Source organism: Rhinatrema bivittatum, chromosome 2, assembly GCF_901001135.1.
Source record: "Rhinatrema bivittatum chromosome 2, aRhiBiv1.1, whole genome shotgun sequence".
Classification (NCBI taxonomy): Eukaryota; Metazoa; Chordata; class Amphibia; order Gymnophiona; family Rhinatrematidae; genus Rhinatrema; species Rhinatrema bivittatum.
This window is the reverse complement of record NC_042616.1, coordinates 462,601,902-463,178,617: the sequence shown is the minus strand read 5'-3', so window position 1 is coordinate 463,178,617 and position 576,716 is coordinate 462,601,902. Positions and strand designations below refer to the sequence as shown.

At 43.0% G+C, this 576,716-nt stretch overlaps 1 protein-coding gene and 1 pseudogene across 1 annotated transcript; one reads left to right on the top strand and one right to left on the bottom strand.

The window, feature by feature from the left end:
* Positions 1-145,665: 145,665 nt before the first annotated feature.
* On the bottom strand, positions 145,666-546,273 carry CDH20 (cadherin 20). Its single transcript, XM_029590479.1, has 13 exons — positions 546,041-546,273; positions 545,831-545,929; positions 327,078-327,450; positions 309,896-310,190; positions 285,835-285,954; positions 243,737-243,904; positions 236,710-236,897; positions 190,565-190,818; positions 171,339-171,475; positions 162,427-162,548; positions 158,077-158,194; positions 154,107-154,358; positions 145,666-146,416 (listed from the first exon to the last, which is right to left on the bottom strand). Exons 3-13 carry the CDS (start codon positions 327,324-327,326, stop codon positions 145,920-145,922), a joined length of 2,400 nt encoding a protein of 799 aa, XP_029446339.1. The 5' UTR covers positions 327,327-327,450; positions 545,831-545,929; positions 546,041-546,273; the 3' UTR covers positions 145,666-145,919.
* Positions 232,404-232,481, top strand: LOC115086366 (annotated as a pseudogene).
* Positions 546,274-576,716: the final 30,443 nt, after the last annotated feature.

Genomic DNA, 576,716 nt, shown 5'->3' with positions numbered 1-576,716 from the left:
CCTTATCTCCTGCCAGACTGGTTGAGTATCGGGCTAGGAATCAGCCTCTCCTTATCTCCTGCCAGACTGGTTGAGTATCAGGCTAGGAATCAGCCTCTCCTTATCTCCTTGTATCAGGCTGTGGTACCTGAAAATGGGAGCACCACCTGGCACCTAAACTCTTCTCCTTCCACAAACTATAACCTAACAAAACAAAAATGCCAGTCCTATCCCTCTTGCTGCCTGAATTTATGCAGGCTGGCAGACCAATCCAGGCAGCCTCAGAGGAGGGGCCCATAAGGGATTGTCTGCCAATTACTGCTACCTTAAGATTTTAACCCATGGCCTGAGCTAGGGACCAAACAGGGCCCTAGGGGTCTTTATACTTGCCTGAGAAGTGGCGCTTGCTTACTTTTAATTGAGTTTTAGAAAGCAGATAAAGACATGGATGTTTAGTTGAGCTTTCTAATTCTAACTTTTACTGTTTGTTTTATTATGCAGAATTTTATTATAGGATTTTAAAAAATTATATATTCTATTATTATTATTTTTAATTATATGTCTTTTGTATACATAAAATAACATTATTATTTTGTATCTGCTTTGGTAGGATGACTTCGAAGTGATAAGCCAGAGGAAATAAATAAATAATAATAAATAGACTCAATCACAATAATGTTAGTCCAGTCTCTTTATGTTCCTCTCTCAGTAAGGCCAAGTAATATTCACCACAACTCTGCCTTTTGCATAATAAAACCAACAATATAGACTGGTTCATTCTTTAGGTCCTTTCCTGCTGCAGGTCCCTCAGCTGCTCTGGCTTTAAAATGAGAGGAGCTCATAAACACACAATGCAGACTATGGCTTATGTCTGGTCCTTTCTCTCCTTTCCTTCCAAAGTAAAAGACTGGTGCTGTGGACCCTCCCATGCTGCAGTAGTGGCTTACTCTAGATACGGAGAGGTCATATTCAGTTACTGTCTGGATAGCAAAGCCGGCTAACTTTGGAGGTATATTCAATAGTTCAGCCACACATTAGTGAATATAGCCAGCTAACTTTAAGACAGCTCTTTGGCACAACTAGCCTTAGCTGGCTAAGCTATCTGGCTGACTGGGAATATTGGAGTTAGCCGGATTACTTAGCTGACCAACTCAGCCCCTTCCAGTTATGCCCCCAGAATGCCCCTAACTTATCCAACTAACTTATTATCCGGGTAGAATTTAGCCAGCTAAGTGACCAAATGTTCATTTAGCTGGATACCTTCTGAGTTATCCAGCTAAATGGATCTCATTCTTTCACATACAATGAAATTCTTCAAAGAAATACAATGCCCCTCCCCCACACTGCAGTACTTTTTCTCTTTTCCCTCCCTTTCTCTCTCTCTTGCATGTACAATTGCATCTACACAGTTCTTAGGACTTTTCTCTGGCCCTCATCTCTATCCATTCTGTGCCTGGCAGGGGTTTTCCCTCTCCTCACAGCCCTTCCGCTTTCTGACTTTCTCCTGTTGTGGTTGTTCTAGCCAAGAAATAAATGTTCTTCTTTCTCTAATGGCCTCACTTGTGCCGTAAGGCTGGAAATTCTGCCTGCTCAACTCTCAGAGACTATTATCCCAAAGCCCCATTTGTTTTCACATTCCCTATGCCCTCTGGGAGCTGTAGTTTCATTTATTCTGTGGTTTATCTTAGCTCTGGAGGTTAATATTTAACTTCCCTTATATTTTAAATTCAAGCCTTGAATTATCTTCTCTCTCTTTTACACCTGAGGGGGGTGCCCACTCCATCACAATTAAACAAAGATATAAATATTTAAATAAAAAGATATATAGTCTCTTAACCCTTGGGGATTAGCAGCAACATGTGTGACCGCAGACCCTCTGATAGCAATAGTAAGCAATAATAAAACATGCAAAGATGTGCAAAGAGATGACCCCTTCCACCTCTAGGATATGGTGATGGGACTGGGGATTCAAGGTTTAAAATTAGAAACAATAATTAGGTCTAACTGTAATCCACAGGTTTAGGTCTGATGCAGATGAGTAACTATGTCACTGGCGTATTGTCTGATGACTTCACTGATTCATACAAGAGCCAGATTCAGACCCCTGCCCCTGTGGATGTATGAGAATGGTTACTCCTGCTTCTAACAATGCCTCTTAGTTATAGTCTTCCTTCTGGTCTGTGGGAGCTTCATCCTCTGCAGGTAGGCTGCAGCAAAGAGCACCCTGGTCATCCATTGCAGGGGTTCTCATCAACAAGGACTCAGCAGTGAAGTGTTAGCGTCAGTCCTTGTGAGTTACTGCTGGTCTCTTCCCACGCCATTTACTGTCTCTCGCTGCTGGGCTTAGCTGGGATACTCACTGTGGGATCCCTGCAGGGGACAGCAAGCATAACTGAGCAGCATTACAGCCATTTACATTTAAACGTATATACCGTCCTTTCCCCAAAAAAGAGCGGTTTATATCGTATCGTACAAATACCAGGATGTTTTCATAAAAAGCAATACAATACATCAAATACAATGCACAAAACAGTAATGCAGCCCCACTCCCTCTCTACTGTCACTAGAGAGCGCAGCAAGCTGCATCTCATAATTAAAAAAGCAAACAAACAAACACTCCCTCTCAATCATAGATGCCTCAAAGCTCTCTCGTGGCCCCTTTGGGATGACCAGCCTGCGATGTGCTGCCGGCTTTTCATCTCCCCAGCAGTAACATCATATATGTAGAGGCATTGAGATCTCCACCAAATGGCCCTAGTCCCCAGCCCTTAATTCTAGTCCATCGGCACTACAGGCTATGCCATTCAACTCTGCTCCTCCCCAAGAGGCCGGCAGGAATAAGCAGGCTGTTAGGTACAAGGGGGATTACACCATGTGATGAGGAAGTAGTGTAGTTTTGATTTCAAGAAGTAAGGATGTGTTTCAGTGTGCTCACCAGAGTTAGGCCCTAAGCTTAGCAAAAGAAGGGAGAGACACTGCCCTGCCAATTCTTGGTGATAGGCTGGAGCAGCGGCGGATTCACGATGTCGGACCGGCCCGGGTATTCGCCGCCCAGGCCGGCCCAGGAAACGTCACGTGGTCTGCCGAGCGCGGCTCTGTCACGGCCGCGCACGGCAGACCACGTGACTGGAGCAATCGGCCCACCAGGGGATGCCCGATCCCCCGATAGGCCAATCCGCCCCTGGGCTCGAGGGAAAGACAGGGAAACAGAGCGATTTTTGTAATTTTTCCTAGATTGAAAGCGAAGATTTTGGCTGGTTTGACCTGCATCTTCTGGGAGGCTATAACCCCCTCTCGATAGGTACAAGGAGGACCTGTACACCCCTTTGACCCATCAAGAAGAGGATGCAATGCCCCGCCAGTGAAACCCCTTTTGGTTTCTTTTATTTTGTGGGAAGGAAGGTGTTTTGCTTCCCCCTTCCTTGCCCAGTGAAAGAGCTATTTTTCAAAGAGGAAAGGAGTTTGGAGAAGAAGACCATCAGGAGATCCACCCTGGGACACAGGACCCAGTCAGGTACTGTTGGTAAAAGGGCCTGCACCCTGGTTAGGTGGAGGTTATCCTTCAACCCCACAGAAAGAATCCTCCCCCGTTAGCCCTTCATTTATGGCCCTTTGGAATCATCACTATTCCCCTAAAAAGCGTTACATATATAAAAATGCAGGGAAGCAAAACATAGAAGGCCCATCAAAGATTTATAAACATTATCCCCTCCCCCCCCACACACTCTGTCCTTCAAGACATTTCCCTACTCCCTTACCATGAGAAAATCAAACCAAAGAAAGACACAATTAAACAAACATATTTTAATAGAGCTAGATAATAGGTCAGTAAAGGACACCCAAAACCCAGAGGATCTCTCCAGACGTTGTTGCTGGAAGGACCCGATGAATGGTGGGGCCTGGGAGGTCCATGATGCTCAAAGATGATGGTATGAGTTGTTGTTTTTTTTTTTTTTAAGAAGGTCAGAGAGGCAGCATGAAGTTGCCTGTAGCAGCTGTTCTGGGTTGTTAAAAATGAAAGCGTCTGTTGGTCACATTGTCAATGGTGCTGCATAGGTTTGAGGAACTCTCCATGGCAGGAGGGAGAGAGGCCATGTGGTCAGGAGTCGGAGTGAGCGGTGTGGTCAGGAGTCGGAGTGAGCGGTGTGGTCAGGAGTCGGAGTGAGCGGTGGCTCCGGGATTCCTGACATCAGCTAGTGCCACAGAGGTGAAGCCATCGAGTGGGAGGCTGGACAAGGCAGCAGCAGCCTTGGGAAATCTGTTGCTGCAGGTTTGAGGCATTGGAGGCCTTAGACAAGCCCCCGGCACTATGAGGAGGCACAGGCTGGCTCTTGCTGACATCATTAGTGAAGTCAGCAGATGCCTGCGGCTCAGCCCAGAGACTATTTTAAAGTTAAAAAACAAAGAAATTAGCAAAAATAAAATTATAAAAATGCAGCAACTTGGATGGCAGGCCTGAGGAGAGGTTCCCTGTCAATTTATAAGTCCTAGGAAATACCTCAGCTAACCCAGCACCATTGGAGTTAAAAACACCCTGAATTTAATAAAATTGCTTAATTTGTTGGTGGTGTTCATGTTAAGGAGGCAGATAACCTGACCCAACAAGGGTTTGGGATTAAATTTGATTTTGAAAGAAATTATTTGACCTGTTTTTCCAGAGGGGGGTTTCTGTGGTATAAAAGTGTTCAAAACACCTCAGGAAATTTTTATTAATGGTGATGTTAATCTGAGGGGGGCATGGAAATTCCTGTTGCATCATTAATTTGGCTAAAATATTATAATTTTTGAATTATTAGTATAGATGGTTCTGAGGATGTTGTCTATGACTGATTTTTACCTGTGTTTGTGTGGGAACACCTGGTGATGAAGGTGACTGGGAATTGAAATAGTTTTGGATCAGTTCTAGCTGTTGATTTGGGGAAGTTGGGTGATTTTTGTGTTTTATTTAAATGGAGTTCTCATTCTTAATTCAAATGGCTGGTGCTAGGTTAGGGAAAACAAGTTCCGACAGTCAGAAGATTGAGAAAATTGAAGGTTCTGCAGCTGTCACCTAGAAGATTCCATAGAAACAGGATACTTACCTGAAGCTTACGTTTTAGCGGGCTGGGGGAATTATACATTATATGGTCAAAGCACAGTAATTTTTTGCCAATTAACTTTATCAAGGAAGTGTTACATAAGGCGGCCTCGAAAGGCCTTGCATTCTGTTACATAACCGGGTGTTTTTAGTGTGCCCTTGGGCCTCAGCCCGACCCCAGACAGATCCAGGACTGGACCGAGGGTTGACGGTGTGTTCCACCATGGCTGACGGTCTGATCCTCTGCCAGGCCGGCAAGCTCCCATGGCCAACAACAGATGATGTTGGAATGTGAATGGTCCTCCGACAATTCCGAGCCCTTTCGGACCTGCTGCATGGAACAGCATGGAGCAGCAGGCCTGGCCTGAGGTCGAGGGCAGACGGGTGTGGACACGTAGACATGACAGCAGGATCGATGCAACGGCATCGCGGACGAAGACATGACAGCAGGATCGATGCAACGGCATCGCGGATGAAGACTTGACACCAAAGCTGATGCGAAGACATCACGGACCAGTGGTCGATGCGACGGCATCCTGGACCAGTGGTCGATGTGACGACACCAGGAACAAGACATGATACCAAGAGTGATGCAACGGCATCCAGGACGAGATGAGGAACTGAAGTCCATTCGAGATGAGAAGCTGGGCGGAAGGACATTGGCACTGTCTCTCAAGGTGCCCTACTCAGCCTACCTGCGGGACTGAGTCGCGGACCACCCTGTCCCACTGAGCGCCCTACACAGCCTGAGGAGGCTGGTCATGGACCACGCTGGGAGCGGGTCAAGCGCAGGGAAGGATCCAGTCGAAGCAGAACTCCAACGACGGAGCTGATGTCGTCCGAAGCTCCACCAACGGCTGGCAGGACATGACGGCTCAGGAGCACAGGACACCAGTCCACCTGTAGGCTAGTCCACGCTCGGGCACACATCATCCGAGGGACCTCTGGCCTAACAGGTACAGAAGGCTCAAGAGAGCTGAAGACGAAGACGCAGGAGCAGAACATCAAGGAACCTGGAACATCAGGAAACGGAGGATCAAAGCGAGACACCAGGACACCTGGACGGGGACCTCAGGCAATGAAGAAGTAACTTAACATGGCATGACGTAACAACAAGAACTCCATGGAGAAGACGAAGAAGACCTGATGGAGCTCTGGCAGACAGGAGCCTCCAGAGTGAAGCAACTCTGATGCAAGGCGAAGACAGAATGATGGAGCAGCCCTTTTATAGGGCTGGTGCAGGAAGTCCACTCCCTAGGTGGGGCCAGCACACTTCCTGTGCCTGGCCCTTTAAATCCAGAAGAGAGGCGTGCGCCGGCGCCTAAGGAGCAGGAAGCAGGGCTGTGCAGGACCGTGGACAGCGGCCCACACAGCATACAGCGTCAGAAGCGCAGGGTTGGCCTGAAGAGCAGGCCCAATGACGGCAGCGGCTCCAGCTGCTGCAGGACGCCCCGAGGATATCGAAAGCCATCGCAGCCTTACAGAGGCTCAAAGATGCCTTCAGCTCTGGCCCATGTCTCCATCACCCAGATCCCAAACGTCTGTTTATAGTCAAAGTAGACGCCTCAGCTATCGGAGCCAGGGCCGTCTTAAGCCAATACTCATCTACGGGCAAATCAACTCCTTGTTCCTTCTATTTGCACAAGTTCACCCCCACAGAACAAAACTACACAGTTGGCGATCGTGATCTACTGGCAATGAAGTTAGCCCTTCAAGAATGGCGCCCCTGGTTGGAAGGGGCGCAGTACAAATTCACTATATTCACGGATCACAAGAATTTAAAGCACCTCAAGGAAGCCCAGCTTCTAAATCCCTGGCAGGCCCGCTGGGTCTTGTTTTTTGAGAGATTCGACTTTAATCTCTGTTTCCGTCCTGGTTCAAAAAATCAGTGAGTTGACGCGCTGTCCCGATCCTTTGAACCCAAAGACCTTCCAGAAGTTCCTAGTTATATCATCGATGCTGCCTGTATATCCCTAGCAGCAACCATCACGGTTCCAGTCGGGAAGACTGTTGTTCCTCGCTGACTCCGAGAACGGGTGTTAAAGTGGGCCCATGACTCAAAACTAGCAGGCCATCCTGGCCGTGCCAAGACACTAGAGATGCTAAGCCGACATTATTAGTGGCCCACCATGGTACAAGACTCGTGGAGTTATGTGGACTCATGTCCCACCTGCGCATAACAAAAGCCACCCACAGGAAAGTCCTGGGGTTTGCTACAGCCACTCCCAGCGCCTACGGAACCCTGGTCCAGTATTTCAACAGATTTCATCACGGATATTCCTCCATCACAAGGCAACATGGTGATTTGGGCCGTAATCGACCGCTTCATGAAGATGGGGCACTTCATCCCATTATCGGGTCTTCCATCAGCCCCGGAACTCGCAAAACTTTTCTTGAGAAACAACTTTCGACTTCATGGGCTCCCCAAGGAAATTGTCTCCGATCGGGGACCACAGTTTACCGCCAAGTAATGGTGCTCCCTATGTCAGAAATTCAGTATTTCCTTGAGCTACAATTCGGCCTATCACTCTTAGGCCAATGGGCAGGCCAAGAGAACGAACTGGACCTTGAAAGCATTCCTACGCTCATACGTCAATGACCAACAGAATGATTGATCAGACCTCCTCCCTTGGGCCGAGCTGTCACATAATACTCATCTTGCAGCAGCTACCAATGTATCTCCCTTTTCAGTGGTCTTTGGAAGGCAGCCCCATCTGCTCCTTCCTGTTCCTGTTTCAGTTCCATCTCCTGCAGCACAATCGATGGCTCAAACCATCCGCCAAGTATGGACCCAAGTAAGAGAATATCTCTCGCAGGCCGCTGAGTGCGCTAAATGTACCTCAGATCTCCATCGACAACCTGCTCCACTCTTCCGACCTGGACAGAAAGTTTGGCTGAGTGCCCGCCAAATTTGTCTCCGACATCAAATTCATCGGCTGGCCCCGAAGTATATCGGTCCATTCCCAATCCTCAGAAGAGTGGAGGCTGTTTCCTATCAGTTCCAGCTTCCCCACGTTCCACGTGTCTTTGCTGAAGCCTCTTATATCATGGACCTCTTGCAAAGACCCTCTAGCTCTGCGCGTCTCAGGAGAACCCGATATTTCTCTGCAGGTAAGAGAGGTTCTAGATGTCCGACGACGTCGAGGCAAATGGGAGTATCTCCTCACTTGGGAGGGCTATGGGGCCGAGGAGAATCCGTGGAAACCCTCTCAGAATATCCCTGACAAGGATCTCCTGAAGACCTTCCATAGACAGAATCCTGAGAAACCCCAGCCGCATAGGGGGAGGCCTAGAAGGTGGGGGGTACTGTTACACACCCCACCCGCGGTCGTCCCGCTCACAGGACCGCTCACCTTCGGGGTCACACAGTGGGTCTCAGTCCTGTCTCCCTTGCGGCCCTTGCAAGTCTAGCTAGGCCCCGGCATCCCGTGGCGGCGGTTGCCGGGCCTTCAGTCGCGCGCCGAGCCTCACACCAGGCCTCGACATCTCAGCAGCTAGCCATGCCCCTACGTGCATGCGTGTGGACCAGCCACCCTGATGTAGGTTCCAGGGCAGGGCCTAGTTCTGCAGCGCACCCTGATTGAACTCATGTTATAAGGAAGTTCCTGGGCTCATTTCCTTGCCTTGGCAATCGGGTCAATTTGTTCCTGAGATTGCCCTTGCCCGTGTTCCTGCTTGCTTGTTCCTAGTCTCATTCCAGGATCCTTCTGTTCCAGTTCCAATCCTGCTTTTACCTGCTTCCTAGCCCTGCTTGTTCCTGTGTTCATTGTTAGTCTCCCTGGTCTTACCTTGGACTGAATTTCTGGTAAAGACCTCAGCTTGTTCCTGACCTGCCTGCCTGCCTGCTGCCTGCCAAAGACCTCAGCTTGTTTCTGACCTGCTTGCCTGCCTGCCGCCTGCCAAAGACCTCAGTTTGCTCCTGACCTGCTTGCCTGCCGCCTGCCAAAGACCTCAGTCTGCTCTTTGACCTTGCCTAACCTCTGGATCTTGACCCTTGCTTCGTTGACCACTCCTCGGACTGATTATTGGACTTTGACCCTGTTCGCCTGGCCTTGCTTGATTCTGGCTCTGTCTCAAGCCTTGACCTCACCAATTCTATTCTGGTTCACTCTCTTCCAACATGTTTCCAGTTTCGAACCCGATAGCGCTCTCCCAGTGTCTATGGGCACGCCGGACTCTGACTCTCCCAGGAGACCCTGCAAGGCCCATCTAAGTCCCAGCGGCCCGGGTCCCTACGGGCTCCTCTCGGGGGAACCTCGGGTTTCCAGTGGTGAAGACCTACACTGCCTCTTTCTCCTTCCGTGCTCCGCCCCCTGTGGCCAGTCCCTGTACTGCCACAGGACAGGGGTCCACCCCCGAGCGCAACAACACTGAGCTTATACTTAGCTGAAAAAAGATAGCATGGGGAAAGGAAGTCAGTATTTCCTTTTGCATTGATAAATTCAGGATAGTAGATGTACCTAAGATTAGCTAGGACTTGGTGGTCAAGAGTACAAAGGTCTATAGTTTGTGCTTTCAAACAACGAACCCAAGCATTGGCCTGAATCAGCTAAAGCTCCTCATCATATTTGGCATTCCTGATTCCATACCTACTAACTACAAATGCTAGCCTTGCCCTCAAGATGTTGCTGCAGAGGAATATAAGTCAAGTGTATGCACACCAACTGACAAAGACAGTTAAAAGTAAAACCTAGAGAAAAGAAGGATTAAAGAACTAAGGAAGAAAGAACACATAGAGAATAGGAACATACCGAATATATGCTATAGAATTATAAAGACAAATAGGAATACTTTCCTGAGTTGCAGTCCACTGTCTTTGGAGAAAGTTTTCTTTAAGTTCCTATAAGATAAAGGACACAAAGCCTAAGAGAAAGAAATGGGATAGAAAGTAAAAGAAGGTCTCATGATTGGAGAGCATCAACCTGGTGCAGCAGGAAAGGACCCTGTAGCAAAGTCCTGCTCTCCAGGTGATGCATTGTCTTTTTGCACCAAGGATATTTCCCCAAGGCTTACTGCCCAGGAGGGAAGGGTTAGATAGGCCATCATAGTTGGTGATTCGATTATTAGGAATGTAGACAGCTGGGTGGCTGGTGGGCATGAGGATCGCCTGGTAACATGCCTACCTGGTGGAAGATGGCGGACCTGACGCGTCACCTAGATAGGATTTTAGACAGTGCTGGGGAGGAGCCGGCTATCGTGGTACATGTGGGCACCAACGACATAGGAAAATGTGGGAGGGAAGTTCTGGAAGCCAAATTTAGGCTCTTAGGTAGAAAGCTTAAATCCAGAACCTCCAGGGTAGCATTCTCTGAAATGCTCCCTGTTTCACGCGCAGAGGCAGGCAGAGCTCCGGAGTCTCAATGCATGGATGAGAAGATGGTGCAAGGAAGAGGGATTCAGTTTTGTTAGGAACTGGGGAACCTTTTGGGGAAGGGGGAGTCTCTTCCGAAGGGATGGGCTCCACCTTAACCAGGGTGGAACCAGATTGCTGGTGCTAACCTTTAAAAAGGAGATAGAGCAGTTTTTAAACTAGATCAAAGGGGAAATCTGACAGTCGCTCAGCAGCGCATGGTTCGGAGAGAGGTATCTTCAAAGGATACTAATGATGCATTAGAATTAGGGCATCCCGACAGTGAGGTTCCAATAATAAGAAAAGTAGTCCAAGTGCCTGTAACTAAAAACTCACCTGAGCTAAAACATTCTAACTTATCCCTATCAATTAAAAAGCAGAATGAAAATACAAACAAAAAATAAATTTTGAAATGTTTGAATGCTAATGCCAGAAGTCTAAGAAGTAAGATGGGAGAATTAGAATGTCTAGCAGTGAATGATGACATAGACTTAATTGGCATCTCAGAGACATGGTGGAAGGAGGACAACCAATGGGACAGTGATATACCGGGGTACAAATTATATCGCAATGACAGAGAGGAGCACCCGGGAGGCGGTGTGGCACTTTATGTCTGGGATGACATAGAGTTCAACAGGATAAACACCCTGCATGAGTCTAAATGCAGAATTGAATCTTTATGGGTAGAAATCCCTTGTGTGTCCGGGAAGACTATAGTGATAAGAGTATACTACCGTTCACCTGGTCAAGATAGTGAGACTGACAGTGAAATGCTAAGAGAAATTAGGGAAGCTAACTAAATTGGTAGTGAGGTAATAATGGGAGACTTCAATTATCCCAATATTGACTGGGTAAATGTATCATCGGTACATGCTAGAGATATAAAGTTCCTGGATGGAATAAATGACATTTTTATGGAGCAATTGTTTCAGGAACCAAAAAGAGACGGAGCAGTTTTAGATCTAATTCTCAGGGAGCACAGGATTTGGTGAGAGAGGTAACTGTGGTGGGGCCGCTTGGCAATAGTGATGATAATATGATCAAATTTGAATTAATCACTGGAAGAGGGACAGTAAGCCAACTGATGGCTCTCATGCTAAACTTTCAAGAGGGAAATTTTGATAAAATGAGAAAAATTGTTAGAAGAAAACTGAAAGGAACAGTTACAAAGGTAAAAAGTGTGCAAGAGGCGTGGTCATCATTAACAAATATCATCCTAGAAGCACAGTCCAGATGTATTCCACACATTAAGAAAGGTGGAAAGAAGGCTAAACGATTACCGGCATGGTTAAAAGGGGAGATGAAAGAATCTATTTTAGCCAAAAGATCTTCAGTCTAAGATTGGAAGAAGGATCCAACAGAAGAAAATAGGATAATGCATAAGCGTTGGCAAGTTAAATGTAAGACATTGGTAAGACAGGCTAAGAGAGAATTTGAAAAGAAGTTGGCTGTAGAGGCAAAAACTCACAGTAAAAACTTTTTAAAATATATCCAAAGCAGAAAGCCTGTGAGGGAGTCAGTTGGACTGTTAGATGATCGAGGGGTTAAAGGGGCACTTAGAGAAGATAAGGCCATCGCGGAAAGATTAAATGTTTTCATTGCTTCGGTGTTTACTGAAGAGGATGTTGGGGAGGTACCCATACTGGAGAAGATTTTCATGGGTAATGATTCAGATGGACTGAACCAAATCACGGTGAACCTAGAAGATGTGGTAGGCCTGATTGACAAACTGAAGAGTAGTAAATCACCTGGACCATATGGTATACACCCCAGAGTTCTGAAGGAACTAAAAAATGAAATTTCAGATCTATTCGTAAAAATTTGTAACCTATCATTAAAATCATCCATTGTACCTGAAGATTGGAGGATAGCTAATGTAACCCCAATATTTAAAAAGGGCTCCAGGAGCGATCTGGGAAACTACAGACCGGTTCGCCTGACTTCAGTGCCAGGAAAAATATTGGAAAGTGTTCTAAACATCAAAATCATAGAACATATAGAAAGACATGGTTTAAAGGAATAAAGTCAGCATAGCTTTACCCAAGTCAATTCTTGCCTCACAAATCTGCTTCACTTTTTTGAAGGAGTTAATAAACATGTGGATAAAGGTGAACCAGTAGATGTAGTGTACTTGGATTTTCAGAAGGCGTTTGACAAAGTTCCTCATGGGAGGCTTCTCGGAAAAGTAAAAAGTCATGGGATAGGTGGCAATGTCTTTTCGTGGATTACAAACTGGCTAAAAGACAGGAAACAGAGAGTAGGATTAAATGGACAATTTTCTCAGTGGAAGGGAGTGGGTAGTGGAGTGCCTCAGGGATCTGTATTGGGACCCTTACTTTTCAATATATTTATAAATGATCTGGAAAGAAATATGACGAGTGAGGTGATCAAATTTACAGATGATACAAAATTGTTCAGAGTAGTTAAATCACAAGCAGATTGTGATAAATTGCAGGAAGACCTTGTGAGACTGGAAATTTGGGCATCGATGTGGCAGATGAAATTTAATGTGGATAAGTGCAAGGTGATTCATATAGGGAAAAATAACCCATGCTATAGTTACACAATGTTAGGTTCCATATTAGGTGTTACCTCTCAAGAAAGAGATCTAGGCGTCATAGTGGGTAACACATTGAAATTGTCGGTTCAGTGTGCTGCGGCAGTCAAAAAAGCAAACAGAATGTTGGGAATTATTAGAAAGGGAATGGTGAATAAAACGGAAAATGTCATAATGCCTCTGTATCGCTCCATGGTGAGACCGCACCTTGAATACTGTGTACAATTCTGGTCGCCGCATCTCAAAAAAGATATAATTGTGATGGAGAAGGTACAGAGAAGAGTGACCAAAATGATAAGGGGAATGGAACAGCTCCCCTATGAGGAAAGACTAAAGAAGTTAGGACTTTTCAGCTTGGAGAAGAGACGGCTGAGGGGGGATATGATAGAGGTGTTTAAAATCATGAGAGGTCTAGAACGGGTAGATGTGAATCGGTTATTTACTCTTTCAGATAATAGAAAGACTAGGGGGTAATCCATGAAGTTAGCATGTCGCACATTTAAAACTAATCGGAGAAAAGGTCTTTTTTCACTCAACACACAATTAAATTCTGGAATTTGTTGCTAGAGGATGTGGTTAGTTATAGCTGTGTTTAAAAAAAGGATTGGATAAGTTCTTGGTGGAGACGTCCATTACCTGCTATTAATTAAGTTGACTTAGAAAATAGCCACTGCTATTACTAGCAACCGTAACATGGAATAGGCTTAGTTTTTGGGTACTTGCCAGGTTCTTATGGCCTGGATTGGCCACTGTTGGAAACAGGATGCTGGGCTTGATGGACCCTTGGTCTCACCCAGCATGGCATGTTCTTATGTTTTTATCTGAAAACACTTTGGTAACTCCTCTTGAGAACTGGTTATAATAAAACAGTTTCTGTTAAAGACATGTAAAGATAATATTGGCATAGGGTATTATTGAAGGTTCTTGAATGACTTCCTGCATTGCTATTGAATTGAACTCTAAAATATTTTATATTGTTAACCAAATTGAAATTACAATCATTTGGAGTTGAAACATCATTCAGCTTGTCAGTTAAGTTCTCCTTAATAAAATCATACACTTTTGCAAAGTGTCTCATTTCTTTATTTCCTTTTTAAATTTTATTTAATTTATTGTGAATTTACCTGACTATAAACATCTGGTGAACTGCCTTAAGAATTTGTTTCTTAAGTGGCAATTCTTTAACCATGTGACACCACAGTTTTATCTACCTAGGTGAGCTTGAGTTCGTGGCTCGCTTTTGAAGGCTAGAGTTATTGATCACAAGGTTCTCTTTATTCTTCTCCCTACTATCCTAGCTTTAGAAAAGTAATAAGAAATACTGTCTCCCTTTCACCATAATTCTTCATGCCACTACTATGTTCCCTAAAAGTGGTGTCTTTGTCGGCTTGTTGAACTAGTAAAACTAGCTAATGAAACAAAAGAACAAGTAAATTAACCTTATCACTAATTATAGGACAGTGTTGTAACAGAGTAGTCCTCTAGCTACTCCTTCTGTCTTTTCAGGCTTGTCACGGGATGAGATGTGAACTTGTTGGACCACTATTGGATTGGCGTTGTTTGATCTGTGAGCAGATCTGGCTCCAACAGGTGGCAGCTGACACAAGATGGCAGTGTACAGAACTAAGGAAGGCGAAGTAATCAGTCAGGCAAGTGTCAGGGCAGGCAGAGCCCATTCATAGAGAGGAAATACTAGGCCAAGTTTGAGGCAGACAGTAAGCAAAGTGAGGTCAGAACAGTCTGAGTTAAAGCAAAGCAGGAGTATGAAAACATGAGTATTCTGATACAGGAATAACAGGAACTGTTGCTCAGGCAATTGTTGAAGTGAACTGGGCTTCCTTAAATATTTTAAATAGTGCTTATGTCATCAAGGTGTGCCCCAGGATCTCCTGTTGTCAGGCCCTATAAAGCTCAGTATTTCCTAGGTGTTCTCCTCGTCAGCTACAGGATGCAGGGAAGAGCCAGGATGCCAGGACCCATGCAGGAAGGCCACAGGGGAGTGCAAGACACTACACCAGAGCTGGGACAGAGAAGTACTGAGGTCTGGCTGCAATGTAGGCTGTTGGACTCGGAGATACATTTTAGTAAGCTTTTACACCAGTTAATCTTTCTGCTGAATTTTCCTAAAATTTAATTCTATATTTCAAAGGTTTATTATTCAGGTGACAGGTTGATTACAACTCTTGGACACTATGAGAGCACACACAATCTTCAGTTAGAAATGCAATCTTAACTGAATTTCCAGTAAGAACAAATACTGGTTACAATAATGCTTCTGACAATTCTCCTTTTCTGAGACTGTTTACTATTTACTTTAATATTCAGGGCTCCTTTTAAATTTCATAAACTAAAGCATGAAAACCCCTAGAGCAAAGCTAGTACTTTTATTTGCTAAGAAGCCAATGAGTTTCAGGAATAAAAGTGTAAAGCTTAGTGTAATTCAGTAAAAGGATACTCCAAGTTATTTTAAGGAAAAAAACATTCAAATAACCTATTTTTTCCACTTCACCATTTATTTCCTATTCACTATTTTGTCTATTCACCATTTATTTCCAAAAGGAATTAATTCTTCAGTTGAGTTTTTCTCTTTAACAGGCCGATACAGTAAAGCGCAGGCTGGCTTGCGTGCTTTTTTACGTGACTTGGACGCGCGTTTTAGATGCATAAGACGAACGCGCGATTCAGTATACACTCTACCGTGTCCTTAGCGTGTGCTGAAAACGACGCATAACAATTGATGCCTACTGCATGTAGATGCTATGTTAATGGTGTTAAATGATGTATAATGAGCTGATTAGCTATTCCCTTCAATACAGTAACACGTGTCCAAAATAGCGCGTCTTTAACCTGCACATTTTCCGCGTCTTTCCCTTAATATTTACCGCCTACCCTGACCCTGGCGATAGTGTGGTGCTGTGAGCTTGACAGTCGTGAATATCCAACGGACAGCATTGGACAGTGTCATGGACTACATGTATATATTGGTTTTGGCGATCTTTCAACGGGTGCGAAGGAGATTAAGAAATACTCTGCGAGCAAATTCTAGACGGCCTATTGGAGACAACAGCCAACAGGCGTACCTGGCACATAGACCGGAGGAGGTATGTACATGTTTTGTTTTTTAATATCTAAGGGTAGCATTTTGTGTCTGGGCATCTACAATTATGCGTCCGCTTCTATATTTGAAGTGAATAATGAAGTGAATAATCAAGATGTATTAGGCTGATTTTCTTTGTTGTTTTTTACGCAGGCACAGCGGAACAGAGTTGTTCATGCAGAGGACAGGGACATCGGTAGACCAGGAAGAGCCATGGGCAGACCTGGACGTATCATTCGCCCATGGACAACTATCTTTGGCATGTCGGAGCAAGATGTAGTCCGAACCTACCGGCTGAGCTCACAGGCAATCCTGTTCCTCTATGAAGATCTGCGCTGCGAACTTGATCCCCTGGCTAATCGCCACCATGCTGTGCCAGGGTTGACGAAACTTCTTGGTGCCTTAAATTTTTTTGGTACTGGAAGTTTTCAAACCCCCATGAGTATAATTGCGGGTATGACACAGGCCTCTTTCTCACGGCATCTGGCACAGGTCTTGAAGGCCATGATGAAGCGGATGAGGAAGTATATCGTGTATCCGACTGATCCAGTGGAGCTGCAACAGATCCGCAGTGGGATCATGAGTATTGCAGGGATGCCAAACATGTTGGGTGCTATTGACTGCACCCATATTGCGTTTACCCCCAGGTCGGAGGAGAGAGTTCCTTCCGGAATCGCAAGCACTTCCATTCAATGAATGTTCAAGTCGTTTGCGATGCACACCTTCAGATTCTAAATGTTGTCGTGAAGTATCCTGGGAGCTGCCATGACGCCTACATTCTGGCACATTCGTCCATGGGCACTCATTTCCCAGAAGGAAAGTATGGTGAAGGCTGGCTACTTGGTAAGTGACATCGGCTACAGCCTGGGATTCTATATCTGGGATGTCTGGTATACAATATGTGTTCATTTATATATGTGATGTTGTTTTTGATGCATTCCTGATTACTTCCCCTATAGGTGATGGCGGCTATGGCTGTAAGCCCTGGTTGCTAACTCCACTCCAATCTCCATGCACTGCAGTAGAAAAACGCAACAATGAGGCTCATGGCAGCAGCAGAAATGTTATCAAATGTACTTTTGGAGTACTGAAAGGATGATTCCGATGTCTGGATCACTCTGGGGGAGCCCGGCAGTACAGTGCAGAAAAGGTGGCGAACATCATTGTTGCCTGCTGTATGCTACACAACATTTGTCAGCGACTCGGTGTGCATGCAGAGGTAGCAGAAGACTTGCTGCCAGATCTGCCTGTGGAACCGGCTGCTGAGGCAGACAGAACTGCATGGGGGAATGATGTCCGACGAAGGATCATCGAAACTTATTTCTCCTGCGAGTTCTTATCTGTTACACATTCATTTCTCCATACGAATATGGCGTTTTTATTGTTGCTCATAGCTCTGCAAAATTCAAGATATAATACTTTAAATGCCTGTACACAACTGTATGTTAAATCTTGTGTTGTGTTTCTTTCAGGAGCTGTGATCCATCCATCTAGCCATTTCCCAGCAAGGTAATACATCCATCAAACCATTTCCCGGCAAGCACAAAAATCGATTTAAATTAACAAATAATTGTGAAGCAATTAAAATAGAGTTAGAATTTTCCCTTTTCTTTTCTGTGTTTTGCATTGCATAATTTAGATGTGAATTGTGTTCACATTTAATCCTCAATAAATAGCTTCCTTTCCTTTTATTATTGTCTCTTACCTTAAGTTATTTCGGCGTCCCTGTGGCTCCGCTCCAGGCCTTCTTCCAGTGTCCAGGCCTTCTTCCAGCATCCAGGTCTTCTTCCGGCGTCCACAATTAGGCATCCCTGTGGCTCTGCAGGTCTATCGCAGCCATGGCGTCTGTATGGACGCCGGGGGAAGGAAGCCACACCAGGCCTTCTTCCGGCGTCCACAATTAGGCGTCCCTGCGGCTCCGCAGGTCCATCACCTATACAGATGCCAGGAGCAGGTGGCAGGGCACTTGCACATGTAATGCCACGCCCAGACGGCCATTTTGTTAAACACTGACTAACAACATGCCGCTTGGCAGGATGCCGAACTTCACAGAGGGGGATGCCAGGCTGCTGGCATCCCTGATTATAGAAGATGAAGGCCACCTGTATTTCTACCCTGGGTGCCCGCGGGACCAGGACCGAGCCAATGAGGCCTGGCGGGCACTCAGGGCACAATTTAACGCCCAGACTTCTTACCCGAGGGAGGTACATTCGTAGGCCTATGTTGCTTGCAAGGTCTGGGCTATGTTGCTTGTAAGCTTATAGCACGCAGGAAAAAAAACAAGTAAAATTACATTAACTATTTTGGGGGTTGTTTTGTATTGCTGTGGGTAAGAAAAGAAAAACTGACACTTGACTTGTTTGAACCAAGTAAAATTACATATAGTTTTTCGGTGGTTGTTTTGTATTGCTGTGGCTGAGAAAAGGAAAACTGATACTTGACTTGTTTGAACCAAGTAAAATTACATTTAGTATTTTGGTGGTTGTTTTGTATTGCTGTGGGTGACAAAAGGAAAACTGACACTTGACTTGTTTGACTTGTTTGGTTTGAATTGTATTTTTGCCTCAAAAGCAAAGTAAAAGTTTTATATCAACTTGTTTTTCCTATTTCTGTTGTATTCCCGCCAGGTTGAGGCATTGAAAAAGCGGGCAAGACGCATCAGGCGGGAGGAGCCCGAATACCTGCGGGCCCACCGCAGAGCGGAGGAAGGTATGTGCTGTTAGCAATTGTCATGGTTGCCATGCAAGCGGCAAGGTCTTCTTTAGTAATGTCAATAAGAAATTTAACATTTGTACCATTCTGGATCTTTGCATGCGCAGCTGTGACACTTTTGCTATTTCTGTTTTCAGAGAGCACCACGGACGGGTCATCCACCGCTGAATCTGCTCCTCTAGAGGAACACCAAGGTGAGCCTTTAATAGCATCAGCATAGTTAAAGTATGTGGATGTTTAATGCCGTGTGGCACGCCAATCACATTTGCATTTTTAAATGTCATACTCACTGTAATGCTAGAGGTTAGGGTCCTGTTTAAAATGTCGATAAGTTCTCCTTCCTACTGTTCTGGATGTTTGCATGTGTGACAGCAGTAACGCTTTCACTTTCTCTCTTTTCAGACACATCAGCAGAGGAGGAAGGGGACGATGCACCACCACCCAGCATGGCCCTCCCACCTGTTATTCAGCCCATTATTGTGCCCCCCCCCAGAAATTGAGCCCCCCCCCCACTTATTGAGCCCGCCCAGTTATTTTGCCACCCCCCTCTCTCCTGCCCCATCTGCCATGGGAGACGACGTTGTCATTGACGTTGTCAACCCTGTCTCTCCTGGGCTTCCAGGGGCAGGTCGAAGGCTGGAGGCCGGCGCAGCAGCCGGGGAAGGGCCTTCAGCCCTTGAGGGGCGCCTAAATGTTGTGCTGCTCCTCCTGGCACAGTTGATCCGCAGCCTGGAGGTCCAGGAAGGAATGGCAGTGCAGGTGGTGACCATCCTGCATGACCTGCGCCATGGCCAGCAGGAGATAACTGAGCTCCTGCGCACAATGGCAGGAGCTCAGTCCCTGATCGTCATGGCACGGGCTCCTGCAGGACGGGCACCGTCTGATTAATGTCAATGATGATGATCCTCCTCTTCCCCCATGGTACGGTCCCTCCCCTTTCCTTCCCCATGCCCTCACAAAAAAAATATTTTTATTTTATTTTCAACCAAAAAAAAACATCTGTAAATAGTTTTAAAAAATATATTTTTTTAATTTAAAAATTGTACGAGTTTGATTTATTGCATGAAACTTTAGTGTGTTGTTGGGAGTGGCATGACACATAAAAAAGATACATCAGTTTATGCAAAAAAATAATTTCTATTTCAAATTTATTGTTTAATGGAATGAAAAGCTGAGGCGACATCTCTAACGGCACTGATCAAGTCTGTCGTCATTTCCTTCATCAAAATCGCGTGGGAAGCCAGCGCACCATTGATGTCGGCTCAGATCAACCTCATTTCCTGGAGCATGGAGTCATTGTGGTGATCCTGTCGAGAGGTGATTCCATTCATAAACTGCTCGCTTAGGCCGTCTATTCCGAATAATACCTGTTCCAAGACTTGTGATATTTCCTGTGCCGGTGGAGCAGCAGACTGTAGCGGAGATGGTTCTGATGCTAGAAATGATTCCATGGTGACAGATGCCTCAGGTTGTGTTATTGATGCTTCCAGGGCTGCAGATGCCTCAGGTTGTTGGCTCTCAGGAGACAATTCGAACAGATTAAGTGTGACCACTTCCTCTGTGGAGACGTGTTGGCTGGGGGAGTCTGCGTTCGACATGGGGAATACAAAATCATCTGGAGTGGTAATGGATTCGTCGCTAGTTATGTCACCATCGTTCACGTGATCTGTGGAGAAAGATGGAGAAAGAGGTTGCAGTTAGCGTTGTCAGTTAACCCCTCAGGAACACAAAAGTCAACATCCAATGCAAACAAGATATATGTTTATGCCTACCTCGACTTGCTCCTGTGTCAGCACCGAACTCTGTGTGCATGCCGACAACAACCTCTGGCCTCACAGTACTGAAAACCAACTCCTCCACAGGTATCAACACAATATTACAATGTGGTCCTCCACCGGTCCTCTTTGCTGCCACATCAATTTTGGAAGCCTTTTCTTTTACCTCTTTTCTAGTGTCACACCACCGGTGCTGTACCTGTTTTACGTCCCTGAGCATGACTGAAAGGGAGCTCACATCCTGCGCGATCTTCTCCCAAATCCGTTTCTTCCTGGAGCAAGAAACTTTGAACTGGAAGAGAACTTTATATTTGTCACAGACAGCATGGCACAGTAACTCCTTTTCTTCATCTGTGAAGCGAGCGTTGCGGGTTCGTTTTTTGGACGGCTGGCTAGAACTTGCGCCTTCCTGCTCCTGATGTTCACTGTACTCTGCCTCGACCTGCGCAATAGTACGTTTTCCAGCCATGCCTGAATGGGAAAAAAAAGAAGAATGAATGCAGAGATAGCATGATGGAAATTGACTGAATCAGAATAAATGAAAAAAAATATTGAACCAGGAACAAGAGAAGCCCATGGACAGCATCAAGCTACAGCCTGAACTAGTGCCTTCCATCGGTTGCAATCTCCAGACTCTGCCTCTACCCGTGCAATGGAATGTTTTCCTGGCATGACTGTCTGAATAGGAGAAAAAATAACGGAGGAAAGAGATCAATGAATGGAGCGATAATCAAGAACAGAATGATCCCAAAGGAAGAGGAGCACATGCAGAGCATACAATAAAGGTTGAATACAATAAACAGTCAAAATCAACAAAACATAAGAGGAGCACATTAAGCAGTGAAAATCAACAAAACAGAAGAAAAGCACATGCAGAGCATACAATAAAGATTGAATACAATAAACAGTGAAAATCAACAAAACAGAAGAGGAGCACATGCAAAGCATACAATAAGATTGAATACAATAAACAGTGAAAATCAGCAAAATGGAAGAAGAGCACATTAAACAGTGAAAATCAACAAAACAGAAGAGGAGCACATGCAGAGCATAGAATAAAGACTGAATACAATAAAGAGGGAAAATCAATGAAACAGAAGAGCACATGCAGAACATGCAATAAAGACGTCCATGGCCGCTGCCTTGAGCGCCATGATTGGGGGCCCCTATCTTGCACGTCCGGGTGTTCAAGGCAGCGGCCATGGACATTGGAAGGCAGCTATTTCCAGATGTCCAGGCTGCCTTGAGCGCCTTTCCAGGCCTTAACAGGCGCCCGGATGTGGAAGGTAGGGGCCGACGTTCCCGCCTCTTTCTGGATGTCCATGATCAGAGGCCCCGCTGCTTTCCAACGTCCATGGCCGTTGCCTTGAGCGCCTTGAACGCCTGGATGTTGGAAGGCAGTGGGGCCTCTGATCATGGATGTCTGGAAAGAGGCAGGAATGTCCATGATCAGAGGCCCCACTACCTTCCACGTCCGGACAGTCAAGGTGTTCATGGCAGCGGCCATGGACATGGGAAAGCAGCGGAGCCTCTGATCATGGACATCCGGAAAGAGGCGGGAACGTCCATGATCAGAGGTCCCGCTACCTTCCACATCCAGGTGTTCAAGGCACTCAAGGCAGCAGCCATGGACATTGCCTTGAGCGCCTGGATGTGGAAGTTAGCGGGGCCTCTGATCAAGGACGTCCGGATGCTCAGGGCAGAAGCCCCGGTGACCATGCGGGGGTCTGTTGGAAAGAACCATCCACTTACCTGCTGAAAGTGCTACCGATCTTCCGAATGATATCCAAAGGTACTGCTGTAACCGCTCTGTCCTGGCCCGAACCAAATACAAAGGGATTGTTGCTACTTGCGATGCGACTTATATACATATCCAAGGTAGGATTATGATGCGGTGATGTCACAGAGGAGGGGAAAATGGGATAAGTTTCCAGATCGATGAAAAGTTTGGAATGTAACATTTCCAGATCGATAACATTTCCTACATTTTCAAAATGACATTAGAAATGACAGGTATGGATCCAGCGCACCCGGGATACTGTTAAGCGCTCTATACCACTCTATATAGCCCTATACAGTAAAATCAATTGCGAATGCCTACCGCTTCATAGGCGCGCGTTTGGCGCTGCTTAGATTTGCGTCTAATTTGAATACTGAATCGAGCGGATCGAGAACCAAAATGTGTGCGCGACAAATGAGCGGGCGCCCGACACTGCCGCACTTTTTTTTACGCGTCGGTACTGTATCGGCCCATAAGGGAGTATAGTAATTTACTACTTCATAACATACTAGAATTTCTTGTTCAAAGACTCCTTAAATGTTTAAACTCATTGAATCTTTCATAGAGTAGTTTTTTTTACTCTTTCCTTTCAAACCATCTAACTATAAATGCTGATGTAGCCATTTTTTTTGTGGATTGAATGTATCCTGAGGGTCCATAAACTAATTTGTATTTTGGGACTAGCTCCCCAGTCTCTTTCACCCTCTTCTTCTCCCAAGGGGTGGGTCCTTTCTGTTGGGGGCAATAATAATCTTCTAGACCTAAGGCATAACTGAACTCCCTTATGTGTGTGTTACCATAGCTCTTTGGGACAGATATCTTGACAAAAAAGGCTGGACTAGCTGGATGGGTGTTGAAAATAAATTTTACTGTGCTTGATCATGAAAGAATCAATAGGAATAAATAATAAAGTGTCCAGTTACATCCAAGTTCTTAAATCTTACAGGAACACCACCTCTGTGGATGTTTCCCTCAGAGTGGGGTCTTGATACTGTCATATCCTTCATGATGTACAGTTAACTAGTGCCCTGAAAATTTGCCGGGGTGTCCTAGGTATGGATATCTCATATCTTTCTGCCTCAATACCTGAGATCCACATGGAGTCCTGATCTCCAACCTCTGAGTGTCCTATGTCCTGGGTGGAAACACCGGTGGGGGTCTCCAGATGTCCTTCTCCTCTTTCTCCCTTGAAATCCTCTTCAAAAGATAGCGTCAGACCTTCCTGGATAAAAGGCCAAATACTGGAAGAAGCCTTCACAGCTTCCAGCTCTGGGCAAGGAAGGGTGACAGAAAATCGAATGCCTTATGAGGAGAGATTGAAGAATCTAAATTACCCTGGAGGAAAGGAGGAGCAGGGGTGATATGATACAGACCTTCAGATACTTGAAAGGTTTTAATGATCCAAAGTCAACGACAAACCTTTTCCATTGCAAAAAAAAAAGTAGTACCAGAGGTCACGATTTAAAACTCCAGGGAGGAAGACTCAGAACTAATGTCAGGAAGTATTTCTTCATGGAGAGGGTAGTGGATGCCTGGAATGCCCTTCTGGAGGAAGTGGTGAAGATTAAAATGTGAAGGCTTCAAAGGGGCGTGGGATAAACACTGTGGATCCATAAAGTCTAGAGGATGTGAATGAAGAGAGGGTGGCTTGCGGGAATGATGGCTACTACCTGGAGATAATATCCTTATTCAATAAACATACACACAGGGGTAGATTTTTAAAAAAAGCGCGTTCGCGTACTTTTGTTTGCGCACCAGGCGCAAACAAAAGTACCCTGGATTTTATAAGATACGCGCGTAGCCGCGCGTATCATAAAATCTTCTAAAATCCTGGATCGGCGCGCGCAAGGCTGCCGATTTTGGGCAGCCGGCGTGCGCCGAGCCGCGCAGCCTGTCTCCGTTCCCTCCGAAGCCGCTCCGAAATCGGAGCAGCCTCGGAGGGAACTCTCTTTCGCCCTCCCCTCACCTTCCCCTCCCTTCCTCTACCTAACCCACCCCCTCCGGCCCTATCTAAACCCCCCCTTACCTTTGTCTGTAGATTTACGCCTGCGAGAAGCAGATGTAAATCTACGCGCGCCAGCAGAGTGCTGGTGCGCCGTGCTCCGACCCGGGGACTGGTCCGAAGGCCTGGACCACGCCCCCGGGCCGGCACCACGCCCCCGGTCCCGCCCCCGAAACACCGCCCCCCGCCCCCGAAACGCCACATCATCGGGTCCCGCCCCTGACACGCCCCCTTCCGAAAACCCCGGGACCTACGCGCGTCCCGGGGTTCTGCGCGCGCCGGCGGCCTATGGAAAATAGGCGCGCCGGCTCGCAAGGCCCTGCTCGCATAAATCCGGGCGGATTTACACGAGCAGGGCTTTGAAAATCTGCCCGACAGTTAATGCTACTCCAACATTGCTCTATGCTTCAACGGCAAGTGGAAATGTGGAAAAAAGGATTTGCATTCACAAAAAAGCGGGGAGTAGCTTGCTTGTTACGGCAGTTACTTACTACCCCAAACCAAATAAGCCTGAAACTTCACTTTCAATGCATATCCAGCATAGCTCTCTGCTTCAACAGCGGGGGGAATGAAGAAAAGATGATTTATATTCAGACAACAACAACAAGGACTGAATTACATAGTCTGGGTAAACAAATAAGCATGGGTGTAGCTTACTTGTTACGGCGGTTACCACCCCTAACCAATTAAGCTAGATATTTCACTTAGATGCAGTTCCAGCACTGCTCTCTACATTAATGGCAGGGGTGGAAGGGAAATAGAACCAAAAGGTTACTAAGGGCCAAGAGAAACAGATAAGTATGAGAAGGAAAAAAAAAGTGTGAAAGCTTGCTGGGCAGACTGGATGGGCCGTTTGGTTTTCTTCTGCCGTCATTTCTCTGTTTCTATGTCTGTCCAGTCCTTATGTCACTACAAGGGCCTGACCTCAACCGCTGTGCCTGTCTGTCTGGCCCTTATGTCAATACAAGGGCCTGACTTCAACCGCTGTGTCTGTCTGTCCGGCCCTTACCTCACTACAAGGGCCTGACCTCAACTGCTGTGCTTTTGTCACTACAAGGGCCTGACCTCAACCGCTGTGCCTGTCTGTCCAGCCCTTAAGTCACTACAAGGGCCTGACCTCAAATGCCGTGCTTTCTTCACTACAAGGGCCTGACCTCAACTGCTGTGCCTGTCTTTCCAGTCCTTACATCAATACAAGCGCCTGACCTCAACTGCTGTGCCTGTCTGTCTGGCTCTTACCTTGCTAATAGGGCCTGACCTCAACCACTGTGCCTGTCTGTCCAGCCCTTACCTCGCAAGAAGGGCCTGACCTCAACCACTGTGCTTGTCTATCCGATCCTTACCTCGGTACAAGGGCCTGACCTAAACCGCTGTGCATGTCTGTTCAGCCCTTAAGGCACTACAAGGGCCTGACCTCAACCGCTGTGCCTGTCTGTCCAGCCCTTAAGTCACTACAAGGGCCTGACCTCAACCGCTGTGCTTGTCTGTCCAGCCTTTAAGTCACTACAAGGGCCTGACCTCAACCGCTGTGCCTGTCTGTCCAGCCCTTAAGCCACTACAAGTTCCTGACCTCAACTGCTGTGCCTGTCCGTCCGGCTCTTACCTCACTACAAGGGCCTAACCTCAACCGTTGTGCCTGTCTGTCCAGCCCTAAAGTTACTACAAGGGCCAGACCTCAACCACTGTGCCTGTCTGTCCAGCCCTTAAGTCACTACAAGGGCCTGACCTCAACCACTGTGCCTGTCTGTCCAGCCCTTAAGTCACTACAAGTGCCTGACCTCAACCACTGTGCCTGTCTGTCCAGGCCTTACCTCGCTACAAGGGCCTGACCTCAACCACCGTGCCTGTATGAGGGAATCCTGGTTAGTTTCTTTTCCTCCGCTTAGTAATATGCTAAAATTGAGTGGGTCACCAAGTATGATCTTTGGGCGTAGTCGGAGAGGAAAAGGAGGTGGCGCAGGCTGCCTTTTCACATTCTGTCTGGGGAGGGCATTGAGGCCTCGAAAGCTGCTTTCTTTATCGATGCACGATCCTAGTGATCCACTGCTAAGAATCGCAGGTCCACCTTGCGCAGTATGGCAGCTGTAATAAACTGACTGACGAAGAGCTGAAACAAGTTCATCTTCCTCGTGGTGTCCTTCCATTAATTCCTTTAAGTTTCAGCTTTGCAACCATACTCCCCTCGGACCCAAAGACTTTGGTTTCCCGGAAACTGCTCAGCTGGTAATGGGAATAACGCCGCCGGATCGCTGGCTGAAGTATTCAGGCAACCGGCCTGGTTTGAACGCTCTAATTTTTTCAAAGTAAACGCTTTGATACCACGTTATACTGACAGACTGTAGGTGGCACCTGAGGGTACAGGACAGAGTCTCTGTCTCCATCTGCTGGTGGGGTGGCAAAACCCAGGAGTCTGAACTGACCCATGTTCAACTGCTGTTCACATGGAACCCTTCTCCACTTCAGCCTTCAAAGTTCTCGTTTGAATATTTGCTACTACCACCAAGATCTGCACCCGCGGCGGCTCCACCCAGGCATAGTTCATCATCTTTCAGGTCCTAGTGCGCGGGTTAGATTCCTTGTTCCGTGTTTCAAGAAGGGTCAGGTGGACAGTATGCCCCGGTTGACAGTCGTGACGGGAGCAGGGGGCCCTGTTACCCTTCACCCTGCCCCCCTCATGAGGGGGAGGGGGGTTCTGGAGGAGGGCACAGCGCCAGTCATCTCCCTCAGCCCCAGGGGAAATGGCAAAGCTGCTGCCAGGGGGAGCTATAACATGCTCCGCAGGAGCAGCGAGCCACCTGCCCCCACCCGAGGCCTTCCCAGCTGAGCCAGAGCAGGTTGTGGTGCACCGTCATGGAGGAAATGTGCCCTGTGGGGACTGGGGCCATGTGGGAAGCGGTCCCCACCCAAGGGGGATCCACTACCACGGTCAGACCAAACCCTTAGCGGTTTCACGCTCTCTTGAACTCTGTCTTCAAAGTTCTTTTCAGCTTTCCCTTATGGAACTTGTTGCCTATCAGTCTCATGCCGGTATTTAGCCTTAGATGGAGTTTACCACCCACTTTCGGCTGTATTCCCAAACAACCCGACTCCGAGAAGACCTGGTCCCGGCTCACTGGGAGCCACTACTGGCCTAACACCATCTGCGGGCTCATCCTCATCTTGTCTTGCCTCCTTGCTTTTCCCTATCAACACCAGAGGGATCTGACTACCTCCACTCTGCCAGCCTGTCTTGCCCCTATCAACATCACAGGGACTTGACTACCTCTGCTCTGCCAGCCTGTCTTGCACCTATCAATATCACAGTGACCTGACTACCTCCACTCTGCCAGCCTGTCTTGCCCCTTTCAACACCACAGGGTCTTGACTAACTCAATTCTGCAAGCCTGTCTTGCACCTATCAACACCACAGCAACCTGACTACCTCCACTCTGCCAGCCTGTCTTGCCCCTATCAATACCATAGGGACTAGACTACTTCTATTCTGCCAGCCTGTCTTGCCCCTATCAACACCACAAGGACTTGACTACCTCCGCTCTACCATCCTGTCTTGCACCTATCAACACCACAGCGACTTGCCTACCTCCACTCTGCCCGCCTGTCTTGCCCCTATCAAAATCACAGGGACCTGACTACCTCCACTCTGCCATCCTGTCTTGCACCTATCAACACCACAGGGCCTAGGCTACCTCCACTCTGCCAGCCTATCTTGCCCCTATCAACTTTCTGCCACTCTGCCTTGTTGCCATGCACCAGATGACTCTACTCCTTGTGGTGTTCTTGCCACTATCATGAGAACATAAGAACATAAGAAAATGCCATACTGGGTCAGACCAAGGGTCCATCAAGCCCAGCATCCTGTTTCCAACAGTGGCCTGGTGCTGCCTTGGAGGAAGAAGGTCTCATAATGGGAGAGCACCAACCAGGTGTAGCAGGAAAGGATCCTGTAGCAAGGACCTGCTCTCTAGGTGATGCATTGTCCTTTCGCACTGAGGATATCTCCCCAAGGCCTACTGCCCAGGAGGGAAGGGTTAGGTCGGCCGTCATAGTTGGTGATTCGATTATTAGGAATGTAGATAGCTGGGTGGCTGGTGGGCGTGAGGATCGCCTGGTAACATGCCTACCTGGTGCGAAGGTGGCGGACCTCACGCGTCACCTAGATAGGATTTTAGACAGTGCTGGGGAGGAGCCGGCTGTTGTGGTACACGTGGGCACCAACGACATAGGAAAATGTGGGAGGGAGGTTCTGGAAGCCAAATTTAGGCTCTTAGGTAGAAAGATTAAATCCAGAACCTCCAGGGTAGCATTCTCTGAAATGCTCCCTGTTCCATGCGCAGGTCACCAGAGGCAGGCAGAGCTCCTCAGTGTGTTGATGCTACTCTTTCTGCTGCTTTGTCCCTTTATCAGCACCTTGTGGTTTTTTCTGACACTCTTTCTGCTTGCTATGTCCTCCCTTCATTGTGCTATAGGATGTTGATGCCACTTGTCTTGCCACTTTGCCTCTCATGCTGCCTTCGAGGGTTCATGCAACTGTTATCGGTGCTCTGTTTTGAAGCTGTGGTGTGTTTTTGACACTCTCGCTGCTGCTTTGCACCTCTTTTAAAGCACTCTTGCCACTCCTGGTACCCCTTTGCCCCTTTACGGTGCCTTAGGCTATTCATGCCACTTTGGTGCCACTTTGCCACAGTCTAAGTACCTTGGAGCTCTTTTCCCATTCTGATGATTGCTCCCGAGAAGTTTCATCTGAATTGATAAGAAAACCCCAATTCTGCAGCCAAAAATAGGCTGCAAATACTTCCCCATTGACTTTAATGGCAAACGAAAAATGAATGAAACTAATGAAATGAATTGGAGCCCTAACGAAATGAAAAAACAAACCGAAACACATTTTTTTCTTCTGCACATCCCTAGTAGAAGCAAATAGAAACCTATATCTTATAATTATTGAGAGTACCGAGCAGATTATAGATTATAGTCAAATCATAAATGGTATATCATAGATTATATATCATATTGAAGGACAGAGGTGTTAAAGAATGAAGGTAATCACCCCAAATATCCAACATTTGCTCATATTTCCTGGGGGATACTCTCTTAGCTGTTAGATATTCAAAGGTGAGTAATTTATGAATCCATTGTCTCCATTGCTCCGACAGAGCTGTAGATTCCCTTATCCAATTAGCCAAAATTACTTGTTTAGTCACTAAAGAAACTTTATCTAGGAATAATTGCTTTGACTTGGTCAGCCTAGGTTAAATCCCCTTATAGAGGCCAAACAGCAAAATTCTAAGATCCCTTGGGATGTGCATCCCCCTAATTGAACAATAACGTTGGAAATGTCATCCCAAAGCTGTTGGATATAACTACAGAACCAAAAGCAATGAAAGAAATCCTCTTTGGCACTTTTACATTTGATACATCTGCTGGAAGGGACTATGCCCAACTGAAACGCTCTTGATTGTGGGAGGAATATAGATATAGAGCAAATGCACTGTCCTTTTAAGTGTATTTTTCATCTTCTCTGGGCCTCACAGAAGAACCAACGAACCATGCCTCTACTCTGGCCTGAATCAACTGTTGCTCTCCTCAGATTGTAAATTATCTTGCAGTGTTCTTGTTTAAAGAGATCCTTGCTTTCAGAGGCATGTGGTCAGGGTCTTCAAGGCATTCAGTTAATCCCCAGCCCTGACCGATTTCCTTTATTTAATTTTTTTTCCTTTGTGTGGTTTTTTTTTCAAGTCAGGCAGAGATAAACCAAACCCCTGCCTGAGCTGATGCTATACCAAGCGCCACTTTCTTACCCCCACAGCCAACAGCAGGAGTTGCATGTAAGTGATTGTCATCTCTTGCTCCATGGCAGCAGGAGTTCACACTTCACCAATGCGACTGCTATGGTTCATTCCACAAAGAACCTGTGATCTGGCAGGCCCTCATTGCACAGCCCATCCTGCGGCAGATGAATCAGACAGGAGACCCTGCAACCTGGTGGCTGCCAGCAGAGCCCATCCCATTGGGAGCTGAAGTTGAGTCCTAACAGGCCAATGTGAGGTCTGAATAAGAGAGGACCTGGAACTCAGAGGCATTGTGAAGAGGGGGGAGGCCCTGAACTTGTGTGAGTGAGTGAGTGAGAGCATGAGTGTGTCTGAGAGCAAGCAAGCCATTAATGTGAGAGAATATCTATGTATTTGTATGTGTGTGGGTGTGTAGAGAGCCACTGAATGTGAGAGTGCTTGAGAATGTATGTATGTGAGGGAGAGATAGCCACTGAATGTGAGAGAGTGCCAGTGCCTGTGTCTGTGATTGTGTGTAAGCAGAGAGCCACTGAATATAAGAGTGCCTGAGTATGTGAGTGTGTGAGATAGAGAGAGAGCCACTGAATGTGAGAGAGTGTCTGAATATGTGTATTTGTGAGGGAGAAAGAGACACTGAATGTGAGATATTGCCTGTGTCTGTGAGTGTTAAGAGAGCCACTGAATTTGAGAGTGCCTGAGTATGTGTGTGTATATTAGGGAGAGAGAGCCACTGAATGTGAGAGAGTACCAGTGCCTGTGTTTGTGTGTCTGTGTACAGAGAGCCACTGAATGTGAGAGAGTAACAGAGAATGAGTGTTTGAGGAAGAGAGATTCACTGAATGTGAGAAAGTGCCTGAGTATGTGTTATGGCCGCCGGCCATGGCAGACAGCGACCGGGGCCAACCACTCACCAGCACGGCAGACCGCCTTGTGGAGGCTGACAGCCGCTGCCGTCAGTGAGGTTCCATCTGCGGCTGTTCCTGCTGCTGCTAAACATGGCCGCGTCTTTGGATGGCTTCCTCCTTCACGTGTTGGCTCCTCCCCTGCTGGGCCTTCCTAGAGCGTGCGCGCGGCAGAAACTTTACATTTAAAGGAACCACGACAGGAAATTGTCGTGGCTCCTTCTTGTGGACTCCACCTTCCGGTTTGCTATTTTAGGCAAGGTCTGCTCCTCAGACCTTGCCTTGGCTTCTTGGCTCTTTAGTTTGGTGTGTTCCTGTGCTCCGAGTTCCTGTCTTCTCAGTTCCTGGTTGTGCTTCTTTCCCAGTTGGTCGGATTCTTTTGGACTGTACCCTTGGACTGGCTTCCGACCATTCTTCAGGCTTTGACCCTTTGGACCAGCTTCTGACCATTCTTCAGGATTTGACCCTTGGACCGGCTGCCGACCATTCTTCAGGCTTTGACCCTTGGACTGACTTCTGACCATTCTTCAGGCTTTGACCCTTGGACCGACTTCCGACCATTCTCCGAGCTTTGGCTCCCGGACTGACTTTCAACCTGCTGGAGGTACCAGCCATCTGGACTATATGACCTGCAGGAGGTGCCTGCATCCAGATCTCTTCTCTGTCTTCAAGGGTCCACCTGAGTCCAGTCTCGCCTTCCGACGGTAGGGACCTAAGAGGGTTTACTCTCTTAGGTAATATCTCAGACCAAGAGTCCACCTTCAGAAGCGTAACAGTATGTGTGCATGTGAGGGGGGAGAGCTATTGAATATGAGAGAATACTTATGTTTGTATGTGTGAGTATCTGAGTGTGTGTGTGCAGAGAGCCGCTGAATGTGAGATAATGCCTGAGTATATGTGACATAGGATATGTCCATAGGGTCTCTAACAGTGTGCAGAAGCCCCTTACTTCTGGTAAAGCACAGGGTGATATAAACAGTAACTTCTGATATGGGTTATGGTTTAAATTCTAAATACATTCAAATGTCCCATCAAGAAATACAAAAGTTCCTTACAGACAATCTGCCAGTTGGCACTGTTGTCTATTTCCCAAGAGATTATCTCAACTCAGGGAGAATGGTTGGCAAGCAGCCCAGATTTGGCAGATATCCCAGACTTCAAGCCCAAATAAGATACATTGAAAAAAAAAATGAAACTGCAGTCTTGTCTTTAAAAAAATGAATTGGCTTAAGGTTTAAAACCAAGCCAATACTTATAATATTTAGCTAAAGAAGCTTTTATTCTAAATAAAATATAAGGATTATACTTGCATAGTAGAAATAAGTGTTTCTTTTCAGTACATTGTAATGTAATATATCTGAATAGCAAGGCTAGACTAGGCATTCAGCCAGTTAACAATGAATGGATGATGTAAGATTTATTGGGTTTAGATTACAATATATCTAGTTTATAAATTTCTGGCTAATGGCTATTATGAATTACATGGGTATTGGGGTAATGTATTTCTTGGAAAATGATTTTCTCAGTTACTGAAAGTTCAATACCTAAATTTCTGAGAAATGACTTTCTCAATTACAGAGTACTGGATGTCTGAATTTCCAAGTAATAATATAATTTGTCAACAAAGAGTATAAATACAGTATGAATTCAGGGTTCACAAATGCTATTTCCACCTTTACTACACCAAGCAGATAGCAGTCCAGGACCAGATTGGCAATTAATTCATATTGGTAAGAATAATCATCTTTTATATTTCTGAATCTAAGTTAAAACTTGATCTAAAAGATATTTTCCTCATATAGTAAATAATTATATTCTTTTTTATTGAACAGTTTTTGTTTTTCTGAGTTGTTCTGTTTTTATAAAATAATTATTGCTCTCACACTAATGCATTATCTCTAAGAAGCAATGATGTGTTATACTTATATGATATGGGGTTCTAGGGATAGAGAGTAGCCTATAGGGGAACCCCTTATTAACAATTCTCTCCCTTAGTTCTACCTAACTGAGTATTAGCCTGAGAGATGTATGTGTGTGTGAGGTAGAGAGAGCCATTGAATGTGAGAAAGTGCCTTTGTATGTATGTATGTGTGTATGAAGAAGAGAGAGCCACTGAGTGTGAGAGAGTTCCTAGGTGGGTGTGTGGAAGAGAGAGAGAGAGAGCCACTGAGAATGAGGGAATGCCTTTTTTTTATGTGAAAGAGTGTAAGAACCAGAATGTGAGAAAGAGTCTTTGTGTGAGGGAGAGAGAGACACTGAGTATAAGAGACTGCCTATGAATACGTGAGGGAGATAGATTGAGACTGCCTGTGTATACGAAGGGGAGAGAGCCACTGAGTGTGAGAGTATGCCTTTGTGTGTATGTGTGTAAAGAAGAGAAAATCACAGTGTGTGAGAGTGCTTTTGTATATGTGAGGTACAGAAAGTCACTGAGAGTGAGAGAGTGACTTTGTATGTATGTATGTTTGTGTGTGAAGGAGAAAGAACCACTGAGCATGTATGTATAAGTTAAAGCATATGTATGAAAGAGAGAAAGAGAAAAAAGTTTGTATATCCTTGTCCCCCCCCCCCCCCCCCCCCCCCCCCCCCAACTAATCCAGGAAAATCTCAAGGTGACTGGAAATCAAAAGTTCCCAGGTATGGAGAGCAGAAATTTTTTTTTATCCCTATTTGTTTTAATTTTTGGATTTTATTTGATATGTCTGCTGATTTTAAATGTTTTATTGATGTGTACTTGCAGTGTTGCTTTTTTCTGGGTAGGGTTGTTATCGTTTGAGTCCTGGAAATTAGTGTTGTTTTGTTACAGTAGATTTGTCTCTTGGGGAAAACTGTATTCTAGGTGGGCTGTGATAGCTTTTATTGGAGCTATGCAAGTATTATCCCAAAATACTGTATGTGAGCTATTGAGACAATATAGGACCCATCTTTAGATGTGAATATCTTTGATCTTCTTTGATCTGACATCTGAAGAAGGGCCCTATATAGTTTTAAAAGCTCTTGTACAATATTTTTAGGTAAATGTATTTTGGTGTGTTCTGCTTTTACTGCATTTGAGAAAGTTAAAAAAAATTTTCACTCAGGATCACCAACACATAGAACTTGTTTTTACAGCTATTGCAGCGACACTCTGCAATTGTTTAAGGTAAATGATAGATAAGACCGGGTGTTGGAGATTCACGCCATACATGGTAGGGCTTGCTGACACCTTTTACATCAAAATACTTTGTTTGATTAGTGACTGTTTAAGTTTTGTATTGCTTTTCTGTTTCTCATTTTTGATTGATTATTTGGAGTGAGACAGTGTTACTCTCTGGTTCTTAGATTTATAAAATACTAGTGGTACCCGGCCATGCATTGCAGTGGCAGAGTCAAGTTCTTTACACTCCCTCCCCCTTCCCCTTGCTCATTTACCTCAGTCACTCATCCTCCTCCCCCTTGGTCACTCATCCCCCCTTCCCTCCCCTGTCCCTACTCCAACTCTCTCCCCTCACACTCACCTCTCCCCTCATTCTCCCTCCCCTGACACTCACCTCCCCCCTCATTCTCCCTCCCCTCACTGTCACCTCCCCCCGCCTACTGCCTACCCTTCAGATCAGAAAACCTTTGTCTTTCTATTTCTGAGGGAACCCCCCCACCCCCCCAAAAAAACCCCCAATCCCAACCCTTTAAATCAAATAATAACCCCCCCAACCTCCTGCATCCTCCTAAGACCTGGGAAATTAAAATTGTTGGTGCTACATGTGGTCTGTCCCTGGGCATCTGTGCGCGTTATGTAGCCAAATAGGGGAGTACCTAACCAAATTTGCACTTCCAAATTTGTTTTGTGGTCTGGGGAGGGCTATTTTGGTGTGTTCCCGAGATTGTGCAAGTTTAGTGTATGTATTTGTGTGTGAACCTCCCCCTTCCCCCAAAAAACAACCATATGAAAAAAGTTCTCTTAAACTAACCACCCCACACTCTCCTGCCCCCCTCCCCCAACCCTGCGAAAAACAGTAGCCCGCCCCCCTGCCCCCCCCAGAGTTGCTGAATGAATGAAACCTGCCCCCCCTCGTGACCCCTCCCCAAGATGTTCGCAATAAATTCATTACCACCCCCCACCCTCCAGACCCCCCGAGTCCTGATAAAAATGTCTGTCGGTGGAGCGGGCGTTCAGGAGCGGTCCGGGAGTGATATATTGGCGTTGGGCTGTTGGCTGTGAGCACTGAAACGGGTTCCGACGGCCCTTTGCCCTTACTATGTCAGTGGACAATGGCAGCGGTAGATCCTCTGGCATAGTAAGGGCAAAGGTCTGCCAGCTGCCAGTCCTGAAAATGGCGCCGAGGGGCCCTTGCCCTTACTATTTCACATGGGCTACTGCTGCCATTGGTGTCCCCGAGTGGCATAGTAAGGGAAAGGACCGTCGGCGCCATGTTGAGTGCTGGCAGCCGACGGCCGTAGTGCAGGAGATGTGTCCTGGACCGGTCCTGGCCCCCCGCTGGAGCCTCCCGGACTTCTGTCAGGTTTTGTGTGTGTTGTGAGGGCCTGGGAAGTAAATACATTTGGCATGTGTGTGGGGGGTGTGAGGAGGGTGGTTTTGTGTGTGTTGGGAGGCTGTGGGAAGTAAATCAATTTGGCATGTGTGTGGGGAGCGTGAGGAGGGTGGTAGGTGTATTTTATCTGTAAAGGAAATAGTTATCTTCCGGCGAAAAAAGTGCACGAATGTGTTAAAATGGAAGTGAAATGTGGACCTGGACTGGCGAAATGATTAGTGTAGCGTGTGTTAGTGTAAGGTGTAACAGATGGCGCTTACGTCCAGCAGATGTCGCTGTTTTCTCGAAAAATTGTTAAACCTATTTTACCTGTCACAGGTGTGACATATCTGTAATGTAAGTACAGAAGAACCTTCCTGTATGCGAAATGAAGGTTGTGTCCAAATTTGAAAGCAATCGGTTCAGTGGTTTCTGAGATTAGCGATTTTGTCCAAACTATTTAACATTTTTATTTATATAGATTTCATATAGTATTTCACATAATTGTCAGATGATGCCAGGAAATATAATTTGTGATATGTGTGTGCTAGTCCCTGGCTTTCCACAGGTTGAAATGCAGTTGTAATGTCGCACCCCTACGAGTTGACCAATAGGTTCATCTAGTCCCCATAGATAACCACTAACTAGAGGGTATAGCATTTTCCAGCTCTTTCTCTAGAGGCAACTGAGTGAGTGGATCCTGCTTATAACTAGGGGCTAGGGCTAGGTTCAGAATGGCATTTGAGTTAGAGTTTTGAGAAGAGAGGAGCATTTTAGAGTGGTTTCTTTATAGTGAGGCCTCCAGTCCTCATTCAGTATATTTTTAAGGATACTCCTTCCTGTGTATTCCCTACCAGGTTGGGTACGCCTTAGTTCTAGATAGAGAGTTTATTAGGATTTTTGACTACTTTAAGGATTGTTTTACTGGGTTGCATCCTGGTACTCTTGGTGAAGGTTATCCCCTGGATCCAGAGGCCAGGTCACTGAAGACCTGCCAGTATCCTTCTAGAGACAGAGGAGAGGTGCAGTGACAGTGACATCTCTGGTTTTTGAATATTTAGTAAAGTATTCTCTTTTGGATTCGAGGAGGTCTTTTTTGTCACCCCTCCTCTCAATTTGGAGATTGGGCAAGGAGCCTGACTCATAACAGCAAGACCTTTCTTTCAGAGAGGTTCAACCACTAAAGAATTCAAAGAAATAGAAGAGTATCAAAGAAGACCCTCCACAGGGACACAGGCGCAGGCTGGGTAATGGTGTGAGGACAGCTGGCACCCAGGCAGGACTGCAAAAGCCTTCAAGGAGACCCCTCTGCAGATTAGGAGCCCTCCAAAGTAAGGGACCACGAAGCTCTTGCTCAAAGAGAGTTAGGAATTCCCAGTAACCTGAGTCACCAGCATAACATGGCAGGTGCAATCATATTTGGCACTCTAGATGATCCATTGGTCATTCACCCCCCTTCCTTTATTACTAGCAGCAGTGTCTCCAGCACAGCACTCCCTTTTTTGATGGCATTGGCTGTGGTACTGCACTCCTATAGACATTAGGAATTCTTATATTTCGCTTTCTCTATATTATATTTCGTAAGATTTTTCCGCCCCAAAAATCTTGGCTCTCTAGGTGACCACCTAGTTTGCCTAATTGAAGCACCAGCCCTGCCAGCACATACATAGAGAGCGAAAGAACACTCATCTGTACAGCCATTTATTTCAGCTGAATATTGATTACTTTCTAAAGAAATCTGTAAATTTTACTTTTGAACACCCAGACCTGTGTCCTGCCTCCTTTGTCCCATCCAGTATCTGACGGTACATGGCATAGCTGCACACCAGAAAGGGAGTCACCATACCACCACCCATTGAAAGGACTCACCCCCTGGGATAAGATCAGTGAGGGGATCTGTGGCAGAGGAAGATAGCCCCAGAAGTTTATAAATTATTATTACAGTAATATTCTGCAAACAGCCGATGCTTTAATAAACAGTTCTCCTCTGCAGGATAGTTCAATATGGTGAGTTAAGCGCAAAACACAGCCTGTGCTTTAGCAGATTGTTCATCCCTGTGTGGCTTTAGCAATCCAGATCTTCTTGAGGGGATTTCCACCATTCGTCTCCCACCTCCATTGACTCTGGGTCTGGCTCAGGATTCTCCAGCAATTCCATCTCATTTCCTCTATGTTTCCCTCTGCCTCTATTAGGGCTCCTTCCTGTTCCTGTCTGGCCACTTCTTCAGGCCAGCTCCCCCTCTCCTCCCAGTATACCTGGGCTTCCCTCCTCCATGGTGCTGTGGACCTTCCACTCCCCCAGGTCTTCTAAGTGAGGGAGATTTTCTCCCTACCTGAGGATTCCTTGGCTCTGAAGGTTCCACTTCCTCCCGGGTTTTCTTTCTAGCCCAGCTTCTCCCCTCTGATTTCCTCCCCCAACCTCTCCCGGGGTATAGGGTAGCCATCACATATGAGTTGTTGTGATGCAGTGTCAATGGAAAGGCTCCAGAGCCACAAGATAAAAACCCTATCTCTACTTCACATAATTGTGGGATGATATAAACAAAAGCCATATGCTATCCTCATTGTGATGAACTAACAATACAAAAGACTGCTTGTTTGGAAGGTCATAACCCTGAATTTCCTGACTTCCATGCATTTATATTAGAACAAAAACATCAATTTAACAGAATTTTCTGAATTCAACAATTTTTCAAGTCAATAATATGGGTGTGCCAAACAGAAAATCAGCAGACATTTAAAATATAATATGTCTGCTATAATTTATTGGGGGTTTGTGGCAAAGTAATGAATAAAAGGACTTAGTGCATGACTTTGTGATGGTTCTGCACCGATCCACTGCTCAGTTTTTCTGTACCAGCTGATGAAGGGGTGTTAAATGAGGAATGTTCTGTAAGGCAGTTCAGAGATACAGTGACTGATTACTTGCAAGCTAAACAAGCAACACAGGGGAAAATATTTTCTTGCCTCCAAGAGCCTACAAGCTCACAGATTTTTTTAAACATCTTTTTTTAACTTAAAATAAAAATTCAAATAAATCTTAGTTAACCAAATGGCAAAAGTGCAGCGATCAATAGAGGCAGCAGCCAGAGCTTTAGGGAAATGGAAGTCCCAGCTGTCATTTCTGGAGGATGCTCCAAAATTCAATCCCTTCCCCAAACCCACCTCCTGTGACTGTTGCTGCAAATGCCTGCATCATAAATGGAGGTGGGATGGGGCGTAGAGAAAGAAAGAACCCCAGGAATGAAGTCCATGAATGAAGGCTTGAGTTTTAGCCCCTCAGTCAAATAACAGTGCATGGAGCTGGAGTGGAATTTGAGTTGTGGAGAAAAGTGCCCAGGCTAAAACCAGCAAACAAAAAACAACCAATACCTGTTAAGATTGTTTAAACTGTTTTCTGAGCAACTAACTGCAACCATCCTTGACAACTGACTTGTTGAGTACAATAAATGGCTATTGATTTACAGCTGATGTAGTAGAAACAGATTTGGTTGATTTATTTGTCTACCCACTAGTCAAACTAGGAGCTATTTACAGACTGTAAATCAACCCATCAAGATGCATTTAACATGTTCTGATGTACCAATCCATTTTTCAATGATATTTAATCCCCTCAGTAAATCACTTTGGTACTATACATTTGTTTCCATAATTTTGAAAGTAGTTTATAATATCATTGAACCTTGAGTGCAGTTATTTTCATCCAGCTGACCAGAATACAGGGTTTTTCCTCTATCTCCATGTCTCTATAATTTATTGCTGTAAAAGAAATAAAACTAGTCTTACATTCATGCTGTTTGGTAGCAGTGGTTTTGCCTCTAACCCTATCAAACAATCCAAGCTTAACAGCATTCTATTATACAGTATCTGTAGGAAGAAATCTGATGAAGTAGATGTTTGTTAAATAATAATAATAATATGCATATTTATTTTCAATTTAACATCTGTTCTATTTGTCTCAGGGTACCCTTAGCCAGGTGCAGTGGGTGGAAGGATGGAAGTTTTTGTCTTGCAGTCTGGATCACATAAACATACAAAAAAAAATGACACCTGACTATAGAATACATGGAAATATGGAAAGCTATATTTTTTCTGTATAATATATGCACAAAAAATGCTTGTAAGAATGTCTGTGTCACAGACAAACAAAACAGGTTACAAATCAGCACAATAAGCAAGGGTAAATAATCTTCCCCAGCTAACAGGTAAATATATATACAAAGGCCTAGCAAAAGTTACCCCTTTCCTAGATGAGCTCCCTCATCTCTCCAGTTGATGGCTGCATTGCTGCAAGCGTTATCTTGGGGAAGGGCTGAAAATGGTACCAAGATTCTTTATTTGTTGTGAAGATTGGTCATGCTGAAGTGATCTGTTTTGCTTTCGGCAGCGAATCTGCCCAGCCCACTGGGTACTAAGAGTCCATTCCCTATGTCTGAAAATGTACTGTACATTTTTCTTTGTGTCTGAACTCTCCTGAAGTATTGCCAAACTAACTGATAAGGAAAAACTATTACATGTCTTGACACTATACTGGTATGATAGATATTTGTGGTTTATTCACTACTTCTAATCACCATATTGAACATAAGAACATGTCATACTGGGTCAGACCAAGGGTCCATCAAGCCCAGCATCCTGTCTCCAACAGTGGCCAATCCAGGCCATAAGAACCTGGCAAGTACCCAAAAACTAAGGCTATCCCACGTTACTGTTGCTAGTTATAGCAGTGGCTATTTTCTAAGTCTACTTAATTACCGTTTTTTTCGCTCCATAAGACGCACTTTTTTTCCCCCAAAGGTGGGGGGAAAATGTATGTGCGTCTTATGGAGCGAATATAAAAAAAAAACCTAACAAATCCCCCCCCCCCCGACTCCCCCAAGACCTGCCGACTTAATTTCCTACAACCCCCCACCCTCCTGACCCCCCCAAGACCTGACAAACGTCCCTGGTGGTCCAGCGGGGGTCCGGGAATGATCTCCTGGGTGTGGGCCGTCGGCTGCCAGTAAACAAAATGGCGCCGATGGCCCTATGCCCTTCACTATGTCACTGAGACCAACCGCTGCTATTGGTCGGTCTCAGTGACATAGTGAGGGCATAGGGCCGTCGGCGCCATTTTGTTTACTGGCAGCCGACGGCTCACGCCCAGGAGATCGTTCCCGGACCGCTCCTGGACCCCCGCTGGACCACCAGGGACGTTTGGCAGGTCTTGGGGGGGTCAGGAGGGTGGGGGGTTACAGGAAATTAATTCGGCAGGTCTTGGGGGGTCAGGGGGGTGGAGGTTGTTAATTTAAAGGGTTGGGATGGGGGGGGGGGGGTTTGGGGGTTCCCAGAGAAAGAAACGTTTTCTGATCTGGGGAGTGGACCGAAATGGCCCTCCCCAGACCCGAAAACAAAATGGGGAGAAAAAAAAAAGCTATGCACTCCCCTAATTTGCTCCATAAGACGCCCAGACGCAGAGCCGGTTTAGCACAATTTTTTTTTTTTTAATTTTCCCCCTCTGAATCCTAGGTGCGTCTTATGGTCAGGTGCGTCTTATGGAGCGAAAAATACGGTAATAGCAGGTAATGGACTTCTCCTCCAAGAAATTATCCAATCCTTTTTTAAACCCAGCTACACCATCTGCACTAACCACATCCCCTGCCAACAAATTCCAGAGTTTAATTGCGCGTTGAATGAAAAAGAACTTTCTCCGATTAGTTTTAAATGTACCATATGCTAACCTCATGGAGAGCCCCCTAGTCCTTCTATTATCCGAAAGAATAAATAACTGATTCACATCTACTCGTTCAAGTCCTCTCATGATTTTAAACACCTCTATCATATCCCCCCTCAGACTTCTCTTCTCCAAGCTGACCAGTCCTAACCTCTTTTGCCTTTCCTCATAGGGGAGCTGTTCCATCCCCTTTATCATTTTGGTCGCCCTTCTCTGTACCTTCTCCATCGCAACTATATCTTTTTTGAGATGCGGCGACCAGAATTGTTCACAGTATTCAAGGTGTGGTCTCACCATGGAGCGATACAGAGGCATTATGACATTTTCCGTTTTATTCATCATTCCCCTTCTAATAATTCCCAACATTCTGTTTTCTTTTTTGACTGCCGCAGCACACTGAACTGACAATTTCAATGTGTTATCCACTATGATGCCTAGATCTCTTTCTTGGGTGGTAGCTCCTAATATGGAAACTAACATTGTGTAACTATAGCATGGGTTATTTTTCCCTATATGCATCACCTTGCACTTATCCACATTAGATTTCATCTGCCATTTCCATGTCCAATTTTCCAGTCTCACAAGATATTCCTGCAATTTAGCACAATCCGTTTGTGATTTAACTACTCTGAATAATTTTGTATCATCTGCAAATTAGATTACCTCACTCGTCATATTCCTTTCCAGATCATTTATAAATATATTGAAAAGTACAGGTCTCAATACAGATCCCTGAGGCACACCACTGCCTAATCCTTTCCACTGAGAAAATTGTCCATTTAATCCTACTCTCTGTTTCTTGTCTTTTAGCCAGTTTGTAATCCACGAAAGGACATCGTCACCTATCCCATGATTTTTTTACTTTTCCTAGAAGCCTCTCATGAGGAACTTTATCAAATGCCTTCTGAAAATCCAAATACACTACATCTACTGGTTCACCTTTATCTACATGTTTATTAACTCCTTCAAAAAAGTGAAGCAGATTTGTGAGGCAAGTCTTGTCTTGGGTAAAGCCAGGCTGACTTTGTTCCATTAAACAATGTCTATCTATATGTTCTGTGATTTTGATATTTAGATGTTGCATCCGTCGGTCTCAGACGGCTTCGCCCCGTATGCCTCACCTAGTTCACGGCTCCTCCCACTTACCTTGGGAAAATGGCCTCTGTCACGTCTGCAAGCTGCCCTCTTCAGCGTCCCTGGAAGGGCTATCGTGCTGCCTCCCACCATGTTCCTCCCAAGGGCCTACTAGGTTGCGCACGAGCACGCTACCCATGTCTTTATTCCAGCATTGGCGCGAACTTCAGGGGCGTCCCCCTCAAGTGACATCATGCCATTCGGTTATATAGCCTGTACTTGTTTACTAGCTCATTAAGTTAGCAACGGATTGGTCTCAGCTGGTCTAAGCTACTCTGCCGCTTCCGTGCTGCCACTCTAAGCTTTCTCTCTGCCCTTTGGGGTATTGACGAACCTGGGTACCCGCTCCTCGGGGGCCCTCTGCTTTATTTCAGGTGCCTTAAAGGGATCAGGTACTCGCTCCTTGAGGGCCTGCTCTCCCTGCCTCGGTGTCAGTACAATCTACTTCAGCCTGGTGGAATCGCCTACCTACAGCCATCATCTAGTGAGTAATCTAACTCTCAGTCTGTCTCTACTACAGCATTGCCTTGCTGGGAAACCTACACCGGAATTCCCCTTTACCAACGGGGTGAGACGGGTTCCCTCTGCTGAGGATCCTAAGACTGCTATATCTGAACTACCTCACTACTGCCACCTCTGGTGGTATACATCAAGCTGTACAATAAAAGATCTAATTCTGTGTTTGTGCATCCTGAGTCTAGACCTGAGGGCGTTCGGGGACAACCAACGGGGCAAATTCGGGTAATCCTCCCACGGGGTTTTGCAGAGTTCCTCCCAGGGGTTCTTCCCCGATTACCCCTGGACCCAGCCCGGTACCTGATATTATATCGCCATTCGGGGTCCCTGAGTTGCTGGCAGCCGTTGACCCAGCCTCTGCCGATGCCACAATTGCCGCTGTTCCCTCTGCAGGCAAACCAGGAAGTGATCCTCCGATATGCGGTCCGGGCTGCAACACCACCTCAGCCCTCTGCGTCGGCGCTTGTCTAAGGTCTGGGCTCAAGGATAACGCCTCCTTTGACTGAATCGAAGCTCTCTCTCCGACTAGTCCTGCGGTATCCTCATTACTTGGTGTGTTTGTTGCCGGGCTAAGGAAGTTCGTGATTTCTTGTTGTCCTGTTACTGTAGGTAAGGAAACTGAGGGGAAAACACGTATTTTCCCCTTTCTTTTCGTGGGCATTGTGCAGAAAATAAGTAACTTTGAGGAACTTCAAGAATCCTGACTTCCCAAGCCTCTCAGCATGCCGCCATCTTAGGAGTCCCTTCCTCAGTTGATATATAATTATTTTTAAACATTTTCCAAACACTAATAAAGTATTTCAAAACAGCAGACACATCAAACACCTAAAAAATAAAACTAATAAGGATAAAAAATTCATGCTCACCATATCTTTGAGCTTTTGATTTCTGGTTAACTTGAGATTGTAGTGGATTAGTGGGAGTGGGGTGCACAAACCTTTGCCGCCCTTTCTCATATATATATATTTATTCATTCACACCCACACACACACACACACACACACACAGAAGCTCCCTCTCTCACACACATGCTCACACACACACATAGATGCTTCCTCTCTCACACACAGCAATTCTCTATTTCTCACATACATGCTTGCACACACACATACATACTATACACACATACTCCATCCCTCACACACATGCTCTCACACCTCTTCACACAATGCTCAAACACATGCACACATACTCCCCTCTCTGATTCACATGCTCACACACACACACACACACACACACACACTCTTCTTCTCAAACACACTCCATCTCTCACACACATGCGTACACACAAGTTTCCTCTTTCACACACATGCTTACACACACACATGCTCCCTTTCTCACACAATACTCACACAAACACACTTTTTCTCTTGCACATGCTCCTTCCTTCACATAATGCGCACACACACACATATGCTCCCTCTCTGACACACATGCTTACACACACACACACACACACACACACAGTCTCCCTCTCTCACACATACCCTCTGATGTCTCCAGCTCTTCTTTGGTTGGGATCCACCTGCAACCCCTGGCTCTTCTCTTCACTTTGGCCACATGGCAGGTTGGGAACTGCTGGGTGGCCTGTAGCCTTTTCCTCATTCTGGAAATTGGTAGACCTTATAGCCTCTTCTGATATTTGGCTAGTAGTGGCCTGGGATCTGCTGGGCAGCCTTGCGGCCTCCTTCAATCTTTAGCTGCTGGTGGGTATTGGGTCTGCTGGGCAGCTCCATGGCCTCCTCTGATCTTTGGTCACTGGTGGGTTTGGTGTCCACCAGTTGGCCCCATGGTCTCTTCCAATCTTCAGCCACCGGTGGGTTGGAGTTCACTAGGTGATCCCACAGCCTTCTCAAATCTTCAGTTGCTGGCAGGTTGGGGTCCACCAGTCAACCCTGTGACCTCCTTGTATCTTTGACTGCTAGATCTTCCACGGTGGAGAAGCCTGAAGGAGGCAACCAGCTTGGCAAAGAGAAGGTGAGCTTTTAGTGCCCTATTGGTTGGTGCCACGGGCGATTACTCGGTTGGCCTGCCCTTTAATTTAGGGATTTTTGTTGCTTTTGATTCCACTTTTGGAGCCTTAGGGTGTTCTGGATAATCTTGCTTCTTTGCTCCTCTGACAGGTCCTTGGAGAACTGCTACTACTGCTGGTAGCGTTTTGTGCTATTTTGGGTCCTTGGGCTATTTATGCTACTTTTGATGCTACATTGACATAGTCTTGATGAATTGGAATTCCCTCACCCTTCTGATGATGTTTACGTACACATTTCATTAGAAATTATTAGAGAACCCCAATTTGGGAGCACAAAATAGACTGCATTTCTTCCTCCATTGACTTTAATGGGAACCAAATGAATGAACCAAATGAATGATTGTGACCTATGAAACAAAACACAATTTTTCCCTCTGCACAGCCCTTTAATGTAATATACAGTCATAGAGTGAACATATTGTTCATACAGTGATCAAAATCAGAGTGGCTTTTGTTATCAAATGGATAATTTAAAGTGTTGTTATGAATGCTTGGCTGTGTAACACGGCATGAATGGTCTTTGGCGTGCCGGAGGACAGAGTAGACTGGACTACGGCTATTCTTTTACAGACTTTTATTATTTACAGGCAAAATCAAATAAACAAGAACCTGCTTACCTCAGCAGTGCTGGACAAAAATGCAGATGTCTTCAGACAAGTAGATTTAGCAAAGTTCCTGCTTTCTTCTTCCTGCTTATGGGGTCCCACTCTCCTTCCTGGGGCCTGCCTTCTTAACCCTCTCCCCCTGGGAAACGACTTGAAACCAGGATTCCCTTGTAGGCTGTCTTAAGGTGGGCTTTTAAGAAGTATCTAACATTTATTTATTTTATTTATTTTATACTGCATGCTCCTATGGTTGCAGCAGTTTACATAGGTAAAACTTAACATACATAATTAAAACAGCCATACTTGCACACCAAACAAGACTGATGTCACAAAGGAGGGGTAACACAGACCCAGTGTCTGTGACTTCATCTGAGCTAATTCAAATATTTTCATTGGAGAGATGTATACTAAATACAAACTGAAAGCTGTAATTTGGCACGCTAGATCTATCAGAATTAATTTTCATATTCCCGCTGAAACAGCCAGGTCTTTTAAAATGTTATGCTCCTTTTCAGTCTTTTTAATTGTGACACCAAATTAAGCGCACATCAATATGTTATAAAGAAAGCCCTGCAGAATTATCTTATGCTGTACCAGGAGATATGTCTCTGGTTTCTAAAAACAAGGGCCAGTGTACAGTGGATGGGTACAAAGAGCTTCCTGCTTTAGGCACGTAGTAAGAATCTTTAGGGCTCTTTAGATGCTTTCGTTTGGCAAGGACTACAACTACCTGGCAATTACTAGGAAAATTATAGACTACACTTGAATGTTTGGCATGAGAAATTGCAGCTAATTTCCAGGTTTTTGGTCCAGTTTCTATGGTAATAAGGAAAAACTGTCATTAATTGCCCGTTGTTGCCATGGTTCTTTTTTCTAATTCTATGTTGTTAATCATCTGAGGCATACAGCACTGAATGCTTCCTGTGTGTCTTGCTTTTCTCACCTTTTTGTGACTCCCTCCAGGACATTTTGACCTATAACCCCTATATGTTCTTTTGTAATAACCAGAGATTTATTTTTAACAATTAAAGATTGAAGGACTCCCTGGTTTAAAACTATTTCGTTCTACTTTGATTTGTCCTTCAAACATTCTTTTTCTTGTAGAGCAACCATGATCCCCATGGCTTGGCCTTTTCCCCCTTAATAATGCAAATCTGAAGTCATTATCACGGCATCTGATGAATGAGAGCCAACAGCCTCAGAGGGCATAGCATCAGCCAACTCTAAAAGCAGCATGACTACAAAATATAATAGGACTCGAGCAACTTGAAATCACTGGCTGGCTTGAGAGGGGGCTACTGTAGCCTATGGGGAAAAGGCAAAATTGAAAAACTGGAGAAGTATTTTCTAGAAACCAAAGATAAACGTATCTCACCCCAGTGCCACCTTGACATCTACCAGAGTCTGGGAAACATAATAGACTGCAACCCTTACTAGAACGCATAAAAGGAAGACAACAAATTTGTGCTCATGTCTTGTCAGTCTGACGGACTGCTGGAGCTTTAGAAGTGCAGCATTCTGTAGAATTTGTAATATAGAAGGACCTGCTCATTTATAGCACCCTTGAATATTCGATAGAGCAACGTGCTTGTTATTTCAAGATATTGTCAGTTCCCAGGTTGGTGTATTAAGAGCCTGAGTCACTAAGATTTTTTTTTTCAAGGAGACAGAACAGGAGAAAAGTCTTGGAGAATCAGGCCCCTAGGCCTGGGAGATTGTTTTAATAGGCTCTTGCCCAGCAGGGCTATGGCATTTTCACAAAACAATAACACTGCAAGTCTTCAGATGCAGCAGATGTGGAGTACAATATGTAGATGACTTTGTGCAAGAAATGCTGTAATCTTTTGAGGACATTCCTGAAAAAATAGTTTTTTTCTCTTTCTGCATTGCCTGTCATTGTATTTCCAACAGTCCAGATAAAATGGTGGTATATTAAGAATTCAACCTTATAAAGTCAAGTTACTTATATAGTACATATTTTCTGTTATGATGTCTCATACAACATCTTAATCACAGTGGAGGAGTAATCGAAAGATTAGCATAATAGAGTAAGGGAACAGGTCTGGCAGATAGATGGGATTTTGACATTTGACACTCCCTCTGAAAGGTTTGCTTTACCTGAAGATGAGTTTTTCTCATAGATACAAATTTGTCATTTTTTAAAATCAATCAAAATTGATACTCAACTCTGCGGAGAAATCCTTTTTAGAATGCATGTGCCATAATGCAGACAGAGTTAAGGGTGTTGTTTCTAAAATACATACTGACCTGAACCAGCTCTCTAGTACGCTGCCAGCACATACAAGGGATTGGGAAAGAGATCTATGACAGGTTCTAGCAGAGGAAGAATGGAGTCTGTCTTTCCTTCACACAAGTAAAGCATCTATAACCTTATCCATGCTAGAAAATGGTTATAAAGTTGTGCTACGTTAGTACCCTACCCCTGAAGAAATGACCTAGATAGTATCCTAATGTGGAGGCTAAATGTTGGAGAGGCTACCTTCTTTCACCTTTGGTGAACTTGTGGGGTTATTATTACTTTCTGGAGGCCTATTGCTTCTTTAATCACTGATATTACCAAGGCAGCTGGAACACTGGATCCTAAACAAGCACTCCTTAATATTCCTAATGACAATTACCCCAATCCTACTCAGCTATTATACTGCAGATTTACTTAGCTTGGCGAAATAAAATTGTACTATGTTGGAAGAAACCTAATGCTCCACTTATTACACCTGTGCTTCAGCATTTAGATTGAGTGTGTAGGTTGAGTGAATTAATAGCTATTAAAAGTCGTCATATGTGAAATTTGAGTCGTTGCGGGGGGGGGGGGGGGAGGGGGGAGAGGTTTATTAAGCTTGGAAATCGAATCCACAGTACATTAATTTTCAACAAGGGACTTTGTCTTAGGTTGGCCTGAGACCTCTCCTATAAGGTTGATCTGTTGGGAACACGAATCTCTTTCATCTCTGTGCCCTCTTTACTATCTCTTTAATCACTCTTATTGGTTGCATCTATATTTAAGTCATAGACAGCACTTGCTCAGTATATTGCTCACTTTCACATATGTCTTTTGGATTGATGCTTTTCTGAATGTGGTCTAAGTGATAAACATTATATTTTATTACATCCATTCCCTCTAATGTATGATATTGTACCGCTTTGCCTCCTTGAGTTGAGGAAGGGGCAGGGGGGAGAAGGGGATATTGGGTTTTTTTTTCCTCACAATTACTTAAACCATTTTGTATCATTGTGTGTGGTTATTATCTGCGGTTTTTGTGGACCCGCCATATTTGTATTGTAATCAAAGACACAATAACAATTTCGATTGAAAAAAACGTGAATCAGGGAAAGCAGATCTTCCTTGGGACCTTGAGTAAGTCACTTTATCCTCCATTGCTTCAGGTACAAACTTAGGGGCCTATCTATTAAGCATTCCTCTCATAGATACAGAATGAGAGAAAGCCTTTACTAAATAGAACCCTCTGGGGAATATCTACTGTACCTGACTGTAATTTGCATTGAGCTAGCAATGAAAAGCTGTGAGCTAAATCTAAATAATAATAAATACTAAGCAACAAATTCAGAGTGTGTTATATCATCTGACACCCAACATTTTCATTTTTGTGTCCCAGATTAATAATAATAATAATAATAATAATAATAATAACAATAACAATAATAATCCAAATGATGGTCAAACCACTCAGTGCAAATTGCTATAAAAATAAATAACATTAACAGACAATATATAATATATAAGGCATTTCTGGATATTTTTAAGGTTGAAAGTTTTATAGACCACCTTTTTATCTGGGCTTCATCATTTGTAGTTATAAGTGGCTTCATTTAATTTTCTTTTTATTGCATTTGCAATGAACATTTCACTAAGTTGGCTCAACAGGCAACGAATTCATTTCCCGATGGCTTCACTCCGCCCACCTTTCTTTCTTTGCACCTCCTCTTGCTGTGGATGGACGCCTGGCTGCTGTGGCATCTGCCTGCTGTCCTCTCCGGCATCCCCGGACCGGCTTGGGCGCTGCCTCCCGCCATGCTCTGCCTGTACCTTAGGGTGTGCGCGCCGCGTGGCCCTCACTCTTATTTCCTACTTGGCGCTAACCTCAGGGGCGTCCCACTGTGATGATGTCACGTTGCCCAGATATTTAAAGCCTACTTTGTTTGCTAGCCTTTGAGTTAGCAAGGGGATCTCTTACGGATGGGATTCGCTTTCAGTACCCAGCTACTCTGCCTCTCCAATTTTCCACTGGACTCTTAACGCTAACGGGGTACCTGCTCCTCGGGGGCCTCACTTCCTTTTCAGGTCGCTATCAGGAAACCGGTACTCGCTCTTCAAGGGCCTATGTTCCCTGACTCGCTGCCTGCTCCTACCTTCTCTTCTGCCTGGAAGGATTCGCTGTCTTCAACACAAGTGAGTATTACCATTTTCACCTCAGAGCTGTTCCCTGGAACCAGGTACTCGCTCCTCAAGGGCCTCTGTTCCAGCTCTAGTGCTATCTCCTTCGTGGAGATGCTGTGTGAGTACATCACCTTCAAGCCTCTCAGCTCTCAGGGATCAGGTACACGCTCCTTGAGGGCCTGCTCTCCCTATCCTGGGGTTCTCCATACTGGGGCTTTGTGCATATTATTCTCAGTTCTTTACAGCACTGCTACCGTGTAAGTGTAAGATGCCCATTCTCCCGGCATGTAACACCACTGCTGTAACCAAGTCTCCGCACAGGAGAGTAACGTGAAGCATCAAATGCGCCTATTTGACTACCCGATATCCAATCATTTAAATGTAAAGGTCTTACGTCACTCATCCCAAATAACGTGGCAACAACTGGATACTCCTGAAACTGACGTAAAACATCACCGCGTCACTTGGTTACGGCAGTGGCGTTACATGCCGGGAGAATGGGCGTCTTACACTTTTGAATATGTGCATTGTAGCTCGAGTTTGAGACGGAACTTTAAGGTAAGGCATGTTGAATTGTATACGATTATTTTAGATTACGGCGTGAGTCAATTAGAACAGGCAAAGGTCTAACATGATTCAATGAATTTGTAGGAGAGCATATAAGAAAAGTATAAGTGTTAATATAAGCAGAGCTATAGCAGCGGGTAGTTTCGACTGTTAGTTTGTGGAGCTAAATAACAGTACTAGGCTATTTATGTTTTAGTTAGCTTTAGTGCTAATTTTTTTTTTTTAAATTAAGACCATAATCTTATGACATTTCCTCGGTAGTTATATTTTTATAAGGCAGATATTGGTCAGTTTGAGTTAATATATAATTCATTTGATATAGGCGGTGCAGGTTTAACACATGAAATTTGATGGATGTTTTCCCGCTGTGTGATGACTCTGTGGATTTTGAAAATGGTTATAAGAATTTCGAAAAGAGACAAGTTTCACATCAGATATTGAGGATAAATCATCAACAAAGCTGTCCTAAGGAAACTTTGATACATTGTTTAGCGTGGAGGCAGATTGAATTGTGTTAAGTACAACTGGTTGTTACTTTTTGAGTTTTGGTGATGGTGCACAGGGTGTATATACCTGTAATGTAACTGTTACTTATTTAAATCATTATATTTTATTTTTACTTTTTGGGTTATAGAGTCCAGTGCTATGTGCGATTGTTATTTGTACAACATGTAATCATCAAGGACAATAAAGTCTTCTATTTGATGTATGGATATGAACAAACCTGTGTCATGGAGATGCCAGCATGAATACATAACTTGTGGAAGTCAATAATTTTTCCCTGAAGAAGCCCTATGGTATGGACGAAACGGGTATCTCGTCGGGTATTACATGGTAATCATATTATCATATTGTTGTTAGGTTATTACAAGATTGTTACTGTTCAAAAATCATTGTAGGTACTTGGTACCAGCTATAATATGCTGTAACGAAATTGTTATATTGTATGTAATATGCTGGTATATGTTAACATTATATGGGGAGATATAAGGGTTGTTAGCATATAGGATGTACTAACTTTAGCGAGTGTTTGGTATGTGTGGTATGTATAGTATGATTGATATGAGTGGAGGATAAGATGTGTTGGTTTTAATTTGGGAATTTCCGCAGCACATAGTGGAACTTATGTAACATGAATATTTGAAATCATTGTTTAAATAAAATTGAATACATAATTATTGTTTGGCAGTATAATTTGCCGAGTTCCTCTGTTTCAGCATTAATTGTACTTAAGCAACAGAGGTAGTGCACAAGTGTACATGATCCTTCTCTACTGAACCATAGTTGTGTCCAGCTGCAGCTGACCTCGCCTCCCGATGGTGGAGACCTGTGGGGTCCTACCGCTCAGATAGCATCAACCTCCACCTCAGGCCAAGGGGCCACAAAACCCACGAAACCTAACAGATTGCCAAGTCCATGGACCCAGCAGAGGTCTCAGCTATACAGGCCATTCCTGGCCTGGCGCAAAAGATCATCGCGCAACAAAAAACCTTGGAAACACTAGCAGCAACTATAGACAATCTGAGCATCCGCTTGGACGCCGCAGTGTCCACGACGTCCTCCAAGCTCAACGCTTCTACCTCTATGCCTGTTCTTCGACCAGCCATTCCACTGCCATCACCCCATGATTCTCTGGGAATCCCCTGATGTGCACAGATTTCCTGAACCAATGTAACATGCGTTTTTGTCTCCAATCGGCTTATTTTCCAGACATGATTACCAAGACCACTTACATCCTCTCTCTCCTGGATAGTAAGGCTTTGGCCTGGTCTTCACCCCTATGGGAGCATGCCGACCCGGTCCTACAAGATTTGCCCGGGTTTCTTGCCTTATTTCGCTCCATCTTTGATGACCCTGGCAGAAAATCCACTTCCGGATCCACGCTTCTTCATCTCCGTCAGGGCACCATGTCCTTGGCAGATTACATCATAGGATTCCGGACACTGGCATCTGAACTCCATTGGAATCTTGATTGCCTTCATGCCATTTTCCTCGAAGGACTGAGCTCTCGAATTAAAGATGAGCTGGCGGCTCAAGATTTACCCACATCCTTGGACTCTTTAATCGACCTTGCTGGGCGAATTGACCGACGTCTCCAGGAACGTTCATGGGAGACCAAATCCTCAAGAAGATCTACATTCAACTCATCCCATCGTCAACGCCCTTCCTCCCCCAGGTAAAATTCGGCCCAAAGCAAACCTGAGGAAGAACCCATGCAAATGGGCCAAAGCAAGCTTTCGCCCAATGAACAACATTGCCGCCAGCAATCAGGTCTCTGCTTATATGTGGCAAGTCCGGACATGCCTTAACTACCTGCCCTGTCTGTCCAGGAAACTCCCAGGCTTAGGTTCGGCAGGAGGACTGCTCCTAGGCCTGACTTCACCTTCTCCTCCATTGACCTTGCCTGTCTCCATCAAGCTGAATAACCAAGAGTTCCGCACCCTGGCTCTTGTGGACTCTGGTGCTGGTGGAAATTTTATTTTAAAACAACTGATGGAGCACCTCCAGATTCCCACCATCTGCTCCCCACTACCTCTACTTCTTTCATCCATTCATGGAGAGCCATTGCCTGGTCAAGTTACTCATACCACAGCTCCTATTCTTCTCTGCACTGGTTCCCTGCACGTGGAGTCCTGGACTGTCCCCGACTGATGACATCATTACCTTGAGGTATTTAAGCACCTCCTTTGGCCTACGCAAACTGACTTGGCAACGAGTTCCCTGACCTCTCTGGTGCTTGATCCTGTCTCTCTGGACATGTGGTTCCTGCCTTGGATCACCACTCTCTGATCTGGACTCTGGCTTGGGTACCCGCTCCTTGGGGGCCTGCTGGCACTTCCTTTCCGGAGACCTGGTCTCCAGGCTTCCCGCTCCTCAGGGTAGCCCCTGCACTCCTCAACAGAGGTCATGTCTGCTCGCTTCCCCGCTTCTCGGGGTAGCCTCAGCATTGCCTATCAGAGATCCCATCTCTACGCTTCCCCGCTCCTCGGGGCAGTCTCTACCTTATCACACCAGAGAATTTGACTCTATGCCTTCCCGCTCCTCGAGGCAGCCTCTACGTCACTTCACCAGAGACTTTGACTCTACACTTCCCCGCTCCTCGGGGCAGTCTCTATGTCACTACACCAGTGGCTATACTCTACACCTCCCCAATCCTCTGGGCAGTCTACATCACTACATCAGAGACTTGACTCTGCGCTTTCCTGCTCCTCAGGGCAGCCACTACATCATTACACCAGAGACTATTGCTACGCTGTTCCGCCCCCTCAGGGCAGTCTCTACATTATTCCTCCAGAGATTCTGTCTCCATGCTCTCCGTTCCTCTGGGCCTGCCCAGCGCACCTCTGCATTGAAGGTCTCTTCTCTGGTACACCGTATCTCCAGACCTGCCAAGTACTGCAACTCCTCTGAACTGTGCCTCTCTATCCCGCTCCTCGGGGTGCCTCTCAGTATACCTCAGTGCAGACACCTGCGATAACGTGGCAGTGACGCAGGATGTCTCCTTCTCTACTGAACCGTAGTCGTGTCCCTGCTGCAGCTGGCCTCGCCTCCCAATGGTGGAGACCTGTGGGGTCCTACCACTCAGATAGCATCAACCTCCATCTCGGGCCAAGAGTCCACGAAACCTAAATCATCCTATTATGTCTTCAGATCTGGATGCTTGGTACTCTGTCTCCTTTTCCAGGATGCTTTCCTCTTTTCCCTCTCTTCACCCTGGATTTCCCTTCACATTTTTCTAAGGCAAATTTTCCAGTATGATATTCAGGTAAACGTAGCATGGTGGGATAACTTTTTGGGAACAAAATATTTTTGAATATTCCAACCCTGCACAATAAACATTGCATTCCAAACATCACAGTGTTTCAATATACACAAATTAAGTCGTGGACCCTCCAAGATCCCATAATGTCAAAATGTATCATGGTTTTATCTGGTTTTGAAAAGTTGATGCTTAACTCTTTTAATCTCTAATATCTATACATTTTAAATGGCATCAGACTCCAAGACACTTACTGTCCTTAAAATGGATCTGGGGGTTAGATTGTGTGGTGAAGAGTGGGAGGAGGTTTTTCTTAGGTTCTTCATGAGGGGAGATTAGTTCTTTTTCTATTCATTTCCTTATATTTTTATCTCAGGTTCATTACAATGTTATACTCTAGTTTGGGGATTAATCTATGCCATTGTTATATATATAGTATATTTTTCTTGTCATTGTAATCATTGGCTTTTGGTCTTTAACTATGCTGCTGTTGACTTGTTCCCCTTGCTTAGCAATGGAACTAATAAATGTTGCTTGTTGGTTCTGTGTTATTCTGTTTATATAAAATGTTCAATAAAATATATATATATATTTTTTTAAAATTCTATCTCCTTGAGGCTTTGAAGATTCCAACAGAAACTATCCACTAATTTCCAAGGTTTTAATCTCCCCATGAAGAAACAGTAGAGTATTGTAGAATTTTTTTTGTCTGCTGACAACCTGGAACTAACCCAAATTTTGGAGACACATTTTTGGAGAAAGAGATTACCCAGGCAACTCTTGTGGCTGCTTTTATTTTAGAGCCCAATCATGCCCTGGTATTAAGACTTTTCTTCAGAAATGGACATATGCTTTTTCTGTGGTACAAGATGAGAGTTTTTCCTGACATCTTAAAGACTATCCAGGTCAAGAAGAAGTTCTTCTTGGCTATGAACCAGGAGGTTTCCTCCTTGGGAGTAGAATTTATTTATTTTTTTAATTCCCCTGTAAGTGCCTTGTGAGATATCCAGGGAACCAATCTATCTTTTGGATTTCCAGAAATTTAAAACTTTTTTGTTTGATATGTTGAAGCCTGAGGCTGCAGACTCCTCTGCTTCCTGAATTCCTTATTCATTTAGGAGTGAACTTGTTTATAGATTTAATTAATATCCAAGATTGAGTGCTCTTTGTACTAAACTAAAAGGTGTGATGTGCTTTTTTTTTTGTCTTTTTCTTTGTGACTTGGATCTCTCACCTAGGGGGTTGGGATTAATCTTGTGCATGGGGGTTTTGTTCCTTTCTTCCTTTTATTTTGATATATTGGCATTAATATTAATGTATGTATTTTCCTTCCTATGATGTTATTTTGGTAAATGCTCAGGCTGAGAATTACAGTGTAAATGCAGTTACTAAAAAGAAAAAAGAAGAAGAGAAAGGTCTCAGATATTCTGGATGTGAAGGAAACAAAGCGAATATAGTAAGTAGTAGATATAGGATGATGCTTTTTTATCATGCTGTTTTGTTAATTACCTATTGCTTCAAGTTATAGTCACAGGGTTCGAAATGTGCTTAAAAGCAGTAGCCATCCTAGGCACTTCATTAATTTTCTATTTCTCAGGATGTCATATGTAACTGGATTAAAAAATCATTTGATCTTCAATAGCTCTGTGTTAAATGTAGTTTTAATTAAATTCTTCATGATGTAATGGATTATCATGAATAGTGGATTAGAACAGAGGATACCATAATCTATTCTTTTTTTGTTTAGGAAATGAAAAGTTGGAAAAGCACTTTTTGGGGACAATAACTTTTAAACACTGCATAGGCGTACATGTATGTGCATATGTCGGCTTGCGCCAATCGACACAGCCATTTTATAACATACGCACTTATATGTATGCATGTTATGAAATAGGTTGTATGTGCGTACATGTGTGGGTGATTTTATATGGACGTGTACCTGTGCGCACAAATGCTGCCTCTACCGCATGTGTGCCGACACAAATACCCATTTCCCCAGTTCGTTCCCAGTTCACTCCAGTAAAGGATAGGACTTCCTAACCCCCCTAGCTTGATAGCCTCCCTTTTACCCTATTAGCACTGACCCTTCAAACGCCACTGACTAGCCCTGATATTTTTTATTTTAAAACTTGCATGCCATCCATAGCAGAAGTAAAGTTACATGGTAGGGGACCCCGGCGTGTGCTTGTGCATGTAAATACTTATGGGCTTACTTCAAGCTACAGGCCCGGAAAGCCCGTGTCTCACTCAGACTCCGCCCATGCCCTGCCCCTTTTTTTGGACTTTCTGATTTTTGTGCACACTCAGGCGCCTCTTAAAATCCGCACAGCACATGCTAGCCTGAGATACGCACATATCTCCAGCTTTTAGCATGTATGGGTTTTAAAATCCGTCCGTAACTGTTTTAGTACTCGTGGATAGAACCAGTGTCCAGCAAAATGGGGTTCACCTTGATCTTGCCAATCTGTGATAAGAGAGTGACGAGCCTAGAAGGCTTACCTTTGTGCAAGAGTGGAGGTATAGTAAACACCTAGGTAAAGTTGATTAAGGAGCTGTAACGTTCTTGTGAGTCTGTAAAAGAGCCTATGGTCCCGTCACTGGGCTTGTCAAGTAGGTTGGTATTTTGTGGACTAAACCATTTTCTCCTCTAGGAGTGGCCACAATGGTGCAGCTCCAGGGGATGGAGAGAGACGCCTAAAGGTGTTTTGGTCAGAAGGCTATGAGTTGAGAGTGAGTGATGTTTAGTCTTTCATTTCTCTGAAAGAGTTTGAGATTGGGAAGTGGTAAACCTTGCCTTCTTTTCCAATTCTCCAGAGTTTCACTCCAATAAATATAGAGGGCCATACAGATAGTTCTCTGTGGTGCTTCTGATACTTTACTAAAAGTAATTGCTCCTGTTATTTTCATTAGTGGTGTGGAGAGTATCCCTGCTCTGAGGATGTAAACCTGTCACCCTGGTTTTGTCTTTCTATAGGGGAAGGAAGGCCCTTATTGGCGTTCAAGATGAATGCAGATCTGTATTGAACCAGTGAGAACTGAGTGTCAGGTGCATATGTAGATGTGACCAGAAGTGAGAAAAGAGAGAAGAGAGCTTCTCATCCGTTGTTCTATATCCAGTATTACAGTTTAGTTTAATTTAGTTTATTTAAATATTTGATTGACCACAATTCCACTGTAGTACATCAAAGCATATCTAAATTAGAAATTTGATTCATAAACTAACTTAAAATAGTAAACAAATATATCTATATTAATATAATAAAATATAAATAATACTAACTAGCAAATTCTAAAACAATCTAATTTCATCTGACTACTCACCACTTCAGTGGTAATTACTAATTAAACAACAGATCAACCCCCCCCCCCCCCCCCCATTTCCATCATAAATATGTTAAAGTAAAAGAAGACTAAAATATTATTGTACCAATAATCCATTTTTCCATTGCAGGCTTTGAACACAGACAGTAATAAAAACCTTGCACATTTAATTAAGTAGATCAGGAGAGAAAAAAAAAGAATAAATAATTAATTAATGCAGATTAAACCCCAGCATCAAGTGGAAATATATTTTGCCAGAAAGGTATCATAGGTCAAAATAAATTTATTTTAGGTACAGCCAAAGGACTGAACAAAAAAACACATTTTAAGCTTTTATGAAAATGTTGATCATTGCCTTCTTATCTAAGCTCCACAGATGGAGCATTCCACAAAAGTGGAATAGTGACACATCACTTTCAACCTAATCATTGTAGGAGGTGGAAGTACAAGTAAATCTTGATGCTCATCCTGGTCTATAGGGAATAAAAAAGATCTGCTAAATATTATGGCTAGCCCTTGAGTATACATTTAGATACCATTATATATAATTAACTTACATTTTATCCTGTACACTACAGGTAGTCAGTGCACTTCTTTAAGCAAAGGTGTTACATGATCCAACTTTTTTCTAAAACGTTTTGCAGCAGTGTTATGCACAAGTTGAACATATCTTAATAACATGGATGTACAACCTGATAGAAACATAGAAACATAGATATGACAACAGAAAAGGACCAAACGGTCCATCCAGTCTGCCAGTAAGCACATGGCAATATCTGCCGCACCATACAATTGCCCCCATACCTAACAGCCTTCCAGACCATCAAGCCAGGGATCTTGTTGGTTGCTGTTTGAGTCTAATTTCCCATCACCTCTTGTCGTTGAAGCAAAGAGAATGATGGAGTTGCATCAGCAGTATGAAGGCTTATTGGTTAAGGGTAGTAATCACCATACCAGCAAGTTAGCCCATGCTTTCTTTCCTTCGTTTCCATCTTCTATCTAATTCCCCTTTTCCTCTATCCTCCCTGCCGTTGAAGCAGAGAGCAATGTTGGAGTTGCTTCAGAAGTATCAGACTTACTGGTTAAGGGTAGTAACCACCACACCAGCAAGTTTCCCATTCACTCTTTTATTCATTTCCATCCTCTAAGCTTTAGGGATTCACAGTGTTTATCCTGTGCCCCTTTGAAATATTTCACTTAGTCTTCACCACCTCTTCCAGAATGGCATTCCAGGCATCCACCACCCTCTCCATGAAGAAATATTTCCTGACATTGGTTCTGAGTCGTCCTCCTTGGAGGTTCATTACATGCCCCCTAGTTCTGTTGATTTCTTTCCAAGGGAAAAGCTTTGTCTACTGTGCATCATTAAACCTTTCAGGTATCTGAAGGTCTGTATCACATCCCCCCGCACATTCTCTCTTCCAGGGTATACATATTTAAGATCTTCAATCTCTCCTCATAAGTCAATTGATGGAGACTCCCTACCATTTTTGTCACTCTTCTCTGGACTGCTTCCATCCTGTCTCTGTTCCTTTTGAGATATGGTCTCCAGAACTGAACACAATATTCCAGCTGAGGCCTCACCAATGACCTGTACAAGGGGATTATAATCTCCTTTTTCTTATTTGTTATTCCTCTCTCTTCACAGCCCAGCATTCTTCTGGCTTTAGCTATTGCTTTGTCACATTGCTTCGCTGTCTTCATATCACTAGCCACTATCACCCCAAGGTCCATCTCTTGCTCCTTGCACAACAGCCTTTCATCCCCATCACATACAGCTCTTTGGATTACCACACCCCAGATGCATGACTCTGTACTTCTTGGCATTGAATCCTAGCTGCCATATCTTCGACCACTGATCAAGTCTCCTTAAATCACATCTCATTCTCTCTACTCCTTTCGGTATGTCCACTCTGTTGTAGATCTTAGTATCATCTGCAAATAGACAAACTTTATCTTCAAGCCCTTCCGCAATGTCACTGACAAAGATATTGAACAGGAATGTTCCTAACACCGATCCTTGTGACATACCGTTTAACACCATTCTCTCTTCAGAGTAGGTTCCATTCATCATCACATGCTGTCTTCTATCCGTCAACCAGTTTGCAATCCACATTACCACCTTGGCACTCACTCCCAAGCTTCTCATTTTATTCACAAGCCTCCTATGCGGGACAGTATCAAAAGCTTTGCTGAAATCCAAGTAGATCACATCAAGTGCTCTTCCTCGATCCAATTGTTTAATCACCCAATCAAAAAAATCAATCAGATTTGTCTGACAGGACCTTACCCTGGTGAATTCCTGCTGCCTTGGGTCCAGTAATCCTCCTGGCTGTAGATAGTTCACTATCCTTTGCTTCAGCAGAGTCTCCATTAATTTTCCCACCACCAAGGTGAGACTAACTGGCCTGTACTTTCCAGCCTCCTCTCTGCTCCCTCTCTTATGAAGCAGAACCTCCACCACTCCTCTCCAATCACTCGGCACCACTCCTGTTTTCATGGATCTATTGAACAGGTCATGCAGAGGACCCACCAGCACATCTCTGAGCTCCCTCAGTATCCTGGGATTGAACCTCATCAGACTCTGTGGCTTTGTCCACTTTCAGTTTTCCTAGCTCTTCCCATACATTTTCTTCTGTAAATGGAGTTTCGTCTACTCCACTGCCATCCATAGTCTTGTTAACTAGCAATGGTCCTTCTCCTGGATCTTCTTTAGTGAACACTAAACTGAAGTATTTGTTTAATAGTTCCATTAAATAATCTACACAGCTTAAAATGAAAGGGTAAACTACAGTTTCTACATTTTTTTTTCAATCTTGGGTTGTATTAGTTGCAGAAATCACAAATGAAAAAATGAACAATCAATGTAACTTGATCCTGCATAGAGAATTTGGAATCCAGACTAACATCTAAAGAAATAACTACATCTTTGGATAAATAGAAACTCTTTGTTGTGTCCGTCGGTCACAGATGGCTGCGACCGCTCTGCCTCACCTCTTTTTTGCCGTTCTCCTCCTCCATGGGTAAGATGGCTGCCTCGGTTGCCGAGTGCCAAAACCCTCGGTGTCTCCAACTCAGCATGGGTGTCCCCGTCCGCCATGCTCCTTCCCATGGCCTCCTAGGGTGCACGCGCGCATGCTGCATATGCTTATCTACACGTCATGGCGGGAACCACGGGGGCGTCCCCACTGCATGACGTCAATACCTCCAGGTATTTAAGCCTCCGCTCTGCTCCTAACAAATGAGTTAACAAGGACTTCGGTTTATCTACTCTGACCGCTTCTAAGCTGCACGCTTAGACTCCTCACTACCCTCCGGGGTATCTTGCTCCTGAAGAAGCTCTGGGCACCCGCTCCTCAGGGGCCTCTTGCTCCCAACTCCCTTTGGAGTTTCTACTACTAATTAGACAACCGCTCCTCAGGGGGCCTCTTCTCTTTTCAGGATCATCTGCGCTTCCAGGTACTCGCTCCTCGAGGGCCTATCCAGCTCAGAGTATCCTGCACCATGGACCTCGGGTCCCACCTTCACCATCTACCAGGAGGATTCCTGCACTACTCTTCAGTGACTATTTCTATAATCCAGCTCTCCATTTCCACCAACCAGGTTCGGCTTATCCCGCACTGTGGAACGCTACTAACTTTGTACATCTGGGTGAGACTTCTCCATCTGAGGCTGTCTGAACGTATTGGCACCTTGATGGACTTCAGTGCCATCTCTTCCTGCACAATTACCATCTATCTACAGCAGTACAATAAAGCTTTCCATCTCCTGTGTCTGCTCTCTGAGTCTAGCCTATCGCTGTGGTTCCCCACGGGCCCCCTCCCCATGGGAGGAGTCATCACCACCGCAACTAAGAGTCTACACTATGCCTCAAACCCAACACTCCTGCAGTTTCAGGAATCCAAAGGAATCCAGTATGGGAGAAGGAGATACATGTGTAGGAGAGATTTAAGATTTGAAGAAGCAGGTACCAAGCAGGGTATTTGGGAAGCCAGGAATCCAGCATTTGCCCAAGGGAGTCTTAAACCCCAAGCAAAGAAGTGAGGGGATCCCATGAGGATGAAACAGCAAGGATCAGTAACCCCTTTTAATACAATTCAGTACATGCCTATGGAATCCCAGTGCTTTACAGATTGTACAACTGGTGTCAAATATCTTCTTGATTCATTTCATCTAAATTCTTTGGGCACTGGAGGTTAAACCTTCCCCATTTGAAGAATCCTTGCTAAGTTTCAGACCTGAGTCGAGACTGAGCCCTTGTATTGTGCGCACTAACCAAAAAAAAAACGATTTTTCATGATAAATCGGGGGAATTTCTATTGTATCGCACTCTTTACCGATTAATGACGATTTAAACCTTATCGGGACGATAATCTAAATCATTGAAAAATGATTCACATCCCTAACAGTAGAACCTTTTTGCTGTGCACTGGTAGTGTTGTGTTTTACATACCTGTTAGTAAAAGAACTGAATGTTTACAGTGGAGTGGTGATTTTTGTGCTGTACACTGTTCCCAGGGGTGGGGTGGGAACCACAGAGACCCATAGAAGAGAGGATTGGGGCATTTGGATCATTTATCCCAGGGGTGCTAACGTAACCCGCAAACCCCCCACTCTGACCCTCCTACAGACTGGTGCAGTTGGAGGGATCCTTCTTGTGCAGCCCCTCTCCCTGAGGGGGCGCTACATTAGATTCTGCAATCGATGTGGATGCTGGATTGATGATTTGTAGATCTTCTTTCTTCAATGTGCTACCTATGCTTTAATTAAATAAAATAGGGAGGGACTTGTTACACTCTCCTCAACAATCATCCGAATGTGTACTTAAAAGCAGTGGTAACTCAGTGTGGTCCCGAAGACTTGTTGGTACTGTATTTCCAGCTAAAGGGAAAAATAAAAGGAAAAGCAATTTTTTTTCCTATTCTCTGTATATGGAGAGAATAAAAAGATGGTTAGAGTCTTTTACAGCAGTTACACTGGCTTTGGCATTCACACTGTTTCTACAGCAGTCTCCTTTCCTTACACAATAACTGTGAAACAAAGGTAGCTTTGCTGGTTCTCCAGTTAACTTGGATTTCCTTTGCTAAGGATTACCAAATTCTACTGTTGTTCTGGGTAAAGTTTAATTCTCTTAGGTTTCAGGTTGCTGCAGCCTTTACCACTGACTGACTGTGGTAAAACTCAATCTCACACAGTCTCAGAGATAAATTCTTAATTTATTCTGGAGTAACAACAATAGTGAATTCTTTCTGAAAAGGATTCCCACAGATAAACTTGGATTTCTCAACAGAATAGATGGTATCAAATAAATATTCACTTTCAAATTCTTCAACAATAAAGATTATACAGTTCTGTCCTAATAAGTTGACTTTGAATAAAACAATTAGCATTAACTAATGCTTGATTTTTATCCTGTATACTCAGCATAAACAATAAACAAAAAATACTTATTGTTTTGTAGTATCTTCTTTTTTTTTTGCCATATTAATAACTTCAATGTTTTAGATTTACTGGGGGCTGGGACCGTGTATGGAACAGTAAAATGCTCTTTGTCAAAGATGGCTTACATCTGTCTGTGATATATAATAACAGATTAATGAGTTATTTAATTCTTTAATGTGTTAAAGGTGAATTTAATAACCTACACTATGTGGAATGCTGTGTTTCACTATTTTAATCCAGCCTGTGTTTTAATAAATATATAGGAGGAAATAGAGGAAAGTTTCATATATTGTGTAGGTGTCCCAACACAACTATTTTTGTGGTTATAATCATTAACCATCCTCCACCTCCATGCGATATTTTTTTGGGTATTTTTCGTAAGAATTTATGTGTTTCTCTAGTCCCGATGAACCTTAGACTCTTCCGTGGCCAACAATGTCAGTAAATTTATCTTGAAAGGTTGTATATGACACACCAACAACATATCGGGGAAGTCTGTTTTGTTTTCTCTCCACAAAGAAGTATCGTTTAACTCTTACAATGCTTTACTAATTACAGTTAGCACAGAAATTTACTGACATCGTTGGCTACGGAAGAGTCTAAGGTTCATCGGGACTAGAGAAACACATAAATTCTTACGAAAAATACCCAAAAAAATATCGCATGGAGGTGGAGGATGGTTAATGATTATAACCACAAAAATAGTGGTGTTGGGACACCTACACAATATATGAAACTTTCCTCTATTTCCTCCTATATATTTATTAAAACACAGGCTGGATTAAAATAGTGAAACACAGCATTCCACATAGTGTAGGTTATTAAATTCACCTTTAACACATTAAAGAATTAAATAACTCATTAATCTGTTGTTATATATCAGTGACTAAGCTTTTGCTTTTGATTCTTTAGATTATTATGTAGGTTGCTGATTTTTGTGGTGTATAATTTTTTGATATTTTTACATCTGTCTGTGGCAGGAAAAAGGATCCTAAGAGATAAATTTAAATCCTATGTCATAAAGCATTTAAACCAGATGCTGGGGGTGGCAGAAAGAAATTAGAATGTCACCCCCCAAATACAAATGCAATAGAAAAGGGTGAAGTGGATAATAAAACTCAACTAAATAAGTCACAAAAGGAGTCCAAGAAAAGCAGTAACCTGAACGAGAAAAGCTGGAAAGCTATGAGCACAAATGCTCAAATCCCAGATCTGCAAGCCCTAATGGTGGAGGCGGATTTAGACGTTGTTGCTGTCACACACACATGTTTCACGGAATCTCATGATTGGCATATGGCCATACTAGGCTATAACTTGTTAAGAAAGGACAGAGAGGATAGGAAAGGGGGAAGAGTGGCTCTTTATGTCAGAAACAATATTCAAGCATCTGAGCTGCAAGGAAGATGGGGCAAAGAAGAAGCACTATGGGCCAACCTAAAAAAAGATTAGGGGCATCCATTTTTATTGGAGTGGTTTACAGGCCTCCAAATCAAATGGAAGAACTTGACAGAGATCTGGTTGAAGACATACAAAAGTTGGGAAAGAAGGGAGAAGTGGTGATTGCTGGAGGTTTTAATCTGCCAGATGAGAAGCCCTTCTGCAGAATCTAACAGTAGTAGAGAGATAGTGGATGCCCTGTAAGGGGCTCTGTTCAAACAAATGGTAATGGAACTCACGAGGGAGGGAGCTGTACTTGATTTAGTGCTCACTAATGGAGATAATGTCTCTAATGTCCAGCACCAGTGTTCATCATACGGTATGGTTTCATATCACAAATAGGATACAGAGAAGAAGCACGAAGACCCAAGTTTTGCGGTTCAAAAACACGGACTTTGATGAAGTGGGGAAATACCTGCAGGAAGAACTAGAAGGCTGGGAGAACAAGAGAGATGTGGAACAACAATGGACGAAACTAAAAGGAGCAATTACCAAGGCAACTAATCTATATGTTAGAAAAGTAAAGAAAAGAAAAAGAAAAATGAAACCTATCTGGTTCTCCATGGAGGTGGCTGACAAAATAAAAACTAAAAGAATAGCGTTTAAGAAATTATAAAGGATCCCAAAGGGAGGAGCACAAGGAAGAATATCTGGTGGAACTGAGGGAGAGAAAGAAAGTAATCAAGACAGCAAAAAGTCAAGCGGAAGAAAGGATTGCCAAAGAGGTAAAGCGAGGTGACAAAACATTTTTCAGATACATCAGAGAAAGGAGAAAAGTTCAAAGTGGTATAGTGAAAATGAAAGGTGAAAAGGATCAATGTGTGGAGAGAGACGAAGAAATGGCAGAAATATTAAACAAATACTTCAGCTCGGTGTTCACTAAAGAAGACCCTGGAGAAGGACCGTCGCTAGTTAACAAGAAACTGGAGGGGAGTGGAGTAAAAGTAACTCCATTTACAGAAGAGAATGCATGGGAAGAGCTAAGAAAACTAAAAGTGGTCAAAGCCATGGGGCCTGATGAGGTTCATCCCAGGATACTGAGTGAGCTCAGAGATGAGCTGGCAGGTCCACTGAGTGACCTGTTCAACAGATACCTAGAAACGGGAGTGGTGCCAAGTGATTGAAGAAGAGTGGTGGTGGTCCCGCTTCACAAGAGTGGGAGCAGAGAGGAGGCTGGAAACTACAGGCCAGTACGCCTCACCTACAGGTCGATACTGTAACGTGCGGTTGAAGATTTCCCGTCTGTAACGTGCTGGGAGCGCACAATTCGGACGCATAAGGCGATCCAGCGATACAGTCTCCAGTTTCAAGCGTCCTTAGCGCTTCTTAAAACAGATGCATAACCCTTTCCGCACGCAGCATGTATATGATATGTAAATGAACGAATTAGCTATTCCCCTCCGATACTGTGACGCGCGCTCAGATTATCTCCTTTGTAACCCGCTATTTTGCCGCATCCTTAACCTGTTAGTTTACCGCCTACCCTCTACTTGGTGTTAGTGTGGTGTTCGAAAATTAAAACGGGAATAAAGTGTAAAAAATGGGGGTAAAACCGTAAAGTGTAAAAAACATTGCAGCGTAAGTTGTTTATATATATGTATAAATACCTGTCACTTTCCTGACACTTTCCGAATCCCTCAGGCGTGCCGTCATCGAGGCGGCGGCGGGAGCCGGCGGGCGGATGGGCGCCCGTTCATCCAGGCGGGGGCGGCGGTGGGAGCCGGCAGGCGCGTGTTCGATCCAGGCCGCGGCCGGGTGGGCGTGCATTCATCCAGGCAGAGGGAGCCGGCGGCGAAAGCGGCCTCCGGCTCCCTCTGCCTGGATGAATGCACGGCCCCCGCCGGCAGTGAATGAATGCTCGTGCGATTTCGGCGCTCAAGGCCCCGTCCGGTCTCCGGTGTAGCCCCAGTCCTGTCCCCTCCTCCCAAAGCAAAAAAAAAAACAAAACCGAAAAAGTAGCAAGGCTTGGGCCTGCTACGGTAGTCCCTTCTCCCTTCTCCTCTCCTCCCGATTTCGGCGCTCAAGGCGGCCGGGTGGGCGTGCATTCATCCAGGCAGAGGGAGCCGGCGGCGAAAGCGGCCTCCGGCTCCCTCTGCCTGGATGAATGCACGGCCCCCGCCGGCAGTGAATGAATGCCCGTGCGATTTCGGCGCTCAAGGCAGTCACATGTTGTGACGTCACGCCTTGAGCGCCGAAATCGCACGGGCATTCATTCACTGCCGGCGGGGGCCGTGCATTCATCCAGGCAGAGGGAGCCAGTGGCCACTTTCGCCGCCGGCTCCCTCTGCCTGGATGAATGCACGCCCACCCGGCCGCCTTGAGCGCCGAAATCGGGAGGAGAGGAGAAGGGAGAAGGGACTACCGTAGCAGGCCCGAGCCTTGCTACTTTTTCGGTTTGTTTTTTTTGCTTCGGGAGGAGGGGACAGGACTGGGGCTGCACCGGAGACCGGATGGGGCCAGGGCAGGTAAGCGGGGGCTGGGGGAAAGTTTGCTGAGCATCGGGGAACATAACTGTCCACTTCCTGGTACCTGTCATTTCAAATGTCATTTGAAATGACATTTGAAACGACACATACCAGCGTGGCCGTGAAGCGTTAGGCCCGCGAACCCAGGATACTGTATAGGCGATTTATACAGTAAAATGTGTTTCGCGGGCCTAACGCTTGCCTAAGGCTTCGCAGCCGCGGCATGCATTTGCATGCAATTTGAAGAGAGTATCGAGCGGTAGGTGAAGAGAACTGTGCGTGCGGGGAACGAGGGTGCGCCTGACACTGCCACACTGTTTCTACTGCGGCCTTAGAGTATCGATCTGCTAGGTGGTAGGAATAGTAATGGAGTCACTGCTGAAGGAAAGAATAGTGAACCAATATACAGTCAGAAGAATTGCTGGACCAGAGTCAGCATGGATTCACCAGGGGAAGGTCCTGTCAGACAAATCTGATTTACTTTTTTGATTGTTTGTCTAGGGAATTAGATCGAGGAAGAGCACTCAATGTCATCCACTTGGATTTTAGCAAAGCTTTTGATACGGTCTCGCACAGGAGGCTTGTGAATAAAATTAGAAGCTTAGGAGTGAGTGCCGAGGAGGTGGCCTGGATTGCAAACTGGTTGACGGTCAGAAGACAATGCATGATGGTAAATGGAACTTACTGTGAAGAGAGAGCGATGTTAAGCAGAGTGCCGCAAGGGTCGGTGTTGGGACCGGTCCTGTTCAATATCTTTGTGAGCGACATTGCGGATGGGAGAGAAGGTAAGGTTTGTCTTTTTCCAGATGATACTAAGATCTGCAAAAGAGTGGACATGCTGGAAGGAGTGGAGAGAATGAGACGGGATTTAACGAAGCTGGAAGAGTGGTCGAAGATATGGCAGCTGAGATTCAATGCCAAGAAGTGCAGAGTCATGCATATGGAGTGTGGAAATCCAAAAGAACTGTATTTCATGGGGGGTGAAGGGCTGATGTGCACGGAGCAGGAGAGAGACCGTGGGGTGATAGTATCTAATGATCTAAATTCAGTAAAACAATGTGACAAGGCTATAGCTAAAGCCAGAAAAATGCTCGGCTGCATAGAGAGAGGAATATCTAGTAAGAGAAAGGAAGTGATGATCCCCTTGTACAGGGCCTTGGTGAGGCCTCACCTGGAATACTGTGTTCAGTTCTGGAGACCGTATCTCCAAAGGGACAGAGACAGAATGTAGGTGGTCCAGAGAAGGGTGACCAAAAAGGTCTTCATAAAATGACTTATGAGGACAGATTGAAGAACCTAAAAATGTATACCCTGGAGGAGAGGAGGAGCAGGGGTGATATAATACAGACTTTCAGATACTTGAAAGGTTTTAATGATCCATGGTCAACAACAAACCTTTTCTGTTGGAAAAAAAAATCAGTAGAACTAGGGGTCACGATTCGAAACTCCAGGGAGGAAGACTCAGAACCAATGTCAGGAAGTATTTCTTCACAGAGAGGGTGGTGGATGCCTGGAATGCCCTTCCGGAGGAAGTGGTGAAGACTAAAACTGTGAAGGATTTCAAAGGGGCATGTGATAAACACTGTATATCCATAAAGGCTAGAGGATGGGAATGAAGAGAAGAGCCATGGGGGATGGAATGGAGGCTACTACCTGGTGATTACTATCCTTACTCAACAAGCCTTTGCACGGTTAATGCAACTCCAACATTGCTCTCTACTTCAATGGCAAGGAGAAATATGGGAAAGAGGATTTGCATTCAGACAACAGCCAACAAGGACCGAACTTCACAGTCTGGGTAAACAAATAAGCCTGGGGGTAGCTTGCTTAATATGGCGGTTACTACCCTAAACCAATTAAGCCTGATACATCACTTTGAATGCATATACAATAGGGATGTGAATCGGTACCGGACTCGTTTCCGGTATCGGGTTCATAAAAAAACGCAGAAAATCTTTGTTCCTGTGGTTCTGAACGTTTTATTTCGGCTGTCGTAAGCCGAAAAAAAACACACCCCACCCCAACCCTTTAAATTTAATTATTTAGAATTACCCTCCCGACCCCAAAATCTTTTCTAAAGTACCTGCTGGTCCAGCGGGGGTCCCGGGAGCGATCTCCCGCTCTCGGGCTGTTGGCTGCCACTAATCAAAATGGCGCTGATGGCCCTTTGCCCTTACCATGTGACAGGGGCTATTGGTGCCATTGACCAGCCCCTGTCACATGGTAGGAGCAATGAATGGCCAGCGCCATCTTTAAAAATGGCGTGGGCCATGTTGGAGTTGCATTAACCGTGCGAATGCTCAGAACCACGAGAACCAAGATTTCCCATGTTTTTTTTACGAACCCGATACCGGAAATGGCGTGGGCCATCCATTGCTTCTACCATGTGACAGGGGCCGGCCAATGGCACCGATAGCCCCTGTCACATGGTAAGGGCAAAGGGCCATCGACGCCATTTTGATTAGTGGCAGCCGACGGCCCGAGAACGGGAGGTCACTCCCGGGACCCCCACTGGACCACCAAGTACTTTAGAAAAGTTTTGGGGGGTCGGGATGGTGGGCGATTCTAAATAATGAGATTTACAGAGTCAGGGTGGGTTTGGGGGTTGTTTTTGTGTGCCCTTTCTTCCTGCCCCCCCCCCCCCAAATGATGAGAACCCCATGAAAATTTTGTGGTGTTCTCCTATCGCTTTCGGGGACTCCCTGATATTTGACGAGTTTGAAAATATCATCCGATATTTTCGATCGTCAGAAAAATGATTCACATCCCTAATATACAATATTGCTCTCTGCTTCAACAGCAGGGATAAATGTGGAAAAGAGGATTTACATTCAGATAACATCCAACAAGGCATTGATCTGTGCAGTCTGGATAAACAAGCATGGGGGTAACTGGCTTGATGCGGCGGTTACTACCCTTAACCATTAAGCCTTATGCACACCTTTGATGCAACTCCAACATTACTCTCTGCATCAATGGCAGGGGATGGCAGGAAATTTTGTGGTTGGTGAAATAGATAAGTATGAGAAAAAAGTGTGGGAGCTTGCTGGGCAGACTGGATGGGCCGACTGGTCCTTTTCTGCCGTCATTTCTATATTTCTATGTTTTTGGCACCACAACAGGTCCTATGGAAAGGCAGTAGCAATGTTTTTGCCTCTGTCCTGTTCCAGCTATTTTTCCTTCTTTGCATTCTTTCTCTCTTTAATGCTGTTTCTTTCTCTCTAATACTTTCTTTTTCAACTGCAGCTTTCTTTCTCCAGCCCCATTTCAGGTGCTGCCTTGCTTCTCAGATGCTACCTTCTTTTTTTTTAGCAAAAGCACATGAAGCCAAACCCTTTTTTATGACCTGGGGTACCTATCTTTTGCTGATAATTACTAGAGATGAGCTTCGTTTTTCTGGCTCGGGTTGGGTTTCGGTTCAGGCGCTTCGTGGGAAATTGCCTAATTCATAATAAACAAATGCACATCTCTAATAATTACAGAGAAAATAGTAACCAGGTGTCCTTGAGGGTAATATTTACAAATATGAAAATTCTTCCCTTTTGACCTGCTTATAATAACCAGCAGGAATGATGACTTTTGGCACAGTCTAAATCATTGAAATAACTTTCATTAACCTTAATTAAACTGAAGCACTACAGGAAATAGGGCATCCTTCCACTGGTAGCATCACTGAATTTTCTCACATGAAGAACATCTCATGGAATTTCTAATTATTTGGCAAGGTGCCAAGCCTGAATCTCACCAAGGAAGTCACAATGAAATCCTAAACAGGATTCTTGCTTAGACTGGAGTTCCAAACACAGGGCTTTGCCTAGCCACATAAACATATCAAACCAGCCTTGCTCAAGTGATAGGGGCTAGCACTGGTCACCCTAATACTCAATCTAGTTCAAACATTTATTTCTAAACTATTTTTACTGCAGGCTACATGGACTTGCTTACCAGAATTCATCTTTCTCTCCATGACCCTCTCTCATAGAGCCAAGTAGCAGAGGCTATCCCAGCATCCCTTACTGATATTCCTGATGTGCTCTGTGCTCCAATGTGCTTCTATCACTCCCAGGGAGGGGAGTTGTGGTAGCTTATCATGGAGGGGCTGTGGTAACTTGTTATTGCTGCGGGAGCTTGGTAAGTGCCCTTTGCTGCTTGACCTTTCCCCACTTGCCTTTATTTTACTCTGTCTTAGCTTTATTTTTAATTTGATTTCTTTTATTTTACTTTTGTGCATGCCCCTGCAGGGCTGATATAACCTGGCTCCTTTAAGAGTCCAGGCTATGATGTCTTCATTGCTGGGCTGCTAGTGAATACAGGCAGCAGCAGCCCTTCTCTCTGCTTTAACAGCTGATAATGGGGGAGAGACAGTACCAAAAACAAAAACGCAGCATTCTGTCTCTTTCTAGCCCTGCTTCTGCAAAGCCCAAGTAACTTTTGTTTAATAATAAGTTTTATAATCTTTTCACAAAATGAATGCACAGCCCTAGTTGCTATTCCAGGTTTATTACTTAGTTTCTGAATCCAGCTCCAGGCCTGCCTTTCGGTTCTTTCCGAATCTTTATACAAACCTTAGAGGTTACCTGCTTCTAACTTTAGTTTCAGGCTTGTACTTCTAGCCTTATGACTTGCCTGCTGTTGAAACCCTGCAATCCTTGTCCGGTTTCAGCTTTGTTCTGGCTCCTGCTGCCTGCAAGTTTCAGATTTGTGTCTCTGCCTCTTGGAGTGTAAGCTCCAGATCCAGCTGCACTCCAGTTCTTACTATCTGCACATTCCATATCTTGCCCTCTGTCTACCTGAGTACAGTACCTGACTCTTTAGCATTTCCCAGCTGTGCCTGACTCATCCTGCGTGCACACCCAGGACTTGACCATGTTCTGGGTCTTTTTATTACCTTAGGGGTGGTAAGCAAACAACAGCCTCCTTTTCATAGATCCCAGATTACAGATTTTGGATGGGACTATCTCTTGTTTACAGTATCGATATGTTTAGAAAATGTAGCTACTCTTACATATGTTTTTATGGCTTTAGATAGATGCTATGAACCATTTTTTTCTACTGTTCTGACTCTTCTCTACTGTCCCACAGCTCCCAGTATAACTGTGGGACAATAGAGCAGCTAAAATGCTTATTTAACTTTTGTTTTCCTTCTAAAAGGGCCTCATTTAGTTACCTCTAGTTAATCTTAAATAAGATGAAAGCAAAATGAAGTTTGGTGTGTTCTATGAATCAACTGTTCCCCTGTGGTATGTTTCTAAAATCCAATTAAGGACTAAAAGAAATAAAAATTGCTTTAAATGTTCACATATTAATCTTGCCAGTGAAGATTAAAATGATCTGTTTTCACAGTTTAAGTAAGACTAAATAAATATTTTGGTGAGTAATGCATATTGCATAAAACAGAATGGATAACAGCATATTTTCTCGTGGAAGCTATGTCGGTAGTTTGGTATATCATGATATAAAAAGAAAGGATATTTTTGTCACATGTAACAAGGAGGTTACATTGAAAGAAAAAACGTGATTTAAAGAAAAGACTACAAGGAAATTACTGGAGCAGGAGCAGAGCCATATTTAGGCAATAGGAAACCTAGGCACGTGCCTTGGGCACCAAAATATGAAGGGGCTCAAAAGCTGGGACTCCCCTCAGCTGCTGTCTGCTTTCCAACAGGACGGGAAGAAGGGGATGTCTTGCCTTAGGTCCTCTGTCTATGGGTGCTGTTAACTTAAATCTGGCCCTGAGCAGCAGGAATATCCCTTTGGCTCTGGATGGCTGGCCAATCTATAAGGAAACCAGGCATCACTTGTAGATCCCCCTTGCAATTAACAACTAACAACTCCTATGGGAAATAAAATAATAAATACCAAGCTCTGGTGTCTGGTACTGTATTTATGGATGATAACCATTTACTGGGTTAGTAATTCTCGTTGGCAACTTCTTGGTTCAAATAATAAACTCCAAATCATTAGCTCATGCGCGCCTGACACTGAGAGTGTTTCCACGCTTGGCGTCTGCTTCAGGGGCTGGAGAGTCTAATGCTGCTTCATCTTCCTCTTTTAACCGCAGCCTTTCTGTCCGACAGAACCAAGGAGTTGCTGTGGAGAATTGCTACTGCCCACAGCAGTTTACGGGATAAGTTCAACACCCTTAGATGTGATGAAGTTTTGAGTAAGCTCACATTGGGGGAGCTATGGGATTTTGAAAATTGATTAATTTAGAGACATTAAAGATTTTAATTGCATAAAAACAAACAAAAAAAAAAAAGCGCCCCAAAAATAAACAAATATGATTTAACACCACATAAAGTAAAAATGGTACTGGTGCACAATTTGAGTTATAACCCAGTAAATGGTTATCATCCATAAACAGAATACCGGACACCAGAGCTTGGTATTTATTATTTTATTTCTGCCTAATGGAGCTAGTAGGAATGATTAGCCTGTTTTGAAGAAGCAGGGAAGCTGAATGAGGGTTCTGAGACTGCTTTCATGTGGGCTGTGTTATAGCTCATTTTGAAAAAAAACAAGGAGCAATATATATATATTTTTTCTCTCAAGGCAGTATTGCATTGCAATGGAGAAAAGAGAGAGAGGCAGTTGCAGGCTGCAAGGCAGCCACAGAAGTATTTTGATTTCTCCCACGGCTGCAAAAAGGGGCTGAGCGAGCCAGCAGCAGATTTTCTCTGGGCCGCAGAGATGACTGGGGACTGCTGCTGGCGGTTTGGATTTGCAGCTGCAGCCTTGAGAAACCTGCCATTGCTGAATGGAAACTTATTTCAGTGAGCAGTGGTCACAGGCAAGCCCCCGGCGCTGATGGGGAATTGTAGACCAGGTGCTGGGGGTGCTGTGGGAATGATATTGAAAGTTGCTGCTAGTTTTGCAGCAAAATCAGAGCAAAAATAAATGGGTACTTGCCAGGTACTTGTAGCCTGGATTGGCCACTGTTGGAAGCAGGATGCTGGGCTTGATGGACCCTTGGTCTGACCTAGTATGGCATGTTCTTAAGTATAGTAAAATTAAATAAAAGCCTGGTTCACGGGTAGGGGTGGTCAGAGGAGGCTGCCATCAGGGCTGGTGCTAGCTTTTTTGCTGCCCTTTGTGAAAAATTACAATGCTGCCCCCCCCCCCCCCCCCCCCCCCCCCCCATTCATTCACTGTCTGTCCCGGGCCCATCAAATAAAGCCCAGCTCCGTCCTGCAATCTATATTTTTTAAAACTGACACCCCGCCCCTCACCTGAAAACCCATGGATAGGGAAGGGTATTAAGTACTCCAGGCAAACTTCACAGCCTTGCACACATGCCATCCCACAGCCCCCACATCCTTTACAGACACACACAATTCAATTATGCATTTATAAAAAAAATGTGCATGAAAAAGAACATTCAAAAGTACAGACTGCTGAGGCAGAAATAACAGTTACAACATGCGTATAATATTTACATGCACTGCTGTGGTGCCTACCAGAAAACTCTGCAAAAAAGACATTTGGAACTCCTATGGAATTAGACTTTTTGTAAAGCGTATTGGGTGTGAGCTTGGCCCTCAGAAAGCCATGAACAAACAGAATTACCAATACAATATAGTAAACCTCCCATATCAAAACAACCCTAACAAACCTATCTATGAAAAAGCAGTACTCACATATTGCACCAGGTCCTAGAACAGCAATAAAACTCTTTTTAGGAAACCAGGCTGCTATAGATCCCTACACAGAAATTACATGCCAGCAAAATACCTCACCTTGGTCACATATGCAGAACACAGACAGATCCTCACCAAATGTAGAATAAAGAGATCAGAAAGTATAATCAGAAAAGTGCTGAGAAGAACTGAACTGAAACCCACAACAAGCCAGCCACTACATACAGAGCAACAATGGAAAAACAGAAAAAAAACATTAAATAATGAAATCAAGAAATATAAAACAATCACAATAGTAAAGTCATATTCATAAAAAATATTTCATTATGAACAGAATATACAAAATTGCTGACACTAAGAAAATATTTTAAAATATCTGATGAATAAAAAATGCAATAATAAAAAAAATATTCTATTTCCCCCCCCAAAAAAATTAAAGAGTAAATTTTAAAAGCTAAGCGCGGGTGTCCATGTGTGCACGCTACCCTGCGCGATTTTATAATATGCGCACATGCACAATAACACATTCATTTTCTCACACACTCCCTCTCCCTCACAGATACATTATGTGTGTGTGTGTGTGCCTGTGAGAGTCTATATGTGACACATGGGCTCTCACAGGCACACAAACATATACACAGGTTCTCACACAGACACATTCACAGGCACACAGGCTCTCAGACACACACATGCAAAAACGCACAGGCTCTGACATACACATGCTGTCAGTCACTCACACACATACACATGTGGCTTCCTGATGTCTTTGGGCCATCGCAGGCCTCCTGATGTCTTCGGGCCGGCCCTGTGGGCCTTCCTGTTTGGGGGTGGGGGGGGGGGGGGGGGGGGGAGAGCGGAAGCTGTACACTCACGGGGGCGCGCACGCACACGCAACCGGAAGACAGACCCCTGTGATGGCTACCGGCGGCTTGAGTGCTGGTGGCTCGCAGGCTCTCTTCTTCTTTGGCTGCCAGCGGCCCCACGGTCTCTCCTGCTGCCACCGGCCTGCTGCATGCCACAGATGTGTTGCCCCATGCAAATGCATGGTATGCACATCTGGTCATGCCGGGTCTGGCTGCCATTAAATTTTAAAGTTTCAGGAAGCACTCTGGCCATCCTGGCACCACCACATTTAAAAATGATTAAAATAGCCCCAAATAAAGTAACATTTCTTTTGGAAGCATCAGAGAGGATGTAGGAGACTTCTAAACTGCCCTTAAATAGGGTTTTTAAAGCGAAAAAGTGGTTAAATGGTGGTGTTTTTTAATAAATGGGTTAAAAATATCTAAATAGCCAAATCAAATTAAAGACAGAGAACATCAACAGGGAGAGTGGTAATTATTGAATGGCTTTCATTTTTAAAAATAACAGGAAAGCAGTTTTAATATTAAGTTAAATTACCTCATTTTTGGGATAAAATTGGGGTAAACTGAAGTACAAAGTTAATAAAAACTTCATCTAACACCTTAGAATTACTCATAAAATAACTTCTGAGGGAAAAATTTTTAAAACTAATTTATTGTGCAGAAAAACTCCAATGCACCTAATTTTACATAGTCTAGTCCAGTTATTAGATCTGGCAGGTCAGATTTAAGGAGAATTCCACAACATTCAAAATAGTTTGTAATGCTCAAAAAAACGGTTTCCTAGGTAATCAAACCATCTCATAGGAGATAAAATAAATAATCAAATAAGGCAAGTGGAAGTTTGCTGTAAAAACACAAAATGAGTGACCAATTTGGGAATAATAAAATTTCCTTAACTAACCCAAAAATTCCAAAAACTCTCTCCCTGTCCTTCTGTTATAGATAGGGGGGTATTGAGATAGTTACTACACTAATTAAAAAGCACTATGGAATATTACTCGGAACTATTTTCTTCCCAGTGACATCATCTGAGTAGTAATTTCACTGTAACAGAGGAAACAAAGTTGCAGAATCCTGTGAGAGAGATTGTTGGCAAAAGAGAGAGCAGACGGTTTAAGAACATAAGAACATAAGAAAATGCCATACTAGGTCAGACCAAGGGTCCATCAAGCCCAGCATCCTGTTTCCAACAGTGGCCAATCCAGGCCACAAGAACCAGGCAAGTACCCAAAAACTAAGTCTATTCCAGTTTTGTCCTTGTCTCTTCACAGAGGCTGCTCTATTGCCTAAAAACTGAGTTAAATATACATATAGTGAAATGATATTCACACATAGTGAAACTCATTTATAATTCCCAATAACAGAGAAAGTGCATTATAATTTATTGCTTCATTGCTTAGTAAGGGAATTCTGTTCTCAGCATTGGTGTGCAAGACTCCTTTATATATTGTCACCTTGATATAAAAAGTAACTAAGCCACCTTCTATCCTTATTGTTTGATGTTATAAAGCTGGAAAGCAAATTAAAATTAAGAGGGAAACAGGTACTTAAGTGATGAAGAAGCACCGAGAAGGTATTTGTAGTTAGCAAAAATCAATACTCAAATAAAATTTATGAAAGCAATCCAGTTTATGGTAAGATATACTCCTCCAATATCACTTCTTCTTTAAAAGGGAATACAGTAAAAATGGTAACACAGACTTAAGAAAATAATTGACATTAAAGGTCTGTAGAAATTAAAGAGGGATTGAATTGACTGCGCAACATTTTTTTTTAGATATGAATTAGTAATAAAAGGATTAAAATTGCTCTATGGAATGAGAGACAGTGAGAGTATAAGATCAAAATACAATATACCCTCACAACTTACACTCATTCCTTCTGTGTATTAGTAAGAGCAGGCTAATTTTAGCTATCTATTGTATTGACACTGTTATGACCGTCGGTGCAGATGGCTGCGACCGCTCTTACTCAAATCATGTGCAGCCGCCCTCTCTTCCTTGGGTGGCTCGCGGCTGTGGCTAGCCGCTTCCGACGCATGTTGCCCTGTTCCGGGACGCCACATGGCGGCAAGAACGCTGCCGACCGCCATGTCTCCTCCGGGCCTTCCTAGGTGCACGCGCGTGCTACTCGGCCCTCCTTTAAGGATGCTAGGGCGGGAACCTCAGGGGCATCTCCTCCTGATGACATCACTAGCCCTGGACTCTTAAACACCACAGGACCTGGCTCTAATCGACTTGGCAACGAGTTCCATCCTTGCTGATTCCTGCTGCTGTCTCCTCGGACCGTGGTTCCTGTATCCTGCACTTCATGGCGCGAGATACTCTTTGGGTACCTGCTCCTTGGGGGCTCTCTCCTGTCTCTGGCTATCTGCTTCTCGGAAGGCCCTGTGCCTCAGAAGCCTTGCCTGCCAGCTTCCCTGCTCCTCGGGGTAGCTACTGAAACTACCCCCCTTCTTGGAGACACAGAATTGGTGTACCCCGCTCTGCGGGTCATTGCCTTTCTACTTCAGCGATTGTGCCATCCTCCCCCGCTCCTCGGGGAAGCACCTTGTGTTCTTCAGTGACTGTACCATGCTTCCCTGCTCCTCGGGGAAGCGCCTTGTGTACTTCAGTGACTGCGCCATGCTTCCTCGCTCCTCAGGACAGTGCTCTAATTCACTTCAGAGGCTGGACTCGCTCCTCGGGGTAGTGCCGACGTGCTTTGCCAGAGACTCCATTGGGCTTCCTCGCTCCTCAGATAAGCCTATGTCATTTCTCCTGTGCTGACTCACCACGTGGCTCTGCCTCCGGGTTGTCCCCTTGGCACTCCTCCTTTACCCTGACTTGTTTTCCCCACTCCTCGGGGCCTGCCCAGCGCTCCACCACAGTGAGTTCCAACTCTGGCACTTGCACCCACATCCCAGCCTCTCTCTCCCCCCGTACTCTCTGGGCTGTGTCATCTGCTGCTACAGACCACACCTCCTGATGCTGAGGCCAAGTGGGGCTCCTCCCTGTGGGCAGTACCAACTCTTACCTCGGGCCAAGGGCCCACTAACACATGGATCCTAACAGATTGCCAAGTCCATGGACCCGGCAGAGGTCTCGGCTCTTCAGGCTATCCCTGGCCTGGCACAACAAATTTCTGAACAACAAAATGAAATGAAGTTGGCCATAGAGGCAAAAACTCATAATAAAAACTTTTAAAAATATATCCAAAGCAAAAAACCTGTGAGGGCGTCGGTTGGACCATTATATGACCGAGGGGTTAAAGGGGCTCTTAGAGAAGATAAGGCCATTGCAGAAAGACTAAATTAATTCTTTCCTTCCATGTTTACTAATGAGGACGTTGGGGAGATACCAGTTCCGGAGATGGTTTTCAGGGGTGATGAGTCAGACGAACTGAACAAAATCATTGTGAACCTGGAAGATGTAGTAGGCCAGATTGACAAACTAAAGAGTAGCAAATCACTTGGACCATATGGTATGCATCCTAGGGTACTGAAGGAATTCAAAAATGAAATTTCTGATCTATTAGTTAAAATTAGTAACCTATCATTAAAATCATCCATTGTACCTGAAGACTGGAGGGTGGCCAATGTAACCCCAATATTTAAAAAAGGCACCAGGGGCGATCCGGGTAACTATAGACCAGTGAGCCTGACTTCAGTGCTGAAAAAAATAGTGGAAACTATTCTCAAGATCAAAATCGTAGAGCATATAGAAAGACATGATTTAATGGAACACAGTCAACATGGATTTACCCAAGGGAAGTCTTGCCTAACAAATCTGCTTCATTGTTTTGAAGGGGTTAATAAACATGTGGATAAAGGTGAACCAGTAGATGTAGTGTATTTGGATTTTCAGAAGGTGTTTGACAAAGTCCCTCATGAGAGGCTTCTAAGAAAACTTAAAAGTCATGGGATAAGAGGCGATGTGCTTTCGTGGATTACAAACTGGTTAAAAGGAAACAGAGAGTAGGATAATAAATGGTCAATTTTCTCAGTGGAAGTGAGTGGACAGTAGAGTTCCTCAGGGATCTGTATTGGGACCCGTGCTTTGAAAATATATTTATAAATGATCTGGAAAGAAATACCATGAGTGAGGTAATCAAATTTGCAGATGATACAAAATTATTCAGAGTAGTTAAATCACAGGCGGATTGTGATAAATTGCAGGAAGACCTTGTGAAACTGGAAAATTGGGCACTCACTCAACACCACAAGACTCTAGCTAGATCAATAGAATACAGACACAGTAAAATAAAATCAAGAAAGAGGGAGAGACACAAAGAAAAGAAATAGAAAATAATAATTTCACAATTATAGAAATGGAAAAAACACAGAGCAAGACAACATTCTTAAAGAAAGAGAGAGACCAGAAAACTGAGAGAAGGACAATCAACAATAACACTTACCTTAAACAAGATTTGTAGAAGAATCCACTTCACCTGAAAAGGAATTTATTAACAAAGAATCAAATTCTGTGAAAACATCAACATACTGTATATTTTGAGAACAAAAGCAGAATACCCTCCCCCCCCCAATCTTATTCTTATATAGCTGATACCCCCATTTGGGTGGTTTAGCTACATCCAGGGTGCCTCAGGTCCGTGTCCCAAGTCTGGTTTGGGGGGAAGCTATCTTCCTGGGCGCCGGACATAATCAGTCACTACTACAGTCACAGGCTCACACTCTAGTTTGATAATCACCGCCAGATGTATAAGAGCAAAGAAGCCAAACGTATCCAATGGATAAGAATAAAAACTCATACCAATGTCTATCCATTCAGTCAAAACACTGGGAAAAGGGAAAAAAACATGCAAAGTCCAAAAGTGGTGTTCAAAATAATCAGTTTTTACTGTAACTTAAATAGCAGTATCCAAGCCTTAGATAGTAAAAATAAAAAAGAGCATCACAAAGATCAATGAAATCAAATAGCAAAATAAAAATAGCATCAAAGATCAATGAAATCAGTGACTTCCTTGTCCATTTTAGATCTTCTCAACTCTCTCCTTTTCCAATACCTTCCACCTTCATCCATAGCCAGAACACCCTTCCCCTGTAGGATAGGAAAGATAACTACTAGAATGCAGCTCCAGTATGGACTAGTCAAGTTGGAAAGAGTATCCCCAAGCACAAATCTGTAGAAAAATTCCCCAAATCTCAAACTTGGGTAAAAAGCTCTTAAACTATAATCCCAGTGTCAAGCAACATATCTCTTTATCCCTAATTCAAGAGTCCAACCTTTCTTCTCAGATGTCTCCTATACAAGAGTCCACTTGAAATTCTCTTCACTGTTGCTTCTTCCTTAGTTTAAGCAAAAAGATCTTTCTAGATTCACTCCTTCAGGATCCCAGGGAAATACCCTTCCATCCAGTCTGAACCAATCTGCATGAAAATTCTTCTCTAGTTCCAAAATTCAAAAAGCTCCAACTGTAGATTCTGACCTACAGGGATGAGAAAAAAAAGATCCTACAGCCAAGCTCCAACTCCTTCTCTTCAACCTCTTGCTTAAGATCCAGGGATGAACTTCAGCTTTCTCCAAGTCACCAACCTACTCTCTCCAACCCATTCTCTGGTCAACTTTCCATTAAAAGATGAGCATGCTCCAAGAGATTATATACCCCTATTATATACCCCTAGAAGCCTTTTCCCCTAAAATGTAGGGTTTTGGTTATGGGAGGAACTAAAAATCTATAAATCCTTCCCACTACCCATAACTGAAAAAATTTACATGGGTGCATTTCTGGCGACTGAAAAGTCCTGTCACACTTATTTGATAGCTGTATCCAGTCAGTTAGGAGAACCAGTTCTCTTTAGTTCAGTAACAGCTATAAAGAAAAAAAAATAGTTTAATTTTTCTAAAAGTATGTAACAACATTGTTCTTACTAATTGCTGTTACCTTAATATTTCTGTTACAATAAATTGAAAAGCTGAAAAGTTTTCTTGAAATCAATTTTGATTCCATCTAATGTTATTCTTTAAGGGCCAGATATTCGTACCTACGTGCGGGCGCGCGCATGTTATAAAATCTGGAGTTGGCGTGCGCAAGGGGGTGTACACTTGTGCATCTTATGCACGCCGAGCCCTAGGGGAGCCCCGAAGGCTTTCCCCGTTCCCTCTGAGGCCGCTCCGAAATCGGAGCGGCCTCGAAGGGAACTTTCCTTTTGCCCCCCAGCCCTACCTAAATCCCCCCCACCTTTACTTTTTTATTGTAGGTTGCATGCGCCGGCACGCAATCCACGGGCCCAGCAGCACTGGAGAGGCCTCTGGCCACGCCCCGTCCCCGGACCACCCTGCCCAGGCCCCACCTATTTTTTCAAGCCCCGGGACTTACAAGCGTCCTGGGGCTTGCGCGCGTCACCGGGCCTATGCAAAATAGGCTCGGCGAGCGCAGGAGTGGGTTTTCGAGATTACTTTCGTAATATACACGCGGAACCCTTTTAAAATCTGCCCCTAAGTGTCTGACTTTCTTGTCTGTCCCTGGGAGACTGAATGGGCGGGTTCTATCCCTTATGCCTTATAGGAAGACCCAGCTGAAAGGAGGGCAGTATTGCACATCTGACTTCCACCCTTGCTTACATCATTCAGTGACTCACTCTTTAACACCTGAAATTCCATTAGTACCATTACCATCTTAGCCACTGTAGCGGAAGAGCCACTGTACAAGAGTGGTGAATTAGAACATAATGAAAGATCCAAACAAAGAACATTTAGGGGCAGATTTTAAAAGCCCAACGCACATAAATCCATAGGATTTATGCGCGTAGGTGGGGTTACGCGCGTCGCCGGGCCTATTTTACAAAGGCCCGGCGACGCGCGTAAAGCCCTGGGACGCATCTAAGTCCCGGGGCTTTGGGAAAGGGGAGGGGCAGGGCACTCTGGAGTGGTCCAGGGACGGGGCAGGGTGGGGCCAGAGGCCTCTTGCATAGCGGCCATTTGCCGCTGTGTCGGAGGTTGCGTGCCAGCCGGGTGCCAGCGCGCGCAACCTGTGCCTGCCTAGAGGCAGACGCAGAAGGTAGGACAAAGTTCGGGGGGGGGGGGGGCTAGAATAAGGATGGGGGGTTGCTTAGGGGAAAGGGAAGGGAGGTTAAGGTAGGGGGTTGGGATGGTCCCTCCCAGGCCGCTCCAAAATTGGAGCAGCCTGGGAGGGAACAGGTGAAGGCCACGGGCATTGGCCGGGTAGCGTGCGCACATGGACGCCCGCGCATAGCTTTTTAAAATTTACCCCTTAATGCCTTAGTAGTGCCTTTTTTTTATCCACTCATGATTGTATTTTCAGCTCCTATTTTAAAAGGACCATAGAATTAGACAATAAGATAACTACATTTTATCTAATAAAATAATCTCTCTTTCTTACTGACTGAATATTTGGAGGACAATTTTCAAAAGGATTTAGCTAGGTAACTAAGGGGTCAATTTTTAAAGGGTTTACATTCCTCATTTAGGTCCTGATTTACTAAGCTTTTTTTCCACATACACAGGAAAAAGAGAAAAAATCAGGTCTTTAGAGAATAGGATATCTAAATTATTCACTTTGAATACAGACTAGGGCTGAGGAACAAAATTTGGGGTCCTATTTTTATTGGGGAGAGGTCAATTTCAAAGATCCAATGTGCAGATAAGATAACCTGTTAATTATATTCTGTTACCTTTATGCAGATTTATTTATGTATGTCACAGATTTTATAGACAGCTTTCCCAGCCATAACCAGGCTGCGCAAAGTGATGTACAGTCAAAAAAATGAAACAGTATCAAAACAAAAAACAATTCCATGAGGGGATGAAATGATGAGGTGAGTCAAGCAGATAGCAGAACATCTTTGCTCTGAGCTCTGTTTGTCACCCCTGACATTTGACTGTTTAGTACTTCAGTTTCCTTTTATTTGAACCCTAAGACCTCCATCTTACTTCTAAATATATAGACAGATTTGTGGTAAAATCATAACAGATAATGTCTGGTAAAACTGTGAAATAAACAAGGAAAAGTTAAAAACCCCAGATCCCAAAATGGCCAACAAGCCAGAAGGAGCAGTGGCGGGTGCTCTGGATGAAGTCACAATTGTATCTTTGACTAAAGCATTTGTGGATATACTCGACAATAAAGTTTGAGACTATAAATACCCATATTGCTGACCCAGAAAGTTTGATTGGAGCTATCAGGATAAGTCTTGATGAAGTCGAATCCCCGGCTCTCGTGCTAAACTTTCAAAAGGGAAACTTTGATAAAATGAAAAATAGTTAGAAAAAAACTGAAAGGAGCAGCTACAAAGGTAAAAAGTGTGCAAGAGACTTGGTCATTGTTAAAAAATACCATCCTAGAAGCACTGTCCAGATGTATTCCACACATTAAGAAAGGTGGAAAGAAGGCAAAACGATTACTGGCATGGTTAAAAGGGGAGATGAAAGAAGCTATTTTAGCCAAAAGATCTTCATTCAAAAATTGGAAGAAGGATCCAACAGAAGAAAATAGGATAAAGCATAAACGTTGGCAAGTTCAATGTAAGACATTGATAAGACAGGCTAAGAGAGAATTTGAAAAGAAGTTGGCCGTAGAGGCAAAAACTCACAATAAAATCTTTTTTAAATATATCCAAAGCAGAAAGCCTGTGAGGGAGTCAGTTGGACCGTTAGATGATCGAGGGGTTAAAGGGGCACTTAGAGAAGATAAGGCCATCGCAGAAAGATTAAATGATTTCTTTGCTTCAGTGTTTACTGATGAGGATGCTGGGGCGATACCCGTACCAGAGAAGGTTTTTATGGGTAATGATTCAGATGGACTGAACCAAATCACGGTGAACCTAGAGAATGTGGAAGGCCTGATTGACAAACTGAAGAGTAGTAAATCACCTGGACCAGATGGTATACACCCCAGGGTTCTGAAGGAACTAAAAAATGAAATTTCAGAACTATTAATAAAAATTTGTAACCTATCATTAAAATCATCCATTGTACCTGAAGACTGGAGGGTGGCTAATGTAACCCTAATATTTCAAAAGGGCTCAAGGGGCGAACCGGGAAACTACAGACCAGTAAGCCTGACTTCAGTGCCAGGAAAAATAGTGGAAAGTGTTCTAAATATCAAAATCACAGAACATATAGAAAAACATGGTTTAATGGAACAAAGTCAGCAAGGTTTACCCTCATAAACCTGATTCACTTTTTTGAAGGAGTTAATAAACATAGATAGAGGTGAACCGGTAGATATAGTATATTTGGATTTTCAGAAGGCGTTTGACAAAGTTCCTCATGAGAGACTTCTAGGAAAAGTAAAAAGTCATGGGATAGGTGGCAATGTCCTTTCATGGATTACAAACTGGCAAAAAGACAGGAAACAGAGAGTAGGATTAATGGACAATTTTCTCAGTGGAAGGGAGTAGACAGTGGAGTTCCTCAGGGATCTGTATTGGCACCCGTGCTTTGAAAATATATTTATAAATGATCTGGAAAGAAATACGACGAGTGAGATAATCAAATTTGCAGATGATACAAAATTAATCAGAGTACTTAAATGACAAGCAGATTGTGATAAATTGCAGGAAGACCTTGTGAGACTGGAAGATTGGGCATCCAAATGACAGATGAAATTTAATGTGGATAAGTGCAAGGTGATGAATATAGGGAAAAATAACCCATGCTATAGTTACACAATGTTAGGTTCCATATTAGGAGCTACCACCCAAGAAAGTGATCTAGCCGTCATAGTGGATAACACATTGAAATCATAGGTTCAGTGTGCTGTGGCAGTCAAAAAAACAAACAGAATGTTGGGAATTATTAGAAAAAGAATGGTGAATAAAATGGAAAATGTCATAATGCCTCTGTATCGCTCCATGGTGAGACCACACCTTGAATATTGTGTACAATTCTGGTCGTTGCATCTCAAAAAAGATATAGTTGCAATGGAGAATGTACAGAGAAGGACGACCAAAATGATAAAGGGGATGGAACAGCTCCCCTATGTGGAAAGACTAAAGAGGTTAGGGCTTTTCAGCTTGGAGAAGAGACGACTGAGGGGGGATATGATAGAGGTGTTTAAAATCTTGAGAGGTCTAGAACAGGTAAATGTGAATCAGTTATTTACTCTTTCGAATAATAGAAGGACTAGGGGGCAGTCCATGAAGTGGCACATTTAAAACTAATTCGAGAAAGTTCTTTTTCACTCAACGCACAATTAAACTCTGGAATTTGTTGCCAGAGGATGTGGTTAGTGCAGTTAGTGTAGCTGGGTTTTAAAAAGGTTTGGATAAGTTCTTGGAGGAGTCCATTGCCTGCTATTAATTAAGTTGACTTAGAAAATAGCCACTGCTATTACTAACAGCAGTAACATGGGATAGACTTAGTTTTTGGGTACTTGCCAGGTTCTGGTGGCCTGGTTTGGCCTCTGTTGATGCTGGGCTTGATGGACCCTTAGTCTGACCCAGTATGGCATGTTCTTATGTATCCAAATCCACTAGTGTACATGTAACTCTTGTCTGGTCTTAGGTGAAATAACACATATGATACTACATGACATAACATTGGGGCCCTTACATTTGCCTTCATTCCACCTAAAAGGCATGAAGTACGTTAGCTTTTTTATGTATGACAGTTTTAAATATATGTAAACTACTTGCAGCCTGCTAGAACACAATGTCTTCCTGGAAAGTAGCTTCTATGTAAAACTCGTATAGTCTGCTGTGTGACAACTGAGGAGTCCCAGAGGTGTGGCGGATAGAGAGTCCACACTGCCTAAGAGTAGAAAGTGATGAGGCCTGCAGGCAGACCTCTTCATACTCCCTACCACCCTTGCACTGCCTCTGATTGTTGATCTGTAGATAGCTGTTAGTAAAGCGTGATGTATATGTTGCTACTCTCCCTTATTGGCTTACATTATTTATAAGGACATGGAAGCAAGTGTTTAAATAATGTATGTCCCTGGCAATTCTAAAGTATGTCCTCCCGAGATAGATATTTGTCAGACATGACATAGTGAATAGGATAGTCCCAAAATGTACATCCCCCAGCGACAATTGAATCTGTGTAGCCCTGTTATGGTCAAGTCAAACTGTGGCTGACATCCTGGCTGTAAGAGCACAAGCTAGCAGACTGGATATCAATATGGGCTTTATCTGAGGGCTGACAGAGCACTAACAAGGCACACCTGAGCTGGGAGTCCCTGCATTGTGGACCCTAAAAGGTTTTGATTGACAAGTGACATTTTAACAGTTCCAGAGAGAGAGGATTGGAACAGCCACTTGTTTAAAATTGACAAGTTCAATGTCTGCAGTACTCAGTCACATGTGGACCTTTATCTAATTATGTGGACCTTTATCTAATTATCTAACCATGCCTTTCTTTTGTAAATATCTCCCTCCTTTCTTCTCCCTTTATATTGTATCATATTTCCCCCTTCCTTTGTTAAACTGATGCACATTTGTAATTTAATTGAGGAATCTATCTGTTAGAAATATTATGTTTTCATTCTTTATTGTATATTTGGTTCAAGTTTCTCTGTAAAGCGCAGTTTGCTACACGTAGTTTCTTGTAAACCGATGAGATGTTCCCAACGTTCATCGGTATATAAAATCCTCTAAATAAATAAATAAATACATAAATAAATAAATAAATATGGGGATGCAACATTAGCAGGCCTATACAGCATGGAAAGAGAAACCTGGGCCCTGCCACTATGGCTTGTTGACCTAAATGTGCAAGTCACTTACCATCTAACTGATGCATTAACATCTCTGACAGCCCCCCCCCCCCCCCATGTCACTGCCATTTGCTGTAAACTTATAGCTGGAGACGGATGATAGAAAGAAGCATTGCGCTTACCTATTAGCCAACCTTCACCATAGTGGCCAACTTCAAATTATTCAAACAGCTCAGATTGCCTAAGTATAAAGGAATCATGTGCAGCTCCTTGGTACCTGGTGACCACATCAAGGATGCACGGTCCAGCATAGATCACTTGCACATTGATGTAGTGGAAGAGCTTTCTGTTGCGGGAGATCTCCTCCCTGTGACGGGGTGGGATGATGGCTATGTGAGTTCAGTCAATAGCTCCCAGAGCATTTGGAAACTTTGCAGTGGCATAAAAACCTCTCATCAAGTCCTGCCTTTCACAAAGGATTCTTATGCAATAATGAATGCAGCTGCATACAACTCTTAGGACCTGGCCCAGACAGCGGAAAAAAGATGTTTGCGACATTCCCCTGATGACCCCAACTGTTGTTTGGAATGAGCCAGATGCCATAAAATGCATGGTGCACAATAGTTTGGTAAGGTCTGGTATAGCGTGGGACCTTTCTGTGACTTGATCCATCTCCCTTCTGAGTTCTTGATATAATTCCATGATAGCCTGAGAGTGCAGGCATTACTTCTTAACCACATGGTTCTTTGGCATCCCTGTCAATGTGGTGCAGGGATGAAAGATGCACTCCCTGTAACTCCTGTGTGCCCTCCTGCATAGCATGCCCTGGTGTGGACCATTGTGCTCCACCAACGGGACTTGCAGCTCTTGCTCTGGTGTGAGTACTTCCCTGGGAGGAATTTAAACCTCCCTTCCCTGTTGTTGTTTTTGTTATTGTTGTCGAGCAGTCTGAAGCATGCAGTGTCCCATTACTTCTACACTTCCACCTAACATTTTGGCACAAGGAAGACAGGGCAGGTAACAAAAGGTGTTTTTTTATTGGCTCACTAGGGCTATGTAAGTGTGTCAGAGAGAAGGACTCATTTTATTGTGTGTGATAATTGCCGCTATCCTGCGATAACCACCACTATGCTACGATAAACTTTTTTTAGCCACCCTACTGCAAATATAAGAGGTGTTGTTATTTCCCACATTAAATCTTACATTAGTATGGAATATTTTACTGTGAAATGGAGTAGAAGTCCTTTATTTGCATAATGTTATTCATTTTGATATTCATTGTCTTATTTAAATGCTAACGCACCTTGCGATAAGCATCGCACATTAGAGATGTGCTTCGGCCGAACCTTTTGGTTCGACCTTCGTTATCGGCCCACTGCGGGAAACTTTGTTTTCCCGCGGTTCGGGCTGATTTTTTTCAGCTGCCTCGAAAAAAAAACAACAAACCCACCCCAACCCTTCAAATTCAATTACCTACAATCCCCCCACCCTCCCGAGTCACCCCCAAAAACTTGCCGAAAATACCTGGTGGTCCAGCGGGGGTCCCAGGAGCGATCTCCCCCTCTCGAGCTGTCAGCTGCCACTAATCAAAATGGCGCCGGTGGCTCTTTGCCCTTACCATGTGACAGGGGCTACCAGTGCTATTGGTCGGCCCCTGTCACATGGTAGGAGCAATGAATGGCGCCATCCGTCCATGGTAGGAGCAATGGATGGCGCCATCCGTCCATTGCTCCTACTATGTGACAGAGGCCGGCCAATGGCACCGATAGCCCCTGTCACATGGTAAGGGCAAAGGGCCACTGGTGCCATTTTGATTAGTGGCAGCCAACAACCCGAGAGAGGGAGATCACTCCCGGGACCCCTGCTGGACCATGAGGTATTTTCAACAAGTTTTGGGGGGGGGTCAGGAGGGTGGGGGTATTGTAGGTAATTGAATTTGAAGAATTGGGGTGGGTTTGAGTTTCTCCCCCCCCAAGAAATGATAAGAAAACCACACAAAATTTTGTGAGTTTTCCTATCAGTTCGCCAGGCCCCCGAACTACAATGAAATAGGAAATATTGTCTTTATTTCCTATTTTGTTGCAAACAAATGCATATCCCTTTCGCACATTAGTATTGCTTTATCGCATGCTAGACCCCATTTAGCATGCAGTTGTGCCCTAACACGGCTTGATAAATGATCCGGTTAGACTGTTAGCCCTCTGGGGATAAGCAAATAACTACAGTACCTGAATGTAATCTGCTTTGAAGTGCTGAAAAGCAGAATATTAAACCATAAGAACATAAGAGCATAAGAAATTGCTATGCTGGGTCAGACCAAGGGTCCATCAAGCCCAGCTTCCTGTTTCCAACAGATGCCAAACCAGGCCACAAGAACCTGGCAATTACCCAAACACTAAGAAGATCCCATGCTACTGATGCAATTAATAGCAGTGGCTATTCCCTAAGTAAACTTGATTAATAGCCGTTAATGGACTTCTCCTCCAAGAACTTATCCAAACCTTTTTTGAACCCAGCTACACTGACTGCACTAACCACATCCTCTGGCAACAAATTCCAGAGCTTTATTGTGCATTGAGTGAAAAAGCATTTTCTCCGATTGGTCTTAAATGTGCTGCTTGCTAACTTCATGGAATGCCCCCTAGTACTTCTATTATTAAAAAATGTAAATAACCAATTCACATCTACTCATTCAAGACCTCTCATGATCTTAAAGACCTCTATCATATCCGCCCTCAGCCATCTCTTCTCCAAGCTGATCAGCCCTAACCTCTTCAGCCTTTCCTCATAGGGGACCTGTTCCATCCCCTTTACCATTTTGTTTGCCCTTCTCTGTAACTTTTCCATCGCAACTATATCTTTTTTGAGATGCAGCGACTAGAATTGTACAGTGTATTCAAGGTGCAGTCTCACCATGGAGAGATATAGAGGCATTATGACATTTTCTGTTTTATTAACCATTCCTTTCCTAATAATTCCTAACATTGTGTTTGCTTTTTTGACCGCTGCAGCACACTGAGCCGACGATTTTAAAGTATTATCCACTATGATGCCTAGATCTTTTTCCTGGGTGATAGCTCCTAATATGGAACCTAACATCGTGTAACTACAGCAAGTGTTATTTTTCCCTATATGCAACATCTTGCACTTGTCCACATTACATTTCATCTGCCATTTGGATGCCCAATCTTCCAGTCTTGCAAGGTCCTCCTGTAATGTATCACAGTCCACTTGTGATTTAACTACTCTGAATAATTTTGTATCATCCGCAAATTTAATAACTTCACTCGTCATATTCTTGCTCATCCTAGCCCTGCTCCATTAAATTTGGGGTACTTGCCAATCTCATCCTTGCCTAAACCCTTGCCAACCAAGCTAATCTTCAATCTCGTCCCCTGCCTGTATAGCTTACAGAGGCATCTGTAAGTTCTGGGTCTGCCGCCCTGAGACGGTAGTGTTTGCCTACCAGAGGTCCAGCTGACCACCCTCCGTGCTAAGATAGGACTCTGATTGATCATAAGAACATAAGAACTTGCCATGCCGGTTCAGACCAAGGGTCCATCAAGCCCAGCATCCTGTTTCCAACAGACGCCAAACCAGGCCACAAGAACCTGGCAATTACCCAAACACTAAGAAGATCCCATGCTACTGATGCAATTAATAGCAGTGGCTATTCCCTAAGTAAACTTGATTAATAGCAGTTAATGGACTTCTCCAAGAACTTATCCAAACCTTTTTTGACCAGCTACACTAACTGCACTAACCAAATCCTCTGGCAACAAATTCCAGAGCTTTATTGTGCGTTGAGTGAAAAAGAATTTTCTCCGATTAGTCTTAAATGTGCTACTTGCTAACTTCATGGAATTCGAAAATGTAAATAACCAATTCACATCTACTCGTTCAAGACCTCTCATGATCTTAAAGACCTCTATCATATCCCCCTTCAGCTGTCTCTTCTCAAAGCTGAACAGCCCTAACCTCTTCAGCCTTTCCTCACAGGGGAGCTGTTCCATCCCCTTTATCATTTTGTTTGACCTTCTCTATACCTTCTACATCACAACTAAATCTTTTTTGAGATGCGGCGACCAGAATTGTACACAGAATTCAAGGTGCGGTCTCACTATGGAGCGATATAGAGGCATTATGACATTTTCCGTTTTATTAACCATTCCCTTCCTAATAATTCCTAACATTCTATTTGCTTTTTTGACTGCTGCAGCACACTGAGCTGACGATTTTAAAGTATTATCCACTATGATGCCTACATCTTTTTCCTGGGTGGTAGCTCCTAATATGGAACCTAACATCACGTAACTACACAAGGGTTATTTTTCCCTATATGCAACACCATGCACTTGTCCACATTAAATTTCATCTGCTATTTGGATGCCCAATTTTCCAGTCCTGCAAGGTCCTCCTGCAATGTATCACAATCCGCTTGTGATTTAACTACTCTGAATAATTTTGTATCATCCACAAATTTGATAACCTCATTTGTCATATTCCTTTCCAGATCATTTATATATATATTGAAGGATGACTCGACTGCAGAAGAGAGTGAGAGCACCTGAGACCAATTTCATGATATCTTCATGCATTTCTGATCAGCGTTAAGATAAACTGGCTAAATCGCTTTAAACTGGACATTTTATTAGTAATCCATTTAAGATGTGCAAGTTAACTTTAAGCTAAATGCAGAGATTTTCAAAGTCCATGTAATAATAATGATTTACTTTATTAAACCACAAACTTTTTTTTTAATTGAATATTTATCACTGCCATTCCAATGGTCATGGTGATTTACAAAACAACATTCATGAATTCAGTTAAACAACATATATAAATCAATCAAATTAAACAATTCATCACAAATAGAACTTAAAACAATATCAGGTTCCCTGAAGGAGGACACTATTCACAGGCTGTCCTGACTTTCGGTTTTTTGCTGGTTAATATGCCTCCGAAACACAAGGGAAAGGTTAGGATTTTCTCCACTGAATCCTCCTACCCTGCTGGTCAGCTGTTAATCTCATCCTTCATGTTCTTGGCTCAGATGATGGGTAGAAATTTCTCTTTGTGAATTCCAACAAAGGAGCGCTGGTTTCACTGGGGGACAGTGGTATACCTAAATTATTTGGCACCCAGGGCAGATACTTCTTTGGTAACCTCCTAATATATAATTTTAAAATTTCCTAAACATTGATAAAATATTTCAAAACAGCAGCACATCAAATAACAGCCAATAATAAAAATAAGGATTTAAAAAATCTCCCACTCTCCATATCTGTCATACTAAGATTGTTGTAGGCTGGGGGCCCGCATGAACTTGTGCATGCAAGCACACACACACACACACCACACACACACATGTTTGGTGAGAGACTGAGGGAGAATGTGTGTATGTGTGAGAGACAGAAGGATCATGTGTGTATGTGAGACACACACACATACTTTCTCTGGACCTCTCTCACACACAGACATGCTTCTTCCATCTCTCTCGCACACACACTTACTTATACGCTTCCTCTGTGTCTTTCTCACAAGCTAACACACACACACACACACACACACACACACTTCCTCTGTCTCACACATGCAGACAAAAACTAAACTGGAAACCACAACAAGCCAGAATCTGTATACAGTGCAACAATGGAAAAGCAGAAAATCACTTTTCCTCAAAACAATACAATCAAGAAATATAAATCAATTAGAATAGTAAAACCATACTAAAAAATATACATTTCAAAATAGCTGATGAATAGAATAATAATATTTAATAATTAGAAGGTCTTGTACAAATTTTTTAAAATTTCCTAAACATCAATAAAACATTTCAAAACAGTAGACATCAAAGAACACCCAGTAATTAAAACTAAGGATTTTAAAAATCCCCTGTTCTCTATACCTGTCACCCTGAGATTGTTGTGAACTTGGGGTACACACGTACACAGAGACACAAATAAAATATCTCTCTGTCTCACACACACATACATGTTTGGTGAGAATCAGAGGGTGCTTGAGTGAATCTGTGTGTAAGAGACACACATGTTTTCTCCATCTCTCTCTCTCTCTCATACACTCACACCCGCTTCCTCTGTATCTCTCACATATGATTCCTGTCTCACACACGCACACACACAAACACATGCTTCTTCTCTCTCACCCGCACCCCTGCACGCAGACAGTCACCATCTCCTACACACACACAGGTACTCTCTCAAATATATACACAGGCACACATGCTCATTCTTATATACACTCACCATCTCATACACACACACACATACGCACACCCTCATACACACAGGTACCATCTCATACACACAGGCACCCTCTCATACATACACACAGGCACCCTCTCATACATACACACAACACACAAAGGCACCCTCTCATATATACTTATAAATACACACACACACACAGGCACCCTCTCATATACACTCACACATATACACACACACACACACACAAAGACACCTTCTTATTCACACACACACACACACACACACACAGGCACCTTCTCACACACACACACAGGCACCCTCTCATATACACTCGCACATACACACACACACAGAGGCACCTTCTCATTCACACACACACACACACACACACACACACACACAGGCACCCTCTCATACACAGGCACTTACTCTCACAGGGCCAGTCTCTCTCTCTCTCACACACACGTTTTGGAGCTCTTCTGCAGCTGCTGGCTGCACAGCAAGACTCTTCTTCTGCCACCAGCACCAGGAAACACCGGTGGCACTGCAGGGCCTTGTCTTCTGCCACCAGCTCCGGAAAACGGTGGTGGCACTGCAGGACCTCATCTCCTGCCGCTTGTTTCTTCCCCAGGACCCTGCCAACACATCACTTCTCCGTGCCGCCGCAGGATCTTCCTGCTGGTGGCAATGATTCCATCCCCCTGTTGTCACCTGGGACAGACTGCCCCCTTGCCCTCCCCTTAGTATGCCACTCCCGAGGTATGCTTCTCAACCCTCACCATGATCATGACGCATTGCTGGCACTGAGGCTTCACCCCTTGCAGATGGTGATGGAGGTGTAAGATGATGATCACATTTCTGCTAAGCCACCTATGGGAGCCCAGAAAGGATTGGTCTCCACCCTGTTGTCACTGAATGTATCTATTGTGTCTTCCCAGATGGTGGAAGTTCTCAGTCGAGTGGTGCTTCTGCAACTCTAGGGTCGATGTTGGTGGATGCGGACCCAAGTATTAGACTTGCGGGCGGTAGTCAGCTGATGAGATCCCACAGTTGTTGGGCAAGCCGGCTGCTATTACACTTGATTCACTATTGGACGTTATCAAAGTTTTGATTGTCTCCTCTCCTAAGCTGGACTATTTCTTTTCTAAGCTGGATCCTCAAGTTTCAAGGCATGATCCTTTATCAATGGAACATGGAAATAATCTTGATGTTGCTATATGAGAGACTGAGAAAATACAAGGAGTGCAGTCTACTGTGATTCAGGAACAAGGAGCTTTATCTCAAAGAATTGAGTTTTTGGAAAGGAAAATGCCTCTAGATGTCTTAATCTTCGGGTGCTGAATTTTCCTAAATTTATGGGGGAGATACCCATTATTACTTTTAAAAGATGCTTAGTGGACTGCTTACCTTTGTCTCAGGAGAGTACTCCTTCTGTTAATAAGATTTTTTTTCTCACCCTCATCCACGTTTGCTAATGCTCAAGATAAAGTTCCTCTTCACCTTGGCTTAATTTGACTCAGATGCTGGAATTTTCCGAGTTGAGATTATGGAGTGATCCACTTTGATCATTTCTTTTTTTACAGTTCTTGGTTTGAGTAAAGTTATGTCTTCTTGTTTTAGGAATTTTAATGCTGCCTTTCATGGTCAAACTGTGAGAGTTTATCCAGACTTGTGGAGAACAATGCAAAAGAAGAGAAAAGCATTTATTGCTTTGCAGCACGATCCCTTAGTATTGTCTGAAACGTTTTTACTCTATTATCTCTGTAATTGCTTTGTTAAATGCCACAATGATTCGTATGTTTTCTTCTCTTCAGACCAACTTAAAACTTTCCTAGAGGCTAAGAGAGTTATATACCTTCTGTTCCCATTATGAATCAATAATCCTGAGATTTATATGAGTCTAATTGTATCTGGAATTCAGGCTATTTCCTGTCTTATTTTCATTTAAATAAGTTTTTCTCCCTTTCCTTTTACTTACTGAGAAGATAAATTACCTATTGGTATGACTTACTTATCATTTTCTATATATGCATGTTCTGCTTGTATTTCTATACAAATATGCTACTTTTGCTTGTATTTCTATACAAAGTTTGTGCTTTGTTTAAATGATAAGCTGTAATAAAAATAAAGTAAAAAAAATATCTACAATATATAACATAGTAACATAGTTCTGATGGCAGAAAAGGACCAAATGGTCCATCTAGTCTACCCAGCAAGTTTTCTGTGGTAGCAACTGGGAGCAGCAGTTGTTACCATAGTATATTTTATGCTGCTACAATAAATTTTATCTGCCTCCAAAAGGTGTAGACATTTATTTATTTAAAAGGTTTTATATACCACACTTTACAAGGAGACTTGATTGAGGCGGTTTACAAGGTTACATGCATAAAATAAAACAGACAACATTTCACATAAAACATAAATAAAATTCAATTCATAAAACAATAACATCATCACACCATTAAAAAAGAAAAATCAATTACAGCATCACATATATATTTAGCAGAAGACCATTCTGCTCCTTTTATGTGAAACTGAGACGTATGCTGATTTAAATAAGTCAGAGGAACTTTAAGAAAACCTTTACATACGTACTCCCTCTCTGGCATAAACCCCACTCCACTGCTTTTCTTCCTTGTCATGACTTGCACCTCATGCTCATCCCTGCGCTTTTCTTTACCATACTACTTTGTCTAACCAAACCACACTCTCAGCAATCGTACTCCGAGCACAGCCATGTATCCAGGCAGATACACACCACCTGCCATGCACCATTCAGACCACAATCATGCACTGTCGCTCCTCTCTTGCAAATCCTAACAAAGAAATTGACAACACTTGACTTTGCTTGAGACAGACAGAGAACAATAAACCAACACTGACCTTCCCCAATGACTAAACAATAGGAAGGGAAACAGAAGAAACCAGGATCACAAGACACTGCACACACACACAGCACTCTTCTCAAATCTCCTTCTTTGTCACTTGATTCTATGCCTTCACATCTGGGTTAAGTTGCTCTTCCTTTTGTCCACGCAACACTGACTGCCAGAGCATGTGTGTGGCTACACACAAGCTCTGGCACAAGCATTTTAAATGCTTTTGGCCAGAGTATAATTAGCTGAGAGAACAATGGCACTGCGCATGTACTAACTAGTATAAAGATACCAAACCCCCATTGTATGGCTGAACCGTTAATGGTCAGGGGTTCATTTCCCATTAGCATAAACAATAAGGGGTAGATTTTCAAACCCTGGTGCCTGTAAATCCCGGGGTTTACGCACGGGGCCGGGCCAATTTTCGAACGGCCTGGCCAGGCGCATAAACCCCAGGATGCATGTAAGTCCCAGGGCTTGAAAAAGGGGCGGTCTGGGGGATGGGGCGGGGCAGTCAGGGGCAGGGTGGGGTGGGACAAAGGCGGTGGGCAAAGCGGCCATTTGCTGCTGTGCCAGGGGATGTCGTACCGGCGCGCGCAACTTGTTCCTGCTCCGAAGAAGGAGCAAAAGGTAAAACAACAAAATTCGGGCTAGTTAGGATAGGGATAGGGGGAGGGCAGGATAGGGGGAGGGGAAGGGAGGTTAGGCTAGGGAGTTGGAAAGTTCCCTCCCAGTCTGCTCCTTAATTGGAGCAGACTGGGAGGAAACTGGGGAAAGCCCAGATGTGTCACCACGCGTAATTGCTAAAGTTGACACCCCTCCCCCCCTTGCACGTGCTGACCCGGCAATCTATAACATGCACACGCCAGCACGCATGTTATAAAATCGCGTGTCCATGTGTGCGTGCCGGGTACAGTGCACATGGTCATGCGCACACATGGACGCCCGCATGTAGGTTTTGAAAATCTACCCTTAAATGTTTAGCCTGCATGTGAAAAAAAGTATGGAACTTTTTTTGGGTGATTAAGTGCTCTGCATATCATTTTCTGGGTGCATGCATACTAAAAAGAGTATCCATGTTCATGGTACATTTAGAGGTCAATATTCAGTAAGCCATCAAGAGGGAAGATTAGCTGGCTAAAATTATGCATGTAATTTTATTTGAATATTCAGTTGGACTTACAATATGTCTGCCACTAAATATTTCCAGATAAAATGTATGTGGCTAACTTTAAGACATCTATTTTTCCAACTAGACTCATGAGCGTAACTTTATCCAGCCAATCATAGATATCAGTTATGAGGGCATCCTTACCTCTTTTTATTTGGGCACATTTTGTGTGCATGACAAGTTATGTACATAAAATGTACCTGCTGGAGGGAGGGGGCATTTTCAGTCCTGAAGATCTGTCTGTCTCGCTCTCAAAGTTAGCAGGGCAACTCTTTTAAAGATCGACCTCTTAATGAATTGGCCCCATGATGTGCAGTATATTTCTTGTCTTCCAGGCCTGCATTAAGGACAGTTGCTATCAGCTGCAGGAATACAAATCACTACAATGTCGATAACATGCCAGCTTCTACAAAAACAACATTTGACAACAAATTTGTCAACAGCCTTCATTATTGAAGAATGTATCAGAGGTGAAATGCAGCATTTCTCTACAGCACTGTGTAATATTTTTCAACAAATCTGTATATAAATTCTACTGATAACACATCACCATAGCCAGTAAGTTATATAAAGGAAAGTTGTAATGCTTCCTTAGAACCAAAAAATTTGCCTGAGTTTAATTCATGTTTCCGGGGATTTTAAGATATTATGTGCAAATTACCTATGGTATACTACCATGGTAAACAGCAATGCAAATGTGAAAAATATATTTTCTCTGCCAAGTGAGCAAATATTGAAAAATTATTTTGGGTGGAAATCAAATCCAAATCAGAAGTCTTTTTTTAATGGAAATTTACTGAATTTCTTATTTTCTTTGTTTTCCTTTAACTTGTGCATAAACACACTTCCGAGCATCACTGTAAAAGTAAGTTTTATATCTAACAAAGAGACATTGTTATATCAGTGACCTCCCCTCCCTGACTTTCTCATTCATTCAGCTGTGTCTAGCTTGGCACTGGCTCCAACTGGGATCCAAGGTCACACAAGTTAGTTTGTAAAAGCACATTGTTATTTACTGGAGCAGGAGCCACTGCATACACAAATAATGGGGGAAAATAAGAAGATTCTGTTTTCAAAGGAGTTTTCTTCTAACTGTAGATATTACACTTTCATTCCATTAGTCCACAAACAAGGTCATTATTGACTTCTTGCTCTCCTTCTCTCTACATATCCAAAATATTGATAAAACATGCAGAGGCTGATATTAAAAAAAACAGAGTTCATAATTGTAAACATCTAAGGCCTGGATTTATCAAACTGCACTAAATATCGCATGAGATAGAAAAAGGGGCATGTTTTATGGTAATAGGCAGTTTATTGAAATTTGTGCTAATACCTATGCAAAGGACTAAGTTACTGGGGGGGCACTATGGGAGGGAGAGAGGGAGGGAGGGAGGGAGGGAGAGAGAGAGAGAGACTAACCATAATGCCCTCACACTAGATAGGTATTTATATCTCTATGGGAGGCCCACCTAGTAATTCAAGGTGAGGTTTAGGTATTAGTGTAGGGGTTAGGGGCCACTTTGACATTCAAAGTGAGACGTACGAACAGATCAGTGCTCTCTTGTGAAGATTTGATGACCTATGGAGTGAGGAAACTCACTCAAAGATGAGATTTGTGCAATGTTCTCTCAACCTAGCTTGATGTTACCCAGGTAGAGAGTCCATCAAGCTAGGTTGAGAGAACAATGCACATATTGTCATAACTTTCCTTCATATGGACTGCACCAACAACTGTAAATGATGGCAAAACATTGCCATGAACCAGCAAATCAGCTTTAAGACTCGTCTTTGATGAATCATTGAAAAGTCTCCACTCATCTGGATCATAAACAATGTTGAGGACTGCCATCAGACCATTGATATTGCTGCAGGCTACAAGATCACCCTCTAAGAAGAAGACTGGGACAAGATCCTTTTGATGATCATGAAACATGGAAACCCTAACTTCACCCTCCAGGAGATTCCACTGCTATAGTCTGAAGCCCAACAGCTCTGCCTTACTCTTGGGTAGTTCCAAATACCTAACAAGGTCATTCAGTTCACTTTGTTTTATGAGGTATGGTTCAGAGGAGGAGGATTTAAGAACATTTGGGTCATGTGACATTGATGGTTCTGGACCTCAAGTTTCATCCTCTTCTTGGCTAACTCAAATGAGAATGATTCCGGCAGTCCTTCTCCATGGTGTACTGGGAATATAGAAGAGGAATGTTAGGATATTCTACAGTCCACGTTTTCTTCTTTGACAAACCTTTCACGACTGGAGGCACCATGTAGAAGTAACAATTGTTGATATGATCTGTTGCTTCTCTCCAAATTATTGACACTGCAAAAAGCAGTCTTTTCCTGTTCAATGACTGCCAAAGATTTCTTGCACAGGTGTTGTAGCATATGTGTGCCGTCCAGCTCATGTCCTAATCTCCAGTTTTACACTACAGCCAAAATACAGGTGGTAAGCTTTCTTAACCAAAGTAGGTATACTGTGCTTTTGTGATGCAAAACTCACTTCACCACAAACACAGCAGACGTTATCAGCATTGTTCACACAAGTATGAGTCATTTCTGATGCTGTTCAGAAAGAAATCAAAATAAAAAACTTACAAATGGTACTGAATGATTTCTAGAACTGATCTAGGGCAATTTGTTCAGGAGAGTGATATAAACCGAGTCATAATTGCATCATCAAACAACATAAAGCAATTCATATCATATATGATGCAATAAGAGCATCAGATTAAATCATTCATTGTTGTGTACACTTACAGCAGCTTACTGAAACCCCTTCCTCATTGAGGGTATAGGGGTAGGTCTTCCCTAACCTTCCCAGGCCCAGACCCAGGGTTCCTCATTCCCTCGGCCCAGGAGCGGAGCAGGCTCCAGTAAGGCTCCTACCACTTAAAAGGGTAAATTCCAAAAAAATGTACTGAGGAGAAAATCCAGACCAGCCAGTGAGTGGACTGGAAACGAAAAACCCCTCCTGACCCTGGTCAGGACCACCAAACAAGGCTTGCTTGGCTTCTCTGACTGGGCCTGAAAAACAACAAAAGTTAAGCTTTTCTCTATCTCTGAATTGTTTCCCAACTCAAAGGACTGCCTTTCAAGAGGGAACTGCTATAGAGCATCACCAGGGGGGGTGGCCATTCCAGACCACATAGAAAGAGGGGCTGTATTTGAATGGATCCTCCCCTCTAAACCCTCCTACACTAGCTAACTGATACTTAATACCCAGGACTTGCTGGTAGCATGACAGTGGGGTCCGTTACATATGAATAAATCTATGACTGCGTTTGGACAGCACTTGCTTTTTGGGCACAAAAATGAATGATTTAATCTGATGCTCTTATTGCATCACATATGATATGAATTGCTTTTTGTTATTTGTAGAAGCCATGGATGATGCAATTATATTCGTTTGTGATACGTTGTATTCGTGGGGGTTCGCCATACATTTCGTGACCCCCACGAATACAACGAATATGACATATACGTTGCGGATTACCAATATGGTGCAAACGAATGCACACTCCTAGTCAGCTCTGCCAGCTCTGGCACGAGCAGCAGCCACCACTCCAACTATGGCTTGGATGAAGAGTCTGACAAACAGCGAGGAGCCCATAGCAGTGCAGGATCACCAGAGCAAGACGACCCTTGTGGGGATGCTGCTTCTGGTGATGCCTGAATCACTGGCATTATGGCGTCTTTCTTCACCTATCATGGTAGGGTCAAGATTACCCTCAGAGGCACCCAAGCAATGGGGGCCTGGGAATGCTGACACTGTTATACCTTGTAGTCAGCACATCTGGTCCAATTTCAATGCTGCCACTGCCTTAGCTTCATGTTCCGGGTGGCCAAGTTAACCAGCACTATACTGGCCCCCAGACCAACTAGCACCCAGCTCTCTACTATCCTGGAGGGAGTCGCTGTGATTGGACAGTCAGTATCACTGTCTGAAGGATCCAATGGCAGCGGAGATCGTGTGATCAAGGAGCTGGCGCCAGAGCCATATCCATGTATCCTGCCATTTCTGGAGCTGGTGGCAGAACGTTGCCATCTGAGGAGGCGGCCAAGGCCTAAAAAATCAGCAGCCTTGGTGAGTCAGCTAGGCCTGAACCAGAACAACTGCTGTGGAGAGTGGGCAAGCCTGATTGGGAAGACTGAGTGTAGCCAGCGTTCCCACTGTCCAAAACTGAGGCTGAACCTATGTTCGTTAGAGGGAGGCCTCCCTTAAGGAGACCACTGATACAACCAAGACCCCAAAAAGTGGCGTGAAGTATACCTACAATATAGCACGATGAATCAAATAGAGTGTGGGGCCAATCATCCGATGCATGATCTACCAGTTCCCAATCCTCCAGAGGAACCAAGGAACGAGGCCAGTGGAATATGGCCATTAGTAGCTTGTGGTCAGGGAACAATTCAACATTGTTTCTCTGGAAGTCAATCTGTATGCTCCTGAACCCAGAACATATAGAGAGCATTGCATTCAGGCAATGAAGGGATGTCAAGTTTTGTCTAGTTTGGGGTTTTCTTTGGTAGGGACCTCCCAGGAAGGCAGCAGTCCACCCGTTTCTGAGCTGCTGGGATCGCCATTCACTCGGTCCCCAACACCAAGTGAGTCATCATTGGTCTTGTCTACCCATAGACTAAGGATGCCCAATGTGCTTTTTGACCAAGCACATTGTGCTTGGTCAGAACCTGTCCTGGCTCCAGAAAACTTCTGCATTCCTCCCAAGTGGAGAGGATGGTGTGCTGGTGTGTAGAGCTGGAATTTGGCCTTCACTATCCATACATGCCTATCCATGCTATGGACTATGTAGAGCTGAACCGTTAGGAATGGCTGACAGAAGAAATTGATCAGAGGATAACCCAGAATAAAACGGATACCAACTTCAAGAAGGCACAGCCAGATTATCTTAAGGAGGTGGCTAGACATACTAAGGAGCTAAAACTTGGCCATAGTATCAGGAAGCATGTGGCTGTTTACCTCCATGTGTTGGGGCCCCTCACTGAATATAGCATTCAGTGCATACTACCTTATGGGGTGGTTATCAACAAACTACACTCTGACTACTATGACTACCCTTTCCCTTCTGTGGGCCAGGAATAATAAAGTTAACATCCTGGTCTCCTGGTTTAACCCATCTGAATGTTAATGTGCCATTTTGGGAAGGGAGGGTTGTTTAAAAGTTGTTTTCATCTGTTGTGGTGGGGTGGTTGAGATTTCTGCAAGAACATTTTGCTATTATTTCACTTTAAGTTGGACTGCTCTTGCAGACTAAAATTTTCAATCAACCAGATGACCTGACTAGTCAAGAGGCCTGGAAGACCAGAAGACCTCTGCCACCATTACCTCATTGGGAAAGGACTGTGTATATTAATGTCCTTTGCCATTCAATGGATGGCCTTCAATGAATAAAGAAAATTTCCATGAGTTAATATGCTTTCACAGAAATTGTGATATTTGATATTAAGTCTGGCAGTGCCATTATTCATGTATTGTTTCAAGTTTTATAAAATGCACAAAATTTTACTATAAAAATTGGTTTGAAATAGTGTCCTTGGATTCTTTTGTAACTATTGCCATTGAAAGTAATTGTTTCATTTGTGGGTTGGGAACAGCAGCCCATCCGGTGTATTAACCATTTTTGTTGCAGGAAGAATGACAAGAATGTCCAACCATTTATGCTCTCCCCAGGAACTGGAGGAATCTTTTCCAGGTTTCTCTAATGGAGTTTGAGACATGTGGTTTCCATCCAGAAGAACCCAAAATGTCATCTTCCTTATGATGGTGGGCTGTCCAGCTGTCAGCTCAGTGTACAAAGTATGGTGCTTCAATCATGGAAAGGCGAGAGCATCCTTTATCATTGTAAGATTGGAGGCAGCACCCACAGTAATAAGCCGTGCAGAGCTGGAAATTCTCCCACTTCACTATTATTTATCCTACTCTGGTGAATTTTGCTGGTATGTATGTTTAACTTTTTCTTTGGCAGGATGGAGTTTGTAGGCCTGGTATATTAGTGCCTACTCCAGGTATAGAACCTATTTGGGTTTGGGGCTTCACCCAAGTAGAATTGGCTGCCTTGCTCTCCTGATGCTATGCTTGTCAAAATGGTTTATTTCAAGGTATATAGCAATGCAATATGTGATGTCGTTGTTTTGCACACTTGTGAAATCTGTGCAACAGTCTCCGTCCCTTGCCCAGATTTGATTAAGTGGGTGGGAGTGTAGCAAACCCCATGGTCATGCTACTAGTAAGACCTAGGTGTTAAGTATCAGCTAGCTAGTGTAGGAGGATATAGAGGGAGGATCCATTCAAATACATCCCCTCCTTCTGCGGAATCTGGAATGGCCACCCCCCTGGTGATGCTCTATAGCAGCTCCCTTGCTGAGCTTGAAAGGCAGTCCTTTGAGCTGGGAAAGAGTTCAGAGGTAAAGAGGAACTTAACTTTTGTTGTTTTTCAGGCCCAGTCAGAGAAGCCAAGCAAGCCTTGTTTGGTGGTTCTGACCAGGGTCAGGAGGGGTTTTCCTTTCAAGTCCACTCACTGGCTGGTCTGAATTTTCCCATCTAGGTACATTTTTTGGAATTTACACTTTTAAGTGGTAGGAGACTTATTGGAGCCTGTTCAGCTTTTGGGCCCAGGGAACGAAGAACCCTGGGTCTGGGCTGATTAGGGAAGACCTGCCCTCTATACCCTCACAGGCCGATACAGAAAAACCCGTGGGAGAGCCGGCGAGCACCCAGGCCACTCTCCTGGGCGCGTGATTCAGAAAAAAAAAATGCAAATGAGGGGCCGCGATAAAAGGAGGCGCTAGGGACACTAGCACATCCCTAGCACCTCGTTCTTGACAGAAGCGGTGGCTGTCAGCGGGTTTGACAGACGACGCTCAATTTTACCGGCGTCAGTTCTTGAACCCGCTGACAGCCACGAGTTTGGAAAACGGACGCCGACAAAATTGAGCGTCCATCTTCCAACCAGCGAGCCGCAGGCAGATTTTAAATTTTTTTTACTTTTTATTTTTGGGGCCTCCGACTTAATATCGCTATGATATTAAGTCGGAGGGTGTACAGAAGAGCATTTTTTTCTGCTTTTCTGTACACTTTCCCGGTGCCGGCCGAAATTAACGCCTGCCTGAAAGTATATACATAAATGCTAATGTCAACCTGACTTCATCCTCAGGAATGCCTGTCTTATCTACAGGAAAATGTACACATGCAGTGGCACTACATGCATCATTTTATATGCAAATAAGTTAGGCAATTTTCAAAGACCTTATTTCCATGGGTAATCATCTGTGGAAATGCCTTTGAAAAATGCCCTCCATAAATCCTCTTTTTCATCTTTTGTTTCATCCCTTCCAGCAGGTCTATTCTGTTACAGATTTTTGTATCATCTGAAAACAAGCTTAGCATATTTTTTCCTTGAGTCCCTTTGCGATGCTGCTAATAAGGATATAGAAACGAACCAGAAATTCCACCGAACCCTGGATTACCTCACTGGTTATTTCACCTTTACTAGAGTGCACTTCATTGACCACCAATCTCTATGTTCTTTCATTCAGAATCTCACCCAATTTATAATTTCTGTCAATGCTCCCATACTGCCCACATTGTATACCAGTTTGCTGCATTGGACAATGTCAAAAGCCTTAGAAATTGCCTTACTGAAGTCCAGATAGGCAACATCTGCTGCTGCTCTTTGTAACCTTGGCCAAGTCACTTCAAGCTCCATTGCCTAGGGTACCAGCTTAGATTGGAAGGCCTCTGGGACAGAGAAATACCTACAGTACCGGAATGTAATCTGTTTTGAAGTGTGTGAAAAAGCAGAATACATAAATAAAATGTAAATCTACTGCACTTCCCTAATCCATTAGCAAGTGGTACTCAGTGATGGGATAGATTTTGATTAGTCGAGGGGCTTGTGAGTCAGAAATTCTGTATTTCCTTTTTAATGATGAATTTCCATGTTTTAGGAGCCAAAAAATGCAAAATGTGTGGGTTAATGGTCACTCCTTTCGTATTTTGGGCTAGAAAATAAAGCTCTGAGAAAAGCAACACAGGGAATACATAGGATTTACACCATGAAGCACACGAGTTCATTGGATGGCAAGAAAAGGAATTCACTGAGACCAATTAATCCCAACCATTGTGCCTGCACGACAGTTCAGCATCACCCTGCAGGCATTACCCAATGCAACTTGGGAGCAATGACGTGGGCAGTGTGAAAGACACTGAGCTGATTATAAAAATCAAAAGAGACATCATTCATCTAAATTAGTATTCAGATGTTCAAGGATTATTTGGTCTGACATTCCGTAAGGACTTGTAAAAGACTAGGAGAGAGGTTATATAGGAAATCAGCCAACCTGTTAGAAGAACCTCAGATTATGAACTAACGAAATTCCAGATTGCACAGACTTCTTTCAGCCCGAGGAGGTCTTAGATAGGGATTGTCGTACTTTTCAACACATCGAGGAAAGGATTACGTAGTCATCCTATTGCCTCCTCCCTATTCGACCTCTGCTCTGCTACCCACCAATCAAGGATGCATCTTATGGAAATATTGTCTATGTCATTTTTGATATGTTATGTATATTTTAAGGCCTTTAATGCAGTTCCTTTATTTTTCATTCTCCCTTACTCTTTACAACCTATGTTCTTCATGCTACTTATGCGCTTGCTTTGCACCCACCCCCCATTCTCTCCTTTTTCCATCCCTGCTCCCCTTCCCCCCTCCCTGTTATTTGTAATTTCTCTTTCCTTGCTACAAAGTTGATTGTAAACCGGCATGATATGTTCTATGAATGTCGGCATATTTAAAAGCCCTTAAATAAACAAATAAATATATAAATAAATAGTCACTACCTGCGGGAAGTAAGGACACCTGAGGAATCATTATCCTTGCCTGAAGTCAGTAAAGTAAGGGGGGCAATTTTAAAACTGCTCCACACTGCTGCAAAGTCCGGGGTTTGTTTTACCTGTTGGCTTCACACCGGTATTCAAAAGAAAAATATGCTCATGCTTAGCCTCTGAAAAGTGCCCTCAGAGACATGCATCTGCTTTTTTTTCTGCTGATACTTTTCCGACCAAAACTATGGTCATAGCTTTGAAAATCCCAAACTACGTGCGCAGTTTTCTTCCCCAGACTACCTTGCCCCGGGAATGCCTCCATTTCCATGCGGGTGAATGTATGTGCCCCGTGGAACTATGCGCGTATGTTTTCCCCCATACAGGAGGGGCATTCAGGCAGCCAATTTAACATGGGGTAAAATGAATTTTGAGCTGTAGAAATTCCTTTACAGGGGTAAATGCTGAAATTTAGTATCTGAAAATTCTCCCCCCCCCCCCCCCCCGAATGTGATGCAAAGTAGGAAAGTTGTCCCACCAAACGTCTACGTTCAGCTGCATTTGAAGGAGGCACATCCGGGATTGGGGGCGGGAGAGGTGTTTGGGTCCAGGCGGAGAATACCGTTGTTTTATCATCTCTACACAGGTTATTTTCCATGTGAAAAAGGACCTGCCCAAAAAGGAGGTGCACAAGTCTGCGGGTTTGGTGCCCAGGGCAAGTTTGAAAGTGAAAGTATGTTCATGCTTTCTCTTTGCGCCATGGCACAAAGTCCGCAGGTAAAATGTTCCTGCTGCCTTTTGTTCCAGTGCAAGCAAATTGCCTTCAGAACTGACAGGAACGGCAGCTGAGTGAAATCTGCACTGGGCATCTTTTGTGTTCAGACAGAGGGCTGTTCCTCATCTGAGACTCAGAATCAGCTCCAGGAGGAAGCCGCAGGGGGCTGTAAGTCCTAGCATACTTTCCTCTACCCAATGGTGCACTTTGGGGGCAATTTTCAAACTGCCCACACTGCTGCAAAGGGTGTAGATATATTTCTGCCTGCAGTCTGTGTGCCAAATTTCTAAGGAGAAATCCACACTTACTTTTACAATGAAAACTGCATCAAGAAAAAGTAGCGGCAGAGATTTGCACCTCCTTCGTCTGCAGATACTTTTTTCCAACCAAAACTGCTTATTTAGATTTTCCTCCCAACTGGAGCCCGCCCCAAGAATGCCTCCAATGCAATGAGAGTAAAAGAAGGCACATTAAGGAACTACATTTGGCATGCTTTTACCTGCCAACAGGGTGGGCAGTTTTTAGACAGGGGATTTATGTGGGTAAAACACTATTTACCTGGTGAAATCCCTTTGAATATTGCTTGCTTCATGCTCGGCATCCTGATTAAAGTTGCACCCGCATCATGGAGGTAGAACGTTCCAGGCTCTGTGTAAGTTAGTGTTATGATGGACGGCAGGCACAATACAGGCCTTAACCGAATCTTTAAATTTTGCTCTCAATCTATTACGCACATTCTGGAGGTTTTCAGTGCTATACAGATGAATTTTCATTGCTAGAGGGCTGATGGTTGTGGCCTGTAATTCAAGCATGACAGATGGGCTGTCAGGTGCCAAAAATGCTGAAGACATAAGCTAGATACTATTCACCTGAGGCACAAACTGCAGGGGATTCCAGAAAACAAAAATCTGGAGACTTGACAATTATGCTACTATCCATCATGTCTGGTGGTGAGTTGCCACGGCATGGGTTAGGTACATAGGCATTAACCATGTAAGCAAATGCTCAGTTGTGTGCAGAGCAACAGTGTACATAACTAGCCATGGGATGGCAGTGTAACCTCACAGAAACTACAGAGCCCTTCTTCTCAACCCTTTGTTTAGTGTGCATCTATGTAGCTGTGAGGATAGCGAAGTCAAGGTGAAATAAGGATAAAATAACAGATATACAAGCCTAATTTTATGAATTACATCTGAATTAGGTAATACCTATCAAGGAGAGAAGATGGTGTCATGTGGCATGGATGCATTTGTTTGAGCTCCTGATCATTTAAAAATCAGTCTGTGGTAGTGGATTTCATTTGGTCTTTGCCTAGTGAATCTTGCTGAGGGTCTCATGCTTTCAAATTTGTTTTCTCACCAGTGGCCAGAGCATGGTCAAATAAAAAGGTAAAGCACATATAAGTCTTATCCTATGGACTAGTTTATTTTCATAAAGTGTGGTAAGCAGGATTGTCTGAGATGCAGAGGGGAGGGATAGGGGGAGGAAGATGGTAGGGAGGTTTCTATAGCCTCCTTCTCCAGTTCAGATCAGACAGTTAGCCCTTTGTCCTCACTGCCTGCCAGAGCATGATGTGTTGGCATAGCAAGGATCATGGCTGCCTTGGGAGACCAGTACGCCGGGTATACAGAATACTGCTGGTGTTACTTCCAGTCTGGGTGTGGAGAGGTATGGTAAAGGAACCCAGAGAAGCTGGGCTGGCTGGAGCTGCATTCACATCAAGAGTTTTTGAGGAATCTAAAACTTTACTAGAATTCCAAAAAGATAGGACTCTGGTAAAGTTTTGGGTGTGACTGATATACTGAATGAGTTACATTAGAATTGCTTGGGGCCAGCCTGACTGCTCGCTAGTAGCGGTGTGCAGTGCCATGTGGAGGACATGTGTTTGATTCCCTAGTCCGATATTCCACTCCCTGGACCAGCTAGATGCTGCAGAAGTTTCCTGGGGTGAAAGAGTGCCCGTCGTCATACAAAAGGCGATACCTAGAGGCCTGATTTAGGCCTATGAATTCAGAGCTCTGGAAGAAATTCTAGTGCATGTCCTCTGGCTAGGAACTGTTTATCCCCTACCAACCTCGGTGAGTTGGTAGGGGATAATACAGTAACCTGTAGGAGAAATCCCTGGGTAATTGTGAGTGAAGGCGCTGTTGCGCGTCCCGTCCGTGCTCGGCCCGTGCACGGGCCTGCTCACCTCTCCAGCTCCTCCGGGGGTCCCGGGTCGTCCTCCCCTGCAGCGGTGGCAACTAAGCACGGCTAGGCCTCGGCGCCCTGCAGCCTCAGGGCAGGGCTCGAGGTCCTCCATGGCATTGGCCCCGCCCAGCACCTTATAGGGCTAGGGCTGGGTCTCAGCTCCGCGGGGCGCCCTGATTGAGGGACCTATAACAGGAATCTCCTGCCCTGAGTTCCTTGCCTTGGCAATCGGGTTGATCCTTGTGATTTCTAGTTTGCCTTTGTTCCAGTCTCGTTCCAGTCCTGTTCCAGTGTCCTTCTGTCTCCTCATCTCCCCAGGTAGTACCTTTCGGACTGCCTTCTCGGTACTGACCTTGGCTTCCCTTGACTACAATTGATCGCTGCCTGCCTCTGACCTTCTGCCTGAACTCGACCACGTCTGACTGCCTCCTAGAACTTGACCTCTGCTTTGCCTGACTACCCACGGACTGACTACTGGCTCTGACCCTTGCATTGGCTGACCACGCTTCCTTAAACCTGGCCTTGATCCTTGCTATACATTCAGAGACTCTCTTCTGGCCTTCTCAGGCACCCAGGACTTCCGGTCCAAGTGTCGACCGCGCAACCTTGATTGTGGTGAGCACACCCCTGAGCTTCTTATCAAGGAGATCCTGCGAGGCCCACCTAAGACCAGGCGGCCCGGGTACCCTGGGGTACCTAGGGTTGCTAGTGGTGAAGCTCCAGCTATAGCCTCTGTCTCCTCTTGTGCTCCACTTCCTGGTGGCACTGGCAGGCACTCTCTGGATCCAATCAGGGATCAGTAGTCATGGCCATAATGTACATCTAGGATTTTCACTTAGGAGGCTTTGCAGCCAATTACAAGCAAAGATTTAGTTTCATAAAGACATGATGTTACCTTTTAATCCATTTTTGTGCGCAAATATCTCTACTGTGTAGTTTTTACATTTTTTTTCTTTCTCATGTCATTTGAAAGAGCACCCTTTTTGTTATAAAAGTCATACTGTTTCAATCTTGGACCCAGCCTTGCTTTGGTCAGAATTACAGTCCCAAAGACAAGCATCATTTGCATGCGTGAATGCACTATGGTAAAAAGAGCCATCTTTGGCACTCAACTGTGAAACATGCAAATGAGCTGGAGATGTGAAATTTTACAATGCAGCTACATTTTCTGTGCTTACCATACTTTTAGCTTTGACACATATTTGTTTAGACATATTTTCATAAACTAGTCATCAAAGTCAGTGCAAAACTTTGTATACTGATTTGTTAACTTGCCAGTTCAGCAAAATTGACAACTCCATTACCTAGGGTCCACTCCAGACAGCCAGACAAGTTACCAGCCACAGGTTTCCAAGCTTTTATTTAAGCACAAAGCAAGAAAAGGCAAGACACTACATACGAGAATTGCTTAAACTGCAGATTTCACAAAAATTCAATTCGGTTTTTTTCCTGCCTTGCACATTCTTTTGAATGTCCCATTAATGTGTGACAAAGTGGCTTGTGGATAAATGTACTACCTGCTTGATGAAGTTGTTATGGGTGCATTAAGGATAGCATTAATGTGCTCTTCTGGAATCCAACAGGTGTCTCTACGGGGCAGCCAGTAAAATGACCTAACAGGACCTTGGGGGTACAAGAAATTGACCAAGACATCACGTTCCTCAACTGGGACTTCACATATATAGCCAAGCCACCAGGAAGTATCATACAGTCAAACTAAATACTGACCAGAGTGGAAGCTGGATACTTGAAGTGCAGGAAAATATTCACATTTATGTTATAGAACACTTGCAATGAATGAGGTGACATCATTTGAAATTTTGCTAATGCAAATTTTATTTGCATCAATGGGCTTGAATTGATGATTTTCCCTTGTGCCAGCAACTGTATGACCTTTGCTAAACTGCTCATCCTGAACAGATCTGATTGCTTCAAGGTCCTCCTTTGGGACAAAGAAAAATTTGATACTACAAAGAGCAGAATCGTGTCACAATGGTGTTCCCAAAATCTCTGCCACAACACACAGCTAACATGACATTACCATAGTTCCTTGTGAAGGTGATAGATTTGCATGTTCAAGCATGCATGCAGAAAATAACACAGCACAATAAAATGTCCATTTTGAGGGGTCATTTATAAAAGTATGTTGAAGCAAGGTGTCTCATAAGCTACAATCATGGCAAGCACAACAAGCTTTGCCACACTGTTAAATTTCACATCTCTAGCTCATTTGCGTGTTACACAGCAGGGCTCCAAAGATGCCTCTTTTTAACATAGTTCGTGGACCCTTGAACCGGCTAGAGATGATGAAAGCGCACCGTGAGAAGGCCCACAGTGGAGGTCGAGGCCGGGAGGTGATCAAGTCAGGAGACCTACCGAATCTTCACCACTGGAAGCCCGAGATCCTCCCGGGAGGAGCCCTTGAGGATCCGAGCAGCTTGGACTTAAGTGCGGTCTCCAAAAGACGAGTAACTGAAGTGTGGTCCAGACGTTGTGAAGCGGAGGAGTGGCTTGGAACCAGGAAACCAACCGAAACTTCACCACTAGAAGCCCGAGGTCCCCCAGGAGGAGCCTGTGAGGACCTGAGCCGCTTGGACTTAGGCGAGGTCTCCTGGACGGAGCAGTCTGGATCAAATCAGGCAACATACAAGCAGGAAGTGGAACAAACCAGGAGTCGGGGCAGGCGGCAAACAGCAGAGACCGAAGACGAACCAAAGTCGAGACAGGCAGCTAGCGGGATACCAGAGGATGAGTCGAAGTCAGGAGCCAGGAGACAAGCCGAAGTCAGGAGCTAGGAACAGGCAGGGAAGGGCCGAAGAAGGAACAAGGCAGGAGCAGGCAAAGACAGCAACTAGCAAGACTCTTATGAGTGAACCTAGTTGAAAGGTGAGGCATGAAAGGAGCAGCTGGGTTTAAGTACCCAGTGGCGTCTGACATCATTCCAGGGGCCGGGCCAAGATTTCCAGCCACGTCCCCTTTAAAACCTGAACCCCTGCATTCGCGTGTGCCTAAGGGGCGGGGTTAGGAGCAGGAGCTTGGCGGTGTCTCTCTCGTGGAGACTTCGCCGTGGAGAGGCCACGCTGAGGCCCAGGAATGGTCAGGGAACTCCGCGACTTGGCAGGAGCCGGCAGCAGGAGAGATAGGAGCTCCCGCGGTCAGGATTTATAACATAAAAGGGCCTGACCTCAAATGCTGTGCCTGTCTGAGTTTAGTTCTAGTATTTCTAATTTCAGTTTCATGTATTTGTGCATCACTTCTTTCCAGAATATTCTTTTTCCTGTTTTGCAACATTTGGAATGTAAGAACATAAAAAGCAGACTTCAGATGTTTGGAACTTGCATATTTCATATGCTCAACAGTTTTCATGACCTTCATAATACGGGCCATTTTCCCTAGATGTTTCTTAGGTGCCAACATTAATGTTTCTAGTACTATAGAAAACTGGTGGTAGTTGCACTCTAGTTCATCCTCTGTGTTCTCATAGTTTATAGAGGCACTGTGTAAACTACAAAGTCAACATAGGTTGATATTGTAGATTTGGACTTGAGCAGCGGTTTTCTTATTTCTGAGAGCTCTTCATGTTCCTTTGTCATCAGCTGAAGTGCATAAGTACAGTTAATAGCTTCTGGGTATTTACAAGGGCTTGACCTCAAACACTGTGCCTGTCTGTCCAGGCCTTACATCCCTACAAGGGCTTGACCTCTAATGCTGTGCCTGTCTTTTGTCATCAGCTGAATTGCATAAGTACAGTGAATAGTTTCCGGGTATTCACTAGACCGCAACGGAACCACCACACTCTAGGGGCCAACCCATTTCAGTGAGCCCTTTCCTGTGCAAAGGAAAGGGAACTCTCCCCGGGTGTAGCCAGCCTCTCTCTTAATACCCGTTTACCCATGTTGAACCAGAGCCGCTGTTCACATGGAGATCTCCACGTTGACTTGCCATGCTTTGAAGGCTCGTGATCCACTCTAGGGGCCAACCCATTCTAGGGAGCCCTTTCCTGCACAAATGAAAAGGAACTCTCCCCGGGTGCTCAACCCAGCTTATATAGCGGGGACCTGACCAATCCCAGCATCCTGGCTGGGGAGAAATGTTAGGGATGGTCTTAGAAAATGCAAAATCTTCTCCCTCTAGATATCAAGGGCAGAACCTTTGGTGATAGAGCAAAGCAACTTTTATAACCTCACTCATGAGAAAACTGGAAAATAATGAAAATTCTATGATAATAAAAAATCTGTAAGCAATTAATTTTCAAAAAGTTCCTAATGTCTCTGGAGCTGACTTTTTAAAAGAAGCATGCAATAGAAACCCTGCAAGTGCCAAAAAATATTTACCACCAAATTCAAGGCTTTATTTATTTATTTATTTATTTAAAAATCTTTTAGTCCACTTATATCAATCTAGTGTTGCGCCGGGAGGTGGACCCTTGGCCAAGTGCAGGATTGGTAGGCTCCCTAGTTGGACCCAGAGAGCGCCTGCCACCAGGAGGTGGAGCACAGGAGGAGACAGAGGCTAGCTGGAGCTTCACCACTAGCAACCCGGGGTTCCCTTGGGTTGAGCCCTTGGTTACCCGGGCCACCTGGTTTTAGGTGGGGCTCGCAGGATCTCCTTGAAAGTTCAGGGGTGTGCCCACCACGATCAAGGTTGCATGGTCGATGTTCAGATTAGAAGTCCGGGGTGCCAGAGAAGGCCAGAACAGTGTCTCAGAATGTATGGCAAGGATTAAGGCCAGAGTCAAGATAGCATAATCAGCCAAAGCAGGGGTCAGTACTAGTAGTCAGTCCGTGGATGGTCAGCCAAAGCAGGGATCAGATTCCAGTGGTCAGTCCATGGGTAGTCAAAGCAGAGATCAGGTTCCAGGCAGCAGTCAGACGTGGTCAGTGTTCAGGCAGAGGTCAGTTCCAGGCAGCGTGCAGACATGGTCGATGAAACAGGCAAAAGGTCAAATCCAGGTGACGATCAACGTAGTTAAGGAACAGGCAGAGGTCAGTACCGAGAAGACAGTCCGAAAGGTACTACCTGGGGAGACAAAGGAACAGGAGGACTCAGGAACAGAAGGGCGCTGGAACAGGACTGGAACAAGGCTGGAACAGGACTGGAACAGGACTGGAACAAGACTGGAATGAGACTGAAACAAAGACTGGAAACGCAGAGGCAAACTAGAAATCACCGAGTGATCGACCCGATTGCCAAGGCGAGGAAATATAGGCAGGTACGTCCTCTTATACAGCGTTCAATCAGGGTGCGCCGCAGAGCTGGGACCCGCCCCTGGCCCTTTAATGGACCGGGCGGTCTGCGCATGCACGTGCCTAGGGGCGGGGCCGACACCACAAAGGACGCCAAGCCCCGCGGTGAGGCCTGGCTGGAGGTGGAAGGCCCGGCGACCGCCGCCGTGGGACGCTGAAGCCTGGCTGTACTCGCAGCTGCTGCAGGGGAGGACGACCTGGGACCCATGGAGGAGTCAGTGAGGTGAGCAGGCCCAGACGCGGGCCAAGCACAGACGGGATATACAACATCCAGTCATGCTAAGCGGATTACATCATAACATTTACATTGTTTAAAAGACAAACATTAACTAAACAAAACAAAATCAAATTACTAAAAACACACTCTTTACTGATTGATTTAAACTGTTCTCCCATTTCTAGCTGTAAGCTTCTTAAAATAAGAATGCCTGAAAGATCTGCAGGAGACAAGGGCGGATTGGCCTCTCGGGGGTTCGGGCATCCCCCGGTGGGCCGGGCGCTCTAGTCACGTGGTCTGCCGAGCACGGCTGTTACAGAGCCGCGCTCGGCAGACCACGTGGTATCTCCGGGGCCGGCCGGGGCGGAGAACCCCCGGGCCGGTCGTCAGCGGGAATCCGCCCCTGGCAGGAGAATTTACCTGTGACTACTATTCATGCCTTTATTTTAGATTTCAGCTTACTCAGGTTCTAGAAGATTCTTTCCATTCAACCATCTGAAAAAGAAGCTGCACTGTTGATCTTTCTGTTTTATTAGAACCAAATAGAAAAGGTATTATAGATCTTATTTTCAGATGTGAAATGTATTTTTTTGGGGTCAGAAAGTGAGATTGTATTCAGATGTTTCCCACTCACATTTGGCAGCAACAGTTATTTATTTATTTATTTTGTATTTTATATTTACAACACATTCATAATGCAAATCAAGAAAATGGAAATGGAAATGACAATAAACAGTGGATTCAGTGCAGCTATCTTAAATTAACAGTGAGCAGGACAGCAGTGGGGCTATCACTAAATCAGCCAGGAATCATTCCAGCAGGTGTCAGAGGTATTGTGAGCGGCAATAAAAAGAGGAATATACAATCAAACTAAGAAGACTAAAGGAAAATGTAACACTGTGTTTCCATAAGAAATCATGTATTTACAAGGTAATTTCAGAAACATGCGAGCCCATATCAGGGTTATCAGAAAGGACAGACAAGGTAGGCCATTGCTTGAAGCACTTGGCCTAGGAGGGGTGCCAGTGATCCATGCCACTGCTCTAGCAGCAGGAGCTTACAGAGCTGCTACACAGCAGCCGAAGCGTGGCTGCATCACTGGGATCGAGTAGGGGAGCTTGGGACAACTGTCTGGGCCACGAAGGGAACCCTGGCTCCAATGGCTTGCCCAAGCCCTAGTCTGGTGAGGGGTCTGGCCCTTATTTGAGCAACTTTTACTCTTTAATTATAGAAAACCTTCCACTTTTTCTGGGTGGCCTTAGCTACATCAGGAAACAGAGTACAAAACACATTTTGGAATTAAAGCCTTAAAACCCAGTCTCTGTTAAGCATCAAAGAAAAAGTTACAGTCCATGCGGTGCTTACATCCAAATTTTTCTCAGATTTTTCAAAGGACAGTTAAGAGCTCTGCTCCCTCCCAGGCTCTCAAGATCGCATTTTTGTTAGTAGTACAAGATATAAACTCATGAAATCAGAGACAGTATTTCAGAAGGCACCTTAACATCTTCTAAAAGGTGGAAAAGGGTAAACAGTGGAGTGCCTCAGGGATCTGTACTTGGACCGGTGCTTTTCAATATATTTATAAATGATCTGGAAAGGAATACGACGAGTGAGGTTATCAAATTTGCAGATGACACAAAATTATTCAGAGTAGTTAAATCACAAGCGGATTGTAATACATTGCAGGAGGACCTTGCGAGACTGGAAGATTGGGCATCCAAATAGCAGATGAAATTTAATGTGGATAAGTGCAAGGTGTTGCATATAGGGAAAAATAACCCTTGCTATAGTTACACAATGTTAGGTTCCATAATAGGAGCTACCACCCAGGAAAAAGATATAGGCATCATATTTATCTATCTATCTATCTATCTATCTATCTATCTATCTATTTATTTATTTATTTATTTATTTATTTAGAGTTTCTTCTATACCGATAGCCGTTTGCACATCTTATCGGTTTACATACAACTAAGAACTTTTGGGCATGGCCCTTATTATATGAAAAATAGAAAACAGTAAAATATATATGTATTAAGAACAAGGGACTATATAAAAGGGGTATCTTAGGCAACTACAAGTAAAATAACTATATGTTAATGCGAGGAAATATAATACAGGAAATATAATATTATCATAGTGGAAATATCATATTATCATAAATATAATACAGGAAATATAATATTATCATAGTGGATAATACTTTGAAATCATCAGCTCAGTGTGCTGCAGTAGTCAAAAAAGCAAACAGAATGTTAGGAATTATTAAGAAGGGAATGGTTAACAAAACGGAAAATGTCATAAAGCCTCTCTATTGCTCCATGGTGACACCACACCTTGAATACTGTGTACAATTCTGGTTGCCGCATCTTTAAAAAGATATAGTTGCGATGGAGAAGGTACAGAGAAGGGCGACCAAAATGATAAAAAGAGATGGAACAGCTCCCCTATGAGGAAAGGCTGAAGAGGTTAGGGCTGTTCAGCTTGAAGAAAAGACGGCTGAGTGGGGATATGATAGAGGTCTTTAAAATAATGAGAGGTCTTGAACGAGTAGATGTAAATTGGTTATTTACACTTTCAGATAATAGAAGTACTAGGAGGCATTCCATGAAGTTAGCAAGTAGCACATTTAAAACTAATTGGAGAAAATTATTTTTCACTCAAATGCCAATTAAGCTCTGGAATTTGTTGCCAGAGGATTTGGTTAGTGCAGTTAGTGTAGCTGGGTTCAAAAAAGGTTTGGTTAAGTTCTTGGAGGAGAAGTCCATTAACTGCTTTTAATCAAGTTGACTTAGGGAATAGCCACTGCTATTACTGGCATCAGTAGCAAGGGATCTTCTTAGTGTTTGGTTTCTTGCCAGGTTTTTGTAGCCTGTTTTGGCCTCTTTTGGAAACAGGATGCTGTGCTTGATGGACCCTTGGTCTGACCCAGCATGGCAATTTCTTATGTTCTTATGTGCCTCTTTAGCATCTCCAAGGGAAGGACTGACAGTAGCTTGAGGTCATCTGTAAAATGCAAATTTCTCCTCTTGAGTGCATTTTTTAAAGTTTCAGTTTTTACTTGCAACTTTCCTACCTTCTCCTCCAGTTGAACAATGTGCTGAGTATAATCCTGAATCCACTGATCCTGGAACTGAAACATAAATTGTAAACTTTTCAGCTGCTAAGTTAAATCTTATAGTTAAGTAAAGGATACACGCCATAACCACAATCATGCTACAAAATATCTCTAGACTGAAGGAAAAGGGACTTGCAAGGACTTATCTGGTTGATTCTTAAAGCAGAGATTCTCCTCCCAGAGTGAAATTGCCAGAAAATTCATTGCAAGTGTAGACACCCTTTGGGATCTCCACTAGTTGGCTCTAGAAACAAACCTGGGATAGAAAGTGCAGGAGTGGAGCAAACCTCTTGGTAGAATACCTCTGAGTTTCGGTTGCAGTGGTAGGCTCCAGCCTGCTCAAGGGCAGGCTATGTCAGAGTTCGGCGTGGCATTTTAAATTAGCAGTCAAAGGAGAAGGGGCTGTTTAATTCCCTTGGTGGGCCAGGCCTCACACCCCTGGCCATCCATCATAAAAATCTCCTTAAATTGTGCTCTTCAATTTTTGTTTTGCAGTTCCAAATTCCTTTATTTAAACCTCAACATTTTCCTACAAAATTATTTTTATAAAAAAGGAACGATTGACTTAATCTGGATGATTCACTGCATAGTGACTTGTGCTAAAATCCAAATAACTTTCCTTTGATTTGAGCACAAGTCACTTTACAGTGAATTATCCAAATTAATTTGATCAGTCCCTTGTAAAATTAGCATTCAGAATTATAAGCAGGTAATAACTCAAGCAAAAAAAGATTATCTGGTTAAGAGAATTAATAGAGCAATAATTGTTCCCATCAGCTTTTTAAATTGGTTTCCAGTTTTTCAGGAAATGTCTCTCATTCATTTGGACATGATTGGGGGTGGGGGCTCTCGTAGCTGAACAATTTGCAGGCTTCTTTATTAAAAAAGACTGAGAATATTCAGAATAGTTTTGTAAAGAGTGAGTCTTAGAAAAATTCTACGATAGATGATGTTGATTTTCGGATTAATGATTCAAGGTCTTTGGGTAGTACTTTTGTTGGTTTAAACTCTATAATTCAAATGGGTATCCAAAAACATCTTACAAAGTATGAAACCCACTATATCTGATTTAGGTTCAATTACCTTTAAACTGGTAATGGAAACAAAAGTAGGCTTGATCCCCTATCTTACTCATAATGTCAATTCCAGTTTGGATCAAGGTTATATTCCCTCTTCATGAAAAAAAAAAGCTTTGGCCTAGATTTATCAAAAAGCAGTAAATATCACATGCAATATAAAAAAGAGCATGTTTTATTGTATTAGTCTATTTATCACAATGTGTATTATCTTAGAGCACTTTGTGGTAATACCTATATTTCTCTACCTGCAAAGTGAGAGAGAGAGAGAGAGAGAGAGAGAGAGAGACTGATTAGCTATAAGGCCCTTCTAGTAGTTAGGTATTAACTACTAGAAGGGCCTTATAGCTAATCAGGGCTATGCTTGTCAAAGTGGCCCCTAACCCCTACACTACTACCTCACCTCGAGTTACTAGGTGGGCCTCTCTATGAGAGGCCCACCTAGTAACTCGAGGTGAGGTTTAGGTAGTAGTGTAGGGGTTAGGGGCCACTTTGACAAGCAGAGTGAGGCGTACAAACAGAACAGTGGTCTCTTGTGAAGATTTGATGTCATTCGGAGTGAGGAAACTCACTCAAAGATGAGATTTGTACAATGTTCTCTCTACCTAGCTTGATGTTACCAAGTTTGAGAGTCCATCAAGCTAGGTTGAGAGATTTTATGGGCATATTGCATGACATTGCATGGCTTAACGCTAATGAAAAAGGTGTAGTTAGTTTCGGTGTTAAAACTATGCTATACCGTGCGTTATGGCTTCGCAAACTGTGAAGCCAGCCCACTTTCACAAAATTACCGCCCCCGACTCCACCCCAATCCCTCTCCTTTTAAAAATTAGCATCGCATCATGCGTTATAGTGCCTTTTGCATGCGAGAAACGCCTTAACGCATGCGAAAAACGTCATTACGTAAGTTAATAAATGACCCCCCCCTTTATTAGACCTTTACTTAAATGTCGAAGTTGAATCCAACAATTTGAAAAAATTAGACTCATTCTAATTTACCCTTTCTATCTAAACTGTTAGACAAGTATTTTTTTTTCTCAGTTGTCTGAGGTTTTGGTTAAAGTCAATGCTCTTCCTCCTAAGCAATCAAATTTTAGGTTAGGTTATAGTACTGAAATAGCTCTTGTGTCACTAATAAAATAAATTAGAGTAAAAGCAGAAATGGGAAAAGATACTTTTAAAGTTATTACTTATGAGTGTAGCGTTTGGTTCAATTGATCATTATTTGCTGCTACAGCATTTGCAAGACCTGGGGCATAGAGGGGCTTGCCCTGAATGGTTTCACTCATATTTAACTGACTGCTCATTCAGACTTAAGTAGGAAAATAATGAATTTAAGGTCCATATTTTGAAATTTTGAGTCCCTCAAGGATCAATATTTGTGTCAATTTTGTTTAATCTTTACTTGGCACTACTTGCCATGCTAATTCAGGATTTTGGTTGCAGTGGTTATTTTTGTGCGCATGATTTGCATGTTGTTGCCTTTATAGATTCCTCCTCAAATACTGATTGTTGAACTTTAAACTCTTGTATTTCTGCAGTTGCCTCTTGGTTAAATGATCATACATTACAACTTAATCCATATAAAACCAAAACATTGTGGATTTCAAGACTGAACCAGCCTTTAACTAATTTTCCCACTTTCCTGAATGTAACAGTGCAATCAAAAGATGCAGTTGTGATGTTGGGAGTCAAATTAGATTTAAGACTTTCAGTGAAGGACCATATTTCATATTCATATTTCATATATCATATTCATATTTCAGAAATGTTTTTATTGGCTGTGCTTGTTTCATCAAGTCAGTTTTAATTTAACCAGGAAAGAGTTAGAAACATTAGTTTATTTTTTAATCTTCTCTAGACTCGATTACTGTAATGCACTTTTTTAGAGCTACATATTGCATTTGATTAGACATCTACAGTTGATAGAGAACACTGCTGCAAAACTTATATTTGTTGCCAAAAATATGATTTGTTACTCCTCTCATGATTAAACTGCATTGGCTTCCAATCAGTTGTAGAAGTTTAAGCTCATATGATAAGGCCTTATCTAATGAACTTCCTTTGGATCTTGGTAAACTTTGAATTCCCTTTCATCCAATAGGGGTCTACAGGGGTAAAAATTGTTAAATTTGTTTGTGGGGGGTCCCACTAATTAAATTAAATTTACTGTTTATTTATTTTTTTTTTTAGTTAAAAAAATGAAATAAACATTTAAAAAACCCAACAACCCAAAAATGGATAAAAAAAGAAAGAAACATGGTCTCCTGAGGTTTCCCGTGACTACCATCCATTTCTGCCACCCAGAAAAATGCCAGGGCCAGTATTCTCTCTGGCTCCCACTTACCTGGGCCGGGGGCCAGGGGATCCACATACGATGCCTAGGTCCAGACTGAAGCCTCGGCCTTGCATAGGATTAGGCTGCAGGAGTTTGTTGTGACATAGGCCTAAGTCCACATAAGGCCCAGTCCCAATGCCTGGGCCTCGGCCCAAGACAAAACCTGTTGCTGGTGCCCAACCTGGAGGCCAGGTCCCGATGCCTGGGCCTGAGCCTAGAGACTAGGTCCAGGCCCAACATTCTGGCCCAGCCCATAGGCCCAGTCTTGATGCCTGAGCCTCAGCCCAAATCTGTTGTTGGGGCTGATGCATAGATATCCACCCATAAGCAAGAAGCGGAAACATAGGGTGATTGACAAGAGGGAATATTACAAGGTATTAGAGTCCTTTGGTGTAAGCTGGACTCAAGAATGTGAGGTTGCTTTTAGAAGGACATACAGTGTCTGTGTAATGCACCAGGACTTGCTTTTGCTGATTCAGGTAAACCCTATGAACTGCATATAGATGCTTGCCTGGAGGGCTTGGGGCAGTTTGTATTAGCCACATACAGGAAGACCAAGACCTGTGGCCTATACAAGCCACAGTGAGTAAAACTAAGAGAAACTACCCTTCTCATAAACTGGAGTTCTTAGCCTTTAAGTGGGCAGTTGTGGACAAATTCAGGGATTACCTATATGAAGCAGAGTTTAAGATGAAAACAGGCAATAATCCACTGACTTATGTTTTAACAACTGCAAAATTGGATGCAACTGGGCACCAGTGGTTGGCAGCAATATCCCTTTACAAATTCAGTTTATAGTAGGGATGTGAATCGTGTGACCGATCGTTTTAACGATCGGGTTCGGCTGGGGGGGGGGGGGGAAATCTGATCGTTACGAGATGTGAATTGGAATCGGTTCCGATTCCAATTCACATCACTAATTGTTTTTAGTGAGGCCCGCGCCAATAAAAAACCCTACCCCGACCCTTTAAAATTACCCCCTTAGCCTCCCCCACTCTTCCGACCCCCCCCCAAAACTTTTTACACATACCTGGTGGTCCAGGGGGGCCACGGGCAGCGATCTCCCGTTCCCACGCTATCAGCTGCGCTAAAAAAAATGGCGCCGATGGCCCTTTGCCCTTACCATGTGACTGGGCAAAGGTAGCGCCGGCGCCATTTTGAATATTGGCAATACGGGCCGCATGGAGGAGATCGCTCCCGGACCCCCGCTGGATCCCCAGGGACTTTTGGCCAGCTTTGGGGGGGGCCTCCTGACCCCCACAAGACTTGCCAAAAGTCCAGCGGGGGTCCGGGAGCGACCTCCTGCACTCCGGCCGTATTGCCAGTACTCAAAATGGCGCCGGCGCTACCTTTGCCCTCACAATGTCACAGGGGCCGACCTTCGTCATGAAGGAATGCCTTGAGACTTTGGTTTAAAGGGGAGGTACATGCAAGATAGTGGTATCTTGTTGAGGTCAACAAGAAATTGAAGTGTGGGAGAGTGAAATCCCCCCTCCCAAGAGACGGAGGTTAAAGAGCATGCTACTATTTAAGTGAACTGCAGCAGAGAAAAAAAGAAGACGATGCAGCTATGTAACCTGAGCTGCCAGCCCAGGAAACCCAGAATGAGATTGAAAAGGTTGCCAGACCCCTTTACTGTGAAGGGGCTTAAATGACCATTGAATAGATAAGTCAGAGACTCAGGTAGGGGAATTTGCATGTCACAGCCCCCTGTGACATGCAGTTATATATCACTTTAAATCATACAGAACTATGACCGGAAAAGTCCTAAATTGGAGAATTCTGAATGAGGGATTTATGAGAGAAATGTACTGAAGAAACAGTCCTAAGAAACAAACAGATTCTCACCCTAACAAGGGGAGTCAGACCCTTGGGTACCCAGTTCTCAGACAACAGAAAGGAAGAAAATGCCAGGCAGAATGGAAGTGTGTGCACACATTCATTTCCCATCATCCTGCCTGGGGTTTGGCCTTTTGGCTGAGAGAAGGTGACTCACCCAGGTTGGGTAACAGTAAATGACTGGCCATGAGCTTAGCGGAGTTAAAATCAATACAAGATGAGACTGCAGAGGGCCTGAATCACTGAAATCTAAACAAGCCATATTACTAGTGGAGCTGTAAACCCAAGCCAGGAAAAGTCCTCCCATCAAGGGATAGGAACCGAAGAATGGTGGCAGATCCAGAGTTGGAACTGACTCCCTTGATCAAGGGGAACCCAGTGGCAGATTGAGCGGAACACCAAGAAGGTGTGGACACCAGTGGTAGATCAAGTGATCCCCAGGAGGGTGTGGACCCCAGCAGCAGATCAAGTGGTCCCGCAAGAAGGCTTGCCCCAGTGGCAGATCAAACAGTCCCCCAGGAGGGCGTGGACCCCAGTGGCAGATTGAGTGATCCCCCAAGAAGGTATGAACCCCAGTGTCAGATCAAGCAGTTTCCCAGGAGAGGATGGACACCAGCAGCATTCCAGGAAGTGGAGTCAAGTCCCCCAGGAGGGTGTGGACCCCAATGATAGACCAGGAGGCAGAGTCAGGTCCCCAGGAGGGTATGGAACCCAATGTTGCCATGGATGCTTCAGTGGAATTGAAGCGGCACTGAGGATATGGCAGCAGTTTGGAAAAACAGGACCCCCCAGGCCAACACTGTCCACCAGCCCAATTGCATCTTTTCACATGGGTGAGACTTGGAAAAATGGAGGAGGATAATAATAACACTTGATTAAGTGGTAACTCAAGAGGTCCCTTCTGTTCTATATGGTGGTGTACTGTGGGGGCCACCACCCCAAACTACCAAATATTAAATATTCTTGCTACCTTGTAGAAATGCCTATAATTGTGTGGCCTGAGACTATTGACCACAAGCAGATAAGTGTGCTGTTTTACATCCTATTAGCGATGTGCATATTCTTGAGATTGTATATATTTATATAGTCTAATAAACCTGTATATTTTTGTACATACTGGCAGCCTTGTTCATAGTCCCATTTGTTTTCTTGGGGTGAAAGGAGGGAAATCCCACCCACTAACATCTTATTCCTCAGGTGGCGGCACTAGGCACCAAGAATGTGAGGACTGATGGAGTCTGCCCTAGGGCGGCTCCCACCAGGTTGGTCCTGGACCCAGGAACTCCCCGTGAGGAAAGCACTCAAGGGGGCGTTGCATTTATATTGTTCCCTCTTCAGTGAAAATTAGATTTGAGTATAGCCAACAAATAGTTTTTCGCTATGTTGCACCTATATTATGGACGTATGTCCCACTGACAATCAGGAAAAAGAAAAAGGACTGAAATTCTGTAGGGCTTTGAAACCATGGATATTTTCTCAAGTATGTGAGATCATTTAGTTGAGTTTAGAAGGTACCTGGTGACATTGTTTTTCTTTCATTTTATGTTTGTTTTTAAATATCATTATTTTATTTTTTATCTTTTATTTTTTAATATATTTAAGTTTCATTTTTTAATTTTTAAGCACTATGATAATTTATGAACTGAATAGTGGTCAATCAAATCAAATAAATAATAATTATTATTATTATCAAAGTCCTGGATGTTACACGCCCCGCGCGCGGGCCTGCTCACTTCCAGCGGGTCCCAGGATGACCTCCCTCGCGGTAGTTGCTAGTCCTGCTAGGCCCCGGCATCCTGCGGCGGCGGTCGCTGGGCCTTCCACTGCACGTTGGGCCTCACACCGAGGTTCGGCGTCCTCGGTCATGTTGGCCACGCCCATACGCATGCGCGCGCGGACTGCCTGGACTCATGTAGAGCCAAGGGTGGCTCCTAGCTCCGCAGCGTGCCCTGATTGATTCCCCAATATAAGGAAGTTTCTGCTTCTGCTTCCTTGCCTTGGCAATCGGGTCGGTTTGTTCTAAGATTGCCTATGTGCTTGTACCTGTTCCTGCTTGTTCCTAGTCTCGTTCCAGGATACTTCTGTTCCAGTTCTGTTCCTGACTCATTCCTACATCCTAGCTCCTGTATCCTGCTTGTTCCTGTGTTCATCTGTCTGTCTATCCAGGTAGTACCCTTGGACTGACTTCTGGTACTGACCTCAGCCTGTTCTTGACTTGCCTGCCTGCCTGCCGCCTGCCTCGAAGACCACAGCCTGTTCCCGACCTGCCTGCCGCTTGCCTCAAGATCTCAGCCTGCCTTCGACCTCATCTGACCTCCAGTATCTGACCCCTGCTTTGTTGACCACTCCTCAGACTGACCTCTGGACATTGACCTTCCCTGTCTGACCTCGTCTCCAGATTCTGGCTTTGTTCCTCGCCTTGTCATCACCAACACTGTTCTGGTTCTCCCTGTTCCAACCAGCATCCAGCTTTGAACCCGATCGCGCTCCCCCTGTCTCCGTGGGCATGCCGGACATTTTCTCTCCTAGGAGACCCTGCGAGGCCCACCTAAGTCCAAGCAGCCTGGGTCCCTACGGGCTCCTCCCTGGGGGACCTTGGGCATCCAGTGGTGAAGCTCTTCCTAGCCTCTGTCTCTTCCAGTGCTCCGCCCCCTGGGGGCAGTTACCTCCTGTTCCCTTTCAGGAGGCATTTCACGAGGCATTTCACCTCTGTCCCAGGACAAGGGACCACCCCTGAGTGCAACACTGGAACTGTTGGACTTTTTGAGGACTTTGCTCCAGGACTTAGTGTGACCCCTCCCATCCCACATATTAGCAGAAGAGGGGCTACACAAGTAAGTCAGCCACAATTTCATAGCACTCTCATTTTTTATCACCACAGTTCTCTGGCATTGGCATTGGACTGACCCACTGATTCTCCCTAGCACTCTCCTTCAGGCTCCATGTCAAAGTGAAAACAATTTTAAACCCTGTGCTGTTCCCATCACCATCCTGTTGAGTTGGTCTGTTACCAGAGGCAACAATGTCATAGGGCAGGATTGTGGAAACAATCCAGTGGCTGTCTCAGGTTGTTCTGTATGTATTTCACATTTCCTCTCTTGAGGGGACCCCAAGGACTTCTCTAGGGTCAAATCAATCAACTGTTATTCTGGAATTACAAATTGATACATTGGAAGAGCAATAAATATTTTCGAGGATCAGAGGGCAAAACTCTGAGTCTTCCTTTCCTATTCATTAGAGAACAACTACACCAAAGCAGGTTAAAAAACAGCAGTTTATAAGAGTGTAGGAACAGATTAACCTCAGTATGCTGTCTGCCTTCTTGATTCTTCCCCAGGACTTCATTTTTAATTCCATAAAATATTTTATAAATATCTTAAGCATGCTTTAGATAGGAGCTGTGGTGTCAGTGGGGGGCAGGGGGAAAAGACTTTTCTCTGAAATAGTTTTGCACATGTAAAGTTAAAATGAAATGCATTGTTTATGCTTTTTTCAAACTGGACTGTCTTTCTTTTTTTTGTCTAGCAATCTAAAGTTTTCAGATGGATGAACATAAACATATGGCCTCCTTTATTTCTTCTACTCAACTGGTCAGGCACTTTATGAGCGTCGCAATATAATTTTGATTAGTTCTGTGTATATAAATGATTGTTTTGCATTAGTCTGTTTATATTGCTCCTAATGAAAATTTGTAATGTTTGTTTTTCTGATCCTTCTCTTCTTGTAAACGTGGGATTTTGTACTAACATGGGGGTGAAATATACATTGGTTATTTTATTTTTCTTCACCTGTACTGTTATATGGGAATAGATCCATTTTGATAAGAGTAGTTAAGGGATACAGTACTTGTCAAACTTTTGTTTTGAAAGCAGCACAGCAAATCAGCATTTATCTCTAGGTTAAGCTTCGCCCAATGCAAATGCTTCTTAATTTTTGCCTTTCTATGTGCCAATACTATTTCAGACACTTGTAAAAATTCTGCCCTGGTATTTCCATGATGCACACCTCATAGTCATCATATAGGAACCCATGCTGACATTTCCTTATAATGCAGTGCACTGTTGATTTTATGAGTGAATTGAATATGCTCTTATAAAAAAGAGCATATATGCGAGTTTATTTACAAAGCTGCCTTTTCATTCCACCATCTCATGTCCCCTACATCTTCCAGTCTTGAAACCCATTTGCGATCTTTGTGTTTATCCTCCACATCTTCCGGTTTGTCACCCTTGCAAGCACAAATACAGCACATGCAGGACACTTTCATTGCTGGTGGATCTCCCGTATTTTTGTTTTCTTTGGTCAGCAAAGATCTGTTGAACTATAACATAAACCATTTGCAAGATTGAGAACGTCGCTCTAAAATCTAGTTCGCTTTCTGTCATGACACTCAGAAAAATTTAAAAAATACACTCTTACCTCTGCTATAATACATGAACAATCTTTTTCTTCTAGTTTGTTAATGTAATCTGTCATCTCGGCATCTGCCACTGCGTGATACAGTTCTATTTCTGCACAATCTATACCATAGTCGCTGTTGTCTATGTCCACTGCTGGATCTCCATTTTCTCTGACCTCTTCATTATTAAACAGCTCTTGGGAATCAAACAACTTTTGCACCAATGGCATCTCATCTATCTCTGTATCCATTGGCCCTTCTTCGTGTTCTCCTTCGACACCGGTAACGTTCCATGGAGATTCCATCAAAATTCCTACAGCTGGTTGCTCTTCTGACTCTACTTGACAGATGAGGTTGTTAGAATGGCAAAGAGCATTTGCTTCTCCTTGGGTTCTTCCCCTCTTTCTATTACCCTTCTTTTGTGGATTTTGTCGGTCAGTTTCATTATTGCAGGTCAGCGGGGATTAGATGTGTCAACTGAGTCTGCTTTACAATCCATATGAAATGAGAATTAAGGAAGGACTTAAATATGTCTACCCTGGCAGAAAGAAAAGAGGAGATATGAAAATGTAAAATGATGCATAAGGCACAAACATTGTTCAATGAAAATGAAGTCCAAAAAAGAAGTAATAATATGCTCCAAAAATGGAAACTGCATCGATATTTGAAAAGAAATGCATCTAATGCACATATGTTGTCTCTCCCCAACTCTGCAGCACCCACAATATCTGCCCCATTTGACAGAAAATTCAGAAACCCAGAAATAAATGGATTTCTCTGGGTTCTGGAAGGATAAGGCTTATGACACAGAGCAGGCAGTCTCCCAAATGATACCCACACACAAAGCCTTTTCTGAATTGGAACATGAAGGTACTCTAAAAGTAGAAACTAAAGTGATATCTGAAACGAAAGACACTCAGTTCACACAGAAACCTCAAAATACTATCAAATAGCATAACAAAAAGCTCCTTCTGCTGACAGATTCTGATATCAGAGGCACTAACTCAGGGACTCGTTTTGAAGGGCACCCAAAAGTTAATTGTCTTCCAGTATCCTCAGCTGGCAGAAATGCAAACCATATTAACAATGCAATTAAAGAAGAAAGTAAGGACTATAAAATTGATGCTATCGTAAATCTAGGGACTAATAGCATCACTAGAAATAGCATCCAAGCAGTAGAGAGAGATTTCCATACTCTGGGAAACCAGCGTTGGTATATGGAAAAGACCATTGCCTTTTCAAAAATGTTACCTGTTCATGGGAAGAGAAAGGAAAGGCTAAGCCATATAGACAACTTCAATACATGGCTCAAAATCTGATGTAAAAAAGAAGGCCTTTATATTTTGGAAGCTGGGGCCACTTATGGAACACTAAGAGGTCCATATTCAAACACATTTAGCTGGCTAACTCAGAAGTTAGCCGGCTAAATGAATATTTGGGTACTTATCCAGCTAAATTCTAGCCAGCTAATAAGATAACCAATTAGAAAGAAGCAAAGTCAGGTGACAAAACATTTTACAGATACATCAAAGGAAGGAGGAAGGGCAGCGGTGGCACTATAAGATTGAAAGGAGACAAGGAGCAATGTGTGGAGAAACAAATACCTCAGTTCGGTGTTCACTAAAGATATCCATAAAGTAGAACTAATGCAGGTTGGCAAGAGAGTGAATGTTACCCAGGTAGAGAGTCCATCAAGCTTGGCTGAGAGAACATTGCCCAAATCTCATCTTGGAGTGAGTTTCCTCACTCCGAAGGCCAGCAAATCTTCACAAGAGACCACTGTTCTGTTCTTAGGTGTCACGTAGAATGTCAAAGTGGCCCCTAACCCCCTACACTCTTACCTAATCCCCACCTTGAGTTACTAGGTGGGCCTACCATAGGGATACAAATACCTACCTATGGGCCATGATACATGGCCAGTCTCTCTCTCTCTCTCTCTGCGCCCTGGACCCATCAATTCACCTGAAATAGGATTTACAGGAGACATCGCAAATGGCAATGAACCTTTCCTCACGGCAGCTATTGCACAGCCTAACGCAATCCAAAGAGGTGTAGTTAAAATTGGCATTATGGCTGTGCAATAGCTCTTCGCAGACAGGCTAACCCAGCCCACTCTCCGCCCCTAACTCCTCGAATTTGCATCGCACCATACGATATGGTGCGATCGCATGCGTTAACGGGGCTTTTCGCATGCGATAAGCCCTTAACGCATGCAAAAATGCCTTATCGCATTATGATAAATGACCCCCTATGATTTTGTAGACCTCTATCTGTTAGGCTTACCGGCCGTGGCTGTGGCCACGGTCTGTCCTGGCCATCCCTGCTACCTGCCCAACATGCCGGCTCCCTCCCAGCATGACCCGTGCCTCCCCGGGCCCCTCTGATGTGGGGGACAGACCCTACATGTCGCTGGGGCTGTCCCGGGCCTCCCTGCCGCAGGATGCCGTCGACTCCGCCCCTCCCTGGCTTCCTCCTAGGCGCGTGCGCACGCCACCTAGGGGGTGTTAAAGGGCTCGCGGCGGGAAATTGCCATCAGCCCCTCCAGATGGCATCAGAGCTCAGCAGGTATTTAAACCTTCCCAAAACCTTCAGCAGGTGACTTGGCTACAGTTCTTCTCACAGCGCTCCTGTTTCTGGTCACCTGTTTCTGGTCACCTGTTCCTTTTGCAGGAACAAGCATGCAAAAGGAACGTGCACAGGGGCAGTTCTATAATGAGGCAAGATGAGGCGTTCACTTCAGGTGGCAGAATTTTATGGCAGCAAAAAATGGCCCTCTCAGAACACTGCTGTGGCGTCTGCCTTGCACTGTCTGCCCCTCCATGACTGCCTCACACTCATACCTGGGAACTCTTTGGATATGGCCCGGAGACACTGGAATTCTGAATGAATTGCCGAGACAACACCGAAAACTCTGAGTGCCCTGTTGCAGAAGGCCGGAAGAGAAAGGGCCTGGAACAGAGCATGCTTGAAGAAGGAGGAGCATCAGCACCTGTACTCCAGGAAGAAAATGTGAAGCCTAGTGCTGCATGGCAAGAAAAATTAGCAGGAGTGTCACCCTCCTCCACATGAAACTGAAGATGCAGGAAGAGAAGGAGCAACAGTGTTGGGCCATGTGCCAAAAATAAAATAAGGGCAGAGCAGGATGACGCTACTGGAGGAGGAGGAGGAGTTGGAAGTGGAGTGTATGTCCCACGGACCTGGGGAAATAGGAGGCTCCTGTAGCTAATGAGAATCAAGGTGAGAAGAGACAATGAGAGTGCATGAGTGTATGGAAGAGGGAGAGAAGTGAATGAGGGTATATGTGTGTATGCATGTATGGGTGTGTGTGGAAAATGGAGAGGGGGCAGGGTAGGCAGGGTGATGGTGGGAGGAGGGTGGTGGGGGTACATCTCATCCTTCGCCTCAGGCAGCAGATTGCCTTGAGCCGCCCCTGAAGCTCTGCACAAGTTTGCTCCAAATCTTATATTTTGCTGATTCAAGCTAAAATTACACAGTGCTTTTTTCTAGGGAAAGGGCAGGAATTTTGATACCAGTCAAGAGATCTAAGCAAATTTCCTTTTCAAATGTTTCGCCTTATGCGTGCAGTGTCAGAGAAGCTTGAGGAATGGACATGTTTGTTTTGTTGTTAGGCTTGGCCTGAATAGTTATAATGCAGATTTAAACTTAGTCAACTGACTTGTGGTATATAACTGATTATTTGGGATGCAAAGGCTACTTTTTAAAACACTTTCTTTATATCTTAGCTTGCCCCGCTGTCAAAATCCTGACGTTCTGCTTCCATATTTCATAAACACAGCTGGTGTGCTGCTTACCCGCACATTCCTGCCACTGTCCGAATTTTCAAAACTCGCAGGCTTGCCATGATGATGTTGTGCATCATATTGGACAGGTGGTGTGTTGGCCAGAATTTGTTTGCATGTTACACGTCATGCATACCAGAGTTTTCCAACTCCTAATATAACGCTACATACACAAATATCTATGTGAAATATCCCCAGAAAATGAGGTAGACATTTCCTGGTAGAGCCTCCTGGTTGCCATCTACAGGGTTCTAGGATGTAACTCAGACTGAGCTGAGACGTAAAGAGATGCAGACATTTCAAGGTCAAATTAGAACTAGGCAAAATCTATTGAGTTCTTAATTGTAAGTGGGCTCAGGATTACTTTTGTGCACCTTGCAGGTCTACCTTTGACACATCAATCTCTTGCCATCACAAAAATGAATTTTCTGTGAAGTGCTAATGATCTAATCAGAGGAACATTATTCCCAATACTGTTATATAGCATATTAATGAACATAATGAACCTTTATGGCCCTGACTTTCCTTGCTAAAATGATCCCCCATCACCAATATCCCATAAAACACTGCTCAAAAAAAAGTCCCAAAACAAAAAAGTACTGCTATATATTCTTTTTTTTTTTATATAATTTCATGTTAAACTAAGTGCCATGACATTTTTTTTTTTTTTTTTTTGGAAGTCAGCATACTGAGCTGCACAAAACTTAGAAATCACAGTCTGTGACTTATGCTCCCTATATAAATATTAGTATACAATTGTCTGAAAAATTAGTGTAAAAAAGTGACATATCCATACATTTATTTTTTTTAGAAAAAGTATTTATCTATCTCACAGTAGAAGCTCAAAAAAGGAAACTCTTCAATTTGAATCCAAGGACTGAAATCTTCATTCTAATCCCCACACTTGTTTTACGAGCAATTCCTTCATTAGGGGGAAATGAGAAATAAATTTGCCGATTACTTTCCTGGTGGCATAAATTATGAAGCATGTATCCCTCTTGCTACCTTTCCAGTTTTAAATTTGAGGCAGCAAGAGGACACCATGCTTCACGTTTCATGCCACCAGGAATGTAATCGGTGAAGTTCATTTCTCATTTCCCCCAATGAAGAATTTGCTCGCGATACATGGTCCTGTGTCAGGGATTAGATTCTTGGCTAAATCTCAGCACCTGACTGAAGTTGTAAGTCTGTCTTTCAGATAAGATGGTCTGTTGCCTTTCATGGTTCTTAAGATCAAAGGGGCAGATTAAATAAAATTCGCCTGAAAATTGGAGTTAGATATTAACGCAGGTTTTATTTAATGCACTCGTTAAAATAAGTGGTCCCTCCAGGGTGTAGGACGCTAATGACATGCAAATAGACCAGGAATAAAAAAAAGCATGCGAAACATCTTTTTTTCTCAGTGGTCATTTTGCATGTCATTATTTGAATACCTGCATTAAAAAAAAAAAAAGTTCCCTGACCTCAATTATCCATCTCCTTCCCTCCTATTTTGGCTCAATGTGATTGGGCTAGGCCAGCCGGGTGAGTCCTCTCTCTCATTCCAAGCAGGCCAAACCCCATCTCTTTCACCTTAAAAAAAATTAGCAGGGCCGGAGCAGAATTCCCCCACCCTCTGGAGCACCCTTCTACCTATCTAAACAGTCTGGAGCCCTTCACGTTCCCACCACCACCAGTCAACCTGAGCTGAAGAAGACCTTACCTCCTCCTGCAGGACTGCTTCCTCGCTGGTTGCCGATTGGTCCCTCCAATGTTAGCTATCCGTAAAAAGACCAAAAAAAAGAAAATATTGGGCTAGTGAAAGAAAACTATTTCAACAAAAAAAGAAGAAAACATCTTTCACTCAAATGTAGCAAAATATTTAAATAATGTCTGGGATTATTCTAAATATTTCATAAATGGAGGAAAATGACCATTTAGATCATTTAAATTAATTGGAATGTTAGTGATTTTCAATAAGGTAACTTGACAAATGGATGCATTTATAGCAGGCATGCCTGTGTTTAGAAAATGTTATTCTAAGAATTATTTGCATCAGTCATTACATCAATCATGGCTATATCGCCTTGTGCTTTGAACATTTGGTGGCCTTGTTAATTAATCAGTAGATTGGATCTTTTGAATTAATTGATCCATTACATTTGGAATTTTTCAATTATCTTTTTGAATTTACAATATAATGCACGACTTGATCCAGAGAAATCAATGAGAGTGTTGCTCCGGATATAGAAGGTCTTGGATTAGAGGCAAACGTGAGTAGATTGTCCATGTACTATTTTGTATGAAGAAGGAGGGCTTAATAATAAGATTAAATATTTTATATACAATGATGCCTGGACTGTTTGCCCACGTGTTTATTTGTCCACATGTTTATTTAACGCCCTCAAAAAATATACCAGATTGGTGAGGTAAGACTTCCCTTGGCTAAATCCATGTTGGTTTTGTCCCATTAAACTATGTTCAGTAATTTTATTATTTAAGATAATTTCTACAATTTTGCCTGGTACAGATGTCAGACTCACTGATCTATAATTTCCTGGATCACATCTGGATCCCTTTTTAAAAACTAGCATTACATTGACAATTCTCCAGTCTTCAGGTATCATAGACAACTTTAATGATAGTTTACAAATTACCAATAGCAGATTTGCAATTTCATTTTCCAGTTCTTTCAGCATGCTGGGATATATACCATCTGGTCCAGGTGATTTGCTGCTCTTTAGTTTGTAAATTTCCCCTAGTACATCTTCCAGGTACACTGAGATTTGTTTCATTTCTTCTGAATCATAACGGTTGAATATTTCTAGCATGAATATCTCACTAACATCTTCCTCAGTAAAGACCAAAGCAAATAATTCATTTAGTTTCTCTCCTATGGCCTTGCCATTTCTATGAAGCCCTTATATCCCTTGAGTCCAGCTGACTCCCTTGCAGGCTTTAACTCTGAATGCACCTGAAAAAGTTTATATTACAAGTTTTTGCTTCCATGGCAAGCTTCTTTTCAAATTTTCTTTGCCTTCCTTATCAATGATTTGCATTCTAGTGCATATCCTGTTTCCTTCATTCGGATCCCTTTTCCATTTCTTGAAAGACATTCTTTTAGATATTATAGCCTCTCTCACCTCCTCTTTTAACCACATCAGTAGTTGTTTAGCCTTTCTTTTGCCTTTTTTAATTTGTGGAAATCATTTGGTCTGGGCTTCCAAGATGATTTTTTTAAACAAGGTCCATGTCAGATGCAAACTCTTAATCTTTGCAGCTGCTCCTTTCAGTTTTTTGCTTACAGTTTTTCTCATTTTTGATAGTTAAATACTGTCACATTAGATTTCTTTAATGTCCTCTCTCCAGTTATTAAGTCAAATTTGATCATGTTGTGATCACTATTGTCAAATGGCTCCAATACTGTTACCTCTTGCATCAAATCCCATCTTCCACTAAGAACTAGAAAGGTGCATTTGGGGGAAGTGAAATAGGAGATAACAAAATTTCATATTTCATTTCATTTCATTCTCAAAATGAAATGATTGAAAGTCCAAAGAAATGTACCACGACAGCCGGCTCCTCCCCAGCACTGTCTATAATGCTATCTAGGTGACGCGTGAGGTCTGCCACCTTCACACCAGGCAGGCAAGTTACCAGGCGGTCCTCACATCCACCAGCCACCCTGCTATCTACATTTCTAATAATCGAATCACCAACTTTGATGGCCAGCCTAACCCTTCCCTCCTGGGCAGTAGCCCTGGGAGATTTGCCCTTAGTGCGAGAGGACAATACATCACCTGGAGAACAGGTCCTTGCTACAGGATCACTTCCTGCTACATCAGGGTGATGTTCTCCTACTGGGAGACCTTTCTGATCCAAGGCAGCACTAGGGTTGCCAGACTGGATTTGGTACTTGGCTACTATGTCCCTGAAGGTCTCATCAATGTACCTCTCTGTCTCAGCTCCTCCAAGTCTGCTACTCTAGCCTCCAGAAATCGGACTTGTTCCCTGAGATCCAGGAGCTCTTTGCACCGAGTGCACGCATACAATCTCTCACCGGCGGGTAAAAAATCATACATGTGACACTCAATGAAAAAGACTGGAAAGCCCCCCTCTTGCTGCTGGACTGCTGCCTTCATCTTAGTTTTATTGAGTTCCTAGTTAAGTTTAGGATACTAAGAGAGTTGGAATGAGAGTAGTTTAAATTTACAGGTGAATTTACTAATTAATCAGCTAGTGTCCTACAAGGGGATGATTAAACTTTCAATAAGGACTGGTACAATAGTATGATTTAGATAAGACCCTGATTGATTTTTAATGAGAAAGTGTCTCATGCCTAAAAATCAAGGGTTGAGTGGGTGGGAAAGACAGACACTAGAATTAACTATCTCTGGCTTGCTTATTACCTCAGACACACACAAATTATAAAGAATATATATCCCTTAATTTCACCTTTCACCAAACTTGTATAAGCCCAAACATTTCTGAAAGCTATACTTACCAATCCTCTTTAACCACCGTTAAATTAATCTTCACTCAGTTAATGGAAGGATTTGAGATTCACATGCTGTTAGGCATGTGCTTCCGGTCCTCCTCTACTGCAAAGGGGGTGGGGCTTATGGAAGCTGGGGCTATGGACGTCAATCTCTTGATCGCTTGTGGTGACTTCTGGACTCCTGTCCTGGGGGATGCTGGGAGCAGTATGCAGATGAGCCTTCCGGTCCGCCTCTACTGCAAAGGGGGCGGGGCCTCTGGAAGCTGGGGCTATGGACGTCAATCCCTGGATTGCTTGCAGTGACTTCTGGACTCTTCTCCCGGGGGATGCTGGGAGCAGTATGCAGATGAGCCTTCTGGTTCTCCTCTACCAGCTAAATTAATATTTAGGTACATATTCAATGTACCCCTAACTTGTTAGGAGGCTAGAATTTAGCTGACTAAGGGGGTCATTTTCAAAGGCTTATCGCATACGATAAGCCTCTATTGCAAGCGAAAAGGCCCTTTTTGCGTGCGATAGCATGCTGGGGGCAGAGTCAGGGCAGTGAGGAGACCATTTAGTTTTGTTTACAAAATTAATAAAAAATATAAACTGAATTTTGGATGGTTTTTTTTTCATTTTGTTTGTAATGAAATGAAGCAAGTTTTGTTACATTTTTCATTTTATTATAAAACAAATCCAATGCAAATTCCAGATCATCACTGCAGTGTTATTGATTTTCATCATCAATTACTTGTTCACCATGAATGGGACAATCCAAGTAAGCCTTCCAAATTGTCCCTCAGTATTGTATGAAAATGGCATATTTTTATGATATTAACTCTTTTTTTTACATTTAGGTAGCACACATCTGTTACAATCATTGACAATATTGTCAGTTATCAGCACTGCTAATTATTCCCTCTGAATAGATGTTAGTTGGTAAACAATTTAATGTAGACTATAGCTGCCCTGCATGGGCTGACTAAAAGCTGCTTTTCTCCTGCCAAGGAAATGTGTGCTGCTGATGTTTATGAATTATTTTGGCCAAATGTATTCACCTCTACCAACCCTCCCCTTCAGGCAGCCTAAGAGCTGGATGAATCTGTACAATTTAAATCTAGTGTAGCTGTGGCACTGAAAGCCATGGAAGGAGATCAGAACAGCAAGGCAAGAAGTATAGAGAGAAAAGAGAGAAGGGCCCAAGACAGAGGTGTGAGGCATACCAACCTATAGCAGAACAGTGGCAGAGGGAGAACCACCAAAGGATAAGGTAAGAGTACAATGGAAGAGGTAAAAAGAAAGCCAGGTTAGAAGAGTGTCCTGAAATCCAATGGCGTCCAGTGATCAAGGGGGTTAAAAGCGGCAAATAGGTCAAGGGGAAATGAGGATCAAGTAAAGATCTTGACCTTGGCCATAAGGAAGTCACTGGAAACTTTGGGAAGATCAGTCTCTGTGGAACGTAGAGGAATGGAAAAAGCTGGATTGAAGTGGATCCAGAATGACTTGAGATTAAAGGAAGTGAAGACAACAGAGATGATTGGCACTTTGGATGTGAAAAGGAGGAGGGAGATGGGACAATAGTTAGTGGGGCAGGTAGAGTCCAGTGAAGGTTTTTAAAGAAGTGGCATGATGACAGCATGTTTTAAGGAAAAGGTGACAGCCTCTGTGGCAAGTAATTGAGGATGTGATAGATGGGAGGGTATGATTGCAAGGGAGATAGAACTGAGGAGCCAGCCAGGAGGGAATGGGATCATTGTGTAACCTGGGCACTTTTCTGGGTTACCAGTAGACTCTGGGGGGTACATTTTATAAAAAAGCGCGAGCGCGTACTTTTGTTCGCACACCAGGCGCAAACAAATGTACGCCGGATTTTATAAGATATGCACGTAGCCGCGTGTATCTTATAAAATACTGCGTCGGCGCGCACAAGGAGGTGCACATTTGGGCACCTCCTTGTGCGCCGAGCCCTGTGCGTGCTGCCTGTTCCCTCCTCGGAGGGAATTTTCCTTCTGCCTCCCCTCACCTTCCCCTCCCTTCCCCTACCTAACCCACCCCCCAGCCCTATCTACATCCCCCCTACCTTTATTCCCAAAGTTACGCCTGCTCAAGGCAGGCGTAACTCACTTGACAGGTTTCGGTCCAGGGGCTGGTCCGGAGTTGCGGCCATGCCCCCCGGAACGCCCCCGGGCTGGAACCACGCCCGCAACCACACCCCCAGAATACCCTCGGATGACCCCCCCAGGAAAGCCCCAGGACTTACGCGCGCCACTGAGCCTATGCAAAATAGGATCGGTGTGCGCAGAGGGGTTTGGGGTAGGTTTTCGGGAGTTACACGCGTAACCCTTTGAAAATCTACCCCTGGGCGTATACACACTAGTGCAGATAGAGAGGGATGATTAGAGGGAGAACCCATTCATGGGCAGTCCCTCCCTTTGAGGGTGCTGTAATGGATATCCTCTGCAGGAGGTTTTACCGCAGAGATTTCCAAAGGGCTCTGGGGGCAGTATCAGTTGAAGGTTTGAGAGGAAGGTTGGAGTTTTTTCATGTGTTACATTATAGGCCTACCTGGAGCCTTGCAAGTCATCTGAGATCCCTCCAGAGTGGGTCTGGGCATTCCTGATGTGCTCTCCTTCAGAGGTACAGAGGGTGTCCAGGGAATAATTTGGACTTTGGACAATTTGCTTGGTAGGAGCCCTGCTGAACCCCTGGGCCTTTCTGAGATACAGGGATGGGGGAACTCTGTGTTGAAAACACCCTGGGTTAGGGAAGACCTGCCCATCCGAGGTAGTGACCCGCTGCAAGGGAGATCAGGGGTTATTTACTTTTTTGGGACAGAAGAAAGTTTATTTCCAAGATCTGGGAGGAAGTGTTTTCTGACCCTCTTCTTACCCATCAGGGGACCTGTGAAACCTGCAGTTCCATCAAGGATCCTTTCCACCAGGGATCCCATCAAGATCCAGTACATCTAACTGTGAGTAAGAAATCATCTTTAAAAAGAGAGGGCACCGATTCGGAGTCTTTACAAAAACCTTGGGGAGAGAGTTAACTTTTCTCTGTTCAGAGACAGATTTTTTGCCATCTGGGAAGGGTTTCCCGCCCACTCAAAGGACCCTAACCAAAGATGTCCACTGCTCAGCCTAATCCAGGAGGGTGGCTGCATTTTTCAGCCTTATTAAGAGACTCTTGCACAGATAGAGGTCACAGAATTGTAAAATAAAAAACGAGAAATAGAAACAACTGTGGAGTTGGAAATTCATATTTATTGTTCCATCAGTCCAAAGATTTTTTTTTTACAGTAAAGTATTATTTTTGGACACTAACCCAGTGGTCCCTGCGTCTTATTTGGGCACTCGGCACACAGTGTTTAGAAATTCAGCTCACCCAGGGAATTAAGGAGAGGAAGTCAGTCTCCCCGCACAGGAATCTGAGAGCACTCCTTTCTTCCTCCAATCAAAAGAATCCAAACCTTGGGATGTAAGGGAGACAGAAGAGCTAGCCAGGGTCCCTGCCCCAAAGAGACTATAAATACCTTTATGGCCCCATTGGAGTGCAGTCCACACCCGGGGATGGGGTTACAACTGGAGCAAGTAGACAGTTTGGAGGAGGAGAAAAGGTGAGCAGTTTTCTCCTCTGTGATTTCAGAAAAGGAAGAAAGTATAGCAGAGGCCAAAGGAAAGGAAAGTGAATGAAGTGGGGGCAGAGGAGGTTATTGGGTGGAGAATTCGTGATTAATCTCGTCAGTCTTTTCATGGAAGAAGTCAGTCATAGTCTGGGCAGAGAATGAAAGGGGAAGGGAGGTAGAGGCAGTTTGAGGAAGGAGGTAAGTGTAGTAAAGAGATAGTGGGGGCAAGGGTATTTGTCAGATGTACATAATAGAATACTAGAAAGTTACCACTCAGTCTGAGACAGGTGTAAAACATTTAGTTTTAGCAAGCAATCATTAAATGAAATAAACTGTGGAGGAAAGTATGCCTTGCTGTTACCCATGCACCCATTAAAATTTAATTTGCATGTGACTTTCTTTCATTAAGGCACGAGTAGCCAATAGTTTTAGCATATGCATACTAATGTCTTCTGAAGCCGGTCTTTTTTTAACTTTATATTTCTTTATTTCAAACAAATTAGTAAAAAAAAAAAAAAAAAGACATCTCGTTGCATTAGATGAAAAAGAAATACAGGGGAAAACCAATATTAACACAGAAAATGTTATCCATTAATGAGACCTCAATTATGGGGGGAAAAGAGAGGAGACAGCAACATTGGTACAAATTATAATCACTTGAACATATGTGGAAGACTATTGAACCTCTTAAATGGATAAAACTACAAGTATCTCTTTATTTTGTATGAAACCTTATAGCTGCTCTGATTTAAAAAAAAATATATATCACCTAATTTTACCAGGCATTTGCAGGGAAACTGCAACAGAAACAATGCACCAAGGGCAATCACTTTCTGCCTTTTTTATTTTGCAAAAAAAATCCTTCCCCTTCATCTGAATTGCTCTGGCAACATCTGGAAATAGTGCCAGCTGGCTACCTAAAAAAGACTTCTCACTAGAATGAAAAAACATTTTCATTGTCCAGCTCATTTCAGGTTCAAGAACATATGCAACCAGCAGTGTTGCTCTACCTTTAACTTCTACCCGAGAGTCCGGCAGCAAAGCAATCAAATCAGGAATAGCAGCTAAGGCATCAGAAGCAACAGGGGTACTATGTGATGGCTCCCCACTAGGTTGAGTGGGCAAGTAAAAGACCTTAGAAACAGGAGGAATTGATGCAGTGGGAACCTTCAAAATATCCACATAAAATGTTTTGAGCATCTCTAATGGTGACAGAGTTATAGATTTTGGAAAATTTAAAAGACAATTATTTAATCTTCTAGCATAATTCTCCACAATCTCCAATCTCCGATATACTGCTGCTTTTTCTTTAATTAAAGCTGCTTCACAATTCTGTGTAGCCTTACACTGCTTTTCTAAGTCAAGCAATTTATCAACATTAGACTTAATCAGTGCCTGGTGAGATTGAACCTGATTTTGCATAGAACCAATTACAGGTAAAACATTATCTACTCTCATAGTCAAAGAATATTTGAGGCGATTAATAGCCATCCATAAAGACTCCAGTGTAATTCCACTAGGGTTCTCATACATTACTGAAATGGATAGAAAAAGCACAGCTAGTTAAGGCAGCAGAAGTACTACCATGAGTTCTTATATCCCCCTGTGCTCCCAAGTTCAATACTCTTCCCATCTAAGTGAGGAATGCTGTGACTCTTTCACAAGGCAAGTGCCTCAGAGTGAATGCTGGGGTACTGTGAGATATGACCTGCAGGGTAATTCTTGAGAGAAGGATGATCCTGTGACAGTATGGACAAGTAGTTAATCATTTACCACAAGAAAACAATAATGTGGAGTTAGAGATGCTTTACTTAAGGCATACTACTTATGATCCCAACCTAAAACATGGCTGGTTGTGCTCAAGGCTGACCCTGGAGTCACTTCAACCACTCTTAAGAGAAGAACACTCAGCACCTCTAGTGCCTCTTCTTTCTTCAGCTTTAGCCAGCAGAACTGCCCCTTTAGCCTCCAGACCTCTTATTCCAACATCAACTGAACATTTTTATCTCATCTCCATCTCTCTGTGAATTATAGAGGTGCCCCAGCAGTCTAGAATACTTGCTCGAGCTCCATTAGCAACCTGGCTTCAGGCCCCAAATGTTTCTTTAAACCCCTTTACTGTGATTGTAAGTCAGAGACATTCAGCATGGTTGGTTTTCCTCCATAGTAACTTAATTTCCTTAAACTCTCAATGCCAATGTTTGGCTGGCTTCAGCTTTTGCTCCCATGTACCAGAAGCTGCATGGTCTCAGTTCCTCTGATTATACAGTCATTCTTTCCATATTCCTCCATTTGAAAAAGTGAAAACACAGCAGGGATTTCAATAACATTAGTTTTTTTATTGGTAGAAGTTTTGAAAATAAACACCTTTTCACTTCAGATTCATATCACTTCTCACAGAGAGGCAGGAACACAGTTCTCAAAACAGAAATCATTATACACTTTGCAGTGAAACACCAGTTGTAGTATCCCATCACACTGTAACAATTCTGTTCTCCAGGCTTAACCCAAAACAGCTGATATTCAATTAGGGTTGACTGCAGTCTTTCTGTTTCTCTTGCAGTCCCTTAGTCTTATTTAATCTCCTCCCAAGGCAGCTATAACAAACAATGCTTTACCCCTACTGGGCTTTTCTCTCTCTCTCAATCTTACTTTACTATTGTTTGAGTCCTTATCTTGACCACTGTTTGCTTTTCTTGTAAGCTGCAACAGGTCCTGCCTCTTAGCAAACATACAGCCATTTACTTCAGCACTAATAAACTGACCAAAGAAGAAAAAAACTCACAGACACTGGAAGGACAGGGCAGTGTATGGTTACTCTGCATTCTCATGTATTTAGCTCTGTCTAGTTCCCCATAAGACTTCTATAAATTCTCTTCTTTTACTTATTCCTCACAAAAAACACACTCCTAAAGCTTAAAGATAGCTTTCTTTCTACAAAAAAAACCCCCAAAACCTTAATCTTGTGAGGTGCTTGCTAAATCCTTCTTCTGGATCTGGATCCTCTGACTCTTCCTCAATTTCACCAAGCTCTTGGCTGAGCTGCCTCTAAGGTCTTGAGGGCTTAATCTCTGTAGCTGTGCCGTCTGGGTGCTGTGTTCCTCCCCTCCTCTCTTCCCTCCATTACTGGCAGTACTCACGTTATACAGGAGCTTGCCTACCTCTGCAGGAGTGAGTGGTCATACCCCATCTTCCACATCTGCTTATTCAAATCATTCTAGCAAGTTACTCCCAAGACTTCTGGGATTTGTAGTCTTTCCTGGCTTCCTTCTTAGCAGCATGCTCTTTCTAATCCTCCTTAAGATTCCTATTGGAAGAAATCTAGAGAATTTCCTGCTTTTTGAAGTGCAAGGGACTAAAGCAAAACATAGTGAGTCATCACAGACTTCAGACAAACACAGATTCTCCCCAGAGTTTGCAACAGCTTCACATCCAATAGTAGGAGGAAGACGAATGTCAGTGATAAGAGACAGATATTATATCCAAAAGGATATGATCACCCATACCAAGCTTATTAGACCTTGAAGTAGAACTAACACTTAAAGAAAGCATAAACCCTTTAATAGATGGCTGGGAAAGAGCAGATGGTGTTGATGGTTTGGATGGGATTGGCCTAACAGTCCCCTTCCATATTTTGTCCATATATCTAAAAAAGAAGGGTAGCCTCAGTAAACTGCCAGACAATACTTACAATCCAGATCTTCTCAAGCTGCCAACTTTCCGCAGGGGCACACCCCTTTGGTAAGCAGCTTTGTCATGCCAGCAGCTATGTGCCACAGCCTAGCTGCTGAAATAGCTGGGTGTCAGCATCACTTTTGAAAGATGTAAGACTCTGGGACCTTCCATGGAAGCAATCACAAGTATTAAAGAAACAGTACCATCCAGAAAGAAGGCAAGGCAGTTCTGCTGGAGATGAGACAGAGGAGATGTTCCAGCATCCAAACCCCCCCCCCCCCCCTCCCCGAAACAGGTTTTATCATGCATGCTAGGTCTTTAGAGGGCAATTTTCCAAGCCATTTATATGAATAGACAGTGATTTATGTACATAAATTGTTTTTCAGAATATTGCCCTCATTCAATAAAGCTGTAAGGATGCATATAGTTTTAGCCATATTTGGGGGAGTCATTCTCAGGGCATAATTTGGGTGGCATTGGAAAATATCGCACATGTTATCTTATGTTCAAAATCTATCTGCATGAAAAGCAGATGTATACATCTGTGGGTATTTTGCACCCATAGAAAGTTTCAATGTGAAAGTATGTACATACTTTCCCTCTGTTACCTGATGCAAAACCCAAGGGGAAAAAGTCCTCACAGACTTTATCCCAAAGCAGACGTCTGAAAATTGCTCTCTTAGTTACTAACATGCTATTTGCTTGTACATGCTAAATTTTAGCACACAGACCCAGGGATGGCAATTTTAAAAGAATGCATGTGCACGTGTACAGGCGAGTACTGGCACGTGAACGAAGATATGCTCACATTTTAAATTGTGTGTGCACTTGCGCGTGTGTGTTTTAAAATACACAACCACGTGTAAATATGCTCCTAATTTTAAGAGGTTACTGAGCACAGCTGGGATGCGTGTATCTTCCATAGGATTTTGTTGGCTTTTATAGATGTATGCATGCAGATATTAAAACATGCTCGCGCGAGCCACTTTCTCAGTTTTCTAATTAGTCAACCAGTTTGTCCAGTTAATATCAAGGTTTTACAGACCTCTTTGGTTCTTCATCCTGCATGCCACCCAGTCGACCAGGACCCCTCACCATGTCCTATAAGCCCTAAAGCACGAGATCTACAGGCTTGCTCCTAATCAGGAGCAGTAATAAAGTTATGCAGATATCTTGCATATGCACGCTGCAGTTTTTGCCCAAAAAATATGGAGTTACGTGCATAAGTGTTGGCCATGCCCAGGGGCGAATTGGCCTATTGGGGGATCGGGCATCCCCCGGTGGGCCGGTCGCTCTAGTCAAGTGGTCTGCTGAGTGCGGCCATGACAGAGTCGCGCTCGGCAGACCGCATGGTATCTCCTGGGCTGGCCGGTCGTCATCGAGAATCCGCCCCTGTTTGCCCCAGAACATCCATGCCCCACCCATGCCTTGCCCCCTTATTCCTCACACATGCACGGGTACATACATACATAATTTTCTGGTTTTTAAAATCCATGTTGCTCACGTGCAGCCCACGTACGCACATATGTGGCCATTGTGCATGAGCAACACTTAAAATTGACCTCTAAATATTTAAGCCTAGATTATGAGACTTTTTGCTGTGTTATCTGAGCTTATAGCAATGCATGATTTTTACAAGTTTTGAAAGTGCTTTGGATCTTAGCATGTGAAAATACTAAAAAAAATAAAAATAAATCTATCTGCAGATCATTTTACTTGCACAATTTAAAAACTGTCCATCCATAGCCCTCACCTTAAATTTCTGAACATGAGAAAAACAGATTGCACCACAGGACCTTTCCCTAGATTTGTGATCTGACACAGAACCCTATTAGCAATAAGTTTATTACAGTTTTCAAGGTCTGTAAATAGAAGAGCTGTGAAATAAGTTGTCATCAAGACTTTTCTTCTGTCCAAATTTTATTACCAAAATTATTAACAAATATACAAAAAAAAACCTGTATACATGAAATTATCGCTCATCCACTTTTCATTCTTCTAGAATACTGCATTGGTTCAAGTATGTTATCTACAGTTTGTAAACATCCCTTGGCTTGATCTCACATAGATAAGAAAAGCCTTCGAACCCATGTATTTAGCCAATATGTTATTTGGCTTTCATTCGTAGCATCTAATATTCGCATTTGGCACATGGGAGAGACATCTGCAGTGCAAAAGAGGCAGAGCTGGTTTTTTTTTTTTTTTTGTCCGGTTTCATTCTGAACAGTTAACAGTGCCGCAGTATTATAGCAGAGAGGAGATTATGCTTATGCTAACTTGATAGAGATGTGTAAGTATTAAAGTCACTGACTAATGATGCTGCAATTTTAATTTAAAATGAGAATCCAAGGACTCATCCCAAGTCAGTTGAAGGGGGGGAGGGGGGGGGAGGGAATGGGAGTTGTTCAACCATCTGTGTTTAAAGGATTAAAAGAACTAATTTCAATGAGAGAGAAAAGATACAAAAAAAAACAAACCCACTATAAAATTCCAGTTTAAAATTGCTTTATGTTGGTTTCTTTGTTTTTTAAAATGTTATTTATAGTAAACAATTTTGAATGAAAAAGCAATCCTCGGATTCTTTCCGCTGAATGATTATCCTTCATGAGCTGTGATTTAATGTCAGAGTTTAGCAACCTTTGATCCACAGCTACAAAGAACTCTGTATCAGCTGTGCCATATAAAAATATACAGTCTATGTATGCCACTTTATTCTGGTGACAGATTTTATTTTTTCAAATATAATCCATACAAAAATCCAAACAAACAAAAAAAAAACAAAACAAAAAACAAGCAATGCTTTCTTTTTATAATTCTTCTTTCTTTACTATGTAGCTGAGTAAAGCTGATCCAGAGCAAGCCTCTTGTCTCATCATTCTCACGGTTACCATTACTGAAGCCATTATGTACTCAGAAGCATCCGAAGAGAACGGGTCCCAAGTCATCGGCAGCGTGCCGTGGTGGAGGTGCGCAGCAATCCTCGTCTGTTACCATAACGCTCCAGTGCCCTCCGAGGTGCCGTACATTTCAGCCAGCTTTTTAAAGCGGGGCCCCCAGTCCGTGAGGTAATCATAGCTCTGGTCCGAGCCTGTACTGACTGACTGCAGTGAGCTGAGTGACTGGGCCACAGATCCATCCCCCTCAAACATATAGGTCTGGAGGGAGTCAAAAGGAGGTGAATAGAGGTCAATATCTGCTTCATACAGCTTGGCCAGTACATAGTTGTGGATATTGTCATTCATCATGCATGTCTGAGGCACGTATTTGGAGAGGCTTTCGATTTCAGGCTGAATATCCTGTCTAGTTTTTAGCGTTTGTGCTTCCCGTGGGTTCCACATTGCAGCAATGTCGAAGGCCTCGGTGTCTTCTTCCCCGCCACCTTCATCGTCATATCTGACGATGTTCTCGTGAACATTCTCCTCCTCGTTAATGATATAGGGCTGTTTCCTGTGCCTCCTCAAGGACAGCATAAGTAGAACCAGCACTGGAAAAAAAAATATAGATACAAATATGAGAAATCATGCACTTGCTTGAAGTTTGAGGGAAAAATGTTGGACAGACAAAATCTTCAGTTCTGAAAATGGGACTGCTTTCAAGAAAAAAATGCAACAGCTTAAATCCTACTTTTTCCTGGAACGACTAAAGGCAACTCGATTTTTTTCTAGTTGGAAACAATCTCAATATGGAGCATACTAGAGCTTGAAATGGGCTGATGTGAAGTAGGAGGTAGGTATTTAAAGATATCTGGTTAGGTAAGGTAGCCAGATAAGCCATAGCCAGCTAACATTAGACCTGCTATTCAGTAGGTCTAACTTATCCGGTTAACTTAACCAGATAAGATTGAATATCATTACTTATCCAGCTAATTCCTCCCTGGAAAGCCCATATCCTGTCAACATTTATTCAGTTATCTACTTAAGTAGATAAGTACTTATTTAGCTAAGTGGCGGCCGATGACCAGATATTCAGCTACCCCCACTTAGCTAGATAAGTAGTGTTGGATATCGGCCTCCGGCATGGTATAATGCGGCTTCTCTGTCTAAACTGCACTATGCTATCACTTTTTATGCTTTCCAACATATGAAATGTTAGAAAGAGGCATGTAAATGGAACCAATGTCTTGTTTATTTATTTATTTGTAAAGATATCTATCATGAACTAGACAAAGTTTCAGGCATGTCACAAAAGAAATTATCATAAACCCAAGACAAATTTTAACAGCGTATCATCAACTTCCTGCCCAGGGCTTCTCTGTATGACTGTAGGCACCATAATGCTCCTAAAAATGGAAAAGAAATGTACCAAATTTGTCATGCAGGAAGGAAATGTGACTATCTCAGATGAGTTTTAAAAGCAGAAACATTAGATCTCTATTTTCAGAGACTCGAGCCTCCAAAAAAATATCCCCCCCCAATGCTTTCTATGGGAAACTATTAGAAGGTGTTTGAAATGTAAACATGCTGACCAGCATATTAATGGAAGCCAATGAAGCTTATAAGGAATGGGCGTTATATACTCCCACCAAGGCTCCCTAGAGAAAAGCCTCGCTGATGCACTTTGAATAAGCTGAAGGGCTCGAAATGAAATTGAGGGAGACCTAAATATAAAGATTTGCCAGAGTTTATAGAAAAGATGATCAGTGCTTGAAGTCCCCAGTATTGAGAAAAGCTTTCAAGTTCCACTGAAGATGAAGCCTGAAGAAAGAATTCTTAACATTTTTGATGTGTGGGTGAAGAGAAAGAGCAGAGTCCAATAGAATTTCCAAATTTTGAACCGGATTGGTAATGGGAGTCTGCAGACTGTTCACCAAAAGAACTGTAGGCACGCCAGTGATAGGGAAGCATGAGAGTAAAATGATGTTTTCTTTAAATTCAAGGTGAGTCTGTTCTGCGCTAATCAAGAATGAATCGCAGGGAGACAATGCATACATTTTCTGCAGCGAGTCATTAATAGAATTAGAGATGAGCAAGTAACACTGAACAAAATCATGAGACCCTGGGGGTCTCACACCCCCAGGGGGGCAGATCCTGGAGAAGGGTGGGAGGCAGGCAATAGGGAAGGGAGTAATTCTATTACTGGACCCAGGGGGTGGGGCAGCCAAAGGCCGCCCCGCCCCATTAAACATTTCTGCAGCGCCCCCTAGTGCGGACACTGAAGACTAAGAACAAAAAATTAACAGGCCCAAAAACTGAGTGGTTAGAGCAGTGGGCTGCAAACAAGGGAAGCCACGGTTCAAATCCTATTGCCATTCCCTGAGACCTTGGGCAAGTCACTTCACTCTCCATTGCCTTCCCCCTGCCCTGGCTCTTGGTGCTTTTACCTGCACTGGGCCATGGGGGGAGGGGGGCGCTATTTCATCCTTCACCTCAGGCAGCAGATTGCCTTGAGCCGCCCCCGTCCCCTGGCACAGAGCAGAGCATGAGGCAGGAAGAGGAGCTGCAGCAACGCAACAAAGTACCAAACCGAGAAAAAGACGAGGGGAAGGAGGAGGAGCAGGTCGAGTAGCAACAGTGACACAACAGCACAAAAGAAGAGAGGCAGGGCAGCGGGCAAGAGCATCAGCCAGGCTCCAAGGTATCACGGCATTCAAAGAAGGCAGGGGCGAAGGCTTCCTCTCTTTTTTGTTTGAGGGAGAGGGGCCATAACACCCCAGGACAAGCAGGAGCGAGACAGCAGGACAAGCAGGCCAGGCAGCACAAGGTGGCTCAAGAAGAGAGGCAGCGTATGAGAAGCAGGTCAGGCAATAGCACCAAAGCTAACAACTGGCAATAGCACAGCAGTACGCCGAGGCCAAAAAATTGCGGGTATTGGATTAGTGTAGTTCTGCATTCAGTCCTCCTGCTACTACTTCACATGGAAATCCAGGGAAACCCAGCAGAGAGAGGTTTATCTTTCAGCAAAGGGTGATGATCAGGGTTTTGTTCACTAAGAAAGAAACTCATATTCTTATTTGCCCTTTTGAGTGCCTTGTTCATAATTCATATCAAGTTTAAGATTTACCTTAAATGGATATGGAGATCTGATGGTGGGGATATTACTTTTAGGAAGACCAAGTTTTCCACCAATTCTAAACCAGTACCAGACCACTCTGAAACTGACCCTAATGAGTGTTACTTTTGCAAATGATGGAGCAGCCTGCTGTTTGAAAGATGGCTCAGTACATTCACTGTACTGATGGCCTTTTGACACTGACTGCATTCTGCAAAATATTGATCTCCCATTACTGTAAACTGCCTCATGCCTCCAATGTCTTGCAGAATCCCTTCTCTGGATCTTTGGGTGCTGTTTCTCGGGCTGGGATTTGGGGGCTGACCAGGAGGTAAAAGGTCAGGGGCATTTCCCAAGATCTAAACTGTCTGTTTTTAGGCTGTGATATTGACCCCAGCAGATTTGCTTACTGCCTCTGTGGCTATGCGATCCACCTGCTGCTGATCACTTGATATTATGCTAGTTTGTATAAGTATAACCAGATTCTCCAAACCCTCCTTAGCTACTAGATTTAAATATCTCCTTTCTCTAATCCTTTGGGTCCCTCACATGATTCATCTGAATCATGTTCTACAAAGATTTGCTGCAGACGCTGTTCAGAGTGAATCAGGGATTACTGTGCTGGCTTTCACTGATGCCCTCTTTTTATCTCATAAGAACTTAAGAACATAAGGAATTGCCATACTGGGTCAGAACAAGGGTCCATCAAGCCCAGCATCCTGTTTACAACAGTGGCCAACCAGGCTACAAGTACCTGGCAAGTACCCAAACACTAAGAAGATCCCATGCTACTGATGCAGTTAATAGCAGTGGCTATTCCCTAAGTCAACTTGATTAATAGCAGTTAATGGACTTCTCCAAGAACTTATCCAAACCTTTTTTAAACCCAGCTACACTAACTGTACTAACTACATTCCCTGGCAACAAATTCCAGAATTTAAATGTGCATTTAGGGAAAAAGAATTTTCTCTGATTAGTTTTAAATGTGCTACATGCTAACTTCATGGAGTGCCCCCTAGTCCTTCTATTATCTGAAAGATTACATAACTGATTCACATTTACCCATTCTAGACCTCTCATGATTTTAAACACCTCTATCATATCCCCCCTCAGCCGTCTCTTCTCCAAGCTGAACAGTCCTAACCTCTTTAGTCTTTCCTCATGGGGGAGCTGTTCCATTCCCTTTATCATTTTGGTAGCCCTTCTCTGTACCTTCTCCATCGCAACTATTTTTTTTTTGAGATGCGGCGACCAGAATTGTATACAGTATTCAAGGTGCGGTCTCACCATGGAGCGATACAGAGGCATTATGACATTTTCCATATTATTCACCATTCCCTTCCTAATAATTCCCAACATTATATTTGCTTTTTTGACTGCCACAGCACACTGAGCAGACGATTTCAATGTATTATCCACTATGACGCCTAGATCTCTTTTCTGGGTGGTAGATCCTAATATGGAACCTAACATCTCCACTGTTGTTGATACCCACAACTGAATCTGAATTTTTTTTTTGCCATTACACCATACTAACAGTGGAGTTGGGAACAACTTCTCGGCCAGTCCTGCATCTCTTGCTGGTTTCCCCTTCTTTAAAAAAATCCTTTTTGAGTTTGATAGGCGGACATCTTATCCTCATCCTATGTCTATCATCATCGCCACCGCTACTTGTGCTTGTCCCAGGCCTCTCTGGAGGAACAATCATCTTCTCTCATCCTCTCCCATTGCCACATCTGCCCTTTGATGCTACTAACCTGGGGAAATTTATTAAAACAGGTTGCTAGTGGGTAGGGGCATTTTATGTTACAATGTTTGTAAACCCTATTGTGAACACACACAGATAGGAGACCAGTCAGTCACTTTTGTCAAAAACAGGTAACGTAAGTGAAATGATGACGTGACGCTTGCTAAGTGACTATGTACGCTAAAAGGTGAATTTTAAAAGCACAGTGCACGCAAAAACCTGGGAGATATGCACACAAGTCGGGCTAGTCTGCGCCGAGGGGATTTTAAAAGCCGCCTGCCCGAGCGCGTACTTGCCGCTACATGCACAAATGAAAAGTTCCAAAAAAGGGGTGGGGCATGGGCATGGGCATGGTCTGGGCAGGGCATGAGTGTCCCTGGAGTTTAACTTGAAATTGGTGCGTAAATACTTACACACACACAGAGACGGGAACCGGGGTCCCCTGCTGCATAACTTTACTTCTGCTATGGATGATGGGTACGTGATAAAATAAAGATAAATAGTCAGGGTTTTAAGGGTAGGGGCTAACAGGGGAGAAGGCAGGCTATTAAACTAGGGGGTTTGGAAGTCCTATCCCTTACCTGGGTGAACTGGGAAAACTGGCAAATGCGTCGGCACACATGTCTATTAAAATCACCCCACTTATGCGATAGAAGTGGCATTTGTGCACATAGGCATGCGTCCATTTAAAATTGAGCATACATGTGTGCATATTCAGGCTATTTTATTACTGCACACATACACATGCGTATGTTATAAAATAGCTGCTTCCCTGGGCACGGGCCGATGAGTGCACGCACATGTGTGCCCTCTTGCCTGTTTAAAAGTTACAGTCTATGAAAATAAGAAACAGTGCAAGAGTTACACACAAGAATCAGTACACTGTCACACTGACGTTTTACTTATAGAATGCAGGAGGCTGCATCTGTCCCTGCAGTGCACAAATACCCCATACACTGCAAGAAACAGATAATCTATCTGTGTAGCAAAGCCGGCCTTAGAAGGGTTTTGGATAAGTTCCTGGAAGAAAAGTCCGTAAACAATTATTAACCAGGTAGAACTGGGGAAAACCACTGCTTGTCCCTGGAAGTGAGCAACAAGAAATGGATCATCATCTGGATAAACTCTCATTACCTGAACTGGCCGTTGATGGAGACAAAACGTTGGGCTTGATGGACCCTTGGCCTAACCCAGCATAGCATGTCTTGTGTCTGCTTCTTTCCTGCAGTGTCAGCTGGACAGAAATCTTACCCATATGATGCGCACTGTAACCCTCACACAGATTAGCAACATTCTCTTCCTACTAGATAGTATCCCCAAACTACAGGTAGGTCGGTGAGTGACTCTAACAGAACACTTTGCTTTCTCCTGTAAATGAATCTAAATATTTTTTAAATCTTTTCTTTCATTCTAAACTTGGAAGCATGGAATTTTAGAACATCTGCTTTCTCTTTCTGGGATCCAAAAGGGAAATGATTGAGCAAAATGGTCACTGCTCATAGTTTTATTTTCATTTACCAAAAATTGATACGATGACAAGCAGATAATAGCTAGGATAGGGGGTCATTTTCAAAAGAGATTGCGTGTGATACCTAGAATGGGAGGGGGGGGGGGGGGGGTTCTGGGCGGCATCCGCACCGGAAGGGGAGGAGTCGGGGCGGCACTGAGGCGGATGCCGCAAAGACGTCACTGACGGCGAAAAGATAAGGGCCCTTTTTGCCGCCAGCGTCGCGCCCAATAGCAGCACCTTTTGCAGGTCCCCCCCCTCCCGCTTCGCCACCCTGCCCCCCCCCCCATTATCGCCGGATTTTCTAAGGTCTGCGACCTTAGAAAACCCAGGCCATAGGCTGGCTGAAAAAGTGCTGAAACGTGATTGTCTGGCTCTTTCCTTGCTCCATCCCCAATTGGCTCCACTTTGTCTGGCTTCAAGTATAAAAAAAAAAAGGCATCCCCTGTAGACTTTAATGGGACCAAACCAAATGACTGAAAATGAATTCAGATTTTTCAGGGACTGTGCCCATTTGGTTCAGAGGCCCCCAAACTGTAAAAAGACTCATTTGTCGTGTTTTCCAATTCAGCTCAGCTTGAATGCATGTCCCTAAAAGCTTCTATTCTCACCGAGCATGAGAAAGTTGTGGTGTTTCTATAATGCATGGACAGCATTTTCTTGAGTAAAATGCCTGCTGTAGTTTTATTTTTTTTGCCTGTGTTGCTTTGACTGCACCTTTCAGGGTGCCTTTATGATGTCACTGTGAAAGCTGACTCCATGGCACCAATCAAAATGGAATGACCAGAAATAATCTGTTAGACTAATGCACTCAATTTCCTGAGCAGTGATGAACGCAAATAACCAAAAAAAAAAGGAAAAGCAGGCCATAACTCCTGGTAACTTATTGGTTCTTAGATATTTAGTTGATGGGAGTTTTTAAACAATGCCCGTTGAGTTAAAATTTATGGCATAACATTTAGAAAACAAACACAATGTTAATGAGATACAGCAAAGTCCCAAAGCAATAAAATGTTGCAAACGAGCAACACAATATACTTGAGTTTGCTTGTATTGTGTAGAGTTTCATTGGTTTTGAATTTTTTAAATTGTTACTACAAAATATCTGAAAAACAAACACAAAAAAATGCAACGTAAACATTACTTTGGCACTACAGCTTCAACCATTTATATGTGAACACCCAGCAAAACAAACATCTCATGATGGTAAGAGGTTTGTGTGGTAACACTAATATACCAAAGCAAATCTATTCATGTTAAAAAAAAAAAAAAAAATGATGGTAACTTTCAATTGGGTGCGTCAGCACACATATACAGGTGTGTGCTGTCACATACCCAGAGATGCAGCAATTTTATAACATGTGCGCATATACGTGCACTTATTATAAAATAGCCTAGGCACATGTATCTGTGTGCCTAATTTTAAGCTTGTGCGCATTCAGCAGTATAAATCAGTTACGGACATGAAACTGTCTGAATTTTAAAACAGACACGCGTCCAGCTAAGGACCAGTTTCGTCAGTTCATCCACCAGTCCACCAAGTGTTCTCCTAGGTCCTCTCAATCCCCCCTGGTAGTTTGGACTGCCTTCTCCTCAGTTAACCTAGACCCTTCAAATCCCTCACAGATGCCTGTATTTCTTTTTGATTTTACTTACACCTCCATAGCAGAAGTAAAGTTACAGGGCACTGGACCTGGGCACACGCCCCACCCAGGAATGCCCATGCCCCACTCACACCCCGCCCCTTTTCCCTCTGATGTGAGATGTGCACGCATCAGCACTTGTGAATGCATCTGCCCGCTTTATAAAATTGGGTGGCCATGCAAATGCACTAGACGTGCACCTACCTCCTGATTTCAGTGCATGTCCAGCTTTTAAAATTCACCTTAATGTGCATATTATGACATGAAAAAACATGCTGTAAACGCTTACCTAACAAGACAAAGATGCAGCCCAGGATAGCAATAAGTGCACCCCTGCTCAGGGTGATGGGCAGTGTATAGGCTTCAATGCTACAGGACAGTTCATCCCCATTGTTGTCACAGAGGCACACCTGAATAGTGAAAGTGCCAGTGCTGCTTAGCATGGGCTGCCCATTATCTGCAATCAGGATGGGGAGGTAAAAGGTGTTCTGTGATCGCTGTCTATAGCCAGATCTTCTAGTTAAAATCCAAGCTGTGTTGTCTGTGGAGAGGCAAAAAAAGAGAAAATCAGTAAGTACAGTTTTGTTAGGATAAAAAAACAATAGGTAGCATCATTTTCCATTATACAATTTCCCTCTCCTATTTTTTTGCCCTTGAGTCATATATGGAGAGAGAGTGAGAGAGAGAGCAGATTGGTGACCTTGTTTATAATTTTGGTTTAGCACAGTTGTATATTTGTTTTTGATTTTTATTGTATGTGATTTTTAAGTTATGTATGTACATGTTTGCAATCTAATTTGAACATAATGTCTATAAGTGTAGAGTATAAATCCTTTTAAATAAATAAAATAAATAAGACAGACAGTATTTCTTATGGGACCTTCTTCCTCGGTGTGGCATAACTTGCCCAGGGTAAATTTTTTATTGTCAGGTTTCAGATCTTGTTAACATTTCTCTGATGGAAAACAAGAGTTTCAGTAAGAGAACAATCAAGGAGGGCTTCTTATTAGGAGTTTATCTCAGCTCAACTCTTCCCACCAGCTTTCATTTGATGCATCTTATGTACGACTTTCAATTTTCTTTAAAAAAATGTTTTTTTTAAATACATTTCAAAATACTACATCAATATAACTTGAAGTAAGAGATACTGACAGCACAATATATTATACAGAAGAAAATGAAGAAGTAAAGCATATAAATTTATACATCAGCATCTCAATAGCCTACAAATTAGAGGGGACACAAACAATCAATGAGGGACTGGCATCACGAAAAAATGTAAAAGGAAAACTGCAATAAGACAAACCTGCTATCAATTTAAGTTGTGCTCACAAAGATAATAACAAGTCTCACTTTCTACTAGGACCACTTAGCCCATCCACCTTCTTTGCATCCAAGAAATAGTGTAATTGTGTGGGCTCAAATAAGATATAACACACATACTGAATTTCAGCAAAACACTTACAAGGATAATGAATTGCAAAATGTGCACCCAAAGACAAAAACCTCTTGTCACATTTCCAAAAATGTCTTCCTGTACTCTTGTTTTCTTAGACCCAATTGGAAACACCCATATCTTCTCACCTAGAAATGAACTCCCACAATTGCAGAAATAAAGGCGCATTATAGAATCTTTGCCTTGAGTAAAAAAAAACAGAATTGCCCTCTTGAATTTTTCGTGGCAGATGTTTCCAAAAGAAAAATCAGGTCTAGGCTGTCCATTGACCATCTCATCTAATTGATCATCCCTTTCACCCTCCACCTTCCTTCCTACTGGTAGTTAACAAACTTTATTAAGGGAAGGAATAGCATTCTTTGGAATTTTCAATATTTTAGTCCAATATCTCTTAAATAATTCCAATGGAGACATTGTAGACAATTTAGGAAAATTAATCAGTCTGCAATGGACATATATTGTAAAATTCTCCAGATTTTCCAGTTTCCTGTTAACTATCAATTTAACTCTACAAATGACTGAACAACTGATAACAGGTTAACCTTTCCAGAAAAGCATTCAATTTCCTGGGCTTGACCCTCAATTTTAGACATCTGAACCTAATGAGTAGAGGAGTAGCCTACTGGTTAGAGCAGTGCATGTGAACCAGGGAAGCTGGGTACAAATCCAGATGCTGCTCCTTGTGACCTTGGGCAAGTCACTTCATCCTGCATTGACTCAGGTGTAAACTTAAGGGCTCATTCATTAAGTCATAGTAGTTTTCCCTGAGAGAGTGGCAAAGTGTCAATAAATGACCTAATTCTTTGTGACTCCTGTGGTAAAATATTATAGGGAAAATACCATGGCAGTGAATGCCTCAAAGAATACTGATGGGAGCTCTGGGACTTTGGGACCACTATGGTTTATAGGGGTTGAATGGCCAGAGTCACACCCGAAAATGTTTAAAAAACCCCAGGAAGTGTGAGGTCTGCTCTTGGGGAAATAATGTGGCTTGCAATTTTTCTGGCAAATGCATGCAATTAGCATAAGTAAGGGTATTTATGAGCTTATTAGCATAAATTAGCATACAATGCGGTAAACAGCATTTACGATGTGGTAAACAGCTTAACACTGCCTAGTGAATGAGCCCCGTAGATTGTAAGGCCTTTGGGGACAGGGAAATACCTATAGTACCTGAATGTAATCCATTTTGAATTACCTGAAAGGTGGAATGTAAATAAATAAATATATAATGAATATCTTCAGTTCAAATTGTGAAGTCAAAACAGCTAACGAGGAACTATCTTGATGTCATAAAGCTATCACAGTCCAAATGGAGTCCAAAATAACTGCCTGGCTTGACCCAAACAAAAAATCAGAAGGAGGTTAGTATCTTTTAAGGGGAAAGAAGAAGTCACAAACTCATTCGCCCGCAATGTCAAAGCCTCCTCCTTTTTGCCAAACCTTGAGGCAACCACCTTTGCTCCTGTTCCAAGAGATTCATCTCTCCCTTGCAGCTCCAGCAGTGTTCTACTCTCCAAACCACTATTTTTTTTAATTTTCACAGTCTCCAATAATTGTGTTCCCCTAACCACTTCAGTGGTTCCTAACTAATCAGTAATCACCTCAAGATCCAAATTCCCATTTCCTCCTCCTCAGGTCGGCTGAGAAGGGATAGCACAAAGGTTTAGACTGAAGGAGATGTCAGTTCCAGATCTAGAAGGCAAACCCTCTGCCTTCTGTGCTGCCTCGGAATTAATCTGTAGGCTAGATTGCATGAAGCCAGTTATCACAATCTGATGAACAGCAGGTAGGTTTGAGGACAAAGGGGGACATCTCCAAATGCGCCTCTTATGCTTCTTAACCATAAAGAAACTTAAAAAAAAAAAAAGAAATATCTGAAGGAAAACAAGCACCAGTTGCCAGAGTTCTGCTTCAGTGTGACCTGCTCACTCCACCATCTTGGATTCCCCCATCGAGGCTTTCAGTGCTATCTGTATGCAGATGATATACAACTAATAATTCCCCAAGCCCAGAGACAGCAATATTCTGAGTATTAATTAGGGTTTGGATGAACTTAAAAAATGGTTAGCTAAGAAAAATCTATTGGAGAAACATCCTCCAAGGTGTGCATTTCAGAACCCTTTCAAGTTGCTGATATTTCTCATGGCTTTGCTCGTTCATGAATTGAAATCCTTTAATGCACACTGTCATATGCTACTGCTTATTTTATGGTTGTGATAGCAAACATATATTTGGGTTAACTTCTAGGTGATAGTACTTCATAAAGGGACAATACAGGCTTTTTTGGCACAATCCTTTTGCACACATGCTAAGCCATTCTTTGTAAGTGAAAAGGTTTGCCACTGTTCCTTTGACTTTTTGTATTTATGTTCATTTTAAAATGAAAGAAGGGAACAAATAGGCTACTAAAATGGAAAATTTAGCTTTGTGTCACCTCATTCTGGGTAGTTCAACTTTTCAGTGAGCAATGCTTCACCTATACTACTCAACAAGGCTTCAAAAACCCACAGATTATTGACAAATGCCCTCTTGACATCTCCCTACCCTGCCACAAGATATTGTACAACAGTAACACATTCTCTAAAAGAGCCCTTCACTGGATATTACTTTCTTTGATGCAAACAAGTATTGTGTAGCTTTCAACAGACATGTCATTCTCATAGTGCCTATGAAGAGCAGGTGTCACTCTGCGTTATTTCATATAGCAGTCTCACAGAACATGCAAAGTCAAATCTCTCAGGGCCAAGAAATGCAATAGATTAAATTAGCGCTGCTCACTGACTGGCTCTACTCTTTTTACCTTGATTGTCCCTCAGAGTGAAGTTTGGGTTGTTAGCTGCCTCTGGAGCCAGGCTATAGTAGAAGTGCTGACCCTCTGGTGGGTCATCCTGGTCTACTGCACTCACTGTCTCAATCAGCTAAAGAGATAAGAAATACAGTGATTAGTGAGGATACGGACAGCACAGGACAATTTTCAGGGAACTTTCCAAACAGCCCACATAAGAAAGTCAGCAAAACAGTGCATAAGTTACAACATTTTCAAAGTGGTCTGACGCGTGTACGTCCACTTTAAAATTATTCTGGACTTGCGCGCATAAGTTACACCTGCTAGAATGTCAACAAAAATGTTCCCTGAAAAATGTATGCATATAGGGGTCGATTTTAAGACCCATGCGGCTATTTTATAATATGTGTGCATCGGCATGTGTGTTATAAAGTACGATACCGCGTGGACATGCGTGGTGGATTTTAACATCCGCATGCGCATGCGCGGGCAGGTGGCCTCCTCCGCGCGTGGGCGAGGGGAGGGGGGGATTTTAAAAGGCGACATGTGGCAATGTGAGTAGGGCTTCCCCAGTTCCCTCCCAGTCCGCTCCAATTAAGGAGCGGTCTGGGAGGGAACTTACCTATACTCCTACCTAACTTTCCTACCATTTCCCCTCTTCTCCCCAACCCCTAACACCTTCCAAGCTACTCATGGTTTTTTTTTTGTTTGATTACTTACTGCTCCTCTGGAGTAGAAGTAAATCTCCGCGCACCGGCTGGCTGCTGGAGAGCGCTTCCCCAGGACAGTAGCTAATGGTGTTGTCCTGGCCGGTCCTCCGCTCCGCCCCTCCCTGCCTTCCCCTTTTGCAGAGCCCTAAACTTTGGCGTGTAATGGGGGTTACACCCGTGGCCAGGCCCTTCCAAAAATGTGCGTGGCGCACGCCAGGACTAGCCGTGGCATGACCCTTTTAAAATCAGGCCTTAAGTGTATAAGTCTGAACCTTGCTCCATCTCCATCCCCCTCAGAACATTTCAACTCTGTGCAGCTGAACACACCCGCTCGTATGACATACGAGCATAGGGATACCCTCGTATCAGATGGCAATTTTGTAAAAGGTCACTTCTGCACGTAAAAATACTGCTTTACCAACAGGAAGCACGTTGAAAATTGCCCTCCCTCAGGAAGAGTCGGCTTTGGAACATTCATAGAAAAAGATTACAAATGGCCTCTTTGTTTGGGTTGCAAGAAAAATCCTTCAATGGCTATTAAATTCTACATATAATGGTGGTGGATTTTTCAAACTCTTCCCATTGGGTCAAAGACAATGCATACTTTTTATCCATGGACATTGTATCAATTCTCAAATCAAAAGTGTGTGTGTGTCGTTTCACTTTGATACTTGACAGGTACAAAGCACATGCGACAACTTGTCCTCACTATTTCTGCAAGTGGAATTTTGCTAGTGCAGTATGTGTATAGAATTGGAAATGCAATCTCTGCACATACTTTTCCTTCGCCGACTTGAAGACGCCTCCGGAATTGCCTCCTTTCAGTGAGGCTGAATGTGTGCACGTCGTGGAAGAAGACACAAACTTTTAGCCACCTTTAGAGATAGCAATTTGCAGACATCTGATTAAAGGGGGTTAAATGCTTGTTTCCCATGTAAATTTGCTTTGAAAATTAATTGTCCTCAATGTGCATTATGCAATATGCTATCAAGGCCAGGTATATTGTGGGTTTCCTCCTATTTTGTGTCTGTTGGAAGAACATCTTTACTAAATTTGGCCATAATTCAACTCTATTTTCAGAGGAGAGAATTTCACCTAATTAGTAAGTGAGAGAAAAGACCACTTCATAGGCCAGTCTTTGAGGTTTGTTTCTGATATGCCTCATTAATTGTGGCAGGTCACGAATGCCCCTGTCTATGTGTACAGTTTGCATCTTTTGCTGTAGAAATACACAAAATCATAGACTTTATAGCAGAGAAGCTCAAGACCTCTACTCTGTGGTAATGTTAAATTTTGCAGAAAACTGCCAGTTTGGCCATTTTGGCATAGGGAAGAACACATATACTTTTAACTGAGTTAAAAGAGGCATTTTTAAGGGGAGTCTTTAGGAGGAAGCAGTAAAACAGCATGCATACAAACGATTTTCAAAACTCCACATCCTCTTTTCTCCTCCTTCACCATCTGCACATAAAAAGCAGGTGCTCAGCATGCAGGGGCTTTTGAGCACACATACTTTAATGCTTCCCAGGTAGGTTCTCTTTGAAAATGTGCTACAAAGTACAGGTGATAAAATTACGGTACCCACATACTTTGCAGTCACACAGGCTATTTGAATATTGCCTGGGTAAGAGATCATTTTCAAAGAGCTGCGTGGGACTCGTGCACGTAAAATTTGCACAAATCCGAGTAAGTAGCATGTGCTCGTGCATATGCTCTTTTAGAAACCCCAAGAGTACCTACATACTTTTGGCTTCGCACATAAATGGGAACAGGGAAAAAGGGGTGGTTTAGGAGTGTTCTGGGGTGGGGTGGCACCAGCTGCTGATTTGTAAGAGGCACACGGGCATGCCTAACACATGTACACACTATTACACCTGCCAGCTGACTCACACAACAGAAATCAGATGTGTCTTTTGTCTGTAATTTTTTGGGTGGGAGGGCTGGATAATCTGGTGGAGGATGTGGTGATCTGCTGATTCCAAGTACTCGTGCAAGTAAGTGTTTTCAGAAGTGGAGTATGTGTACACTTTATAAAATGTCTCCGTGTTTAATTCTGGGTTATTTACACGTGCATTGTTAGAATTACTGCACGCATAAAATATAAGCAATATATTTTTATAAAATGGGGAGAGGAAGTACATGTTTTCTTGCATTACAAATGTCCACATGTAGTAAAACATACATGTGTGCTTTTGGGGCAGAAATACATGGTATTCTAAACTGTACAGCTCCCACCACACATTTAATAAACTTACTGGCATAAATCTCCAAGGGACCACTTAGCTCACAATTGTTGCCTCACACATACTTTTCAAATCTGGGCTCATAATGTGGAAATTGTTACTATCCTGGGTATGAAAGTAGATTTTAACTTAAACATGTCCAATCAGATTTCAGTTCTGTCTAAAATGACATTTTTTTTATTTGTATTTTATATGTTGTTTGAAACATATAAAATATTTCTGGAGACATCTGATCTATCTATCCTGGTCCATGTTTTGCTTGGATCACAACTGCATTACTGTAATGTCTTGTATCAACGTTGCTCAGAGATTTCACAAAGATGACCTCAATCAGCATGTATAAACACGCATGCTCTCAAAAATCAAAAGTATTCACATAAATGGTGTCCTGCCCAAAATCCAACCCCCACCCCCGCCAAGAATATCTCCTGCTAATGTTGGTAAAAGTGCACATGAAATTGTTTCCGCATGCATTGTTTTGTGTGCAATCCCATCTCCTGGGCATTTTTCAAATTTTATATGCCTAAATCCTTTTGAAAATAAGGCCTTCCCTCTCTTTTGCTCTCTTTCTGTGAATCAGAAGAGAAATATGCTAGATGTGGTTAGAAAGGGGATCCAGAAATTTGAGAACAGCGAACATTAACACTCTCAGTACATGTTCATCCTCTAACAGAATCCATCCCAGGGAATATTCTGCAATCCATTTGTTCTGTCTTGGTGGCATGCTAGGAGTTCATGGCTGGCAAAATATCTCCTAGCAAATGGATATTGGGGGGGGGGGGGGGGGGGGGGGGGGAGGCATAGATATGGTTCTATGGTTCTTTGTTTGGGTTGGTTCTTTATCTCTTTTTCCAGGGAAACAATGAAATCATTTGAAGTTTCAGAGCCTATGGCTTGGCTCTCACTCAGTACTGAGCTGAACACTGTTGGTTGTCTTTTCATTTAAGAGTAATTTTCAGAGCTGTTTATGTGCCTATAAAGCAGCTTTAGGCAAATAAGTGGCTGCTCTAAATTTGCCTTGGGCTCAGTGTGCATAAAAGTCTGTGTATGTGTACTTGCACACGCACTGAGGAGCTGGCACTTACACTTTTGAATTTTCAAAAGTATGCACCCAAGTGTACATATGTAAGTTCTGCCTTTCCAAGAGGTAGTGTAACATTACACAAATGAATCTGAGTGCACACTTTTCCAATTACTCCCCAAGTCTTTTCAGCATAAACTTACACAGAAAGTTCACTATGAAAATCCTCAGTAAAGTCTGCAGATTTTACCACTTTGTGGGCTGTTTAAAAATTACCCTCCCAAGATACAAAACATCTTGTTCCCCAACAGCTAACTCTACCCACACAGACTGCAAGGATGGACGAGAGGAATAAAACAAATGTGTTCTTTATATGACTGAAACATTTCACCTGGCCAGCTTTTGCATTTTCACAGACATGAACTTCATAGAATTTGTCGAACTCAGGAGCGTTGTCATTGACATCCAGAATTTTCACTGTAATAGCGACACTTCCTATCTGGATGGGATTATCTAAAAATAGAAGAAATATCTATTAGGGATGTGCAGAGCAAAATTTTATGTTCATATTTTTTATGTCCGAAAGGGGGTCCCACTTGTGGCCAATATGGACATAAAAAAAATCCAATGAGTTGGGTATATGTACATATGTGCAAAAAAAAAATTTAAACCCCCTCACCCTCCTTAATCCCCCCCCCAGACTTACCACAACTCCCTGGTGATGGAGCGAGGAGTGAGGACGCCATTTCTGCAATCCTTGGCGAGAAGCATGTGACGTCGGCGGCACGTCGAGTGACGCCGGCGTCACGTGATTCCCGGCTCGTTCGCGCCGGACGGCTCGTTCGGCCCAAAAAGAACTTTTGGCCAGCTTGGGGGGGCCTCCTGACCCCCCCAAGCTGGCCAAAAGTTCTTTTTGGGCCGAACGAGCCGTCCGGCGCGAACTCGCCGGGAATCACGTGGCGCCGCGTCACTCAGACGCGGCGTCACGTGATTCCCGGCTCATTCGCGCCGGACGGCTCGTTCGGCCCAAAAAGAACTTTTGGCCAGCTTGAGGGGGTCAGGAGGCCCCCCCAAGCTGGCCAAAAGTTCTTTTTGGGCCGAACGAGCCGTCCGGCGCGAACTCGCCGGGAATCACGTGACGCCGCGTCACTCGACGTGCCGCCGACGTCACATGCTTCTCGCCAAGGATTGCAGAAATGGCGTCCTCACTCCTCGCTCCATCACCAGGGAGTTGTGGTAAGTCTGGGGGGGGGGGGGATTAAGGAGGGTGAGGGGGTTTATATTTTTATTTTGGCTCAACAATCGCGATTTCCCACATATCGAACATATCTATGTTCGATATGTGGGAAATCCGATCGTTTATGTCGAATCAATTTTTTAAGTAAAAAAAAAATATGAGTTGCGTTTTACTAATGTGGTCAATCCGAATGCACACCCCTAATATCTATCACAGGTGGAGGACAAAATAACTTTATGCTGTATGAGAGTTCAACTAACTTGCGAACAATAGTTGTGGATAGAAACTAGGTAGAACGATATGACTGGAAGAAATACTATATAATACAATATAATGTTTACCTTTCGGCATTCAGGTCATTCATCTGTCTTCATGAATGTTTTAGCTTAATCAAGAGCAACTTTTCAAAGGTTCTCAAGCATGTTAAATATTTTAAGAAAAGACCTGTGCGCTTAATTACCCTGCCTAAAATGTTCAAATAAACGTGATATTCACCTATGAAAATCAGGCATTTCATTCAGAAAGATCTTCTGGCTCAGAATGCAAAGCAAGAATAAAGCAACAGCAAGAAAATATGAACAGCAGTCATCTCCAATGTTATCTATCATATGCTAAAATGTTAGCATTATAAAGCATAGAGCATAATAATCATTACTAGGGCATCCTGTTTAGATTAATTTTGGCCCCTTCTCTAATTTGTAGGATCTAATGTAGCTAAGCCATAGTAACCTTTATCCTGGTGTAGAATTCATATATGTAATCCATATATGAACTCTCTTGTTCTACATTATAAAATCCAAATCAACCCCAACATGACTGTGATTTCCATTTTTTAATAAATTCAGAACACTGTGATCATGATCCTCTGTGAATCTGACATCTATTTTCAGAGATACCCTACAAAAGTTCATTAGGCAGAAGAAAGCATTTTCTTGCTCAGAAGCAATATCTTTTGATTTTTCTCTCCACTATTCCAAATCTTCCTTCTACAGTGTTACTGATGCAGATATCAACTACATCTCCTCACATTCTCTTATTAATGCCTCCCTTAGATCTCTCTCTACCCTATTATCCTCTATTAGATAAAGTAGGGCCGTCCCTTCTAGCTGAAGGATATTTATTCTAAATTTTTGCCCTTTTAGAAGTATAACCCCAGTATTGACTGGGTCAGTGATTCATCAGGACATACTGGAGAGGTTAGGTTTCTTGATGCCATAAATGACTATTTCATAGAGCAGCTGGTCCTAGAACATATGAGAGGAGGAACTACTTTAGATCTAGTCCTGAGTGGAATGTATCCTCTGGTGCATATGATTCCTCTAGTGAGGCTACTTATCAATAGTGATCATAATGTAATCAAATTAAACATAATCACTGGAGGGAGAACATTAGGGAAAACAACATCAGTAGTGTAGAACATCAAAAAGGAGAGCATAAGAAAATGAGGAAATTAGAAAAAAGGAATAGTTGTAAAGGTTAAAAGATTGCAAGAAGTATGAATATTGTTTTAAAATGCCATCTTGGAAGCCCAGGTAAAATATATTCCATGCATTTACAAAATTGAAGGAAGATCAAGTGACTGCAAGCATGGTTTAAGGGTGAGGTGAAAGAGGCATTTAAAGCCAAAAGGTTGTCTTTCAAAATATGGAAATAAGACTCAAATGAAGAAAACAGGCCAGAGCATAAATACTGGCAAGTTAGATGTAAGACAGGGCAAAAAGAATTTGAGAAGAAATTTACCACAGAAGCAAAAACTAACAATAAAAATCTTTTCAAGTACATTCAAAGCAAAAAGCTTGTGAGGGAATTCAGTTGGACTGCTAGATGACTAAGGAGCAAAAAGTGAGTTCAAGGATATAGCAGAAAAACTGAACAAATTCTTTGCCTTGGTCTTACAGTGAGAAGGATGTTGGGAATATATCCACAGTGGAAATGTTCTTTGATAGTGATGATTTTGAGCAACTAAAGCAAATTTCTGTGACAACAGATCCTGTTGCAAATTAAAGAGTAACAAATCATCAGGACTGGATGCTCTCCAGCCCAGAGTCCTGAAAGAACTCAAACATAAAATTGCAAACGTGTTACTAGTAATCTGTAACCTATCACCTGTATACCTGAATACTGGAGGGTGGCCAATGTAACACTGATTTTTAAAAAGGCCTTCAGGGCTTATCTGGGAAACTATAGGCCAGTAAGCTTGAAGTCAGTGCTGAACAAAATGGTAAAAGCTAGTCTTAAATTCACAATTACTGGCTATTTAGATAGACTTGACTTAAAAGATAAGAGTTATTGTGATTTTTGCAAAGGGAATACTTGCTCTACTAGTCTATTAGATTTTTTGAAAGTGTAAACAAACATGTAACTAAGGTTGAGCCAATGAATATAGTGTATTTAGATTTTAAGAAGGCAATAGACAAAGTCTTGGAATAGGAGGTAGTGTCTTATTATGGAATGGTAATTATGCAGTCCCTACCTGCATTTTTCCAGCTACGTCTGGGAATTCATCAGAAAAACATGTTCAAAATAGATTTCATGGTGGCTATTTTAAATGCGAGGTTACAGATTACTAGTAAAAGGTTTGCAATTGCATGTTTGAGTACTTTTAGAACTCTGGGTGAATACCATGCAGTCCTGGTGATTTTTTACTTTTCAGTTTGATTGTTTGGTGTATTACATCTTCCATTATCACAGAGTTTGCTTTAGCTGCTCAGAATCACTACCATGAAAGACTGTTTTTGATGTGGAGATCTCCCCAAACTCCTCAGTAAAGAGTGAAGGAAGAATTCCGCCAGTTTCTCTGCTATTTCCTTGTCCTCCGTGAGCACCCTGTTTGTCCCTTGGTCATCTGGTGGCCCAACTGACTACCTCACAAGTTTTTGCTTTGAATGTATTTGAAAATGTTATTATTATTCATTATTGTTTCTATGGCAAGCTCCTTCTCAAATGTTTTCTTACTCTATCTAATACAACTTTACATCTAACTTGCCAGTAGTTGTGGCCTTGCCTATTTTCCTTACTTGGGTCTGCTTTCCATTTTTTGAAAGATACCCTTTTGATTTTAATTGCCTCTTTCACCTCATCATTAAATCATGCTGAGAATTGTTTGTTCTTCCTTTGGCCTTTTTTTTAATGCATGGAATACATTTTACCTGTCTTCCAAGATAGTGGGGCCGATTTTAAATCCTATGTGCGCGGGGTATGTTTGTGCGCGCTACCCAGCGCGCACAAATGTACGCCCGATTTTATAACATGCGCGTGCATGTTATAAAATCCGGGGTCGGTGCGCACAAGAGGGTGCACACTTGTGCACCTTGAGTGTGCCGAGCCCAAGGGGAGCCCCGATGGCTTTCCCCATTCCCTCCAAGGCCGCTCCAAAATCGGAGCAGCCTTGGAGGGAACTTTTTTTTAGCTCCCCCCCACCTTTCCCTCCCTTCCCCTATCTAACCCACCCCCCCCAGCCCTACCTAAATCCCCCCCTACCTTATTTTGCCCCTGGACCGCCTCCCCACCCACGGCCCTGCCCCCGGCCCACCCATTTTTGAAAGCCCCGGGACATATGTGCATCCCGGGGCTTGCGCGCGCTGTCGAGTTTATGCAAAATAGGCTTGTCGCGCGCAGGGGTAGATTTTCGGGGGTTATGCGTGTATATTACGCGCCTAACCCTTTGAAAATCTACCCCAGTATTTTTAAACAACATCTACACCTCATGTAAACATTTAACCTTCTAACATTTTATTCTAACTTATTTCCTCAGTCTATCATAGTCTCCCAGAGTTGGTTCTAGGGCAAGGGGTTCCCTGGGCAAAAATTGTTGATGGCGCTCTCCCTAACAGACAACCTCTCTCCCTCCCTCTCAGCATTCTCTCTCTCCCTCTTCCCTGTCTTCCCTACTTCCTAGCAATATCATCCCCTTTCTCCCTTCAACCATTTTCTCTCCAGGCATTCTCCCCCCTTTCCTCTCCCTTCATCAATTTTCTCCCCTCTCTTTCTCCCTGCAGAAACTCCCTCTAACCAGGCATCCCTGCTCGGTCCTCAAGTCCCCTCTCTCCTCACAGATCCCCAAGTCCTAGCAATCCCAATCTTAATCTCTGAATAATTTCATTATCCATTATTCCCCCTCCCTCTCAGAATTCTTCCATTTCTTTCTCCTCCCATCTTCTCTTCCATTTTTTCCTCCCCTGACATTCTCTTTACCTTTCTATCTCATCCTCCCTCCTGGCATTCTATCTTCCTTATTCCCACTCCCTCCAAATATTAACGTTCTTCTTTCCCAGCCTCCTATTCCTCCTGGCACTCTCCCTCTCTCCCTCCATCATACCCACCCAGGCTAGCTGCCTCACACCTCCTCTCTTAAGGCTACTGGAGCCAGGAGCCAGGATCCAGGGCTGCTTTTACCACTTAATGGACTTTGAGCAAACTTTGATGAATGGGCCCTCTTTAATTTATTCCAGATTGATCCCCTCACAGCTCGATGTTATACCATCCACTCATACCCACAGCCAATCTAACACCCCTCACCGAATCTCTGAATCACCTCCCAATCCTTGCTCGATCTTCAAGTTCCCTTTCTCCCCTACAGATCTCCAAGTTCCAGCTCTCCCCACCCCCCAATCTCGGAATCACATCAATATCGATTCTTTCTCCATAATCTTAGAATTGTTCTTTCCCCACTCAATCTCTTAGTCCCTGCTGCCCCCAGTCTTCAACTCTTCACTCTCGTCTTCCCCCCCCCCCACCACAAGAACTTCGAGCAAGCCTCTTCCTGTGCTTCTTACAAGTAAACAAAAAAATCTCACCACAACATTCCTCACAACAGATGACTGTATTTTAACAGGTTTTTCATTTTCATATGGAACTTCCTTTTAAAGAATTTAGCTCACTTGGAACATCTGAGTGACTGTGAGGTTAATATTCCAATGGTTTGTCCAGCTAACTTTTGTGTAGAGCTGAACAAACCATGAGGTTTAAATTTTTTACCCTGTTCCCCGGCTAAATTTTGTCTGAGCAAATTGTTGTACTGGGAATGTTCCCAGGGCGCAGTTTCACTATTTCTGGGCAGTGCTGCCCTGTCAAAGTTACCTGAGTAACTCTGTCCAAGGAAATAGTAGTTCTAAAGTTACCCTGACAACTTTTAAACCAGATTCTCAGCCAGCATGGCTTCGGGCAGAATATCCAGGCAAAGACTCCCCATAAAATTGTCTGGGACATTTTACCCAGACACAGTTGGCTGAATATTGACCTTCATGAAATTGTACATAAGACAGACACATACATAGCCCAGAACAACCCCCAAAAACATTTGCAGCTAACTTGCACTCAGCAGCACATCTATGAGTTATCCCTCTCCTGCTGCTGCTGGACAAACTTATATAGAGCCACATGTGAAAGGAAGGTACAATAATTTATTTATTTATTTATTTTTTATTTTTATATACCAAAGTTCTTGTAGGGGCTACAAATCACTCCGGTTTACATAAAACGAAGAACTGCTCAACAGAGAGCGGAGCTTTACATGGAACCGTATAACATATGGAACAGTATAACTAGTTGACAATTTAACATAGTACTAATTAAAGTAATATTTTAACTGGTAATAAATAAAGAAAGAAATATAATATTTTAACTAAGAAGTATGACTATTTAACGTTGCAATAAATAAATATAAAAATACGCAATGCCAAATAAATATATATGAAATAAAGTGAATTTTTGAGCTCAAAGATAATTGTCCAGTTTCAGATTCTTAAAAGTGTACAGTGTCCATAGTTAAGGGATATCTGGTAATTGGGAAGTCTGTCAGTCAGGGTAAGATAAAGCGTCTGGGAAAGCTTGTTGGAAGAGAAAAGTCTTCAGTCTTTTTTTGAATTCTTGATGACTGGGTTCTAGTCTAAGATCTGGGGGAAGCGTGTTCCACTGGTGTGGGCCTGCTGAAGATAGCGCTCGTTTGCTCAGTGATGATTTTATTTGCGGAGCATGCAGTGTTCCTCTGTATGCGCTTCTGATTGGTCTGGAGGAAGTGTGCGGTTGGAGTTGAGAGCTTAATGTGATGGGGGCTAGATTGTTCGTCGCTTTGTGGATGATAGTGAGTACCTTATAGAGTATCCTTTGTTTAATGGGGAGCCAATGTAAGTTCCGAAGGATTGGGGTGATATGATCTTTTTTGTTAGTGCTGGTTAGAATTCTAGCCCTGCAGGCCGCGTTTCACAGTGCCTGCAGGTGGTCAGACTGACAACAATTTGGAAGACAAGGCCCTACTTTTGTGCCCTGGCTGTCGCTGCGAATGCAGCTGCTCCTTTCTCTGCAGTGCCAGCGCTTCTTCACTTCACTCTTCACTCACGCAGTTCAAACAACTCAGCAGCAGACTGTGCAGCTTCAGGTAAAGAAGGGAGATACTGGTGCCAGCAATGAAGAGCATCAAAGTTTACTTTATCCAAAGTCCTGTGCACACAGACGCCTCTAAGGTGGAGGACTCTCTGCAGCTAGGATTTGCCTTTGTTGTCTCTCTTGCATCGTGTCCATCTCCAGCCAGCACTGCCTACTGCCCATGCCCAGCTCGCCCTACCCAAAGGCTAGCCCTGAGTCTCTCTTTTAAAAGTTGAATGCTACAGTAGTAGTTTTACTTAATATTTTTCTTACAATGATTATATCAAATTTTGTTACATCGTGATCATTGTTGCCCTGCCACAGAAAACCTTTGCTCAAGGTCCTGTTTTGCACAGAGGACTAGATCTAAAGTAGCTGTCCTTCTCATTGGTTCTAGAACATCTGCTCCACGAAGCAGCCATTTACGGAATCTTGAAACAGCCTCTCTAGCAATGCCTCAGTGAGACATGACCCATTCAGTGCTGGGAGTAAGAGGCTGAGAGATGGGGAGGGTGGGTGGAAAGCAAAAACCAGGGATTTCCTGCTCAGAAATCAGCTCTCACACCTTCTTGGAGGAAGCAAGTGACTTCTGCAACTCTAAAAATGATTATTCCAACATACAAATATATATATATTCAGACTTAAATTTAAACTTTAAACTACAAACAGGATTAATTCAAGCTAACAAGCTACTTTTCCAGCTCACAGATATACATACATAGAAATTGTTCAAGCCACAAATTCCTCTGTGAGATTAAAGCATACTTTCCCAGCAAACCAACGCTCACCAGCCGATGCAGCTTCTGCTAAAAGCACTTCCTCAGGATTCAGCTATCCTCATATTATAAAATTACTCCCAGAATGGGTCAAACCTATGTAAGTCATGGGCTCAGGATACATTTTTAAAGTAAAAATAGTTAACTGGCTTAAGTCTTTCGGATCTGGGTGTGAAGGAATGAACATTCTGCAGAAGTGGAGACAGGATACAAAACCTTCTGCGCGCGCCAGCAGGCTGCTGGCGCGCCATCACCCGACCCGGGGGATAGTCTGGAGGCCTCGAGCACACCCCCGGGCCGGTGCCATGCCCCCGGTCCCGCCCTGAACCGCCCCTGACCCTGGACACGCCCCCAGAACGCCCTCTCCCCGCCCCTTTTACGAAGCCCCGGGACTTACGTGCGTCCCGGGGCTGTGCGCGCGCCGGCGGCCTATGCAAAATAGGCGCACCAGCGTGCGAGTGCCCTGCGCGCGTAAATCCGGCCAGATTTACGCGCACAGGGGTTTTAAAATCCGGCCCTATGGGTATAAATTTCTTTTAAAAAAAGTTTGCATGTGGTAGGCATGCCGTTTACACATACTTTATTTCATTATTTTACACTGTGTTATAGTGGGAGTGCACCTTTAGCTGTACTAACAACCCAATATTCAATCATGATGTACGTGGGTACCTCATGTTTCAAAATTAGCTGGGTTTGTGTAGGCTTAAAAGTATGCACATACTTTTGCTTTTAGGCACCTTCTTGAACAGTTACCCCTAAATACTTACTATGTTCTTCCGCAGCTCATAATAGTACAACGTAATGATAGCATTGAGGCTGATAGCAACAGGAATATGTAATTTCAGCTAGAATAATGCACAGCTAATATTTTCTGCTACATTTGCAGTGCTCGTGTCTGCAGTCCCTGTTCGTCTATATCACACTTACTCATCTCCATGGCTAGCACGGTGATGTTGTGCCAGGCAACATTCTCTCTGTCCAGGGGCCTTGCAGTCATCAGTGCTCCTGTTGTGATGTCAACATAAAAGAATCTTCCTGGATCACTGCTTCTGTCAATTGAGTACCTACCAGAAGAATCAGAAAATTGCTGTGATGTTTGTCTGAAGCAAAGGCGATACTTCAGCAGTAAATCCATGTCCCTTGTGGGTTATAGCTATCATGTTTTTCTCTTGACCCTGTTCTGAACTGCACATCTAGTTCAGGAATCATTGAAAATAGAGAGAAATTTCTATCTACTTTAGTTTTATTTAAGTATGCTTATAGACCAGTACTTAAACTACAAGAAAAACGTATTCACCAAAAATGACACATGAATAATATTCTTCTAAGGGACCATCATATAAACCCCAGATTTTAGTATCTTTTAGAGCATTGGATATGCTCCATTGATAAATTTATTTAAAGCATTTCACAAAAAATTATTTTTAAAAAAGTGCACTACTTCCCCATTAGTCGAAATGAATTCATTTTAAAAATAATTTTTTGTGAAATGCTTTAAATAAATTTATCGATGGAGCATATCCAATGCTCTAAAAGATACTAAAATCTGGGGGTTATATGATGGTCCCTTAGAAGAATATTATTCATGTGTCATTTTTGGTGAATACATTTTTCTTGTAGTTTATTATTCTTTTATATTACCCATTAAGGCTTTTTCTATACTATACTATACTATACTATAGACCAGTACTTGGCAGCTCTCAGAAGGCCCTTACATGGATTCTGCTTGTACAAAACCTCTCATGCAACTACTGAGCTAAACTACTATACAGGAGAAAGCATTTTCTCTATCCATTTTATAAAATTATGCACATAGTAATTGTAACAATTTGCATGCAATAACCTATAATTAAACATCCAGGCAGGTATTTTTATAAAGTATGTGCATACTCCACTTATGAAAATAATTACTTGTGCGCAAACTTGGAATCACCAATTCACCAATACCTCCATGAGTTCACCTCTACCTTCACCAGTTCACCTGGACACTCCTAACCCTTCATCTTGAACTTTCACCAGTTCACCCAGTCCTCACCCAGAAATCGCAGACAAAAGACAAATCCGATTTCAATTGAGTGACTCAATTAATAGGTACAAAAGTGTTCAGACAAGTTCGGTAATGTATGTGTGAATACCTCTTACAAAATTGCAATTTGTGTGTGCTTCTGAACACTGTCCTGGAATGCCCTATATAGACCTTTATTTCCTTATTCTCAAGGTTTATAAAACAGCATATATGCATGCAAATGCTACTTACTTAGGTATGTGCTATTTTTGCATGCACAACCACCGCGCAATTCTTTAAATATTCCCTCCTTACTGTACAACTGACCGTATACTTTGAAAACTGATTTTTTAAAATTAGCTTACGATAATAGTTCACATAAATATTTAAACTTCAACTGGTAAGAAATCTTCAACTAATAAAAAGCGTGTGTGTTGCAGAGGGCTGTTTTGCTTTTACATAAGGCTGAAAAAGCCACAAGGCTGAAATTATACTCAGGATCAATTTCTATTAAAGCTAGTTCTAAAGTTATCTGAATTTGCAGTGTGCTAATAAAAAAGTTCAGTTAAACCTATGGCAATTCAGATCAGTAACAGTAATAATTTATAGTGCAAGCCATAGATAAACTTAAAAGCACTTGCAATAGCAAAAAATGAAAATACAGAGAAAGGCAGTGGTTTTGCAGCTGAATTCCTTAGCATGACAGTATGCTCGTACATTTCTTTCTATGAAGGCAACAGTGACTTATTTTTCATTTGTGAAAAGGTTATGGTGCACTAGTGAGATTAGTAGCATTACATGAATCACTAGTGTTTTGAGTACAAATGTAGCCTTTATACTGAGCCATACCCATTAATAAGTGGTCTTCAATCCAAAAGATTTCATTACTCGTTAACCACTTAGCACTAATTTAAAAAGACAGTATCGTGATTTATTTATTTATAAATTTTTATATACCGATGTTTCATGAGAACATATCACATTGGTTTACATTAGTTAACAAATATTAATTTAAAAATATTTGCATTTCCAAAAGGAAAAGGAAGTAAATACATAGTTTCATAATATAAATAAAAATAAAATTGTAAACTAAAATCATAAATTTAGACAGAGAAGTAGTATAGTAAGAGCAGAGATAATACAATCAACTATATATTAACAGTGTTATATAATCAGTAGGTTAAAGTCATTAGGATAATAATTCTTGGAAGGATTGTTTGAATAGCCATGTTTTAATGCCCTTTTTAAATATTTTACTGTCTGCTTCCATCCTTAACTCTTGTGGTATGGTGTTCCACAGTAGGGGCCCAGCAATGGAAATAGCTCTTTCTCTTACATTATTTAGATGGGCAATCTTGGGGGAAGGAATTGGTAACATCCCTGTACCTGAGGATCTAGTAATTCTTGAAGGTATATGGAAATGTAATGATGAGAATAACATGTTAAATAAATAAATAAATACATACATACATACATACATACAGCCAGTAATTTTGTTTTTAAGAATAGCTTCTACCATTTCACTTGGTACCAACATCAGGCTCACTGGTCTATAGTTTCCCGAATCATCCCCAGAGCCTTTTCTAAAAATCGGCATTACATTGGCCACCCTTCAGTCTAAAGGTACTTTGGCCATTTTAAATAAGACTCAGATTACCAGTAATAGGCTTGCAATTTCTTGTTTGAGTTCTTTCAGGATTCTGGGATGGTTACTATTTAGTCCTGGTGATTTGCTACTCTTTAGTTTGTCAGTTTGATCTATTACATCCTTATTTATCACACAGATTTGCTTTAGTTTGCTCAGGATCATCACTATCAAAGAATATTTCCAGAGTAGGTATCTTCCCAAATTCCTCTTTAGTAAAGACCATGCCATAAAATTAATTCCATTTTTCTATTCGTTGTCTTACCTGACCACCTCTTTTACCTCTTGGTCATCTAGCAACCCACATGACTTTCTCACAGGCATTTTGCTTTGAAGGATACACCATTTTCTCCCCTATAGAGCCTCCTGTGAAACCAATGCTTCTTCTTTGGATAACAAATATTTGTATGCATCAGCTTGCCCAAATAGCTAGTCATCTCAACTGCCTTTCCAGTTTTAAAATGAGTGAATCAACACTTTTCTAAATATGCAGTAGCAATTTCAACTTATTTTCTATTTGAAATTATTAATAAATCAGTGAATGTATCATAATCAGACAAGCTTTTTAATGCGTTCCACCACAGCTGAAGACAGTCTATTTTGTTGTTTAAGAGGCAGATGTAGTAAAGTGAAATAACATGGCCCATTAACATATATTAATTATCTCTTATTATTAGTGCATCCTAATGACATGCAAATCAGTTTGGAAGTAAATTTCTCATGTTAAAATTAGTGTATTAACTCTGACTTTAATATAAAACATCTTAACTACACCTCCCTGAAGTATAGTTAAGTTTCTCGCAGTAATGGATCTGCATTTAACATTTGAATGTTTAAACATTCATTATTTTATTATGCATTCACAGATAAGCTGATTTGCACAACTATGCAACTTATTGTCTATTTTGCATATATTTTGCTTTGAGGTTCATGATATCTAAATAACATGTGTTAAAAGCACTAATTAGCAGCATTTTTAACACACATTAATGCTATTGTGAATATCAGTGGACTTTAGTACATTGGCTTCTAAAGCTAGTTTCAGGCTTGTTACTAAACCAATCCTTTAAAATTGCATCAAACATTGAAAGAGGTTTGTGCCAAACTGAAGATTTTATAGATTTTGCCAATGCCTTGCTACAGTACAACTTTCTATGCATATTCATAGATGGCTGCAGACTATGGCAGTTTTAAGGGGCACTGCTTTATGGTGTATATACATGGTTCATGGCCCAAATAAAACAGAAAAGATTTAGAATTTTTTGACCTTGCAAATTTTAGATACAAAATACCCTTTTGCATCTTATTTTTCCATCCACACTCATAGCATATTGTAAATAACACTTCATTTTTTTTTTTTAATGGGAATTCATGAGACTTTTTGGTTTCCACTTTTCTCCTACAGTCATTATGAACAAAGGTGACTTTGTGCTTACTGTGTCAATTTGTGTGTGGTTTCTGTGTGTTGTTGGGAAGGAAAGGTAAAGTTACTGCCTGCCCAGTTATCAGTTCTACAACACTGGCATTAAAATAAAGAGGAGACGTTTAGTAAAATCTTTTATGTATTTTCCAAATATTTTGCACAATCAGTTCACTGCTTTTTTTTTTTTATCACTGGTGTTCAGTAAGGTGTCAACTAATCCACAGTCACTGAGGTTTAGTCTATACCAGATTTCACAGAAGAAAACACAATAATAGAATAGATCATGGCAGATAAGAACCAACTGGCCCACCGAGTCTGCCTAGCTTGTATTCTCCTATCCTTGACCTACTAAAATTGTTTATGACTAAGCAAACATCTAAGCCCCTCTCCCATTTCTTCTACCTGTTAACTATCAAATTCATAAGAACATAAGATGCTGCCTTACTGAGTCTCACCGAGTGGCCAATTCAAATTATAAGCACCTGGCAAGTACCCAAACATTAAAGAGATCCCATGCTACTGATGCCGGTAATAAGCAGTGGCTATTTCCTATGTCAATATGATTAATAACAGTTTATAGACTTCTCCCCCAGGAACTTATCCAAACCTTTTTTAAACCCAGCTACATTGATTCCCTTAACCATATCCTCTGGCAATTGATTCCAGAGCTTAATTGGACATTGGGTGAAAAATAATTTACTCTGATTTGTTTTAAATGTGCTACTTGCTAACTTTATGGGGTGCCTTCTAGTCCTTTTATCTGAAAGAGTAAATAACTGTTTCACATTTACCCATTAAAATCCTGTCATTATTTTACAGACTTCTATCATTACCCTCCCTCAGCCGTTTATTCTAAAAGCTGAATAGCCATAACCTCTTTCTTCATAGGGAAGCCGTTCCATCTCCTTTATCATTTTGGTCGCCCTTCTCTGTTCTTTCTCCAGTGCAACTATATCTTTTTTGAGATGTGGTGATCAGAATTGCACACAGTACTCAAGGTGTGGTCTCACCATGGAGCAATACAGAGGCATTATGAACTTCAACTTATTATTCACCATTCCTTCCTAACAATTTCTTACATTCTATTTGCTTTTTTAACCACTTGAGGCACATTGAGTTGAAGATTTCAATGTATTATCCACTATGATGCCTAGATCTCTTTCCCTAGTGGTAACTCCTAAGCTAGAACCCAACATTGTGTAACTACAGCAAGGGTTATTTTTCCCTATATACATCACCTTGCACTTGTCCACATTAAATTTCATTGGCCATTTGGATGCCCAATCTTCCAGTCTCATAAGATTCTCCTGCAATTTATCACAATCTGCATGTGATTTAACTACTCTGAATAATTTTGTGTTATCTGCAGATTTGATCACCTCACTCATTGTATCCCTTTCCAGATCATTTATAAATATATTGAAAAGCACCAGTCCAAGTACAGATCCCTGAGTACTGCACTGTTTACTTTTTTTCACTGAGAAAACAATTTAATCCTATTCTCTGTTTCCTGTCTTCTATCCAGTTTGCAATCCATAGAAGGACATTGCTTCATACCCCATGACTTTTTAGTTTTTTTTTTTTTAGAAGTCTCTCATGAGGAAAATTTTCACACGCTTCTAAAAATCCAAATAAACTACATCTTTTACTATAGGACTGTAGTCAAAACATCTCAGCAGCTGCAGCAGCATATAACATTAGCACTGTGTTACTAAGCAGTGAATCATAAAGTTTTGTAATCTTATTTCTCCTTCAACAAAGAGCCCTACCTGAGTTTGAACAAGAACACACTGTTAAATTACATTTAATATTACTTATCATATAAAGAGCAACAGTAGTGTCATTTGAGTGAATGAGTTGTTTCTAGGCCTGTCTGATTTTATAATGAGTTGCTCTTTTACAGTGAAGAGCCATGACTTCTGAATACTAGTGTACAGGCCTGGGGCAGTACGATGGTTGTATAATAAACCTTTGTGAAATTAGGAGTAAATAGACATATTAGTGAAAAAAACAGACATATGTGATAGTAGAATTGGAATGTGCTTTGGCTGCAGATCAGTAGGTATAAAAATGGGTTCAAGGAAGCTATAAAGAGTTATTATTCTGTACAACTAAAATTATCAGTAAACAGACCAAGGAAATTATATCAGGTAGTAAAGAGATTGCTAAGTGGTCAGAATTCTTTGAGAGGTTGTGCAGAAAATTTAACTGCTGATCTGTCTGCTTTGTCTTTTGCAAATAAGACTAGTAAAGAACTTGATTAGGAAAATCTGCATATGAAGTTAGATTTAACCACTCAGGGACTGCAATTAAAAAATTATCATGATGCAGTTGGGAAGAAAGGGAAATGTGTGACTACTCCCTATAATCTGATGTTAGAGTTTAATACTTTCCATATGATGCCTCAACTAGAGGTTGGTAAACTGTTGCCAGCTCTTAACTCTACTACTTGTTCTATTGATCCTTTTAAATCTAAATTTATAAGAAAAGGCAATCTGGCTTTATTGACATTCTTGACATCCCGCAGAGTATTGAGCCTGAATCACTGAAGGAGGCAGACTTTTTTTTTCAATATTAAAGAAATAAAATCTGGACATTGGTCATTAACATCTGATATCAAATTTTCCATTTCTCTCTAAAATTAATGAAAAAAAACAGCTTATCAGCAAGCATGCAGCCACCTTGATAAAGTGAATGAGTTTCACCCTGTCAATCGGGGTTTTGAAAGGTTCATAGGACTAAGCACTTTTTGCATAATCAGATAGGGTTGTGCAGAGGACTAATGTTTATATTGGTTTGTTCATTCATTTTGTATAGCACCTCTATTTGGCTCATTAGTTTTAAACAACACTTTTTTCGTTTATTCAATTTACTCATTTAAAGGTGAATTTTAAAAGCCAGACGCGTTCATCCTTTTTCTGCTATCCCATTAGGGGATCCTTAAATATGTTGGGCCGGCGTGTGCTGAGTGGATTTAAAAAGCTGCTCGGATACACGTGTACTTGCCGCTGCATGCACAATTGAAAAGGGGGCAGGGTGCGGGCATGGTCTGGGTGTTCTGGGATTGTAACCTAAAATGTACGTGTAAGTAAATACTTACATGGACTGGCGCATGCCGGGGTCCTCTGCCTCATAACTTTACTTCTGCTATGGATGACACGTAAGTTGTAAAACAAAAAAATCTAGGCGGATCAGCGGGGGTTTTAAAGGTCAGGGCTAATGGGGATAAGGGAGCATTATCCCTTAACTGGGCCCTCTGGGAATGAGCTGGGAAAATGGGCAATGGCGTTGGTGCACATGACTTTTAAAATCCCCCTACTTACGCTGTAGAAGAGGCATTGGCGCACAAGTGTGCATCCACTTAAAATTGCCTGCGGGCATGTTATTTTATAACATGCGTGCACATATGCATATACGTTATAAAATGGTTGCATCCCTGGGCGCATGCTGACGAATTAGTGCACGTGTGCCCGCACGACACTTTGAAAGGGGAAGCACTGCAGCATATTTTGGGCTCCAAAATTGTGGGTTTTCTCTCAGATTCTAATAAAACGGGTGGGCAGACATCATCAGAAGGGTGAAGGCATGCCAACACATCAAAACTATGTCAACATGGCACCAAAAGTGGCATGAAGAGTCTAGAGCACTGTAGCCTGGCAAAGGAGCACCAGCAGTGGCAAGAGTTCTCCAAGGCGTCATCAGAGGAGCAAAGAAACAGCAAGAGTGGAAAGAACACCCCCAAGGCTTCAAAAGAGGGCACCAACAACAATGGCATTAACCCTCAAAGACAGCATGAGAGGCAAAGTGGCACCAAATTATGGTATCAACATCCTAAGATACTATGAAGGGAGAACAAAGCACAAAAAGATGGCAGGAAAAACCCTAAGGCACTGATAACAGGACAAAGCGGCACAAAGTGTGGGTCACAGAAATGAATAGGGGAACAGATGTAAGTAACTATAGCAACCAGCCCTTCCCTATGAGTCATGTGTGATCTCGCTGCTTTGTCAGAGCCTGGGCAGGATATGATAGCAAGGAGACCACAGACACAGCAAGGAACAATAAATCACAGTGAAGAATTTTTCCAGTTTAGCCTATCGCTGTTTTCTGGTTCAAGTAAAATTTTCATGTTCTCCCACTGAAAAGTCTGAGCATGTGTGAAAAGCACTGTTCTCAGTCTGGTGTTCCTGGGAGAAGGATGTGCTGAGAAGCTCTCTCTCTGAGAATTCAAATATTGTTGGATTTCTCACACTGGTGAGCTGCTTTTGAACTCTTTGCTGCACAGGCCTCAATGTGCCAATCAGAGAAAGATGGCCAGTGGCACTTGTGGTTCTCTTCACCGGAGAAGAGCAGAGGAAGGGGTGAGATAATGTGAAGAGTTACAGCAGCAGTGCTGGAATATTTTTGTCTCCGTATGGGCACTAGTGACAGTGAGGTGAGCACTAGTGCCCAGAGATTGAAGCATACAAGCCTGCTGCCAGTCTGTTTTTCTGTGTGACTATGGATCCTGCCAGCAATCCGAGCTAGACATTCAGAAGGAATAAATTCAGACAGAACAGAAAACATGCAGACCAGAGACCATATCCATGTTCTGAACTGTATTCCTTTTCTAGCTTTGTTCAGAAAAGGATGGACATGGGTCAACCCACGTAGTGCATTTGACTGGACCAGGCATCCCCCACTCCTGCTGTCTCTGAGGTTCCTTCTAAAAATCCTTCCCCTATGATATGTGGCAACTCTTACTCTTGCTCTGGCCATCCACTGCTTTGCACACCTGCTGCACTACTTCTCAGGTTTTTTATACCTTTCATCCTCCTCCCACACCTTAGCCCTCTACCACTTAGCACCATTGACTGGGACAGGCATCCCCCACTCCTGTTGTCTACAAGGTTCCTTCAATTACCCTTTTGCTATGGTATCTGAAGAATTTGTCTCTCTTGTCCTGGCCATCCATTGCTTTGCATGCCTACTGCACCACTCTTCAAGCTTTTGATATCTTTCTTCCTCCCCACATCTCAGCTTTAAGATACTCTTTAGGGGTTTTACAGCTTCGGGTTTTGCTCCTACCATTTCAGTTTTTAATAATCCCGAGCACCGCTGCTGTTGCTGGTCCAAGCCAGTCTTGGTAACTTTCATCTGTTTCCTTCATTGCTTTGTCTGGCTACGAGGTTCCTTCCAAACCTTCTTCCCCTACAATACTTGCCCTAGCATTCCGTTTCTTTACACAGGGCTTACCTACCATGTTATCTTTAACAATTTCATGCTTTCTTACCCATTTTCTTCAGGTCTGTACCCTTATGGTTCTTGCAATTATTGGTCTAATTTTATATTTAGCATTCGATGGATTTTACCTCAACAAAAATCAAGGGCTGCAGACGTGTAGCACCCAGAAGCACCAGGACCACACTTCTCCATGCCTACTGCTTCTAAGGTAATGGAGGCAGTACTTACACATCCTGAAGAATCACCTCCTGAATTCCCTGAAACACAGGATATTAAACAGCTAGTGGCTAAAGAGAATTTGGCTTCTCTATTAAGCAGCATCTTAGTCTTCAGTGAAGACCAAGTCCAAACCTAAAAAGCCAACTCCTTTGGAAATGACATCAGGTCTCCTCTAGGGATTTCATCTGGCTTTTCCCTGTCCATGGCTTTCTATCTATTCAGTTGGTGTCCTTTGCCCCTTTTTTGGAGCCTTGGGGTGTTCTTTTCCCATTCCAGATGACTGCTTTCCACCTCCCATGATGCTTTGGGGTCTTTATGCCACTCTTTCATTTGCTTTCACCCTTATTTGCTGCCTTGGAGGAATTTCTGTCTCTTCTGGTGCTTTGTTTCCCCCTTCATGGTGCCTTCAACTATTCATGCCCCTCTTGTACAGCCTTGGAGAGTTAATGCCACTGTTGTTGGTGTGGCCTTTTGAGGCCTTGGGGTGTTCTTCCCACTCTGGCTTTCTTCATTGTTGGTTATACTGAGGTATTTTCTCAACAAAAATGTGAAAAAGACAAAAAAATACAAGTTTCTCCTTGCAATCTACTTGTTTCACGATTCTTCATTTTCTTCTACCCCTCTACAACAGCAGCCTGGTTCTCCTACCCTGTTTCAGGCCAATACAATAATGTGAATTCAGCAGAATGCACGGTTTAATTAGTGGTTGTGCATGCATTTTGTGTGCGTAAACCTTACTGCCGATGCAACAAGGAGTTTTACTCTCACAAAATGTGTATGTAAAACTGTGCATCCTGCTCAGCACCCACGCACGGAAATCCTATGCAAATGAGGGCATAAAGCATTACTCCCTGATGCAGAGAGGAGTGCTGACCTAAGGTAGGTTTTCATAGTGCTGGAAGTTTTACTCTCTCTCAGAGATAAAGTCTCCAGTACTGATCTTGCATGCCTTTTGGGAGCATAAGGAGTTGGGGAAAGAGAATTCATTCTTTCAGTCCCTCACAGATCATTGTGGTTTTTTGTTTTTTTTAATTTGTTTAAACCTCTTGTTTGATGTTATACAGAGGGGGGTCTTGTTCCCTGATTGGCAGGGTTGATATTTCAAAGGCTGAAAGGAGGAAGATAAAAATATTATATTAATTCAGGAGGGGTTCCCCACCTCCTGCTCAAAGATCCCCTCCCCCCAGGCAGCTGCGGGGAATCTTTGAGCAGCTGGGGGGAAGAGCAGTGAGATCCATAAAAAGCCAAAATGGACTGCCTAGCAGAGAAATAGGGAGCTCGAGCAAACAGCCCTCATCTCTGAGCTGCTGTGCAAAGAGCACACAGCTACATTCACTTTGGTTTTGTTTTGCTTTTCTTCTACTGTTGCATGATTTGATTTTTTTTCTTTCTTAGCTTAAACCACATACTTGCAGGCAAGACAAAATGGGTTTGTTTGCTTTTGTCTCCTCTTGCAGTTTTTCTTTCCCTTGCTTTTTTATCTCATGCGGATCAACCATAACATTTTTTTTTCACTCCCAGCATGGTCTCAGTTGTTTAAGTGAGAAAAAAAACTATCATGGGGAATGGGGCAAAAATGTGTGATGGCATTCCACTTCACACTGGGCTGCCATTGGCTTAAAGGAACATATCACACAAAAATAGCCTTCCCAAAAGTGACAATACCCCCCCCCCCCCCCCGGGATCTTGGCAAACCCCCGCATATCCCTCCTCACTCCCTGTCGAAGTGGCCTCACATTAAGAAACAGTTAACAGAAATCAGAAATCTTGTGGAAACATCCTGCCCCCTATCCAAACCCCACCTCTTTGACAAAATACCCCCCCAGGGTTGAACCCCCCCCCTGCCCACCCATAAATGACAACTAGTCCCTGGATCTAGTGGCCCCCCATCCCCAACTCCCTTCCATTAAATAAATCTCTGGTGGGCTAGGATGGGGGGAGGCCACCATAGACTACCAGGGATTTTTTTTTTTGATGGAAGGAAGGGTTAGGGGGCCACTAGAACCCAGGGACTAGATGTCATTTTCGGGAGGCTGAACAGTCTTGAAGGGCAGGGAGGGAGTTCTGACACATTTTCTGCTTCATTCCCTTTTCATTGTGCTTAGGATATTGGTGCCACTTTTCCTCTCATGCTGCTTTCAAGGTTTCTTGCCACTGTTATTGGTGTTCTCTTTTGAAGCCTTGGGGTATTCTTTCCACTCTTGTGGATTCTTTGCTTCTTCTATGACTGCAGCTCCCCTTTGCCCCTTTACAGTGCTTGAGGCTATTCATGACACTTTTGGTGTCACATTACCACAGTCTAGGTACCTTGGAGCTTTTTCCCTCTTCTGATGTTTTCCCACAAATTTCATGAGAATTGATGAGTAAATACCAATTCTAGAGCCTAAAATAGGCACAGTGCTTCCCCCTTGAATGCAATGGCAAATGATTGAACAAAGAAAATAAAGAATTGATTTTGTTTTAAAATTAAAGAATCCAACTGAGGTGCCCACAAAGCAAATGAATAAACCAAAGCAATTTTTTTTTCCTCTGCACATACCTACTCTCTTCCTACTGAAACCTTTCCCACATTCAGAACATGTAAAAATTCTCTCCTGTGTATCTTTTCCTTGTGCCTGCATGACTTCCTTCTGATTGAGGGATTTTGGGGACAACACATCCCAGTATAACCAAGAAAGAAGAAGAGTGGGAGAACTAGGCCAGGATCCTAGAGATGTACAAAAAACCTGTAAGATAGAGAAAAAGAAAAGAAATGGAGTGAAAGGAGAAACTTGTAATTTTTTAAATTTTTTTTCTGGGAACAAATTATTCTAGTATAACCAACAAAGAAAAAGAGATGGAGAACTAGGCTGAAATTTAAACAGCAAACAACATCAAACCCCCCAAACTGATACAAAATAACAGTGCCACAAAGGCATCGAAACAACATGACACACAAGGTGGTATATCAGGAGCAAGGCACCTAGGCAGAGCAGTTGCAGAAAGATCCCTAAGGTGCTTTATCAAAGGCATGGAAGGATAGGCAGAGCAGTAGCAAGACTGCTAAGGTGCCACACCAGGGTCATTGCAGGTAGGCAGAGACACAGCAAGGCCTTCAAGATTTTTTTTCCACTTATCTTGTTCCTTGCTTGGAGATTCTGGAAACCCAAGAAAAGGCAGATTGATTTAAAAAAAGACCAGTTTTTCCATCAACTCTGGTGCCAGCCTTGACAGATGATGACTCACGATGCCCCTTGTCATTGAGAAGACATGTTCACTGGCATACTGTTTGGTGGTTAGTAAAGATAGTGTTGAGCCACCTTGGCTAGCTCTGCATAGACTGCCGACATGTGGAGACAATATTCCAGTGCATTTGTGTCCATGGCCTTGATGGGCTCTGCGAGATAGCATGTCACAGAAATCTGTGCTGGAGTCTCTTTTGCTAGGGTAGGGTGAGTGTCCTTCTTGCCACTGCTTTAGCTGTGGCCTGCATCAAGAGAGATGGGTTTTTGTGGCCAGTGTGGCTTTGGTGTATTGAGATGGGGAAGAAATAGGATTTAAAAGGGTTCTGCTCCTGCCTGCACAACTAGCTGAGGTGGCCACTCTTTTCTGTGCTACATCCTCACTGTGTCACTGCCTCTGGTGCTCCTGTCCAGACTTCTTAGCTACCAGCATCTCCTGCATGAATGTGAGATGCTGAGATTGGAGGAAGAGACTCCCTTTCACATACAGATCACACATTCTAGTAACCATGTATGTACTATTTTGTGTGAGAGGTTTCAGTCTGTCTTGCATCTGCTGAAGCAAGGAGTCCAGAAATTGCAAAACCTTTGCTTCCGTACCCTCTTGATCATGGAAGCCCTCCTGAATATTTACTATTGGGATGAGCCCACTCAGAGTGGAATTTCTGAAACTCATATCCTCTATGGTATCCTTGAAGGGCTTAAGGATTTGTATCAACTGCTTCATCACTAACGAATCATGATGCTCCATTGGGCAATGTACACCTATTTCTGTTTCCAGAGACAGATAAGAACTTAAGAAGTTGCCATACTGGGTCAGATCAACGGTCCATCAAGTCCAGCATCCTGTTTCTGACAGTGGCCAATCCAGATTACAAGTATCTGGCACAAACCCAAACATTAAGTTGATCTCATGCTACTGATGCCAGTAATAGCAGTGGCTATTCCCTAAGTCAACTTGATTAATAGCAGGTAATGGACTTCTCCAAGAACTTATCCAAACCTTTTTTAAACCCAGCTACACTAACTGCCCAAACCACATTCTCTGGAAACAAATTCCAGAGCTTAATTGTGCATTGAGTGAAAAATATTTTTTTCCGATTTGTTTTAAATGTGCTACTTGTTAACTTCATAAAGGTGTATCTAATGCTCCACTAACTTTTACAGCATCATATAGGTGGAATTCTAGTGGGTGCCAACATCTTGAATCAGATATTTCTGAGGTATCCTGAATTCTTCTTGCTTCTCCTGCCTTCACATTTCTATGGAAATGCCCTGCTATTTTCCTGCACCACAGTCTTTCACAAAGAAACCTCTCCAGTCCAGATACCAACCCTTTTTTTCTTGTGCTGATAGAATATTGCAAGAGGTAAGGGAGTTATACATCAACTAGTTTTTCAGCAAAGCCAACCTGCACTCTGATGCTCCACCCTACTACAGCTGCTACCAGTCGCTGCCTCGGCCAGAGTGCCATCAGAGAACAGTAAGAATGCATAGCATTTGTGCTGTTCCAGATATCTCTGGTGAAACACATGCTACTCCCCTTTGCCTTAGCCAGCATGCAACTATGGTACTGTTTGTTCAGGATGGCCTTCCTACTAAATGTAGTTCTGGAAGGAACTTTGTAATTTGGAGCTAAAACATGCAGCAGATGCTTAAACCCCTGTTTTCCACTACCTGCAGGGGCTAGTCATCAAGGAAAATCATTTTTCCAATGCTATTTGTTACTATTTTACATGCTACCTGCCCCTTACCTTGGGTCAGTGCTCTATGATGGTGGGTTTCCACTTTGGATACATGGATGGGGATTACTGGCCTGCCTTCTGACTGGTAGAATGGGACATGACATCAGCTTGGGGAAGAGTTTTCCCCTTTCAAATCCGTTTCCACTGGCTTTTACTTGGTGTGATAGAAGACGTCCCCAGGAAAGTATTGTTATCCTCCCCTGATGCCAATGCTAGTGAGTGCTGCATACCAGCATTTGTCTGATATTCCACTTGCTTCCCTTGACTGATATCCTTCCTATAGTGAAAACCCTAAGCAAAATATAGGTCCTCCCTTTCTTTAAAATGTCTCCAGATCAAATAATTCTTCCATGATCCCTTCTCTACATCCTTGGAGGCTGATGCTGGCACTGGCACTGAAGTAGATGGTGAAACCTGAGGAAAAATGCCAGGGGCATTGTTCGTGCTCTCTACCTATGATGCCTCCTTTTCCTGGAAGCTGTTCTCAACATCATCAGTATCATCTCTCTCCCCATCACTTAACTGGAAACTAAGATGCTACTGACTAAACGTCCCAAATTCTCTTTGGCTACACACTTTTCAATATCTTATGATTCAGAGAATCCCAGACAAGATTCTCTCTCTGAATTAGTTGTGCAAATACTGCCTTCTCTGCCTCATAGGCATGGACAAAAGATAAGTGCACAGCTGGTTTCTGGCATTGCACTTCTGCTACCCCTGGTCTGATAATGCCAGTATTTGATGGTTCTCCCACCTTTTCTCTCTGCTCCAAAATAAGAGGGAGAAGAGCAGGCAGTGGTGGCACATGTTCTCCAAATTTCAATTTCTTCTGTATTGAGCTACCGTTCACTCCTGCCATTCTGGACCTAAAAAAGTCTATCTTTAATTTAAGTGCTGGATTGCCTTTTTTTTTTTTTTGATTGCTGTCCCTGCTAAGGCTGCCAGCCCTGCAAATATCCCCTCCTCTCTGTTTTCCTGAAATGACAGAATTTGCTGAAGTGTACTGCCTACTGGGGGTTTGGAAATTACAAAACAATGTATTGATACTGGAACAGTACCCTCACTTATAGTAGCACTCATTGCATGGAAAACTGTGTCACTCACACGCACAGACACATATTTATTTTATTTATTTATTTAACATTTCTTTTATACCGATATCCGTTCGCACATCGTATCAGTTCACAGTGAACAAAAAAACCATTGGGCAGTGCCCGTACATATAACATATAACAGATAACATAATATAATATGATGAACTAGGCAACATATAAATACATTTTTGGGAGGAGTCCTTACATATAACAGGCATCAATGGGTAGATGCTATGGAATATAACTATAACTATATACATGAAAGTGCAAAGTACAAAATCATCAGACATAAAGGCGTTCATACCAAGATATCAGTATAACATTCATAGGGGGGTTTTATGTAATAGGGGGTGAGATGGAGTAGGCTTGCTGAAAGAGCCATGTTTTAAGTTTCTTTTTGAAAGTGGGGGTATAGGTCTCTATGCGGATATCATGGGGCAGTGAGTTCCATATGGTGGGGCCGGCAAGAGAAAAGGCTCTGTTAATAGTGGAGGAGAGTTTAAAAGATTTAATAGATATCCAGTATAAGTATGCTGTGCTGTGTGCAGTAGTGCTGGCTAACTCCACACACACAAAAAAACTGATAAACACTAAAAGACAAAAAAGACTGGCAGCCTGGTAAGATTATTTTTTCCCTGAGTGTGCTGTGCACACCTCACTGTTCAGAAATAAAAAAAATCACTAACACTGCTGCAACTAAAATCTCTACACTCTCTCACCTTGATCCTCCTGCATTGAAAAGAACATTTAAAATCAGCAGTACACTGCCTCTCTTCCTGTCAGAATGAGTGAGACCACTACAGCACAGACATGATTAGAAGCATCCCCTTTCCAATGCCAAATCCAAAAGTTAAGCTTTTTAAAACTCTCAGAGAGCTTCTCTAGCAAATCCTTCTCTGCAAAGATCTAGAGAGGAAATACAGATTGACTCTTGCATATGCTCAGACTTAACAGTTAGAGGACTTTAATGTTACTTGATCTAGATAGCAGCTATAGGCTAGTTAAAAATATGATGCACTGTGATTTGTCCTCAGATCAGTCTCTTTTCCAAATTATCCTGCTTTGGCTCTCAGAAGGATCTGACAATACAGTGAAGTCACTCAGATAAGAGATGGTTGCTACAGTTACCAGTTATTTGTTTTCTAAGCAGTACACAGCCAAATGCTTCAATGGGTCATTGAAATGAATGAGAAACATAAATGAAAGGGATGTAGAATATTTATTTATGGGACCCCCTTTTTCAGGGCTTCCCAAACCTGTCCAGGGTACCCCACAGCTAGTAGGGTTTTCAGAATATCCACAATGAATATGTATGAGATAAATTTGCATATACAGAGCCTCCATCATATGCAAATTTATCTCATGCATAATCCTTATGGATCTGTTGAAAACCTGACTGGCTCTGGGGTCCCCGGGACAGGTTTAGGAAGCTCTGCCCTATTTGTTTTGAAATGAATATAGGCTCATTTGATATGTTTCGCCCATTTATTTCAAATATATACACATCCCTATTATATGACGGGATGCATCTTCAGCTGTTAAAGGTGTTAATTTCCTTAGTTTGTTTGTTGTATATATTGGCTGCATTTGATTCTATTAACCATAGTTTATTACAAAAGTGTTTCTTTGTTCCTGGTTTCACTGGGATAAATGAGAACCAATTTACTACAATTTTGATTCATTGATCATTTGGAGGATACATTTCAAACAATATATGGTGGCATATATGTGTGTATATGCTGCGTGCATATTTGCTATAGCATTTTATAATACACACATACCATATGTATACATTTAACAAAATACATCTAATTTTACCATGCAACATATGTGCAACATAGACTTACCCATAAATACATGCAATGCAAAACTCATATATCAATGGATTCAACACTTGTACTTTACCCACCTATTTTAAATATATATGTGCATATATTTTACACATAAAAGTAAACTAGGATTTACTCGCCTAAGTCCCAATTTAAACGTGTATATCAGCCAATCTTAAAACATGAGTGTGTCAAGGAAATTAACCAGTTCACCAATTAGTCCACCTGTTTGCCTAGTCCTTCTCCAATTCATAGATACCCTCCCGGTTTTTCAGCCTCAACTCCCCCCAGTCCAACCAGATTCCGCACCTTGTCGGTACTACACAATAAACACATTTAATATCACTTACACCAGATATTTAGCAGGTATAAAAATATGCTAGTAAGGTTCTGGTTCATTCACCAAGATCTTCCCAGCAGTCATTGCTCTCAATTCTTTTATTTTCTACAGTATGGGGTAGATTTTTAAAAAAAAGCGCGTTCGCGTACTTTTGTTTGCGCACCAGGCGCGCGTATCTTCTAAAATCCTGGATCGGCGCGCACCAGGCGCGTTCGCGTACTTTTGTTTGCACACCAGGCGCGCGTATCTTCTAAAATCCTGGATCGGCGCGCACCAGGCGCGCGTATCTTCTAAAATCCTGGATCGGCGCGCGCAAGGCTGCCGATTTTGGGCAGCCGGCGCGCGTCGAGCCGCGCAGCCTGTCTCCGTTCCCTCCGAGGCCGCTCCGAAATCGGAGCGGCCTCGGAGGAAACTCTCTTTCGCCCTCCCCTCACCTTCCCCTCCCTTCCTCTACCTAACCCACCCCCCCGGCCCTATCTAAAACCTCCCCTTACCTTTCTCCGTAGATTTACGCCTGCGAGAAGCAGACGTAAATCTACACGAGCCAGCGGAGTGCTGGCATGCCGTGCTCCGACCACGCCCCAGTCCCGCCCCCGAAATGCCGCGCCCTGCCCCCGAAACACAGCGTCATCGGGTCCCACCCCCGACACGCCCCCTTCCGAAAACCCCGGGATCTACACGCGTCCTGGGGTTCTGCGCGCACCGGCAGCCTATGGAAAATAGGCGCACCGGCGCGCAAGGCCCTGCTCGCGTAAATCCGGGCGGATTTACGCGAGCAGGGCTTTGAAAATCCGCCCGTATGTGTATTACCAGCTGAGCAGATTTCAACTGCAGCATTCCTACTTTATGGAATAGCCTTCCAACCAAACATCATGAGGAGATGAATAACCTAAGGGTCCTTAAGGGAATGAAAACTTGGCTATTCACACAGGTCTCTGAGTAGGAGTAGTTCTATTTAGTAGTTTAAATCAGTAAGCTGGTTTGTTTTTGTTGGATGAGATTTGAGTAGGGTTGAAATTTACTGGAGAGTTAGGTGGCAGTATATTTATTCAATTATATTTTATATTATTTATGCTTTTATGAATATTATTTAATATGTATCATTTATATTGTAACCCACGTTTAGGATATTACAAATCAGCTGGATATCAAATGCAAAGCAAATTAATAATATGCACATGCACACACATTTGGGTATTACTATGTAGTAGTTGAGGGTCTGGGGTGTTCTCACAGAGTAACAGATTAAAAGAAAGAGAAAGAAAGAAGGTTAGAGAAACAGTAAGCGAGAAAGAGATGACATAAAAGAGACAAGGAAAAAAAAAGAGCACTAGAAGTTTTATCTGATGTATATAGCAAATCAAATTAGAGTACACATAAAGAGAAAAGAACAAAAAGTCATGAGTAACCTGATTGAATTGTTGGTCACATCAGGATCCTTGGCAGATACAGTCTGTATGGTCGTTCCAATGTCCACATCTTCAGGCACTTCCACAAAATAAAAACTAGCCTCAAATACTGGGGGTTCATCCACATCTTCCACGCTGATGTGCACGGTGGTTGTATCTCGAAATGGGCCTAGGTTCAAGAAACGCACTTCCAGGTGTGGATTGGCTCCTTCTACTTTTAAAGTGTAGCTTTTCTTGGTCTCAAAGCTCAAGGGCTAAAAGAAATGCATCTGTTAAGTTTAAGCAATGTTATTTAGTACTACCTTCTGGTTTTCCTGAACAGAAAAATTTCTCTTACGCAATATACGGTTACCCTCATGTATCTATCTCTCATAGCATTTTGTAGGCATTAGACAAAGAATATACAGGGTCATTCATCAAAATATGATGGGCTGTTATCGTGTGCATTAGGGCGAACATGCGATAACAACCGCATCGCGACTTTAACATTTAAATGAGGGAAAGGGGAGGGGTTAGGGTGCGGTTTGGGCAGGGTTAAATAAAATGTTGCTGCCGGTACCACTGCGGGCGATAATGTTTTACACATTATAACTGGCAGCAGTGCCGGAATTAACTATACCTTTCCCATTGGTGCTATGGGGGTGATAGTGTGCAGCGTGGCCGCAACCATGGCAGGCGAAAACGCACCGCCACGATGCGGCCACAGGCTCACTCTCTCCCCCTGCCCCTTTTTTTTTCGCAACTCATCTTTCTGCTATATTTATAGCAGAATGATGAATCCCAGGGATAGTTTGAATGAGAAGAAAGAGGATGAATTTCATGAAATCACATGCTAAATAAAAGAATAGTGCCATCCTCTAATAATTAACTAGCTAAATAAAAAATGTGACCATGATGATGTCAAAATAAAATTTTACTGACTTATCATAAACTTCATAGCTCTGCAGTCTCTCTTTACCTAAAACTAAGATGCCCAGGACTTTGTTTAAAAAATGTAATTGTATCAATTAATTGCACAATTATTCAATGAGTCAGGCAATCAATATAAAAAGATGCATTGATTAGCCAAGTAAGGATTACGAAAACATTTTATCTCTAGGAAGTTCAGGCATGTGCCACCATTAAAACATATTCTTCTAGTCAAATATTTATCATTTCAAGTTTTAACTATGGAGCTGGCAATGTAGTATTGTAGTTAGTACAAATAGTTCAAGCTTTATTTTAATTCCCTTATCCACCACTCAGCATGTGACTTTAAGCAAAGTCACTTTGTCTCCCACTGGTCAGAAAAATAGGGGCAATTTTCAGAAAGTCCATAGGTACTTTGTTCCACAAATTGTGTTACCTAATTTTAAAAGGCAAAAGTGTGCATGTACTTTTTCTTGGAAAATTGTTATGGATACAAAGTATCAGCAGACTTTTATGATTTCGTTTTTGTGTGGGTAAAATTTATCTAAAAAAATAATGGGGTAGATATTCAAAGCTGGCCATATACTTCTAACTGGTTATTAATCTGGCTAAGTTATGATGTATATTCAGTGGCATGGCAAAGCCACTGAATATACACGTCAATGTGCGCACTTTGACGGATAAGTCTACCCAACTAAGTTTAGACCTGTTCTATGAGGCATCTAAAACTTAGATGTAAACTTATGCTGCTAACTTTGAATTACTCTGATGCACCCGATACGTGCCTACGTTTTGTGCATGTAAGTGTTAGCCATATAAGGGACTTAAATTGCTAAGCGGCAGCCACTGAATGTAGGCACATATTCAGTAGCTGATACTCAGCCGCATTAAGTCTTACTTATCCAGCTAAATAGCACTGAATGCACTTTAAATATTGTGCCCAATTCACATAGATTTAAAAATACAATCTAATCATGTTATTTTCTGATCTGTCCATAACACCCACCTGGTAATGTCCTCTCCTTAAATGAAGCTACAACTATATACATTATGAAACATCTGTCATACTTGCAACCACATTTGGGAGACAGGAAGGGGAAATTTATGACAGCCAGTTTACTTAAGTAAATCACTATTTATCCAAGTAAATGGCTTTGAACATTGTCCTCATAATGGAGTGTATAGTATTTTGACAAATGCCCATCCTGGGTACATTTTGAGATATGTCTTCAACTAAGTGAGAAGTAGAGTCACAAACTTCAGACAGTCTAAATGCTCTTACAAAACATTTGGCTGTACATAAAAAAATACTAGCAATTTTGGGGTCAATATTCAGTGCCACTTTGCTGGATAAGTTCAGACTTATCTGTCTAAGTGGCAGCATCTAAAGATCCAGTCATTGAGTGGCTGCCACTTAGCCAGATAACTATTTATCTAGCTAAATAATTATTCGTCTAAGTAGTGGGTGCAGTGGGGTATTCCGGGGAGGAGCATGTCTGGTTAACTTAGGGATCATTTATCAAAATGCGCTAAGGCATTTTCGCATGCGTTAAGGGCTTATCGCATGCGAACATGTCTTTAACGCATGCGATAGCACCATATGGTGTGATGCACAGCTTGGCTGCACATTTTGCTTTCTGAATCTTGTGGGAATACCTAATAGGGCCATCAACATGCATTTGCATGTTGCGGGCGCTATAATTTATTTATTTATTTGTTTATTTATTTATTTAACATTTTTTCTATACCGTCGCTCAGAGTCCATTGAAACGGTTCACAACAAATAAAAACAGTTAAAGACTAAAATACATAGAAAACCTAGAGCTAGCATACATTACATACCTTAAAATAAATTCAGTAACATAAAATTTCTCAAACCTAATCTAACAGCTCCTAAAACAGTTTCATTCATGTCCTACAACACTCCGGATTCTCCTCCAGTGTATAAAACATGTCTAAAATTACTACAAGCATCTGCTAATAAAATGACATCAATACCCTATTATAAAATTTTAACATACTTCAAAACTCTCCATTAGAAATTCTAATCTAGACTAATTGCAGTAACAGTAAATGTATGTTGGACTAACCCGAATAAGGCTAAACTGAAAAACCAAGTCTTGAGCTCTCGTTTGAACTTTTTAAAATTTGACACTAACCTCAGGGGCGCTGGCAGAGAATTCCAAATTCCTGGACCCGCCAGAGATAACGCTCTTTCTCTCACATGATTAAGACGCGCTGACTGAACAGCTGGCAAAGTCAGCAAACCCTTATTTGCTGACCGCAAATTTCTCTGTGGGACATGTAATTTTATGGCTGCATTCAGCCAATCTACCTGGTCAGTGAAAATTAATTTATGCAGAATACACATAGCTTTAAATTTAATTCAAAACTCAATCAGCAGCCAGTGTAATTTGATTAACGTGGGCGTAATATGTTCATTTTTCTTTAACCCTGTCAATATTCTGGCTGCCACATTCTGCAATATCTACAATGGACGGATTGAAGATGCTGGTAATCCCAGCAACAGGGAGTTACAATAATCCAAACTCCCAAATACGAGGGCTTGCAACACAGTGCGAAAATCATTTGTTTCTAATAATGGCTTCAGCCTTCTTAGCATTAACAGTTTTGCGAAGCCTTCTCTCACCTTTGCTAAAATATGTTTTTTAAAAGTAAATTCTGGATCAATTATAAAACCTAAGTCCCTAATTGATTCTGCAAATTTTAAAGTAATATTATCATGGAGCAGTATCTGGTTTATATCTCTAGGAGAAATCTTTCTCTCAAGTATTTATTTATTTAAAAATGTTTCTATACCGTCGTTTAGTAATGTACCATCACAACGGTTTACATTTAGCATGAAATAGGTTTGGTTTATAAGTTATCCATAGTGTGCTAATATTTTATGGTTACATAGTTCAGTAATATACTCTAATTGAGAAGTGGGTTGGGGTTACCATTTATATGATTGTTGGGATAATCATATATGTGTATACTGTTTTTAATTTAATATTTAATTATGAGTAAAATAATAAAATAATCAATTTTTATTTTTATATATATAGGTGACTTTCAGCTGTGTTCATTTGTTGTTATTCAGCGCCTTCACTGTGAAATGCTTTTTTGAAAAGCTAAGTTTTTAGGCCTTGTTTGAAGAGTTTTAATTCTTTCATTAGTCTTAGTTCAAATGGTAATGTGTTCCATAATAATGGTCCTGCCAAAGATAGTGCTCTCTCTCTAACTTGGGTCAACTTTGCTGTTTTGACTGAGGGTATGGTTAGCAGTGCTTTATTGGCCGACCTGAGATACCTTTGAGGGACATGTAATCGTAGTGCAGTGTTTAGCCAGCCAGCATTTTCGTCATTTATTAGTTTATGAATTGTGCATAGTGTTTTGAATTGCACTCTTTGTTCTATTGGGAGCCAGTGTAAATCTGCAAGTGTTTGGGTGACATGATCTCTCCTGCCTTTTCCAGTAAGTATTCTGGCAGCTGAGTTCTGTAGTATTTGCAGTGGCCTGATTGTGGTATATGGTAATCCTAGGAAAAGTGTGTTACAGTAGTCTGTGCTAGCAAATATTAGTGCTTGTAGTACTTTACAAAAGTGTTCTTGAGTTAACAAGGGTTTTAGTCTTCTAAGTACCATTAGTTTAAAGTAAAATAATCTCAGTTTTTTCAACATTGAGTACAAGTCTCAGCTGGTCAAGCACCTGTTTAATCGCCTTCAAGTATATTGATAAAAGTTTACATGTATCCTCAACTGATAGGTTCGGGGGGGGTTGGACGCGCGTTTTGGACGTGCTATTACCCCTTACTGAATAAGGGGTAAAGCTAGCATGTCCAAAACGCGTGTCCAATCGTAGGTTAACAGTGCGCTCCGCTCGGCCTGTCATTTAGCTAACAAAAAGCTTCCACCAGCTCTGGATGACAAATAACAGATCAACATATACCAAGAAAGAAAAATAATTTTTTAAGTATGGATGAGTTATGAGAGGGCCATAGATAATGTAAAACATTCAGGAACAATTGAGATTCCTGACATACTAGTTGCTGTAGGGTAGAAGCCAGTCACTCTAAACAAGGATGTGCATAATTAAACCTGAGCATGCAGCTGTGCACACTGACTGAACTAAAGTGCAGGCCTGAGCAAAACAAAGATGGAGTCTTGAGTTATGTGATGATTTTGGAAACTTCACAAGAGATCTTGAATCAAAAGAAACAGTAATTGTTCTTCCCCATCAGACATCTGTCTACACCTCCCCATGTGCTGCTAGTACACCTTGGACACACAAACTGCCAAGCATGTCCTTGGTGGAAATTTTGTATCTAGCCCTGAATCCAGCTACGAAGAGGGTATTGTTCAGCAAATTTCTGCTGATGCACCTCATTACCAACATACATCTGGACTCAGAAGACATCAGCAGCAGCCCATCGATCTTGCGTCCATAGATAGTGGCAACATCCAACCAAGATCCACTTCGGATCCTGTGGACTGAATATACAATGAATTTCTGAGAAGAGAAAAAAACTCTGAACAATACAGACAGCAGAACATTTCCTGTGTTTCCGTTTCTAGGATCTTTTCCCAAGGAATCCTTTCCCAGGGAATTTTTCTTCAGAACTTACAGTTTTGCAGCTATTATACAGGCAGAAATTTTAATTGTTTCAGTAAACTACACCTGCGAACTAGCAATCTTAAGACTGAGTTTCTTGCTCTGTATATGTATAGCCGGCTCCTTTAACCTTGAAATATTGGCAAGCCAAATCCTTTTTTACCCTGTTTCTGTTGACATACCTCACAGAAATATCTGTGAGACCTCTGGGTTATATTTTTCTTGAGAATGTGATAATTTGTCATTTTCCTGCTGGTGGTGTTGGTGGATTCCCCTGTGCCATGCTGTGAGACAGGTCCTGGATCTCTGCAGGATTGTGAACCGCCAATGGTGAAGGGTGAGAAAAACAGGCTTAATTAATCTTTCATCTGGGTTAATTAGTTTTGGCATTGTGTATTTGTCAAGTGCAGATTGTCTTGGAGATAACGCATGAGTTTATGCTTATTTTCCATAACAATGCTTTGCAATGTAAAATTTAGAAACTTGAAACAAAACTATAATTACCATATTACATCTTGTAAATTATTATGCTGCTATAAAACTGATTGACTACCTTATAGAAGGTGTAAGCTTCTGCTCCCTTAACTATTGAATTTGTTTTGCAGGTTATCAATTAAATCATATAACCATCTGTACTCACAAATCACCCTACAGCTGAAGGACTTTCACCAAGATAAAGTGTTAACAAGAATTAATTACACCACGGGTGTTAATTGTTATGCCACATAACTGCTCTGTCCAAACAACAGGTTCAAACATTGGTTCAGACATTGTCTAGCTGAATAAATACTAGAATTTATGGTAATTTTTGCATTGCTTTGAAATAAGAAGTGCTCAGCAATATGCTTTGGATAAGCTGAAATTAATGCCTTTTAGACAATTTGCTTGGAGAAATCTTCAAGGATGAATTTTTCCCTGTGTTGTGTGAAAATGAAAGTAACTTCACACTGCTATATAAATCTTTCTAAGTTTTCAGTATGCTAAAGAAATGTTTCTTTTCTTTGAAGTTAGGACAGCATCCAATTAAATTTGGAATTCTGCCAGATGGCTTGGTGTTTTATGAGAGAAATATTATTCTCATGATTTTTATACTTGATTTTCATAATTGTTCTGGAAATGAACTCAATTGCATTCCAGGCTGTAGCACCTGAAAGATCAGGTGTGAATTTCAAGGATTTTCAATGTGATTTGCAAAGTATCTTACATAAATTTGCTTTGCTGATGCATCACTGTTAAGTGAATAATAAGATTATCAAGACATTGATTAAAAAGAATATAAAACTGGAGAGATTGATTAGTGAACAGAAAGCTGATATATCTTTGGTTCAGAAACAGATGCAGTATGCATGCTACTGGCCAAGGTCCAGGAGATGACGTAGCTCAAGAGAAATTTTGTGAACAATTGGTTGAATTATTGCTTGGTAGAATAAAGATTTTAGAACAGACTTTGCACTCTGAGTATGGAGCAGATAACTCTGGAGATGGAGTCAGCTCTGAGTTATCAGGACAGTCCAGTCCAGTCCAGTTTCCAATCTCTAAATTTAAGTGTAGGCCTAGGCATTTTGCCAAAGAGTCTGCCAAGCTGGGAGGGAGAGAAGCTACTGTTTGATAATGTATACCACTTGCCGCCACAAGAGAAGGAACAGGAACAAAAATATTTTGACTTTCCTCCGAAAATACAGGCTGAGACGAAATGCAAAACAGCTATTAAAAGCGCTAGTAACAGAATTAACTTTGACTGTGTCTGAAAGTTATAAGGCAGAAATTGATGCGTATAGAGCACAGCTAGCATCTCTCCAGCAAGACGTGCTGGAGAAAGGTTAGGAAATTACTGGGTTTAAAGAACTTGCCACAAAAGATGGACTTAATGCTTGTAAAAAGAGTTTCCTTCTCTGAGAGTGAGAAGGAGGAATCCTCAGTAAGGGTTTAGTCCTCCAGAGTCCTCAGATGTCCCGCTAGACACCGGAACACTTTAGACCAAAGTCTACTCTGAGCTTTTTGACGCCACTCAAGACTGAGCATGGCCCCTTCCCCTCCAGGCTACTGGCCACATTCAAGTCTGGGCATTCAGTCATGGAAGAAAAAAAAAAAAGAGGGGAAGAAATCCCCCTGGAGCCTGATAAGTTGTGCCACTAGTTGCCGGAGGAGAGAGCACAGGTACAGAAATATTCTGAGTCTCTTTCCAGAAACAGAACTGCACAGCACTGCTTGTCAGGTTAGCTCTCCCAACTTGACATTTTAAATATGGTCAAGCAGATTAGATCCCTTATTACCCCCTTTTGTAAAGCTGGCGGTGGAGATATTTATCAATATATGAAAAAGCTCCATCATGTTTTCCAAACTTTAGGCGTACAAGGTAAGAGCAAGATTATGGGACTTATACCATTGACAACTGCAGAAGAATGCCAGCAGTATTTTATATATTGAAAAGAAAATACCCAAAGGCTGGCCTCTTTTGAACAAGAGCTTAAAAAGCATTATGGCCTATATCTCAATTCTTTATGTGCATAATAGGCTGCATTTGGGATGAGTTGTGCCTGGAATGAGAGTCCTTGTGAGTATGCATTGAGATTAATGCAATTATTCTTTCAGAGAGAACCTACCAAAAGAAGAGAAAGATGGTGAATTTAAGGAATTATTTATTGAAACTTTGCCAGCCTCCATTAAGACCTTCTTAGCCAACAAAAGGCATGAGCCTTTCTCCTTTCTAACTGAACATGCCCAGAAAGTCTATGAGACTTTTGCTAAGAGCAGGAGTACTGATAAGGGTAAGAAACAGCAAGGCCAATAGCAAGCCGTTAGTGTTGTCAAAATTCTGACTGTCTATAGAGCAGACTCTAAAGGCCCTGATGTCCAGAATAAGATTGGCACTGAGGGGTAAGCTGAAAACTCTCAAAAGGAGAATGTTCAAATAATGGTCATCAGTTCCAGAAAAAGAACCAAAATTGGAAAAAGGAGAGACAGAACCCTAATGAGTCAAAGCCTCTTACAGAAGAGCTAGGGGAAATCAAATATGCCTTTCAAAGTTCAAATGCAAAAATTGATGCTCAATCTGCTCTCATTGTGAAAAACTTACAGAAAGGCTCAGCCAAAGTGACTAAAGCAAGGGAAGCCAATTCCGGGACTCGAGAGCTTCAAATAAGCCTTGTCTTCAGGATATCCACAATGAATTTGCATGAGATAGATTTACATGTGATGCGTCCGTCGGTCTCAGACGACTTTGACCTCTGTGCCTCACCTTTCTTCCTTCTCTCTCCTCAAGCCTTGGGAGGGTGGCTGCTGCCGCATCTTCATGCCGCTCTCTCCCCGGCGTCCCCGGATCAGCAACAGTGACTGTGTTCACCATGATTTCCTGAGGGCCTCCTAGGGTGTGCGTGCACATGCCACCCATGTCTATATCCACATCATGGCGGGAACCTCAGGGGCATCCCCTCCGAGTGACGTCATCACATCCTGATCACATCCTGGTATTTAGTAGGGATGTGCAGAGGGACGCCATACGTTGCATTCGGGATTCGTATTCGTCGGGGGGCAGATACGTTGCATTCGGCAAGGGGGGCCCCAATATGTACATGCGTTAATTCTTATTCGTTTCCCAGCTAAAATTGAATTAAGTACAACCCCACACCATCCTGACCCCACAAGACTTACCAAAACTCCCTGGTGGTCCAGCAGGGGGTCCGGGAGCCATCTCCTGCACTCACACCCTCGGCTGCCGGTATTCAAAATGGCACCGATAGCCTTTGACCTTCTATGTCACAGGGGCTACCGGTGCCATTGGTCAGCCCCTGTCACATGGTAGGAGCAATGGATGGCCAGCGCCGACTGTCGGCCCCTGTGACATAGTGAGGGCAAAGGCTATCGGCACCATTTTGAATACCGGCAGCCGACGGCGCGAGTGCAGGAGGTCGCTCCTGGACCCCTGCTGGACATTTGGCAAGTCTTGTGGGGGTCAGGAGGGTCCCCCAAGACTTGCCAAAAGTCCCTGGTGGTCCAGCCGGGGTCCGGGAGCCATATCCTGCACTCGGGCCTTTGGCTGCCAGTAATCAAAATGGCACCGATAGCCTTTGACCTACTATGTCACAGGGGCTACCGGTGCCATTGGTCAGCCCCTGTCACATGGTAGGAGCACAAGATGGCGCCGGCCATCCATTGCTCCTACCATGTGACAGGGGCTGACCAATGGCACCGGTAGCCCCTGTGACATAGTAGGTCAAAGGCTATCGGCGCCATTTTGAATACCGGCAGCCGAGGGTGTGAGTGCAGATGGCTCCCGGACCCCCGCTGGACCACCAGGAAGTTTTGGTAAGTCTTGGGGGGGTCAGGAAGGTGGGGGGGTTGTTTAAATTGGCTCCTTTAGACAGCCGAATAATTCAGTGAAGATTTGTTGTATTCGTGGGGAATCACGATACGTTTCGCTTCCCCATGAATACAATGAATATGGCCCTATATGTTGCAGATTACAAATACGTAGGAAATAAATGCACACCCCTAGTATTTAGCCTGCACTTCGTTTGCTAACAAACTGAGTTAGCAAGGATTGAATTGCCTCTGGTCTAAGCTGCTCTTCCACTTCTCAGCTGCCACAGGAAGCTCTCTCTCTGTCCTTTGGGGTAATTCATCGCTAACCTGGGTACCCACTCCTCGGGGGCCCTTCTGCTTTTTCAGGTACCTATCTGGGAAACTGGGTATTCGCTCCTCGAGGGCCTGCTCTCCCTACTCTGGTGCCTGCATCTGATCTGCTTCTGCCTGCCAGGATCTTCATCAATACAGCTTACTACTCAGTGAGTACTAACTATTTCAATCTGTCTCACCTCCAGCTTCAGCACTTGGAATCTACATCCGGGACCTGCCTCTGCTATCCTGCACTGCCTATCATCTACTCAAGTGTGAGACTGGTCTCCTCTGCTGAGGACCCATGGACTACTTCTACTGGGTTACCTTCACTGCTGCCCACCCCAGGCAGTACCATCAAGCTGTATAATAAATACAAATTCTCTGTGTCTGCGTGTATAGAGTCTAGTCTAGTACTGTTGTTCCTCATGGGGTTCCTCCCCGTGGGAGTGACCATCACCGCAGTACCCAAGAATCCACTCCAACACCTCAAAATGATAACAACATGCACTATCTACATTGAATGCAAATCTATCCCATGCATAGTCATTGTGGATATCCTGAAAACCTGACCTGTTTGTGGCTATCAGTGACCGGACCTGCACTAAAACCTAGAGCAGCAAAGTGCTTAGCAATTCTCAGAGGGGAAACTCCAGATCCCTAGGGATGTTCATTCGTCTTGAACGAATGCGCATCCGCAACATATAGGTCCCTATTCGTTGCATTCGTGGGTATGTGAAACGCATGGCGAACCCCCCACGAATGCAACATATCATACATTTCCATTCTTTTGATTCACGCCACAGTGTGTTAGAAATAGAAGGCCATGTGAGAGTAGGGGCGGATTGGCCTATTGGGGGATTGGGCTTCCCCCGGTGGGCCGGACTAGCGGATCATGTGGCCTCCTCTGCTCCAGGCCATTGAGGGCACCAGGCTGAAGAAATGAAGAGACCAGGCTGAAGGGGCCGAAGAAAAGAAGATGGCCGCTGCTAGCCGCTGTCGGAGAAATGAAGGCCGGCACAGTCAGCCACCGACGGAAAGCAGGCCGGTGGGGCCGAAGAAAACAAAATCGGCGCAGCCCGAGACTAGGCCGAAGAAAATAAGATGGCTGCTGCCAGCCGCCGCTGCAGAAATGAAGACCAGCGCAGCCCGAGACTAGGCCGAAGAAATGAAGATGGCCACTGCCATCCGCCGCTGGAAAAATGAAGACCGGTGCAGACAGCCAGCAACAGAGACAAGCTGTTCAGTTGGGGGCCTTTGTGTGTATATGTATTTGAGATCGGAAGGGTGCTTCTGTGTATGTGTATGTGAGAAAGGAATGGTGCTTCTGTGTGTGTGTGTGTGTATGTGGTATGATTGTGAGAAAAGAATGGTGCTTCTGTGTGTGTGTGTGTGTGTGGTGTGTATTTGAGAAAGGAATGGTGCTTCTGTGTGTGTGTATGTGGTATGATTGTGAGAAAAGAATGGTGCTTCTGTGTGTGTGTGTATGTGGTGTGTATGTGAGAAAGGAGTGGTGCTTCATGTATGTGAGATAGGGAGGGTGCTTCTAAATGTGTGTGTGGTGTATATGTGAGTCAGGGAGGGTGCTTGTGTGTGCCAATGTGTGTGTGCGAGAGAGAGATGAAGTATGATTTGGGCTAGCTTGTGGCTGTGAGAGAGGGCTTTTGTGTGATTGAGCCTGTTTGTAAGTGAGATAGAACATGAGTGTGATTGAGAGCTTGTGTGGAAATGAAATAGAGAGAGCCTGTGTGTAAGTAAGAGAGAGCGAGAGCATTGTGTGATTGAGAGAGGCTGGCCAGAGAGGTGACGTGTGTATGTGTGAGAAAGACTGATCAGGGAAATGGCTGGTGTGTGTGTGTGTTTGTGAGAGAGAGAGAGAGAGACTGGTTGGGGAGATGATTGGTGTGCGAGAGACAGAAACTGGTCCTGAGGGTGTGTCTGGTATGTGTGCGTGAGAGACAGAAGAGACTGGTTGTGGTCCCTAAGGAAGAGGACAGTGAGGACAGCTTCAGCAGCTACTGCTGCTTCTGGTGTGGCCTGCAAGGGAAAGGAGTAGGAGAACTGCTGGAGAGGGTAAGTAAAGGTGGCTTTTTAAGTTCATTTTTCTTGATTGACTACCATTTTAATTATTGGGTAGTATGTGATGTGTCTGCTGTTTGAAATATTTTATTGGTGTTTGGTAAAGCTTTCAAAATTTGCATGAGTCTAATTATTGGATATTCTATTCATCAGCTGTTTGAAATTATTTTATTAGTATGATTTTACTATTATGACTAATGATTTATATATCCTGATTTTATTGATTGTTTCATGAGGAATGGTGAAATTTTTGTTTTTCCATTGTTTCACTGTATAGAGTCTGGCGTGATGCATTTTACAGTTCAGTTGTCTGCACATTTCTATTTATACTTTATGTGGCTTTATTCTGTATTTGGTAAGGGTTTGTGTTCTGCATGCAAAGACTGAGATGAAGCATTCTTTTAATATGTGGATTCTCTGTAGGGATCTGTAGTATTTATTTATTTATTTTTCTATACAGACATTCAATTTGACATATCACATCGGTTTACATATAACAAGATGTCTAAGGTGAGCCTTTTATGACATGATACAGTATAACCGCTTAATTGAGTAACTGGTTGCATACATATAACTGTTTTACAACAAGATAGTAATACAATATAACGTGCTTAATTGCATAACTTTATACAGAATATATTAAGAGATAACTTAACTATGTACAGTAGCAGGGTTAGTAGCTTTAGCTTGGCCTGTTCTGTTTTCCTGATAGGAGGTGTATTGATATTTTAGATTCTGGTGTAATATTTGTGGTATTCTTTTTCATAGGTAGGGTTGTTATTCTTTGAGTGTTGGCAGATATACTGTGTTGATGCAGGAGGACCATGCAGAAATATATCACAATAGGTATGATGCCATATGAATTCCAAGATGCAAAGTTTTCTTGTTGGCATCACAATAGTGCATGAAATTATCACAATAATGTATATATTAATTTTACCTCAGAATGTCACTTTTCATGTAAAATATGTTAAATGCATAATTTAACATTGTGTATGAGGAGGTGGGGGTAGGGCGCCAGGCTGTAAGGTTTGCCTAGGGTGCCTAATACCCTTGCACCCGCCCTCTGTACAGCAGCAATTCTCCACCCCACCCAGGCATAGTTCATCATATGTTTCAGGTCCTAGCACACGTGTTAGACTCCTTGGTCCGTGTTTCAAGATGGGTCGGGTGGACAGTACGCCCCGGTTGACAGTCATGCCGCATGCTGAGCCTCATCTTGACTTGCCTCCTTGTCTTTTCCCTATCAACACCACAGCGACCTGACTACCTCAGCTCTGCCAGCCTGTCTTGCCCCTATCAACTTTCTGCCACTCTGCCTTGCTGCCATACACCAGATAACTCACTCAACTCCTTGTGGTATTCTTGCCACTATCATGGTTCCTCAGTGTGTTGGTGCTAGTCTTTCTGCTTGCTATGTTCCCCCTTCATTGTGCTGTAGGATGTTGATGCCACTTGTCTTGCCACTTTGCCTGTCATGCTGCCTTCGAGGGTTCATGCATCTGTTATCGGTGCTCTCTTTTGAAGCTGTGGTGTGTTTTTGACACTCTCGCTGCTGCTTTGCACCTCTGTTAAAACACTCTTGCCACTCCTGGTACCCCTTTGCCCCTTTAAAGTGCCTTGGGCTATTCATGCCACTTTGGTGCCTCTTTGCCACAGTCTAAGCCCGTATGACATAGTGAGGGCAAAGGTAGCACCGGCGCCATTTTGAATATTGGCAATACGGCCCGCGTGCAGGAGGTCGCTTCCGGACCCCCGCTGGACTTTTGGCAAGTCTTGTGGGGGTCAGGAGGCCCCCCCAAGCTGGCCAAAAGTCCCTGGGGGTCCAGCGGGGGTCCGGGGGCGATCTCCTGCACGCATGACGTCGGGAGCCAGGAACCAAAATGGCGCTGGTGCTACCTTTGCCCTGTCACATGATAAGGGCAAAGGGCCACCGGCGCCATTTCTCTTAACGCAGCCGTGGCCAGAGAGCGGGAGATCACCCGGGACCCCCCCACTGGACCCCAGGTAATTTAAAACATTTTGGGGGGGTTCGGGAGGGTGGGGGATTTGTTTTAAAAGTTCGGGGTGGGTTTTAGGGTTTTTTTGGTGTGCCGGTTTTCCCGCCCTCCCCCCTCCCCCGATTTACGATTTTTTGATGATAAATCGGGGAAATTGTTATTGTATCGCACCTCTAACGATTTTTGACGATTTAAAATATATCTGACGATTGTTTTAAATCGTCAAAAAATGATTCACATCCCTACCTTGGAGCTCTTTTCTCGTTCTGATGATTGTTCCCCAGAAGTTTCATCAGAATTGATAAGAATACCCCAATTCTGCAGCCAAAAATAGGCTGCAAATACTTCCCCCATTGACTTTAATGGGAAAACTGAAAACAAATAAAACAAATTGGTTTTCCCCCATGAAATGAATGCAACAAATTTGGGTCCTGGTGAAACGAACAAGAATGGAAACAAAGTTTTACCTTCTGCACATCCCTACAGATCCCCTTCACCTCCTGCTGATGAGAAATGACTGACTATTTATCCTGTTTACAGTTATCTACTTCCAGTGTACAGGATCTTCTCAAGTCTGGTAAATCAGAAGTGATTACTACAACAGCTCTAGGTGAAACACCTCATAATAAGATTACTATCCGAACTTTAGACTCTATTCAGAAGCATAAACATGTCTTAGCTGAACTTCAGCCTATGGGGCAGAGATACACTACTTCCTTTATATTGCAGGGTTTGTTCTCCTGTGAGACCCCTTGTGAAATCCGCTTCAGAAGTCACACTGATTATCTACAGCCTCTTTCAAAGACTGAATTTTTCTGAGGTGGGGAAGGTTGCTAACAGGGTAACTCAGTGTGACTAATCCCTAACAGTCTATTAAAACCTCTGAAAAGGTGTGGCTCTCAATTCAAATAGGAAACATGACACTGAAACATCCAATAATCAGTACTCAATGCACAGGGAAGGAATTTTTATTTGGGAATTAACTTCGGAAAGATGGTCTCTTATCTTGGACTAAGTCCGGGAAGTCATTTGGGCTAGGGTCAAACATCTGATTCCTTATGCCAAGGTTTGGCAAGGGGGCGGGTTAAAAGTTCTGTTGAACTTCAGGATGCCTCTATCAGGAATCATTTTCAGAGATCAGCTGATCCTCATCTCCTGGAGCTCCACCGTGAAGGAGCTGGAGAAAAAGCAAAGTAAAATGAAAATGTTACCTTGATTAACAAAGATTTAATCTGTAACATGTCTTTATGTGCTCAAAATCAGGAAATATTACTTGAAAGGGCCACCTACCCAGTGTGACCTGAGTGAAGGGACAGCAGAGGCTCAGCAGGTAAAGAGACCTAGTCCAAAGGTTCACATCTGACACACCCCAGAAACAAAGCTGTCAATGCTGTAAGCCTGACAGATATCTCAGTGGAGCTGGAGAACAGAGTTGAGATTCTTCAGGATCAACCCTTCCTTGGGTTGGAGGAACAGATAAACAATCAGCTTTCAGAAACTACTAATGCCTGTATAGCTGGCAGAATAGGCTGAGAAAGCTTATCAAATGCATTGTTATATGGGTACAAAAACATCTTTGCTACTAATGTTTCACTGGGGCCTGAATGCCTTACATGTCACTCATGTGTTACAGATCCTGATGGCTATCAGAGCCACTACTCATCGCTGTACGAGTGACACTATCTGAAATGACGACAGGGAGATAATTAACTAAGTTTTTGTTTTACAGGATGCAAGATACTAATCTAGTAAGCGCTAGACCTGCACTTGAATATGTTGCACATCTTAGGCGATATGGGGCGGATTTTCAGAGCCCTGCTCGCGTAAATCCGCCCAAAACCGGGCGGATTTACGCGAGCAGGGCCCTGCGCGCCGGGAAGCCTATTTTACATAGGCCTACCGGCGCGCGCAGAGCCCCGGGACTCGCGTAAGTCCCGGGGTTTTCGGAGGGGGCGTGTCGGGGGCGTGTCGGGGGGCGGGCCCGAACCGCGCGGCGTTTTCGGGGCGTGTCGGGAGCGTTCCGGGGGCGGGCCCGGGGGCGTGGCTACGGCCCGGGGGCGTGGCCGCGCCCTCCGGACCCGCCCCCAGGTCGCGTCCCGGCGCGCAGGAGGCCTGCTGACGCACGGGGATTTACGCCTCCCTCCGGGAGGCGTAAATCCCCCGACAAAGGTAAGGGGGGGGTTTAGACAGGGCCGGGCGGGTAGGTTAGGTAGGGGAAGGGAGGGGAAGGTGAGGGGAGGGCAAAGGAAAGTTCCCTCCAAGGCCGCTCCGATTTCGGAGCGGCCTTGGAGGGAATGGGGGTAGGCTGCGCGGCTCGGCGCGCGCCGGCTATACGAAATTGATAGCCTTGCGCACGCCGATCCAGGATTTTAGCGGATACGCGCGGCTCCGCGCGTATCTACTAAAATCCAGCGTACTTTTGTTTGCGCCTGGAGCGCAAACAAAAGTAGGCTATTCGCGCTCGTTTTAAAATCCGCCCCTATTTGCAGAGTACCTTTGCATTGCTCAAAAGAACCTGGAAGAGGCTACCAGAGGTAGAAAAGCCTAATATGATCTCAGGACAACCTCTAAAGAGCATCAAAGTGTTATATTACAATTTTGCAAGGATAAGGTGAAGGAAAGTACATTTTTAACTAGTTGGAAAGGTCCATTTTTAGTTGTGCAAAAAGTTTCATCTGTTGCATACCTTATGCAAATAAAGAAAGAAACTGAAAGAGAAGACCTCCTTAAATGGGTCCACATTAATCAACTTCAACCTTGCCATCCTAGCAGATTCCAGAATCAAGAATCTATTCCTGAAATGATGGATACTAACCAAGGACAGAATAGTTTGTTTTCTGTTAAAGATGGAGAACCACATCCTGAAGATCCTGATGCTGCTGCTGACAGGAGCTCAATTTGCAAAGCTGACCAAATCTGGTCCTATTTCAGGAATTGTGATACAGGACACCCCTGGATTCCTGATCACCTACTCACAATGTCACGGTTTTGCTTGCTGTGGAGCTTCATTGTGCTCTGCTTCTGCCTACAATGACAGCTTCCCAAAAGCAGAGGCCTCCAGTGAACTCTGCTTCTAGGCATTTGAACCACCTACTCACTGATCATCTAACTTAGCAATCCTTGCACTATTTAACCCAGACTTGCCATAATCTAGATGTCTCTTCATGGTGCCACCCTTGGTTCTCTGACCTGGCCACTCTTATCTTGCTCTATTTCTTTGTGTCCTCTGAGGCTTTTCTATTACCTTGCTTCTTATCTTATACCCTATCTAGGCCTTGCCTTGTAGCCTCCAGGCCTTTTGTTACCTTGTACCTTGCTCTGTGGCCTACTCAGGCCTTACCTTGTCTTGTGGCCTTCAGGCCTTCTGTTACCTTGTACCTTGTCTCATGTCTAAGCCTCTCTTTGCCTAGTGGCCTAGGGACCTTCTGCTTTGCTGCCTTTGGGCGTCAGTGTTCTTTGTTCTGTGTTGTCCTATCTAGTTCTTGTCTGGTCTTGTTCTTGTCTGCCTTGTCTAGTCCTGTCCGGTTTGGTCAAGCCTACCCAGTCCAGTTCCTAGAATCCATTCCCTGCTTTGCCTTGCCTTGCACAAGTCTATATCTTTATCCATCCTCAGTCCCTGCTCAGTAACCTGTCCAGCCTACATCTGTACCCAGTTCTAGGGATGTGAATCGTTTTCCATATCGTCTTAACGATAGAAATCGTGTGGCAGGGCAAGACAATCGTCTTAGGCACGATTTTTTAGTTAAAAAATCGTTAAAAATCGTTTTTTCCGATTAGTGCGCACTAACTCGAGTTAGTGCGCACTAACGGGAGTTAGTGCGCACTAACTGGGAGTTAGTGCGCACTAACTGAAAATGATACAATTTGACACTTTTCAGGTCAGTTAAGGTCAGTTTAGGAATGAATATGTATTCCTATTGGCTGCCCTCTTATTTATTCATGTTACCAAGTTTCCTACTGACAGTATATGGGGGATGGGAAATGGAAACAGTTGGTAGCTTGACAAAACAAGTAATGTGATCAGTCAATGTGACTAGAACTTGTGCCCTAACCCTGATACCAGGGGTATTGTGATCTTCCTGCACACAGTGCCCTATCCCTATTAATACCAGGAGTGTTGTGATCTTCCTGCACACAGTGCCCTATCCCTAATACCAGGGGTGTTGTGATCTTCCTGCACACAGTGCCCTATTCCTGATACTGGGGGTGTTGTGATCTTCCTGCACACAGTGCCCTATTCCTGATACCGGGGGTGTTGTGATCTTCTTGCACACATCCCGATATCAGGGATAGGGCACTGCGTGCAGGAAGATCACAACACTCCTGGTATTAATAGGGATAGGGCACTGCATGCAGGAAGATCACAACACTCCTGGTATTAATAGGGATAGGGCACTGCATGCAGGAAGATCACAACACCCCTGGTATCAGGGATAGGGCACTGTGTGCAGGAAGATCACAATACCCCGGAGGAGTGAGGGTCAGGCAGCTCCCCCCTGTCTGTGAAGCCAGCCTCTCACTAGTAATGCAGGGAGGGAGCTGTCTCAGACTTCACCATCCTCCCCCCCCCCCCTCACCCACACACCATTCACTAGCTGGGACATGGGGGAAGTCAGGAGTGAGGGTCAGGCAGCTCCCCCCTGTCTGTGAAGCCAGCTTCTCACTAGTAATGCAGGGAGGGAGCTGTCTCAGACTTCACCATCCACCCCCCCCCCCCTCACCCACACACCATTCACTAGCTGGGACATGGGGGAAGTCAGGAGTGAGGGACAGGCAGCTCCCCCCTGTCTGTGAAGCCAGTCCTCTCACTAGTAATGCAGGGAGGGAGCTGTCTCAGACTTCACCATCCTCCCCCCCCCCTCACCCACACACCATTCACTAGCTGGGACATGGGGGAAGTCAGGAGTGAGGGTCAGGCAGCTCCCCCCTGCCTGTGAAGCCAGCCTCTCACTAGTAATGCAGGGAGGGAGCTGTCTCAGACTTCACCATCCTCCCCCCCCCCCTCACCCACACACCATTCACTAGCTGGGACATGGGGGAAGTCAGGAGTGAGGGTCAGGCAGCTCCCCCCTGTCTGCGAAGCCAGCCTCTCACTAGTAATGCAGGGAGGGAGCTGTCTCAGACTGCACCATCCTCCCCCCCCCCCTCACCCACACACCATTCACTAGCTGGGACATGGGGGAAGTCAGGAGTGAGGGTCAGGCAGCTCCCCCCTGTCTGTGAAGCCAGCCTCTCACTAGTAATGCAGGGAGGGAGCTGTCTCAGAGTTCACCATCCACCTCCCCCCCCCTCACCCACACACCATTCACTAGCTGGGACATGGGGGAAGTCAGGAGTGAGGGACAGGCAGCTCCCCCCTGTCTGTGAAGCCAGCCTCTCACTAGTAATGCAGGGAGGGAGCTGTCTCAGACTTCACCATCCTCCCCCCCCCCCCCTCACCCACACACCATTCACTAGCTGGGACATGGGGGAAGTCAGGAGTGAGGGTCAGGCAGCTCCCCCCTGTCTGTGAAGCCAGCCTCTCACTAGTAATGCAGGGAGGGAGCTGTCTCAGACTTCACCATCCTCCCCCCCCCCTCACCCACACACCATTCACTAGCTGGGACATGGGGGAAGTCAGGAGTGAGGGTCAGGCAGCTCCCCCCTGTCTGCGAAGCCAGCCTCTCACTAGTAATGCAGGGAGGGAGCTGTCTCAGACTTCACCATCCTCCCCCCCCCCCCTCACCCACACACCATTCACTAGCTGGGACATGGGGGAAGTCAGGAGTGAGGGTCAGGCAGCTCCCCCCTGTCTGTGAAGCCAGCCTCTCACTAGTAATGCAGGGAGGGAGCTGTCTCAGACTTCACCATCCTCCCCCCCCCCCCTCACCCACACACCATTCACTAGCTGGGACATGGGGGAAGTCAGGAGTGAGGGTCAGGCAGCTCCCCCCTGTCTGTGAAGCCAGCCTCTCACTAGTAATGCAGGGAGGGAGCTATCTCAGACTTCACCATCCTCCCCCCCCCCTCACCCACACACCATTCACTAGCTGGGACATGGGGGAAGTCAGGAGTGAGGGTCAGGCAGCTCCCCCCTGTCTGTGAAGCCAGCCTCTCACTAGTAATGCAGGGAGGGAGCTGTCTCAGACTGGTATCAGGGTTAGGGCACTGTGTGCAGGAAGATCACAACACTCCTGGTATTAATAGGGATAGGGCACTGTAAGAGATGACTGTAGTAGATTGAATAAAGATCTGATGTTTCTGCTCTCCTCACACCAAACAAAAACAACACACAAGCAGAGAAGCCCTTCTTACAAAGCTGAGCTAGTGAGTTAAGTAGGAGGAAAAGTAAACATACTGGTGCCAGTGTGGCTACTTAAAAAATACACTTACCAACAATCAATTACATATATTTGAACTGTGTACAGTTCCAGCCAGGACCACCTTTCTAAAATGCACAGTGATTGGCAAATTCAACATGCACTAGCATTTCAGGTGCCTGCTAACAAAAATAATAAACAAACAAGTTCTAGTCACGTGAGTGCTGATCATTACATTACTTTTTTTGTCAAGCTTCCAACTGTTTCCATTTCACATCCCCCCAACCATATTGGTAACATCAATAGATAAGAGCACAGCCAGCCAATAGGAATACATACATACATATTCATTCCTAAGTGACCTTTACTGACCTGGGAAGTGTGAACACTTTGTTTCATTTTCTGTTGGTGTTCGTTAGTTTCCAGTTCCATTTCCCATCCCCCCAACCATCACCTCAGTGGTAACCTTGGTAATATCAATAGATAAGAGGGCAGCCAGCCAATAGGAACACATATTCATTCCTAACTGACCTTCAGTGACCTGGAAAGTGTTTATTTGTATCATTTTCAGTTAGTGCGCACTAAATCGAGTTAGTGCGCACTAACGGGGAGGTAGTGCGCACTAACTCGAGTTAGTGCGCACTAACACGATTTAACGATTTTTAACGATAAATCGTTAGAATTTCTATTGTATCGTGTTCTATAACGATTTAAGACGATATAAACATTATCGGACGATAATTTTAATCGTTGAAAAACGATTCACATCCCTACCCAGATCTAGCCATATTTCAGTATCCCACTACACCCTTGTTTCAGAACCCAGAACTCTAGTTTCAGTCTGTCTCTGCCCACAAAAGCCAGCCTGTGCCTAATCTCAGTTCCAACTTGTGCATGCCCTGCTTTGCCCAGCTTGTCTCACCTAGTCCAGCCTGTCTAGCCTACCCAGCCTGCCCAATTTTGTATAGCTTTTGAAACTTGCCTAGCCTTGTCCTCTCTTCCCAAACTCATATCATGATGTTCAGCCACCAAAGCCAAACCCTACCATTCCCCCAAACCCAAAGGCTCAACCTGTGGTGGAGGGGCCTGGTTAAGCAGAACATAAAACCTGGTCCAGCCCAGTGGTCCTGTACAGCTCCTGAGATGGGGTTCCCAGACCCCAGACAGCATGGCAGAATGAAGAGGCCATCTACCGTCCACAGTAGTGGGTGCAGGACCTCTAGCCAGTCTGGTGAGTCTCTAAGAAACTTTTTTACGTTTGACTGTTTTCCAGCCAGAGCCATTTCAAACCAAAGTACCTTAAAAGCCATATCTGCTCCCAGGAGTTTGGCTAAAGAATCCAACTCCTTTAGGTGGAGCTCCAGTCAGGCAATTGTCTTGTATTACTAGGAATGTGTAATTGCCACCATGTGATCCCACCTTTGGAACCAGTATGGAGAACCTGTAAACTCCCAAACTCAGAGACTCCCTTCTAGAAATAGGCAATGTCTCATAGAAAACAATCACTCTGCAGAGAGCTGTTTTTCCTGTGTAGCCCCTAAACCAGCTGCTGAAATATCACCTTGAGTACCTGATGATATGAATCCTGGTTCTCGGAAACCAACCACAGATGCAGTCAGTAAAGAAATTGCTTCCAAGAAACTAATTTGCACAACCTCTTTGAAGATCTCTAGTAGAATGTGCCAAAGTGACTTAAACCATGTGCCTGTAAGGGCATAACCTGCCCCAGCTACAGCACAGAAAGCCACCCTGACATACCACTAAATTACTTGAGTCTGGGTTGCCAGACCTCGTAACCACAGGTGTTCTCTAGGCATTTCTCTTGTAAACTCTTGAACCTAGCTTTGTCAAAAATGCTAATTTAAAAATCCTTTGTTTTCAGAAACCTGTCTTGGCTGCAACTCTGCAAAAATGCCTTCCCAGCCACAAGCCCCAATGTCTGCTAGCAAGCAATCTGTCAAAGAAGAGCTCAGCTCAGAACCTCAGACACCCATAGTACAATACGGCTCTTTGAACACCACAGTTGGTCAAACTAATTTAAATTGCCAAGTTAAACTCAGTCTCCTACTATAAAAGCAAATTCTGCCTTAATTTGTAGCAGTTTATCTGGTTCTCTGCTTCAGTAGCAGATGGCAGAAACTTGAAGACAGAAAAAAAAAAACCCAACCAATCCTGCTTTTGAATCACTGTCTCAGCACACAGAAGTTTTGCCACAGAAGAAGCTGATTGAGGCTGCCCTTCAGCTATCCTCACCTGCAAGCAACAGGCAGTTAATGAGTTTTACCCATCTCCCAGGTGAGCAGTCTGTAACTTTCTCAGCCCCATTGCTTCCGTTCCTTTCCTGAATGAATAGATTTCACTCCTGCAGCACCAAATCCTCTCTGGCTTTCTGTTTCCACCAGAGCTGCAGTTCTGCTGTCCAGAAAAGTTAGGGCTTTTCTCCAGTCATCAGGCAACGGAAATAATCCCGTAATGCCAGGTGCACACTCTCTTTTCTCTTCCCAGCCTGACAGAATTGCAATTTCATCTGAAATTCTACCAGTCCCATCTCTGCCTCTGTTCCAGGAGAGTCAACTGACTCTCTCCAGGAGGAGCACTCCAAGCCAGATGATTCACTCCAGAAAAAGCCTGCAGCAACAGCCTTTCTCTGGGGGGAGTCTGCCACTCCAACTCCAACCTTACTTTCTAGGGACTCCAGCCCTCCTTTCCAGTTCCAAGGAGACATTATTCCTGGTGCCTAGTGTCAGGGAGCCATGATCCCATATGCCCAGAGCCCACAGAGAGGTGCTGTTTTACATGCCAAGCACCAGAAGGGAAGCGCTGGCCCTGATGCTAAGCATCAGGAAGAAAGCATTGTTCCAGATACTCAGTGCCCATGGGGAGGTGCTGTTTCAGATGTCAAGCACCCACAAGGAGACACTGTTGCAAATGCCAAGCACCAGGAAGGCAGAGGCTGTTCCAGACACTCCGCACTCACAGGGGCAGTGCTGTTCCAGATGCTAATCCCTCATAGGGAGGCGCTGTCCCAGTTGCCAAGTGCCAGGGAGGAGGTGCTGTTCCAGATACTCAGCATCCAGAGGGATGTGCTGATCTAGACACTGAGCACCCAGAAGTAATCACTGTTCCAGATATTCAGTGCCCATGGGGAGGTGTTGTTTCAGATGCCAAGCACCAGAAGGGAGATGCCAGTCCAGATGCTCAGTGCCCACAAGGAGGTGCTTGGCATCAGAAAGGAAGCACTGTTCCAGATACTCAGAGCTCATAGGGAGGCACTGTTCTAGACCCCAAGATCCCAGATGGAGGCGCTGCTCCAGATGCCGAGCACCCAGAAGGAGGTGATGTTTCAGAAATAAAGCACCCAGAAGGAGGTACAGTTTCAGATGTCAAGCATCCAAAGGGAGACGCTGCTCCAGATCCTGAGTGCCCAAAAGGAGGTGTTGTTACAGATACTGAGTGCTTAGAGGGAGGTGTTCAGATGCCAAGCACTCAGAGGGAGCCCCTGCTCCAGATGCTGAGCCCCCAGAAAGAGGTGCTATTCCAGATGCTCAGCATCCAGAGGGAGGCACTGTTTTAGACACTGGCTGTTCAAAGAGAGGTACTGTTCCAGACAGTCAATCTTCCAGTAACTCTGAACCAGAGGTCCAGTCGCCCAGAGATTCTGAGACAGTGGTTCCACTATCAAGATGCCCTGTGCCAGAAGCACTGGCATTGAGATACCCTGAGCCATAGACCAGGCTATTGCCATGCCCTGAGCCAGAGGTCAAGCCACCGAGACTTCCTGTAACCTTAGTCCTGCCTCGAAGAGATCCTGAGTCATCAACCAAGCCTTGGAAACATTCCAAGTTGTCAATCCAGTCCCAGGGAGACCCTGAATCAGCAATCCAGCTCTGGAGAAACTCTACTTAACTAACCAGCTTCAGAGAAGTTCTGATTCCACTATCAAGTATCAGAGAGATGCCAGAACAGCCACTCAATGCCAGAGAGGTTCTGGCCTTGTACCTTCACACTATAGAAACATTTATTCAGCACTTCAGTACTCCAGAGCAGTGGGGTAGCCAGAACTCATTTTTTGGGTGGGCACAAGGTTAAAATAGGTGGGCTGTAGGCATGCAGGTCTGAGACCTACTAGTTGTATTCTTATTGATAAATAATGCCATATACTGCACCCACAATGGCTTTCTAAGTAGTTTGCAACAGCCATGATGTATCATGCATGAGTGAAACTTTAAAACTTTTTACCTCAATTATTTCAAGCATTTACCAGCATTAAAAATTCCTTATTAATCTGTATTAATTTATTTTATATTTATTGCATTTTATAAATGCACACATATATCATGTAAAAAGCAAAGAAAACAACAGATCCAATCAACAATGTACTAAAACAAAAATCAATGTATTCTTTCATGAATCCTCATTGCAGAAAGCCAGAAATAATCATAACTATGATAAAATTAATTAATTATCAGAACAGGTGCAGAGCAGAACTAGGACAATTCTTGTTGCAACCAACATGAAAAAAAATATTCAAATTCTGGTGTCACCTCAGCAAAAAATATCCCTCCACTGCTAAATATTTTGTGAATTAACACAAACTCCTGCAAAAAAAAAAAAAAAAAAGAGACATCTAGAACCTTGCCGTTAGAGATGTGAATCGTGTCCTCGATCGTCTTAACGATCGATTTCGGCTGGGAGGGGGAGGGAATCGTATTGTTGCCGTTTGGGGGGGTAAAATATCGTGAAAAATCGTGAAAAATCGAAAAATCGTAAAATCGCAAAACCGGCACATTAAAACCCCCTAAAACCCACCCCCGACCCTTTAAATTAAATCCCCCACCCTCCCGAACCCCCCCCCCAATGAGTTAAATAACCTGTGGGTCCGGAACGGCAGCGGTCCGGAACGGGCTCCTGCTCCTGCATCTTGTTGTGTTCAGCCGGCGCCATTTTCCAAAATGGCGCCGAAAAATGGCGGCGGCCATAGGCGAACACGATTGGACGGCAGGAGGTCCTTCCGGACCCCCGCTGGACTTTTGGCAAGTCTTGTAGGGGTCAGGAGGCCCCCCACAAGCTGGCCAAAAGTTCCTGGAGGTCCAGCGGGGGTCAGGGAGCAATTTCCCGCCGCGAATCGTTTTCGTACGGCAAATGGCGCCGGCCATACGCGTATGGCCGGCGCCATTTTCCGTACGGAAAATGGCGCCGGCAGGAGATCGACTGCAGGAGGTCGTTCAGCGAGGCGCTGGAACCCTCGCTGAACGACCTCCTGCAGTCGATCTCCTGCCGGCGCCATTTTCCGTACGGAAACGATTCGCGGCGGGAAATCGCTCCCTGACCCCCGCTGGACCTCCAGGAACTTTTGGCCAGCTTGTGGGGGGCCTCCTGACCCCTACAAGACTTGCCAAAAGTCCAGCGGGGGTCCGGAAGGACCTCCTGCCGTCCAATCGTGTTCGCCTATGGCCGCCGCCATTTTTCGGCGCCATTTTGGAAAATGGCGCCGGCTGAACACAACAAGATGCAGGAGCAGGAGCCCGTTCCGGACCGCTGCCGTTCCGGACCCACAGGTTATTTAACTCATTGGGGGGGGGGGGGTTCGGGAGGGTGGGAGATTTAATTTAAAGGGTCGGGGGTGGGTTTTAGGGGGTTTTAGTGTGCCGGCTCACGATTCTAACGATTTATAACGATAAATCGTTAGAATCTCTATTGTATTGTGTTCCATAACGGTTTAAGACGATATTAAAATTATCGGACGATAATTTTAATCGTCCTAAAACGATTCACATCCCTACTTGCCGTACAATACAGTCATAGCACTGACTCTCAGGTCTTAAATAACAGTAATCTTATGAAAATGCAGCAATGCAAATACTACACCAGGCCCTAGAACATTTATACATCATCTACTGGAGTAACAGAACAAGCTGGACTACTACAGAGAAACTACATGCTAGCAGAAATACTGCATTTCAGTCCATACAGGCAAAACAGAGACTGATCCTTACCAGAAATAAGGGACTAAAATTAGAAACAGAAACAGGCAGACAAAACTGAAATAGAAAGCCTGGGAAACTAGGCTCTGAACAGTGGAATACTGAAGAAAGAGCAAAATACAAAAAATATAAGAAATGCACATTGCCAAAGATGGCATATTCCAATTACTAAAATCTCAAAATAATTTTTTTTTTTACCTTTGTTGTCTGATCTTTGTATTTTTCTAATCAGTTGGTCCCAGTCTCTTTTTTCTCACTTTTCCCTTTTTAGTCATTTCAAAATTCCTTTTTATGATCTTTCTTCTCCTACTTTCTTCTTCCCCTTTTCCCTTACCACACACACACAGGCTCATGTTTTTTCTCACAGACTCCTCACACATACAAGCTCTCACTCTCATATACTCTCCTCCTCAAGTTCTCATTCTCACATTCTCTACACATACACACAAGCTCTCACTCTAACATGCTCTACCATTTACACAAGGTCTCATTTTCACATGCTTTATCACAAACACAAGCTCTCACTCTCATAAACTCTTCCACCCACACACAAGATCTCACTCTCACTTCTCTGTACACACACACACGTTTTCACTCTCACATGCTCTACCACAAACACAAGTTTTCACTTTCACATGCTCTACCACAAATACACAAGCTTTCATTTTCACATGCTCTACCACAAACACAAGCTCTCACTCTCATATACTCTTCCACCCACACGCAAGATCTCACTCTCACATTCTCTCTACACACACACACATGAACTTTCACTCTCACATGCTCAACCACAACAATAAGCTCTCACTCTCTCGCCCCCCCTGTTCTCATTCTCACACACACAGATGTATACCAAGGTTCCCATTCTTACACTCACAAAGACGCACATTCAGGCTCCCATTCTAACCTACAGAGAGATGCACACACAGGCTCCCATTCTCACTCACATACATCCAGACTCCCATTCTCACTCACATACATACATGCCCAGGTTCCCATTCTCACCCTCTCTATATACCCACACTCTCAAGCACCCATTTAAGCCACACATACTCCCAGGCTTCCTTTCTCACCCACTCACATGCTCAGGCTCCCATTCCCCCCCCCCCCCCCCCCCCACACACACAGGCTCCCATTCGTAACCCCCAAACACACATCCAGGCTGCCATTATCACCCCCACATACACGGGGCCTTTTCATTAGGCACAGCCAAACTTCTACTTCCGCTGCCATGGCGATGGGATTTCCTTTTGTTTCTTCAAGAGACAGCATGTCTTGGTTTTGCTCTGCCTTTTCTATTAATTGATTTGAAGACTCCATGGAGATCTTATGTTTGGATCTGAATTTCTTTCCGCCCTCCCAGTTCACTCTAATTTTAAATTAATTTATTAGTTTTTCAATTTAAGCTTTATTAACGTTTACTGGATTATTAAAAGAAAAACTGAAGAAATATGGAACAAATAAATACAGGTAATCGGTTAAAAAAGGAAAAAGCCATCAGGTTACACAGAATTAGTCTCATTAAATTTCCAATTTCTAGCACTCAAACATGGGGTGAATTATAAAGGTATAAAATAAAGAAAACAACATCATTGCAACTGAAGGAGGAGGAGGAATCTATAATTAATCTACAAAAGAGCAAAAGAGCATATCCCACAAGCCTTTTACTTAAACTACACAGATATCATATTGTTAGTCTTATCATTCAAAAAGGTTTCTAAATGATTAGGATCAGAGAAAACAAACTTACATCATACACTTTTGATAGGTAACTAGAGAAAAAGAAACCAACAATGTAGCTCTCAAGGAAATGTCATTGATAGATAACTGAATAAAACAATAGAGATTAGGCTCTCATTAGGAGAAAGAAGACTGAACTGCCTCCTCATCCACAAGCATTTTCCTAGTTGGCGCATAATATATGTTAGAAACTACAGGGATTTTGTCAGGAGAATAAAATATTGATTTGATATTTTTTAAACATCTCAAACAGTGACAACATTCGGGTTTCAGGGAAATTAATAAAGCATGCATTTTTCCCTCGCTGAGAGTTCTCAATATTCTCCAATCTAGCATGTATTAACAAAATATCTTTAATATGTGATGCTCTTAAAGGTAGGATTACCTCTCCGAGATCTTTTTCAATATACCCCACTCGACTTTCACAGTTAAGAACCTTTTGATTAGTGTCCTCTTAATTTATTCAAATGTCCAGATGATTGGCTCAACATTTTTTCCATTCTCATCATCTTTCCTAAATCCATTAATGATATATTATTGGGTTCCTGCATAGAACTGATAAAGACATTCCCCTGATCCTGAGGAGATTCCTGGAGCTTTCTCCACAGGTAGATTATTGGCTTTCCCTATATGGGATGAGTCCAGTCCTACCAAATTTGAGAGAGTCTCAGATGAGCTTATCCTAGGAGTTGAAGAAGAGACCAGTATCCCTCCATCAACATTGGGAGGGACTTAATCTCTACCAGGTTTAAAGGGCTGCATGGGAGGTAGACTGCAGTCAGTGCTGAGAGAGCTTCCCAAACAATCCTGAGCCCACAATACCACTGCCCACAAATGGCCGAAGTGACAGGCCAACCACTCGTTTATCTATGGGGCAAGAGATTACAACCCCATAAACTGGGATCTTATCCTTCTGTTTCTTCCCCATAAAATGACAAAGTTCTTCCAACCAAAAACAGGGAGAGCTGGACAATAAAAAATTCTTCCTAAGGGGCGCACCACTTTGGTGCTTGGCTTTGGCATGCCAGCAGTGGTGTGCCACAGGACCACCGCTTATGAGGTCTCACTAGACACTAAAAGATGATGTCACTCCCGCTGCAAGTGGAAGGAAAGGGCAAGCAGCACCTGTGAGGTTTTTCAGTCCAGTACATTGCTCACCTCCTACTTCCTCCATGTGTGTCCTAATCTCTCCACAGGCCCACCACTTATGAGATCTCACTAGGCGCTAAAAAATGTCACTCGTGCTACAAATGGAGGGAAAGGTAAGCACCACCTGCAAGGTCGTTCAGTCTGGTATGCGACTCACCCCCTACTTCCTCCGTTTACTCTCCCTAACTAAATTTATTTAAATTGGGAGTGGCCAATTACTTGAGACTCAGTTAAACTCATTTGTTTGCTCTTCAATCTAATGGGAGAAGCTGCCTTCATTTAAGAGGGACCTGAGATCATCAAGATCCAAGAAGAGAATGACTTCCAGCCATTCTGAAAAGAAGATTGAGAAAGGGGAGAGAAGAGAAGAGAGGAGAGAAGAGGAGAGTAGATGGACCCCATCCAGGGCCCATGTATATCTACTGGAGATTGGGAGGAGTAGGAGGTGTCAACCTGATACTGCATGAAGAGAGAGGAGAAGGAAACAAAGAGGAAGTAGGAGGTAGACAATAAAATTATAATTGTATCTTTAATACTTCATCGACATTGGGAAGGATGTCATGGCTTTGCCCTGTATCCAATGGGAGGGAAGAAATAAAATAATTAAAATAACTATGTCAATTGCCTTTAACATGTGAACTTGAGAAAGACTAAGAAGTCACAAACTTACTTAAAAGTCACTTGTACCATCTTAAAAGTGGAGTACACAGCTGAAAAGACTTTAAATCATCAATTTGCACATTATCACTAAAGAGAAATGTTGGAAACCACCAAACAACTCTCAAGTGTTTCACTGAGTAGTGACTTTAATGCTCATCTGTGCTATTATTATGAGTGCTAAGTGCAAAAGACTTTAATGTGGGAAAAACTAAAAGCAATGTGAAGGGCCTTGAAAGGAAACTCCCTCCGTGCAGGAAGCTCTGGAAATACATCTTATGGAATAATAACAGTGTTCCATTTGAAACAGAAGTTTGAGATATGTCACTTGGACTAGAATCCAGGTTCAACCATCACAGGGGTTACATGTGTGTCACTGGACCCTTACCATGTGATCCAGAAATATTTTAAACTTTTTCACATTAAGTTATACAATACACAAACATGGTTGCAGTCACACATGGACTATATTACTACAAATGTGTGAAATACAGTGAGACATTAAGAGAATGTTATGATTCAACAGGTCAGGAAAAGTAAAGACAGAACCAAAAGATTTGCAAGATTTCATATAGTAGCACTTCTTTTCAAAGTGTTGGGTTCTTTATTTGGTTTTACCATGTCTATAGCAAATGCTCTTGCTGTGAGAAATTTACAGAATATTGTTCGAGAGTTAAAAGCTGATATGAGCAGGGCCAGTGCAAGGGGATTAGACACCCTAGGCACCTTCTACCTTGCGCCCACACTCCTCCCCCCCCACCTGGTCACACCGCCACCCCCCAGTCTTGGCCCCAACTCCTACCATGTTCCCGATTTTCTGGGCCATGAGCAGGTTGGGTGCTGCTTGCAGCCCACCGAAACTCCACTCTTCTTTGCCGCCGCTGCTCGTTGTCCCACATGGCTTGCGCCCCCTAATGGTTGGTTCCCTAGGCCCAGACCCAGTTTGCCTAGTGCTTCTGCCAGCCCTGGATATGAGTAGCATCTCAATTCAGTTACACCATCAACAGAGTCAGTTAATTACCCATGGCAAGGCACTGAATGATACTGTCACAGTAATTAATTTACATTCATTTGGCATTGATCAACATAGACATGAATTGTATATACTTAAGAAAGTGCTCAATGAGGAACACCTTTTTGTTTAGCCTATTCAAGCTAACACAAGTGATTTGCTTCTAGAGTTTGATAATAGTATCAATAGCTTTATGCAGGGTCAAATCCCTACTTACCTGGTACCTCTGGAGATTGTTATTGATGCCTTTGCTAAGGTTACTCATAATTCCACTAAGCCAATTCATATTCAAATTGCTTTCCACATGGGAAGTGCCATCCCATTATACTTAGATGTAGATAAAATGGAGATTGCTTATGTTTTGAAGTTACCTTTTACATTACCTGATATTATTTATCAATTGAAGCAGGTGATTAATGTAGATACATAGTCCAATAATTTGTTCTTCGTGTGAACACATCTGCCTTATCTCACCTGCAAGATAACCCTCAGCAATACCTAATGCCCAATTTAGAGCTGTGCCAATGCATAAAGGACATAGAGTGACTATATCCTGGTAAACGCTTTTTATAAGATGTCACGGAAGCTCTTTGTGGTTTGTCTACTGAAAATATCAGAGCATTTTCTGTTTCAATCACATTGTGATTACTTGACCATGAGTGGGAAATGTTCAGAACTTTTCTGAGATGAGGGGGAGCCAAGACAGCCACAGAAATGGGCCACTAAAGTAAAATAAAGCTGGAGAGCAGGCGCTCTGTCTTGAGCACCTGCTCTCCCGGCACATTCAAGCACCTCTCCTGGGTGTGCGATTCTGTATTTAAATGAGGTGGTGCGCTAATAAGGAAGCACTAGGGACAATAGCACATGCCTAGTGCCTCCTTATTAGTAGTAGAGGTGGCTGTCAGCGGGTCCGACAACCGACGCTCTATTTTACCGGCATCGGTTCTCGAACCCACTGACAGCCACTGGTTAGGAAAATGGACACCAGTAAAATTGAGCATCCATTTTTCTAACCCACTGACTGGTGGGAGGTTTGTTTTTTACTTTACTTATGTTTTGGTTCCTCTGACTTAATATCGCTAGGATATTAAGTTGGAGAGTGTAAAGAAAAGCAGTGACACGTTTTTCTTGTGCGTAATTGGTGGAGTTTAGCTTGGCTGGGTGGGGGCAGGATAGAACCATGGGTGTCCGGGCTACCTGGTTGTTTGTGGTTTGTCTACTGAAAATATACAGGAGAAATGCAAAGTAACCATGAAAATTCAAAATTAGGACAGAAATAAATCAAAGAATGATCAATCCAAGAAAGCGAGAGCAAATTAATTGAGTCACCAATTATCATTTCATCTGAAGAAAAAATAAGATCCAATACGTGATCTGCCTCATGAATGGGGCAGTTCATCCAGTGAATCAAATCAAGATCAGACATTAATGTAATAAAATTAATATCAGTAGCCCTGATGCAGGGCCGGTGCAAGGGGATTTGGTGCCCTAGGCGAGCCTTCTCCCTTGCGTGCCTCCCCCCTCCCCCTGGTTGCGCTGCCACCCCCTGGTCTCGGCCCCGACTCCTACCTCATTCTCGATCACGCCCGCTAACTGTGTGGTTTTCTGGGTCACGAGCAGGTTGGGCACTGCTTGCGGCCCGCCAAATCTCCACTCCTCTTTGCCGCTGCTTGCGGCCCCATATGGCTTGCACCCAGTGGCGCACCAAGGGTCTCTGGTGCCTGGGGGCCAATGCATTTGTCTACGTCTCCAGCATCCCCCTCTTAATCCTTCTTGTACTAATGCTTAAGGTCACAGAAAATCAGTGGCGTCTCTAGACAGAAGATTTTGAGGGGGCAGCCAAAATGACATTTCTTCATCACACCCATCTCTATAGCATGGATCCTGCTTTAAAATTGGTTATAAAAAAAAAAAGTGTTAATAAAAAAGTCCAAAGGGTCTTCTGTGTAATTTTAAAAAGCTGGCCAGTTTCACACTTCTAGTAAAACTACTATAAAATTATTTGATAGCTTCATTCAACTAATTCTATATGGCTATGAGAGTGAAGTCTGGAATATATAGGAAGGGACAGAATGTCAATATAAATCCTTCACCTCCAGTTCTGTAACTCTGTGCATCCACTGAAATTCCCCCAAACAGTGGAGCTTGGATGTTTCCCTTACAGCTCATCATACTAAAAGATATTTTCAAATTCTGGTGTCACCTCACAGTAACAGCAGCACAAACACCTGCCAGACACAATGTGAACTAACACAGAATCTCGCAAAAAAGACACTCAAAATCTATACTGCAATCCCATCGTAACATAACAGTAATAACACCAAGGACTCAAACAACAAAAATCCTACCTGTGAATAAGCAAGGGTAAATATTACACTAGGATAACAATACACCACCTACTGAGGAAACAAAACAAACCCAATTGCTATAGATCCCTATAAAGACACTACATGCTAGCAGAATCTCTCATCATGGTCACACACACAGAGCAGAGACAGACCCTCACCAAATACAGAATACAAAATAAAGGAGCACAAATTAGAAAAAACTGAAATGGAAACCCCAAGAAGCCAGAATCTTTGTATTAACAATGGAAAAACAGAACCATCATTCCTCATAAAACAATAAAATCAAGAAACATACAGCATCAGTTATAATAGTAAAACCATACTAATAAAATAATATTTTAAAACTACTGATAAATAGAATTTCTATTTATTAAAATCATATACATTTTTTACAATTTCCCAAACACCAATAAAATATTTCAAAACAGCATATATATCAAATAGCACCCAATAATTAAAACTAATAAGGAATTTAAAAAGCCCCTGCTGTCCATATGTGGAAGCTCTTGATTTCCAGTCACCCTGATATTGTTGAGGATTAGGAGGTTATCCTCTCTCTCTCACACATACTCACATGTCCATTCCTCTCACACATACACTGTCACATACATACACATTCATGCTCTTATATCCACCATAACCTCTCGCTCTCACAGACACTGATACACTCTCAGGCTCTAAGACACTCTCTCCCCCTCCACACACACACCCCCCCCACACAAACTCTTACTCCCCTGGATTTTCTCATACATACTCATGCTCTTACTCTCACTGGCTCCCTCACATACACACAAACACACATACCCAGGCAAGCTCCCAATCATTCTCACACACACACACTGACCCCCAGGCAGGCTCCAATTCATTTTCACACCACTCCCTCCCCATCCCCCAGGCATGCACACATTCATTCTCACATTCACAGACCCCCAGGCAGGCACCAATTCATTCTCACACACACATACACCACACACAGGCAGGCACCTATTCTCACACATACAAACCCCAGGAAGACACCCATTCATTCTCATACACAGACACACCCTCAGGCAGGCACCCATGCATTCACACACATACACCCCCAGGCAGACTCCCATTCATACACATGCACACACTAAAGGCAGACCACCTCTCTTTCTTTTGCCAGCAACCTCGGAGCCTCTCTCATTCCTCTGCTGCCACTGTCACTGCTGCCACGTAGCTATTGGGGAGGTGCTGACTGCTGCAACTGGCACTGAAGCCCATTCTACTGCCTCCTCTGTGCAGGCCCCGTGGGCTTACACTTCCTCCATGCTGATCTCGTACATTGTGAGATCCGCATAGAGAAAGTGCTACTCTTGCACATTCCCAAAGATTACACGTGCCAATCAGTAAAAAGTAATTTATTTTTTTTTACATTTGCTGTCATACAATCATTCATACACACAGTCTCTCATTGGCACATGATGTCTCTCTCACACACACAGAGGCTTTCACATGCTGTATCTGCAAACATTCAGGTCCTCATTCCCATGCACAATCTCTCAACTCACTCTCACACACACACAATCTCTCAACTCAATTCATACACGTACACATACACACTCTACAGGCCCTCAGCCTCTCTCTCACCTCGGGGGCTCCTCTTCATGGGTCGCTGCAGGATGGGCTCTCCAGCGGCCCTGATCTTCTCGGGTTGCCCGCAATGTGGGATCCGCGGCTGCGGCCCTGCTACCGGGCCTCCTCCTCTTCTCAACCTGCTGCAACTTGGGATTTGTGGTGGCCCATAAGCGCTGCTCCTCTTCTGCACGCAGCTGATGCTCCTCCTCCTTCCTGCCTGTGTGACTCCGGCAACATTTTTCTTCTGGGGCTGCGCGGGCATGAAGGAGGAGGAGCACCTGCAGGTTTAGACGCCCAGCCGATATTCCTGCTGTGTGTATCCGGCACACAGCACAGCAGTAGTTCACTGCTCAGCTGCCAGTGGGATGAGGTCCACCAGCGGCCGCCTGAGCCTTCATGGTGGCCATCAGCGCCCCCACTATGGCCTTGCTCCCGATGGCAATGGCTCCCCCTGACATCCCCTCAGTATACCACTGCTCAGCGCCCTAGGCCCAGGCCTAGTTCACCTAGTGCTTCCACCGGCCCTGCTCTGATGGGATTATTGGCATTAACATTGAAATCACCCAAAACAAAGTTTTTGTTAATTCACAGAAATGTCAGCAATAAGCTCCATGGATTCAAGTAAAGGAACATTTACAGAGTCAGGAGGATTATAAATTAAAAGAAAAGAAAATTTGAGATAGAATTTGTTTGAATCATAAGAGCATCAATATACTTAAAAGATCTGATTTCCAGGTCTTTAATTCGAAGGGCTTTTAAATAAATCACTGCGACACACCCGTTCCCTTCATACAAGACTTCTACATGTATAGTAGAAGAAGTATCCTGGGGGCAAGCCTAGGTTAGACAGAAAGTGTCCCCATCCTTAAGCCAGGTTTTGGTAAAGAATAAAACATGAAAGTACAATGTAGAGATTAGGTCCCTAATTCGAGCATACATTAAACAAGCCACATTTGATAGGTTGACTAGTAACATGTGTTGAAGAAGGAGCAATAACCCCCTCATTTAGTACATAAATAAGATTAGTGAAATGAGGCTTATATTGATAATGAAATACAGAAACCAGATCACCATTGTGCTTACTACCAAAGAGCACAGGAATCTGAAAACTAGAATTCACACTGAACACATTTTTCAGAAGCTGCGGAATATGAGACATTTCAAATAAATAAATAAATAAATAAAACTATCAGACGTAACAGACAGAAACAGATTGGTAAATAAAATCAAGCTAGTAAAAGCTTAATTTTACTAGCAAGCCCTTCAATCAACAAAAGAAAATACAAACCATAAGTGACCATTCATGAACCAAACAATGTAAAAAAGCAAATATCAGATCTTCTGTTTAAAAACAGAGATTTAACCTACACAGGTCTTTCTCAGGTTTCGTGAATGGGCTCGGTATGGGGCGGCACAAGCATCTTGTGCTCATGCTTCTTTAAAGGTGAATTGTAAAAGCCTGGCATGTGCATTAATTAGGGGATGCATGAACAAGTCAGGCTCATGCGCGTCGAGTGGATTTTAAAAGCCGCTCGGATATGCACGTATTTCCCACAATGCGCACATCTCCAAAGTTTTCAAAAAAGGACGGGACATGGCATGAACCAGAGATGTGCATGTAAATACTTATGCATCTGGGTACGCACCCATATGTCCTGCCACATAAGTTTACTTCTGCTTTGGAAAAGGTGTAAGTTATAAAATAAAGAAAAATAGGCAGATTTGCAGGGTTTTAAGGGTCACACATTCACAAGGCAAGCGGGTAAGGGGTACGGTAAGGGAGCAAGGACTGACACCTCTCTACCACCCCACTTACTTGCTAAGGCTTCTCCTCATCAGTACAATATGTTGCGAGCACAGAGGCACAGTCGCTTCTGACAGGAGATGTGAGCCCATGGATCACTACGCCACTCAGGGAGAAGCCCTGAGAGCGCAGCGAGAGGTGAGCCGATGTAAGCATGGGCAGACAAGGAACAGAACAAGGCTGGAGTGAAGACAAGAAGACTGAAGGTATGACCCTCTACCGGACCTGCACGCCCCAAGAAGACCAGCAACGCAATGTTGGTCAATGAACAGTCCTCCGACTGTTCCAAGCCCTTTCGGACCTGCCGCTCGGTAATGGCAATAGGCAGCAGGCCGGACAGAGGATGAAGGCAGACGGAGGCCTTGGAACATGGAAGACTCTTGTACGAAGACATAGGCGAAGACTCTTGGATGAAAACATAGGAGAAGACTCTTGAATAAAGGCATAGGCGAAGACTCTTGAACGAAGTCATAGGCGAAGACTATTGGATAAAGGTTCAGGAGCAAGGTACTGCAGACAAGGATTCAGGAGCAAAGTACAGCAGATGAGGGTTCAAGAGCAAGGTACAGCAGTCAAGGGTTCAGGAGCAAGGTACTGCAGATGAAGGTTCAGAAGCAAGGTACAGCAGGCAAAAGTATACAGGAGCAAGATCAAGTACTGGATTGAGACTGCGACGCAGCGCACCCTACACAGCCCACCCGCAGGGCTGGTCGCGGACCATGCTGGGCTCCAAGCAAGCTCTAGACGAAGTGTGGAGTAGATGACTGGAACATGGCGAAGATCCCGAAGAGGCCTGCACCGGGGTGCGCCCTACACAGCCGCCTGAAGCTGGTCATGGATCACACTGATGTGGAGCAGGTTCAAACAGAGTCTTAGACATGGACGGCCACAAATGCAAGGGACTCTGAAGACCGAGACAAGATTCACGCTCAAGATGCAACTTACAGGATTCTCAGACAACTCGGGGTTAACGACTCAGGAAACAAGCAGAAGTCTTCCGGAGGCTTGCACTGCAGAGGTGAAGGTGGCCTTGTGCCATGAGGCACCCTACACAGCCTGCCTGTGGGCTGGTCACGGACCATGACAATGGCATACTGGGAAGATGGACATCAAGGATTCAAGTAAATGGAGGCAGAGGCAAAGATGAAGATGTCAGGGAGGAACATTGGACATTACTGTGGAGACATCTGGAGATACGAACGAAGGACATCAGGAACATGGAGACATCTGGAGGTACGGACGAAGGACATCAGGAACACGAAGACATCTGGAGTCACGAAAGAAGGACATCAGGAACACGAAGACATCTGGAGGCATGGACGAAGGACATCAAGAACATGAAGACGAAGCCGTCAAAGCAGGAGAAGACCATGGAGGACCTGGACCGAAGATAAGGACACAGATGACTGTGAGACTTGATCTGCCTGCCTTCAGTCAGGGAACTTTTATAGGGCTGAAGCAGGAAACATCATCAGGTGGGGCCCGGGGCATATCCAGCCGCTGGCTCTTTAAATAACTTGAAGAGGCATGCGCCAATGCCTAGGAAGAGGCCCTGAAGAGAAGCAGGACCCTGGACAGAGGCACTCTTCCTGCACGCCAACACAGAAGGAGCAGGCAGGCCCCGACGGTGGCACCAAGCCGTGAAAAGGATGTTGCATTGGCAGCGGCTTTCCTTGCCACTCGAAGGCAGACTAACACATGGCTTCCTGCTGCGAGCGACAGTCCTGAACACTGCGGTCCAGGCTCTGACGGCGTGGTGGCAGCGGCAGCCTCCAGGCCGCTTGGTTGATTGGCAGCAGCAGGGGATTCGGCGGCGGCCTTCAAGCCGCGCAAGGTGTCCCGGCAGCGGCACCAAGTCGCGAAGACAGTTGATGGTGTCGGAGGTGGTGAGTAGGTGGAGAGGCCTGCCTGTGGGATGAGCTCCGTGGGCAGGAATCATAACACAATATTGCTCAGATTTCTATTCCCTTGTCCTAGGAAGGGCTTCTTTTATGAGACAAACTCCTCTGATTGGTTCTCTCTGGTCAGCAGGATGGAGATATCATGAACAATGAATGCAATCCCACCTCCATGGGAATGCACACATTTACAGTTGCCCATGTACTCCCACAAAAGCCCCTGGTAGGAACAGCAATCCTTACTGTCATTCCTAAGACATTAATGCCCTTGAACCTCCCTTCTCTGGAATGTTTCTCCTTTTACAATTTACTGGCACACAGTCAGTCCTATACATTTTCTGGGTTTGTACACTAAAGCTGCACGTTTTTTTTTTTTTGTCATTATTGTAAAACACCTGCTAGTAGCAACCTATGGAAGAAATTGAAAATAAGAACATTTCCTGCTAAAATCTCTTTAACTGCCATTTTAAATGGTTTAGCATAATGATCCCTTTATCTTGAAATCATTATGCCGAGTACAAAAGAGTTAAAAATGGATTTCATGGACCAGACCAAAGGTACACTGACAGTGCTGTGCATACCATGTGGAACCTGGGCTCAATTCCTAGACCCTGTGTCTACCCTCATGCTGTCAGGGGCTGGGAATGAGGCAAAAGTAGCACTCAGCGAAATAGGATCCTGCCATCACACAATAGTGACACCCATCATGACTCAAAGTGCATACGTATTACACTCGGAAGAGACCTGTGGTCTATGGCCCCCTACCAAACACTGTGCGATAGCTAGCGAAGGTAGCAAACACCTGCGCTACCTATATCGGGGCGCAGTCGGCCCCGGAAGAGGAGGAGTGAAAAGGTAAGGAGCCTTTTCGCTGCCTATTTCGCGCCGAATAACTACACCTTTTATGGTGTAGTTATTTGGTGCAACGCCAGCAGTGATCGCACTGCAGCGGTGCGATCGCTGCAGGCTAGCGCAGGACTGCCCCCCCCCCCCCCGTTTGGCCCCCTGCCCCCGTTACCACCGGATTTTCTAAGTTCTGCGAACTTAGAAAATCCAGCCCACTGTCTCATAGGAGGAGATTAAGGGAAGAACAACTTTTTGTAGCTGCAAATGAAGGCTTATGGCACTAGCTGGAGAAACTTCTGATTGAGTTGAAAGCCCAAAGGTACAGGAGAAAGTTGCCAGGTCAAGAAGTGGCGTTCACATAACAACTAGAGGCATTCTGCAAAGGCATTTTATGTGTGAGCATTAACATCAGCACTGGGGTTTCACCTTGAGATTTCTGTTCATTTATTCACCTCTCAAAGTGCAATCAGTCAATACTGAGCAGAGCAGAAAAGACATTAAATAGCATTATACCAGGGCAAAAAGCAATCATGTTTTAAATAGATTAGACTGAATACAGATAACATTTTATTAAATTTTGTCAGATATTTCACTGTTATGATAACAATTTGATTTGTCATGAAATTCTATTTTTCTATATGTGTAAGCGTCTTGACAGTGAAATGATTATGGGCCTTGTTTAATAATGATTTTTTTTCCATATGCATGGCATGGGAAAAAGCCATTTTTCAATCAGAATTTATGTTACAGATGACAACAAGGAGAAGCTAAACTTTTGGGTTTCTTAAGCAGATGGTGTTTAAGTAGGTATTTCGCACCTACTGGCTCCATTCTAAATGGCTTTCCAAAGTCATGTGCTTCTTATGTCTTATCCATCTATTAGCAGCTTCTTGCTTGCCTTACTTCACTTTATGTGATGTATTTTGCCTTATTTTATTGCATTTCATATATTAATCATCTTTGTCTTATTAATCATAATGCATGTCTTACAGGGAACATTCTTATTTTTAATGAAATGGGTAAGCTCCCTCCGATTATAATCTTGTAAACCGAAGTGATGTATAACTATACGTACCTCGGTATAGAAGAATCTAGAAATAAATAAATAAATAAATAAATTTCTAAAAACCTGCCCAACAATTACCTTTTGGGTATAGACAGTAAAAGAAGCAATTTTCACTAAGCTGCCCAGCAGCAAGATAAGACGGTACCTTTGTACTTGTGTAAATTGAACACCTTTTCAAACAGAAGCTATCTGGGTAGTTTCTCTTTCAAAATTCATTCAATTTGCACAGGTACAAAAAGAACCAAATATCTTGCCCCTGCTATGTATGTAGCTGGGGTTACATAGAAAAGAAATGCATTCATATATTTGATAATTCAATAGATGCATGCAGTTTACTCCCCCAACCTAAATATGCTCTCAGGAAAGCTTACCTTTTAGTCTCTCAGCCTTAGGTAATTATCAAATCCTTTCATCTAACCAGCAAAATGCTTAGTTAACCATCTAGACCAGCATTTCTCAGCCGGTGTGTCGCCAAACACCGGCAGGTGTGTCACGTCTCCCGGTGTCCCACTGCCCCCCTTGTACAATTTGAAGCCTCCTTTCTTCCTACCTACACTGCCCAATGGGAAGCCTCCTTCATTCTGCCTGCCCCTGCGCAGGCCAATCAGAAGCCTCCTCCCTTCTACCTGCCAGTGGGAGTAGGAAGAAGGGAGGAAGCCTTTGATTGGCTAGTGTGGCAGGCATCGCATAACCCCAGGGTGGGGTGGGAGGAATGGCAGTGTCGAACCCCGACGAAGCAAGACCGCCAGGGAGCCCATTCCCATGGTGGTGAAGAGGAAAATCCAACCCCGATGAAGCAAGGCTGCCAGGGAGCCCATTCCATGGTGGCGAAGAGGAAAACCCAACCCCGACGAAGCAAGGCCGCCAGGGAGTCCATCCCCGTGGCAGCGAAGAGGAAAACCAGACCCCGACCAAGCAAGGTCGCCAGGGAGCCCATCCCCGTGACAGCAAAGAGGAAACTCTACCCTGACTAAGCAAGGCTGCCAGGGAGCCCATCCCCATGGCGGCGAAGAGGAAAACCCGACTCCGATGAAGCAAGGCCACCAAGGAGCCCATCCCCGTGGCAGTGAAGAGGAAAACCTGACCCCAATCAAGCAAGGTCACCAGGGAGCCCATCCTCGTGGCAGCAAAGAGGAAACCTAACCCTGATCAAGCAAGGCCGCCAAGGAGCCCATCCCCGTGGCAGCAAAGAGGAAACCCGACCCCGACCAAGCAAGGCTGCCAGGAACGATACAGAGAAGATTAGCATGGCCCCGGCGCAAGGATGACACACAGATTCGTGAAGCGTTCCATTTTTAGTATACAGGGAGCCCATCTCTGTGGTGGTGAAAAGGAAACCCAACCCCGACAGAGGCCATCATGGGAGCCCATCCCCGTTGTGGCGAAAAGGAAACCCGACCCCGACAGAGGCCACCATGTGAGCCCATCCTTGTGGCAGTGAAAAAAGAAGGCCCGCTGGAGTAAAGCCACGGTGGAACTGGAGCCCATCCCTGCAGTGAAGGAAGAAGACGTTTTTGGTGAGAGTTTGTGTGTGTGGTTGTGAATGAGTGCCTGGGTGAGAGCTTGTGTGTGTGTGTGGGAGTGAATGAGTGCCTGGGTGAAAGCTTGTGTGTCTGTGTGTGAATGAGTGCCTGGGTGAGAGCTTGTGTATCTGTGTGTGAATGGGTGCCTGGGTGAGAGATTGTGTGTGTGGATGTGAAATGAAAGCCTGGGTGAGAGCTGGTGTGAATGGGTGCTTGGGCGAGAGCGTGTGGGTGTGAGTGTGAATTGAAGCCTGGGTGAGAGCTGGTGTGAATGGGTGCTTGGGTGAGAGCTTGTGTGTGTGGATGTGAAATGAAAGCCTGGGTGAGAGCTGGTGTGAATGGGTGCTTGGGTGAGAGCGTGTGGGTGTGAGTGTGAATTGAAGCCTGGGTGAGAGCTGGTGTGAATGGATGCTTGGGTGAGAGCTTGTGTGTGTGGGTGTGAATGGAAGCCTTGGTGAGAGCTGGTGTGAATGGGTGCGAGAGCATTTGTGTGTGATTGAGAGCTTGTATATAAGAGACTATGAGTGTGATTGAGAGAGTGACTGGTCAGGAAGATGACTGGTGTGCGTATGTGAGAGAGAGATTGGACAGGAAGATGACTAGTGTACGTATGTGAGAGAGAGAGACTGGTCAGGAAGATGACTGGTGTGAAAGAGACCGAGACTGGTCGTGGGGTCTAATTGGGTATGTGTGTGTGTGTGAGTGACTGGATGTGGGCATTAAGGAAGAGGACTGTGATGACAGATCTTCAGCAGCCCTTGCTGCTTCTGGTGAGTGCTATTGGCCTGGAAGGGAAAGGAGTAGGAGAGTTGCTGGAGAGGGTAAGTAAAGTAAATATTTATTTTTCTTGATTGACTGCCATTTTAATTATTGGGTATTATGCAAGGTCTGTTGTTTTGAAATATTGTATTGATATTTGGACATGTTTTAATAATTTTTTTGAGTTTTTAATTGTTGGATATTATTCTGTTCAGCAACTGTTTTGTAACATTTTTAGTATAGATTTACAATTATTTCTGTGTGGGGCTCTATAGCAGCTTGGCTTATTCTGTTTTCCCAATAGGAAATGTATTAGTGTTTAGGGCATGGTTTAATAGTTGTATTTCTTAGATAGGGTTGTTACTGTTGAGTGTGTTCCATAGTACAGGTGTAACTTTGTGTGGGTTAGTTTGTGTGCATTATTGCAAATCCTGAGAGTCTGTTAGGTGCTATATTTCTCTTTCCATTTCTCCAGGTTCGCACTGCAATCAGAGTGGCTTTTTTGGTTTTCCATTCCAGTTTCTGTCTCCATATGTATAATTTGTGGTTTTTCTGTACTTGGTGAAGGTCAGTTCTGAGTGTGTGACTGAGGTGAGATATTTTACTAGCATGTAGGCATTTGTATCAATCTTGTGTTTTCTCAATAGAACATGCATTAGTGGTAAATTACTGTCTTATCATAAGGAAGGCTGTTGTGCCTGGTAGTAAAGGGAGTTTGTTTTGCTTTTACTGAGATGTCATCAGAACCAGAATATCTTTTTTGTATGGCAAGTTGTACAGGGTAATGCCCTAGATCTGCTCTGCATTCATTGCTGGGGGTTGAGGGGATTCCTGTGGATGCAAAGTTCATGTTTACATTTAGCTCCATGATGGTCACATGTTCAGTGTGTCACACATGTGAGAAACATCTGTCAGGTGTGTCCCAGCCAAAAATAGGTTGAGAACCACTGATCTAGACTGTTTCAAAATTTGCCCTTCATATGTCATGCTGGTTGTACGCACACAAATATAAGTCTGGATATTTGTTGAACAGCTAGGACATAGCAAAATCTTAGGCCAGTGCACAAAATGAGATAAAAGGCAATCTTTCAGAAGCCTGAGAGACTTATTTAAATCTAACATGGATAGAAGTGCCATGAGCTTCATGTCAATGTCTGTACATGTAAGTCATTCCCTTTGAAGAGCACTACAGCAGCCTTGGAACCATACTAGGGGTGTGCATTCGGATTGACCGCATTAGTAAAACGCAACTCATATTTTTTTTTTACTTAAAAAATTGATTCGACATAAACGATCGGATTTCCCACATATCGAACATAGATATGTTCGATATGTGGGAAATCGCGATTGTTGAGCCAAAATAAAAATTTAAACCCCCTCGCCCTCCTTAATCCCCCCCCCAGACTTACCACAACTCCCTGGTGATCGAGCGAGGAGTGAGGACGCCATTTCTGCAATCCTTGGCGAGAAGCATGTGACGTCGGCGGCATGTTGAGTGACGCCGGCGTCACGTGATTCCCGGCTCGTTCGCGCCGGACGGCTCGTTCGGCCCAAAAAGAACTTTTGGCCAGCTTGAGGGGGTCAGGAGGCCCCCCCAAGCTGGCCAAAAGTTCTTTTTGGGCCGAACGAGCCGTCCGGCGCGAACGAGCCGGGAATCACGTGACGCCGCGTCACTCGACGTGCCACCGACGTCACATGCTTCTCGCCAAGGATTGCAGAAATGACGTCCTCACTCCTCGCTCGATCACCAGGGAGTTGTGGTAAGTCTGGGGGGGGGATTAAGGAGGGTGAGGGGGTTTAAATTTTTTTTTTGCACATATGTACATATACCCAACTCATTGGATTTTTTTTATGTCCATATTGGCCGCAAGTGGGACCCCCTTTCGGACATAAAAAATATGAACATAAAATTTTGCTCTGCACATCCCTAAACCATACACATTACAGAACGATATCAGTTGTGGGTGAGTGAAATAGCAGCCCCACCTTTCGTTATGAGAGCTCAGATTATCATCCATTAATTTCTAAAGCTTAATCCATGCTTACTTTTACTTGTCCCTTTTTACCTTACTAGGACATTTGGTGTTTTCTAGAACAAAGCTGAGCAGAGAGCCAAGTAGGTACTGTAGTCAGGCATATAAGCAGACTATTGACTCAAAAGTGTAGGAGGCGCTGTGAATACTTTATCTTTTCTCTAGCTAATACAATGAATGGATAGCTAAATCTTTCTTTCTTAGTGCAGGCAGGTAGAAAGGGAGTTCTAACATTTATAAAGTGTAATGAGGATATATGTCATGCAGGATAAAGGCAGAACACTCAATTCACTTGTGTGTGGTGCGCTATCGAAAGCACTGGCAATTTCACAGGTGCCATTTTTAAGACAGCTTCTTCCAGCCTAATTAGCATTTATGAATCTTCAAGCGGCAATTAAAATACTGCATATATTTTTATTGGTTTATAAATAATCTAAGATTTAACTTTATTACTGTTTATAGGACGCCAGAGTACAAAATGAGTACTTTGCAAATGCAAATATTGATCAAATCATTCAGATTGTAGGGCCATTAATTTACAAAGGTTCTGTAAAGGGATAAATGGCACTCAGATATTTCTTTGGGGAAATGACATATTTATGATGCTTTATAATTACATTGTACACTCTCTATAAGATCTTCAAGCTATTAGGCTGTATCATATAGTATATTTTTTCTGTCTGAACAGTGAATGTTAACAAAAAGATCAATATTCAGTACTGTGCTGAACAAAATTTATCTGGCTAAAGTTAGCTGGTTAATTGTCACAGATATTCAATAGAGCAATTCCAATTACATGCACCACTGAATATAGCCGTATAAAGTCATAGGTAGCCAGATAAATTTATCCAGTTAACTCTGATTATCAGATTATCTGAGTTAGCTAGATAAGGTCTGTCTAACTGCACTCCAGAATGCCCCAGAATATCTCCAATTTATCTGGCCAACTATATCCTGCCAAACATTAGCTGGATTAATCAGAGGTGGTTAGAGTAGTGGGATAATTAAAACATGCATTTTATATGCCTAAGTCCTGAACTTAGCCAGGGAAACCATTTGAATATTGACCCCATTTTTCTAATACAAGTTGATTGCATGTATGAAAAACTAAGTAACTATCTCCAACCTTTTGCATAGTGCTACATTATCCAATATTTAGAAGTACTTCAGAGAAAATGGAATGAGAAGTATAAGAGAAAAGACGACGCTTACCTTCCTAACTGTGATGATGCCAACTTGGTGTTTAGTATCAGTGACTACGTCAAAGACATCCAGTCCATCTCCATCCACAAAGCTGTATTTCATCTCAGCATTAATTCCTTCATCCAAGTCCTTGGCAAGAACTTGACCAACAGTAGAACTAACAGGAGCTGATTCCAATATGTTCATCTGGTAATGCTCTGACAGAAGAAGGTAGTGAGGATAAAAATATGATTTATAACAAGAACATTAAAGGAACTGAAAAAGAATGGTTTTATGCACTAAAATCCAAACATATGAAAGGCAAGAAAAGCACACCACAGGTTTTGTAAAAACTTAAAAATGTAAACCCATTTAGGGAGTGAGTTAATTTTGAGCAGTTGTAAAAAAAGTGTCAGCCTTGATGGGGAAACTGTTGTGTAGTATCATCTAAGCATCAATTCTTCCTATGGAACTTTAAAAGCTAAATTAGCAAGGTCAGCACAAAACTATTCTGTTTAAAAAGTAGATCACAGAAAATCAGACAAAATGCCTCCCAAAATGCTAACTTTTTTGCGCATGTATTTGGAAGACTTTTTGCCATTATAAAATTGTCATATTGTTTTCTGGTTGAAAAAACAGCGAGTTTGTGGAACCGATGTAGTTACACTCCATGAGGTATTTATCTATATTAATATTGATACATGATGCATTAAAAGATGTAGCCAGTAGGATCACTCATCATTATTCATGCAATTATCATGATGTCTTTGCAATCAATACCATTGGACTAACCACTAGTGCTTGGAAAACTGTGTAGTCAACCCTTAAAATCATTAGGAGGGAGGTTTAGTTGTTTCTCCATTGGAAAACCATTATGTACTCTTGCACAAGGTCTCAAAAGAAAACAGTCTGTGTCCCTTGGTTGGTGGATGTCATGAATACCTCAACAACTGAGTAACAGAGTGAGGTGGGGTTTAAGAGAAGGAGCACCTGATAGTCCAATTCTACCCTAGGATTCATCCTCAAGCAGAGATAGTCTGATCTTATTGGTTCATCTGAAAAGCAAAAACTACAATCTCTGAACTATATTTGATTTATAAACATAAACACACAAACAGTATTTCTGGATGAACCAGTAATAAACTGATCAAGTACACTGTCTCATAATCATATACAATATGGGGCAGATCGTCAAACCTGTACGTGGGCGTAGATTTGTTCACGCAACCTGGCATGAACAAATCTACACCCGATTTTATAAGGGGGTGCACAATTGTTCAACTTGCGCACGCCGAGCCGTGCAGGCTTCCTCCGTTCCCTCCGCCCCCCCCCCCCCCCACTTTCCCCTCCCTTCCCCTATCTAACCCGCCCCCCAGCCCTATCTAACCCCCCCTGCCGTTATCGTTGACGTTATGCCTGCCTCCGGGCAGGCGTAACTTGCGTGCGCTGGCCAGCTGCCAGTGCGCCATCCCCCGAAACAGCGGCTGTTCCGGAGGCCTTGGTCCCGCCCCTGGAATGCCCCTAGGCCGGCACCCTACCCATGTCCCCACCCCCAGAATGCCCCTTTTTCAGAGCCCCGGGACATACGCACGTCCCAGGGCTTGCACACGCCACCGAGCCTATGCAAAATAGGCTCGGCGCGCACAGGGGCAGATTTTCTCAGGTTACGCACATGGCCTTTGAAAATCTGCCCCTATATGTTCTGTATGTTTTAAAGCAAGTACAGGTAATTGTACTACATTTTCTCTAGCTATTTTCTAAATTAAATTTAGCATTAAGAGCTAAGTAGCAGTTTCAATGAGATAAATATCAGAATTGACAAACTGATTTTAAACTTAAGAACATAAGAACATGCCATACTGGGTCAGACCAAGGGTCCATCAAGCCCAGCATTCTGTTTCCAACAGTGGCCAATCCAGGCCATAAGAACCTGGCAAGTACCCAAAAACTAAGTCAATCCCATGCTACTGTTGCTAATAATAGCACTGGTTATTCTCTAAGTCAACTTAATTAATAGCAGGTAATGGACTTCTCCTCCAAGAACGTATCCAATCCTTTTTTAAAGGTTAATGCAGTTAGCTACACTAACTGCACTAACCACATCCTCTGGCAACAAATTCCAGAGTTTAATTGGGCATTGAGTGAAAAAGAACTTTCTCTGATTAGTTTTAAATGTGCCACACGCTAACTTCATGGAGTGCCCCCTAGTCTTTCTATTATCCAAAAGAGTAAATAACCGATTCACATTAACCCGTTCTTCACCTCTCATGATTTTAAACACCTCCATCATATCCCCCCTCAGCCGTATCTTTTCCAAGCTGAAAAGTCCTAACTTCTTTAGTCTTTCCTCATAGGGGAGCTTTTCCATTCCCTTTATCATTTTGGTCGCCCTTCTCTGTACCTTCTCCATCACAACTACATCTTTTTTGAGTTGCGGCGACCAGAATTGTACACAGTATTCAAAGTGCAGTCTCACCATGGAGCGATGCAGAGGCATTATGACATTTTCCATTTTATTCACCATTCCCTTTCTAATAATTCCTAACATTCTGTTTGCTTTTTTGACTGCCGCAGCACACTGAACCGACAATTTGAATGTGTTATCCACTATGAAACCTAACATTGTGTAACTATAGCATGGGTTATTTTTCCCTATATGCATCACCTTGCACTTATCCACATTAAATTTCATCTGCCATTTGAATGCCCAATTTTCAAGTCTCAGAAGGTCTTCCTGCAATTTGTCACAATCTGCTTGTGATTTAACTTGTAATTTAACTTGACTAAACTCTTCTATCTACATGTTTCTCTGGTATATATTCTACAAAGTATTTGCTTTTTGCTTTCATAATATAAACTTATTAGTAAAAAAACCCCAAAAAAACAAAAAACTATAGAACAACTAATATTCAAGGATATGTTCAAATGTTTTATAAATACAATACTGGTCTACATATTTCAGCAGTTAGGTGATCTTAGAATCTAGATTTCTCCCTGCAGCTTTACTTCTTTCATCATTAGTAAAAAAAAAAACAAAAAAACATAATACAATTAAAAAGTAGTTATAATATTTAAATGGCTTTATTTTTTGTATTTCACAGCTTCCTCCTACTCATGCAGACTTCCAGCTCAATTGGAAACTGCTCCAACAAGTGTTACAGTGTCATGAGCCTTTGTTTGAAGGTGCCTGGGGGTTTCTCAATTTTTTTTTATCCCTCTTCCCTTTCTCATTTAGAGTAGGCATTGCAGCAACCTCTGGCCTCTAACTGAGCAGCACAGCCTGTGGTTTTCTTCAGAACCTGGCACAGATATGCTGGTGAGTTAGTAGGTGTTACTCCTGAGCGGTGACTGGGGACCCCCACCCTCCTGGGAAAACACTGCTTATCTTATTTTGTCATGCCATGAACATCCAAGACCTGATTTACCCAGATCTTTTCCCATGGACACAGAGTGCGAGGAATGCCTTTAGTAAATTAGACTCTAAAAGGGTTGATTTTCAAAGCCATTTGCACACAGAAAACCTGGTTTTATGCACATAAATGGTGCTTTCACAATAGACTGCAGCTCTGAGTGGCTAAAAGTACTCAGTAACTTGTTTATACATGTATTTTTATGCAAACTTCATAGAAGTGCTCCAGGGGTAGATTTGAGGTTGCGTTGGAACTTTTCCGCATAGTTTTGAATCTTAAAAAACGTGTGAGTAAGTTAAGCTATATAAGTTAAACCCTCCAAAGTTGAGATAAGACTTTGCATGAGTTAATCCACGCACATGCTGGACCAATAACTCCAGCTTTTTCACAAAGACCCATCATGCACATACGTTTGCTTTCAAAATGTCAGCTAAAGTCTGCATGTAGATATCACATTCAGACAGAGGTGTCAGAACAGAGAGAGCTACAAGGGCTATGACTAACCAACTTTGGACAAGTCACCATACCAGGCAGTCAGCAGGGCCTCAAGGTTCCTGTGGCCACAAGAGGGGCCATACAATTCAACCCTGGCTGCAGAGTCAGATTCCTACTGCAGGACACAGGGGGGAGATGTTCCGCGATGGATTGCAAGAGGTTTTAGTTTTCAGTCTCAGTTTATTAAAAGGCATTTCAAAGCGACTTACACTATAACATTCATGATAAAATATAAAACAAGACAAAAACATAAGACAAATAAACCTGCAATGAATATGCAACATCTGAAGAAAGCCTGAAGAAAGGAACAAAGGGACATCAATCTAGATCATATGCCTGTTTGAATAGTAGGACCTTAGCACCTTTTTAAACTGATTGGTGCTGCATATAGCTCTCAGGACACCGAGTAGAGAGTTCTAAAGTATCGGATGAGCTAAGGAGAAGGTTTGATCCCTTGTTACATCCAGCCTTGCCAATTTTTGTTTTCCATTTAAATTTTCATTGACAAAACATCCATACAATACGAATCATAAATGCAAAAGTTAAACAATTGTCTTCGGAGTTCATCATACAATTGCAGTTACTCATATGATTCCTTACACTCCCAACCTTATTTTCAGAAACCATATACCCTCCTACATTTCCCTACCCTCATCCCCCACCCCACTAACACAGAATAGGATATTTAGGGGCTATTAACTCAGAAGTCAAGAGATCTTGACATCTAAATTCACCCCCATTAGCTAAACCAGTACAGCAGCACAATTTATGATGTGATACTCTTTCAAATCACATCAAAATATCGGGCCGATACAGTAAAGTCTGCGGGAGAGCGGGTGAATGCCCACTCTCCCGGCGCGCGCACCGGCCACTCGCCGGTGCGCAATGCAGTATTTAAATTAGGCCCGGCGGTAGATCCGGGCAAAAGGAGGCGCTAGGGACACTAGCGCATCCCTAGTGCCTCCTTTTTGACAGGAGCTGCGGCTGTCAGCGGGTTTGACAGCCGACGCTCAATTTTGCCGGCGTCTGTTCTCGAGCCTGCTGACAGCCACGGAAACCGGACGCCGGAAACCGGACGCCGGCAAAATTGAGCAACCGGTTTTCGGCCCGACAGCCGCAGGCCAAATTCAGTTTTTTTTTTTAACTTGTTTTACTCTTCGGGACCTCCGACTTAATATTGCTAGGATATTAAGTCGGAGGGTGCACAGAAAAGCAGTTTTTACTGCTTTTCTGTGCACTTTCCCGGTGCCGGAAGAAATTAACGCCTCCCCCGCAACCCCACAGGAAAGCCTCATCCACCCTGGAACCATCTTATGTAACTTAACTGGAGTTAAGTACCATCTAAAAAACCACTTTGTAGCTGTTCTCCATCAACCTAGCAGAAAGAGAACACTTTTTCGTACTTACCGTTCCCCAGGCTTGCCATTTTGACAGTGGGGATAGGGGAGTCTGTATTTAAGGTGGTTTGAGCATGTCAGAGAAGTTGTGGGCATGATGTGTGTGTATGTGAATGAGGAGATAGGAGCACAGAAGGAGTGAGTGAGTAAGAAGATGGGGGATCAGAAGGGGAGTGTGTGAGGGCATCAGGACAATGTGAGAGTAGTGAGGGATATGTGTGTGTGAGAGTGTGTGTAAGTGAAGAGATTGGCATTGGGAGCACAGGAGTGACTGGATCTACTCTCCCTTTCCTGTATCTCCCTTATTTCTCTTCTTCCCATCCCATCCAACCCTCTTCTCCCTCCTTCTGCTCCTCCTTCCCATCCATGAACCCTACATCTCCATCCTTCTGCCCTTCTTCCCTAAAATCACTTTTTCTTCTCCATTCTCCCTTTCACTTCTCCTCCCCTTCCCCAGATCCTTTCCCTAACTCCTATTCTTTATGCTCCTCCTCTCTTCCTAGCACCCATGACGAAAATCCCTTTCCCCCTCTAAAAGAAAAGAGCATATAAAATTTATAAATATTCTTTGTTGTACATGTTCATTGTATTATTTTATTTTTAGGTTATCTTGCCCCCCAATTCTGGTGTGAGACAGCAGATACTGTTGATTCGCTAGATTATACCTTCTGTTTGCTGAATTTTGGTTTGGTGACTGAGGTTTACACTCACATTTTTTGTGAAAAGTTCCTTGAGATATTTATGCACTAGGCTGAGAGGGCTTTTGTTTAAGAAGCCATTTGAAAGACGGAGTCTTCGGATACCAATGCAGAGGAACAGTTTCAGTGCTTATTTATAGGAATAAATCAAGACTTTTAATATTATTTTGGAAAAATGTTCTGTTACAGAGCAGGTCCAGATTACAGATTTTTCTGCAAAATTAACCATCAGCCATGGACTAATAACTCTGAAGTTTCTTTAGCCCCACACCAAGGGTTAAATCATACTGACACAGAAACAACAAAGCTTTATCACATTCAAACCCAGAAGAGAAAGGGAAATGTCAAGTTTTAGTTAAAAAGATACTGGAAAATGGCATATATTTACCATTTTTATCGCTAGAAAATAATTGGATGACTTTTCCAAGAAGTAATTTCTTACTGCAATATGTCACTTAGAAAAATAATCAGATTACAAGTTACACTGCACCAAATAATGATGAATCTTTGCAAGTTCTCGCTGTCTGCAATCACCCTGCAAATTTTCCAGGGGGTAATCTGCTATGTCAGTATTGTTTTCGGTGGCCTGCTTGCAGTTTACCATGGAAACCCCAGCTATTCTTCAGGGTGTAAGGGATTGACAAAAGTGGTAAAGAGCCAGCACCATAACCAGTTACTTTAACAACCTTCAGACAATATCCCCTTAGTATTCACCAGTCCTGTCTCTGACAACCAGTGAGATTCTTCGAATCCTTCTGAACTTAATTTTTGAAGGTTCACTAGTGGTGATTTTCTGTCAGGTCACCAATCCCTATCTCAGTTGAGAAACAGTGGAAAGCAGAGGCTATTGCTAGACCCAGCCCGGTACCTTATTTATTTATTTTTTTTTCATTTAGAAAATAACCACTGGATGTCTAAGCATCAAAACCCAATGTGGGATTGCTAATGGCAGGCAAATTAAGACTTCTTGAAAGTAAAATGTAACTACTGGAACAGTGTCCTTTCTTGTTTTCTGTAGTGACAGATTATAAATTCTCATTATGCTGCAGATACTTACTTTGAGGAAATCTAGGTGGGTTGTCATTAACATCACTCAGAGTGATGTTGACAGTGGTAGTCCCAGCTAATCCTCCCAGTAGTCCACTCATATCTTTAGCCTGGATAATCACTTCGTAATACTCTCTTGCTTCTCTGTCCATGTTTGTTAGTGCAGTTCTAATTATGCCTGTGGGATTAGAGTTTAAATAATGAATAGAAAGTCATTTTGTTTCTATGTTGCCAATGTATATAAACAACTACAACTGATGCTAGCATTTTATTAATGCTTCTGCTTTTTTTTTTTTTTTTAAAGGAAAGCTTACTTTCGACGACACATAGCATAATCTGAAAGGCTTATTTATAAAAATGTTTGCACCAGTTTAGGGCCAGTGATTCCCCCTATTTGAAATACTGGAATGCTTTCCTTGCTCATTAATCTGGTTCAATATTTGTACAGTGCAAAACTGGCATAAAACTTTAATAAATTATTTCCTATGTTTTTAAAAAGCCAGAATTACATATTTCATTTTATTTTCATATATATAAATTTGATTATATGCATATGAAACCCAATATCTAGATAAGTTATAATAAAGTAATCACAGTAAAGGTACAATAAAATTATATACATTAATTTCTAAAAACAAACAAAAAAAAAAAAAAACCCCAAACCTCAAGGTAACCAATCAAAACAATATCCTAGTGATCAGGATTTCTCTCCAAAGGGTCCTAATAACCCCCATGTCTTAGCTTTTCTCCAAAATTGGATGTAGTTCAACTCATCCCACAGATACTTAGGCATGAGTACCAAATGACAGGCCCGAAATAGCTAAAAGCTAACCATCTAGAACAAGACATGTGTACTACAGACAACACAGGAATGCTCAATTAACCTTTCCGAGATGACCTATGATTTCCACTGGGTAAACAATATGAAAGGCGAGATATTTTGATTTCCCCCTTCTCAGGCATTTGAAAATTAAACACAATATCTTGAATTTAAGTCTGGCTTCAATCAGAAACCAATGTAGACCACATTAAATGGGAGCTATATGGTCATATTTATTTTAAATCAGTAAGCAGTCTGGCAGCTGTATTTTGCAGAAATTGAAGATGATGTAACCCTACCATAGGTAACCCCAGATAAAGAGATTTGTAATAGTCAAGCTTATTAGTAATTAATGCCAGAACAAAATGTTCTAAATATGGTCTCAATTTACATATGAGACAAAATTGATAAAAAAAATAATCAAACTACTGCAGAAATCTACATTGTAATAGTAAGATATATGCCTAACAGAATTCCAAGGTCAATAATGAAAGGGGAAGGTTGCAGCATGGATTCTACATTTTTGGGAAAGTCATTTAAGAGAATTATTAGCACTAGAGTTCCATAGCTGGTAGTCTTATCAGGATTCAATTTTAATTTGTGCTGGTGGAAAATCATCATTAAACAACCATTTAGTTTAACAGCTGTCTGCTGAGCGCGATAAAAAAACCCCCAACTAATTGGATAATATCAGCAAACTTGAAACAATGCAAACCAAATTTCTCAATCTCTAGAGCTAATGGGGCCAGATATAAATTGAATAGCATGGTTGACAAGACCAAGCCTTAGGGAACACCACACGATAACACAAAATCCTTAGAACTTAATGTACACTCTCCCTGTACAACTCTCTGCTCATGTCCTAGCTTGCAAAAAAAAAAAAAGAAGAGGAAAACCATGACAATGAGTTTCTCTGAATTCTTATCTTCATCAAATGACTAAGGGCAGGTGATGGTCCATGGTATTACATGCTGAAGAAAAGTCTAATTGGATTAACAGAGCATCTTTTCCTTTATTGGCTTGAATCGAGATATCATCTAATAAAATAAAGGAGTAGTGTTTGGTGCTATGATTCTTAATGAAAACAGATTATGTGAGATGAAATGCCCCAACTGTATTAACAGAGGCAAGGATTGTTGAACAGAATACTCTGTCATTTTAAACTTAGGGTGATAGCTAGATAATTCCTCCCGGTCCAAACTATGCTTTATCAAAACAGGTCACCCCAGGGCCATCTTCAGACTTGATAGAAGCTGACCCTGGATAAAAGAGGAATTAATAATGGACAGTAACCCAGGGCTAACTGCCTCACCCATGAGCTTCAAAGGTTTAGACGGAATCAGAACCATTATACATACAAGATGCAGATTTTACTGTCTTCAATACCTTTACAACCTCCTTTTCCAAAATCTGTCTAAAAGCAGGGAAGACACAAAATGTATGATCATGCAATACATGCCATTGACTTGTCCATAGGATTTACCCATGTAATTGCAGGTAAATGGCTGTTGAAAATTGCTACAATAGTAGATTTTACACTTGTAAACCCTTTGAAACTTACCCCAATATGCATAGTCCATGGTAAGTCTCTGGCTACAATTTGATCTTAACTAGGTTATTCTATGGGTCCTTTTTACATTTTTAACATTTTTTTACTATATTGTTTTTATTCTATGTTTTAATGAATTATTTTCAGAAATGTATTATTTGTTATCCACCTTGAATATCTGGATATGTGCGGAATACAAGTATTTTAAATAAATAAATAATAGGCCTTAGGGGGAGCTCTGTATACATTAGAACATACAGTATTTTCTATATCCTCTTCCAGTTCATGGGATGAAAATATTATAAGTCAGAAACTATAGTGCAAAATAATGTCTAAATAAATATCTTGCTCGCAAAATCGTAAATTTCGCACAAGACATGTAGCTAATCCCTGGGACAGTGGCCTCTATCTTCTGAACTTAAAATTGTTTAATTAACTGCTAAAGTTATTTAAATAATTTGGCACTTTAAAAAAATCTGTTTTAACATCTTGTACATAAAGGTGATAAAAATGATTGTAAGATAAACTTGTTCCTGTGCCACTTCCTCTCAAGTTTTCATGATTGGCATCCATACAACCCTGAGAGATAGCAAAGGACCTTGTTTTATCTCTGTGATATGATTTAATTGTAGCAATCTTAACCGATATAGGCCTTGATTTATCAAAATGCACTAAATATTGGATGCAATAGGAAAAGGGGTGTGTTTTATGGCAATAGCCTATTTATCGCAAAGTGCACTATCTTAGTGCTTCACATAGATATTACCTCAGAGTGCAATAACTTTCAGAGAGAGAGAGAGAGAGAACCTAGCTGTAAGGCCTTCATAGTAGTTAGGTATTAATACCTCTATATGAGGCCCACCTAGTTACTCGAGGTGAGGTTCAGGTAGGAGTGTAGAGGGTAGGGGCCACTTTGACATTCAGAATGAGATGTACAAACAGAACAGTACACTTGTGAAGATTTGTTGTCCTTCAGAGTGAGGAAACTCACCCAAAGATGAAATTTCTTCAATATTCTCTCAACCAAGCTTTCTGCATTTTTCCTCATCAGCTTTACATATTCATCCCCTTCTCCAGAACACCTTTTTGACTGGGGAGGTGTGGGAGGCAATAACTTCTATCCGCGCCTTCTAAATTCCCTAGTTGCTGATGCTGTGTGGATCAAAAAATTGGTTGAACCATGGCCTCAGCAGCCCACTCCTTTTCCACTGCCTATGAGCCTCTACATATTTCTCCCCTTGTCTTCATCCAAGCCATCAGCCTTGAATGGTTCTTCAGTCCAGTCCCAAAACTAAAGAACCTCTGGATCCTGTGTCTTGATCCCTGAGTCCCCAGTTGGTAAAGAAGGACCTTTGTCTCCTCAGAAGCTGAAGAGTTGAGTCTTAAGGAGGGGGTAACTGTTACACTCAGCTCTCGTAGGAGAGTTCCGTGAGTGGCTTCACTCACCTCTATGTCACAGGCCAATGCTGCTGCTCCTCTGGCTTCATAGTCACATGTTCAATCATCCTCCTTTAAAGTGCCCATGGCAGGAAAAGCCCGCGGTGCCCTCAGATAATGTCATCATCGCTTGCCCTATAAAAGGGCTTTTCAGCCATTTCAACTTTGCCTCAGCAAGGACTCCTGGATCCTGCTTCATCTTGGTTCCAGTCTTCAGTCTTGCTTAAGCCTCCAGTCTTCTGCTTCGCTCTAAGTCTCAGCCCTGCTTCCGTCTTCAGTCCTGTTCCTGTCATCAGTCTGTTTCAGTCTTCAGCTACGTTCAAGTCTCCAGCCTGTTCCAGACTTCAGTTCCGCTTCAGTCTTTAGCTCCAGCTTTGTCTTGGTATAATATCTTGGACTCTGTCATAGTCTGGCCCATGGTAAGACTTGCTCACCCACCGATGGTGCAAGCCTTAGGGCACAGCTCACGAGGTTGCACCAATTGCACCAAGGCAAAAGGGGCTCACACTCATGTCATTCCTAACATTATCCAATTTATTCACCAAAGTATCTATCAGAAATAAAATCTTTCATTTATTCTCTAAAATCCAATCATAAAGTAGCAAGGATTTGTTGCATACTGACCTTACATTAATGAGTACTAATAATATTAAGATTGTGTTAACTCTAGATCTTGAACTCCCCAAGCAGAGAGGAATTTCATTTAAAACTCTTAGATGATTACAGTAACTAAAGCATAATCCTGCCATGGTGAAACATTCCTAATTCTCAACTGTTTATCATAAGTATAATTTTCCCTTCCTATTAAAAAATGAATTGGTTGAGAAAGGCTAATTCTTACTAAGACCTGGATTCATCAAGCTGCTATGCTTTTTTTGCAGGAGGGGTCCCCACTATTACAGGGGTGGGGAGTGTTGCGGTGATAGTGGGGCCTCTCCCCCAAAAACACATTGCAGCTTATTGGAGCATTCTTTTATGTCACAACCAAACACTGCAACATAAAAGAAGGTGGCAAACGACCCTGTAACGCAATGGCAGCCTCAACCTCACAGGACCATCATCATCTTAAAGAGTTACTGTTCCTCCAAAAACACCACAGCCAAATGGGGAGGTTGAGTAAGGGTCAGTGCTGACCCTTGTTTCAACCCAAGGCTGCCACTTGAGGTGACCCCGACTCCCCAAAAATAGAAAAAATGTTTTAATTATGTGTGTGGCAGCAGGCCCCCCAGAAGTCCAAGCTCTCCACCCCCCAGTACCCAAATGGCTACAATCCCCAGTCCCTGCCCCCCCCCCAATGTTCAAGGCCTCACCCCACCATGTGGCCTGAGTCTGATCCCCAGACCTTACCTCATTCACATGGTTGGGATAAGGTCAGTTTGCCACCATTTTGGAAAATGGCACCGACTGGGATGGATGCGAGGGTGCACTCGTCCCTGACACGGGATGCAGGATAGGGTAGGGGACTCTGGAGGTGGCAAAGGTGGGGGTTCTTGACCATCAGGAGGTGGGATGGGGTGAGTATAGCCATGGGGGGGGGGCCGGGGGGCGAGGGATAGGTATTATCAGGGGGCGGGATTGTTTATGCACTTTGGGGACTGGGAGGTGGGCAACTTCATGGGGGGGGGGGTCCACTGCCGTGCACATAATTAAACTTATTTTTCTATTTTTGGGGAGTTGGGGCCACCTCGACTGGCGGCCCCAGGTTGAAACAGGGGTCAACACTGACCCCACCAAACCTCCCCCTTTGGCAGGGGTGGGGAGTGTCATGATTTTAAATATGCAGCAGGAGCCTCAGGACCCAAGTTAGGGTCCCAGGCCTCATGCCCCACATCTAACACTTACCAGGGAGGTGTTATTTTATTGCAGCTGACCACCTTCTCAGTTGGCCATGATAAAATATTTACATCAAATTGTCTAGTAATGACCTTCTTTGCATGCATTTGCATCATTCATGCATGTAAATCACATACAAAGACAGTTATTGTAATAGAGGAGGGTATCTGGTTGGGGACATGCAAAATAGCATATACTGCATGATATACATGATATAATGTGCATTAGAGCCCTAACGTGGCTTGATGAATGACCCAGTAAAATAGGTCTGTCAGTCAGTCAGTCACACTGTTGGCTGATAGCTCCTAACATGGCAGTGGGTGGTGTGCATGCATGGCCAGGAGGAAGAGGAAAGCAGGGTATTCATGCATGCATAGAAAGCACAAAGCAAATGGTTACTGCACATGTGTGCCAACTGGGGATATCAAGCCACACCAGCAGCAATGCATCAATTAGGTTACTGCACATGGGCCTAGGCCAGAGGAGGAGAGAGGAAAAGCATCAGAAAGGGGAAAGGTGAGCATGGGCAGGAGGAAGAAAGAGAAGGACAAAAGCAAAAAAAGTAGAAATAGGAACAAAACAAATGCCCACTATGTGACTAACACATATACTCTCTTACACACACACTTTTTGAATCAAGTGGCTATGGCCAGGAGGGAGGAAAACAAAGAAAAGCTGCAGAAGGGGAAAAGTGACAAGAACAAATGGTTGCACAGATTGGCCATGAGCAGAAGGGTGTGAGATAGGGAGAAAGCAGCAGAAGGGAAAAGGTGCTAACAACAAATGGATCAGGTGATTAGGAGGGGGGAAGGAGGGAAAGAGGAAAAGAGGAAAAAGCAGGAGAAGTGGAAATGGGGTAAAAAAAAAAAAAAAGAAATCACACTGTATGGCAGACACAGCTCCCACACCTACACACTTTACTCCCTGACTGGTCACACAAAGTGGGTCAGACACTGAACCATTATCACACATGCTCTCACTGAAACTCAGATGCTCACACACTCATACTTTCATACACTCCCCCTCTGAAACAAACTCTCATATAATTTGTCACACCCTCTCACTATCACTGTGTTACAAGCCACAATACTGCCGAAACTAGACTACTGTAACACCTTACTACTAGGTCTCCCGAAAAACACAATTCAACCATTACAGATGCTACAAAATGCTGCTGCTCGCTTACTCACCAATACTCGCCGACACGAACACATCACTCCAGCTCTCATGTTCCTGCACTGGCTTCCCGTAGCTTACAGGATTACATTTAAAGTACTCTCCCTCATCCATAAATCAATACATAACCAAGAGATGCAATGGTTTTCCGATCAGTTTATATTCCGTACATCTAATAGACCAATAAGAAATATCCACCAAGCTAAACTTGCCTCTCCTCCTCTTAAACACATCAAACACGTGTCCACAAGAGACCGTACTTTCTCCATAGCTGGTATCAACATCTGGAACAAAATGTCCTTGGACTTGCGTCTCGAATCCTGCCATAATACTTTCAAACAAAACCTCAAAACCTGGTTGTTCGAACAAGCTTTCACGCAATGATCATCGATTAATCTGAAATGCCGTTTTCTTGTTTACTTTTCACCAGCTCCCTGTTCCTTTTCTCTCCCCTATGTTCAATCTGCTAATTTCTCTGTTCTCCCTTTACGCCTTCTCTCCCTATGTGCAATATTTGTGACTTGACATTAACTTGACATTGGATTAGGCCTTTAACAGGTTAATTGCATATTTTCTCTCCTGCTTCGTTATTGAAATAGAATATGCATTTGTTCTTTATAGTTAAAAGAGTTATATTATGTACTCCTGAAATCCATTATTTATGTAAAGCCTGTTGCTGTCATTTGTTTACATCCTGTATAACCTGTTGTATGTAAAGCCTGTTGCTAATTTATTGTTTACTGTAAACCGAGGTGATGTATATCTATACGTGCCGCGGTATATAAGAATCACTAAATAAATAAATAAATAAATAAATCATTTAGATACTCACACACAAACAGCATTAAAACTGTATCTACTAACACACACATTCACTTCCACTCACGCTTTGCTCCTCACCCACTCACATCTACCTGGTATGACACAAATCCTCACCACCTGCACCTACAGAGCCTACCATGTACTCTCTCACAAATACTCACACTACTCACTCACTTGCATGTGCACACACATACAACCCATACAGAAATTTAACAGCCATTCTCACTCACATGCACTTGTGCATACAGACCCTGCCAACATACATGCACAGACCAGACATAGAACTCTAGCACACTCATATACAAATCATTCACATAATAAGGAGGTTATTTAGTAAATGGTTTTTTTTTTTTAAATACAGCCCTAAGGCTATGCTTGAGAAGTGAATGCCCATAGATGCTGAAATGAGGCTCCCACTTGGTCACATTGGGAAGAGATGGGGAGGGAAGCTGCAGGTTGAACAATTGGTGTGGCAAAAAATATGTCAAAAAGGTAGCTACAATGTAGAGGTGCCCTGCAGAATACACCTGTAAAAGGTCCATCTCTGAGCAATGAAGTGCAGAGAAGCATTATAAAGGCAAGCCACGGTATATGACATTCTTAAGTAGTATATTGCATTTTTGTTTAGTATTAAGTGTAGTATTTGCAAGACAATGACAATATGAAAAAGAAGCTTCTAGAAATGGCAAGTAAGAAGCTTGCTAGCACTTGTTGTGCTGAGGGGAATGCAAAAGTGGAACAAAGCTCAGGGATGTGAGGATGCCTGCAGCCCAGCTCTGCTCTAGGCTCATTTTAAATGTTTGCACATTACAGACAAGAAATTTGCATCACCCTCTTAACAAAAAGAGGCTTTTACTAACCACTTGAAAACATGTTTTGATAACTGCATAGCTAGTTCACTGGTGTATGGATTAGAGGTGTTGAACTATTTAACCCTCTGTATCAGCACACAATCTCAGAGCCTACTCCTGTTAATCTTACATGGTAAATGTGAAGCAACTCTCCATAAGATATTATTTGCTTTTGTGAATAGAAAAACTTTTATCATCTAGCTCTCTGGTATTAAGAGTTTCTTTCATAATTAGATTTAAAGGGTCAGGGTGGGTTTGGGTTTTTTTTTTCTGTGTGCCCTTTCTTCCCCCCCCCCCCCCCCCCCAAAAAAAAAACAATAAGAAAACCACACAAAAATTTCATGGGGTTTTCCTATTACTTTCAGGGTTCTCCCGATACTTGACAGATTAAAAAATATTGTACGATATTTTTATCCATCAGAAAATGGATGCACACTCCCACAGATCATATCTAATTAGATAGACACACACTTGCACACATGCAAACCCACTTAACCCTACCCACAATAGAGATGTGAATCGTGTCCTCGATCGTCTTAACGATCGATTTCGGCTGGGAGGGGGAGGGAATCGTATTGTTGCCGTTTGGGTGTGTAAACTATCGTGAAAATCATTAAAATCGTGAGCTGGCACACTAAAACCCCCTAAAACCCACCCCCGACCCTTTAAATTAAATCCCCCACCCTCCTGAACCCCCCCATGCTTTAAATTACCTGGGGATCCAGCGGTGGTCCAGAACGGCGGCGGTCTGGAATGGCCCCCTCAATTGAATCCTGTTGTCTTCAGCCGGCGCCATTTTCCAAAATGGCCGCCGCAAAATGGCGGCGGCCATAGACGAAAATGATTCGACGCAGGAGGTCGTTCCGGACCCCCGCTGGACTTTTGGCAAGTCTTGTGGGGGTCAGGAGGCCCCCCCAAGTTGGCCTAAAGTTCCTGGGAGTCCAGCGGGGTTCCGGGAGCGATTTCTTGCCGCGAATCGTTTTCTGTACGGAAAATGGCACCGGCAGGAGATCGACTGCAGGAGGTCATTCAGCGGCGGTCCGGAACCCCCGCTGAACGACCTCCTGCAGTCGATCTCCTGCCGGCGCCATTTTCCGTACGGAAAACGATTCGCGGCAAGAAATCGCTCCCGGAACCCCGCTGGACTCCCAGGAACTTGAGGCCAGCTTGGGGGGGGGCCTCCTGACCCCCACAAGACTTGCCAAAAGTCCAGCGGGGGTCCGGAACGACCTCCTGCGTCGAATCATTTTCATCTATGGCCACCGCCATTTTGCGGCGGCCATTTTGGAAAATGGCGCCGGCTGAAGACAACAGGATTCAATTGAGGGGGCCGTTCCGGACCGCCGCCGTTCTGGACCACCGCTGGATCCCCAGGTAATTTAAAGCATTTGGGGAGGGTGGGGGATTTAATTTAAAGGGTCGGAGGTGGGTTTTAGGGGGTTTTAGTGTGCCGGTTTTCCTGCCCTCCCCCTTCCCCCGATTTACGATTTTTTAACGATAAATCGGGGGAATTGGTATTGTATCGTGGCCCTAACGATTTTTGATGATTTAAAATATATCGGACGATATTTTAAATCGTCAAAAAATGATTCACATCCCTAACCCACAATACCTATACACTGACAGTCAAGGCACAGTGTGGCAGCAAGAGAAGATGGGATATGGAAGCTGCACAGGTGAAAGATTTTGTTTGCTACCTGCTGACCAGAGTTACCCAATTGCCAATTTCAAACACAGAAGTCCAGATGAATGTCAGGTTGTATTGCAACTCAATTCAGCTACTCTACCCTTTTGCCATAACTTAGCATACAACATGAACAGCCTCCCACACATAAATAGCACCTCCAACAGACGTCAACAACAAATCCACAGAATTAGTAACACCGAAAAGAAGAGTACCATTCACACCCACCATCACCCTTACACTTGTAAACATGTACCTGCACAAATCTTTTCATTCTACCCCTATGCATTTCACTATGCCTTTCACAGCATCATTTTTGATGGGTTATTCCACTAGTTATAGAATAAAAATAAAAATTAAAGCAAGTACCAAAGGTGCCAACTCACCAGATGACAACTACTTAAAATACAATCACTATTTGTAATCAAATAGCATTATATTTTCAATCAAAGGTAGCAAACATTACACAAGAGTTCAAAGATCTGCTCTACTCTAACTATAAGAATCAAGAACCCATAAATCATTGGTCCTCCTTTAATAAAAGTTTGGCTGAAACTATCCAAAACATTGTAAGTAAACAAAAAATATCAAACTCTCCATTAAACCCCTGCTCTGGATTATTCTTTAAAAGTTTAGGAGAAATCTGTTCAGACCACATATGCCTAATAATAAACCAATCTTTAGAATCTGGTAAGTTCCCAAAGAATCTAAAGCGAAATTCCATCACACCTATCCCAAAGAATAAATCGGTGGCTTTCACTGACTTTTCCAAACTTAGACCGATTGCCACACTAACTTCTCGCTCAAAAACACTAGAATCGGTAGTCTTGCATCAGCTAAATGAATACCTGATGGAACAAAACATAATACACCCGAATCGAACTTGGCTTCAGAAAAGGCCATTCAACTGAAACTCTTCTTCTCTCCTCATTCGACACATACATCACAGGTTTTGATTCCAATACAGACTTCATACTAGTTCTGTTAGATATTTCTTCTGCGTTCGATATGCTAGATCAGAAAATACTAATATCTAGACTTCAGTCCATTGGACTACAAGACACATCTTAAACTGGTTTAACAGTTATCTCACTAACCACTTCTGTCAAATTAACATTGGATCGTGTTCCTCTCATTCTTATACTCAACCCACAGGAGTCCCACAGGGTTCCTCCTTATCGCCCATACTGTTTAATATATACTTATTACCACTCTGCCAAATATTATCAGCATTAAATGTTCATTTTAAAGGGGGAGAGAGCGGAAGAGAAGGAAGGAGGGACTCGCCCTCCCGTTGAGCCACCCGGAACGCTGAGGAGAGAACTAAGCAGGGGGAAGTTTTTGTTTTGCTTTTCCCTGCCCCGGCTTACCCGAGAAGGAACCAGTGCAGGCAAGCCGAAGACCTCCTGCGTGACGCAAGTTGAGGACCCTTCCGTGTATAAGATCGGCGGAAGGGCGGCGCCCCACTGCCGCCGGCGCGTCGCCTAAGCCGCTTGGACCGGCTCAGACCGGAGAAGGCCGGAGGCCGGCTAATTTCTTTTCATTTCAACCTAAATGGGCAAGAAACGGAAAGCGAGGGTCATCTTTACCTCCTCACCAGTGCAACTACATCGCACAGGCCCTATGGACCAACACATCGTAAGAGTGTTGGAAACGCCAAAAGAGGACAGCTCGGGAGGTACGTCTTTGATCTCCCTTAGTCCTGGCGAAGGGCATTCTCCACCACCGCAGCCGAAGGTGATTTCATCTCCTGGGACATCTACGGAACTGGTAGGATTAGCACAGGGAGGTACTGACGTTAATTTACAGTCAATACCTCTCCGGACTGAGAATCTTATTTCCCCTAAAAGTGAGATACAAATGGTTCTTCCAGTGCATGTAGATAGTAACATAAGTCCGGTGACTGTCCCGGACAATGTTACTATGGCTGATCTCGGTAGAATGATACTGAAACTTGATAACAATGTAATTAAGATGAATGAATCATTAGTAACAGCTATTAATGTTAATAAGGGATTAATTGATGAGTTGGCAAAAAAGGTGGATAAGCATGATAAAGATATAATGACCCTGACAAATAAAACTCAGTTGATTCAGGACTCTGAAAATATTTTTATAAAGGATAGTATTAATATACGCAAGGAAGTTGAACATGTAGAAAATTTATTGAGGTCCAGGAATATGAGAATCATAAACTTCCCTATCACTCGGCTCTTATCTCCATGGGAGATGTTTAAAAAAATTTTGAAAGAGTCATTACAGTATCAAGATGATGAAATCCCTAAGATTTCCAAAACATATTATATAGAGAAAAAATTAGTTAGAGGTATTGATACTCAAAATGTAAAGGGAGAAGTTTTACCCTCTCCGGGAATTTCGACTTTCTTAGAGGAGTCAATTGACATTATTGATAAAAGAGCTACTCTTTTTATACCATTTGTGGCTGAACAAGATAAGGAGAATTTGTTTAAAAAATTCTTTAGATCCAAGGATTTATTATTTTGTGGATATAAAATGCAAATGTTTCCAGATGTGGCTAGATCCACACAGGCTAGAAGAAAATATTTCCTGTCACTGAAAGCACGTGTACTTGCAATTGGTGCAACTTTTTTTTTGAAATACCCTTGTTTATGTTGTATTAATTATAGAGGTAATAGGTTTGCATTTTTAGATCCAACACATCTAGAAACTTTCTTGGTTGATAAAAGTCATGTAGCAGTATCAAGTGAGCATGTCCAGTAAAGAAAAGTACCTTCCTTCTCTTCATAAAAGTTTTTATTGTTTATTGTATAGAACAAAAAATTTCTTTTGAATATTAAGGATATATGGTTATGATTATTATATGTCTCCCCCATTTATGGTATATGTAACAACAGTAGCAATAACAGAAATGTTTGATTATTATACTGTTTCTTGTATTGAGGTACATATTTTCCTTTATTCATGATGTAAGTCATTAATGAAAATTTAATAAAGTTTAAATAAAAAAAAAATGTTCATTTTAAAATTTATGCAGATGATATACAGATTTTCGTTCTGTACAAATCCTCATGGACTGATACCCTCTCTCTGATCTAGATTTACACCAAAACTATAGAACAATGGCTTGCTCATAGCAGGTTAAAACTAAATGCAAAAAAACCTGAAATCTTAATTCTAAGTGTTATTGAAAATCCTATCAACAGTCCGCCATCTTACATTACAATAGGAAATGAGAAGATCCTAATTAAAAAAGTGGCTCATAACTTAGGGATCCTATTGTGTTGCAGTCCTGGCCGCGAGCACCGTGGCCAGGCCCTTACCTCCTTGTTCCCGGACCTGCTCCCGGCTCCGGAGCCCTGGTTTTACGGCCTGTTTGGTGGCATCCCCGCTGGGGTTGCGCCGCCGCGAAGGTGCCTGAGGATGCCCTGCTCCTAGGCACGCGCGCCACTTGGGCACCTTTCTAGCCCGTTTCCCGCCAGTGGTGACTCCGCCCAATTCCTGACATCAGACGCTGCGGCCTTCATAGGCCGGCCACGGCCATGCAGTCCTCGCCTTGCAACGGGTTAGCTTCCTGGTTTCCTGTTGCGCTGTGCCCTGGAGTGACTCGCTTGGCTTCGTCGCTCTGTTCCTGCTACAGTACCTGCTTGGTTCTTGCCTGCCTGCTACAGTACCAGTTTGGTTCCTGTCTGCTTGCTACAGTACCTGCTTGGTTCTTGCTTGCCTGCTACAGTATCTGCTTGGTTCCTGTTTACCTGCTACAGTTCCTGCCTGGTTCCAGAACCCATACCCAGTTACAGTATTGCTACTGTCCTAGTCTGGTTCCAGTTACCTGTCCTGATCCACAACCCGCCTAAGTCCCAGCGGCCGGGCCCCTACAGGCTCCTCCCGGGGGGGCTTCGGCTTCCAAGGGTGAAGCCACCTAAGTCCCAGCGGTTGGGCTCCTACTGGCTCCTCCCGGGGGAGTACCAGCTTCCAGGGTGAAGAGCATCTCGTCCTGCCTGAACATCTGCCTCCCGGCCTGGTATTCATTAGAGTCTTTGACCATCTATTCCCAGTCTCCAGCAGGTCGGCCCAAGGGTCCACTAAACTGAGACTCCCAGAACATATTGGACACAAATTTATCACTAACTCAACATATCTCCAAAACTGTTAAAACTCATTCATTAAGTTACATGTGCTGAAACGGCTACGGCCGTTACTATTTTTTTCGGACTTCCAAATAGTACTTCAATCTCAAATTTTCTCTGGTTTAGACTACTGTAGTGGTTTATATTTAGGTCTACCTGACTTCATGATTAAACCTCTGCAACTGATTCAGAACACAGCAGCCCGTGTACTAGCCGGTACACCAATGAAGCAACATATCACCCCTCTCTTATATAAATTACACTGGTTACCAATTAAATATAGAATTAAATATAAAATATTATCATTAATACATGCTCTCTTAAATAACCAGGATTCCAAATAGTTGTGCATCTCCTTGCGCCTCTAGAAACCAACGAGAAACCTTAGATCCATCAGTAAGAACCTGCTTGAAGTTCCCATAGTACGACTAGCCAGATTGAACATAACGAGAGAAAGGGCTTTTTCTGTAGCAGGTCCCATATTATGGAACTCTCTTCCAAATGCCTTGAGACAAATCTCCAATAGCAAAGAACTCAAAAAGTCATTAAAAACACATCTCTTCAAAGAAGCATTTGTAATTACAGACCATTAAAAAATCTTGCCAACTAGAGAAGGCTTATATGTTTTGTAAATCCCTCTTTTAGGTTTTTTGGTTCTTCGTTTTCTCTCTGTTCATAATTTTTGTAAAGCATAATAGGGAGTTTTAGTCTATGATATAACAAGATGCTAGAGAGGTATAGGGATTTAATAAGTAAATTGTATTTTTCTCTAACCTTTATTTATTATGTTTATTTCTTTTGATTTTTAGATGTTTATTTTATGTTTATGCAGAGATTTAAACTGTAAAATCTATGCAATTGTATTTTACATTATTATATTTTTATTATTTTAATTACTTTTGTAAACTGTTTTGGTCAATTACATATTGTTAAGATGGTATAGAAATATTTTAAATAAATAAATATATAATAAAATTAAGCATTAAAATTTCTTACAAAAAATGTCTTTTCTGATTTCTGCTAGTAAATGTTCAGTAATTAAAAAGATTTCAGATCAAATGAAATTATTTCTCTCAGGTTTAAATTCTTCAGGTCAGCATATTAATTGTTTAATTTAAAAAGATATATACAGTAAGCTTTGTGCCTAATTCATTTGTTTAATAGAAAGTACCAAAATAGGACATGAGATGGCAGTAACACTTCTTTTTTGAGGCTTGAAGAAAATCATCCCATGCAATGATTGTTTTTGATTCTTTTAAGGTGACTGTTGCTTTCATTTGAAGAAGAAATATGCTATAACTGAGCTTCTCTCAACTTTCACACAATGTTACCCTGTTAGCTGGTCTGCCTCACTGTCTCCCTCTCTCACCTGCCTGAAAGAATATTGGGGCATTGCTTCTTCTTCTTTTATTTCTCCCGTACATTAGATTGAAAGTTTACTTTAATGTCATTTTACACTTTTCTGGAAATGCACTATTGCATTCAGGATCAGTAATGGCTTCATTTTCATCTAGAATGGAAGTTGCTCTGCTTCCAAAACTGCGTGCAAAATCTCCAGAATGGAAAAGACATAATTAAATGTTTCCTATGCCACTCCAAAAATAAAGCGAATTATGAAGCATCCCAATTTATACAACAGTAAGGATTTTTGAAATGTTACTATGTAGATTTTTTATTTTATGCCCATATGCAAACTTTATTTGAAACTTTCCATTGTGCAAATAGAATATGAAGCATACATGTATAATGGCTGTATTTTGATGTTTAGCAAGAAACAGCTTTATTAGACAACAGTAATGGAAAAAAAAAAAAAAAAAGAAAAAGGGGGCACTGGTAATCCAGAATTTGAAATCACACTCCTTTAGAAAAGGGTAAGAACTGGAAACTATCAAGCAAGAACGAGATCTAGGAGTAATCATTTCAGGTAGACATCAAGATAGACAGTCAACTGGGACAGCCATAGTGTTAATTCCTGTACAGAATGAGGCTTCCAACAAACTTCTACTGGCTCCATGATGACTTCAATGTTTAGTTTTATCATGGGCCGGGCTGCAATGGCGGTGGCGATGAAGACCCACCAGATCAGAAGCCTCTGCCACTGCAGCTGTTGTCTCAGCATCTTTTAGTTCACATCACTGTGCCAGCATGGTTTATCTCAAAGAACTGGAGATAAACCATGCTGACACACAGATGTGAGGAAAAATACACTGTCAATAGTGAAACCTCAACCTTGAACATGTTGTCATAGCAGCAAAACCTCAGCCTGACCTCTTCTCCCTAGGTTGACACTTGTCACAGTGCTGGAAGTTAATTTTTCTTCACCACCAAATTAGAAGGCCCTCCCTCCCAGCCACACACCCACCCTCCCCCCTTCCAACATCCAAACCAACAAGACACACAATCACCCACCCACCTCAATTACACATAATGGCCACAACATACTACATTCCCAAACTCCCCCACCACAACAACCACCACCACACCACCCGAACAACCACCACCATCAGATGCCTCACTAACATCCCCATCAACCCTAACATACTCCGATCTACACTCACCATCCTCACTCTTTTCCTCATTAACGTACAATCAATCACCAAAAAAATCCCCATCATACATGACCTACTCATTGACTCCCTACCAGACATTTTCTGCATAACAGAATCCTGGCTGAAAAGCACCGACACTGTACTACTAAATCAATTGCCCAGAAATACATACAACATATTCTCCATACCCAGACCCAAAAGAAAAGGAGGTGGCCTACTATTCTTAGCACACAAAAAACACAAATTCTCCTCCCATACACTAAACCTTCCTCCCCCCTTTGAGACCAACCTATTTAAATCAAAAAACCTCCAAATACTCCTCCTCTACGTACCCCCCGGATTCCTCCAGCATAACCTTTCCCCACTAATTGAAACCATCACCACCCACATCAACCTACAAGAGCCTGCCATTATATTAGGAGATTTCAATCTCCACATAGACACCAACCCCCTATCTCCCACTAGTGAACTCCTCCTCTCCACTATGTCTGCCATTGGTTTCACCCAAATAATCAACACTCCCACCCAAAAATCTGGCCACACCATTGACTTACTCTTTATCAATAACAAAATATCCACCACAGGCCCACTCACAGCAATCCCAACCCCATGGTCTGACCACAGCCTTATTCAAGCCAAGTTCCAGCTCCAAATCACCCCATGGAAACCAAACAACCACATCATTGAATTCACCAAACCATGCTCCATTGAAGACCTCGCTGAACTACTACCAGAAGCATTAAAGAGCCTCAACATAAATGACGCCAACTCCGCCACGAACTCCTGGATCTCCATCAATGCAGATATAGCCAAAACACTATGCCCCACAATAAGAAAAGAAATCAAAACCTCTACGAAACAAAAATCACCATGGTATACCCCAGAACTAAAAAACTCAAAGTGAACCCTAAGACATACAGAAAAGCTGTGGAGAAGAACCCCAACGCCAGACCTGAAAGACAGATACAGAATGCTACTTCACAAATATGCAGCGGATCTCAACACAGCAAAATGCAACTTCTACACAACAAAAATACATGAATATCAATTCAACCCTAGGACCCTCTTCTCCTACGTCAAGGACCTAACCAACCCAATTCAGAATGATTCTACGCCGAATACCGCCACCATCTCCAGCGAAAAGCTAGCACTATTCTTCAAAGACAAGGTCGACAACATCATAGCCAAGATCCCCCCCAATCCTCACTGACACAACAGAAATCCTCCCACTCAACCCCACATGGTCACAATTCATCCCTGTCGCATCAACAGAAATTGAACCCATCATAAAAAAAAACCAACCCCGCCTCCCGCCCCTTGGACCCCATCCCCATCAAAACCCTAAAACTAATCAGCAAGATCATCTCCAAACCTATAACTGACATCATCAACCTATCACTTGAACAAGGAATATTCCCTGACAAACTCAAAAACGCCGTGGTCAAACCAATCATCAAAAAACCTCAACTCGACAAAGCCGATCCAGCCAACTACAGACCAGTATCCAACCTCCCATTCATAGCAAAAATCATCGAAAAACAGTCAACAATCAACTTACGGATCACCTTGAATCACATAACATCCTATATCCTACACAACATGGCTTCAGAAAACTTTTCAGCACTGAAACCCTCCTTCTTACACTCACCGATACCATCCTCAGAGGGCACGACCAAGGCCAATCATACCTCCTGATACTCTGACATATCCGCCGCCTTCGACACCATCAACCACAGAACACTCCTCACCAGACTCAAAGAAATTGGACTACAAGACACTACAATCAAATGGTTTGAATCATACCTCACAAACAGATCCTACAACGTAAAGATAAACACATCAGAATCCTCCCAAGTACCACTTACACACGATGTCCCACAAGGATCTTCTCTATCCTCAACCCTATTCAACATATACCTCCTCCCACTCTGCAAATTCCTCTCAGAATCACACCTCACTTATTTTGTATACGCAGACGACATACAAATATTACTCCCCATAAACAAATCCATCGAATACACCCGGGACAGATGGAATAAACTCAGCTCGAATATAACTCAACTGCTGTCACAATTATCACTCTGCCTCAACCAATCCAAAACTGAAATCCTCCATATCCCCAACTATCGCCCCTCTACACCCCTCAGCAACAACACCACGAAAAACCTAGGGGTGCAACTCACACCTTCAACAAGAAACCTAGGTGTGACTATCGACAACGAACTCAACCTCAAGCACCACATCTCCAACATGATCAAAGATGGATTCTTCAAACTGCAAACACTAAAAAACTCAAACCCCTTTTTCATGCTCAGGATTTTTGAACAGTCCTACAATCAATAATCTTTTCAAAACTCGACTACTGCAATACAATACTCCTTGGCCTCCTTGAAACATCCATCAGACCTCTTCGGGTTCTGCAAAACGCCGCTGCCAGGACCATCACAAACATAAAAAAATGCAATCACATCACACCCACACTAAAAGAACTTCACTGGCTCCCCATTAGACAGAGAATCCAATATAAAACTCTCACCCTCATCCACAAAAAAATAAACAACAACGAAATGAACTGGCTAAGCAATGCTATACTCCCATACTCCACACAGAAAAACCTCCTCACCATTCCCAACTCCAAAACTGCACACCTCACCTCCACCCGCAAAGGAGCCATATCAGTAGCGGGCCCAACACTGTGGAACTCCCTCCCACCCCCTCTCAGAAATGAACCTTCCACCCAAACTTTCAAAAAACAACTCAAAACATGGCTATTCAGAAAAGCCTTCCCGCCAGATACTTAGCTCCCTCCCTGGTTTCAATGCTGACTCCTAAATAAACCCCCCTACCTTCCCACACGCCCACTGGTGAAACCCCCTTCCTGCTCACACTCCCACCAAACTCCCTTTGTTTTGTTCCTCTCCACAGCCTCCCTTTGTTACGCTCCTCCCCACCCCCTCCACTCATCAGAAGCCTCCCGAAGCCTCTACCTAAACCCTCAGCCAATCTAATCTTCCCAAGCAATGTTGTCATGTCATATTAGAAATGTTTCTCTCCAGCTCTAATACAAGTTACCTCGTTACAATGTAAAATGTTATAATTTACAAATTACCTCGTTACAATGTAAAATGTTATCTTATTAATATATTATAAATGTTATTATAAATGCTATTATAAATGTTATTATATTAATGTATTATAACTGTTACAATATATATTCATCTTTAGATCTTAGACAAGTTACCACGTTACAATGTAAAATAGGCAGAACTTGCACTATTCACTCAGTTATATGTAAACCGATGTGATATCTCGATCGAATGTCAGTATATAAAAGCAAATAAATAAAATAAATAAATAAATAAATAAATAGAACTGAAAATGTGGGCATTAAAGTCCGCTTAATGTAGGTTTTTGGACACTTTTGTCTGCATCAGTAGTAATTTCTTATTATTATTAGCATTCTTATTTGCATTATTATTAGCATTCTTATTTATTATTAGCATTCTTATTTGCATGGAAGTGTGATATTTTTAGCACACTTTTTGTGTAGTACCCAGAATTAAATTGGTAGGTATTTTAGCACCTGAAAAAGTGTGCCAAAACTGAAGTTTAAAAATATGCTAACAATAGTTCCCTTTATTATTACAGCCCGTACAGCACATAACAGACGCCCATCAAGGGATGTCAATAAAAATGTTTCCCAGAATTTAAATAGGCATTGACAGCGTCCTAAAGATAATTCTGGGCTTTCTTGAATAAAGTCTTTGCATGGTCCTAAAGTATATAAAAACATGCAAAGCAAACAACTTTTTGTTGGTGTTTGAGGTAGTTGTGGGTGGATCCTTGGGCTGGTAGCAGATGACCACAGCCCCGGGGAAAGATCACAAGAGGGACCACCGGTCCGGCTCAGAGTATGGAGACAGACACATACTAGTTCTTTTATTAAACAATATATTGATCCACCAGACGTGGCAGTAGTGAGCTGAAGTGCCCAGCTGGGCTGTAGTCCCTCTGATACTGGAACAGCGATCCTGGATAACTGAGCTGTAGAGAAACTGGATATAGTGAGTAGGCCGGGTATGCAGAGTTCAGGAACAGAACCTTGATGGTAACTCTCACAAAATAGTTCCTTGGAAGTAGCCCAGGAGCTGGAAAGAGTAGGCCCTCGAGGAGCGAGTACCTGGTTCCAGGGAACGCTCTGAGAGGGAGAGGGTAACTCACTGATGTTGTAGGCAGCGAAGACCTCCTGGCAGAAGTGGTATTCAGTAACAAGTCAGGGAACGAGGGCCCTCAAGGAGCAAGTACCGGTTTCAGACTGATCTGCAAAGCAAAGAGAAAGCGAGGCCCCCGAGGAGCGGGTACCCCTGGTAAGTCCGTGGAGGCAGACTAGCATAGGTAGAGTAACCCAACCCCATGCTAACTCGATTAGTTAGCGATTTCAGAGACCTTAAATATCCGGTGGCGATGACGTCACCTCAGGGGGACGCCCCTGAGGTTCGCGCCACTGCTGGTACTTCAGTCGGGGCTGCGCCGCGCATGCGCCCTTAGGCTCCGAGGGAATATGGTGGGGTGCAACATCTAGCCGATCCGGGGACACCGGAGGAGGACGGCAAGAGGACGCCGTGGCAGCCAAACTTCCAACAGGCAAAGAGGGAGTCGACAAAGCAGTAAGGTGGGCGTAGTCGAGACGTCGGGCAGCGACGGTTGCAACACTTTTACAGCAGAAACCACAGAGAAACGAACATTGAGATGTTTTCCTGGGGCTCACTGGCAACGTGATCTTTACGTTTGCAACTAAGAAAGACAGTAAACTTTAAAATGAGCACATGTGCCCATACACGTACGAATCAGAATGTGAGGAAAGATACGCTGGAATTATTAATGGGGTGCACTTGTAAAATAGATCAACCACGCTTAAGCATGCTTCTAATTTAAGAGGTTATTTGAGCATAGCTAGGACTTTGTTAGCTTTTATGCGTGTTTGTCAGCGGTTCTTAAAACATGCTCCTGCGAGGCACAGTCCCAGTTTTCCCAATTAGTCCACCGGTTTGTTCAGTTAATATTGAGGTCTTTCAGACCTCATTCTGCCCAGTTCACCTGGAGACCTCACCCTGTTCAATAAGATCTAAAACTTGAGATTTACAAGATTTGATCATCAGGAGGGGCAGTAAAGTTATGTGGATATCTAGTATATACACGCGCTGTAGTTTTCAGTTTTAAAATCGGAGTTACGCGTGTAGTTTTGGCCCTGCCTGAGAACCACCAAGCCCCGCTCTTGCTCTACCCATGCCCTGCCTCCTTATTTCTCACGAACGCATGGGTACATACACAAGTATTTTGCGACTTTTAAAAATCCAAGTTGCTGGCATGTAACCCACTTATGCATGTATGTGGGAATTTTTGCACGAGGAATGCTTTTTAAATCGACCTGTAAGAGTTTACATTTTGTCTTTTAAAAATAATCTGCACTACACTATAAATTTATTTGCTTTATTTATTTATTTCAATTTTCAGGAAAGTGCTCAAGGGGTATAACAGTGCCAGGTAGCGTGAAGACGTGGTCAGTGGACAAGCAGAGGTCAGTTCCGGGCAGCGTTCAGACGTGGTTGAGGAAACAGGCAAAGATCAAATCCAGGCGGCGATCAAACGTAGTCAAAGTAACAGGCAGAGGTCAGTACCGAGAAGACAGTCCAAATGGTACTACCTGGGGAGATGAAGGAACAGGAGGACGCTGGAACAGTAGACTAGAACAGGAGACTGGAACCGGAGACTGGAACCGGAGACAGGAACAAGATGCTGGAACAAGACGCTGGAACGGGAGACTGGAACAAGATGCTTAACAGAAGACTGGAATAAGACACTGGAACAGAAGACTGGAACAAGACACTGGAACAAGAAGGCAAACTTGCTATCACAATGTGATCGAACTGATAGCCAAGGCAGGGATCATGGGTCTGAGCCCTGCCTTAAATACTGGGAAATGGATACGTCATCGGGGAGCGTCAGGTCCTGGTTTCCTGCGCTTGGCCCTTTAAATGTCGTGATGCTGGCCAGGCGGGGCCGAGGAGACGCTGGATGTGGAGCCCCGGCGGGAGCTCCGCTGTGAGGTCTGTGATGCTGCTGGAGCTGCCGTGGGTGGAGGAGAATGACGGGGATGGCCAGGACCAACAGCGGAAGGGAGGCCTGTTCTTGTGGATGGCTGAGAGAGGGGAACAGGACCGCCATGGAGCGTACGTGGCCAGGAAGCACAACACAAACGATGGAACAGAATCCACTGCTAACATAAAACAAAGAGTGCATTGCATTTCTTTCATACTTGCATAGCGTAATTGCTGCAAAGTCCTCTTTAGTCTTTCAGAGAGAATCCCACAAAAGGTGTCTTTTAGAAAACCTTTAAAAAAATACTCACGTATTCTTTCATCCATTCACTCTATAAATGACTTCACTGGACAGATCTTTCAGCAGGGTATTACTGACCTATGGCCTTGAAATTTGAGATGTGGCAGAAAGGAACTCTAGGAGTAGGAACTACCATGTACGCAATAGTAAGGCATCTATTGGAAATGTGTTGAATACATTATGCAATCATAGTGTCTGTTGAAGGCTCTGATCAGCTTTACAAATACTGACAGTCGGCACAAACTAAAATAAATTACATTAAACAGAGAAACCTGTTCTGCTGATTTCTTCGATGAAAAGAGATGGTTTAGTATGGAGATGGAGCAATCAGGCCTGGGAAGATGGCATGCAAAAGGAGTGGCTCCTATGGACAGGCAGTCACCTCCGAAGAGGCGCATTTCAGCTGTCCTGCTGGTGTGCAATCTCTGTGCCTCCTGCCTCACCAGCTGGGGCAGGGGATGGGGGATGCTCAGCAGAAAAAGCCGCAGAGACAGCAGGAAAGAAAACAAATGCTCACTGCTGTGAAGTTGAGCACAATGGTTGCTAAGGAGGGATACCTGTCGCTATATAAGTGATGTGATAAAAGGCAGCTCAATGCAAAAGTAGCATTAAGCAGAACAGCTTCAAAATAAAATAAAAACAAACATAAGTAACAATTACAATTTGGTACTAATGCGATGCCTTGCAAAGAGTCTCAGCAGAGATCAGAGATGAAATGCACTCTGAACCCCTAGGGATGGTTGAGGCGCATTAGTGGACTGAGCTTACACACTCACTAACAGATACATTTTAAAAGGAGCGCATGTACGCCCATAAAAGTAAGTGCATGCATATCATTTAAAATATCCCTACCTAACATACGTGTGCAGCCTTTACGTTCGTACTCACACAGATGACCATGTTGGGGGGGGGGGGGGGGTTTAGAGAGAGAGAGAAAGAGAGACAATCTGACACGCTACATATCTCCCACTTAAGGTGGGTTTTGGGGGTAGCGGTCTTACAAGAGTCTACAGACCATGCACCCTAGACAAACCAATGCAATACGATCTCCCCTCAAAACCCGCCCTGATTTGAAAGTGCCCCTCTTACAATGGGAGATATTTATTTATTTATTTATAAGCTTTTATATACCGATGCTCATGAAAAATCATATCGCGTTGGTTTACATATAACTAAAGTTGGAAGTACAAAAAACAGGGAGATTTTAACCAGGAAAGACAACTACAGAGTGAGTCAAACAAGGGGCGGCGTAAGAGAATGAATAGCAACAAAATAAAGTAACAGTAAAACCAATATCTGTATTAAATGATATTGTGAGGTGTAAAGAGTCTGATGGCGTCCTTCAGTTCTTCAGGCAATCGCTTAGCTGAAGAGCCATGTCTTAAGCTTTTTCTTGAACGTCTTTTGGCAAGTTTCTTGGCGCAGATATAAAGAGTGTCAGATTCTCTATCTATCTCTAACACCGCCCCCCCCCAGTGGTCAGGATACCTCTGGCCCAAAATCTCCAGACTTACGCCTTATCAGGACTAGTAGTAAATTACGCAGGTAACATGGTGCACATTGCCATGTTGAGGGTTACAAGTGAATCTTGGCCCCACCCTGGAACACCTATGCCCCACCCCTTTTCTGCCTCCGTATTCTTAACACACGCACAGGTATGTACCCTCATACTTCCCGGCTTCCTAAAATTTGCATTGCTCACACGTGGCCCACACACACATATATGGGGCCGTTTTTGAGTGAACAACGCTTTTAAAAGCTACTTGTCAGAACTTAGCTGCCATACTGGTTCAGACAGAGAATCCATCAAGCCCAGCATTCTGTTGCCAACAGTGGCCCTTCCAGTTCACAAGTTTCTGGCAACTACCCAAACATTAAATAGATCCCCATGCTACTAATGCCAGTAATAAGCAGTGGCTATTCAATAAGTCAACTTGAGCAATAGCAGTTTTTGGACTTCTCTTCCAAGAGCTTGACAAACCTTTTTTAAACCCAGCAATGAATTCCAGAGCTTAATTGTGCGTTGAGTGAAAAATAATTTTCTCACATTTGTTTTAAATGTGCTACTGCTTAATTTCATGGTGTGCCCCTAGTCCTTTTGTTATGCATGTTTTGTGGATAAATGGAGTAAGTTGGTTTCCACTGCTGCCACTTTGTGAACTTTGATGAATATCAAATTCACCAGAAAATGATTACATGAAGTTAGCAAGTAGCACATTTAAGACTAATCGGAAAAAATTTGTTGCCAGAGGATGTGGTTAGTGCAATTAGAGTAGCTGGGTTCAAAAAAGGTTTGGATAAGTGCTTGGAGGAGAAGTCAATTAACGGCTATTAATCAAGTTTACTTAGGGAATAGCCACTGCTATTAATTGCATCAGTAGCATGGGATCTTCTTAGTGTCTGGGTAATTGCCAGGTTCTTGTGGCCTGGTTTGGCCTCTATTGGAAACAGGATGCTGGGCTTGATGGACCCTTGGTTTGACCCAGCATGGCAATTTCTTATGTTCTTATGTTCTAATAGATCATTTTCAGAACTTATATATGAATACAATATGATAAAGATATTCAAATACCTCAAAGACAATGCACTAGAAGTGAGCATTTTCCAGTAGAAAAGAAGTTGTAGAATAAGAAGTCATGATATAAGGTTCATAAGGGGTAGGCACAGGTCCAGTATTAGGAAACACCTCTTTGCAAACAGGATCTTATTTATTTGTTTGTTATTGATTTATTATTACATCTTTTATTCTGCTAGATCCATTTTGTACAATATGGATTACAAAATAAGAGGTACATGGCGGGTACATGGAATAATACTGCCACTGATTGTGGAGGAGGCCAAAACAGTAAAAGGTAAATTTTAAGAGTCGGGTGCAGGCGCACATGTGCACGAATTTGCCGGCACGCATACATGGATGCGCTGATTTTATATCATGCGTCCGTTTATGCATGCATGTTATAAAATCAGCTACCCACGCACACGATTTTACATTGATGTGCACATGTGCATGGAAATCCCGTCTTGATCGCATAAGGGGGGGGAGGGGGAATTTTAGTAGGTATGCGCGGCGACACGATAGCCCCATTTCCCACTTCCCTCCCAGTTGGTCCCTATACTTTAACCTGCCTCCTTTTTACCCTACCAGCCCCAATGCCTAAAACCCCGCAGTCCGTAGCAGCAGCGGGTTACGTGTTCCTAGGATCCCGGCGCATGCTTGTGCATTGATGGTGCTGTCCCGACCTGCCCATTCCCCGCTCAGACACCCCACCCCCCCCGGCCTGCCTCTTTTTAAGAAATCCTTTCAGTGCGCGTACTGGGAGATACGAGTGTGGCTGCGTGCGTCAAATTCTGCACAGCCCACGCAGGGCCCAGTTATTCACTCATCTTCCCTGATTGGCCACGCATAGGGCTTTTAAAATTCACCCTTAAGGAATTGAATAAAGCCTGGGCTAAACACAAAAGTCCTATAGCTAGAACACAAGAATATTTAAAAAACCCACCATACTGGATCAGACCAAAAGTCTGGCAAGCCAAGCATCCTGTCTTACACGGTGGCCAAGCCAGGTCACATCCCAAGGAATATATTCAATACTAGGGATGTGAATCGGGCTTCGGACGATTGAAAATATCGTCGATATTTTCAAAATCGTCAGAAATTGGGGGCTCCCCAGAAACGATAGGAAAACCCTACCATATTGATCGTGGGGGTTCTCTTATCGTTTTGGGGGAGGGCGGGAAAAACGGCACACAAAAATAACCCCTAAACCCACCCCGACCCTTTAAAACTATTCCCTTTGCTTCCCCCACCCTCCCGACCCCCCCAAAAACATTTTACAGGTAACTGGTGGTCCAGTGGGGGTCCCGGGAGCGATCTCCCGCTCTCGGGCCGTCGGCTGCCACTAATCAAAATGGCGCCGATGGCCTTTTGCCCTTACCATGTGACAGGGTATCCGTGCCATTGGCTGGCCCCTGTCACATGGTAGGAGCACTGGATGGCCCGCGCCATTTTTAAAGATGGCACCGGCCATCCAGTGCTCCCTCCATGTGACAGGGGCCGGCCAATGGCAAGGATACCCTGTCACATGGTAAGGGCAAAGGCCATCGGCGCCATTTTTATTAGTGGCAGCCGATGGCCCGAGAGCGGGAGATCGCTCCCGGGACCCCCACTGGACCACCAGGTACCTGTAAAATGTTTTTGGGGGGGTCGGGAGGGTGGGGGAAGCTAAGGGATTAGTTTTAAAGGGTCGGGTGAGTTTTTTGTTTATCGGCTCGGGCGCAGCCGATAAACAAAACCGCGATCGGCCCGATGAAAAAAACCCACATGTGAATCGGAACCGGAATCCAAACCGATTCCGGTTCCAATTCACATCTCTATTCAATACTTCTTGCTCATAAGAAGTGGCTTTCCCAGTTCCATATGGCTGGATTTTCCTCCAGTAACTTGTCTACACCCTTTTTAAACCCAGCTATGCTAATTGCTTTCAGCATATCCTCCAGAAACAGATTCCACAGTTTAATTGTATGAAGAGTGAAAAAATACCTTGTTTGATTTGCTTTACATGTGCTACCTATAAGCTTCATGGAGTGTCCTCTAGTCCTAATACTATTTGAAAAGGTCAATAACTCTTCCCTGTTATCCCTTTCCACCCCATTCACGATTTTATAGACCTCTATCATATCCCTTTTCTTAGCCATCTCTTCTCCAGGCAGAAGAGCCCTAATCTTTTTAGCCTTTTCTCATAGGGTAGCCCTTTCATCTCTTTATCGCCTTTCTCTGAACCTTTTTGAGTTCCACTATATCTTTTTTGAGATGGGGTGACCAGCATTGCATTCACACCATGGATCAAAACAGAGGGATGATGAGATCCTCCATTTTATTTTCTAATCTTGTCCTAATATTAATACTGTAATCCCTATGGGTGGAACAGGAAAGGGAGAGCGTTAGAGTTGTTACAGGGCCAAAGTGAAAAAAAAACTGTCACTCCCTCACTTTTTCTCCAATGGCAGCCACACTAAAAGAATACTTCTTTTCAGTATTGTGATTATTAACAATACAAATGGTTTCTCTGGAGGTAGAGAAGTGCCATAAGATTTGGTTGTAGAAAAAAAACAAAAACAATAAATTCCTGAAATACATTTTGTTAATTCACAAAAAATATCTTAACTCAAATTCTCAAATTCAATACATTTTTTTTTAAAAGATGACAAATTGAAGAAAAATTATTTTGAAAACAAGTAAAATTTCCTTAAATACTTTCTAGGAATACCTTTAACATCTACGAGTGAAATATTCAATAGGTAAGTATATTTCATGTAATTGTTTAATTTTCACTATTAACTATTTTCTTTTCTCTTTTCAGGGTTTTCCAAGAGTTTAAATTATTTTTCTTTTATCTTGAAAGTACAAAAATTCACCAAACCAAAAAAATCAGATACCTTTTTATTCAAATGATCAACACAAATTTATAGAACAAATTTCTTAAACCAATAATATGTTTCTTTTCTCTAAATATTTTCACTCTTTGAGTCTGATTCACTAAGGCATTTCCCATTCTGTGTCTATGGGAAAATGCCTTGATGAATCAGGCCCTTTGTTTGTTGCAGGTTTCAGTTCTTACTCAGAAAATCACCAGGCAAATATAGATGATCTTCAGTTCTAAAGAGGTGAGCACTAAATTTCTGTAGTCTTTACTTGTGCTTCACTCTGTGCACCATTTTCTTGTGTTCTCAAGTATATCTGTGTGTATTTTCTGTTTGGGCTTCTCTGAGTTTGTCTCCAGAAAAGTACTGATATGGTAACGGTGTGCAAGAAATCTCACAATTCTGCTGTTCTTGCTAAAACAGCTGGAGTCTAAGGGCATCCTTTCTTCTTCTTGAAATATTTGATCATCTGGTTCTTTGAGTCCTGTGGTCTCTGTCTAGCCACACCACCTACTAGGGATGGGCATTCGGGAGAAACAAAATAGGAAATGAGATTAAATTTCGTATTTGATTTCATTATGTTCTCAAAGCGAAATGATTAAAAATCCGACAAAATGGGTTTTCCATTTTGTTTTGAAAACAAAAAAATGTTAAGCCAGGGCCTCACTTAGGGGATAGGCCAAGGCGCAAAGCAGCGGCTTCAGCCCATGCCTGAGTATGACGCTGGGACCAGGGCCTGGCCTTGCCTAGGCATAAGCCATGGTCCAAAACAAAAACAGTGGCCTAAGCAGAGCATGAAGTCACGGTCTAGGCCAAGGCCTAGGCCTGATGCTGGGGCCTCAGCCAAGACCCCAAAAATTGAATAAACTTACTTGCTTCGTTGAGGATCCAGCATTGCAGTCCAGACTCCAATGCTGGGGGCCTCAGCCAGGACCCAGGCCTGATGCCAAACCCTTTCATGAGGCCTGGTCCCGACGCCTGAGTCACGACCCAAACCCAAACCCATGCCCAATACCAGGGCCTGGCCCAGAAGCTGGGTCCTGAGGCCTGGGCCTCTGAAGTGACCTGAAAACCAGGTTCTGATGCCTAGGCCTAGGCTGAAATCTCAGCCTGTGTAGGCCTGGGCCATGGCAGATCACTGCGATCTCAGCCTATGCTGAGCTTTCACCGTCGTATCCCCCCCAGACCAGGTAAATGGGAGATGGGGTAGATTCTGGCCCTGGCATTTTTTCGGGTGGAAGGGATAGGTGGGGGGCATGGGAGGTCTTGGGAGGCCTCGTTTCTTTTCTTTTTTTGTTTTTTGAGAGGGAAGGGAGTTAATATGTATTTCTTCTTTTAACAAAATAAACAAAATACAGATTAGACAAAACAAAATTCTTGGAGGAACCTCCCCTCCAAGAAAACAAAATGAAAAACAAAACAAAATTTCTTCTTCTTCCCACCTCCTATTACCTACTATCCTGAACTATCTACTCTTTACATGAGTTGTCATCTGGCAGAATCTAGTTATGCATATGCCTCATTTGCTGGAACAATTGAACTGGATTATGAACTTGCTAATAAAAAAATAAACATAAAACATATGTCCTTAACTAATTTCTGTCTGTTACTCCAATTTACTTTTCTGTCTCCATGTGTCTATCAATCCTCCAGGATTTCTGTTTGCATCTCTTCTAGGCTCACCTTTTATTATGCTTGCTAGGGGAAAGCATAGGTTTGGGAGTGGCTGGCCAGGCACCTGTGGAGCATGGTGTGGTGAGCAAAAAGCTGGTGGAATCAAATAGGGCTCTTCTGGTTGGTCAGGAGGCCTATAGAGTATGTGTGTGTGTGTGTGTGGGGGGGGGGGGGGGGGATGGCAAACCTATAGCCATAGGGTAGCGGCTTTGAATGAATCCCTTAGCTTGCCTGATAAGCACAATAAGAAGAGTCATGGTCACGCCTGAGTAGGTTGCAGTCAGAGGGGAATAGTGTCTGTACCTTCTGACGTGTCTGGGCATTTGGGTTGTGGGCACGTGGGTTGTGGCTACGAGACAGCAAGCTGCTGTCGGGGTGTTAAGTGGTGCAGATGGTTCCTGTGTTTTGGGATGGCAGGCCATCATCCAGAATGGCAGTGACGCTGACTGTGCCTCACAACAAGGCCAAGCATGTAGGAGGTCCTTTGGACAGGCGCACACATCAAGGTCGTGGTTTGCAAGACAGTTTTTTGCCTGCGCCTTCTCCATCCACCCAGCCCAATATTGCTTTGCTGCTTCTGGAAGGACATGAGTCTGCTACAGCAAGTGGGGGACAGGTCCTCGGGTTTACCCCATTGGCTCTTGGATCAAACATCAGGGTGGGCTTGCGTGGTGGAGGTTCTGCTGGAAGTTTGGCTTCATCTGTCAATGTGGGAAACACGGACATGACATCACTGGGTGGAGATCCCACCGAATGTTTTATTCCTGGTGTGGGGAATGTGGATGGGTATTTAACGATTGAAGTGGGCTCCCTCCCTATTGGCTTGAATTTATTTGGTTTGCAGACCTCATGGGGGGTTTTGATGGGATGTCCTCAGGGCACTGAGTTGGGGATTTCATCTTTAAAAATGGCACCATCTTTAAAAATGGCTTGGGCCATCCAGTGCTCCTACCATGTGACAGGGGCTGGCCAATGGCACGGATACCCTGTCACATGGTAAGGGCAAAGGGCCATCAGCGCCATTTTGATTAGTGGCAGCCGACGGCCCGAGAGTGGGAGATGGCTCCTGGGACCCCCACTGGACCACCAGGTACTAGTAAAAAGTTTTTGGGGGGTTCAGAAGGGTGGGGGAAGCTAAGGGAACAGTTTTAAAGGGTCACGGTGGGTTTAGGGATTGTTTTGGTGTGCCATTTTTCCCGCCCTCCCCCAAAACGATAAGAGAACTCCAGGAACAAAATCGTGGGGTTCTCTTATCGGGAGCCCCGATTTCTGACGATTTTGAAAATATCGTTCTATATTTTCAATCGTCCGAAGCCCGATTCACATCCCTAGTTCTGGGTAGCAGGTGTTGCAGGTGCCGGCCGCTGCAGGCCCACGGTCAGGCCCACTTACGCCCATTTGCCTGCTCCAGTGCCTGGTTCCACTTCTCTTGCAGCTGTGGGTAACCGCCTTCATGCTCGGGATGCTGCTGTTGCTCCCAGCTTCTCCGCGGATGCCCCAGCTCTGCGGTGGGCCTCCTTGCGTGGTCCACGGGGAGATGCCGCCATCTCGTGCCATGCCTCTCCCTAGGCACGCGCACATAACCGGGCTACCTTTAAAGGGGCTGCAGCGGGAAATACCCCGAGGCCCCGGTTGATGACATCACTGGGTCCCGGTATATAAGGCCTGGCCCAGCCAGTGCTTCCCTGCTTTGGCAACAGGTCTCCACACTTGTGTGCTTAGTTGCTTGTTTCCTGCATTCCTGGTTTGTTCCTGCTTCGTCTGTGTTCCTGATTCCTGATCTTGCCTTGCTCCTGGTACCTGTTCCTACTCCTCAGTTCCGCATCTTCCTTGTTTGTCTACGCTTCTGATTGATACCTGGCTTGACCCCTGCTTCATCTGACTATGCTTTCGATTGATTCCTGGCTTGACCTCTGCTTCATCTGACTATGTTCTTGCTCGACTCCAGGACTGACCTTTGCCTTGCCTGACCATCCTCTGCTTGACTCCGGTTTGACCCGTGTCTGTTTGCCACATCTCCTTGCCTGCCACCTGCCCTGATTCTAGTCTGCTCTACCACACCTCTGCTGAATCTACTCTGGACTTGGCCTTTCAGGTCCCGCCTGTTCTTTCTCAGGTGCCCCCTGTCTGCTCCGAGTTCCCTTTGACACCCGGTCTCATGGACTCAGCCTAGTCTGGACTTGTTCTCCAATCTCCGTCACCACTGCTGGCCCCTGGCTGATTCACTCATCACCTCCAGGAAGACCTTGGATGGAGGACCACCTAAGACCAGCTGTCCCCGGTACCCAAGGGCTCAACCTGCCGGGAACAAGGGCTGGTACTGGCGAAGCTCCAGCCGGCCTCCGTCAATCAGCCAGCTCTGCCTACCAATGGAGGGGACCTGTAGGGTTTGCCCTGTGGGTAGCATCAACCCCACCTCGGCCCAAGGGTCCACCTCCGGCGCAACAGCATGTCTTGGGGATGTGTGTGTGTGTGTATGTGTGTGAGATCTATCTTTACAGGGTGACAGTGGTCTGCAGACGGAACCCGCGGCAGTAGATAGTCCAGGGCCTTCGTGACAGAAGTTCTGGAGGAATCAGCAGACATCTCCAGTGTGGCATGCTGGGTCTTCCGGACGCTTCAGGCTAGATATTATCCAGCACCACAACCATGATTTTGATTTGACTGTGGCAGGACTGACTGCTGGGCAGGAGACTGGGATATCTATAATGGGATAGATGGCTTCTAAGTCTAGTGAGTAAGTGGCAGGACATGGTGAAGACATGTCTGCAGCTCATAGTCAGTGTTGGTTGGAGGCTTGGCAGGAAGTTGTGGATTCTTCAGTCAGTACTTCCTCTGCAAAGGAGGGAGAAGCATGCTGGTTAGGTAATAGGAAAAACTATACAGGTGGGGGATTAGGATGAGCAGGAGAAAAGAGAAGCTTTGTGGAGGAAAAAAAGGATTCATCTAATAGTTCTGATTCTAGTTCTTCATCATCTAGCTCTTCTTCATCTCGCTTGGGTGATGTTGTGGTGTCAGAGCCAGTCAGTCAAGAAGCTCAAGGTGGTGGAAGTGGCTGCTGCGTTGGTCACATTTACGGAGCTATGGGAGGGTGTGTCACATTCTTATAGGAAAAAGATCAGGAAATGGAAATATATTGGTATTTTCTGTTTGCTGGAGGGGTAGATGGGGAAGAAGGAAACAGAAGAAGGAAGGCTTTCAGGATACCTAGAGAAAGGTGCTGAGAACAATTCTGAATTGGATTTGGTGTTTCCTTCGCCTAGCTAGTGTTGTGGGTCATTATGTCCCTTCTCAGATTGGGGGTAATAGCAATATTACATATTACATTTTATACCAAATTATAAATACATTAATCCATTCAAATATGCATATAATAATTAAATTTTATTATATTTATTATTACAAATTGGAATAGTCTTAAAGTATACCTACACATACATACATTAATTATCTCCATATATATTAAAATCACTATTTTCATAATAGCTGTTTGTAAATCAATAAATGCTATAAGGGAGCAAAAGGGAGCATAAGGGAGCAAAACCCAACCCCTTTGTCTTAAATCACTCTCTAATTCTTCCCAGCTAGTTGGTACACTCCTTCTGGTAAGGAACCAAGGGTTCCTTAGAGTACACACAAAGAGGTCCATATTCAATAGCCATTAAAAAAATAGACATTCTAAGGATGTTCTGGGGAGGGGTGAAATTATTCAACTAACTTAGCTGATTTTCAACTATAAAGGCAATGTCAAATTTTATATAAAGTGACAGTTCAGTCCTGTAGCCCAATTCTGCCCCCTTTCCAAAATCTCATACATAGTAACAGAGTAATGACGGCAGAAAAAGACCAAAATGGTCCATCTAGTCTGCCCAGCAAGCTTCCCAAGGTAGTTACTGCCGCTCCGTACAGGCTACCCCCACGTTTCTCTTAAGGGTAGTAGCTGTCGCTCCGTGCTGGTTAAGCTTTTTTATTTATTCCCATCCTCTAGCCTTTAGGGATCCATGGTGTTTCTCCCATGCCCCTTCGAAATCCTTCACAGTTTTAGTCTTCACCATTTCCTCCGGAAGGGCATTCCAGGCATCCACCACCCTCTCAGTGAAGAAATATTTCTTGACATTGGTTCTAAGTCTTCCTCCCTGGAGTTTCAAATTGTGACCCCTTGCCTTGCCAGGCTGTGCACCCCATGTTGAAAAAAAAACAAAAAAAACAAAAACATAAAATGCTCAGATCACCACCCCCATCTCACCCCCACCCCATTTGTTTTTAAAATTAATTACTGGCTCTCTCCAGCTCCTCCCCCAACCCACAAGCACTGTAAACCCTGTCTGCCAATCCCCCCATCCACTTGACTAAGAAATGCCCAGCTCGGAGCAAGATATGTACCCACCCACTCCCAGTGCTTCCAGTGCAGCTACTATCTGATCAGTGCTGGAAACATAAACTGAGGGGTAGCTTACCCTTCCAGTATTTCTCTGTCAGAGTTTGCGATGGAAGTGCTGCGTGAGTAGGTACATATCTCACTCCTGGCTGGGCATTTCTTGGTCCGGGGTGGGAGGGTGGCGGTCTGGGGGTGGGGAGGCAGAGTAACCAGGATTTGCAGTGGTTGTGGGTGGGTGGGGGAGCAGGAGAGAGTCAATATTTTAATTTACAAAGAAATGGAAAGGGGAATAGTGGGAATAGTGGGAATAGTGTGCTGACCTGACCATTTTATGGTTTTTTTTTCATATGAGGGGTTTGGCGGGGGATGGGGGTATATGGCCCAGTATGACCATGTATGGGATCAATGGGAAGGAGGCAGGAATCAGGCCACAGGCCTGAAAGTCACTTTTTTAAAATTATTATTATTATTTGACAGTGCCATTTAATCAGATATCTTTGAAGTTATCTGGCTAAGTGGCAGGTTATCTAGCCACACAAGGCCAGATAACTTTAAAATCTAACCATTTATATTGAAACATAGCCATAATATATGTCAGCAGAAAAAGAAACAAGTCACCCATCCAGTCTGCCCAGCAAGATTTTTTTTTATTTTTAAATTTATTCTTAGGGTAATTGTTGCTGTTTTCATATTAACATGGGTTACCCTTTTCTTTGTCGCCATCATTTATCCACTAGGAATCCTCTGGGCTTATTCCATGTCCTTTTTGAATTTCATTATCATCCTGGTCCTCACCACCTCTATGAGAGGGCATTCCATGCATTCATCACATTTTCTATGAAGAAATACTTCTTGATATTGGTTCTGACTCAAACTCCTTAGAGTTTCTTATCATGACCCCTTTTTCAACATTTTTCTTTCCATCGAAAAATATTTGATTCCTGTGCATTATTAATACCTTTCAGGCATGTAAAAGTCTATATATATCACCCATCTCTCCTCTCCTCCAGTGTATACATATTTAGATCCTTTAGTCTCATCTCATAACTCTTTTGGTGTAGACCCCCACATAATTTTGGTCACAATTCTCTGAAACACTTTGATCCTGCCTCTATCCTTTTTGATACATAATCTCCAGAACATAACATAGTACTCAAGTTGAGGTCTCACCAATGTCCTATATAGTGGAATTATCATGTAGAGATGTGATTCGGAACCGGAATCTGATCGGTTCCGGTTCTGATCCAAATCTTAACATTTTTATCGCCCAGCCCGATTTGAGTTTTGATTATCGGCTGCGCCCGATCCGATAATCAAAAAACCCTCCCCCACCTTCCTGAACCCCCAAAAAAGGTTTTAAAATTACCTGGTGGTCCAGCGGGAGCGCGGGGAGCGACCTCCCGCTCTCAGGCCATCGGCTGCGTTAATAAAAATGGCGCCGATGGCCCTTTGCCCTAACCATGTGACAGGGCAAAGGTAGCGCCGGTGCCATTTTGAATACTGGCAATACGGCCTGAGTGCAGGAGATCGCTCCCGGACCCCCGCTGGACCCCCAGGGACTTTTGGCCAGCTTGGGGGGGCCTCCTGACCCCCAAAAGACTTGCCAAAAGTCCAGCGGGGGTCTGGGAGTGACCTCCTGCACTCGGGCTGTATTGCCAGTATTCAAAATGGTGCCGGCGCTACCTTTGCCCTCACTATGTCATAGGGGCCGACGGTCGGCCCCTGTGACATAGTGAGGGCAAAGGCTAGCGCCGGCGCCATTTTCAGTACTGGCAGCCGCTAGCCTTTGCCCTCACTATGTCACAGGGGCCAGCCGTTGGCCCCTGTGACATAGTGAGGGCAAAGGTAGCGTGGGCGCCATTTTGAATACTGACAATATGGCCCGAGTGCAGGAGGTCGCTCCCGGACCCCTGCTGGACTTTTGGTAAGTCTTGTGGGGGTCAGGAGGCCCCCCCAAGCTGGCCAAAGTCCCTGGGGGTCCACCGCCGGCCATCCAGTGCTCCTACTATGTGACAGGGGCCGGCCAATGGCACAGATACCCTGTCACATGGTAAGGGCAAAGGGCCATCGGTGCCATTTTTATTAGTGGCAGCCGATGGCCCGAGAGCGGGAGATTGCTCCCCGCGCCCCTGCTGGGCCACCAGGTAATTTTAAAAGGTTTTGGGGAGAGGGTCGGGAGGGTGGGGGAGGCTAAGGGGGTCATTGTAAAGTGTCGGGTGGGTTTTTTTTTTTAATTGGGCCATCGGCACCATTTATATTAATGGCAGCCAAAATGGCGCCGATGGCCCGAGAGCGGGAGATTACGCCGAGACCCCCCCAGTGGACCACCAGGTAATTTAAAACATTTTGGGGGGGGGTTCGGGAGGGTGGGGGATTTGTTTTAAAGGGTCGGGGTGGGTTTTGGGGTTGTTTTGGTGTGCCGGTTTTCCCGCCCTCCCCCCTCCCCCGATTTATGATTTTTCACAATGGATCGGGGGAATTTCTATTGTATCGCGACTCTAACGATTTTTGATGATTTAAAAAATATCTGATGATTTTTTTAAATCGTCAAAAAACAATTCACATCCCTATTATCATGTCTCTTCTCCAACTGGTTATTCCTCTCTCTATGCAGCCCAGCATCCCTCTGGCCTTAGCCATTACCTTGTCATATTTAAGTGTCAGGCACTTTCTTAAATGCTACTCAAAAGGTTTTTTTTCCAGAAAAGTGGTAGGATTTCCCCTAAAAACAGATTCTGCAATGGAAGCAGCCCTCCCTTTTCCTAACATAACCTATTTAAAATTTGAAATGAGGGATATGCACATTTTTTCAAAAGCACTCTATTAACAGTTAAAGGGCAAAGCAGCCTAGGATCAGCAAAATCTCTACTTCAGAATAATAAAGAGGCAAGAAAATTTGAAATCAGCAAACTTAGTGCAATTATAATAGCTACCAGATTAAGAAAAAAAGATTTTAAACAAGCAGAAATTAAGAAAATTATTAAATATAAAAAGCAAGGCAACAAAAAACCTAGCTTTTGGAAATCATTCCTTTGGGAATGGAATCACCAACTTGTGAATCGGATACATTTTTAAGTTATATGGTTACATAGAGCCAGACAACTTTAGGTGACTATGTACAGCGGGAAGCTTATCCTGCTGAATATCTGAGACAAGTATTCTGGCCAGATAACATGTCCACTTGCAGGCTTACTGAATATGAACTTCAACAGGCTTAATGCAGGTAAAATGTCACAATAGATCGACAGATACAGTTGCATAAAAACATTGCAACTATGTGATTAAATTATGCCAATAGGGAAATATTGAGCTCATTTGCTCATTTCCCAATCCATTAATTTTCAAATGTTTGTGCAACATCTTGCACAGTCCTTGTAATGCCCACAGTTTTGCTCTATCTCATAAGGTGGATTAAAGTGGCAAAGCTGGCTCTTTATATCCCAATTCCCACTGGCACCCAATCACTCCTTGAGTCCTCCGCTCAGTCTTCCTCTTGTTTTCTCCCCTAGCCCTCTTGCCCTGTCCTCTTGCCTTTTGGGGGCTACCTTCTCCTCTTCTAAAGTGCTACTCCCCTTCCCTCCACTCCCAGGCCTTTCTATTCCTCTTCCCACAGGTAGAAGGATAGTCGCTGACCTCTGACCAGCTTGGCCGTCACTTCTGAAATGCTGAGCATCCCTGCATATTACAAATTCCCTTCTAATTGCAAGAGGAGGCTGAGACATGTAGCAATTGGGTCAGGCTGGCAAATAAAAATATTTGCTATTCAAATCAATAGCAAATCTGGGATGCAGAGGATTACTCTTGATGGGTTCTCCTCCCAAATCTGGTAAGTCTGACATGTTCTGTGCCATATCATTGCATTATTCATGGAAAAACCTTTGACATTACTTTCTGTATATCTTCCCTCTTCTGGGTATCTTACCTTTGCGTTCTTAGTTCGTTTCTAAGTATAATTGTTACCACCTTCTATATAAATATCTTCCTACTTCTCTTTTCCCTTGACTACTCAGAGCATGCAATTGCCAGCTACCAGTGTGTGCGTGCATGCATTCCCTGGAGATTGTTCTGGAGGTAAAGAGATTGCCCCATTGCATTTTGGGTTGTGTATCCTGCTTCTTTTCTTCTGCTGCATTCTGTATTTTCTGTGAAGTATTTTGTGTTATCCATTTTTCTCACTTGAAGCACTTCTGGATCCAGTGGGAGGCTTGAAGGATGAAGAACCAGAGGGGACTTGAAGAGCTCGATATGAACTGGACAAACTGATGGACTCCTTGGAAAAACTGGGGTTTCCCATGCATGAGCGACTCGCCTGCATACGTATGTAAAAGCCGCTAAAGTCCTAGCCGATATATGCGCAGGAGGAGTACTTTAAATGATATGTGCGTACTTGCGAACACAATTTAAAATTGCAGCATCTCTCCACTCGTGCACCGATACGCACGTTTATGGGTGCGCGCATGTTCTTTTAAAATTACCCTGAAAGGGTCTGAAAATTACTAAGGCTTTTTCTCCCCATAGACACAGAATGGGGAAAAAGCCTTAGTAAATGAAGCCTTCAATTTGTACCTGAGTCAATGGAGGGTGAAATGACTTGCTCAAGGTCACAAAGAGTGACAGTGGGTGGGATTTGAGTCCTGGTTTCTGCGGTACTCAGCCCATGCCTTTAACCACTACGCTACTCCTCCAAGCACTTTTCACACCTTCTAAAGAAAGATCATTTATAGAACACAATTAATCAGTAATGTTTATCTGTGCAAATTGTTATTCAAGAAAATGTCAAAAGAATTTCTGAGGCTAGCATCTTATTTTTTGTTTCTTTAATAGAGAATCGTATAATCTTTTCAATTAGTACAATTTATTCAAATTAGAGGAAAATCTCACAATAAAGAAACAGTTCTCGATTTTCCTAGAGTCCCTTCACCTAATGCAAGGTGTTTGAATAAACGAAAACACTATCTTTCTCTAGAAAAATATATTTTTATAAAGGAAGATATTCTTTTTGGGTTAAAGGAATGCTCCATTTCAAACACCTTAGAGGTTGATATTCAAAGACTTTGTCCTATTAACTTTTGGAGTTACTCAGACAAAAGCAGAGAACTACAAATTTCCTCCTATTTTTCTGGCTCAGTTTTGCATGGGTAATTCATTATCCACACACATTTTAAGCAGAATAAAAAAAAAAAAAAAAAGGAGTTGATGATGGAGGTTTTCCGGGGTTATTGTTAAAATTTAGCTGGTGCTAAAATTAGCTAGGCAAGTTTGGTCAGAAAAATAACTTTATCTGGGAAACTTTAACCTGGCATATTCACTGGCAGACTTACCTAACTAACAGGGGGATTCATCATTCTCCAATGATTTCAGTAGAATGACGACGTGTGAAATCAAAAGAGGTGAGGGGCGAGAGTGTGCAGCTGGTCGCATCGCGGTGGTGCGCTTTTGCCTGCCGCAGTTGCAGTCGCCCTCATAGTGCCACGACAAAAGGTGGTGTTATTACCTGTGCTACTGCCAGCGATAACGTCCAAAACATTATCGCCCGGAGCGGCGCCCCCACTTCATTTGCCTTAACCATGCCCAAACTCATCCCTATCTCCACCCCTTCCCCTAATTTCAATTTTACCACTATGATATGGTAGTAATCGAGTGTGGTAGGGAGTTATCGTGTCCGATAACTCTCTAATGCATGCGGTGAGCTCACATCGCATTTTGATAAATAACCCTTTAAGTGCCTCTAAATACCTGCATACAATTACCTGGATACTCGCCTGCTGAATATCTGCCTCTTAAAGGAGTCTTGAAAATAGTAACATTGAAAAACTCTAAAAACAAAAAAAACAAGCAAACAAAAAACCCCAACCAAATAAACAAAAACCCCCCCTTCAAAACAAGCTCTCACTTGTACTTACATGACCAAGTAGAAGATGAATTTAAATTCTCTGAATCCTTTAAGAATGCAAACAAAGCTGGCTGCAAGGTACATTCTAAAAGGCTGCTGATGACATCGGCAGGCACCCATTTTATCATTAGTATACCCTAGCATGTGTGCTATTATCCTTTTGTGATCTTTTGACCTAAAATAGCCTCCCGAGCACAAATTCTCCCCCACCTTGTACTGCCAGCATGTGTTTTTGGATTCGCATTCCCTCACTGACATTAACTCATGGGACACCTATGCATGCCACCACCACTCATTGTTCTGAGCATATCCCAACTCTTAACCATTATCTCCCCAACTGCCAATGCAATCTTTGTAGCTAGAACTATGTTTTCATAATTTGCCACTCATACCACCAAAGTGGACCAAAGCCTGCTGCTATGCCCTGAAAATCTGCTCCTGCTTCGGCCTTCACCACTGCTCAGGCTGTTTGCCTCTTCCTACCACTGACATGTTGCCTGTACTGGGCCGTGCAGCCAACCTTGAAGGCTCCAAATTTGCAGCTTTAACTGAACCCTAAAGAGGCTGCTTCAACTATTCTTAAAAGGCCATCCACCTCTTCCAGACATGTGAGTTCTTTTAATTAAAGAAAATACTAGCCCTGGGAACAACTGTTCACAGGAGTAACATTTGTACTGCTGAAAGAAAACCTCTACCATCTAATTTAAGTAAAAGAAATCAGTAGGGCTCTCAGGAAAAAATGTTTTAAAAAGTAAGAAATAGTAAAATTACACATCAAACTTCTGAAATGTAAGCAGCAGTGAAATATTATGCTGCCTCTCCCTCACATGTTGCCAAATTTATAAGAGAAGTAATATGAAAAAAAAACCTGTTATTTTTCTAGTATATGTTCTTAGAATAGGTAGCAGATTGATATTTCAGAGGTTGCCATGAATCTTTTGTATTAATAATAATTTTTAATTTTTTCCTCTACTGTAAAGGTAGGTGCTAAGTGCCTCCAACATACTAACATGATCAAACGTCATTTTTCTATTATTATGGAGATCCGTGTCCTATGTTGTGTGTTGCATGAGCTATGAATGTTTATGGCATGTCAAAAGTTATTAACCAGAAGGTGAAGAATTATTTATTGTCTTGGTTGATTCCAAAACTTTTCTGGAAATTTAGGATGATGTTTCTGACCACTCCATTGATAGTGCCCTGTAAAAAAGATCATGTTGTAAAATAGTTTTAGCAATCTCTGTAATACCAATTAATTATAGCACTACCTACACATTTTTCCATGTTGAATAGTCTACTAGGGCAAACTGATTGGCACTTGCCAACTCCTGTTTGAGTTTTGCAGTAATACTTGCTTTTCACATTCTTGCCCCCATGTTTAACTACTTTGTTAATCCACTCTAATAATTCCTTGCATGTAAGACTGGTTCACTGGGCACTGGTAAATAATATGGATTTTCAATAGAATATCACCCACTTTTTTTTAAGCAAGTTCCTTGTTGAAATAAAGTACCTGTTTTTGAATCCACAGAGAAATACGGTTGTCCCTGGAGAATACTGTACACTAACCGGGCACTGTTTCCATAGGTAGGATCATCAGCATCTGTCGCTGTTACCTGGATGATGAAGGTACCTGGCAAAATAGATAGAACAGACAGAAATTTGTTAGAATCACAAAAAAGAATTAATAATGCAATGGCTCTATTTGTGTGGGAATGTTTATGGTTTGGAAAACAAAGAGCTTGTGAAAGTTTGTGTATTGATATCAATGGAAATTGATATCCACTATATATCCAAAGAAGAGGTACAGTGCAAGCAGCAGTGGTGCCAGCTTCTGCATTCTCCACCATCAATGCATCTGAAACCTGTATTGGTCAAGGAGCCAATGAGCAGTTGAATTTTCATGCCCATTTATTGTAGCCTCATGCCAGGAATGCAAGTGTTATCTAGCAAGAAATATGGAAACAGAAAGTCCAAGCCAAGCTAAGTAAGTAATAAAGGATGAAACAGTTAAAAGAGAAATGTTTTTATGGATCAACAGTGCAAGCTGAAAGAATGGAACAAACACTGTAAATCGATTGCTGAAAAAGCAAAGTTACAGAATGGAAAAATTGCTAAACATAACATAAGTAAGCACAAAAGGGGAAAGACAATAATATGATAAATGATTTGAAATAGACAGGTTTTTTTGTTTTGTTTTTTTTAAAGGAGACCTCTTTACTTTATTCCTCCAAATGAAATTTTGGGCATTTAATACTTGATATATTCTAAAATCCTTCTATAATATGAAAATAAGAATGAAATTGCAAGACCATGCCCTGGTGATCCCAAAAGAGAACTGATATTGTCAATATTGGTACGATGTAAGAAAAAAAGAAAGATTGGATGTTATGAACTAAAACAGACTAAAAAGCAGTCTGTTCCAATAGCAAAGTACATACTACCTTTAATAATGTTTTTGATTGTAAAGCCTCTGAAAAAAGGAAAAATCAACAATGGGGTTATTTCATGATATTTATAAAAATCTGTGGCTCACAGAGGTGTTGGTAAGGAAATGGATTCTAGAAACATAGTTGTAGAAAAAAGATCATATGGCTAATTTAGTCTGCTCATCTACAAAACTACTCAGCTCTATAATCCTTATCACTCTGTCAGAGATGCCCTGTCTTGTAGAGATGTGAATCGTGTCCTCGATCGTCTTAACAATCGATTTCGGCTGGGAGGGGGAGGGAATCGTATCGTCGCCGTTTGGGTGTTTAGAGTATTGTTAAAATCGTTAAAATCATGAACCGGCACACTAAAACCCCCTAAAACCCACCCCGACCCTTTAAATTAAATCCCCCATCCTCCCCAAATGCCTTAAATTACCTGGGGGTCCGTAGCGGCGGTCCATAGCTTAAATTACCCCCGGGTCCGTAGCTAAATCAGGGGAAGGGGGAGAGCAGGAAATCCAGCACACTAAATCGTGGTGTCTTCAGCCGGCGCCATTTTGCAAAATGGCCACCGCAAAATGGCGGCGGCCATAGACCAATACGATTCGACGCAGGAGGTCGTTCCGGACCCCCGCTGGACTTTTGGCAAGTCTTGTGGGGGTCAGGAGGCCCCCCCCAAGCTGGCCAAAAGTTCCTGGAGCGATCTCCTGCCGCGAATCGTTTCCGTACGGAAGGAGATCGACTGCAGGAGGTCGTTCAGCGAGGGTTCGCTGAACGACCTCCTGCAGTCGATCTCCTGCCGGCGCCATTTTCCGTACGGAAACGATTCGCGGCAGGAGATCGCTCCAGGGCCCCCCGCTGGACCCCCAGGAACTTTTGGCCAGCTTGGGGGGGGCCTCCTGACCCCCACAAGACTTGCCAAAAGTCCAGCGGGGGTCCGGAACGACCTCCTGCGTCGAATCGTATTGGTCTATGGCCGCCGCCATTTTGCAAAATGGCGCCGGCTGAAGACACCACGATTTAGTGTGCCGGATTTCCTGCTCTCCCCCTTTCCCCGATTTAGCTACGGACCCGGGGGTAATTTAAGCTACGGACCGCCGCTACGGACCCCCAGGTAATTTAAGGCATTTGGGGTGGGGGATTTAATTTAAAGGGTTGGGGTGGGTTTTAGGGGGTTTTAGTGTTCCGGGGGTGGGTTTTAGGGTGTTTTAGTGTGCCGCTGGACCCCCAGGTAATTTAAGGCATTGGGGGGGGGGGGTTCGGGAGGGTGGGGGATTTAATTTAAAGGGTCGGGTGTGGGTTTTAGTGTGCCGGTTTTCCTGCCCTCCCCCTTCCCCCGATTTACGATTTTTTGACAATAAATCGGGGGAATTGGTATTGTATCGTGGCCCTAACGATTTTTGACGATTTAAAATATATCGGACGATATTTTAAATCGTCAAAAAACGATTCACATCCCTACGTCTTGTCCCATGCTTTTTTGAATTCAGATACTGTCCTTGGGGAAGCTATTCCATGCATCCACCACTCATTCTATAAATAAATATTTCCTTCCATTATTCCTGAGTTTACCCTCTATCACCCTCATCTCATGACCCCTCAATTCTAGAACTTCCTTTTCTTTGAAAGAGGCCTGCCTCCTATCCATTGATAATTTGAATGTTTTAAAATATCTCCCCTGTCCCATCTTTCCTCTACAGTATTTATATTTAGAACTTTAAACCTATCCCCATATGTTTTATAAAAAAAAGATCATTAATCATTTTAGTAGCTACCCTTCGGATTCACTCCATCTGGTTAATATCCTTTTGAAAGTTCAGTCTACAGAATTTTACACAGTATTCCAAATTAGGGATGTGCATTCATTGGCCATTTGTTTCATTACTTTTGTGGGTATGCACGTACCTCATGAATTTATAGTTTGCACATAAGAATGGATGGTATGCATGTAACTTGTTAATAAAATACGCACATACCATCCGTTCTTACGCCTGTACTATAAATCCGTGATATTTGTGCGTACCCATGAAATGAATGGCCCAACGAATGCACGTCTCTATTCCAGCTTAGGTCTCATCAGGGATTTATACAGGAAAAATATCACCTCCAATATTCTGCTGACCATTCCTCTCCCTATGCACCCAAGCATTGTTCTGGCTTTAGACATGACCTTATCCATTCTTGTGTCCACTATGAGATCATCAGATATGATTCTCCCTGAATCCCCAGGAAAACCCAGGGGGCAGGTACCTTAGACTTAGAGTACTTAAAGAACTCCACCCTATCATTTTAAAACTGAAACCTGAAGAATTTCCTAAGTACATCTAAACAAATCATAGCCTATGGAGCTATCAGAAACAATTGAGCAATAGCAAAACCTCTCACATCTAATAAAAAATAGCAAAAGCTTTGCAGCAGGATGTCAGTGCACTAAAGACTATGTACTAAAGTGCATTAAAGTTAATGTTCATGTTAATGTATGTTAAAATGCATTACATTTATGCATTGAATAACTCTTAACTGCTAACATGGCATCCATAAGTCACATTAAAAATAATATGATGAAGTACATTTTTAATACAGTGGCCTATTTAAACATGTAAAAATATAGTGTTAATGAGCTATTTACAGGGTACTTACAAAGGTGCATAAAATTTATCTCAGCTGCATCTAATAACACCTGAAAGGGTATACTGAACAGCTAGTGTGCCAAATGTATTAGTGTACTAGCAGTTAAATGGGAGGAGACAGCGTCCTGGGCCTCTCCTCTGCAGATACAAATCTCTCTGAAATATCCAATGGCTAATCTAAAAAAAATCACTTAACCATCTTTAGTAATAAGTCAGCTTTGGTAAGGCAGCATAACATCTCTTGTACAATCTTGACTAAATCATCTTCTAATATACAGATAATCAAGATAGAGTAAAGCATAGAAAGACGTAATGTAATTCAGCTAGAACTATGTCCACAAACTATTGACATATATTCCTGGTGCAGTAGCCATATGTCAGGCAAAAAAGGCATGTTGTTTCCCTCTCTGGAACTGGAGTTTGCTTGGTTTGAGGCTGGTATAAGATTTACCGGTACTATTGTGCATTTCACATATTCTGAATTAAAAGACTGAAAGTTAAATGTTATTAGAGACATAGCACTAAGAAACAGCATCAAGTGATTGGTGAAATTTAAGAGGTAGCCACATGTTAGCAAGACTGTCACACAGCACAAATCTCTTTTTGGCCTACAGTCTGGCTGCCGTTTCCTTAGCTGCTATTGCCTCCTGCAAGCAGGACTAAGGTTAGAACTTGGCAGATGGCAATAGGTGTGGATCAAAAGGAAGCGAAGTAAAATTATCATTACTTGACACTAACTGGGTTGCGGCACTAAGTAATGGCATAAACTTAGGGATGGCAAAGGGCTGGAAGTGCTGAGAAAATCACCGTGGCCCAACCAGTGGGAACAATAGGAAAGGGAGTAATTAAGAAAGTAATGGCAATGAAAAATAAATAAAAGAAGTTCTCAGAAGAGACATAGTCACACAGTATTTAGCAAGTCGTAACTCAACTAAGAAATATATTTATGAGCCAATGAAAATCTTTTCTGTCCATGCATGTTTTTTCCTCTGATTAATTGTACCTGCAAGAAAGGGCTGCATTCCATATGCAGAGCCCTGCTGGTTTGGGAGATATGCATCAGCTGAAAAGAGGTTAACTGACCCCCCTAAACTGGATTTTGGATTTTAGATTTAATTATTTGCCTTTCGAGATGCAAGCTCAAGGCGAATTACAGTCAGGGTTACTGCATCCTATTAAGGCAATTGTATTTGAAGGGAGGCATTTGAAACCTGATGATGTAGTCAAAATATCATCTGTGCCCTCTGGAGACAAGAGCCTTAGAGTAAGACATGAGGTGTTACCATTGCTCTTCTACATGTAGCCGGTCCCTTATTTGTGTAGTTTCCATCAACTAGAGGGCTAAAGGTCTGGATCCAAGACCAGTGAGGGAAAGAAAATCATTCTGAGCACCTGGCGTGGTCAGTCACTGGCAAATACAAAAGGTTCACCCTCCAGCTGGATGAGGCTCCAAAAGAACAGCAAGACCCAAAATAGGAGCAATAATGAGCAAATCAACAAAAAGGGTTAGGCGGCACTCACCCCAGGTCCATCCATTCAGCTGGGGGCATTAGAGAAAATGACCAGACGGAGTCCTTGATGGTGTTCAAATTAAACTGCTTACTGTAACTTAAATATGAGCATTCAAGCCAAGACTGAGAACATCAAAGAAAGCAGAAAATATTAAAGTGAAGAAAGCAATTGTCTCCTTGTCCATTTTAGGTCTTCTCACTAATCTCCCTTCTCCTTCACCTCCATCTATGTCACATATATCCTTCCCAGTAATGGTAGGACAACTGGAGTGATTTTCCAGCATGCACTGGTCAGATGAAAAAATTATCCCCAAGCTCAAAACTTTAGAAAAGTCCCAAACTGAGTCAAAAAGGTCTCAGCTATCGCTAGTACAAGAGTTCAACCCTTCTCAGATGTCTCAAGTAGAAGAGTCCAAAAATATACTTCTTCTTACTCTTGCTTCTCCTTGTGTTCAGGCAAAAAAGATCCTCTGAATTCAGTCCTTCAGGATCCCGGGGGAATGCCCAATCATCCAGGATGAACCAGTCTGCTTCCAAAACCCTCTCTCACTTTCAAAAATTCCAAAAGCCCCAACTGTAGGTCTAAACCTCCAGGGATGAGAAAAAAAAAAAGAATCCTACAGCCAAGTCCCAAACTCTTCTCAATAGCTCCAAAAATTGAACTTGAGATCCTGGGTGAATCTCTAACTACTCCTCTTCTCATCAACTCCTAAACCTCTAAAGACTGAGTACTCTCATGGGGATATTTATATCCCACTCAGGCCTTTCCCCCCAAAAGGTGTGTGTGTGTGTGGGGGGGGGGGGGGGATCCTAAATATCAAAAACACCTCCTACAGCCCATTACTGGAAAAATACTTGGGAGCAAACGATAACTGGCAGAGCCCTGTCACATATAATTTAGATTTTGGAAGATGTTGATTCAGTAATACCAGGGCTTCTCTTCTACTCCTGGTATTTCTGTTACCATCTCTGCATTGACTCCTCAGTTTGACTATGTAGTCAGAAATCTCTTTTAGGATTTGCCAAGATAATAGCAGAGGGCTTTTCTATAAAACTGTTTCTTTCAATGAGTCTTTATTTAGATCAAAAGCTAGAAAGTAACAACTAAAGCTGCTTTCCACAGAAAAATGTAATGGGGGGGGGGGGGGGCGGAAGGGAGGGGGTGCTCTGCTAATTTCAGACACAAAAGTCCTTCTTGGCAGTTGGCACCTGCAGGGAATAAATTATTTTGGCATGACTGTGTAGATCAAAATGGTGGAGGGGTGGCATAGAATCAAGCATGATAAAAATCCAGCAGGAAAGAAAATGCATTGTGGAATCCTTATGGATAGCAGTTCCATGTGTGACAGGTAAAAGATGTAGCAGTGGGGGTGTACTATCGGCCACCTGGGAACAATTAAGAAACAGATTGAAATGCTAGCAGAAATTATAAAGGCAAAGAAATCTGGCAAAACAATAATAATGGAAGATTTCAATTACCCCAGTGATTGGGTCAATGTCTCATGGGGACATGCTAGAGAGGTTAAGTTTCTAGATGCCATAAATAACTGCTTCAGTGAGCAGGTGGTCCTAGAACCAATGATTGGGGCAGCTCCTCTAGATCTAGTCCTCAGTGAAGTGCATGATCTATGATGGGGTCTTTAAGCAATAGCTATCATAATGGAATCAGGTTTGATATAATCACTGGAGGAAGGACTTTAAGTAAAATTATTATAGTAGTATATAACTTTAAAAAGGGAGATTATGATATAATGAGGAAACTAATTAAAAAAAACTAAAAGAAGTAGTTACAACAAAGCCTAAAAGTTTGCACCACCATCAATGTGGGTTCTGAAAAAAATCATAGCATCAAAACCCTGCTGGTGTATGGTTTGGAAACAGCTGAAAAACTGAATGAATTATTTGCCTTGGTCTTTATAGAGGAGCATATTGGGAACATACCCACACCTGAAGTATTTTTTAAAAGTGAGGATTTTGAGCAACTAAAAACAAGTCTCTGTGATAATGGAGGATGTCATAGATCAAATTGACTAACTAATGTGGCCCCTTTCAGGCCATTAGAGTGTGTTCTATGTTTTAACTCTACAAATTTTCCAGCAGGGGAAGGTTCATGGAGAATTCAGGGACGTGTGAGTTGGACAGTGATTTGTGCAAAGCTGATTCCTGCTAAGGGGATGGGTTGCTGGTGTGGTATAAATAAAATATGCTTCTCACAAAGCACAAGGGTTAGCAGAGTAGAGAGACTGAGGGGGATTCTCTCCAAGGGTTTACAGAGGTCAGTGCTGAAGATTTGCACAGAGGTGAGTTTGAAGTTTGTTTTTTTTGTAAGAGCTGGAGCTTTTTGCAATTGCAGCCTGGAAGAGTGCAGGGCTGGATTGTGGAAGCCCGAGGTTTGCTGCCAGTACTGTCTGATATGCCAGCCCACAGGATAAGGAGGAACCATCTTGCGTGGGGAAGGCACAGTCAGAAGGGGGAAGAAGAGAAGTTTTCATAACTGTTCTTCAGCTGGGTATCTTGAACCGTGTTGAGGTATTTCTAAATGATATTTTTGAGATTTCCTGGACTGTTATGCTATTTTCCTGTTATTTGCCTGAACTTAACTTTTTAGATTTTTAATTAATTATTTATCTGTTTTGGAACAAACTTTCCTTGGTGTGGGCGCCTATTTATCTTTTTGAGTGCAAGCCTCTCTTCAGGCCTTATAGTTCTGCTGCCCCCCCCCCCCCCCCATTGCACCGAATCCTGATTCTAGGGCTGTAAATAGATTTATTCCTATCCCTACAGCTGCCAAAGGTGACCCCTGGTATAGGAGGGGATGGAATTACACGAAAGATTAACAAATCACTTGAATCAGATGGTATCCACTCCAGAGTCCTAAAAGAACTCAAACATGTGTAACCCCTTCTTGGTTTTAGAGTCCCTCCCTAATGCAGAGGTTATAGCAAGTCCCAGAGCCAATTTCACCTTCCCAAATCTTTAAACTTCCTCTCAAATATCTGACTTCTGACTCTGGGTGCCAGGGTTCCACTGGTGGGGAGAAGGACCAAGCATCTGGGACCCTTGATGATACAGGGGGATCTCTTCCACATAATCACGCTTCCAAACTTACTCACATAGGAAGTTCTCTTCAGGCAAGTTCTCAAGGAAAGAAGAATAAAAAAAAAAAAATAAAGCAATAGACTGGGAGTGGTGTTCAACAAAAAATATTAACTTCAACTTATCCATGCCAGAATGGAAAAAAATCATCATCATAGAAAATGAAATTGAAGCTCCCAATATTACAGTCTCTTTGTCCATCTCTGACCTCAGTGGTTGAAAAGGCAAAGATAGAGATTCAAAATGTGGGGTAGGAAGGTAAAGGCCAAAACAATTCCTCTCCTCAAAATAGGAAAAACATTCTCTTCTAAGAACAATTTACGTACTTCTATTCAAAGCACTGCCATCCCACTTAGCTGTTAGACAGACAGGCAGTCTCAGCTCAATGCCTTCCAAGAAAGGGGCTTCCTTCTACGATGGTCAGGTAAGGAAAAAAACAAAATGACTCACTGTAAGACAAAAATCTCTTTTCTTAGCTTCTCGCCACATGGGGAAAACCCTTCCTGGTCCACGAGGGCACAACAGATAGGATTTCTTCCTATTATTCCTTCTTGCATGCTGAGGGACCTATGAGGATTTCCAGCAACATAACTCCAAGCTTCCAGAACGCAACACTAAAGTCAAACACAATTTGAGCATGCTCAACCCAGTTTATAAAGGGGATCTTGGTCAATCCCAAAATAAGGGGGAATGGCCAACACCTAGGGAGGAACTAAAAATGCAAAAATCTCCCAGAAGATAGAACTAGGGAAAATAGTAAGGGTGTGTGGGAATAAGTGGTGATTCCCTCAAGCCTGGAGACAAACTAATCTGATAATAGCTTTGATTAAAACAGTATATCTTTATTAATGCTTCAAACATGCATAACAGTACACCGAGAGTACACTGAGTGTACAGTGCACAGAGAGTACACTGTTCACTCAATACAGTTCATTACTGCTTCTCTCAGTACTCACAGATCAGCTTTATCTCAGCTTAGTGTTTGGACAGTATTTCATTACAGGAGCTGCCTTCTTCCTGGAGACCCAGGCTTAGTCTGGTTAACCCCTCCTGGATCCCAATATCTTATTCCCCAGTCTCTGGTTATGCCCTCTGAGCCCCATCTGCCCCTCGGGATCTCAACAGTAGAGCATACTCTCCTTAAGTAATTTAAGGTGGTTAGGCATCTAGCCTGCTCATGCACAGGTACATAGGGAAACACTAGGGGCACTGCTTCACAGGGAACAAAGCCATCATTACACATGAAATTGAAAATCTGTTGCTAGTAATCAGTAACCTATCATTTTAAAACAGCCACTGTACCTGAAGACTGGAGGGTGGCCAATGTGATGTCATTTAAAAAAAAAAAAGCTCCCAGAGTCATCGCATGAACCAGACAGCATCATTCCAACAACAGTCCAAGCGCTCACATATCTGATGTGTGAGAATTCCTCACAATTGGCTTGTGATTTAACAACTTTTCTCAAATCTGTTTATTGATTGGGGGGGGGGGGCACTATTCTACTATACTACAGGATGGACTCTTGAACTCTGAGCTCCTTTCCCACCTCTAGAACTGAAGTCCTTAAGCCCTTTCAGATCTGGGTTTTTTGGGTGCCTTTAGTGTTTATCGAGCTACTTTACCCACCAATGGTTACCAGAAAGCGAACAACTGACTTGAAACAGTTTTCTTTCAGCAAGGTCGCGGTGGAGTTGCTTAGTGAAGTTGGTGACCATGCTGTTAAAGGAGCCGGCGAAATGAGTAACAAGGACATCGAGGCCCCAACATTATTGCCTCACCCTACCTCGGATCACTTACAAGAATGTGCTGATTCCCCCTTGAAATCTGAACTCTAAAAAGGGTTCTTAGAGCTATTGGCTGAAATGCATCAATACAAGGCTGACTTGCTGCCTCTATCTCAGAAGTTTGGGAGGATTTGATGGCACTGGGTCACAGAGTGGATGATCTTGATTCCTGCACAGAAAGTCATGGAGCGGTACTAAATGTTCTGAGCTTGCAAAGCAAGGCCTTGATTGCTGAGATTGCTATACTAGTCAAGAAAGTGGAAGACCTAGAAAACTGCTTGAGAAGATCTAACATCAAAATAAGAGGAGTCCCGGAGTTGTGAGAATTTAACAATTTTGTTGCTACTGCCTCTGTGATTTGCACTTTTTTGCTATCCCATAAAGAAGGCAATTTAGAAGGATCATCAAGCCTGGAGCCCTGCATCAAAATTGAGCGAGCCCATAGGGCCCTTGGGCCTTGATAGGATAATAAGCCAAGAAACATTTTCTTAAACTTTCACAGTTTTGCACAGATGGAAAATATCATAGGAGTGCCAGGAAAAAGCTTGTGTGGCAATGGAACGGTGTTGATATTTCTATTTATAATGACTTGGCACTGAGCACCCTCCGAAGCACTATGAGATGCATGAGGTCACCAATGCTCTCCGCAGCAAGGACATTTGTTACCGGTGGACATTTCCATTTGCTCTATTTTTTCAATACAAAGGGACCTCGTATCTCATCAAATCATTATCTGAAGCGGCTGCCACCTTTAAGCAAGCAGGCCTGGAGGTCAGCTTTTCTGTCCCGTTTACAGCTTCAGCTGTGACAACCACCGAGCCGACGTCAAGATGCGCTGAGCTGGACAGGCTGGACGATGCCAACTTGCTGAGTCCCAGGACACTTTATCTGGCCACGGTTGAGACTCTACTACTGCATCTTTTTGGACCTATATAACCCTTTCTTTAACCTGGTAGTACAGTGGGATGTTGGTCACTGTGTTTTACTTGAGACATCGGGTTTGTTGGCTTGATTGACACACACCTAGTGCTAAGCTAGTATGCTTGCACCATTTATCTGAATATGGGTATCGGTTTTCATTTGTTTCTATTTTCATGCTTTTCTCTGGTGGGGGGAGGGGGGGCTGGGAGTTCATTTTCTGTTTGTGGAGTTGCCCTCAATAGATAGGGAACCTCTGGTTAGGTGGAGTGGATCGGTTTATGGGGGAGTGTTATGGGGGTTAGAGTTCTCCTTTTCATTTAGTTTCTTTTTGATTATGCACTTCCTAAATGTGTCATTGGTATTCATTTTCTCATGGGTGTGCCCTCTAACTTCAGCCCTATATATCATTATTTGTTCTCTGTCTAATCATATTTCCTTAAAATGTCTAGCATATTTTCCCTTAATGTGAAAGGCCTCAACTCCCACAGGAAACACTTTTCACTTTGTAGGGAGTTAGTCTCTCAAAAGATTTCTATTGCATTCTTGCAAGAGACCCATTTTCATAGAAGGCATGAACACTTATCCTTTAAAGAGTTTCCCCATTAATATTTGCGAGCAAGTGGTAAGAGTGCTCGATATGTGGGAACTAGTATACTTATCTCTTCTCGACTTGTACATGAGTTATTATTTCAGATTTTGGACCTGGGTGGTCGGGATGTGTTCATTAAAATTTGGGTTGGGCCTGATATTTTTTCTCTTATATCTCTGTATGCTCTTAACCAGGACCAAAGGTATTTTCTGACTTGAATTAGAGATTTATTAGACTCTTATGGGGAGGCTTTTATAATTATTGGGGGAGATTTCAATCTCACTCTGCACCCCAGTCTCGATAATTCCCTATTAATGCTAATAATAATTGTGTGCAAGGTCCCAGGAAATTCCCTACTACAGTTATGGAAGACTGGAACCTTGTAGATGCTTGGAGGCAATATATATTTCCCAACATCTACTCTCCACCGCATGATACCTATTCCCACATAGATTTTTTCTTAGTTCACAAAATCCTGCTACCTAGGATTCACGCAGTTGACGTGGGTCCCATCACTTGGTCAGACCATACCCCTGTGTGGCTGGATTTCTACCTTCAGGAGAGGGATGCTGGTTTGCATTTTTGGTGCCTGAATGAATCTTTGCTTAGGAATGATCTTTCATACAATCCTTGGGCTACCAGTTACAGGAGTATTTTCACTTAAACTCCCAGTCTTCTGATTCATATGGAGTGATATGGGAATGCTCGAAAGCTGTGGCTAGAGGTCTCCTCATTTCCAAGGCTGCATCTTGTAAGCAAAAAAGCGGGACCTGCTAAGAGTTTCTTTTGTAGCTAAGATTGAGTAGCTCACCAGCCAGCATATGCATATGCAATCACAAAAGTCTATCATAAATTACTGGCAGTTAGGAACGAGCTTTGACAGCTGGATAACAACAAGATATAGCATTCCCTTGACTTAACTAAGCAAGTTTATTTTGAAGGGGGAGATAAGGTGGGGCATTTTCTAGCTCGTTAATTTAAATCCCGATTGGCACAAAGCATCATCCCTAAAGTTAAAGATATGATGGGAAGGATATGTACGGATGCCATTGAAATTCGAAACAGTTTTTCTGATTTTTACTCTGTTCTATACAGTAAGGATGTTTCCATTTTGGATTCTGATATTTGAGCTATTTGCAGTCCATGTCTTTGCCTTCTCTGTCTTATGCACAGCAGTAGTATCTGGACAGTCCCATTACAATTAATGAAGTTCTTCAGGTGATTAAGACTCTTAAGCCTAGTAAATCCTCCAGGTTGGATGGATTCTCTAGTGCATATTATCAAAAATTTTCCTCCATCTTAGCTGAACCCTTAACTGCTTTATTTAATTTTGTCCTAGAGTATGGATCTTTTCATGACCATTCCAATGTTGCAGGGATAACTATCATTGCTAAGCCGGGTAGAGACCATTCCTTGTGTGGGTCTTACTGATCCTTTTCTTTAATCAATCTAGATCTGAAGATCCTAGCTAGAGTTCTAGCCTTGCGATAAATCATTTTCTGCCCTCGCTGATCCACTCTGATCAAGTGGCTTCATACCACAACGTATGGCTGCACACATAGTACGCAAAATCACTGATCTTATGTAGTGGTTGGATAGAGAGCATATTCCATCCATCCTATTATCCATAGATGCCAAGAAGGCCTTTGATCTTGTTCATTGGCCATTTTTATTCCATACTTTACAGAAGATGCAATTTGGCCCTTTTTTCTTCAGTGGGTACAGAAACTTTATGAGCTTCCTAGAGCTAAAATGAAGGTGAATGGAGGTTACGGGCAGGACTTCCCCAATGACAAACCTTTTCCGTCAGAAAAAAATCAGCAGAACCAGAGGTCACGAGCTGAGGCTCCAGGGAGGAAGACTAATAACCAATGTCGGGAAGTATTTCTTCACAGAAAGGGTGGTGGATGCCTGGAATGCCCTTCCGGAGGAAGTGAAGTCTAAAACTGTGAACAACTTCAAAGGGGCGTGGGATAAACACTGTGGATCCATCAAGCCTAGAAGGCGTGAATAAAGTGGAGGCATTCAAACACTGCACGGAGCGGCAGTAGCCACAGAGGCATTCACGGAGCGGGATGCCAGTGGCCAGTAGTTAGTGTTCCACCTTCACGGAGTGGAAGGATGGAGGGCTGCTATCTCCAAAAAAAAATAAAAAATAAAAAAACAAACAAACAAAAACAGGGGTGGGTAAGAGTATGGGGCAGGGGTGTGGCCTGCTTGTTACAGTGGTTGCTTCCCCTAATTGAGCTGGATGTCACTTGGATGCAGATACAGAGCTGCTCTCTAAATTGGTGGTGGGGTGGAGGGGAATTAGGGCTGGAGCATACTGGAAGCCGATAGTAACAGGTGGGAGAGAGAAAAATGGAAAAAAAATGGATAAAGTGCGTAGCTTGCTGGGCAGACTGGATGGGCCATTTGGTCTTCTTCTGCCGTCATTTCTATGTTTCTATGTTTCTATGTTAGAGGGACTAGGCAGGGCTGCTCACTCTCCCTACTCTTATTTGCATTGTTTTTAGAACCCTTTGCATCACGGATTAGGTCTTCATCTTTAATTAAGGGGGTACAGTTGGGAGAGTCTCATTTCAAATTATCCTTATTAGTGGATGACATTATGTTTACCCTTACTTATCCGAGCTATTCATTAGCAGATGTTGAATCTGAATTAAAACTATTCAGTAAGGTTTCTGGCTTTAAAGCAGGGCTTCCCAAACCTGTCCTGGGGACCCCATAACCAGTCAGGTTTTCAGGATATTAACAATGAATATGGATGAGATACATTTGCATACCATGGAGACTCAGTATATGCAAATTTATCTCATGCATAGTCATTATGGATATGCTTTAAAGTAAACTTCGAGAAGTCTGAACTTCTTTATATCAATCTGCCAGACACTGAGGTTTCTTTAATTAAAGATTATTTCCCATTTCGATGGGCCAAATCATCCATTAAATACCTGGGAGTCTTTCTCGCTTCTCGTATTTCCGAGTTATTCTCTCTCAACTATACTCCCTTACTACGCTCTATTGACAGAGACCTACATAAATGAGATAGGGGCTCATTTTCTTGGCTGGGCCGCCATGCTATTAGAAAATTGAGTGTTTTGCCTCGATTTTTATATTTATTTTCTACACTTCTGATTTTCATCCCCTCAGCTCTTTTTTGGGTGTGGCAGAAGAAGATTTTCAATTTTATATGGCAATGTCGCCCTCCTAGGATAGCCTGTCAGGTCCTATTTCAACCAAACATTCAAGGGGGACTTGGGATACCTAACCTCCTTTGGTATTTTTCAGCCTCCCAGTTTCGTGTGCTCATTGACATTAGCCGTCGCAGCTCAGTAAAGCAATGGGCAGTGTTCAAACAGGCAATCATTGGGGAGATGCCATGCCAGTCGTTCGCTTCATACCAAGGTTGACCTGTACCATATTAAAGGATTGGTTGCTATGGAGAGAAAAATTGGTGGGTGATTACTCTTAATTTTATTAATCATCTCTTTTCCATAATTTAATTTTTCCGGTGGGATATCAGACTTCATTGTTCCAGGCTTGGCAGTCAGCTGTGATTATCGTTATTTATCTTTTTAGGCAGGGTGACTTTCTCAACTTAGACATGCTTAAACTAAATTTCCCTCTGGAGCATATCAACTTCCCAGCATATCCACAGATTAAACATTTTATAGAATCTCTAAGGAAGTCAAATGCTTTACGGGGTGGCAGGTATTTGTTCAAAAATTACTGTACCCATGCCAATTCAATATGTGGTATATTCTAAAAAATGTATATTACTTAATGATCCGGGTCTGCAACCTTTCTCCCATATATTGTAAGGTGGGAGGAGGATTTTGGGCAGGTCCTTGGGCCAAAAATATGGGGGTATATTTTTATAAGGGTCAATAAATGCTCTATTTCAGTTCAATTACAGGAAAATTGTTTCAAAATGTTGTTCCACTGGATAAATTACATATAATTTTTCATCAACAATCTGCCCTTTGTTGGAGACACTGCGGCTTCCCCAGGACCTTCTTTCACACTTGATGGCAATGTGCTAGAATTGCCCCTTTCTGGAAGTCTGTAACTGACTGGCTGGGTATTATCTTGGATGTCACTTTTTCAACTTCAGCTGAGGTGGTATTACTTAATCTTCCTATCCTGGGACTGAATAAATGTCAACAGAAGTTCTGTACACAGGTATTCATTGCAGACTGTAGTGTTATTGATGCTAACTGGAAATTGGAAAGTGCACCAGCTCTTTTAGGGGTTCTTGAAAGAGTTCATCTTCACTTCCATTTAGCTTCCTTAACAGTGGCTAAAAATAATCACTTCTTCATTTTACTCAGTATGGAAGCCCTTTTTAACTAAGTACTTGTGAGGGGTGTGAGTGATATTGTCGACTTAAAGTCGGATTCGTTATGGGAGCTGCTTAGGGCTTTGGGTTTTCTGGGTATTGGGGTGATAAACACTGTGGGGCAGATTTTCAAAGGGTTACCCGTGTAACTCCGAAAACCTGTCCCTGCGCGCGCCGAGCCTATTTTGCATAGGCTCGGCAACGAGCGCAAGTCCCGGGACACGCGTATGTCCCAGGGCTTTAAAAAAGTGGCGGGAAGGGGGCAGGGGCCTGGGCGGGTTGCTGATATGGGGGCAGGATCGAGGCCTCCAGCACAGTGGCCGTGCCAGGGGTTCATGTGCTGGCACTTGGCTGGCGCGGGCAAGTTATGCCTGCCCAGAGGCAGGCGTAAATCACAAAATAAAGGTGGGGGGGGGGAGATTTAGTTGGGGTTGGGGGCGGGTTAGATAGGGGAAGGGAGGGGAAGGTGGGGGGGGGCGGAAAGAAAGTTTCCTCCAAGGCCGCTCCAAATTCGGAGTGGCCTCGGAGGGAATGGGGAAAGCCATCGGGGCTCTTCTAGTGCTCGGCGCGCGCAAGGGGGGTGCTCGTGCATGTTATAAAATCGGGTGTAGATTTGTGCGTGCCGGGTTGCACGCACAAATCTACACCACGTGCATGTTATAAAACCTCACCCTGTATGTTGACCCATGATCTTTTTCTTTATTTACATTATTATTTTTACTCTTTACTTCATTTTATTTATGCTGAAATTGTGCAATGAATTTTGTTGTTGTTGTTGTGAGAACTCTATAGGAGGGGATGGGGGGGGGGATTGGGGTACAGTGTTTGTTCCATCACTTATTCATCATATGTATCTGAATAATGCATGTATGGTGGTATTTTTTGCACCGTGTTACAGTTTCCTTGAAAACTCAATAAAGTACTAATTATAAAAAATCTATTTATTGATTTATAGTAACAAGTTACAGAAAAAAACAAAAACAGAAAAAACAGTTTGTGAGACAACACATAAGTCTAAAGGCAAATCTGCCTCTCCAGAAAGAGGAGATAAACAGAAGATAAATGTATTAACATACAGAATAATATCCACCAGAAAGAAAAAAGTGACATAAAATTAAGAGAAAAGCATTATACATCTTGAAAATAATGGTTTACTGATTGCCACATGGCTACCCAACTGGAAACTCTATTACATATTGCACCACAGCTACTTTTTCTTATTTATAATACAAACAGAGTGCCACCAAAACTGATGATGATGAGCTGATGATTTCCAACATAGTAAAACTTGTTGGATGGCAATAGAAATAAAGAAATTAAACATTTTAGCCTGCAGAGAGGGAAGTGGAGGATCCAGGACTATGGATTTAGAATTAATAACATTATAAGATAAGGACATTTGTAAATTAAGCATCCGAGATATCTTGTCCCACGCCACACTCCAAAAAGAATAAGCATGAGAACAATGAAACATATGACAGAGAGTTGGTTTAGGTTCACCACACGACCAGCATGACTGCAACAAATATAATTTAATTCTGTATAAAGACCATGGATTCCAAATGGCACAGTGCGCTAAAAAAAAAACAAAGGGATTCTGTTAATTGAGAGGAAAGAGAAGGTCGGATAGCAACTAACCAAAACCTGGGCCACCGAAAAACTGGGTAGTGAGAGTTCTTGTGACCAGGTGCACACCAAGCTAAGGCACCTTTTAAACTGTTTAAGTTTAAGGTATTTATAAATGGTAGTAAAATGTGGAACAAGTAGTGACTACAAAGATGGGAAAATGATTGAAAGCCTGGGAGTGCAAAAAAAGGGAGAGGATATACAAAATCAGCTTTGATATCATGCCAAATCAGTTTTTTAACATCCAAAACATGATCTGCCAACCAGGCAGTAGTTTGGTGTAAAATGAATGCTGAATCATACGCTCTGAAAGCGGGAAATTTTACACCCTTATCCCTAGGCAGTTTAAGCATTGATAGAGCAATCTGGGGAGTCTTATTCTTCCATAAAAATAAAAAGAGTGTTCTATCCAAGTCGCAATAAAATCTTTTATATTAAAAAAAAAAATAGGAAGCATACTAAGTAAAAAATTAATTTTAGGCACTATGACCATTTTAATAGTATCCAAATGACCAACCAAGAAAGATGTAAATGGGACCATGCATACAGTGGAAGCTGTGCATGCAAACAGATCTCATACATATTCATTGTGGATGTCCTGAAAACCCAACCTGTTAGCAGCATTCAAGGACTGGAGTTGCCCACCTGTGGCTTAGTATATAGACCCCACAGAGTGTTCCCACTATATCTCTATATATAAGAGGCTTGTGTCCATTGCTCGGTCGGTTGGTTGATCAGATGGTTGGTCGATCTTATTGTAATGTCTGTCTGTGGCCAACAGGTGGCCCTTGGAACAGTGGAAGATGCACTGTGAAAAGACAATATGATCTGTTTGGAAATCTCTGTCATGCACATAAACAGGCACACACACACACACAAGCATAGGCACCTCACACAGATATATATACATACCCCCACAAGCACAGGCACCCCAGACAGATACACATCCACATGCAGAAGCACCCACACTCATGCACAGTCCTCTATGCCCACAGGCACAAGCACAGACACATAGGAGCACTCATGTACGTTATTCTCTTGACATCCTGAGCAACACCAGGTACTGCTCACTAGGGATGTGAATGGTGTGCCCGATCGTTTTAACGATCTGGATCAGCTGGGGGGAGAAAAAAATCTGATCAGCATGATTTTTTTGGTAAAAATATTGTTTTTCTGAATAGTGCGCACTATCAAAAATTGTTACTTAATGGTTTAAAAGTAACATTTGAGGAAATGTTCATTAGCTAGAGGTGCACACTAAGCCGCGCATGCTTGGTGCTGTCCCCGGTGGCCATTTTTCTACCAGATATAGCACGCACAAGCCAGAAAGAGACAAAAAGTGCCAGCAGACTGCAGCAGTGACAGTGCCAGCAGTAGCCACTAGCCAGTAGCCAGTCTAGCCTCAGCCTGCTCTTTAAATTTAACCACTGTAAATATAATAAATTAATAATAAACTTTTTTGTTTAGTTTTTCTTATAGTATGTTAATGTTTTGAAGCTCAGGTTGCAAGTTTCTTTATTAAATGTTTTGTTTCACTAAAGTAGAATATACAGAAGTACTTAATTTCATTTTATGTAAAGTTTCTTTAGTTTAATAAACAAAGTACTTCATTTTATTTTATTCTACTCTAGTGAAAAAAAAGAAGTTTAGTTTAACCCAGGAACTGCAAACTTGAGCACAGTAAATGGGGGGGGGGGGGGGGGGGGGTGAAGAGGGATGTGAAGGGGGAGACAGCCCCTGCATTCAGCAGCTCTGAATTTATGAAGAGATCTGTCCTTCAGAGACCAGGGAGTGGGACTGCTTGGCCCTTCATCTCCCCCTTTCCCTTTCCTTTGTCAAGCTACCAACCGTTTCCATTTCCCATCCCCCATATATTAAACCATCACCTCAGTGGGAACCTTGGTAACATCAATAAATAAGAGGGCAGCCAATAGGAATACATATTCATTCCTAACTGACCTTAACTGACCTGAAAAGTGTCAAATTGTATCATTTTCTGTTAGTGCACACTAAGATGATTAACGATTTTTTACTATAAATCGGGGGAATTTCTATTGTTTCGCACTCTTTAATGATTAATGACGATATTAAAAATATCGGACGATAATTTCAATCATTAAAAAACTATTCACATCCCTACTGTTCACTAATATGTTCTGACTACAAAGACTTGTCTCTCATTCTCCCACACACAGAGATAGGCAGGTATAGGCAAAGCACATAAGCACACACATATAGGTGCACACAAGTGTGCACAAGCTTGAGAAAGAACACAGAAGCTCTCACAAGCTTGCACAAGTACATATAAGCTCACGCAAGTGCACAATTGCTTGCACAAACATGCACAAGCTCGCACATGTGCATATATTAGCTCACATATGACATAGGCTCACACACACACACACACACAGGCAGACACACACAGTCACAGGCCCCCTCCTATACACAGGCAGACATACACAGGTGCACAGACACAGGCACATGCACACAGGCAGGCACAGGCACACAATCATACACACCTAGGCAGTCACACAAGAAGACAGGCAGAGGCATCTAGCCATCTATATACACCCACAAGCATAGGCCCTCCCTCACAGACAGGCACAGGTCCTCCTCCTACACACACACACACACACACATATATATATACACAGGTGAACACACACACAAACACAGGGATGCACACACATGCACACAGGCATAGGCACACACATACAGGCTGTTAGAGACCAGACTACCCGAGCAAAGCTGGGCTCCTTTTGCTAGTATATGTATGTGTGTCTGGGTTATAGAAATATTGATTTGAATGGACCATATACAGATTAACAGATTATCTTGTTCCATACTCTTTTCCCTAGATAGTAGGGGTGTGCATTCGGATTGACCGCATTAGTAAAACGCAACTCATATTTTTTTTTTACTTAAAAAATTGATTCGACATAAACGATCGGATTTCCCACATATCGAACATAGATATGTTCGATATGTGGGAAATCGCGATTGTTGAGCCAAAATAAAATATAAACCCCCTCACCCTCCTTAATCCCCCCCCCCCCGACTTACCACAACTCCCTGGTGATGGAGCGAGGAGTGAGGACGCCATTTCTGCAATCCTTGGCGAGAAGCATGTGACGTCGGTGGCACGTCGAGTGACGCCGGCGTCACGTGATTCCCGGCTCGTTCGCGCCGGACGGCTCGTTCGGCCCAAAAAGAACTTTTGGCCAGCTTGGGGGGGCCTCCTGACCCCCTCAAGCTGGCCAAAAGTTCTTTTTGGGCCGAACGAGCCGTCCGGCGCGAACGAGCCGGGAATCACGTGGCGCCGCGTCACTCAGACGCGACGTCACGTGATTCCCGGCAAGTTCGCGCCGGACGTTCGGCGCGAACAAGCCGGGAATCACGTGATGCCGACGTCACGTGATTCCCGGCAAGTTCGCGCCGGACGGCTCGTTCGGCCCAAAAAGAACTTTTGGCCAGCTTGAGGGGGTCAGGAGGCCCCCCCAAGCTGGCCAAAAGTTCTTTTTGGGCCGAACGAGCCGTCCGGCGCGAACTTGCCGGGAATCACGTGACGTCGCGTCTGAGTGACGCGGCGCCACGTGATTCCCGGCTCGTTCGCGCCGGACGGCTCGTTCGGCCCAAAAAGAACTTTTGGCCAGCTTGGGGGGGTCAGGAGGCCCCCCCAAGCTGGCCAAAAGTTCTTTTTGGGCCGAACGAGCCGTCCGGCGCGAATGAGCCGGGAATCACGTGACGCCGCGTCACTCGACGTGCCACCGACGTCACATGCTTCTCGCCAAGGATTGCAGAAATGACGTCCTCACTCCTCGCTCGATCACCAGGGAGTTGTGGTAAGTCTGGGGGGGGGATTAAGGAGGGTGAGGGGGTTTAATTTTTTTTTTTGCACATATGTACATATACCCAACTCATTGGATTTTTTTTATGTCCATATTGGCCGCAAGTGGGACCCCCTTTCGGACATAAAAAATATGAACATAAAATTTTGCTCTGCACATCCCTACTAGATAGCTCCTTTTCCTCTTCTGCTTATGCTTTTCTTCCTCCATTTCTTAAATTACAATCATTCTGACTTGGAAAAGGAGTAGTGTTTCACTTACCAACTCCTGCATTACAAAAACTTTGTAAGTATATTGGATAGTTTAAGAAAGAGACACATTCTTTTTTTTTTCCCCTTTAAAAATAAAGATTCTAATTATTTACAAAAGAAAGTGGCGGGCAGCAAATGAAAAAGCTTATTATGGCAGCAGGCAATGGACTGAGGTGTATTGATTGCTGAATTAATTTCACTGACCTGCTGTTCAGGTAACTTTTTCTCTCTGCAGCTTCGTATCTATTTAATTCGATAGCGATAGATCGATCGATCTGAGACTTGTAAGTACAGACCAATCAGCTTAATATCTGTTCCAGAAAATATCCTGGACTCAATTGTAAAAGAATAAATGATCAATCATCCACGTGAACAAGATGAAATCGGTGTGAATCAATACGCTTTGAGGAAACACAGGTCTTTTTCAAACTAATGTAGTCAGTTTCTTAGCAGGTAAAAAGAACATTTGTGTAAACCTATAGCAGAAAATAAAGCTGATATAATTCAAGCCATATGAAAGTTAAATTTATAAAATGGAAATGGAAATTGAAGGTAACACTTTGAAAACTGACATAAGTTTTATTGGACCAATCAAAAAAATATAATAGTTTCCTTGTGCATAACACTTACATGGAAATCTGAGGAAAACCTCAGTCCTGAGAGCAACCAAAAGAGGGCACAATTCCGAAAGCTTTCATTGCTAACTTTGTGTCACCTTAGAAACATTTGGAAAATCACATATTTCCAGCCCAAATAGTATCCTGACGAAAAAGCAAAATCTTTTGAGTCCAATCCCTAAAAGGCAATAAGGCAAAATAAACCAGAAAAATGCCTTTCAATTCTTCTGTTATGTTTCCTCCAACAGCCGTGCAATACCTTCAATATCTATCAATTTATTTATTTATTGCTAATTTCTAACCCTCTAGTCTGAATCATATGTGTTTGTAGCGGCTAACACATTAGAAATATAAACTACAGACTGAACACTTACCTTACTGCTTGAGCTTAGACCATAAAATCAAGGTATTTCCTGGAAATACCACCTTAATATATCAAGAGGTGAAACATTCAATTACAAAGCTCTTATCCCAGTCAAATTGCACAGGAACATTTAAATTATTCCTCCTCCAGGATTTAAACTTTGTTATGCGCCTCCTTTGTATCCTTTGGAATAGAAGTATTTCAATTCTTGGGCATTAATCACTTGACTCTCTGAAGACTCCACTTTTTGAATTGTGTACTGTATGGTAAAATCCTAACAAATGATTTTATACTCAGTCTCATTCAAAGAATGAGACAATTGCTGAATATGAATGTTATTGAATGCTTCAAATTTGATATTACATGTCACATGCCTGCAATTTTTACTTTGGAGTAGAGATGTGAATCGTGTCCTCAATCGTCTTAACGATCGATTTTGGCTGGGAGGGGGAGGGAATCGTATTGTTGCCGTTTGGGTGTTTAAAGTATCGTGAAAATCGTTAAAATCGTGAGCCGGCACACTAAAACACCCTAAAACCCACCCGACCCTTTAAATTAAATCCCCCACCCTCCCGAACCCCCCCAAAATGCCTTAAATTACCTGGGGGTCCAGCGGGGGTTTGGAACGGCCTCCTGAAATCGAATCGTGTTGTCTTCAGCCGGCACCATTTTGCGCCGCCATTTTGCAAAATGGTGGCGCAAAATGGCGCCGGCCATAGACCAACACGATTCGACTGCAGGAGGTCGTTCCGGACCCCCGCTGGACTTTTGGCAAGTCTTGTGGGGGTCAGGAGGCCCCCCCAAGCTGGCCAAAAGTCCCTGGGGGTCCAGCGGAGGTCCGGGAGCGATCTCCTGCCGCGAATCATTTTTCCGTATGGAAAATGGCGCCGGCAGGAGATCGACTGCAGGAGGTCGCTCCCGGACCCCCAGGGACTTTTGGCCAGCTTGGGGGGGGGGCTCCTGACCCCCACAAGACTTGCCAAAAGTCCAGCGGGGGTCCGGCTGAAGACAACATGATTCAATTTCAGGAGGCCATTCCAGACCCCCGCTGGACCCCCAGGTAATTTAAGGCATTTTGGGGGGGTTCGGGAGGGTGGGGGATTTAATTTAAAGGGTCGGGGGTGGGTTTTAGGGTGTTTTAGTGTGCCGGTTTTCCCTCCCTCCCCCTTCCCCTCCCCCTTCCCCCGATTTACGATTTTTTGACGATAAATTGGGGGAATTGTTATTGTATCGTGGCCCTAACGATTTTTGACGATTTAAAATATATCGGACGATATTTTAAATCATCAAAAAATGATTCACATTCCTACTTTGGAGTACATCACCAAATCAGTCTTTGGCACACCCTGATCTAAGGTTATTAGGGACCCCAGTCTATAAGGCCCAAGTCATTTAGAAATGGTTACTAAACAGCATTTCTGTATTTCATTATTTCATGATGACAAAAAACTGAATGGATAGATCACATAGAAGAATAAAATTCAAAAGAATTCTAATACCCCAAGAAAGCATGTAGCTCAATGATAGATAAGGTGTAGTGTGGATAGGTAATTTCAGCTTACCAACTGGTGACATTTCCGGCACTGAAGCTATATAGGGACCATCAAGGAACTTGGGTTCATTGTCATTGATGTCTTGAATTTTGATGATAAACTCTGACTCTGGCTCCATTGGTCTGCCTGTCCGTCTGTCTAGGGCCTGGGCTCTTAGGGTATATTGAGACCTTTCTTCTCGATCCAGTCTCTGAATAGCATGAATGTCCCCAGTGGTATCATCGATTGTAAACATGGTTCCAGCCCCATCACCGGTCAGAATATATTTTATTGATCCATCTCCCTTATCCATATCTGAATGAAGCTGAAAAGATAACAAAACATATTTAAATAAGACATGACATTCACTTTGATACCTTTACAGAACCGAAACAGAGCAGATAGAACCAGAAGTACAATATAATGAAGGAACAAACTGTATTCTCTCACATAGAAATACAACAAATACACAAAGAGAGAAAATATTTTTTTTAAATAATTAAACACCAATTTTAATTAAATTATTACATTTTATACAAAACAATTTCATGTGTCATATCTATGAACATTATAAGCTTCTTATCATATGTTACCAACACTCATTCTAAACCCTATAGATCATTCACTCCTCCACACATACTAATGAATTTTAAAAGGAAACAATGTAGAAATGTGCCAATCTTACAAAGTTACAATATTACATTATAACACACACTTGAATCTTACATACAATCCAAAGCAAAGTATTTGAATCCAAATTTCATTTAGGAATCTCAAAAGACTATCCTCTTCGTATTTTTTACTAAATTGGTTCACCGAAATGTTCAACAAAATTTATACAAAACTGTTTCTGAGAAATTCTCTTCAGTTTTTTTTATATGAAAAATATGTATACCAGATGTCCATTTATTTTATGTTTAAAGTCCTTGAATAATGGGTTTCCGCTTATTTATGCGAAACTATCTTCTATGCATTATTCCTGTTTAAAATATTCATTTACTGGATCTCCACTTATTCATGCAAAAGTAACTTCTGTGCGCTATTCCTGACAAAAAATTCTTCATTTCACCCTCTCTAGTGAGGGCTTCATCATGGGAGATTTAAATTGTTTATCTCTATGAATAAAATAAAATGAAACACAATAAATACTTCCTTATTACCTAATAAGACCCGGAAAAAGATGTTAAAAGTCAGGATCTTACCATCTATTCCCTAATACAAACTATTTCCAATATGCAATCCAAATAAAAGTAAAGTGAAATGGATGCCTCACTCATGGGCAAAATACATTCCAGGGCCTTTTAAATATATTTGAACAAATCCATTCTTCATTTCGATATGGTCATAAACTGTAATTTAAAAATTAAAAAAAACAAACTTTAACTCATTATTCCACAAATTTGTCTACAACCAATTTTATACAACCTTCAAGAGAACAAAACTGCTCTGCTGTTCCTGCTGCTTACCTTCAAACCGGAAATGACTGTACTCACATATACAGCTGAAAGTAATGTATGTATTTTGCCATTGAGTGAGGCATCCGTTTCAATTTGCATTTATTTGGATTGCATATTGGAAAGAGATCATATTAAGGCATAGTCAGTGAGATCTTGACTTTTGACATCATTTTTCTGGGTCTTATTAAGCATTAAGGTAATATTTATTGGGGCAGATTTTAAAAGGAGCGCGAATAGCCTACTTTTGTTTGCGCTCCAGGCGCAAACAAAAGTACGCTGGATTTTAGTAGATACGCGCGGAGCCGCGCGTATCTGCTAAAAACCTGGATCGGCGCGCGCAAGGCTATGGATTTTGTATAGCCGGCGTGCGCCGAGCCGCGCAGCCTACCCCCGTTCCCTCCAAGGCTGCTCCGAAATCGGAGCGGCCTCAGAGGGAACTTTCCTTTGCCCTCCCCTCACCTTCCCCACCTGCCCGGCCCTGTCTAAACCCCCACCTTACCTTTGTCGGGGGATTTACGCCTCCCGGAGGGAGGCGTAAATCCCCGCGCGTCAGCGGGCCTCCTGCGCTCCAGGCCGCGACCTGGGGGCGGGTCCGGAGGGCGCGGCCACGCCCCCGGGTCTGCCCCCGAAACGCTCCCGGCACGCCCCCTAAACGCCGCGCGGTTCGGGCCCGCCCCTGACACGCCCCCGACACACCCCCTCGGAGAACCCCGGGACTTACGCGAGCCCCGGGGCTCTGCGCGCGCCGGTAGGCCTATGTAAAATAGGCTCACCTGCACGCAGGGCCCTGCTCGCCTAAATCCGCCCGGTTTTGGGCGGATTTAGGCGAGCAGGGCTCTGAAAATCCGCCCCATTGTGTTTAAGAACATGTGAACATAAGAAATTGCCATACTGGGTCAGACCAAGGGTCCATCAAGCCCAGAATCTTGTTTCCAACAGTGGCCAATCCAGGCTACAAGTAACTAATCTTATGCTAGTAATAGTAGTTATTTTCTTTTTTATTTTCAAATTTTCACATAATTGCATGTAATATTTCTCATATAGAACATGGTATATATACTCAAAACATAAGTATTTCCAATTATATTTTTAAACATTTATAACAATTCTAGAATATATATACCTAAATATAAGAAATGTGGGGGGGGGGCATTTAAACAAGAGCAAAATAAAAAAATATCTAAATAAGTATCCGATAGGAGGAGCTACCTTTCATCATCTATATTGATCCCTCTCTAGGGGTACTATGTGAGTGACCAGTCAGAAAATCCCTGAGCTGCTCAGGTTCAAAGAATACATGGTGAGATAGTATTACCACAATAGCGCTGAAAGCTCAAGTCTACACTTGACCAAATCTGCAAATCATCTAAAGTATGCGCTTCTCTAAGCATTCAATACCAACGTAAATTTGGTGATACTGCCATCTGCCCAATGGTCTTTCCTCATGGTGTTTCCTCAGGGGATGTCAGCCTGCTTAATACCATCAGAAGCTTTACCAATTCCTTATAGCACTTAGGTTTTTGTCACCATCCCAGATGGACCTCTGAGTGCCTCCGGTTTCAAATTCAAGACACTCTCATGCACATCAACATTACTGGCATCCTTATACTCTACTGCCTGCTTCAATCTATCCAATCACCAGTCATCATACAAAATTACAGCAGTTGTACACTGATACTCCCACTTTCTGACAATCAACTTATCCCGCTTAGATAAAAGAATTCCAGTCCAGTTCTTCATTTAGACCTGATGGTATCTGGGTCTTCAATGTAAAAATCCAAAAGGACTCCCGATAATTCAAAATGTGTGTATGATGCCCCCCCCCCCCCCCAGATGAAATCTTCACTTGATCCAAAATCATCCACTTCAATTGTGAAAAACAATGCTGATGCTGTAGACAATGTGATACAATGGGAGCAATCAATTGTTGTTTATTCAGCCAAGATTTATGTTTATTCAAACGCGCCTGCATACTGCGAGTGGTCCTCTCTACATAAACTTTAGGGCATGGACAAATCAAGGCATAAACCACAAAGGTGGAAATACAGGTGGTGCGCGACTTGCACAAAACTCTATACTTGGTCATCGGGTCAATCCAATTCACTCCTTCAATGCAATTGTGACAATGGGTACATTGACCACATTTAAAATGGCCTATGTCTTCAGCATTTGTTGTCACAGGTAATTGAGTATGCACTAATCTATCATGGATATTCCTTCCCCATGTAGTGACAATTAAAGGGGGGATCCGTAAAAATTTTATGTAAAGATAAAATATGCCAGTTGTTTCAGATCGACGCTGCAGTAGCCATAGTTTGTTTTAATACACAAACTAACTGGGGAGTCTCTTTTTTAGGCTTATACTGTAACAGTGCTTATCTATCAGAAAACTTTGCACGTTTATAAGCATTTTTGACCACCCATCTGGTGTACTCCCATTGTTGAAACCGGGCACTTACTATCCCAGCTTGCTTTTCAAAGTTACCCATATCAGAACAGATGCATCTAATATGAAAAAACTAACAGGGAGTCCACACTTGAACAAGTAGAGTATCTTTACATGAAATTTTCAAGGATCCCCCTTTAATTGTCAGAGCTGTACAGTTAATTGGTTAACTAGTTAAGTGTACAACTGAATATCTGGTTAAACCTACCTGTATAAAACTTGCGTTGTTTGATTTAGGATAGCCATTTGTGCAGACAGACTTGTTGGCCAAATTAGCTGGTTAGTGTTGAATATCGTGCTTTTAGCTGGATAATGCTCAATATTATGCTAACTGGTTAAGGCCTGGAATTATCAAAATGCACTAAATATCGCATGTGTTAGGAAAAGGCGTGTGTTTTATGGTAATAGGCAGTTTATCGCTATTTGCGCTAATACTTATGCGAAGTGCTATCTTAGGGAAAATTGTGATACATTTTTTCCAGAATTGATGTATTTCCTAGATACAACCTCTGGGAGGACCATGTTTAGGAGGTTTAAGCTCCTGGAGAGAGAGAGAGAGAGAACATTGCACAAATCTCATCTTTGGGTGAGTTTCCTCACTCTGAAGGTCATCATATCTTCACAAGAGAGCACTGTTCTGTTCGTACATCTCACTTTGAATGTCAAAGTGGCCCTAACCCCTACACTAATACCTAAACCTCACCTTGAGTTACTAGGTGGGCCTCCCATACAGATATAAATACCTATCTAGCGTGAGGGCATTATGGCTAGTCAGTCTCTCTCTCTCTCTCTCTCTCAGGAGAGCTTGGCTGGCTCTCCAGGAGCATTGCAACCATGATAAAGCCCTATCACATGGCTTTACACAAATAGAAAAGGTGTAGTTAAAGCCATGTGATAGGGCTTTGCAAAACTGTGAGCTCAGCCCACTTGGCCAAATTTCCCACTCCAATATCCTTCCCTTTTTCTCATTTGCATCGCACCAAACGTTATGGTGCTTTCGCATGCATTAATGACATTTTTTGCATGCAAAAAAGCCTTAACGCATGCGAAAATGCCATATAGCACTTTGATAAATGACCCCCTAAATTTGAAAAGCCTGCTTGGGACATGTCCAGATCCAGCCTCTTTTTTGACCAGCTAAATCCATGCATACAGCAATATTCTGCACACACAACATTTAGCCATGCAGTGGATGGAATATTTAACAGGTTAAATTTATTTGGTTAAAATCCTATTTTAACTGCATAAATCATTTGAATATTGACCCCTTATCGTACCAGAATCTCCATCACCTACATCTTCCTTTTCAGGAATGAGGATGATGATGATGATATACAGTAAATTTCAACTCTGAGACTGAACAACTTGACTGGCACCAAACATTTTATTGACTTTCGATGTCTACCTATCTAACTGATAAGAACCTCTGAGATAAACAGAATGACCAACACAGCAGTTCTAAAGCAGTTTGAGAAACCAAATTAATTGAATTTCCGAGGGAGGTATCACCTATTGGTTAGAGCAATGAGCTGTAAAGTAGGGTTCAGATCTCACTTTTTCCCCTGACACTTCTTTATTTCATCAGTCAGAGCTTAGGAATGTGTTGCAAGCATTTGTGTTCTCACATCTTGACTACTGTAATGTTTGTTTGGGTCTTCCTGGAAGGAGGTAGACAGGCTATAAATGATTCAAAATACAGTTACTAAAGATCATTTTGAGAAAGAAAAGTTGGCAAATGGCCCGATAATTCAAAATGTTCTATGTGCCCTTTAACCATCACTGGACCTACATGGAAGGACCAATCAGGGATTAATCATATTGCTTATATCTACACAGATTGTAATTCGAAGTTGGTTATTTACATGATTATATGCCCCTGCAACAAACTCTATATAGGCCGCACAAAACGTCCGATTCACACACGGTTAATTGAATACCGGAGTTGCTTATCTACGTCCAAAACTCAAGCTCCTTTAGTGGCATATTATATGGAACTATCACATTCCTTTGAGGATCTAAGATGGAGGGTCATCGACCAAATTGTGGTCAATGAGAGGGGGGTGATCCTAAGCAATTCTCAATCTAAGAGAACAATGGATCTACAAACTCAATACTGTACATCTACATGGTCTTAATTTGGCCATTGAATGGTATTATATTTTATAACTTCATCAACGAGGCAATGTTGACTATATGGACGCTTCCTTATACATACATCACCATGGCTAGTCCTAATTTGGTTATATATGTCATTTACTTTTTGAGCGTCATTTTTTACTCCATATATGGTCATTTACGTCATTTCTGGTTTAACGCCATATTGACAGCCTTGAAATAGCCCGCCAAAAATCGCTGTCACTCACTAACATTGCGGTAAGATGCAAACATGTCTATAAGGTATGGCATTAATGACGTTTATTATCGTTGAAGTATAACAAACCTTTTGATGAATTTATTGGGAACTTTGATGGTTAGACCTGTCGTAATGATACTTTAATATTTTGTAATTTTGTGACTTATTTTAAGTTGACTATCATGAAGCCGGAGGAACACCGGAACAGTAATTAGCCCCGTGAAGAACGAATCCCGCTTTCTGAAACATGGACCATGTCTGATGTCTTTACATCTTGAACTTGACAAATCAGTTCTTTGGGCTGACAACATGCAAGTTAAGTTAAGAAACCAGTATTAATAAGACTGTGGACCAAATTTGTAAAAAATACTTTATTATTACTCACACATTTCAATTTTGCATCACTTAAAAAAATATTTTAAAAAATGACCGATGATTAAATACTGTGGCAATGATTAGATGTGCGGAGCACACTGAATGATGTGTACCTACTAAACGCATTCTGCCCAAATATGATGGTGATTGAATAATTTTTGCTGTTAATTTATCATGGTATGTTTCTCTTTAACATACCATTGTTATTACATCTTTATTGGCTATTAAATATTGTGTTCACTTTAAAGTTCTTATTACAGTATTTTGAGCATCGACTGGGCATGCACCAGGAGGATCATCCAGTATTGGCTTCTAGGTACATTACAGAATATATGCTGATGATACTCCAATTCTTTTTTTTCAATATCATCTGACATTAAAGCCACCTTAGGACCGATTACTGCTTACCCATCTATCAGATTTGGCTAACCAACAACAAATTTAGAAAATACTGAGATCATTAGAATTAGTAGAGTTGCATCTTCATCTTTTCCTAAGAATCAATACTTTGACAGACTTCAAATTTCAATTGTAAGTGAAGCTCAGAATCTGGGAGTTATTTTTTAAACCTCACATGAAAATGGTTGCAAGGAGCTCATTTTTGTTAAGCTTTGAATGCTCCAGAAAATGAAGTCTCCTTTTGAATTTAAGTTATTTCTGTACTGTTTTTGAAGCTAAGGTACTAACAGGGTTAGATTATCGCAGTGCCATTTACTGAGGCCCTTCCTTCATCTACTCTATGAGCTCTACAAGGTATACAAAATTCATTAGCCCACATTCTTATGGGATCTTGTCATTATGGTCCTGTCACTCTCTGCTCTCTGCTCTGTGCACTGACTGCTGATTGAGTCGGGAATTACATTTAAAATACTATCTTAGATTCACAAAGCAATGAATAATAAGGCCCCCCTCAGTGCATTAGTTCACTGCTTAAACTACAGGGTGTTTCAGAAAGATGGACCCCATTTTGATTGCTTTGAAATCGGGTCCATCATTTTGAAACGCCCTGTATATAGGCCTGAAAATAATTTAGCATCTTCTGGTCAATGTTTACCTGTTAAACCATCAGTGCTTCTAATGAGACTCACTGGCTCACATGAAAAAATGCTTACCATGTCAGCTCCTATATTAAGGAATGGTCTGCTGGACTCCCTTCAAGAAGAATCATGTTTCAAATATTTTAAGAAGAATTTGAAAATAAACCTATTTGACAAGGCTTTCTCTTAAAATTATCAGGAATAGAAGATAGTACTCTGATTATGGCTGGGCAAAATATGTGAATACGGATAACTATCCCACTCACTTGAGCAGTTATGTTTGTGTTTTAAGTATTTATTATTTTTATGAATCTATTTTTTTGAAAGCCACTTAGAATTTTAGATAAAGTAGTATATAAATGTTTTAATAAATAAATAAATACTATCCTACCAGCCCATGCATTCCAGCTAGGAATGTCGATTGGCCTCGGCCCAGACCAGGCCCGACCCAGAGGCTGGGTCATGACACTTGGGCCTTAGCCTGGACACACGGGTGTTGCCATGGCATTGGGCCTGGGTCCAGGTTGGGCCCCAGTGTCAGGCCCTGGCTTTGGACCTGAGTTTTGGTTGAGGCCCAGGCTTTGGGATTTGGTTTCAGGACTGGGCTCCAGTGTCAGGCCTGGGCCAAGGCTGAGACCAATACTCTGGTGTCAGGACCAGGCCTCAAAGCCTGGGCCTTGCTTAGGGCCTAGACCGAGGTCACAGCGACCTACTATGGCCTAGGCCTATGCAAGACCGAGGCTTCTGCCTGAGTCTAGGTTTCATCATTGGATCCCCCCCAGACTGACAGGCCGATACAGTACAGTGCGCTCCACCGGAGCACACTGTTAACCCGCGTTTGGATGCGCGTTTGACGCGCTAACTTTACCCCTTATTCAGTAAGGGGTAATAGCTCGTTGAAAATGCGCGTCCAACCATCCCGAAAATAATAGTGCCCGCAACATGCAAATGCATGTTGATGGCCCTATTAGTTATTCCTGTGCAATTCAGTAAGTAAAATGTGCAGCCAAGCCGCACATTTTACTTTCAGAAATTAGCGCTTACCCAAAGGTAGGCGTTAATTTCTGCCGGCACCGGGAAAGTGCACAGAAAAGCAGTAAAAACTGCTTTTCTGTGCACCCTCTGACTTAATATCATGGCGATATTAAGTCGGAGGTCACAAACGTTAAAAATAATTATTAAAAATAAAAACATTTAAAATTTAAAATCGGTCCGCGGCTCGCGGGTTGAAAACCGGACGCTCAATTTTGCCGGCGTCCGGTTTCTGAACTCGTTGCTGTCAGCGGGTTTGAAAACCGATGCCGGCAAAATTGAGCGTCGGCTGTCAAACTCGCTGACAGCCGCTGCTCCTGTCAAAAAAGAGGCGCTACGGACGCGCTAGTGTCCCTAGCGCCTCTTTTTACCACGGGCCCTAATTTGAATATTTTTTTTTACTGAATCGCACGCACAGGAGAGTGGCCTGTGCGGGCGCTCGCCCGCTCTCCTGCGACTTTTACTGTATCGGCATGTGAGTAAGTGCGGAGAGGGGAGGATACTGGCCCAGGCATTTTTTTGGGTGTGAAGGACGGGTAGTGGGTATTGGAGACCTGGGGAGAGCTGTTTCTTTTTTTTGCTGTTTTTGTTTTTTTCTTTATTTTAATGTTTATTAGGGATGTGAATCGTTTTTCAACGATTAAAATTATCGTCCGATAATGTTTATATCGTCTTAAATCGTTATAGAACACGATACAATAGAAATTCTAACGATTTATCATTAAAAATCGTTAAATCGTGTTAGTGCGCACTAACTCGAGTTAGTGCGCACTAACTCCCCGTTAGTGCGCACTAACTCGATTTAGTGCGCACTAACTGAAAATGATACAAATAAACACTTTCCAGGTCACTGAAGGTCAGTTAGGAATGAATATGTGTTCCTATTGGCTGGCTGCCCTCTTATCTATTGATATTACCAAGGTTACCACTGAGGTGATGGTTGGGGGGATGGGAAATGGAACTGGAAACTAACGAACACCAACAGAAAATGAAACAAAGTGTTCACACTTCCCAGGTCAGTAAAGGTCACTTAGGAATGAATATGTATGTATGTATTCCTATTGGCTGGCTGTGCTCTTATCTATTGATGTTACCAATATGGTTGGGGGGATGTGAAATGGAAACAGTTGGAAGCTTGACAAAAAAAGTAATGTAATGATCAGCACTCACGTGACTAGAACTTGTTTGTTTATTATTTTTGTTAGCAGGCACCTGAAATGCTAGTGCATGTTGAATTTGCCAATCACTGTGCATTTTAGAAAGGTGGTCCTGGCTGGAACTGTACACAGTTCAAATATATGTAATTGATTGTTGGTAAGTGTATTTTTTAAGAAGCCACACTGGCACCAGTATGTTTACTTTTCCTCCTACTTAACTCACTAGCTCAGCTTTGTAAGAAGGGCTTCTCTGCTTGTGTGTTGTTTTTGTTTGGTGTGAGGAGAGCAGAAACATCAGATCTTTATTCAATCTACTACAGTCATCTCTTACAGTGCCCTATCCCTATTAATACCAGGAGTGTTGTGATCTTCCTGCACACAGTGCCCTAACCCTGATACCAGTCTGAGACAGCTCCCTCCCTGCATTACTAGTGAGAGGCTGGCTTCACAGACAGGGGGGAGCTGCCTGACCCTCACTCCTGACTTCCCCCATGTCCCAGCTAGTGAATGGTGTGTGGGTGAGGGGGGGGGGAGAGGATGGTGAAGTCTGAGACAGCTCCCTCCCTGCATTACTAGTGAGAGGCTGGCTTCACAGACAGGGGGGAGCTGCCTGACCCTCACTCCTGACTTCCCCCATGTCCCAGCTAGTGAATGGTGTGTGGGTGAGGGGGGGGGGGAGGATGGTGAAGTCTGAGACAGCTCCCTCCCTGCATTACTAGTGAGAGGCTGGCTTCACAGACAGGGGGGAGCTGCCTGACCCTCACTCCTGACTTCCCCCATGTCCCAGCTAGTGAATGGTGTGTGGGTGAGGGGGGGGGGGAGGATGGTGAAGTCTGAGACAGCTCCCTCCCTGCATTACTAGTGAGAGGCTGGCTTCACAGACAGGGGGGAGCTGCCTGTCCCTCACTCCTGACTTCCCCCATGTCCCAGCTAGTGAATGGTGTGTGGGTGAGGGGGGGGGGGTGGATGGTGAAGTCTGAGACAGCTCCCTCCCTGCATTACTAGTGAGAGGCTGGCTTCACAGACAGGGGGGAGCTGCCTGACCCTCACTCCTGACTTCCCCCATGTCCCAGCTAGTGAATGGTGTGTGGGTAAGGGGGGGGGGGGGAGGATGGTGAAGTCTGAGACAGCTCCCTCCCTGCATTACTAGTGAGAGGCTGGCTTCACAGACAGGGGGGAGCTGCCTGACCCTCACTCCTCCGGGGTATTGTGATCTTCCTGCACACAGTGCCCTATCCCTGATACCAGGGGTGTTGTGATCTTCCTGCATGCAGTGCCCTATCCCTATTAATACCAGGAGTGTTGTGATCTTCCTGCATGCAGTGCCCTATCCCTATTAATACCAGGAGTGTTGTGATCTTCCTGCATGCAGTGCCCTATCCCTGATATCGGGATGTGTGCAAGAAGATCACAACACCCCCGGTATCAGGAATAGGGCACTGTGTGCAGGAAGATCACAACACCCCCAGTATCAGGAATAGGGCACTGTGTGCAGGAAGATCACAACACCCCTGGTATTAGGGATAGGGCACTGTGTGCAGGAAGATCACAACACTCCTGGTATTAATAGGGATAGGGCACTGTGTGCAGGAAGATCACAATACCCCTGGTATCAGGGTTAGGGCACAAGTTCTAGTCACATTGACTGATCACATTACTTGTTTTGTCAAGCTACCAACTGTTTCCATTTCCCATCCTCCATATACTGTCAGTAGGAAACTTGGTAACATGAATAAATAAGAGGGCAGCCAATAGGAATACATATTCATTCCTAAACTGACCTTAACTGACCTGAAAAGTGTCAAATTGTATCATTTTCAGTTAGTGCGCACTAACTCCCAGTTAGTGCGCACTAACTCCCGTTAGTGCGCACTAACTCGAGTTAGTGCGCACTAATCGGAAAAAACGATTTTTAACGATTTTTTAACTAACTGATCGCTGAACATATGCTTCCAACCTTATATGATGTATCTCACCTTACATCAATTTCTTATTTAAAAAGACAAGTAATAAATCCAAATTATAAATATATAAATGCAATTTTATGTTGTATTGATAATGCCATGCTACTTTTATGCTTGATTGGTTATAATCTGCCTTGAATCTGAATGCTCTGTGAAAAAAGCAAAATAAAAAGATCTATTTTAATTAGATTACATTAAATTAATGTAATGGAGAAGTCATTTTATCTCCTGTTCCCTTAGGGGCGGATTTTAAGAGCCCTGCTCGCCTAAATCCGCCCAAATCCGGGCGGATTTAGGCGAGCAGGGCCCTGCGCGCCGGTGAGCCTATTTTACATAGGCCTACCGGTGCGCGCAGAGCCCCGGGACTTGCGTAAGTCCCGGGGATTTCGGAGGGGGCGTGTCGGGGGCGTGTCAGGGGCGGGACCGAGCACAGCGCCGTTTTGGGGGCGTGTCGGGAGCATTTCGGGGGCGGGTCCGGGGTCATGGTTACGGCCTGGGGCGGTCTGGGGGCGTGGCCGTGCCCTCCGGACCTGCCCCCAGTTCGCGTCCTGGTGCGCTAGCAGCCCGCTGGCGCGCGGGGATTTACGCCTCCCGGAGGGAGGCGTAAATCCCCTGACAAAGGTAAGGATGGGGTTTAGACAGGGCTGGGCGGGTGGGTTAGGTAGGGGAAGGGAGGGGAAGGTGAGGGGAGGGCAAAAGAAAGTTCCCTCCGAGGCCGCTCCGAAATCGGAGCGGCCTCGGAGGGAATGGATGTAGGCTGCGCGGCTCGGCGCGCGCCGGCTATACAGAATCCATAGCCTTGCGCGCGCCGATCCCGGATTTTAGCGGATACGCGTGGCTCCGCACGTATCTACTAAAATCCCGCGTACTTTTGCTGGCGCCTGATGCGCCAGCAAAAGTACGCCTATTCGCGCGGTCTGAAAATCTACCCCTTAGAAAGTAAGCTGTTTCCGGCAAGGTTTTAGCACTTTGCATGTCAAATAGAAATGTACAGGGTCAAAAATTCAGTTCGTTCATTTGTTTCATAGGACAGTCATTCATCAGGTTCGTTTGAAATGAAATGAAAAAAAATGTGCTCCTTTGTTTGTTTGTTTTACATTGAAGTCAATGAGGGAAGGCCACTTAGATTTCATTCTAAAAGGAAAAATGGGCCGAGGCTCGTCTCTGAGACCGGGTCCCATCACCAAGGCTGAGGTCCAGGCCTGGGCCTAGGCCTAAACTCAATGCTGGGCCAGGTTCCATCACCGAGGCCTGGCCTGGGTCTAGACCTAGGCGCAACACCGGGTTCCATTGCTGAGGGCTTAGGCCAAATGTTTTGGTCTGGCCCAAGACCAGGGCATATTGCTGAGGACCTAAGCCCAGATCAAACTCTAGGGCCAACTGATTCTGGTCCCATTGCTTAGGCCCAAGCCGGGGCCTAGGCCTGACACCTGGGCCCAGCCTGAGGCTGAGTCTCATTGTCAAGGCAGAGACCTAGGACCAAGGCCTAGGCCCTAGTCTAATGCCAGGACCTGGCCAAAGCCAGATTCCATAGTGAAGGCCAAGATCAAGAACCAAGGCCTAAGCCTGGACCTGATGCTGAGCCCAAGCTTAGGCCTAGGCCTAGGCAGGATGCTAGGGTGAAGCCTGAGGCTGTATTCTGTCACCAATGCCCGGCCTAGATTCAATGCCTAGGCCCAGGCCTGAAGCTGGGGCCCAGCCAAGACTGGGATCTCTCACTGAGCCCTGGACCTAGGTCGGGACCAAAGCTGGGGCCCAGGCCAGTCATCTAGACCTTGCTAAGGCTGGTACCCATTTCTGATGCCCAAGTTTAAGGTCCAGGCCTAGGCCTAAAGCTGGGTCTTGTCATTGAGGTGAGGGCCTAGAATGAGGTCAAGACCCAAGGCCTAGTCCTAGGCCTGATTTTGGGGCTTGGTCAATGGTGGGACCTTCACCGAGGCTCGCGCCTAGGCCCAGCTCAGTCACCATAGTCCTGCAGAGTCCAAATCCCATCACCGGGAACAGGGTGTAGGTTTAGACCCGGAGATCCAGGTCCAGGCCCTTTGCTTTCTTCTTCCAGAGACTAAAAATCATATCATTCTCTTAAAGGATGCACTGCAGTGACACCACTGTCGCATCTTCCACCTGAGTGGATGGTGCCATTTTGAAGTACCTCAGATGAAATGTACTGCTATACAACAAAATGATGATGATAGTTGTGGAGGAAAGTGTTTCAAAGGCATCACAGCAGCGCATCCTTCAGGTAGGTAATGTGATTTTTAGTCTCCAGAAGAGGAAATAAGATGGCAGAAGGCCTGGTAATGAGCCTCCAGGCCTAGGCTCATGACCAGACAATGGGACTGGGCCTTGGATAGGTCCCAGCATTGGACCTGGCCAGGGCCCTGGTGACAGAGACAGGCTTGCACATTAGATTTTACTGGGCTGATTCTAGGCCCTGGTTCTGGGCCTAGGCCTAGGCCTAGGCCTAGGCCCAGAACCAGGGCCTAGAATCAGCCCAGTAAAATCTAATGTGCAAGCCTGTCTCTGGCCCAGGCCTAGGCCTAGGCCTAGGCCTGGGCCAGCAATGGGATCCACTCTCAGCCATGTTATTGTTTTGGGCCATTGCCAAGGCCCAGTCCCAGGACTTGGCAATGGAACTTGTCATCAGCCAGGATCTGATGCTGGGGTTTGTGAAGCAGTGTCCCAGTCTCAGAAGTTCAGTCCTGGGCCTAGGCTAAGACCCGAGGTCAGATTCTGTTCACCTAGGCCAAAGGCCTAGGCATAAGTCCTAGTAGCCAGTAGGGATGTGAATAGTGTGATCGATCATCTTAACGATCGATTTTGGATGAGGGGGTGGGGGAAATCTGATCATCATGGTTTTTTTGGTTAAAAAATCATTTTATCGGGGGAGGGGGGGAAAACTGGCACACCAAAACGACCCTGAAACCCACCCCGACCCTTTAGGACGAGTCCCCTGCCCTCCCGAACCCCCCCAAAATGTTTTAAGTTACCTGGGGTCCAGTGGGGGGGGGGGGGGGGTCCCGGCGCGATCTCCCGCTCTCGGGCCACGGCTGTGTTAATAGAAATGGCGCTGGTGGCCCTTTGCCCTTACCATATGACAGGGCAAAGGTAGCGCCGGCGCCATTTTGAATATTGGCAATACGGCCCGCGTGCAGGAGGTTGCTCCTTGACCCCCGCTGGACTTTTGGCAAGTCTTGTGGGGGTCAGGAGGCCCCCCCAAGCTGGCCAAAAGTCCCTGGGGGACCAGTGGGGGTCCGGGAGCGATCTCCTGCACTCATGATGACGGGAGACAGGAACCAAAATGGCGCCGGCGCTACCTTTGCCCTGTCATATGGTAAGGGCAAAGGGCCACCAGTGCCATTTCTATTAACACAGCCGTGGCCCGAGAGCGGGAGATCGCGCCGGGACCCCTCCACTAGACCCCAGGTAATTTAAAACATTTTGAGGGGGTTCGGGAGGGTGGGGGATTTGTTTTAAAGGGTCAGGGTGAGTTTCAGGGTTGTTTTGGTGTGCCGGTTTTCCCGCCCTCCCCCTCCCCCCTCCCCCGATTTACGATTTTTGACGATAAATCGGGGGAATTGCTAATGTATCATGGCTCTAACGATTTTTGACGATAAATCGGGGGAATTGCTAATGTATCGTGGCTCTAACGATTTTTGACGATTTAAAATATATCTGACGATTGTTTTAAATTGTCAAAAAACGATTCACATCCCTAGTAGCCAGTGCCCAGGCCTAGGCCCATTCCCATTGCTGGGACCCGGCCAAGGCTGGGTCCTGGTCATGGAGGCCCAGTCCTAAGCTAGACCCATGTCTGAGGTCTAGTCTCTTAGGTCCAAGAGTAAGCTTTGTATCCTGTTCTTTTGCTTTATCCATCAACTTAAAATGACGTTCTTCACCTGGAGTTCTTGCTGTAGTGACATTACTGCAGTGGTATTCTCTAGTGTGGATGGCACCATTATGTTTTATGACCATACGACAAAATAGTGCCATCTGCTTTGGAAAAGGGCACCACAGTAACATCACTGAATCGTGACCTCCAGGCAGAGGATATCATTTTAATTTGACCTGTCAGTCAAGAAAAGGAAATAAAGCTTCTTCTGGGCCTCTGGCACTAAGCCTTGGGTCTAGGCCTGGGCTTCTGCATCAGGCCCGGGCCTAGGCAATAGGCCCAGGACTCTGAAAATGGGACCCAGCTTAAGGCCCTGCCCCTTCGCCCCTAGGCCTAAGCCCAAGCCTTGGTGTCGAAACCTGACCTCAGCCTGGTCCCAATGTCATACCTGGGCCTGGGCCTTGAAGTAAGGCCCAGGCGACTAAGGCTCAGTATCTTTCCAGGCCCCAGTATCAAGTCCAGACCTAGGCCTAGACCAGTTCCAGGCCTCAGAGATTGAAACCCAGCCTTGGCCAGGCCCTGGCAACAGACCCAGTCCTAGGCCTGAGGCTCATCAACAAGGACCTAGCCTTAGGTCAAATACTGACTTTGGGACTGGGCCTTAGCATTGGGCCATGGCCTTGGTTAATGGACATGGCCTTGCCTGTCCTGACATCAGGTCTGTGATGGGATACAGCACTGGACTTGGGCCACAGCCATTTTTCCTTTACACTGAAGTCAACAGAGCCTTCCTCCTTTGACTTCAATGAAAAATGAATTGGACAAACGAATGAATTTTTTTTCATTCATTCCAAAACTAATGAAATGAATAGAAGTGCTCACCAAATGAATCAACAAACCACATTGAATTTTGCAAGACTGAATATCCCTAGTGGGAACAGGGCTCCATTTTTGGCATGTACATTTGCACCTGTAAATATACCTGCTTAAAGTTCACAGAGTATTTCAAAATTAAAGACTTGGGTGTATTCTATCTCCCTTGACCTAAATCCTTTCATCTCTGCCTCCTTCTTGGGTTGGTAAAAGTATGTACACTGTTCATATTGCACATACTTTTTCCCACTGAGGGGAGAGGGTACAATTTTGAAATGACATTTTTCTGTGCATAGACCCCTGTTTTCTGCAGCAATCTCTTTCAAAATCGTCCTCATAGTTTGTAATTGTCATGAGAGATTGTATTTCCTAGAATAAGCAAATATCTTGATTTTATCTTTAAACAATGATTCCCAAACCAGTCCTATTAGCCAAAAATATGCATATACATCTCATGCATATAGACTGGATATCCTAAAATCCTGACAGACTTTGGAATCAGTAGGACAGATTTGAATGCCATTATTCAAACCAGAAGCCCCTTGCAGATCAAAAGTCCTGGAGGGCCATGTCAGTTAGATGTGCATGAATATACTGTCAGGGGAGCATGCTAAAGTGACCATATTATATGTCTCCTATGGCTTTGCATCTCTCTGTTTTCATCCTTATTTGATCTGGGCTCTTACCTTGCCAACATATAAGGGATCTGTTCCAGTGTATTCCTCCAGAACAAAGAATTGGTTCCATACCCAACTTCTCTTTAGTCTGTGATGTAGAAACAGCTTATCCAGCAGGTTGTCTTCTGAGCTTTTGCGTAACAGCCTGGCATTTTCAGATAGTGCAGTTGTCAGGTCCAACAATCCCAAAGAATACAAAGAGAAGCAAAGTCTAAGCCAGCTATTTGAATTCTGCACTTTACCTGCAGCCCACACCATTTTTTTCTTCAAATTATGTTATTATGACAAGAACTGATTTGAATCCTTATGGGTAATTAATTGAGAAGGCTGAGAGATATAAGGCAGGGAGAGTGGAATTGACAGTTATGGTGATGGTGGCCTCCTGCAAAACAAAACAAAATACCATAAGTTGAAGAATTTCTTTTGTCAGTCTACAGTAGCAGAATCTTTTCAAATAGGACAAGTACAACATATTAAATCTTCCATACAAAGAATAAATTAATATAGCATGTTTGACTATGAATCGACAAATGTATAATAGTGCTTTGAATGCAGGCAACTTTGGGGCTGTAATAGTAACTGAGATTCTTTCATTTATGTTCAGGGTCTGCTGTACTAATGGTTGACTTCAGTGAGCAGAATGCTGTACAAATATTTATGTAGAAAACAACAGAAAAGAAAAAAAAAAAGAATAATTTGCTTTGGGAAATTATATTAAATTACATCAGAATTCCAAACTGGCAATTATTTTTTCCTTTGTTGAAGAAAATGTGTTTTGTTGCTGCGTGCTTACAGTGCCAACTTATTACAAAGTCCAGAATTTATTGATAAACAAGTGTGAGTCATTTGTGAATTAACTCATTTCTTGAAAGCTGTTTCACACTTGGTTGCCTACTCTCTGAGGAATTATCACTGGTACTAATGGGACAGTTCTAGAATTTGAATGGTCAGTTAATCATTATATACACCACAAAAGGTTTCAGAATGCTGATGGTTATGTGGTATTGTGTGATGTCTAAGCGAGTCAAGCTAACAAATTTCTCCTCTTAAGTCTGAAAGCCTTCTTGGGGGGGCAAAGGAATGTCGACCTCCATGCAAGGACAATATCTCATCAGTCAAGGATCCTTTGTTGTCATGAAGTCAGATTAGCTGGTGACCTCAGTCTGGACCACAGACTGGAGTGGGCTTTTCATTTACTGCTTTGTTGGTGTTAATGAGGTGGCATCACACTCAAGTTACTCTGTCAAAACAGTCATGACAACTTCTTTGGCATTTGTGTGTTAGATGTTCAGTTTGATATCCTCCCAATACTTGGTTTTGTCACAGGACCAATAGATGCCTATCCTTTATCACTGTAAAAGCTCTGTTTGGGTTTTTTTTGTGAAGATTACTCCTATTGTATATTTGTGGTATTTTTTTTAATGGTGCCAATAGTATCTATTAAGAATTTTTGGCAGCTATTGTCTACTTAGAAAGGAATTAAAAGATATATATATAATTCATATCCTCTTATCTAAAATCTTTGGATAATCAGCCTATAAAAATAAAGATATTTGTCAAAGATGGAGAACATCAAAAAGACTTTACCAAATAAGATTTAGATTATTATTTAATCGTTTTTTTTTACTTTTTCATTTCTAGGAACATATTTATTTCATAATGTGAATTTAGTTTTCTAATATAAGTGCAGTAATTTAATCTTTCATTTGTATCCCACTTATTCAGTCTCATAGGACCAGATGAAGTGGGCTACAGCATATAAAATGCAATTTCATAAAAATTACATATATACAATTAAAATATAAAGCATTGAAATAATTTAAATACAGTCAAAACAATGCAAAATTATTCTTAAATAATTAAAATAACAAAATGGTAATATCAAAATATGAAAGTAAAGATATTTGTTAGAAAAATGACTTCAGCACATATATTCATAATTAGACAGCCCTAATTTATTTAAACCCTAATTCCCAGCTAAATTCCTACTTCCAACTCTCATTAAGGGGAGAGTAAGTGGTGTCACAAGAAATAAAATAAAATAAAAGTTAAATTACTAAATAAATCACTCTTCCTCAAAAAAATAATTAAAAATGCCCTTATCACCACCCTTGGTAACTAAGCTCTGAACCTCCCTGTCTCCCACTAAGGAGTTTTCCAAGAAGCAACCCCTTTTGGTTCTGAACAATTCAACTATGTTTCATACACATATTATATTGAGTTCTGAAAGTAGTGTCTTACAGTATAAATTATGTCATCCATGATTAGTTGCAAAAAGCTAAGAAACAGGGGTGACTGAGCAGAAAATTGCCCTTGCACGGCAGTCTGGTTTGCACTGCTCGCTTTCATCCACTTAAGCATACATTTGAAAATGCACACACAACTTGATCAATTTAAATATGGCAAAATTGATTATATTTTGTCGGAAACATGACTAATTCACTTGGCTCACAAGTGAGAGGTAAGCGTATATGTATATTTATATTTTTAATATAAAGTGCTAAGGCTATTCATATTCTCAAGACATGATAAATACTACTCATCTTCTTTGACACAAATCAGTGACAAGGTGTGCAACAGAATTCACTAATTTTGTGAGAGTCTGATTGGAACCACGATAAGAACACTTCTTCTATGGATGCTTGAACTAGAATGAGACTACCAACTCATATTATATAGGCCACTTTTTTAAGGCCCATACTGACCTGAACTGGATTTAAACTGTTGATCTAGAGGGAACTATTCCCTTGAGGCATCCAGCCTCCACATACATACCAATACAAGTTGGTTTGGTGGACGTCTGATTCTTTACAAATTATGGAAAAAGTCTTTTCCTGAACCTACTCTTTCGTTACTAGTTAGTTTTGGGGTTTTTTGTTTACATAGAGGGGTAGATTTTCAAAGGGGTACGCGCATACCCCCCAAAAACCTACCCCAAACCCCCCCCTGCGTGCGCCGAGCCTATTTTGCATAGGCTCGGCAGCGCGCGCAAACCCCGGGACGTGCGTAAGTCCCGGGGCTTGCATGGAGGGGCGTGTCAGGTGCTGTGCCGTGAGTGACCCGGCATTTCGGGGGCGGGCCGCGAGTGACACGGCGTTTCGGGGGCAGTGCCGCGGGCGTGGTTTCGGCCCGGGGGTATTCCAGGGGCGTGGCCGCGGCCTCCTGACCAGCCCCCAAACTGGAACTTGGAGCGCGGCAGCCGGCCCGGCGCACGCAAAGTTACGCCTGCTTCTAGCAGGCGTAACTTTGCCGACAAAGGTAGGGGGGAGGTTTAGACAGGGCCGGGGGGGGGGGGGGGTGGGTTAGGTAGGGGAAGGGAGGGGAAGGTTGGGGGAGGGAGAAGGAAAGTTCCCTTCGAGGCCGCTCCGATTTTGGAGCGGCCTCGGAGGGAACGGAGGCAGGCTGCGCGGCTCGGCGCGCGCAGGCTGCCGATTTTGGGCAGCCTTGCGCGCGCCGACCCCGGATTTTAATGGATATGCGCGGCTACGCGCGTATCTATTGAAATCCCGCGTACTCTTGTTCGCGCCTGGTGCGCGAACAAAAGTACGCATGTGCGCAGATTTATAAAATCTGCCTCAGAGTATTTTAATTTTTAAAAAGTCAATGTAACCAAAAAGAGAGTAAAACCCAATGGGGCAGATTTTCAAAGGGTTATGCGCGTAACCCCAAAAACCTGCTCCTGCGCGCGCAGAGCCTATTTTGCATAGGCTCGGCGATGCGCGCAAGCCCTGGGATGTGCGTATGTCCCAGGGCTTTGAAAAAAGGGGTGGGGTGGTCCAGGGGCGGTCCCGAGTCCTCTGGCACAGCGGCCGTGCCGGGGGATGGCATGCCAGCAGCTAGCCGGTGCGTGCAAGTTATGCCTGCCAGAGGCCAGAGGCAGGCGTAACTCCTGAAATAAAGGTAGGGGGGGGGGGGGAAGCGGAGGGAACGGAGGGAACGGGGAAAGCCATCGGGGCTCCCCTAGGGCTCAGTGCGCATAAGGTGCACAAGTGTGCACCCCCTTGCACACGCCAACCCCGGATTTTATAACATGCTCGCGGCTGCGCACGCATGTTATAAAATCGGGTGTACATTTGTGCAAGCCGGATAGCACGCACAAATGTAGGCCACGCAGGTTATAAAATCTGCCCCAATTTGTCTTACACAGTTGGCTTCCTATGAGAATAGTTTTGGCCCTCATCAGTGTTGTTTATATCCATGATCTGAAGCATTCAACATGAGAACTCCCCCTTTCTCTGCTGAGACTCTGTGAGGAATATCTAGTTAGCTGGTTTGTTACCTAGGCTATCTGTTTCTCCTACTCCCAACTCCAAGACATTGTTTGAAAACATTGAGCATTTGCAAATGCTTCTTTTGGTTCTGTTAAAGACCCGTGAAGACCTTTGTGCTGTCATAGTAGCTGGTGGTCTACTATAGAAACGTCAAGAAATTGTTTGGTCATTCCATTACAGAAAGCAGCCTGACATGTGGTATCCAATTTTTATTTTCAGAAAATGCATGTTTTTCTACAGGATATGGAATTCAAATATGTATGTGTAAATATAATTTTATAAGTAGGGTCCAGTTAAATGCATTCTTTAGATACAGAACACATTATGGACTACATTAATTTAGCAACTTTTTTTTTTTTAAACTCCTTCCTTACATTCCATAATATGGCTTAGACTAGATACTTGGAAAATCTTAATTGATAATCTATATGCTGTTTTATATTTATTATTTTTAGAATGGAAGCACTTAAAATCAGAATACATTTGGAGTTAAAATTAACAAGGATAGGATAGCAAACCCTCCTTAGGTCCCAAAAAGTGCTTACCTTAGATTTTATAGTTATAAATTCAATTCTTGTTTTCTATGCAAACAGATTGATACCGCCCCCATTCTAAGTAAGAACTATTTGCCATTGTTGCAAATAATCTGTCACGTTATTTCAGCACACAATTACAGATTCATACATAGAACATAAACATTGTATATTGGTTTCTTTTAGAGGCAAATTCATGTGAATGCCAGAGAACATTAGCAATGTACCAGAAAAAGCATTACTGTTTTTGTTTTAAATGATTTTATTTTTTTTGTTTATAATAATTTATGATTCCTTTTATTTTTGCCTCCGCTATTATGTATGTTTTTTGTGGCCCGCCTAGCATTTTAGATAGTCAGGATATACGTTTTATAAATAAAAAAATAAATAATTAGTGTCAATTCATTTATAGTGAGCTGGGGTATATTGACTCATTTTTGTGAGTTTCCTTAGGGACGGATTTTTAAAAGGTTACGCGCGCCGAGTCTATTTTCAACAGGCCCAGCGACGCGTGTAAGTCCCAGGGCTTTACTAAAGGGGCGGGGTCAGCCCCCCCAGCACAGCGGCCATATTTGCTGCTCGGCCGGCGCGCGCAACTTGCGCATGCCCAGAGGCAGGCGCAAAAGATAAGGATGGGGGGGGGGGGGGTTAGAGTAGGGCTAGGGGGAAAGGTTAGGGGAAGGGGTGGGAAGGTCAGGCTAGGGGGAAGGGAACAGGGTAAGGCAGCATGACTTGGCGTGCACAAGGTGCACAATTGTGCACCCCTTGCGCGTGACGACCTAGGATTTTATAACATGCGCACGCATGTTATAAAATCAGGCGTTCATGTGCGCATGCCGGGTAGCGCCCGCACACGTACGACTGTGCGCAACCTTTTAAAATCTACCCCTTACTGCCTAGTGAAAGGGAAAAAGTCTGGTACTAAACAAAGCAGAAAGTTGTTTAACCTGAAGGATGTTTAAAGTGAACTATAATTTTGCTGTTGCCTGAATCTATTTTATTACTGTGTTTGGAGGAGAGAGTAAGGGTGACTGATTTCTCCATTCAGTAACTTTTCTTTCATGCTTTCTCACTGCTAGCTTACATTTTTCCATCCCTGAACTGATAACGACTTCCCATATTGCATTACAACAATGTTTCCCATTCTTTTCAAGCCCAAGACCCTTATATTAACAAAAATATGTAGCACATCAAACTCCACTGAGCAGATAGTGCAGACATGAAAAGGACTCATATGGCGAAAAGCAGGGTTAGGGAAGTATCGAAAGCTCCACCAATCTTTTCCAGATTTTAAAACAAAGGGAAAGTGAGGCACATCATGATGGATCAGCTCCCTATATATGCGAGTGGAGGAGTAGGGAGAGATCAGTATGATTCAGGCAGCTGGCTCAATAAGATACCTTTGCTGCTGCATGTGGCTGCCAGAGCTTATTCACTGCCGCTGCTTCCAGCACTCAGAGTGAGTCAGATCCAGTGCTCAGTGTGCACTTTCTCCATCTCACTCAGGCTGGAAGTGCTCAAAGAAGAAAGCTCAGGATGGGGAAGATGAGGAGGTGCTGTTTAAAATGTGTGTGCTGCACAAAATGGGGTCTAACTATCTGTGCTCTACATGCTGCTCATTAATTACCACACTCTGGGGCTTATGCTGCAGCTAGGAAGAAAAAGCATATGATTTACATGTGTTCTCAGAAAGGAGCTCCTACAGATTTAAGAGCACCTGCTGGTGACTCTTGTTGCTATGAAGTGCTGAGAGCAGAGCTCAGGTGCTGGTCTGGATCTGAGCATCGGGCAGTGATTACTTTTCCCTGGCACACCTGATCAGGTCTGAAGGCACAGACTAGTATACCCTGGCATACTAGTTAGGAAACACTGCCTTGCAAAATAGAAACACCTGTAGCTCAATGACTGTGTATGTCCGTTGAGCAGCAGTGCCTGGATACTTCCATACAGTATCTTAAAATTAACTCTTCACTTGTATTGTTACTCTTTTACACTGATGTTTTATTTGATAAGCTTTCTAAGGGCCAGAAAACCTATGTGACTTCATTATGTGACTAAATCAAAACATGAAAATAAAGACATTTGTTAGCAAAGTGACTTCAGCACACACTTTCAGAATTAGACAGCCTTGATAACTTCTTATAGTCAGTACAGAATCATGCTATATCACCCCTATACAACATCTATAGCTATAAAATACTTTTAGATATACATTATCTTTCAAATCCCCAGTATGCAAAAAAAAACCAACCCCAAAAAAGTAGTAAAAAAACATGTATTTCCTGTTAATTTCTGCCTTGGAAGCAGCATTCAAAACCAGACAGATTCAGTGAAGATAATTAAGTGACCCCTTTGTATTAAAGTACAATCCAGTATGGATAAAATAACACCAAAATAACTCAATCATGAGATGTTTTAAAACATTATAATGTGTTTTTGTGAAACTACATTTCTGCCATACCAGAAAAACCTCTATCTATATATACAGTAAAAAAAAATGTATACACACACACACATTCATTATTTCTGCAAATCATTTCTCTTCCATTCCTAGACTGGAAATAATATACACATTACTGGACACTTTTGTGTATCATTAAAGTTAGTGGTTAGACTAGGCCACGATAGACTTTACAAATAGTTTTATATAGAATGTAAAGCGCTATATGAAGCTTAAAAAAGGAAGAACCTGAAAAAAACCCAATATGCCCAAATCTCTGTGATGTTATAAACACTGTTAAGAAACTTTCAGAACTTCTGCATTTCTGCTCCCTTTGTCTCGCTTTCTTTCTCTAAATTTACATATTTAATAAAATATGGTTATAGCAGCATTTATCATTTGTAGCTTCATACTAAATAAGAATTTATCAGATGCATTGAACTCTTTTCTGCTATAAAGTACAAAAAAACCCAACATACACATTTTTTGACAGTGTAAGATAACATATCAGATATTTCTCTCATATGGTGCTTTCCATAGTACATAAGAGAAAAGGTACTTTTTAAATTACAAATAAGGCAAAAAGAAAACCTGTTTCCCAGCAATCAATCATAATGCGGTGTGGACATCAGTGTTCTGCAAATGTGCCAGTTTAATCTACATGTAAAGAGCAGCCAGGGCAAGGCTATCAAGGTGATGAGGTAGGTTTATTAGTCTGAACTAGAATTTGCTTTCTACTCATGATGCAGTTTGGAATATTTCATACGAATGCCATCAATCAACTTTTCAATTATAGATCTGCCACACACTAAGAGTCACATTTTCATTTCATTATAGCTGTAAACCAATTTTCCATATGTTAAAAACTCATGCTGTTTTCTATCAAGTACAAAAAAACTTCTAACCTGAAGATAGCCTTATAATTAAAACTTTTAATATACACAATAATGATAACATAACAAGTGAATCCTAGTTTGGTAATTATTCAAAAATGACATTCAGAGACAGAACTGTACAAACCCTAGAGATCTCAGTTTATTACAAAACCTTTTTCAAGAAAATCTCTCTCTTACTGGTGGTCACTATTCACATCCTCTATATTTTCTACATAGAAGTAAATATATCAAGATAACAAAAATATTACCATGCTAGGAGACGAGTCATTGTAACCTACCTTAATATTTCCTGTAAATCAAGCATTTTTTTTTTTTTTTTATTATATGCTCATCCAATCCCTGTTGAAGTTCAGTCCACTTTGACTATTTCTTATGCCGTATGGGCAAGTTGTGTTGTTAACACGTCCTCTCTTAAAAACTGATCTTCCAAGGCCCCCCCCAAAATACAGACATCATCACAAGCCTATCACAGCAGACTACAGTCCAAGGACGTTTGTTCCCACCCTTAAAGCCTTGGGTTTTGAATCACCGAAGCAACTCATAGGGTGACTTATACAGAATCATTCAATAGGAAGATTCAAATAAAGCTAATGGGTAGACAGTGGGAACAATAGCCAGCATTTCATGCTTAGAAATTTGGAGATGAATAATATATGATGAGTGTAGGGTAATGATTCTTGCATTTCCAATTTATTCAAAACTCGTGTTGAACCCACGATAAGCCCAATGCATCAAGCAATAAAACTATGCAGAATGTACAAATATCCTAGTAAATGCATAATTTTGGATATTTGTTCCCAACAATAAAAAATAAACAGCCTATTTTAAGATCAACAGTAAATTTGAAACTTAGAAAAAGACAAATTAGACCTCCCTTTCTTTTAATATTGGTTAGTATTTGCAATAAATAAAAACTGCAACAGCAGCTAAAGTTTCCTTTCAAATTATTATTAATTAATGAATACTCTCTAAGAAATCTGTCATTACTGACAGTTAGCAACCAGTTAATAAGGTTCGCCTCAGGCTTCTAATGCTTAAACAAACTGACTACTAATTGTGGTAAGAACTAATCTCAGTGGGGTTATTACTTCCATTTTTTAATTGTTTGAAGGAACATTTTATTTCTTAAACTTTTCTTTTTAAATTGTCCCTCTAGACTACTGGGAAGTAGAAATTAGTGCTCAGTACTTCACAATGGAATTCAGCCACCAGTAAAAGTACAGAATGTGTTGGATTGACTTTGTAAAACTTCTAATTACAACTCTCATTAAATACCTGATTAATATTGTATAAAAATGGTTTATGGGGAATGTAAACAACTTTTATTTTCAGATGAAATACCTTTCTAATTCAATGCATTCTTTGAAATATATATTATGACTTCTAAGAAATATTGTAGTTTTTTATGATAAGGACTAAACTCTGACTTTTTGGTTAGCATTCTGTTTTCATAATAGAAGCAATGTCAGATGTCATGAACAATTATGATTATGTCTTATTAAGAAGGCAAATAGAGGAAATGTAGTTGTTGACCAGAAAATCTCTGAGGCTTGAATTTAATGCAACCTTATCTGACAATCTTTTTTTTAGCCTGTTCATGAACAAAGTAAGTAAATGAAAACATGATAAAGAAAATCAATCATTGTTCATGTGTAATTCAAGCATTCACTTGCAGTTTAAAATGATCTATTTTAGTGACTTTTAAATGACTTACTTCTTTAAAAAAAAAAGTAAAGTAATATAATTCCTTCAACTTTCTCTAGTACACCAGGTTCCTGTTTCAATAATGTTACCTAATACTTTTACATACATTAAATGTTACAAAATCCTAACAATTTCATTGTGATTGATTTCATGTTTCCGAGTTACAGACAAGAGAAAGAGAAATAGAAAGTTAACCTCTACTACAACCTCCAAACAACTCTTTGTTAAATTCACCTTCCAGAATCAATCTTGTAGTCAGTTACCTTTATCTGTCTTAAGAAAATGCTTGGATAGCTTTCACCCCCATACAACAATGCCATAATTCATCAGGCTATATAGTCAAAATAGTCCTTCAGTCTATGTTTTCACTTAATTGTCTTTTCTTCTGTTCTTTCCCGAGATTCTCCTCATTCTTTTTTCCCAGTAGAGTTCAAATGGGCCAGCACATTAGCCCATAGGTTAGTGCCTGCTTGGGTACGCGCATGTAGAAAGGAAGGCTCTGCTTTTGTCTGTCCCTTGTATTACTGGCAGGCCTTGGACACCAGTTGGCTTGGCAATGGTTTCCTTCACAGTAGGAGTTTTCCAATAATTGCCAGAAGAAATTATTCTGGGGCTTATCTGGTCTTTTTTTCTTTTCAGCTAGAAAAATGGAGGGAATTGAAGAACAAGACCAATTCAGAGTGTTGACAATACAGCGTAGAAATAGATTTGATACAGCTCCTACCGAATCATGTTATGGACAACATGCTGTTTTCATGGGTAATGATAAGGTATTGCATGAGCAGCACACAGACAGCTCCAAAAAGCCTCAGAGGGCTGACAAAGATGCTGAAAAGAATTTCAAAATTCTGATTTATGTGTGAATAAAGTAGAGTGGTTGCCATATTAGTCCACTTTGATGCATAGCAACTGATGTCTTTGCTTACTCTTATTGCAACTGATTTACATATGGCCATGTGTAGGTGTTTTGACAGTCTTTGAAACTAGTGGTATTGTGGAGTATGGAAGTTTATTATACTATCTGACTCTAAATTTAGGAGTCTTATTCTTTTGTTTAAATACATGTAAAGTTAAACTGGAAAAAAATATAGAGAAGAAACTTGATCTTTTGCATTTTGTATTTAGAAAAGACACAAAACAGTTTTGGAATTTGATTGAATGTATCGTACTTGCAACAATGCACTTTGAAAGAATTCTAAGAGGAAAAGCTTTGCTTTATTTTTTTTTAATATGTCTATTTTCAAGATGAAAAGAAACCCAATTAAAATAATCCAAAGATAAATGAGGAATAAATACAATAAGCAAAAGTGTAACATAAGTTCAATTACAGAGGACATTCTCTCTCTCAGCTAATTTAAAACAATGGAACAAAGAGTGACAGGCATTCTTAAACACATACACAAGACATCCATGCACACCACACACATTCATTCCCAACAATTCTGTGAAATTTTGCTTTAAGGATGGAATTATTAAGATTTCTTTCAAACTTTATGTTTTTTAAATAAATAATTGCTCATTTGAGCTATATCTATCATTATTGAGTATACAATATATATAAAAAAATAACAATAGTGCTACCATTGACTTGAGAGCATGCGCTATGAGGTCTCCCCAACTTCTACATGTTCATAATGTCAGGAGATTGACTTGGTACATAGGGTAAGAGATTATGGAAGTCATCAATACTGAAATAAAACTGATAATGTATAATTTGATACTAAGTAGGGGGCCTGTCCAAAACCGTGTAGCACAAGGATTTTATGTGACTTTTCTGTGATTGGTGGAGACTCTAAGGGCCTCATTTTGCAAGCCACTCGCACGCGATAAGGGACCTTTTGCACGCGAAAAGTCCCTTATCGCGTGCGATACCAGGATGGGGCGGAGTCGGCCCCGGAAGAGGAAGAGTCGGGGTGTCACCGGGGCCAACTCTGCGCCGACAGTGAAAAGGTAAGGGCCTTTTCGCTGCCTATTTCGCTCCCAATAGCTACACCTCCTATGGTGGCGCTATTGGGTGCGAAACCGGCAGCGATCGCACCGCGACGGTGCGATCGCTGCCGGCTAGCGCAGGCCCGCCCCCCGTTTCGGCCCCCCGCCCCTCATCTTCTAAAGTATTGCAGGCCTGTGATACTTTAGAAAATGAGGCCCTAAGTCTCATTTTTAACATAGGTTGCCAATGGTTTTATTCAGCAATGTCAGGAATCCAACCTAAAATTGGTTTTATGTTTTCTTAAATGCTTCAAAATATAACTGAGTTATAGTGTATAGCAACTGGAGCCCCTTAGGTTGTGGATATCATTATTTACTGTCCTGGAAAACATCCAATCATCCTTTTTTGCTCATGAATCTTTTCTAGCTACATTAAACAAAAATGAATACAATTCTACAAGGGTGTTTCTATTGACCTGACAAGAGAAGCAGATCCAGTTTTCTAATAGGATGAGAGAAATCAGTACAATTTTTTTGACTCATTCCTTGGGCAGAACAGCATCTCTCTGTGGGCAACTGCTAATAAAACAATTGTGCTTGCTTCATAGGGCAGGAAGCAGGCTCTAGTGTGACAGTACATCTGATAGTTACAGCAGCAGCAATAACCAGTTGCAGTGGATAAGAAAGAATTAAAAGTTATGCTCTACTGGACTGCTTGGCACAGGGAACAATTAGATGTTTTCATTAGTATGCTGGGAGTCTTGCTTACAAAACTCTGCACAAAATGCTTGTTTCTCCATCCCACTACTATATTTGTAAAGCAGTCACAGTGGTGCTATCTCAGATAGCAATTATTTTCATTGTAATTATTATTCTAAATGCATTTAAATGACTCAGTGAAATGAAAGCAATAATACTAGAGCAAAAAAAAAAAAAGCATGCATAAACAGATGTGAACAAAAATTGGATTACATTTTTTTTTTAATTTTCAAATTTCACTTAATTACATGATATATTCTCGTATGGAACATATATTCAAAACATACATATAATCCAAGTATATTTCTAATCCTCATATTTAACATTTCAAAGAATATTTATTCCTAAATATAAGCAATATGGGGGGCATTTACACAAAGAGCGAAATAAAGCAATGACTATATTAGTATCAGATAGGATAAGCTATCTTTCTTCATTCTATGACAATCCCTCTCTGGGGGTACTTTGTGAATGGCCAGTCAGGAAATCCCTGAGCTGTTCAGGTTCAAAGAATACATAATTATTCTTCAAATATCTAATGCAACATTTGCTTGGATACTTCAATACGTATCGGGCCCCCATACTTAGAACCCTCTCTCATAGCTAGGAGTTCCTTTCTACGGATTTGTGTAGACTGAACTACGTCTGGGTATACCCAGATTTGCGCTCCATAAAACTTGGCTAACCTACTTCTAAGAAATAGTTTTAATACATGGTTATGGTCTGTATTAAATGCAAAAGAAACCAACATAGATTTCCTTTCTCTAATTTCTGAAACTATAGATAATTCCAGCAATTCTGAAATGTCCAGAGTATTCCTCTTCTCTCCTCGTTCATCTCTTCTTTGAGGTAAATAATAGATCTTGGTACAAACAGGTAGATGAGTATCTGGTATTTTCAATACCTGTGTCACGTAAGTTTTGAATAAATCAAGTAGTGATATAGTTCTTATAACTGTAAAATTAATTACTCTTAAATTTAATATCTAAGAGTATTCTCCATCTTTTCTATTTTCCTCTTGAAGGCCATATCAGTCTTTATAATATTTTGTTGTGTATTCTCAATTTTTATTATCCTTTCTTCATGATTCTCTAGCTTAGAATTAAATGTACTAATCAGAGAGTTATTTATCATAGTCTGATTCTTGGTTTCCATTGTTGTACTTGCCAAGGATTTTAATGTGGATTCAATTGCTTTCAGGGCAGACCAAACATTTCCTAAAGTAATTTTTTCAGGCTGGCCAAGATGGATACTCACAGTCCCGATTTCTGGCTGGCCCTCTCCCACCTCCCCAGAGGTTCCCAGTCGTTCCATGACCATCGATGATTCCACAGGTCTCATTTGGCTCTCCACTCCTGGGGAGCCAAACTTCTGCACAGAGCAGCTAACTCCTCTTCCTGAGGCTCCTTCTCCTCCTTCTTCCCCGGTCGCGACTCTGACTGATCTAGCTTCCCAGGTCCTTGATAGAACCTTCTCTGGGGCTGTGCTGTTCCCGAGGGCTCCTCAGTCTGTGCAGGGTGCGCCAGTCTAATCGGCTCGCTGGGGCTTAGAGTGACATCCAGAGTCAGAGGGGACGGTGTTTGCTCCTCTACCGTCCCCCCAGCGACCAGCCCCTCCGGCATTCGAGCAGTTCCTTCGGAGAAGAAACTCTCAATGCGCGTCTGGAAGGGGTCCGTTTCGGGTAAGCCAGATAATGCTCCCCTTACTCACCCCTTCCTCTTAGTATGAAGTATTTTATTTTTGTAAGAAAAATGAAATTGAAGGTATTCGCTGAGAGCCTCTTTCCTTCGCTTCCTTTCGGGCAGCCATCTTGCCCTGGATTACATTCTTTAACATGCTATTGGGTAAGAGGAAGTGAATTTGAGTAGAATTTAGGATGAATTTGTTTGATGGGGGCGACTTAAATATTTACTAATATGAAGGTGCAAAGGAGTTTATATCAGGATCCCCTTAAAAAACAAGGACCATGCATTTAGCCTAGTCCACCTTAATGCTGCCTAGCAGGGAATTCTGGTCCAGGGCATTTCCCTAAGCAGGAGACTAGGAAATTAGGTCATAAAGGAAATAGAAGGTCCTGAGGTTGAGGAGAAGGCGGCTCCTACTCTAAGGCTGACCTATTGATTTAGAACTGCTGAGGTAAGCAGACCTTTCACCCTATCCTCTCTATCATCTTTCTTTCATTCACTGTGTGAGTATGTAACAGAAACCATGTATGCCTACTTAAGCTTCATCTTGACAATGGAGCAGTAGACTATACTTGAAAAATTGTAGTCAAAAGTAAATATAACACTAAATATATGTGGCTGGCCTAATGTTTTCTGACTGATAGTGAGTCTTTTCTGACTGATAGTGAGTCTAAAAGAGTCATATGTCACAAGAGAGTTTGTGTAGAACTGCCAACATGGTGTACATAGCTTGGCCTAGCTTGTGACGTTTTTCTTGACAGGCCTACCCGTAGGACCCTGTGCTAGCCCTCACATGTGGGTAAGCTAGTGCCATAGATGTGATGGAAGCCCAGCTGGGCCTTGAATAAGGAGAGCAACAGCTCTAGAAATCCTATAAAACACAAGTAGCTCTGAAGCTTAAAGGCATAGCCTTAAGCTTCAGGTAGACAGTTTAAGGTATCAGTCTCAGAGTTGCCATTTTATAGCCTCATTCCATAGCTGACAACCTTGTGCATGTGTAGTCATGCACCTACACTTGGGATGCTTTGTGTCATATGGTCCTGCAAAAACACTGCTGACAGCACTGCCTCAGCTGTGCCAGAGCCAAACAGTCCATGTTGAAAGAGTGAACTCAAGGGGAAAGCCTAAGGGTCAAGGCTGCAAAGGTTAAGTAGCAGGGCACCAGGACCAGGAATGGAGAGTGCAGCATGGAGGCCAAGGATCAGGACTGAAGAGTACAGAATGGTGGCAGGAATCCCAGGAGAAAACAGGATGCTGAGCTTGATGGACCCCTGGTCTGACCCAGTATGGCATTTTCTTATGTTCTTAAGAGAAGACATTGTAGTATGGAAGCAGGAGAAGACACTGCAGCATAGAGGCAGGAGCCTCAGGAGATGAGACACCAGCATGGAGGTAGCAGTAGGATGAGATGAGAGGAGATGAAACACCATTATCAGGAGCAGGAGATGAGAAGAGACAGCAGCTGGACCATGACTGGAGATGGCATCAAGGAGGCTGGAGTACATGGAAAGCAGTGAGGAGAGAATTAGAAGTAGATAGCAGGACAACACTGACAGGCAGTAGACCATCCTGCCTGGCCAGGCTTGTTTGACAAGTCTTGTTCTTAGGCATTACAGGGCAGCAGTTCCAATCCTTCATGGCCCTTTTCCACACCGTAGCTTGCCACTTGGAGTTGGCATGTCTTGGGGGGGGGCTACCCTGTGTGGTCCTTTGGGCCAGGGACTGATACGTGGCATGGAGTCTTAGGATGCTGGGGAACACATAGGTGGAGGCTGTGGCATTCATTGTAGAATCTGAGTTAGGATGCTGGTGAGATTATTGTTTCAGGTAGCCACTGTAGTGAGAACTTATATGTGGGCTGCCGTCTGGTCACACAGGGCCTGGGTCTGCCAGTTTGCAGCCCTCCTCAGGTGCACTAGCTCTGTCTGTATGTGGTAGAGGTGCACACCATGTCCCCTTTCCGGTCTGTCCAGGTGCTCATGCATTTAGGCCTCTGTCGGTGCCAGAGCTGGTGTAGGTTCTGTGCTAAACATGGCCGGAGCAGAGGATTAGACCTCCAGAAGTGGCATGAGGGAGCTGATGGGCTGCTCCGGCTCAGTGCCTGCTGTCTCATGCTGGTCATGTGGTGTGCTAGAGCGAGGTTGCACTGGCTCAATTGTGTCCCACTGCAGGCTGGTTTCCTCCATGAATGCAGAAATGTTTAAGCTCACATTCAGTGGGCTTGATGAGCCAAGGGCTTCCAGGATGTGGCTGTGCTGAGGAGGCTGCTGCTACTGCTCCTCTGCCTCCTCCTTGCTGAACTATGTCTGTGTATCCATAAGCAAGGGGACATGGAAAATTGCTGCTGCTTAACTGGTAGGGATGTGAATCGTTTTAGGACGATTAAAATTATCGTCCGATAATTTTAATATCGTCTTAAACCGTTATGGAACACAATACAATAGAGATTCTAACGATTTATCGTTATAAATCATTAGAATCGTGAGCCGGCACACTAAAACCCCCTAAAACCCACCCCCGACCCTTTAAATTAAATCCCCCACCCTCCCGAACCCCCCCCAAATGACTTAAATAACCTGCGGGTCCAGCGGCGGTCCGGAACGGCAGCGGTCCGGAACGGGCTCCTGCTACTGAATCTTGTTGTCTTCGGCCGGCGCCATAGACGAACACAATTGGACGGCAGGAGGTCCTTCCGGACCCCCGCTGGACTTTTGGCAAGTCTTGTGGGGGTCAGGAGGCCCCCCCAAGCTGGCCAAAGTTCCTGGAGGTCCAGCGGGGGTCAGGGAGCGATTTCCCGCCGCGAATCGTTTTCGTACGGAAAATGGCGCCGGCAGGAGATCGACTGCAGGAGGTCGTTCAGCGAGGGTTCCGCTGAATCGCTCCCTGACCCCCGCTGGACCTCCAGGAACTTTTGGCCAGCTTGGGGGGGGCCTCCTGACCCCCACAAGACTTGCCAAAAGTCCAGCGGGGGTCCGGAAGGACCTCCTGCCGTCCAATTGTGTTCGTCTATGGCCGCCGCCATTTTTCGGCGCCATTTTGGAAAATGGCGCCGGCCGAAGACAACAAGATTCAGTAGCAGGAGCCCGTTCCGGACCGCTGCCGTTCCGGACCGCCGCTGGACCCGCAGGTTATTTAAGTCATTTGGGGGGGGGTTCGGGGGGGTGGGGGATTTAATTTAAAGGGTCGGGGGTGGGTTTTAGGGGGTTTTAATGTGCCGGTTTTGCGATTTTACGTTTTTTCGATTTTTTCACGATTTTTTCACGATATTTTACCCCCCCAAACGGCAACAATACGATTCCCTCCCCCTCCCAGCCGAAATCGATCGTTAAGACGATCGAGGACACGATTCACATCTCTATTAACTGGTCCCTGAAGCTTGAAAGCTGGAACTGGCAGAGTCCTGGGTGAGATCTGTGGAAACAAACAAGAAGACATAAGTACCAAAGCCAAGAGGTATACACATGGACACACATGTGATTATCTTATGCCAAATGATGTGCACAACTGTAGCAGCCTTGCCATTTATAGGTGAGGTGAACGTACTGGCTCCGGCTCACGTGGTGTCCAGCCATTCAGCCATGCCCTGAAACACATCTGGTCCCAACCGTTGGCAAGGTGTTTCTCCATGGACATGAGCTCAATTGAACAAGGGGCTCCTCCGCCGGTCTGCTATATGTATTTGTTGCAGTTAGCCACCTTTGTCTCAGACTGAGCCTTTATGTCCCGATACCTGTGATCTAGCTGCTCCCCACTGCATTTCACACTGCTGCGCCTTGAAATAGGCTGTGCGATGGTGTGCCAGATCTGGCCCTTGGATGCCCTCGAGTTCTCAGCTGCATGATTGCTGAAGAGCATGGCATAATGTTCCAGGACCCCAGCAATGAGCTTCTCATTGTCCTTCAGGCTGAACTTCAACACCTGCAGATGAACACTCCCTGTTGCCTGAACGAGGTGACACTTCTGCTTCCAGAGAGATGTCCTCCTTTTCCTGACACTCACACCAACTCCCTTCTCCTATTCTTTCCTCCCCCTCCTGCACCTGCCCTACAAACTCCTCTCCCCTCTGCCCTCTCTGTCCATCCCTAGCCTGTCTTCCTTCCACCAAATTCACCTGTCTATCCCCTAACCCCTTCCACCTCCTCCTATCCATTCCCCCTCCTGTCCCTGTCCCTACTCCTACTCCTCCTCCTTCACCTAACACTCTTACTCTTGTCCTCACTCCTCCTCTTCCCTCTTCTCTCCTCATGCTCCTCTCCTCTCTCCCCCTGCCTCTCATGCTCCATCCTCTCCACTCAACACCACCATTCCTCACCATTGCTCCTCTGTCTTACCATGCCTCACCACTCATCCTACACCTCATCATCACTCCTCACCACTCCTCCTCTGCCTCACCACCATGCCTCATCACTCCTCCTCCACCTCACCACCACACCTCACCCAAACACAAAGACAGACAGACAAACAAGACAAACTTACAAAAACTTTCACACACACATCAAGACAAGATACAAAGGGAAAGGGAGACAGATGAGAAACAAGCCACATGACACCTCATTCAGAACGCGCTAAAAACCTCCAACCAACTACCCTCTATCACCTATGTGATGCTATATACAGGAAATTTCTGCTATATTTATAGTAGTTTGATTAATCTAGGCCTAAATAAGTAAAACAAAAAATTTTCTGAAAATGAAAAAAATGAACGAAAATGAAAAAATTGTCTCTGCATATCACTACTGATTATGGGATGTGGCTGTGTGTATGTGTGTTGAGGGAGGGGTCCACAATCCTTCACCATCTGCTTCAGTTTTTCTTCCCTGTATATTTCTATTCTTGTGTATTGTTCTTGGCCAGGGTGGGGATTTTATAATTAAGTACTTGCCAACATTACAAAGCCTTTCACTGCCTCTTCTACTAATAGTAAAGCAATGGTGATTATTAGGAATGTGCAGGGGAAAAATATTCATTTTTGGTTCATTTTCTGGAGTTTTTTCCCATGAATTTTGGTTCATGGTTTGCTTGATTCATTTAATTTGTCAGAAAAAAAACAAATCAAACAATAAAAGCAACACCTCCGAAAAATGTCCAAAAATAAAAAATTGGGGCTCTTGCTAATCCACCCGAAAAAATGCTGGGGCCAGGATTCCTCCTAGTCCCCACTTACCCAGTCCAGAGAATATCCGCTGGTGAAGCCTTGACCCAGTTGAAGCTGAACCCTTGGCATAGGCCAAGATCTCAGTAACCTACCATGCTCTCGGCCTTCTCAAGGCCAATGCCTCAGCTGAACTCAGGCCCGACCACAGGGCCTGGCCCAGAGGCTGAAACCCAATGCCTGGGCCTCGGCCTAAGCCGGAGCTTGGACCCAAGCCCAATGCCACAACCCAACCCGCAGGCCAAGTCCTGACACCTGGGCCTTGGCCTAGGCTGGAGCCTGGACCCAGGCCCGATGCTGTGACCCAACCTGGAGGCCGAGTCCTGATGCCTGGGCCTCGGCTGGGGCCTAGAACCAGGCCAAACACTGCTACCTAGCCCGGAGGCAGGGTCCCAAAGCCTGGACCTTGGTCTAGGCTGGAGCACAGACCCAGGCCTAATGCTCGCAACCCAGCCATAGGTCAGTTTCTGATGTCTGGGCCTTGGTCTATGCCTAGGCCAGAGCCTGGACCCAGATAACAGCATATAGAGGTAAATGGAACCTAATCTGAGGAGAGAAGAGTGATAAGTGGAGTGCCTCAAGGATTAGCTCTGGGGCAGGTCCAATATTGTGAAGGGTTAGAAAGTGAAGTTTGTCTTTTTGCAGATGACACTAAGATCTGCAGTAGAGTGGACACATCTGAAGGAATAGAGAGATTGAGAAGTGATCTAAGAAAACTTACTGAGTGGAGAATGCTTAGTAGCTAGGATTCAAGGCCAAGAAGTATAGACTCATGTATTTGGGGAGCAGTAAGCCAAAGGAGCTGAACTTGATGAAGGAGAAAGTCTTACGGGCACAGCCTGGAAGAAAGACCTTGGGGTAATAGTGTCTGACTATCTGAAGGTGGGAAAGCAATGTGACAAGGCTGTGACTAAGACAAAAGGATGCTGGGTTACAGAGAGAAAGAGCCATAACCAGCAGCAAAAAGGGTGATATTGCCTCTGTATAGCTTGATGGTGAGGCCTAACCTGGACTTCTGTGTTCGGTTCTGGAGACCACATCTCAAAAAGGATAGAGATAGGATAGAATCAGTCCAAAGAAAGGCAACCAATATGATAGGGGGGATGTCTAAATATATATAGACTGGAGGAGTGACTGGGGAGTTATAATATGGAATTTTATATAACTGAAAGGAATTAATAATGCACAAGAATCAGACTTTTTCTAATGGAAGAGGAAGTGGTGGGGAGAAGAGAGTAGTTATTAGAGAGGTCCTTCCTCTTCACCCTATCACAGAAATGCCTTTTATGATTCACTTATGACAGCCAAACTACTTTATATTTCCTGGTAGTGTCACCTTTTGCTTATTTGAAGTCTGCCCTGAAGAAGAGCATTAGCTTTCAAAAGATAGTCAAGAAATACATTAAGTTAGTCCAATAGAAAGGAAACAACCTATAGAAATCTTTTCATCTTATGTTAACTTTAATTTCTCTGCATGAAAGGGCTAGGGCAGGAAAAAAGTCAGCTCTAATAGCAAGTAACCTTTGTCTAGCTATAATTTGAAAACTTCTCGCCAGCTAATTGGCATGGCTTTTTGTACGTGTTCAATGTGAATTTCTTTAAATCCAAAATAAATTCTCCATCATCATTAGGTATATTTTATTTTTGTGTTGGAAACTATTCTGCTCCAGTTCTGCCACTGCTCAGCTTTCCTCTTTGTTTCACACATGATTCCAGATCTTGCCCATATTTTGTTGACGTCAATATTCCATTGTTATTCCTTCTTTCCTCTGTCTCTTTTGCCCTTTATCATGCCCTTCAGTACTATGTTAGCTAATTTGCTATGAGATCCCCAAAATACATGACTACCAAATCTCATTCTTCCAGCTCAAATCATAACGACATCCTCCAGCTAACTTTTACAATTCTTTACTAACATTACATTTCAAATGAATGTATTTTCATCAATACATGAACCATAAGAGAGGTAACAAATCTTTATTATCAAAACTTTTCACCAAATCACATAAAAAGTGTGTCATAAAACTCACTCACTCATTCACACATTCACTCAATTAAAATAACAATTAAAGCGACAGTGAAGTTGCCAAACAGAATTTTCAAAAATGCAACTTTTTCAAAATGCAAATATTTCAAAATGCAACAGAGCAAATAGGGTCATGATTTAAAACTCCAGGGAGGAAGACTCAGAACCAATGTCAGGAAGTATTTCTTCACGGAGAGGGTGGTGGATGCCTGGAAGGCCCTTCCAGAGGAAGTGGTGAAGACCAAAACTGTGAAGGATTTCAAAGGGGCGTGGGATAAATACTGTGGATCAATAAAGTCTAGAGGATGTGAATGAAGAGAAGAAGCATGGGGGTGGCTTGTGGGAATGACGGCTACCACCTGGAGATGAATATCCTTATTCAATAAACATACACACGGTAATGCGACTCCAACATCGCTCTATGCTTCAATGGCAAGAGGAAACGTGGAAAAAAGGATTTGCATCCACATAAAAGCAGGGGAGTAGCTTGCTTGTTACGGCAGTTGCTACCCCAAACCAAAAATGCCTGATACTTGTTGTGCTCCGCGGCCGTGGCGCCCCACGACCGCGTTCCCCTACCTGAGTCTCAGGCCAGGAAAGCCCCGGGGGAGGGCTCCGACTCGGGCCCGTGCTGCCCGCTGCAGGGGAAGCCTCCTGCTTCCCTCAGCGGCGTCTCTCCTTCTCCATCGGGGAAATCCAAGATGGCCACCGTCAACTCATTTGCATTTAAAGGGACCTGGTCCTTTAACTAGACTCACCTGCTTCCAATGATCCAGAGCAGAGGAAGTATATAGGGAGGCTTCCTCTGCTCATTCCTTGACTTGGCAACATCTCTTGCGAGTGTTGTTTGAGTCTGCTTGCCTCGGTGAGTTCCTGCTGCTTGCTCCTGTTACGTCTTGGTGATTCTCTGGTTCCTGACTTCGGATTGGCTTACGGTGATTCTCTGGTTCCTGACTTCGGATTGGCAAGCGGTGATCTCTGGTGCACGACTTTTGGACTGGTGAGCGACGACACTCTGGCACTCAACCTAGGACTCCTTCAAGACTCCGTCTCCAAGGGCCCACCTAAGTCCCAGCGGCCCGGGTCCCTACGAGCTCCTCCTGGGGGGACCGCGGGCTTCCAGGGCGAAGCTCCAGTTGGCCTTTGCACCATTGCTCTGACCTCCCTAGGTCCACCTAAGTCCCAGCGGTCGGGTCCCTACGGGCTCCTCCCGGGGGGACCGCAGACCACCAGTGGTGAAGACTCAGCGTCTCATCTCGTCTCTTCATCGCCTCCGTATACGTCTCAGCCTCCAGTGCCAAGGGTCAGCTGGTCCCGCCTCCTGTTCTGCCTCGCCACCCGACAAGAGACCCTCCGGACCCTCCGAAAGGTATACCATCCTCTTGTTGGCCAAGGGTCCACAAGCCTGAGCACAACAATACTTCACTTTCAATGCATATCCAGCATAACTCTCTGCTTCAACGGCAGGGGGAATGAAGAAAAGATGTTTTATATTTAGACATATACCAACAAGGACTGAATTACATAGTCTGGGTAAAACAAATAAGCATGGGTGTTACTACCCCAAATCGAGCCTGATACTTCACTTAGAATACATATCCAGCACAGCCCACTGCTTCACTGGCAGGGGGAATGAAAGGAGGATTTATATTCAAACAACCAACAAAGACTGAATTCACAGGCTGGATTAACAAGTGTCAGAGAAGCTGGCTTATTACAGTGATTACTACCCCAAACCAATTAGCTGGATACTTCACTCAGATGCAGCTCCAGCACTGCTATCTACGATGGTGGGGGTGGAAGGGAAATAGAACCAAAAAAGTTATTTAAGGGACAAGAGTAACAGAAAAGTATGAAAAAAAAAAGTGTGAAAGCTTGCTGGGCAGACTGGATGGACCATTTGGTCTTCTTCTGCAGTCATTTCTATGTTTCTATATGTTTCTATGTATGCATCCTGTGGTTATATAACACCACTTACAACTCTAAGAATGTTTCTACCGAATAGCACAATTATTTCACTTTTCTCTATTCTTTTGACCCTAATTACCATGCTATTATATAATCAGATGTAATCAATACATGTGTGCATCTGTGCTTAAAAATACATTAAAGATTTAAATTATCTTCATCTGATGCTCTTCACTGTATGCTTCTTCCTTCATCAAAATTTAGAGACAGTACTTCATCTTTCACCACGGTATAACCCTTACAAGAGGCCCTTGTTTCTCTGTTACCAGCTTCATCAGATCGCTCTGTTACCAGCTTCGTCAGATGGCTCTTGACCATCTGGGGAAACAACCCATAAATCCTCATCTTAAGCATAAACATGATACCGTGCATATAAAGACACACTATCCAGATAACTTGAAAACACTTACCAAACACTTATTCAAAAAATCACTTTCAACGGACCCTCCATGCTAACCCAAAGATTACCCACTCCGTGATATTCTTTATCAACTTTATGTATATATTTGCCAATGCAACAGGCTAAATCTCAGAGCTTACTTGGCTTCCTCTTAACTTGTTTCTCATACACATCCCGCAACATATTCCAAGCAGATCCTGTAATAATAATGCATAACCTTACCAACTCCAAATTATATATCTTGCTATCACCATAGCACAATTAATGATCCTGCAGTACCCTTGAAAGACATACCTTGCTTCTGCACCATCCATTGATGTGGTTACAACTTTAATTCTGCAATACCTCGGAACCTGAAAAGTGGACCGACGGAACTGCACTTCTCCACGGAAAATATAAGTAAACTTACTCCCCTAATGCCCTTATAAACACATTATAATACTGCCACCGCCCAACAATCACAAACGGCATCTGGGCCAACGCCCGAAGGTGCCCGGGATGTGCCATTGCACATCAACATCAAACCATCTTCATACTGCGTGCACGTAACAACATGTGCTTCCGCACATAAAATATGAGACCAAGTCTATGCTAGCTCAAATTGCTCTCGTAAGCTGTAATGCTTATCCCAATGTCTCAAGGCTCTATTTCCTTTTCTAATACTCTCTGGCTTTGATAACAAGCAGCCATATCAATATGTTAATCCTGTTTGCATAAAGCTATAACTCACAATAGCCCTATTACATACCTACTCAAACTATTGACTTTACCCCTATTTGTTTCCTGTATATGAACACAACGCATACACACCACAATGACCCACTACAATCAGGTCCATCTAATACATCCATACCAAACCCACTCATTTGTTGTCAATCTCCCCAACCACAACAACATTAATTAACCAAACTTCTGCCAGTACTATCACTCAGCTTAGACAACACACTATACTCAATGTCATCTCCAGCCAAAAAGATGAAAAAATGGCACCTCCAAAAAATATCCTTTTGTCTCCAAAAATGCAACTACTTACTTGTGAACACTACATTAACTCACATCCCTCCACTTCATGCAGATACTGTACTCTACTTCAAACCAAACTATAAAAATGCCCACTCATTCTATGACACACTTTTTAATGTGATTTGGTGAAAAGTTTTGATAATAAAGATTTGTTACCTCTCTTATGGTCTATGTATAGTTTACATTAGTATTGAGAGGGTGGTAAACATCACCCATTGTGTGTATTTTCATCAAGACATCTTTACTATGGAGGTAACTTTCAAGGAGTTACGTAATAAGAACATAAGATATTCCATACTGGGTCACACCAAGGGTCTATCAAGCCCAGTATCCTGTTTCCAACAGTAGCCAATCCAAGTTATAAGAACCTGGCAAGTATCCAAACATTAAATAGATCCCATGCTACTAATGCTAGCAACAAGCAGTGGCTATTCCCTATTGATTAATAGCAGTTTATGGACTTTTCCTCCAGGAACTTATCCAAACCTTTTTTAAACCCAGGTACACTCACTGCCTTAACCACATCCTCTGACAATGAATTCCAGAGCTTAATTATGAGTTGAGTGAAAAAGAATTTTCTCCGATTTGGAGTGCCCCCTAGTCCTTGTATTATCTGAAAGAGGAAATAACCGATTCATATTTACCTGTTCGAGTTCTTTCATGATTTTGTAGACCTCTATTATATTTCCCCTCAGCCCTAACCTCTTTAGTCTTGAACAGCCCTAACCTCTTTAGTCTTTCCTCATAGGGTAGCTGTTCCATTCCCTTTATCATTTTGGTTGACCTTCTCTGTATCTTCTCCAGTGCAGCAATATCCTTTTTGAGATGTGACGACAAGAATTGTATCATGGAGTGATACAGATGTATTATGATATCCACCGTTTTATTCGCCATTCCCTTCTTAATAATTTCTAACATACTTTTTGCTTTTTTGACGGCTACAGCATATTGGGGCCACAATTTCAATATAGTATCAACTATGATGCCCAGATCTTTTTCCTGGGCAGTAACTCCTAATATGGAACCTAACATTGTGTAACTACAAGGGATGCTGCGCGCATGTTATAAAATCTGGGCTCGGTGCGCGCAAGGGGGTACACATGTGTGCACCTTGCATGTGCTAAGGCCGAGGGGAGCCCTGATGGATTTCCCCGTTCCCTCCCAGGCCGCTCCAAAATCGGAGTGGCCTGGGAGGGAACTTTTTCTCCGGCCCCCCCCCCCCCCCACCTTTCCCTATCTAACCCACCCCCCAGCCCTAACTAATTCCCCCCCTACCTTTGTTGAAAAAGTTACACCTGCCCGAGGCAGGCAAAACTTGCGCCTGCCGGCACGCCATGCCCCAACACAGGCTTCCCTGCCGGAGCACTTCACCCTGCCCCCAGACCGCCCCTGGACTGCCGCCACACCCCGGCCATGCCCCTGAACTGCTCCGATCCGCCGACACGCCCCCGGACCGCCCCTTTTTGCAAGCCTTGGGACATACGCGCGTCCCAGCGCATGCGCAGGGGCAGATTTTCTCGGGTTACACGTGTAGCCTTTGAAAATCTACCCCTATATGTGTAAAATATACATGTGTATTTTTAGAAAATGGGTACAGAAAGCATGTGTGTTCCTGCGTTACAAATTTATGTGCATGCTGAAATATAGGCACATACTTTGGGGGTAGAAATACATGGTATTTTATTAACTGTGCAGCTCCTGCCATACAGTTATTAAATCTCCACAGGCCCAGTTATATGTCCAAATGGTGGCTCACAGACAGTTTTGAAAGTTGAGCTATAGAAATCTGTGTTTCACTTCTGCCTCCTACCACTGAGTATTTAAATGCTCTTGGTAGCCTTTTCTTTAGATGTAAATCTATGTTTTTGTTAAGAAACTCTTAAAATGCTAGCACAGAATAAAAAAAAAAATGATGGTTATTCGTCATATTTTAACTCCTCCTGTCCCTTCCCACCTTGGACAGGGACAGAGATGAAGCAGAGTACCTTCTTTTGCGTTCCTTGGATGTCGAGCATCATTTACTGTGGTACTTAGAGATTATCATAGTGGATAATACTTTAAAATCGTCAGCTCAGTGTGCTGCAGCAGTCATAAAAGCAAACAGAATGTTAGGAATTATTAGGAAGGGAATGGTTAATAGAACAGAAAATGTCATAATGCCTCTATATCGCTCCATGGTGAGACCACACCTTGAATACTGTGTACAATTCTGGTCACCGCATCTCAAAAAAAGATATAGTTGCGATGGAGAAGGTACAGAGAAGGGCAACCAAAATGATAAAGGGGATGGAACAGCTCCCCTATGAGGAAAGGCTGAAGAGGTTAGGGCTGTTCAGCTTGGAGAAGAGACGGCTGAGGGGGGATATGATAGAGGTCTTTAAGATCATGAAAGGTCTTAAACGAGTAGATGTGACTCGGTTATTTACACTTTCAAATAATACAAGGATTAGGGGGTATTCTATGAAGTTAGCAAGCAGCACATTTAAGACTAATCGGAGAAAATTCTTTCACTCAACGCACAATAAAGCTCTGGAATTTGTTGCCAGAGGATGTGGTTAGTGCAGTTAGTGTAGCTGGGTTCAAAAAAGGTTTGGATAAGTTCTTGGAAGAGAAGTCCTTTAATGGCTATTAATCAAGTTTACTTAGGGAATAGCCACTGCTATTAATTTCATCAGTAGCAATTAATCTTCTTAGTGTTTAGGTAATTGCCAGGTTCTTGTGGCCTGGTTTGGCCTCTGTTGAAAACAGGATGCTGGGCTTGATGGACCCTCAGTCTGACCCAGCATGGCAATTTCTTATGTTCTTTGAGACTTTTTTTTTTTTGCCTCAACGTATGTGAACAACATAAAGGCTGCTATTTTATTTTCTGCTTTCCTCTTCTCTACCTAACTTGTCTATGGGACCCAGCCTGTGTGGGCGAGTTTACTACTGCTTTTTTTGTTGTGTTTTTTTTTTTTTTACAGTGAAATCTTAACAGCTAAGATATGCCTATCTCAAATCCTAATTTAATTCTATCATTATACAGAATAATTGTAATTTATTCTGCTGCTTTGCATTACTTTGCATAGACATAACAAGGCACAGCTTAAAACAATGATATCTGGTAGTATTTTGCCATCTGGCTGATTTCTAAATATGCTCTCCATTTTATTACGGGTGTTGTTCCTAAAATGGCGGTGCTAGCATGTTGTAAAGGAACCTATAAATGTTGGGTGACCACTGTGGGTGCCTTGCTCCTCACAAAATGTGAGTGAGTGGGCTTCTACCTCTATGTGCAACTGTACAATTAGTTTTTTTTTTTTTTTAATTACAGTATGATTAATTCTTTTCATTTATAAAATGAATATATGTTTGCTCTTTTTTTGTGCACTATATTTAGAACATAATCAATACAAATATAATGACAGAAATCTATGCAAAATAATAAAACTGTACAAGTGTAAAGAATTATATTTCCACTCATTTCATTACTTGAGCACGTGCATAATTCTGTAATCAGTCTTCTCACTTGTCATTTGATTTGGTGAGGAGGAAAAAAATAAATAGATTAAAAGAACATACTTTTGCTATATTTAGTTGAGAATCTAGGAAGCATCACCTTTTTCTCTGGTCACAGTTTGTTGTTGCATATATTTTTAATTACCGTGCTTTAGTTCAAGTCTATACCTTTTATAAATCAACATGTTACAATATGTTTGTGTTAAGCTCCTTTTAGAAATACAATGGAAAAATATTATATTCCTGTTACTGAATTCTTTAATTTTGATCTAGCAATTCTTTTTTTTTTCTTTTTACCTTCAAAATTATATCAGCTTATTTTTCTTGCTGTAAAATGATTGCACATATGTAACTTTAACTAGGGTCACCAAGAAGTGTGCTATGCAATTCTGGAGGGGTCCAGGTCTCCAGGCAATTAAAGAAGTAGTTCCAGAGGGTTTCTTCTCTCTACAGGGTTATCCAGAGGATGACAAGTTCTGGTATTTCAGAGCTCGCGCGGTTTACAGGGTAGTGTGCTTCCTGTTAAGTCAGGGAAAGAGGGATCAGGATGTAATGTTTGCAGGGGATAATGTAACAGTATAGATAAGATAGGAGCAATAGGAGTTACAGGCCTTCTGAGGGGGAAAGGGTATTTGATAGAAGGTTATTTAACATGTTTTCCTAGCCATTATAGGAGAGAACTGGAGTTGGACTTGGGAGTGTAAGGGCTCCTGAGACAGAAGAAATGGTTACTGTTTTGGGAGGAGGACCGAAGTCATAGGAGTACTGTCCTTGCTGGGGAAGCTCCAGGAAAGAAGCTGACCCTTGCTGCCCAGGAGACCTTGGAGCTAAGTGGGATTTCTTCCTCAAGAAAAGGTACTTGAATAAGAAAGATTATGCTAATCCTGTTTGAATTTTTTTTTGGACTGTGTCCTGTGTTTCACCGAAGATTTCTCCTGTAAAGAATTGTTTACCTTGAACTTTTAATACATTTTCTTTATTTGGGACCAACCATTGTTGTGTACATTGGTCTCTGTTATAGTTTAGTAAGTCTTCCCTTGAGCCTCCTAGAGACTGATCTGGTCCCCGCTATTGAACCCTGGTGGCCAGAGACTGATCCTGGAGCTACAGTAGCGTCACTCACCACCTCTGCAGCCTCTGAAGGTGACCCTGAGAAAAAGGGGGGTTACACATACAGAATATAAGAACATTTTCAGTAGATCTCCTAGGTAAGCAGGTACTAAGCAGGTACCTAAGTAGGTGGTTGCACGAATTCTACTCCAAGATTTCACACGGCTGCTGTGAAAGCTGTGTTTTGAAAATCTACCTGTCCACAAATCTACAATTGTTTTGGCATGATTGGGCATACACTTTGAACACCAGGAAGTGGATATTCAAAGGGAAGATACTTGGATATAAGCAGTACTTATCAAGCTATCTAGCGGGCACTGAAGATTCGGTTATACTCTGCAATTGCTGGATAGCCAAACAAGTCACTTATCCAACTATATAGTTAGCTGGCTAAGATGTGGGCGGGCAATGGGTGGATAGCCAGATAAGTAGCGATATTCAGTCTTAGCCAGATAACTTATCTGATTAAGTTAGACCTGCTCAATAGCAGGTCTAAACTTAGACAAATAAGACTTATCTAAGTAGCATAGCTGTGCTGCGGAATATCCCATCTAATCTTGTCAGATATGTCTATCCAGCTAACTTAGATAAACAGAAAAGATCTGAATATTGACCCTTCCAAGGATTTTCTGCTCACATACATCCAATGGCCCTCTATTTTCCAATTCTATGAACACAGAACACATGGTTAAGATGTCAGCTTGCTACAATAAAGGCTCTGTAAATGTCTCCTTCTCTCGTTCTGCCACCCCCCGCATACATATACAAATGCCCCAAAACAGGCCATGCTGCTGCATGCATCCATCACCAGTGCAGTAAAGAATACCTTTGGCACTTGTTTTCTGAATCCTAGCTTACGTTCAACCCTTCTTCCTTTCTGGAACTGTCTGCTCATTTCTTCTGTGCCACAGGGCTTCTGTCTTCTCCTTTCTTTTCATTGCATGGATGCAGCCCACAGCGTGCATAGTTCTTTCTTGGGACAGACTATTTGCTCTCCTTCTCTCATTGTTTACTTGTATTATATACACCTGCAATGACTTTTAAGGTGCTTTTAGGACTCTGTTCAGGAAAGTAAAATTCTATGGGAACCTTGGGAGGTCAAGAAGAGTGGGCTAGAAATTACCTGCTCTCATCTGTAAAATCAGAGAGTTGTCTATGGGACTATGCACACATATTGTTAGACATTCACTTGCAGATTTGTTACTTGATTCTTGTAAAGGTTTACAAGAATTTTTCTGAACTACTTTTAGATGACAGTTGTGTGGCCTGCAAACTGAAACAGCTGAACTAAATAATAATGAAAAAAAAAAAAAATCAAGTCAAAATAAGGTCCTGATTCAACAGGATCTTTTTCTATAGACACAAAATGGGAAAAAAAACAAACCTTAGTGAATCCATTTTTAGGTGACCAATATACAAAAGGTCATTAACATTGGCTTTTAATGCATATATGTGAGGTATTTAATACATGTATTAATCGTGAATGCCAATGAGGTGAAACTGAGGCATGCATTATAATAGAGAGTAAAGCACATGTTACATTTTTGCATTACCATCTAAATTAACTATACCTTCCTGAGGTGGAGTTAAATTTTTGCATTAATGAACCTGAAATGCATTTTGCATATTTTAACTTGGGATCTTGTTTGTTGTGCTAATAGGTAATGAGCTTGTTTGCTTTATTGCATCTCATTACTCCTTTAACATTAACTCATGTTAACAGCACTGTTTATGCACACTAATCACTTGTGATAAATAATCAGACATGTAACTCATGTTAATGCTTGCTTTACCATTGATGTGCTTTAGAATAGTGCCATGTTCTGGAAATTTTTTGTGATTTATGCCTATGGCAAAAACTTCTATAAAAAGCCTAGTGGAATTTTTGTCCAGTTCTTAAATGCAGCATTTACAGATACACGTCACACAAGATTTTTTTTTCCATGGAATGTTTTTTCCCTTGCAAAAGTTATAGGAAATTAACATCTCGGCCAAAAGATATGCAGTTTCATAATTGTATCAGCTGACAAAGTTATAACCTTTTTGCATTCTTTTTGCCCAGTTCTTAAATCTGAACCTCAGATTATCTAAAAGATTCTCTAAAAATGTGTAACCCCATCCTGAGATACATAAAATGATGGGAGGGGTTTCCCCAATGTGTAAAAGCGTCCTTCTCCAAAATGTATTTAGTGGGTTCAGGAAGCAGGTCATGCAGATGATGAAGAGGACTTAAATAGAGACAGCGGGGGCAGGGGAGGGAGAGAGCGCTCTCACAACTCTTCATTGGCTGGACAGGGAGGACACCATCCTTCTCCCTTCCATGCACTCTGGCCCCTTGGTGCTGGTACAAACAATGCGTAAGCAGATTCAAACCACTTTCAAATGCTCAAACTCTTCACTTTTTTTTTTTACAGTTCTGATGCCAGGCACTAATACTCATACTGAATAAATAGAATTCATAGAATGCAAGAGTTAGAAACAGCATCTTTTCCCCAAAACCAATTACTAAGCGTACCAGTCACTCAGTCTTCACGTAAAGGGAAATTAGATCTCCCAATCTCCATCCAAACATTTTAGAAGGAAACAAAGATTACATTCTTCGCCATGCAGTTCTCCTGTTATCACTTCAATAGGTGCTGATTCTGTTTCCATATTTCAACCCACCCCAAAGCACAAGGGGCAGACTCCACACTCCCAGATTCCTCTCTAAGTTTAAACCCAGTCTCCAAATGATTGTAAGGGAATGAATTTAACCCCCGCAGATTATTCTCATGACTCTTTATGCACTCAGTTTTCTCCATTTCTGTTTCTCCAATCTAGCCAAGTGTATGTCTCCTCTGGGTCCTTCTTGGGGTATTCGACCTATCAGAATAACCCCCTCTTTCTCCTTTCACCTCACCTTTTTCCTCATGGGGAGGAAATGCCGCTTCTCCACCCTTTAGCTCCTGGACCATTCCTCAGCGGCCCCAATGCATACTGGAGTAGTCCTGGGGCTCACCAGCCTGCAGACTGGCTATTCTAGGCCATTACATCCTGGAGGTTCCTTCCTTTGCCAGTTCCATCCTAGAAAGGGCAACGCCTGCCAAAACCTTGCCAATTTTATATCTCCCATGCAACCATTTCCCACCAATCACATACCTCGGATTCTTAAGTAGACTATTACACCATGCCTTAACCCAAAACCACATTAACACATTATGTTACAATGCTCACCTCTCTCAAAATGCCATCCAGTGGTCATTTACTATTACTACAAGTTCAAACATTCAACACATTTCCCAACAGGTCAACCATGATAAATCCTGGGTCTCCCCGACTCAGAATTATCTTGTGCTACTAGAAACCAAACAAAAGGCTCAAATTTGGAGGGTCTCACAACACAGTCATTCTGCCAATCTTATGTTACTGTGAATTTCAGGTTGCAAGAATTCAGTGGAATATATTATTTAACTGAAGTCTATTTTACAAATAACATGTAAATGGAATATATTTTGAAATACAATATGTGTGGGCTGGGAAAGGGAGAGCGACAGAAGTAATGCAGAGAGAGAAAATGAACATTGGCATTTGCCTTCTTCACAGTACAATGAATTTTAATTCAAGTAAAGGCTGTATGAAACTGGGAATACTTTAATTAGATTCTACAGTACAAGTTTGAAACTCGGGGCAAAATGCATTCATTCTGCTAGCCCATAGATCTTATTCTTCTATTAGAAAAATAAGCATTCGAGCTAACACGATGAAAATAAAAAATTAATTTGAATCTTCTTAACATTTTGCTCAGAACATTGTCAGATTTCAGAAAGCAAGTAAGGACAGTTAAAAGACTCTTTCTGAATGTATAATTGGTACAGACAGAGTGATCAGAAATGCTGAGACCAGAACTGCGTGTTCTCCGATATACTATTCCTTTCATGCTGTTACTCTTTTCACCTCTGGTCAATATTCTTTCAATTAGTTTTGATGTTAACCTCTCCTACATTGGCAGGAACACTGTTTGAATTCATGCGGAAAGCTTTTTGATATAATTTGTGTGTCTAGTGATATTCCATTCTTGAATGGTGAAAAATGCTGTGTATTTCCTATTGCAGGGGTCTCTTTTCCATTCTTTCACTCTCTCTCTCTCTGTGGGAAGCTTGATGGATTTGTAGGGGACTATACAAAGTCTCTTGATAAAATAATTGGCACCTCATCACTGGAGAAAAGTTCCTTAGTATCAAGGCGCATCATCAATACTGTGACACTCTCTTTCACATACACATTACCATAAATGCCCAGTCAGGTCAGGTAGGGTACGCCCCAAAGATCCTCCTCCTATCCCCAAAATAATTCAATCACCCTGTTTCCTCCTTAATATAATTTTTTTCTCTCCCAATATTCCCTCACTGTCTTTCCAAATTCAGGGTCTCTCTTTCTCAATCCTGGGAGACTTTTTCACCTTCCAAATTAACCCACTTCCGATAGTACTCACAGCACTTCTTTCAGGTCCTACAGATAGGAAATGAAAAACATCCCTGGGCTATTCACAATGGCCTAGATTGCATTTGGTTCTTATCTTGCCCCAGTTTTGAAGCAGAATAAAGGCTCGATTGTTTCTGAGCACATAACTATATTCTCCTGTCTGCCCCATAGCTTTTGGCCTTCACTGAAAACCTGAGGTGGTTTGCTTTGGCTGTCCTACCAACAAAGGTCTTCCCTCTTCCAAAAATTATTTTTGCCCAACGTTCCTTGCATCTAAAGAATATAAATATTTGTTTAACAAATAAGAACAATGTTCAGGTCCAAAGGAACAGGTTTCCTTAAGTCACATGGTCCCTCAAGTAAGCTGGAGGTCATTGGCTATTTTTTGGGGATGTTGATAATTGATGATTTGCCACCCCAACAAGAGGACTGGAGTGAATCATGAAAAGACTGAAGTGTACAGGGAATAGCAAATTAAAGACCTTTTGGATTCCTTCCTGATTATGTAAAACTGCCCTTAGTTAAGTTTTGTGATTTTAGCACTTGGCACACCATCCCTTTCTGATTCCTCTTTAAGGTCAATCTGGATTGGTCAGCATTGCCATATAAAACCAGCCTGCACATAGTTGTTACTTTATTTTTGGAGCGAGAGGAAGGGAATAGCATTGGTCCCCCCAGTTCGGGGCCCACAGCCTGTTCAATTAAAGGGGGCAGGACTCTGCCCTAGTCAGCCTCCTCACCAAGCTGGGGGGAGGGATTGTTCTGGGAAAAAAAAGGAGGAGTTCTTGGGAGAGTTTGCCTTTTCCAAATAGTTTATTTTTGAGAACCGAGCAGGATGAAAGTCACCCCTACCTGCGACAAGGTAGGATAAGGAGCCGCTTGCCCTTGCTGCAGAAATACAGGAGGGTAGAAGGCCTCTGGGAACGAGGAAGAATTTATTTCTGAGAAGAGAAGAAGTTGTTCAAGTTTTTTTGAGAGGTTTTTTGAACCTGAGAAAGGAGGGTTTTTTTTTTCTTTTTTGAATTTTGGTTACATACATTAGGGCTTTCTGTCACCAGAAGCTCAAGTTGAGGAGTTCAATATCAGAGCGAGATAGGAAATCTTTGTCCTTCTAAGACACAGGTGGCAAACTCCAGTCCTCGAGGGCCACAAACAGGCCAGGTTTTCAGGATATCCACAATGAATATGCATGAGATAGATCTGCATGCTCTGCCTCCAATGTATGCAAAACGATCTCATACATATTCATTGTGGTTATCCTGAAAACCTGGCCTGTGTCTGGCCTCCGAGGACTGGAGTTCACCACCCCTGTTCTAAGAGTCTGCTCCTTAACCTCCAGATTGGGACTTTTAGGGATTATAACCAAAAGGTACACTGACTCAGTGGGGCTGCACTGACAAAAATCACTTTGGATTTTACTGAGGATTTATTTTATGAATTGCACTTTGGGGTTTTTTTTTTGTTTTTTTTAACACCCAATTCAAGTGTCCAGCCTGTTTTTTCTGAGTCAAAGAAACCATCAAGCAGATCATCTAAGAGTGAGCAGAAGCGAAACTGTATCTTCAGAAAGAATGACAGACTGTGTTAGAGGGTCCCCACCCCTGTGAGCCTAGGGCCCATCAATGTATCCTCATCCCTGACAGGAAGAACCCTGGCACCCTGGTGGCCTATTATGAATTGGAGAAGAAAGGAGAATAGGGAATAAGACTGGCCCCCAGGGTCAGTCTTTATCCCCTATATTCCAGGAGGCTCCTGAAAAGGAGGTTACACAAATGTCACAGAAAGGGTGGCAGATGTGTAAATGCTTTCCAGAAGCTAAAAACGTAGCAGAATTCAAGAGGACATAGGAGAAGTCAAAGAATTCTTATTTTATTTATATTTTATTTAAACATTTATAGTCTGCCTTTCTGAGTGGTGCTATATAAGGCGGATCACATTATTAAAACATCAGACATTGAGATATTAAGACATACAATATATACGTCAGACAAAAATAATAAAGAAGAGATACAGTAAAACTAAATAAAATCAGTTTCAGAACAGATCTCAGCATCTCATAGATCCTATTTAACTCCTCAGAGAAAATGCGTCAGCAAATAAATGAGCTTTCAGCTTTTTTCTAAAGACCATCATGTCAGACTCCTGTCTAAGAGCAAATAGGAAACTGCTCCACAGATGCAAAGGCCCTCAGTCGAGTAACATGCATCTGATATTTCTTAATAGAGGGAGCTGCAGAAAAGCGAAGAAATAGCAAAAAAAGCATGACCCTAGTGACCTGTTTAAAATGTGTAAAGCCCCCTAATCAAATAATTCTACAACTAGTCCTGTGGTTTCCAGAATCAATGGCAAATGAGTAATATGAAATGTTAGAAGTCATTGTGGAAATGCAGGCAACCATGCAGCCAGGTCAGTCTGGCATGTTGCGAAGACAGAATTTACTCACAGATGAATCTGTCCAGCCGGGTGCAAGAACAGCAATAACCAGGAGTCCTAGCAGATATGTAGGTGCTCATGTTGACAGGTCTGTTTGGGAGGTTACACAGGGGTCCTTGGAGGTTGGATGCTTGGTCAACAGCTATACTAGTATGAGTAGTCTGGCAGGCAGCAATGACAGAATTAACTAGCAACTCTGTCCATCCTGCAGGCTGAAAGTACAATAATAACTACAAGTCCTAGAACAAGAGCAGGCATTCACATTGCTGAGATGGTCCCACATAATAGGCTCATGAATAAAACAGAAGCCTGGGAGGGGGAGCCAAGGTGGTGGAATGGATTACAAACTGGTTGACTGACAGGAGACAGCATGTAATGGTAAATGGAACCTACTCTGAAGAGAGAACAATGTTAAGCAGAGTGCCTTAAGGACAGTTTTGGGACAGGTTCTGTTCAATATCTTTGGGAGTGACATTGTAGAAGGGTTAGAAGGAACGTTTGTCTTTCTGTGGATGATACTAACATCTGCTGCAGCGCTAATACATCTGAAGGAGTAGAGAGAATGAAGAGTGATTTAAGAAAGCTTGAAGAGAGATTGAAGGTTTGGCAGCTAGGATTCAATGCCAAGAAGTGCAGAGTCATGCATTTGGGGTACAGTAATCCAAAAGACATATACAAATAGGGGAGGGGTGAAATGCTAATGTGCACGAACCGTGAAAAGGATCTTGGGATGAAAGTGTTTGGAGATCTGAAGGCAACAAAGCAATATTACAGGGCAGTGGCATACATTGGAGGAGGAATAGCCTAGTGATTAGAGCAGTGGGCTACAAACCAGGAGACCAGGGCTTGAGTCCTGCTGTCATTCCTTGTGACCTTGGGCAAGTCACTTTACCCTCCATTGCCTCAGGTACATACTTAGGCCTGGATTTATCAAAATGTGATAAGTATCGCATGCGATAGCAAAAGGGGTGTGTTTTATGCAAATAGACAGTTTATCACAATTTGCACTAATACCTATGTGAAAAGCTAAGTTAGTGCAAATTGCACAAGAGAGCGAGAGCCTAGCCATAATGGCCTCTCCATAGATAGGTATTTATATCCCTATGGGAGGCCCACCTAGTAACTCAAGGTGAGGTTTACGTATTAGTGTAGGGGGTTAGGGGCCACTTTGACATTCAATGTGAGACATACGAACAGAACAGTGCTCTCTTGTGAAGATTTGATGACCTACAGAGAGAGGAAACTCACCCAAAGATGAGATTTGTGCAATGTTCTCTCCACCTAGCTTGATGGAGTTCATCAAGCTAGGTGGAGAGAAGATTGGGTGAGTTTCCTCTCTCTGTAGGTCATTAAATCTTCACAAGAGAGCACTGTTTTGTTCGTACGTCTCAGATTGAATGTCAAAGTGGCCCCTAACCCCCTACACTAACACCTAAACCTCACCTTGAGTTACTAGGTGTGCCTCCCATAGGGATACAAATACCTGTCTAGCGTGAGAGCATTATGATTAGTGTCTCTCTCTCTCTAAACAGGCCTTTCAGGAGACATCACAAAATGAGCTAACACCTTACCACCCCCATAATGCAAGCTATTTCACAGCTTAACACTACTGAAAAAGGTGTAGCTAAAATCAGCATTAGGACTTTGCAAACTGGTAAGCCCACTACCACTCCTCCTCTTTTTCAGATTTGATCACACCATACGATATGGTGTTAACACACGCAAAAACCGCCTTAGCACATTTTGATAATGACCCCCTTAGATTGTAAGCCCTCTGGGGATAAGGATATACCTACAGTACCTGAATGTAAACCAATGTGATATCTCAGATCGAATGTCGGTATATAAAAAAAAATAAAAAATAAAGCCAGAGTAATGCTGGGCTACATACTGAGAAGAATTGCCAGCAGTTAAAGGGAGGTAATAATGCCCTTGTACAGATCCTTGGTGAGGTCTCAATATCAGGTGTAAGTAACTGTAAACAACTCAAAAGTAAAAAAATGATTGAGTAAAGGCTCTTGAGGCAGAAGAGCCAGGAGGGTTTCAATGACCTGTAGATGGACTGGGGGAACTGGTAGACTAATTAGTAAAAGTGGTAAATTCATTGCCAAGTGCATGATATGTAAAAGCTGACTTATAGATGGTACAAATGTATAAACTTATGTAAAGTTCATGTATCCCTTCAAAATTCCATGAACAATTATGTGTGTATATCATTTGTGTACACTTATCCAGTTATGTAGCATCTTTACTGCTACTTAGACAGACAAATGAGAACTTATCAGGATAAACTGCACTTTTTTTTTTTTTTTTTTAAACACTTCTCCAGCTATCTTACATGCCCGGCTAAGTTTGAAAAGTGCTATTTAGATGGACAAGTACTGCTTTTCAGACTTATCCAGGTAAGTGCTGCTACTTAGCTGCATAAATTGGAATTTATCTGGATAAGTGCCGCTACTTTTCCGGATAAGTCCAAACTTGCACACATCTCAGTTTTTATATACGTGAGCACATATGCGCGCATATGTACTCACATTTTAGAACCTCCACATACTGAGTGCATGCAAGAGCAATTTTGAAAGTTATCCTCTCTGCCTTTATTCTCCCTTCCCTACCTCCTCCATCTCTCCCCTCCACCCCCTCATTTTTCCTCTGGTCTCATTGCCCATTCCCTTCTTTTCCCCTCAGTGGGCAACAGCTGTGATCTCTCTCCCTGGGTAGGGACCCGGCAGCAGCAGGAACTCCCCCCAGGCTGAGGCCTGAGGGTGGCATGTCTTCCTGGGTTGCGGAACACTTCACTGGCTGTTGCCATGTCCAGTTCTGCCACAGGCTAAGCAGCTCCCCACCTAGGCTTGCCATAGCAGAAGCAGCTCCCCTCCCTGGCTCACTGAAAGAGATGGACGACTAAGCCATCTGGCAGCTCCCTCCTTCCTGAGCTTGCAGCGCTGCCATGGCAACAAGACTGGACAGCATAGCCATTTTTGTACTTCCCTGATTGGGCAGCCAGTGTGCCCCCACTTCAGGATTGTTCAAGCCCACCCATTTTGTTCAGCCCTGTTCTATGCTCCTTTGTTATTATAAATCTTAGTGTAATGGTAGCTTCATCCCCTTATTAAATATTTCCCCTGTTTCCACCTGCTGGGAGATTTTTGCATTTTCAGATCCTCCCCAGGTGTTGGCCATTCCACGTTGTTTTGGGATTGGTCAGGCCTCCCTTTATAAACTGGGTTGGGCATGCTCAAATTGTGTTTGGCCGTAGCTTGGATCGGAAGGATTAGAGTTTTTTTGTACTAGTGATCCCCGTAGGCCCCGCAGTCTGCAAAAAAAGGATGATAGGGAAAAATCCTAACTTTTGTACCCTCACGGACCAAGAGGGGTTTTTCCTGAGCTGAGAAAAGCTGAGAAGAGAGACATTTGTCTTACAGAGAGTGGATCTGATTTCCTTGACCTGCCCAGCCTAGAAGGAATCTCCCTTCTTGGAAGGAGTAGGACTGAGACTGCCTGTCTGTCTAACAGACAAGTGGCTTGGCGATGCTCTGAAGAGAAGAGAATTCTTGTTACAAGTCAACTTATTTTCCTATTTTTGAGTTGAAGCACTACCTTTCCCTTTACAACCACTAGGAAAAAGACACAGATTCAAGTTTAGAGATGGACAAAGACTAATATTGGGAGTTACTATTTTATTTTTTTTTATGATATTTTTTTGTCATTCTGGCATGGATTTTGTTCTTTAAGTTGCAGTTACAAATGTATGTTGAACACCACTCCTAGTCTATTGCCTGATTTTTTTTTATTCCTTCCTCTTGAGAACCTGACTGAGGAGAGTTTCCTACGATTGGAAGAGGGACTGTATGGAAGAGACTCCCCCCCCACACACACCCTTTACCATCAAGGGCCCCAGAGGCTTGGTCCTCCTCCCAACCAGTGGAACTCCGACCTCAAGGAGAAGAAGTCTGATATTAGAGGAGAAACGTAGAGATCCAGGAAGGAGATATTGGGCCTATGACTTGCTGTGACTCCTGCATTAAAGACTGTTAAACCAAGAGGGGGGTTACACTAGTCATGCTGTTTTGCTACTTGATTTCTCCAATGAGTTTTTCATGTCTGCATCATTATGGTCTCTGCTTGTACAGCAGCCATCCTGTGTAGCATATGGTTAAGCCATCAACATGCATAGATAGCCACCTTGAGTGCGGTCTATCCACAGAACTGCTTAAAGAAGCATTAACATAAAACAGTCTGGCAGTTTCTAGTGTTATTTTTGTAATGAAGGTATAGCATTTACACATTGCTATCTATGTAGATCTCCATTTGTTTCTCTACTAATTCAGGATTAAACCAATTCTTTTTTGGGGAGGAAATATAATTATATGTGGATAATCATTGTGTAAAAGGTTTTAATTTCCCTATCAGGAGCAGCATGTTGCTAGTTGCCCCCTGTTTTGATTGTTTTAAGCAGAAAAGCCTCAGAAATGAGACCTGAGATGGATATGGAGTCAAAGAGTCTTCCCTTATTTCGAAGAATCAATTTTAAGAACACTTGTTTTTTCTGAGTTAGGAGTATTTCCACCCCTCTGGACTCATGTGTTTTCCCTCTTTTCTGTAAAATGACTTTTACTTTTCTTTATCAAGGTTCCCATTAACTAGGGGTTCAACCTTTTGTATTGATATAAAAAAAGGAGAGGTGCCTTCTCTGAGAAGGAACCTGGGATCATCTGTTTCCTGAGGAGGGAGGACTGACAGCCATCCAGAGGAGAGAAGGAGAGAGGAGAGAAGGAGAGAGGGGAGAAGAGAGTTCTGGTGGACCCCTTACAAGGGCTCATGTACATCTGTTGAATTTCGTGGGAGAAGAGGAGTAAGCAAATATCCTTCTGATACTATGAAGATAAAGAGAATTAAAAGACAACTGCAGGAGAAATAAGAGACCCCTATGATTGACTGGACACTTAAAACATACATTTCAATGGGAAATAAGCTTACAACTGCCCCTTACCATGAGAAAGGTGAGAAAAGATAAATATTAAATATTAGGGATGTGAATCATTTTTGAACGATTAAAATTATCGTCATATAATTTTTAAATCGTCCAAAATCGTTTGAGTGCACAATACAATACAAATGCCCCCGATTTATCGTCAGGGACATTTGTATTGTATCGTTAAATAGGACGCGGGAAAACCGGCACACCAAAAAAACCCTAAAACCCACCCCGAACCTTTAAAACAATCCCCCACCCTCCCGAACTCCCCCAAAATGTTTTAAATTACCTGGGGTCCAGTGGGGGGCTCCCGGCGTGATCTCCCTCTCTCTCTGGCTACGGCTACGTTGAGAAATGGCGCCGCTGGCCCTTTGCCCTTATCATGTGACAGGGCAAATGTAGCGCCGGCGCCATTTTGGTTCCTGGCTCCCGACGTCACGCGTGCAGGAGATCGCCCCCGGACCCTCGCTGGAACCCCAGGGACTTTTGGCCAGCTTGGGGGGGGCCTCCTGACCCCCACAAGACTTGCCAAAAGTCCAGCGGGGGTCCGGGAGCGACTTCCTGCACGCAGGCTGTATTGCCAATCTTCAAAATGGCGCCGGCGCTACCCTTGCCCTCACTGTGTCATACGGGCGACCGTCGCCCGTTTGACATAGTGAGGGCAAAGGTAGCACCGGTGCCATTGGTAATACGGGACCGTATTGCCAATCTTCAAAATGGTGCCGGCGCTACCTTTGCCCAGTTGTAAATTCCTACACAGAAACTACATGCTAGCAGAATACCTAAAGCCTCAGTCAAACAAGCAGAACAGAGATAGATTCTCATCAAATAAAGAATAAAAAAAATCATAAAATATAAATCGAAAAGTGCAGACAAAAACTGAACTGGAAATCACAAGAAGCCAAACTCTATAAGCAATGCAAACACAATCAAGAAATATAAAACATTAAACAAACCAGTAAAAAGAATGTCAAATCTGCTGATAAATTCAGCCAATTAAAAACACGTATAAAAATGTTTAAAATATTACCAAGCATTAACAAAATATTTCAAAACAGCAGATACATCACATCCAATAATTAAAACTAACAAGGGTAAAAAAAAATCTCCCACTCTCCATACCTGGGAACTTTAGATTTCCAGTCCTCTTGAGATTGTCATAGATTGGAGGAGGGTGCACAAACTTTAACCTCTCTCACACACGCACACACGTGTGCAGGCATTCTCTCTCATAGATACACATAAACACACACAAAAACCCTCTCATATACACACACACACACCACCCCCACCACCCTCTCATACACACACACACACACCCCACCATGATCCCCAGGACTCTTGGCTGCAGCCACTGCACTGCTCCACTCTCTCTCCCATACTGCACTCTTTCACCAGTGCCAGTACCGCCACGGGACCTCCCTTTTGCTGGCGGGGAGTGGAAACTCTGCCAGCATGTCACTGCTCACACTGCAAGTTCTGCTGCCAGAGTTTTCCTACATGAAGGGTCAGGCAGCTGAGGCAGAAAGGTTTCAGGGGGCAATTTTGTCGTCTCAAAATCTTGTCGCCTGAAGCGGTCACTTCATTATAGAACCGCCCCTGTCTGTGAGTATGGAAAAGTATCCCAGCTTCAGGTATGTCCCCTGGAGGCACAGCTGCTTGAAGAAATATTTCTGACACTTATGGTACAAGATAGTCTGTAGTGACATCATCAAGCCCTGATCCCAGACTTTATAAAGCTTCAGATATGGTATGGAGATCCTCCTTTGTTTCACAATATGAAGCCTATTAACTAGACTGCATTAATTCATTAATGCTTGTTAAATCTCTGTGTTTGCACATTACAATGGTGTTGACATGTTAACATGTTTGCATTCATGGTAAATGCCTAATTTTTCTGGAAAAGAGGATTTTTGAGTTAGCATGTAAATGAGAGTTGATCAAAATGGAAAATTATGCTAATCAGCTCATTTAAATGTAAGACAGATTTTGTTGTCGCAAAAATAGAATGAATGCCAGCATACATGAAAAACTAACTCTACAGGTTTCACTAAAGCTTTTGCATTCATAGCATGTGTTAAGGTACATTTCAATGCATGTTATGGCAGTGTTTTCATGTGCTGTTCACTGAAGGGTGGAAAAATTTGTCTTATTGCTTGTGAGAGAGAGAAAGAGAGAGAGAGATACTAGCTATAAAGCCCTCATACTAGTTAGGTATTTATACCTCTATATGAGGCCCACCTAGTTACTCAAGGTGAGGTTTATGTAGGAGTGTAGGGGTTAGGGGCCACTTTGACATTCAAAATGCGAAGTATGAACAGAACAGTGCACTCTTGTGAAGATTTGAATACCCTTCGGAATGAGGAAACTCAACCAAAGATGCACAAAGAACATTGCACAAAGATGAGATTTGTGCAATGTTCTCTCAACCTAGCTTGATGGACTCTCTACCTGGGTAACATCATGCTAGGTTGAGAGAACATTGCACAAATCTCATCTCTCTCTCTCCAGCAGCTTAAAATATGAAAAACACTATTTGCGAAAACATCACAAACCGCGATAAAGCCATATCGCACAGGCTTCACGCATATGAAAAAGGTGTAGTTAAAATCCGCATTAAAGCTATGCAATATGGCTTCGCAAATTGTGAAGCCAGCCCACTTGGCCCCAAACTCCTCCCCTTTTTCTAATTTGCATCGCACCATTAGTTAAAGGTGTTTTCGTATGCGTTAAAGGCGTTTTCTTGCATGCGAAAATGCCTTAATGCATGCAAAAACGCCATATAGCACTTTGATAAATGACCCCCTAAATGTCTTTTGACTATGGACTTTAGTAAGTTTAATCAATAAACTGAGTAGATTAGAAGAAGAATGCAAACAGGCAACCATTCAAAAAGCAGGATCATCCACCTTATTTCTTGGCTTGTTTTTTTTTTTTTTTAATTTATTAGTTTGTTAACTTGATTGGCCAGCTCTACTTTTCAAATCAAATAAATATACACTTCACTCATTCAAATACAATTGGAAAAGGAAGTACAATGAGACTATAGATTCTCTTGTATTCAGTAGTTTCATTGCTTCATCATCCGCTCAGTGCCATAGTACAAAAACTGGAAATACTTGTATTTATTGTGTGGACTATGGAAATGAATTAATTTATGCCAAGTGTGTTTTGCTTTAATTAAATAAAAAAAAAGATCTCTCTCTATTCAACAGACATTCATTTTAGACCCTAGGTATAGAAGAAATGGCATTATCCCATACAGTGCATGAAAATAAAGGCTGAGAGCTAGCTGTACAATTTGAAACAGAAAGCAGAAAATACATTTCAACTAATACTGACTAAAAATAAGGAATCAATGGCTTTTTTTTTTTTAGTGTTTCATGATAATAATGCTACATTTATTAAGTAAGCTATAAGCTTTTTCTGTGTGCAATTGCATTTCCTGGTTTTATAAAAGTGAACAAGAAAAGCAATAGTGTAAACTACTAGTTCTAAAGGATTATCTTAGATTAGCAGAAATTGATATTTTGGACTACACAGTAATGTTGTTTTCTTCAATCAGGTGTGCTGTTTATTTTCCCTCTGCTGATTAGGGATGTACAGGCGTTGAATTTGTTTTGTTGCTATGAGTACATTACTTTTGTATGTGCATATAATTATATTATGACTATAAAGTATGACTTTCTGCACATAAGTATAACTTTTGCACATAAAAATCAAAATTAGTCATGGAAAGTAATGAAAAAAATGAAAAAAAAAATTAGAAAATGCTACAAACAAAACAAATTAAACTACCTGAAGTCAATTATTTTTTACTGTGTACATTCCTATTGCTGGTATGCTTATTATAGCAATATAGAGCTTTTTGAATGGTTGCCTGTTTGCATTGTTCTTCTAAACTACTCAGTTTATTGATTAAACTTTCTGAGGTCCATATTCAAAAGACATTTAGATGGATAACTCAAAAGTCATCCATCTACATGGCGAATGTGTCATATTCAGGCACTTCTCCATCTAAATTATAGCCAGCAAAATAATTATCTGGCTATAATTTAGCTGGATAAAAAAAGGGGCTTTCCAGAGAGAGAGAGAGGCTGAGATATCCAGTTAATTTAAATGAATATTGCGGTATATCCGGCTAACTGATTCATTCATCAAAATGCATTAGGGCCTTATGGCACCATAAAAGGCTCTAATGCATATACATCACACGCTCTACATGATAATTAGCATGCCCCCAGATTCTCACCTCTATTACAATTACCTCCTTTGCATGTTATTTGCATGAATGAATAATGCAAATGCATGCAAATAATGTAATTACTAGGCAATTCTATGCTAATGTGTTATCACAGCCAACCGAGAAGGTGGTCAGCCATGGAAAAATAACACTCACTTCTCTGGCATGCGTTTGACGTGCAGCAGGAGACCCTAACGTGGGTCCTGAGGCTCTCACACCACATTTAAATCGGCAGAGGAAAAATATTAAAAAAAAAAAAATCCCCAACATGCAGCCAATTGGGGAGGCTGAGTGGGGATCATTGCTGAGCTCTATTTCCAGCCAGGGCTGCTGGTTGAGGTGGCCCTGACTCCCCAAAACTAAAAATAAAGTTAAAGGTTTGTGCACAGTCATGGCCCTGCCCCTGGCCTCCTCCTCTCCATGCCCACAAATGAATACGGCCCCTGTGCCTGGGACCCCCTCCAGAGACCCCCTTACCTTGTATTGGTTCTTGCGTTGGTGACTGGTGCAGCCTTGCGCCATTTTCTAAAATGGCACTGAACACAACTTACCCCAGCTTTGATTGCATTATGAAATGGCTGGGGCGAGGTACAGTCGGCGCAATTTTGGCAGCAACAAAAAAAGAACATGCCATGAAGCCGCGATGCATTTTTAGGAGAGGGGCCCCACTATCGCAGCTTCACTCACCCCCCCCCCCCCCCCCCCACGATAGTGGGCCACCTCCTGCGAAGACACATCGCATTTTGATGAACCTAGGCCTGAGTCAGCAGGATAACTTTAGACTTTTTATAAAAGCCGGTAACTGTTAATGGTGGGTGGAGAAGGAGATGCGATTGCCACTGACCCCTGGCCCTATTATTTTTATACAGTGAAGATGTGGCTGCTCTGAGGAGGGTGTGCCAGGCTGTGTTTAGAGCTCTCATGAAAGGAAGGATGGGGTCTGGTTCAGGTCATTGAATCACCATTTATCCAGCCTTATTCTTTTGAATATAACCAGTTATTTGTAAAATTATCCGGCTAACTGTAGCCAAATAACTTTATATGTAATCGACTATACTGAAAAGAATATCCGGTTATGTTTAAAGTTTTCCGGCTACTATTAGGGGATATTCAGTGGGATGTTTTTTCCTTAGCTGGATACATTTTCCACTAAACAGCTGCCAACTGAATATTGGCCTCACTACTTTTTATACTTAGTTACTTATATACTATAATGCGTCTAAACACACATTAACATATAGTTTTAAATGTACAAGAGTGTGATTCTTTTAATATGCTATTCAATAAAGGGCGTAAAGTGACTATGTTAATGTATCTGTGTTCCTGTCACTGGTAACACATCAACGTTACTAGCCCAACCTCCTCCCCCTCTTAATCCTTTTCTCCCGAAAGGGCTATCCATGACCCAAAAAAACCTCCTGGACCCACCATGTGTGGTCCAAATCACTCGTTCCCTAACTGAAGAAAGCATCCTACCCCACTTCTCTCTCAAAATTTGCCAAGGGACTGAGCCTGATGTTCCCTTCCCATCCCCCAGATACCCTCCCCCCACCTTGCCTATCCTATCCAATATGGCAGAAAGGGCAAAGGAGAGTGTCAGGTTAGCAGATGACATTTGATGGCAAGTGAGACAGGGCAAGAGGGGATCACTCCTACATCAAAGACTCTTTCTACCATGTTGAAGAGGTAGCCGAGGGACCTGGTAGAGGAGGCCTACCAGTGTGGGATGGGGGACCTAGAGTCTTGGATCCTTTAACACTAGACAGGAGGGTCTCTAGGAGGGAGAAGAGGGTTCTCTCTCTTGTGGGATAAGTTATTTTCCTTTTTTTTTTTTATAATGACCTCACGCTTTTTAAAATGCAAATGTATTCACAAAAATTCGAAATCTGCCCCATTCCCACCTCCCAGAATAGCTATTGTCAGTACATGTAAAAGAACGCACAAAATCAGGTTTCACACATACTGCTAAGCACACTGAACTTCAGGGTGTTTTATAACAAAGGCTTTGAAAATTTAGTCCTAAATAATTTTAGAGTATTATAAGGTTTTATTTCTGTTAATGGTAACACAGTTAAATTCTTTTAAAACCCATTAAAGAAGCTATTTAATGCACATCAATGCATTAAAATCTTTGTAAATAAGCCCTTTTGTTACTGTACAAAGGAAATTAAACATGTAATATAGTAGCTGATGATGGATAAAGACTTTGGTCATACACACTCTGCATTGATAAGGATGTATTCCAGCTGTCAGCCATAGAGGCTTGATCACTGCTTATTGTCTTCTGTTTCTGTTTTTGGGGGATGTTTTTTTACCATCCTGAGTAGACAAGCATGCATTTTCCCACACTTAATTCAAAACCCAGCAATTCCTCTTTCCCACCTCCTGCTCTCTCGCCACCAAGTTTCAACATAAGCAAAAAAACAGCAACCAAAACTAGTGAGGCTCTTGACTGAACCTCTGGCTACTTCATTCCTATAATCCTGCTGGATAGCACCCAGCCACCTGCAAACTGCAGTCTTTACCCAGCTGGTTTTGGAAGTTTTAGCCTGTTGGCAACTCTAACTGGCTATTCTATGGCCAACTGTGTCACTAGGTCATGCTTCCTTTGCCTGCCCCTTGCTTTCTCCTTCGCATCTTGCTGGATGGTACCCAGCCACCACCAACCAGCAGGTGTCAATCTGATTGGTTTCTAAGTAGTCAACCTGCTGGTTCTAATCCACCTACTTCGTAGCCTATGGTATCCATAATTTGTGCATCCATTATCTGCCCTCTTCTTTTCTCCTTATTGTCTCTTCCCTTGTGGGAGTGAAGGGCAGCTTTTCTGCAGTACTGTAACCTTTCGAGCCTACTTCTTTCCTGTCCTATATCAATCCCTGACGTGCTTGAATTCTTTCACAGAGCTTTTTCTTGCAACTTTTGCTGGTAGGTTATTCCAAGTATCTACCGCCCTCTCAATAAAGAAATGTTCCCCCTGAATGGTCCATCCTACAAACTTCATATCATGATCTCTAATCCTTGAATTTCCCCTTCCTGTACTTTACTAAAGTTTGTCAAATATTTGAATGTGGCTATCATATCCCCCTTCCTTTCTTTTCTCCAGCAAGAACACTTTGAGTGTATTAAGTGTTTCTTGGCAAGTTCTGTGTTACAGGCCCTGTAATGCTTCCATTATCTCAATGTCTTTATGAAGATATGACCTCCAGAAATGTAAACCATACTCCAGGTGGGGTCTCACTACTAATCTGTACAAGGGCAGTATTAACTTCCTTTTCCTGCTGATAATTCCTCCACTTATGCAACCAAGCATACGGTTTGCTTTCCCTGTTGCTTTACTGCATTGACTAGCTACCTTCAGGTCATTTGAGTTGATTACTTCTACATCTCTTTCTATTTAACATTTTCCAGTTGTTGCATTCTAAATTATAAGTAGCTAGTGGATTTTTGCACCCCAAATGCATGAATTTTCACTCTTCATCGCCTAGGCTCATTTTCCAAATTCTTGACCATTTTTGCAGTGGGTTTTTTTTTTTTTTTTTACCCATATCAGTGTGCCTACTCTGATACAAATGTTTGTACTATGTTCTCTCACCCTAGCTTGATGGTACCCTGTTATAGAGTCCATTAAGCTAGGGTGAGAGAATATAATAGAAATTGTTAATGCCCGCAATAAGGACATTTCTACTGTATGGTGCAGTAACTGAGTGTGAGAGAGAGAGAGAGAGAGAAAGAGAGAGAGAGAGAGAGACTAATTATCTACAAGAGGCTCATAGTAGGGAAGTATTTATTTCTCTACAGGATGGCCATCTAATAGGTCGAGGTGAGGTGTTAGTGATGGTTTAGGGGCCAGTTTTGCAAGCAGAGTGAGATATATGAACAACACAGTACACGTCAGTGAAGATTTTACTTCATTTGGAGTGAGGAAAGTCTAAAAAAGATGACATTTCTATTATATTCTCTCACCCTAGCTTAATGGACTCTATAACAGGGAACCACCAAGCTAGGGTGAGAGAACATAGTACAAAATGTCATCTTTGTGAGACTTTCCTCACTCCAAATGACATCAAATCTTCACCAAGGTGTACTGTGCTGTTCGTATGTCTCACTCTACATGAGAAACTGGCCCCTGAAACCCTAAACCACCACTAACACTTCATCTCGACCTATTAGGTGGCCCTCCTTTAGAGATATAAATAGGTACACACAGTGAGGCCCTCCCCAGAGTCTCTCTCTCTCTCTCTGCCCAGCAATGGCCAAAATACAATTCCAAAAATTTATCACGAATTGCATTATGGCCATTTTGGGCATATCACACAGCTTAACGCCAGGGAAAAAGGTGTAGTTATTTCTGGTGTTAAAACAATGTGACAGTGCCCCTAAAAATTTGCATTTGCACCATGTGCTACAGTGTCTTTCTCGTGCATTAACGCCATAACACATTTTGATGAATGATGCTATAAGATATTGAAAAAAGGTAAGTCCTAGCACTGGTCACTTCACCTTCACCAGAGTAGATTCCATTGTAGGGATGTGAATCGTTTTTTGATGATTTAAAATATCGTCCGATATATTTTAAATCGTCAAAAATCGTTAGAGCCGCGATACAATAACAATTCCCCCGATTTATCGTCAAAAAATCGTAAATCGGGGGAAGGGGGAGGGCGGGAAAACCGGCACACTAAAACAACCCTAAAACCCACCCCGACCCTTTAAAATAAATCCCCCACCCTCCTGAACCCCCCCAAAATGCCTTAAATTACCTGGGGTCCAGAGGAAGGGTCCCGGTGTGATCTTTTACTCTCGGACCTCCGGTGCTTGTAGAAATGGCGCCGGCGCTACCTTTGGTTTTTCTGTACGGAAAATGGCGCCGGCCATATGCCGGCGCAAAATGGTGCTGGCCGTAGACAACACGATTAGACTGCAGGAGGTCGTTCCGGACCCCCGCTGGACTTTTGGCAAGTCTTGTGGGGGTCAGGAGGCCCCCCCAAGCTGGCCAAAAGTCCCTGGGGGTCCAGTGGGGGTCCAGGAGCGATCTCCTATGCTCCTGACCTCGGGGGACAAAAAACAAAATGGCGCCGGTGCTTCCTTTGACCTGTCATATGACAAGGCAAAGGTAGCGCCGGCGCCATTTCTACAAGCACCGGAGGTCCGAGAGTAAAAGATCACACCGGGACCCTTCCTCTGGACCCCAGGTAATTTAAGGCATTTTGGGGGGGTTCGGGAGGGTGGGAGATTTATTTTAAAGGGTCGGGGTGGGTTTTAGGGTTATTTTAGTGTGCCGGTTTTCCCGCCCTCCCCCCCACTGGACCCCAGGTAATTTAAGGCATTTGGGGGGGGGGTTCGGGAGGGTGGGGGATTTATTTTAAAGGGTCGGGGTGGGTTTTAGGGATGTTTTAGTGTGCCAGTTTTCGATTTACACGATTTTCACGATATTTAAAAAACCCAAACGGCAACGATCCGATTCCCTCCCCCTCCCAGCCGAAATCGATCGTTAAGACGATCGATCACACGATTCACATCTCTATTCCATTGTCTACCATTCTCTAAATTATGTTGTTCAACCAGTTCCTCACCCAGTGTACAACTTTCTGTTCTAGTCCCATACTGGCCAGCTTGTTTTTTAGTCTTTCATGCAGAACAGTATAACTCTCACTGAAGTCCAGATAAGTAACGTCATCTATTACATTTCCTTTCTCACTAGTTTTGTAACCTTATTAAAGAATTGAATCAAGTTTATCTAACAGGATCTTTCCTTTGTAAAACCATGTTGTCCAGTGACCTGAAATGTATTTGTTGCAAATTGCTGCACTATCATTTATTTTACACCTTTTTCATGATTTTCCCCACTATTGGATGTAGACAAAAGGGGGTCTGTAGTTGCCTCATACCTCCTTGTCTTCACTCTTTTTTCAGCTGGGCTGTATCCAGTCTCCTCCAGTCCCAGAGAATCTCCCCATTCTTCAAGGACAAATAAACTAGAGTTGTGAAGGGTACAGTCAATACATTCCTGAACATTTTCAGAACACCGGGGTGTACACAATTGGGTGCCATGGCCTTACCCATGCTCATTTGTTTAAAATCTTCAAGTACTTCCTTCTCTATAAATGAGTTTGTAATCACTTAATATGTACTATGCCTTTTGATGACTTATTGTCTGTTGCCTTCTACCTTCTCTGTAAATACTGAGCAAAAGTACTGGTCCTCCTTTTCATAAATCACAATTTCTCTCTTTATTCCCCATTAGTTTTTTTTTCTTTCCCTTATATATCTAAAGAAAATTTTTCTGCATCTCCTCCTTTTATTGAATGGGTAATTTTCTCTTGTTTGGGCTATTTCTTGTCTAATTGCCCAATTTGCCTTTTTTTGTTTTTCCTGATAATTCTGACTGTCCTCTTCTTGAGTTTGTATTTTTTAATGCTAATCTCTTTGCTCGTACCATTTCTGCTACCTCCTCATAGAACCATATTAGTATCTTTCTCCTTTTCCTTTTAACTAGCCTTTCATTGTAATGTGTTGCTTTTTCAACATTCTATTGTATTGCTGACCAAAGTCCTTCTATACCCTTAAGCTCCTAACATTATCACTCATTATCTTGAAGTCCACCCTCCTGAAGTTCAGGACTTTAATTTTAGTATGATTCAGTTCAATTTGGATAATACTGACAAACACTAGGCACTAAACTTTCATTACAATGTGGTCAGTGACACAGGCACTAAATTTTCCATTACAATGTGGTCAGTGACCCAGTCTACATAGCATCCCTTCCACTAGATATTTGAAGAATATCCCTTGTAGGGCATTCAAAACTTCCTTGCTCTTAGATTTCTCCATTGCATGCCACCCTGGCAATATCTTTTATGATTCGAGGAATATAGGTCCTTTCTCTGTGCTGGAGCCTTTTATAATCCTTCAGTGCATTTTTTGTGTATATTCTATCTGAGTTGTAATTTCAGTTTGTATCAATCTTACAAACCAAAAATGACCTCATATGTTACATTTTTTGCATTCATTCAAAACAAATGCACATCCTTAAGGCCCACTAGCCCATAGATCTAGAAGTAACTTGTGGGGTTTAATTATTGCCCTGAGTATGCCCAAACCTTTCCTTCCTGTACTAGTCTTTGAACCATGATTTAAAGGTATTGAGGGGAGGATTATGTCTTCTACTCCTCTGTAATAGGTGATTAGCTTTTCTGAGAAGGTCATATATTTGATAGGGATGTGCATGGAAACATTTTTGGTTCAGCTTGGATTTTTGATTTGGTTTCCTGATTTGTTCACTTTGGATCAGAAGTTCATGCGTTTCATTTAGATCATTTATTTCATTTGTTTTCAATATTCAGTACATATATTCTGAACCCGTGGCTATCAATGGGTTCGACAACCGACACCGGTAAAATTAAGCATCAGCTGTCAAACTTGCTGACAGTTGCCGCTTCTGCCAATAAGGAAGCACTAGGGATGCGCTAGTGTCCCTAGCACCTCTTTTTACCGCGGGCCCTCATTTGCATATAGAATCGCGCGCCCAGGAGAGTGGCCTGGGCGTGCGTCGGGAGAGTGGGCGCTCACCTCGGAGCGCCGGCTCTCCCGTGCATTTTACTGAATCGGCCCGAGAGTGAGGAGTAAGGCAGCAGGAAGTATGGCAACAACACTGCTGGACACTGAATAAAGATACTGGCAAAGCAGCAAAGCAGGTCAGGTAGGAGCAGCAAGAGCTGTAATAAGATCCCGAGGCATCCAGAGAGGAGCAGAGGAGAAAAGGGTGGGGGTTTTTTTGTTTTTTTTTTTAAATATCTTACTTTCTTTTTGTTTGTTATTGGGCCAAAACACCCCAAACAATCAAGAGAGAGAGAAAGAGGAAGAATAGTGGGAGCAGGCTAGGCAACAGGAACACAAGCGTAGCAACAACACAGCAGGGTGCTGAACCACAAGAGAGGCAGGACAGCAGAATAAGGCTAAGTTGGAACTGACAACAACACAGCAAGTGTGGGTACTGATTCACTCTAACTTTGCAAGAAGTCCTCCTGCCAATCGAATGGGAATTCAGGGATACCTAGGAGAGAGAGTTTAATTGTTGAATATTATGATACACAAATGTAGTGATCATCATTTCAAGTTTTCTATTTTCAGAAAGATGACAGACAAAACACCTTATTGTAGTTTTCTAGCAGTCAGCCACACCATTTGAAAACCAATTTTCCGCTTAGCCAGTTTTTTCAGCTGAAGCAACTGTTTTACCACCTGTGAGTTTCGAGTGTTTTTTTGAACTAGGTTACCCTGTTACATGTGTAAAATGGACATTTAAATGTGCAAAAATGTGCAAAATCTAATGATCATAAAAGACTAATGAACATCAAAGAGAAGATGGATGACTCACATATGGCATATGTATTACCATTCTCCTCATAAAGAAGAATGATTGGACAGATTGCTCTCCAATGTTGGCTGGTTTTAAGATCTATACAGTCTTTCAAGAGTTTCCCCATTTTGCATTTATGCAGGGTCACAATTTGCGAGATCTGCTGGTTCACTCATATCTATTCAGTATTGCCCATGGGCAATATGGAAAGTGGCCCCAAAGATTTTTAAAGGTGTAACTAGTAGGGATGTGAATCGTGTGCCCTATCGTCTTAACGATCAAAATTGTCTGGCAGGAGAAGAAAATCATGTTTGGCACGATTTTTTAGTTAAAAAATCGTTAAAAATCGTTTTTTCCAATTAGTGCGCACTAACAGAAAATGATACAATTTGACACTTTTCAGGTCAGTTAAGGTCAGTTTAGGAATGAATATGTATTCCTATTGGCTGCCCTCTTATTTATTCATGTTACCAAGGTTCCCACTGACAGTATATGGGGGATGGGAAATGGAAACAGTTGGTAGCTTGACAAAAAAAGTAATGTGATCAGTCAATGTGACTAGAACTTGTGCCCTAACCCTGATACCAGGGGTGTTGTGATCTTCCTGCACACAGTGCCTTAACCCTGGCACCAGGGGTGTTGTGATCTTCATGTACACAGTGCCCTATCCCTATTAATACCAGGAGTGTTGTGATCTTCCTGCACACAGTGCCCTAACCCTGATACCAGGGGACCTGCCTTTTCCCCAGCTGGAGTCAGTGTGTGCAGTAAAGGAGATCTGCCTTGTCCACAAGCTGGAGTCAATGTGTGCAGGAAAGGAGACCTGCCTTTTCCCCAAGCTGGAGTCAATGTGCTGTAAAGGAGACCTGTCTTATCTGCACACACTGACTCCAGGCTGGAGTCAGTGTGTGCAGAAAAGGTGACCTGCCTTTTCCCCAAGCTGGAATCAATGTGTGCAGTAAAGGATACCTGCCTTTTCCCCAAGCTGGAATCAATGTGTGCAGTAAAGGAGACCTGCCTTTTCCACAAGCTGGAGTCAATGTGTGGAGTAAAGGAGACCTGCCTTTTCCACATGCTGGAGTCAATGTGTGCAGTAAAGGAGATTTGCCTTTTCCACAGCTGGAGTCAGTGTGTGCAGTAAAGGAGATCTGCCTTGTCCACAAGCTGGAGTCAATGTGTGCAGGAAAGGAGACCTGCCTTTTCCCCAAGCTGGAGTCAATGTGCTGTAAAGGAGACCTGTCTTATCTGCACACACTGACTCCAGGCTGGAGTCAGTGTGTGCAGAAAAGGTGACCTGCCTTTTCCCCAAGCTGGAATCAATGTGTGCAGTAAAGGATACCTGCCTTTTCCCCAAGCTGGAATCAATGTGTGCAGTAAAGGAGACCTGCCTTTTCCACAAGCTGGAGTCAATGTGTGGAGTAAAGGAGACCTGCCTTTTCCACATGCTGGAGTCAATGTGTGCAGTAAAGGAGATTTGCCTTTTCCACAGCTGGAGTCAGTGTGTGCAGTAAAGGAGACCTGCCTTTTCCCCAGCTGGAGTCAGTGTGTGCAGTAAAGGAGATCTGCCTTGTCCACAAGCTGGAGCCAATGTGTGCAGGAAAGGAGACCTGCCTTTTCCCCAGCTGGAGTCAGTGTGTGCAGTAAAGGAGATCTGCCTTGTCCACAAGCTGGAGTCAATGTGTGCAGTAAAGGAGACCTGCCTTATCCCCAAGCTGGAATCAATGTGTGCAGTGAAGGAGACCTGCCTTTTCCCCAAGCTGGAGTCAGTGTGCTGTAAAGGAGACCTGCCTTTTCCCCAAGCTGGAGTCAATGTGTGCAGGAAAGGAGACCTGCCTTGTACCCAAGCTGGAGTCAATGGGTGCAGTAAAGGAGACCTGCCTTGTCCCCAAGCTGGAGTCAGTGTGCTGTAAAGGAGACCTGCCTTTTCCACAAGCTGGAGTCAATGTGTGCAGTAAAGGAGACCTGCCTTATCCCCAAGCTGGAATCAATGTGTGCAGTAAAGGAGACCTGCCATTTTCCCCAAGCTGGAGTCAATGTGTGCAGTAAAGGAGACCTGCCTTGTCCCCAAGCTGGAGTCAATGTGTGCACATAATGCAATGCACAGGAAGCAATGATGTGACTGCTGGAGTGGTGCACTGCCTGCCTACCTAGGCTTGAATATATTAATGCTGCAGTACTAATAAAAATAAATTATAATTCAGCTAAAATGCCACTAGCCTCACCAGTGACACTAGGCTAGTAGCCTAGTCAGACATTCACCACCACTTAATAATTATTAATTATTAATTCAGTGATATAATAAATTATTTAAAAAAATTGAGTAGGTTAATATAATAGATGACTGTAGTAGATTGAATAAAGATCTGATGTTTCTGCTCTCCTCACACCAAACAAAAGCAACACACAAGCAGAGAAGCCCTTCTTATAAAGCTGAGCTAGTGAGTTAAGTAGGAGGAAAAGTAAACATACTGGTGGCCAGTGTGGCTACTTAAAAAATACACTTACCAACAATCAATTACCACATATATTTGAACTGTGTAGTTCCAGCCAGGACCACCTTTCTAAAATGCACAGTGATTGGCAAATTCAACATGCACTAGCATTTCACGTGCCTGCTAACAAAAATAATAAACAAACAAGTTCTAGTCACATGAGTGATGATCATCACATTACTTTTTTTGTCAAGCTTCCAACTGTTTCCATTTCACATCCCCCCAACCATTACCTCAGTGGGAACCTTGGTAACAATAGATAAGAGCACAGCCAGCCAATAGGAATACATATTCATTCCTAAGTGACCTTCACTGTCCTGAAAAGTGTCAATTTGTATCATTTTCTGTTAGTGCGCACTAACGGGAGTTAGAGCGCACACGATTTAACGATTTTTAACGATAAATCGTTAGAATTTCTATTGTATTGTGTTCTATAACGATTCAAGATGATATTAAAATTATCGGATGATAATTTTAATCGTTGAAAAATGATTCACATCCCTAGTAACTAGTGCTTTTAATTTCACAGGTCATAGTGGGTGCAATATTACAATCTAAAGATTACAAATCAGTGAAGATAGGTATGCAGACTTGTTGTAATATGACTCATGTAGTCTATGTGGTGGTGTGTCCTTTTGACTTAGTTTACATTGGAAAGATAAGTCGACCCTTTCATAAAAGGATGACAGAACATTGTAGTTTTATCTCTAATGGAAGGAATGAAGCCCCATGATGAATACCGTGCACAATTTTGCCTGCTGTGTAGCCTCCCCATGCCCTGTTCTTATCTGCTATGATGCCTCCCCACCCTCAGAGGCCTCCAGCGAGCTTTGCTCAAAGTTCTGCCAGTCACATTCTCACTGGTCACACCATACCCAAGCCTCAGCCCTACTTATTCCAGTCTGATCAATGCCTTAATGCCTCTTCATTGAGTCATCTTGGGTCCTTGACCTGGCCACCTTGTCCTTGCTATTCTGTCTTGTCTTGCGGTCTACCCAGATCTCCTCTCTTGCTTTGTGGTCTCTTTGGGCCTTCTGTCTTACCTTGTGGCCTATCCAGGCCTCCTTGCCTTGCTCTCTGGCCTCCCAGCCTTACTCTGTGGCCCTCTGGGATTCTCTGCCTTACCTTATAGCCTCTGGGCCTGCTAGGTTCTCCTAGCCAGCCTTGTGCCCTATTAGGCTTCCCTGTTTACTGTTGCCTGTTCTGGTCTGTCTTGTCGAGTCCTGCCCTTGTCTAGTCCAGTCCTGTCTTGGTTCCAGTCTTTGCCATGTATCCTGTATCCAGTCCCAGCTAGTTCTTCATTCAGTCTGTATCTGTAACCAGCCCCAGCCAGTCCTTGCATTCATTCTGTGTTTGCATCTAGCCCCAGCCAGGCCTTGTATTCAGTCTGTCTGTATCCAGCCCCATCCAGTCCCTGATTCTGTATCGAGTCCTAGATAGTTCCTGAATTCAGTCTGTGTCTGACTCAAGCCCCAGCCTGTACTCTGTGTTCACCTTCCCCCAGCATCTGTATCTAGTTTTCAGCTGGTACCTGTGTCCAGCTCCCAACCTGCACCATGATGTACATCTGGAAACAAGCCATACTGGCCTCCAGAAACCAAGGTGAGGGGATTGGAGAGACAAAAGAAAAGCTCCAGTCCTGCCTTGATGCCCTGTACTGCCACTGTAGGGGTGCTCCAAAACTTCAGCCAGCCAGTCCATGACATATTGCAGTAAATTTAATCATTCTTGTGGTCTGTTCTGGATTGGGTTCAATCCTGAATTCGGAGTGATGATATGGATGCAAAATTACTTTGTTTGGAACAATGTGGGATTTTTTTCGATTGAATACTTTTATACTTCATGGCTTAAATACTGAAGTTGATTGATCTGGTTTTTTTTAGGGAACTGTTGTTTTGAATGGCTAATTACTTTTGATCATATGACTGTGTTCTTGGAGCATGATAGGTACAGAGGGCTTTTTTTTTTTTTTTTAAATAAGCTCAACACACTGTTTTCTTGTCAGTCTTATAGATCCCCTGCTGCAGAAACTTTGAAACTTTGGGATTGGCTACAAGACAATCCCAAAGTTTACCTATTTATTGACCATTTATTATTGCCATGTTATTGCCCCTTGTTCAATGTAACCCACCTATGTTCGATATAAACCGACATGATATGACTTGTCATGAACGTCGGTATAGAAAAGAATTAAATAAATAAATAAGACATCTAATAAAGCAAAGCTGCTACAGACTAAGTGAGCAGGTATTCTCAATAGCAGTGGACACCATGAGTCCACATAATTCACAGTCTGCGCCAGAGTTGATGAAGAAGTTGGTTCTTCTCAAATTTAAAGAACAAAAGAGGAAAATACACAATCCTATAGAAATAAAAAAAAAAGTAATGCAATGAGAAGGAAAAATACCCTTTCAAAAAAGCTTTTAAACTCCAAATTACACCAATATTGGTTTAAATGGAGTGGCATCAAACAGGCAACAAAGGCTTACAGTATTTACGATAACACCATGCCCTGATTATGATCATATGCCTCTATAGAAATTTTTCAGTCTTTGCATATAAAACATTCAGTCCACATCCCACAAACTTGAATTAATTCTTAAGTCATTCCCATAAAAGCTTAACTGCAGCAACTTTACTTCACTAAGTATGCTGTTGGTGAACAAGAAAGGAAGTGCTGGGAATCCTTTGTAAATTCCAGCCAGGCTGCAGTCTTGTGTGCCCAGAACGAGTGTGTCAGTGACCTCAATGGGCTCTTCAAGATACTAAGTCACTGCAGTATGGGTAGGAATCTCTTTTGCCATAGCCTGTGACAGGAGATCCCATTGTGTGTTGTCCATGGGAGAGTTTGGCAGGGAATGGTAACTTTCGGGATGTTGATGATGCTGATAGTACTACATGGGGAGCTCACTCTTTTGTCCACTGCACTCCCCTTGCCCATATGTCTCTGGCAGTCATGTTCTTGCACCCTAGCCATCAGCTTCTCCTTCCAGTAAGGTAGAGTGCTAGATTGAAGAGAGATACTTCCATTCACCTGTGGGCTACCCAATCTGCTTAGGAAGTCAGCTGAGGGGTTTGAGCCAATATTCCACATCCTGAAGCAAGGAGTCCACCAGCACCAACAGCTCTGGAACCAGTGCCCATTCCTGCTAGAAACCCTGTAACTTCTCTTCCAGGATATTAATTATTGGGATAACCTCACCAAGAGTAGCTGCTGTTTAACTCAGATCCTCCAATACCTCCTTGAAGAACTTCAGGACTTGTACCACCTGCATCTGGTGTGACCAATCTTGATATTTCAGGGAGCCAGCCACATTGATTTCAGCCTTCATAGACAGCTCATGAAAGAGTGTATGATACTCCATTAACTTTTTCATTCTGTAGAATTCCCTCTATTGCTTATATGCTGGTACATAGGTGCCCCAACTGCTGCCTGCTTCTTATGGAACTGCTGCCTATACTTCATGCACTAACTAAAATGCCCTATTTTCCTGCACCTCTCTATCAGGTCTTAGAGGAAAAATCTGCCACCTTCCTTTCCCCCCAAGTTCCATAGCCTCCCTTAGTACCAGATGCAGCAAGTATGCAAAGCATTGGTTACCCAGGTCATCCCATTGTCCACTGCCTTGATCATGTTGTTGCCATCAGCTATAACAAAAAACTGGGCAATGGTCATGTGTTTCTGGATTAGCTGCAGCTCTTTATCACCCTGTCCCATCACCATCAAAACTCTTGTTGCTAAGATATGGGCTGAATTATAGTTTTTGTCTATCACCTGGGTGTGCAACACAGCCCATCTGTACCTTGCTGGAGTGACTATTAGAGCTGCTGCCTGTACCTTCATCATCTAGCTGCCACCAATGTGCATTCAGAGGTAGGCATGGATAGCATTCAGGCTGGTCCAAATGTCTTGCTTAAAATGGATGCCTTTTACCTCTGCCTTTATCTGGGCATGGTACTGACTGTATAGGGTAAGGATACCCACCAACAAAATGTGCTGCACACCCAGACGGGGGATAGCCCCCATACCTTGTATAATATCCTATCAGACATAAGAAAGATGCTGGAGGATTGGCAGCTAGACTGGAGAGGCAGGGGCCTTCAGGCAGGTTATTTGTCACAGACAATGATGCAAGTACGTCAAGGGCAGTGGAAGACGGTGGCTTTCAGGATATCTGTTGCTTTGCACCCTTACTACACCTGGCAGTGAGAGAGGACTTGGGACAGGTGCCCAAGGTCCATGAGAATATGTTCTTGAAGGACCCGATTGAAAGGTACAGGACAATAACGGAGCATTTCCATCAAAGTATGAAGGGTAGGAATCTTCTCTGTAATGAGCAGGAAGAATTTGGGATGCCTCAGAAGCATTCAATTCAGGATGTTGGTGTTGGAATTCCATCTATATGATGCTACAGAGGTTAGTGGGGCAGCAAACACCCCTTCATGATCTATCTCTGGAAATGGAGATAGGAGTGGACTAGACACCCCCCTCCCCCCCGGGGAAATTATGATTGAGTAGTGATGAGGCAACTGATAGAAATCCTGAAGCACTTCAAGGATGCCATGAAGAATCTGAGTTCCAGAAGCAGCACCATGGTGAAGTCATCCCTATAGTAAATATTATGGAGAAAAAAATAGAGGGTTTTCATGAAAAAGAGAGAAGGAAAGGAGAGGTGTTGTAACTTCTGAAATCCTTGTAGCAGCAGGTGCAAGTGAGACTGAAATCTCTGACAGAAAACAATACATTTGTGAGTTCCACAACATATGGATCCATGGGTGAAATGAAGTCTTGACCACCAGTCCTAGAATCTCATATTCATGAAGGAGTTGCTGGTAGCTAGGGTGTGTGAACAGGAGTGCTAGAGACAGAAGCACAGTGGGGATGTAGCACAAGAAAAAGTGGAAAACTTAGAGTAGTACAAGCATGAACAGCATCTCATCATCTACCACTTCCGCCCCCACCCCAACACATCAAGCTATGTTGCCCATAAAAAGCAAATCTCTTGACACAGGCCATAGCTAAAACAGCTGGCAAAAGAGACACATGACCCACCCCAGCAAAGGAAACCCCTGGATACATTTTTGTAACATGCTTTCTTGCTGATCCCATCAAGGAGATGGGCACAGATGCACTGGCATATTGGGCTCACAAGTACACAATCTGGCTAGACTTAGCCAATATGGCTCAGCACTATCTTTTCTACCGACCAATCAGTGTGCTCATGAATGTGACTTTCAATGGCAAGGCTCATCCTGAGCCATCATTGCTCAAGTGTGGTGCAAGAGATAATGGAAAAGCTGGACTTTTTGAAAATCAATCTGCCTTTGCTTGACTTTCCATGATTACCATGTGAGTGGTAAGACTATTGAAAGCACCTTTGTTGCTGCTCTGCCTAACTGCCATATCCCAGAGCTATCACCTTAGGGGTCCTGCTACCATTCTGTCTATCTGCTATGCTCCACATATATCACCTTGAGGACTTACTATTACAAGCCTATCTGCCATGTCTCTGATGCACCACTTTAAGGGTCTTACTTCTACTTTGACTACCTGATATGCCTCAAACATACCACCTTAGGGATTGTGTTGCCACATACCTACATGCCATGCCCCAGCTGTACCAACCTAGGGGGGGGGGGGGGGGTTCCTACCACTTTGCCTACCTGCCATGCCTCTGATATACCACTTTATGGGGTCTTGCTACTGCTCTGCCTACCTGCCATGCCTTGGGAATCCTGCTGTTAATATGCCTAATTACCATGCCTATGATGTAACTGCATGGGAGTTATGAAGCCTCTGTGTTTGCTGTTTAGATCTCAGTCTAGTTCTCCCACCCCTGTTTTTTTGTCAGCTATTATGGGATGTTTTTACACCAGAAAAAATATTTGAAAAAAAAATATACAAGTTCTTCCTCCCACCACATCTCTTTTCTGGTTCTTCATTTTGTTCCACCCTTTTGCAATCCCAGCTTAGTTCTCCCACCCTGCTTCTTTGTTGGTTGTATTGAGGTGTTTTGTCCCTAGAAAAAATAATTTGAAAAAAGAAAAAGAACACAGGTTTCTCCTCTCACCTCACCTCTTTTATGGTTTCTGTCTTGCAGTCAAAATCTCTCTAGACCTTTGTGCTGTTTGCAATTTATTGCGATTCATGCCTTGGGGGTTAAGACAGATTTGTACTGTTTGTGATAGACCACAATTGATGCTTTGTGGATTTAGACACCTTTGTGCTGTTTGTGGTTTCCCACACTGTACACTTTGGGGCTTTTGATGACTATGTGTTTACATTTCCCTGCACTATGTCTTGAGGATCAGTGCTTGTCAAAATGTATTAGCTCTATAATCACCACAATTATAAAAAAAAAAACCCAACCCAGATGCATTATTAACAGTTTTGCTGTACCAGCCATGTGTTTATAACAAATTAATTGCTTGATCTTTATAGTTTAACACAAGCATATGCTATTGGTAGTAGAGATGTGAATCAGAACCGGAATCGGTTCCGAGTCCGGGTTTGGGGACTATCAGGGAATTTTTTTCATACGGTCTGATCAGTTTTTCTTTTCTTTTTTTTTTTTATTAATCGGCTGCCCCCGAGCCGATAAACAAAAAACCCACCCTAACCCTTTAAAACACATCCTTTAGCTTCCCCCACCCGCCCGACCCCCCCCCTCAAAACTTTTTAAAAGTACCTGGTGGTCCAGTGGGGGTCCCGGGAGCGATCTCCTGCTCTCGGGCCATCGGTTGCCACTAATCAAAATGGCGCTGATGGCCCTTTGCCCTTACCGTGTGATAGGGTATCCGTGCCATTAGCCAGCCCCTGTCACATGGTAGGAGCACTGGATGGCCCATGCCATTTTTAAAGATGGCGCTGGCCATCCATTACTCCTACCATGTGACAGGGGCCAGCCAATGGCACAGATACCTGTCACATGGTAAGGGCAAAGGGCCATTGGTGCCATTTTGATTAGTGGCAGCAGATGGCCCGAGAGCGGGAGATTGCTCCTGGGACCCCCACTGAACCACCAGGTACTTTAAAAAAGTTTTTTTGGGGGGTCAGGAGGGTGGGGGAAGCTAAAGGATGTGTTTTAAAGGGTCGGGTGGGTTTAGGGGTTGTTTTTATGTGCCAATTTTCCCGCCCTCTCCCAAAACGATAAGAGAACCCCATGAAAATTCTGTGGGGTTTTCCTATTGGTTCTGGGGAGCCCCCGATTTCTGACGAGTTTGAAAATATCGTACAATATTTTCAATCATCAGAAAAATGATTCACATCCCTAATTGGTAGGATCAATCATATTTCTCCTACTGAGACAGATATCCCCACTCCAGTTGTCTTTTAAAATCCCTTCCCCTATGGTACTTTCCAACCTTTGGTCTTGCCCTGGCCATCTGTTGCTTTGCACACTTGCTGCACTACTTCAGTCTTTTGATGCCATTCTTTCTTCTCCCACCTCAACCCTTGAGGTACATTTTGAGGGTTTTTTGACTATTCTTGTTGAATTTCTCTGCTCCAACTGCTTCAATTGTTAATTGCCAGTGCCACTACAGCCGCCACTGCTCCAAGCCTGTCTTGGTATCTTAGGGTGCTTCCTCTGCTGCTCTGGTTGTCTTCTTGGTGCTTTCCAAATTACCTTCTTCTATGGTACTTGCTGACGTTTGGCCATGCAATGTTTTACTCAGATATTACCCACATGGTTATCTTTAATGGTGAGATGCGTTCAGACATTTTCATCAAATTTCATTCCATTATGATTGGTGTCATCTGGTATAGCCTTCGCTAGATTATACACAAGCAAAATACATGGGCTGCAAAATTGCACCACCCAGAATCAGGGCCATATTACTCCATAGTTACTGCTTATGAGCTAATGGAGGCAGTATTTGAAAAATACTGATTCAGAAGAATACTGATTCAGAAGAATACTGATTCAGAAAAATACTGATTCAGAAAAATACTGATTCAGAAGAAGAGTCATATCCTGGATTCCCAGGATATTAAACAGCGCCTCTAGTCTGTAGTATATTATTAGCCTCCAGGGAAGGTGAAATGAAGTCAAAGCCAGCTAGCCCCTTCACCTAAGAATTCCATATAGAAATATCAGGCCTCCCTAGGGTTTCCTTTAGATTGTCCTCGCCTTGAGCTGACTATCAATTTAGTTGATGCCCTTTGCCTCTCATTTGGAGTCTTGTGCTATTCTTGCCACTCTGGGTGGCTAATTTGTCTTGATCTATTTATGCCATACTTGGTGCTAATTTACCACTTGTATACAACTTTGGGAAGGTTCATGTCACTGTTGTTGGTGCCCTTTACCCCAGTTTTGCAGCCACGCTTTCTACTGATTTGCTCCTCAGACTGTGCCTTGGAGATCTCCTGTCACTGCTGATACCATTTAACTCCACTGCAGCTCCTAGAGTTCTTCATGCCCCATATTTGAAGCCAGTTTGAAATAGACTTCATATGTTGGCATGCCCACACCCTTCTGATGATGTCTACCCAGCAGTTTCATTAGAAAGGATTGGAAAATCCCAATCTGGAAACCCCAAATAATTTGCATTGCTTCCCCTATTGAACAAAATGATAAATGAATACAACATTTTTTTTTCATTTGAAATGAACCTAACGAATGACTGTGACCTAAAAAATGAACAAATGAACTGAAACAAATGTTTTGACAAGTTTTTCACATACCTACTACCAGAAGTATTCAAAAGAATATCCAATTATTTTTAAAGCTATCCAGATAACTATTCAGGAATATTCAGTGAGATGTTTATCCCACTGAAGATCCAAGATAAATGATTTGGCTAACTTTGGTAATATTTGATAATATTCAGCAAGCAGATATCTTGTTTCTTTCCTTCTAAGTTTCAAACAAGGAACTTGAGAATCTCTGTTGTCCCTCTCTGAGATTCAACTGATGAATGATTGAAGGAAAATGATTTTAGGCAAAATTGAAACTGAAGCCAATCCATGCAGCTGTCAGCTGAGTCAGGCTGGCTAAAAAAGTGCTAAAACATGATAGGTTCTTCTCTTTTCTTGTTCCATCCTCAATCAGCTCCATTCTATCTGGCTTAAAATAAAAATGCAATGCATTTCTTTCTTCCCCCATAGACTTTAATAGGACCAAACTGAAAGAGCCAGAAAGAATGAGGATTTTTTTCCATTCTCATTCATGTCAGACGACTCTCACAAAATTGAAAATCACCTCATTTGGATCAATTTTCACATTGGGATTATCCAAATGCACATCCCTAGTATTTGGCTACCTGCCCAACACTTCATCCCAATTCCTTGAAATGCTTTCAAAGCATTACCAGCTCATTTGCCAGGTCATTTGGACAATGATGACTAGTTTAACTCCCTTTCACATTTCTCTAGCTACCTTCTTGACACTGCTGAGGCACTTAGATGGTGAATAACTTCACTCTTCCCATGGTTATTTTCCATCTTCATACCTCTAAGTATGGAGTACACTATCTGAAAATTTTAGTTTTTCATTTGGATGGATCTGTCATCTTTGTTAAGATCCATACTATGGTGGTTCTTGTCATCAAATTTAATCTCTATTGTAGGTGCCAACAGAAGTAGCTTCTGAACTGCATGTATGTGATTTCAATTACTGAAGAAAAGTAGGACATGGCAGGTGCCTAAGATCCACGGTCCAGGTTCTTCTTAAGCTTGCAGTATGGACTCTCCAGTGCCAGTGGTACTGGATCGAGTGGTCACTGAATTGTTCTTTTAAAAAGCTTGGTAGCTCAGTCCTATATAATCCCCTCCCTTGTCCTCTTTGTAAAAAGGAGTTGTGGGGTGCAGATTAATTTCTGAGTAGGGGGAAAGATAATGCATCAAGGCTCTTGAGGTTTTGCCAACTCATATGTTTTAATGTTCATCTCTCTCACAGAAATGTAGTTGAAGAAGCATGCCTAAAGATAGAGTCTAATTGGATTTAATAACCTTGTCTGTGTGTGCACAGAAAGAGCAGGTTTGTGTATGTGCTATGGTTTCCCTGGTAAGGTGTCAGGAAGAGGATTGTAATTCCTCATGTGTGGACAAGTGCAAAGTGATGCACATAAGGAAAACAAATCCTAACAATTTGTACATAATGCTGGGTTTCATATAGGAGTCACCACCCAGGATCCTGGAGTCACTGGAGACAGACATTACTTTGAACCCCCTTTATTTGTATTTCACCTTTTTTGACACTTCAAAACGGATTACATTCCAAAACTGCAGGAATTTCTCTTTCCCCGGAGGGCTCCCAATCTATGGGCCTGATTTACTAAGGCTTTTCTCCCATTCTCTGTCTATGGGAAAAATGCTTAGTAAATATGGCCCCAAGTTTGTACCTGAGGCAACGCAGGGTGTGTGTGTGACTTGCTCAAGGTAACACAGAGTGTCAATATGATTTACATCCTGGCTTCCCTGCTTCACAGCCCACTGTTCCAATCGCTGTGCTGCTCCTCCACTCCAATTCCCAGCTCAGTGTGAGGCAGAGGTAAATAAAGCAGGCAAGAAGAATGTTAGAAATTATTTGGAAAGGAAGGGGGGATAAAGCTGAGATAATCATAATCCTTCTGTATAGATCTAAGGTGCAACCACACCTTGAGTATTTTGTGCAATTCCAGTTCCCATATCTCAAAAAATATGTATTGTAGCAGAACTGGAAAAGGTGCAGAGACGGGCACCAAAAATGATAAAGGGGATGGAACGTCTCCCCTGGCAAGAGTGGCTACACAGGTTAGGGTTCTTCAGCCTGGAAAGAAGATGACTGAAAGAAGACATGATAGAAGTGTATAACCACACACAGATTAACGGAGAGGTCTCAATTTCACATGGTGATTCTTTTTCCCCACAAAGGAAACTTGTTAAAACAATGAAATTTACTATTGCCCAGAGAAGGAAAAGACGAAACATGTTTGCCCCTCAGTGGCTATTAGAAAAAAGGTCAAATGAATCCATGGCAATGTTTGGACTGAACAATGGCACAGTTCTGAGTAAAAATGAGTATTATTGCTGGGATAAGAGAGTGTTTTGATGTATTTTTCTCTGCTGTAGTCTTTTAGCCAAGTTGGGCACCCTCAACAAAAACAGCCATTAAAAATATACAATTTTGTAACACTGGGTACCTGTAGAAAACCACTTTATGCATCTTTGAAAACCTTGTAATTTATGGAGGTGACATTTTTAAAGGAGCCCCACAGCATTTTTATGGATGACAATGTATGTTTTGTTTCTTGAATATTTATTTATTTAAAAACTTTTCTATACCGTCGCTAAGTTATATACCATCGCAACGGTTTACAAATAGGCACATAGACTAAGGTAAGTAAATGTAGGATATCGACGTACATTCTAACAGGTGCCAATAAAGTTCGGTTACAATTTCATAAATAAAATCATTATTTGAATAATGTTGGTCAAGTCCAGGTATATTATTGAGTTACTATCGCTTTGAAATATTACTTCTTAAATGTAGGATTGAGTAAATTCATTCTCATCTGCATTACCCTGTACTTTCATTCTCTACCCTATTTAGCAGACAATTTTCAAACTGCCAACACTGGGACAAAGGCCACTCTTATTTTATGCTCGCAGACTTTGCACCAATTCTCAAAGCAAAAGTCTGCGTGGACATGTTCTTTGAAAATTGCTGTGATGACAAAGTATGTGCAGTCACTTCCACCTGTTCTTTGTGCAGGTAGAGCTTTTCTTGATAAGTACATGTGCACAGACTTTTCCTCTTCCTACCTAAACACAATCCTGCGAGCCATCCCTCTCCATATGGCTAAAAGTCCGTGTGTCCACAATGCAAGAATTTTTAGTCATATTGGTGAGCAATTTTCAGACAGCCAATTTACAGGGAAAAATATTTTTTACCCATGGAAATTATGAAGGTGTATAACCAGATATACCTGGAGAGAATGAACCTTGGAAAGTGTTAACTTTTCACCCTTGCCCTGCTCTCACCGTGGTGCTTGCTTTTGCAAACACTATTTTGGGATGTGGGCACCAAGAAAAAGAGAAATGATAAGAAATATTCATTGTTCCCTTCAAGTGGCATTGCACAAATGGAAACTTGGCTAAGCAGAGGACCTAGAGCAGGCCCCTATGACTGATGATTTATTTTTGACAGGACAGAAGTGAGAACACCGCAGAGGGAACCAGATGCTGGGGTGGTTAATGTAAAGGAGTGGGGTAATAAAATATATGTATGCAAATACATGCAGGCATGGTTCACTGTGAATTTTTGTCCCTTTGCCCAAGGGGAAAGAGGAAACTGCATGCATTGGAGATATATGATAAAATAATCAAGAGGGATGCAAGGGTGGGAGTAATGTGTAAGTGACAAAGAAAAGGAAAATATGTATCCTGGCATCATGAGGCAAGAATTTATTACACACACAATGATATTGAAAAAATCAGGTATATAAGGAGGTTCAGAAAGCCTGAGAATTTTGGAGAAGGCTGGCATATTTGCTGAGGCTTGTGACTATGTTATTACATGGCACTCCTTATCTTCTCCCCAGGCTAAACGAATGAGAGAACTGATTGAGATATTGCTTTTGTGCTTTTTAATAATACTTATGGCTGAGCACAAGAATAGGATTATTATACAAATTATACTTACGAAAAAAATTATTATAGCAAACTTGCTGCTTTCTGTGGTTCCCCCTATGAGGAACTACAGAAAGTAGAATTATTTGTGTTGTTGTTGAACCCTAGAGCATGGCAGAAAGCAGGGTTTTTTGTTTTTTTCAATGAGCCCTTGAGGATGGCATGCTTTAATGCCAGTTCTCAGGCAGGCATTAAATTTGCTGAGTTAAAATGGGCGCTTTGGCTGTGTGGCAGAGTAATAGCTAATAGCCTCATCTACATAGAATTTGCAGGTGATGAGCGCTATTTGTTATGTACTCAATTGGATGCACATTTTGGATGCACTAATCCACGTATTGCATCGGGGTTATTTTAGCGTGTCCAAAACACACGTCCAATAGAGTGTTACCTGGTGCGCTAGCCTGAGCACAGTATATTGCATTGGCCTGTTTGTGTGCCTATGGCTAGGGAAGGAGAGAGTGCTGGGGTCACCCCTGGATGGGGGGAGAAAGTGAATGTGTGTGTGAAAGAGTATGTGGTAGGGAGCAGAATACAGAAATTTGATGAATACACCCTCCCCCAATCTACACTAAATCACAGGGTGACCACAACTCAAATTCCCAGGTATAGCAAAGAGGTGACAAGGTATAGAAAGGGGTTGGAGGGAAGGTTTGCTGTTTTAGACTACATAAAAACACTATGCACTGGAAATGTTACCAGGCCTGATAATGTATGTGCTAATCCCCGTCATAAAATAATAAAAAAAAAAAGATTGAATTAGAAAACTAACCAGCTTTGTAGAAGAAAAGAATAGTTGACCAAGAAATCTAGAGAGAGACTAAGTAGTGGAAAGTATTTAGCAAGTCAGCAAGTAGGTCAGCCAGATGTAAGGGGAGAGGAAACTGTTCTGCAAAGGGCTTTAAATAACAAGAGCTATTGACTCTGCAATAAGATTGTTGCATGAATCATGAATGTTAGTGCTTTTATAGTATGGCAGGTGTGATATAATGATTCTGAATATTGCTTTAGTAGGATTTTGTGGTAGTTCGCAATGTGCCTTGTATTGAAGGAAAAATGCATGGCTGTTAATAAGATCTAGAACCTACTTTAATGTAATAAAAATTAATTTTCAATTAAAGCAAAAAAAATATATATATATATTATAATGGTTGAAAAGCACAAACTCTACCTTGTTCTGCTTAACAAGGTAGAGATTACTACTCTGCAGCGCAATCTACGATCAGCAAATAAAGGTTTCTTAGGTATTCCTTGGGTAAGGTCTGCCCATTTGAGTAAAGTCAGGGAAAGAGTGATATCTTCAGCTGGGCCAAAGTTATGGAATTCCTTTCCTATTGATTCAAGACTACAGTCAAATTATCAGACTGTCTAAAAAGATTTAAAGAAATGGTTATTTACACAAGCGATTGGAGATGATTTAACTTAAGGGAGTTGTATTTTATTAAGGGTTGAGCTTGATTAAGAGGTAGATTTTTTTTTTAATTATGATTGTATTTTTTACGGTTTTATTCATTGATTTGTAGTTTTAATTTTATTTTTAGGTTAGGACTAATTTTAATTGTATAATTGTAGTTTTTATATTTATTGTTTATAAGTTTATTTACATGGATATTGTGAACCATTATGATTGATATCAGAATATTGGTATACAAAATAATATAAATAAATAAAAATAATCTGTTGGGTAGAGGGGTTAAGGGACGTTTCTGATAGAAGTTAAAGATCACATCCATACAAATCTGAGGGTCACATTTTTGAAACCAGTGTCACACTTCTGTCTACTTATAAATTATACATAATAATAGTGTTATGTTTAGATAACTTTCTCAAAACATTTAACATTCTCCCAGCTTGAGATGTCATATGTAGTGTACAGCATGAGGGTGCATTTATTCACTTGGCCATAGCTGCCACATTGCTTCCCTATGGCTCTGCAATTTATGCCATGTAAGTGTGTAAGAACTATGAGTTTTATACCACTAGGTTCTCATTGCTATTTTAACTGTAAATTTGATTCTAACTATACAAATTCAGATGTTATTGTTTGATTTAAATTTATTGCAATCTGCCTTGAAGCCATTCTTGGAAAAAGGTGAAATATCAAATGTCTATAATTAAATACATAAATAAATTAGTTCCTGTCTTGTCAGTTTTGGGCAGAATAAAAGACTTTGGACTTTTTCTTGAGAGGCATTATTCACTCAAATGTGAGGCTTAGAAATATTTTCAGTCAAAAGAATGTGGTTAAAGTTAATAGCATAGCTGGGTTTAAAAATGGTTTGGACAAGTTTTTGGAGGACAGGTCCATAAATGCCTATTAGCTAGGCAGATAGAGGGATCACCACGTCCTATATCTATCTAGAAATGAGCAAAATGGATAGATCTTCCACGTACTTTCAAATGACACAGATTGGGCACCATCAAAGACAGAATGCTGGGCTCTCTGGACCATTGATCTAACCCAGCATGGCACTTACATTCATATTGTGTATTGTGCATTTCTAAGTAGTTTCTGTACTTTCCCTCTCACATGGAGTGATGACATGAAATGAAACGGAGTAATGTCTTATTGATTTTGAGGTCAATATTTATAAGCTGTCTAAATGGAAAACAGGCATATTCAGCCATTTATTTGATTAAATAATAGCTGGATAAGTAGTTATCCAGCTATTATTTAGCCAGATTTAAAAAAAAAAAGGGGGGGGGGGGCGTTCCAGGGGTGTTCCAGAAAGGGGTTGAGTTTTCCAGTTAACATAGCCAAATAGCGAGTATATGTGGCTATGTTAGCTTGATAACTTTAGAGCTGCTTCAGAGGTGGCTTAAAGTTATCCGGCCTTGTGTGGTCAGATAGCTTTCTACTTATCCGGATATCTTCAAAGATTTCTGATTAGTAGCACTGACAGTGAAACCAAATAAATAAAATAAATAAATCAATCAATCAAAGGGCTTGCAGCCTGAATGTGAGCCTTCCTCACCTTATACATAAATGGTCCTTTTGGGCCCAGTGCCCCTCAGCCCCATAACTGATCCCTCTCTCCCTGCCAGCAACCTTTTTCCAGTTTGATTAAAAATATTCCAAATTGGTACTTTCCCAGACTTTCATACTCCCCCCCACCCCCCTCACCATAGTCACACAAGAAACAGGCTCACTCCTCCTCCAACCCCAGACTCCCCCATCCAACTCCCCTGATGGCCAAAATCCATCCCTGCTGGGAGAGAGGGTATTCACTCACCTGCTTCTGGTAGTTCCAGCGCTGCTAATAGGCAGTGCTGGAAGCCTAAACTGAGCACAAAGCCACACAAGATGATAACTTTAAAACCTAACTGGCTATGTATAGCCGGATAACTTTAAGCAAGTATGTTCAGCTGGTTATTTATCCCACTGAATATACAGGACTTGTTATCCAGCTAACTTAGCTGGATAACTTGCCCACTAAACAGTTCTATGAATATTGGCCTCTTAATTATGGGCTGTGATACTTATATAATATAATGGATAGGAACTCTTTTATATCTGTATTTCTCTGTGAACAAGCAGGGTTGAATTAAAAATGACACATGGATAACATCATCCAACGATGCGGAACAGACTCTTCTCTCCTTCTCTGAGCATGAGCAGGAGATCCCATTCAGGCACTCCCTCATGAGCCTCTGTGATGGAGTAGTTGATCCTCCAGGAAGGAAACAATTTCAACACACTATAAATTCTTTATAGTGTGGTGAAATCACTGGTTGGTACTCAAAAGCATAATAAACCAATTTTTGATGGGATACCAGATTGTAATCAATTAGCTGAGTTCTTTAAGGAAAAAATTGAGGTTTTAGTGGGTCAGCTGGTTAGGGTTGATTCAGTTCAACTAGAGGGTGGTGAAGATTTAGATCATACTGGAAAACTGGATGTTAAGAATGATTGTTTTGAATCTCTCTCTCTTTTAGAAGTTAAATTATTGGTTAGTCAGATTAAGGGCAGGTTTTTTAACCTACGAGCGGGCATAGATTTGTGCGCGCAACCCGGCAAGCACAAATCTACGCCCGATTTTATAACATGCGTGCTCAGCCACGCACATGTTATAAAATCTGAGGTCGGTGCACGCAAGGGGGTGCACACTTGTGTACCTTGCGCACGCCGAACCCTAGGGGAGCCCCGATGGCTTTCCCTGTTCCCTCTGAGGCCGCTCCGAAATCGGAGTGGCCTCAGAGGGAACCCTCTAGTTGAACTAAATCAACCCTATCCATGTGTGACTTGTGTGACTGTTTCTGCCCCCCACCTTCCCCACCCCTAGCTAAATCCCCCCCACCTTTGTTTTATTATTTATGCTTGCCTCTGGGCAGGCGTAGATTGCGCACGCCGGCCGAGTGCCGACATGCTATCTCCGAGCCCAGCGGCAGTGGCAAGGTCTCTGACCTCGCCCACGCCCCGCCCACATCCCACCCATTTTTTCAAGTGCCAGGACATACGCACATCCCGGGGCTTGCGAGCATTGCCGAACCTATGCAAAATAGGCTTGGCACGCGCAGGAGGGGTTTTAAAGGGTTACATGCATATATAACGAGCGTAACCTTTTTAAAATCCACCCCTAGGTCAACTAACTCTTGTTTAGATACTTGTCCATCATCGTTACTTAAAGGTTGCTCAGACAAAGTTTTGACATGTTTACAGAAATTGGTTAAGTCTTTTGAAGTTGGATCTGTGCCTACTTATTGTAAAAAAAATGATGATTGTTTCTCCTTTATTGAAAAATGAAAGTTTAGATCCTAGATTATGTAGTAGTTATAGACCTATCTCAAATCTTTCATTTGTAGATAAGGTGATAGAAAAAGCTGTCACTAAGCAGGTTTCTGATTTTTTAGAATCAGCTGATATTTTGGATCCAGCTCAAGCTAGTTTTAGGCATGGCTGCAGTATGGAAAGGTTATTGGTATCCCTAATGGATGATGCTTTACCATTGATTGATAGATGCGGGGGTGCATTATTGGCATCTCCCCAATTTTGTTCAATCTTTTTATGAGCAGAGTTGGTGAGATTATTCGTGAGGCAGGTTTTTCGCCATATATATATATATGATATTCAGATTATTGTTCCTCTGGGTTCAAGTCAGGAGGAAAGTTATAAGCAATTGGGATCTTGACTGGAATCACTGAAGAATAGGTTAGATTTGAATGCTAACAAAACAGAGATTCTTTATTTGGGTGATAATAGATAGATATGACTTTCTTTTGTAGTTCATGAGAGAGGAGACTTTTCCTAAGGAAGAAGTTAGATCCCTAGGGATTCAATTTGACTCCTCTTTGAACTTAGAGAAAAGTATTTTAGGTTTGGTTAGTACTTGTCATTTTAAGATTAGATTGCTTAGGCTAAATTAAACCTTTTCTGGATACTGCTGTATTAAGAACAGTTGTTTTTGTTTTGGTGCTGTCTTATCTCGATTATTGTAATGCCTTATTTTTAGGTCTACCTGTAAAAATTTCTCATAAATTGCAAATAGCCAAACACAAATGGTGCAACTTCAAAGCTTTCCCAAGGCTTGTTTGAATTCTGCAGACCCACAGACATTGCAATGTATTATTCCCCCTCTTCCTTCACTTACTTTTTTCAATTATACAAAAAGTATTAGGAACTATTGTGCTTAACTGAACAGTTACACCTGATGGTCCTGGCTCCAATTAGAGATCAGTCACTATATAAGAGGAAGCTGGATGGGTGATTGGTTGAAGTGGAACGGAGGGACGGTATTCTTAGAGTTTCACCTACATATCTGGTACAGAACTATAAAACCCAGTTTCTTTACACAGGAAGATTGGAAACAGGGGAAGCTACTCCCCTAAAGCCTACTGCTAGGCCTTCATTGACAAATTGTTTAGGATTACAAAGACAAAGTCTGCTGACTCACACTGCTAGCAAATTATAGAAAGAACAGTTATAACTGTTTCAGCTGTGGCCCCTCTGTGGAACTAAAAAAAAAAAAGTTCACTCTATTCAGGAAAAGGAAGGCGCTATTGCCTTAAAACCAAATCCTAGACCGAAATTGATCAATTGGTCTAAGGCTATGAACAGCAAGTCAAACTGTTTTAGCATCAGATCAAATACTTTGAAAGCTTCTAAAAGCAATACTTTTTTTCAGTTACTTTTTAAAATACAGCTTACACTATTTCTTTTAATAAACCCCCAAAGCCAGCAACTTTTTCTAGAGAATGTTAGAAAGCTTATCATCTCAGAAAAGTGTAGGAGCAAAGCAAAAAGCCCAGAATGTGTTCATTCGGTAGGAGGTATCAACAAAGAAAAAGACGGACAGGCACCGTGCTTTATGTTAGCTAACTGCCTGAAAACATTCACTGCAAGAGGAACACAGCCAAGAGTTTGAATCTCTTTCCACTGTGTTGTAAGGGAGCATGCCGTATATTACTTTTAGCAAACACCCTGGACAGAGATGAGCTAAGTGTGACTAAACTAACCACTCACAGTTGCCCACACTAGGACAAAGGAATCCTGAGACAATGAAAAAACATATCAATAAAAAAAATAAGGAATGGTTATAACGCTGGCAGCCACCACTTACTCTCTGTGCCCGGAGTCCTTTTCCCTGCCCCTCCTCCCCACCCACCTTTTATCCCCTCCCACTTGTTAACCTTTATATCATCGTTAATTGACGACACACTGAAACTGTTATTGGTATCAAAAAGGCCGCAGCTTTATTTCTTTTAACATATTAATCAACTTCCTGGGGCTACCGGAGCCGGTGTGCTGTCCATGACTGCCCGCCGTAACCGAGCCAGGCGTCCTTTAGCCGTGGGCCCCCGCCGAGTCCCCGCTCCCAGGCTGGGGTCCCGCCATTGGCGCGTTCTGCGCCCCCACCTTTTCACGCCTCCCCCGGCGCTGACCGGCTCCCACGCTGTCCGGTGATGCCGCCGGCACCACTTCCAATATATCCCCCCGGCCCGGGTAACCGCCTAACACCCGCCACCAAGTTGCGACAATCATCCCAACATTGCACATATTTGTTTCCACTAACTGACAAGTAAGTATTCTATTACCCTTGCTCCTAGCATGTCATTCTTCCTTGCCCTTCTTCAGGGAGGGTGGGTATCGGCCGGCTGCCTGCAGGAAAAAGGGCGGGCTTACTCCCACCTTTTATCTTCACTGTAAACTGCCAGGTTTGCACACAGATTGACAGTATATAAATAAAATAAATAAATAAAATAAAAGGTGGTGCCCGCAGGACAGCGAGTCCCCCCAGGTAAGCAGATGCCCCTTGACCATAGTGTTCATGCTACAGTCGGCCCTGGTTTAAGATAACTGGCAGCAAGTATATTCACACAGACAGGCTTATTTTAATTTAAATGGATTTGATCAGCTATAGGCTTTTGGGGTTATAAAACCATTTACCTGGGTACAATGGCTTGGCTGAAAATTATGCTCCTCTGCCAGGCTTAAAGAATGTGTAGGGCTCCATATCAGACATTCCCAGGGGGTTGTTTGGTCAGGTGAGGAAATCAATGCAGGTGGATTTTGCTTTCAAATCTACATGCATTATTTTCCATGAGAAAAGTGACCACAAGACAGGGCTAGTGCAACCGGGTGTGCATATCGTGCATTTGCACAGAGCGGCACACCTGGGGGGGGGCAACAGCAGCAATGGAAGTAGGCAGACTCATGACAGCCTCATCCTCATCCTCCAGAGTCCTGCTTGGCCGATATACTGAATAGCAGAGCTTGATACAGTTAGTAGAAGCACAGAGTCTCAGTGGAAAAATGCCTTAGAGTATGCTCTTCTCCATCCTCCCATCTACCACTGAAGCCATCATTTTTTTTTCCAATTTCCCTGAGCGTCCCCAAAGCAATGGCTGCTGCATCCAGCAGAGGAATGCAGAGCGGCATGGCAGAACACATAAGAACATAAGAAAATGCCATACTGGGTCAGACCAAGGGTCCATCAAGCCCAGCATCCTGTTTCCAACAGTGGCCAATCCAGGCCATAAGAACCTGGCAAGTGCCCATAAACTAAGTCTATTCCATGTTACTATTGCTAATGGCAGTGGCTATTCTGTAAGTGAACTTAATAGCAGGTAATGGACTTCTCCTCCAAGAACTTATCCAATTCTTTTTAAACACAGCTATACTAACTGCACGAACCACATCCTCTGGCAACAAATTCCAGAGTTTAATTGTGCGTTGAGTAAAAAAGAACTTTCTCCGATTAGTTTTAAATGTGCCCTATGCTAACTTCATGGAGTGCCCCCTAGTCTTTCTATTATCCAAAAGAATAAATAACCGATTCTCATCTACCTGTTCTAGACCTCTCATGATTTTAAACATCTCTATCCTATCCCCCCTTAGCCATTTCTTCTCTAAGCTGAAAAGACCTAACCTCTTTAGTCTTTCCTCATAGGGGAGCTGTTCCATTCCCCTTATCATTTTGGTAGCCCTTCTCTGTACTTTCTCCATCGCAATTCTATCTTTTTTGAAATGCGGCGACCAGAATTGTACACAGTATTCAAGGTGCGGTCTCACCATGGAGCGATACAGAGGCATTATGATATTTTCCATTTTATTCATCATTCCCTTTCTAATAATTTCCAACATTCTGTTTGCTTTTTTGACTGCCGCAGCACACTGAACCAACGATTTCAATGTGTTATCCACTATGATGCCTAGATCTCTTTCTTGGGTTGTAGCACCTAATATGGAACCCAACATTGTGTAATTATAGCATGGGTTATTTTTCCCTATATGCATCACCTTGCACTTATCCACATTAAATTTAATCTGCCATTTGGATGCCCAATTTTCCAATCTCACAAGGTCTTCCTGCAATTTATCATAATCTGCTTGTGATTTAACTACTCTGAACAATTTTGTGTCATCTGCAAATTTGATTATCTCACTCGTCATATTACTTTCCAGATCATTTATAAATATATTGAAAAGTAAGGGTCCCAATACAGATCCCTGAGGCACTCCACTGTCCACTCCCTTCCACTGAGAAAATTGTCCATTTAATCCTACTCTCTGTTTCCTGTTTTTTTAGCCAGTTTGCAATCCACGAAAGGACATCGCCACCTATCCCATGACTTTTTACTTTTCCTAGAAGCCTCTCATGAGGAACTTTGTAAAACGCCTTCTGAAAATCCAAGTATACTACATCTACCAGTTCACCTTTATCCACATGTTTATTAACTCCTTAAAAAAAATGAAGCACATTTGTGAGGCAAGACTTGCCTTGGGTAAAGCCATGCTGACTTTGTTCCATTAAACCATGTCTTTCTATATGTTCTGTGATTTTGATGTTTAGAACACTTTCCACTATTTTTCCTGGCACTGAAGTCAGGCTAACCGGTCTGTAGTTTCCCGGATCGCCCCTGGAGCCCTTTTTAAATATTAGGGTTACATTTGCTATCCTCCAGTCTTCAGGTACAATGGATGATTTTAATGATAGGTTACACATTTTTACTAATAGGTCTGAAATTTCATTTTTTAGTTCCTTCAGAACTCTGGGGTGTATACCATCCAGTCCAGGTGATTTACTACTCTTCAGTTTGTCAATCAGATCTATCACATCTTCTAGGTTCACTGTGATTTGATTCAGTCCATCTGAATCATTACCCATGAAAACCTTCTCCATTACGGGTACCTCCCCAACATCCTCTTCAGAAAACACCGAAGCAAAGAAATCATTTAATCTTTCTGTGATGGCCTTATCTTCTCTAAGTGCCCCTTTAACCCCTCGATCATCTAGTGGTCCAACTGACTCCCTCACAGGCTTTCTGCTTCGGATATATTTTAAAAAGATTTTACTGTGAGTTTTTGCCTCTACAGCCAACTTCTTTTCAAATTCTCTCTTAGCCTGTCTTATCAATGTCTTACATTTAACTTGCCAATGTTTATGCTTTATCCTATTTTCTTCTGTTGGATCCTTCTTCCAATTTTTGAATGAAGATATTTTGGCTAAAATAGCTTCTTTCACCTCCCCTTTTAACCATGCCGGTAATCGTTTTGCCTTCTTTCCACCTTTCTTAATGTGTGGAATACGTCTGAGCAATTTGTTTTCATCTGCTAGTTCCTGCTCTGTGCAACTGGTGCCAGCCGAGAACAGAAGGGGCTGTCAGCAGGGTAGGCAGAAGGCCTATTTAAACCAGTAGGGGGGCTTGAAGAGGAACCAATTGGAAGAGGGGAAAAAATAAGGAGGAACAGCTGCAGAAGTTTTGAGCAAGATAGGAAGCCCTGTAAAGAGAGAAACAGAAGGAGTGGTGTGTCTGTGTTTGTGTGAATGGGAGCTTGCCAGGGTTGGGTGTGTGTATGTGTGTGTGTGTTATGTGAATGAGAGCCTGCCTGAGGTGTTTGTGTGTATGCGTATGTGTGTGTGTGAAGAAATGTTTGGGCCATTCTCACTAATTCACGACAAGCTCAAGGTGACAGGATATTAAATTTTTTCAGGTACAGGGGATTTTTCCATTCTTATTAGTTTTAATTATTGGGTATTTGATGTCTTATTTTGAAATATTTTACTGCAGTTTAGAAAAATTAGAAACTTCTTATATGCATTCTTAATTATTGGATGTTATTCTATTTGTCAGTTCTTTGGCAACATTCTTTTTATTAGTATGATTTTTATGCTTGAGTTATATTTCTTAATTTTATTTGATGATTTGTAAGAATGTTCCATTTATCCATTGCATAAATGGTTTGGTTTGTTGCAGTTTCCAGTTCGGTTTCTGTCTATTCATTTATATTTATTCTTTATGGTCTCTTTATTCTGTATTCAGTGAGGAGTCTGTCTGTATTTGTCATCTGTGACCAAGGTGGCATATTCTGCTAGCATGTAGTTTCTGTGTAGGGATTTATCAAGCCTGGTTTGTTCTGCATTCCTAAAGGAAGTGTTTTAGGGCCTGGTAGTGTTGCTTTTTCATAGATAGGGTTGTTCATGTTATAATGCTGACAGTTCAGTTAGTACCTTTTTGGTACAGGAAGTTTACTATATAATTGTCATTCAGTTTACTCTAGACTTTATGAGAGCCAAACCCACATCTACACACATTACAATAGGCATAATACAATATGAGTTCCAAATGTATTTTTTTGTGGGGTTTTCTGAGTGGCACCACAACAGTGCGTGCTACAAGACCTAGCCAGTACTATTTTTATATACTGGTAGGTGGGACAGGAGTACCTGGGGATCACTTCTGTACAATTTAGGAATTTTGGACCTGTGGATGAGGTAAGATATGCTTGGGGGTGTGTGTGTGTCAGTTTTGAAAGTTTGGATTGTTGGAGGGCACAGGGTGTTTTTCAGCGGGGAAAGAGGGTATGAGACTGTGTGAGACTGGCAGTTTCTATTGTGTGTTGGTTATTGGAAAAACAACCAAAATTCTGTATTAAAAAAAAGAAATGGAGAAGTGTGTGTGTGTGTGTGTGGGGGGGGGGGGGGGGGGGAGGAGCACCATAATTGTTCACACAGGGCAGCAAAAACACTAGCACCGGCCCTGCCCACAGAAACATCAAATGCAAATATCCATGGGTACTTTGAACCTCTGGCAAGTTTTAAACTAAAAGAACATACAGGCTTTCTCTTTGAAAAGCAGTGCATACTCCACAGGTAGAAAGCACCTGTGGATGTAGTCTCAGTGAGAACAGTTTTAAAATAGTCCATATCATTTTACACAGGGTTTGGGTTTTTTTTTTGGCTTTTGTTTCGGCTGACTTTGAGTTGTTTAATTTGAATCTGTCCTTTTTATTTTCTTTTTAAATTGTTTCAGTGCCTGCAGTGATAGTAACTCCATCCCGAAGTTATAATGGAGTGACAGTAATATTGCTGCTGAGTACAATAGCAACACAGAGCAGCTAGCACAAGCAGTATATTTTTAGTAATATGCAACATCCATACAATAATACCAGGCAGATAGATAGCGATACTCTGACACTTCACCTTACTTATACCAATAATTATAGTAATATACCGGCAGCTGGCAAATAAGTTGCAGCAGAAGTTTAAAGAATATATCAAGGTCGATATTTAGCGCTACTTAACTCATGTCGGTCCTCGGTTCAGGTCAAGGCCCAGGCATTAGGACCCAGACTCCTAGGCCGAGGCCAAGGTCACGGTGATCTACTGCAGCCTCTGCCTACCCAAGGCCAAGGCAATGGCCTGGGCCTAGGCCAAGAACAAGGGTTCAGGGTTGGGTCTATGGTCTGACTGAGGCAGAGGTGTCAACTTTGCATAGGCCAAAGCTGAGGTCTCAGCGACCTATGTTGGCCTTGGCCTTACCAGTGGATCCCCACCAGACCAGTTAAGTGGGGGCTGGGGGGGGGGATCCCGGCCCTATCAGTTTTATGGGTGGGTGAGAGGCCTTGGGAGGCCCTATTTTTGCTTTCTTGGTCGATTTTGTTTTGTTTTGGGTTTTTTTAAATGTTTGATTTGGTTTTTTTTTCACATGAATAAAAAGTTGGAATTTAGCTGGATAACTTGTGAGATAACGTGCCTCTGAATATGGACCTCTCTATATTCCTCAGTGAATGGAAGGACCAATGGGATTAAAAAAGTGGAGCCTTGGAGAGTAGGGAGGGCAGCATATCCAATATCCCAAGATTCTTAGAGGGGAAGGAAACGGAATGGAGCTGTAGGAGAAAGAGAAAAGAAAGGAGGGAAAATATCCAGTGTTTGCTGGAGACAGAGGAGGACATGGAAGTGAGTTACCCTGAGGGGTAGATTTTCAAATAGCGCGAATTGGCCTACTTTTGCTGGCGCATCAGGCGCAAGCAAAAGTAAGCTGGATTTTAGTAGATACGCGCGGAGCCGCGCGTATCTACTAAAAACCTGGATCGGCGCGCGCAAGGCTATTGATTTTGTATAGCCGGCGCGCGCCGAGCCGCGCAGCCTACCCGCGCAGCCTACCCCCGTTCCCTCTCAGGCCGCTCCGAAATCGGAGCGGCCTCGGAGGGAACTTCCTTTTGCCCTCCCCTCACCTTCCCCTCCCTTCCCCTACCTAACCCACCCACCCGGCCCTGTCTAAGCCCCCCCCTTACCTTTGTCGGGGGATTTACGCCTCCCTCTGGGAGGCGTAAATCCCCGCGCACCAGCGGGCCTCTTGCGCGCCGGGACGTGACCTGGGGGCGGGTACGGAGGGCGCGGCCACGCCCCCGGACCGCCCCGGGCCGTAGCCACGTCCCCGTACCCGCCCCCAAAACGCTGCCGACACGCCCCCCTAAACGCCACGACGACCGGGCCCGCCCCCCAACACGCCCCCCTCGGAGAACCCCGGGACTTACGCGAGTCCCGGGGCTCTGCGCGCGCCGGTAGGCCTATGTAAAATAGGCTCACTGGCGAGCAGGGCTCTGAAAATCCGCCCCATACTGCAGTAGAGCTATAGAGACCAGGGATGTGCAATCGTTTTTCTGGAGAACCAAAAAAGATTGAATTTTTTCTGAAATTTCGGAAAAAAATCATTTTTGAGTTAGTGCACGCTAACAGGAGTTAGCGCACACTAATGCCCGATAGTGCGCGCTAAACCTAAAATCGGGGCCCCCGAAAAAAAAAACCCGAAACCACAGGAAAAATGAAATTCCCATGGGGGGGCCCCCAAAATGAAGTCAGACACAACATTTTTACCTGAAGCACATCTCTAATAGAGACTGGCATAGCCTGGCTTATGCAAATGTAAGGCCATGCTTAAAAATGGGGTTGTGACGTTTTAAGGGAATTGTTTTGTATGAATTCCAATGTGTGTGTGAATTCTGACAAATGCTTGGAGCTGGCTACTAGCTAGACTTTTGAACTGTAAGATGGCAAGAGTATCACAGGGTTTATTTATTTTAAAATTCTTATATTCCGCTTGAACAATAGAAGTAGACCCAAGCATATTTATGCCTGGAGGTCCCTTTTTGCTTTGTTTTATTTTTGGTTTTGAATTCCTACTCATCTGGATATATGGAGTGCTACAACTTAAAACTGTGAACTATCACTATAACCCTGTTTGGGAGTAGGAGATTTATAAGCCATACTGGGCTGGAGAGCTGGGGACCCAATTGGCTATCTAGTTCCTACCATGAAGAGCTGACCTGTGAATTATTATTCTTACTCAGGAGATGATTCAGAAATCATCCTTTAGTGACGATATTCACCAATTCAAACTGGGATCTGCAAACCTCATTCAACTGAGGGTTAGATTTAAAAGAAGAAAAAAGTAACCAAATCACATAGTCACCAGGCTTCAGGCTTACAAGTCTTGAATCTATTCCTAAGGGCATTAAGGAAGCCTTCTGCTTTCTTTCTTTCTTTCCTTCCTTCCCTGAGCCCCTTTTAACAAATGTTATTTGTAATGGACATTGTAATTAATTTCAGTATGAACTCAACAGTGCTAAGCACTGTGTATACATTGAACCTTAATTTCTTCTGAGCAAAATCATGTTTGTAACATTTACTTCACTGACTTCTTGACTAGTTTTCACCCTCTTTTTTTTTTTATTTTACTGTTGCTACACACAAAGCATTTCCTGTTCATGGGAAACATAAGCCTTCCCATAGCGCTCTTCTGTCTCAGCTTGGAAGGGTTAAATTGCCATGGCAACTTCCTCCATGCTGCTGGATTCTGAAATCTCTCTCTAGTTCAATTCACTTCTCAAAGCTCAAAGGCTGACTCTAGACAGAAGTCCTGGGGTGCCTATAACTAATAAATAGTCTTCCTAGATTGGTCTACCCTCCCCTCTCTGAAAACAGCTCTCTTTTCAACTTTGTTTATGCCTCTACCTTCCTCCTGTGTCTCCTTAAACCAACAGTTGCAGCAGACCTCCCAATCAACAGGCTTGTCAGAATGAATAATCTAAAATTAATGTGCAGTTGTCTATATGCATTACTATTCCCGACATGGATGCACTGCCTGCGCTGGCTGGAAACCGACAATCTTTCAAAAGCACTTTGCTCATTGCCAAGGTCCAATGGCTGAGAGCGCATAGGTGGGGCCTGGGAATTTAATTTTTCACTGAGCACAATGGCTCCTGACAACACAGAACTTTAAAGTGAATTCACTCAAGAGCAGGATGCTATTTTCTATATTTGTTTTATTTTCAGTGGCGATGACTATTTCTATTACTACACAGCCTTGGAGAAGCTGTCTATGTCGATTCTGAACACTTTCTTCTATGGGGAAAAAATAAATAAAACCCAGTTTCTATGATCATAAACTATAAATCTCCTAACATGAATAATCCAAAAGCAACGAGGCAACCCAGACACACAATTTGACTTTCATTTTGACATGCTATACTCCCATAATGATTTCTTTCCAGTTCTGGCTGCATAATTTGTTGTGGAAGTAGATAATAAAGAACATTTTGAAAAAAAAAAACCCACACACTCATGAATTATTAAAAATGATATTTTTTCATTTGCTGCAAAAGAATATATTTAACAACTTTCTCCTTACAACTACAACACAGAACTGATTTCTCAAGGGTTTTTACCTCGTTGGTACAAATAGAAAAAACTCCTGAAATCAAATGTGACAAAAAACAATTTAGCATGGATCTGTCAAAAAATGTGATGGGTAAGTAAAAAAGCCACTTAACAAGTGATGCAAAATTATTTAACATGTTTGTGGTAAAAAAAAAAAAAGTCAGACATTGCATTCTCATGTTATTCTTGGGCATGGAAACTCAAAAATGTATTGGCTAAATAATGTAAGCATGTTACTAACTGAGCTAATATTAAATAGCATGAACACTATAAACTAAGGAGGGAAGAGAAAAAAATGTGATTCAGTTCATTCTTTTCATAGGGTATCTCTATTTGTTCCATTAGTCTTAACGAAATAAATAAATACATTTGTTTGTTTTATTTTTCATTTGCCATTATTCTCAATGGGGGAAGCTATGCAGCTTATTTTGGACTCCTAAATTTGAATATATTTTAATCATGTCTAATGAAACTGGTGGATAGACATTATTCAGAATGGTAAAAGCCTGGCAATGCATTAAGACTATGTTATCATGGAACCAAAAGTGGCATGAAGAACCCAAAGACATGCAATAGGGCAAAACAGTATCAGCAGTGGTAGTCATTCTAGAAACCATAGTCAAAGGAACATAACAGCAACATGATTGGCCAGATTACTGCAAGGCTTCGAAAGTGGAGCAAAGAGCACCAACAGTAGCATGGACCCCCGAAGCAGTATAAGAGGGGCAAAGTGACATGTACCATGAAAGGGGAATAAAGTACCAGAAGAAGCAGAAAATCTATCAAGGCTATGACAGAAGGTAAAACTAACTGATACTGGGGCATGGAACCCCCAAAACAGCCACCCAGAGTGGCAGAAGCACTCCAAAGTTCCAAATGAGATGCAGAGGGCACCAACCAAATTGGTAGAAAGCCCTAGGCAGGGAGATGCCCGAGATCATTTCTGAAGGGCCTGGCAGTTCAAGGATAGAGTTGGTTTTCAGTGGAAGCTAAGAAATTATTGTCTAGTGGCACCAAATGCTCTTTAGCAACTACCTGTATAATATCCTGTGATTTAGGGAATCCAGGACATGATTTTTTCTGAATCCGTTTTTCCAAATACTGCATCCATTACCTGAGAAACAGTAATCATGGAGGAGCTGGTTAAGTGGCAGCCATTAATCATGCCCAAATACTGAAACAGTGTCACTTAGCTAGCTAAATCCAAACATATAAACCACATATTATAGGGGTCTCTTCACTATGACAACATTTATCATGTATCTTAAATTTATACAAAATACATTTTTTATATAACCCTAATATTCAATAGCATCAAATGATGTCACATGTAATATTCTCAACAATTGTTTATTCTATTTGTTATACTGTTCCACACAATCTTTACACATATAAAATGTAATAAATATTATAAATCATACATTACACATTGTACATTACTCTATGAACAACGATAAACACAGCAAATTATATGTATCATTTTTTTTTTTTATCATCGTGGACATGTCAAATGAACATGCTAAAACACTATCCCTTCAACCCCAATACCATTCACACATTCACACCAGGCATACCACATTAACTTTACACGCATACATCACCATAAAATATCCCAACATTAAAATTCAACACTTCTAGTATCCCCAATAATTTCTATTCAGTTGTCTTCCTGTTAACATGCTCTTCTTTCTTCCCAACAAGGTGCCTTGTTTCACCCGTTGGGGCTTCCTCAGGGGGTCTTTAATCCACTCCTTACTAACCCTCTGTGACGATCTTCCTGGGGACACCCAAAATTCAATGTGTATCTTTCACTCAATCCTAAAATATATATACAAAATTACTATTCCATCTGTCCCAATCATGTACTACCAATACTCAACATGATATCTACTTACTGTTATGCTCTCAAGTCTGCTCATGTCCACATCCTCCTCATCGTGGCCTGCAACATACGAAGGAGCTGATTTGTGACGTCCATGAGAAGCTAAGTGGTTCTGAATTGTGTGAGGGTGGTTGGTGGTGCCATGTGAGAGGCTCACATGAGGTAATTATATTAAGTGTTTGGGTTTGAAACCATAGGAGTTAGTAATACAAGAACATAAGAACATGCCATACTGGGTCAGCCAAGGGTCCATCAAGCCCAGCATCCTGTTTCCAACAGTGGCCAATCCAGGCCATAAGAACCTGGCAAGTACCCAAAAACTAAGTCTATTCCATGTTACTGTTGCTAGTAATAGCAGTGGCTATTTTATAAGTCAATTGAATTAATAGCAGGTAATTGACTTCTCCAAGAACTTATTCAATCCTTTTTTAAACACAGCTATACTAACTGCACTAACCACATCCTCTGGCAACAAATTCCAGAGTTTAATTGTGCATTGAGAAAAAAGAACTTTCTCCGATTAGTTTTAAATATGCCCCATGCTAACTTCATGGAGTGCCCCCTAGTCTCTTATCTGAAAGAGTAAATAACCAATTCACATCTACCCATTCTAGACCTCTCATGATTTTAAATAACGCTATCATATCACCCCTCAGCCATCTCTTCTCCAAGCTGAAAAGTCCTAACCTCTTTAGTCTTTCCTCATAGGGGAGCTGCTCCATTCCCCTTATCATTTTTGTAGCCCTTCTCTGTACCTTCTCCATCGCAATCATATCTTTTTTGGGATGCGGTGACCAGAATTGCACATGGTATTCAAGGTGCGGTCTCACCATGGAGCGATACAGAGGCATTATGACATTTTCCGTTTTATTCACCATTCCCTTTCTAATAATTCCCAACATTCGGTTTGCTTTTTTGACTGCCGCAGCACACTGAACCGATTTCAATGTGTTATCCACTATGACACCTAGATCTCTTTCTTGGGTTATAGCACCTAATATGGAACCTAAGATTGTGTAACTATAGCATGGGTTATTTTTCCCTATATGCATCTCCTTGCACTTATCCATATTAGATTTCATCTGCCATTTGGATGCCCAATTTTCCAGTCTCACAAGATCTTCCTGCAATTTATCACAATCTGCTTGTGATTTAACTACTCTGAACAATTTTGTATCATCTGCAAATTTGATTATCTCACTCCTCGTATTTCTTTCCATATCATTTAGAAATATATTGTAAAGTAAGGGTCCCAATACAGATCCCTGAGGCACTCCACTGCCCACTCCTTTCCACTGAGAAAATTGTCCATTTAATCCTACTCTGATTCCTGTCTTTTTGCCAGTTTGCAATCCACGAAAGGACATCACAACCTATCCCATGACTTTTTACTTTTCCTAGCAGCCTCTCATGAGGATGTTGTGCTCCGCGGCCGTGGTACCCCACGACCTCGTCCCCCTACCTGACTCACAGCAGCATGAGAGCCCCAATTTACGATTTTTTGATGATAAATTGGGGGAATTGTTATTGTATCGCGGCTCTAACGATTTTTGACGATTTAAAATATCTCTGACGATTGTTTTAAATCATCAAAAAACGATTCACATCCCTACTACCTGCATCAGCCACACACCCTTGCTCGTGGTAGACACACCCCTCTGCTACCTCTCTGGGAAACCATCTGAGGTCCACCTAAGTCCAGGCAGTCCGGGTACCCAAGGGGGACCGGATTTGCTAAGGCTTTTCTCCCATTCTGCATTTATGGGAAAAATGTTTAATAAATGACCACCTTAGATTGCAAACCCTCTGGGGACAGGGAAATACCTACAGTAGCTGAATGTAATCCACTTTGAAGTGGCTGACCGGTCATAAAAGGTGGAATTTAAAGTTTATTGACGTTAGAACACTGGTTCCAAAATCTATCCTCAGGGACACCCGGCCTATAAGGTTTTCAGGATATTTAAAATTTTCTAAATACATGAAATTCCAAAAATCTTTTCTGCTCTGTATGTTTGTCTTGATTAGTAAGCTCTACTGAGAAGGGACTGTTTTGTACTTTTGTACAGTGCTGCATACATTGAGTAGTGCTATAGAAGTGATAAAATAGTAATAGTAGCAGTAATAACAGTAGGAAGAGAAATTTGCATGTAATAAAGGCAGTGTATGCAAATCTCTCGGGCATATTCAGAAATTAATATTCAGACATAACCAGCTAAGGGGGTCATTTATCAAATTGCTTTATGGCATTTTCGCATACTTTAAGGTGTTTTCCCAGGTAGAGAGTCCATCAAGCTAGGTTGAGAGAACATCATACAAATCTCATCTTTGGGTGAATTTCCTCACTCCGAAGGTCATCAAATCTTCACAAGAGTATACTGTTCTGTTGTACGTCTCACTCTGAATGTCAAAGGGGCCCCTAACCCCTATACTACTACTTAAACCTCACCTCGAGTTACTAGGTGGACCTCATATAGAGGTATAAATACCTAACTACTAAATGCACTTTATAGTTAGTCAGTTTCTCTCAGGTAGGACAATTGTGGTACTTACGATGATACCTATGCAAAGCACTAAGATAGCCTGTTTATCACAAAGTGTACTATTACCATAAAACATACCCTTTTTCCTATCACATGCGATATTTATTGCATTTTGATAAATCTAGACCTAAGTTAGTTAGTCGGATAAAATGTATTCAACTAATTTAGCCAGGATATTCAGTGATGCAGTCATGCCGCTGAATAAGTTTAAAGCTGACTGGATATGTTCAATAGCAGGTCTAAATTTAGCCAGATAACAGCTGGATAAGTTTGAATATCGCTACTTATCCAGCTAAGGCCTAGAAACATCAAGCCATAATATTTTTTCAAGGGAAGGGTCTCACTATTGTGAAGGGGGGGGGGAGGGGTGTCACTGTGATAGTGGGGCCCCCTCCATTGAAAAAATTTGCGACTTAATGGTGCGTTCTTTTGTCTCATAGCCAAACCCTGCAGGCAAAAGATCATATATAGCGGCTCTTTAATGTGATGGTAGCCCCAACTTCAAAGGATTGCCAACACATTTAAGGGCCACTGGCCCTCCACAAAAAATACTGGGAAAATGGCGAAGGTTGAAAGGGGGACAGGGCTGACCCCTGGCTCAACCCAAAGCCACACTTGAGACAGCCCCAACTCCCCTCAAAAGAGCCTGTGTGGCAACAGTTCTGGCTCCCTACCCCCCAGAAAATTCCAAAATTAACACAGAGTCCTGACCACAGACCCCCACCCTCTGAAAACTTTAACTAATACCTAGATCTCCATCTCTCAAGTCAATGAAAATAAAATGTGCTCCTGGCCCCGGCCCTCCTTCCCATACCCATCACCCTCCCAGAAAGGTAAAACTTCAACAAACAGGGTCCCAGGCCCTGGTTCCACCCCACTCCCTCCTGCACCTCCCCAAATCTTAAATTTTTGCATGGGATCCCATGTCAGGGATGGGTTTGAGGGGGTGTGGGAAGGGGTCGGGGGTAGGGGGGGGGGAGGGAGGATGCTGGGGCCAGGATTCTGCTTGTTGAAATTTTACCTTTTGGGGAGGGGGATGGGATGGTAAGGGGGGGAGTCTTGGGCCTGGAGCCTATTTTTTTGGATGGACTTGGGGGTGGAGGGGCTAGGGATTAATTTGCCTTTGGGGGAATGAGGGTCTAGGGCTGAAACTCTTATTTTTTGAACTTCCAGAGAGGGTGGGGGGGCCAGGGTCATCAATGAGCAGCTCCTTTTTTATTTTTAAATTTTTGGGGGAGTTGGGGCCGCCTTGAGTGGCAGCCCCAGGTTGAACCAGGGTCAGCTCTGACCTCCAGCTCAACCTTCCAATTCTCCTGCTATTTTTTTTTGTTTGCCATCACTTTAAATTTTAAATGTGAGGCGGAAGCCTTGAGAGTCCCAGGTATGCTGCCTCACATTTAACACTATTCTAAGAGGTGGTGTTATTTTATTGCAGCTGACAGCCTTCTCGGTCAGTTGCTTTGAAATATTTGCAAGGGATTGCCTATTAATGACATTCTTTGCATGTATTTCTTTTATTCATGCATGTAAATACATACAAATAAGGTCATTGTAGTAGGGGAGGGAACCTGGACGGGGATATTCAAAATATCATGTATAGCAGAGAACATTGCTGCAATAGTGCTCTATTGTGCAATATAATCTGTTTAAAGTCTGATAAGAGGGTCCTCCATTTTATGCCCCCAGACCACCTCTTTTTTTTATCTAGTTAGATTTTAGACAGATAAGTAATTAAAATCTAGCTGGATAAGTGTCTGAATAATATGCCAAAACTTGTTATTTAGATGGATAAATTATCCATCTCTTTGGCTTTTGAAACCTTGGCTGACTGCAAATTCCCTAGGACAGGATTGGGAATTACTGAACTAGTGTGCCTAATATCCTTGTACCTGCCCTGCCCATTGTACAGGACTCTTCACACCAAGAGGGTAATTTTCTAAGCATTTTTCCCCTAGACACAAAATGGGAGAAAACCTTTAGTAAATAAGCCACTAAGCTTGCACCCACCTATATAGCTTGGAGAGAGAAAGACATGTCGTGACACACTTGCTGGCTGGAAGAAGGTAGAGATGTGCTTGCATCACCTGCACACTTTGGAAGAAGGTAGAGGTACTTGTCAGGTTCTTATGGACTGGATTGGCCACTGTTGGAAACAGGATGCTGGGCTTGATGGACCCTTGGTCTGACCCAGTATGGCATTTTCTTATGTTCTTGTGTCAACCTGCATAGTCTGGAAGGAGAAGGTGGTGTGCATAGATGCTAGAGTTACAATAGGATGAACACCAAAGTATTTTTTATATGGACAGAATAGACTGGCAAGATAATATCACTTCATTCCAAACACACAGCAAACAGTTGGCAACTGCTTTTCAACTCATCTGTCAAAGTATCACCAATGTATTAACACTGTAGTTCAATGAAGTCTATTTAAAGAATACTGTCCTATTTTATTTTAAGGATATATCATTGATAAAAACAAAAAGGTCAAAATTCAATGCCACTTATCTGGTTAAATGGTGATGACTGAATATCTAATTGTGCTTAGCTGTTGCCACTTATCCAGATAAATACTTGGCTGGATAGGTAATATTCAGCTAAGTGGTGGGTGGAAATGGACATTTTGAAGGAGGAGCTACTTATTTGGTTAACATCGCTGGATAAACAGCGATATTAACTGGATAAATTAGATTTGCTCATTAGCAGGTAGGGATGTGCAGAGCAAAAGTTTAAGTTCATATGTCCATATGTCCAAAGGGGGTCCCATTTGCGGTCAATATGGACATAAACAGAATTCAATGAGTTGAGTATATGTCCATATGTGCAAATAAAAATTTAAACCCCTCACCCTCCTTAATCCCCCCCCCCCCCCAAGACTTACCACAACTCCCTGGTGGTCCAGCGAGGTCAGGACGCCATTTCTGACCAACTTTGCAAGGAGCACGTGACGTCGGTGTCACGTTGGAGTGACGCGGCGTCACGTGATTCCCCGCGGGTTCGCGCCGGAACGCTCGTTCGGCCCAAAAGGAACTTTTGGCCAGCTTGGGGGGGGCCTCCTGACACCCCCAAGCTGGCCAAAAGTTCCTTTTGGGCCGAACGAGCGTTCCGGCGCGAACCCGCGGGGAATCACGTGACGCCGCGTCACTCCGACGTGGCGCCGACGTCACGTGCTCCTCGGAAAGGCTTTCAGAAATGGCGTCCTCACTCCTCGCTGGATCACCAGGGAGTTGTGGTAAGTCTTTGGGGGGGGATTAAGGAAGGTGAGGGGTTTAAATTTTTATTTTGGATCAACAATCGCGATTTCCAACTTATTCAACATAGCTATGTTGAATAAGTTGGAAATCCGATCGTTTATGTCTTATCACTTTTTTAAGTTAAAAAAAAAAAATAAGTAGCGTTTTACATTTATGTTCAATACGAATGCACACCCCTATTAGCAGGTATAAAGTTAGCTGGAAATGATGTAGCCAGTTAATTAGCAACTTATTTGGGTATATTCAGCAGCCTAGCGATGCTGATGAAGATCCAATGTGAGTTAGCCAGTTAAGTCTTATCTGGCTAACTCACTTACAGGCTGATACAGAATAGTGTGCTCCGGCAGAGCACACTGTTAACCCGCGTTTGGACGCGCATTTGACGCACTAGCTTTACCTCTTATTCAGTAAGAGGTCAAAAACACGCGTCCAACCCCCCCGAAACTAATAGCTCCTGCAACATGCAAATGCATGTTGATGGTCCTATTAGTTATTCCCGCGCGATTCACTAAGTAAAATGTGCAGCCAAGATGCACATTTTACTTTCAGAAATTAGCGCCTACTCAAAGGTAGGCATTAAATTTCTGCCGGCGCTGGGAAAGTGTACAGGAAAGCAGTAAAAACTGCTTTTCTGTACACCCTCCGACTTATTATCATAGCGATATTAAGTCGGAGGTCCCAAAGTAGAAAATAATTTAAAAAAAAAAAAGTAAAATCTGCCCGCGGCTCAAAAACCGGATGCTCAGTTTTGCCGGCGTCCGGTTTCTGAACCCGTGGCTGTCCGCGGGTTTGAAAACCGACGCCAGCAAAATTGAGCATCGGCTGTCAAACCCGCTGACAGCCGCCGCTCCTGTCAAAAAAGAGGTGCTAGGGACGCGCAAGTGTCCCTAGCACCTCTTTTTACCACGGGCCCTCGTTTATATACTGAATCGCACGCACAGGAGAGTGGCCTGTGCGCTCTCCCGCGATTTTTACTGAATTGGCCTGTCAGCTGGATTTTTTTTTAATATCAAGCCCAAAGAGATAGATTCATTCAATTTCTAGTATAAGATATTATTTTTGTTTAATTTGTTGACTTGGACAAATGGAATTAATTGCATCTTGTCTTAAAAAATGTTTTGCTTCATGAGAGTGATGGGTGAGGTAGAGAGAAGAGTGCATATCTAGAACTTTCTTGATTGTATTTATATATGTGTATATATATATATATATATATATATATATATATATATATACACATATATATACATACACATACATATATACATACACACACACACACATACATGGCAGTTTATTTATCTAGAAGTGTTCCAAAAAAATACAGACTATATAAAACACTACAAAAATGGAGCACTGATAAATCAGTTTATTAATATGTAATTAACAGTGGTATTTTTTACAAAAATATTTGTTTTATTAACTTTTATATTTAAACACTCTGATCACATAACATAATAAAATCGTATGCAAAAAACTTTTATTCAAACCCAGGCCACATATACCAAAGTGCAAACAGTGCAAATATCTACTTAGAGAGCTCTACTTTCTGGTGAATCTCCGATCGCATGATGAATTATTGTTTTCCTCTAAACATTATTCAGCAAATCCTCAAAGGAGCAAAGTCCATATAAGAATGCAGATGCTCTCAGGTTAGTAAGGCTGATGACCTCCAAAGCAATTCTATATGCTACATCTTGAGCCAGTGCACCTGGGACGGGCGTGACTCTTCAAGTCCCGACAAAAGCCTTTCACTGTTTCACCAAGAGTTGGCTTCTTCAGGGGGGAGAAATATATTGAAAAGGCTGAGCAATATTAAAATGCCGGTAGGAAAACCTAATAAATATTGTTGCGGCATGACTACAATACAGGAATCTGATGTCTGCAGTACTGCAACATTTTTAGAATATCTCTGCATTGCTACTTCTGCAAATGTCACACACACACACACACACACACACCCCTATTTATCTATATGGGATTTTAGGGCAGTTTCTGCTCTGAGTTTTTACAATGCTTCCTAAGTTTCTTTTCCCACTCCTCTCTCCTTACAATCAAATTTTCAATATGTATCTTGCCACAGATGATAAACATACATATCTGGACCATGAGCTGGAGGAAATGTCAGTTCTATTGGGTTTCCTTGTTTTACTGTTATTTTCTCCCATGCCCTTTTCCTATTCTTTTCTCCCATCCTATCCTCTCCTGCTGTGTTCTTCCCTGTGCCAGATGGGCCTTAAAACTGGATTTCCCCCTCCCCCTCCCTCCCTCGACCTCAAACACTCCTTTATCATCACTTCCATTTCCTCCTCCCTCTTCAGCATGAACTGCACTCCACTACCGTTTCCTGGTAATCGTCACCTTTCTTCTCATGCTCATCCTAGTCCTCCCCCTCACCTTCGCCACTTGACCTCTTAACCACAGTCTCAGCAGTCACACTCCTTCAGGCCCATGCACCCAGACTATTATTATGTGCCACTGCCATGCTCCATTCTCTCCACTCCTATGAGCTTTCGCTCCTGTCTTAAAAAGCCTAACACGGAGATGAACACAAACAACAGGAAGGGAAACAATCTAAAAGAAACACGACACACAAGATCCTCCACATAGAACTCTTATAAAATCTCCTTCTTTTTCACCTGAATCTAAGCCTCCATAATTGTGTCCAGATGCTATCACTTCTGTCCACACACCACCGGTGGCCAAAGTATGTGCTAGCCTCCACCGCATATGTTTTTGGTAGGAAGAGGTGGAGCTCATTGTGACCTTGGGCAAGTCACTTCACTCTCCATCACCTGAGGTAGAAACTCAGAGCTTTTTTTTTCCCCCTATAGGCACAAAATGGGAGAAAAGCCTTAGTAAATATGGCCCTTAGATAAGCTCTCTGGGGACAGGAAAATTCCTTTGGTACCTGCAGTCTACTTTGAAGTGGTTGACTGGGCACAAAAAGCAGAATATAAATTAAAAAAAAATAAAAAGTGTGCATATGCACAAGAGCTTACAGGTGCTAAAACCCAAAGCATGCAGAAGCTATTAACAGTTAGTCAGTATTTCTCACTAGTGTGTACATCTACGGCTGAATTTTAAATCCCCTGCATGCGTAAAACACGGTGGTTACGCGCATGGCCGGGCCTTGCGCGTGCCGCATGCATTTTCAAAGGGGCCCAGCAATGCGTGTAACCCCCCATTACACGCCAAAGTGCTGGGCCCAGAGAAAGGGGTGGTCAGTACAGTGGCCATTTGCTGCTGTGCCGGGTAAGCGCACATCGGCAGGCGGCTGGCGCGCACAAGTTGTTTCTGCTCCAACGGCGCAGCAAGCAATAAAATAAAAAGTAAGGGTGGGTTTAGGGGTGAGGAGGAGAGGGGAAGGGAAAGGGAGGGGTATAGGGAAGTTTTCTCCCAGTCCGCTCCTTAATTGGAGCGGACTGGGAGAAAACTTCCCTATACCTTAATTGGAGCGGACTGGGAGGGAACTGGGGAAGGCCGGGATGCGCCACCGCGCGGAAATTGCATTATTCTACCCCTCTTTGTGTGCACCACCCACACATACACGCGCATGTTAAAAATCGGCATGCACATTTGAAAATCTACCCCTTATTGTGCATGGAAAAAAGTTGTGGAACTCTTTTTAGCAATAACAATCTGCATATTATTGAATTGGATACTCACCATGATTTCAATATACATGCTAAAAAAATGTATCAGTTGCACACTAAATATTTTTAGTAATTAACACCAATCCAAGGTGTGTATTAAATAGTTCAGTTAATGAGCACTTAATCAATAACATTATTTACCATACACAGGCTGAACACTCATTTGCATATGATGTTTCTTCATTTGTATGTGCAGCTTGAAAACGTTTGCATGCTCACATTACTGTCTTTCCAGACCCATCTAATATGCATGGTAAGGCATTTCCCCATAGCATGCTAATTTTATTGTGAACACAAGAGCTAAAACATTCATGCTACAAATGTATTGCATAGGTTCTTAAGTCCAGGCTACCAGAGCCCCCACATTTTTAGCTAAGTTAAAAAGGAGGTATTCGTGAGGTGTGTTCAGGTTGGAAGAGTAAAGCAGCACACGTACATGGGACTTCCAAATCTACGTGCACTGTTTTTCCAGCCCCATCTGCATCTCCTAAGCTGTCTGCATAAGTAGCAGGTACAAAGTGCACAGATGCTTTTAGGCTGTGTAGTTTACGGCTGCTAATTTTCAAAGGAACAAACACAAATGCTTTCTCCTTAAAAACGGGCTGCAATGTATGTAATTTAAATGAGCCTGAGTTCATTGCAAACATGGGTAATTCAAAGGTGACCCTTTTAAATTTAACACACATATGAATCATTGATATCAACTTCACTTGGAAATTATCCCCTGCCTCCATAAACTAGATATCATGATTTTTGATTGATTTTAGTAGTAATTTTGATTCTAATGGTTGTTATTATAACCAATTCAAAAGAAGACGTTTCTTCATTAGTTCAAGTTGATTTACCTTTTTCTTTCTCTGTAGGGAGTGGTTTCCAAGAGGGAAAAGCAAAAACAAGTCAAGTGTAAGTAATGTAGAAATGCTGCAGCTTTCTTTCTCTCTCTTTTTTTTTTTTTTTTACATTAGTATAATAAATAGCATTGGGCTCATTTGGGAGGTTAGCAAGAAAGAGGGTTAATTGCAGATTGCTGATTTAGTTATTAATATTTGTGACAGCAGCATAAAGCATCCAGTATTTGGGAATTCATTGAAACAGCGGGGATCTTAGGGAACACCTGCGAGTCTCACCTGTGACTCGAGTGAGAAACTGCTGTAATTTAGCATGACTAATCTGAAGACAGAAGGCATACTGTAAGCAAAAAGCTAGCACAATGATAGAGACTTTTGTTTCTGCATCATGGCTACTCTTTCCCTCCCCTCAAGTATTCCAGTTTGGAACCTGAATTATACTAATTAGGTATGTGTACAAAACATTTTTTTTGGTATCAGTTAGTTAATTTTTGATTCATATGACTCCAAAAAGTGTGGGTTTATTTTTTTTTTTTTACTTTCAGTCAAAATAATATTTTCATTTACTTGTGTCTCTCATTCATTTGTTTTCCTTTAAATTGAAGGGGGAAGCAATGCATTCTATTTTGAGATCCAAAATTGGGGTTTTTAAATCATTTGTAATAAAACTTGCAGGTAGACTTCAGAAGAGGGAAAAGCACTCAGGACAAGCAGGACTGTGTCAGATTGGGATGAATAGCACAAGGTATTATGACAGGACAAAGTAGTGCAGGCAGAAGCAGCCATACCCCAAGGCACTGCAAAAGGAGTAAAGCAGCAGCAAGAGTGTCAAGAATACCCCAAAGCTCCAAATGAAAGGTAAAGGGCACTCCATGAAGTTAGCATGTGGCACATTTAAAACTAATCAGAGAAAGTTCTTTTTCACTCAACGCACAATTAAACTCTGGAATTTGTTGCCAGAGGATGTGGTTAGTGCAGTTAGTATAGCTGTGTTTAAAAAAGGATTGGATAAGTTCTTGAACAAGAAGTCCATTACCTGCTATTAAGTTCACTTAGAGAATAGCCACTGCCATTAGCAATGGTAACATGGAATAGACTTAGTTTTTGGGTACTTGCCAGGTTCTTATAGCCTGGATTGGCCACTGTTGGAAACAGGATGCAGGGCTTGATGGACCCTTGGTCTGACCCAGTATGACATGTTCTTATGTTCTTATGTTCTATGAATGCCCCAGTGTACTAAAAGAGGTGCAAAGGAGCACCAAGAGTGTCATGATGAGCCCAAAACACCAGGAGATGGGGAACAAAGCACCAAAAGAGAGAGGAAACTCTGCTAGGCACCAATAGAGGGTGAAAGCAGCACGAGCAGTGGCGTGGAGACCTCAAAGTACCATAAGAGGTGCAAAGCAGCCTCCCACAGTGGCAAGAACATCCCAAGATCCAAATGGAGGGGCAATAGCAGAGCGGCATGGAAACCCCCCAAGGCATGGTGAGAAGGGCAAAGCAGCATCACCAACAGCAGAATGAACCGCCTAAAGCACCTTAAAGGGGCCAAATGTTACCAGCAGTGGCAGGTGTTCTCCAAGACACCATGAAAGGATCAAGAGCAGGCCAGGCAGTAATAGTGGCAGAATGGGAAAGAGGTGGGGTAAGAAGAGAAACTTGCATTTTTAATTTATAAAACATTTTTTCTTTTGGAGGTCAAAATACCCAGTAAAACCAAACAGAAAAGCAGGGTAGAAGAACTAGGCCAGGATCCTAGAATTGTACAACAAACAGTAAGATGCAGAATGTAGAACCAGGAAAGAGGTGGGGGTCATAGGTGAAACTTGTAGATTTTTTTTATTTCTTTTTTCTTTTAGGGAAAGCCCCCTACTAATTTAACCAGCAGAGAAGTAGGGTGGGAAAACCAGGCTGGTACAAGAAAACAGCCAGCACAGAACTAGGAGAGAGGCAGGCCATAAGGAGCGGGCAGGCCAATGCAGCAAAGCAACAAGAGAGACACCTGAAACAACACAGGAAGGTCCTGAGAGCCACCACTATGGGCATTGGTTCTTTGTAGCTGTTTACTCAGTCCTTCTGCCAGTTGCATGGAATTTTCAGGAAACCCAGCAGAGGAAGGTTTATTTTAAGAAAGAGCAACTTTTCTCTGACACTGTAACCGTCTCTTTTTAGTCAGTAAGGAGGCCCAGACAACTGATCCGTAAAGATAGACTTTTATTGCCAGCAAGATGCAGCTAAGACAACGGCTTAGTACAACTGCATGCCCCTCCCCTTCAGGAGCAGACTCTTATGCACTTTACAGTTCTTATCTTTTACACATGCGTTCTAAGCATTGCTGAGCAAGCATATTCCGGCTGAAGGGGCTACTGACCCCCTCCCTAGACACCCTGGAACTTTCGTGAAACTTCTCCCATGTTCTGCAGGAGAGGCTGCTGGGACTTGCAGTTCTGGAAAGGAATTCGCGAGTCTGCAGTAATACAGCCCATCACATAATACATCCATTGTTCTAATCTAGATTACAGCAGCAGTGAAAGCTTATCAGAGAATAAGAACAGCGAAGCCAAAAAAATGAAAATGTGCAATGTGCTGACAGAGAGTTTCTCAATGTCCTAATTACAGCTGTATTGCAGACTGTAAGTAAACCCGTCATGAAGCAGGGAATTCTGGTACATGAAGTCCTTTGTCAGGTTGAAGCGTTCAGACTCCTTCATTCCCCCCTTTGATACTTATCATTCTCTATGAAAAGTATCACACCATCACAACGCAACTGTGGAGTTAAATGTTCCACAAACCCTCCTTCCTGGGCCAGAGGATAATCTAAAACCAATCTATTCTGGTACACTGCAGTCATAATTTTGGTATTTTGTTTTGCCCAGAGTTTAAGAGCGAAAGCAGTCGTTGGTGATGAGCTCCAGGACTGCCTGAAGCCTGATTGTTCAGTTGTTTTCCCTCTATAATGCTCCATGCACTTGGATTGTGAGGAAAGCATATTTGGAATCTGTATAAATATTCACAGTCTGTCCTTCTGCCAATTGTAAAGCTCGAGCGAGAGCGATTAGTTCAGCTTTTTGGGCTGATGTCCCAGGAGGTAGGGGCTCAGCTTCAATAATGTCGTCTTCAGAAACCACAGCATATCCAGCAACTCGAATTCCATCAATAACTTGGCTGCTCCCATCAGTAAATAGTGTCCACGCTCCCTGCCATGGTTGATCTCTCAAGTCTGGTCTGCTGGAATGTATTGTAGTCATGACCTCCTCACAGTCATGTGCGACGGGTTCAGGTGCCGGCATAAGAGTGGCCGGGTTCAAGTTTTTGCTGTCCTGTATTTGGATTTCAGGAGTTTCACATAGCAGAGCTTGATACTTTACAAGACGTGAATTAGTCATCCATTTTGGTCCATGAGTTTCTAGCAGTCCTTGAATGGTATGGGGGGTTGTTACATTCAAGATTTGTCCAAAAGTTAATTTGACCGCTTCTGGAATTAGTAAGCATGCAGCCGCAATGCTTCGAAGACAACCTGGCCATCCTTTTGCAACATTGTCCATTCCTTTTGACAGATATGCAACAGGTCGTTCCCATGAGCCTAGAGTTTGAGTCAATACCCCAATGGCCATGCCTTTCTTTTCATCGACGAATAGATGGAATGGTTTCATTACATCTGGCAATCCTAGGGCAGGGGGTTCAATCAAGGCATCTTTTAATTGTTGTAAACTTGTCAATTCACGGGTTTCCCACTGAAAAGTCTGAGATTCCGCCTCCTTTCCCCGCAGCTTGTCGTACAGGGACTGGGCAATAACAGCGTAGTTAGCAATCCACAGCCTACAGTATCCTGCAGCTCCAAGGAACGCTCGGAGCTCTTTCTTGCAAGTGGGTACAGGTTGACCTCGTATTGAACTGGTACGGGATATTCCAAGGCAGCGGGTACCTTCCCGGATTTGGAATCCCAAGTATTCTACTTCCAATTCACAAATTTGCGCCTTCTTTTTACTTGCACGGTATCCTTTTGAGTACAACGTCTTTAGTAAGTGGAGAGTGGCTACTGCACATTCGTGATACGTTTCACGAAACAACAGAAGGTCATCCACATACTGTATTACTGGCCCATACGTGACTTGGTACATCTTCAAGTCTTTTGCCAGTTGCTCCCCGAACATCGTGGGTGAGTGCTTAAATCCTTGCGGTAAGCGAGTCCATGTGTACTGCTGCTTGATTCCAGTTTGTGCATTTTCCCATGTGAAGGCAAAGATCTTCTGGCATTCTTCTGCTACTGGAACGGAGAAGAAAGCATCTTTGAGGTCAATGACACTGTACCACTTGGATGTAGGGGAAACTTGAGCCAAGATTGAGTATGGATTTGGTACGAGGGCTACTAGATCTGCTACTTGATTGTTCACTTTCCGTAAATCTTGTACAGGTCGGTAGTCAGAAGAACCGGGTTTCTTTACGGGCAGTAGAGGGGTGTTCCAAGCAGATCGGATTCGCCGGAGAATGCCCAAATCATACAGTCTCTGCAGGTGTATCTCAATTCCTTGTCTGGCCATATATGGAATGGGGTATTGAGGTTGATTGATCACCTGTGCATTCTGTTTCATCTCTATCCATATGGGGGGTAGCGTCGATAGCTATTCCTCCCGGGATCTGTTCGAACCATACTTGGGGTACACTATCCATCAGTTGTCTTCGTTTTTGTTGAGGGGGGTGTTGTTTTCATATCGATGTTCGATGGTTCGTTCGACTATGGGAAGATGTAGTCTCCATTCTTCTTGGAGGGGACAGATGAGTATCACTGGATGGTCCCCGAAGGAGGCTTTAACTTCCCCTGTTGGTTGAAATCTCAATGTGGTCTGAGGCTTACACAGCAGGTTCCATCCGATAAGGGATACCATGGTCCCGCCTACTTGTATACTTCATTCTTTCTGCAGAGGGGCAGTGAGTACCTGACCTGAGGCACCCACTATAGAAACAGTCTCTTTCGTCGGGGGGGCCGATTGGTGCAGTCATGACAGATCGTTGGCCTCTGAGTCCAACAGGCCCCTGATTTTTGTTGTGTTACCTCGTGGATCTCCACCAGAGGGTCAGTGGGGATTCTTCCCTCCCGGTCTCTTCAGGCTGTATGCTCCTTGTCGCCTCCCCCGCCAACTGCCAGTGGGGGTTGTCCAATCTCCTTCCTCCTCGGCCCCTTTGTGTCGGTGCAGGTCCATTTTTGTCGTTAGTATTCACTGCAGGGCTCCCATATTTCTTTTGCCATTCTTCACAGTCTCTCTTCCAATGGCCTTCATTTTTGCAGTACGCACACTGATTCTTTCCCAAAGGGGGGTCTTGTTCCCCTCCTCTTCGCGGTCTGCCATTGTCTTGGCTCCTTCCCGTCCGCGTGTCCTCGAGAGCGGCGGCTAACAGTCACTTTCTCCTTCATGTCTCTACTTGCTTCTCTCTTTTCTCTTCCACTTCTCTATTTCCACATACCTGGTCTGCTATAGCTTTTAACTGGCTGAGGCTCATGCCCTCAAGCCTTCGGCCTTCTGCAGGTTCTTTCGGATGTCAGGTCTATTATTAAGTTCCTGGTTGCAGGGACGGGCCCCTTTTCTTCTCTTCCTGATCCCTGTTCCCATACATCTCAAAATACGATGAAAAGATCACAGTCCATCTGGAAATTGAATAGGTGACCTGCGCCTGGAGGCAAATCAATTCTGACGAGGCTGAGAAGCTGCAAAACATTGCTTCCTTCATACTTGTAAGTTTGGCATTGGGTTAATTCAATAAAGTCAACCTGGATCTGCAGGCAAGGATCCAGGGGGGGCGCTTAGGTGTGCAGGAGTGATGATCAAACCCTTGGAAGCCTTGTACCAATTACATTGCAAACACTAAGAACATATGGTAATAGCCAGAGCCCAGCCCCCACCAGTGGTAAAAGAACATAATTGCAATATATATATATATATGTGTGTGTGTGCTACTACTTTATCATTTGGGCCGACTCATATTTGCTCTTGTTCCTAATCTTGCATAGTGGCCCCTTCTCTTGCCCACAACTTCCAATAATCCTTATCTTGCGCCTGCCACTGAATCAAAATTTTAATATTAAGTCTTTGTTTTCTCCGTTTTTGTTTTTTTTTTTACAAACGGCATCCTGTAATTCCCACAGTCAGCGCTGCACATGCTTGGCTGTCTTATCTTGCCAGTTCCTTAAAACAGGGAGTAGCTCTGCATATTTAACTACTGCTAGCCAAAGAAGCAACAAGGAAAACTTTAACAAAGAACCCATTCTTAATCATTTCTCTAAATTTCCCAGAGACAGCTTCAAAATAAACTGCGTCAGCAAAAGAGAGTTCATATTTTATCATGCGTTCCAATGTAACTTTTAAATAACAGATAATATATAGGAGACAAGTAAGAACAATAATTAACATGGTATTAGAGAATAGAAAGATAAGCATAGGGAGGACACTGGGATAGAAGATATGAGAAAACTAAAACTTCTGATTAGCAATGCCAGCATGAAACGCACAGCCATATTGAATGCACTACGCACTGGCTCAACGTCTTTTTTTTTTTTTTCCTCTGGCTCGATTCCCTCCTCTCTCCTGTAATTATCTTCTGCCGTTAACCCTTAACTGCCATCAAGTTCTAAACTTCAACACCAGTAAATGCATTCTCCAGTAATCAAATCAGTATTTTAACTTAACACTGTACATTAATTTGTTGTATAGTAGTCTTGTGCAGCATCTGTAAACCAAAATCTCTCTTATTAGGGTTTAAAACAATTAAAAAAAATCCCTGGTACATGTGCTTGCAATTCACAGATAGCAGTTATCAAAAGAAATAATGCATTTGATCACAAAAAGAAATTTGTCTAACCGATCTACCACAGTAGAATTTTTTTTTTTTTTTTTTTTTTTTTTTACAGGTACCTTACAGACAGACAGACACTGGGGACTTCCGGTTCCCCATTTTGCGTACTTGAGTTACCATTACGAGGGCGGCTCCCTCTACTAGCTTCTTTGCCCACGATGGAGGATTTTCAATAACTGCGATCCACGCGGTTATGTATGGTATATCCTCAGGGCAACCCGGGTTTCCTTCTCGTATGACTATTTTATGGACCCGTGTGGCCGTTTGGAAATTAAAAGTTCCTGTAGGGGGCCAATTTACACAGAAAACCGGGCCATTTATGGGTGCATCGTTGAATCATTCCGGGTTTTGTACATTTATGTTCATCGAACACTTCGCTATAGTGTTCAGTCATGACTTTTAACGGAGTCGACCCGCTCCCTCCCATTAGGATAGAATTCACAGACAAAGGAGGGAAGGGAAGACGGATAGGTTAAGGGGTCCGTATCCGTCAGACACAAAGGGTCACAATCGCCCCGACTAGGACGCGGTCAGCCCGGCCTAGAACTGCGAGGCCATTCACTCTCTTTCACACAACAAGAAACCTATTCCCACTATCGTATACGTGTACTTATTATTTCCATACATATCATCCGCGTGGTCTTCGGAATGTAATTCCTACTAACACACTGCGTGGGGTGTGATCAAGGCCCCCTCGGTCAGCCAGAAAAGACCGGGCTATTTCCTTAGCTAGCTAGTCTTTACTTATTTCCATATTCCCATAATACTCGCCTGCAGGGGTCTTCCGATCGTCGTGAAAGCCTTCTTCCCGGATCATCAACCCAGAGGTCCCGGCAGAATTTCTGTGGAACGATCCCCTCAGAAACCTGATCGCTGAACTCAGCGGTGGCCACTCACCAGGTGTATCAGGGGGACTGCTCCGCCACCAAACTACCGGACCTTCTGGAGAGCTAAAATAGCGTCTCCGGTACCTCCTGGCTGAGCTCGCCAATGTAACCGTCTCTTTTTAGTCAGTAAGGAGGCCCAGACAACTGATCCGTAAAGATAGACTTTTATTGCCAGCAAGATGCAGCTAAGACAACGGCTTAGTACAACTGCATGCCCCTCCCCTTCAGGAGCAGACTCTTATGCACTTTACAGTTCTTATCTTTTACACATGCGTTCTAAGCATTGCTGAGCAAGCATATTCCGGATGAAGGGGCTACTGACCCCCTCCCTAGACACCCTGGAACTTTCGTGAAACTTCTCCCATGTTCTGCAGGAGAGGCTGCTGGGACTTGCAGTTCTGGAAAGGAATTCGCGAGTCTGCAGTATTACAGCCCATCACATAATACATCCATTGTTCTAATCTAGGTTACAGCAGTGAAAGCTTATCAGAGAATAAGAACAGCGAAGCCAAAAAAATGAAATGTGCAATGTGCTGACAGAGAGTTTCTCAATGTCCTAATTACAGCTGTATTGCAGACTGTAAGTAAACCCGTCATGAAGCAGGGAATTCTGGTACATGAAGTCCTTTGTCAGGTTGAAGCGTTCAGACTCCTTCAACACTGTAACCGTCTCTTTTTAGTCAGTAAGGAGGCCCAGACAACTGATCCGTAAAGATAGACTTTTATTGCCAGCAAGATGCAGCTAAGACAACGGCTTAGTACAACTGCATGCCCCTCCCCTTCAGGAGCAGACTCTTATGCACTTTACAGTTCTTATCTTTTACACATGCGTTCTAAGCATTGCTGAGCAAGCATATTCCGGCTGAATGGGGCTACTGACCCCCTCCCTAGACACCCTGGAACTTTCGTGAAACTTCTCCCATGTTCTGCAGGAGAGGCTGCTGGGACTTGCAGTTCTGGAAAGGAATTCGCGAGTCTGCAGTAATACAGCCCATCACATAATACATCCATTGTTCTAATCTAGATTACAGCAGCAGTGAAAGCTTATCAGAGAATAAGAACAGCGAAGCCAAAAAATGAAAATGTGCAATGTGCTGACAGAGAGTTTCTCAATGTCCTAATTACAGCTGTATTGCAGACTGTAAGTAAACCCGTCATGAAGCAGGGAATTCTGGTACATGAAGTCCTTTGTCAGGTTGAAGCGTTCAGACTCCTTCATTCCCCCCTTTGATACTTATCATTCTCTATGAAAAGTATCACACCATCACAACGCAACTGTGGAGTTAAATGTTCCACAAACCCTCCTTCCTGGGCCAGAGGATAATCTAAAACCAATCTATTCTGGTACACTGCAGTCATAATTTTGGTATTTTGTTTTGCCCAGAGTTTAAGAGCGAAAGCAGTCGTTGGTGATGAGCTCCAGGACTGCCTGAAGCCTGATTGTTCAGTTGTTTTCCCTCTATAATGCTCCATGCACTTGGATTGTGAGGAAAGCATATTTGGAATCTGTATAAATATTCACAGTCTGTCCTTCTGCCAATTGTAAAGCTCGAGCGAGAGCGATTAGTTCAGCTTTTTGGGCTGATGTCCCAGGAGGTAGGGGCTCAGCTTCAATAATGTCGTCTTCAGAAACCACAGCATATCCAGCAACTCGAATTCCATCAATAACTTGGCTGCTCCCATCAGTAAATAGTGTCCACGCTCCCTGCCATGGTTGATCTCTCAAGTCTGGTCTGCTGGAATGTATTGTAGTCATGACCTCCTCACAGTCATGTGCGACGGGTTCAGGTGCCGGCATAAGAGTGGCCGGGTTCAAGTTTTTGCTGTCCTGTATTTGGATTTCAGGAGTTTCACATAGCAGAGCTTGATACTTTACAAGACGTGAATTAGTCATCCATTTTGGTCCATGAGTTTCTAGCAGTCCTTGAATGGTATGGGGGGTTGTTACATTCAAGATTTGTCCAAAAGTTAATTTGAACCGCTTCTGGAATTAGTAAGCATGCAGCCGCAATGCTTCGAAGACAACCTGGCCATCCTTTTGCAACATTGTCCATTCCTTTTGACAGATATGCAACAGGTCGTTCCCATGAGCCTAGAGTTTGAGTCAATACCCCAATGGCCATGCCTTTCTTTTCATCGACGAATAGATGGAATGGTTTCATTACATCTGGCAATCCTAGGGCAGGGGGTTCAATCAAGGCATCTTTTAATTGTTGTAAACTTGTCAATTCACGGGTTTCCCACTGAAAAGTCTGAGATTCCGCCTCCTTTCCCCGCAGCTTGTCGTACAGGGACTGGGCAATAACAGCGTAGTTAGCAATCCACAGCCTACAGTATCCTGCAGCTCCAAGGAACGCTCGGAGCTCTTTCTTGCAAGTGGGTACAGGTTGACCTCGTATTGAACTGGTACGGGATATTCCAAGGCAGCGGGTACCTTCCCGGATTTGGAATCCCAAGTATTCTACTTCCAATTCACAAATTTGCGCCTTCTTTTTACTTGCACGGTATCCTTTTGAGTACAACGTCTTTAGTAAGTGGAGAGTGGCTACTGCACATTCGTGATACGTTTCACGAAACAACAGAAGGTCATCCACATACTGTATTACTGGCCCATACGTGACTTGGTACATCTTCAAGTCTTTTGCCAGTTGCTCCCCGAACATCGTGGGTGAGTGCTTAAATCCTTGCGGTAAGCGAGTCCATGTGTACTGCTGCTTGATTCCAGTTTGTGCATTTTCCCATGTGAAGGCAAAGATCTTCTGGCATTCTTCTGCTACTGGAACGGAGAAGAAAGCATCTTTGAGGTCAATGACACTGTACCACTTGGATGTAGGGGAAACTTGAGCCAAGATTGAGTATGGATTTGGTACGAGGGCTACTAGATCTGCTACTTGATTGTTCACTTTCCGTAAATCTTGTACAGGTCGGTAGTCAGAAGAACCGGGTTTCTTTACGGGCAGTAGAGGGGTGTTCCAAGCAGATCGGATTCGCCGGAGAATGCCCAAATCATACAGTCTCTGCAGGTGTATCTCAATTCCTTGTCTGGCCATATATGGAATGGGGTATTGAGGTTGATTGATCACCTGTGCATTCTGTTTCATCTCTATCCATATGGGGGTAGCGTCGATAGCTATTCCTCCCGGGATCTGTTCGAACCATACTTGGGGTACACTATCCATCAGTTGTCTTCGTTTTTGTTGAGGGGGGTGTTGTTTTCATATCGATGTTCGATGGTTCGTTCGACTATGGGAAGATGTAGTCTCCATTCTTCTTGGAGGGGACAGATGAGTATCACTGGATGGTCCCCGAAGGAGGCTTTAACTTCCCCTGTTGGTTGAAATCTCAATGTGGTCTGAGGCTTACACAGCAGGTTCCATCCGATAAGGGATACCATGGTCCCGCCTACTTGTATACTTCATTCTTTCTGCAGAGGGGCAGTGAGTACCTGACCTGAGGCACCCACTATAGAAACAGTCTCTTTCGTCGGGGGGGCCGATTGGTGCAGTCATGACAGATCGTTGGCCTCTGAGTCCAACAGGCCCCTGATTTTTGTTGTGTTACCTCGTGGATCTCCACCAGAGGGTCAGTGGGGATTCTTCCCTCCCGGTCTCTTCAGGCTGTATGCTCCTTGTCGCCTCCCCGCCAACTGCCAGTGGGGGTTGTCCAATCTCCTTCCTCCTCGGCCCCTTGTGTCGGTGCAGGTCCATTTTTGTCGTTAGTATTCACTGCAGGGCTCCCATATTTCTTTTGCCATTCTTCACAGTCTCTCTTCCAATGGCCTTCATTTTTGCAGTACGCACACTGATTCTTTCCCAAAGGGGGTCTTGTTCCCCTCCTCTTCGCGGTCTGCCATTGTCTTGGCTCCTTCCCGTCCGCGTGTCCTCGAGAGCGGCGGCTAACAGTCACTTTCTCCTTCATGTCTCTACTTGCTTCTCTCTTTTCTCTTCCACTTCTCTATTTCCACATACCTGGTCTGCTATAGCTTTTAACTGGCTGAGGCTCATGCCCTCAAAGCCTTCGGCCTTCTGCAGGTTCTTTCGGATGTCAGGTCTATTATTAAGTTCCTGGTTGCAGGGACGGGCCCCTTTTCTTCTCTTCCTGATCCCTGTTCCCATACATCTCAAAATACGATGAAAAGATCACAGTCCATCTGGAAATTGAATAGGTGACCTGCGCCTGGAGGCAAATCAATTCTGACGAGGCTGAGAAGCTGCAAAACATTGCTTCCTTCATACTTGTAAGTTTGGCATTGGGTTAATTCAATAAAGTCAACCTGGATCTGCAGGCAAGGATCCAGGGGGGGCGCTTTAGGTGTGCAGGAGTGATGATCAAACCCTTGGAAGCCTTGTACCAATTACATTGCAAACACTAAGAACATATGGTAATAGCCAGAGCCCAGCCCCCACCAGTGGTAAAAGAACATAATTGCAATATATATATATATATGTGTGTGTGTGCTACTACTTTATCATTTGGGCCGACTCATATTTGCTCTTGTTCCTAATCTTGCATAGTGGCCCCTTCTCTTGCCCACAACTTCCAATAATCCTTATCTTGCGCCTGCCACTGAATCAAAATTTTTAATATTAAGTCTTTGTTTTCTCCGTTTTTGTTTTTTTTTTACAAACGGCATCCTGTAATTCCCACAGTCAGCGCTGCACATGCTTGGCTGTCTTATCTTGCCAGTTCCTTAAAACAGGGAGTAGCTCTGCATATTTAACTACTGCTAGCCAAAGAAGCAACAAGGAAAACTTTAACAAAGAACCCATTCTTAATCATTTCTCTAAATTTCCCAGAGACAGCTTCAAAATAAACTGCGTCAGCAAAAGAGAGTTCATATTTTATCATGCGTTCCAATGTAACTTTTAAATAACAGATAATATATAGGAGACAAGTAAGAACAATAATTAACATGGTATTAGAGAATAGAAAGATAAGCATAGGGAGGACACTGGGATAGAAGATATGAGAAAACTAAAACTTCTGATTAGCAATGCCAGCATGAAACGCACAGCCATATTGAATGCACTACGCACTGGCTCAACGTCTTTTTTTTTTTTTTTCCTCTGGCTCGATTCCCTCCTCTCTCCTGTAATTATCTCTGCCGTTAACCCTTAACTGCCATCAAGTTCTAAACTTCAACACCAGTAAATGCATTCTCCAGTAATCAAATCAGTATTTTAACTTAACACTGTACATTAATTTGTTGTATAGTAGTCTTGTGCAGCATCTGTAAACCAAAATCTCTTCTTATTAGGGTTTAAAACAATTAAAAAAATCCCTGGTACATGTGCTTGCAATTCACAGATAGCAGTTATCAAAAGAAATAATGCATTTGATCACAAAAAGAAATTTGTCTAACCGATCTACCACAGTAGAATTTTTTTTTTTTTTTTTTTTTTTTTACAGGTACCTTACAGACAGACAGACACTGGGGACTTCCGGTTCCCCATTTTGCGTACTTGAGTTACCATTACGAGGGCGGCTCCCTCTACTAGCTTCTTTGCCCACGATGGAGGATTTTCAATAACTGCGATCCACGCGGTTATGTATGGTATATCCTCAGGGCAACCCGGGTTTCCTTCTCGTATGACTATTTTATGGACCCGTGTGGCCGTTTGGAAATTAAAAGTTCCTGTAGGGGGCCAATTTACACAGAAACCGGGCCATTTATGGGTGCATCGTTGAATCATTCCGGGTTTTGTACATTTATGTTCATCGAACACTTCGCTATAGTGTTCAGTCATGACTTTTAACGGAGTCGACCCGCTCCCTCCCATTAGGATAGAATTCACAGACAAAGGAGGGAAGGGAAGACGGATAGGTAAGGGGTCCGTATCCGTCAGACACAAAGGGTCACAATCGCCCCGACTAGGACGCGGTCAGCCCGGCCTAGAACTGCGAGGCCATTCACTCTCTTTCACACAACAAGAAACCTATTCCCACTATCGTATACGTGTACTTATTATTTCCATACATATCATCCGCGTGGTCTTCGGAATGTAATTCCTACTAACACACTGCGTGGGGTGTGATCAAGGCCCCCTCGGTCAGCCAGAAAAGACCGGGCTATTTCCTTAGCTAGCTAGTCTTTACTTATTTCCATATTCCCATAATACTCGCCTGCAGGGGTCTTCCGATCGTCGTGAAAGCCTTCTTCCCGGATCATCAACCCAGAGGTCCCGGCAGAATTTCTGTGGAACGATCCCCTCAGAAACCTGATCGCTGAACTCAGCGGTGGCCACTCACCAGGTGTATCAGGGGGACTGCTCCGCCACCAAACTACCGGACCTTCTGGAGAGCTAAAATAGCGTCTCCGGTACCTCCTGGCTGAGCTCGCCAATGTAACCGTCTCTTTTAGTCAGTAAGGAGGCCCAGACAACTGATCCGTAAAGATAGACTTTTATTGCCAGCAAGATGCAGCTAAGACAACGGCTTAGTACAACTGCATGCCCCTCCCCTTCAGGAGCAGACTCTTATGCACTTTACAGTTCTTATCTTTTACACATGCGTTCTAAGCATTGCTGAGCAAGCATATTCCGGCTGAAGGGGCTACTGACCCCCTCCCTAGACACCCTGGAACTTTCGTGAAACTTCTCCCATGTTCTGCAGGAGAGGCTGCTGGGACTTGCAGTTCTGGAAAGGAATTCGCGAGTCTGCAGTATTACAGCCCATCACATAATACATCCATTGTTCTAATCTAGGTTACAGCAGTGAAAGCTTATCAGAGAATAAGAACAGCGAAGCCAAAAAAATGAAAATGTGCAATGTGCTGACAGAGAGTTTCTCAATGTCCTAATTACAGATGTATTGCAGACTGTAAGTAAACCCGTCATGAAGCAGGGAATTCTGGTACATGAAGTCCTTTGTCAGGTTGAAGCGTTCAGACTCCTTCAACACCAGCTGTGAAGGATGTAGATTCACAATGTCCCTAGCAATTGAGATTACCTATTCACTAGGCTTGTTGGTTGGTGAGCAGGGCAGAAATGCTGGGCTACATTGACAAGATCAGGCCCAATTGCAGTCTTGTGTGCCCAATATGCCAATGAATATGTGATTTTGTCCTCTATGTGGTCTGCCAGATAGTATGCAACTGATATATATGCAGGCATCTCCTTTGATGAGAGAGGATAATCTCTTCTGCAAAACAACATGAAGAACACTGTCCCCTCCCATCTCACCTGATTTTCTGCCTTGCTCAGTGCAAGTAAGATTCCTCTTACTGGCTAAATGCCCTTTTATGCATTTACAAACCTGTAAGATGCTTAAGATCATCTCAATTGAATCTTTTAGAAATTCCATCTGTTCAACAAGCACACTTATATAGTACTCGGGAGACCTCCTTTTCCACTGCTGCACCTGCACAATGGAATCTCATTCTATTTGAACTTAGATCTTTGGATGATGTGAAAAAATTTAGACAGTTATTGAAAGAGTATTTACTCCGACGTGCATACAATATATTTTAGAGTGGTGTTAGCAGAATAAATCCTCTCAAAGATGTGAGGATAATGATATATATTTTGAGTGACTGATTTTTCATTCCATTTATATGATATTGAGCTTTATTGTTTCTGTGAAACATTTGAAAATTGTGTGTTATTGTATATGTCAATTTTATGTTTTTATTATGTATGTTGATGATGTAAATCGCCTAGGCCTCCTTGTGGTAGGCAATTAATAAATTTTAATAAATGAACTATCAGCAGATGGCAGAATGTCTGGTCCAAGTCAACAGGGGACCTGTGACACCATGCACTCAGACAAATGATGTTACACTCTTTCCTTCTTCTCCCACACATGGAATCCCGAGAAATGTTGAGACACATTACACAACTTATAAGATGTTTTGCCTTATCAATTTCACTATGAATTTAGGTTGCTGCCACAACGTTTACCATTATAGGTACTATCAACCCCAGCAACATATAGACCTAGCCCAATGGAGATAGGTGGCAAAACTGATGTACTCTCTACTACTCCTATCCTAAATGTCCTACCCATTCTTCTACTCAAGGAGGAAGGATAGTACCACAGAATAAATTACATCCTTACAGGGTGAACTGTAGCCTTATGTCTGATAATGTCCTGACCTTCAGGCTTCCTCTCTTGTGCCCGGGAGTGGGGGGAGAATGGCTTCTTTGGCCAAGACAAACCTGGCCAACAATGCCTTATCTTCCCCAGTAAATTTAGAAGTCAGTTGGGTGGTATCATTTTCTCAAATATTTTCCCAGCTACTAGAGGGCACTCTTAGCCATGTGGCCATTCATACACATTTTTTTTAAATTAGCTAAATACTATATTTATTTATTTAAAAATGTATAGCCTGCACCATCAACAACTCTAGGTAGTTAAGAATACATATGTACAATACATGAAACAAAGATAGAATAGATCATAATTTAAAACAAATAAAACAACCTAATAAAAACATCCATTTGTTGCTGATAACTAGAGATGTGAATCGTGTGCCCGATCGTTTTAACGATCAGGTTCGGATGGAGGGAGAAAAAAATCGGATCGTTAGAGATGTGAATTGGAATCGGTTCCGATTCCAATTCACATCGTTAATTTTTTAGTGAGGGCTGTGCAGATAAAAAAACCCCACCCCGACCCTTTACAAATGACCCCTTTGCTCTCCCACCCTCCCAAACCCCCCCAAAATGTTAAATTACCTGGTGGTCCAGTGTGGGGGGGAGGGGTCCTGGCGCGATCTCCCGCTCTCGGGCCATCGGCGCCATTTTGGCTACTACTGATAAAAATGGCGCCGATGGCCCGATAAACAAAAAACCCACCCCGACCCTTTACAAATTACCCCTTTGCTTCTCCCACCCTCCTGACCCCCCCCCCAAAACCTTTTACATGTACCTGGTGGTCTAGCGGGGGGTCCGGGAGCCATCCCTTCAATCATACCCTCGGTGCCGGTGCCGGACTGGTTTCAAAATGGCGCCGATCGTCTTTGCCCTCACTATGTCACAGGGAGTGACGGTCGCTCCCTGTGACATAGTGAGGGCAAAGGCGATCGGCGCCATTTTGAAACCAGTCCAGCACCGGCACCGAGGGTATGATTGAAGGGATGGCTCCCGGACCCCCCGCTAGACCACCAGGTACATGTAAAAGGTTTTTGGGGGGGTCAGGAGGGTGGGAGAAGCAAAGGGGTAATTTGTAAAGGGTCGGGGTGGGGTTTTTTTTTTTTTTTTTTTTTTGAAATCTGGCCATCGGCACCATTTTTATCAGTGGTAGCCAAAATGGCGCCGATGGCCCGAGAGCGGGAGATCATGCCGGGACCCCCCTCCCCACTGGACTACCAGGTAATTTAACATTTTGGGGGGGTGGGTAAAGGATTGGTTTTAAAGGGTCGGGGTGGGTTTAGGGGTTGTTTTGGTGTGCCGGTTTTCCCGCCGTCCCCCCAAATAATTCCCGTACTCGATTTAACGATTTTTCACGATAAATCGAGGGAATTACTATTGTATCGAGTCCCTTACCGATTAATGACAATTTTAAAATTATCGGACGATAATTTAAATCTTTAAAAAATGATTCACATCCCTACTGATAACTGGCAAAGAGGTGAAATTTAAAAAAGTTATCTAGTTATTGTTGATAGCTAGCTAATTTTAAATATTAGGACTTAGAAATGAATATGTTCACTACTTTGACAAGTGCATTTCAGGGTACCTGTGAGTGTTGGTTTTATTCTCCCCAGCTTGTTCCCTTCTGAAGAAGCTGTCCAGCAAAAAGTGGCCATATGGGGGACTTGAAACATTTAAAAGTTGGCATAGTTTGTGAAATTTAAACTTTCAGCTTTACTATATTGGAACACTGTTTTTTCATGAAAATAATAATGAACAATTAATGAAAAAACCTTTGCTTTCATCTTCCTGGATATTTATAATTGTTCCTTACAACATTTGTTTTGGATTATGTTCACTATTTACCTGTTAAATCCATATTTAAATATCCATCTAATTTACGGTACATTTCTAGCTGAATAATTTATGCTTATTTGAAAATTCTCACATTTTAAGCCATCCATGCTTATCTGGTTATGTTGTTGCTAGCCCACTTACTGAATATTGACCTCTGAATGCCTGTTCAATGGGGATGTGAATCGTTTTTTGACGATTTAAAATATCGTCCGATATATTTTAAATAGTCAAAAATCATTAGAGCCGCGATACAATAACAATTCCCCTGATTTATCGTCAAAAAATCGTAAATCAGGGGAAGGGGGAGGGGAAGGGGGAGGGGAAGGGGGAGGGCGGGAAAACCGGCACACTAAAACAACCCTAAAACCCACCCCGACCCTTTAAAATAAATCCCCCACCCTCCCGAACCCCCCCCAAAATGCCTTAAATTACCTCGGGTCCAGAGGAAGGGTCCCGGTGTGATCTTTTACTCTCGGACCTCCGGTGCATTGTAGAAATGGCGCCGGCGCTACCTTTGCCTTGTCATATGACAGGTCAAAGGTAGCGCCGGCGCCATTTTGTTTTTTGTCCCCCGACGTCAGGAGCGAAGGAGATCGCTCCCGGACCCCCGCTGGATCCCCAGGGACTTTTGGCCAGCTTGGGGGGGGGGGCCTCCTAACCCCAACAAGACTTGCCAAAAGTCCAGCGGGGGTCCGGAACGACCTCCTGCAGTCGAATCGTGTTGCAGTACGGCCGGCGCCATTTTGCCCTGTCATATGACAGGTCAAACGTAGCGCCGGCGCCATTTCTACAACGCACTGGAGGTCCGAGAGTAAAAGATCACACCGGGACCCTTCCTCTGGACCCCAGGTAATTTAAGGCATTTTGGGAGGGGTTCGGGAGGGTGGGGGATTTATTTTAAAGGGTCGGGGTGGGTTTTAGGGATGTTTTAGTGTGCTGGTTTTCGATTTACACGATTTACACGATATTTAAAAAACCCAAACTGCGACGATCCGATTCCCTCCCCCTCCCTGCCGAAATCGATCGTTAAGACGATCGATCACACGATTCACATCTCTACTGTTCAATAGTTTCTTGTACTGCAGTGTTATTTCATTCTTTTTTTTTTTTTAATTCTTTATTTATTCATTTTAATACATAAACAAAAAATTTTTGCTTATAAAGAAATATTGCGATTCCAATAACAAACAGAAAAACAAAATTATTTTGTCACCTTCATAAGCTCAAAAACAGAAACATTCACCACCAAGGAATAACTTATATAGATACTTTCTAAACACCGGTGACCAAAATACTTATATAATTTCTAACATTATTTAATATATTGAATCTCGCACCCAGCAGAGTATTAATTTGTGGATCCGGAAATCTTTAAAGGAACACTTTTAGGACAATAAATCAATATTTAAACAGGCTGCTCGTAACAACACATCCATTTTCTTTCAATTTAGGTTGGGATGTTAACTTTCCTGGCCTCAATAAACTCCTTTAGTTGCTCAGGAATAAAAAATACATAACGTTCATTATCTTTCATGAGAAAACATTTGCAAGGAAATTGTATTTTAACAGTATAGCCCAGCCCTATGGCCTCTTGTCTGAGGGTTATAAACCCCCGACGCCTGGCCTGTGTGGCCGGAGCTAAATCAGGAAAAACTTTTACTACAGCCTCATGAAAGTTATGCGGATATTTCCGAAAATATGCTCTCATCACTAGACGAATATCTTTGACAGTAATAAATGACACCAACAGTGTTCCCCTATTTATAACTTGTAATGTGGAATCTTCAAGGAACCCAGTCAGGTTCCCTGCAAAGGGAACATTTGCAGGATCTCCTGTACGCGTCGATGTAGGTAGGAAAAAACAGGAATTTATAGAAGGTAGATTTTCTTCTGTTATCTCCAAGTTCATTTGTATGAATCTTTTCAAAGTTGTGTAAGGGATTTCTCCCACAACTTTGGGAAAGTTGGTAAATCGTAGATTCAAATGTCTAGACTTGTTTTCTATGAATTCTACGCGTCTGGAGATAGCTTGAGAATCTTTAATCGCTGCAATTTTATACTGTTGAAGCTGTTTATTTTCTTCTTCCATTTTACTTATTTTCCCTTTCATGCCGTCTAGTTGTGTTTGCACTGCATCAACTTTTTGAATGCTCTGCAAATTAGAAATCTCCATTTTTCCATTCATGGAGTTTATTGCCGAGGCCATGCCCACCATAAACTCCCAGAGAGAGTCTAGAGTCACCTGCGCAGGCCTCTCAGGAATGACAATTAGGTCTTTCTTTGTGCTATTTTCTGTGGACATACCTTCTCCCAGATTCATACTGGTTACGGTTAACCCCTCAGATCCTAGCTTCTCCACTGGACTCGATGTTAAAGGTCCGGCTGTTGCCCCGTCTGGAATCAGTGAGGTAAGCTCCGGGGTTTGGCCGGCTTGAATCGCTGCCGTGCCTCCACTCCACATCTCCTCTGCTGCGATCTGCGTAGGTAGTTCTCTCTGCTCCGGGCTTAGAGACACCTCCCCCGTCGGCAAGGTTAGCCATTCCACGCTCTCCTGCACATCGGTTTCCTCAGCTCTCTGTTGAGGTGTTGGACTCACGAAACGGGTAATCTCTGTCTGGATACTCGGGGAAGGGTTTGTTTCGGTCGGGTAAGTCCGAACTCTACCTTTCCTCTTAGCAGGCATTTTTTTCTCCAAAAAACAAAAGGCAAAGGCAGAGCGTTCCCGTTTAGGTCTCAATACGAGCGGCCATCTTGGATCCAGTGTTATTTCATTCTTACAACTTTATTATAAAGATAGATTATTCTATTAGATTTTTATTGCTACATCAAATGCTATCCAAAGTTGATGCTTAGGGCATGCCTTCAGGTTATAAGCAAAGTTTGCTGTGCAGGGCCTTGCTATAGAAATATAAGAATATGGAAGTTGTTGGCAGAAAAGAACCACTTGGCCCACCTAATCTCCACATCTGTACTAGCCTAGTATGTTGTCACAGATATCACATGATCGCTGCCCTTCTCCCTCCCTCCATCATTAATATCCCTTTTTGTACATCTCATGCATACTTGAATTCTGCCGCTGTTTTGACTTCCTATGGCCTCTGCTGGAAGTCTGTTCCAGTTTTCCAATATTCTCTCAGGGGAAAAAGTATTCTCACATTTCTTTTGAGCTTCTTGTCCTTCAGTTTCATACTATGACCCCTTGTTCTTGAACTTTTCATTGTATAGAAAATGCTACTTTCTGAGACTTTATTGAACCCTGATATAAAGAGTGGGGGAAATTGAGAGAAACTAAAAATATATAAATGGTAAAACCTTAAAATATGTAAATAAAGGACAATAAACATATCAGAAAATTTATTTAATAATAAAATATAAACAACTGTCACATTGACTGGCTACCTTGAAATCAGAGATGATGACCACCAGAAAAAGCCTTACGTATATATTTAGGCATTTTATAGTACTCCACAAAAAATTTCATAGAGGTAAAACAAGAACTTATCCCAAAGAGTTTATAGTCTAAATGATAAATCAGATGGTGTAGCAGTGGCAGAATCATGATTAAAACCTTGTTTTCTTGGGTCCCAGTCCATTATACTATCCACTAGGTCACATGCTCCATCCAGGAGGACTTTGTTTGTTTTTTCACTTGAATTTCTGTTTGTAACCCTTCCCAGACTCTCTTTGGATGAGGTGTCACTCAGTGCTGACTAACCCCCTGGTGTAGATTCTGTATTTGGGAGAAGGATTTGCCTACAAAGACAAAGAAACTGACTAATTCCTTAACTTTTGTGCCAATAAATAGTTAGAGCTTCTTGATGGTGTTCCAACATAAGACTTTACTGCACTTCAACAGAAATGATTAGGCACACTGTGTATTTCTCTCATGTGGAATCAATAATTCATAAATAAAAATACATGAATCTCCCATTGGAAGAGTTGGCAAGAGTTGCTGCACAACACAGGCATGGTCTTTGTAGTAGTAGGCACCAGACAAACAGAAAGGGTGGGCATAGTAACTAGAAGCATGTGGGTAGTGTTACAAATTGGATCCAGAGTTTCAGGGCAAGTTGATCTAATCCTGGCATTACCATATTGCATGCAGGGGGACTTTTAGTAATGATTCCCTTATTGAATTCCCAAAGAAAAACAAGACTATAAGTCCCTCCATGGAGTGGGGTAAAAACAGACCTGGATTACCCTATCCTGAAAATATGGAGCCAGTTGGCAAACCTATAAGTGGGGACATTTTCTGTTCTTTTTCTATTTGAACAAAGTCAGCAGCAGTAGCAGTTGGTGGGCTGAAGGACCTGAACCACATCCTAAGGATGTGGAGAGGAAACACATTTCATTTCAGTCCAGTCAATTGTTTTGTAGGGAACCTCCATTCATTTCATTAGTTTCAAATGAAAAAACAAATTATTTGGTTTGTTTATTAATTCATTCACCATTATAGTTAATGGAGGAAGCAATGTAGCTTCTTTTGGGCTCCCAAATTGGGATTTTCTGATTTTTATTTAAACTGGTGAGTAGACATCAGAAGGGTAAAGACATGCTAATGCATCAAAACTATGTCAACATGGAACTATAAGTGGCATGAAGAGCCCAAGGCCCCACAGTGGGGCAAAATGGTACCAACCATGGCAGGAGATCTCCAAGCACCAGAGAAGCAAAAACAGCAGCAAGAGTGGCTAGATCACCCCAAGCTTCCAAAAGTGGGGCAAAGGGCACCTATTGCTCCACATTTATTTTGGAACAGTCTACCTTATGAGCTCAGGGCAACTGAATGTATAAAATGATTTAACACTTTTTAAAAACATACAGGTGTGCTCATAAGTTTACATACCCTTGGCAGAATTTGTAAGACATTTAGCATTTTAAGAAAGCATTAATGATGAGACAAAACACATCTGTTGTTTTTATTGTGTTTCAAATTAAAACTATTATGCATCACAGAATAGCACTGTTGCATCCGGTCTTCGACGGCTTCGTCCCGCTTGTTGCACCCCTATCTCGGCTCCTCCTGCTTACCTGGGCAAGATGGCTAGCTACCACAGCGTCGTCAAGCCGACCTCTCTGGCATCCCCGGAACGGCTATGGTGCAGCCGTACGCCATTGCTCCTCCCAGGTTCCTGCTAGGGTGCGTGCGCACAACCCACGGATAAGTACGCCCAGTGGCGTGAACCTCGAGGGTGTTCCCTCATCTGTGGTCACGCCACTCCGGGTATATCTACTTCTCAAGATTGCTAGCTCATTGAGTTGGCAAAGGCTCGAATAGACTTGAACTGTTCCTGTCTGCGCTACTCTGCCGCTTCCCTGCTGTCTGCAGGAAGCTTTCCTTCTGCCTTTCGGGGTTTGCTACTAACTTGAGTACCCGCTCCTCGGGAGCCCTCTGTTCTACTTTCAGGTGCCATTCAGGGAACATGTCCTCGTTCCTCAAGGGCCTCCTCTCCCTGCCTGTTCCTACGACAACTATCTGGTGGAATCGCATCCGTAACAGCTAACACAGAGTGAATACTCTAATATCTCATCTGTCTCATCCACAGTAACTCCTTTCTGTGGAACCTCCTGACCTAGGAGAGAAGGGCTTCCTCTTCCGAGGTCCCTGAGACTACAACTCACCACTGCCACCTGGTGGCTACTTCAAGCTGTATAATAAAAGAGCTCAATTCCAGTGTTTTGTATATAGAGTCTAGCCCAGTGCTGTGACTCCTCATGGGGCTCCTCCCTGTGGGCGTGGTCATCTCCATAGCACCCAAGGATCCACTAAAACTCCCGTAATATCAACAAGCACAATCATTAAACAAACCATAGCAATAAGGGAAATAATAAAAAATAGCCCTGTTCAAAAGGTCCTTAATTCTTAATATTGTGTATTGCTCCCTTTTTCATCAATGACTGCTTGCAGTCTTTTGTAATAGTTGTGAGTGAGGCCTTTTATTTTCTCATATGGTAAAGCTGCACATTCCTCTTGGCAAAAAGCCTCCAGTTCTTTGGTTGTCTAGCATGAATTACACGTTTGAGTTATCTTCAAAGTGGCTAAATGATGTTGAGGTCTGGAGGCTGTGATGGCCACTCCAGATCCTTCATTTTCTTCTGCTGCAGCCACTGAAGGGTTGACTTGGCCTTACGTTTCAGATCATTATTATGTTGGAAAGTCCAAGTGGCCCTCAATGCGCAGCTTCCTGGATGATGAATGCAAATTCTCCTCAAATATTTTCTGATAAGATGCTGCATTCATCCCTGCCATAAATTGACTAAATTTCCTGTGCTGCTGTAATTCACATACCCCCAAAACAGCAGAGATCCACCTCCATGCTTCACGGTAGAGATGACGTGCTTCTCTTCATAGCATTTATGGTTGTGACCATAAAGTTCAATTTTGGTGTCATCACTCCAAATTATTTTGTTCCAGAAGATTTGAGGCTTTTTTAGGTGCTGTTTGGTATGTAAATGAGCTGTTTTGTGGCATTGGTGCAGCAATGGCTTTTTTTTCTGGCAACTCTACCATGCAGCCCATTTTGTTCAAATATCTCTGAAACATCTGCTGAAATATCCACCACCGCTTTGTTCAGAAAAGCCTGATTTTCAGTAGAAGTTGATTGTGGGTTTTTCTTTGCATCCTGACAAATTTTCTTCGTGGTTGTGTCTGAAATCTTTCTTGGTCTACCTTGTTAACAGAACCCATAATTTTCCACTTCATCAGAGTTTGAACCGTACTGATTGGCATTTTCAAATATTTGGATATCTTTTTATATCCTTTTCCTGATTTATAAAGTTGAACTATTTTTTGCTCGCAGATCCTTTGACAGAACTTTTGCTTTCTAAATGCGTTCTCAAGAGCTAAGAAACTTATTGACTGTTTATACACAGACACTAATTTCCTACCTTCATTGCCATCTCAACCTGTGTGTATTAACTTGAGTCTATATTATCAGCCCAAACATTCAAGGGTATGTAAATAAAATGGTCCTGTTCAAAAGTTATTTTCCTTATTGCTATTGTTTGTTTAATGATTATGCTATTATGTGACGCATAAATAGTTTAATTTGAAACACATTAAAAATAACAGACATGTTTTGTCTGACCACTCATGTTTTCTGAAAATGCTACACATCTTAAAAATTCTGCCAGGGGTATGTAAACTTATGTGCACAACTATACTTGTTTAAACAGGCCTTTGTTTAATATGAAATATTAGGTCTTCACATATTTTTTTTATTTTTTAACTGGCCAATTTAAAAAAATAATTTCAGAGATTGCCTATTTATGAATTTTCCAATCAATGTCTCCTTTTTTAATCTCCTTGATTATTGTTCTATTTTAGCCCATTTTATTTAATTTTATTTGTCCTGGTTTTATTGTTTATGACATGCTTTACATTTTATTTTGTATGTTTGTTTTGTAAGCTGCTTCAGGTCTCAGTGGCCTATAAATACCAATACATAAATAAATAAATAAATAAATAAATAGATAAATAAGCTGCACAGAAACATAAACTACATACAAAGATTCAGAGAAAGGAGTGGGGATAGGAGCCTCCAGCAAACCCCGAAACACATCCTTAACATTTAAACTTTTTATTTATTTGTTATTTTACACACAAAGCAAATAAAACTTTGCACAGATATAGTGAGAATTAAATGAAACCCATACTAACCCTATAATTACAAACATAGAAACCATTCCCATTGACTCAAAAGACGCAATGGAGAAGCTCCCTCTGTGATACTTATTACCTTTTGGGATTTCCTGGTGAATTTGGTGTTTGCAGGATGCCACACACAAAGCGAAACTAAAGAATATTATACCTGGAAAAGAGAATGGCATGCAGCAAGCGAAAATTGAGAGCTTTTTCAAATCCACCTCAAAGATGCCAGAAGCGAGGGCCACGATGGGAGAGAACCTGGAGCTCTGTTCTCTTTCAATGGCCGAGATGATATTGCTTAGCCCGGGGGCCCCAGAGATGCCATCCCCACCTCGAGGACAGATGGAGATGGCGTCTCTGGTCATGGTAGGAGCACGAGATGGTGCCAGCCGTCCATTGCTCCTACCATGTGACAGAGGCCGACCAATGGCACCGGTAGCCCCTGTGACATAATAAGGGCAAAGGCTATCAGCACCATTTTGAATTCTGGCAGCCGACGGCACGAGTGCAGGAGATCGCTCCAGGACCCCCGCTGGACCACCAGGGACTTTTGGCAAGTCTTGGGGGGGGGGGGGGGGTGTCAGGAGGGTGAGGTTTATAGTTAATTAAATTTAAAGGGTTGGGGTGGTTTTTTGTTTTTACAACTTTAATGGGAAACAAATACCAAATTCAACTAATGGACGGATCGGGTTTCCCCCCCCTTGACCAAATGCAACATATTTGGGTCCCGATGAATACGAATACCGTATCCAATGAATACTTTCCATCTGCACATCCCTACATACAGGTGACAAGGCCCTCAGGTAACTGCCAGTGTACACCCAAGTGAGATTAGTACCCCTGGGTTACAGCCTCTAGGAAGAATGCCAGTGTGCACAGTCTGAACCCAGAACTCCCCACCCCACCCTCTTCCCTGCTTGCTGCCTGGCTAAGGAAGGTCTGAAGTAGCAAGCAGAGGGCTATTTTCTGCTTCCTGAATTCAGGGTTCTGTCCAATAGAGTTATAAGTGCGTAACTCTGTGTGCTCATGCCATAGGCCCCCTGTTATGCCCATATATAAAATCAGCCCTGCTGACGACACCTACTTTGGCTTGACACCCAGGGAAACTGCCCACCTCACTGCACTTAGTCCCAGTTCTGTGGGAGAGATCATGATGCAGATAAGGATGAGGTAGTGGGAATGGAGAAATAGGATAGAGAGAGAGAGAAAGAAAGAGAGAGAGATGTGGAGACCAGAGAGATGTGAAGAACAGTGACAGAGAGAAAAAACTGAGGAAAAAGATGGAGAAGTGAGATGAAAGAAAGAGAACGATGTCAGGCAAATTGAGGATGAGGGACAAATGAAGACGCACATAGAAAGAAAGGTGAATCAGAGAAAGGAATCAAAAGACACACTAGAGAAAAACAGAGATGAAATCAAGAACTATATGAAAAGGGGAAAAAAAAACGGTCAAGAAAAATGGAAAATGAGTAGATTTTTATTCTACCATAGCACGCATGTATTATGTGAAAGGGTATGTCAAGAAGATTCAAATAATAATGGTATCCAGTTTGCCTTCATATTTATAAATGAGCAAATCCAGAAATGAGGTCCTCTGACTGTGGTTCTGCATTGTGAAATGTAGATTTAACTGCTACCACCCACCACAGAGAAGCACAGTCCGTGCACAATATAAACAATGTACAACAGAGAGCACAAGATTTCCGTTACAAGAAATGGACCACTTGGTCTCAGCATCAATGACACAATTAGTTTTCAGTCTATCTTCTCGAATGATATCAGATGAGCTAACATTATTACAAAAAGGACAATCCTTTGTCCCGTCCACTAGATATGACCCTGTTCCAGATAAGAGTACAGCCTTTTAAATTTTTTCACCAACTTAACACGTTTTTTTCCACTGCCATCTCCACTACTGGAACATAAACTAATATGTAAGTCTAAATGGGTACCTACAGGTCCACCATATCCTTTGACCATCAATTTTGAACAACTGATTAAGGCATGATATTAATGTAATGGAAAGCAATCTTTCTCCCTTCATTCATAACTTAGCATAAACATGAGAGAGAGGCTTGTCACAATTTATGTTTCCACCCTATGATAGCGATACATCCGGCAAACAAAGATGGTTGTATGGTCATTTTAGACACAGAAGCTTATAATGGGGAGGCATTATGCCAACCCTCTTGATTCTTATCTTCCTTTGAATGAAAACCTCTACTACCCTTACTCAATAAGCCTTCACACGGTTAATGCAACTCCAACATTGCTCTCTGCTTCAATGGCAGGGGGAAATGTGGAAAAGAGGATTTGCATTCAGACAACCAACAAGGACTGAACTTCACAGTCTAGGTAAACAAATAAGCATGGGGGTAGCTTGCTTATTACGGCGGTTACTACCCTAAACCAATTAAGCCTGATACTTCACTTTGAATGCATAAACAGCATTGCTCTCTGCTTCAACAGCAGGGATAAATGTGGAAAAGAGGATTTACATTCAGACAACATCCAACAAGGCATTGATCTGTGCAGTCTGGGTAAACAAGCATCGGGGTAACTTCTTAATGCAGTGGTTACTACCCTTAACCATTAAGCCTTATGCTTACCTTTGATGCAACTCCAACATTACTCTCTGCATCAATGGCAGGAAATTTGAATCAAACAGTTACCAACAAGGGCTATGAACTTGGTGGTTGGTGAAACAGATAAGTATAAGAAAATAAATGTGGGAGCTTGCTGGGTTTACTGGATGGGTCGATTGGTCTTTTTCTGCCATCATTTGTATGTTTCTATGTTACATGTACAGATAGATACATCTAAGTTTAACAGCTGTTTTAAGAAATGTATTTCTCCAAAAGAATAAGATTTTTTGTTGGAATTGTATCCCAACATTCCAGTTTTCTAATTAGTACTCAAAATTCATAAATCCCTTTCTACAAGTTATGTCTCCCCATTGTCTTGGGCACTGGTTCTGTTCTTGAGTCTCTCAAAATATGTAGATTTGTTTTTACATCCATTAGTTCTGAGGAGCCAGTCTTATATACAGGACTCTTCACACGTTATACAAATATACTGCAGTCTTGCTCTTTTAATGCAGAACTTTTCTTGGTTAATAGCTACAGCAGATGTAGCATCCTTATACAATAATATCTTGCAGGAAGCAGCACTTCAGATAATTTATGACACTTTAGTAGCTAATGAGTATTCAGAAGGATTTAGTACCATCGTCTCTGAAGTAGCCTCTGTAAACACTTAAAAATAATTTCATTTTCAATAAATCAGTTTTTCAAACAGATTAAGGGAATAGCAATGGGAACCATGTTGGCTCCCTCTGTGGCTTGTCTCTCCGTATCCCAGTTTGAGGAAGACATATATATAACCCTCAAAATACTGGTCCTTGATTTTTCTAGGGTGCGATACTTAGATGATGTTTAATTTGGATGGGGTCTGAAGAAGCTGTCTGGCTAATTTTAAAAGGAATATGCGTGCGCCCGTATACATGTGTATCGGTGCACAAGCGGAGATAAGCTGCAATTTAATATCATGCACACAAGTATGCAAGTATCATTTTAAATCCCCCTGCTGCACGTATGTGCAAGTAATCTTAAGAGGCAGCTCAAGTAAATGTAACAAAGCATATTTAAAACAAGCTTGCGCTATGGACAAAACAGTTTTTCAAGTTAGTCCACCAGTTTGTGCAGTTGATATTTAGGTCTTCAAGACCTCTCTGGTTCTTCATCCTGTAATCCCCGCCCCTTGACCCCAAGCCTTCATGCAGTGCTGAAAACCCTAAAACTGAAGATCTCCAAACTTGCTTCTAATCAGGACCAGCAGGAAAGTAATGCAGAGATAACATGCAGACGCATGCCATGGCCAGCTTTTCTAAAATTCTGAGTTGCGTGCGTAAGTCTTGATCCCACCCCAGAATGCCCTTTTCACCGCTCATCCCCTGCCCTCTTGTTCTTGATGCAGGCGTGGGTATGTGCATGCATACTTTGCGGCTTCTTAAAAATTTGCATTCCTCGCGTGCGGTCCTCATACGCCCGTGTGTGGCCATTTTTGCGCCAGCTTTTAAAATCTTCCTTTCTGGTTTCATTCTCTTCATGGATTAATAATACAAGGGATCCCAATTTTACATTTGCAATACAGTGCCACAGTCAGAGGATCTTGTTTCTGGATTTTCTTATTTAGAAATATGAAGGCAATTTAGCTACCGTGATTTTTTACTAAGACAATGGTTAGAAATAATACTCCCATTTCAAAAGGAGTCATCCATGAAATCTTTGGACAAATATTCCTGTCGGGCCAGATTTTAAGATTGAGAAGACCATACGATTCTGTTGCTGAATGCAAGTCACAAGCTCTGCACATGCATGCCAAATTCATAACTAAGGAGATTAAACACGGTTTTAAGTGCAGCTTTTATGCCATCAGAGACCTCCATCTTCAGACTCATGGACAACACGTTAGGGCATAATCACGGGTGTTAGGGTTCTAATTCCCACAATAATGCCATAGCGCATGTGCTTTATCACATTGTGAGATGCATATGCAAATTTTTTAATTTTCCCAGACTGGGAGGAGTTAATGAAAATGAGGGACACTTAATGTTGTGTGCAATAGTGTAAAGCATGCTATTGCGGGTTTTAATACTGGAAATAAGTACACCTTTTTTCCTGGTGTTATGGCTGTGATAGCTATGCATGACTGATGAAACGGGATTTGTGATATTTATCGCAAATCCCATTTCATGCAGAGCTAGAGAGAGAGCTTCTGAGGAGGCACACATTAGTCAACTTTATATACCACTGTAAGAGTGGCCATTATGAACTTGGGGTGAGGTTTTGGTGGTGGGCTAGGTTTAAGAGGGCAGTTTTACATGCACAGTCAAAGGTACGAACAGCAAATCAGACAGTAGTGAAGATTTTAAGTGTTTTAGAGTGATGAAAGATATAAAAAAATGAGATTTGTACAATGTACTGTAGACCTAGCTTGAATCACTCTCTACCTAGCTGTTATCAAGCTAGGTAGAGAGTACTATGTACAAATCTCATCTTTTTATACCTTTCATCATTCCAAATCAGATAAAATCTTCACTGCTGTCTACTGTGCTGTTCGTATCTCTGACTGTAGCAAGGCTACTAGGAAGAAATAATCATTAGTATCACTATTGTTTTCATACCAGAAATATGTTTTGCCTTTTTTTTTTTAAACAAAAAATTGTTCACTTGTAGTATTATTTTGGTAATGTGGTCTTTGTTTTAAATGTCTGCGGAAGCGCAAAGAGACTCTGTTTATCAGCTGTTTGTCTATAGTATTTAATTACCCCTGGCATCATCGTGCACCAAGCCTGGTTTTGGTTCCTTTGCTGGAGAAGAACAGAGGAGGAAACCTGAGATAATGTCTGTGCAATTAGCAGTGTTAGCCATTAGAGTTTAATATTTTTCAAGTTCATGAGTTCAAGCTCATTCTTGCCTATTCTAATACATTTGGATATTTTTGTAAAAATGTGTTTTATGTTTTTATTCAAAGTTCATGGTACTGTCAAAACACTATAATGGTTCTGCAACAGTGAAGAGTCTGTACCACGAAGCAATACTTTTTCATACAAGATGTAAGTTTGTTATTTTTATGTTGTTTAGTATATCAGTCGTTAATATATTTTTTGATATCTTTTTGTTTTTAGTACTGATGGTTCCCTAAACATAGCCATTTCTCCTGAGGAAGCCATCTTGGTAAAATGAAGGCCTTTATTAAGAGACCTTTTTCTGCTAATGTTAAAACAACTTTCTGTTGAGGCTGGTTTGGCCATTTTATTGCATAGACTGGTCAACCTGTGAGAGATATTTCTAAAGATATGATATAAAGGACACATTATTTGTTTGGGATTTATGATATATATATATTTTTTTTTTTGAATGAAATTACTGTTTGGTAAATACACTTTTGTAAGATTTTATTTCTATGTGTGTTTCATATTTAAAGTTAGATCTATGTTAAAGAAAATTTGTTGTTTTTTTTTAAATATATTTCATTCTGTTCTTTTCTTGTATTAGTATGTTTCTTGCATAGGAACACTAATTATTCTGTGTGCTGTCTAATATTTAATATTTGACTATGTATAGTCAAATGTGTGTGTGTCTGTATAGCATTTATTAAGAGGACGTGGTGTCTGTTTACAGTAGAGGACTGGAAGGCTTATCTGCATACTTCTCCCAGCAGAGGATACCAGTGGACACTGCGAGTTGACTAAGCCCCCAAAGTGTTTCCAGCAGCAGATCACTGGAAGGCTCATTTGCATACACTTTTCCCAGCAGAGGACACTGAGCCATCCAGGTTTGAGTTCACGGCCACTGCATTCTTTCTAGCAGCTGAGGACCAGTCACATCTGGGTTCTTCTCCTTGCAGCTCTAGTAGAAGACTCTAGGCTTCAGCTCCCACTTTCCCCCTTTTTCTTTCCAGCCGCAGAGGATCGGAAGGCATATGCCAAAACACTGCTTCCTATAAATTAATAGCAGATTTATTTATTTGATACAACAGCAAATTAGTTGAAAACAAGGGTCAAAGGGTGTGTACTGGGTAGTTATAAATTAAATTAAATTTAGTGTCTGGAGGATCAGTGAAGGACAAATATAAAATAAACTAATAGATTAAAAGTATCTTAGTTTAATTTGAACATCCTTAGTTTAATTTGAACTCCCTTAGAATTTTTAAATCACCAACATCTGAACAAAATTAATATGCAGACAGTAGTCCAGCTATCCAGTCTTTTGCACTGTGTACCACATCTATGATTACTTACAACCTAAGCAACTGGTATGTGTGTGCAAAGAGCTTCCAGCTCTCAGAGAATTAATTTAAAATCTGGGAGCTAGAATGGCTGGGGCTTGGCTGGTGGGGGTTAGGCTGCACTGTGGATGTGCAGGAAGGGCTCAGCTGGGTCTGGAAGGGGAAGAGCTGGCTTCTGGGTCTGGAAAGGCTGTACTGAGGCTGGAGAGGAGAGAGAACCTCTGGGGAATTTTCCATGGGTGACTGTGCTGCTGCTCAGGCTAGGGCTGTAAGGAGTAGCCAGGCCTGGGGTTTGTTTGCAACTTTGTGTGTTTCTGTGCCTGCCTGTCCTTGTATGTGGGAGCGTGAGAGACAGGGCTTTGCAGACAGAGCATATTAGTAAATAATTCAGCATGGAATGGGTTATCTGGTCTATAACAGCCTGTGGGTGTGCGTGAACAATGTTCCTTCTAATTTTTGAAAGGCTATGTGCATAAAAGATTTCTTGTGCGCAACTTTTATAATCTAGGTTCAAATTTGTGTGCTACAAGACAGTATAATGCAAATAATATTGGGATTTCTTGTGCGCACTGGGGTAGATTTTCAAAGGGTTACACGCGTAACCCTTTAAAACCTACTCCTGCGCATGCCGAACCCCACTGGCTTGATGGCATACACTCCCTCCAGTTATCCCAGACCCTTTAAAGTTGGCAGAAATGGCTGATTTTAATAATTTTACAACTTATACCTCATCCCTAGCAGAAGTAAACTTAAGCAGCAGTAAACCTCTGTGTGCACAAGGGAGCATAAGTATTTACATGCATATCTCTTGGCCACACCCATATCACACCCCTTTTTTAAGTCAAGGGGTGTTACGGGAGCGCTAGGGAGCGATCCTGCTTTCGGGGAGAGTGGTGTGCCCTTGGACCATGACGCAACTGCAGAGAGGAGTTCCTTAAAAGTGCCGAGGCAGGTGAGACATATCCCAGCATAGGCGGACAGGCAGAAGACCAGGGACTCGCACCTCCACCGAACCTGACGCATCAGTAGAGACCCAACAATGCAATGCTGGTTTCTAGGGTAGCCCTCTGGCCACTCAATAGCCTTTTCAGATGTGCCGTATGGGAATGGCAAAAGCACCAGGATGGATAGAGGCTGAGGGCAGACGATGGATCTGGAACAAGACAAGGCTTGAAGACTGAAGATACTTGATACTGAAGATACTTGATACTTGAAGACGAGGATCAGACGAGGACTTGAAGACAAGGATACGACAAGGACTTGATAAAGATGAGGCAAGGCTGAAGAGAAGAACATCAGGGACACTAATGAAGACACTCTATGAGTGGACAGATGACAGAAGAGTTAAAACTCAGTATGAAGGTATTCAGCAATGACTCATAGCAGCACCCATCCTAAACTGAGGCTTTGGGGACCTGGCATGATCGGCATGGTCAACCAAGGGAAGCGGTGGCTTATGACCCAACATGGAAGATGAATCAGAAGGTCAGCTGAATATGGAGAGGACGGCCCACTAGGAGGTAGCTCTGGAACCACAACATCCGAGAAGGAGGCTACCCTGATGAGGGTGCCAAAGAGTCAGAAGGCTTCCTAAACATAGCAGCCCAAAAGGGTCTGAACGCTTGACAGCGAAAAGGACTGAAGACTGAGACAAATGATTCTGAAGATGAAGACAACTTGACACGAAGATGTCAGGCATGTCAGGACATCTGGACTTCAACCCCCAAGACATTCAGTCAAGAGCATCCAGGTGTTGTCGAATGAACTGAAGAACAAGGCATCTGAGACATCTGGGACCTCGGACCCCCAGGTCACCCACTTCGGGAATGACAGGACATCAGAAGATGAGGACTTCAGGAAGATCATAAGGTGACGACATCAGGAGGGTCAGACGACAAAGACATCTGAAGACAGGACTTAGGATCCGGCGAGAGACCAAAGAACGAAGATGAAATGAGGGATCAGGAACCACACAAAGAACAGGATACCTTGAAGAAGCTGACGTGACATGGTGTGCTGAGGAGGACCAGCTCCTTGCTAAGGCAATGAAGAACTGAAGGTTGGGCCCTTTTGTAGGGCTGAAGAGGAAACACCCCAGATTAGGTAATCAGGAGGAGCCAGGAGGACTGGCCCTTTAAATCTCAAGGAGATGCGCGACCCCATGCCTAAGGAGGCAGGACCAGGGACAGCAGCCATGCAATAAGGAAGGAGCAGAAGCGGCACTAGGCCGTGAAACCAGGCCCAGCATCAGCAGCAGCTTCCTGCCACAGGAGGTGGACTGAAGGTGGCTCCAGCCATGGAGCAGGTCCCGGAGAGAGTGGCTCCAGCCGCTTGAAGCAACCACGGCGGCCCTGCCAATACAGGGAGAAAGTCAGCGGCCATCGGGCCGCATGGAGGAACAGTGAGAAGGTCCGCTGTGCAGAGAAGGAACGTGGATGGCCTCCGGCCATGGAGGAGTGGCATTGGTGGCCTCCTGGCTGCATCGAGGCCTGGTGGCAAGGCCCGCCAGGCAGGAGCAAACCGTGGGCGGTCTCCAGACCATGAGAGGATGGCATCAGGAGCTGGAAGAAAGGTGAGAGGCTACTCGTGGCTAAGTCCACGAGCAGAATCATAACAAGGGGGACATGTGTACAGCAGGAGACATACATGCATCTAGACGGCTTTTAAATTTTGATGGGTGTGCATGAGCCTGACATGTGCATATCTCCCGATTTTGGCATATGGGGCTTTTAAAATTCACCTCTCAGTGTACACTGTCACTCAGCAAATGCCACCAGTTCGCTCACTGTGCTCTTTGACAAGAGTGACCAGCTGGCCTGCTCTCTGTGTTTATGCACACTAGGATGTACAAACATTGTAACACAATAAGCTCCTTCCTATTAGCTGTCTGTTTTAAGAGACAAACATGGAAGGCTAATCTTCCCGAGAGTTCTGGGGCAAGCAAAAGTGGTATTGATGAGAGGCATAGGATGAGGACCAGGAATTTTCCTACCAAGTTCAGAAAGGATTTATTTAAGTACTTAAGAGGGAGAAACCAGTTAGAGAGGTTGTGTTTGCTGAGAAGATGGAACAGCTGCATGCTCCCATCTCCACACTTGGTATGGTACAGGGTCAGGAAAAGGCAGGCACAGTGGTGGGTTGCAGCAGCAGTAGTAGGGCTTCTCTTTCTGTCTTCATGTTATTATGTTTGATTTACTCAAAATCTTTTCAGCCTCTAGATGGTTAATATCTACCAAATGCCATAAAATGCATTCAGGGAGTATTTGGCCCAAAGAAGTGCATATCTGTTACAATCTGAACAAAGATATTTGAAGTCTGAGGAGAAAGTACAATCCTAGACGCACTGATAATGCCCCTTTCCCTACTCAGCAGATCTATCTAGAGATGTACATCATTTTTTTAAATCGTTTCGGGCTTCGTTTCGTGGCCCCCCCCGCAGGAAATTCATTTTTCCTACGGTTCGTGGGGGGTTTTTTTTGGGGGGGGAGGGGCCTGAAATTTCGGAAAATTTCCATTCGTTTTTCCATGGAACCATACTGAATTAGGCAATTTCATTGAAATTGTCTAATTTGCGAAAAATGAATGCACATCTCTAATTAAACACCTACTCAGCTATTTCACACATGAATCTCTTATCTGCCTACCTTGGGCAACCATTAAACAACTGCATGAAGATCAAATTGAAGGTATTGTTAAGTCCATTAGAGGTGGAACAGCAGACTGCTCAAAGAACAGCCTTCCCATTCTTCTGGGAAGGCTTTGTTCTGTACCCCTTCTCTCAAGGCGTTACACACCTCTGTGTCTTCAGAAAGAGGCCTCTCATGTATAGGCAGAACGTTATGGCACATGCTGCTTTTAGAGCTCCATCAGGAAATGTACATGCTGTGTTTTAGGAGAAAGGTGATGGTCCCTGAGGTCTACAATATTACTGGATCAGGCTGCTTTTTACATTTTAAATGTTTCATTGTATCATGTATGCTTTATTAAATGTAATTAATATTGTATTTTATTTTATTTTTAGGCAAGCTGCTATGGGCACTCTTTGTGGCTTAGTGGGTTATACATTTGCAAAATAAGTAAATGAGGATAGAGCATTGCCATAGAAATGCAGCTTCCATTTCTTCCTATACAAATGGATTTGATACATTTAAAATGGGATTACTCTTGTGCACAAATAGAAAATCTATCTCACATACAAACACACATACCATTTTTTCTCTATCACATAACTGCACATTAAATCTTAACAACCTTTTGCTATTTTTAAACTATGTCTAGAGTTTCCCAAAGTAACATTTAAAGAGCCAGGTTTTTTTCTTTTTTTAAATCTGTTATCAAGGTGTTCTCATTTTAAAAAATGCTTTAGCCTTCTCTAACACCTGCATAAAGCTATGCATACTATTTGTCTGTCCTATTCTGAGTCTAGCTTTATGGCCTCTCTTTGTCACACTCATTCAGTTCCATCTCAGACTTGTGTTCCATACACTCCCTACCTGAAATTGAATGTGAATCCTCTCTCACATTACCATCTCTTATCATATGTATCACAAGGCACATACATGGGACTATTGATTACAGGACTGTAGAAATATTAAAAGACACATGCAGTACTGGCATACTCCACAGCTAGCTTGGCATTAATATGTTCTGTCAGACCATTTTTGGCTTTTTCTCTGAATTCAATGTGTATAAAGCCATTTCCATAATTCCAGTGTACATTTATTGTTATTTTCATACAAAAGAACATGAGAATTGCCATACTGGATCAGACAAAGGGTCCATCAAGCCCAGTATCCTGTTTTCAACAGTGACCAATCTGGGTCACAAATACTTGGCAAGTACCCAAACAATAAATGGATCCCATGGCACTATTGCATATAGTGCTAAGTAGTGTATATTCCCAGAGTCTGCTTCATTAATAGTAGTTTATGGATATCTCCTCCTGGAACTTGTCTAAACTTTTCTTAAGCCCAGTGTGATGTGGTCCTGAGGTTTGATGCCTGTCTCTCTCTTCTGGAAGAGCACCCAACAGGCTCTGCAGCCCTCCTTGTGATCACAGATAGCAATTTACTTGTCTGGGGCAAGTCTCAAGTGTCCTTCTGACCAGGGTCTCAAACCCCCTCTCTACCTATTCTCCACAGTCAGCCCCTTATCTGTGGAGCCACTGGAAACCCATGGCTTAACCTACTCTTACCACCAGTTCTTTCACAGGGTAGTGAAATTATAAGTCTTTTAGAGCTGGATTTTCTAAGGTTGCAGACCTTAGAAAATCCGGCGGTAACGGGGGGCGAAGTGGGGGGCAGGCCTGCAAAAGCTGGCAGCCATCGCACCACTGCGCTGGCTGCCGGCTTTTGCACCAAATAACTAGACCATAAAAGGTGCAGTTATTCGGCACGAAACTGGCGGCAATAAAGGTCCTTACCTTTCGCCGCCAGCGATGTCTACGCAGCAAGGACCCCGGTGCCGCCCCGACTCCTCCTATTCCGGGGCCGACTCCACCCTGACTCCACCCCCATTTAGCGATCACAAGCGAAACGGGACTTTTCGCATGCGATCGCTTTTGAAAATGACCCCCTTAGTCTCGGTCCACAATTTCAGAGAATCCAAATGAAAAAGGGAAGAACAAATCCCAAAGGAAAATAAATGTCAGCAAACCTTGCTCTTTTCTTTAGAGGGTTGAGATTCCTGATCCTGCCAGTCTTTACTGCTCCACGAGTTCTTTCCACAGGAAGACCTTGTCACCTTCTGAGCCTCGCGAGGGAGTATGTCTCCCGAGGATCCCCTTTTATAGGCCCTAGGCCCCTCTCCTGAACTATCCTGATTGGCCCAGTCATCCTGCCTGCCCCCTTCCCACAACTGCAACTGCTTTCTGGACTCCCTTGGAGGAAGAATCCACTCTCCCTGAGAGAGACTGGTTCTCTTCACCCTCCCTCTTGAGTTTTCCCTGATTGATTCTTTGGTTCTCAGCCTGGGGACATACACTCCATCACACCCAACTATGCTAACTTCCTTAAACTCATCCACCAGCAATGATTCCAGAGCTTAATTGTGTGTTGAATGAAAAATACTTCTATAATTTGTTTTGAAGGTTCTACTTACTAACTTTATGGAGTGTCCCCTAATCTTGTATTTTTTGAAAGAGTAAATAACTAATTAATTTTTCCTGTTCTGTTCCACTCATGATTTTATAGACCTCTATCTCATCCCTCCCTCAGATGTCTTTTCTCCAAGCTGAACAGCCCTAACCTCTTTAACCTTTCCATCCAATGCAACTATATCTTTGAGATGCAGTGACCAGAACTGCACACAGTACTCTAGATGCAGCCTAACCATAAAGTGATACAAAGCATTATGACATTCTCCATTTTATTCTCCATTCCTTTCCTAATATTTCTGAATGTTTTGGGGTTTTGTTTTTTTTTTTACCATTGCTGCACACTGAGCAGAGAATTTCAAGTAATGTACAACTTTGTATTGTATGTGATAATGAACTGGAAACCAGTGTAATGCCTTGAGAACATGTTTATTAACCCCTTAAAAAAAAAAAGTAGTAAATTGATGAGGCAAGATTTCCCTTGTGTATATCCATGCTGGTTGTGTCCCATTAAACCATGTCTTTCTATATGAACTGTGATTTTGTTCTCTAGAATGGTTTCCATGATGTTTCTTGGCACTGAGGTCAAACTTACTAATCTATAGTTTCCCAGATCATGCCAGGAATATTTTTTAAATATTGAGGTTACATTGGTCACCTTCCAAACTTCAGGTAAAATGGAAAATTTTAATAATAGGTTGTAAATTACTCGTAATAGATCTGCAATTTCATTTCTGAGTTCTTTCACAACTCTGGGGTGTAAACCATCTGGTTCAGGTGATTTGCTACTCTTTAGTTTCTCAGTCTGCATTATTACATCTTACAGCTTCACCAAGATTTGTTTCAGTTCTTCTAAATCATCACCATGAAATACAATTTCTGGCATGGGTATCTCCCCAACATCCTCTTGGACACTGACTACTCTTCAGTGAAGAAGCAAAGAATTAATTTAGTCTTTCCACATGCCTTATCTTTCCTAAGTAACCCTTTAACCCTTCGATCATCCAATGGTTCAACCGACTCCCTCATAGGCTTCCTTCTTTGGATATGTTTAAAAAAGTTTTTATTATGAGCTTTTGCCTCTATGGCCAGTTTCTTTTCAAATTCTCTTTTAGCCCACCTTATCAAGGTTCTACAGCTAACTTGCAGATGCTTATGCTTTTTCCTGTTTTCTTCAGATGGATCCTTTTCCAATTTTTGAAAGAAGTTTTTTTGTCTAAAATAGCCTCTTTCTCATTACCTTTTTACTATGCTGGTAGTTGTTTGACCTTCCTTCTACTCTTTTTTTTTTAATACTTTATATTTATTAAATGTTAATAAAAAACAAACATACAAAGCATATACTTTGTGCAGAAACATGATTAGGGTTAACAACAAAATAAGAACAATTAAGGAAAAAAAAATCACCTCAGAAAAATCCATAACTCTTCTCAGAAGCCCACAAACATTTTAGAAAGGGGGAAAGAAAAAGAGAAGTAAAATAAGAAACAAAAGAAAAAACTTAACATGAATTTTTTGCTTACAACATAATAGATTCCCTATCCTAGTGACACTATGAGGGAAGAATAGGATAGTATCATTTTCTTTGAATCTATAAGGCTTTGAGTTATTCCAAAAAGAAAAAGTCATTGCATTCATTATTAAGCTTAACTATATATTTGCAGGGATATCGTAACAGAAAAATCACACCCAAATCTTGGGTCTCCTGAAGCAAGGCCAGGAATCTCTTCCTCCTCACTTGGGTAACCCTAGCAAGATCCAGAAATATTCTAACTTGCTGATCCATAAATAAAGCATTCATATTCTTAAATTAACCCCTCAGACAGGAAAGAAACTAATAAGTTAGCCCTTTTAAATATCTCATAGATAGAGGACTCTAATAAAGTTGTGAAGTCTATATTCTCTGGGGAAGACTGACTAGCTTGTTGTTCAGACAGCAAAAAATAAATTTTATTGAAAGAAGAAACAGATTCTAAGACAATATGTATGTTGCATGTCCCGTCCGCGCTAGACCCACGCCCGCTCATCTTGCTCCTGCGCTAGCGGGTCCCGGGCCGTCCTCTCCTGCTGCCAGCACCGCCCATCTGCAGCGTCCCATGGCGGCATCTCCAAGGCCCTCCACATCAGGCCTAGCTCCACGCCCAGCCACAAGGCGCGTGTGCGCGCAGACCGTCCCACCCATTAAATGGCCAAGGGCGGGAACCAGCTCCCCGGCGCAGCCCGATGACGTCACCTAACTTCAATATAAAGCAAGGCCCTGTCCCCCAGGACCTCACCTTGGCAAACGGGTCTACACCTTGGTGTCTCACGTTTGCTGTGCTCCTGTATTCCTGCTTGTTCTTGTGTTCCAGTTTGTTCCTGTGTTCCTTCCTGTGTCCCTACTCAGGTGGTACCTTCTCGGACTGATCTCTGGTACTGACCTCGGCCTGCCTGACTACTCTCTTCGTCTGCTGCCTGGAACTGATCCTCGCTTGCCTTGACTATGCTCTGACTGACCTTGATACTGACCCCTGCTTTGGCTGACCACTTCTGGACAGATACTCTGGCTTTGACCCTTGCGTTTCACTCGGACACTCTCTTCTGGCCTTCCGTGACTACCACACTGACCTGCTTGGATTCTACCCATGGCCTTCACTCGACTAGACCCGCAGGTGCTGCCTGCCTCACCCAGAGAGCCTCCCTGAACTGTAACCTCCCTGAGGTCTCCGGAGCTTCCAGTTCGGGTCTGGTCCATCCTCTCTGCATCAGCCACGCACTCTTGCTCGAGGTGGGCACACCCCTCTGCTACCTCTCTGGGAGATCATCTGAGGCCCACCTAAGTCCAGGCAGTCTGGGTACCCAAGGGCTTAACCTGCGGAAACCCCGGACTGTTATTGGTGAAGCTCCAGTTAGCCTCTGTCTCCTCCTGTGCTCCGCCTCCTGGTGGTAGGTGCTCTCTGGGTCCGACCAGAGGGCCATACCAATCCTGCACCAGGCCAATGGTCCACCTCCAGGGCAATAATGTAATATTTCCAACAGGTATCTTCGTAAAGTAACACACAGCAGCTCCCCAATTATCCTTGGAAAATTAAGAAAAATTGAAGATTTAAATGTTTTCTATTCTATTTAATGGGTAGAATATATCTATATTGGGCTTCTGATATGGTATTTTTAAACAATGACCATGCCTGATGTAAACTCTTAACCTTTGTAGTTGCATCTTTCAGTTTTTTTCTATTTTCTTCATTTTATCAAAATCTCCCTTTTAAAAGTTTAATGCTATTGTTAATGTATTTATTCTTCTGTTCTCATTAAGTCCTATGGTTTTTCTCCTTCCATATATTTCTAACCTATTATGTCCACAGTTCTTAAATTTAGATATTTTGCATGATAAGATGGGGATAACTTTTAAACTGTGCCCAAAACATATCCACTAAAGCAATCTGGGAACCATGAACCTTGATTTGAATCATGGACTACTAGGTCAAAAAATGACTAGATGTTCTATCCAAAAATTAAGTGACCTGCTTTCCCGGAGGCACAGATATACAGTCTATGCATATCTGTGGATCAAAAACCCCTATAGTCCTATCTACTCTTCCAAACGTTCTGAAAATTTGATGTAAATAGAACACCAAACAAAAACTTATTATGGGAACTCACAGGCAGACAGTGATTTCAAAAGCCTTTTCTTCCTTTGGAAAATAGTATGTAAATGTTATGCCTGTTGGTCACAGATGGCTGTGACCTCTCATGCTCACCTCTTTTTTCCCCACTCCATCAAGTCTAGGAAGAATGGTGGTGTCTGCCAGTTCACGCTGACCTCTCTGGCGTTTCCAGGACAGAGTGGGTGCTGCCGACCGCCATCTTGGACCCGGAGTTACCTAGGCACGCGCGCACGCAAGGGCCTTATTTGAATACATCATGGTAGGTACCTCGGGGGCGCCCCACCCGATGAAGTCAACCCACTGGCGTATTTAATCGAACCCGCCCTTGCCTTACTCGAGTTAGCAAGGAGTTCCACCGTGCTGTACTCTGCTCATTCAAGGACTTCCTGTTCCTGATTCAGCTTTGGCAATTGGATGCTTTCAGTATCCGCTCCTCGGGGGCTCCCCTGTGTTCCTGGCTATCCGCTCCTCAGAGGGCCTTCCTGCCTGTCTGCTGCTGGATCTGTTTCTCAGATCTTACCTTGCTCCAGGAACCATCTACTGTGAGAACCTCTACAGACATCTTCGTTTTTGAACTACACTAAGGAGCCTACATGGCGTGCTCCTCTTCTCGGGTCACTACCACCTTTCTTCAGTGAGAGCCTTTCATCCTTCCTACTCTACAGTATTCTGGCTCACCATCTACACAGAACCACTTCCGGGTTTGGCATCGCTACCAACATCAACTGTACAGACTTCCTCGGCATACCCCACTCCGCGGGCCACTACCGGATCTGTATCCTGAGGTGCCTCCTCTCACCAGAGGGGATCCACAGCATACCCCGCTTCACGGGCCACTACCGGATCTTCTCCACTGTGTCTCATTCTGGGTAATTCCCATTGCCCAGGATTGTACTTCCATATTGCTAATACTGTGGACATTACTTTCCTTCCTATTTAATAAAGTCTCTACTTCTAGCTGTGTGCCACGCCGCTGAGACTATGCCTGCTGACGGTGAGGCTCATAGGGATCCTCCCTGTGGGCGGAGACAGACATCGCTCATCTCAGCCCAGGGGTTCACATCCTTCCTTAAATATAACAGTAAATAAACCCCCACATCATAAAGCATGTGATTCATGGATCCTGGATAGTGGTTTATGAATTTAAAATCAGCCATTCTCCAGCAAAACATAAATGTATTAATCTCACTTTTCACACTGCTGTTTATCCCATTTAAAATAGAAAATATGTTATCATAGCAGTCATGTATGATCTTGGGTATCTTATCCTCTTGTCCATACAACTAGGCAATTTGTGTACCTGCGCGAGGAGCTCTTCCTATTTCTCAGGACTACCTGTTTTCTCTTCAAGTAATGGAGGGAAAAGCTCTCACCAACTAATAGTAATTATGGTCCAGCTCACTTGTCTGCACAATCCTTAAGTCTCTGGAGGGTACGCCTCTTGTATCCCACTCACTTGGATCTTTGTTCCCACCATGGTTTCGCACTCCTCCTTTCTCCTCAACTGGTGAGGGCCTCTGGTTTTCTCCTTCTTCAGGTTTCTGCTCCCTTGACTTTTCCTTTGCCCCAGACCTCTAGAGGTGAGGTTGGGTTAGGGATGCAGCACATTCCTATCCACTGCTGGGGACCCTCCCCAGGGACACTCTTCTTCTCTCTTTATATTTCTTTTCCCTGTCTAACTTTATCTGTTTTCTACCCTTCTTGCTGTTTTATAATTCTTTTTACTGGCTGTTTTTGTTTCCATGGCGGCCTTATCTGTTCTGGTTTTGGGGGAGCCATGTAGCCTCCCTGTCATATTGTCTGTTCTCCTTTTTTTTTCTGAAAACCTCAAGGTATTTGGTAAACTAGGGAAAATTGTGGCCAGGTCCAAAATGACTGCTGCGAATTCAGCATTACCTCATGCTGATCTCACAGAATGAGGACCTCCATTTCCAGCCATTACATTGGCAGGAGAATTCACAGCACCATTTATCTGTCAGATTTCTTGACGGCATCACAAAGATTCACAAAACAACTATTTAGCACTTGAAATTTAAGCAAACAGCAAGACATGAAAGGCTCGAAAGTAACAGTTTTAATACATTTCCATTTCAAAGCGTAATTGGTCTTTGGTGCTTTCACGATCTGAAAATTTAAAAGCAGCAATGCCACACAGTCACTAAATCTGGATAATAGCAACTATGGCCTTCTAACCCTTGGCAAAGCAATCCTATAACGTCTTTTACTCACGGAGCACTCATATTTAATAGACAACTTATTTTAGAATAATTTCAGAGTATTTGCTAGAAATGGTTAACAGCAATTGTTGTTGCTTTCTCACTGGTTGTTAAACAAGGGGCGAGAAGACAAACCAGTGAGACAAACATTAAACTGGGCAAATAAAAGGATAAACAATGGTAGGACCTGAGTCGGGAAGGATAGAAAAAGCATTTAAAAACACACAGACATTATAAATAAAAAAAATAAACAAAGCAATAGCTTTATATCTGTGCTCATGTACACAAATTTGAAAGACACTGGTTTTGATCTGATCCTCATCCTCGGAAATACCTAATTAACACATTTAGTAGAATAAAAAGAAAAAAAGTATCCATTTAAATATGTTTACCAATGCACAACTTCATTTTATTTACTCTGTAGCTACATCTCTCCTTCTCTGCTATGTAATATGAGCTCCATTAGCTAAACAAAAGGAAAGTGGCCTAATGAAGTGGTATGTATAGCAGGCAGAAGCATAGCAGTCCCAGATCCAAGCATAACATAAGACCATAATTACATAAGGTTTGCCATACTGAGTCAGACCAAAGGTCCATTAAGCCCAATATCCTGCCTCCCAACAGTGGCCAATTCAGATCACAAGTACCTGGCAGGGTCTTTAAAGGTCAATCGATTCCAAGATGCTTATCCCAGGGATAAGCAGTGGATTTCTTCAAATCTACACTAATAATGGTTTATAGACATTTCTTTCAGGAACTTATCCAAACCTTTTTTAAACCCAGCTACACTAACAGCTTTTACCACATCCCCCAGCAGTGAATTCCAGAGTTTAATTATGCGTCAAGGAAAAAATTATTTTCTCCTATTTGTCTTAAAAGTATCACCTAGTAATTTCATTGTGTGTCCTCTGGTCGTTGTATTTTTTCAAAGCACAAACAACTGATTTGCATTCCCCCTTTCCATTCCACTCATTATTTTATAGACCTCTTATCATAGGGTTGCCAACTGGCTCCAGATTTTCAGGACAGGTTGATCCAGTCCTGGATTTACCCAATTGCATGCTAGGATTTATTCTGATTTCCCTATTGCATTCCCTAAGAAAAGCAAGAGTATAAGTACCTGCATGCAGGTGAATAAAAGCAGGACTGGATCAAGAAACTCTGGTGCCAGTTGACAACCCTACTCTTTCATATCTCCCCTCAGTCTCTTCTCCAAGCTGAAGAGTCCTAACCTCTTTAATCTTTTCTCACAGGGGAATTATTCCATCCCCTGTATTATTTTTGACACCATTCTCGGTAGCTTTTCTAATTCTGCTATCTTTTTTGAGATACAATGGCCATAATTTTACACAATACTCAAGGTGTGGTTATTTCATATAGCAATACAGAGGCATTATGATATTCTCTGTTTTAGTCTCCATTCCTTTCCTAATAATCCCCAGCACTCTATTTGCTTTCTTGGCTGCTGCTGCTGCACACTGAGCAGAGGATTTCAACATATTGTTCCCAATGACACCTAGATCCTTTTCCTGAGTGGTGACTCCTAATGTGGAGCCTTGCATTTTTTAAAATATAATTTGGGTTACTCTTCCTTAAGTGCATCACTTTGTACTTGTCCACATTAAATATCATCTGTCATTTGGATGTCCAATTTCCCAGACTCGCAAGGTCCTCTTGCAATTTCTCACAATCCTCTAGTGATTTAACAACTTTGAATAATTTTGTATCATCAGCAAATATGATCATCTCACTCGTTCCCATCTCTAGGTCATTTTTAAATATTTTAAAAAGCAGTTGTCCCAGAACAGATCCCTGGGGTACTCCATTTTTCCCCATTGAGAAAACTGACCATTTATCCCAGCTGTCTGGAATTGGGTCAATTGGGTGAATAGCAGGATTAATTTTAGTAATGATTTGACCAATTTCAAGATTGGGTACACTGTTGAATGTGGTCTATTTAGCCAGACCATGTGATTCTTCAAGTGATTTTTTGGGCAAGTAGATAGGGAATTGAGTTTTCAACCTATTGATTTTATCTAAAAAAAGATGTGGCATATTTATTGCAAACATGCTTTGTGAAGTTATAGTTTCTCGAGATGGAAGATGACGGGCCTTTGATTAAGTGTTTAACAACTTCAAAGAGCAATTTAGAATTAAATATTGCCCCATGAATCCATTAAGCATAGTAATCTTTTTTTCCTTTATTAGTTTTAGTGCACAGTATTTTGTAGGGGGAGATCTATATTTTCCTAGGGATTCATAAGATAGGCATTTCTGCCATTGTTTCTCACATTTTCTAAGGGTCTGTTTAGTGTGTTTTAAATTTTCATTGTATCATGGTTTCTTTTGTTTAGAGGTATTCATTTCTTTTTAAATTGTTTTTGTCTGGACTGGTCTTAGTTTTTCAGCTATATCATTGGCAATCTGACATAGCAGTTATCAAATGTTGAGGAGGCATTAGCTTGATTTAATTCACGTAACTTGTTTTTTTATTGATTCTGCAGGTACCTCTGTGTCTACCTTTTTTTCTGAAGGTGAAAGTTTGGTTATTTATATTTATTTGAGTTGGGTTGAGGAAGGTTATTTCTGCCATTATTAATTGGTGATCAGACCAGGGCAATATAGTGTGAGAAGTATTGATTAAACAGTTACTGTTATTGGCAGATATTAGGTCTAGAATATTTCCCGCTTTATGAGTAGCTTTAGAAACAAATTGTGACCATCCCAATGCTTCCATTGTCTCTAAAAACATTTCACAGGCTGTGGTCCTAGGTGTTCTATCTACATGCAGGTTAAAGTCTCCTACAATTAAGGTAGAATCTGGTGATGGAAACACCTTAGCGAATAATTCAGTCGTTGGTGAGCAGTCTTTTTGCAGTATTCCTGGGGAACAATAGCCCAGTCCTGTTTAGTTAAGGTGATTTTAGAATTGCCACCTCATAGGGAGGGTTAATCTCTACTTTGTAAGGTTCTAGCTAAAGTTTTTTTTTTTTGTTTTTTTTTACCAATTATTGATAAACTCACACCTTTTCATTTAGGTCTAGGAAAATGAAAACATCATAGTTGGGATATGAAATTTCATTTAAGGGAACATTATCTTTGTCATTCAGGTTTCAGAAATGCAAAAAGTTGTAAGATTTATATCTTCTAACAGGTCATTGATACAGACAATAAAAAGTATGATTTTTAATTGTACTGTCAGCCTGAGTAGTAGTTGAAATGGGTAGTTTGGAATCATTTCTTTGGTCTGCTCTTTATTTAAATAGATCTGGGCTACTTCTGTCTCTCTATTGAGATCTTCTGACTTCCCCATTATGCTAGTATCCTTTGAAGATACCTCACTCCAAGCCATTTGCTCCTGAGCAACTAACAGCTTTTCCCCCCATGATCGAGTTTTAAAGCTGACCTATCTCCTTTTCAAAATGTTAGCACCAGGAGCCTGTATCTACCCTGGAGAAGTGAAGCCCTTCCATTTGGAATAGGGTCCCCCTTCACCAAAATGTTCCCCAGCTCCTAACAAATCTAAAGCCCTCTATCCTGCATTATTGCCTCGACCACATGTTGCCTCCTCTTGCCTCCGGGGTTCTGCAAGCGAAACAGCTTTCTGAAAATACGACCCTAGAGACTCTGGATTTCAACTTCCAGAACTCCCACTCCCACACTGTCTTATGTCATTGGTGCCCATGCCAGCCGGCTCCTCCCCTGTACAGGTCAACAATCTAGTCAGTATAGTAAAAATCGTGTGAGGACTCAGATTGGTAGTTAATGAGAACCACTCTAGTGAAGGAAAAGTGACCAGTAGGCTACTGCAAGGATCCTTTTAAATGTCTTTATAAGTGGCATTTGGGAAGGGCTAGAAGGAAACATGCGCCAGTTTGCAGATAATATGACAATTTGTAACAGTGTAGAAATTACAAAAGGCATAGCTAAGAATAAAAGATGGATTTAGAAAAGATGGAAGAATGGTCGAAAGTATGGGGGAACTGCTCTGTAAATTAAAAAAAATAGCAAAATCAGATTTGGAATGCAGGAATCCAAGGGCCAAAGTCACCAAACTAGAAATCAGCAGTCATTAAACAGGAAAGAGACCTGAGGGGGGGTCATCATCTCTGATGAATTTAAATAGCTAGTTAGTATGTCTAAGCAGTTGGGAAAGGCAATAGTATAATTTGATATATAAAGAAATGTATAACTAGTAGAAAGCGGAAAGTAATTTTGGAGAACCATACCACCGAGTAGCTGTCTGGCTGTTTTTAACTGGCAAGTTTTAGGATAATTTTCCACCACAGTCTTGCTGGCCAGATTGTGGTTGCAAATTATCCTAAATCAATTTAGCCAGGTAAAATGGAATGTAACCCTTTTTTGGAGCATTTTCCTGTTTCCTGAGGATACACAAAATAATGTATTTCTGGGGTTGGCTCCACTGGCATACTTCCCCTTAGCTGCATGTCCCAAGGCTTGGGTCTTTTCTGTGGGGGAAAGGCTGACCTTCTTGGCCCAGGTGGTGGTGTGATTTTGCCTTCCTATTTGTATGTTGCAATGTCTCTTTCTTTCTGTGATGCTGTGCTATAGGAACCAGACTGGACACAGTATTGGGTGCTCAAATAAATTTACTAACACAAATGTCCAATCAAGTAAAGCAAACTATGTCAAGTGACAGCTGGGTTTATTACACTCGTGTCTGTCCTTTATCTCTTTCTTTGAATAGGTGTCAGATACTTCACTTAGATGCAGCTCCAGCACTGCTGTCTGCATCGATGGTGGGGGTGGAAGGGAATTGGAACCAAAAAGTTACTTATAAGGGCCAAGAGTAACATAAGTATGAAAACAAATAGGTGTGAAAGCTTGCTGGGCTGACTGGATGGGCCATTTGGTCTTCTTCTGCCGTCACTTCTATGTTTCTATGTATATAGGTGTCCTTTCTCTCAGGTTTCTGGGGTGAGGCTGATCACTAGAGATGTGCATTCATTTATGACGAATTAGGCAATTTCAACGAAATTGCCTAATTCGTCGTGGTTCGGGGGCCCCACCCCCGAAACAGATATTTCCCGAACTACAAGAAAAAATTGTTTTTCTGGTTTGTACAGGGAGAGGGGCACATTTTATTTTTTAAAATAAAAAACCACCCCAAGCATTAGAATTTACAATAATACATTAAATACAACCCCCCCCCCACCACCATCCCGATCCCTCCCCAAGACTTACTAACATCCCTGGTGGTCCAGCGGGGTCCCGTGAGCGATTTGTCCCTCCGTGCCGTCGGGCTGTGTGGCCTGCCTCACATCAAAATGGCACCGATAGCCTTTGACCTACTATGTCACAAGGGCTAACGGTGCCATTGGTCAGCCCCTGTCACATGGGCATCTACACCATCTTGTGCTCCTACCATGTGACAGGGGCTGACCAATGGCACCAGTAGCCCCTGTGACATAGTATGGGCAAAGGCTATCAGTGCCATTTTGATTACTGGCAGCCGATGGCTCGAGTGCAGGAGATCTCTTGCGGACCCCCGCTGGACCACCAGGGACTTTTGGCAAGTCTTGGGAGACCCTCCTGTCCCCCACAAGACTTGCCAAAAGTCCCTGGTGGTCCAGCGGGGGTCCAGGAGCGATCTCACCGTCAGCTGCCAGTAATCAAAATGGCGCCGATAGCCTTTGCCAATACTATGTCACAGGGGCTACCGGTGCCATTGGTCAGCCTCTGTCACATGGTAGGAGCACAAGATGGCGCTGATGGCCATGTAACAGGGGCTGACCAATGGCACCGGTAGCCCCTGTGACATAGTAGGTCAAAGGTTATCAGCGCCATTTTGATGCGAGGCAGGCCACACAGCCCGACAGCACGGAGGGTCAAATTGCTCATGGGACCCTGCTGGACCACCAGGGATGTTAGTAAGTCTTGGGGAGGGGGGGGGGTTGTATTTAATGTATTATTGTATATTTTAATGCTTGGGGTGGGTTTTTTAAGCTTCGTTTCCTGTTTCGTTTTTTGGGCTCGTTTCATTTTTCCCCATTTAGTTTTTGTTCATTTTTCCAAAAAACTAACCGAGGAAAAACTAACTTTACATCAGACTCAAAAAACAACCCTGTAGAAAAATACGAAGCTCATCTCTACTGATCACGCCTGTGCTGAGTGCATAAACTGTCCCAGTGGTCCAGGGAAATCCATTAGTGTGGGGATCCCCTTAATCCTGGAAAAATCCTACTTGAGTCCCCAAAGTTCAGTCTTTTCTTCCCAGCCTGTGTCTGGTGGGGGTGGAGATCCAGAGGTAGGTCCCCAAGATCCTTATCTTAATCTCCTGATGACTGTGACCCCTCTGGAGGAAAGATCTGGTGTAAGAATGTGGAACCAGGCTCTTACAGCTCCGGCTCCCAGGTGAGTAAGGGTGGTAGAAAACCTCCTCACAAACCAAAAGTGATAAAAAGCCTCTCTTCAATCCAAAAATCTCCTCTGGAGTGAAGTTGTCACAACAGTTCCCTCCCTCACTTGGACAGAGGCTTGCAGATGGCCTCCAAATCTGGTGAATGGCCATCACCAGGAAGGACCCTGGTTTCACCTCCAGTCAGAATCCAAAATATAGCCACATTCTTAACAAAGTCTCTCTCCAAAAAGGGTATATTCAAGCTTGTATGCATGTTATAATCATAGGTCCATGCAGCTAAATTTTTTGTAACTTTTTAGTGTGCATTTAAGAACTTCTAAAATGATGAAAAATCACTTAACTTGTATAATAGGAAACTAATGCTTCTACTGAACCTTCAGACCAGATCTTATAGCAAAAAATAAGAAGACAGAAATTAGGCAAAGCAGCTTGACAAACTAAAATAAGTGAATGAATCAAATAAACACCTTAATCCAAGGGTAACTAAGTCCTTTTCTATAAATGCTGTCATCCCTTCAAAATTTATTTATTTTAAATTGCATCAATTCTGATATAAATTGACCCAAAGATTTTTTTGGAATTCTTGAAACCTGACATCAAAAGCATCTGTGACCAATTCTTTTCTTAGCATTTCTATAATGGAATCTGTTTGTGTTTTTATATCACCCACCATTCATTTGATCTTACCAATAATTAAAAACATCATGTCCATAGAACACTTTAGTATGGCTGACCATTGTTGTAAAAAGTCAAGATTTTCAGGGTTTTTAAAATTAAATAGAATACCTCAAACAAATGCATTCCAAGACATTTAAGTATTTTAAAATCCACAAATTTTGAAGAGATGACAGTGTTGCGCCCGGTCACAGACAACTGCAACCTCTGATGCTCGTCTCCTTTTTCCCTGCACCAGCGATTCTTGGAAGGATGGCAGTCTCCGCATGCAAAACACTGCCTTCCCCGGCATCCCTGGGACGGCATGGGTGATCTTGTCCGCCATCTTTAATCGGGGATTACCTAGGGCGCGCGTGCCAGGCCCTCTCTTAAACACGTCATGGCGGGAACCTTGGGGCATCCCCTCTGCATGACATCACCTGCCAATGTATTTAAGCTATTCGGACTTTGCTTCCTACGAGTTAGCAATGATTTCCTTCCTGCTGAATTCCACTCCACTTGGAGAAACTTCGCTATTCGCTACTCTGAACTCATTTCTGCACGCCGGGTCTTGAACGCTTTAGGTACTCGCTCCTTGGGGGTCTTGTCGCGTGTTCTAGCTATCTGCTCTTCGGAGAGCCTTCCTGCCTGGAGAATCCATCTACTTGTATTGGGACCCAGCCTTGTTCAGCCTTGTGAGTACGCGACTTGTTTGTACTATCTTGCTGATGGAACCTCCGGTGTTCCCTGTACCTCGGGCCACTACCGTGTTCACCTCAGCATACCTGCTTCTACACTTTGGAGGGAGTACCCTCATCTATTCTGCTCTGCTGACCTCCTGCACCTCTCTTACCAACATCAGTGCTGATTGTCGGCGTACCCCGCGCTGCGGGCCATTACAGGATCTACCCCTGAGAAGTGTTCATCTAGAGGAGGAGTTCCCTGGCGTACCCTGCTTCGTGGGCCACTACTGGGGATATCATCGCTGAGCCACCTTACTACTCTGGACTGTGTCTTCCATCCCACTTGGTGGGTACTTCACCTACGTTCCAGTCTAATAAAGTCTCATTACTAACTGTGTCCGTCTCAGCTGAGGCCACGCCTATCATGGTGAGTTCCCACAGGGCTCCTCCCTGTGGGTGGAGTCAGCTCTCACTACGACCCAGGGTCCACAACCACACCAGAACATAACAGACAACAATAATAGAAAAGGACCTATTTACCCTTGGCTTAAGGTGTTTATTTGATGCATTTACTTAATTTGCTTCATCAAGCTGCTTTGTCTCATTTATTTATTTATTTATTTATTTATTTAACAATTTTTAATATACCGACGTTCGTATGGCACATCACGCCGGTTTACAAGTAACTCAATTAAAGGAGGAATTACAATGAACAGGGGGCCGGGGATGGGAGCAGGCCAGAAAGAGGAGGGGGGTAATGGAGACAGGAGAAGAGAGGGAAAGATAGGTAGCGTGAAATAGAGAATAAAGAGCAACCGTGAAAACAATAGAAGGAACTTATTTACAGAAGGATCTATTTACAATAGTTACATCTAAAATAATATTAATTTACAGTATAAGTCTTGCTATTCTTTGCTATATGATCTGGTTTTGAAGTTTCAGCAGAAGCGCTAGTTTCAAATTGTACAACTGAAGTGATTTTCTGCCATTTAAAAGTTTTCAAATGAACACATTAAAATGACAACAAATTTTGCTCTATGGACCTATAACATGCATGCAAGCTTGAATATAACACAAGGTACAAATGGTCAAGTACCATATTTGCAGATTTAGTGTTTGCAAAAGCAGTCGTTTATAGAAATGTTATTTAAAAACATCTCTGAATACTATGTTTAGTAGTTTTTATCATGCAATGTTAAATTTTTCCAATCTTACATGGTACTCCCTCCCCCACACACACTTAGTTTTATTGCAGAGCGCCCACATTAGAGAAAACCCTTAATAGATAAGACTCTATTTTATTTGCCAAGCCCCGAATGTCTTATAATACTATAAGCATGCCTGTTCCTGGCTCTAATTCTATAAAGGTAATGTCAAGAAATGAAATGCTTTCAGAAAGATTTTTTCCCCCCAAGGTTGACTGGCAGGCACCTTCCTCTAATATGGAGATGTCCCAGGCCACCGACCCCATCGGACTAAGTCTCAAGCCCCGTTCCCATTTCAAATACAAGTTTCGCTTCTTCATTAGCGAAAGAACTCCTGGAATCACCAGTCCATAGCTCCTCAGTCCCTTGGCTCCTCATTATTGCCTGCAAGGAAACTATCTAGGTAGTAAGAGTTGCAATGTAGCAAAATTTCCTCACTTATTTCTAGGGAAAATAAATGTGAGGACATATGTATTTCTGTGCATTTTTCTGCAAAGCCAACAAGCCTTGTTTTCGCCATTTTTGTCCTCTGCTGAATTTTTTTTCCTTCCCACATACCTTTACTCAGTTCTGCAGCTCTTGCTGTTTATATCAAGTTTACTTGAATTGGTTCTCACAGTTCACACAAATAGGTACAGGCTACAATATTTTCATTGTAGCCCAGCTGGGAACATGAGTGGGTGTTTTCTATGCTACTGTGAGTTTCTTAAGATACCAAGGCAAACATAATTAGTATGTGCAGCTTGGAGTGCTCGGCGTTGAAAGGAGTATTGGACTTTTAGCAACTGTTACTGGTTAATGATTGCTTGATTCTACCTTCACAACAGTTGGACTACTTGCATCTGATTCAAAGATTTTTTTTTGCTGCAATGAATAGGCCATAAATGGTCCTATTTCAATTGTTATGGGTTAAAGTTGTTTGACTGTAATCCCACTGGATCTCATGCTTTCTTGCTGAGAATTGTGGCATGGGTGTTCCATAATTTACCGAGAATATGGCCTTTCTAGTCCTGGTCTATATTCTCTGGGTGCTTTACTGTATGATCTTTGACCCATCAATGTGTATGTACTGAAGACAAGTTTAAATTAATTTTTGTTCTTATTCTAACACTATTTGCACATGTGCTTTGCTCACTGGCATTGTCATGCTTTGGTTTGGTTTTTATTTGAAAGTCGCTGAATGAGCTAAGTGCATAAACAATCTGTTGTCTTGTGAAATTGACAGCTTATAATGGGGTAGGTTACTGTGAAAATTGCTAACCCCTCAGGCTGGTATCATGACGTCTGGAGGAAAATAATGCATTTGGCTGTTGAATTTGAACATAAATCGATTCGCTTGTCTTCACCACCTGGGGCAAATCTTTCCCACTGTAACCATTTAGTTAAGTCAATATTTATGGACTAATTACTGTATCAAGCTGGATGCTCACCTATATACTCTGTATAACATGGGTAACCAGGCGCAGACCACTCCCTGCATCCACCCTTTTACAATAACTACTCCACACAATAAATAAATAGTCACCTGCTTGGAATCAAATAGGCTACAGCTTTATTTATTTATTTTTTATATACCGACATTCAATCTGAGATATCACGTCGGTTTACATTCAGGTACTGTACATGTCAACCAGCCCAAGCCAAATGGCAACACAAAATAACCAGCCCCGGTGGTCATCAGCCACACCCAAGCAAGATGCCCCCCCCCCCCCCAGGTCACCTGGCCTGCAGGCTGCTGACAGCCCCCGCCACAAACCAGAAAGGAGCCGTCCCTGGAACAACTGTGCCCAATTGTTCCAAATCAAGTTTCCCCGACCTGACTTTACTATCAAGCCAGCAAACCCCAAGGCATACCACTGAAAACCTTAATCCGGCTTGGGCAACCTGACCCACACCCAGCTGCGACAGCCAGAACACCACAGCAGAAATCACCACATATACAAATAAGGATGGGTGGAAGGGATGCGGCTCACAGTCAACAAAACAGGCAAGTGACAAAGTGTCACTTACCCATTACCCCCTCAACTCCTCCCCTTTCCCTTCAGCCTCAGCGCTTTCTTATCCAATTAGCTCTTTCAAACCATACCTGTTACCATATGAATCTTCTGCCCACTAGAGACCCTAATGGCTCCCCGTCCTAAAACATCTCCACAGCCATCCCTCCCCCTTTCCCCAGTGCAAACCACCCAAGGTCAGGCCTGGTACCCACGTTATACTGGGCAGCCTGTCACTCGGTCCAGCCTGCCCTTCACATTGTGTGTGATCTACCTAAATAAATGGCATAAAAAGAGAAATGGGCATAATAAGGAGGGAATGCAGCGTGCATATTTGATTGGGAAAATGCATTAAGTGGTGTTGATTAGTGCAGGAACCAGTTATTCAATACTGTGCAGTGGTCACTGTCAGAAGGAAGGATAATTATGACGTAATTAAAGAGGTAGCAAACTTTTAGCTGATTTATCAAATTGCTGTAAATATTGCATGTGATAGAAAAAGGGGTGTGTTTTATATTAATTCCTAATTATCGCAATGTGTGCAACGTTAGCGCTTCGCATAGGTATTATCGCAAAGTGCGTTAACTTTTCACACATTGCAGAGACAGAGAGAGAGAGAGATGTACGAACAGAATAGTACACTTGTGAAGATTTGATGTCCTTTGGAGTGAGGAAACTCACACAATGATGAGTTTTGTACAATGTTCTCTCAACCTAGCTTGATGGACTCTCTACCTGGGTAACATCAAGCTAGATTGAGAGAACATTGTACAAATCTCATCTTTGAGTGAGTTTCCTCACTCTGAAGGACATCAAATCTTCACAAGAGAGCACTGTTCTGTTCATAAGACTCACTCTGCATGTAAAAGTGGCCTCTAACCCCTATACTACTACCTAAACCTCACCTCAAGTTACTAGTTCCTATAGTAGCATAAATAGCTGTTTACTATGATGCCACCCCAGAGGTGCGTGCTCTCTCTCTAGCCCAAAAACAGAATTTACAAAAAAATCACCAGCCCACTTTTTAAAAAATCCTGCCCCAGACTCCTCCCCAATCCCTCCCCTTTTAAAAATTTGCATTGCACCATGTGTTAAGGCGCTTATCTCCTGCGTTAAGATGTTTTAAGAACATAAGAACATAAGAAATTGCCATGCTGGGTCAGACCAAGGGTCCATCAAGCCCAGCATCCTGTTTCCAACAGAGGCCAAAACCAGGCCATAAGAACCTGGCAATTATCCAAACACTAAGAAGATCCCATGCTACTGATGCATTTAATAGCAGTGGCTATTCCCTAAGTATACAGCCCAAGGATCCATCTACAGCGCAACACAGTCTTCTTAAGATCATTTTTAAAGTGAAAGCGCACAGAAAGAAAGCACTCCCATCAGCCAGCACTGTTTTGAAATGTGGCACCCGCAAGGCATTAGTGACCAGGGATCATTCCTGCCCCTCTCTTTGAATCCCAGGAATTGCGGGTAAGCTGGGGAGGGGCCTGGAGATTGCATTTTCAATCCTACATGTTTTTTTTTTTTTTAAAAGCAGCTGCAGATTTTCTGGGGGTGCTTTGTACCTGAGGCGGCTTTCAACGTGTAACAGCTTGTGAACTTTTCCTTTGAAAATTGCATGCAAAAACTGCCGCTGAAAAGGCAGTTTGAAAATTACCCTGAAAAGGCTTGATTTTCAAGGTGAGTAATACACACAAACCCCTGATTTATGCACGAGCATAGTGTTTTGAAAATCGGCTAGGGATTTGTGAACGTAAAAGGAACAGTAGATAATGAATTGCACCTTTGTTTCGTGGAAAGCCCAGGTTATTACGTAGCCCAGGTTAACGTCACTGGCAACACGAACGACTGAAGCAGGCTCTCCTAAATCCTTGAGAAACACATTTTATTAAATTAAGCTGCACATGTCAGTACAGTGACAATTTTGGAAAACCACAATAGCTAATGCACTTAGGCAGTTGCAAAAATTAAACTTAATATAGAAGTGCCAACCCTCCCCTTTTGGAGGTAGGCTGCATCTTTACTTCGCTATGCTTTATTGTTTTCTGCCTTCTCTCCTTCGCTGAACTAAACATTGCCATACTTCAGTGCATTTCTAGTTTTCTCCTACATATCTCCCACTTAATAGATCACCTATGCTACTACTCTATAATCCAGAGCCAGCTGTTTTATTTTGGGCCATTCGGTGCCACTGCCAGAAGTGTGCCCTAGTAATTCTGCTCCTGCAGCTAAGAGGGGGGAAATCTACAGGAAATGAGTGGCTGGATTAGGGTGCAAGGTAGCTCTTATTTGGTCTGTTCTGTTCTACTCTGCCCACATCAATTTTTCCTTCTCTGCTCCTGTTCTCTGAAGGAAGAAGGGGAGGGGCTGGATTAGGCTGCAGAGTAACTCTTTTCTTCTCTGCTCTGTCTGCTGCGTGCAGCGTTAAGGCGTTTTTCACATGCGAAAATGCATTGACTGATGCGATTTGATAAATGGACCCTACAAGTTTGTTAAACTTCATTAAAATATTTGTAACCACACCAAATATATGTTGCAGTCAATCAGAAAACAGTTTGACTACATAATAAAGAAATGAATTAGCCACATTAGCTGTACTGTAGCAAGAGCTCAGGAAACCTTAATACATGCATGCCTGGAGTCACTGAGAGAGAAAACTTAGTTCGCAACTCTACAAGTGCTGCTTGTTTTTAAAACCCCTGTCACATTGCCTCAGGAGCTGCTAACATTTAAAAGCTCCATGAACAGGTCATGTTCCCAACTGCACCCTCCCCCTCCCCCACCTCACTCCCTTTCATGGTAATAATCCCCTGTTCTTAGACATAACATAGCAAATGATTCAAGGTGTTTTACCACTTCAGTCTGAACAAGAATAAATAACGGATGCATGCAAAACAATGATGCGCTGTAAAAGATTCAAAGGATCAACAAGGTTAATTGTAGTGTCCTCCACTCTATGATAACCACCTGGAAGAGGCTCTTCTAATCTGTATCAAATGTGATTTCTGATTCTGACATTTGATTTATTTTGAAGCACTGATATTCTTACTTGTCCTTTCTAAATAATGGGCATACTATTTCAGTCCAAGGCACAGATGTGACAAATCAACCTTTCATTTTGTTCTAGACTACTAACTCTGAGATAAAGATGTAATTTAGATCAAATTCAGAGGCCTAAGGCTCTAGTAGAAATACATGTCAAGCCTATACCTTTACAATTCTCTCAAAAAACCCAAATAAATTTTGGGGCAATCTAGTGCATCATTTTCTTTTCAATGCATATAGGGTGGGAGAAAAATTTCAAAGCTTATTTCTCCGTTTTTGTTTCTGGTTTGTTGCACCATTGCTGTACAGCTACATGCAAAGGGGTCAATTTACCCAACTTGAGATGAGAAAGAAGGTTGTCGTGAATAGCTATTTAGGAATATTGAGTGAACAAATAAAAATTATATTCAAACCTTGAGCAAAGACAGAGTCGGAAGATGAATAGCAGTGATTTGAGTGATAACGACCATATAATAAATATTTTGGAATCTGGCTTTGAACTATGAACCACATTATAAGCCTCATTACAACTTGCATAATCATCATTATTAGACATGTGCCACTGCATTCGCTTTAAATGAATTTCAAAAACATGATGAAAAAGGGAAATTTATTTCATTTGCTTATTCGTTGCATTTGTTTAAAATGAATGCATTGGTCCTGGGCCTAGGCAGAGGCAAGCAGGGGCCTAAGCAGGAGCCATGGCCTAGGCTAGAAATGTGATGCCAGGACTCTCAACCTAGGCCCGGGTCAATGCCGGGGCCTCAGCTGAGACCCGAGCCCCCCGGATCAGTCACTTACCTGATCCGTCAGGTATCCTAGGGTCAGGCCCAGGCCTTGCAGCTCCATCAACATTGTCCTCTTCTTTCTACTTTAAACAGATGCTGTGCACTGAGGCTGCACCAGAGTTAATTAACTCCAGCACATTCACCCCAGCAGATGGCACCATTTTGATGTACGGAATTGGACGGCATTGCCGTACCGGCATACATCACAATGGCACTGTCTGCTGGGGTGAATGCGGCGGAGTTAATTAACTCCAATGTGACTCCAGTGCACATTGTCAGTTTAAAGAAGAAAGAAGAAAGAAGAGGACAGCATTAATGGAGCTGCAAGGTCTGGGCTCTGGGCCCGGGTGTGACCCTAGGCCAAAGCCTAGGCCTCGGAACCCAGCCTCTGGGTAGGCCATGGTGTTGTGCCTGAGCCCAGTCTCTGGCCTAAGAAGAGGCCCAGGTATTGGCCATGTATAGGTAGAGGCCGAGGTAGCGATATCCTACCACGGCCTACAAGGCTGAGGCTTTGGCCTAGGCCTGGATCCTGGCCCTGGCATTTTTCTAGGTGGGAGGGATAGGTGGTGGGAACAGAATGGGATAGCCCCTTTTTCTTTTTCTTTTTTTTTTGGGGGGGGGGGATGTTTTTGGGGTCTGTTTGTTTTTTTAATGTTTGATTTGTTTTTTAAACCAATGAAATGAATCAAACATTTCATGATCAGAAAATCATGGGGGAAAAAAACCTCCTGAAAATGAACTGAAAAACAAACACATTTTTTATCTCTGCACACCTTTAATCATTATTCCTTTTTCAGATATTCAAAGTTGTTCTAATGAAGATGGTCCCCTATGGAAAAAGGCAAGGAAAACCTTATCAAGTATGACTGGTCCATGTCATGAGTACAAACAATAAACAAGAAGCCACACTTCAGTGTCTATACTACCATATTTGCTTGCTCTCTTCAACATTTATTCACCCTGACTTCATAGGATTTAGTAGAGAAAACCCTGGTACTCACACACATACAAAACTGCTTATTACAGTAAAAAAAAAACCCACAACCAGCTGCCTTAGAAAGCTGTAGTATATGAAGAACTGCTATCATGCAAGTTCAGAATATGTCAAAATGTACACAAATACCTATTACTATCTACACATTCCTTAGTCTCCATTCTGCAGTCACAGCTTTCCTTTCCATGAAGGGACAACATTCACAGGACTCTGGCTAAGTATGCCTTTCTTGTGTGCACTATGCAATTTTCAACCCCTGCATTGATGCCATGGCCTTTCATACAATCCCATTCAACTCATTAAAACAGTGCAGGAAAGCAAGAGGCACTGAACAACTGAGCATCATCCTTCACCTAACAGGGCTCCATTACTGAATCCCCAACAGTCATGCCATCAGGATGGGGATCTGCCTTCATAGATCCCACTCATGTCATCTCCTTAACCCTCTACTCTTTTATCAATAATCAAAATGGGAGAGTATCCTCTAAGACATGATACCCTGCACAGATAGACGAGTAGATCACCATGTCATGTCCACAAAATTGGACGCATTTGGAGACCAAAGAATGACTGTTGGTACTGACTCCTTTGGCCCCTTCTCAAAAGGCTGCCATTTATCAACAAAAATCACAGGACACTTGTCTGCTTTTCTTAGGCAATTCAAATAAATGTGGTCTCTTTAAATGCTGGCCATGTGCGGTTCTTGCAGTTGGTGCTGGCCACATGCTCATGATCATTGCCTGAATGTCAGCTTAAATAAAGCCAATGTCCTAGCCAGCAGCTTACCTAGCCCCAGCTGCTGCCCTTTAGTCTTCCCAAAGTTAATCTTTCAGGGCCACTATTGTAATGAGAATACAATAATTAGTCAATAGATATAGTTTTTGAAGGAAGTCTGTTACATTCAGTGCAAAAGCAAGGGCTTTTTCTCTGTTTCCTGAGTAATGTATGTCATGTTGTTTGTCGGTGTCATTCTTGGTTACCTTATATCAAGGTTTGTCAAACCTGCCCTAATGACTTCACAGGAAGTTAGGTTTCTAGAATATTTACATTCAATACTCATGAGTCAAATTTGCATAATTGGGTCCCAATGTATACAGTTTTCTCTCATGCACATTTATTGTGGTCATCCTTTGGGATCAGCAGAAGGAGTTTGGGAAGCCCTGCATGGGAAGGACTTCCTCTCCCTGAAAGAGGCTGGGTCACTGTCACATTACTCTCCTCCCTGGAAAGGATGAATAACTAAAATGAATAACTGAAAATTTGTTTACATATTACTTTGATATTACTTTTGTGCCCTGTGCATGTTAGTGAATAGGTTTGGCGTGGCATGAGTGTGGATAATAGGTCTGAGTGAACGATTAGGTGTTAATGTTTATGGTGTAGCTCCTGCTAGTGTAGGTGTGTGAAAGTGAATGTGAGGATGATGTTTGAGTGGAATGATGATGGTGGGGCGAGTCGGGGGGGGGGGGGGGAAATGTGTTATTAGTAAATTGCTGGCAAGTGGGGACATTCAAAACCAAATTTTCAGAAGACAAGATTTACAAAGTGCTGTTGTGATCATGGTACCGTCTTTTTATAAGGATCAAAAAAATGATTCAAACAGGACTCTCTCTCAACTCTGCAACAAAACTTTTTTGTCTGATTCTTTTCCAGTGAAACAAAAAAAAAATAAAATTAAAGGTGACATTATCTGGCTCTCATGATTTTATATAGGTGGGGAAGAAAATAAAATACAAGAATTTTTCCAGATAATAGGAAATAATGGGAGAAGAGTAGGAGAAAGTAAAGCTAAGCAGAAGCACAAAGCCTCATGAACATGAATAAATGTGATGCAGGAAGGTACCTATATCCTTTCTTTGTCCATGGAGTTACATACAGTATATAGATAGACAGACAGGACATAAGAGCTGCGCCTATGCCTTCCAAAGGTTGCTCTAAAGACTAATGTCTCATAAGTATTATACTATACAATTCAGGCTACTAGGGAAGTAGTATATAAATGATTTTAAATAAATATAAATATCTACCCTTTTTAAAAGGTAATTTTAAAAGGAGTTACATGTGTAAATATAACATACTGTTGTAGCAATTTTCAAAAGCCATTTATACGAGTAAAATGCATTCAGACATGTAAAACCCAGTTTTATGTATGTAAATCCTTTTTAAAATCAGGTCCTTGCTGTAGTGGTTTATTATTTTGAACAGGATCTTGAAAAGCCCTCCAAGCTAGAGAAGACTGCAGCAGGAAATTCCATAATTATTGGTTGAGTTTTAAACATGTACTCAGTAACCTAAACGCTTTATATTACATGAAACAGACATTGGATCGATTAATGTCTATGTTACAGACTCCCATCTGGCAAAGATTCAAGGCATATATGCATGCTGTGGGTTGAGACAATCCTCCCTCAGGGAATTTGGTAGGCAATCCAAGTCTGCTTTCAAGCTGCCCAGCCAAACAGAAAGGTTCAGATACAGCAGCAAAGAAGTATAATCAAAATCCAAAGTCAAATAAGGAGGAATCCCCTATAGCAACATGTGACAATGTCAGTGACAATAAGGGCAAACTATGGGCCAGTACAAGAAATACTGAAGCAATGAACAAATGTGATATTTTAAGATCACTAAGCTTACATTTGGTTAAAATGAATTAGGATTTCATGATTGCTATTTATTGCTTGGAATCACTGGCAGGGGCATTGCTAGGTACTTAAAAGATCTGGGCACGAGCGAGCCAATAGGTCCTTTCCTTCCCCTTCTCTCCCCTAGGGTTGCCAAACTTGCCGTCATTTCCAAAGTCTGGAACTTGATATTTGAGGACTAGGGAGAGGAGAAACAGTCAACCTGAACCTCATTTGCATAAATGTTCTTAAATGTGCAACCACTGCTTCTGAACCTGTCGCCTCTCTCTTGTACTGCTGTTCTTTCTATTCTGGTATCCCCACGACAATGGCAATGGACAATCTACCAATGATTCAACAGAACCAACAGAGCTATCAATGATGAGTGATGCCTTCATGAATCTATTTGAAACACCGTAAGAATGATGGAGCATAATCTGCATAGATGAATGCATTCCATTAGTTGTGTATATGCACATGTGTATTATGGGTGCACTGATCATTTTCCCAATGTTATGGAAATATTATCAGTGCATCAATCATCCACACCCTTCACTGGTTTCTTCTCAAGTTGCACTCATAGCTGGCTGAGAATACTGCACAGCACAACAAAGTACATCACACAGCCACTTACATTCAGGCTTTGGGTTATAGTATTGTAGAGATTTAAAAATTGTGCTGTCTTTAGTTTGATAAGGGCAACAAACTGGCAATGAATCCTCTGATAAAAGTAAATTACAATTACAATATACTAAATCTTCCATACCAATATAGTATAACTGCCAGCACTCAAATAGTAACAATCCTACTTATGAAAAGGCAACATGGCAAATATTACATTAGACCCTACAACACCTATTAAAAAAAAAAAAATAGAAGAAGCCAAGCTGCTATAGATCTGTACACAGAAACTACACTCTAGCAAAATACCTCATCATGGTCATATATATAGGGGTACATTTTATAAAAAAGCGCGAGCGTGTAGTTTTGTTCACGCACCAGGTGCAAACAAAAGTACACCGGATTTTATAAGATACGGGTAGCCGCGCGTATCTTATAAAACCTGGGGTCAGCGCGCGCAAGGAGGTGCACATTTGTGCACCTTGCGCGCGCCGAGCCCTGTGCACACTGCCCGTTCCCTCAGAGGCCGCTCAGAAATCGGAGCAGCCTTGGAGGGAACTTTACTTCCGCCTCCCCCCACCTTCCCCTACCTAACCCACCCCCCAGCCCTATCTACACCCCCCCACCTTTATTCCCAAAGTTACGCCTGCTTGAGGCAGGCGTAACTCGCGCGCGCGTGCGGGCCGGCTGCCAGCGCGCCAGGTTCCGGTCCGGGGGCTGGTCCAGAGGCTGCGGCCATGCCCCCGGACCGGAACCATGACCATGGCCATGCCCCCGGAACGCCCCTGGATGATGCGCCGCCGCGAAATGCCCCCCCAGGAAAGCCTTGGGACTTACGCGCGTAACCCTTTGAAAATCTACCCCATAGAATACAGACAAACTTTCAGCAAATACACAATAAAGAGACCATAAAATATAAAGAGAAATATGCAGAAAAACTCAACTTGGAACCACAAACCAGACTCTGTATGCAGTGCAACAATGGAAAATCAAATATCATCATTCCATATAAAACATCAAAATTAAAGCCAAGCAATATAAATCATCATAATAAAACCATACTACAAACATTTCAAAACAGCTGGCAAAAAGAATATCCAATAAATGAAAACTCATAAAATTTTTCCCAAGCACCAATAAAATATTTCAAAACAGCAGACACAACAAATAATACCCAATAATGAAAATAAATAAGGATACAAAAAAATCAATTCCTCTCTATACCTAGGAACTTTTACTTTCCAATCACCCTGAGATTGTCATGGATTAATTGGGAAAGGAGGCACACACACACACACTTTTTTCTCTTTCTCACATACACACACTCTCCAACATGCACACACTCGCTTGATTATACAAAATACATGCTCTCTCTACCATATGCTCTCACAAATACGCAAACACACACACACTCTCATGCTCTTTCACACACATGCAAACTCATGCAGTCTCTCACAAACACAGGCACACACTTATGCTCTCTCACATATACACACACTCATGATCTGTCTCTCACACACATGCTCTGTCTCTCACACACACACACATGCTCTGTCTCACATTCACACTCATGTTGTCTCACATACATGCACACTTTTGCCCTCTGTCTGTGTCTTACACAGGCACTCGTGCTCTCACACATACGCAGAAATGCTCTCTGTCTCTTTCTCCAGAGCATGCAGGCAGAAACAGCTTTCTTTCTTCAGACCTATGGGCTGGCTGACACAGCAGTCTTTTCAGGCCACGCGGGCCCAGATGATGCAGCAACTATCTCCTCCTCCTCAGACCACATGGGCCTGGCCAATGCAGCAACCACCTTCTACTCTTTGGGCTGCGTGGGCCCAGGCAATAAAGCAGTCGCCTTCTCCTCCTCATCATTCATGGGCCTGGCTGACACAGCTGAGCTGCAGCATCCTCCTTAGTGGGAGCTAAAGCTGAGACTCGGGGCACAGGCCCTCTCTGCCCGGTGCTAACGATGTCCCTAATCACTGGCAATGCTGTTAATCAATAGGCCTGTTCTAACCGACATAGCTTTTCAAATGACATTTTTCTGAGAGGAAAGTAAACATGCTTTCCAACAAAAGCCTGAGTGAAAGATGGAAGAAGTGTCAAGTGATAATCACAGGATGAGAGAAAAAGTTAAAGGGAAAGAAATGTTTCAGAGAGATGCAGAAAGACATGGGAGAGGTGAATGAGGTGGTTAGAAAAAGCAGTGAGACCTGATAATCCAAAAATAGAGAAAAATGTGCGCTAGAACTGTTACTAATATACCATCTAGCATGAAACTTTTTTTTTTATATTATAAACAAATGTGACCAAATCTGTCAAGCATGGTATTTTCCATCCCTTTTTCCATCAAATTTTTAATGACTAAGTTTGATTCTTCCAAATTTGAGACTTAGGAACATTTCCGGTAGAAAATTTCTCATCAGCATCCAGAAAGAAAAATAACCACTTCCTTATGTTACAAAAAGCACAGCTCAGAGTAACTAAATGTCTTGGGAATAATGAAGAAACACAATTTATAATGATTTGTAGAAACCTCTGTGCTTGGTATCGTGTGTTAGAGGGCTTATTACAATACACATGACTCTCATTATCCTTTTCATAATATGCGAGTCACTCTCCTGACATAGCAAACATGTGGAGCTGCAGGATGTCAACGGAAAACTAAGAACAAGAAGTCAATAACACTTACACACGCTTCAGTTGCCACATTGCCTCATTTAAATATGATCAAGATTACTTACAAGGTCAATGCCAAAGGATCGGGGAAAGGATAAAAATATGCTTAATTCCTGATGATAAAAATAATTAGAAGGAAGTAAAAGAGAATGATATGCAGGCGTTACCTTGAAAAAAAAATTATGTGGGCACTGTGCAGAAAAGCAGTGAATAGACAATTTATCTGGCCCCCCCAAGCTGGCCAAAAGTCCCTGGGGGTCCAGCGGGGGTCCGGAAAACGATCTCCTGCCGCGAATCGTTTTCCGTACGGAAAATGGTGCCGGGGGGGGGGGGTTCCGGACTGCCGCTGAACGACCTCCTGCAGTCGATCTCCTGCCGGCGCCATTTTCCGTACGGAAAACGATTCGCGGCAGGAGATCGTTTTCCGGACGCCCGCTGGACCCCCAGGGACTTTTGGCCAGCTTGGGGGGCCTCCTGACCCCCACAAGACTTGCCAGAAGTCCAGCGGGGGTCCGGAACGACCTCCTGCAGTCGAATCGTGTTGGTCTATGGCCGCCGCCATTTTGCGCCGCCATTTTGAAAAATGGCACCGGCTGAAGACAACACAATTCAATTGCAGGAGGCCGTTCCGGACCGCTGCCGTTCCGGACCGCCGCTGGACCCCCAGGTAATTTAAGGCATTTGGGGGGGGGTTCAGGAGGGTGGGGGATTTAATTTAAAGGGTCCGGGGTGGGTTTTAGGGGGTTTTAGTGTGCCGGCTCACGATTTTCACGATATTTCAAACACCCAAACGGCAACAATACGATTCCCTCCCCCTCCCAGCCGAAATCGATCGTTAAGACGATCGAGGACACGATTCACATCTCTAGTAATCAACATTAAGAGAGAGATTTTCAAATGCCCATGTGCGTCCATGTATGTGCAGTTCCCAGCATGCACACATGGACGCACCAGTTTTATAACATGCACGCATTGCCACTTGCATATTATAAAATACAATTCCCGCATGCACATGCACGCTCGATTTTAATATCGGTGCGTACATGTGTAGGTGAGTGGCAACTCGCGCTTGCAAGGGGGGGATTTTAAAAAATAACGCATGGCGACGTGATCGGGCCTACACCTGTTCCCTCCCAGTCCACTCCAATTAAGGAACGGACTGGGAGGGAACTTTCCTATCCCTCTACCTAGCCTTCCTCCCTTTTTCCCTCTCCTCCCCAACCCCTAAATCTACCCTATCATATTTTTGTTTTAGAACTTACCCGCTCCTCCGAGCAGGAGTAAGTTCTGTGTACCAGCTGGCTGCCGGCACGTGCTTCCTCAAGACAGGACCTAATGGCCACCGTCTCTGTTGGCCCCGCCCAGACCCCGCCCCCTCCAAGGACCCCGGCACTTCTGTGCGTATCCCCGGGTTTTTGTGTGCCGGGACTTGAAAATTTGGGCTTAAGTGAAAAACAATTTTTCTTTTGAGTTAACTGCACAAATAAAAGAATAACTGAAAAAAAACAACCTTGAAAAATACATTTCATTCATCTGCCAACTGGTTTATAATGAGGCACAGAGTTGTGAATGGTTTATAGCAAACTCCAGAGGGTAAATCTGTTACGACTATATCTCCTCATCCTTCTTGGAATGCCATATAACCCGTGAGAAAGCCAGAATAAGGTAAAGAAAAGAAGAGAGGGAAATATTGTATAAGGTTCAATGAGGACATTTTTTAAGAGCAGAGTCTTGATCCACTGTGAGCAAGATTTTTTGTTTTGTTTTAGAAAGGACAATATTTTATAGAACTATACACATTGAAAAATGACTGCTTTGCAATCTCAAAAATGAAATGTCAAACACATAGAACAAGTCTTTCAGCTTTGATAAGCGTTTTCACAGATTCCTTCCTCATAAGCAAAATTTGTCTTTCAGAACAAATGCACACTAAAACATCTTCATTTGATTTGGGCAGGATTATCCAAACAGAATTTATGTTTTTCTGAGCATTAGAGAAGATGGACAAAAATTGCAGTCCTATTATTGCCACAAACTCATGCAAATGTGCTCCTGTAAAGGGAAATCACAATGATTGCACTAAATCACAAAGAATACATAGCTTCATGTACGATCCGAAAACACTATTTTCTTATGTATCAGCCCTCACTACACCAGTCCCACCAACCATCCCAGAAGAAGAAGCCCAAAACAAATCGACAGAACTGGCTCTATTCTTCGAGAAGAAAATTCACAACCTACTGGCACCACTGAATAATTCAAACACCCAACCTCCACCCATCTACAAACCATCCCCCTCCACACACAAACCACTTCTAGAATCATTTGAACCCACATCTGCCCTGGAAATTGAATCTTTAATCAAAAAAATGAAGCCATCGTCACATCCATCTGATCAAATACCCACCAAACTCCTGTTTACAATCCCAAACACCATAACCAAACCACTGGCAGACATCATAAATTGTTCCCTGACACAAGGATATGTTCCAGACTCTCTTAAAACCGCCTCTCTAAAACCTTTACTAAAGAAACCTAATCTAGATCCAACCAACCCTGCAAACTTTCGCCCCATAGCAAATCTTCCATTTATCGCCAAACTAATGGAAAAACTAATCAATAACCAACTCACAGACTACTTAGATTCCTACAACATTCTCTTTCCATCGCAATACGGTTTCCGTAAACACTTAAACACGGAAATGCTCCTACTATCTCTAACTGACAACATCCTAATGGGCCTAGACAAAGGCCAATCTTACCTTCTAGCCCTTCTCGACATCTCAGCAGCATTCGACACGGTAAACCACGTAATTCTCATCAACCGCTTAATGGAAATCGGCATCACAGGCTTGGCGCTCAAATGGTTCGAATCCTTCCTCAATAATAGGAAATACAAGGTGAGAATAAATGATAAAGAATCCCAACCCATCCATTCCAACCATGGCGTCCCCCAAGGATCCTCGCTATCTCCCACCTCTAAAACAGAACTTCTATTCATCTCTCCTAAGGACAACAACCCCCTTACTCTCCATCTCTCACCATTTGTAAGCCACGTGAGAGATCTAGGAGCCATGCTGGACACCAGAATGAACCTCAAAAAAATTCATTAACACCACCACCAAGGAATGCTTCCATAAGCTTCACATCCTGAAACAAATAAAACCTCTCCTTCACTTCCAAGACTACCGGTCAGTAATACAAGCCATACGGTTTTCAAAGATAGACTACTGTAACGCACTCCTCCTTGGCCTTCCAGCCGCCTCAACAAAACCACTATAGATGCTTCAAAATGCTGCAGCAAGGATCCTTACTAACTCTCGGCGCAAGGACCACATCACACCAATCCTAAAAAACCTACATTGGCTACCTATCAACCACAGAATAATGTTCAAGACCTTATCCATCATCCACAAAAACATATATCACCGATCCACTCTACAACTCAAAATACCACTCGAACTTCACGTTTCCACAAGACCGATCAGATCGGCTTACAAAGGAACGCTCCAAGCCCCCCCTAACAAATCCACTAGTCACACTTCCATCCAGAAACGAACCTTCTCCACGGCCGGTCCATATCATTGGAATCTTCTTCCCCCGGAACTTCGACAGGAACAATGCCCGTTTTCATTCAGAAAGAAACTAAAAACGTGGCTGTTCACCCAAGCCTTCCCTTAACGGACACACTACTAACAACACAGCCATGCACTCCATTTTCACAGATCCGCCCCCTCCTCCTCCCTCATTCGTGCCTGCAGTTTTATAGACCTAAAGATTAAGCTATTGTCTAAGCTTGCCATATTCGTTCCTTATGTTAAACTTAGTTATGTTATAATTTATTATGTTAAGCATATGCTTTTGCTCTCTACTCTCCCACTCTGTAAACCCCTGTTCATTGTAACTTTATCTTCCTAGTTAATTGGTTACCCCTTGTTTCAATGTAAACTGGTACGATAAGACACTAGTCTTGAGTATCGGTATATTGAAAGAATTTAAATAAATAATAAATAAATAAATGATAAAAGTATAAAGTATACAGGATCTCATTCAGCAATGCATTTGCATTTAAAATGATTGAAACTATTTAGGTGTAAAAACTTTATGGAAAACTGTTATATTGAAGTTTAAACATAAACAAGATTTACAAGATTTATTTTTCCTTTAAAACTAAACTAACTGCCTCCAGCCTTGATGGGAGATTATTTCATACTGTTGACTTTACCAGTATGGTGCAGACCACCAAAGAGCTATGGGTTTGTTTTGTGAGATTCTGTGGTCAGACTATAGGCAGCTGTGGACAATCTGTGGGCGATAGAATGAAAAGCAATGGCATGCCCTGTGGATCACCTGGGTCCCAACTGATATCAACAAGGTTTAAAGAAGAATCATTGCTAGATAAGAGATTCTTCTTTTATCCTTCTTGGTATTTAAGCTGGGCTAAAACCAGTAACAAAGCATCTGGTCCCATAATTTTCTAAAAAGGTTTTAAATTCAACTGTAAATTGAAATGTAACTCTCCCTATACCTCCAACAATTTTTCATCCTTCCTTGACATTATACTGAAGAAAGTAAACTTGACTGGGATAATTATAAAAATGTAAACATGCCATCAATTTTGTCTCTACTACTGTTACTATAAATTATGTACATAGCTCTACAAGACATATGCAATAATGTACAGATATTATTATTATTAATAACCATTTGTGTAGGTACACCTGATGCATGTAATGCTGTACAGATACACATGAGAGAGAGAGTCCCTGTTCCACAGAGCTTACAATCTAGTCAAGACTCAGGAAAGAGTTTGTTGTTCACATAAAAAATGGTCAATAAACAAAAAAATACATATTTATTTATTTATTTTTAGATTTTTATATACCGGTGTTCCTGTATGAAATACAAATCACATCGGTTTACATTGAAACTGAACATAAATTTTTGCCAATAGGCATTACATAGAACAAGGTTGTGGAACTTGGAAAAGGGTAAACTAGATCAAAATAAACATTGTAATGTAAACAAATTAGCTAACAAAACTCATAGAGCAGTATAAATAAAAACAAAAAAAAACAAAACAAAACATAAAAGCAAAACAGTAGATGTCATGTAAGACCTGCAGCAAGAGAATGGATAAAGAGTCAAGTAGATCCTGGTAATAACTTTTTATTGGATTAACGCCACATTTCTAGACCAGCTTCGGAAGCTATAATACCTACATTGGGTTGAAACAAAATGATCAGGTTAAAGTAAAAGATGTTTGTTTATTTAGAAACATGATGACAGAAAAAGATCGCATTGCCCATCTAGTCTGCCCATTCACCCAATTAATTTAGCATCATAATTTCCAACACTTCCTTAGAGCTCCCCTGTATTTATCCCATGCTTTCTTGCTTTTAGATATTGTTTTTCTCTCTACCATCTCCATTGGCAGGGTGTTCCACACATTCACCGCCCTCTCTGTTAAGAAGTAGTTTTTAAGATTACTATTGTGTCCCTCCCCCCTCCCATATTTGTTAAGCAATTTTGCTTTTTCCTCATCAGCCTCTATATATTTCTCCCCTTCACCTTTGAGCTCACAATGCCTCTTTTGCACTTCCTTCTATCACTAACATAACTAAAATAGTCTTGTTCCTCCACTTTACCGTATTTGCTTTTTCTTCTATTTGAATTTTCACATTCCAGACTACTTTCCCAGCTTCTCTTAATTTTTCCATATATTGTCTCCTGCCTTCTTCTTTCTGTGATCTCTTGTAGTTTATGAATGCTAACCTTTTCTCCCTTACATTTTCAGCTACTTCTTTAGAAAAACATAGTGCCTCTTTTTTCTCTTCCCTTTATTTATATTCCTTACAAAAAGATTAGTTGTCTTTATATCATCTCCTTTTAGTTTTGCCCAATGCCCTTCTACTTACACTAGATTTTCCTATCTAGCTAATTACTCCTTGAGGTACTCCCCCATTTTTGAGAAAGTTGCTTTTCCTGAAGTCTAGGACCCAGACCTTAGAATGAACCTTCATCTCTTGTGTCTTAATATTGAAAAGCATCATCTGGTAGTCACTGGTTACTGGATGATCATCCACTATAACATCAACAATACTGCCCCAGGCCCAGTATCGCCCCTTCCCATGTAGGTTCCATTACCAGTGACAGAACAATTCTCCTTGCAGATAATCTAGTAGGGGTGTGCATTCATTTTGAACGCATATGTAAAATGCAACTTATATTTTTAAAAGAGAAAAAAAAGGTTTGAGCAGAAACGCATCGCGAGTTCCAACGTATTCAACATAGCTATGTTGAATACGTTGAACCTAAATAAACACTTAAACCCCCCACCCTCCTGACCCCCCCAAACTTACCAAAACTCCCTGGTGGTCCAGCGGGGAGTCAAGAAGCCATCCCTGTATTCCTTTGCGAGGAGCACGTGACGTCGGCGTCACGTCGGAGTGACGCGGACGTCACGTGCTCCTCCGCGCCTCCGCTCCCAGACCCCCGTTGGACCCAACCGGAACTTTTGGCCAGCTTGGGTGGGTCAGGAGGCCCCCCAAGCTGGCCAAAAGTTCCGGTTGGGTCCAACGGGGGTCCCAGAGCGACCTCCTGCCACATGACCTACCTGTCACATGGTAGGAGTACAAGATGGCGCCGGTGACCATGTGACAGGGGCTGACCAATGGCACGGCAGCCCCTGTGACACAGGCTATCGGCGTCATGAGGAAATCGCAGACGAGTGCAGGGATGGCTTCCTAACTCCCCGCTGGACCACCAGGGAGTTTTGGTAAGTCTTGGGGGGGGGATTAAGGAGGGTGAGGGGTTTAAATTTTTATTTATGGAACCGGTGAACGTATGGACAGACCCTCAACTTATGGAATTCTCCATATGTCCATATTGAACGAAATCGACCCTCAACTTCAACTTATCAACGAAAACTTTTTGTCTGCACATCCCTATAATCTAGGATCTCCCTCTCTAGAAAATATTGTTTACATTTATAAACCACCTATCTTGAGAAGCTCAAAGTGGTGTGCTACTCAATAAATTATAAACTATTTCTATAAAACAATCAATAAATAAAAACAATCCTAGCATTAGGAAAGTATTACAATTAATTCTAGCAATATATATCAGCAAAATTAAAATTTAAATAGAAGTTTCTAATCCAAAATGACCAGCTAATTGAAGGCAGTTATAAAAGACAAGCATTATATTTTTTATCTACTGACATTCAATCTGAGATATCACATCAGTTACATTCAGGTACTGTAGGTATTTCCCTATCCCCAGAGGGTTTACAATCTAAGTTTTGTACCTGAGGCAATGGAGGGTAAAGCGACTTGCCCAAGGTGACAAGGAATGACAGCAGGACTCAAGCCCTGGTCTCCTGGTTCATAGTCCACTGCTCTAACCACTAGGCTATTCCTCCTCCCTTATATGTAGTTATTTATGAAACATGGCCACGTCCTTTACAACAGTAAGGCATTGCAGTAAAGTGTTCCAAAATGTTGGATCTAAACATGAGAAAATCTTCGAATCTATATCCACCACTTTGGTTTTGGATGGCAAAACAGGAGGGAAAGCTGAGAGGAGCAAATTGTTTGTACAGGAGTCCAGAGCATTAAGTAACAAGAAAGATACCCTGGGACTGCATTATTTAAGGCCTTAAAGACCAGAACAATTACCTTAAATATAATCCTAAAGGCAACCAGGAACCAGTGTAAGGATATTAAAACAAGTGTAATATGATCTTTTGTATCAAATGACACCTTAACTGGACTTTTGGTAAGCCTATAAATAACAACGAACTGCAGTAGTAGAGATGAGTTATAGCTAGAGTGTGGACCACTGTGGCTAATTCATGTTTTTCCAAAAATGGAAGAAGGTTCTGGATATCCTATAAATGAAAAAAAAAATGAAGATTTCACTATAATACTTATTTGAGGCTACATACTCAAAAGTCTATACGTTCTCCTAAAATATTAACTTCTTGTTTTGTGGCTATGATCACATTTTCACCTTTAGGTCTGCAGAGAAAAATTACATTGAAATCCTCCTTGCCCACAGGATGGATTCAGATGCAGTTTCTAATCATTCAACCAAATCTGTATGTCACTCAATCATTTATTCACTGTAGATATTTTTTCTTGCTGATAATTTATTGTATTTGATGAATCTCCTTTCTATAATACAATCGAGGCAATGTACAGTAAAATATGACCAGCTCAGAGTATATTAGAATGTCATCAGCAAAAATCAAATTTAAGCTTGCTCTGCTAATAAATTATGACACGGATTGGAGGTAAATATTAAATAGAACTGGAGACAAAACAGAACCCTGAGGAACTCCAAATTGGAGTTTCCAGGGAGCGGAAAGCTCCATCTCCAGCTGAAACCTGATGCACATCCCGGCCGTGCTAGGACCACGCTCGGGCCTGCTTACCTCGCTCGTGCTCCAGCGGGGCCCGGTCCGACCTCTCCCGCCACTGCAGCCAGCTCCCAGAGCCTGCGGCGCCTCGTGGCGGCATCCCCAGGCCCTTCCGGGCCTTCAACCTCCCAGCGCTCCTCCTGGCATGGTTCGGTGTCCTCCTCAGCATCAGGTCCGCCCCTAAGCGCGTGCGTGCGCACAGACTGACGAGCCCTTTAAAGGGCCCAGGGTGGGAAACCGCTCCACGGTGCGCCGAGATGACAGCACATAGCTCTGCTATTTAAGCAAGGGCCCGCTCCTCAGTCCCTCGCCTTGGCAATCGGGTCATCACCCCTGTGCGATATAGTTTGCCGTCCTTGTTCTTGTGCCTGTTTCAGTGTTCCTGCATTCCTTGTTCCTGTGCTTGCTCCAGTGTTCCTGCCTTGCTCCTATGTTCCCGTGGTCCTTCCTGTGTTCCAGCATCTGTTCCTCGTCTTGCTACCCAGGTAGTACCTTCTCAGACTGATACCCGATACTGACCTCGGCTTGCCTGCGACCATGCTCGGACTGATCCTCAGAACTGACCTCTGCTTGCCTTTGACTACGCTTGGACTGATACCTGGAACTGACCCTTGCTTTGGCTGACCATTCTCAGACAGAAAACCTGGCTCTGACCCTTGCGCTCCATGATTCTGACACTCTCTTCACTCCTCCTGTGATCACCAGGCCTGCCTGCCTCGACACCACCCATGGCCTTCTCCAAGCTGGACCACTAGACACTGCCTATCCTATCTGGAGGACCTTCAGTTCCTGTCTTGTTCCAGTGGTCTCCGTTACTCTCTGTTCCAGTCTAGCTCGCCTGTTCACAGGCACCTCTCCGTCATCTCTCCAGGAGACCCCCAGAGGCCCACCTAAGCTCAGGCAGTCCAGGAAACCAAGGGCTCAACCCGCAGAGCTCCCGGACAGTTATTGGTGAAGTTCCTATCTGCTTCTGACTCCTTGTATGCTCCGCCTCCTGGCGGCAGGCGCCCTCTGGGATCCCTCAGAGGGCCATACCAATCCTGCGCCAGCCCAAGGGTCCACCTCCAGTGCAACAAAACCTTTGCATTTTTCCTTGTAGAAATGGGACAAATCAGATTAACCCAGTGCTTTTGAAGCAAAGGACTTGTAACCTTGACAATAAGATCTACAGTAGTGAATGCTGCCGTAACATCCAAAAGGACGATTATAGAATCAGAACCTTTATCTAGATCTCTGCAAATGTCAAATCAATCGCAACAAGTTTTGCAATTTCAGTGGTAATGTCTATATAAAAGTTTGGTTGTCTTTATAAAAGAAAACATTTTGGTCAAGAATCTTTACAAATGAATCATAGATTTCTTTACAATGGCGGCAAGAAGGGAAAAGGGGAAGAGGGTTGGTTTGTTTGCACCCTCAAGGGTGATTTCCTATCAGGTCAGGCTGGGTCACCAACTTGGAATCTTTTTGAACTGCTGTAAATTCACTCTCCATTAATTTATCACTGCTGGAGACAGAGAAAAGTGCCACAAACAAGGCATCACGTAAATGTTAAGAGGTTGCAGGAAGTACTAGTGCAAGGTTTATGAGCTTAACTGCTTGCAGTGGGCTGGAGGAGCTGGGGCTGCCACCTCTCTCCACTCCCCTAGCCTGACCTGATCTGTGATGACCGATAGAGCTCATTCCATCAGTCACTGAAGAAATGGGGCCACTGAGATCCACCACCATACTCCTCCTGTGTGCGTTAGCAAGATGTGGGTGCAGGGAGGGGAAAGGAAAGGTAAAGCCTGAGCCAAGGGGAGGTGGAGAGAGGGAAAACAAGGTCTGGGGAGGGGACTGGAGAGGGGGTCAGGCTGGTGGAGGCAGAGAAAAAAATTAGTACAGGCGCACACCCCTCCTCCTAACCTGGTACCCCCTTTTTAAAAAAAATGTATTCCTGTTCACAATGACATGAAGGTAACAGAGTCAGAAGAATGATATATCATAGTGAGTTAAAACACAAGTTCCTGTTAAGTCCTTTTATGTCACTTCTTAAAGGTTTGATCATTTTAATTCCAGAAGTCTTATGTTCTTGGGTGGCTTTCAATTTCCCTTTTAGTATCCTGATCATGAGGTCATTGATGCGGTCACCAAAACGTTCCCTCTCAAAAGGAATTGTTTTTTTCTTCTTAAGAATCACAGAAACACGATGGCAGGAAAAGACTGGATGGGACATGCGGTTTTTTTTTTTTCTGCCGTCATGTTTGTATGTAAGAAGAGCAAAGCAACACCTTTGAGAGGGAATATTTTGGTCACTGCATCAATGACCTCATGATCAGGATCTTTCTGATCTGTATTCTTGTGTTTGTTTATTATAAAAGTGGTTAAATCAAGAAGGCCAACCAAGGTTTACATTTTCAAAGTAGCATCTATGAAGGCAATTTCCAAACTGCGAGCAAAAGTATAAACTGTGCAGGTACCACTTTTTTTTTAAAATTTCCCCTTTGAAAATTGGGTCAGAAGAAGTACGTGCATAGACCTGCACATATTTTTTGGCTATTTTTTCCAGCAAACATTACACATGTACGTGTGGAAACGCTAACTCCCCCCCCAGAACGCCTGCTCTCTCTGACCATAAAATTACCCATGTTCTGGCATCCCATGCTTACTTTTGCATGCAGAGAGGATAGGCAATTTTCAAAGAGTTCGTTTTCATGCATGCAAGATGGGTTTACCCATGGGAGTTCCTCTGCAAATCACCCTCTCAATTTCTATGCACACATGGCAGCTTTAAGGTCAAGTGCTATATCATTTTTGCATCTTTGTTTTATAACTGCTCCAATACTGTTCATTTTTTGTTGTAATGAACGGTATGCAATGGTAAGAGAGAAATAAAAAAAAAACGTTGAACTTATTTAGTGCACTGTATGCGAACTGAGAGATAGACAGTGGGATAAGCACTTAAAATTAATTTTCTACCAGTGACAGCACTGACAGGAAAATGATAAAAGGGTGTTTTACAAAAGCACTATGCAAACACAGGAGTTGAAATAAAATCATGTCTAGACTGTCTTATAACATATACTCATCCCTGAAATAGTATTTAGGCACTTTGTAGAATGTCATAAGATGGTTATTTGAAATGAGAAATATATGAAGCAGAGCAAATAAAAAATGTTCTGTTCCTCAGAACAGAACCAGAATAAAATACACTTTTGTGCTGAAAACCGAGCTAATACACGGAAACTGCCTCAGGATGAGGTCCCTCACACTTGAGTGTCCTAATAGACCAAGGATGGGGGTGAAGGCAGAGACTCACTAAGTTCCTTTGAGGGCTACCCCTGAAAAGCCCTTTTCCTGTTGGACTTGATGTGGTCAAGTTGGACCTACCCGGTTGGCATCCTGTTGATAGGGAGGGAAAGCAGGGATAAAACTAGGGAAATGTCCTATGAGGGAATATGGTCCAAAAAGAAACCTCTACAATAATTCTGTTTGAAACAGGATGCTGGGCTTGATGGACCCTTGGTCTGACCCAGCATGGCAATTTCTTATGTTCTTAAATGATTCTTGAGGTAAAAATTTTAATAGGTATAAAAAACAAAAAAAAAAATATTTTAAAACAATCTGGCAATAAAAAATACAACAGATTCTTGAACTCGCTCAAATATTTTCTCTTTAAACAATATACTCAGAAAAAGATCTTTATGCACTCTTACATGTATTTAAACAACTATTTGAAATTTCAATCAATTCAAGTTTTGTTTTGTAGCACAAAATACCTTGAAACACAGAGAGGTCAATATTCAAAACACATTTAGATGGATAACTCAAAATTATCTAAATGTCAATAGTGGAATATTCAATTACTTACCCATCTAAATTACAGCCAGATAAGTAGTTATCTGGCTATAATTTAGCTGGTTTAAAAAGGGGCATTTTGGAGGCATTCCAGGGAGGGGCTGAAATATCTGGCTAACCTTACCGAATATTAGTTATATCCAGCTAGGTTAGCTGGATAACTTTAGATTTGCTTCTGAGCAGGTCTAAAGTTAACCAATTTGGTGTGGCTGGATAACCTGCCACTTAACCGGATATCTTCAAAAGATATATTCGATTATGTGTATGGCAAATGGGGGAATAAAAAAGAAAAAACATGACCCCAAAGGCCTCAGCGATCCCCCTTCCTTGCAGGCCTGAATCTGCCACCTGATCCTAAAATGCAATGTATTGCCTGGTTTACTAAAAATAGAGGCCGGGGTCTGTGACAGTCTCTCCCCCTCCCCTCACCCCTTGCTACCTGGTCTGATTTTTGTTTTCTCAAAAACACTTACCTCCCATTCCCCCTTTAACCTGCCCTCTTTTGTTGTACCTTATAATTCAAGTTTTCTTCTACCATAGCGCACAATGGAAACCTGCACTTCCAGTGTAACTGCTCAGCTACGCCATTGCCTGGGTCGAGGTAGGAAGCTATCACGGTCTGGATTGAAGAAAACCAGGATTATAAAGGTACAACAAGGGTGGGAGGATTAGAGTTGGGGTGGGGGGAAGAGGAGAGGAGAGATAGATGCCAGGTCTGTGACAATTTTTAGTAAACCAGGCAATGCAGGGCATTTTTAGGAGCAGGCAGCAGGTGGAAGGTACAGCCCTGCAAGGAGGGGAGCTGGTTGGGGCTTTTGGCTTGCATTTTTTTTTTTTTAAATGCTTCAGCACTTAGCTGGCTATAGTCATTTGAATATAACTGGTTAAATCTCAAATTATTTTGCTAAGTGTGGCCAGATAGCTTTAAATAATAACCAGATATTCAAAATAATATCTGGTTATGTTTACCATTATCTAGCCAACATTAGCCAGAGGAAGGGGAATGAGATATCTTGGATTCTCCAGGATGGGATCCTGGAGGGAGAAGGATGTTTGGCTCAGTGGGACCAAGCTGAGGGGAGGGGTATGTGAGGCAGTGCCCCTAGTGTTCCCCTATATACCTGTGCAGGACCAGACTAGATGCCTGGTCCACCTTAAATGCCTTAAGGATTGTATGCTCTATGGGTGGGATCCTGCAGGGTAGGTGGGGCTCAGAGGTAATAACCAGCAGGGAAGGAATAAGAGCAGAGAACCACACCGTGCTAGAAGACAGAGAGAGTATGTACTAGGGCAAGGGTGAGCAAACTGGGGGGGGGGCTTGAATAATCGTGAAGGAGGAGCAGAATGGCTGACCAATCATGGAAGAAAAAAATGACTATGCTGTCGAGTCTTTGTGCCATGGCGGCATTGCAAGCTTAGGAAAGAGGGAGCTGCTAGAACATAGTGACCTCATTGTAAGCATGCCACGACTTAGCCATGAGCCTCTTTCAGTGCACCAAGGAGAGGGTATGCTTCTTACTAGGGATGTGAATCGTTTGACGATTTAAAATATCGTCCGATATATTTTAAATCGTCAAAAATCATTAGGGCCACAATACCAATTCCCCCGATTTATCGTCAAAAAATCGTAAATCGGGGGAAGGGGGAGGGCAGGAAAACCGGCACACTAAAACCCCCTAAAACCCACCCCCGACCCTTTAAATTAAATCCCCCACCCTCCCGAACCCCCCCCCCAAATGCCTTAAATTACCTGGAGGTACAGCGGCGGTCCGGAACGGCAGCGGTCCGGAACGGCCTCCTGCAATTGAATAGTGTTGTCTTCAGCCGGCGCCATTTTTCAAAATGGCGGCGGCCATAGACCAACACGATTCGACTGCAGGAGGTCGTTCCGGACCCCCGCTGGACTTTTGGCAAGTCTTGTGGGGGTCAGGAGGCCCCCCCAAGCTGGCCAAAAGTCCCACCCCCGCTGAACGACCTCCTGCAGTCGATCTTCTGCCGGCGCCATTTTCCGTACGGAAAACGATTCGCGGCAGGAGATCGTTTTCCGGACCCCCGCTGGACCCCCAGGGACTTTTGGACAGCTTGGGGGGGCCTCCTGACCCCCACAAGACTTGCCAAAAGTCCAGCGGGGGTCCGGAACGACCTCCTGCAGTCGAATCGTGTTGGTCTATGGCCGCCGCCATTTTGCGCTGCCATTTTGAAAAATGGCGCCAGCTGAAGACAACACTATTCAATTGCAGGAGGCCGTTCCGGACCGCCGCTGGACCCCCAGGTAATTTAAGGCATTTGGGGGGGGGGGTTCGGGAGGGTGGGGGATTTAATTTAAAGGGTCGGGGGTGGGTTTTAGGGGGTTTTAGTGTGCCGGCTCACGATTTTCACAATACTTTAAACACCCAAACGGCAACAATACAATTCCCTCCCCCTCCCAGCCGAAATCGATCGTTAAGACGATCGAGGACACGATTCACATCTCTACTAGGGGTGTGCATTCGTTTTGAACTTAAATGTAAAACGCAACTTTTTTTTTTTTTTAACTTAAAAAAGTGATGAGGCGTAAACGATCGGATTTCCAACTTATTCAACATAGCTATGTTGAATACGTTGGAAATCGCGATTGTTGATCTAAATAAAAATTTAAACCCCTCACCCTCCTTAATCCCCCCCCCCAAGACTTACCAAAACTCCCCAAGCTGGCCAAAAGTTCCGTGAGGGTCCGGGAGCGGACGCGCGGGGAATCACGTGACGTCGGCGTTACTCCGACGTGACGCCGACGTCACGTGGTCCATCACGGTTCCGCTCCCGGACCCCTCGTTGGGCCCAAAAGGAACTTTTGGCCAGCTTGGGGGGGCCTCCTGACCCCCCCAAGCTGGCCAAAAGTGCCTTTTGGGCCCAACGAGGGGTCCGGGAGCGGACCCGTGGGGAATCACGTGACGCCGCGTCACTCCGACGTGATGCCGACCTCACGTGCTCCTTGCAAAGGAGTTCAGAAATGGCGTCCTGACCCTGCTGGACCACCAGGGAGTTTTGGTAAGTCTTGGGGGGGGGGGGGATTAAGGCGGGTGAGGGGTTTAAATTTTTATTTGCACATATGGACATAGACTCAACTTATGGAATTCTCCATATGTCCATATTGACCGCAAATGACCCCCCCTTTCGACTTATGGACTTATGAACTTAAACTTTTGGTCTGCACATCCCTAATCTCTACTTCTTACTCTGTGGCAGAACTGGACATGGCAATAGGGTGGCCCAAATAGAGGTATACTGCCAGGGTTAGGGTCCCTTCTTATAAGGAGGAGCAAACTCAATCTTTTTTAAAGCCAGCGGAATGTAGCTTTAATATACATCCAATCAAGTAATGGCAGTTTTTAAAGAGATTTGTATCAAGAAACACAGGGTTTCAGTACCCCAACACAAGCCATGTTTCGCCACAATGGTTGTATCTAGAGTGACCAGCTCACAGCAACTGTTAACAGAATAGAGAGACAGAAGGTAAATAAATAAGAAACCATGACAATAGAATGGCTGCCTGTTAAAGTCAATATATACATATCTTAATAACAGTGGTAAAAAGCCACAATGTGCAAAGATCCAAAAGCAGCTATCTTGACATATGGGAAGCACTGTAAAATAGAACAAGCCTAAACATAGTACAACTTATTCCAGAAAAGAACACATAAAAGAAAGACCAATGATAAAGATACATACCAGTAGTTTACAAAGTATATTAGTGATTCAGAGATTGGATGAGAATCAAAAGGATTCCAAGAAACAAATTACCAGTATTGTAAATAAAGTGTGAGGGCTTTGAAAAGAAGAAGTGCCAAAAGATACATGGTGCGACTCAATCATTCACAACTAAGTGGGGGTGGGTCAAAATGAGATATCTGATACAGAAAGGAATAAAAGTAATAGATAAAATCAAGAGAAGACAGACCAGTCAAAATCCCTGATTAAACCAAAGGGGATAAGAATTCATGGTGTAGACTCACCTTTGCTCTCGATGCATGAGAAGGTCATCAAAGTTACTCCATGGGAGTGGCAGATGGGAATTTAAATGGCTATGAAATGAAGATCCTTAACAGAATGAGTCACTGTAAGTCAATGGGATACCAGTGGAGCCTCCTCAAGAGTTGCAGATACAACTAATGATGGGTGTTAAGCATGCGTATCTTCTTGCCCACATACAGTAGAGGGTAAGGGCATGCAACAAGTTGTCCGCTGGTGCTACAGGTAGAGGAGTGTTGGAAAGAAAAGACCTGACCAGTGGAGGGATGTGTGAAGTCATGGAAACAATATGACAGTGGACAAGCTGAACACAAGCCACAAGGGGAATGGCCAAGGAAAGTAGATTAATTGGCTGTGATCCCATGCAGTTCGGAAGATACTCGATAGTCCCTTAAATTATGGCTCTGGGTAAAGGCTAAGTGAGGGGGGTCCAAAACTGAAGACTAACTGAGCAAACTTCACCAACCTTTGAAAAAAAAAAGAAAGGATGCAAGTGAGATCTGATGAGGAGCTGTGAGCTGCAAGTGAGATCTGATGAGGAGCTGTGAGCCCAGGGGATCAGTAATAAATTGCATGTTTGAATGCCCTTTTCAAGATCTTATGGGGTTAGCTGCAGTCTTGAAAGCATACCATCGTTGCCCAGGCTTGAAAAAGAAAGTCCTCCTGAGAGGAACAGCACCTCCATAACCTGAAAAATTGGCCCACTAGAATATTCTCACAGGAACACACGTGGATTTTGACCACTATAAAGCAGAAGGGTGTTCCGATCGATTGATTTACGATGAATAGATATTGAAAGAGAGCCACAGATTCGGGAGATGTGAATATCCAAAAAGGAGAAATTAATTAGATCAATGGGTAAATTTTCAAAGGTACTCACGGGCGTCCATGTGTGCGCACTACCTGGCGTGCACACATGGAAGCCCGATTTTATAACATGCGTGCGCAGCTGCGCACGCATGTTATAAAATCGAGCGTCGGCGCACACAAGGGGGTGCACACTAGTACATCTTGCATGCGCCGATGCCTGTGACCTTCCCCCTTTCCCTCCCCCTAATCTAACCTTCCTACCCCTTCCCCTAACCCTTCCACCCGCTAGCCCTATCCTAAACCCCCCCCCCCCAAATTCCTTTAACTTACCTTTTGTGCCTCCTCCGGGCAGGTGCAAGTTGCACTTGCCAGCAGCCTGCTGGCACGCGATCCTCCAACACAGTGGCAAATGGCCACTGGCCCCGCTTTGCCCCCAGACCTTCCTGCCCTTTTTCGAAGCCCCAGGACTTAACATACATCGCTGGACCTTTATAAAATAGGCCCGGCCCATGTAGGGCTTTGAAAATCCAGCCCTGTGAGCGTGAAAATGAAGAATGGAATTACAAGAGTTAAGACAATCTTTAAAAAAAAAAAAGGTAGAACTGGATATCAGTAGCAATCCAGACCAGAAAAATATCATCGATATACAGATACCAGGCCACAATAAGATGCCAAAAGGGAGAGGGATAAACAAAACAATTCTCAAAATTGGCCACATAGAGGCATGCTATGTGGAGGCCATGCTTGTCTCCATAACCGTGCCCATGATTTGCTGATAGAACAAGCATTGAAAAGTAAAGAAGTTAGCTATAAGGGCGAGTGCCACTGGAATGTGAGTTGGGACGCAAGAATTAGATTGTCATTGGTCTAAAATACTCTGGACAATGGAGCTCGCTTCTAACTGAGGAATGTTTGAGAACAGAGATTCAGTATCAAGGGTAACTAGAAACAGGGGGTAGCTAGTAAAGAAAGGTGTTGTAATTGTATAATCAGGTGACTAGAGTCATGAACATAGGAGGGAATACATGGTTGAAGAAATTTGTTGACAAAAATGGATAATGGTTCAAGCAGGAAGTCTATCCCAGAAAAAAAATGGGGCGACCAAGGGGATGCACAACATATTTATGTATTTTCAGGAAGACATAGAAAGTTGGCATAATTGGGTGTTTTTCCAAGGAGAAAATCTGCTTCAGAAGTAATGTAGTGGTGAGAACGACCAGCCTATCAAGTGGGTAATCTCTTCTGTTAGTTCTGAAATCAGATCTGAATTAGAGGTGAATAGAATGATTGGTAAGATGATTGGCCATGCACTTCATAGATATAATTGAGACTAATAATTATAACCACTCTTTTGCCCTTGTCAGCAGGATTAATTATAATAGAAGGATCATAGGCTGGTCTTTTAACAGCAGTGATTTCAGCATGAGAGAGGTTATGGAAAGACGAGCAAGTGTTAGTGTCAATAAATGAAAAGTTATGTAGAACAAAGTATTCTAATGCATTTAAAAAGGGGGTCAACGAGCCCTGGATAGGGAACTCTTTTCCTTCTGTGTGTTCTCTACTGGAATGAGTTACATACACTCTGATTTAGGCTTATTCTTCTATTTACATTGTATCCCATATGCTGAGCTAGCTGCTTTTGGCTTCTTTGCACTCTGTGTACTTTATACCATTTTTGTTATGTGATGTATATATTGACTTCGAGCAACCATCCTGTTGTCATGGATCCTTATTTACCCTCTGTCTCTCTGTTCCGTTAACAGTTACTGTGAACGGGTCCATCCCAATGCAGTCACTGTGGTGAAACCCTGCCTGTGTGAGGGACTGAACCCTGTGTTTCTTGATAGAAATCGATTTAAAAGCTGTCAGTTCTTGATTGTATGTATAAGTAAAGCCATATTCCTCTGGCTATAAAAAATGATTGCATTTTCTTCTCCTTAAAAGAAGGGATCCTAACTCCTTAGCACTACACCTCTAGTTTTGGGATTTCCTCTGCATATACCACTCATCATTTCTACTTTATATTTGCTACATAAAAGTGGCTAATATCCAAACCTGTTGGAAATCAGTAATAGTATGCAAAAAACTAGTCAGATCAGATGACTCCCTAATAGAAGACATTGGGCTGGATTTTAAACACCCTACACATGTAAATCCAAAGGATTTACGCGCTTGGGGGGGTGTTACGCGCACCAGGCCTATTTTATAAAGGCCTGGCAATGCGCGTAAAACCCCGGGACGTGTTTAAGTCCTGGGACGGGTGGGAAAGGGACAGAGGTTCCCGGCACAGTGGCCATTTGCTGCTGTGCCAGGGGAAATCGCATGCCGGCAGGCTGCTGGCGCACGCAACCTGCACCTGCCCAGAGGCAGAGGCAGGCGCAGAAGGTAAAATAGTTGGGGGGGTTTAGGAAGGTTAGATTAGGGGGGGGAAGGAAGTTCCCACCCAGGCCGTTCCAATTCGGAGCGGCCTGGGAGGGAATGGTTGAAGGCCGCGTGCGTTGGTGCAAGTAGGGTGCACAATTTTGCACCCCCTTGCACGCGCCAACCCCCGATTTTATAACATGCGTGCACCTGTGTGTGCGCGTAAAGCCCCGGGGCTTCAAAAAATGGGCAGGGCGGGATGGGGCCAGAGGCCTCCGGCACAGTAGCCATTTGCCGCTGTGTTGGAGGATCGTGTGCCGGCGCACGCAACTTGCACCTGCCCAGAGCAGGTGTAAAAGAGGTAAGTTAAAGGAATTGGAGGGGTTAGGATAGGCTAGGGAGCAGGGAAGATCCCCCAGTCCGCTCCGATTTTGGGGTACATTTTCAAAGGTACGCGCAGGCGTCCATGTGCGCACACTACCCAGTGCACACATATGGACGACCGATTTTATAACATGCACGCGCAGTTGCGTGCATGTTATAAAATAAGGGTTTGGCGTGCGCAAGGGGGTGCACACTAGTGCATCTTGTGTGCGCCTACACTGCGGCCTTCCCCATTCCCTTCCCCCTAATCTAACCTTCCAACCCCTTTCCCTAACCCCCCCCTAATTCCTTTAACTTACCTTTTACGCCTGCTCTGGGCAGGCGCAAGTTGCGCACGTCGGCACCCTGCCGGCACATGATTCTCCGACACAGCGGTAAATGGCCGCTGTGCCGGAGGCCTCTGGCCCAACGCCGCCCTCAGACTGCCCCATCCCCACCCCTTTTTCAATGCCCCGGGACTTAGATGAGCGTCCCGGGTCTTTACATGTAATGCCGGGCCTTTATAAAATAGGCCCGGAGCGTGTAACCGCCCCATACACGTGTAAGGCTTTGAAAATCCGGCCCTATTTGTCTATATAGACAGTCAGACAAACTCTAAAACTGACCCAATATTTGCCACTATAAAAGACAGCCAGGAGGGTGTAGCAACAACTTATGTATTTTGGGATCAAAATAAATAGCTGGAACAACTGGGTATGGCTCATACAGGAAATCAAATTCCTTAACAATTATAAGCTGTGAATCATGAGCTGCTATCAACATGCTTTTAATCGTTTTCTGGATATGTGAAGTGGGATCACATACATAGCAGTTTGTTTTATAAAAATTAACATCAGAAAATTGAGGCAAAGTTTCCTGCATATAAACCTGATGATCTTGGACAACAATTCTGCTTCCTTTATCTGCAGGTTTAATTACAATTGTCTTTTTTATGACAGTGCTTTCATGCACAAGATATGGTTATGTTATTTGTTTTTTTTTGGGAAGAGTTAGACTTATTGAGTAATTAAGCATGGAAGAGGGCACTCTGCACTAATTGGGATTTGTTACTAAATGCCAAAAAATAAAGATAAAGCTCTACCTTTGATATCTTTCAACATTTTCTCATAAATCTTCAGGAGATTATATCGAAATATTGGCATTTGCTGTTCCAAAATAGGGTATTTCATATATGACCATGATTTGCCTTTTGTCGGGGGAGAAATTTGAAAGATGTTTCAGTCTATTTGACCTTATATGACTGTATTGAAGCATCTGGTCCTATTATAGTAGGACACTATAAATGTGACAATTACAATGGATGTATGTAAATATGCATGGGAGCCGCATCTTTATCACTGACACATACTCAAGTTCTCATCTGATTGCAATACTGCTTAAGTTGTTTTTGTTCACATGACCGTGTAAACTTCTGTACACTGAAAGGATAAAGATCAGAATTGAAGAACATTCGAGTTACATGCATCATTGCCACCAAGAAGCACTATTGGTTAAATCACTGGATGCAACAGCAACATAAAGGACGAACTATGTTTTTCTATTTTGGATGTAATATGTTGCCCTCAGAGTGGGAGTGGGGGGGGGAGGGGCATATTTACTGGACTTTAATGCATAGATAACAGATTTGTTTATTGGCAGACTGTTTCCTTGTGTGGGTTGAATCAAATTGAATTGCTAATTTTTGTGAAAATGATAACACTAAACTATGCCATTTGATGAAGCTCTCATTGGAATCTATGCACTGAACACATCTGCTAGAACACACCTCTTCTGCCAGTTGGATTAATGTTTAAGAAGTTTTTGAGAAGTGTGCTGATCGGTCTTGTAAGTGAACTGCTGCCACAATTATATAGGACGTTTCAATAAGACGCACATTAAAACAGGTGCTGCTTGTATTGAGCGCCTATTTACCTAGTGTGTACACAGCCACATTTCCTGGGCACCCAATGCTATATTCTAATGAGCTGCTGTGTAAAAAAGGATGCACTAGGGAAGAATTATTGGGCTCCCAGGAGACATAGCTGTGCATCCACAATTGCCACGCGTGCTCAATACGAGCGTCTGTTATATCCCACTTCAGGTCAATTTCTGGATGCCAAATATATGCATAACAGCAAGGGATGAAATTGGCAAGGAGCAAGTCAATTGTGCTTGCATATTATGCATCCAGAATTGTTTTTCCCATTAAGCCATTACATTATACCTTTATTGTTAAACACTTCAAGCAGTAGATGTTTAAGAATAAAAAGGTAGGAACCACACAGGGTGCTATTTTTTTAAATTTGTCCTGAGCCTTTGACTCGCGGACTGATTTAACGTCAGCTCCAGGGATGGAGTTAAATTTGCTACATTAAAAAGTGCACATTGGACGCCCAGCAATTTTCTGTATCAGAGGGAAATAGCTAATAGCCTCATCTACTTGGAATTTACGTGTGATTGAAAACTATCGGCTAAGCAATTGTTTGGACTGCATTTTGGATGTGCTATTCTCTTTATCGCATCGGGTGCTAGTCTAGCATGTCCAAAACATGCATCCAATCGCATGATTGGATGCATGTTTTGGACAGAATTGTTTGCATTGGCCCCATTATATTTTGTACCTTTTTCAAGGTTAAATCTGTCTTTGCCACTGACAAGGTATGTAATAGCCAGTTTTGTTTGGTGCTTAATGATTATATGAGGTATGCTATATAAATCAATCACACAGGGTTATTCTCTACCCTTATACTAACAAATACAATATCAACACATAAGGGATGAATGTGGATGGATGAATGTGTGAATTTTAAAAGGTAAGGGGTATTTATAATGTAATAGGGTTGTTAATGCACTTTATATGTGTCCAGAATCTGTACTGTATTTTTGATTATGACTATGTATTGAGATAGTGAAGAAACTGCATCTGGTACAATACTTTAATAGTTGAAATTAATAAAGAATATATATGTTAAACTGTACACTATAATTGTATGTTGTAACTGTATACTGTAAATAACATTAATAGTACCCTTATGTGTTGATATTGTATACTATATAAAAATATTTTTTCCACAGGTATACCTTCTTTGGTGGGGTGGCAGGTTGCAGCAAGCATGAAGGCATCTCTTTCACTTGTTAAACATTTTTTTTATTAATTTTTACAAAGTTTTCCAAAAATTGTGTTCATTCATTTTGTCATTTAACAATTTATTTTGCACTTGTTTAATAATGTTTTCACTTATTTAAAATTGTTTAAGTGAGTCAGTGGTGTAATGAAATTTAAATGTTTAAACAGTTATATACAATTTTTTTTTAATGATCATAGCCCTTTTGTTTTTTTCTTAGTTAAAATTGTTATCCAGTTATCTTAAGACAAATATCAGCTGAACCTAACTGGCCAGGTTATCAACTGAAAATGTGTATACATCTAGCTGGTTAAACTATAACTTGCTGGATTTAGCATGGTTGAGTACACACACACACACACACACACACACACCTCCTTCCCTAGATAAACTTCACAGGTTAGTGTGGAAAATCGATGCTACCCAGTTAAGTTAAAAAAAAAATGCTTTCCAGTAGTGATCCTTTCTCCTAAGCTCCATTTCATCCAAATAGGACTCCCTTTCCCCTGTCAGGTTCCCAAATTCAGTCCTAAAAAAAGAAAAAGATAGATACCTGAAACTATTCCCTTCATCCCCATATAAAAAAAAAAGTGCCCAAACCATAAGGACATAAGATATGCCATACTGGGTCAGACCAATGGTCCATCAAGCCCAGTATCCTGTTTCCAACAGTAGCCAATCCAGGTCACAAGTACCTGGCAAGTACCCAAACAATAAATACATTTCAAGCTACTATTGCTTATTAAATAATAGCAGTTTATGGATTTCTCCTCTAGGAAATTATCCAAACTTTTTTTAAACCCAGTTACACTAACTGCTGTAACCACATACTCTGGCAATGAATTCCAGAGCTTAATTATGCACTGATTGAAAAACAATTTTCTTTGATTTGTTTTAAATGAGCTACTTGCTAACTTCATGGAGTGCCCCCCTAGTCTATTATCTGAGAGAGTAAATAACCCTTTGTAATCCCCAGGCATTAAATCACCAAGTGTTGCGCCACCCCCCCCCCCCCCCCCCCCCACACACACACATACATTCCCTATAAGAACATCCAAGTGCCTTACCCCGCAGCCTCCAAGCTAGGATGAGAAGATGTTACCTCTTCCTGCCCTGTCTGAATATGACACGTCAGTACAGCTGACAACTACTGGCACTTGGTATTCATTTATTTACTGAACTCTGAATAAAGGATCCAATCTCATTCAGAACTTAGTGAAGAAACCAATCTCTGTTGAGAACAAACAGAGAAGGGACACATCCTGTCACTCAGGGTGCAGTGAATAAATGACCATTAAGTGCTGGTAGTTGTCAACTGTCTCACTGCTTAGTATTCAGTCAAGACAGGAAGAGGCAAAACCCTCTCCTACTGCAGCTATGCTAGAGGGGCCTCTGGGGACTTGGGGGCACTTGAGTGTTCTTTGAAAAGAGAAGGTATAATGATGGTAGACCACAAATATTTTTTAAATACCTGGAGAAGGAATCAGAAGAAGGTCTGTCTGTCAAGGTCTGTCTCTGTCTCTCTCTCTCTCTCTCTCTCTCTATATATATATATATTATTTTGGGCTGAAGGGGGTGCTTGGGAGGGATTTCAGGCACAGGATTAGACGTTTTATGCACTGAAGGGGGGATTGAGAGGAGGTTCCAGTGGGGAACCATGGATTATTTTTAATTTTGGCAAAAGGGATGGGGTGAAGCGGGTTTTGAGCAATTGACCAGGTTTGGCCTTGGCATTTTTGTTTTTAAGAGGGGGGGGGGGGGGATCAGCATAAAGCAAGTTTGGAACTTGTGCCAGCATCTTTTTAAATTTTAATACCAGGAGGGGCATTTGGGGTGCTTTGGACAGGGAAGGTTGTCTGGCCAGGTTTAGGACGGTTTTTGCAATTCCTAAATTTGTCCAGCCATATTTAGCTGGATAGCACTGAATATCATGCAAACCAACTAAATACTGGAGCCCACAATGCCATGCCACCAATCCAACTCCCTTTGTGACTGTCTAAATCTGTGAAAACCGATTCTCTTCACACATTTAGCTGGTCAAAAGGAAGATTTAACCAGCTAACTGCCAAAGTTAATCAGTTACATATTTTGAGAATGGAACTCATCTCTTTGCCTCCTCGTGTAATGCTTTACATTATGTATCAACTCCCCCTCATCCCCGTCTCCTCCAAACTGGAGATAACTGTGACAGTGTCTTTCCACCATTTGATTTTTGTCATCTTGGATCTTTTGCTGAGCTCCATGAAAGTTCAGTAGTGGTCTAGGACCTAATCAATGTGGTCAATCTCCTCAAATCTGAAGATGATGTAGCAGATCCTGGGTCTGGGTAGCAGTGACTCTATTCTGCTTGTTGCCTAGGCTGACACTTTCACGAGTTCACGATAAGCAGTCTCCCTCCTTTTCTATTATCTTCCTCCCTCTTCCCTACCTCCTCTTTTGTCAATTTCCACTATTCCTTCTCTTCCTCCTCCACACCTCTTCCACCTCCTCATCCCCTTCATAGCTCTCCATAATCTTCTAGCATCACAGTTTATAACTGGCTTGGATAATCAGGATTTTATAATTGTCCTGAGGGAATTGTGTGTCCTTGGTTAAAGCTGCCACTGTCGCTTAATTAAATAATTTCAGGTTTTATTTTCTGGCAATAAAGACTTTTCTGTTGGTAAGTAGAATGCCATGCAATAAACACAGTGAAAATTCTGTGCAATACTTTTGTATTTCATTAGCTTATTGGCCAATTTTTATCATGAAATAATTGCAGTAAATCCCTCTTGGTAACTTACCAAAATTATTTTATATTTGAACATTGGCCCCTATGTGTTTCATAATTACTGGAGTGACACATACAGACATGTAACTTTTGGAAAAAAAAAAAAAAAAGGTACCTGTATGCAGCTTCTTTAGGATGCCACACTAGATAATTCATGTTGAACAGTTAAATTAGTAATGTACATTATGGTAACTTTTTCAAGTATAAATGGCACAGAAAAAAAAATTAAAATAAAATGTAGTAAATTTAGTCTAAATTGTCTCTGCAAAAGGATTGATAAAAAGGGACAAGCAATTAGTTATGTTATCTATTGCACAGTCCTATATCTGATCATAAGAAAGAATAAGTAACTCCAGGCATTCAGTGTTAAAAATGCTTATTAAAATCAACCCTATGGGGAAAAAGTTATATTATTAAAATAAATTGTTTGACTAACAGACTTTAAGCTATTCCTTTATACAGTATAAAATCTGAAGGTCATTACATCTGTATCTGCTAGGGATGTGAATCGTTTTTCAACGATTAAAATTATCGTCCGATAATGTTTATATCGTCTTAAATCGTTATAGAACACGATACAATAGAAATTCTAACGATTTATCGTTAAAAATCGTTAAATCGTGTTAGTGCGCACTAACTCGAGTTAGTGCGCACTAACTCCCCGTTAGTGCGCACTAACTCGATTTAGTGCTCACTAACTGAAAATGATACAAATAAACACTTTCCAGGTCACTGAAGGTCAGTTAGGAATGAATATGTGTTCCTATTGGCTGGCTGCCCTCTTATCTATTGATGTTACCAAGGTTACCACTGAGGTGATGGTTGGGGGGATGGGAAATGGAACTGGAAACTAACGAACACCAACAGAAAATGAAACAAAGTGTTCACACTTCCCAGGTCAGTAAAGGTCACTTAGGAATGAATATGTATGTATGTATTCCTATTGGCTGGCTGTGCTCTTATCTATTGATGTTACCAAGGCTAAAACTGAGGTAATGGTTGGGGGGATGTGAAATGGAAACAGTTGGAAGCTTGACAAAAAAAGTAATGTAATGATCAGCACTCACGTGACTAGAACTTGTTTGTTTATTATTTTTGTTAGCAGGCACCTGAAATGCTAGTGCATGTTGAATTTGCCAATCACTGTGCATTTTAGAAAGGTGGTCCTGGCTGGAACTGTACACAGTTCAAATATATGTAATTGATTGTTGGTAAGTGTATTTTTTAAGTAGCCACACTGGCACAAGTATGTTTACTTTTCCTCCTACTTAACTCACTAGCTCAGCTTTGTAAGAAGGGCTTCTCTGCTTGTGTGTTGTTTTTGTTTGGTGTGAGGAGAGCAGAAACATCAGATCTTTATTCAATCTACTACAGTCATCTCTTACAGTGCCCTATCCCTATTAATACCAGGAGTGTTGTGATCTTCCTGCACACAGTGCCCTAACCCTGATACCAGTCTGAGACAGCTCCCTCCCTGCATTACTAGTGAGAGGCTGGCTTCACAGACAGGGGGGAGCTGCCTGACCCTCACTCCTGACTTCCCCCATGTCCCAGCTAGTGAATGGTGTGTGGGTGAGGGGGGGGGGGGGGGGAGGATGGTGAAGTCTGAGACAGCTCCCTCCCTGCATTACTAGTGAGAGGCTGGCTTCACAGACAGGGGGGAGCTGCCTGACCCTCACTCCTGACTTCCCCCATGTCCCAGCTAGTGAATGGTGTGTGGGTGAGGGGGGGGGAGGATGGTGAAGTCTGAGACAGCTCCCTCCCTGCATTACTAGTGAGAGGCTGGCTTCACAGACAGGGGGGAGCTGCCTGACCCTCACTCCTGACTTCCCCCATGTCCCAGCTAGTGAATGGTGTGTGGGTGAGGGGGGGGGGGGGGAGGATGGTGAAGTCTGAGACAGCTCCCTCCCTGCATTACTAGTGAGAGGCTGGCTTCACAGACAGGGGGGAGCTGCCTGACCCTCACTCCTCCGGGGTATTGTGATCTTCCTGCACACAGTGCCCTATCCCTATTAATACCAGGAGTGTTGTGATCTTCCTGCATGCAGTGCCCTATCCCTATTAATACCAGGAGTGTTGTGATCTTCCTGCATGCAGTGCCCTATCCCTGATACCGGGATGTGTGCAAGAAGATCACAACACCCCCGGTATCAGGAATAGGGCACTGTGTGCAGGAAGATCACAACACCCCCAGTATCAGGAATAGGGCACTGTGTGCAGGAAGATCACAACACCCCTGGTATTAGGGATAGGGCACTGTGTGCAGGAAGATCACAACACTCCTGGTATTAATAGGGATAGGGCACTGTGTGCAGGAAGATCACAATACCCCTGGTATCAGGGTTAGGGCACAAGTTCTAGTCACATTGACTGATCACATTACTTGTTTTGTCAAGCTACCAACTGTTTCCATTTCCCATCCCCCATATACTGTCAGTAGGAAACTTGGTAACATGAATAAATAAGAGGGCAGCCAATAGGAATACATATTCATTCCTAAACTGACCTTAACTGACCTGAAAAGTGTCAAATTGTATCATTTTCAGTTAGTGCGCACTAACTCCCAGTTAGTGCGCACTAATCGGAAAAAACGATTTTTAACGATTTTTTAACTAAAAAATCGTGCCTAAGACGATTTTCTTGCCCTGCCACACGATTTCTATCGTTAAGACGATATGGAAAACGATTCACATCCCTAGTATCTGCTTTTTCCTACTATAATTTTGTGTATGCATTGTAAATCAGTGCAGGAGACTATAAGTGACATGAAATATAATGTGCTAAGGTTACTGTGTTTATGATTTCTAAAAGTCCATTTACCCACATACAAAATTAATGGAATATGTACTGACATAGCAAAGTAAGGTGAATGATAAGCCAGCACCGTCGTTTTCAAAGCACTGGATACAGGTCTTTCCTGCCCTGCTCTTCACTGGAACTATATTGGATGGGGTAGGATTTGGGGGATGATCTTCCAGGGGGAGGGTGGAGTGCTCAGCCATGGAGGCCTCTTGTATATTTAAGTACATTTTAATTTACCCTAAGAATAAGCTTTCTTAGCGTAAAATGCACTTACATATACAGTGCACCATGGGTACCCTGTACCAACGGTACTTCCTATCTAACCATACGCACAAGGAAGGCAATTTTCAAAATCCATTTCCACAAGTGAATGGCCATTTCCATACAGAAATGGGGGCCTTTTGAAAACTGCCTACACATAGAACTTTTCTGCTGTGACAACAGGTCCTTCGTGGGGACAAGGCTGAGGAGCAGTTTGCGTTTATGATGGCTGTGTTTGTATTTCCAAACTGATGTGCGTACATTTATCAGGAAAAAAAATACCCAGATTAACAGCAGGTGCAAATTTGTGCAGAAGCCTTTTCTTAGACAATGTTAAAAGATCAAGTTTCCCCTTTGACAATTGGTCTGTAGGTGAAAATTACTCAGGGATTTTGCACTTATGCACTCAGTCTGAAAATTGCCTTTGGTGAATACATACATTCACTCTATAGTGGTGGTATTCACTCCCAACCCAACAGTTTGGCTTTTCAGGCTATCCCTAATGAATATACATTACAGATTTGGATAAAATGGAGGAAGTGTGCCTGTAAATCTCTCATACATATTCGTTACAAATAGCCTGAAAACCCATCCTGATGGTGGCTTTCAAGGACTAGGAGGGAAGACCACTGTTCTATAGATACATTCCTATAGGAATTATTTATTAATGTTTCAGTACATACATTATGTCAGATCTATAGATATTAGTCCTCCTTTAACATTCCCAAAAATGAATTTGAAATGTATTGCAGTTCAGATGCTATCATTTATTTAAGAGTGTTTGATGTGCATATGGTTAAGGAATGCATCTTTTGGGCCAGTTATATATGAACTGCACTGTATCCATTCTCTGATAATTCCTGTGTTTGTTTGTGATAGAAGAGGGTTTGAATTCGAGTGATTCTACCTTCCGATATCAAGGCAGAAGGAAAGGGGACTGTAGTGCAGGCATCCTGCTGTGATGGCCACAATCACCATTTAAGTCTGGTAACTCCCCCTTCTCTCAGAAGCAGCAGGTGGTAATTTACAGTTGGCTGCTAGTTCTGCTTTGTTTTCTTCCTGAGCGGGAGGCTCACAATTATACCAGTACAATGGTATATAGGGGTAAGTGTTCAAATGACACGCTATGCTCTTACCTTTCTGTACATACAAATCCAGCCAATTTTCAAACCTAAGGTACCTGTTTGTATATCAGCTTGATATGAGGCTAAAAGCCTATGTGAACATATATCTCAGTAGTGGAAACCCTTTGCAGATGATGGGGTGCATTAGTATTGGAGAGCCTATTGGTAGGGCACATCAGCATTTAGGCAGGGGAAAGTAAGAGAGAGAAGGGGGAGATGAGTTCTGTAAGTGGGAGCAGTGCAAACCCTTAAGTGATGCGAATAGGCCAATAACAGTGGTAGGTGCAAAATAGGAGCACTCACTGTGACCAACATTTTCTGGGGATGTTGCCATAGGCTGGATGAGATTAAGCAATGGCCTAGATGTAGAGGATCCCCATCCTTGACTTACACCATCTAATGCAGGGTGTCCTCAGACTAAGACCAATGGGATGGACAGACATTCATTTTCCTGGCCCCCACCCCCATGCAATTCCTTTCTGTAGCTACATTTGGCTCAAGAAGGAAGAAGTTTGTTCCCCTCAGGCATGGTGACAGCAGAAAAGCTGATCCCGCTTCCCAGGTCCTGCCAAATGCAAGAAAATAAGTCAGGACCCACTTCCACTGATGGGAAGGCCAAGCCCCACCAGTAGAAGAACAGAAAGCTAGAGGAAGATGAAGATGTCGACAATGTGGGAAGGGGTGAGGGTGAGAGAGAGAGAGAGAGGTTAGTGAAGTTAAGGGAGTGGAGGGGAAGAGTTGAAAGACAAAAAGGAAAAGAGGGGAGTGGAAAAGTTGAGAAACATAAGGAAAAGTGAGGAGTAAATGAGAAAAAGAGGGAGGGAGGGATAGGGAGTAAATGAAAGAAAAAAGGGGTGAATGAAGGGAGGGAATAAGAGTAAAGGGAAAAGCGGGGAGAGAAGTGAATGAGATGGGCGAGTATGGAGTGAATGGAATAGAGGAAAGGAGTGAGAGATATGGAGAAGAAAGCGCCACACAACTCACACCACAAGAGACAGAGGAAGGGAAAGGCAGGGTGCAGGATTGCCAACTTCTGTCAAACCCAAAACCATAGTGTTTTGGGTTTAAAAAAAAAGTTTTAAGTGGATTAAATAAAAACAGTGAGATTTAATGGGAAACATCAAATGATTATAATACAGTGCTTGACAAACTGCTGATACTGCCTGTGGCCCATTGTGCGGCAAGAGGCAGTGGATTAAATTAGATCTGCACTTATTTCTGATGATGTTGTTTTCATGGTAGTAATTAGATATCAATAGGTTGGACAATAAATTAGATATTTCCTCTCTATTCTATTGGTTTGATTGTTCTGAGAGGATAAGAGCTTCTGTGTGGTGATTTGATAAACATAGGGGCGGATTTTCAGAGCCCTGCTCGCCTAAATCCGCCCAAAACCGGGCGGATTTAGGCGAGCAGGGCCCTGCGCGCCGGGAAGCCTATTTTACATAGGCCTACCGGCGCGCGCAGAGCCCCGGGACTCGCGTAAGTCCCGGGGTTCTCCGAGGGGGGCGTGTCGGGGGCGTGTCAGGGGGCGGGCCCGGTCGTCGCGGCGTTTCGGGGGCGTGTCGGCAGCGTTTTGGGGGCGGGTACGGGGGCATGGCTACGGCCCGGGGCGTGGCCGCGCCCTCCGTACCCGCCCCCAGGTCGCGGCCCGGCGCGCAAGAGGCCCGCTGGAGCGCGGGGATTTACGCCTCCCTCTGGGAGGCGTAAATCCCCCGACAAAGGTAAGGGGGGGGTTTAGACAGGGCCGGGCGGGTGGGTTAGGTAGGGGAAGGGAGGGGAAGGTGAGGGGAGGGCAAAGGAAAGTTCCCTCCGAGGCCGCTCCGATTTTGGAGCGGCCTTGGAAGGAACGGGGGTAGGCTGCGCGGCTCGGCGCGCGCCGGCTATACAAAATCCATAGCCTTGCGCGCGCCGATCCAGGTTTTTAGCAGATACGCGCGGCTCCGCGCGTATCTACTAAAATCCAGCGTACTTTTGTTTGCGCCTGGAGCGCAAACAAAAGTAGGCTATTCGCGCTCCTTTTAAAATCCGCCCCATAGTGTTGTGCCTGTCAGTCTCAGATGGCTTCGACCTCTGTGCCTCACCTTTTTTCCTGCTCTCTCTGCTAGCCTTGGGAAGATGGCTGCTGCTGCATCTTCATTCTGCTCTCTCAGGCATCCCCAGAACGGCAATGGCAAGGCTATCTGCCATGTTTCTCCTGAGGGCCTCCTAGGGTGCGTGCGCACACGCCACCCACATCTTTATCCACATCATGGCGGGAACCTCGGGGGCGTCCCCCTCGAGTGACGTCACACCATCCGGGTATTTAGCCTGCCCTTCATTTGCTAACAATTCGAGTTAGCAAGGATTGGAATGCCTCCGGTCTGAGCTACTCTGCTGCTTCTGTGCTGCCACTGGAAGCTCTCTCTGCCCTTCGGGGTATTTCATCTAACCTGGGTATCCGCTTCTCAGGGGCCCTTTGCTTTCTTTCAGGTGCCTATCTGGGATACCAGGTACTCGCTCCTCGAGGGTCTGCTCTCCCTGCCTTGGTGCCTGCAATCCAACTACTTCTGCCTGCTGGAATCTCCATCAATACAGCTACCAACTTACAGGCCGATACAGTACGGTGCACTCTGGTGGAGCGCACTATTAACCCGCATTTGGACGCACATTTGATGCGCTAGCTTTACCCCTTATTCAGTAAGGGGTAATAGCGTGTCGAAAACACGCATCCAACCCCCCCTCCCTCCCGAGACTAATAGCACCCGCAACATGCAAATGCATGTTGATGGCCCTAATTAGTAATTCCCACGTGATACAGTAAGTAAAATGTGCAGCCAAGCCACACATTTTACTTTAAGAAATTAGTGCCTACCCAAAGGTAGGCATTAGTTTCTGCCGGCGCCTGGGAACTGCACAGAAAACCAGTAAAAACTGCTTTTCTGTGCACCCTCTGACTTAATATCATGGCGATATTAAGTTGGAGGTCCCAAAAGTTAAAAATAAAAAAAAATAAAAAAATAAAAAATTTAAAATCAGCTCGCGGCTCACGGGTTGAAAACCGGATGCTCAATTTTGCCGGCGTCCGGTTTCCGAACCTGTGGCTGTCCAAAAAGAGGTGCTAGGGACACGCTAGTGTCCCTAGCACCTCTTTTTACCGCTGGCCCTAATTTAAATATTTTGTTTTACTGTATCGCACACACAGGACACTGGAAAAGAACTTTACTGTATCGGCCTGTTAGTGAGTAATCTAACCTTTCAGTCTGTCTCATCTACAGCTCAGCACTGGGAACTTGCATCCAGAACTCCCTATAACACCGTGTGCTGCTAACATCTACCATTGTGAGACGGGTCTCCTCTGCCAAGGGCCCTTGGACTGCTGCTACTACTGATCACCTCACTACTGCCACCTCTGGTGGTATCATTCAGCTGTATAATAAAGACAAATCTTCTGTGTTTGCGTGTCTCGAGTCTAGCCTAGTACTGTGGTTCCTCAAGGGACTCCTCCCCGTGGGAGTGGCCATCACTGCAGTACCCAAGAATCCACTCCCAACACCTGAAAACCATAACACATAGAAATATAAAGAACATAAGAAGTTGCCATACTGGATTAAACCAAGGGTCCACCCAGCCCAGCATCCTGTTTCCAACAGTGGCCAATCCAGGCCACAAGTATCTGACAAGTACCCAAACACTAAGTAGATCCCATGTTACTGTTGCTAGTAATAGCAGTGCTATTCCCTAAGTCAACTTGACTAATAGCAGGTAATGACCTTCTCCTCCAAGAACTTATCCAATCCTTTTTTAAACCCAGCTACACTAACTGCATTAACCACATCCTCTGGCAACACATTTCAGAGCTTAATTGTGTGTTGAGTGAAAAAGAATTTTCTCTGATTTGTTTTAAATGTGCCACATGCTAACTTCATGGAGAGCCCCCTTGTCCTTCTGTTATCCGAAAGAGTAAATAACTGATTCACATTTACCTGTTATAGAACTATCATGATTTTAGAGACCTCTATCAGATCCTGCCTCAACCATCTCTTCTCCAAGCTGAACATCCCTAACAACTTCAGCCTTTCCTAATAGGGAAGCCATTCCACCCCCCTTTATCATTTTGGTCGCCCTTCTCTATAACTTCTCCAGTACAACTATATTTTTTTTGAGATGCAGTGACCAGAATTGTAGAAAGTACTCAAGGTGTGGTCTCACCATGGAGCGATACAGAGGCATTATGACATTTTTTGTTTTATTCACCATTCCCTTCCTAATAATTTCTAACATTGGGCTGGATCAGCAAAAAAAGGGGGTGGGGGGGCGGGCCTGTGAAAGGCCACAACCGTTCGCACCACTGTGGTGCGATTTCGCTGGCTGCAGTATGGCCGGCTGCAGCCTTTCGTGCGAATAGCGCCACCGTCAGCGATAATGTTCCTCACATTATTGCCGGCAGTGGTACCATGGCCGTCTCCTCCCCCTCCAACTCCTCCCCCTAATTTGCATTATATCGCATGCAAAAAGGCCCTTTTCGCAAGCGATAAAGCTTTAGTAAATAACCCCCATTGTTTGCTTTTTTGACTGCCGCAGCACACTGAGCCAACGGTTTAAATGTATTATCCACTTTGACACCTAGATCTTTTTCCTGGGTCACAGCTTCTAATATGGAACCTAATATTGTGTAACTGCTGCTGCTGTTATGTTCCCTACATGTATCACCTTGTACTTGTCCACATTCAATTTCATCTGCTATTTGGATGCCCAAGCTTCCAAGATCTTCCTGCAGTTTATCACAATCTGTTTGTGATTTAACTAGTCTGAATTTTGTATCATCTGCAAATTTGATTACCTCATGCTTCGCACTCCTTTCTAGATCATTTATAAATATATTGAAAAGCACCGGTCGAAATACAGATCCCTGATGTCCTCCACTGTTTACCATTTTCCACTAAGAAAATTGACCATTTAATCCTATTCTCTGTTTTCTGTCTTTTATCCAGTTTGTAATCCACAAAAGGACATCACCTCCTATCCCATGACTTTTCAGTTTTCTTAGAAGCCTCTCATGAGGGATTTTATCAAATGTCTTCTTAAAATTCAAATACACTACATCTACATCTACCGGTTCACCTTTATTCACATTTATTAACCCCTTCAAAAAAAATAAAGCAGATTTGTGAGGCAGGATTTCCCTTGGGTAAATCCATGCTGTGGTCCATTAAACCATGTCTTTCTATATGCTTTCTTTAGAATAGTTTCCACTATTTTTCCAGGTACTGAAGTCAGGCTCACTGGTCTATAGTTTCCTGGATCACCTCTGGAGCCCGTTTTAAATATCGGGGTTACATTGGCCACCCTCCAGTCTTCAGGTACAATAGATGACTTCAATGATAACATTTGTAATCTAACTAATAGATCTGAAATGTCATTTTCTATTTCCTTATGAACACTGGGGTGCATACCATCTGGTCCAAGTGATTTTCTACTCTTTAGATTGTCAATCTGGCCTACTACATCATCCAGGTTCACAGTGATTTGGTTCAGTTCAACTGACTCATCACCTGAATCTCCCCAACATCCTCATTAGTAAACATGGAAGCAAAGACTTCATTTAGTCTTTCTGCAATGGCCTTATCTTCCCTAAGAGTCCCTTTAACCCCTTGGTCATTAATGGTCCAACCTACTCCCTTGTAGGTTTCCTGTTTTGGATATATTTAAAAAAAGGTTTTATGAGTTTTTGCCTCTATGGCCAACTTCATTTCAAATTCTCTCTTAGCCTGTCTTATCAATGTTTTATACTTCACTTGACAATACTTATGCTTTTTCCTATTTTCTTCAGATGGATCCTTCTTCAGATTTTGAAGGATGATTATTTTCCTAAAATAGCCTCTTTCACCTCACCTTTTAACCATGCCAGAAATCATTTTGCCTTCCTTCCACTTTTCTTAATGTGTGAAATACATCTGGACTGTGCTTCTAAGATTGTATTTTTAAACAATGTCCTCGCGTATTGTACACTTAACTTTTTTAACTATTTTCCTCATTTTATCAAAGTTTCCCTTTTGCATATTGTCCACCTTCCAGTCATTAGTTCTAATCTCATTAGGTTATGATCACTATTGCCAAGTAGTCCCACCACAATTACCTTGCTCACCAAATCCTGCGTTCCACTAAGAATTGGATCCAATATAGCTCCTTCTCATTGGTTCCTGAAACAATTGCTCCATGAAGCAGTTGTTTATTCTATCCAGGAAATTTACGTCTCTCTAGCATGTCCTGATGTTACCTCAATATTGACTGGATAAATGTAACTGAAATGTCCCATTATTACTGCACTGCCAAATTGGTTAGCTTCCCTGATTTCATTTAGCATTTCAACATGTCTCTGATCATTTGGCCAGATGGAAGGTAGTATACTCCTATCACTATACTCTTGCCCAACACACATTGGATTTCTATCCATATACATTCTACTGTGCATTTAGTCTCTTGTATGATCTTTATCCTGTTGAAGCCCTCCCGGACATAAACTGCCACCCTCCATCAAGTTGATCCTCCCTATCACTGTGATATACCTCTGTCCCATTGGTTATCCTCCCATCTGTCCCATTGGTTATCCTCCTTCCACCAGGTCTCTGAGATGACAATTATGTCCATCTCATCATTCACTGCCATATACTCTAACTTTCCCATCTTACTTCTTAGACTTCTGACATTTGTATGCCAATGTGTTTTTTGTTTATATTAACAACCTTCTTTTCAGTCGATAGGGATAATTTGGAATCCTTTAGCTCAGGCAATTCTTTACTTATAGCACATGGACTTCTTTTGCTTTTATTAGAACCTCTGTTGGGATGCCCTAAATCTCCTGTTTCATTAGTATCCTTCGAAGATACCTCCCTCTGAACCATGCACTGCTAAGTGACTGTTGGCTTCCCCCCTTTTTCTAGTTTAAAATCAATATTATTCACACTCCGACTATCTCTCTCAGCCCTGGGAATCCAGTCCCCTGCCTCCCCCATTTCAATTCATCAAAAGGGCCTGACATTTCTCCCCATCCTCCACTTGGCAAACTGCAAGGGCTGCCCTCCCTCTACCAGTCCTCATGGTGATTTTGAAATGTCCTATCTAACCCTTCCCTTGAAAGGTTTGGGAACCCTGGATAAATGCCATGGTGTAGAGTACATGCTTTTACAGTACACATACATTTTTTAAAACTCTGATGTGGATAATATTCTCTCCCAGTCAAGTTATGCCACCCACCTTCCCCCAGAATGTTTTTGTTTTGTTTTTTTTTAATATGAATGTACGTGTGCACTTTTTTCCATAATCTTTTTTATTGACAGATTGTTTAAACAAAGAAATACATATAATCTGTTATCATTCCCCTAAAAAGTTGCAATCCCCAACGCCCCAATGTTAGTGTCCTTTCTCAGTGTGTCCTTTTTTCAGGAAAGCATTAACCTGCTGATAGCCTAATAAGGTGGATTCAGGCACTTTACCTGTGTCCTCCCCCCTCCTAGTTTTACCTGTACCGATCCTGACTAAAGCCTTAAAAAAAAAAACAAAAAAAAAACACAACTTACCTCATGTTGTTCACTGGAAAATGAACAGAGATGGCAAAAACATTTCACCGATCAGCTCAGAAAACTGAAAGATTAAAAAGACTAACCATTTACTTAACTAGTTCCCCAGGATTAGCTGTCATTGTCTATGGCAGTAGTGATGACATAACTTTTGTTCATGTATTGGAGTAGGAATAACAGATTAATCCAGTAGCACACTGGCAGAGACTGGAGAGAAGAACTGCTTAAGGTTAACATGCTCTAGTCTTGCCAGGTGTTTTGTCCAAATGTTTCAGATGGACATTCTAGTGTCCAACCATTCAGGCAGCTGTCAAACAATCTTTTGATATGGTAACCAGATGTACATATTGTCACAAAATGAAATTATCATCCTATTACCCTGTAATTAGTTGATACAGCACAGAACAGCAGTAATTTAGTCATAATTAGTCTAAGACTCTGTACTTAAAAGGATGGAATCTGTTTGTGAGAGTACTTGTTATGAATAACAATTATGCCTCTGACAAAGCAATTTTATTATGAAGATGTACTGTGCATTTCAAATATCTGCTATGTGCAAGACAGTTTGCAGCTTGAAAAGGACAACATTTGGGTAATGTTTGTTTGATAGATAAAGAAATTATTTTAACGTATGCTGGACATATTCTGTTTAGGGCATAATAGTCATCTGACATCAATCCTGCATCCATTTACGCTAGCAGCTTTTAATATTTTCATTTATTTTTTTCTTCAACATACACACACAAATGCAATGGCATAATATTACTTTTGTAGGTAAGGCTGTACATAGGAATGACTCACAGGGAAGCAGCAGAGTCTATATCCAGTTCTGCTTGTGAATCTCTACTTGGGGAAGTCATGCATTTCCCCACACCTTCTCAATCTACTGAACTGAAATTAAACAATTGCAAGAGGTAATTAGGCTGTCAGCTCTTTGGGAGAGGGAATTTACAATTCTGCAGAGTGCTGTGCTCACTGATGATGCTCAGTAAAATACATATACTGTGAATATAATTTTGCTAAGACAATATGGAGGTTGATTTCAAAAGCCATTTAGACAGATAACTTTTCAGTTATCTGTCTAAATGGCAATACACATCGCTGTATGTGGCTACATTTTAGCCGCATAAATTGGGGGTGGGCCAGAGGAGGTCAAGAAGCATTTCTGGGAGGAGCGGCTAATTCTGGTTGCACCGTAGGGCTGTCCTAAAGTTAGCCAGATATATGTATCTGTCTAACTTTAAGTTAGCTGGGTATATTCAGCGGTGCTGCTGAATATCCCCATTAAGTTAGCCATCTAGGTATCTCTGGCTAACTTAACTAGCCACTCCGCAGCTGAATACCAGCCCCATCTATATTATAATTTTATGGTGCAGAGACTGTATTTGGTGGTGCCCAATGTAGACTCATAGAGGTCCACATTCAGACAGTGTCTGGACAGCAAAGTTGACCAGCTAAACTTATCCGGCTAACTTTGGAGGCATATTCAACAGCGAAGCCATGCTTTTGGCCAGCTTGGGGGGGTCAGGAGGCCCCCCCAAGCTGGCCAAAAGTTCTTTTTGGGCCGAACGAGCCGTCCGGCGCGAACTCGCCGGGAATCACGTGACGCCGGCGTCACTCGACGTGCCGGCGACGTCACATGCTTCTCGCCAAGGATTGCAGAAATGGCGTCCTCACTCCTCGCTCCATCACCAGGGAGTTGTGGTAAGTCGGGGGGGGGGGGGGGGATTAAGGAGGGTGAGGGGGTTTATATTTTTATTTTGGCTCAACAATCGCGATTTCCCACATATCCAACATATCTATGTTGGATATGTGGGAAATCCGATCGTTTATGTCGAATCAATTTTTTAAGTTAAAAAAAATATGAGTAGCGTTTTACTAATGCGGTCAATCCGAATGCACACCCCTAGTATTCAGTGCTTCAATCTCCTGAGCTCTTGCCCACATAGGGCTACAACCCCTCTCATTTACTTCATCCCATTCATTGTTTTTACTTTTATACCATAAGTGAAATCAACTCTAAAGATCACCCTTTTAAAATGCCCTTCAGTGAATGTCTTAATGTTCTAAAACAGCTTCTCATTTTTACTACTTGATATCTTGAAACAACTTCTCATTTTATTACTGCTGCTGTCGCCGTCTATATTGCTGTTTCTTATTCTTGCCTGCCAGACATGGACAATGTTTCGGCGTGAAACTCACGCCTGCTTCAGGGGACTTAGCGTTGTTCCTACAATAAAAAGCACTTTAATCACCTTTCCTCATTAACTTTAAAGAAAATCTTTTTAAAACATGCCATTCACAAGGGACTTCTGTTATAGCTGATCCCAGCAGCTCACACAGGTAAAAAGATGGCGCCCAAATGCTTTCATTCACCTTTACCGGAAGTCAGGTACTTATACATTTGTCAGGGCTGTCAGACCAGCCAATCAGCACGAACCTACATATACATGGACCAGACTACTTCTTTGTTAAGCCCCTCAGGAGAGACCGTATCTAATTTAAAAATCCATCTCTGCTCACGTTGTAGAAGCCTCAAATTTATATTGCCTCCCCATTCATCAACATCCAAAACTGTACAGAACAGACTCTCAAATGAGTGGACTTTTTCCATGCAATGTTGAACTATTGGTGCTTCTATCTCGTTTTGTTTGAGCGTGTTCTTGTGTTCAATCCGGCGCGTTTTCAATTGCCTCGTCGTCTTCCCTATGTACAAAAGTCCACAAGGAAACAAGTGATGGAGGCTCCGGAGATTAAATTTGGGACATAATTATCCCTATTGCTACTGAGATAAGATATTTGGGAATTAGTTTACAAGGGAGAACCTGACTCTACCACTGTAAGAGGGGCACTTTCAACTCAGGGTGGGTTGGGTGGGGGGCTGTGTTAGTAACATTGATTTGCTTGGGGTGCTTCAGATCCTTGCTAATTGAGGAAAAATGTAAAATTGGATTGCATTTAAATACAGAATGATAATATTTTTTTTGCAAATTGTTATTTTGATAAATGTGCAGAATTTAGAAAATGTGTGTTCAGAATTTCCTCAGGAGTAATAAGAGACAGTAAAGACTTTAAAGAATGAATGGTTTGCAGTTCAAAAGCTCAGACCTTGCTAGAGATCAAATGTGAGGTTTCATTGTCATGTTACAGTCAAACTGAATTCTCTTTTTCTCTCTCTCTCTCCTTCTCTTTTTATCTCTCTCTTTTTTCTCTTTCTTTCATTCTGCAGTAGCACAGAATTCCACCAGGACTATCCTATGGAATTTCATCTGGTAGTCCAATCCTTGGTGTCAAAAATAGATTACTGTAAGGCTTTGCTCATTACCTAAAAACTTGCTTCACATTTTACAGTTAATTTAAAATGGTGCAGCAAGGGCCATAACAGGGGATAAATATTCTGATCACATCTCTCAGGTGCTAATGTTCTCGTCATTGGCTTCCAATTGAAGAATGAATAACATTTAAGCTGTTTACTTTAGTGTTTTAAATCTTTGCACTGTGATTATTTCCCTCTTGCAGATCTCATTGACCTTTATATTCCTTCTAGGTCACTGTGTTATGAAGGTCAATCTTATCTTCGTACATCACCTGTCTCAAGTTGTAAATTACAGCAAACCAGTTCGAGAGCCTTTTCTCAAATAGACCCAGTTCTGTGGAATAATCTGCCCTTCTCTTTAAGAATATGTGATTATACAACTTTTAGAAAGCATCTTAAGCAGGTTTATATAAATTGATCATTTGTCTATCGTGTATCTGCTTTTGCAGTGTACTCATATTTTTTTTGTTCTGTTTCAGTATTTCTCTGTAATTGGCAATGATCAGCTGGGAACCGGATTTAGGGGAATATAAGTTTAATAAATAAAATAAAATGATAGAGGCAGAACACCACAAGGTAATGCATAGAGACAATAAGCAACATGTACTGCAAGGCAAGGAGGACCTGTTGCTGAAGCATCTGCTTGTTGTAGCCCTGGGGTTCAAATAACAGGGTTGATGTCAGTTGGTGCTTTGCTTTCTGATGGGTTTCCTATAGGGCCTTTAAGAAATGTTGTGCTACACATGCACACACCTAAGGAGGCCGCAGGGACATTACAGAGAGACTCTTTATAATGTACTCACACAAGTAAACTATTTATACCACTGTAAGAAGGGCAACCAGTAACTCAGGGTGAGGGTTTGGTGGAGGCCTAGGTTTTGGGGGGGGGGGGGGGGGGGAGTTTTACGTGCACAGTCAGAGGTATGAACAGCACAGTAGACATCAGTGAAACTATTATGTGATTTGGAGTGATGACAGGCACACTAAGATGAGATTTATACATGCTGAGGTAGATCTTTAAAAAGTATGCCGGATTTTATAAGATAAGCGCGGCTATGCGCATATCTTATAAAATCCGGGGTCGGTGCGTGCAAGGTTGCGCAAAATCGGCAGCCTGCGCGTGCCGAGCAGCCTGCTTCCATTCCCTCCACCTTCCCCTCCGGGAGGATTTATGCGCGCAGGGCTTTTAAAATCTAGCCCTGTGTGTTCTCTCTCATTGCAGTATCTGGAACATTACCCTAACCATGCCTTCCTTTTTTTTTTTTTTTTTTTATTGCGTGTGCTATTCATAGCAAAATGATGAATAGAGGCCTAAGAGAGAAAAGTTGGAAAGCTATGATGACAAATACTTGTAGTGTGGGCAATACAATCTGACCTGCAGACTTGGACATTTGTTGCTATTTCAGAGACATGGTTCAATGAGATTCAGGCTCGGCTATTCCAGGCTATAACTTATTATGGAAAGACAGGACAGAAAAATGGAAAGAGTAGCTCTTTATGTCAAACACAATAGCCAAGCAACTGACATTCAAGGGGCATGGGGTAGGGAACAAGCAATAAGGGCTGTCCTGAAAAAAGAAGATGGCGCTTCCATTCATGCTAGTGTGGTCTACAGGCCTCCAACTCAAAACAGAAGAACTGTCAGAGATCCGGTCAAAGACATCCAAAAGGTACAAAAGAAGGGAAACACAGCCAGAAGGATGCAGGTTTTATACTTTACCAGAAAAAAAGATGTCTTTTTGCCAGCATGTTGAGCTCAGGAGAGGAAAGCAGTACATCCACATTTGACTTCTCATGCACATGTTTTTTTTCTGCCACTGCTCAGCTGCCCACATAGAGATGTGAATGCTTTTAGTGCATGTACTTTGCACTTGCTAATTCTCAAAGAGAAATAACATGGAACATTTCCGTTTGAAAATGTGAGTACAATATATGCATTAAAAGCCCCTGCATAGTTTGAAACTGCCTGGGCTGTTTGCAAGATCCAATCCATGATGCAGGGATTCAATGTAGGAGATCCATATTCAAAAGCCATTTAGATGGATAAAGTAATAGTTAAAAAATAATTTTTAACATAGGAGGGAAACTAAGATACAGTAATAGATTAATTGACTGTAGGATTTTTTTTTTTTTTTTTAACATTTAATACAAATTTATATTGAAATAACCAGAACTGAATCATTGTCCCTGAACTCTCATTCAGGCAGAGGATGATCAGATGGAAAAGGCAAAATAAACTGCAGATCATCCACATAGGTTTAGTTTAATTTTATTTATTTTTTTTATTATTACTACAAGTGTGTGAAACAGAGCTCCAACAAAATGTAAGTACTTGTTGAAAAGTACAGATGAAAGGACATAACCCTGTGGAGTCCAGATGATACAGCCTTCCAAGAAGATAAATTTTGTTGAAAAATAATCCAATAATGGCGATCAGATAAAAAACAAAAAGAGCTAAACAAAGCCAGTACAACCAATGAGAGACCAATGGAACCAAGTTGATTTAGCAAAATAGAATGATCCACAGAATCAAAGGCTGCTGCTATATCAAGTAGTATCAACAACATAGAATAAAATGTATCCAGTTCCAGAAGCACTTGATTTAATAAAGTAACCAGACATTCCGTGTTTCATCCTTGTCTAAAACTTGATTGTTGCACATCCATTGTTAGCAGTCAAAATCTCTTCAAATGGTAATACAACCCATTTTTCTAAGAGCTTGCCAACAATAGGTAAATTCAATATTGGTTGAAAATTTGCTAGATTAGCAGTCGACAAGGTGTTGTTCTTGCCTTGCTTTGCTGTTACCTTGCCTTGCTCTGCTTGTACCTTGATCCCAAGTGCCTTGTCTTTGTCTTGTCAATCCATCTCTGCCAGATTCCTGATTCTGACCCTTGCTACAAATATGGACTACTCTTCTGGACTGCCACCTGCTCCGACCTTGGCCTGGACCCCGATACCATTTGCTTGTCACCTTCCCAGACGTCTGCCCAAAACTCGACTATGTCTGACCACTCCTTACAAGACTCTCACCTAAGCCCTGCTGGCCCCTGGAATCCAAGGGCTTAACCTGTGGGGAAACAGTGCTAGTATAGGCGAAGCCTTTGATCTGGTCCTTGTAAGAGCAAGTTCACCAGCTGTTGGCATGGGCCTAGTAGGTTCACCTGCTAAGCTGCATCAACCATGCCACAATCCAAGGGCTCACATCCATGACATCTCCACTTCCTGTACCGCCTTAGAAAACTGACTTCACAATGTGAGAACCAAACTAAAGGAGTTAACACCTAACACACACCTTATCTCAACAATGTAATTATATGTCCCCCAAGATTTAGTTAAGGTTCTTTTGTGGTAACAGGTCTTTGTTCAAGTTTGCACATTTTAATGCATTTTTTTCTTTGAACTAACAGGCAATGAGCTATTTTGCATCTCATCACTACATTGGTAGAGGTTTTTGCATTAAGACTCTCATGAGTTAATTAATGGGTCAGCCTGGTAGCTCAGTAACTGTGCTGCAGACTGTCATCCAGAAGGTTACAGAATTGAGTTCTTCCACTTCCTGGATCAGCAGGAGCTGGGGATGCTGCAAAGGCAGTACTCACATCCTCCAGGGAGAATGAGTCATGGTCATTGCTTAAGAGTCATATCAGAAATCTTGTATTGAAATGCCGATTTCCAAAATTTATTCATTAAATATATAACCGTATCATCAAGCCTGACGGCGTGTTCTCTGTAACTTCAAATGAGAGCCGCCTCATCTGCGGCAATCATTTTTTGTTTTTCTTTTTTCAATTTTTCCAATTTGCATTTTTATGTTAAATCTTCAATTCAATAGTGATTCTTTTAAAGATTTTTTTGCATTTAAAAGAAGCTGAACATACGGCCGAAGTTTCGCAGCACTAGCTGCTTCATCAGGAGCTGTAGTGCGATAGCAATATTCTTTTCAGTAATAATCAATCTTTCTCTGTCAGATAAATTCCTATATCGAAGAAGAAATTTTTTTGTTATTTTTTGAAAAACTTATGTATATATAAATATATACTTCGTTACTTATCTGGGGTCGGCAAACAATCAAACCTCATAGCTGGACAAACACAGTCTCAGAACATCTTCAAACAAGAGGAACAGAGACCATCTTTGTTTCAGACGCGGGCTTATAACCAAGTTTCATCCAATCCAAACTTCACACATCATTACCCAGTGTGACGTAAGCATCAAGTTTTCTTTCACAGAAAAACATTAAGTTCCAATTCAGCATTCAACCCTCTGGGATAGAGGGTGTCCAAAAGGTGTATCCATCTTTGTTCAGCTCTCAGAAGTTTTTTATTTATGTCACCCCCACGCCAGTGGGGCATAATCTGCTCCAGTACACAAACCCGCAGTTCTTCAAAAGTATGTCCTTTTTCAAGGCAATGGGACACTATCGGTGCATTCAAACATTGTGTGGCTAGACTTGACCGATATTAAATAATTCTAGTCCGAAGTTGTCGTGTAGTCTTGCCAACATATGTCATCTTACATGGGCATTGAATAATGTATATAACACCCATAGATTTACATGTCGTATGTTGTCTCAATTGAACTGTAATTGATGAATTATCAAACTGAATGCAAGTAGTCACAAGCATATTCATGCACACAGAACATGTTCCACAGGCTGTATGTGAACCAGCACCCTGCTTGGGTGCTGGTTCATAAGTTTTTCAAAAAAAACAAAAAAATTTCTTCTTTGATATAGGAATTTATCTGACAGAAAGATTGATTATTACTGAAAAGAATATTACTATCACACTACAGCTCCTGATGAAGCAGCTGGTGCTGCGAAATTTCGGCCATATGTTGAGCTTCTTTTAAATGCAAAAAAATATTTAAAAGAATCACTATTGAATTGAAGATTTAACATAAAAATACAAATTAGAAAAATTGAAAAAAGAAAAACAAGAAAAAATGATTGCCGCAGATGATTAGAGGTCCAGGCCGCTCTCGTTTGAAGTTACAGAGAACACACCGTCAGGCTTAATGATGCGGTTATATATTTAATGATTAAATTTTGGAAATCGGCATTTCAATACAAGATTTCTGATATAACATTTCCTTTTTGGTGACAATTTGGTGTTTGTGGAAATTGTTCCAGTTCTTTTTGTGACATTGCTTAAGAGTGACCCCTAGCAGCTGGATTCAAGGCCCATGATTACCAGATTCCAAGAGTCCTAATGCATGGCTCATCACTGTAATGACTAGACTGGGTACTTTGGCGGTAGGATATTAAACAGAGGAAAAATCCCCAGGTAGTTGCAAGTGAAAGTTCATGGTACCAGAATTCTAACCGTTTTTCTCTTCATGCTGGAAGCCCAAGAAAAAGGAAGAAACTGTCAAGTAAAAAAAAAAAAATAAATAAAATGAAAAGCTCTGTTAAGGTGTAAAACTAGATTGCACATGCAAACAGCACTTTTAACACATGTGAACACTTGCAAACGTTTAAATACTTTAGTACTTTGGCCTCAAAGTGGTTTACCCAAGGTCAAAATGACCATTTCCTGTAGGGCCAGCCTTAGTTTTGGTGGCACATGTTATGGTTTTGTAGGAAATTATGAACCCCAGGCTGAGATGAGAGATGTCTCTGCCCACAGGGAGGAGCCCCGTGAGCCTCACCATCGGTGGGCATGGTCTGTGATGTAGGACACAGCTGTGAGAGAGACTTTATTAGAGAGAAAAGATAAGGCATAACCCGAGGAGCGGGAAATACAATAAACAGAGTTCTCGAGCACTAAAGATATACCCAGGGTGGTCTGTAGATGAGAAGGTCTGGTAGTGGCCCGCAGCACGGGGTATGCAGAGGATGACTGTACTGTAGGTGACGAGATAGATGAGGTCTGAGATACAGGAACCAAGAAGAGGATCTTGAGAAGCTGCAGCTGTACCCTGTAGCTCAGGATATGTAGAAGCAATAATGCTGAAGAACGGTAGTGGCCCAAGGCACGGGGTACACCGTGGAGACTTCAGCAATGTTGGTACCTTAGGAAACTGAAGAAGGTACTCACACAAGGAAGTTCCAGGAGAGAGACCCGAGGAGCGGGACAGGTGAAGTCCAAGGTAGGAAGGCCCACCGAGGAGTGGATAGCCAAGATGCAGAAGGGCCCCCGTGGACCGGGTACCCAGAGCATCCAAATGCCACTGGAACAGATCCCAAAGTGGAGCAGATTTAACAACGAGAGAACTCCTTGCTAACTCTTCTTAGCAGTGGGCTGGTCAGGTTAAGTACACCAGAGGGTTGACATCATTGGGAGGGGATGCCCCCAAGGTTCCTGCCATGACATATACAAAAGGAGGCCCTGCACGTGTGCTTAGGTGATTCTGGAAGTAAGATGGCGGTCAGTAGCGCCCACACCATCCTGGGGATGCCGGGGAGGTCGGCGTTGTTTAGCGGAGGTCGCCATTCTTCCAATGATTGACGGTGCAGGGGAAAAAAAAAAAAGAGGAGGTGAGCATGAGAGGTCGCAGCCGCCTGCAACCGACGGGTGCAACAGCACCCTGTGTTGTGAGGGGGCAGCCAATTCCCTCCCCTACCAAACCCTGAAGATCTTAGATGTGCAGGTAATCCCTCTGGAGATCTGAGAAGCAGGATTCCCAAAGCACTGCTAAGATCTTGAAATGGCATGCAACAGCAGCAGCAACCATGAGACTCAACATGAGACCTGTGAGTTGATGTATGGTCTCAGGCCCCATGATGGCTTCAACCCCTCCTCCCGTAGGGCTTCCTGTTGCCTAGGAAACTCATACAAGAGGCGGGGTTGTTACAAGGCTTGTAAGCATGCAGCAGTTCACAGTCTCCACACTGATATTTACTGCTGTTACTTGAAGATCTGCATGGCATGGCTCTATCAATCCTGATTTTGCATCTCTGGTTAGGCAAGGACACAGCTCGCACACCATTAGGACTGACTCTGATCTCCTGGCTCCTAACTTATTATTTAAACCACCACAAAACCTCTTCCTACCTGTGATAGACTTTGATTTTTCACAGTTAAACATTTTTTTTAGCCTTTCAACATAATATATTACTCATTACACCAGGAATATTGAAGCAATATTGAAATGACAATATTGAAGCAAGCCTATCATATCAGTGCATTTATAGTTTGTTTTGTTTTTATAGTGAAAAGCACAGAACTGATAGCAGTGGGACCCTCACTCCTTCATTTGTTTACAGAATAGGCACACCATGGGTACTGGCAGCACTACATTTCCCACAGTGCCCTGCCAAAGCACCTCATTCCTCTCCTCGCAGAACCACCTTTAAAGGAGATAAAGCAATTATGATGTCATCCCCGCGTAGGAGGTAATTTTCATTGCTGCAAAGTACATGGTGCTTTTTAGTTCACACAGAACTTTTAGCTGACATTCAAAGGGAAACTACCCAGGGAGACAGATTCCCTCTGAAAATTGCCTAGCTGGTACAAGTGTACCACGTGTCTACATACTTTGCACCTATTTGTGCAGGCAGCTGATTGGGAATGGAGTGTGGGGGAGGGTGGAGGGGGTAGATGGTAAAACAGCATGTGTACATATGAAAATCAAATCTATGCAGGCTGTTTCCCTCTTTCCAAGTACACCCCTGGGAATGGATGACTGTTGAGAATCCTGTGAAACTAATTGGTAATCTCAATCCAATTCCCAGGGGACAGATGTCCCCATCATTAAAGCCCTCAAGTAATAAAGTGAGTTGGGTTATGTGCACCTATCTGTGTATGGTTCTCTACAGACCTCTACTTCAGACATACCTAGGAGTTTTACACACAAAATAGGTACGCACACACCTGGGAAAAATGTGCATAGAGATTAGCACTCCTCCATGCAATTCCTCATCAATTAAGGAATTAGATATTGCTCCACAATGCAAAGAAGTACGTAGGCTTCACTCGTGTTTTCTTAATGCTGACATTTTAACTCCTGGTGAAGTAAAGGTTTTGCGGACAGCTGTTTGTCCGTGGGACAGAACCTGGAGTTTGTGATGTCAGGACCTGTATTTGGCATTTATAGACATAAAAAAAAATATGATTGCAGGTTTATGCATACAACTTTTATGAATAAACCTTTGCTCCTACCTTGATTTATGCACACTACTCTTAAGCACACAGTTTATACTCTTAACTCTGTATTTTATGTGTGTGACTTTTAGATTTGCAACTTATGCTCTAACTTTTAGAGGCACAATGTTTACGTGCAGAGCTCATGCTTTGTGTGCACAATGCATGAAACCATAGTTTGTATACTCCTAAATCATATTTTATGTTCATTAACCCTGACTTACGTATGCAAAACATTTTGAATGTATAAGCCATGAGATACATATTCAATCACTATCCAGATGGTAAAGTTAGCCAGATAAAACTTATCCGGTTAACTTTGGAGATATATGTTCAGTAAACCAACTGCACTGTCTGGCTAAATTCATCTGATTAGCATTAGGGCAACTCTTTGGCCTGACCAGACTTAGCTGGCTGAGTTATCCAGCTAACTCTGAATATCGGAGTTAGCCAGATAACACAACTGCCAGCTATGCCCCCGAAATGCCCCTAACTTGTCCGGCTAAAACTTCTAGCCATTTAACATATTGGCTGACTAAAATTTAGCTGGATAAGTGCCCAAGTCTTCATTTAGCCAGATATCGGGCTAAATGCTTTCGAGTCTGGACCTCCATATTTTCTACTTCTAGATCATGGTTTGTGTGCATTAAACATAATTTATACACGCTATTCATTTTTTGCATACATTTTTATGGACTAAGCGCTTTCATAACGCCCAGTGCATTTGCACACCATCAGCTTAATGAATTGGGAATTTATATTTTTCAACATTTGATATTCCACTTTTTTTTTTTCCCACAAATGTACTTAAAGCAGAGAACAAGTAAATTTCAATTAAACTTACAATTTCAACACATTATAAACAACAATACTTGCAAGGTCATCACCCTTCTCCCAGCCTCGGTTTGCCCAGTGCGTGCATTAGGGATGTGAATCGTTTTCCATATCGTCTTAACGATAGAAATCGTGTGGCAGGGCAAGAAAATCGTCTTAGGCACGATTTTTTAGTTAAAAAATCGTTAAAAATCGTTTTTTTCCGATTAGTGCGCACTAACTCGAGTTAGTGCGCACTAACTGGGAGTTAGTGCGCACTAACTGAAAATGATACAATTTGACACTTTTCAGGTCAGTTAAGGTCAGTTTAGGAATGAATATGTATTCCTATTGGCTGCCCTCTTATTTATTCATGTTACCAAGTTTCCTACTGACAGTATATGGGGGATGGGAAATGGAAACAGTTGGTAGCTTGACAAAACAAGTAATGTGATCAGTCAATGTGACTAGAACTTGTGCCCTAATCCTGATACCAGGGGTATTGTGATCTTCCTGCACACAGTGCCCTATCCCTATTAATACCAGGAGTGTTGTGATCTTCCTGCACACAGTGCCCTATCCCTAATACCAGGGGTGTTGTGATCTTCCTGCACACAGTGCCCTATTCCTGATACTGGGGGTGTTGTGATCTTCCTGCACACAGTGCCCTATTCCTGATACCGGGGGTGTTGTGATCTTCTTGCACACATCCCGATATCAGGGATAGGGCACTGCATGCAGGAAGATCACAACACTCCTGGTATTAATAGGGATAGGGCACTGCATGCAGGAAGATCACAACACTCCTGGTATTAATAGGGATAGGGCACTGCATGCAGGAAGATCACAACACCCCTGGTATCAGGGATAGGGCACTGTGTGCAGGAAGATCACAATACCCCGGAGGAGTGAGGGTCAGGCAGCTCCCCCCTGTCTGTGAAGCCAGCCTCTCACTAGTAATGCAGGGAGGGAGCTGTCTCAGACTTCACCATCCACCCCCCCCCCCCCTTACCCACACACCATTCACTAGCTGGGACATGGGGGAAGTCAGGAGTGAGGGTCAGGCAGCTCCCCCCTGTCTGTGAAGCCAGCCTCTCACTAGTAATGCAGGGAGGGAGCTGTCTCAGACTTCACCATCCTCCCCCCCCCCCCTTACCCACACACCATTCACTAGCTGGGACATGGGGGAAGTCAGGAGTGAGGGTCAGGCAGCTCCCCCCCTGTCTGTGAAGCCAGCCTCTCACTAGTAATGCAGGGAGGGAGCTGTCTCAGACTTCACCATCCTCCCCCCCCCTCACCCACACACCATTCACTAGCTGGGACATGGGGGAAGTCAGGAGTGAGGGTCAGGCAGCTCCCCCCTGTCTGTGAAGCCAGCCTCTCACTAGTAATGCAGGGAGGGAGCTGTCTCAGACTTCACCATCCTCCCCCCCCCCCCCTCACCCACACACCATTCACTAGCTGGGACATGGGGGAAGTCAGGAGTGAGGGACAGGCAGCTCCCCCCTGTCTGTGAAGCCAGCCTCTCACTAGTAATGCAGGGAGGGAGCTGTCTCAGACTTCACCATCCTCCCCCCCCCCCTCACCCACACACCATTCACTAGCTGGGACATGGGGGAAGTCAGGAGTGAGGGTCAGGCAGCTCCCCCCTGTCTGTGAAGCCAGCCTCTCACTAGTAATGCAGGGAGGGAGCTGTCCCAGACTTCACCATCCCCCCCCCCCCCCCCTCACCCACACACCATTCACTAGCTGGGACATGGGGGAAGTCAGGAGTGAGGGTCAGGCAGCTCCCCCCTGTCTGTGAAGCCAGCCTCTCACTAGTAATGCAGGGAGGGAGCTGTCTCAGACTTCACCATCCTCCCCCCCCCCCCCTCACCCACACACCATTCACTAGCTGGGACATGGGGGAAGTCAGGAGTGAGGGTCAGGCAGCTCCCCCCTGTCTGTGAAGCCAGCCTCTCACTAGTAATGCAGGGAGGGAGCTGTCTCAGACTTCACCATCCTCCCCCCCCCCCTCACCCACACACCATTCACTAGCTGGGACATGGGGGAAGTCAGGAGTGAGGGTCAGGCAGCTCCCCCCTGTCTGTGAAGCCAGCCTCTCACTAGTAATGCAGGGAGGGAGCTGTCTCAGACTGGTATCAGGGTTAGGGCACTGTGTGCAGGAAGATCACAACACCCCTGGTGCCAGGGTTAGGGCACTGTGTGCAGGAAAATCACTTAAAATCTACACTTACCAACAATCAATTACATATATTTGAACTGTGTACAGTTCCAGCCAGGACCACCTTTCTAAAATGCACAGTGATTGGCAAATTCAACATGCACTAGCATTTCAGGTGCCTGCTAACAAAAATAATAAACAAACAAGTTCTAGTCACATGAGTGCTGATCATTACATTACTTTTTTTGTCAAGCTTCCAACTGTTTCCATTTCACATCCCCCCAACCATTACCTCAGTGTTAGCCTTGGTAACATCAATAGATAAGAGCACAGCCAGCCAATAGGAATACATATTCATTCCTAAGTGACCTTTACTGACCTGGGAAGTGTGAACACTTTGTTTCATTTTCTGTTGGTGTTCGTTAGTTTCCAGTTCCATTTCCCATCCCCCCAACCATCACCTCAGTGGTAACCTTGGTAACATCAAGAGATAAGAGGGCAGCCAGCCAATAGGAACACATATTCATTCCTAACTGACCTTCAGTGACCTGGAAAGTGTTTATTTGTATCATTTTCAGTTAGTGCGCACTAAATCGAGTTAGTGCGCACTAACAGGGAGTTAGTGCGCACTAACTCCCGTTAGTGCGCACTAACACGATTTAACGATTTTTAACGATAAATCGTTAGAATTTCTATTGTATCGTGTTCTATAACGATTTAAGACGATATTAACATTATCGGACGATAATTTTAATCATTGAAAAACGATTCACATCCCTACTACACTTACAAGATTGTGTTTATCCAGGAAGTTGTGTAGTTGGTGAATCTAGTGCAGATGCATAAAGGAGGTTTTGATTGAGTTGAACCCCTTCTGTTTGCACTGACTCATTAGGATGTGGGGGGGGGGGAGGGTGTTCCTCATAGGGAAGATAGAGATTGCAGGATAGGGATAGATTCGTTCGATTCGGTATTCGTCGGGACCCAAATCCGTTGCATCCGTTTCATGGGGGGGGCCGATTTGTTCATTAGTTGAATTTGGAATTTGTTTCCCTTTAAATTTAATTAACTACAACCCCCCACCCTCCTGGTCCCCCCCAAGACTTGCCAAAAGTCCCTGGTGGTCCAGCAGCGATCTCCTGCACACGGGCCGTCGGCTGCCGGTATTCAAAATGGCACCGATAGCCTTTTCCCTTACTATGTCACAGGGGCTACTGGTGCCATTGGTTGGCCCCTGTCACATGGTAGGAGCACAGGATGGCACTGGCTGTTCATCACTCCTACCATGTGACAGGGGCCGACCAATGGCACCGGTAGCCCCTGTGACATAGTAAGGGAAAAGGCTATCAGCGCCATTTTGAATACTGGCAGCCGACGGCCCGTGTGCAGGAGATCGCGCCAGGACCCCCCACTGGACCTCCAGGGATTTTTGGCAAGTCTGGGGGGGGGGCAGGAGAGTGGGGGTTTTATTCGTTAATGATACGTTGCATTCGTGGGAGTTCGCCATACGTTTCAGGAACCCATGAATGCAACAAATAGGGACCTATACATTGCGGATTGCGCATTTGTTCAAAACAAATGTACATCTCTATTGCAGGAGTTGACCTTGGTGATTTAGTCAGACAAGTTTTGACCTGAAGGGTTTAGTTTGAGTTTGTGTTTGTTAAGCCATTGTATTGCTGCTGTAAGAATCATTGAGACTGGCAGTGGATAAGGTTTGGGCACATCTCATTGTGAAGCAGAGTTGGATGACTGGATGTCAATGTTGAACAGCTGGATGAATGCAAATGTTGAAGAGAATCGCGGAGAGTACTGAGCTTGTGGTACTCCACAGGTGAGTTCCTTAGGAGTGGGCAGCCTGTTGGCCCATGAGACAGATTTACGTTAACTCTTTTTTGTTTTTTAGTGTGTGAGTAAAGAAAGTGTGCTGAAGTTCAGCTCACATCTTAGTAGGTAATCTTAACAAACAATCTAAGCATTTGGAGAAAAATTTACTAATGCATTAACCTGGGTAAATGTGTAATTGTTAATTGGTAGATTGCTCTGGTTGAAAACTGCCCAACTGGGAGTGGCTAGAATATAAAAGCACATGTGGGCCTTTCTTTACAGCATGCAGACTTTAGCCAGATTAAAAAAAAAGAAGCAGCCTCAGAGTGAGCTGATGATGTAACAGGCTCCTAAGGTTGTTCGTCCTTAGGAGCACTAGTGTTGCTAACTAGAGACAGTTGAAGCGATGAACAGAGTTAGTAAAATACATTGGAAAGACCTTTTTTTTTAAATTAAAACATAACTGCCAATTAATTATCTTTAGTGTCCAGTTGACAATCTCACATGTAAAAGCATTACATACATTGAACAATTTAATTCAATAGTACTCCTAATTGCATTTTGCTGTTTTTTTTTTCTATGCTGGAGACTTAATTAGATGCTGACTTTTAATTAAGGGAAATCTTACACCACTATCTCTTTTTAATATTGCAGTAATTAAACTATACTCACCATGTGTGAGCACTTTAAAAATACATTCAAACTTCAATATCTGAAAGATATAACCTTTTTAAAACTTTGCTCTCCTGCCACAATGTGTGTTCAATGACAGGGTCTGTATACCACCGCAAAAAGTAATTTAATTTTCCAACTTCTCTCAGCTGATCAGCTGTTTCTTCACATGTTCTTTAACTTTTTGATCTATATGTAGGTATACCATGGATAAGCTGTGTGTATATATTGGAACTTGCCAAGTGCTTGAAATCTATGTTCATGTATTCCTAACCAGTGATGTTTCCATGCTATATTTTACAACACACAGTATAGATGAGCTACAATTAAAATTATACTTATAATGTATTACATGTTTACAAATAGATTTTAGAGCTAGTGAAATGTTCTGGTTAACTTCAGATCACATGCATATGTTTGTTACTTTACAACAAAAAAAAAAAACTTACAATAGTAACATTCATCCAGTTTTGAAACTGAGACAATCACAATTTTTAAAAACTGAACACTTTTCCAGTCAAATCTCATTCCTGTCTCAAATTGTGTTGTAGCTTCATGAAAGCCAGCTACTTTAGCCTTTATCCCTGCTGAGCTGGCAATAAAGTGCACACAGAAGTAAAAATTCATTAACTGGTATTAGTTATCCTAAGTGACAATCATTTTCTAGTTATTTCTTTACTTCATTGCCTCTATAATTGAAAATTTTTTAAATCAAATTACTTGATTATGCCGAGAACAAAACTTAGTGGCAGAAAGGGTGCTAGAATATCATGTATTTCAGAGATACAGTCTTTTCAATCAGACAAGAATGCCTAGAAAGCCAAGGTTTTAAGTGGCAGCAAAACAGCAAATCAATATTATTAAAACAAAATATTATAAATAAAGACATTTTCTATTTATTTCTCTGTCTTGCCTTTCCTCCCAATACACAGGGCAGCATTGATCATAAAACCTTCTGATCAGATAAACAATTAACTGCCTAATTATTCCAGTCACATCAACCTACAATGAAATCTTTATTCAGTGTTTACAGCTAGCTTTTGCTAGAACTGCCCTGCTGTTTCTAAACTAAGGGGAAAAATGCACTCATTGGCTCCTCTCAGCCTCAGCTGCCTTGGGTTTAGGGATGACTGCCAGTAATAAGCCCCCTTTCCCCTAAAAAAAAGGTGCGAGTGTGTGAAAAAGTTCTATTATTAGGTGGTATATATTCTGGCTCATGAATATTCCAAACAATAGCTTCTTTTAATCTTTGCTTTTCTAGTTTTACATTTTCTCTCCTATATCCCCTTCTACCTCCCCCTTTTTTTCCCCTCCTCGTACCAAACCAATCCATTCTAACTGCCTCCGCATCAGGTTGGGCACTAGGATTGGCCAACTTTAAGTAATGAAACATATGAAAGAGATTCAAAGTAGAAGCAACAACAAAAAATAGGGGTGGGCTGAGGAGGTTGAAAGCTAAAATGTAGAGTTTTATAAAAGTTGGGTTGGAAGTTCAGAATGCAAAGTTAGTTTTTTTTTTTTTTTTTTAAACATTTATTGTGAGGAAGTATATAAAAACTGGATTGAAATGAGAGCTGAGCATCCCAGCCTGTGAGAGCTTAGAACCTTTACAGAACAAGGGTGGAGGGGGTAACTCCCTATTCACCCCCCACCCCCCGAGCGTGGTGAGAGAAGCTGCTTCATCCTACGCCCTTAACTGCCCTCCTCCAGCCAGCTCGCTGAGGACACTCTTGTCCGAGGTGAAACCGGGACAGTTTTTACACTCTCTGTCTAAAAAAAAAAACAGCAACAAACCCAGCAACAAATAATGTCATCTATGGAGAGACTGAATTGTCAAGAATAAGCAAAGCCAAGCCCGATCAGGTTGGAAAGTTCGGGTGAAGAGTAGTTCTTGCAAAGCCATTTGCGCCTCTCACCGATCGCAGCCTCCAAACTGAAGCCACTCCCCGGCGCACAAAGTAAAAAAAGGACCTTTCCTAAACCTCTCAGATTAAAAAGCGCCTTCCGGAGATGTAAAATCGCAGCTAGTCTGCCTCTCACACGCTCTCTCTCTCTTCTCGTGGAGCGATGTTAAAAAACCAAACAAAACAGAGTCAACAGCATCGCAACCTTACCTTCGTTCTCTCTCTCGGATTACCTTAGCTTCTCTTTTGACACTTTGGCAAGATCTTCCGCTCACATCAGCATCACCGCACTCAAACTGCGGCGTCCTTCTGAGAAGCCATCAGCAAGCCAAAAAAAAAAACAAAAAACAAAGTGTCACCCAGATGTAGCTTTTCTTTCTTGCTTGCTTTTCTTTTTTTCCTCCCCCCTTAGTCTCGTACTGTAGTAGATTTTCTTTCAGTTTGTTCGATACTCCTCTCTCTCTGTAAATGGTTGGGCGAGCGGAGACTGCAGCGCGATAGCCCGGCTGGATGCAGGGTCCTCTCTTTCCTTTTGCTCTTTTCCTCCTCTAAGTGGCTGCTGTCTGCCTGTACCACTGCTATTCCTCCTGCTGCTGCTGCTGCTCATGAATATTCTAACACAGGCTAATGCTACCGAAGCAAATTGAATTGGCCAATTGGTGCCAGGAACAACTCTCTTTCCTTCTGATGAGCAAGCCGGGAACCCCAGCAGATGGAAATAATTAGTGTCCGTTTGGCACCCTGTGGCTCTAAGCCTCCAGTATTGATTGTTTGTATACCTTAGGGGATCCCCCACGAGATCCTACTGCCTCTTCTTCTGCACACATCTCTCCCGACCCCAGCCACCAGAATATCAACTGTCAATTATAATGAATTGTTATTTACTTGTTTTTATTGTTATTATTTTTACATTGACAAAGACAAATGTGTTACAGCAGGACTTGGAGATTCACCCCCTCTGCTTTGATTCTTGCTTAGTTACACCCTGTTAACTTGCCTCTCTAAATTGTGATTTTTATTTTTATTTTTTTTGCCATACTTAAAAATAAGGGGAAGCTGCTCTGACTTCCTTTTCAAGTTTGCGATCCAGATTTAGATCGGTTTATAACTTGATTTTACTCAGACGATGGGTGCCAACTTTGACATAGTAGTAACTTGAGTCTGATTTCTTGCTCTCCTCCCTCCACCCTCCACACCAGAAAAAAAAAAAAATATCAGTGTTTACCTGTAATGCTTAGGATTAATCTGAGAATTTGCTGATTTGAAGCATGCAAATAGATTGCACATTTTCAAGTACCTCATAAAGAAGCACAAGTGTGTGAATATTCTAATCTGAAATGTGCCAAAATAATGGTCTAATTGGGAGAGTAGAGTTCAGGCTCTAAAAATCCAGATTTATGCACTTCCTATATGTGTGTGAAATACATGTATTATATTTGTCTTTTTTGTAATGTTAGAGTATCTGATTTCTCTATGAGTTTGTTGAGTTTATGCAAACTTATTTTCAGCCTAACTTGGTTTGACTCCTGTTGACCATAAACCCCTGTGTACTTCTCTCCCCCCCCCCCCCCCCCCCCCAACCATGCCCTAATCCCTTTGGTTTGAATAGGATACAGATTTCTATCAAAACCAGTTTGTCCAACTCTAATTAGAAACAGGAAATGTTACAAGAGCATTTCTTACATTTTGCTGGCTGACTTTAAGAAGCCACTTATGTTCTATGTACTAGCCTGACATTCTATACATGCCTGGGTCCTCAAACAAATGCATTATCATACTAGTGTATAACTCAGAAGGAACTTCAGATAGATCAGTATGCACAGATCCTCTGAGGAATCATGACATACAATTCACAGAAGCAACAATAGTAAAAAAAAAAAAACTGATTAAGGTGCAGGGTGATTGTTAAAGAACAATATACAGTAAGGAAAAAGCAGAAGTCTGCTGAATAGATATACAAGTTGACTGAAAGCAGCAAAGTATTGGTAATAATTAGAATAATAACTTTTACTTTCATTTATACACATGCCACATTACAAAGAGCCTTCCAGTTATTATACAGAAGACTTTAAAAAATTGGTTTACCTTACAAAACTGAAAAAAGTATATTGTTTTCAAATCAAAATGGTAAGATTTTGAGGAAAAGTATTTTACTTTATATTTCAGCAAAATGTATGGTACAGAAAAATGATTTACTAAGTAGACAATTTTGATTAAGTTCAATTGTGAAAATTTTTTGAAAATAAATAAATAATGTTTATATGTCCATGAAGAGAAAAGACCTAACTCTGTAATAAGTACCCATCTCAAACACCTAAAATTTAGATCTTTAACATTTAAACTCTTGACACTTCAGATACTGTTCTACATGGCCACCCACCACTGAATGCCTAGCCATGCACATTAGCTTGCACACAGCTTCTAGTAGTGATATGGGAGAAACAGTAGGCCTAAATCATTCAAATTAGGGCATTATAAAAAATGATTCAGAAATTATTTGCAAACTTTAGAAAACAAAAACAATTATACCATATGTTAGCATGGCTTAGGAGACAAGATAGACACAGATGCCTAAGTGAAACGTGTATATTTGGCAGTTGGCCCTTTTTTCATAATGTTAGCTTCCTTCATCTGTTTTGTTGTTATGCCCGAACACAAACACAAGACTCAAACCTTTCTGATCAAAGACATCAGCCACCAGGACCAAGAGACAACTTTGTCTGTCCTTTGTATCTGGCTGGGGTCCTCACTCCTCAAGTGCAAAAAGCATTATGCCCTGGAAGGCAGGCATCTGTGATGCTCCTCCTGGCCTGTCTTGGTTTGGGTGTTACCCTGCTGTGAATCCTTTGAGTTGCCATCAGTTTCTGCACTAAAGGGGGATATTATAGTCCCAGTGCAGATCTATAAGCCCAGAACTTCAGGGTTTGAGCGATACAGATGGACTGGGAGCAATGCAGCAGAATTTTGGTAAGTAGTCCTTGGGTGGAACTTCACCATTGAAGGTTTTTGGATTGAAGAGTTGCACAATATCTGCCCAAAATTACTTTAGATTTGCTTTGGCATACTATCTGTGATTTAAAGAAAACCCTGGTTGCAGATGTAACATTATTCAAGGAAAAGAAAACAAAACCGGGATCTGGCGATGATTGTATGTGATGATCTTTAGGTGGCCAAGCAAGTAGACAAGATGAAGGCAAAAGCAAAATGGATGCATGGGTGCATAGGGAGAGAAACAGCCAGCAGGAAAAAGGAAGTGTATTGCCTCTGTATAAGTCTATGGTGAGATTATATTTAGAGTACTGAAGACTATGCCTTCAGAATGATTTATTCTAAACAGAATTGAGTTAGAAGACAGTTACTAAAATGATCAAAGGTCTTCATTATAAAGCATATGGGAATAGACTTAAATATCTAAACATGTATACCCTGGAGGAAAGGAGGGAACGGTGAGATATGATAGAGACCTTTAAATACCTTTAAGTAATAAATACACAGGAGGTAGCCCTCTGTCCAGTGAAAGCAGATTCTGGAATGAGGGTCATGGGTTGAGAGTGAAAGGTAGAATGCAGAGTAATCTAGGAAAATATTTCTTTACAGAAAGGATGGTGGACGCATGGCACAGCTTCCCTGTGGAGGTGGTGGAGATAAGGATAGTATGTGAATTCATGAAAACATAGGACAATCACAAAGGATCTGAGGGAGAGGAAGGAACAATAAAGTTAAGCAGGAAATAGAATGGTCAGACTGGATGGGCCGTGTGGTCTTTGTCTACCATCTTGTTCTATGATTTTATATAAAAGGCAGTGGGGCTATGAAATAAAGTAGGAGTTCAACAAATGTCTACTGACATTAATATGGGAAACATTTATTGATTGGCATAACAATTAGGTGACATTCAGCACATTCAGAAGATAAAGACAATGTAGTTGTCACTATGAGAATGGAAGCTGTTCAAAATGTCTTAAGAATTGAAAATAGTCATGCAAATAACTTTCCTACAGTTCAAGTGGTATCAGAATTGGAATTTTTAAAGAACTATATAGTAGAATACTTGACAATGCCCAGAGAAAGTCTACCTTAGCTAAGGCTTATTACCTATTGTCTCAAGTTACTTCTCTTCTCTAGCTGAAAAGTAATATAGAGACCAATATTCAAAAAAGTCAAGTTTGGCTAGCTTATCCAACTCAAATTAGCTGGATATGTTATCCTGGATATTTAGCTAGTTAAACATCCTGTTGAATATCCCCAAATAAAGTTAACCGGCTACCTTTTATTGGGTAAATTCATATCCCTCTACTTTTCAAACAAATGAAATATGCCACCAAGGGATGTGCATTCCTTTCTAATGAATGTCAAAAATGCAGGAAATGAGACCATTTTTTTGATTGTTCCAAGTAGAGCGAACTGAAAATAGCTTCATATGAAAAATACCCAGACATTTTCTAGTATTTTGTACTCATAACATTAAAAAAAAAAAAAAAGAAAACAGGCCTTTGGTGATGTTGGCTGGGCCTCCCTGAGCCAAAAAAACTAATCTGGCTAACCTTAGAGCTGGGCCCAGCACCACTGCCTATGCCTGAGTTGGGATCAGCATCTAGCTGGGCATGGTGTCTAGGCATGAGCCAGGTCTGCGATTTACCCAACACCTAGGCCAACACCTAGACCAAAGTCAAATCCATTGCTATATCCTATCCCCTAGCCAGGCCCAGCACTGGGGCCTGGCCTGGGCCTAGCACTGAGCTGTGCTTGATGCCTAGGCCCAAGCTGAGTCTAGGAGCTAGAATCTAGGCTTGAGTCAAACCCAGTGCCAGGGCTAAGCCCAGAGCCAGACCAAGTACCAAATAAGACTTGGTGCCTAGGCCTAAGCTTGGCCAGGTGCTGAGGCATAGCCCCAAGCTGGACTAGCCCTGAGCCAGGCCTGGTACAGTTTTCTAACCCCAAACAGGACCCAGTGCAGGGCCTAACCCATAGCCAGGCTTGGTCCTCAAGTCTAGCCTCAAACTGAGCCAGGTACCTGGGCCTAGCCCTGAAGCAGATCTGGTGTCTAGGCCTGAGCTGAGCATAAACTCTGGGGTCTAGGTCCAAGCTGTGCCCAGCGTTGGAGCCTATGTCTAAACCAGGCCAGGCATTGGGGCTTCTCCCTGAATCTAGGCTGGTGCATTGGTCAGGGGCCCAACCCCTGTTTAAAATTTCTGGGTCCAGGAAGCTCCCATCCTGGCCCCCACTTACCCCTTCCCTGATGAAGTTTGAAAAATGGCACACCCCAGTACTTTAAAACCAATGCCATCCACCAAGAAGATAGCACCAAAGTAATGTCACTTCAGCATCTTCCACTGGTATGGCTAGCACCATTTAGATGTACAGCTGTAGAAATGTATAGCCATACATCAAAATTGTGCTTGCCATACCAGTGGAAGGCACCAAAGAGATGTAACTTTGGCATCACCCTCCTGGTGGACAACATTATTTTTAAAGTGCTAGGACCCAGGTCGGAGTAACTGGACATTGCTCCTGATATTTTGCAAGCAGAAACTAGGAAGAGGGTAAGTAGGGACTGGTTTGAGAACTCCCGGTGATAGCACTTTTAAACAAGGTAGGGGAGGAACCTAACCCCAGCCCCAGCCTTGGGAGGCTCCAGGTGATCCCCAGCTTGGGGCTAGACCCCAGCACCAGGTCTGGTTCAGGCCTAAGCCCTGGCTTTGGACCCAGTGCGGAACTAGGCTTTGGTGCCAGCACTGACTTTAGGCCTTACTCAGGGATAGGCCTCTGGTGCTGGGCCTAGTCAGATGTTTGGCCTAGGAAAGCCCAGCCAGGGCTGCCAGTAAACCTTTTTTGTGAGTTGTTTTCTTAATTTATTTATTTGGTTTGACAAATGCTCCAAACTGAATAAAACCATTAAAAACACTGAATACAAATGACTCCCCCCCCCCTCCCCCCACCAAAATGAAAAAATGAACCAAAACCTTTGGAGTTGCATGTCCCTAGTTCCACACCTCCAATATTACCATTATACAAGGTGGAGAAGAATGTTGAACTTCCATAGAACTGAATGGCAAGAAGGATTCCTTGTTACTTTGATCACAACCTTCACATGCTAAACCTCCCAAGTCTATCCAAAGGGGAATGGCTAGGTCAAGAGATAATCCATGATGTAGCTATTGGATGCTGAAAGGAAACATGATGAAATTGTTAGACTTCAGGACCAAGAAACTGAACTGTTATGACTTCCCAACAATACCAACAGGCTCAACATGTAATTAGGAAATTTCTGATCTATTAGTTAAAATTTGTAACCTATCATTAAAATCATCCATTGTACCTGAAGACTGGAGGGTGGCCAATGTAACCCCAATATTTAAAAAAGGCTCCAGGGGCGATCCAGGCAACTATAGACCAGTGAGCCTGACTTCAGTGCCGGGAAAAATAGTGGAAACTATTCTCAAGATCAAAATTGTAGAGCATATAGAAAGACATGATTTAATGGAATATAGTCAACATGGATTTACCCAAGGGAAGTCTTGCCTAACAAATCTGTTTCATTTTTTTGAAGGGGTTAATAAACATGTGGATAAAGGTGAACCAGTAGATGTAGTGTATATGGATTTTCAGAAGGCATTTGACAAAGTCCCTCATGAGAGGCTTCTACGAAAACTAAAAAGTCATGGGATAGGAGGCGATGTCTTTTCGTGGATTACAAGCTGGTTAAAAGACAGGAAACAGTAGGATTAAATGGTCAATTTTCTCAATGGAAAGGGTAAACAGTGGAGTGCCTCAGGGATCTGTACTTGGACCGGTGCTTTTCAATATAAATGATCTGGAAAGGAATACGATGAGTGAGATAATCAAATTTGCAGATGACACAAAATTGTTCAGAGTAGTTAAATCACAAGCAGATTGTGATAAATTGCAGGAAGACCTTGTGAGACTGGAAAATTGGGCATCCAAATGGCAGATGAAATTTAATGTGGATAAGTGCAAGGTGATGCATATAGGGAAAAATAACCCATGCTATAATTACACAATGTTGGGTTCCATATTAGGTGCTACAACCCAAGAAAGAGATCTAGGTGTCATAGTGGATAACACATTGAAATCATCAGTTCAGTGTGCTGCAGCAGTCAAAAAAGCAAACAGAATGTTGGGAATTATTAGAAAGGGAATGGTGAATAAAACGGAAAATGTCATAATACCTCTGTATCGCTCCATGGTGAGACCGCACCTTGAATACTGTGTACAATTCTGGTCGCCGCATCTCAAAAAAGATATAATTGCGATGGAGAAGGTACAGAGAAGGGCTACCAAAATGATAAGGGGAATGGAACAACTCCCCTATGAGGAAAGACTAAAGAGGTTAAGACTTTTCAGATTGGAGAAGAGACGGCTGAGTGGGGATATGATAGAGATGTTTAAAATCATGAGAGGTCTAGAACGGGTAGATGTGAATCGGTTATTTACTATTTCGGATAGTAGAAAGACTAGGGGGCACTCCATGAAGTTAGCATTGGGCACATTTAAAACGAATTGGAGAAAGTTCTTTTTTACTCAACACACAATTAAACTCTGGAATTTGTTGCCAGAGATGTGGTTAGTGCAGTTAGTATAGCTATGTTTAAAAAAGGATTGGATAAGTTCTTGGAGGAGAAGTCCATTACCTGCTATTTAGTTCACTTAGAGAATAGCCACTGCCATTAGCAATGGTAACATGGAATAGACTTAGTTTTTGGGTACTTGCCAGGTTCTTATGGCCTGGATTGGCCACTGTTGGAAACAGGATGCTGGGCTTGATGGACCCTTGGTCTGACCCAGTATGGCATTTTCTTATGTTCTTATGTTCTTAGGATATATTGTAATCATGAGCTCAAGAAGCTAATAACTGCTTCCATGTTATATATTTGAGCAGCATGTAATCGTCATGAGGGAAATGTGGTTATAACATAGAACATGATCAGAATATAAACATGTAACGTTCCTGCTGCATGTGAGCTGAGCATTTTCACACAATCAGCCTCAGTGGGATCATGCTATTTGCTACCTAGACTTGTCTCCTAAGATGTGGGATGCCATATCAGAGAGTTGGAAAGAAATGCTGCAGATGATAAGGATTCTCTTCATCATGGCTATGCCAAAGGTATATCAGAATATAAGAACATAAGATATGCCATACTGGGTCAGACACTATTTATTGCTCTTCTTGTATCTCCTGTGTGAATATCTGCCCTCTACGGCACATGCTCCTACGCAGCTAGCATCAAGAGTCAGGGTATCAGGCAGAGTATCAAGAATAGTGACTAGGAGGAAGGTCAAGATCTCTCATCCAATATATCAGTAATATTGCATTACAAACCCTTCTTCTCGCTAGTTCACTTTAACATCTGGTTCCCTAGATTTCATTTATCCCTTTTTCTACTTTTTCTATGGAGGTTTTCATCTTCCTTACTGTGCGCCCTCCTGACACTAATTTGTTCTGCATCTTTTGCCAGTGGTTGTGCATCGCTGCAGAGCACTCATGAGTGTAATGAAGACCTGTACAATGTTTGGTGCAGAAGATCTTTTTCTGGAGCATCAATGCAATTAGATTTGGTATTTGCCAAGACAACTTCATTGCAATTTGTCTGTGATTTCTTGTTTAGGTTGTAGCATCTTGAGATTTTTCTTCAGTTGTGGATGGAAAGTATGCAAGTGAAATATATTCTTATAATAAAGATTTGCACAGGGCAGATAGATTGGTTAAATTTATACCCTGATGTTTTCATGTTTGAATATATGCTTTCTGATTGCAAGGTTTTTAGCTGTTGCATAGTTTTATACTTCATGTAGTCAGCAAGATGATTTGCAAGGGCTACTGATCAACTGCTTTCATAAAGGATAGATGAACATTTATTATGTGATACTGTCTGTGATACAGACATACGAGAAAACATATATTACAAAAGGATATAGGACAGTTCAAAAATTTCTGTAAGGTAATAAAAATGAAGGGAATTCTGGTTTGCAGAGTAAGAATGTCCTGAAATATTGCACTTCTTCTACTATATATGAACAAAGAAAATGGAGATAAAATGTAAAAAACATCCATGCATTATAATGGGAGATGCACAAATGCAGCAACAATCCTGCTATATTTATGTTGGGAAAAATAGCACTGGCACTTTAAATGTAGCTTGTGTAATGAAAGCTTCAGCCAATATTTAATAATAGGTAAAGGTTGTTAATAACATGGGCAGGCATTCTCTCCCATTCCTGTCCCCAAGAACAACATAAAGCATACCCAAGTCTTCACTTATACATAATAACGAACCCCCCCATTCCATATGCCACCACTCCCCAGTGACATATTGCTGCATCCCTTCCACCCCCACTCAATTCTACAAACAAGCGGTCCCCCTGCTGCCTACCAGTCCTCCCCACCTCATTCCAGCAGACAGTATCATCAGCTATGCAGTGAATGCCCTGCGAAAGTAGCCACGTGTAGCAGCCCCCCCATCTAACACATGTCTCCACCATGACACCCCCAATTGCAACAATAATCAAGTAACAAAAAAACAATGTAGCCTCGGGCTTACCGCTACAAACAAAGACTACCAGAGTAGTCCATGTTCCCCCAACAAAAAACTGCGGTCCATCCACTCTTACATAAAAAACCTCTCAGGTGCCTCCTGAAGAGCTCTGTTAAATAAGTCAATAATCACATTTGACAGATGAGTGCTATCAGACCTATACAGTCCCAGACATACACCTGCCCAATCATGTCTAAGCCAAAAGCCTCCTTGCCCCTCTACCCTTGACCCCACTTGTTTATTGACATTTTTGACCCCATGCTTCCAAAGAGATTGTTCTCTAAATTTCCACCTGAACGCAATGCCGGACCACATGACATTAAAGACGCAAAGACCTTCCGGACTGCTGCCACAAACTCCCGACAAGACCATACCCTTAAATCATTGCCCCCAAGATGTACAACTAGAACTACAGGTCTTTGACAATTAATTTGTAAGTCTGTGAGCAGGCAATAGTTGATTCCAAATCATTCCACAATAACCGAACCAGCAAACACATGAACCTTCCGCTGTTGGACCTAGATGTTTGCCATAAGGCCTCACAAAGGCCCATCAGTGTGCCCAGTGTACAAATGAGTGGTCCACGACCCAGGCGTACTCATGATCAATGTGACCCGCCCTAACCCTGCAAAACAAGCAAAAACAAATTAACTGTTCAATCGCCATATACTACCCCAATCCCCAAAACCAACTTAAGCCTCTGGCCTGACATAAGAAGCAAAGGATTTAGACCACCAATGACCAACATATCTGATCTGCTCTTGCCAGATTAACAATCTTTAATAGTCAATCTGGTAAAGGGCAAAATCATTAGTCTAAAACACCTGTTTTTTTGTTTTATAGAAATTTTACTATCTTTATTCAACCTTATATTAAAAATTGTGCTTTTTATATTTTGAAATTTTATGTTTTACTTAAAAAGGAACCATTAATGTATTCACATATTCCCTTGTGCTCTTCTCTGATTGCTGTTATGATTTCACAAAGTCCATTTCGCTGTTCACATATATGCTTATTTACTGCCCAAAACTCCCTGTAGACCTTATATTTCAATCACATTCAGCAATTATATTTCGAGAAACACTTTAATTTTCTTCTATGATTAACATGAAGAAGTGCACATGGTACTTATCTTGACTTTCCGATGTATTATATTGATTAAGCTCTCTTCCTTCCAAAGGTAATTCACATCTATAAGAACTTCATCAATGTCTACATTTAGAAAACTCTGACAAGCTGGCCAGTGTTTTGCCTCAATGGCTGCATCAGGGAGTTTTATTCAAACAATGTTCCTGAAAAAATAGGAATAATTATTACAAAGTTTTAGAATTTCTTTCTGCCCATTGCCCTCTGTGGACTCACCTCTTCATAAAAGCATACGAAGCTTAACGGTGACCAGCATCTGCCTCTCATTTACAAAACAAATGCACAGCCCTAAAGGAGATCTTCACAGAATAATAGAATGGTCCCGGCTTTAGTGTGGAAGTCCCTGTGCTGCTTTGGAAAAGCAAGGCCATCTGGAAGGAGAACATTATGTTGGTGTGGTAGAGAGAAATCATAACTAGGATCTGTGCTCTAGATGATGCATTATCCTCTTGCACCATGGATGTGTTCCTTCATTGGTTGCTGAGGATGGTGAGACCGTGTCGGATGGTCCCGTGAGGGAGGGCGATGGAAGCTTACCAAGGATGTCTTCTTCAGTATGTGTCTCCGGTCTGTGGCTGGGGAGGTGGGACGTGAGGCTTCCTTGTGCCTGGAGCTTGCTAGTCTGCCTGGGTCAGCCGGGTCAGCTTTTCTGGAGGCGGGTCCAAGTGGCAACTCAGGGGCCTCTTGGGTAGATTCTGGATGCAGGGAGGCATTGGGCAGTAGAGATGTGAATCGTGTCCTCGATCGTCTTAACAATCGATTTCGGCTTGGAGGGGGAGGGAATCGTATCGTCGCCGTTTGGGTGTTTAGAGTATCGTGAAAATCGTTAAAATCAGTGAACCGGCACACTAAAACCCCCTAAAACCCACCCCGACCCTTTAAATTAAATCCCCCACCCTCCCGAACCCCCCCCCCCAATGCCTTAAATTACCTGGGGGTCCAGCGGCGGTCCGTAGCTAAATCGGGGGAAGGGGGAGGGCAGGAAAACCGGCACACTAAAACACCCTAAAACCCACCCCCGACCCTTTAAATTAAATCCCCCACTCTCCCGAACCCCCCCCCCAAATGCCTTAAATTACCTGGGAGTCCAGTGGCGGTCCGGAACGGTCTCCTGCAATTGAATCGTGTTGTCTTCAGCTGGCGCCATTCTGCGCCACCATTTTGCAAAATGGCCGTGCAAAATGGCGACTGCAGTCGATCTCCTGCCAGCGCCATTTTCCATACGGAAAACGATTCGTGGCAGGAGATCGCTCCCGGACCCCCGCTGGACCCCCAGGGACTTTTGGCCAGCTTGGGGGGGCCTCCTGACCCCCACAAGACTTGCCAAAAGTCCAGCGGGGGTCCGGAACGACCTCCTGCAGTTGAATCGTGTTGGTCTATGGCCGCCGCCATTTTGCGCCTCCATTTTGCAAAATGGCGGCGCAGAATGGCGCCGGCTGAAGACAACACGATTCAATTGCAGGAGGCCATTCCGGACCGCCGCTGGACCCCCAGGTAATTTAAGGTATTTGGGGGGGGTTCGGGAGGGTGGGGGATTTAATTTAAAGGGTCGGGGGTGGGTTTTAGGGGGTTTTAGTGTGCCGGTTTTCCTGCCCTCTCCCTTCCCCCGATTTACGATTTTTTGATTATAAATCAGGGGGAATTGGTATTGTATCGTGGCCCTAACGATTTTTGACGATTTAAAATATATCGGACGATATTTTAAATCGTCAAAAAACGATTCACATCCCTATTGGGCAGTGGCCGGGAAATTTCGAGAGCATTCCGGGGTGTAGGCGAACAGGCAGAGGGGTTTTTTGTTTCTCGTGGCGGGGATGTTTCTTGCGTCTAGTGAGTGCAGTGGGATATTTTGATCTAGTGCAGTATGTGGCCTTGCTAGCTTATGGGGATAGCATTTCAGGAGCCTATAAAGATTATGAAGGGCTGGCGTGGCTTAATTACGATGAAAGGTTCAGGGATAATATGGAGGGAAACTGTCATATGTCTTGGGGGACTCAGGACATAAGTTTATGGTTAATCCAGTTGACTAATAAGGGACATAGCAGAGGTGATAAAGCGAGTAAAGGGGCAATTCAGGAGAGTTTCTTTCATGAGTTCGGTGAGTCGCAAAGGTTGGAAACATCGCAAAGAGGCAGTCTGTGTCTTCCCATGTCTGTTGGAGATATAATAAAACTTCCTGTTTATTTCCTAACTGCAAATTCCATCATACCTGTAACGTATGCGGAACTGGGTACCCAGCTAGCAAATGAAGAAAACAACAACAAAAAAAGAAATTAAAACAAAAAAACTTGCCAAAGTCATTTCTTTTACTGTGGGAAGATATGACAGTTGTTTAAATAATTAGTGGTATTTGTTTCCTCCCCACCCCCACACACACCCACCCACCCTTTCTATCTGACACCCATCCCCAATCACATAGCTTCATGTATAGACTGTTACCCAAATTAGAAGGATAGAAAGGACCTTTTTGACAGAAAGAGTCTGGTAGGGATTTAAATAAGCAACTCAACAACATTAAGATGTAGATAGCAGTCCAGCAGTGGGATGGTGCCACATGTATGGTTATCTATTAGTGAAAGGTTGTACAGTATGTGTGCACTTAGGGGCAGATTTTAAAAAAGTACACCCGCGCGTAGTTTTGTTCGCGTGACCAGCGCAAACAAGAGTAAGCTGGATTTTAATAGATATGCGCGTGGCTGCGCGTATCTTTTAAAATCCGGGGTCGGCATGCGCAAGGCTGCGCAAAATCGGCAGCCTGTGCGTGCCGAGCCGCGCAGCCTGCCTCCGTTCCCTCCGAGGCCGCTCCCCCCCCTGCACCTTCCCCTCCCTTCCCCTACCTAACCCACCCCCCCCAGCCCTATCTAACCCCCCCTACCTGCCCGAGGCAGGCGTAACGCGCGCACCCGTAGGCTGCTGGCGTGCCATCACCCGACCCGGTCCGGAGGCCTCGGCCACGCCCCCGGAAGGCCCCCAGGCCAGCACCACACCCCCCGACACGCCCCCAGAACACCCCCGAACGTCGTGGCGCCCCCAACAAGCCACCCTAGCAAAGCCCCGGGACTTATGCGCGCAGGGGGAGCTTGGGGCAGGTTTTCTGGGGGTACGCGCATATCTTACGTGCGTACCTCTTTGAAAATCTGCCCCTTAGTGTAAAGAGCTCATGTCTACCAGAGACTCAGTCCAATCTCAGCAAGCTACAGTGGCAGACCATGAAGAACTATGGCAGAGAGATATATAGTGAAGACTAGGGATGTGCAGCCAAAATATTTTTGTTTTATTTTGATTTGATTTTTCTTCATTTTTGTTTTTTTTGTTTTCTTCATTTTTTTGTTCCATTTCATTTTAAGGTGCACTACATTTTTTTTAGTGCACACTAATTTCCATTTAGTGTGCTTTATTTTGATTTATTGTACACTAAAAAAATGAGCGCACACTTATCAAAACAAAACAAATGCATATTCCCTGAAAGAGATCTTCATGGAATAATAGAATGGTCTCATCTTAAGTCTGGAAGCCCTTGTGCTGGTTTGGAAAAGCAAGGTCACCTGGAAGGAGAACATCATGTTGGTGTGGCAGAGTGAAACTATATATAGGTGTTACGATCCCGTGAGCAGGCCTCTCGCCTTCAGCACTGCCTTGTGTCTGCTAGGCTGCTCCCTGCGGCCCAGCTGCCATCCCCGACCTCCTTCGCGGCAGGGGAGGCCGCTGCTGCTCCAACGCCGTTCCTAGCGTGGCCCGGAGGCCGTCACCGCCACCGCCTCTTTCCGGCGCTGCTGATGTTCCATCTTTGCGGTGGGCAGAGCCGCCGCAGCTGAGTCTCTTCGCGGTAGGAAGCCCCTGACATAAGGCCCTTGTTTCGCAGCCCAGTGCCGCCTCTACCTTCTCCTCTTTGTGGTGGGAGGCCACCTGGCTCCTTCTTCTTGAGCTGCAAGGGAAGCCGCTGCTGCTGCGACTTCATCTTGCAGCCTGGAGGCCGCTCCCGACACCTGCCTGCTCTATCTTCCATCATGACAGGGACGGAAGCTGACCATGGTCCTGTTCCTCTCTGGGCCTTCCTCTAGGTGCCAGCGCATGCCTCTTCAATCTATTTAAAGGGACTGGGGCGGGAAAAGCCCGCGGCCTCACCGGAAGTTCTCATTTGCTCACTTCCTGCTTCAACCCTATAAAAGGGCTCACTTCCAGTTCCTTGAGGCCTTTGATCGGACTTCATGGTTGTCCATGTTCTTCTGTGCCGGTCCAGGTCTTCCGTGGTCTTCACTTGTCTAGATGGCTTAGTTCTGTCTTCCTGGTCTCCTCGTCCTGTTATTCCTGGTCTTGTCCTTTGTTGGAGATCCTTTGCCGCCTGTTCCATGTCCTGATATTCCTTGGTCCTGATGTCCTGATATTCTGTGGTTCCGTTCCTGAGTCCTGATGTTCCAGATGATCCATGTTCCTGATGTCTTGTTCCTGATGCCTTTGCTTCACCTCTGCAACCAGTTCCCAGTTTCCTGCATCCACCTTTCCTGGCGTGCCACCTTCGTGGTTCGTGACCAGCCCATGGGGGGCTGTGTAGGGCACTTTGTGGTACAAGGCCTTCTTCTCGTCTGCAGCACAAGTCTCTGGAAGACCCTTGTTTTTAATGTTCCGAGTTCTGAGTCTTGAATCCTGAGTCTTGAATCCTGTCCTGGTCTTCAGAGTTCCTTGCCTGCTTTCGTCCATGCTCAAGACTCTGCCAGAACCTGCTCCGCTCCAGCGTGGTCCGCGATCAGCCATGGGCGGCTGTGTAGGGTGTGCTGCGATGCAGTTCTCACCCAGTACTTTTGCATGAGTCCTGAAACCTTTCCTGAGATCTTCTGAGTAACCTGAATCCTTGTTCGAATCTTCTGAGTAACCTGAATCCTTGTCCGAGTCTTTCCACATTCCAAGTCTTCGACTGAGACTTCCAAGTAATCTGAGTCCTCATCTGAGTCCCTCCAAGTTCCAAGTCCTTGTCTGAGTCCTTACAAGTAACCTGAGTCTTCATCTTGCTCCTGCCCTCAGCCTCCGTCTGGCATCATGTACTCATCGTTCCCAAGCGGCGGGTCTGAAAGGGCTTTTGAGTGGCTGGAGGGCTACTCCTGAGACCAGCATTGCGTTGCTGGGTCTCCTTGGTGTGTGTGGGTCCAGCAGAGGGCTGATCCTGCTTGGTGCCTGTTCCAAGTTCCTTGATTTAGTTCCACGGTGTGGTTCAGGGGCTCACACTCTCCCATGAGCTAGCAGCCGTGCCCATATCAGGACCCGTATGTCGCAGTCGCAACACTAGGATCTGTGCTCTAGATGGTGCATTATCCTCTTGTACCGTGGATGTGTCTCTAGGAATGTGTGCCCATAAGGGAAGGGATAGGACTGCCATTGTAGCTGGTAATACATTTGTTAGGAATTCAGATACCTGGATAGCTGGTGGGCATGAGGATCACTTGGTAACTTGCCTATCTAGTTTGCAGGTGGCAGACTTCATGTGTCTCTTACATAGAATATAACACTGGGTAAAAACCAGCTGTTGTCATATATGTGGGTACCAGTGACATAGAAAGGTGCAGGAGAGAGGTTCTTGAAACAAAATTTAGGATTTTAGATAGGAAACTGAAATATAGAATCCCCAGGTTTGCATTCTTTGAAATGCTCCCATTCAATGCACAGTACGCCAAAGGCAGTCTGAACTCTGGAGTCTCAATGAACAACAACCTCAACAACAACACGCAAGAACCGAAAATACAAGTCAATCAATCACCAAGCTGGCCCAACTTTGATTTAGCATCATCACTGGAAATCTAAACTATCATCAAAAAAAATAAACCCAGCTAAGCACCCTATTGATAGCATACCCATACAGACGATCAAAGCCATCAAACCATCAATAACCAAAACGTTAACAAACATCATGAACCTATCCCTCACAGAAGGAAACTACCCCGACTGCCTAAAATCAGCAATCATTAAACCCATACTGAAAAAGACCAACCTTGATCCAGAAAACCCACTAAACTACAACCCATTTCAAACCTACCATTCATTGCCAAAATTATTGAAAAAATCACTCCCAACTCAGTGACCACCTGGAAAGGAACATCCTACTCCCCACACAATTCGGCTTCAGGAAAAAACTAACCACTGAATCACTACTCCTATCATTAAATGACACCGTGCTCAAAGGCTTTGACAATGGCCACAGCTACCTTCTAGAACTACTAGACCTATCAGCAGTCTTCGACATGGTAAACCATTCAATACTGATTGACCATCTCTCCAAAATTGGTGCAAATGAAAAAACCCTACAATGGTTCTCTTCCTATCACAAAGGACCTACCAGGTATCAATCAATGACACCCTCTCAAAGAAAATAAACCTTGACCCTGGAGTTCCCCAAGGCTCCGCACTATCTTCGACACTCTTCAACATTTATCTCCTCCTGATATGCCACTTCCTCTCAAACCTTAAACTGACCCACTTCATATATGCTGATGACATCTAAATACTCATTCCAATACACAACTCGCTAGAAGACACTTACAAAAAAACTGCCAATTACCTCACCAAAATAAAGCAACTACTAACCAACATGAGACTTATCCTAAACATTGATAAGACAGAAATAATCATGCTGGATAGAAAGAACAACACTCCACACCTACCACCACTCAACATAATGAATCAAAAGACGGCAATCTCTCCTGTCTCCCATGCCTGCAACTTAGGAATCATAATTGATAAGGAACTATCATTCAAGAACCACATCACCGCAAAAATCAAAGACGGATATAACAAACTCCTAACCCTTCGACATCTAAAAACGTTCCTTTCCTCCAACAACTTCAGAACAGTCCTCCAACTACTCATCTTCTCCAACCTGGATTACTGCAACTCGCTGCTCTTCAACTTACCTCTCACCACCCTCCGACGACCCCCAGATCCTTCAAAATACAGCCGCCAGAATACTCACAGGAACAAAAAAGTACGATCACATCACTCCAACTCTCATATCACTACACTGGCTCCCAATAAAATACATGATTGACTACAAAATACTATCCATAATACACAAAATAATATATGAAAAACAAACAAACTAGCTAAGTGCATCCATAAAACCCTACTCACCAAAACGAAATCTCCGTTCAGCCAACAAAGGTCTATTAAAAATTCCACTGGCTCACCAAAAACGTACCTCAACTCGGATGAGGGCCATATCCCTAGGAAGCCCCGAACTCTGGAACACCCTCCCAACCGAACTGAGAACACAGCAAAATTTAAAAACCTTAAAAAAAGAACTAAAAACTTGAATGTTCATCAAAGCCTACCAAAACACCGAATGACTCTATGTTATAACTTCCTCTACCATAACTTGTTATAACTTCCCTACCGACCCATATAAACATGTAGATCTAATCCTTAACACGTATTTTAACCTGTACAGTTAAACAACTGAACTATCTTATAACACCTACTATAACTATGTTAACAAGCACGTGATTTTTGAACACCCTGTTAAACATCAAAACTTTGTAAACTGTTGTGATGGCGAAAAAAAATGACGGTATATAAAACTCGATAACTAAATAACTAAATAAATAAAATAAATACAAGTGTGGATGAGAGAATGAAGTAGGGAAGAGGGCTTTAGATTTGTAAGGAACTAGAGTCATTGTTGTCTCGCTACTCTTTTGATTCCACATATTTGTATATATTTATTGTGGTCATCTGGCCAAAATCTCATTGTTGGTCCTTCTTTCTGTGAGCCTAAGTTAAAGGAGACAATGGCTAGAGCATTTCCATTTGCAGGACCTAGATTGTAGAATGCACTGCTTAGAAAGCAGATGGTTGATTATCTTTTAGAAAAAAGCTTAAGGCATTATTTTTAATGATGGTTTCTAAATAATTTATTGTTTAACATATTTTTAAAATTATGTGGTTTTTGTGTTTATGTTGTTAATACATTTATTTATGAATACTTATTTTGTAACATAGTAACAACGGCATAAAAAGACCAAATGGTCATAAGAACAAAAGAAGTTGCCATACTGGGTCAGACCAAGGGCCCTTCAAACCCAACATCCTGTTTCCTACAGTGGTAAATCCAGGTTACAAGTACCTGGCAAGTACCCAAAAACTAAGTAGATCCCATGCTCCTAATGCCAGTAATAGCAATATCTATTCCCTAAGCCAGCTTGATTAATAGCAGTTAACGGACTTCTCCAAGAACTTATCCAAACCTTTTTTAAACCCAACTACACTAACTGCCTAACCACATCTTTTGGCAGCAAATTCCAGAGCTTAATTTTGTGTTGCGTGAAAAAGAATTTTCTCCAGTCTGCCCAGCAAGTTTCCTAAGGTAGTAAATGCTGCTCCATGCAGATTACCCCTATTTCTCTGCTTAAGGTAATGACCACAACTCCTTGCTGGTTACTTACAAGCCTTATGTTAAGGGTTGTAGTATTTACAATCAGGCATGCTGCTTGGAACACAGAGGCATTATGACATTTTCCGTTTTATTCACCATTCCCTTTCTAATAATTCCCAACATTCTGTTTGCTTTTTTGACTGTCGCAGCACACTGAACTAATGATTTCAATGTGTTATTCACTATGGGCCGGATTTTAAATGCCCTGCGCGCGTAAATCTGACTGGATTTACGCGCACAGGGCCCTTGCGCGCCGGTGCGCCTATTTTACATAGGCCGCCGGCGCTTGCAGAGCCCCGGGACGCGCGTAAGTCCCGGGGCTTCATAAAAGGGGCATGTCGGGGACGTGTCGGGGGCGTTCCCTAAATGACACGGCATTTCAGGGGCGTGACGCGGCGTTTCGGGGGCAGGCCCGGGGGCATGGCCGAGGCCTCCAGACCAGCCCCCGGGTTGGGTGATGGCGTGCCTGCAGCCCGCTGGCGCGCACAGATTTACATCTGCTTTCAGCAGGCGAAAATCTGCCAACAAAGGTAAGGGGGGGGGTTTAGATAGGGCCGGGGAGGTGGGTTAGGTAGGGGAAGGGAGGGGAAGGTGGGGGGAGAGCGAAGGAAAGTTCCCTCCGAGGCCGCTCCGAAATTGGAGCGTCCTCGGAGGGAACAGGCAGCGCGCGCTGGGCTCGGCACGCGCAGGTTGCACAAATGTGCACCCCCTTGCGCACGCTGACCCCGGCTTTTATAAAATACGCGTGGCTACGCGCATATCTTATAAAATCCAGCGTACTTTTGTTCGCGCCTGGTGCGTGAACAAAAGTACGCGCTCGCGCAAAATTATAAAATCTACCCCTATGACACATAGATCTCTTTCTTGGGTAGTAGCTCCTAATATGGAACTTAACATTGTGTAACTATAGCATGGGTTATTTTTCCCTATATGCATCACTTTGCACTTATCCACATTAAATTTCATCTGCCATTTGGATGCCCAATTTTCCAGTCTCACAAGGTCTTCCTGTAATTTATCACAATCCGCTTGTGATTTAACTACTGTTTCGCGTCCTGGCCATTTGAGTTCCGCGACTGGGCCTGCTCACCTTGCACTACCCTCAACCAGCTCCGGTCTCGCTGCTGCTGCTAGTTCCTGCTGTCCCCGTCGCTCACCTCAGTCCTCTCTGGCTTCCTCTACACGGCAGGCCTCACAGCGGAACTCCCGCCAGGGCTTCGCGTCTTCAGCCGCCTCGGCCCCACCCCTAGGCGCATGCGTGGCCGACATCTTACTATTTAAAGGGCCAAGCGCGGGAAACCCGATCTGGACGCGAAGTGATGACATCACTTAGCCTGACCGTCAATAGCGAGGCCCTGTCCCCAGGACCTCGCCTTGGAATTGGGTCGTTCCATTCCTGCCTGATGAATGCTTGCCCCGGATCTCTACCCCGGCCGGCGGTTCTGGAGTACTGTTCCACCCGTTGGCTCCTTTTCGCAAAGGCTGGAGTCTTGGTCCGGCAGGATGCCCACCGAGCATTGCATCGGGTCAACACCGTGGTGTAGTAAGCTTGCCTAACCTTGCGTTCCAGTGTCTCCTTGTTCCAGCGTCTCTCTGTGTTCCTGTATCCATACTCAGGTCCTCGGACTGATCTCTGGTACTGACCTTGGCCTGTCTAACTACTCTCTTCATCTGTTGCCTGGAACTGACAACTGCCTGCCTGACCATTCTCTTCATTTGCTGCCTGGAACTAACCCTTGTTTGCCTTGACTGCGCTTGGACTGACCTTGGTATTTGACCCCTGCTTTGGCTGACCACTTCTGGACTGATACTCTGGCTCTGACCCTTGCACTTCACTCGGGCACTCTCTTCTGGCCTATTGAGGCTACCAGACCAACCTGCTTGGAATCCACCCATGGCCTTCACCTCTACATCAGCCGTGCACCCTTGCTTGTGGTGGGCACAACCCTCCGCTACCTCTCTGGGAGACCATCCGAGGCCCACCTAAGTCCAGGCAGTCCAGGTACCCAAGGGCTCAACCTGCGGAAACCCCGGACTGTTATTGGCAAAGCTCCAGCTACCTCTGCCTCCTTGTGTGCTCCACCTCCTGGTGGCAGGCGCTCTCTGGGTCTGACCAGAGGGCCATACCAATCCTGAACCAGGCCAAGGGCATGGACTCAGCGGAGTCTCCTGCCTTGAAGGCCATCCCTGGTCTGGTCAATTGTGTCCGAGAACAACAACGGATCATGGAAGTGTTTCCTTCCTCCTTGAAAAAGATGCATTCTCAATTGGAGGAATCTGCTATGTTCAACCCAGGGGCTCTTGCCCATACCTCGCCCTCACGGGCACCGCTGGCCCTCCCAGCTCCACCCTGCTTCAATGGGGATCCTCGCCTCTGTCAAGGCTTCATAAACCAATGTTATATGCAGTTCTCACTGCAACCCTTGCTATTTCACGATGAGGCAAAAAAATCACATTCATTCTCTCGTGACTTGAGGGGAAGGCCCTGGCATGGGCTTCCCCACTCTGGGAGTGTTCTGATGCAATCCTTCACCAGCTCCCTCAATTCATCTCTGTCTTCTGATGTACCTATGAGGACCCAGGCCGACAGGTGGTCGCAGGCCACCATCTACTCCACCTCCGTCAAGGCTTGTACTTGCTCGCAGAATATACACCGTGGAGTTTAGAACTCTAGCTACTGAGGTAGGTTGGCAGGAAGATTGCCTGTGGGCACTCTACCTCGAGGGACTGTCTCCGGCCGTTAAGGACAAACTGGCTGCCCGCGAGATCCCCGTATCTCTGGAAGACCTGATCTCCCTGGTCGGTAGAATCAACTACCGCTTTCGACAACGGCATCAGGAGGTAAGGGTCCTCTGACCTCCTGCCCTATGATCACCCCGTTCATAGAGTCCTCGGTTGAAGGCCTTACCAGCGGCCCCTCAATCTCCTGAGGAGTCTATGCAAATCAACCGCGGCCGCCTGACCCCAAAGAAACATCTCCGACGTAGAAAATCAAGTCTATATTGTGGTGGTTCCGGACACATTTTCCAGACTTGCCCCGTGCATCCAGGAAACTCCAAAGCCTGAGCCCGGCAGGGGTCCCGGGCTTGGGCGCTCCAGTTTCTGGCCCTCAACTATTGCTGCCTATCTCCCTCCTTAGGGAGTCACATCCATTTGCCACCACCGCCCTCGTGGACACTGGGGTGAGTGGAAATTTCATTATGGAAGAGATCATCAAGCTACTTCAGATACCAGTCCAACCTCTGGAGATACCACTCTGTATTGCCTCAATTCAAGGAGAACCTCTTCCTGATCGTATAACTCACCGTATCATGGCCATTTGCCTCACCGTTGGGACTCTCCATGATGAGGAGATCTCCCTCCTGATCTTGAAATGATCAAAACACCCTGTAGTCCTTGGACTTCCTTGGTTCCAGTTACATGTACCCTGCTTCGACTGGCAATCCCTACAACTCACCCAGTGGGGCCCTTGATGTCAAACCCACTGTTTACGGCAAGTGTCTCCATCTGAGACAGTTCTAAGTTCTACAGCCCTTCCTGGGTTACCTGGCCCGTACTCGGAATTCACAGACGTGTTCTCCAAACAAAATGCTGATATTCTGCCTCCACTCCAAGAGTTCAACTGCCCCATAGAACTCGTACCTGGAACCATGCCTCCCAAGGGCAGAACCTATACCCTTTCACTCCCTGAAACCCAAGCGATGTCAACATACATCAAGGAAAATTTGGCCAAAGTGTTCATAAGATCCTCTAATTCTCCGGCAGGCATCAGGTTATTCTTTGTAAAGAAGAAGGTTGGCAGTCTAAAACCATGCATAGACATAGGTTTGAATGCAGTAACCCGTAAGGACCAGTACCCACTGCCACTTATTTGTGAACTGTTTGCCTACAGGGTGCACAAAGGTTTACTAAATTGGATCTCCGGGGAGCATATAACCTAGTACGGATACAACCGGAAGACATCTGGAAAACTGCCTTCAACACAAGAGACGGTGACTACAAGTATGTAGGTAATGCCCTTCAGACTTTGCAATGCCCCTACAGTCTTCCAGCGGCTAAACAACGAGATTTTCCGGGACCTTTTGCACTCATTCGTCATAGTATATCTAGACAATATATTAATCTTCTCCAAAGACCTGAAGTCTCATCACTCCCACGTTCAAACAGTCCTCCAACGCCTCAGAGAACATCATCTCTATGTTAAATTGGAGAAGTGCATTTTTTAACAACCCTGTCTCCCATTTTAAGGCTACATCATCTTCAATCGTGGGTTCATCATGGACCCCTGACAAACTCCAGGGTATTCGAGATTGGCCTCAATCAGTGGGCCTCTGAACCCTACAAAGATTCCTTGGATTCACAAATTACTATCGAAACTTCATCGCCAATTACTCCACACTGGCTGCTCCACTCACCGCCATGACTAGGAAGGGATGTGACCTTTGAGTGTGGAGCCCCAAGGCCCAATCAGCCTTCCACGCCTTAAAGGAGGCCTTCTATACCAGCCCATGTCTATGTCACCTGGATCCTAACCACCCCTTCTTCATCAAAGTCGACGCATCCGCCATTGGAACAGGAGCTATTTTGAGTCAATACTCCACCAAGGGAACTCTAACACTGTGTTCATTCTATTCACATACATTCTCCTCCACAGAGCAAAATTATACCATAGGGGACTGTGAACTCCTAGCAGTGAAACTGACCCTCCAGGAATGGCGTCCCTGGCTTGAAGGGGCGCAACACAAATTCACAATATTTACTGACCATAAAAATCTGGAACATCTAAAGGAGGCCCAGTTACCTAACCCAAGACAAGCCTGCTGGGACCTGTTCTTTGAGCATTTAAATTTCGAGCTCCGCTATCGCCCAGCGGCAAAGAATCTCCGTGTGGATGCGCTCTCTCACTCCGTCGAGCCAGAAGACACACCCGAGACTCCCAGGTACATTATTGATCTAGATTGCATATCTATTGCTGTCACCACCATGGTACCAGCCAGGAAGATGGTGGTCCCCCACCATCTCCATGAGTGCGTGCTCCATTGGGCTCACGACTCCAAGCTGGCCGGCTACCCTGGCCAAGTCCGGACTCTCGAGATGCTCCGAAGGCACTATTGATGGCCTGGAATGATAAAGGACTCCCGTGAATATGTGGACTCCTGTCCGGTTTGTGTACAGTAAAAAACGTCGACTGGTCGCTCATGGGGGTCTTCTCCAACCACTTCCTGCGCCCACTGAGCCCTGGTCAAGCTTCTCCACAGATTTCATCGTGGATCTGCCTCCTTCAAAAGGAAATACTGTAATCTGGGTCATTATTGACTACTTCTCAAAAATGGCCCACTTTGTCCCTTTACCTGGACTCACATCGGCTCCTGAGCTAGCTCGACTCTTCTTAACCTATGTATTTCGTTTACATGGACTACCACAAGACATCGTCTCCGATTGTGGCCCTCAATTTGCTGCTAAATATTGGAAGTCTCTCTGTAAAAAGTTCAATATTATGTTAAACTTAACATCAGCCTATCATCCGCAAGCAAATGGCCAGGCTGAAAGGACTAATCATTCTTTGAAAACCTTCCTGCGATCATATGTCAACGACCAGCAAGATAACTGGGCTGACCTCCTGCCATGGGCAGAACTATCCTATAACACCCATATCACCTCCGCCACAGAAGTTTCACCATTTGCGGTAGTCTTTGGACATCAACCATGCCTACCACTGCCGGTTCCACTCTGTGTATCCTCACCTGCAGCTCAATCTATAGCAGAAACCATACGCTGGCTCTGGAACCAAGTAAGGGAACGGCTCTGTCAAGCAGCTGACCGGGCCAAACGTTTCACAGATATCCATCATTGGACCGCACCTCTGTTCCAGCTTGGACAGAAAGTCTGGCTTAGTACTAAGCACATCAAGCTACGATTGCCTTCGCAATGGCTAGCTCCCAAATTTATTGGCCCATTTCCCATTCTTCGACACATAGGAGCAGTCACCTACCAACTCCAACTTCCAGCTTCCATGGGAATTCACAACACGTTTCACGTGTCATTACTTAAACTTTTGGTCCTATCCTGGCCTTCCCGATGGCCTTCTCCTCCTATACATTCAGCAGAACCTAAAAACACCTTACAAGTTCGTACCAATCCTGCACCAGGCCAAGGGTCCACCTCCAGCGCAACAACTACTCTGAATAATTTAGTATCATCTGCAGATTACCTCACTCATCGTATTCCTTTCCAGATCATTTATAAATATATTGAAAAACATGGGTCCCAATACAGATCCCTGAGGCACTCCACTCCCCACTCCCCTCCACTGAGAAAATAATCCATTTAATCCTACTCTCTGTTTCCTGTCTCTTAGCCAGTTTGCAATCCATGAAAGGACATTGCCATCTATCCCATGACTTTTTACTTTTCCTACAAGCCTCTCATGAGGAACTTTGTCAAATGCCTTCTGAAAATTCACATACATTACATCTAGTGGTTCACCTTTATCTACATGTTTATTAACTCCTTCAAAAAAATAAAGCAGATTGTGCCCAATTGCAGCATTCATTTGCTGAATTAAAATGGCGGGTAATAGAAGTGGTGCAGTCAAACCCGCAAGGAGGAGATCCGAAGGTAGCCTTGAATCTCAAGGAACAACAGTGGATTTTTCAGCTAAATACCTCTCATCCTAGAGGTCTTAATGCAGCAGTTGAGTGGTATTCTTTGATTTAATCTAGCAGTTGTGTTATAGAGGAGGGAGGTGGGCAAAAAAAGTGTGATCTTCTATCAATCGCGCATTATTTTGAAGTAGTTCCCTATCATGTTGGCACTCCATGCTATGAATGAATTTAGTGCTTTCTTTAATGCCAAGAAGTTTCCAATCACGTCGGTTGCTTGATTGACAGAATAGTTCTTTAAATTCGGTCTGTTGAATGTTGCCTTTCCGCTGATACCGGAAATGGAACGCCATATTTGAACCATGATTATCGCAACAGTAAGTGCTGGGATGTTTTGTTGAAAATTGATTGTTAGAATATCGTCTTTATCTTGAAATTAATGAAAAATGTTTTAAGAGCCTGATACAGTGAACCTTCTTAATTGCAGTGATTTAAGCCCTTGAAAAAGGATCATTAATCCGAAGCACGGTCCCTGTCGGGCAGGGTTGCTTTGTAGTAGAAGGCTTTCATCATCAAGGCATGCATGACTACAGAACAGTATGGCGACATAGACGGTTGGTGCTAACGCTGCTCTCGCCTTGCTGTTACTTTCAAACAAACAATTGGTTTTCTTACCTAGGAATTATGCCGCATAAACGCAAGGGCAGGATCAGGGTGTTTCCTGCGGACCCTGGTCAGGCAGTAGAGCAGAGATTAATAACGCAGTATACAACCGCCTCACAGCAGCAACCGACGGTGAGCCCTATTGGCGTTTCGCAGAGAGAAGCTTCAATTTCGCCCGGGGAAGTCACCTTAAGCCCGCCGGTTTCTAGACAACCCCCATACGCTTCCTCACCCAAACCTGCCATTTCGACACAGATATTGACGGAGGGTGAAAGTCCCATCGAAGCTGTGCCCGCGGGAAGAAATGGCGGTGAGTTGGGGAATCTCCCTACCCACACCCGGCAGAACCCGCAGGAGCCTCCGGAGATAGGAGCAGTGGGAGGAGTGGCTTCCTTGACCCGGGAGGAACGCGGTACACCGGGTGAGGCTGGATTAAACAGCTTGGAGACGGAGGATTTGGTCAAGCCAGAGGTTGTGTCCCTGGATTCTCTCTGGGGAATGATGGCAGGTATGTCGAAGCTAATCAAGGAACAAACCTCTCAAATTATGAACTTGGGGAAAAAACTGGATTTAGTGGCTGGTGATAGTTGTCGTGCACAACAAGAGCAAGCACAAGCAACTGAAGCACTAAACCAGGATATGAGAAAGTTACAAGATGTATCCTCGAGTCTAATGAAAGAATCCCTAAATTCAGCGAGACGTTTGGAAGCTGATATTGAGAATCTCACCCAGTACCTAGAAAATTCTGAGGTAGAAATTATAGAAAGGGCTGTGTTGTTTATATCATTATATTCGGAACAAGATTTCAGCATGATAATGAGAGCGTATTTTAAAAATATAAAAGAGTTATATTTAGGCCAGTCTGTCCGATTATTTCCTGATTTATCCCGGCCGACCCAATTGCGTAGAAAAGTTTTTCTTACTATGAGAGAGGAAGTCTTGGCATTAGGAGCGAGTTTCCATCTTCACTATCCTTGTAGATGCATTGTAAAAATTTCCAGCAATGTTTATGTTTTCTTTAACCCCGAGCATTTGAGAGAATTCCTGATTGGTAAAAGTCAGCCACCACCAAACTAGAATATGAAAGAATTCTGTGTAGTACTATGTCTGAGGTTTTCCTAAAATAATTTACCTAAGTCTTCTGAAGTATAGTAATTACGCCCCCCCCCCCCCCCCCCCCCATTTTTCTTGCTTGGATTCATTGATATACTAAATTTAAATGGAATTATGTTAAGAGTTATATATCGATGATTATATGACCATTTGTACTTATAATTTGGTTTTCTTGGTATATCATGAAACTGTTTCAAACAAATATATTATTTTGTGTAATTGTTTGTGAAAATTTGAGAAATCAAGATAAGTGATTTTGCAAATTGAAGAATTTTTCCATGTGTTTACATGAAGTGATAATTTTGCACACATTGCATAAAATATGTGTACACACTACAGTTTATTGCACCTAAATGGGGCAGTGGCTCAATCTCAAAAATATAAAAAAATGAACATTCAAGTGACCAATGATTAAATATAAGGCTGAGTTTTAAAGTTATACTTAAAGACTATATGATGAAGCCTATTATGAAGGTCATTTACAGTCATCAGAGGTTCGTTGATATTACATTGTAAGAACGCTAGACTTTTTTGGTACCTTTTTTGTTCAGTTGAGTGTTTTACCAACAGTCCAATTTTTGAAATTTTTGAGGTTAACATGGTTGGTTTGAGTGATTATCATTCACTGCTATACATTCTAATTAGCTCATCTTACTTCTTAGACTTCTGGCATTAGCATACAAACATTTCAAGCCTTTTAACTTCACTTCACAAATTCCCCACACCTTATTGAGAGTTTGATCATTCCCCTGTAGGCCACACAGGCTTTTAACACTACAATATGATTTTGAATGACTCCCCCTGTGAAATTAGAATATATTAAGAAGATATGTATTTTCTATTAAACCTATTTTGCTAGTTTGATTTTGAAAGAATTGTATGTATTTTATTATTTTAACTGATTATAGTATAATTTTATGTTATATTATTCATAGGGTTGTTTTACTTTATTTTATGATATTTTATTTGATTTTAGGACATGTCGTTAAAGACTGTCCATTGTCTTATTGTAAACTGACATGAAGTGTATACAAAATGTTCGGTATATAAAAATGCTTAAATAAATAAATATAGTGAATTCACTAATATATTTAAAGGACGCTAATTAAACACATTCCTACTCCCATAGCAACCTAAAACTTAACTAGGAACTGAACAAATTTGAGATGAAGGCAGCAGTGCAGCAGCAAGAGCGGGGCTTCCCAGTCTTTTGCATCGAGTGTCACATGTAGGGCTTTTTATCCGCCAGTTAGAAATTGTACATGTGCATGTGATGCAAAGAGCTCCTGTCTCTCAGAGAACAAGTCTAATCTCTGGAGGCTAGAGTGGCAGACCTAGAGGAGCTGAGGCAGACAGAGAGGGATATAGATGAGACCTTCAGGGACATAGTAGCCAAGTCCCAACTTCAAACTGGCAGCCCTGGTGCTGTCTTGGAGGAAGAAGGTCTCATGATCAGAGAGCATCAACCTGGTGTAGCAGGAATGGATTCTGTAGCAAGAACTTGCTCTCCAGGTGGTGCATTGTCCTTTGCACTGAGGATGTGTCTCCAAGGGCTACTGCTCAGGAGGGAAGGGTTAGGTCAGCCACCATAGTTGATGATTAGGAATATAGACAGCTGGTGGCTGGTGGGCATGAGGATTGCGTGGTAACATGCCTAACTGGTGCAAAGGTGGTGGACCTCATGCATCACCTAGATAAGATTTTAGACAGTGTTGGGGAGAAGCCAGCTATCACGGTACAAGTGGGCACCAACGACATAGGAAAATGTGGGAGGCAGGTTCTGGAAGCCAAATTTAGGCTCTTAGGTAGGAAGCTTAAATCCAGAACCTCCAGGGTAGCATTCTCTGAAATGCTCCCTGTTCCACGCTCAGGTCCCCAGAGGCAGACAGAGCTCTGAAGTCTCAATGCGTGGATGAGACGATGGTGCAAGGAAGAGGGATTCAGTTTTATAAGGAACTGGGAATCCTTTTGGGGAAGGGGGAGTCTCTTCCGAAGGAATGGGCTCCACCTTAACCAGGGTGGAACCAGACTGCTGGCACTAACCTTTAAAAAGGAGATAGAGCAGCTTTTAAATTAGATCAAAGGGGAAAGCTGACAGTCGCTCAGCAGCGCATGGTTCGGAGGCAGCAAGGGAGGCTTTGAAAAACTGGAGAACTGAAAAACTGAAGACAGAGAATGCTGGAATTGAGACAGAACACTGGAGCAACTCACACTGATACTGGAGCAGGGAGACCTGTTGCTATTTTCTGTTGTCTTTTTAAGTTGAATTTTAAGTTGATATTGTTTCATTGTGTACAATATCCTTTGCATGTGTAAGCAGCAGTTCCTGCTATATGGTGTCTTTTTCTGTTATGTACTGTGGATCCTTGTTCATTTATTTATTGATTTATTTATTCCTTTGGGTTTTGCTGACAGTTTTCTGAGCTTCTGTCCTTCCTGACGCAGCCCATGTGGCAAAACATGGTCCATGTCGGGGAACTGAAACCTCACTCTAAGTATTCCTGAATAAAAGGTGGAAACACTTGCTTTAAGTCTTCACTTCTTTGACCAACTCACCACAAGGATCTGTGAATCTCTGCATTATACCATTTCTATCTATGGTTATTCATCACTGGCATATACCACTCGCCATCTCCACCTCCTATTGGCTGAGTAAAAAAGCATGCCAATTCTGGTACAGAAGGGAGGCCCAGTAGTGGGATGAAGTGTGACATCTTAGAGAAACAATCTACAACTACCCAAATCACAGTGGTGCCATCTGAGAAGTAAGATCTATGATAAAGTCCATGGACAGATGGGTCCAGCATTCTCTGGGGGGCTGGCAATAGTGGTAACAGCCCCCAGGGTCGATCATGCAGTGTTTTTTTGCTGTATGAAGATAGGGCATGAGTCAACATAACACGTGATGTCTTGCTTCATTTGGGGCCACAAGTAATGTTGCTGAAGCAATTCAAGAGTTCATGCCCGCCCAGGGTGACCTGCGACACAGGAGTCATGGGCCCATTTCAAAACCTTTTCATGTAGTTTGGAAGGTATAGCCATCTTACCTAGAAGGAGAGATACCTTGGTCACCAGAAGTATCTTAGTAGGATCAATTATGTGTCTGGGTGGTTCTGGGATATCGTCTATCTGAAAGAGTGAGAGAGGTCATCTGCCTGTTAATTCTAGAGTGCTGAGTGATATAATAGTTTGAAGTCAAAGCAGGCGAAGAATAATGACCAATGAGCTTGCCTTGTATTTAGCTGCTGAGCTTGATGTAGATGTTTGAATTTTTTGTGATCCGTATATATTGTAATATGGGGTTGAGAAGGTGACACCATTTCTCAAGGTCTAGTTTGACAGCTAAAAGCTCTTGACTTCCGATGCCATAATTACGCTTCATGGGGGAAGAACTTCAAGAAGAAGGAGCATGGCCAAAGTACCCCTTCTGGGATGTGTTGACAAGACCACTCCTACCCCCAGACTTGAGGCATCAACCTCAAGGATAAAGGGTTGCATGGCAGCTGGATGACATAAACAGGATCCATCCATGAAGCCATTTTTTTAATTCTTGAAATGCTTCCAGGTCCTCAGATGGCCAGTTCTCAGTGTCGGTGCCC

Bases quoted from the DNA above. Each gene is read 5' to 3' on its own strand.
- CDH20 (XM_029590479.1), bottom strand. From the start codon at position 327,326: ATGGTGTGGGCTGCAGGTAAAGTGCAGAATTCAAATAGCTGGCTTAGA. The intron at 171,476-190,564 runs GTTACTCATGAC...TTCTTCTGGTAG, and splicing joins GTGACCAACAATTCAATCAG to GTACTCAATTGACAGAAGCA. The intron at 162,549-171,338 runs GTAAGTGTGATA...TTCTATTTTTAG, and splicing joins CGTGCTAGCCATGGAGATGA to ATAATCCCATCCAGATAGGA.